The sequence below is a fragment of the Planococcus citri genome, chromosome 5, assembly GCF_950023065.1.
Source record: "Planococcus citri chromosome 5, ihPlaCitr1.1, whole genome shotgun sequence".
In the NCBI taxonomy this organism is placed as follows: Eukaryota; Metazoa; Arthropoda; class Insecta; order Hemiptera; family Pseudococcidae; genus Planococcus; species Planococcus citri.
The window spans coordinates 4,051,571-4,529,789 of NC_088681.1; the positions used below are offsets into that span (position 1 = coordinate 4,051,571).

At 35.2% G+C, this 478,219-nt stretch overlaps 14 protein-coding genes and 4 long non-coding RNA genes across 21 annotated transcripts; 7 read left to right on the forward strand and 11 right to left on the reverse strand.

The window, feature by feature from the left end:
• Window positions 1–2,120: 2,120 nt before the first annotated feature.
• Window positions 2,121–8,403, reverse strand: LOC135847831 (uncharacterized). 2 transcript variants are annotated; one of them, XR_010559243.1, is made up of 4 exons: window positions 8,095–8,403; window positions 7,796–8,015; window positions 7,602–7,693; window positions 2,121–2,981 (listed from the first exon to the last, which is right to left on the reverse strand). It is a non-coding gene; the product is annotated as an uncharacterized LOC135847831 (long non-coding RNA). The 2 variants fall into 2 exon arrangements; XR_010559242.1 differs by having other exon boundaries at window positions 7,800–8,015; window positions 8,095–8,385.
• Window positions 8,404–28,344: 19,941 nt separating this feature from the next.
• On the reverse strand, window positions 28,345–30,466 carry LOC135847165 (mitochondrial import inner membrane translocase subunit TIM50-C-like). Its single transcript, XM_065366601.1, has 8 exons — window positions 30,114–30,466; window positions 29,841–30,032; window positions 29,637–29,749; window positions 29,448–29,567; window positions 29,259–29,366; window positions 28,931–29,186; window positions 28,742–28,845; window positions 28,345–28,662 (listed from the first exon to the last, which is right to left on the reverse strand). The coding sequence occupies exons 1-8, from the start codon at window positions 30,259–30,261 to the stop codon at window positions 28,570–28,572; spliced, it is 1,134 nt and encodes a 377-aa protein (XP_065222673.1). The 5' UTR covers window positions 30,262–30,466; the 3' UTR covers window positions 28,345–28,569.
• A 3,884-nt stretch (window positions 30,467–34,350) lies between these two features.
• Window positions 34,351–36,710, reverse strand: LOC135848558 (46 kDa FK506-binding nuclear protein-like). Its single transcript, XM_065368490.1, has 9 exons — window positions 36,552–36,710; window positions 36,348–36,443; window positions 36,118–36,279; window positions 35,937–36,038; window positions 35,756–35,857; window positions 35,326–35,684; window positions 35,024–35,248; window positions 34,778–34,956; window positions 34,351–34,694 (listed from the first exon to the last, which is right to left on the reverse strand). Exons 1-9 carry the CDS (start codon window positions 36,559–36,561, stop codon window positions 34,613–34,615), a joined length of 1,317 nt encoding a protein of 438 aa, XP_065224562.1. The 5' UTR covers window positions 36,562–36,710; the 3' UTR covers window positions 34,351–34,612.
• Window positions 36,711–36,931: 221 nt separating this feature from the next.
• Window positions 36,932–40,832, forward strand: LOC135847800 (uncharacterized). Its single transcript, XM_065367518.1, has 17 exons — window positions 36,932–37,147; window positions 37,224–37,356; window positions 37,444–37,506; window positions 37,601–37,720; window positions 37,798–37,950; window positions 38,030–38,167; window positions 38,262–38,479; window positions 38,563–38,620; window positions 38,695–38,864; window positions 38,947–39,079; window positions 39,148–39,249; window positions 39,334–39,442; window positions 39,519–39,700; window positions 39,790–39,887; window positions 39,963–40,268; window positions 40,349–40,460; window positions 40,545–40,832. The coding sequence occupies exons 1-17, from the start codon at window positions 37,095–37,097 to the stop codon at window positions 40,617–40,619; spliced, it is 2,223 nt and encodes a 740-aa protein (XP_065223590.1). The 5' UTR covers window positions 36,932–37,094; the 3' UTR covers window positions 40,620–40,832.
• A 1,816-nt stretch (window positions 40,833–42,648) lies between these two features.
• LOC135849475 (uncharacterized) lies at window positions 42,649–53,811 on the reverse strand. Its single transcript, XM_065369922.1, has 13 exons — window positions 53,656–53,811; window positions 53,218–53,592; window positions 53,027–53,148; window positions 52,815–52,934; window positions 48,969–49,763; window positions 48,601–48,772; window positions 48,355–48,509; window positions 48,064–48,267; window positions 47,827–47,954; window positions 44,113–44,361; window positions 43,863–44,023; window positions 43,250–43,379; window positions 42,649–43,176 (listed from the first exon to the last, which is right to left on the reverse strand). Exons 2-13 carry the CDS (start codon window positions 53,466–53,468, stop codon window positions 43,150–43,152), a joined length of 2,514 nt encoding a protein of 837 aa, XP_065225994.1. The 5' UTR covers window positions 53,469–53,592; window positions 53,656–53,811; the 3' UTR covers window positions 42,649–43,149.
• Window positions 53,812–54,837: 1,026 nt separating this feature from the next.
• On the forward strand, window positions 54,838–55,844 carry LOC135849476 (protein YIPF3-like). The gene has a single exon (XM_065369923.1). It carries the CDS (start codon window positions 54,986–54,988, stop codon window positions 55,631–55,633), a length of 648 nt encoding a protein of 215 aa, XP_065225995.1. The 5' UTR covers window positions 54,838–54,985; the 3' UTR covers window positions 55,634–55,844.
• A 5,041-nt stretch (window positions 55,845–60,885) lies between these two features.
• LOC135848559 (uncharacterized) lies at window positions 60,886–63,380 on the reverse strand. Its single transcript, XM_065368491.1, has 6 exons — window positions 63,223–63,380; window positions 63,006–63,101; window positions 62,774–62,935; window positions 62,593–62,694; window positions 62,406–62,507; window positions 60,886–62,333 (listed from the first exon to the last, which is right to left on the reverse strand). Exons 1-6 carry the CDS (start codon window positions 63,230–63,232, stop codon window positions 60,967–60,969), a joined length of 1,839 nt encoding a protein of 612 aa, XP_065224563.1. The 5' UTR covers window positions 63,233–63,380; the 3' UTR covers window positions 60,886–60,966.
• A 157-nt stretch (window positions 63,381–63,537) lies between these two features.
• LOC135848560 (uncharacterized) lies at window positions 63,538–65,289 on the forward strand. Its single transcript, XM_065368492.1, has 5 exons — window positions 63,538–63,682; window positions 63,765–63,955; window positions 64,046–64,183; window positions 64,266–64,592; window positions 64,679–65,289. Exons 1-5 carry the CDS (start codon window positions 63,627–63,629, stop codon window positions 65,005–65,007), a joined length of 1,041 nt encoding a protein of 346 aa, XP_065224564.1. The 5' UTR covers window positions 63,538–63,626; the 3' UTR covers window positions 65,008–65,289.
• A 2,822-nt stretch (window positions 65,290–68,111) lies between these two features.
• Window positions 68,112–81,873, forward strand: egg (eggless). 2 transcript variants are annotated; one of them, XM_065368493.1, is made up of 20 exons: window positions 68,112–68,605; window positions 68,687–68,801; window positions 68,887–69,030; window positions 69,101–69,198; window positions 69,279–69,479; window positions 69,557–69,751; window positions 69,824–70,247; window positions 70,324–70,569; window positions 75,081–75,187; window positions 75,258–75,439; window positions 75,517–75,715; window positions 75,794–75,961; window positions 80,302–80,444; window positions 80,524–80,704; window positions 80,790–80,919; window positions 80,998–81,115; window positions 81,195–81,244; window positions 81,330–81,454; window positions 81,530–81,598; window positions 81,681–81,873. In XM_065368493.1, exons 1-20 carry the CDS (start codon window positions 68,321–68,323, stop codon window positions 81,816–81,818), a joined length of 3,318 nt encoding a protein of 1,105 aa, XP_065224565.1. In that variant the 5' UTR covers window positions 68,112–68,320; the 3' UTR covers window positions 81,819–81,873. The 2 variants fall into 2 exon arrangements, with proteins under 2 accessions (XP_065224565.1, XP_065224566.1); XM_065368494.1 differs by having other exon boundaries at window positions 75,258–75,403.
• LOC135848564 (cytochrome c oxidase assembly protein COX16 homolog, mitochondrial-like) lies at window positions 81,833–82,543 on the reverse strand. The gene is made up of 3 exons (XM_065368497.1): window positions 82,306–82,543; window positions 82,128–82,236; window positions 81,833–82,053 (listed from the first exon to the last, which is right to left on the reverse strand). Exons 1-3 carry the CDS (start codon window positions 82,443–82,445, stop codon window positions 81,925–81,927), a joined length of 378 nt encoding a protein of 125 aa, XP_065224569.1. The 5' UTR covers window positions 82,446–82,543; the 3' UTR covers window positions 81,833–81,924.
• Window positions 82,544–82,855: 312 nt separating this feature from the next.
• LOC135848565 (uncharacterized) lies at window positions 82,856–84,955 on the reverse strand. The gene is made up of 2 exons (XR_010559385.1): window positions 84,819–84,955; window positions 82,856–83,853 (listed from the first exon to the last, which is right to left on the reverse strand). It is a non-coding gene; the product is annotated as an uncharacterized LOC135848565 (long non-coding RNA).
• A 266-nt stretch (window positions 84,956–85,221) lies between these two features.
• LOC135848562 (ubiquitin carboxyl-terminal hydrolase 3-like) lies at window positions 85,222–92,491 on the forward strand. 2 transcript variants are annotated; one of them, XM_065368496.1, is made up of 12 exons: window positions 85,222–85,365; window positions 85,865–85,979; window positions 86,061–86,208; window positions 86,317–86,520; window positions 86,685–86,834; window positions 87,288–87,527; window positions 90,058–90,226; window positions 90,299–90,449; window positions 90,528–90,646; window positions 91,048–91,241; window positions 91,323–91,363; window positions 91,462–92,491. In XM_065368496.1, exons 2-12 carry the CDS (start codon window positions 85,892–85,894, stop codon window positions 91,587–91,589), a joined length of 1,632 nt encoding a protein of 543 aa, XP_065224568.1. In that variant the 5' UTR covers window positions 85,222–85,365; window positions 85,865–85,891; the 3' UTR covers window positions 91,590–92,491. The 2 variants fall into 2 exon arrangements, with proteins under 2 accessions (XP_065224568.1, XP_065224567.1); XM_065368495.1 differs by lacking the exon at window positions 85,222–85,365 and having other exon boundaries at window positions 85,597–85,979.
• A 3,479-nt stretch (window positions 92,492–95,970) lies between these two features.
• Window positions 95,971–433,536, forward strand: Fur2 (furin-like protease 2). The gene is made up of 21 exons (XM_065368067.1): window positions 95,971–96,190; window positions 97,699–98,499; window positions 284,281–284,385; window positions 358,879–359,079; window positions 367,728–367,862; window positions 390,734–390,893; window positions 401,659–401,831; window positions 402,089–402,219; window positions 406,837–407,147; window positions 407,239–407,356; window positions 407,457–407,779; window positions 407,868–408,103; window positions 408,184–408,353; window positions 413,170–413,357; window positions 413,439–413,595; window positions 413,959–414,233; window positions 416,686–416,965; window positions 417,060–417,259; window positions 419,477–419,746; window positions 419,829–420,007; window positions 431,902–433,536. The coding sequence occupies exons 2-21, from the start codon at window positions 98,287–98,289 to the stop codon at window positions 432,019–432,021; spliced, it is 3,945 nt and encodes a 1,314-aa protein (XP_065224139.1). The 5' UTR covers window positions 95,971–96,190; window positions 97,699–98,286; the 3' UTR covers window positions 432,022–433,536.
• LOC135848230 (uncharacterized) lies at window positions 420,498–421,927 on the reverse strand. Its single transcript, XM_065368069.1, has 6 exons — window positions 421,686–421,927; window positions 421,501–421,611; window positions 421,269–421,401; window positions 421,084–421,195; window positions 420,750–420,998; window positions 420,498–420,656 (listed from the first exon to the last, which is right to left on the reverse strand). Exons 1-6 carry the CDS (start codon window positions 421,756–421,758, stop codon window positions 420,525–420,527), a joined length of 810 nt encoding a protein of 269 aa, XP_065224141.1. The 5' UTR covers window positions 421,759–421,927; the 3' UTR covers window positions 420,498–420,524.
• Window positions 424,749–426,092, reverse strand: LOC135848229 (uncharacterized). The gene is made up of 6 exons (XM_065368068.1): window positions 425,952–426,092; window positions 425,757–425,870; window positions 425,518–425,659; window positions 425,333–425,444; window positions 425,004–425,252; window positions 424,749–424,910 (listed from the first exon to the last, which is right to left on the reverse strand). The coding sequence occupies exons 1-6, from the start codon at window positions 426,019–426,021 to the stop codon at window positions 424,779–424,781; spliced, it is 819 nt and encodes a 272-aa protein (XP_065224140.1). The 5' UTR covers window positions 426,022–426,092; the 3' UTR covers window positions 424,749–424,778.
• Window positions 433,537–441,672: 8,136 nt separating the features above from the next.
• On the reverse strand, window positions 441,673–443,954 carry LOC135848231 (uncharacterized; the record flags this gene model as incomplete). The annotated part of the gene is made up of 1 exon (XM_065368070.1): window positions 441,673–443,954. A coding segment is annotated over one exon (624 nt), but the record flags the coding sequence as incomplete, so codon positions are not given.
• Window positions 443,955–449,726: 5,772 nt separating this feature from the next.
• LOC135846877 (uncharacterized) lies at window positions 449,727–458,615 on the forward strand. Its single transcript, XR_010559029.1, has 2 exons — window positions 449,727–450,002; window positions 455,774–458,615. It is a non-coding gene; the product is annotated as an uncharacterized LOC135846877 (long non-coding RNA).
• Window positions 458,616–458,949: 334 nt separating this feature from the next.
• Window positions 458,950–462,199, reverse strand: LOC135846876 (uncharacterized). Its single transcript, XR_010559028.1, has 2 exons — window positions 461,681–462,199; window positions 458,950–459,426 (listed from the first exon to the last, which is right to left on the reverse strand). It is a non-coding gene; the product is annotated as an uncharacterized LOC135846876 (long non-coding RNA).
• Between the last annotated feature and the right edge of the window lie 16,020 nt (window positions 462,200–478,219).

The following is a 478,219-nucleotide window of genomic DNA, read 5'->3' on the forward strand; positions in this document are numbered from 1 at the left end:
ATAAATTACCTAGAAGCTAAATATTGACCCTATCATCTAAATGAGTAAAGGTTCCTAATTCAGAATTAGTTCTATTGTATAAGGGTAAGATAAACGATGTTTGCCTCGCTTACTCAGATATCTACATGGCGATGCCAAGTACAAATGCGCAAATGCTTTCAAACAGGACCATTGAGAAGGGGTCAAAGGGGGCAGTTTGCTCCAGGCCCACATTTTCTGAGGGGTAGAGCAATAAAAAGGCCTGTGATGAAATAAAAGCATTGTTTTTTTTTAGAGCTCAAGTTCTACAGAGTATCTTAGAAAACTGGAGTACTGGAGACTCCAGGATGGTTCAATCGACGCGGAAGGTCAAGAATAGGGTAAATCCAAATTTTAGCATTCTAGTTCAATTTGGAAAAATTTAAAATTTTTTACAATTTTCGACTCAATTTTGAATTTTTAAAAATTCGAGAAAAATCAAAAAATGAATTGCACCATCTAAAATTTTTTCTGTTGGTGCATTTTGAGGTCCTGTGTTGATTCCCCTATCTATAGGTATCAGCATACCTACTAGAGCTGAAAACGATATGTACTTGCTGACAGCAGTTAACAACTATACCCATTATAGTAAATTCTTGCTTCTCACTAGTAGCGGGTAGCGAGTTGAAAAAATGTCGCACCAGTTCACGATATAACTAGTAGCACATTGAATGCGTAGCCGATGTACTGGCATGACATCATCATTGTCATCAATCATGTCAAACGTCAATCACACATATGAACAACAGGTGTCAAAGCGTAACTCCTCCCACTTATGCATTATCAAATTTTGGGGTGCGTGCGCAGACCAAGTGCGAGAACATTTGGGTTGTAAGTACTTGCTATACGCTACTATCTATAGGGCAAACCGCTCTGACGTCACACAGCGTATAAGTGGTTGCGGATCTTGATTCCCCTTACATTCTGTAGGCTTCAAGCTGGTGATTGTTCTGTCCACTTTGCATTTTGATATGCCAAAACTTTCAAAACACCTCGAGGATTCCATTATTTTATGGCTCTAAATTGTAGAGAATTTTGTCCCCTTTCCAACGGTATTAAATTTTTTGAAATCCGCAGAAGTCTTCCTTGAGAAAATTCACTTAAGGAGCTGAAAAAGGTAGCCAATTCAACATATTGTTCTGTTCACTTTGCACTTTGAGGCAACAGAACTTTTAAACCATCTCGAGGACCCCATTATTTTATGGCTCTAAATTGTAGAGAAATTTGTCCCCTTTCCAACGGTAATATTTTTTTTGATATCCTCAAAGGTCTTCCTTGAGAAAATTGACTTAAGGAGCAGAAAAATGTGGAAAAATTCAACTCATTGTTCTGTCAGCTTTGCACTTTGAGGCAACAGAACTTTTAAACCATCTCGAGGACCCCATTATTTTATGGCTCTAAATTGTAGAGAAATTTGTCCCCTTTCCAACGGTAATATTTTTTTTGAAATCCTGAAAGGTCTTCCTTGAGAAAATTGACTTAAGGAGCAGAAAAATGCGGCAAAATTCAACTCATTGTTCTGTCAGCTTTGCACTTTGAGGTGGCAGAAGTTTTAAACCATCTCGAGGACCCCATTATTTTATGGCTCTAAATTGTGGAGGATTTTGTCCCCTTTCCAACGGTATCAAATTTTTTGAAATCCGCAAAAGTCTTTCTTGAGGAAATTGACTTAACGAGCTAAAAAATGTAGCCAATTCAACATATTGTTCTGTACACTTTGAAAGTTTGAACTTTGAGGCGACAGAACTTTTAAACCATCTCGAGGACCCCATTATTTTATGGCTCTAAATTGTGGAGGATTTTGTCCCCTTTCCAACGGTATCAAATTTTTTGAAATCCGCAAAGGCCTTCCTCGAGAAAAGTGACTTGACGAGCTGAAAAGTAGAACTAAACGGCATTGTTTACAGCTAGCTTGTAAGGTTTAGCCTGCAATTCACAGGGCGCATGTATGCAACCTGAAATGCGCGTTTTGCCCTATTACGAAATAGTACCTATAAAAAGTACTCCTGAAATCTTCTCACTGACTGAACAAACAATGTATATTTTGTATCTCGCCAGCAGCTCAATTGTTGAGAGATTGAGTTAGAAAAATCAATGTAGGCTATGTTTTAATGACAAATGTTACTTTGTGTTGGTGTACATAAGTACATGAAGAGACTTTGAAATTGATGCTCTTAATTCTAAAAATACTACCACAATGGAATCTGATTTCAATTACTAATTAAAGATCAAACAATTTTGTAAGTAATTTTTTTTCTTCCCTCCCTTATTTCGTTTTATATATCTATTTTGATTTTTGAATTTGTTGTTTTTTCTTTCTTCTCTCTTTCCTTTTCATCTTCTCCCATAGCTATTTTCCGCATATAAGTAAGTACCTAATATTAGTTTTAGGATATTTTATCATTGCGTGTTTTTTTTAAACTTAGATATAAAAATGATGAAAAGAATTTCAAAATGCTTTCTTTAAAAAATGATTTTAAAAATGTTACTGAGCAAATTGTGCCTTATCTTAATCATTTTTTTCAATGATCGATGTGATGTGTTTTTACGATTTTTGTAATCTTAATGATTTTTTTTTCACTCATGGGAAGACTGTGTAATGGATAAGTTCAGTTTTTTTTTCTTGAATTGCCTAATGCGTACCTATACATATTTATTCCGAACATTTTTCGCATCCTTCTCTCAATCACTGACTTCTTCTACATTCACCAATTTTTCCTAACTTTAATCAACTGTAAGATAGTCTTTTTATTTCTCAAAGGAAATCTACTTCAATTATAGAATATCTAAAAATAGAGCCATTTTTCCATTAACAGGGCATATCGTCGTACCTTTGAGTACAGTACAAGTACATGATCTTCTCTAACCATCGGTTTATTATCCTCCTGAGTGAATCATTATTTTCGAGGATGGGAGTGGGTTGTTTTCTTCTGAGGATCCTTCTTTGCTGAAGGCCAGTGTTGCTAAAAAAGAGATTTTCATTTCAGTCAAATTGAACATACTTATTGAAATGTACCTAGTTTCTAACAAAGGAACCATTGCAACTCATCAACTGCGATCAAGCTAAAATTTGACTCACTGAATGAGCATGTCACCCAGACCTCAGGACCAAATTTAACTTTTGAAGTTGATTTTTCAATTTTTGAAGAATTTTTTTAAAACACAGGAATAGCCCATCTATTGGTAAGTACATATTCTACAACAAGACAAAAACCTGAAACTTGGTTTGAATACTTAAATCGACCCCGCCCCCTTCTGAATCGATTGCTACCATTTTCTAGCCGGTTCGGGCAGCCCCCAGAAAAAGTTGACTCGACTTTTCAACAACGATTTAAAATCGCTCCAGAACTCAATTTTTTAGACCAACAAAACAATTGTTACAAAAATTTTAACATTGTCATTTTTTGCAACAAATTAGTCAAAATTTTGTTTATAACACCAAAGTCAAACGCTATCACGAATCGACTGCCGTCAGCAAAAGTTGTCTTTTCTCCAGCGATTTCAAATCGCTCCAGAAGGTTTTGTAAGTAGGTAAAAAATGCAATCCTGTTGTAAGTTCAACTTGCTGAATCGATTAGGTCAGAATCACAAATCTGAGACGAGTTGAAACGTGTACCAGTACCTATTTATCTTTTTCACGAATTGAAAAGTTGAAAACGTCCAAAATCATCAATTACCTCAAAACTTATTCTACCCTCAAAAGTGCCCCCTCCTCCAATCATGACACCACACAGGGGTACATTTTAAAAGCATTGAAAAAGTAAACATCCAGTAGATGGAATGTACCTCGTTGTTTTTGGGGCTGTATTATCAGCGATTTGAAATTGCTGGAGAAAGGTTAACTTGTTTGCTGGAGGCTTTACCTAGACCCACAAAAAATGATGGCAATCGAGTGGGGAGGTTGACTTTTTAGGGGTAGACAAAAAGAGTAATTCGTAACTGCTAATGACTACATATTTTTTCACAAAATTTTTTTAACAGTTCGATGAGAAAAACAACAAATTTTTTCTTTAATTCCACAAGAAAAGGAAAATAAGAAAATATTGAGGAGCTGAGAATCAAAACTCACATTTGCCAAAAAAAAAAAAATGTGACATATTCGATTTTTTTGGATCAAAGTCATTTTGGTGTGAAATTCACTTTCAAAACCAAGGGTTAGAATCAAAACTCACATTTGCCAAGTGAGTTTTGTTGAAAACTTAGTTTTGTTTGCAAGATTCCATAGGGAAAAGTTTGATAACAAGCTGAATTTTAGTACACGGGGTTTTTTGATACGCTGAACACGAATTTGGGGTGTCCAGGTGAATCCGGTGTACACTTCCCCCTTTTTTGTGGGCCTTAAGCCCCCAAATTTGTTTTGAAGCGTTCAGGTCCGAAAATATGCAATTTCATGCAAAATGCTTCTCATCGATTTCGTTTCACTATTCCACGTCGAATGAAGAGTCAGCGAAGTTTCCCACCCCAAAGAAGGTTGACCTATGGTCACTCAAAGTAGGGGTGCACAGTGGACTGTGAGCACCCTCAAAACGGGCGTAATTCAAAAACATACAATGAACCCTAAAAAAATGGTACAATGGTATCCACCCTTATGTTTTTTGGGTCGCAGAATACGAATTTGACAATATTTTTTCTGTAGGGGTGGGGGGATGAGGAGGTGAGGGGGGCGAGAAATTCAAAATTTGACTATAATGATGTGTGATATGTCGAAATGTATGTTTTTGAGGGTGTAGATCACGAATTTGACAATATTTTTTTCGTAGGGGTCAATGGTGGGGGCTGAGGGGTGAAAATGGTTAAAAATTCAAAATTTGACTATAATGATGTATGATATGTCAAAATGTATGTTTTCGTGGTTGTAGATCACGAATTTGACAATATTTTTTTCGTAAGGGTTAATGGTGGGGGGATGAAGGGGGTGAAAAATTCAAAATTCGAACATAATGATATGTGATATGTCGAAATGTATGTTTTTGAGGGTGTAGATCACGAATTTGACAATATTTTTTTCGTAGGGGTGAATTGTGGGGGATGAAGGGGGTGAAAACGGTGAAAAATTCAAAATTTGACCATAATGATGTGTGATATGTCAAAATGTATGTTTTCGAGGTTGTAGATCACGAATTTGACAATATTTTTTTCGTAGGGGTTAATGGTGGGGGATGAAGGGGTGAAAACGGTGAACAATTCAAAATTTGACTATAATGATGTGTGATATGTCGAAATGTACCAAGTATGAATAATTCAACTGAAAGTGAGTAATTTTCATCAATATACTCGATTTTAGTTGTTATAAAGTCATTATAGAGGTTTAATTTACGTTAAAACTCCGTTTTTTTGCCTACTCTGCTACATAAATAGGAATAGAACAAATTTTTGCACGTAGATGCACGGGAAATCCCAGGGGCTAGTACTTAAGATAGTGTATTTCAAGATGTCATTTGCCATTTTTGCCCCCGAATGCCCCGGCGACCACAACAGTCAATTATAGTGAAAAATCATGGTGAATTTTGTTTAAATGTTACAAATTTTTTCTTCCAGGGACTTTGACGGCGCTCCAATAGAAAATCCTCCATCCCCCGCCCTTCACCTTTTCTACACCTTCAAAAACATACATTTTGACATATCACACATCATTATGGTCAAATTTTGAATTTTTCACCCTCTTCATCCCCCACCATTAACCCTTACGAAAAAAATATTGTCAAATTCGCGATCTACAACCTCGAAAACATACATTTCGACATATCACACATCATTATAGTCAAATTTTGAATTTTCAACCATTTTCACCCCTCAGCCCCCACCATTGACCCCTACGAAAAAAATATGGGGAAATATTTTTTGCACGACGAAAAAGGGCGTCATCACGACGAGCCTTTTTTCGTTCATAAAAGACGAATGAACGACGAAAAATGATGAAGTTCCACGCCAGATAACGCCCGACAATAAAGTATTTTTGAACGACTACGATTTAATAACGAGATAAGCAGTATTCACGACAAAATAATTTCATACACAACAGAACATTATCAGCTCAATTACAATTATAATTTGTACAAATTTTGACAAATGATCAACTGAGGGTTTCTTTCAAAAAAATTTGAGTGAAATTGTAACTCAGTAGAAGAGAACAAAATTGGCCAAAGCGAAGCGAGGGCTAAAGCTTAGGAAAAAAATGAGAATTTTGAGTATAGATCGGCGTTTTTGTCGGTAAATGAACAATAATTAAATACATGACTGTAAAAAATTTGAATTTTTGAAAACAGAAACTAAAATATTGTTGGAATTTTTGTATTTTTCTAACTTTCTTGAATTTCTCACAATTTCCCAAGTTTTTCCTGCTTTCGCGGAACCGAAGGGAAGCAAACTGTCTCCCCTTGGCCCCCTTTCGGTCCGTCACTGAGGTCAAAAGAGGAAGAGGGATCGCCCATCAAAGTCCACAAAACATTACTTCTATAAACAGCAATTTTTCAAGTACCTACTTCGTTTTTTTGGTATCATTTTAATATTTTTTGAACGTTTATTTCTGCCGGTGAAATGCCTGTTTTTGATGGAAAAATTTTGTCGTGCATTGCCTTATGTAGGAGTTGAAAGTAATGAAATGTCGTGAATTTTTCAATTCGTCGTTTGATACATTATTTTGTCGTTGGAGTACCTTTTATGTCGGGGTAAGCTCTTTATTGTCGGGAATTTCCCATTTAGTCGTGGTAATGATTTTTCTGGCGTGAAAGTGCCTATGCTTGTCGTGCTGACGCCCTTTTTTGTCGTGGTATTAAATCACACCCAAAAAATATTGTCAAATTCGTGACCTACACCCTCAAAAACATACATTTCAACATATCACACATCATTATAGTCAAATTTTGAATTTCTCGCCCCCCTCACCCTCTCATCCCCCGCCCCTACAAAAAAATATTGTCAAATTCGTATTCTGCGACCCAAAAAACAAATTCTGCAAAAATTTGCATATTTTCGGACTTAAACGCAAAAAAACAAATTTGGGGGCTTAAGGTCCACAAAAAAGGGGGAAGCGTACACCGGATTCACCTGGACACTCCAAATTCGTGTTCAGCGTATCAAAAAAAACCCCGAGTACCAAAATTCAGCTTGTTATCAAACTTTTCCCTATCGTCGTAATTAAAACAGTGAAAAAAAATTTGATCGCAAATCTTGGAGTCAAAACTCACATTTGCCATTCTTTGTCTGGATATTAAAGCAGAAGGGAGCTAGGTGAAAATCAGCCAACACACGGAATCGTGTGCTAGTAGCGCTATCTAATGATTCATTTTGGTATTATAAGTTTTTTCAACTGGCAACACTACTAACTCAGTTTTTCGCGTTTTTCTCAAAATCGTTTATGGTGGCAAATGTGAGTTTTGATTCTCAGCTCCTCAAAGTCTGATTGAGAAAAATGCAAGACTTTTTGATGAAATTGTTGAAAAACGGAAAAACTCCAGGACTTGCAGGGCACATGGCCAAAAAGCAGGACTGTTAGACACTGCTTCAATAAAAATTTTAAGAATTTCAAGTATGTACTTATGTACGAGATAGAAAAATTTAATTTAAAATAACCCTAATCTTACCTCGAATTCTTCGATGTACTTTGGATTCCGGAATTACTCCACATTCCACATGCCACAAAATTTTTCGAAATCATTCAGAACCATATCTTGTGCTGTAAGAAAAGAATTAGCAGCACTCAGATTTAAAGGTCTAATCGAAAAGTATGAAAATGAGCACCTAAGAACAAAGATGTAACCATGTACTCGTAATATACCTACTCATAGACATATCGACTGCGTAGATGCGGGATCACGTAAGCCATAACTTTTTTTTTTGCAGTTTCCAGTAATGTTGGCAATATCCGCAAATTTTGATTGTCGATGCGAAAATACTCATTGATGGCAGCAAATGTTGAATTGAAACTGCGAATGTTGCGATTAACGTTGGAGAAATCCTGTAGCCACGCTATTGGTGCAGTAGGTAGTGCGCTCTGACTATTTAAAAAATGCATTAGGTATAGTTATTTAACGTAATATGAAAAGTAAATGAATGTATCATTCTCTCTGAACTTACCGAAGGAGGGATATTCGCGTTTAACGTGAATCAAGCATCAAATATGGCGGAGTTGAAATTGAAAATGATCCCTGGCTCGTAGTTTGAGAGCAGTTCCAAATACCTATTCGAATTCTTTCTAAAACTATAATCGATTAAATCGTGAAAGTATTAAAAACACGTCACATTTGGAACCAAATGTCCGGTAAATAAATAGGCTTATAGGCTAACAGTAACAGAACCACGATAAAAATACGTACAGCACAGCGAGGTGTCTGAAACACCAGTAGTAAAATAGCTTTACTCGAATCGCAGTTATTTTGAGATTGTAGGCCTGTCACACACTTGTTGCGCACGCTACTTTTTAAAACATGACGCAATAAACCATAGGTAGGTACTCAATTGGACAACACACCTCGGCTATGCTACCTTCTGTTTAAACAGATGTTTTGCATTAAAGTAACAAAAATTACCTACGTGTGTGTACTTAATGATGTTGAGTTCCTACAGCGATAAAGAAACCATTTTAAATACGGTTCCACTCGATCTTTTTAGAAAACTGTCAAAAATTATCAAGTTCTGTTATCATTTACGTATTTTTTTCACGATATCAAAATGTAAACTAATGCTTATAGGTATGCATTCCTACAGGGTGTCCAAAACTTCAGATTTTGATACAACCGAAAAAAGGTTAGGTGAATAAGGTTTGTTCTATCTTCAAAATTGATGAGGTAAAATACGTTTTCAAAATCTAAGAACCAAAATCCAATTTTCACCATGGGAGTGGGTAATCTATGTACTTTTTGAAAAGATCTTTGCAATAAAAGCTTGAAAAATAAGGCCAATATGTACCTATACTTTCATAAATTAACAAAATTACTTATCAAGACTTTTTGCCCAATTTGCAAATTGAAGGGGCTACAATTGATTTTCAATTTCAAGAAATCGTGATGAAAAAAATGAATACGGAAATGAATACTACGTCAAAAAATACTTAAACGAAGTCAGACTTGTTTTTTGCCAAAAAAAATGTCAAAATTCTCGGTTTTTTGCAAAAAAATTCTTTGAAAGTTTTATTTTTTTCCAAAAATTGTCCGAAAGTTATCCCAATGGCTGAAAATTCTAGCTTTTCGCAGTTGTAGAGTTTGGATGCTCTATGTAAAATTGCCATAAGTTGCAAAGTGAATGATTTCAATTTTGGACAAAAAATTGCCAAAAAATGTGCTAATTGTGACTTCAATTTTGAATTTTATTCTCTTCAAAAATTACAATCTATAAAAAGTCCGGCTTAGTATATTATCTTTTTGGCAATAATTCTCGCAACTACTCAACTAGTTCCCTTTTTCTGCTAAAATTATCAAAATCATGCTTTAATTCTGCTGATAATTGTGAAAAATACTCGCTTTTTAACAAAATTTCCAACTAGTTGGTTTTTTTCAGAAAATTTCTAATTTTTACATTTTTTAAAAACTGTCCAAATGCCTCGCTTTTTTGCCGGAAACTGTCAGAAACCCATTCTTTTTGTTAAAATGTCAGCCCCGTTTTGCATTTTTCAAAAAATGTGTAAGAAATTGCCAAAATCCTGGTACTTTGCTGCCAAAAAATTGTCGAGAAATTTCGATTTTTTTTGAAGAGTTTCGAAATAATTCAACTTTTCAAAATTGAGTAAATACGTTTAAATTCGTAATAAATACTGGGTTTTTAAGATTTTTTTTCTGTATTAAAATGTTTTGCTTATATTTTGTCAGTTGGGTAGGTACTTTTCAAAGTTACGGTACCTACATTTTCAAGCTTTTTCGGTTACTTACTGAAATTATTGGGGAAGGGGGGGGGGTACGAGCCCTGCGCTCGCTTCACTCGAGTCTGTTTATACTTTTCAGATTGTGAGGTCTGGGCCTCAACTTGAAATCATCAAGCTACGACTTGAATAAATAAATAGTCAACAGACAGGTGTGTGACAATTGACAAACGTTTATTAGAGGAACATACAAAGTAACAAACATGATAATCGCGCGGGAGATATAAACGTAATAACGTAATGAATAATTGATAAACTGCGTCTGTGGCTAGAGGTACTATGCCTCCCACTACGTCACAGTGAGCTGCGCGCGCAGATGCGCTTGGCAGCTTGGCAGACTGGCAGACATCTGCCAGTTGACGCCACACAGATCAATTCATTCTCATCTTTTAACTAAAAACAAAAAAAAAATAAAAGAAAATAACAATCTATACTTATCAATTGATAAAATTATCATTTCATCTTGAAAACTTGTCATTTCATTCAATTCAACACAATTAGTAGAGGAGAAGGTACAAATATGGACCCCCTCTAGCTTTTTGGCTTTAAAGGGTAGAAAAAATTATCAAAATTTTTTTTCGAATATACCATTCGAAAGGCCAAAGACTCTAGTATATTGTGTAAAAAAAATTTTTCTTCTTGTTGAAAACTCACGGAGAAATTTGAAATTTAGAAAAGTGACATAAAATGGTACAAATATGGACTCAGGTACAAATATGGACCCTCTAAAAAAATGAATAAAAATTTCAGAAAATTGAACAAAAATTTATTTAAAGATGTTTTTTGATGCTTTGGACTTGTCTTCTTTATTAATAAAACTTTTCTCGGTATTCTAAAAACCATTGAATCAAAATTAGATGAAAAAAAATTTACGGGTCCATATTTATACCCATGCAAAACATTGGCTAAGTTTATGAAAAATGAAAAAATCATGGTTCCATTTTCGACACTTTGGACTTGTCTTCTTTGTTAATAACACTTTTCTCGACATTCTAAAAAATAGTGTGATATAGGGCATACTGCCTCCATCGTCTACAGGGGGATGATTTTGTGAACCCCTTAAACTGATAAGTTTGGGAACGTGTTATTTACGAAGGGTAAAATACTCTAAATAGTTAGCAATTTGTCATCAATTAAATGACAGATTTATGATGACAAGTTAGGTCTTTGTATCGAGCTCGCGCCGCGAGATTATTATTTAAAATAGGGAAAAATGCCGACAAAGATCTTAGCCTTTGGTCACGTGACTATCTTAAAAAATTATATATACAAGTAGTCCGCGGCATTTTCTCCACTTAGTTCCGTTTCCTGCAGTAAGATGGTTCTTCGTCATTTAGTAATAAGTTTTTATTTGTTAACACCTCGCGTGTGAAATTTATTTAATTTGATTTAGACAATCAATTGATCCGATGATCAATTGTATTGGCGTTCTTTTCGGTAGTTTGAGGTGTAACCGGTCACCTGTAAATTATGCGAAGTGTTACGTGAAATCTCGTTTAGTTAAGGTGCCATCGTCGTCCTTAGTGTTGGTAGGACCCATGATAGAGATGGTCAATATGGACAGTTTTCAGGTAAATGTTAAAGCGCATTTATCATCAAGGTAATTGGCTTATTACTAATTATTGTAATAGGTAGGTATGTGGAATCGGAGAATTCCATGCCTACCTAATATTTTTATCAATGGTGTTTTTGCATGACTTCATCGTGTATTTTGTGTATAGGTTTCTTATTTTTCTACTCGTGAGCATTCCCTAAATAGGAAGAATACTACGAGGAAATTAATTAAGTGCACTCGGTACTAGTTATAAATTATGCTTAATACTTCCTTATGACGGATCGTAGTAGACGTAGGCTACCGATTGGTAGAACCGAAGTCCTATGTATAAATACGTTATAATAAATTCTTTAAATTGTACTGTAGGTTGTTTTCATTTCAACGTTCAATACATAGATTTTTGCGTAGTTAAGTCAGGTTATTGGTTAGATAGAGAGTCTTGAGCTATCCAGGCAAAATAGGGAAATATTCACCCCCTAAGGTGATATTTCTAAAACTCACTAGCATAGGAAAACAAATAATTCCTTTTCCCCTTCTACTCAGTAATTCCTGGTCTAACTATGTCAAATGGCGCCCGGATCAGGTGCGATCTCATTTTATGGCACCTGCCATAAGATAGATCAATCGAACTCACTAAAATTGTATTTTTCAAAAATTAAAATTTTCGAAATTTTCGTTTTAGAACCCAAAAAGCTCCCTAAGAGCCATGTTCTAATCTAAATTGATAGTATTTAGGTTCTGTTTGCCAAAAGTAAAATTTTGAATATTTGAGAATTCAAAATTCAGCCCCATTCAGTGTATTTTTCGAGTGTTTTTTGCATAATTTAGAAGCTATGTCCGAAAAGTGCACTAATTATAATAATATTTTATAGTGATATAAAATAGAGTAAAAATATTGTAATTGACTGCCTCAGACCATCCGAGTAAAAAGCAGTCAATTATGATCAAAAATGAATTTTTTGACTTCGTGGGTAATTGTGAAGTATTGGATATAATGAACTTTGGTTGTTAAAAAGTATTCCTTCTCACGATCGATACATAGTACCTCTTTGAAAGATGCTTTTTCAGTCCAAAGTTTCCAATATCATTGCATTACAGACGAATCAAGAAATTCGAAAAAATAAAATCATTGCTTTCTTGTGTTAAAATTGTCACACTGTGCCCTACCTATTATTACGTTTTTTGATCAAAAATACTTCAAAATGTAATAGAAATTGGATGAAATCAGTGAAATAGGTATCTCCGACCTAGTCATTGAAGACAATTTCGAAAAAACAGACAGGGGCACCCCCAGTGCAATTTTGACAAGAAAACATCTTAAATAATAGTAGGTTATTTAAATTAGATAAAATAGAATAAAATTAATTAAACTAATCTATAGTTAATCTGCATTTTTTCGCAATTTTTTCGTTTCTGTATACCATGTACTTCGTAATTACGTAAATATTAGGCGTGAACTCGAAAATAGGTATGCTGCGAGGGTGTTGTACCTTTCCAAGGTCATCACACTCGACGCACCCCTCTGGAAGCGTAAATATGCGACACATAAATCTGTCAAATAGGCGTTACATGCACTGAAAAATAACACCATTAATTTAGGACATATAGCTGTCACAATTTTTCTAGAAAATAGAAAAAATGCGTGTATTTGTAATCGTTAAATAGCGTAATTAATGACCATCCGCGCAACCCCTCCTGTCCACCCTTCAAATCTTCAAATATGCACGCTTTAAGCAATAAAATAGATACGATGCGGCGAGTGTCAAAGGATTTGTTAAGATATTAGGGTTCCTTACACCAGTGTAAAGATGAGAAAATGACCACCTCGTCGATAGGGTGTTGACCTTTACAAAATAGGGGAGAAAAGGATATGCGCGCACATCAAAAAGAGCTAAGCAACCGATTACATAGCCATTTACTCGCATATTCGAAAAATTAGTCTTTGCAGCATCGTTGTTCTAGTGACAAGTGTTCAGTGACTTCGGACAGGTACCTACCTAACTTCGAGTTTGCGTCTGATTTTCTCTAATTTTTTCAACTACTTGGGTAAGTTTGAAAAACCTGCTTTCGTTTCGCGTTTTTATTTTGATTTGATTTAGAAAAAATGGATTGTGACTCTAGATTCGCATCCCCATTTTTCAAAAGAAAACAGCCCAAAGTGGCTATGGCTAATAATCATACTCGGTTTCCGGCTTTTGATCTCACTCATTTCGATGAAGGTCGAATAAAAGAAGATCAAAGGACCCCCTCGCCTCCGCATTCGGATGATGAAACTTCGTACCCCGCTGAAGCCTTTGAAATTCGTAAAAATCCCCCCATAAGTGTCGAAACTTCACCTTTGTCTGATAAAAGTGAAAAAGAGCCGAATGAATTTCCTGATTTCGAGTTAGTTGAATTCGAAGATTTTTCTGAGAAAGAAATCAGGAAAAGTGAGACTTTTTTGAATCGAATCAATAAGGAAGAATTGACTAAGGATGAGATTTTGACAGTGGCATTGGATGAGCTTCTTAAGGACGCTCATCCCGATTCAGAGGAAAAAGCGATTGAGGCTGCGGTCATGATGATGGTAGCAGATATTTCAATCAACGAAGACGAAGATAATTCTGGACTGTATAAAGGAGTTAGCGTGATACCTGTTCCTATATTGCAGAGATATACTTTGATCGGAGATGGATTATGTCATTTTTTAATGAGAAGACATATGGTTAAGGCGACTCGCTTACCTGAGTATTTGAGAGACCAGATACCACTCAACGAGCTTTATATGAAACTTTTGCCTGTTGAAATTCCAAAAAACGCAAGGGTCATTTTATCAGCTGGTCAATTGGAGTTTAATTACGCCGAAAAACCATACGTGGTTATAGAAAGTCAGCTGAGAAAAGTGATCAATCTGTTACTTCAAAAAGGCGCGGATCTGATTATTTTGCTCTTCCCGATTTGTAAACCTAGAAATCCTGAGGAGAGAAATATTCGGATTACGCGATACTTGGACTTCAAAAAATTATATAACTCTGTGACCGAGGACCCTAGAGTAATACTTTGGAGAGGTCCAAGTTTGAAGTTTTTGGAATTAGAAAGCAGTAAATTTTTCTCAGAAAAGCACATCATTCGTCCAAAGACAGGAGACGACATGGAATTATTACCTATCCTGCATAAATTCCATTATGCGCCACTTTTGAAGAGATTTTTTATCAGCACTTTCGAGTATAATGATATTAAAAATTTTATGATTGTTGAACTCGAAAGATTTGAGGAAGCTCAGTATAGGCATGAAGGAAATCCGAGAAAAATAAAAGGAGGCCTGAAGAGATTATTTGATCAAAAGAATGCACCGTACATTCATCCCGGCTATCCAGAGTCGGAGCTTGATTTTTTCGACCTTCCGACGATGATTGTACCTCCCACCGTCCAATCAAGCTCAGAAAATGTCGTTAAGCCTGAAGTTCAGGAATTCTGTGAAATTCGAGAAACCATAGAATTGCCTAACAAGAGCGACGTAGAAAGAGAGATGAGACCATTAAAGGAAAGAATCGAAAAGGAGTTTGAAAAACACGTCACTTTTATTTAAAAGAAAGAGAAAGCGAAAAGAAAGAAGGAAAAGAATGAAAAATGTTCTGAGATGGAGATAGATCAGCTCCCAGGTGTAGTCAAGGTTACACTCCCTGAATTAGAGAAAATTCCAAAATCGAGGAATTTTGAAAATCCTGAGGAAAATATTGAGGATCCTACTTGCATTATCGATGTTGTGGTAGGAACTGAGAAAATAGGTTTAGAATTAGACTCAGGAGCGTTTCCCAATTTAATGTCTCGTAAGCTAGTAAACTATTTATGGCTCCGATTTCCAAGCTGGGTTAGCATGAAGGATTTAGATCACAGGATTGAATTTAAATCTGCCGATGATTCGATAATTAAACCGGCGTCAGTGCTTGCTGAGGTTAAGCTCTTATTAGGAAAAGATATCGTAAGGGTACCTTTCTATGTGATAGAGGTTGACTCAGACCTAAGTATACTCGGAAGGATGTCGATGGATCACTTAAGGATGACCTTAGACATCCATAAGAGAGAGGTACGATGCAAGCCTGAATATTGTCGCAAGATTACGATACAGTTTAGAAAGCCTGAGAAAAAAGAGACAGAAAGACCCGTTAAGCAAGTGAAAATTGAGGAAAATAAGCCAATGGAAAATCCAGATTATCCAATCTTGAGGGGCATTCTTGAGGCTGATAATGCAATTTCAGAAAGGTATTCGCGAGCTACTTTTGAATTAGGACGTTCTACTAAATTCGACGATGCGCCTCCGGTACTCGAGCCTATCACGATTCCAGAACCTCCATTCTACGAATTCAAAACCCTCCCTTACGGTATGTGTACGCCATTAAGTACCAACGCGGTACACCATTACGCTCAACAACTTCTGAATCAATTCCAAGGAGACTCTCCATTCCACAAGGAGGCCACGAGGAAGATCAAGAAGCTCAAAGACGAGTTATTAGGTGGACAACCCGAAGATCCAGTACAGGCATATACGGACGACGTGATAATAACAATCACGTCATCAACCTAAAAATTCGCGTTTAAAAATAATTAAAATAAAAATTCGCATTCGGTCAAAATTAATTCAATTAATTCGAGAAAATTAACGTAAACTAAAATATACCAATAATCAAAATATCCTACTTGCTCCTTCTGAGCAAATAGGCACCGAAATAATAAAACCAATAGTCCATTTAAAGTAACATAAGAAATTCAAAACAATAGTATCGAAACAATTCCCCAAAAATTTGTATTCATTAGCAATAGAATAATTTTGAAATAATGTAAAAATTCGATAAAAAACCTTCCGAATGTGAATAAAACTTTGTATCAACGCTAAACAAAAGATTTAACGTCATTTAAAAATAAAAATTTCCGATTAAAATAGATTTTCATAATATAAAATAATCCAAATTACAATAGACCAATACCTATTCAACACAATAAGTACATAGAATACGGAAAAATCGTCGAAAGTATTTAAATTAGGCAATAATGTTGATCTTGAAAAATCCCTATCACTCTGTTCCTTATCCTTATCTGGTAGAAACAACGTTAGGTGATAATAGGTACTTAATTCTCTCGACACATATAAATTTTCGGTATTTTAAAACTTCTCACACTTTCGAAAATCACACTAAAACATCCTAAAATATGAGTTTTGTTTTCTGTACACTACAATATAAAACTCAACAAATACACGAATATATCACAGGATATACTCGTAAAGTTGAGTGACACTTGCGGCATATGGAAAACAAATCAGTTAATGGTTTCTGTCACTCACCCTTGTAAACGATGTCCATGCATGCGACGAGTCGTAAAATGATATTTGTTAAATAAGGGGAGTGAAAATAAATCATCCCTTATGTCGCATAAACGAAAACACCCTTCGGTATAACCTCGACATCCGATTTATAGCATTGCAGCATCTATAGCGTCGCAGCATCGTAAAAATCTCGGCAATCCATCTTGCTTTCGATTTTCTAAATAAAACAGAAAAAATGAGTCGAATTGAAAAACTAGATAGGTAGTTGATAAAAATTAAAAATTATGCTATGCTACGACTAATTAAGTAGGCAAACCGGTTCTAAACGCGCACGATCCAGTACTAGCTCCCTTTCGTAAATCCGTGACTAAAATCAACTGATAGCAAAATCTAAACAAACCCGGTACTTTTTGACAATATCACAGCCTTCCTTTTTGAACTGTTCTATTTTATGAAACAAAAGTAATCGAACTGATTTTTGCACATTTAATTTCTTATACGGTGTTACAGAGAGCACAATCGAGTATGAGACGATAAAGGTAAAACGACCTAAAGGAAATCAAGTAAATTTCTTCTTCTAGAAACACCCACATTTCTTTCATCATCCGAAGTCGACAGAGTAACAGGACCTAACAGCGAAGTTGTGTTTCATTTTTGATAACTGTTTCAGACCAAGAAAAATGTTTCCTAAGGACGATCCTCCGGCATCATCAAGTAGCGAAGCAGCAAAGTGGAAAGCATTGGCCATTTCACTTTGCCAAGAGCGCGAAGAACTTAGAACAGAAAATGAACGACTACGAGCACAAATAAATGCAATAAGGCGTAGGGAGGCGGAGGAAATAATGGCCGCAGTATCCATAATCCAACGACCGGCACAGGTGAATCCTGGCGAATCTACACCTCCGACACCGCTTGTGCCAGGTATCATAAAACCTCAGCCAGCTTCAGCCCGGTTATTGGCACCGCCACCGTTAATGATTAGTCCGGTCCAAGCAACCTCAGGCCAACTCGATCGAGACGATCAGCCGTCGGCGTCCGTACCAGCACCACCCCCAGGGATGCTGGACCCACGACAATCGACTGACGGGGGCACGAGTTTCGATAATGCCACAGCCCAGGCTATAGACGTCAACGAAGAATCACACCCAACTCAATTAGGCACCGTCTGTAGTACCGATGAAGAAGAAGAAGAATCGACTACGAACCGCCAATGAGACTCCGAAGGACAGCGATCGCCCAAGACACCGAAAGCTCGAAAAAATAAGACACTCGCGAACGAACGCAAAAGGGCCTACGATGAGTTCTACCGGCAGGCGGAGAAAACTGTGAAAAACCTCAAATTCGCAAACAAAGACAATGCATCGTGCCCACTAGCAGACAAAACAAAAGATGAAAACATCCCTAAACCGTAAGAAAGTTACAACAAATCACTGTGTAATTAATCTTAGATTAAATACCTAATATCATAAAATAGCTACAACTACTTTATATATAATTACAAAATACGATATCTGTTATTGTTCGACCAGCATCAGTATTGAATACCTTACAATAGAAGAAAACGATCAATTTTTTTTTGTGACAATAGTATAGAACTAAATGACGTTAATCCTTCCCATTTTTGTATAATCGTACAGCATATTTTATTCTTATTCATTACTGTGTTTATTTTATACAAACCTACTATTATGATGTAATACATCTCGTTTATCACATATTATACGTTTATTAATATTGGCAAGCGCAAAGTTTTTTCTTCTATGTTCCAGAAAGCATAACCGACTAAGAATGTTGATTCAAAAACCAGGTTTTGAATCCGAAAAAATGACCCTAATCCAACGAAGAGAAGACGAGAAGACAACGACGCATGTGCATGGATAATGATATTTACTAATGAAACGTTTATTTTTCAATATCAATAAGGGAAAAATACTAAATACTAATAATATTTGTTCACTGTTGACAGCGAATATCTACGTACCCATAGAAATTGAGATTCATGACCAGCAATTATGGAATTGTTGTCGAAAGTGCGCTTACACTCTTCTCTTCTCTTCAAATCACTAGATAATCGACCGCAGGATCAGAGCTTCGGATTTCATCTTCCTGATTCTAATTCAAATATCAGCATACCTGTAGTGATTGCGATTCATGACCAGCAATTATGGAATTGTTGTCGAAAATACGCTTACACTCTTCTCTTCTCTTCACATTACTGGATAATCGAGTAAAAACAGCTGCAACCAAAGACGAATAACGTAATCGGATAATTTACATTTATAACTGGTATTGATAAGATACACTATAGAGTATATTGATTAATTTATTTCTCAATTTATTAATTATTCAATTTTTAACGATGAATGATTGACACCTTCCGTATCAATCCATTTTTTTTTTAAAAATTATGATCGATATATTATGCATGTAAGATCCGTCTTTTTCTTTAGAATTATTTTAAATTGAATGATTGACATCTATATGCCATAATCGAGAATTTTTTTTTTTACGCAAAATTAATCTATTTTTTATTCGGAATGATTAACATTTACCTGCAATCGTCCATATTGCTCTGTTAGGAAATCCAAATTTGACTTCGATGGCAGGACTTTGATCATTCCTCCATTCTAATAACATCGCGCATTTTGAAAATTGAGATCTTCTTTCACCACCTAAGAACAAATTTTTCCAATTTTTTCGATTTTTTTTTGTAACGTTTCTAAATTTTTTTTTACGAAAACAAGAGTGACATAAAATCTTATTATAACATAAAATAATCATATATTACTTATCTGTCTCGCCTTTCGATTTTGATTTTTTTTTTGGTTTCTTCTTTTGATTTTGGAATATTCAAGGTCACTCTCTGAACAGAAAAACAAAATCACGCGAATTAAAATTCTAAAAATGTTGCAGAATCGTGTAAAAATATAGAATAAGGATACTTACTTCTTCTTTACCGGATTCAGTCTTGATCTCTGCAACAAAAAACATATATAAATTTAAAAAATGTAGGTCTTAATAAAAAACTTATACTTACGATGACGATACCATAACCTTCTACCGTCTGCTTATTATAACCTGAAATAGAAATTTACCCTTCCTAGGAAAAACCCAAAATTGATAGGCTCAAAATTTTGATATTTTTTTATGCCAAAATTTAGAAGAGAGCATTTGATTTTGAGCTCCAAATAGACTTTGTCTCAAATTTTCTAGTCGAAACTTCTAAATTCTTTCTGTTACAAACAACTAGGTGTCTATAGTCTCATCTCCTGGTGTTGTCAAAGTGTTTGGCGTACGCTCTGGTTATTGTACCTTCGCTGACTTAGCAATTTCTTCTGAAATTCTTCACAAACGTTGGATCATTGCCAGAGATGCAAAAAACACTTTCTCTATTCGTACACCTCATTCTCCCACCCTCCGATCCGGCCCTTTTGGCAAATGTTTACTGTAATGAAATTGATTACAGCGAAATCGCCTGCAGATCATCGCGGCAAATTACGGAGGGGCATAGGGTCACTCCCCTCAGATGGGGGGTGAGTGGCGGGGTTCAGGTGTGCGTTGGAGGCACTTTGCTCTATAGTTTTTGGGGTCCGTATTTTACCTCGGTGCTCTACCCCGTAGCTAAACCTACGAAGGGGCATATGATATAGGGCATACTGCCTCCATCACCTACAGGGGGATGATTTTGTGAACCCCTTAAACTGATAAGTTTGGGAACGTGTTATTTACGAAGGGTAAAATACTCTAAATAGTTAGCAATTTGTCATCAATTAAATGACAGATTTATGATGACAAGTTAGGTCTTTGTATCGAGCTCGCGCCGCGAGATTATTATTTAAAATAGGGAAAAATGCCGACAAAGATCTTAGCCTTTGGTCACGTGACTATCTTAAAAAATTATATATACAAGTAGTCCGCGGCATTTTCTCCACTTAGTTCCGTTTCCTGCAGTAAGATGGTTCTTCGTCATTTAGTAATAAGTTTTTATTTGTTAACACCTCGCGTGTGAAATTTATTTAATTTGATTTAGACAATCAATTGATCCGATGATCAATTGTATTGGCGTTCTTTTCGGTAGTTTGAGGTGTAACCGGTCACCTGTAAATTATGCGAAGTGTTACGTGAAATCTCGTTTAGTTAAGGTGCCATCGTCGTCCTTAGTGTTGGTAGGACCCATGATAGAGATGGTCAATATGGACAGTTTTCAGGTAAATGTTAAAGCGCATTTATCATCAAGGTAATTGGCTTATTACTAATTATTGTAATAGGTAGGTATGTGGAATCGGAGAATTCCATGCCTACCTAATATTTTTATCAATGGTGTTTTTGCATGACTTCATCGTGTATTTTGTGTATAGGTTTCTTATTTTTCTACTCGTGAGCATTCCCTAAATAGGAAGAATACTACGAGGAAATTAATTAAGTGCACTCGGTACTAGTTATAAATTATGCTTAATACTTCCTTATGACGGATCGTAGTAGACGTAGGCTACCGATTGGTAGAACCGAAGTCCTATGTATAAATACGTTATAATAAATTCTTTAAATTGTACTGTAGGTTGTTTTCATTTCAACGTTCAATACATAGATTTTTGCGTAGTTAAGTCAGGTTATTGGTTAGATAGAGAGTCTTGAGCTATCCAGGCAAAATAGGGAAATATTCACCCCCTAAGGTGATATTTCTAAAACTCACTAGCATAGGAAAACAAATAATTCCTTTTCCCCTTCTACTCAGTAATTCCTGGTCTAACTATGTCAAGTGAATCAAAATTAGGTAAAAAAATTTAGGGGTCCATATTTATACCCATGAAAAAAATCGGCGCAGTTCATGAAAAATGAAAAAAATTATGAAAATCAGTTGAAATACAGACAAATATGAAAGTATATTTTGAAAGTGCACATTGTAAGCTACTTACTTCGCTAATAATTTTTTTTCCAAACTTTATTTGAAGTTGATGAATTACGGAATGAAAAACTTGTAAAATTTTCCATTGGCAAGAAAATAATGCGCAAAAAAAACAATTGCTGATGAGAGACACCCAAGTTTGTATGGATCCGAAATAAGTACATGGATCATCGATACTACACAACTAGTATAATTTTTAGTACTCAGCATGACCATATAGCGCTAGTGGTTGTACACTAAACCATGGGGGGTCCATATTTGTACCTGGGTCCATAATTGTACCTTCTCCTCTAGGTATTTTTTTCTCATACCAGTCGACAAATTTTCAGTCAACCCCCCCCTTGCGCGACTCCCCCTTGAAAAACAATTTTCTTTTCTTGTAAGATTGACTTATGTATTTTCGCAGAAGTGAATAAAAATTTGTTTAAAAAAATATTGTACAACTCACAATCAAGTACCCAAATCTGAGAAGAAAACAGAAGGAGAAAGATTCGGGGGGGGAGGGGAGGATTTTGAGAGCCCCATTCAGAGCGTTCATCAGGGGCTTTAAATGTTTATAATAAAATGTCCCAAATACGAATCCGTGGTTAGTGAACCCAAAATGATCATTTTAGGGCTCCAGGGGTTCCCAAAGTAGTAGGGAAAGAATTTTAAGAACCACCGAGTATTATTTTGAAAACCTTTTTTAGCGTCAAATATCTGCTTGAACCATATGCGAGGTGATTTTCTCATTTTCACCCCTCAGGGGCAAAAATGGAAGGGTGGTTCAATTTTTGGAAAATTTCGAAATCACCATTTCGGAACCTAGCCCTTTGATTTTGAGATCTTACTTCGTTGAAATCGTTAAAACGTGATTTTAACGTTTTGTTTTCACGATTTTAACGAAGCAGTAAAATCTCAGAATTTGCCTCAAAAAAGCTCAGTTATGAAAGTTACAAGAAAAATCAAATTAAAAATTATCGATCACTTGCTTGTGTGTTTCACACCTTTTCTAGGGGTGTCTAAAGGTAAAGTGTGGGGCTCTAAAAAAAAAAGAGTTCAAAATTACGAATGTACAGGGAGCTTGATTAAACTTTTTTATTTAGTTAATTGAATATATAGGGTGTTTCGTAGGTGGCCTACCTCCTTCCACCAGGTAAGTAGGCAACATAAGCTGAGCACAACTACGTATGTTTGCCAACCTTTCGAATAGAAGGGGCAAACTTCTGCTCGATTGAAAATTTTTTTTTCAATGTTGGTTGGAAACTTTAACCTTCTGTGAGTCGAGAACCATGATAGGTAGAGACTTGCACTTTACTCCATTGAATAGCAAATTTTATGTAGAATTTTTCTATGTGGATAACCATTATCGTAGTTGATCGGGGAGGGTCATACAAAACAAAATATCCGTAAAAACGTGTTCAAAAATTGATGATTTTTACCATTTTTCTAGAATTTCTCAAAAACTTTTCCTCTTTACATATCATTTTTACTATTATTTCTTAAAGAAAAAAGTTCGGTCTTTTTAATGGCGCTACACGCATCTCCCTATCTTGATTAGTTAAAAAGTGACAAGAGTTTGAATTATGGAAAACGAGAGTAGAAAAAATACAAAAACATTTGTTTTCAATATTTGTTGCAAACTTTAAGCTTTCGTAAATGGAGAACCATTACAGTTAGAGACTTGCACTTTGCGCCATTGAATAGCAAATTTTGTCAAGAATTTTTCCATGTGGCTGATCACTATGGTAGTTGATCAGGAAGGGTCATGCAAAACAAAATATCCGAAAAAACGTTTTCAGAAATTGATGATTTTTACCATTTTTCTAGAATTTCTCAAAAACTTTTCGTTCTTATACGTAATTATTATTATTTATTCTCCGAGAGAAAAGCCCAATCTTTTCAATTGGGCTTTGCTTAAAGTTTGCCCCAAATATTGAAAACAATTTTTTTTTTTTGTATTTTTTCTGCTCTCGTTTTCCATAATTCAAACTCTTGTCACTTTTTAACTAATCAAGATAGGGAGATGCGTGTAGCGCCATTAAAAAGACCGAACTTTTTTCTTTAAGAAATAATAGTAAAAATGATATGTAAAGAGGAAAAGTTTTTGAGAAATTCTAGAAAAATGGTAAAAATCATCAATTTTTGAACACGTTTTTACGGATATTTTGTTTTGTATGACCTTCCCTGATGAACTATGATGATGATAATCCACATAGAAAAATTCTACATAAAATTTGCTATTCAATGGCGTAAAGTGCAAGTCTCTACCTATCATGGTTCTCGACTCACAGAAGGTTAAAGTTTCCAACCAACATTGAAAAAAAAATTTTCAATCGAGCAGAAGTTTGCCCCTTCAATTCGAAAGGTCGGCAAACATACATAGTTGTGCTCAGCTTATGTTGCTTACTTACCTGGTGCCTGGTGGAAGGCGGTAGGTCACCTACGAAACACCTATACCTCAAAACGTTACGTTTGGCATAAATCGCAGGTTTCTAGTTTTCCAGGGGTTGTCAAAATATCGAAATTACGAGAAATTCAAAATCGGAAATTTTATTTAGCTCAAAATTTGGTAGGATGGAGGATGGAGGTCCTTCAGATACTAATAAACGGTAATAAGTTATCTAGCGGGATTCAGAGGGATAGGTTCAAAATGGTGATTCCAAAATTTGCCAAAAGTTTAACCCCCCCCACCCATTTCTGCCCCTGAAGGTCGATAATAGGAAAATCTCCTGGCATAACGTTTATTGGGTTCGAACAGATATTTTACGCTGAAAAAGTTTTTGAAAACTCACTGTTTCTAAAATTCTCTTTATATTCACAACCTTGGGAACCACTGGGGAGCCCAAAAAATTGCCTTATCGGAACTCCTCCTTCAAAAAAAAAATTATTATGATCATTTTTTTTCTTGCTCTGAAATTTAAAAAGCTTTTAATTGAATCATTCGCAGTTATTTTCTTCCTCGCGATTTTTTGAAATTAAAAATCATTCGTAACATTGTAACCCTTTCAATTTGCAAGTGAGGAAAAAGTAATTATGGGTAATTTTGTTCATTTTTCAAAGTACAACCAACCCCATGGTCAAAATTGAATTTTGGCTCTTAGATTTTGAAAACATATTTTCCTACTTCAATTTTCAAGACAGGAAACTTGTTTATCTTTTAAGTACCTTCGTTTTTTTTTTAATTCTTAGATTGTATCCAAATCTGAAGTTTGTACTATGTACCACTCCCCGGACACCCTGTATATATACAGTTTTGTAATAACTAATAAATACTTCATTGGCATTTAGGTATGAAACAGTATTTCCATTGTATGAATGGTTATTTCGTAAACAAAGCGATAAGCAATTCCATTTGCCTGTTTGTTATTCCATACAGGGTGTTCCGGAAATCGTCCGCCAACCAAAATTCAACTGCAGTTCACGATTATTACACCCGTCGCTCGTGTGAGAGTTTGTGTATATCAAGTTGGTTGGATTGAATTTTTTTATTAGATCTATGAATTTTTTAGTTTCAGAAGGGTTGTCTGGGTGTTAAAATTGGAGTGCAAAGTAAATTTCGACTTTCCATCTCACAAGAGAACCTCTTGAGGTGTCCGCCTCCGATTTGAACGGGACCGCGATTTTTGGAAAGAGCATGTTCTAAACCCCAAATCCAAATTTTCAGCTGCCCAAGTTCATTTTTCGATTTTTGGCGAATTTTTGAAAATCCAAAATTGACTATTTTGGTGATTTATGCTTTTTTTTAAAAAGTACGTACTTGATCAGTGAAAATGTTCAAAATAAGTCCTAAAACTGATATTAACTCCCCAAATCCAAATTTCGCCATTTCCAGCCATTCATGGAGCCTCCAGTGCGATTTTTAAATTTCTCCAGAATTTTGAATTTGCTCCAGAAGGCGTGAATATGAAGTTGGGCAGCTAAAAATCGAATTGTGTGTTATACTCGACCTGTTTAACGAATTTATCCATATTTGAGCCGATTCTGGAGCGGACACCTCAAGAGTGTTTTTTTGACCAGCTTTTTTTCAATATAAAAATATTCAAAAATAAAAAATTTCTCGTTTGTGAGAAAATGTTTGAAATTTGCGCGAATCGCAGTATTTTGTCATGAACTAACCCCACGAGGGCGAATTTCGGCATTTCCAGTCTTTCTTGGGCCTCCCTTAAATTTTTGGATATTTTTATTATGAAAAAAAGCTGGTCAAAAAACCCACTCTCGAGGTGTCCGCTCCAGAATCGGCTCAAATGTGAATAAATTCGTTAAACGAGCAGAGTATAACACACAACTCGATTTTTAGCTGCCCAACTTCATATTCACGCCTTTTGGAGCAAATTCAAAATTCTGAAGAAATTGAAAAATCGCGCTGGAGACTCCAGAATGGCTGGAAATGGTGGAACTCGGCCTCAGGGGGTGTGTTGTGTTCAAAATACAGTGATTCGCGCAAATTTCGAAAATTGAAAAAAGCTGGTCAAAAAACCACTCTTGAGGTGTCCGCTCCAGAATCGGTTCAAATGTTGATAAATTCGTTAAACAGGTCGCGTATAACACACAACTCGATTTTTAGCTGCCCAACTTCATATTCACGCCTTCTGGAGCAAATTCAAAATTCTGGAGAAATTGAAAAATCGCACTGGAGACTCCAGAATGACTTGAAATGGCGAAATTAGGATGGGGGGGGGTTAATATCAGTTTTAGAACTTATTTTGAACATTTTTACTGATCAAGTACGTACTTTTTTTTTAAAAAAGCTGCATAAATCACCAAAATAGTCAATTTTGGATTTTCAAAAATTCCCCAAAAATCGAAAAATGAACTTGGGGAGCTGAAAATTTGGGGGTTTTAGAACATGCTTTTCCCAAAAATCGCGGTCCCGTTCAAATCGGAAGCGGACACCTCAAGAGGGTCTCTTGTCAGTTTGATGAAATTTTGGGGAAATTTCAAGTTTCAAAAATCTACTGGAGACTCCAGGGATTTTCAAAAAGTTGCTGGATGCTCCACAACGACTTAAAATCCACCTGCAGTTGACTTCGTGGCGTATTGAAATTAGTTTGCAGAATAAATTTCGGCTTTCCAACTCCATTTGATGAAATTTTGTGGGAATTTCGAGTTTCAAAAATCTGCTGGAGGCTCCAGAACTGCTGAAAACGGTTTGAAACAGTTTCCAATCGATTTTGCACGTCAAAAATAGGGTATATCTCAAATTTCAGCTTTCTTGGTCGATTTGGTAAAATTTTGATTTTTTTCCTCAATTTTGGACTGAATTTGTTTTTCAAAAATTCACAAAAAATCGAAAAAGAAACTTTAGCACTTGAAATTTTGACAGGTGATAAATTTTGGCCTGATCTTTTGATCTACTTTTGTACGGTTTAAAAAATTTCGTGCGTGTTCTAAGTTGGAACTCAAAATCTGCGATTTCGGCTGACCTGTCAATCAAAATGGCCGCCATTTTGTAAGTAGGCCCACTTTTTTTAAAGAACGTGGGCTAGAAATGTTCCTTAGGACTCCACCTTTAAGAAAAAAGTTGTCTTTGTCGTGGCTCAGATTTTGAAAATTTTTGAAATTTTCAAATTGTGTTTGCCCCTTGAATTTTGAAGATAGGCAATTTTGTCATAATAACAGTTTTTGTTCGTCCACTCGAGTACTATGGGTTATGTACATCATCAATTTGAATGATAGGTACACACAGTTTTTTATTTTATTTTTGATGATTTTTTTCGAAATTGGTAAATTTTGAGTTTTGCGAAGCACGTGGCTCCTTTAATTTACAAGATGGGCAACCATTCATTCGTGATAACGTTTTCCTTTCGTCCCATTGTACAGCTGATTTTTATCAGATTATTTCCGGAACACCATGTAGTGTTTAATTGTTTACTACGAGTATTATAAGCGAAGAATTTCAAACAAAAATCAAATTTCCAACTGCCTACGAGTTACTTTTTCAAGTACAAATTTTTGAAAATCAAAATGGCAAGAAAACTTAGCTAGATGTCTGATTATTTAGGTGCATTTCAATGATTTTTATTAATTTGATTCATTTTTTAGATCGTGATTCCAATCTCCTGTATGCATTTTGCATTCGTTGTCAGACAGAAACTTTTGAATAAAATGTCACAGTATAGTCTTGCGTAATTACCTACTTAAGATTCCTATATCAGGAATTCGATAGCCTGCGAAGTACTGTGTTGAGATAACAAATTTCGGAGATTAAACAATGTAAATATTTGCTAAAATTTCGTAAGACTGTCACATTTTCAAGATTATTTAATTTACAGTCAGCAATCGAATAATCGAACATTTATTTTGAAAACATTCAATACCTATTCGAGTACATAATTATTGTGGTTCTGAAAATTGGAATACTTTTAAAATCAAGTACGTAAATACTCAAATATTTTGAAAATAATTATAATGAGGGGGAGGAGGGGAATATTTGAAAACTCGAATGAATTGAAATACGTATTTTGTATTTGAGTAGGTACGTACATTTGGGTGTGAAAATTTGAATAATATTGCAATTGAATACTCAAATATGTTGTTTTAGAAGAAAACATTTTTAAAATTTGAATCCATTAAAATATTTGGGCTTCGATTTAATTTGGTTTTGAAAATTATTTATTCATAGGTACATCAAGTAGATTTATCCAATAATTCTTTTCTAAATAAATTAAATCATTTTTAATATTTTTTTTTCTTTCAGATCTTAACCACACTTTCAAGAGAATCTCCACTTTTAATTTTAAAAAATTTTAATTCGAGAAATCCTTAAAATATTTTCGACTCATTTCTACTGGTTCAACCATTTATTCTTACAGAATACGAAATCAATACATCATGAAAAAAACGATAGAAGAGACAAAGGACATCAGCGTCAATTATATACACACGACAGCTATTAAATTCCCACAAACAAAAAAGAAACACAGACTAGTACAATAAAACACGATATAAAATTCTCATCTTTTGAATTGAGACATGGCGAATTTTTGGGTCAGCGGAGGACGCTGTTTTTTCGCTTGTTCTGCTCGTTCTTGCTCTTCCATTTGCTCCTAAATTGACAAAATCACCAAATTAGTACATCGTTAAGTAACAGCTGATACTGTATAATAACTTGGGATAAAAATTTACTTGTAATTTGCGTTGATTTTCTCTAAATGCTGCTAAAGGATCATCGAATTGTCTATAATATTCTAAAACATCTCGCACGTCGTCGACTTTGCTATAAGCGATGGCTGTAAAAATATTCCAAATGAAATAGTTCAAAAAAAAAAAAAAACACGAGTTGCGAAAGTTTATCTCGAAATACGAATACGATACCTTTTAAAAACGAGGCTAAATCAGATAACGTTTGATCATCGTCGTTACCGTGCCATCGAGAAATAACTAGAGCATTATTCGGTTGCAATTTCACCGATTCTGGATTCCAATCGACTACGATTACTTTACTTAAATCACGATTCAACCAATCTAAGTTCTTTACGTGATGGCCTTCGATGAAATCGGTCGAATCTCTGAACAACATGTATACGATTGATCCATTCTTGTTCAACTGTTGTACGATGTGGTTCATTGTCTGGAACAATATTCCTATATAGATTAGAAGCGAATTGATTCAAGCGGTATGTATTCGAACGTGGAAACTTACAAAGGCTTGTTCTGCGGTAAATATTACTACTTCGAATAATGGAGGAGCGACTTGTTCTAGGAAATTATCAACGTTGGGACGTTTCTTGAATCTCCATCCGGTTTTGTACTACATTCGAGAAATAAAAACACATACACGATTGAAATCAATACGTAACTTAATCTTAGATTGAAACGAAACAATTCTCACAGTCCAATCCGGATGCACCAATAAATCAGTCATTTCTAAAACTAAAGTGTATGGTGGCTGAATATAAGGATATTTTACTGGATCAGGAAGAAGTTTTGAAAAAGATGGCTCTTGAATTACCTACGAAAAATTACGATATAATAATAAGAAAATGGATTATACAATCGTTACATTAAAATCAGGGCTTACTTTTTTGTAATATTGTATACTGAACTTGAACCTTCTCCACCATTGCATAACCGGTGGTAAATGACTGAACTGATCTGGAACTATGTTACCAATCTCGTCTCTATGAGGAGATCCTAAATTTCCAAACAAAATCCATACAGTTAATACGACTCGATAATGTAGATAATTTCATAAAAGTCATAAAAGTATAGACGAATTCCTTACCAAAGACGTAAAAGGAATAACCACCCATGAAGGTGACAAATGCACCTAAAGCTATTAAACTGAACTTCATACGTCTCCATGCCTTAGCTCTTTTCTCCTGATCTTCGAGATCTTCAGCGGTTGAACTGTTGGCTTGATTTTGATCCGGCTTCTCCGTGGAATAAAATTTATACTTAGGGAATTGAAGTAATCCTATAAAAAAAAAAGTGTAACGATTCGATCAATGAGAATCTTGAACTGAATTTTAGAAACTATAATGAAGTGTTTTCATACCTGTAACGGATCCTAATTTCAGGCAAGTGTAGCAGCTGGTCTGTTGTGAGAATATTGAGCTTCGAGATACAGTAGAATAGAATTTATTGCCGCAGGATAAGTACAAAAGCCGGGCAGCTTTGATGTTACGGTAATTTAGCCACGACATTGCAGCATTCAAAGCGAACACAAGTATCGATAATTAAGACGAAATGAGTGTCACGAACATCCTTTCGATGGTGAAGTAAATTTTAAAAGAATTTTACGAGTGTAGCGATGGTTTTTGAGCGATAATTCAACTTAAATTCTCAGGTTTTTACAAACTTCAAACACATTTGAGGAAAATAATTTCATTTTTTGGAAAAATTGATTTTTGTTGGCTTGCGAGTTTCGCGTTTCTTGGCGTGTTTTTTTTCGATTTTTTGTTATTCTTCGTTCTGATTGGTTGGAAATTTTGAAATTTCTAAAGCACAAACCAAAGTTTGATTCAAGTTTTTATTTTTTTTTAAATTAAAATTTCTTTTACGAAGTTCGAACTTTGAAGCCGGATCTTTTTTTAAAATTTACTTGAACGCGATCAAACCATTTGAATGAAGAAAAAACTGATTTTGATTTAAATATAACGTTGAACTGAACAGCCTATTTTGAAATTGAAATTTGAAACTTTTTTGAAAAAAAATAAGCGAGACCTTTTTCACTTGACAATTTCTGGCAAGAAGTTTAGTTTTCTTTTTGGCTAAATAAAAGCGAGACTTTGACTAAAAAGGAGACCTTTAGCCTTTTTTTTAGCAAATTTTTTACAAAAAAAAGAGATTTTTAGTTGAAAAAAGCAAAACTTTTTGGATTTTTTAAAAAATAAAAATTGAAAAGCGACCACTTTAAGCAAACAACTTTGATTTTTTACGTAAGTATAAGAAATCCAAGACATAAAATGAACCGAAATTTTTTTGCAATTTTTGGCAAAAAGCAAGACTTGGGAAATTTTTAGAAAACGAACTACAATACCCATTTTTCAAAAACTATGGCTCTTTTGAGTTTTGAACAACTTTTGAAAAAAAAAGTGAAAATCATCAGAAATTACGAGGATTTTTTTCTAAAAACAATTTGAAATTTGGCAATTTTTGGATAACTCAGCAATGTTTGGGAATTTCTGCAAAGAAAGAAATCACGTTTTATTACCCCCCCCCCCCCATTCCCCCTCCAAACCAAAAAAACCGAGACCAATTTTCAGGTTATTGCTCACAAACTAGCAATTTTGGAAATTTTGGCAAAAAAGAGAACTTCTGTGCAATTTTTGAAAAAAAGTGAGAATGTTGGAATTTTTTTTTTAAAAACTACATTTTTTGTTATTTACCTGAAGCGAGAATTTTTTACAATTTTTGGCAAAAGACGAAACTGACAAATTTTGCAAAAATGCAGGACTTTTGAGTTTTGGGAAATTATTATTTTTTTTGAAAGGTAATACCTTTTTTTTTGGATTTTCTAGTTAAAAGAATGACCTTTTCTATGTAATTTTTGAAAATTTCTGGTAAGTGGTTAAAAATTGCTATAAAGCCAGCATTTTTGGATACTTTATGAAAAAAGTAAAACCATTTTGAAATTTTTGGCAAGAAAAAAACTTGAATTTTTGGTAAAATTGACCGAGATTTTTTTGAAACTTCTTAGGTAAAAAAATCGGCAATTTCCAGCAATTTTGTGATAAAATGAGCATTTTTCACAATTCTAAGCGAAAAACAAGACTGAGAATTTTTGGTCTGGAAAAAGGCAGACCTTTCTGAGGATTATGGGATTTGGAAAAAAGTGTTACTTCTTTGGAAATTTCAATCGAATAAACGAATCTGTGACCATCCAGGAAAAAAGGGACCTAGTCACGAAAAACAAAATTCCGAGAAAAACGCATTCAAAGTTATCAGCGGCGACTATGGCATTTCAACACAATTTGGTGTGTGGGCATGGGTGGATCGTTTTTTGTTGTTGTTTGGCAACTTGTATACAGTTGAAAAACACACCTTGTTTAGGTGACGCGATAGCTCTGTGGCAAAGTAACTTCATTACCACGCCGGAGGTACGTGGTTCATTTTTCCAATTTTTTTTTTCAATTTTAATTTTTACAAGTTGATTTTGGGCAAAAAATGTAATTTGAATGTTTTTTTTTGCTTTTGAAAATGAATAATGAATTTTTGTGCAAAAATTAAATTATTAAAAATGACTGATTTTTAAAAATTTTTTCAAATTCAAAAATGAGCTTGAAGATCTGCCAATCTCAAAATTATCAAAAATTTCTGATGTTTTTAGATGAAGAAATCAAAAAAAAATCATCAAAGTAAAAAAAACGTGTCATGAAGAAGAAAAATTGAGATTAAGTTGAAAAAATTTTTGTTTTTGAGTTTTTTGCATCAAAATTTTGTGAATGTGCTTGTACAAAATGTTCATTTGAGGTATGATTTAGCAATCGAGGAACTTCAAAAATGGTTTCAATCAATTTTTAAGTGTTTTCAGGTCCCGAATCCAAAAAAAAAGATGTTTTGAAAAAGTGATGCTAAGGTCCCTTTTTTCCTGAACAGTCACAATTTCTTTTGGATTTGGATAATTTTTGAAGTGAAATTTTTACGTGATTGAAAAACGAATTTTTAAAAAATCAATAAGTTATCAATACTTCACTTTCATTTTTTTTTTTTTTTTTTTCAAAAGCAGAATTTTAATTAAATTCCAATCCTGACGATAACCCGAGCATCTGTAATGATTAATGAAATGAGGAAATTCGAAGGGTCTTTTTTTTTAATTCACTTGAACGCGACCAAACCATTTTGAATGAAGAAAAAACTGATTTTGATTTAAATTTTTAAAAAGTTGAACTGAACTACCTATTTTAAAATTTGAATTATTGAAACTTTTTTGAAAAAAAAGCTAGACCTTTTTCACTTGACAATTTCTGCCAAGAAGTTGGTTTTTGGCTAAATAAAAGCGAGACTTTGACTAAAAGGGAGACCATCAGCCTTTTCAGAAAATTTTTTACAAAAAATCTAGATTTTTAGTTGAACAATTTTTTTAAAAAAAAACAAAAGTAAAACTTTTTGGATTTTTTTAAAATTGAAAAGCGACCACTTTTTAGCAAACAACTCAAAAATCAATGGCAAAAAAACAAGAATGAAACGAAAATTTTTTGCAATTTGTGGCAAAAGGCAAGACTTGGGAAATTTTAGAAAAAGAACTTCTCATTTATGACAAAATATGGCTCTTTTGAATAACTTTTGAAAAAAAGTAAAAATCTTCAAAAATAACGAGAATTTTTTCTAAAAACAATTTGAAATTTGGTAACTTTTGGATAACTCAGCAATGTTAGGGAATTGCTGTAAAGAAATCACGTTTTATCACCCCCCCCCCCCCTTCAACCAAAAACAGGAGACCAATTTTCAGATTATTGCTCACAAACTAGCAATTTTGGGAATTTTGGCAAAAAGCAGGACTACTGTGCAATTTTTTTTTTTTTAAAGTCGAGAATGTTGGAATTATTTTTTCAAAAAACGACATTTTTAGTTATTTAAAGCGAAAATTTTTAACAATTTTTGGCAAAAAACGAAACTGACAAATTTTGCAAAAATGCAGGACTTTTGGGGAATTATTTTTTTTTTTTTGAAAGGTGAGACTTTTTTTTGCATTTTCTAGGTAAGAAGAATGGCATTTTCTTTGTAATTTTTGAAAGTTTCTGGTAAAGAATTGCTATAAAGCCAGCATTTTAGGATAATTTTATTTAAAAAAAAGTAAAACCATTTTGAAAGTTTTGGCAAGAAAAAACCATGAATTTTTGTCAATTTTGGTAAAATTGAGCGAGATTTTTCGAAACTTTTTAGGTGAAAAATTCGGCAATCTCCAGCAATTTTGTGATAAAATGAAGCATTTTTCAGAAGTGAAAACCTTGACAATTTGTGATAATTTCTACATGATTGAAAAACGAATCTTCAAAAAATCAATATCAATTCTTCATTTTCATTTTTCTCTTTTCAGAGCAGATCTAATTAAATTCCTATCCGGAAGATAAGCCGAGCATCTGTAATGAAATGAGGAAGTTCGAACGAAAAACGACTCATTTTAAACCGGACACTCGAGCTTACAAGTTTCATCATAACATGATCGACGCAGGTTTAGAATTCTAGCCCCTCGAGTTCACAGTTTCTCTACCTCGTGATGAACTTTCGATTCGTTATCATATCACGAACACATTGCAGAACGATCGATTTCGTACAAAATAAGAACAAAGTTTTCATTTTCTTCGCCGCATAAACGATCTGTTTATTGAAAAAAAAAAAATGGGTAAAACTTCATAGTTAAAAACAGTTGTACGAAGTACTGATTTCATTTCAGTAAATAAAAATACATCACAATTATCAAAACACGACTTGGGGGCTGACACGATACATCAAGGTACTATCTCAGCCATTCATTTTCATACTTGATAAGAAATAGTATTTAGGTATAAAATACTGTACAAAAAAATCGACGACGAGAACGTCGCTAGGTTATCAATTAACGGATTTCATTTCGACATCAAAAACTAACCAGCTGTTGGGTGGAATTGTGGGCGGAGATCCTTTAGTACCGTATCTGAAATAATTTCAAATCGTAAGCATTTCAGTCGATACAACTCGTTTGTTTATGTACATATACCAAAGAAGGTGTGTACTTACCCCATACCAGGAGGAATGGTGATTCTTCGTTTACCGCCGACTTTCATACCGTCTAAGGCAACATCCCAGCCTCTGATTACTTCACCTTTACCTAATCTGAACTTGAATCCTGGTCCATCGGTTGATTTATCGAACACACGATTATTATTCTTCAATCGACCGGTGTAATAAACTTGAACCTGAAATACACGTTGAATAAGCCAAACCGTAACGCAACAATCGGTTGAGAAAATCAGCAAAGGGTACCATTTTTCCTTGTTTTGCCGGCTGACCGTTGCCTGGTTTAAGATCTTCGACTACAACACCGCCACTGAGTGTTAGTTTCCTTTGAGGTTGCGGGGTCGAGTCTCCTTTCTTGGGTGTCTTGTCTTTCTGAGCATCCTTATTCGGTGTTTTTTGGTTACCCTGTTTCGGAGTCTGCTGATTAGCTTGGTTCTTATTTTTATCCTTCTTATTGGATTGAGGAGTACCCTGTTGACAAAAACAAACACAATGATTCCATATTCCTTTCTAAACAAGTGGAAAAAACACGCCATATTACGACTTACGTTCGTTAACTGGCTTTTATTCTGCTGTTTGTCTTGTTTTTTATTACTTAGCGGAGTTTTCTGTTTATTCGAAACAGGCGTTATGCCTCCCGGCTTTATCGATTGTTTAGGTTTAGGTTTTTCGTCTTCGCTACTGGCATCCGAATTATCGTCGTCGTCGTCTTCTTCGTCGTCCACTTCACTATCATCGTCAGCTTCATCATCTTCGGTTTCTTCCTCGTCACCTTGTTCATCGTCGACATCCGAATCATCGTCGGTTCCGTCACTCGAATCTCCTTCGGTATTTACAGAACTCACTAACTGATCTAAGTGGCTGTCATCTAGATCGGTATCGCTATCGTCGTCGTCTTCATCGTCGTCTATATACGAAGAAAAATATTACCATTTCGTAACCAGAGTACATGTAATTTAGTAATTACGCTGTACGTACCTGAATCAGATTGAGCACCCTTCGGCTTCTTCTTCGATATAGCATCGACAGATTCGAGTTTCCGTTTATTGGCATTTTGTTTATCGGTATTTTTCGATTTTCCTACGAATTCAAGATCGTCATGTTAAGTAATACCGAATAAATACGAGTTGAAACACATTTAATTAGCTAGTTTACTCACTATTGGCATTGACTAATTCACTAAAAGATTCATCTTCTTCTTCTTCCAGGCTGCTGTAATTATCGTAATCGTCACTATCGCCATCTTCCTGAATACAATAGCCTGTAATAACGATCACTCGTTAACATCGATTTCGTAAATCAACCGTAAGAATACATCATTTCGAGCACATTATACGAACCGGTCAAATGAATAGTGGCTTTGCCACTGGTGGAAAAAGTGATCTCGGTGTCTTTTTCAAATATCAAATCCAGACCAGCGTGAGGATTAACAGATTTCGATAAATTACACAGTAATAACTCCTGGCCATCGACTTCGATCAAAACAGGATGTACATCGTGATCTGTACGAAACATACGTGATGTTAGACATAGAAAAGAATCAAATAAACACTCGCAAACGTTCACTTACCATTTTTGCAAGTTTTAACATCCAATGTGGCCATAGATAAATGAAATGATTCTTTTACAGTGGAAGAATACCGCTTCCCCGGTTCTATAACTAGACCTGAAATTATATAACGTGTGAGATTAAAATTTACAGGTGTCTTGACACGAGTTCATCGTAAAGATCAGACTCGCCGGTTGACAAGAAAAATACTTTGAGAGTACTTACTCCAAAACATTGTGATGGTGGTAAAGTGAGATACTTCGAACGCGTATTATAATACAGAACACAATTAAAATAATTTATCGTAAAATTAATTAGAATACAATTCAATAAATTAAAAATTTCAAACACGAAGCTGAGAGTGAGACTGTCGATCAAACACGTGCTTATGGCTTTTCAACAGAAAAGATACGGAAGGAAGGGAGATGCAGCAAAAACTGGATGAAACCAAAGCAACAATGTGCATTGTGCAACCAACCCTGACCTTGACCCCGAACCTTCTGATTGGTTGAATTTTTCGAACGATCCAGTTTAAATATTCATATATCCATGTAGAAAATCACGTGCGTTTGTTTTTATTTTTTTTTTAAAATGAGTAATAATTATTTCGTTTTCACAATCAACTAGAATAAAAATTGATATGAAAATGAATGCTAGATGGGTCTAATTTAATGTGAAATTTTACATTTCTTCATAATTTAAGTACTTATTCAGGAACAGGACTCCATTATTTATACGAACGAATGAATTGTGTTCCTTGGATCAATCATGTCAGCGAAAGAAGAAATTAACTCTTACAACGAGAAAGTAGAAGAAATAAGGTATAGATTAAAGATATAGTCGAGTTTAATTAATATTTGGTTCTCTCGTATTCAATTCAAACCTAAATCTGTGCAGGAATCAGTTCCGAAAGAAGTCACTCCTAAAAGAACAAGACTTCTGTTCTGCAATAGAAATAATATGGTCCATGACAGATAGTAATATAGAAACTGTGACTGATGGATATGAAACTGTGTACGAACGTCTTTCTGTGAGTATCCGTACTCATTTATTCACTTACGTTGATTCTTTGCTAGTTCTAGAACATAAAATTAATCGTTTGCTTCCTCTTACACAGAATTCATATGAAGAAATACTCGCTGAAGAGAGAATCAAAGTTCTAGATTTTTACAAGAAACAAGTATGCATTTTTTTGGTCACTTCGTTTAGCTATATTTTCGTTATCGAGATAGCTCTTATATTTTACTGCAATCATGGACCTTCTATTCAATTAGGAGACGAATTTATGTGCGGAATTGGGATTGAAACCGGTTCATCAGTCCTTCAATGATATTCCATCGTTAACAAAGCTCAAAGAAATCAAACAATATCTGAATGATTTGACACAAGAAAGAGTAATTTTGAATTTTTACTCGTTAATTTTTTTTTTATAAGCGGAAATACTTAGATGATTGTAATTTTCTGGTTACAGGAACGACGTAATGTTACTTACGTAAACACCTTACAAAAAATAGAAAACCTCGTCAATGAGTTGAAGATATCGCCACCGGCTTGTATCGAGAAAGTTTCGTCAAATAAGGAAGATGGATTAGATTTATCGGAAAAGAATATTAAAAAGCTGAAAGTGAGTTCCAGATAGTTTTATATCAATTTTTTTCATTGCATGTCATTCTTACAACTTACAAGTGTGTACCTCTGTATAGAATTGCAGAAAAAAATTGTCGGAACGTGCGAAAAAAAATGAAGAAATCGTGCGTTTGAAAGACGAAATTGTTTCGCTAGAGTGCAAAAAATTCGTCGCAAATTTGGAAAAAAATATCGATGAAATTGTTTTGGGAGAAGTAAGTAGCGAAATTTCTTTTTGAGTATAATATTGATGTTATGTAATAGCATTTATTGTCATTTGTTATTTTCAATTTTCATTTTTATTTTTAGTATCAAGAAGAATTAGACCAATGTAAAGAACTTCATACTAGAAAAATTGAACAGAAAGTTACACTCTGTCGCAAAGAAATAACAAATTTATGGAATGTTTGTAATATTAGCGAAGCAGATCGAAGAAGTTTTGAAGATTTCCAATCCACTGAGTTTACTGAACATTTGTTGTTGTGTCACGAGAGTGAAATTTTCCATCTGAGTAAATTTCAAAATAGGTAAAAACAGTCACCTTTCCATAACATGAAGTAGCTATCGTCATAGTAGAATATTTAAAAAATTGCCTATTTATTTGTTTCAGCAAATTCACTCCCGAGACCAGAATAAAATTCGAAATCCAACCAAACGAAATATATGATGTTAGTAGAACTGCTTGTAGATTTTAACTCAGCGTTACTTTTTTATAGTCGATTAATTTGAAAAACTTTCGCAGGTTATAATCACAAAAGCGGATTTGGAACCTAAAACTGAGTTCTATGCTTGCATAGATAAACAAGCTGCCGATGTTTTTTCTCGAATGATGGAAATTACTGATCTAGTTTTACTTCCTGAGAATTTATTGAAACGCCATGAATTGGCATTTTTTCCTCAAAAGGATCACAGGTAAATTGGTATCATGCACTGAACTTGCAAATAAACACAAATTTTATATTATTGATGCGTTTAATATGGGTTCATTTTACAGATATCGTGTTAAAATTTTGAATGTTGATGGCAACGAGATTAATGTATTGTTTATTGACCATGGCGACATTTACATTATCGATAGAAACAGTTTATGCGTTTTGCCTGAGTACTTGCATTCAATTCCTCCTCTTGTAAGTAGGTAACGTAATGTTTAAAATATCGAAGAAAAATTTTCTACATTGATTTTCCCCTCTTGCAGGCGTTCAGGATCGCAGTCAAAAATATAGAACCAGAAAGACGAATCCATACTGGCGAAACATTGTCAGTAAAAGTCACAAGTCACCGACGTGGAACTTACCAAGTACCTAAATTGAAATTGAAAAATTATCATCTTCCATGACTTTATAAATTCTCAACTTTCATTCAACATTTTATTATCTTTTAGGGTGAAATTGTTGACCAGTCCATAAAAGTTCCAAATCTTGAAGAATTTTTGCAGGAGTGGCATCTTCACTCTGCAGTACAGGAAAAATTTGAACAGCTGTTCGCAATGGGTGAGTTGAAATAAGTACCTATGTAGTATGTACACTTATGAATTTTTTCAAACTTGTATTTTTTTTTTTTTTTTAGGTATCATTAAATTTCCTGATCGAAGTACAAATCATCAGGATGAAGAACGATACTTCTCTATTCGAAATGATATTAAAAAGATTAAATACTTTCGCTCGAAAATCCAAATCTGTCAACGCTGCCTAATTTCCATAGAGCAAGCAGAATGCATTGAAGATGCGGATATGTTACATTTATACAGTGTAAGTTACAATTTCATTAACTTGAATGTGTTTCAAATTTTAATATAGTCGTGTTAACTACAAATTTATTTCAATTTTCATTACTTTAGTTCGCTCTCCACACTTTTGGTTTGGCGGGTGTTGATGTACAATACCAACTCGTTCTGAATATGCTCATGGCATGTTCTTATGCTGAGAAGTATCTCGAGTAAGTGTTCTATTATTGTAATACAAATAAAATAGGTTTTGAAAAACACCTCTCATGTCTTTATTCCCCCTACAGGTCTGGCAGTATCCAGTTGCAAACAATCTACGACTTGAATACAATTCTAAATCATAACTTTTCGCCGAAAGAGTTCACTAATGTAAACTCCAAAGAGTTAGACAAATTTGTAACGTTCTTTAATGAGAATTTAAACCTAGAAGATGAAAACGTGATTCAAGGAGCATCATCTGTTCTGATGAATTTTCGTAATTTGCACCTGTTCGATGAGATGACAAATTCATCTCTTAGCAGAATATTATTCAATTTAATTCTAAGAAAAAAAGGATTTCCCTATGTCACCTTCCCGAGTAATCGAGATAAAATGTAGGATAAATATTTGCATTTTGAGAACTTATTTTTTTCCTTCATAGTATTATAGTACCTAATGATTTTTTTTCTTGCAGATTTGCAAATGCTTTAAATGAAGCTGACGAATCTCGATATACTGGACTTTTAAAATTTACATTCAACTGTTGCCTTGAATCGTTGGAGGCATACACTTCGGTTATAGAGACGGTAATTTCAATACCAGGCTATTTATATGTACAGGTTACAAAACATTTGAAATACTAAATTAAGATGTGTTTTATTTTTCCTTAGAGATTGAAAGATTTAATGGCAGAGTCGAAGGCCAAAGAGAAATCCTTGTCTGAGAAACATCAGGCGGACACTTGAACGTTTTCAAAGCCAACGTGCCACTATTTGGACTGATGAGTGATTACGATGGCATTTAGGTTCTAATCATGATTCATTATCACAGAACTAACGTGTATCAAAAGACTGAGAAACTTCCTACTAATGTTTGTGAATTTTACTGTAACTTTTTTTTAGCGAATATTTACCTGTGATTGAGTATTCCTGATTCCCATTAAAAGACTGAATGTTTAACCATGTTCTCAATTAATGAAGGTTGGTCTCACGTGTTGTCATACACCTAACAAGGGAACCACTTGAGGTGTTCGCCTCCGATTTGAACGGAACCGCGATTTTTGGAAAGAGCATGTTCTAAACCCTCCAAATCCAAATTTTCAGCTGCCCAAGTTCATTTTTCGATTTTTGGCGAATTTTTGAAAATCCAAAATTGACTATTTTGGTGATTTATTCATTTTTTTAAAAAGTACGTACTTGATCAGTAGAAATGTTCAAAATAAGTCCTAAAACTGATATTAACCCCCCAAATCCAAATTTCGCCATTTCCAGCCATTCTGGAGGCTCCAGCGCGATTTTTCAATTTCTCCAGAATTTCGAATTTGCTCCAGAAGGCGTGAATATGAAGTTGGGCAGCTAAAAATCCAGTTGTATGTTATACTCGACCCGTTTAACGAATTTATCCACATTTGAGCCGATTCTGGAGCGGACACCTCGAGAGTGGTTTTTTGATCAGCTTTTTTTCAAAATAAAAATATTCAAAAATCAGAAATTTTTCATCTGCGAGAAAATTTTAGAAATTTGCGCGAATCGCAGTATTTTGTCATGAATTAAGCCTACGAGGGCGAATTTCGCCATTTCCAGCCATTCTGGAGCCTCCAGTGCGATTTTTCAATTTCTCCAGGATTTTCAATTTGCTCCAGAAGGCGTGAATATGAAGTTGGGCAGCTAAAAATCGAGTTGTGTTTTATACTCGACCTGCTTAACAAGTTTATCCTCATTTGAGCCGATTCTGGAGCGGACACCTCAAGAGTGGGTTTTTGACCAGCTTTTTTCATAATAAAAATATTCAAAAATTAAAGGGAGTCCCAAGAAAGGCTGGAAATGGCGAAATTCGCTCTCGTGTGGTTAATTAAAGACAAAACACAGCGATTCGCGCAAATTTCAAAAAATTTCTCACAAACGAGGAATTTTTGGTTTTTAGATATTTTTATTTTGAAAAAAAGCTGGTCAAAAAACCACTCTTGAGGTGTCCGCTCCAGAATCGGCTCAAATGAGGATAAACTTGTTAAGCAGGTCGAGTATAAAACACAACTCGATTTTTAGCTGCCCAACTTCATATTCACGCCTTCTGGAGCAAATTCAAAATTCTGGAAAAATTGAAAAATCGCACTGGAGGCTCCAGAATGACTGGAAATGGAGGAACTCGGCCTCAGGGGGTTTGTTGTGTTCGAAATACAGCGATTCGCGCAAATTTCAAAAATTTTCTCGCAAACGGTAAAATTTTGATTTTTTGGATTTCTTATTATGAAAAAAGCTGGTCAAAAAACCACTCTTGAGGTGTCCCTCCCAAAATCGACTCAAATGTGGATAAACTCGTTAAACAGATCAAGTATAACACACAACTCGATTTTTAGCTGCCCAACTTCATATTCACGCCTTCTGGAGCAAATTCAAAATTCTGGAGAAATTAAAAAATCGCACTGGAGCCTCCAGAATGGCTGGAAATGGCGAAATTTGGATTTGGGGGGGTTAATATCAGTTTTAGGACTTATTTTGAACATTTTTACTGATCAAGTACGTACTTTTTAAAAAAAAGCATAAATCACCAAAATAGTCAATTTTGGATTTTCAAAAATTCGCAAAAAATCGAAAAATGAACTTGGGCAGCTGAAAATTCGGATTTGGGGGTTTTAGAACATGCTCTTTCCAAAAATCGCGGTTCCGTTTAAATCGGAGGCGGACACCTCAAGAGGTTCCCTTGTAAGTATGAACTGAAGATTCTATTCAAGGCTTCAGAGACCTGCAGTGCTCAAATTTTACAAACACAGAAATCTTCCAAATAACAAATAATTTATTAAAATATAATAATTTTGAGATACAATTCAACAAGCAAAATAACTATGAGTACCCTTATGACTGAGTATATTTTCAATTTACAATGGATAAATTAATCTAAACGTATTTACAAAGAAAAAAAAAGGGGGAAAAAAGTATGTGTACAGGCTTCCAAGTACCCAGACCCACGTACATATACACAATACCAAAATTAATTACGAGCTCAGCTCTCCAGGAGAAACATTAAAATATAGAAACCTATCACGGTTGGAGCTTCTGTAGTACATATTGGACCTCTACAGAGCGAAAATGATCGACACCGATGATGAACTGGGTACCCAACACCATAAGGTACGTGTACGTAAAGGAAAAAAATATATATAAACAATATCGTTAATACTATATGCTATGAAAGTTTGAAAGAACAACCTTTGCAGTCAACGTGTAAAGGAGAATAAACGGTCTACGTTTGAAAAGCTGCGTAAATTTTATCGATATTTCAATAATAAGGTCTTCTTGGATTGTTCTGTAAAATGAATCAAAATGATTAAATTCGTGACAAAAATTGAAAATATTGTACAAGTTGGCCAAGAACATACTAAAGGATTGGGACGAAATCGATAAGCCAACATCATGCGTTTACGATAAGCATCGTATTCGTCGTCATTTCGAGAAACATCGTCCGGTTTCTCTAATCCTAATCCGTGACTGAGGGCGTACGAAGGAGCTCTGCAACAGACAAGGTGAAATTACATTGGAAACTTTCTAACATCTCGACTTCAAACTACTGTCTAAGTGTTTAGTTGGCTCAAGAAAAGTTTTGATGGGAATGTTTTGATTTTCAGCCGAAATTTTAGACCATTTTGAGGATTGTGTACCAATTTTTTTCAAAAATCTCGAACATCGTGATCAAATCTTGGGGTTAAAATTCTTCAAAAATGCTCAAAATACATTTTAGTTAAAACATTCGAATTTCTGGAGAAATTTTACCCTATTTTGATAGGTCACATGCCACTTTCAAAAATCTCAAAAATCGTATCCCAATTATTGGGCTCAAAATTATTCAAAAATACTTGAAGAATATTTTTGTTCGAATATTTGAATTTTTGCGTAAATTTAACCCATTTTGACACAAATGTTTTGGTCCTTAAAAATTCCAGACAATTCGATTTCTGAAGCACTTGTTTCCAGTTGTGCAAATTTTCCACTCACTTGTTGACTGGATTTACGATTCCGGAGCCTTCGGAACCTAATCCTTGACCTTCAGACCAGCCCAATTTTTGTAACATTTGAAACCCGATGTTATCCTCTCTCAATTTGAACTCTTTATAATCCGATAAGTCAGGTTCTCTTCCTTGTTTTAGAGCATTATACTGCAACACAACACAAGTCATGTATTAATTAAATGTTTTTTCATAAAATAATAATATACGAATTGTATTTCCAATCACAAATTATTTACTTTTTCCATAAATCTTTCCAGTTCATCGGGTGGTAAAAAGTCACCGATATGATGTTTCCCTTTAGACCGTTCTGTTAATTCGTCAGCCCATAATTGAGTAGCGACCATTTCTTGCGTTCTTAATTTATGTTCCCAAGTACCTCCTTCGGTATCTTCGTCACTATCGTAAGCATATTTATGTTTACCGGCAGCTTGCAAGCGTTCTAATTCTTGTCTTTTTTTAAGCATATCTTGATACAGTAAATTGATCTGAAAAAAAATCGATCTCGTGAGATTTTTGGACCTTTATTGAAACGTGATCTACTAAAATAAGTATAAAATACAAGTAATCCACTGTTTCAATTGAGAGAGGGAAGAGGGGTGAGGTGAGTATCATTTTTTTCAAGTTTCAATTTTTTTTTTCATTTTCAAAATCGAAAAGAAGTCCAAAATTAAATATTAAAAGAGAAAAGGAAAAATTACGAAATTTGATTGAATGAAATTAGAAAAGAAAAACTGGTAATTTTGACAAAAACAGGACTTTTTATGACAGTCTAGGAAGAAAAAAGGGCTGTTTGACTATTTTGGCTAAAATTAAGGCTTTTTGACAAATTCATCAAAATTCAAAACATACACTTTCCAACAATTGACAATTTTGGCGAAAAAAAATTCTAGTAAAATGAAGATTTTTTTTGCAATTTTGGAATAAAAAGAGGACTTTAAACAGATAAGGTAAAATACAAAAGTACAACACATTTTCGATGTTTCAACGAAAAAAATCAGGAATTTTCTCGCAATTTTGAAAAAGATTAACTATTATTTGGCAATTTTATCTAAAAATCATTTTTTGACAATTTTGATCAAAGAAAAAAAATTTTCTTGGCAATTTTAACACAGAACACGAATTTTTTGAGGATTTTGACAAAAGTTACGATTTTATTAGAAACTTCAGGAAAAACAGGACTTTATGACCATCTTGGCAAACATTAGGACATTTTAGTCAATTTTTCAAAAGAGTTTTTCTGACAATTTTTGGAAAAAACGAACTTTTTGACAATTTTGATCAAAAAAAAAAGAAAAAGATTTTCTTGGCTATTTTAGCAAAAAAATGTGACAGAACCATTTTGACAGAAAACACGAATTTTTTGAAGATTTTGACAAAAGTTGCGTTTTTATTGTAAACTTAGGTAAAAACAGAATTTTTTGACCATTTTGGTCAATTTTTCAAAAAGGAGATTTTTTGTCAATTTTTGGAAAAAAATGAATTTTTTGACAATTTTGACCAAAGAAAAAGATTTTTTTTAGCAATTTTAGCAAAAAAATGTGACAGAACAATTCTAACACAAAACACGAATTTTTTGAGGATTTTGACAACAAAAAATACAATTTTATTGGAAACTTAGGTAATAACAGGACTTTTTGACCAGTTTGGAAAAAATTGAGACATTATAGTCAAATTTAAAAAAATAGATTTTCTGACACTTTTTGGATAAAATGAATTTTTTGACAATTTTGACCAAAAAAAAAAGATTTTTTTAGCAACTTTTGCAAAAAAATGTGACAGAACAAATTTAACACAAAACACAAATTTTTTGAGGATTTTGACAACAAAAAATACAATTTTATTGGAAACTTAGATAAAAACAGGACTTTTTGACCAGATTGGAAAAAATTGGGACAATTTTGGTCAATTTTTTAAAAAAATAAATCTTCTGACACTTTTTGAAAAAAAAAGAATTTTTGTCAGTTTTGACCAAAAAAAGGATTTTTTTAGCAACTTTTGCAAACAAAAATGAGATAGAACAAATTCAAAACAAAACACAAATTTTTTGAGGATTTTGACAAAAAATAAGATTTTATTGGAAACTTTGGTAAAAACTGGACTTTTTGACCAAATTTTGACCAAAAAAAAGATTTTCTTAGCAATTTTAGCAAAAAAATGTGACAGAACAAATTTACCACAAAACACAAATTTTTTGAGGATTTTGACAAAAAATAAGATTTTATTGGAAACTTGGGTAAAAATAGGACTTTCTGACCATTTTGGCAAAAATTAGGACATTTTAGTCAATTTTTCAAAAGAGTTTTTCTGACAATTTTTGGAAAAAATGAATTTTATGACAATTTAGACCAAAAAAAAAAAGACAAACGTAACATTTTTATTGGAAACTTCGGTAAAAACAGGACTTTTTGACCATTTCGGTGAAAATTTGGATATTTTAGTCAAATTTAAAAAAAATAGATTTTCTGACACTTTTTGGAAAAAATGAATTTTTGACAAGTTTGACCAAAAAAAAAGAGGATTTTCTTAGCAACTTTGGCAAAAAAAATGTGACAACAATTTCAACACAAAACACAAATTTTTTGTTTTTTTGAGAATTTCGACAAAAATACGATTTCTTTGGAAACTTAGGTAAAAACAGGACTTTTAGACCGTTTCGGTAAAAATTAGGGTATTTTAGTCAAATTTAAAAAAAAAACAGATTTTCTGACACTTTTTGGAAAAAATGAATTTTTGACAATTTTGACCAAAAGAATAAAGAGGATTTTCTTAGCAATTTTGGCAAAAAAAAATGTGACAGAACAATTTCAACACAAAACGCAAATTTTTTGAGAATTTTGACAAAAAATACGATTTTTTTGGAAACTTAGCCCTTAGGTAAAAACAGGACTTTTTGACCAGTTTGGAAAAAATTGAGATATTTTAGTCAAATTTTTAAAAAAATAGATTTTCTGACACTTTTTGAAAAAAATAAATTTTTTGACAATTTTGACCAAAAAAAAATAGCAATTTTAGCAAAAAAATGTAACGAAAACAATTTCAACACAAAACATGAATTTTTTGAGGATAGGTAAAAACAGGACTTTTTGACCATTTTGGCAGAAATTAGGACATTTCAGTCAATTTTTCAAAAAAAAGATTTTCAGCCAATTTTTGGAAAAAATGAATTTTTTTGACAATTTTGACCAAAAAAAAAAAAGATTTTCTTGGCAATTTTAGCAAAAAAATGTGACAGAACCAAAACACAAATTTTTTGAGGATGTTGACAAAAAATACGATTTTATTGGAAACTTTGGTAAAAACAGGACTTTTTGACCAGTTTGGCAGAAATTAGGACATTTTAGCCAATTTTTCAAAAAAGAGTTTTTCTGACAATTTTTGGGGAAAATGAAATTTTTTGACAATTTTGACAAAAAAAAAAAGATTTTCTTGGCAATTTTAGCAAAAAAATGTGACAGAACAATTTTAACACAAAACACGAATTTTTCGAGGATTTTGACAAAAAAATACGATTTTTTTAGAAACTTGGGTAAGAAAAAGGTTTGACCATTTTAATAGAAATCAAAACATTTTAGTCAAATTTTTAAAAAAGAGTTTTTCTGACAATTTTTTAGAAAAAAATGAATTTTTTGACAATTTTGACCAAAAAAATTGGAATTTTTCGATAATTTTGGCGAAAATCATACTTTTGGCAGTTCGGACAAAAAGCATGACTTTTTGACAAATTTGTTTGACTTTGGAAAAAACTGATCTTTTCGACACTTTTGGAACAACATTGCGCTTTTTTGGCGCCAATTATACAGTCGATTTCACAAAATTCCCTGATTATGGATTGAAAATCTTTAATACGTCCCAGGCACTTCCAGAAGGCCTCAATGCCCTGACATTTCCCTTTTTACAGGTTTCCCAAAGGATGGACAACCTGGACTAGGTAGAAGTACTCGTGTGCTCACTTTATAGTGATCTTCGGCTTTTTTCCAATCTTCTTCCGATAGATTAATGGTGCCGAATGCCTTCATCGCGTATTGCAGTAAAGCAGGATCAGTTCTAGTGACTTGACTAATAATAGGACCAGACATACCTGTTGGAAACAAAAACCCATAGTTTTAACGGTGGGAACGACCATTGAGGATATTCAACAAACACAAATCGTTTCAACAGATGAAATTCTAATCATCGACGTCGAATACCTGGCAATTTACGATCTTGAATCGGAGGAGCAACCGGTATAGCGCCAAGAACATTGAGCCCAGGAGGAGGACCAATATTAGGAGGTGGGTTTGAAGGCACAGGTACTGGAGGAATATCGATTTTATCGTTCTCCGGAGCCCATCTACTCCTCCTTTTACGTTTTCTTCGGCGTCTTTCTTCTGTATCTTCGCCAGTATCAGAATCTTTTTCAAAAAAATACATCATATTAGTCGACAATCTATCGGATACCGGATAAATAGATAATTTATTTAGGTAAGCGAGATATTCACCATCATCTGCCGGGATTCTCGAGTATGACCGATCACATGGTACGTTATCATTCGTCGAATTCCTCGTGTTACCATTGGATGAACGTTCTCGTCTGAATTTTTCCACCATATTACGAAACACGATGTACGGAGGACTGGATTTATCTTTCAAAAACCTATTTTTTGAAAAAAAAAATGCGTAAGTTTTCAACGTGGTAGTTTTTATTTTTCGGCGATGATTTGGGGGGGGGGGGTGGAAATACAAACCATAATTTCTCATCATCCGGATACTTGTTGAGCAACATATTCTCCATATCATCGCCGCAGTCGGCAACCACCTGAGCAACGGTCTCCAGTTCTTGGATTTCTTTAGCTTGTTGCTTTCTTTCGTAAACGTGAGGCGAATTCATATTCTGGTAACGATCATCTGATTCGGAAGCTAGAGAACTCCCATTTAGATCAAATGTCCGAAGAAAAAAAATCAACCCAGACCCAAATAATAGAGTATTTTTTCGAACGAAAAGACAAAAATTGAAAAAAAAAATTCTTTCGAATCGATTCTAGTAACGTTACAAAGCCCCGCAACAAAACAAAAAAAAACTATAACGTAAATCAGTAAACACAATACGACTTACTAATTAACGATGTTTCACCGACGTAAGCATCGTTTTCGTTACTAAACTGGGAACTTTTAAATGTAATATTTGTCGATGGAACGCCTCTAAAATCCGTATCCTGACGACGACTAGCAGGAGGTGGAGGAGGTAAAGCCGGCGTGTAATTGGGAGGTGGTAAATGCACAGGAGGAATACCGGATTCTTGGCCTGAGTAGCTATAGACCGAAGGCGGTGGCTGAGATTGCGAGTGCATCGGTAACGGCTGCTGCGACTGGATGCATTCCGAAGGAACTAGAATAGATTGCGGTTGTAGCGTTTGCGAAAGGATTACGTTTGTCGACGATTGATTGATTTGCACGGTTTGTACGGTCGACTGAGGCATTGCTGCTTGAGAAGTGATCTGAATCTGCGCAGGGATTACGGTCGTTTGAAGAGGAACCGTTATCGAATTCGGCTGCAGCGTAGAATGTACCACTGGTAGGTGTACTACGGGCTCGCTGGTAACTAGGGTTGTTTCTAGAGGACAAGATAGTATTACTGATGAGCTGACGGGGACTTGGATTAGTGAAACTGTCTGAAGAGAAGCGCCACTCGTAGGGACTGCGGTTAGCAATGGAACGGAAGCGGGTACTCCGGCGATTGATGTGTGGATGGAGGTCGGTGGTGGAGCTGTAGGTGGCGGGTGAGAAGTCAAAGAGAAGATGGATTGTTGTTGAGATGTTACTGTCATCGATGAAGGTATTGGCGGAGGAGGGTAGGGGATTCCGTCTCGACAATTTGCATCGAAGTTCTCGTGAGGTGGAATACTCGTATCTGTAAGAAAATGATGATTATTCGGTGTAGGGTTTCAACTAATGGGTAATTCAGGGATTGTACTCAGTTACTTTTCAAGTAACCAAGTTACTAAAGTTACTAATAGTAACTTATGGTTACTTTTTAAAACTGTTGGTTACTAAAAGTTACTTTTTCCGAGATTTTCCACAAATTTCCTTTTTTCTCAAAATTCTATCCAAAATTCTTCGAAAAAAAACATAGCTTTTATTTAAACGGCATCATCACTGCTTTTTTAGCGTTACGAATTTAATTTTTTCTGTTTTGATGATTTTTCTTTTGAAATGTACTTAAGGGTTTTTCTAATTTCAACAGGTAGGAAAATATTATTATTTTTGAATTTCTCGATGGCTTTTAGCGGATTTTCTCCTGTTTTGATTGATTTTTACGTCTTGAATTTTGGTGGTTATTTTTTCCAAAATAATTTTTCCATGATTTTGCTCTGAATTTTGATGATGTTTTTCGCGTGAATTTTTGCCCAATTTCATCGCCTTGGAATTCTCGTGATTTTTTCATAAAAATTTTCCCTCGAGCTTGTGTGATTTTATTGCTTAAATAGTGGGGATTTCTCCTTGTTTCGGTTCGATGGCTTTTTTTGAATTTTGTGAATTTTTTTCTTCGTCGATTTGGTGAGTTTTCTTTTGAATTTTTGTAGATTTTTCCCTATTCTGACGGGTATGATTTTTCTGAATTTTCGCGAGTTGTGTTTTTTCAAGTGTTTCGACGATTTTCTCACAACTTCCATTTTTTTCTGTTTTCAAATTTTGGCAAAGTTTCTCCAGTTTTGACTGACTTTTTTAACTTTGAATTTTCACGATTCTGTGGTTTTTGTTCTTAATTGTGATCCTATTTTTGCCTAAATTTTGACTGCATTTTTTTTATTTCAACAAATTTTTTCGAATTTCGTGCTTTAAAACAACAAGTGATTTTTTTGGCTCACATTTTTGTAGAATTGTAATTTTTCTTCTTCCAAAAATCATAATTTTCTTTAAATTTTGATCTTTTTTTTCGAGAAGGGAGGGAAGCTTCTTCAAGATTTGATGGCTTTATTTGTTTTCACCTTTTGTGGTTTCATTCGTTGATCCCTCTCTCTCTTTTCCTTTTTCCTTCCAGTTATGAAGGAAAGATCCTCCGGATTTACTATCTCTTTGAACAGTTTTTTTTTTCAAGTTCGAATTATTTTTCTCTGTTGAATCCTCTTCAGTTTTGCTAGAAATTTTTCTCAAAAATTTATCGATTCATTTCCGAATTTATACCTAATTTTAATTCTCGTTAGTTCTCTGTTTTGAATTCTTGATGATTTTTGTTGAACTGTATTTTCGAGAATTTCTAATTTCATAATTTTCATAATTTTGTTTTGAATTTTATTGATTCGTTTTCTGCCCAAATTTTTGTTCTTAATTTCGGCGAAAACTTTTTTCTTAAATTTTCGAGATTTTTGAAAAAAATTTCTCCTAATTTAGCCCCAAATTTTGGTAATTTTTTCTGCTTAAATTTTTGCGGAATTCTCCTATTTACAGATTTTTTCCAAGTTTTTTGGAATTTGAAACGTGATGATTTTATTTATAATTTTTTCGAGGATTTCTTTGTTTTTAATTTATTATTTTTATGAGGATTTCTTGATTATTGATTTTTCTCAAGTCTTATTCTTTTGAATTCTCGTAGATTTGATTTTTCAATTTTTCAACGATTTTCCCCAAATTTTCTTGTTTTCTCCGGTGTGTAAATTTTTGTGAAATTTTCGCAATTTTATCGTTAAATTTCGTGAATTTTGCTTTTAATTCTTGCAATGTTTTTTCTCGAATTTTAGTGCTTTTTACCTTAATTTTTTTGGTATAGTTTTTCTACTTCTAATCGAATTTTTATTCTGGAATCCTCGTGATTTTTTTCAACTTCTTAAATTTTAACAAAACTCTGTTTTTTGGTTCATTTCGAATTACTCGATTATGATTTATTATAAGAAGATCACGAAGAGGTTTTTCAACATTATTTTTCGACTATTTTTTTTTTCTATCCAGATCTCGATCTTTGCTCTGCTTCCTGTTTTGGTCATTTTCTCCCAAATTCTCAATTTCAATAATTTTGTTGCCTTTTTTCCATTTTTTTTTTTGAATCATGTCAATTTTCGACAGTTTTGATGGAGGTTTTTTTTTCTTTTGGAAGCCAGGTCATTTTATAGTATTCGAATTTTTAAAATGATTTTCACAAATCACTTTTATTCCAATTTTGGATTGCACTCTCCCCCCCCCCCTCTTCAACACCGTTCCCTTTTCCTGTTAATTTTGATAAGTTTCCGGTTCTAAAATGATTAAGTATTCTTATTTATGGAATTTTTTTTACAAATTATTGTTTATTATTTCTCAACACTCGAATAATTTTTTTCCCTCAAATCCTCGCTCGTGTCAACATTTCTGCTATTTTACGATTGGTATTTTTGTGTTTGATTTTTGAAACGATTTTGAATAAAAGATCAAAATTGAAATTTCGTTCCTCCCTGTTTCGGTAGACTTCCTCCTCTTCTTTCAATTTTGCAATTTTGTCAGTAAAAGTTCAACACATTTTTTGGTTACGTTTCCGGAATCCAATATTTTTTTCACACGTTCTTTTTATATTTTGATCAACGAGTAGTTTACTTTTGAAATGTTGATAATTATCTGTTTTGAGCTTTTGCTAGTTTTTTTTTCAAAAATGGTTTAAAACTGTATCGAAATTTTCGTTACGTTTTTTTTTTTTTTTGTTTTTTGTAATCTTAAATTTTTGGTTGCAAATTTTTTTTACATCAACATTTTTTTTGGTTACTTTTTCCGGCTTTTTTGGTTACTAAAGTTACTTTTTTTTGAGAAAAATTTGAGTACAATCCCTGGTAATTATGAGAGCATGGACAATGGAAGGAGAAGAATATTGTGAAAGTATGTTTTGGTGAAGCCAGCGAGATAGAACTCCGGCAGTAAGTAGGTATTAATACAATCGAGAATTCGAGTTACTTTCATACTTTGATTTTAACTTCCTTGCTTTTCCCTTAATAGCACGTACCTATATTTCGACTAGCCAGAAAATGTCTATTTTCTTCAATTTTTGAAGCATGAGTTATATCACTATCTGAAATATTATGTTGACGATCTGGTTTACTTTCGTATTCGAATTTTTCATCAGCTAAATAAATACAAAAACGAAACGCGTATTAGAAAACTGAAGTAACTAATCATTACGTACTCGAATAAGAATCAAAGTATGTACACACTTACATTCATTTCCAGCCATTTTTCTGTACTTTTCAAGGAACGATCCGTCGTTTGAAAAAACATTACTATTCTTAGACGATTCGGTTTGTTCATTACTTTGGTGTTTTTTCCGCCAACGATCATCGCTGTAAAGAAGAAAAACTCATTTATAGACATCTTCGACAGGAAAATTTCCTACGCAGACGACAACTTACTTCTTCCAAGACTGCATTCGACTGCTAATCAAAGATTTATGATCTCTGCTGCTTTTATGTCCAGTAGCACTCTTATTACTGGACTTTTTCAAAGCTTCTTCGGCCTCTTGACGTTTCCTTTCCTCGAACTTGGCTTTTATTTCTTGTTTCTTACTCTCGATCAGTTGTTGCTGTTTGGACATTTCAGCGAATCGATCGCTGCGACTGGTTTTCGAATTCGATTCGATGATTTTTCCATATCGGAACATCATTTCGACGTTGTTTCAGTTGGAGTACTTTTGGCGAATGATTCGAATGCGGTGAAGCATTTATAGGGTACTTCTTCTGGATCTTGGAGCGTTGCTATCCAACGCGTCGTAGGGTTCCAAATGAACGCTTGAAAATAACATATCACGTAGTTTTCTAACATAAAACATGGCTGCAGAAGTGAAAACTTACTCTGATACAATTAATTTAAATCCGAACGCCGTTCTTCGCCGTAAATCCTTCGTAATTTATCATTATTTCCCACACAATGTCACAATTTTTTCATTCAGATTTTGTAAGTCATTTCAGTCATAACACAAAATTTGAACCAAAACAAATGCTTTTACTTTCAACTTCAACATTCAACATTCAATTCAACACGCTCGACGATCTTCAACACGGACACAGCTGATTGAACGTTGACTGACTAATTACGCAATGCGCATGCGCAGATTCATACAGGATACCTATTTGATCCGAGATAAGTTGGTAGGTAATGTAATACGAAGATCTGATTGGCTGAGCCAAAAAATAACGTTTTCTCATTGGTCGAAATCTTTATCTGTGGAAATTTTTTTCAAGGTCGTATTTTATCAGGTCCTTTGTTTTCATTTTGAGCTTTTTTGAATGAAACTTTCCTCAAACTTTCAGAATTTTGAATTTTTTACTGAAATTTTTTCAATGTTCTTGTTGTGCGTGATAAAAAATGACTCAATGCGTCGTTGATAAGCGAAGCAATCTCAATCGCGTCGTATTTGTTTAAATTATCGAAAGGATTGAGTTATTTTTAGAGCTACATTGGTGTTTTACTAAGCAGCAGTGAGCAGATCAATCTGCCAATAATAATCTATTCATCGGCGATTTGTTAATTATCTCGAAACGTACGTCTTACATCATTATTCGCTCGCAGCACCATATAAGCTGACTCGCTATCAGTCACATTCAGTTCCCCTAGTTTGTTTCGTGTTTCCGATCAAACAGGTTACGGAATATTAAATCCGTTAGAGAAATTCTCTTTACACGCTCATTACCAGTAAGTGTAGACGACCACTTGTTAAACGCGTCTTCGATGTGATTTTTCAATAACTTTTGCTGCTATCGATACGAAATTATTTTATATCGCAATGTGTGTTTGTTTGTTTCAGTTTTCAATATGTTTTTTACGTGAATTCGTCCCAGTTACGAGTAAATCCATCAGACAGACGGTAGAAAATGGTTTTTAGATTTATTTCGCGATACATACTACACAACGAACAGCTAGTGGATAAATTAGCCGAATCATATCCGATTCGTAAAGCAGCCCAGTGGGTGGTTCAGTTTTTCACTAGAAACAAAGCTATCACCGAAACGACGTCGTTGAAGCAGAATCTGAATGGTGATAATATAACCAATAAGTTGAAAAAATTCAGAGATCGTTTGCAAGATCAATTGCAAAAGTAGTCATGTGATATTCGTAGCGATGCCCCAGTGCATTATTTAATTTATCGTAAATTTTCGCTTATAAATGTAGTTTCCCAAAAAAATGACTAATTCCGTAGTGATAGCGAATTTATCAGTTAACGATGTCGATCTTTTTATTAAAAAACGTAACTGCGAAGTTATAGTCGATAGTTTACTCGACTCCGTATTGAAACTACCCAAACGTATATTGTCGTCGTTTTTGCCACCGCTCAATCACAACAAACAGTACTTATTTACCGACTTATTCGGACCAGTTGTGTCTACGTTGATGTTAATATCATTACTACAATACGGATTCTATTGTAAAAAAATTCCGCCACCGAATGCAGCCGCAGTTAAAGCTGTTCCGACTGTTTTAATTTATTATGTGGCTGTATCGTTGTTCATATTTTTCGCATCTTGGTTCGTGCAAACCAAGTTGAAAATTCTTCACGTTGCTACGCTGGTAGGGTATGGTTTCTACGGATGCATTATTACGTTACTTTTTCCATTTATATTGAGAATTTTACACGATCATGTGTTCTACGTGTGTTTAATATTGTTCGGTGGAATGAGTTGTATACGTATATTAATGATTTTATTATTTTCTATCGAAATGCCAGTGGCTAGATTTTTAATTTGTGGTGTTATAGGAAATTCTTATATACTTTTTTTGATTTATTTGTATTATTTTTATATACATCCAACGTACGTGTTCCGTAATACTTGATGAATATTTACTCTACTATGTACCTACCGATTGTTCTCATATTATTCGAAATTTAATCAAAAATATGTCCCAAGTGGTTTCTTTACGAAGTATTGAGGTTAATACTTTCATTGTTACGTTTATAGAATAATTATTACTGCAGTAGTATGTGTAAATATGTACTCGATATGTATAATCAAATTGTGAAATAAAATGTATCATAATTTTGAAATGTAACATTATTTATTTGTAGGGTGACATTGCACAGGTGCATTTAATCGAAGCAGTGGTAATTTTGATTTTTCTATGAAAATGATTGGATCTGATCTGATTTGATCATATCTGGTCAGACGCAATAAGTTTTTCTCTATTGAGTCTGATTATAGTCCGGCATATGACAATAGGAGTAATTGCACCCCCCCCCTCGCCGATCCTCCGGGACAACTTTTTTCTTAAAAGGGGACATCCTAAGGAACATTTTAAAGCAAACTCCCCCCCCCCCCCAGAAATTGGCCTTACATACATACAGGTTGTATGACACCTTTTTCATAAGTGCCTCCCGAAAATTATTTGTTATCGAATTTGAAACTCAGGTTTCATCAAAAAGTGTTCAAGAAAAATTTTGATACAAATTCTTGATTTTCTGCTAACCTTTTCACAAAAATCATGAACCAATTTTGGGCTCAAACTCTTAAAAAGTATTCAAAAAAATGATGACAGAAATTTTTATTTCGCGACGCTCTTCTCAAAAGTACTAAAAATCATGGCTCAATTTTCGACTCAGAATTCTTTGAAAATGCTCGAAGAACATTTTCGTAGGAATACTTAAATTTATCGCGTAATTTAAACTCATTTTTACAGGTCGCGTGAAATATTTTTCAAAAATTCCAAAAATCGTGACCAGGTTTGGGATCAATAATCCCTGAAAAGTGCTCAAAAAGCTCGAATAAAAATTTTTGGTCTTTTGATACAATTTTCTAAGAAAAATTCGACGAAAATGCTCAAAAAAATATTTTTTTCGCCAAAATAATTGAATTTCTTGCAAAATTTTAACCCATTCTCATAGACTGCCTGACACATTTTCAAAAAATCCCAAAAATCGTAATCAACTCCGAGCTCAAAAATTCTTGGAAAATGCTCAAAAAAAGTTTTGATGAAAATTTTCGGTTTTCTGCTGGAATTTCAACACATTTTCATACGTTTCACGATACATTTTTTCAAAAACGCAGAGAATTATGATCTAATTTTGGGCTCAAAATTCTTCAGAAAAAGTTGTGATACAAATTTTCCATTTCTTGTTGAGAATTTAACCCGTTTTGATATTTTGCAAGATACCTCTTTCAAACATTCTTGAAATCATGATTAGGTTTAGAAATTAATATTCCCTCAATAGTGCTCAAAAAAAGTTTCGAAATAGAAATTTTTGGTCTTTTGCTGAAAATTTTCAAAAACCACAAAACTAATGACCATTTTTCAGAAATCCAAAAATCATAATCAGGTTTGGGCTCAAAAAAAAATTCTGATGAATTTTCTGCTGAAATTTTAACACATTTTTATAAGTACAAATATAGTCCGGCATATGACAATAGAAGTAATTGCACACCCCCCCCCCCCGTCGATCATCCGGGACAACTTTTTTCTTAAAGGGGACATCCTAAGGAACATTTTAAAGCAAACTCGCCAAAAAAAAGTTGACCTTATTTACAAAATGGCGGCCATTTTGATTGACAAGTCAGCCGAAATCGCAGATTTTGCGTTTTAACATAGGACTTGCACGAACTTTTTCAAACTTTACAAAGGTAGATCGAAAGATAATGCAAAAATTTATCACCTGTCAAAATTTCAAGTGCTAAAGTGGGTTTTTCGATTTTTGGTGAATTTTTGAAAATCAAATTTAGGCCAAAAATGAGGAAAAAAATCAAAATTTTACCAAATTGACCAAGAAAGCTGAAATTTGGGATATACCTTATTTTCGACATGCCAATTCGATTGGAAACGGTTTCAACCAGTTTTGAGCAGTTCTGGACGAGCCTCCAGCAGATTTTTGAAACTCGAAATGCCCACAAAATTTCATTAAATTTGAGTTGTGAAGCTGAAATTTATTCTAAAAACTAATTTCAATACGCTACGAAGTACTGCAGGTGAATTTCAAGTTGTTTTGGAGCCTCCACCGACTTTTTGAAAATTACAGGAGCCTCCAGTAGATTTTTGAAACTTGAAATTTCCACGAAATTTCATCAAACTGAGATGGAGAGTCGAAATTCATTCTGCAAACTAATTTCAATACGCTACGAAGGTTGTATTTCAAAACGTTTTGGAGCCTCCAGCGACTTTTTGAATGGGTTGTATGGCGTTTTTTTTTGGAAAATTGAAATTTCCTAAAAGTAGCTGGAAGCTTCAAAACCATTTGAAATCACCATGTAGTCTGCGAAGTAAATTTCAGTTTGCCAACTCCATTTGTTAAATTGTGGTTGGGAAATTTCAAGCTTAAAAAATCTACTGGAGGCTCCAGTAATTTTCAAAAAAGTCGTTGGAGGCCCTAAAATGACTTGAACCGACCTGAAGTCGTCTTCAGAGGGCGTTAAAATTGGAGTGTAGAGTAAATTTCAGCTTTCCATCTCCATTTGATGAAATTTTGCGAAAATTTAAAATTTCAAAAATCTGCTGGAGACTCCAGTAATTTTTAAAAAAGTCGCTGGAGGCCCTGAAATGACTTGAACCCACCTGAAGTCGTCTTCAGAAGGTTTTAAAATTGTAGTGTTGAGTAAATTTTAGCTTTCCATCTCCATTTGATGAAATTTTGTAAAAATTTAAATATTCAAAAAAGTCGCTGAAGGCCCTGAAATGACTTGAACCCACCTGAAGTCGTCTTCAGAAGGTGTTAAAATTGGAGTGTTGAGTAAATTTTAGCTTTCCATCTCCATTTGATGAAATTTTGTGAAAATTTAAAGTTTCAAAAATCTGCTGGAGGCTTCAGGAATTTTCAAAAAGTCGCTGGAGGATCCAAAACGACTTGAAATTCAGCTGCAGTACTTCGTAGCGTATTGAAATTAGTTTGCAGAATGAATTTTGACTCTCCATCTTAGTTCGATGAAATTTTGGGGAAATTTCAAGTTTCAAAAATCTACTGGAGGCTCCAGCAATATTCAAAAAAGTCGCTGTAGGATCCAAAACGACTTGAAATTCACCTGCAGTACTTCGTAGCGTATCAAAATTAGTTTTTAGAATAAATTTTAGCTTTACAACTCCAATTTGATGGAATTTTGTGGGAATTTTGAAATTCAAAAATCTGTTGGAGACTCCAGAACTGCTCAAAACATCACCTGTCAAAATTTCAAGTGCTAAAGTGGGTTTTTCGATTTTTGGTGAATTTTTGAAAATCAAATTTAGGCCAAAAATGAGGGAAAAAATCAAAATTTTACTAAATTGACCAAGAAAGCTGAAATTTGAGATAAACCCTATTTTCGACATGCCAATTCGATTGGAAACGGTTTCAACCAGTTTTGAGCAGTTCTGGAGTCTCCAACAGATTTTTGAATTTGAAAATTCCCACAAATTGGAGTTGTAAAGCTAAAATTTATTCTAAAAACTAATTTTAATACGCTACGAAGTACTGCAGGTGAATTTCAAGTCGTTTTGGATCCTCCAGCGAATTTTTGAAACTTTAAATTTTCACAAAATTTCATCAAATGGAGATGGAAAGCTAAAATTTACTCAACACTCCAATTTTAAAACCTTCTGAAGACGATTTCAGGTGGGTTCAAGTCATTTCAGGGCCTCCAGCGACTTTTTTAAAAATTACTGGAGCTTCCAGTAGATTTTTGAAACTTGAAATTTCCCCGAAATATCATCAAACTAAGATGGAGAGTCGAAATTTACTCTACACTCCAATTTTAACGCCCTCTGAAGACGACTTCAGGTCGGTTCAAGTCATTTTAGGGCCTCCAACGACTTTTTTGAAAATTACTGGAGCCTCCAGTAGATTTTTTAAGCTTGAAATTTCCCAACCACAATTTAACAAATGGAGTTGGCAAACTGAAATTTACTTCGCAGACTACATGGTGATTTCAAATGGTTTTGAAGCTTCCAGCTACTTTTAGGAAATTTCAATTTTCCAAAAAAAAAACGCCATACAACCCATTCAAAAAGTCGCTGGAGGCTCCAAAACGTTTTGAAATACAACAACAGTCAACTTCGTAGCGTATTGAAATTAGTTTGCAGAATGAATTTCGACTCTCCATCTCAGTTTGATGAAATTTTGTGGAAATTTCAAGTTTCAAAAATCTACTGGAGGCTCCTGTAATTTTCAAAAAGTCGGTGGAGGCTCCAAAACAACTTGAAATTCACCTGCAGTACTTCGTAGCGTATTGAAATTAGTTTTTAGAATAAATTTCACCTTCACAACTCAAATTTAATGAAATTTTGTAGGCATTTCTAGTTTCAAAAATCTGCCAGAGGCTCGTCCAGAACTGCTCAAAACGGGTTTAAACCGTTTCCAATTGATTTGGCATGTCGAAAATAGGGTATATCCCAAATTTCAGCTTTCTTGGTCAATTTGGTAAAATTTTGATTTTTTCCTTCATTTTTGGCCTAAATTCGATTTTCAAAAATTCACCAAAAATCGAAAAACCCACTTTAGCACTTGAAATTTTGACAGGTGATGAATTTTTGCATGATCTTTCGATCTACCTTTGAAAGTTTGAAAAATTTCGTGCAAGTCCTATGTTGAAGCGCAAAATCTGCGATTTCGTTTGACCTGTCAATCAAAATGGCCGCCATTTTGTAAGTAAGGCCAATTTTTTTGGGGAGAAAGTTTGCTTTAAAATGTTCCTTAGGATGTCCCCTTTTAAGAAAAAAGTTGTACCGGCGGATCGGCGAGGGGGGGTGCAATTACTCCTATTGTCATATGCCGGACTATTAGATAAATGGAGATTTAATTCGATTAAGAGAATGGCCAGATTAATTTGATCTGGTCTGATCAATCAGGTTTGATTAGATCTATGGAGGCAAAGAAAATACTTCTGGTCTATTGTACCTGATCACTGATCAGATCGGAACAGATAAAATTTGATCAGATCAAGTCAATTTGGATTCAGATAATGTTCGGATCTGACCGGATCCTGCGCCCTCCGTATCTACTGGGAACGCTGCCTCTCCTTGGCTAATTTTCGTTGCAAAAAGCCTCGGCTTTTGTCAAAATTTCAATCGTCACTTTTACCCGACGCCAAATCGCCGTATGTACTTCTTTTCAAACGTTAAAAAAAATATACAGATTCAAAATCAAAATACTTATTATTACCTAATTAAAACACGAAATACGGATTAGATTTCACAATTTTTGGAGGAAAACATCTTTAGCTAGCGCGTATGCAAACAAAACTTCGCAGCGAATTCTTCATAATTGCGTTGGGAAACGCATAACATACCAACTTCGTAGGGTCGAGTTGATTCTCAATATTGTTTTTTAAATTACGCCACACTTCAAGGGATAAATTTTCCGTACACATCTTGACAACAAATCCACTGTGATATAATAGATCCAGTAATTGTCGATCCAGCGACCATCTTTTTTCTGGTGCGAAAACGTAATCGTATTCGAGGAGCTGTAACGCAAGATTGTAAAGGTAAGTAGATTCGCCAAATCTTTTCCAAATAAAGGCGTACGATTTCGATCTCAACTTAGATTCTTCGAACGTAGACTGGCTGTTTTCTCTTAACTGCATGCAATAAAGCGAAAAGTCCTTCGTACCAGGATAAGTGTAACCACCGGCAAATTTCGCTAAACTAGCGTCTTCGTTCTTCAAGCGCTTTACCTCGACGTGATTTAATCCGAACAGTGGTTTTAACGTTGGTTCATCAACATGGAAGAATTTAGTCGATCTATCGGCCATCGCGTCTTTGCAAAATCCAGGAAATACTCCGAAGCAAATAATTCGATAATCAAAATTAACGAGACGTTTCGTTAAACTCTCCAGCGAGTTGATGATACATTTTCTTTCTTCAGCGTTTTGCAATTTGAGAAGCGGAAAATCGATATCGTCGATAAATAATAGTTTGTCAGCCGATTTAAATACTTTCTGGTACGTCAGGTATTCTAATGCGGATGCTAGTAGATGAAGGTGGTCAACGGTTTCAGAACAAGTTCTTTTGAAGCATTTGCCAAACCGTTCGTGTTCAGATAATAAAGATTTGTAAGTGCGTAACGTTTCGTGAACTGCGTTTGCGATATCAACTCTGACTTTAGAAAGTTTGTTGTTTACGACGACCGAAAGGTCAAGATGAAAACACACGTACGAGTTCTTACAATTTTTCTCGTCTTTGGTCTCGTCGTCTTCGGCGTTACGAAAGAAAGCGAATGGTTTTTCGCCAAACGAAAAACTTTGATGACCTTTTAGAATATTTATTGGAATTTCAAGGTTTACTTCCTCGAATGTTCCCGTATGGAAAACTTTGGAATAGTACAATTTTAAAATATGCAGAGTGGTAGTTTTGCCCCAACAAGGAGGTCTCAAAACGCATACTTTGGAATGTGAAATCTTATCAAACGTTCTCACGATTTGCCAAGCGTTGATACGCGAAACAGTCTTCACATCCAAATTGTCTTTAATAAATTCAAGCGTATCCCATAAAGTGGTTGGTTCGAAGTCCAATACGTCTAGATTGGGAGGTTTGATCGGAATGACGGGTTTGCCCAATTTTGCACATTCGTCTTCATTGTCGTCTGTATACAAAGAAATAAAATCACCATTTTGTAACCAGAGTACAGCATGTAACTCAATTATGCTCTACGAACCTGAATCAGTTTGAGCACCCTTCGGCTTTTTCTTCGAAATAGCATCGACAGATTTGAGTTTACGTTTAGTATCATTTTGTTTACAGGTATTTTTCGATTTTCCTACGAATTCAATATCGTCACATTATGCATAACCAAATAAATACCTACGAGTTGAAGCACATTCAGTGGACTAGTTTATACTTACTATTGGCATTAACTAATTCACTAAAAGATTCATCTTCTTGTTCTTCTAGGCTACTGTAATTATCGTTATCGTCGCTATCGCCATCTTCCTGAATACAATAGCCTGTAATAATGATCACTCGTTAACATCGACTTCATAAATCAACCGTAAGAATACATCATTTCAAGCATATTATACGAACCAGTCAAATGAATAGTGGCTTTGCCACTGGTGGAAAAAGTGATCTTAGTGTCTTTTTCAAATATTAAATCCAGACCAGAGTGAGGAGTACCAGATTTCGATAAATTACACAGCAATAACTCCTGGCCATCGACTTCGATCAAAACAGGATGTACATCGTGATCTGTACGAAACATATACGTGATATTAGGTATATAGAAAAGGATCATAAACACTGGCAAACGTTCACTTACCATTTTTGCAAGTTTTAACATCCAATGTGGCCATAGATAAATGAAATGATTCTTTTACAGTGGAAGAATACCGCTTCCCCGGTTTTACAACTAAACCTGAAATTATACAACGAGTGAGTGAGATTAGAATTTATACAGGTGTCTTGAACTGGTCTTGACACGAGTTCATTGGATCAGACTCGCCGGTCGAGAAGAAAAACACTTCGAGAGTACTTACTCCAAAACATTGTGATGGTGGTAAAGGAAGATACTTCGAGTATGTATTATAATACAGAACACAATTGAATAATTTATCGCTGAATTAATTATTGAGCTTTTATGGAGCGTTTGGAGCCTTTCCATATCCATACAGCCATAACCTCTGTTAGCATCACGTTTTGCACATGCAGATGAAATCGGTCGGCCATCTTTGGTGCAAAATGAATGATTTCAGCCAATCACAGCACAGCATTGCTGTCCGGGAAGTGACGTCACTGTGACGTTTCATGAAATTCAATTGTTATTTTGCACCAAAGATGGCGAAGCAATTTCATCTGAAAGCTATAGTGCCTTAGCACATGCATGTGTGTTCTTATCAGTTATCATATCATTATCATGCTGTAATTGCTGTAATATTGCTGTATGTATGTCTATTTTCATTTTTTTCACTTCTTTTTTCTGCAAAATGTTTTTAAAATGTAAGTATTTTTTTATTTTTCACATCTTTTTCTATCTTGTAATTGTATATAACACATAACACCATAATGAATGTTTTATTAGGCAGGTGTTAATCTGTTCCCTATGTTGTAAATCATTCGCCCATCATAGCAGCTTAAGTCGTCACAAGAAACAGGCTCATAGAACCGAAAATGAGAAGAAAAGGTTTATTTGTGACCGTTGTGGATTCGACTGTACCAACAAAAAAGTCCTCATTCGACACATGAAGAATGATCATTTACCTAAACGGAAAAGTAAGAGTGCATTTATGATGTCTATACGAATCCTAATTCACAATGTTGAATGTAATATAAATAATCGTTTTGTGTTATGTTATCTCACAGATTCTGTACGTAGATCTAGATTAAAATGTCCGAATTGTGATACTCGTCTTACAAGCTATGCACTACTAGATCAACATTTAACCAACGTTCACGAAATCAATATCGAAGAAAAACATTTAGAATTTGAGAATGAAGGAGGTTCGGATAAAATGTTTATTCAAGTATTACTGATTTATATTATATGTACTATACTTATCATTTATGATGTTTCATATTTTAGAATTTTGTATCTGGAAAAGGAACATCGAAAAAACGTGTAACACTCGGTATATCGCAGAAAGAGGTTTACGCAAGTACAAAACTCACTCTCAGCGTGAATTCATATGTCAGCGTTCGTACGACGCTATTTTGAAATCAGTTGGTCGCAGAAGATCGATTAAAAGGTCGGGTTCGAGTAAAATTAATTCGTGCTGCCCATCTAGAATGATTGTAAAAATAAGCGAGAAAATTTCGGTTAAATTTATTCGTCAACATGTTGGGCACGCTGCTGAAATAATTAGAATGAGAATACCTTCTGATCAACCGGATCAATGCGATGAAATCGCAGGTATGAATTGAGTACCTACATAACTTTGTGAGTATTGATTCGTTCTACTGCTACAGTTTCTATTAACCTGCTTTTAAAACTTATAGGAAAATCAAAAGATGGTGTTTCAATTCAACAAGACTCAGAGACTATTGCCACACTACGTTTTCCTTTCCATGAGGAAGACAAACATGAAAAAATCAAAATCGAAGTGCAATCCAAACTCCGTCTTGCATTAACTTGGTCCAATGATTTGCCTATAGAACATTTGGAAAATTTGTCTAGAACTCTCGATACTGTGTTCCAAAAATTTGGATTCAGTCGAAAAGGAGAAAAAAATAAAACAAACGACAGCCTGCAGCGAATAGAAAATCATCTCCACAATGGAAATATGCGCAGTGGCCAAGAAAAACTACCTAAAAACGTATTCCCCTGATGGAAAGACCATCAAATAGTGCAAATGAAAGTGCCTTGGCTCTTTTAACCAGTGCTGAAATACCAAATATTATTGGAACGCAAGCTTTTCACTCATACGTTTGAAGTTGAATCTTGATCTCGCCTCAAAAAATTGACTGTTTTTCAAGTTGACCTTTTTTTAATACGTACGAAGTGTTTTTATACATTTTTGTTATTATAAAATTAATTTTCATTACCTACATACAAAATTTGTTTTGTAGTTTTTACATTATTATTACATTTTACTAAGTGTTTTCTCCTACTCTTGTGTTGTTATTAAAAACTTTTCTATGTTGAAAAGTTTTGTTTTTTTTTTTTTAAACCAAAAATGTAATACTTAAATTCAGACTTTTAACATTTTTAAAAAAAATTTCAAATCTCATTTTTCTCTTCAAAAGTATTTCAACAGTCTCTCTCTTTTTGCTAGAAATTGCCAAAAACCTCTTACTTTTGTTAAATATGTCATAGGCTCCCTTTAGTTTGTCGAAAATTGGCTTTGTTGCCGAAAAAAAATGCCAAAAAGTTTCGCTTTTTTATAGAAAAATAAAAAAGGTCTCCTCTTTTCAACAAAATTGCTAGAAAATTGCTGGATATTATTTTTTGCAAAATGATTGTGGAAAAATCCTGCTTTTTTTGCTAACATTGTCAGTCTTTCTTTTTGCCAGAAATTGTCAGGAGCGGTTCTTTACCTACTTCTTTTCCCAAAACTCCAAAAAAAGCCCTCTTACTTCCAGAAGTTACTCAAATTTCTTGGTTTTTGCCAAAAATTGCCAAAAACTGTAGCTTTTTAGCAACTGAAAACTCATAATTCCCAAAAAGTTTTATACTTTTTGTTAAAATTGTCAATTTTGTACTTTTTTTAAAAATTGAAAAAAATTCTCGCTTTCTAACACAATTTCTAAAAATTGTCGTTTTTTGGAAAAACTTCCAAGAAATCTTACTTTATTTCAGAAAATGTCAGTCTTAATTTTTGCCAAAAATTGTAAAAGTTTCTCACTTTATAACAAAATTGCCATTTTTTCAAAAAATTCAAAAAAATCCTGCATTTTGCAAAAATTGCCAAAATTTTCATTCATTTTTGCAAAAAAAAACGAAAGCTAAAAAATTGTAAATATCTAACTAGGTACCTACTTCTCTTTTTTTTAAAAAATGACCTAAAAAAAGTAAAAATTCTGATTTTTGCTACAAAAATTGCCATTTAAAATCTAAAAAATAAAAATTACAGTGAAAAAAGTCATTACTTTTTGAAAATTTTCATTTCTTGTTATGCATTATTTCCAAAAATTTCTGATTTTTTGATGAATATGAATTGAATATTTCCTAAATTTGTCAAATTTTGTTCTTAGAAGAAATTCTTGCAATTACTAATGATTTTCACTCCCCCCCCCCACCCAATTAACCAAAAGAATCGTTTTTTGCCAGGAATAAAAAGTGCCACTTGTTCCCAAAAATTCTTAAAAAGTGCCACTTTTTCCAAAAAGGTCCTAAAAATGCCACTTTTTTCTAAAATTCCTTAAAAAAGTGCCACTGCCACCTTTTCAAAAAAATCTCATCAAGTGCCACTTTTTCCAAAAATGAAAACTTTCTGAAAAGTGCAACTTTTTTCCAAAAAATTTGAACAGTGCCACTTTTCCCCTAAAAATTCACCACTTTTTCCCTAAAATTCCTTAAAAGTGTCACTTTTTCCAAAAATTCTTAAAAATTGCCACTTTTTCACAAAATTTCTAAAAAGTCCTACACCTACTTACCTACTTTTTTCCAAAAACTGTCCAAGTCTTGTTTTTTTGCCAAAAATTGTAAAAAATTCACGCTTTGTAACTAAATTGCTGAAAGTTAATCATTTTCTCAACAAATCAGTCTCCCTTTTTTAAAATTTTTTTTTTACCAAAAGTCTCGCTTTTTGCCAGGAATTGCCAAAAAGTCCTTCCTTTTGTTAAAATTGTCACTTGGCTCAAAAGTGACTTTGTTGCAAAATATTATCAAAAAGGTCTTGTTTTCAAAAAAACCTCTAAAAATTGTGTGTTTTTTTTTACAAGAAATCGCAAAAATTATCGCTTTGATGTTAGGTACTTCGTTGTCAAGAACTTCAAGAAGTATCGCTTTTTCATCAAAAATGTTTCAAAATAGTTCAACATTTCAAAATTGGAAATCATTAATTTGTTGTAATGTTCTGTTTTTCCCCTGTGTACTTTTGATGACTTTCTGTATTTTTAATGAAAAAATGTTTTGCTCGCATCTTATTACATTTAGGTATTAGTTTTATTTGTCAAGCTTTATTTTGCTTTTTGGTGTTTTTTTTTTTGGAAAAACGTTGAGTCATGACCTCACGACTCATGAGTGCGAGCCCTGACTGTAATTGAGGAAAAAGGAGAAGAAGAAGGATGTCTCGATGTCTCCATCTCGATTCTCGTAAGCTAAAATTTGAACTGAAGTACTGTAGTTTCAAATTTGAATTCATTTTATCCACTTGTGTAATATATTTCTTGATTCCTGATCAGATTAAGATTAACAAATGTGAGTATTTTTTTTGCAGTTCAATAATTGAACAAAATAATTTGAAAAAATAAGTATTCAATTCATGCATGGATTACAATTTACAGAGTTACAGATTACAGAGGCTTCTAGAGTTGAATAAACTAAGAGTTCGAAGAAATGAAAATTTAGTGAGTAGAATCAAGAATGAAATGTCAAAAGACGGAAATTTCACTGTTCATTCATTTCATTACATCTTTTTGTCTGTTTGAACTAGTTTGAACTTTTGAAATTTGAAGGTCTGAATGGTCTGAATCATCTGCAATTCTGCATCAGTTTCAGTTGTACAGAAAAGAACTAACTTGAGGCTCGAGGAGTTCGAAGAGAGAGATGAATTTGGCAGATTGGCACTCACAATAAGTGATAAATAATGATTGACCTCATTTCTTGCTGAGAAATGAAATTTTTATTTCAATTTCTAATTTCAAATTCAAATCAAAATTTAAATAAAATAAAAATAATTTCAAAAATTAGCTCGTTGAAATCTGGCTACACTGTTATCCTAAACGTTGCAAAATCTGGCAACACTGTGAACGAAACTGAAAATTTTGATAACAAGAAAAACGTTTGATGTTTACAAATCTCACGAAAAATTTAAATTTTCAAACTTCACTGCGTGTTTTATGATTTTTTCTGACTTCGAATCGAATAATTTTGACTTGAACACACGAATGTTGTACAAATGATGATCAATCAGTAAGAAACATCAAATTCAAACTTTTTATCCACTCTTGCGTAACGTTTTACTTTGCATCTTCGAAATGGGAACCTTAAATGCCAACGACGGACTATCCGATCCCATTGAACTTCTGAGCGACGACGATGAAGACGACGACGATATTGCAATCATCGAAGATGACGAACCGGCAAAAAAACCCTCCAAACGATCCAGAGTACTCACCGAATGTCTCAATGTGCAATGTAAATCAGGCCATAAATACATCGAAGGCGTACCGGCTTTTGTTCTAGAATTCTTCAAAGTTAATAATAAAAATGGTCTCAAAGTATGCGAAGAGTGTTTCGATGAAGCTTGTTCGTATTACGCGGTAGGTTAACGGTTTTAGTCTTCCATTCGAGAAAATACTTACGGATTGTAATGATTGGGTGTGCTGTTTTCAATTGCTTAGGATCTTGAAGAGAGATTAATGAAGAAACAGTCGCTTTATCAAGTCCCGTATCAAAAATATTCCCGCGTGTTGAGTATCGATTCGGATGAAGAGGATTTATCACCGGAAGATGACGGTATACTAATTATCATACGAGTGAATTACTACTTCAATATATATATTTTATCGAGCCAATGGTTTGTATTTTTTATTTTATACAGAACCTGTTCTCGATGACGAAACTGTGAACATGGTTGAAGATCAGTTCGGTGATATTATGGCCGATGTTGTTACCAAATGTAATCTTGCTTTTCAAATCAACGACGCTCACGACGAATTATCCAATACTGCCAGTTTTATTAAACGTAAACCATCCTGAAATCTGTATTATTCTCAATTCGCTTTACTCGTTACTTACTTCTGTTTCGTTTACAGAATCATCATCCGAGCACGATGTGAAGTTAGAAGAACTCCAAAAGGAAATCGATGAAATTCGATGCCTTATTTATGACAATTTTAAACCACAATTTAACGTAAGGGTTTTCCAATTCGGTATTTTCATCGTTAGTTGACTATATTTCACGAGTGACTTACGAGTATCGTTATGATTTAGGAACTTCCTGAATTGATAATCAGAGACGATGGCGAAGAAGAAGATTTATTACAGGAAGAATTACCTCCTGTTCAAGAGATAGTTGAAGTACCCTTTAGGCAAATTCTTCCCAAAGATAGTGACAGCCCTGGTAGAAAATCTGTCGCACGAAAACATACCACGGTTTCTAGTCCATCGAGCCTTCAGAAAGATATCGCCCGGGTACGATAATCTCGCAAAGGACGAGTAATCATTCTCGAACGAGTTGTGTGGCTAAAAAATATGTACCTTGATTTCAGCTCGACTCTAAGGATAGTCAAGATGTAGTCGCAGTTTCCGAAGAGATCATGGAACCGCCACCTACTTTACCACCCGATACCGAACGAATTGTCAGACCAGCGTTGAAAACCGGTGATATAATTTACGCGATGAAACATAACTACAAATATCCCTGGAAGAAAGGAGTCGTCGTGGATATTTTCACCGAAAAGGGTGTAAGTGAAACAAACGCCATGTTTCGTTTCTACTGAAACTGTCTCCGATTTAATTCTCACTTTTTTTTCCAGTATAAAGAATATCAATTAAAAATAGACGTAACTAATCCGAGGAAACCTAATCCATCGATACTGCTTCAAGGAAAATCTTTAGCTTACCCTTTCCCAGCTCCTTACCGATTCGCAGTCGGTGCTCGAATCATAGCTGTTTTCACAGATGACCGAAATACCGACAAACAAACGTTATTTTACTCCGGCATCATCGCCGAACCACCCAAAGTGATGAATAAATTCAGATATTTGGTATTTTTCGACGACGGTTGCACTCAATACGTTCCACACGAGAATATTCGCGCTATTTGCGAACCGTCTGCAAAAGCTTGGGACGATGTGCCTGCCGAAGACAGAGGATTTATTCAAAACTACCTCTGTCAGTATCCAGAAAGACCTATGGTCAAGTTACAACCAGCATATGTAATTAAGGTCGAATTTCAAAGTACGACGGATTCTTTATTAAACTCGATTTAAACCCTTCGGAAAAGGATTACGGTACTAATATTTTGCGTTTGTAGGGAAATGGTATTCTGCTAGAGTTCTAGAAGTGGACGCTTCTCTGGTTAAAATGCAGTTCATGAACGATACCCATACAGAATGGATTTATCGAGGGTCTACTCGATTGGAACCATTGTACAAAGAAATCGAGGCGGCCAAGCGACGTATGCAGACTGGAAATCGAATCCGTAGAATAGGAAAGAAAACTCAGAATTATTGCCCCTACGTAGAGTACACGAGAGGTGCTGACAACGAAGAAATAGAAGGTAGTTATTGGTCGAACTGCGTTCAAAAACCAAGGATTGTAATCGGTTACTTTTCAAGTAACCAAGTTACTAAAGTTACTAATAGTAACTTATGGTTACTTTTTAAAAATGTTGGTTACTAAAAGTTACTTTTTCCGAGATTTTTCACAAATTTCCTTTTTTTTTTTCAAAATTCTATCCGAAATTCTTCGAAAAAAACATTGCTTTTATTTAAACGGCATCGCTGCTTTTTCAGCGTTACGAATTTAATTTTTTTATTTTTTTTATTTTTATTTTTCTTTTGAAATGTATTTAGGGGTTTTCTAATTTCAACAGGTAGGTCTAGATACGTATTATTATTTTTGAATTTCTCGATGGTTTTTAGTGGATTTTCTCCTGTTTTGATTGATTTTTACGTCTTGAATTTTGGTGGTTATTTTTTCCAAAATAATTTTTCTATGATTTTGCTCTGAATTTTGATGATGTTTTTCGCGTGAATTTTTGCCCAATTTTATCGCCTTGAATTCTCGTGATTTTTTCATAAAAATTTTCTCTCGAGCTTGTGTGATTTTTTTGCTTAAATAGTAGGGATTTCTCTTTGTTTTGGTTCGATGGTTTTTTTTAAATTTTGTGAATTTTTTTCTTCGTCGATTTGGTGGGTTTTCTTTTGAATTTTTGTAGATTTTTCCCTATTCTGACGGGTATGATTTTTCTGAATTTTCGCGAGTTGTGTTTTTTCAAGTGTTTCGACGATTTTCTCACAACTTCCATTTTTTTCTATTTTCAAATTTTGGCAAAGTTTCTGCAGTTTTGACTGACATTTTTAACTTTGAATTTTCACGATTCTGTGGTTTTTGTTCCCAAAATTGAATGGTGCTTTTCAAGAAGGTCCTATCGACCGATAGGACCTTTTTGAGGAGTTCATGAAATTTGAATCTCTGACGTTTTCTACATAAGATGGTGCAAACCGCAGCGCTCCATGTGGTGTTGTTCACAAACAGCAGCTACATATATGAAGTTGGCTAGGAAACGCAACTGGAAAATGCGCGCATTACCTTCTTCTCCGAAATGGTTGATCACAACTATACCAGAAGGCAGTCTTGAGTAGTAATTTGTTTCAGAATTCAAATTTTGAGTCAATTTTGCCCCTCGACCCCAAGGGGGGGTGGTACCAAATGAAAATTTGGGGAAAATGTGAAAAAATCGAGTATAGTGTCGAAATCTTGATACTTTGGGTTAAAAACAACGATTTTTGAGTCAATTTACCTCGTAGCCCCCAGGGGGGGGTGGTATCAAATAAAAATGCGAAAAAATCGAGTATAGTGTCGAAATCTTGGCACATTTGGGCTGAAAACCCGATTTTCGAGCCAATTTTGTCCTTCGCACGCCAGGGAGGAAGGGGGTGGTACCAAATCGAAATTTGGGGAAAACAGTGAAAAAACCGAGTGCGCACTCACACATGCATCGCTAAAGTATGAGATGATACAGATTTTCGCAGGTTTCCGCAGGTAAATCGATCGCAGTTGTTTTACATACACTAAAATGCATAATTTTTCATATTCGTCGTTTTGGCGAATGCTGGCGGAAGAAACTTCTGCCCTACAGTATTAAAGATATTACATTAAAGTACTCAATTTTTTCACTTTTATCCTAAATTTTGATTAGGTACCACACCCCTCCCCCCGGAAGCCGAGGGACAAAATTGACTCGAAAATCGGGGTTTCAGCCCAAATGTACCAAGATTTCGACACTATACTCGATTTTTTCGCATTTTTATTTGGTACCACCCCCCTGGGGGGCTACGAGGGAAATTGACTCAAAAATCGTTGTTTTTAACCCAAAGTATCAAGATTTCGACACTATACTCGATTTTTTCACATTTTCCCCAAATTTTCATTTGGTACCACCCCCCTGGGGGGCTACGAGGGAAATTGACTCAAAAATCGTGGTTTTTAACTCAAAGTATCAAGATTTTGACACTATACTCGATTTTTTCACATTTTCCCCAAATTTTCATTTGGTACCACCCCCCCCCCTGGGGGTCGAGGGGCAAAATTGACTCAAAGTTTGAATTCTGCCTTGAAAATTACTGCTCAAGAGTGACTATTTCATGTTTTTGGTGGGTTTGAGAAGGAATAAAATCGATTTTTAGGTGAATAACCGCAAGAAGGTCCTGTCGTTTCAAGAAGGTCCTATCGAGGTCTCTTTTGTAAAGCGCTCCCATGGAAATGTTGGTGGTGGAAAAAAAATTACTACGCAGGAAATAAATAGTGGAAAGATGCTTCTATTCAACAAAAAAAACCGGAGCTCGCTATATCATTTTAAACCAAAATGGCAAAACACTGAAATATAAAAATGCGTTTTTCTCAAAACCAGTTTTTTGTCGATAGGACCTTCTTGAAAAGCACCATTCAATTGTGGTCCTATTTTTACCTGAATTTTGACTGCATTTTTTTTATTTCAACAGTTTTTTTTGAGTTTCGTGATTTAAAAAAACAAGTGATTTTTTTGGCTCACATTTTTGTATGTAGAATTGTGATTTTTCTCCTTCTAAAAATCATAATTTCCTTTGAATTTTGATCTTTTTTTTCAGAAGGGAGGGAAGCTTCTTCAAGATTTGATGGCTTTATTATTTTTGTTTTCTCTTTTTGTGGTTTCATTCGTTGATCCCTCTCTCTCTTTTCCTTTTCCCTTCCAGTTATGAGGAAAGGTCCTCCGGATTTCCTCTCTCTTTGAACTGTTTTTTTTTTCAAGTTCGAATTATTTTTCTCTGTTGAATCCTCTTCAGTTTTGCTAGAAATTTTTCTCAAAAATTGATCTATTCGTTTCCGAATTTATACCTGATTTTAATTCTCGCGAGTTGTCTGTTCTGAATTCTTAATGATTTTTGTTGAACTGTATTTTCGAGAATTTTCTATTTTCATAATTTCCATAATTTTGTTTTGAATTTTATTAATTCGTTTTTCTGCCCAAATTTTTGTTCTTAATTTCGGCGAAAACTTTTTCCTGAATTTTCGAGATTTTTAAAAAAATTTTCTCCCAATTTAGCCCCAAATTTTGGTAATTTTTTCTGCTTAAATTTTTGGGCGATTCTCCTATTTACAGATTTTTTTCGAGTTTTTTGGACTTGAGACGTGATGATTTTATTTATAATTTTTTCGAGGATTTCTTAATTTTTAATTTATTATTTTCACGAGGATTTCTTGATTATTGATTTTTTTCAAGTCTTATTCTTTCGAATTCTCGTAGATTTTATTTTTCGATTTTTTAACGATTCTCCCCGAATTTTTGTGTTTTCTCCTGTGTGTAAATTTTTGTGAAATTTTCGCAATTTTATCGTTAAATTTCGCGAATTTTGTTTTTAATTCTTGCAATGTTTTTTCTCGAATTTTAGTGCTTTTTACCTTAATTTTTTTGGTGGAGTTTTTCTACTTCTAATCGAATTTTTATTCTGGAATCCTCGTGATTTTTTTCAACTTCTTAAATTTTAACAAAACTCTGTTTTTTGGTTCATGTTGAATTTCGCGATTTTGATTTATTATATAAGAAGATCACAAAGAGGTTTTTCAACATTATTTTTCGACTATTTTTTTTTTCTTTCCCGATCTCGATCTTTGCTCTGCTTCCTGTTTTGGTCATTTTCTCCCAAATTCTCAATTTCAATAAATTTCTCGCCTTTTTTCCATTTTTTTTGAATTGTGTCAAATTTTCGACAGTTTTGATGAGGTTTTTTTTTTCTTTTAGAAGCCAGGTCATTTTATAGTGTTCGAATTTTTAAAATGATTTTCACAAATCACTTTTATTCCAAATTTGGATTGCACTCTCCCCCCCCCTCTTCTACACCGTTCCCTTTTCCTGTTAATTTTAATAAGTTTCCGGTTCTAAAATGAGTAAGTATTCTTATTTATGGAATTTTTTTTACAAATTATTGTTTATTATTTCTCAACACTCGAATAATTTTTTTCCCTCAAATCCTCGCTCGTGTCAACATTTCTGCTATTTTACGATTGGTATTTTTGTGTTTGATTTTTGAAACGATTTTGAATAAAAGATCAAAATTAAAATTTCGTTCCTCCCTGTTTCGGTAGACTTCCTCCTCTTCTTTCAATTTTGCAATTTTTTCAGTAGTTCAACACATTTTTCGATTATGTTTCCGGAATCCAATATTTTTTTCATACGTTCTTTTTATATTTTGATCAACGAGTAGTTTACTTTTGAAATGTTGGTAATTATCTGTTTTGAGTTTTTGCTAGTTTTTTTTTCAGAAATGGTTTGTATTCGAATTTTGATGTTTTTTTCTGTGTTTTTTGAAAAAACTGTATCGAAATTTTCGTTACGTTTTTTTTTTTTTTGTAATCTAAAATTTTTGGTTGCAACTTTTTTTTACATCAACATTTTTTTTGGTTACTTTTTGGTTACTTTTTTCCGGCTTTTTTGGTTACTAAAGTTACTTTTATTTGAGAAAAATTTGTGTACAATCCCTGAAAAACAAAAATCAGCCAAAAAATTACACGTTTTTATTCGTATTTCAGAACCAATTAGAGCGGTAGCTAGGAAAAGCACGAGCGCTAATAAAGATCTCAAGAAAGTGGAAAAGCCTAAGAAATGGATTCCTGTACCGATTCCTGGACACGTCGAGGTAAATAAAGCGTTTATTAATAGAAATGTTTTGTCGAAGAACGTTGTTTTAAAATTTGAAAATATTCCAGAAAAAAAAAGTAGATTCGCGAATCGAACCGAGGACATTTAAACCACATCAGTGCGGTCTATCGTGCATTGATTGGACTAACTTCAGTCTAGACAAAATCAAAGGTATCGGACCTTTAGCGATACCTTCACAATTTGGGTTCAGAAGGTATGTACTTACAAGTAGTGTCAAGTCCAAAAAAAGGTGGGTACCTATCGAGTTATCTTTCCATCCCTTTTTGTATTATATTATAACGAATAATTTTACCTATGTACTCTCAGAATGAAAATGTTTTTCGGCGGCACCAAGAAAAATATAGTTTATAGAGCACCTTGTGGAAGACAACTACGTAACATGCAGGAAATGCATTTATACTTGAGAATAACCAAGTCTCAGATGACGGTTGACTACTTCGATTTCGATTTCTGGGTCGACTGCCAAGCGGAATTCGTTATCACCAAATGTTTGGTCGATGTTCCGGTGAGTTTCGACTTTCGAGGTAGCTTTTAATGCATTTCGTGACGTTAATACATGGTTTTTTTAAATATATATTGCTAGGATATAACGCAACGTAAAGAAAAGTGTCCGATATCGTGCGTTAATTACATCGATAATAAATTACCCGATTATATTACTTATATGACCGAACGTGAACCTAGGAGAAATGTCGTTTTGAACTTGGATCCTGAATTCTTATGCGGATGTGATTGTACAGACGATTGTTTGGTACGTGATTGGTTTCACAGGCATTTATTGCCGAGTATTTGTTATCTAGTCTGAAGTTCAACTGGTGAAATGTGCCGTAGATATAAAAATTTGCCCGCATGTGGGTCTAAAATACCAAGCAAAAAATGCGAGTATTTTGCAGAAGAGAGGGTGGTACGAAAAACCCTTTCATTTTCAAAATGCATCGAACGCATAATAATGGAACTGTAGTGCCCCTGAAGTATGATTTTTAGACCAATTAAACACGAAAATGGTGACGCAGGCGTCATCGAGTCAGGGATACAAAAAAATTGATATGCAGGTATAAATTCCAACAAAAGATTTCAAGAAGAATTTTTCTCGAGCATTTTTGAACGATTCTAAGGCGAAAATTGGGTCGTGATTTTTTGAATTTTTGCAAAAAAGTGCCATTTGACTCATTAAAAAAAATGAAATTTTTGATAGAAAATCAAAAATATCTATCTAAACTATTTTCGAACTCTTGAACAATTTCGAGCTCGAATTTTGTTACGAATTTTTGGGTTTTTGAAAAAGGTATCAGGTGAACTTTCAACATATGGGTTGAAAGTTTGCAAAAAATTGAAATATTTCAACGAAAATGTTTGTTTGGAGAATTTTAAGGCCAAAATAGGCTCATGATTTTCGGAATTTTCCAAATGGGTTTGTTGCAAACTATCAAAATGGGTTAAAATTTCGATAAAAAACAATAAATTTCTATCGCAACTTTTTTTGAGCATTTTAGAAGAATTTTGAGCTCGAAATTGGATAATGATTTTTGATGGTTTTGAAACATGTATAATTATAAGTATTATTAGTCCGGCATATGACAATAGGAGTAATTGCACCCCCCCCCCGGTCGATCCTCCGGGGCAACTTTTTTCTTGAAGGGGACATCCTAAGGAACATTTTAAAGCAAACTTGCCAAAAAAAGTTGGCCTTACTTACAAAATGGCGGCCATTTTGATTGACAGGTCAGCCGAAATCGCAGATTTTGCGTTTCAACATACGACTTGCACGAATTTTTTCAAACTTTACAAAGGTACATCGAAAGATCATGCAAAAATTTATCATCTGTCAAAATTTCAAGTGCTAAAGTGGGTTTTTCGATTTTTGGTGAATTTTTGAAAATCGAATTTAGGCCAAAAATGAGGGGAAAAAATCAAAATTTTACCAAATTCACCAAGAAAGCTGAAATTTGAGATATACCCTATTTTCGACATGCCAAATCGATTGGAAACGGTTTCAACCCGTTTTGAGCAGTTCTGGAGCCTCCAGCAGATTTTTGAATCTCGAAATTCCCACAAAATTCCATCAAATTGGAGTTGTAAAGCTAAAATTTATTCTAAAAACTAATTTTAATACGCTACGAAGTACTGCAGGTGAATTTCAAGTCGTTTTGGATCCTCCAACGACTTTTTTTGAAATTCCTGAAACCTCCAGCAGATTTTAGAAACTTTTAATTTTCACAAAATTTCATCAAAAGGAGATGAAAAGCAGAAATTTACTCTACGCTCCAATTTTAACACCCTCTGAAGACGACTTCAGGTGGGTTCAAGTCATTTTAGGGCCTCCAGCGACTTTTTTGAAAATAACTGGAGCCTCCAGTAGATTTTTGAAACTTGAAATTTCCCCAACATTAATTTATCAAATGGAGTTGGCAAGCTGAAATTTACTTCGCAGACTACATGGTGGTTTCAAATGGTTTTAAAGTTTCCAGCTACTTTTAGGAAATTTCAATTTTCCAAAAAAACGTCATACAACCTTTCAAAAAGTTGCTGGAGGCTCCAAAACGACTTGAAATTCTCCAGCAATCCACTTCGTAGCATATTGAAATTATTTTGCAGAATGAATTTTGACTCTCCATTTTAGTTTGATGAAGTTTTGAGGAAATTTCAAGTTTAAAAGATCTACTGGAGGCTCCAGTAATTTTCAAAAAAGTCGTTGGAGGCTCTAAAATGTCTTGAAATCCACCAGAAGTCGTTTTCAGAGGATGTTAAGATTGGAGTGTACAGTAAATTTCAGCTTTCCATCTCCATTTGATGAAATTTTGTGAAAATTGAAAGTTTCAAGAATCTGCTGGAGGCTTCAGGAATTTTCAAAAAATTGCTGGAGGATCCAAAACGACTTGAAATTCTCCTGCAGTACTTCGTAGCGTATTGAAATTAGTTTGCCGAATGAATTTTGACTCTCCATCTTCGTTAAGTTTCAAAAAACTACTGGAGGCTCCAGTAATTTTCAAAAAAGTCGTTGGAGGTTCTAAAATGTCTTGAAATCCACCAGAAGTCGTTTTCAGAGGGTGTTAAAATTAGAGTGTAGACGTAGAGTAAATTTCAGCTTTCCATCTCCATTTGATGAAATTTTGTGAAAATTGAAAGTTTCAAAAATCTGCTGGAGGCTTCAGGAATTTTCAAAAAGTCGCTGGAGGATCCAAAACGACTTGAAATTCACCTGCAGTACTTCGTAGCGTATTGAAATCATTTTTTAGAATAAATTTTAGCTTTACAACTCAAATTTGATGGAATTTTGTGGGAATTTCGAGATTCAGAAATCTGCTGGAGGCTCCAGAACTGCTCAAAACGGGTTGAAACCGTTTCCAACCGATTTGGCATGTCGAAAATAGGGTATATCCCAAATTTCAGCTTTCTTGGTCAATTTGGTAAAATTTTGATTTTTTCCCTCATTTTTGGCCTAAATTCGATTTTCAAAAATTCACCAAAAATCGAAAAACCCACTTGAGCACTTGAAATTTTGACAGGTGATAAATTTGTGCATGATCTTTCGATCTACCTTTGTAAAGTTTGAAAAAGTTCGTGCAAGTCCTATGTTGAAATGCAAAATCTGCGATTTCGGCTGACCTGTCAATCAAAATGGCCGCCATTTTGTAAGTAAGGCCAACTTTTTTTTGGCAAGTTTGCTTTAAAGTGTTCCTTAGGATGTCCCCATTAAGAAAAATGTTGTCCCGGAGGATCAGCGGAGGGGGGGGGGGTGGGTTGAAAAAGGTATCTTGCAAAATATCAAAACGGGTTGAAATTTCGACAAGAAATGGAAAATTTGTATCACAACTTTTTTTTTGAACACTTTTGAAGAATTTTGAGCCCAAAATTAGATCATGATTTTCTGCGTTTTTGAAAAATGTATCATGGAACCTATGAAAATGTGTTAAAATTTCAGCAGAAAACCGAAAATTTTCATCAAAATTTTTTTTGAGCATTTTCCAAGAATTTTTGAGCTCAGAGTTGATTATAATTTTTGGGATTTATTCAATTATTTTGACAAAAAAAATATTTTTTTGAGCATTTTCGACAAATTTTTTAATTTTTGATATTCTCAAAAATTTTTAGCAAAAGACAAAAAAATTTTATTCAAGCTTTTTGAGCACTTTTTAGGGATTATTGATCCCAAACCTGGTCACGATTTTTGGAATTTTTGAAAAATATTTCACGCGACCTGTAAAAATAATTTTAAATTACTCGATAAATTTAAATATTCCTACGAAAATGTTCTTCGATCATTTTTAAAGAATTCTGGGCCGAAAATTGAGCCACGATTTTCAGTACTTTTGAGAAGAGCGTCGCGAAATTCATCAAAAAGAGTTGAAATTTCGACAGACGATCAAAAATTTCTATCATCATTTTTTTGAATTCTTTTTAAGAGTTTGAGCCCGAAATTGGTTCATGATTTTTGTGAAAAGTTGAGCAGAAAATCAAGAATTTTTATCAACATTTTTCTCGAACACTTTTTGAAGAAATCTGAGTCTCAAATTCGGTAACAATTTTCAGTAGGCACTTTTGAAAAAGGTGTCATACGACCTGTAAAAAAAGTTCAAAATTTCAACAGAAAATGAAAAAATTTGTGTCAAAACTATTCCGAGTCTTAAAAAAAATTTTTTGAGCCAAAACTTGGGCCATGATTTTTGAAACGTTCGAAAAAAATGTTCTGCGACCTATCAAAATGAGTTTCAGCAAGAAATCAACATTTTTTGTCAGAATTTTTTCGGGGCACTTTTGAGGAATTTTTGAACCCAAACTTGCTTATGATTTTTGAGATTTTTTTAAAAGGTGTCATGCGAGAGTGCGACCTATTAAAATGGATCGAAAATTTTCGTCAGCACTTTTTTGAGCACTCTGAAAATTTTTGAGCCCAAATATGGGTCATGATTGTCAAGTGAACATTTTTGAAAAATTGCAACTTTGAATTTGGTTGATTTTTGAAAAGTATCGAAGAAACAGCTATATCCAGCCTATCAAAATATTAGTTTCCATTTTACCGAGCACTTTTTACCGTTTGGACTGTTTATTAATAAAATTAGCTTACGAGTAATTTTTTCTATTAATTAACAGGACAAGAAGAAATGTTCTTGTTGGCAATTGACTTACGAAGGCCAGAAATTAATACCTAATAATGTTATGGACCCGAATGTTGGATACACGTATCGTAGACTCGACGAAAGAGTCCTCACTGGAATCTACGAATGCAATGAAAGGTATGTTACCAAATACATACCCCTCGAATAATTAAATAAGATATCATCATATTTTATGGACCCTAATCGATGTTTCTAGATGCAAGTGCTCGAAACGCAGCTGTCTGAATAGAGTGGTACAGCATCCTTTATCTCAAAAATTACAATTGTATAAGACCGAAGCCAAGGGATGGGGTATTAGATGCCTTAATGATATTCCTCGTGGAGCTTTCATCTGTGTATATGCTGGTCATTTATTAACGGAGCAGGAAGCTAACGAAGTACGAAACTGAAACTTAAGTACCTACCTCATCATCATTGATTTATACACTACGGTATTTTTACTCGAATAATTCTCGTGTTTAGGAAGGAAAAACCTACGGAGATGAGTATCTCGCTGAGTTAGATTACATCGAAGTTATCGAAAGAACTAAAGAAGGGTATGAAAGCGATGTGCCCGAAGAACTATTGGAAGAAAGCGACGAAGAATCTAAAGGTAACAATAAACCGTTAAATTTTGATCCGAACACGTGTCTATTTCGATCTACGTAATATATATTTTAAACCTGTTCAGGGGATTCGCAACCCTCGCAAACCATGTCTAAGGCAAACGTATACAAATTCAATTCGTCTGATAGCTCATCCTCCGAAGATGTAAACTTCGATCGGAGTACTTCTTCGGGAGATATAAGGTAATATTTTTTAATACTTCGAATCGTAATCTGAACAACATTTGGCATCAATTTATTAAAATTTTACTTTCGTTTACAGATCGAGACTACGAGAACGAAAAAAACCTGCTGCCCCAGTTCCTGTACCAGGTACGTAAACGTATCATCGTCATTTATTGTAAAATCACCTCATTGTACTATTTATACTGGAATAAATTATTTTAAAATATTGCAGAACCAAAGCCCAAAGAATCTAAAAAGAAGGAAAACTTTTCTATTCGAAAGTATTGCGGCGATAACGAAGACGATGTGTTTATAATGGATGCAAAAAGCAGCGGTAATATTGGACGTTATTTAAACGTAAGTTCAATGTCATTTATTTTAAACAAATATGTACCACACGATGCAATAATACGAGTGTATTTCTACCTTCAGCATTCTTGTATGCCAAATGCATACGTGCAAAATGTATTCGTCGATACTCACGATCTGCGATTCCCTTGGGTAAGTTACTCTTTATATATTCCCTATACACAGGTTCTCTCTCACTTCGTATATATTACTAACCAAAATAATATAATTTCAGGTGGCATTTTTCGCCTTAACACATATCAGAGCTGGTTCGGAATTAACATGGGATTATAATTACGATATAGGCAGCGTAGAGGGTAAAGTGAAATACTGTTATTGCGGTACTCAACATTGTCGAGGAAGACTGCTGTAAAAATATCTCGATACTTTGTTTTAAAAATTTATTAAATTAAACGTTTTCTACACAACTTATCTTTCTTTATTATTTACACATGTTCAGTTTCGAAAAAAAATACAGTTCATCTAGATTTATTCATTTGTTCGAGTTTTTCTTGGAATCTTTTCTCTTGTAGCTCTTTCTGAGCTTCCCACTCGGTGTTATCTTCGTAAGGTCTGGGTCCTCTTACGTTTTGGTACGTTGTATCAACCTAAAACCAGTACAAGAAGTTTGAATGAAGTCGTTCTATTCTATTTTAGCGTAGAGAAGGGAATTATTTCGTACTTTCTGCAGTTTCTCGTATTCTTCTTCTAAACTAACCGGCTTCATCCTTTTCTCGAGTCCTGATAATCTAAGATGTTCGACTTGTTGCTGGTTTCGTTTATGGTCGAATCTGTAATAAAGAATAAAACGTTACGAATTTATAACTTGGGTAATTTTACGCGAACTGCAGAGATCTTACTTGATTTTTTGAACGATGGTGAATGCAAATGAACCTCCGACTACGAGGATTAACATCGGTAAACCTTGGCGTAGTACACGATTCGTTACTATCGAGTTGATAGTTTGGTAAAATTTACTCTCTTGGAATTTACTAATCATTTTTCTGATTTGTACTGGAAAATCATAGCAATGAAATTTGAAATTTTGAATCAAAAATTTTCAAAATTTTTCTCGATTTTGATTATTTGATAAAAAAAAATAGTGATAAGAGATGAAGAGATGTGAAAATAATGAGAAACGACATTCAGTGAAAATAGACAGATTTGAACGAATTTTGCATTTTTTTGTTGAAATGGTAATATTTTATGTAATTTAATTTTAAAATGTTCTTATAAATTGATTCAATAACAAAAAATAGCCATTATTTGTAAAATAAGAATGAAATGGCAGGATAAATTGGATTTCTGAAAAAGCTAAAACTCTAAATCTCTGAACCGGTTGTTTTTATATTGTTGTTGTTGTTGATTCAAAAATTGATAACGATTTGGTGATAAGGAAGTTTCAAAAAATTTTTAAAGTTTGGTTTGAAAAGTTCAAACTTTTGAAAATTATAGAAAATTTCAGCAACTCTTATGATTCCTAACTTACAGACCATTCCTTCCTCGGTGAGTACATCAAGAGGAGAGCTTGGACATTCCAATCATTGAGTTTGCTCCTAAACCATTCATCATTTTCAATGATATTTTCGTCTATGATTCAAGGGATATGAATGGAAGCTGTGAAGAAAGCATATTGCGTTATGATAACTGGAAAGTATTACACAAAATCGACACCAACCTATCGAACTAATAATCAACGTTTGTCACGAAGAAATGGCAATCATTCCATTAAAACCTTCCAAAATCCAAGGGGGGAAAAATACCAAAGTAATCTTAGTTGATCATAAATGATTCATAAAATAATAATGTAAACCTGCTGATCTGATTTATGCATGGACTTTCTATGCAATCTTCTAAGATTCGATTCGTTAAAGTAATTTTGAAACGTTTGAGTCATAGTCGAGCCAGAGGTACCTCGATTAAACTGCAGATAGAAGAGATTGAAACTGAAAGACTGTTCCTGATGAATTGGCTTTGAAGAAAGATGTCATCGTGATAGCGGATGTGTTGAAAAAGAGGTACTGAAAATGCTTCTAGTTTTCATTCATTGGTTCTAATTTGTTCGCTGGATATCAGGAAATGAAATATTTTGTGCTTGTTTCAAGACTACTTGGGCCTCCCGAATATCCCAGAATGCTATAATTCGTTTATTTTACGAATTGGTTCCGTTCTAAGAGAAGAGGATTGTGGATAGATTTAGGAATATGTTGGAATAAATCCAATTGAAGATGTGTTTTATAATATTACGACGAATCGAATTAAATCAATTTCATATGCTGATGCAGACGTTTCATTCTTTGAAGTGATACAAGCTGTATTGTACATATAATCGAAGAAAAATCTCTGAAATCCGTTCCATTTAATTCTATCCCATCCACGAATTATGGTGTGAAGTGAGAGAGGTTTGCCTGAAAAATACAAAAAAGGATTGTTTCTATAAAAACTGCAAAAAAAACTGATTTTTTCACACAATTTTTCAAAAATTCCTTTTTTTGCTAAAACTGTAAATTTTTTATTTATTTTGATTGAAATTCTCACTTTTTATCAAAGTACATATTACTAGGCATTTTCACTTTTATTTTCAAAATGTATCCAACTCTCGTCTTTTTCTCAGAAATTTCCTAAATCACTTTTTTGCCAACAAATCTTGAAGTCTTGGCTTTTGGTAACATTTATTCAAAGTCTTACTTTGTGCCAAAAATTGTCAAAAAAAATTCGCTGTTCGAGAAAATTGCTAAAAATTATCGCTATGTTTGGCAAAATGTTTCAAAAAGTTGCCTGAAAATCTCGCTATTTTGCCAAAAATTGCCAAGAAGTCCTTCTTTATGGCAGAAATAAAATTGCAAAAAATTCTCACTTTGTTGGAAATGGAAACTAGAATATTGTGATTTGTAGGTAACGTTCCATTTTTTTTCTCTTTTGTGATTATTTCTACATTAAAGACGTGTTAAGATCACGTTTGATCACTTTTTGGTTACTTTTTTGAGCTTTTTTAGTTGCTAAAGTGACTTATTTTTGGAAAGAACTGAGTTCAAGCTCCGGTTAGGAAAAACAAACTAATGAAAATTCCATTTCAATATTTTTGAAGAAAAAATGGTTCTGATAAAAATAACGAACTGAATGAGTGTCAGCTTTGAGCTGTCGAAATATAAATTTTATGAATTGTCAAAACTGAAAAGTCTAAAGGTGTTTCAACTTTCAAGAGTGTTTGATTTTTTCCAAGTTTTTTTTTTTTTTTTTTTCTGAAAAAGTAGGTACATGAAGAGAAGAATTGTTGAAGACCACATTATGGAAATAAAAATGGTAAAAACAGCTTCGCAAACGATTTTTAGTCCGGTACTTAATTAAGAGTTGAAGCACAATAGTCGCTTACTAAAAATTCTTTCAAAAATTCGATACCGATGACTCGGAAATCCAAAATTTTGTAATCAAATGAACAGTTCACACTTCACAGTCAAAGTCAAAACAAAATGTTGCGAAAAATTAATCATTCCAACTTCGTACACCCTAACACAATAGAAAAATAATTAATTGGCAAACATCAAAGTAACGTTCCGACAAAAGACCAGCAATATGGCGATGTAAAAAAAAACCTAAACAAGTTTACATTCTACAGATTGCCAACCGAAGAAATCAATGAAATCCGGAGTGATGCGAATGATAAGTGGTGCACGCTGTTTGCCATGTGTCGTGTGTGGTTTTTGTGGCTTACGTAGTGATTTTCTAGTTCAAAAGTTCAGTAGTAATTTACCATAGTTTTCAATTTTAAAGTTTTAATTTGTTAAATTTCACGTTCGTTCGACTAAGGTCTCTAAAAATTAATTAATTTGCGGTAAAAATTGAGGACGCTTTGACTAAAAAAATGGATTCAAAGTCGTTTGTTTACGAATACAACATTCATCTTTAGCTAAAATTTAGAAGTAAGTTCGAACTGATTTAGGGTTAATAACGATTTAGAATATGTCTTATTTCGATTTTAGAACTTGAACTTATTCTAATAAAATTACGTAATCTAATTTTCCTTTATTTCCATCTTTCTTTGTTGCGATCGTCTTCATTTTGAATACATTACCTTTTCATCCTGGTAACACTGTTTCGTACATTTGTGCGCTTGTATTGGTGCCGATTTACACGTATTTCGTCGTGTAAAAACGCACGGTGAAGGTTATGTACGTCAGCTGTTCGCGAATCCTTCTCTCTGTGGTGTGGCTTCGGGCTTATTCAGTGTATGAAATGATTGCGATTCGTTTTGTTTTGCCCTTTTATATGTGTAGATGTGTGTGACCGATTGTCGACGACCACCACATACACAACGAACGAAATGTTTAAAAACCAGATACACAAATTGCGTATTCTTTATGTCCAAGTTAACCGTAACCGTATGTAACTAAAATGGTGATCAATTATTATTATTTTAAGATGCAGAAATTCTAGTATTCGAACGAAATGGAGACCGAATGCCCTCATTTGGACGACTACACCTCGATTCCACTCGAACTGGTGCAAGTCAAAGACAAACAGATGCAATGTTCTGGTAATCGTATTATTCATTTTTAAATTCATCGCCGATTCCCGAACTTGAAATTGTACTAATGATATGTTTGCTTTTGTTCAGAATGTTCCCATAATCATAGTCTATGGATGTGTTTGACGTGCGGTAAACTATATTGCGGTCGTTATGTAAATGGGCACGCTTTACAACATTACCAAGTACACAACGATCATAAACTAACCATTAGCACCGAAACTGCATCTTTATACTGGTTCGTCTGTTTATCGATTGTCTTACGAGAAAGCTTCGGTTGCTCGAAGCTCATCTACATATAGATACCGTAGACTAATCGTCTAATCTGCGTTGTTTCCTTTCTCAGCTATAAATGTGATAACGATATTCACGTAGAGGTACCAAATGGTCCGCTAGAAGAGTTGAGGAAAACAATCATTGTCGAGAATTACATCAACAACGATTCCGAATCATTCGACGGTGGAGATGTGAAAGAAAATGATAACGTGAATAATATATCAGATTCCAATTCCATTGATACTCGCGTATTACGATCAAAAACTCAAAAAAGGTGATCTCTCTATACCTTATTGATTCTTTCTTCACGTGTTAATGCGCAAATTTTTATATATATTTATTGTGCCTGTGTAATTGATAAGCTGACGTGGCGCATGCGCACTTCCATCCAACTAGAATTTTTTAGCTATTGATCTTTCTGTTTGTGAATTTTTCTAGATCTCATCCGAAAGATAACGATGATCAGACTGAGAACAAACAGAGTCGTAAGTCGTCCATACGCGTACAACAGAAGCCAGTCAAGAAAGCCGTTGGATTGAGGAATTTGGGAAATACTTGCTTTATGAACGCTGTTCTACAATCACTCAAGTACGAATAGATACCGAATTAGAGTGGTCATTGATGTACTTATATAATGTAGTTCATGTATTATGAATTTTTTTCAACACCGATGTTCTTATCGGATAATTTTTTGCGACGTATATGAGTTAATCCTTGAGACGTCGGATGATAAACATCGAATTTCAAGCATGGCGAAATTCGATGAATATTCTAGTTTTATTTCGCATCGTTTCAAATGGGTTTTCCTCCCCTTGATCTTATATACTCGTGATGTTGATTTTGAACGAATATCTCCTTCTCGAGAATATTTTGATGAGGGATTTGTTTTATCAAAAAACTAATATCTCGATGGCTTCACTTATTGAATTGGAAATAAGCTAACGAGACTCGTGTTTTCACCATATAATAATGTTCGAGTTACCTAAGTATGGTATTTTTAATCAATAATATTCACTAATCGATCCTTCGTTATTTTCGCAGCAACATCCATCCATTCTCGTTCTACATCAAGCAACTACCATCGTTTGAAAAATTGAGAAAAAATTCGTGGAAAGACGTTCGCCAGCTGCGTAACTCGAAAGAATGCAACGACGTTCTAATGGCCGAAGAATTACGTAAAATTTTACTTAGTTTAAATTGCGAATACCAGGGACACGGTCGCAACGCCATTTCCCCCGAATCCTTATTCCTAGTTATATGGAAAGTGGTGCCTCGATTTCGGTAATCTATTTCTGTTAATCGATTCGATAATATTAGTCCGGCATATGACAATAGGAGTGATTGCACCCCCCGCCCCCTCCCCACCAAAACTTTTTTCTTTGAGGGGTCATCCTAAGGAACATTTTAAAGCAAACTTGCCCAAAAAAAAGTTGGCCTTACTTACAAAATGGCGGCCATTTTGATTGACAGGTCAGCCGAAATCGCAGATTTTGCCTTTCAACATAGGACTTGCACGAAATTTTTCAAACCTTACAAAGGTAGATCGAAAGATCATGCAAAAATTTATCACCTGTCAAAATTTCAAGTGCTAAAGTGCGTTTTTCGATTTTTGGTGAATTTTTGAAAATCAAATTTAGGCCAAAAATGAGAAAAAAAATCAAAATTTCACCAAATTGACCGAGAAAGCTGAAATTTGGGATATACCATATTTTCGACATGCCAAATCGATTGGAAACGGTTTCAACCCGTTTTGAGCAGTTCTAGAGCCTCCAGCAGATTTTTTAAACTCGAAATTCCCACAAAATTTCATCAAATTGGAGTTGTAAAGCTGAAATTTATTCTAAAAACTAATTTCAATACGCTACGAAGTACTGCAGGTAAATTTCAAGTCCTTTTGGAGCCTCCAGCGACTTTTTTGAAAATTCCTGGAGCCTCCAGCCGATTTTTGAAACTTTAAATTTTCACAAAATTTCATCAAACTAAGATGGAGAGTCGAAATTCATTCTGCAAACTAATTTCAATACGCTACGAAGTACCGCTGGTGAATTTCAAGTCGTTTTGGTTTCCAGCGACTTTTTGAAAGGCTATATGGAGTTTTTTTTGGAAAATTGAAATTTCCTAAAAGTAGCTGGAAGCTTCAAAACCATTTGAAACCACCATGTAGTCTGCGAAGTAAATTTCAGCTTGCCTACTCCATTTGATAAATTATTGTTGAGGAAATTTCAAGTTTCGAAAATGTACTGGAGGTTTCAGTAATTTTCAAAAAAGTCGCTGGAGGCTCTAAAATGACTTGAACACACCTGAAGTCGTCTTCAGAGTGTGTTAAAATTAGTTTGCAGAATAAATATCGACTCTCCATCTCAGTTTGATGAAATTTTGGGGAAATTTTAAGTTTTAAAAATCTACGAGAGGCTACAGGAATTTTCAAAAAAGTCGCTGGAAGCTCTAAAATGGCTTGAACCCACCTGAAGTCGTCTTCAGAGGGTGTGAAAATTGGAGTGTAGAGTAAATTTCAGCTTTTCGTCTCAGTTTGATGAAATTTTGGAAAAATTTAAAGTTTCAAAAACCGGCTGGAGGCTCCAGTAATTTTCAAAAAAGTCGCTGGAGGCTCTAAAATGACTTGAACACACCTGAAGTCGTCTTCAGAGTGTGTTAAAATTAGTTTGCAGAACGGCTGGAGGCTCCAGTGATTTTCATAAAGTCGCTGGAGGCTCTAAAATGACTTGAACACACGTGAAATCGTCTTCAGAGTGTGTCAAAATTAGTTTGCAGGATAAATTTCGACTCTCTATCTCAGTTAAAAATCTACTGGAGGCTCCAGGAATTTTCAAAAAAGTCGCTGGAGGCTCCAAAATGGCTTGAACCCACCCGAAGTCGTCTTCAGAGGGTGTTAAAATATGAGTGTAGAGTGAATTTCAGCTTTCCACCTCCATTTGACGAAATTTTGTGAAAATTTAAAGTTTCAAAAACCGGCTGGAGGCTCCAGTAATTTTCAAAAAAGTCGCTGAAGGCTCTAAAATGACTTGAATACCCCTGAAATCGTTTTCAGAGTGTGTTAAAATTAGTTTGCAAAATAAATTTCGACTCTCTATCTCAGTTTGATGAAATTTTGAGGAAATTTTAAGTTTCAAAAATCTACTGGAGGCTCCGGGAATTTTCAAAAAAGTCGCTGGAGGATCCAAAACGACTTGAAATTCACCTGCAGTACTTCGTAGCGTATTGAAATCAGTTTGTAGAATGAATTTCGGCTTTCCAACTCCATTTGATTAAATTTTGTGGGAATTTCGAGTTTCAAAAATTTGCTGGAGGCTCCAGAACTGCTCAAAACGGTTTGAAACAGTTTCCAATCGATTTGGCATGTCGAAAATAAGGCATATCCCAAATTTCAGCTTTCTCGGTCAATTTGGTAAAATTTTGATTTTTTCCCTCATTTTTGGCCTAAACTGGATTTTCAAAAATTCACCAAAAATCGAAAAACGCATTTTAGCACTTGAAATTTGGACTGGTGGTAAATTTTTGCATGATCTTTCGATCTACCTTTGTAAAGTTTGAATAATTTCGTGCTAGTCCTATGTTAAAACGCAAAATCTGCGATTTCGACTGACCTGTCAATCAAAATGGCCACCATTTTGTAAGTAAGGCCAACTTTTTTTTGGGCAAGTTTGCTTTAAAATGTTCCTTAGGATGTCCCCTTTAAGAAAAAAGTTGTCCCGAAGGACCGGGGGGGGGGGTGCAATTACTCCTATTGTCATATGCCGGGCTATATGACCCATAAGTGTACTCGATGTAACTGTGATAATTACTTTTGCAGCGGTTATCAACAGCAAGATGCTCATGAATTTTTACGTTATATGTTGGATCGATTGCATATGGAGTTGTTACTCTTACTTCCCGAGTTGAATTTGAAAGATGTGAATATCGGACAGAAAGGAAGGGCTTCCATAATTACCTGCGTATTTGGAGGTGTTCTCCAGAGCGAGGTTAGCTTTCAACCGTACAACAATCTGGTCAAAAGTAGGCTCTTTTTAAAATGAGTGCTTTGTATTTTACAGGTTAAATGTTTAAATTGTTCCGGAGTTTCGAAGAAACAAGATCCATTCCTCGATTTATCCTTAGATATACCGGATAAGTACTTACCTAAACATATATCGAGCAAAAGATGCAAAGAGGTTGATCAAGAAGCGCCTGTTTGTAATATTCATGGTTAGTTGTGTTCGTGAAATTATCAGCTCAGCTATGCTGTAATCATTCTAACGTTTTTTTTTAATAAATTTTTTGCAGATTGTTTATCAAGTTTCATAGAAGTCGAGGAATTGGCCGAAAGCGAACAATACTATTGTAACAATTGCAAAGATAAGCAAAAATCGACTAAACGGTTCTGGATCAAGCGATTGCCTAATGTGAGTTTTGGTACCGTTTATCAGAAGTTGTTGAAATTTTTCGAGACTTTTATTGTTCTTTAATCGAAATTAGTTCTCGAATTTATCGACTCGAATTACACGAACGTGATCCCAACAAAGACTAGATGATTAAATTCTGAAAAATTGGGATCTGAATCCTTTTTTTGTAGCTCTTCTTAGGAGGGGGGGGGGGGTCGGTGAATTCCTACCGTGCTTAAAAAATCCCAGTCGAGATTCTTGTGCATCTTACCAAATTTTTTGCTTCAATCATAGAATGCAGTTCACCCCCCCCCCCCCTCAAAAATCAGTTTGCCACTGAATGACTAGACTAATAAAGCTGTTTTTTTTTAAATTTTTTTTTTATACGAGTTATGTTAATATTATTTTATGATTGTTTGCAGGTATTATGCTTACATTTGAAACGTTTCCGGTGGATAAATTTCTATCGTATGAAATTGGATACCGAAGTTTCATTTCCTATCGAACTTTTAGACATGTCTGATTTCACATTACACGATATACGGGACACACGTCAATCTTGTATGGGTAGTAATGTTTACGATTTGGCAGCTGTTATTGTGCATCACGGGTCTGGGTGAGTGTCGTCCAAATTCGTCTCGATTAGAATTTCATTTTTGAAAAATACTTACATTTGGATATTTTGATTAAATTACAGAGCTGGCTCGGGACATTATACTGCGTTTGCTATACATAAAGGTAACCTTTCGTTGATTTTACCATATCAACGCCCCTTTCACTTCACCTATTCGTAATTCAATTAATTTCCAACGTTGTTTTTCTTTTGTCTCGAACAGGTCAATGGTTTCATTTCAACGATAGCAGCGTACAACAAGTGAAAAGCTCCGCTGTGGCTAAATGCAAACCATATATACTATTTTATATCAGACGGGAGGTCAGATTACCTAAATTATTTGAATCTTAAAAAGAATACGATAAAAGGTTGATCTCATTGACAGTTTATTAGCCTGTAGGGTAACATATGGAATGTTTTTTTTATATGTTCGTCTGTCTGTATGTGTGTAATGTGTACGTGTATGTGTATTTTGTATAGAAGAAAATTTTGAAATCTTACTCTTATATTCGGTGATAACGACTCTTTTAATTTTAATTCTTTATTCGTCTCTCGGCGCGTGTAAAAATTTTCCAAAAATGATTCGCTATTTAAAAATTACCTACTACCTATAAGAGAATTTACGCATTTCATTAAGCATTTGTAGCGTTGAAATTTGTTGTATTTTATTATGTGATATTGAATACTTCGAACCGTGTCTAGGTACGAATATTTTTTACGATTGTGAAAGAGAAATTTACTACGACGAATGCTTTTTATGATTATAATTTTAAGTTTCGCGTGAATTTTTTTTTTTTTCGTTTTTTTACGCATACCCCTACGTATATTTCGTTCGACGATAAAATTTCGGTTTTGTAGCTATGTTTTTTTTTTTTTAATTGCATTGCTGGTGAATACTCATTTTTGCCTTTGGACGACGCAACGTGTTGCAGCAAATTTCGAGATAATTTGTACATTACGAATGTCAGTATCGTTCTGATAGTGCGTTCGAAGGAATATTGGATTTCAAACTATCGTAGATCTACGATGGTTTATCGATGAAATTTACGTTTTGAACCTTGATACAACAACGATGATTGAAATTTATTCGCGGAAGCGAACGAATTCTTTCCGTTTATTCCTAACTATAGTGATACTTATGGCTTTTTATAATTGATATCGTTTTTTGCGCTCATCAACGGATGCTTTATTTTATTTGCATTACGGTTTAACTTTTAACTTGTAATATGCGATAAATATATTATTCAAGTATTCGTCGTTATGGTTTTATTGTTGAATTTTCGATGCATAGGTTGACCCATCAGTGACTCGTCTTACAAGGGGACCTCTCGAGGTGTCACACTCCGATTTGAACGGGACCGCGATTTTTGGAAAGAGCATAGTGTAAAACCCCCTAAACCAAATTTTCAGCTGCATAAGTGCATTTTTCGATTTTTGGCGAATTTTTGAAAATTCAAAATTGATTGTTTTTGGCCATTTATGCTTTTTTTTTAAAAGTACGTACCTGATCAATAAAAATGGTCAGAATAAGTCCCAAAACTAATATTAATCACCCAAATCCAAATTTTACCATTTCCAGCCATTCTGGAGCCTCCAGCGCGATTTTTCAATTTCTCCAGAATTTTGAATTTGCTCCAGAAGGCGTAAATATGAAGTAGGGCAGCTAAGAATCGAGTTGTGTGTTATACTCGACCTGTTCAACGAATTTATCCACATTTTAGCCGATTTTGAGAGTGACACCTCAAAAGTTGCTTTTTGACCAGCTTTTTTCAAAATTAAAAAAAAACAAAAAATCAAAAGTTTCCCGTTTATTGTGTGGAAATTTTCTAAATTCACGCGAATCACTATATCTTGTGCGTAACTAACCCCCCAACTCAAAATTATACAATTTCCAACCATTCTGGAGCCTCCAACGAGATTTCTCAATTTCTCCAAAATTTTGAATTTGCTCCAGAATGCGTGAATATGAAGTTGGGCAGCTAAAAATCGAGTTGTATATTACACTCGACCTGTTCAACGAGTTTATCCACATTTGAGCCGAATTTGGGAGTAACACCTCAAGAGTGGTTTTTTGAGGTGTTACTCTCGCTCCAAAACGGCTGGAAATGGTAGCATTTTTCGCTCGGGGAGGGGGGGGGGGTTAGTTCTTGAAAAAATACAGCAATTCGCGCAAATTTCAAAAATTTCCTCACAAAATGTTATCTTTTGATTTTTTGGATTTTTTAATTTTGAAAAAAACTGGTCAAAAAACCACTCTTGAGGTGTCACTCCCAAAATCGACTCAAATGTAGATAAACTTGCAAAGCAGGTCGAGGGTAATATACAACTCGATTTTTAGCTGCCCAACTTCATGTTCACGCCTTCTGGAGCAAATTCAAAATTCTGGAGAAATTGAAAAATCGCGCTGGAGTCTCCAGAATGGCTGGAAATTGTAAAATTTGGATTTGGGGGGTTAGTTTTGGACAAAATATAGCGATTCGCGTGAATTTCAAAAATTTCCACACAAACGGGAACCTTTTGATTTTTTGGATTTTTTAATTTTGAAAAAAGCATAAAAGCTGGTCAAAAAACCACTCTTGAGGTGTCACTCCCAAAATCGACTCAAATGTGGATAAACTCATTAAACAGGTCGAGGGTAATATACAACTCGATTTTTAGCTGCCCAACTTCATATTCAGGCCTTCTGGAGCAAATTAAAAATCTGGAGAAATTGAAAAATCGCGCTGAAGGGTCCAGAATGGCTGGAAATTGTGAAATTTGGATTTGAGGGGTTAGTTTTGGACAAAATACAGCGATTCGCGTGAATTTCAAAATTTTCCACACAAACGAGAAACTTTTGATTTTTTGGGTTTTTTAATTTTGAAAAAAGCTGGTCAAAAAGCCACAGCCACTTATGAGGTGTCACTCTCAAAATCGGCTCAAATGTGGATAAACTCGTCAAACAGGTCAAGGGTAATATACAACTCGATTTTTAGCTGCCCAACTTCATATTCACGCCTTCTGGAGCAAATTCAAAATTCTGGAGAAATTGAAAAATCGCGCTGGAGGCTCCAGAATGGCGGGAAATTGTGAAATTTTGATTTGTGAGGTTAGTTCTTGAAGAAATGCAGCGATTCGCACAAATTTAAAAAATTTTCTCGCAACCGGTCATCTTTTGATTTTTTGATGTTTTAATTTTGAAAAAAGCTGGTCAAAAAACCACTCTTGAGGTGTCACTCTCAAAATCGGCTCAAATGTGGATAAACTCGTTAAACAGGTCGAGGGTAATATACAACTCGATTTTTAGCTGCCCAACTTCATGTTCACGCCTTCTGGAGCAAATTCAAAATTCTGGAGAAATTGAAAAATCGCGCTGGAGGCTCCAGAATGGCTGGAAATGGTGAAATTTGGATTTGGGGAATTAATATTAGTTTTGGGACTTATTCTGACCATTTTTATTGATCAAGTACGTGGGTACTTGTTTAAAAAAAGCATAAATCGCCAAAAACAGTCAATTTTGAATTTTCAAAAATTCACCAAAAATCGAAAAATGAACTTGTGCAGTTGAAAATTTGGTTTTGGAGGTTTTAGGCTGTGCTCTCTCTAAAAATCGCGGTCCCGTTCAAATCGGAGTGTGACACCTCAAGCGGTTCCCTTGTTAGGAAAAAGACCTCCGAGAGATGAAGCGCTTCAGAAAAGCTCGTTTCGAAGATTCTGATTTTTATCCCTCCTCCCCCCTCGTCCTGTTGGAAAATTCTGATTTTTATCACCCCTCTTACCTCATTTTGATTCTTTTATTTTTTTTTTCTTCCAAGTTCTACTAACTCAAGTCTCGAAAACTTTCAACGTCTTGAATAGTCATTTTTCAGTTTTCTTTTCTTGAAAGTTGGAAGTTGAAAATTGAAATTACTATTTTTTGAAATGGAAATAATAAAATGAAACCTTCAGGTATTTATCAATATTGGCCTGAGTGAACAGGACAACGAAACGAAAAACAGTGGCAGCCTGGCAGGAGACGAAGCAAAGGGTGGCCAAGGACCCAAGCAGGGCTGCAAGAAGTAGGAGGTAGGAGTAAAGACAGAGTAGGAAAGAGTATGATTTTTGAATTTTGAGGTTTTTGTTTTTTCAAAACTTCAGAAATAAAGTAATTGCATTCAAAATTCAAACTTCAAAGTCATGAATCTTAAATAAAAAGTGGTCGATCCGTGTGAAATTTGTCTTTTGTGTCCGTTCTTGTGGTAGCGTGATAACTGATAAGCATCTGCACTTTTTGCAACTTCAAACTTCGAGTTTGAGAACTTTTGAGAGTTTTGAGCTACAGTTTCGTTTCGAATTCGATGAATCAATTTCCAAATTCCAATTCAAACTTCAAAGCTCGAGTATGTTATTTATTTTGCTCCGTATCAGCATCATTCATTGGTTTTCACAACTTCGAGCTTTAATGACTTTTGAACAGTAGAAGCTATCGCTTTGACTGAGTAAAAAGAACAAAGAACAATAATTAATTAATTAATCATAATGAAATTAATTAATAATATAATATTAATAATAAAATAAAATTATTATTAATAATTTTTTGATCCTCTCTTACGTCACGCGACGATAGCGAACCTAGCGACCGCGAAAGTCACCTCATCGCAACATCACCGTCGTTCTGAACAATTTCATCTGTGACTCGACATTTTCCCTTTTCGCATCATGTTGGCAACAGTGTTTCTTGTTATTACATGTTTTGTTGAAAGAAAAGCTGAGCTTAAAAAATTAGGAAACGTGTTCAGCTGTTCAGTTAACGGTGTTGTTCTCGGTGATAAGTTTTGGCGTGAATCTGCGATGTTTTTTTATCTGTAATTAGTATAAAAATATTCGCGATTTATTATTTATTATATCACGAAGATGGTTAGATTAAAGTCGCTGAATTTCAATACATGAATAAACAATCCCATGTATTTGAAATTCATTTCAGCGAAATTTCAGTAAGTAATATTGTGTTTTTTATTTACTGCTTCATTGTGCTCGATTTCTTATCACTATTTTCAGCACACGAAAATATTCGATTGATGATTCTGGTTTGCTTCATTCATCGTTAGAAATATTTCTCTTTGCTCTTTCTCGTGTTATTAATCATCGTCAGTCAACTCGCTACAGTAATAATTTAGTTCAGCAAGGTTAACCTATCAGTAATCTCTTATCAGATCGAATTTGTTGGAAAATTCTTCGAGTTATTGGCCAAATTGCTCGATTAATTTGTAATCTGTGTACCGAACTTGTTTCTTAGGTGTTTGAACTCGTCGATAAAAAATTCAATAAACACTCTTGTTTTATTTTTCACCACCAACGATATCGTATCATGGTATCAATGCACTTCCATTATCAGAATCAATTCACCAACACAGATAATGCTTAATTGAGCTACTTAAGTAATTAAAACAATCGCTTTAATTTAATCAAAATTATTTAAACACTGGTTTATCATCGAGAATAGATCATTTCTACATTCTATGAATCACTCAGCTTCGTTGTGTTTTTTAAAGAAAAATTATGACGTGTTTGAAGAGACTTAAACTCAGCTATAAGAACTTATCTCATTAAAAATTTCAATTCTGGTGATTTTTTTTTTTTCGTAATTAATTTCTTTTGACGATGTTCCCTGTCGTAGAAAGTTTACAGATTGATACGACGATGGAAGATTTTGTTTATAATTTCGTAATCAAGTTTTTCTTTAAAACAACGTTGATTATTCGATCGTTCGACCAGTTGAAAATTTAACAATATTGTCATCGTCCTTGAATACTAATTGTTTAATATTTTGTAAATAACGCTTATGGTCGACGAATTCGGTCTAAAATATTGTTTAAAAGAAGCTCGTAAATTTGTATCATAATTAGAGACGTTGAACGAAGGTTTTTTCATGTATCGAACTCGCCGAACATAGGTACTTTTTGTTTGTTTTTCCTTTCACTTCGTGTTAATATACCGATAACTTGTGTATTATAATTTTAAGGTCCAAGGTTTGATTCGTGTGTGTGTGTACGAGTGCATTGCATATTATATGTGAGCAAAATGTATAACCACTGATGCAGATAATAATGTAAAATAAGAGAATAAAAATTAAAAAAAAAAAAAACTTTAATTTTGAAACTGAAATCTTTGAGATAAAAGGAATAAAAATATGAATAGAAAGGACTCAAAAGTGAAACATTCAATTTCAGAATTATAAATTGGAGACGAAAGTATGCACTTTCCTATACTATCTTGTATAACGGAAAAAAAATTCTACGATAAAAATTAACCAATACATTTAGTTACATGATAAAAGCAGTCAACATAATCGCAATCAACTGATACGTTATCATCGTAAAAAAAAAAAAACTGTAACATGAAAATTTCAAAAATAAATACGTACACTTTAAATTAAATTTTAACCCTTCGGTACGTTGTCTGAATATTTTATTAATGCCTTTTTTTTTTTTTTAAATTGCAGATTGCAACCGATCGTACATCAAATTGGATAAATACGCGAGTGGATTCTACGTCAAAACTATTCCATCTTAAACCAAGTTGACCAGACGAAAGACATCGAAGAACAACAAGCTGCTAATTTTCGAACAAAACCTGTAAATATTTCGCGAACATCACAATTTTTCCACTCCAAAGTACATATACTATAAAGACACTTCTACTTAAACCATCATCAAAATAAGTCAACAGACTGGAATAAAATTGAACGCAGACCTACTTAAATTTTTTTCATTCCACTGCCAGTATTTTTTTTCCACATCAGAGCTGCCGATTAGAAAATTATTTTTTAATGTCGCGATCGAATTACGGATATGGCGCGAAATCAGTTTGCCAATATCGTCATGATTATACGTAAACTTTCTACTTAATCGATCGTCGAGGGTTTTATTTTTATTTTTTATTATTTTATATCTATCGTCTTGGTCTTGCCATCTCTCGTGCCCCCCTTTTTTTTTCTTCTTCGACGGTGTTCGTGCTGCGGTTATATTATTATTATTGTATTTTAATTTATTAGAGTTTTTTTATTTTATTAACGTAAATTCGGAATACGATGCGTTTTGCTTATCGATGTGTTCCTCGACGGAACTATGTGCTGGAGTACTTATTCGACGTACTCAAAGTGTATTTGTTTTTGTGCGTATGCGTATGCGTGGCCAAAAGACAACCGCTTATTTATATGAATCAATTTGCCGTCCATGTGCCGACCGGACATGCTGATGCTGATCATGTCGCCTCGACTCACGGGTTCCAGAATTTAGGACAGGTAATATTGAATCACCATTCGTTATTTTTTTTTACTAATTTTAGTATTAGATGGAGATATTTTTGAATTGTATAACATCGTTTCTGGGCTAATTTCTACTACAATCACGTCAAAATGACTAATTTTTATGCCATTTATAGATAATACTGTTTCTGAGACTCAAATTTCTCAAATTTTGGATCATCGAACTCCAAAATTGGTTCTTCTTCTTCCATTGAAAGCCTATCGGATCATGAGGTCATTGCACTCGGAATCGATAATTTTTTAATATTTTTTCTGCGGGTAGACTCCGATGATACGTAGATGACGAATAGCGCAAACCGCAGTTCTCAAAACAGGTGCTGCAGGGATGCCCAAAGTTTCGAAAAAAATAGGAATATCGTCAAGTTAGGGTAACGTTAACTTTAAAACTACATACAAATGATACAAATTTGGAACTTTTGCCAGTTTGTAGGCCCATAAAAACGTGCTTCAGAGATGTGGTAAAAATCAGTAAAAAAAATTGGGGAACTTTTTTCGTATTCTCAATTTAAAAAATTTCAAAGGTTATGAGAAAATGAAATTTTTTCCTTGAAAGGTGAAAATTTCACGAATTTACTCTTTTTTGTCAATTTATATAACTTCGCATTTGAAAGAAAAATTGAAGAAATTAATTCACTTCACTTTACTTAACGTCCTTGAGCGTTGTCAAAAGTATTAAATTTCAAACAGTACTCGAAAATTTCTCCATTCTTCAAATCCCCCCCCCCCCCTCCTCTCATCACCCACCCATCTGGAAAATCCAGCTAAAGGTAATTTTCCTCCAGTGGTTTTCAATAAATTTCTCCAGAATGCGTTTCTAAGCAAGTTTAAATTTGATAAATGTGTTGAAAAAAAAGGAGCCACATTTTCAATTAATCTCCTTTTTCTTTGGGGAATCAACCCCTCGCACCACATTGTTTTTTTTTTAGAATAATGGGACCTAGAAGAGCATCACCAAATTTTGCAATTTATTGTTGTGTTTTTTTCTCAAAAAAATGTTGTATAGTGGGGGCAGTTAAGGGTCGTATCCAACAAATGAATTAATATTTGACCTCAGCACCCTTAAAAACCTCCTCTACGATGGACCACATGTCATTTCAATTTTAAATTTTCATCATGTTTAGAAAACTGGCGAGGAAGGGGCAGTTTAGAGGAGTTGAATCCAAAAAGTAAGCAAATTTTTGAACTCAGCACCTTCGAATTAATAACAGTCGGTGTGCAACTTCGCTTTTGAGGGGGGGGGGGGATTGTAATCAAAATTGTGTCACTGCTGGGGTACTGAGGAACCATTTTAAAAATCGGTTTCATTCAACTTTTGAAGATATTTTTCGTGGAAATTTGAGTTTTTACAATGCAAGTTCAATTTTGAGCGTTTCAGATTCTTACTACATGATTTTTAATCCTCAATCTATTCTCTTTAAAGCTTTGCAAACAGATTTGGTCTGAGCTTGAACAATCTCAAGATATCAGCCATTAACTGAGTTTAGTGGTTTTATAAAAAAATTACCAATGCCTGAAAATTCAGAGATTCGCTTTCTTTCCCTGAAAGGTTGATTTGAAAAATATACTGGTGGTTAATTGAGGAGCTCATTGCAAAAGTAGCCCTTGTCACATGAACCTATGCAATCTCCAAAGCTCTCCCTTGAGCGTACCCAGTATCATGAATGTAAACTCTATAAAGCAATTCCTCTCAGGGCTACTCAGGGTAGACTAACTTGACGGTCATTTCATCATTACAACATGATCTCCGCAGTTGGCAATAGGTGCAATCGAGTAAAACGTGTCTAAAAGTTCATGTGACAAGGGCTACTTTTGCAATGAGCTCCTCAATTAAAAATTGGGTAAAATTCTTAATAACATCTTAAATTGAATAAAAACTTACTAAACTGAATAAAAATCTGTGATAAATATCAGTTCCCTCCAGCTATCTCTGTCCTCGGCCTTTCTCGTGCATTCTCCCAGTGACATTTTGGCAGTTTTCTTGATCAAGTCCGTGTATCTGGTGGGTGATCTTCCCCTTCCTCTCTTGCCTTCTATGTGGCCTTGGACTGTCAATTTTTTCAAGTTGTCTTGTCTCATGATGTGTCCGAAGTAGCGTAGTATTCGTCTCCTGATGACTGTGCTTAGCCTTCCCTTTACGCCCAGTTGTTGAAGTATTGACGCATTTGTTCTTTTCTGGACTCATGATATCCTTAGCATGCATCTGTAGCAGTACATTTCAATTGCGTCAATTTTATCTTGGTCTGCCTTGTGTATTGTCCAGCACTTTGATGCATACAGGAAATGGAGAAGACTAGTGTTTTTACTATTCTCAGCTTTGTGGCCTTCGTAATGTTGTGGCTTTTCCATACCCAGTTGAGCTTTCCCATTGCTTTCTTTGCTATAGCCAACCTTCTCCTGATTTCTTCACCTGAGCTTCCCTGATTCATTATTAATGAACCAAGGTAGGTACACAAAGTCCTGTACAACCTCTATACCATCAATCTCCAATATTTCAGGTCTGTTCTTTTGCTCCCTATCAATTATCATTACAGTAAAAGCTTGTTATAACGCTGATTTCGTTATAACTCCGATTTCTTCCAGTCCCTTGACATCCCCCATTTAAACCAATGTAAAATTAATCGTGATATAACGCTCATGAGCGATTATAAATCGCGTTTTAACGCTCTAAAATTCAGGAAAAATCACATTTTTTTTCATAATTTTAACAACAAGAACCCAATTTTTTGCTAAAAAACAGCTTATTCATGTGTAAAAAATTATATTTTTTCTGACAATTTTGGCCGCAACAACAGTTTTTTTTGCAATTTTTGTAGTTTTGATTTTTAAAAAAACAAAAAAGAACTTTTATGGCAAAATTTTGCCAAAAAATCATTTATATTATTATAGCAGACCTCAAAATCAAAGTAAAATGTCAGATTTTTCTATTTCCAACTGGAACAGTGGTTAAAATTCAAAATAAAGTTCACGTTTCCACTTCTGGTATAGTGCTTTTTTCGCTTTAAAACGAGAATTTGCGGTATAACATTAATCAGCGTTAAAATGAGGCTTTCAGTTATAACGCGCTTCGGCTTATAATGCTCTTTTTCTCCGGTCCCTTGAAGAGCGTTATAACGAGCTTTTACTGTATTTTTGTTTTTCCTTTGTTGACCCTCAGGCCTGCCTCATTGCTGACGTCTTCGATTTTCCGGAGCATTTCCTTCATCGCATCTGGTGTCTCTGCAAGCAGGGTTGTGTCATCTGCATATCTTAAGTTTGACAATGTCTTTCCTCCAATTCTGACCCCCTTTTCCCAATCCTCTAGGACAGTTCTCATTACCCATTCTCCATATGCATTGAAGAGAATTGGGCTTCGTATGCATCCCTGTCTTACTCCCTTTGCTGTATGGAAATGATTGGTAAGATCTCCTTCAACTCTCACCTGTGCCACATTGTCCTCATACAGACTCTCCAAAAGACTGACAAGGTGCCCTGGTACTCCAAGCTTTTTGAGGTTTTGCCAGAGGATCTTCCACTTCACATTGTCAAATGCCTAAGCAAAAGAATTGAATGCACCACCGTGTTCCTGAGACTTTAGACTACAAAATGAGCGCTCACGCAGCTCGGTGCTCTGACACTTTGCATGCGTTCAACTTTTTTTCTTCAAGTCGAATCGAAAAACTGAATATACCATCGTGTTCCTGAGACTTCAGGCTACAAAATGTGTACTCTCTGGGATTATTAAGTGAATTAGGGTTTCCTCCAGGGCGCCCTGTGCATTAATTTTGAAATGACCCTTGTACACTGGCTTGTTGAATTCTCTTGCCTTTACAATCACTTGGCGTACATTTAGGATTTGTTCTCTTGTGCCTCTTCCTGGCACAAAGCCTACCTGTTCTGGTGGTATATGTGGCAGGATGTAGCAAATTTCAAAATAACCATGAAAATCAATAAAAATTGCCAAAAAGTGACCATTTTCCATGGACTAGAAAAAGTGCATGCTCATTTGATAAAATCTCCACGAATCATGAAATTTCATAACAAACGAGCCTAATATAATTAAAATTATGCATTCTGCATATTTTGCATATTTTTGTACATTTGGGCTTTTTCTTTTTTTTTTTTTTTTGCATATTTACTTACTTGCAAAATTTTTACAAAAACGGAAATTTTGAATATTTTTTTGGTTCAAAAAATCATAACACTGCTAAAATGTTATCAAAAAAATTTTTCCCGGAGCATCGAAGCACCCATTTCATTTTTATTTTCATAAATTATGAATTTGTAAATGACTTTCTTTGCCTATTTCTTGAAAGGAAAAATAATTTATTTTTCGATCACTATAAGTTCAATTTGTCTTGAATTAGCAGTTTTCGTGTTTTTCAGCTTGAAAATAATTTTCAGGAATACGTCACTCAGACTCAAATTTTAGCATATTTTTTGCATAATTTAGGTAAAAAAAATTGCATAAAAAATTTCATATTATTTTCTCAATCTTTCTGCATAAAAATCCTAGCTCTAGTTACGATATCATAGTCTCCCCCCCCCCCCCCTACCCAAACCAACCGTGAAAATCGATCAAAATTACCAAAAAGTAATAAAATGAATTTTAGTACTTAAAAGGCCAAAGTTACATGAAAAAGTGTTGAGAATTGATGTCAAAATAACATAAAAACCCACAAAAAACAGTAAAATTAATAAAAGTTCCAATTTTTTCAAATTCCACCAACATTTTGTTAGGTACTTTTTTATGATTTTGATCGATTTCAATGATTTTTCGAAGCTTTTACCTTCCATAAATTATACGATGTTAAACTATTTTGTAGGCTTTTTAAAACAATTTTTACCTTAATTGTTCTGCAGTTTCATCAGTTTTTTGGTTTTTCCCATAATTAAAATCCATCGAAATGAGCAGAAAAACATGTAAAAGTTGAGGAAGGATAATTGAAAATCTTACAGAGAATTGCCTAGCACGTTTTGGAGGAGCTAATGAAGTATTAGAAAAAAAAATTGTCACAACCTAACAAAACGTAACTATTTATTTTTAGGCAAAATGCAGTGATTAGTATTCGTTGGAAATTTTCTGGAATAAAAACCTTCACAAAAACTGGACTTTTTTTAGTTTAATTCTAAGTTTTGAGTGAAGGTTTTTCCAATCGAAGTTTCGGTTTCAGTTTTTATCGAAAATCAATCGGTTTTTGGATGAGATTTATGTTATCAGGTTTTCCATTCGTGTTCATAGGCGTCTTAGATGATCTTACCTTTAGACTACTTAGATACTTAGTGAAAAACCATCAAGATGCCATGTTTTGGAAAAATTCATCTGTACTGAAACAATTCTTGCAAAAATTGTTTAATTTTCACCAAACTTTGAATTCTTTTCGAATGACAGCAGCACAAATGAAGAATCTGACAATCTTTTTGACATCATGTCATAATATTTTTTAAATCCTAATCTCGAATTCCTCAAAACACCACATGCCCCATTTCACCCCAAAACTCTTCGTTGAGAAAAAAAATACGAATTTACTCAGCATTTCTGTCGAATGCATGGCTTCTCTGCATCACGAAATTAAAGTTATAACGAAGTTTTACCAACTATTATATGAAAACGAATACGCGTTAATTTGTCTCGGCCGTTTAATACATTGCTTTAATAACGACGAGGACTATAGCAGCACAGCATTGGAAAAAGTTTCCAGATGATAGAGGAGAAAATTTTGCACGTACTCGTCGTATTAGAGAAAAGCGAAGCTATACAAGAGCAGCCTGCGCCAACGCATCGAGAGGTGCAAATAATTGTTGGAAAATCTTATCTCGTCTTTTTATTCGCGGTATAATTATACTCGTACTACTACTACTACGAACACTCGAGCAGAAACGAATTCTGTAAATACACGAGAGTAGATATTAATGTTGCAAAATGTACTACTGATGGTGAGATGAAGGCGCAGCAGGACGAGGTAATAAAAATTGTAAAGAAACGATTGTCGGAGACATAATAAAAGTATCGAGAGTACCTTTATTATAGGTACACAGGGCACACATACTCGTACAGGCAATATGAATGAAGGGAACGGAGATAGGGAGGTAGACCGGTAGCCGGTACAGTGAGCAGTGGAAAAGGGGGCAAAATATGTGTAAAAATTACACTGATACTGGATAATGATCACGATAAGCAGCACGAGCAGTAATATGCATATAAATACATAGTATACGTGTGTATCTGCAGTGTATGTAGAAGAAAACAACACTATCGAAATTATGTACTGTACTATAGGTACACTAATTAACGGGTATTGTAATGAAGACAGTTTTTTTTTTCTTATTCACATGTGGCAACTATCACGGCAATTCGCAAAGCAACGATTATTTTTTCTTAAAAGGGAATTTACCATGCTCTCAAGTTCGAGTACGAGTATACAGTATTATGAAATTCACGATACGCTGACTTAGAGACAGAAGAAAAACGTTTCAATTTACTTTGCTAGTGAGTATAGAGAATAAAGAAGCTGCGCAGGTTTTTTTCTTCTTCCATTAATTATTCCTCATCGTGGTTCGAGGTTACGAGGGTTTTTATTCGTCGTCGTTCGATTGTTTTTATTGACAGGTCCATTCGATATATACGACAATAACGACCTCACTCGTGTGTTCATGAGAGAAGGATTTGGTTTGGTGTACGTGTAATATATAACATTGCGTGACTGCGAGTGCGAGTAGACGACTCACAACGGATACTGGACATTATGTAAGAGTATTATGAAGATAAAACCAAACACAGAATTGTTTTAAAGCTCTTCGCTGTAATCGTCGAAATGATCTCCTCATCTTTGGAAGATGTTCGACGCGTCAAATGACCCCAAGTCACGTGTGCTGTCTAGTTCACAATGTGTGATAAGAAAAGAGAAAAATAACATCGCGTTTATAACAGTGATTTCATCGGTATACGCGAGTACGTAATGCGAGTTGTTCGCCGAAGTTGACAGTGAGTCGTTTGTCAATGAAGGTAAAATCTAGGAAAATCCTTACTGGTGAAATTACTCCAGATAGGAATCGAAACGAGCGTGAGTTTTCGTCAAATGGTAGCAGAGCGTGGTTTTTGTGACGAAATTCAATCGAGAACTGCCTTTTCCAGTGTTTTAGGTATTTTTAGAACAATTGCATTGGTTTTAGTCTCAACTTTTCACAATTTTTCGAAATGTTGGCCCCTTGTTTGGGGCACAGTGGGGTATCGAGGAGTTGGACCCGAAAAATAAGTTCATATTCGTACTCAGCGACCTCGAAAACATAGCATTCGATATATCACTCGACTTTTTACGATTTTTCATAATATTGACCCCCCCTCCCCTCAAGGGGCATACAAGGGCTTTGAGGGATTGGACCCAGAAAATAAGTTCAAATTCGTACTCAGCGATCTCTAAAACATGCAATTCGATATATCACTCGATTTTTCATCATTTTCAGAATTTTGAACCCCCCCCCCTGGGCACAGAAGGGCTTTGAGGGGTTGGACCCAAGAAATAAACTCATATTCGTACTCTGCGACCTCGAAAACATGCCATTCGATATATCACTCGAATTTTAACGATTTTTCAAAATTTGACCTCCCTCCCCATTTGAGGCAAAGAAGGGCTTTGAGGGATCGGACCGAAAAAATAAGTTCATATTCGTACTCAACGACCTCGAAAACATACCATTCGATATATCACTCGACTTTTCACGATTTTTTGAAATTTTGACCCCCCCCCCTCCCCGCCTCTTTTGGGGGTACAGAAAGGCTTTGAGGGATTGGACCGAAAAAATAAGTCCATATTCGTACTCAACGACCTCGAAAACATACCATTCGATATATCACTCGACTTTTCACGATTTTTCGAAATTTTGACCCCCCGCCTCTTTTGCGGTACAGAAAGGCTTTGAGGGATTGGACCGAAAAAATAAGTCCATATTCGTACTCAACGACCTCGAAAACTTTCCATTCGATATATCACTCGATTTTTCACAATTTTTCAAAATTTTGACCCCCCCCCCTTTGGGGTACAGAAGGGCTGTGAGGGGTTGGAACCAAAAAACAAGTTCATATTCGTACTCAATGACCTCGAAAACATACCATTCGATATATCACTCGACTTTTCACGATTTTTCAAAATTTGACCCCCTCTTCAACCATTTGGGGCACAAAATGGCTTCGAGGGATTGGACCGAAAAAATAAGTTCATATTCGTACTCAACGACCTCGAAAACATACCATTCGATAAATCACTCGACTTTTTACAATTTTTCAAAATTTTGACCCTCCCCTCCCCCCCCCCCCTTTGGAACATAGGAAGGCTTTGAGGGGTTGGACTCAAAAAATAAGTTTATATTCGTACTCAGCGACATCGAAAACATACCATTCAATGTATCACTCAATTTTTCAAAATTTTGACCTCCCCCCCTCCCCCTTTGGGAGCATAGAAAGGCTTTGAGGGGTTGGAACCAAAAAACAAGTTCATATTCGTACTCAGCGATCTCGAAAACATACCAATCGATATATTACTCGATTTTTCACGAGTTTTCAAAATTTTGACCCCCCCTCTTTTAGGGCACAGAAGGGATGTGAGGGTTGGTATTCGTATTCAGGAACCTTCAGCCACATTTTTAAAATTCTTTGATTGGTGCTTTGTAAGCCACTTCGATCAATCACAGATCAATTTTTTCAAAATCAGTTTCTGCCGGTTCAAAACCGAAGATTTTTCCAGCAATTATAGCGAATTTTCCAAATTTTCGATGATGAAATCGCTGGAGAAATATAGTTTTGGAAAAATAGCGTGTAATCGATCAATCAAGTCACTACGAGATCGAGTGCTCCTAAATGGAAAACTACAAAAAAATTGGTCCTTTTCAAAAACCTTTGATTTATGAATTGGAAATAAACACTCTGTTTTGAGGCATATGAGACTTCTGTAAGTTAATAGTACTTATTATGTCAAAAAATTCGTACAATTCACAGTCAATTTTATGTTCGTAGTTCAATTTGAAAATTCTCTTGAAACCAATTCGTCGAAAATATTCGTCGCTTTTATAATTTCTCAGATTGGGGTACGAGATTTTCTCAATTAAGTTAAGGCCTTTTTCTCGACGATGAAATTGGAGGTCAATTCGATATAACTCGTATGATAATAAGAAGTTACACGATTGTGATTTCCCTAAAACCTGTTGAGTCGTTTTTAATCGATTCGTTTCAAAGATATGCGACGATCATCGAGTTCATTGTTCAGATTTCGTAGAAAAATGATAATCTTTTACTGAATGAAAATATTTACGTATATAGAATCACGTATTCTCGCTCTTCTTTCAAGTACTCGTCGTAAGTATGAATAAAATAAATTTTAATAAAAATTGGAATTCTGTCTTATTCGTCGATTTTTCTGGATAGAGAATTGTCATCGAATGATCGTTAAGTTGAAATTTATACGTAGATTTTCGATTCTCAGAAAAACAGTCATTTACTTTATTCAAAAGTTCTCAAAAAAAATCAACGAATTCGGTAAAATTGATTAGAATTAGTTGGTGAAAAAATCGTTATTTTAACCGGAATACGATGCATTTATTTTTTCTCTATTAATAAATTAGAACTTATAAATAACGAGTCGATTATACACGTCTATCAAAATATTACCACCGGAAATGGAAAATATTTCAATTTGGACCCTAAACTGATCCATAGAAGAGAGGAGGAAGAAGTTTGAAGGACTGAAATATTTATAATCTAGCATTGTCTACGAGTACACTGAAACTTCGGTGGTACATATTTCTCACTACCACCTGTATACCATTTACGTCATCGTCACCACTCTGTCCTATTTCTATAATATACGAGTAAAATAAAAGTTATCGAAATACGAACTCGTCAATAATATGGTGTGACAACCCCTTTGTTTCATCGTCGTCATCGTCGTCGTAGCAGGGTTAATAAAGACAGAAACAAAAAAAGGACGTTGAAAAAAAATACAAATAAAAACAAACCTCCCCTCTCGTCCCCTCTTGACTACACCAGTGTAAATAAACAGAAAAAAGTTGGACTAAACTAAAGGTCGAAAATGTATACTTATTTGAAATACACCATATATACGATACTCCTACCGCACCCAGCAAACTTTATAATTCCCACATTCGACGTGCCTACCAATAAAACCAATTGCTAAAAAGTTGATTGCATGTTTGCGTTTTTTTTTTGTTTTTTTTTTTTTTTGAAAACCTTTCAAATTTTCGAAAAGTTTTGCTTCTTTTATCATTGTGTCTGATACGCAAGTGGTTTTTACAATTGAAGTAGTTCAGTTTATTGCGTAGGCCTAATAGCTAAATAGCGAATGAAAAATTTAAAAACCGTTTTAGTTCTTCGATAATTATTGCTCGGTTGAGTGCTGATAAATTTTTCAAATTAAAGTTTTCTTTCTGTAAGGTCTTTTTTTTGTGCTGTTTTAATGGCATAATCGCGACGAATTGTGGAAAATTATACGAGTAAGTAATTTGTCTCGTCGATGCTTTCTTATGAGATGACTTGGCTTATAGACTTTTCCAATCGTCGATTTGAAATTTTTCGTATCGAAATGTCGTTTCAATTGCAGTTCACACTAGCTGAATTTCGTGGTTTTAGCATTTTCAGTTTTAAGGAAATTATAATGTTTTTAAAAATGGGAATGAGCCCCGAGCGAGGTGAGGACAAGAGCTCTCGAAAATTCGACAAATTTTGGGTGAAAATTTTTTGATATTTTGGCAGAATTTCTGGCAGTTTTGACTAAAATGCTTTGGAAAGGCCCCCCTTTTTTTTGGAAAATTTCAAAAAGTCTATTTTAGTACTTGCCAACTTTGTTTAAAAAAAGTGGTTGCAATTCATTTTTATGATGCACAAATATTTGAATGCATCGAGATGCGTTTATTGAGGGGTTATCTTAGTGATCATGGGAGACAGGTAGAAGTTCTCACTTATACCTAGTGAGTAAAAATGTACCAGCAAAGAGTTTGGCTGAGCATAGAGATCTCAGTCGTTTTAAGTTTGTGCTGCGGTGAAGTGCCTGTGCTTGTTGCTGCTATTTTCCCTGGGTGGTTACTGAAGATATACCTATTACCTATTCCACTGACACTATACTGATGATCACAATTACGAGTTGAAATATTACGTGAATACATAAGTTATCTTACTGATTGTGAGTACACTGATTCATGAATACTTGTTTATTATAGGCCTTATTTACTTGGTTGCATGATATTTTGGTACAGTATGCGTTAGGGTGACAATGGAAAAAAAATTTTGGATTTTTGAATACAGCACACCTGAAATGAGGTGTCAAAAAATGATTCCCAAAGTTTCATCCCTCTAACTTAATTTTAACCCGTGCCGCAATGGCTCCAAAGTTTGGAACGTAACGTCCAAGCGTGACCTTACAACTGAGTTACAAGTCTCACGGTGGCGCGTGGTGGAGAAATCGTTGAGTACACGCTACATGTACGAATTGCAATAGAGTAAGGATACCCTGTATTTATTTTTCTGTTGGTAATGTTGATGTTTTTTATTCATCACAAGCTAACTCTTAAACACTTTTAAAATTATATTTTCTACAAAAAAACACTACTTTTTAATTTTTTTCTGCCCTGAGAAAAAATTGATATTCTAACGCAATTCTGTTCTAGTCTTTGTAGGTTTCTTCATACCAGAAGGTTACAATGATATAAAATTCACTTATTATACTTATCCAATATTTCTTCACTCACCATCCATGTCCAATGGCCAACATTTACCTTATATACTAGCTAGAAACTAATCCCACGCACAAAAACGTGCGTTAAAGGCTCGATCTTTTTCCACAGCAAAATAAAATAGAAAAATCAGGTTTTTTTGCCAAAAATATAATTTAACAAATGTTTTAAGAGTTAGCTTGTGACGAAAAAAAAACACATCAAATTATCACCATAAAAAAATGTGGTGTGTCCTTATTGTTAGTCTATTGCAGTTTGTACATGTAGCGCGTACTCAACAATTTCACCACCACGCGTCGCCGTGAGACTTGTAAGGTCGCGCTCGGACGTTAAGTTCCAAACTTCGGAGCCATTGCGGCATGGGTTAAAATCAAGTTGGAGGGATGAAACTTTGGGGATCAGTTTTTGATACCTTATAGCACATTTTTCAGGTGTACTGTAAAAAAAATAATGAGAAAATTTTTTCCCTGTGTATTTCATTATCACCCTAGTATGTGTGCAAAGCACCAAGATATTAATTTAATTAGGATTAGGACAGTGATTTTGCTTTAGAACAGTGTTAGCTTTTATTAGGCGCATTGTAAGCCTTGTCAGTGAGTCATGACCCTGTGGGGGACTCAAAGGGGTACTACTATGCGGTATGTGTGACGAGCATTGACTTAACAGTCTTGAACATAGTTCATCAGTTAGTTGAGGTTTGGCTTCTGCACATGCCGGAATCTGAAAAATGACATCATACCAGGTGATGATGTTATACCTCCCACACCCCCATGTATCCATACCAGTTTGGTATAATGTCACAACAGAGCTGGCGCATACGCAGCCGCAGATCACAACCCTTGACTTGCAATGTTCAAGTTATGGGCTGCTAGCAGTCTATATCTAAAAAGTCAATGGCGACGAGCCATACTGGCAACGATGTGGTCCTCGCGGATAAATCTGGGTTTGGTGCCTAGGGCGTCTTTAGTACGATGTTGCTAGTTGACCATTAAGGATCATTCCATTATGCTGGCACTGATGGGTGAACCAAGGGTCAACATCTCCCACTCGGGTCCAAAGCAACCCCATGGTTGGTCATCACTGAGATGGTGGGACCTGAGGCGGAGGTCTTTGAGTTTTGAGTTTTATTTATTGAAGAGATTATTCACAGATTTCTGATCTTTCCATCCAAGTTCCAGCCAAGCCAGAACTCCAGACCTGACAACCTCAATAATTGATTGATTGATTATCGAATATTGATTAGGTATCGATGTTTATTGCATATTTAGCGAATTTATCAGTGTTGCAAGAGTGGAGTAAGAGTAGGAGTAAGGAGTGCAAGGAGTGAGATTTTTTGAAAGGAGTAGGAGGGTAATTCTCAAAAATTTGGCAAATTTCTGTCCCAAGACAATTTCTAGCAATTTCTTCAAAAGTATACAAGATATGTGAATTTTGTTTTCAGAACTTGATTCAATACCACTGGGGCATCTATTTAACTATTTAAATCTGTTTGGACTCCTTCCCCCTCCCCGCCTGGAATCGCATGAATGACCAAAAGTTCCTATAGTCATGTCCTGTCCCAGCACACGTTTTTTTTCAATCCCGTTTTTATGATACAAATATGCATTTTATCAAAAAAACTGAAGGATACAAAATTGTTCTAGGGGAAATTTTCTACATTTTGAGGCTATCAGTTGAACTCAAAACGTTTATTAAATACCTTTAAAGGGGGTTCAAAGTCTGTCCCCGACTTTATGTCCATCGCCGTGTTCATTTTTCAGATTTTTTTTTTTACCATTTTACAAATATTTTTTAACGTGGATAAATGATCACACTGATTCAAATGATTAATAAGAATGCTATCCACATTTCAAAAGTGGAATGTGAATTAATTTAGCTCGTCAAAAATTGAAACTCATGTGAAATATGTACATGTCTCAAATTCAACTTCCATAGTCGTGTCTCAATATTTTTGAGGTAATCAGGGTGTCTACCAGGTCGCTATAACGTTAAAAGTCGCGAAAAGTCGCGATTTTGAAAATAGGGCGCTAAAGTCGCGAAAAGGTCGCGATTTTCGCCAAAAATACCAAAAAGTCGCTATAAATTGTCCAAACTTCAAATTTTAAAAACTTTTCTTATTTTTAGTTAATGGCGATTTGGAAATTTTTTTTTTGGGGGGGGGAGGTACTTTTAACTGAAAAAAAGTCGCTAAAAGTCGCAAAAAAAAGTCGCGAAAAGTCGCTATTTTTGAAAATTAAATTTTGGTAGACACCCTGGTAATGTTGGGCTTTCTGTCCGAAAACAAGTATACAAATATTTAAGGGGTGTGTACTGTTACATTGATACAAAATATTTCATCAAATGATATTTTCCAATGCCCTTTTTTTCGAGATTTTCACATATTTCGCCTGCATAATTTTTTCCTCGTCGCGTCGTGTCTTTTAGAAGTCTTAAACCCTTCCCTCCCACTACCCCAGGGGGGATTGATTGAGACAAATACCAAAAATGAGGTCGAGGGTATGTATATTTATGAGTCCAATTTTGAAAATTTCAAAAAAGTGTGTTTTTAAAAATTTTCAAAATAAAAAAAAAAAAAATATTGAAATTTGCCAAATTTTTGAGAATTACCCAGGAGTGGAGTTGGAGTGTTGCCAAATCAAAACTCCTTACTCCTCTTTTTTTTCTAATTTTGTGACCAATTACATCAAAATGTTGCTGTTACTCACGTATATTCAATTCTTTTATTTGTTTATTTTACTGTTTTTCTCATTAGTTACCGCCAATGATATTATTATTATTTATTTTATCAATTATTGATAATATACTTTTACCATCTTACACCTTTAATTTATGGATATAATCAATCACTCAATATCCATAGAGTCAAAATTCCTAAAATAATGAAAAATTATGGGAGTAAGGAGTGGAGTAAGAGTGTTGACAGTTCTTTTAGAGTAAAAAGCACTCCTCCGGAGTGCTCATCTTCCTGGACAAGTGTTTTCTGAAGGCGGAGTCCTAAGGAACATTTCTAGCCTTGGTCCTCAAAAAAAAAGTGGCCCTACTTACAAAATGGCGGCCATTATGATTGACAGGTCAGCCGAAATCGCAGATTTTGTGTTCCAACGTAAGACTTGCAAGAAATTTTTTAAACCGTACAAAGGTAGATCGAAAGATCAGGCAAACATTTATCACCTGTGAAAATCTTTTTTTGGCAAGTGAGCTTTAGAATGTTCCTTTTGAGAAAGAAGTTGTCTCAGAAGATGGGGGGGGGGGTGGTTACGAGTATTCATATTGTCATTAGACTACCAAACATGTCATTGTCAGACATCGTCAGACGTTTGATGGGAATCCCAATACATCGATGTCCAGTCGTTTATCGAGTCGATTGCGATAGTAAAATAATTACCGAGGGAAAAAATTCCCTTTTAACCTAGTCCGAGTTGGCGCGTTTAAATTATATGATACGTATTTGTAGTTGAGACAGGTATACGAGTATCTACTGTATATACTGGCCTATGTATGTATGACGTATGCTCACCAGCATAGATAGTTAGATACACATATATGAAACAAGAAGCTGTTTACATATATAGAAAAAAATTACATAACTCACTAATACGCTGGCACGCGTTCTCGCATATATATCGTATACTCTCACGCCTGCCTCGTTCTTCACCTCCATCATCTATTCCACCAGTATACATACTTACAAGTAGATAGATATTATACTATTTTATCAGCCACTATGCACTCGACTAGACAACATTCTAACAAAGGTAAAACGACGCTTAACATTTAACCTGCTGACTGGCGTACCTGCCTAAATGTAAACTGCTCAACTCTCGTAGAGTATATGCAAAACAATTTCTTCATTTCATCTCCGGAGAGCCTCACTTCTCCTTGGAAGCGTCAGAGGTTTTTAAACAACAGATAGAAAACAGCGTCGCGAAACAACACAGTACAGGGTAGCAAGTTGAGGGTTGAACATGCTACCCTCACACCCGACAACTGCTTACATAAAATTTCCAGCACAGTGTTGTAATTAAGTTAACGTTGATTAAGCGTCTCATCGTGCTTTCCACAATGAAACTCACTTCCACCAAAACCAGCAGTATACAGTTTGCAAGGCCTACATGCTGAAAAATATGAAATTTTTCAGCCTTTTCAAAGGTATACAATGCACTCAAAATGAACGACGTCAATTCGAGTAAACTGCCCATTAGCTCAACATTACTCAATATTTTTTTTAGCCTTTACAAATTACGTCCATGTTCAATAACTACCTCAACCTCCTATAGATCTTCTAACATTCGCTTTGATTAACTAACGTCTGCTAGGACAGCATTTCGCACATACTGGTTTAACTTGATTTTAGACTAGTAGCCGCGTTCTCTGCAGTTCTCTCGTAATAAACATAAAACAAAGATAGGGCTAGAGGGGCATGGGCACAGCGGCGCTTATATGATGTCACAACTACGTCATCTACGTATAAACTACTTTGCCATACCATTAAGCCAATTACTTTCTACATAGGATGGGCATCTCCATCTCTACATAGCTCCATGGTCTTATGATGGTCGTCGGATCAACTTTTATTCATACTTACCGCAGAACAACAGTTTTTGGCAATTCCCCCCCCCTCCTCGTATGTGTCTATCGACTGTAACGATAACGCGTTCCGCGTCGTTTCGTGTTCTGTAGAAAATTACGACGAGTAATACGAAATCGGAGCCTAGTCACCACATTAATAAAATCTGTTCAAAGATATGTGTACTATAAGGAAGGATATTTTTCTTACAGGCGAAGCAAAATGTCATCGTCACACGCAGTACGTGATTTCGTTATGCTCTTTATATACTCCCTGTCGTCATTGATCGTAAAAGCTTATAGGATACGAGTTACGAGCTATCGAAGCTTGTAAGCGAAAATTTTCTATCACGTATGTACACTTTGTTGACTGAAAACAACCCCTCCTCTCCTACACCTTTACTGCCCTTGATAAATTACCCGTCAACAATGTCAACAATTACGCGACACTGTATAAGCATTTAGATATATACAGCACGTTGCTCGCTTACATAGCTACTGTGTTTGAATTATCTATATAGCACGAATACAATGTACGAGTATGTGCACTTACAGTACGTGTAACTGAGTAAAAATACTCGTTCGTTGGCTTCGTTAGCTCATGCAGGAGTGCGGAAGTCGTATCGAGCACCCTTGTTACAGTTGTTACTTACCTAATGAAAACACAAGGAGTTTTCGTAGTCCAGCATACAATAGGAATAATTGAACCCCCCCCCCCCCACCTCCCGATCCACTGGGGCAGCTTTTTTCTCGAATGGTACATTTTATAAGGAATATTTTAAAGCAAACTTGCTAAAAAAAACTTGACCCTGATAACAAAATGGCGGCCATTTTGATTGACAGGTCGGCAGAAATCGCAGATTTTGCTTTCCAACATAACACTCGCTCGAAATTTTGTTGAATTAGACTAAGATAGATCCAAAAAAAAATTCATCACCGGCCAAAATTTCAATGGCCAAAGTGCATTTTTCGACGAATTTTTAAAAATCAGATTTAAGTCAAATGAATGAGGGGGAAAAAATCCAAATTTCACCAAGTTGACCTAGAAAGCTGAAATTTGAGATATATTTTATTTTCGACGTGCTAAATTGACCAGAAACTGGTTTAAACCGTTTTGAGCAGTTCTGGAGCCTCCAGTAGATTTTTGAAGCTTGAAATTTCTACAAAATTTTATCGAATGAAGTTGGAAATCCAAAATTTACTCTGCACTCCAACTTCAACACCCGATTTCAAGTCGTTTTGGAACCTCCAGCAACTTTTTGGAAATTACTGGAGGCTCCAGTAAATTTTTGAAAATTGAGATTTCTACAAAATTTCACCAAATGGAGTTGAAAAGGCGAAATTCACTTTGCACAGTACGTGCTGAAGTTAATTCGGACTATGCATTTTTTGAATACCTAACAAAAGTTTCTAAAAAGTCATTGGAGGCTTCAAAATTGATTGAAACTGCCTGCAATCCACCTCGGAATTAATGTAAAAAATAGGGTGTTTACTGAATTTAATCTTTCGACCACAAACGAAGATGGGAGGGTAATTTTTCACATTTTCAAAGAAGCATGAAATCGATGGGAAAAAATATACATAGGTATATTTTTAACTGAAAAAACTGATTTTGAAAAACTAACGAGTCAGTACCTTACGAATATCAGCCATGATGGTGCAAAAAGTAGCTGAAAGCTTCAAAATGACTTGAAACCACCTGCAGTTGACTTCTTGATGTACTTAAATTAGTTTGCAGACTGAATTTTGGCTTTCTAAAACTCCATTTTGATGAAATTTTGTGGAAATGTCAACTTTCAAAAATCTGCTGGAGGCTCTGAGAATTTTCAAAAAGTCGCTGGAGGCTCCAAAACGACTTGAACACACCTGCAGTTGACTCGATAGCGTGTTGAAATTGGAGTGCAGAGTGAATTTTGGAGTTCCTGCTCAGTTTAGTAAAATATTAGGGAAATTCGGAACTTTGAAAAATCTGCTGGAGGCTCCAGTAATTTCCAAAAAGTCGCGGAGGCTCTAAAATGACTTGAAATCTACTTGCAGTCGACTTCATAACATATTGAAATTAGCTTAACAGAATAAATTTCGGCTTTTTAACTCCATTATCCTAGTTGGAAAAATTCACTGGAGGCTCCAAGAATTTTCAAAAAGTGGCTGGAGGCTCCAAAACGACTTGAACCCACCTGCAGTTGACTCGATAGCGTGTTGAAATTGGAGTGCCGAGTGAATTTTGGAGTTCCTGCTCAGTTTAGTAAAATATGTATTATGGAAATTCCGAACATTGAAAAATCTCCTGGAGGCTCCAGTAATTTCCAAAAAGTCGCTGGAGGCTCCAAAACGACTTGAAATCTACTTGCAGTCCTCTTCATAGCATATTGAAATTTTTTTTTTTTTTTTTTTTTTAAAAAAAGGGTTTATTTTGAATAATATTTACATCTTATAATTACTTATCCCTGCGGTGAGGGGGCGGGGCCTAAGCCCCGCCCCTTCCGCAGAGATAATACCAGTACAATCTTAAGTTTAAGGGGAGGGTGATGTATATTCTAATACTAAATTACAAACTTAATACTAAAATTTAGCTATAAAGACTATGTACAACTTAAACTAAGCCAAGATTAGGAGTGTTTCAATTTTGCTTAAAACTAGGAGGGGAAGGGGACGGTTCGGCCACCCAGTGGTCCTGGAGCCGCAGTGAGTGGGGGGCCCCAGTTTTGGTTGGGACTGCTGACCCACCCCCCCAGCACCAGGCCAAAGGCCCGGAGCTCCTAGGCAGTATCCCAGAATCGCTCCCACCACTTCGGGGTTGAGGGAGTGGTCACCCTAGGATGTAGCCCATTCCCCCCTTCCGCGGATTTGGAGCGACCCCCGACCCGTCTCCCATTTTGGGGTAGGCCTAGGAGGTCTCCGGGCACCACTGTACCCTTAACTACCTCAGAAAGAGATCTCCTAGAGTAGGATTGTCCAAAAGGATATTATTTCTGATGTGTGAAAGTGGGAACACTCGGTCCCACCTTACATAGTGGATAACGTTGGAGTAGTTTTGAATGCTGAGAATGGACACATACCATAGGTTTCTTCCATCCTTCAGCTTAGGGTAGTGCTACAATAATATACATAGCTTACAGAATAAATTTCGGCTTTCCATCTCCATTTTTCTAGTTGAAAAAATCCACTGGAGGCTCCTAGAATTTTCAAAAAGTCGCTGGAGGCTCCAAAAGACTTGAACTCACTAGCAGTCGACTTGATAGCGTGTTCAAGTTGAAGTGCACGGTGAATTTCGGATTTTCAACTTCATTTGATGGAAATTTCAAGTTTGAAAAATCTGCTGGAGGCGCCAGTAATTTCCAAAAAGTCCCTGGAGGCTCCAAAACGACTTGAAATCTACTTGCAGTCGACTTCATAGCATATTGAAATTAGCTTACAGAATAAATTTCGGCTTTCTAACTCCATTTTCCTAGTTGAAAAATCCACTGGAGGCTCCAAGAATTTTCAAAAAGTGGCTGGAGGCTCCAAAACGACTTGAAATCTACTTGCAGTCGACTTCATAGCATATTGAAATTAGCTTAACAGAATAAATTTCGGCTTTCTAACTCCATTTTCCTAGTTGAAAAAATCCACTGGAGGCTCCTAGAATTTTCAAAAAGTGGCTGGAGGCTCCAAAAGACTTGAACTCACTAGCAGTCGACTTGATAGCGTGTTCAAGTTGAAGTGCAGCGTGAAAATCGGATTTTCAACTTCATTTGATGGAAATTTCAAGTTTGAAAAATCTGCTGGAGGCTCCAGTAATTTCCAAAAAGTCGCTGGAGGCTCCAAAACGACTTGAAATCTACTTGCAGTCGACTTCATAGCATATTGAAATTAGCTTACAGAATAAATTTCGGCTTTCTAACTCCATTTTCCTAGTTGAAAAATCCACTGGAGGCTCCAAGAATTTTCAAAAAGGGGCTGGAGGCTCCAAAACGACTTGAACTCACCAGCAGTCGACTTAATAGCGTGTTCAAGATTGAAGTGCAGGGTGAATTTCGGATTTTCAACTTCATTTGATGGAAATTTCAAGTTTCAAAAACCTGCTGGAGGCTGTAGGAATTTTCAAAAAGTCGCTGGAGGCTCCAAAACGACTTGAAATCTACTTGCAGTCGACTTCATAGCGTATTGAAATTAGTTTAAGGAATGAATTTTGGCTTTTCAACTCTATTTGCAGAAATTTCAAGTTCCAAAAATTTACTGGCGGATTCAGTAATTTCCAAAAAGTCGCTGGAGGTTCCAAAATGACTGGAACTCACCAGCAAATCGACTTAATAGCGCGTTTAATTAAATTGTAGTGCAGCGTGAATTTCGGATTTCCAACTTCATTTGATGAAATTTCGTGAGAGTTGCAAGCTTCAAAAATTCACTGGAAGCTCCAAGGTTTTCAAAAAGTGCCTCGAGGCTCTAAAATGGCGTAAACTCACCAGCAGTCGACTTGATATTCGGATTTACAACTTCATGATATGAAATTTCAAGGTTCAGAAATCTTCTGGAGGCTCCGTAATCGCCCAAAACGGTTTAAAACTGTTTCCAATCGATTTGACAGGTCAAAAATGAGGCATATTTCAAATTTCAGCTTTCTATGGCAATTTCGTAAAACTTTGATTTTTTTTCTAAATTCACCAAAAATCGATAAAATACACCTTAGCACTTTAAATTTTGACTGGTGATGAATTTTTACATTCTCTTTCGATCTACGAGCTTTGTACAGTTCATAAAATTTAGTGGGAGTCTTATATTGGAAATCGAGCTAGCCTGTCAATTAAAATTGTCGCTTTTTTTGTTATTAGGATCAACTTTTTTTTTTGTCAAGTTTACTTTAAAAATTTTCTTAGCATGTCCTCTTTCAGAAAAAAGTTGTCCCTGACTAGGGGGGGGGGATTAGATGGGTAACAAAGGGTGCCTAATATATTTCTGCACCTCCTGTACTTCTTCATTAAATCAAATCTAATCTAATTACCCATACAGATTTGTAACTTGTAAGCACCGCACCCATTCGCTAATCGCAATATTAATTTTTCCCTTTATGTACCCCTCTCCTTCCCAATCCCATCCTACACCATTGGTTTGGTTTAGTTTGAGGACAATTACACTAAAAGTACTTGAACGAGCACATGCAAGAGTGTTCTAAATTGTATTTGTATCACACCAGTCGTAAATTTTACAAGCACCTATTTAGCGCCGCCAAATTATAGGTGTGCGAGTGTAATATGTACATACATACTTACTTAGTATGTTGTAGCCACTTTTGTTTTGCGTGTGAGCTGTACGATTTGAATTATTTTTTATGGGAGTGTTGACTTGTACTCGTACGTACATATATGACAAATCTCTCGCATATACGTTTCATTTTGTCGAATTGTTGTATTTCCCCCCCCTTCTTTCTCTGTCACTCTATATAAACAAATGTAAATATACATTATACAATACACGTAAAGTACCAGTAGTGTTTAATATTTTATATATCACGATTCAAATTTTACATCATTGAACGAAGAATGTTGTAAATTTACCGATTACCATCGTTTTATGTGCGTTATTTACATATTTCTGGTATTTGTACTCGTACATGCGTAAATAGGTGTGTAAATTCGAAGTCGATCACGTTGAAACGTGGATTTTATGAAAAATTTCATTTTTTACCCCTTGCGTGATTAATACATACAATTTGATCGAGAAGTTGCCTATCTTTATGACGCATGTTGATCGATTTCGTTGAAAATTCGAAAATAAAAATACATAATTTAGTGAAAATTTTACGCATTTCTACATTCTTCAATATTTATTAATAATATGGTTCTGCCTACCAAGAATTTTGGTACCTTGAAGAATGAAGATCCGGATCAAAAAATAACTTCAATTTCCAGGTCGTTCTTTGTCAACCTTGTTAAATCAGCATGATTTTAGGTTTTTAGAAATTTCAATTTGGTTCAAAATTTTCTTCAGCTATTAAATTTCTCGTGACAATTAGAGGGGGGGGCTTTGGAGGGAGCCAAATCAAAAAATGAGTCAATATTCGTGTTCAGCACTCTTGAAAACTTATGAAATGATATGTCACACGATATTTGAATTTTTTTCACATTTTGACCAAAATTTTGGGGCTCCTATCCCTCATGGTTTTACGAATCACATTATAAAAATTGAAAATAAGTTGATATTCGTATTCCACACTCCCAAAAACATAATTAAACACATGTCAAACAATTTTTTCAGTTTTTAAGAAATTTTGGGGCTAATGGGGAAAAGGCACTAAAGACGGCCAAATCGACAAAATGACTCGATATTCATGTTCAGGGGTTTTGAAAATATTTGAAACGTTGTGTCACACAATATTTGATTTTTTTTTACATTTTGTCTAAAATTTTAACGCTCTCCCCCCCCCTCCTCCCTTCCCTTCCTTCCAAAATAGACACGAATCTCATCACGAAAATAAATTTTGGACACCCTGTATTTAAAACAAGCTATACAATATATTACGGAATGCATAGAGAGCTATATTTCACGATCATATGCAAGTATGGTGTCCTTGTTGATAAGATAATGAGGCGTGGCAGAGCCACGAAAGAGCTAGGCTGCTTTCTGGTTCCAGGTCCTGCAGGGAATATTCATTACAAAAAAAAAAAAGTACAAGATTGTTTTCCTAGTTCTCTTAAGACAATTAGTACAGAGTATGCGTTACCTTGGAATGAGGTATATTCTCAATTTACCATTATAGGTTTGAAATATGCGAGTTGTTGTGAGATAAAACTTCAAAACTAGATTACATACGGATAGGTCTCGATATGTACGCTGACGTATGTATGTACCTTTCGAAGTCATCGACTGTTTAATATGACTATATCACGATTACCAGAAATGAACCTCTCTACCGTCTATGTATCTTCTCTGAAAAATACAACTACGTCATCATCGTTCTCCACGCTACGTAATTTTATTCGCGATAGATAGAAATTATAAAGTTGTCAGTGTATTAAAAAAAATGGGCCATCGCGGTTACGCGGATTTAGATTTGTCTAAAGAAGCGGGATGAAAAAAAAAAAGTTTTTCAAACTTTTCTACGATATAGTTTCTTATTCGCGAGCAGCGGAATTTTTTTCGCACGTTTTTGATTTCATTTGGAGTGTTTTAAAAAGGTGGTAAATACGACGATAGGGATAGGGGGAAAAGAAAGCAGCGCAGAGGTGTAACGTAGGAGGTTTTAAAAAAATATACTATACAGAAAGACGCCTCGTATAATCGAATTTTACGCTCGTGATTTCAAAAGCGAACTTTAATGAAACATTTTTACAGTAAATAAAAAAAACAGACTTGGGAAAAAAGTAAAAGCTTTAGTCAAAGGATGACGACGCATCTAGTTTTAGTTATTTTCTTTCATGGGGTACTGCTTCGTAGTACGATGATTAGAATTTCCTCCCCTTTTTCTTTTTTATAAATACGCGAGAAGGTGAGAATGTCAAAGATTTCATGTTTGTTCGAGGGGTTATGGAAATAGTATGTGTACCGTGTTGGGATTTCAAACGAAGCACAGATGGGAAATGAAAATAAAATTAGGGTTGGAATGATCGCAGTTTTTGGTAATTTTTCGTATGTAGATATTTAGTTATCTAAATGAATGAGTAATTGAACAAATCAACACACTTTATCGTTATAATGAAATCATACGAGGGCTTGAATGCAGGTTTTTCGTCTTAGCTCTGTTTTTCTTGTCTATTTACCGCAAATTCTTCTAATTTCCTTGGGATTTTTCGTGTCGGTTTGTCTAATTCTGAGAAAGTTGTTTTACTAGTTTGCAATTTGCTTGCAAAAATTATTCATTTTTCCGGAAATCGTCCGCTATCTGTGGAAAACATCAAAAACTTCACCGAATTGACTTAGAAAATTGTGGTATACCCTTTTTTCAAACCCTAAGCACTGGAATTTCCAGCAGATTTTTCAAAGTTGAAATTTTTGCAAAATTGTTCTTAACGAAGTTAGAGGAATGAAATTTACATTATAATACCCTAATTTCGACATCCTGAGTCGATTGGTGATGGTTTTGAATCGTTCTTGTGCCCCTCGGCGGATTTTTGAATTCTCCAATTTTCAAAAAAACGCTCAAGTATCCGGAACGGTTCAAAACCATCATAAATCAATTTGAGCAGTTGAAAATGGGGTACCTACAAATCAAATTTCGGCCTTTTATGTTTATTTGATTTTTTTTCACAAGAAATAGGTCAAATTTGAATTTTTAAAATTTTGAAAAAAATTTAAAATAAATTTCAGTGCCTCATTTTTTTTGCGGGTGGTGTATTTCAAGATGCTCTTTCAGTTTCCCTTTGTCAGGTTCAACATTTTTTGTGCCGGTTGAAATATTTTCCTTGTTTGAAAAATAAAGCTTAGAATTATGGTCTATCATGATTCCAGGATTGGGGGTGGGCGTGAGACCTCTCACAAAATCCTTTCGGTGGTCCCAGAAGTCCGTTTTTTCAACAATTTTTTAGATATCAGATATTTTCTAAAAAATTCAGTTGCTTTTTTTTTACTGAACTAGAAGGTCATTTTAGCCGAAGAAATTTCAACAAAATTTGCTCAAATTCAGTATTTAGATTTGGTTCGATGTTGGATTGAAGGGGGATCTTTTTTTTTTCTTCAAATTATTTATTTATGGAACTGATACAAGAATCAACAACTTAAAATTATCAAAGCTATTTACAACACTATTTAAAAATTATATTTAATTTATAGTAATTTGCGTAGTGCACTTAGAGGTTAATAAGGTCCAATGTGTGGAGTCTGCTCAGCCTCCTTGTGTCATCACTTTGGTCAAAAAGTACTACAGCTTCACAATTCGGGTGTTTATGGAGCTGGTTCACATATTATGCGTTCGCTTTTTAGTGAATAATTACATCCACTGGTTCGAGCCGGAGGTCACTTTGAAGTTGTTCATTTGAGACAAACCAAGGAGCCTTAGTTATGGCTCTCATGAACTTATTTGGAAAACGCTCGATGACAAGGCGATTTGACTTTTTAGTGACACCCCAAATTTCAAGTCCATATGACCATGCAGGAAGAAATATGGTTTTGTAGATTAGTCTCTTGTTGGCTAAGCTCAATTTTGAATGACTTCCAATTAACCATTGAAATTTTTGAAATTGTAGGTTCATATAGTCATGTTTTTTCCGAACATGTTCTTGCCAATTTAGCTTACAATCTAGGTGTAAGCCCAAGTAGCGGGTGTGCTGTGCCATAGGGACTGGTTTGCTGTTGATGATAGTAGGAACATATCTGTGCTTATGGAGCACAAAATCTACCCATACAGATTTATTTTCATTCAGCTGGATCTTTCATTTTCTGGCCCATTTGACAATATTGTCTACAGCTGTTTGAAGACGACTTACAGCTTTCTCATAATTATCATCACATGTAATGACACCAGAGTCATCTGCAAACAGCATGGTGATAGTATCTTCAGTAACTGGGAAGTCACTTGTGAAAAAAAGAGTAAGTATAAGTTCCAGCACCAGGGCTGTTGGACACGAAACGTAAACGTGTCGTTTCGTTTCGGTTGAGCTCTTTGAACCAAACTGTTTCGTTATACCGTTTCGTTTCATTCCATAAAAGTGGTATCATTTCGTTTCGTGCCGTTTTGTGTCGTTTCATTTCGTTTCCTTTCAGCCAAAAAAGTGAGAAAAGCGGACATTTTCATTAATAAATGAAGAAGAGAACCCCTCTAGAGGCTCTAAATGGATGAAATTTGAGTGAATTTGACAAAATTTGGTCGGAATTTATAAAAAAAACTTGCAATGAAAAATCGAAAATTGAAGAAACAGAAATGATTCGTTTCGTTATAACGTTTCGTTTCGTGTAATTTTTTTGATTCGTTTCGTTTCGTGTCTCGTTTCGTGTCCAGAGGGAAAATTTTCCGTTTCGTTTCGTGTCTTTCGTTTCGTTTCGTTTCGTATTAACGGGCCTGTCCAGCACACTGCCTTGTGGAACACCAGCGGCAATTGCTGTATCTTGTGATGAGCCACAGCCCCATTGAACTCTAAAGGTGTGATGCTTCAGATAACATATTAGTAGATCACATAGACTGCTAGGAAGATAAGCTCTTAGTTTGATGATAAGTTCCTCGTGCCAGACCCTTTCAAAGGCACAACTGACATCTAGGAAGGTAGCTGGTGCAATGTATTAACTGTGCGATGTACTTGTTCAATAGTTGAATGCTTTGCTCGAAAGCCAAATTGGATTGCTGGAATGACGTTCTTCTCTATAATGACTTTCATCAGGCGCTTACAGACCACTTTTTCAAAGACTTTAGATATGATTGGTAGCAGCGAGATTAGGGTAGTCCTTATTTTTGAAGTTGGGATTTTTTCCGCTCCCACCCCCTAAAGTGGTGACCTCGGGTGAGAAAATAATTCCCTATTTTTTATTTTTTCCATTTTCGAAAAATTTGGGCTGAGGTGGGCCCCTCAATTTTCAAAAATTTGAAAAAAACCTAATTCAAAGAAAAATTTTTGAAATTTCAAAATCTCGAGTTCCATCATCTCTAGAAGGTCCTTTTTGAGTAAAAAAGCCTCTCATGGCGATTTTAGCCCCCTCCCATGAAAACCAAGCTGACCCCCCAGAATAGCTGAAATTCGTATATTATATGAGATGTCCTAAAATTGGTTGTTTTTGGTCTTTCCTCCTTCCAACCCCACAAAGTGGTGTCCTTTGGTGAGAAAATAATTCCCTATTTTTTATTTTTTCCATTTTCAAAAAATTTGGGTTGCGGTGGGCCCCTCAATTTTCAAAAATTTGGAAAAAAACCAATTCAAAGAAAAATTTTTTAAATTTCAAAATTTCGAGTTCCATCGTCTCTAAAAGGTCCCTTGTGAGTAAAATAGACTCTCATGACGATTTTAGCCCCCTCCCATGAAAACCAAGCTGACCCCACCAGAATAACTGAAATTTGTATTTTAGCTTTTCTGGTGGGGACAGCTTGGTTTTCATGGGAGGGGGCTAAAATCGTCATGAGAGTCTATTTTACTCAAAATGGACCTTTTAGAGACAATGGAACTCAAAATTTTTAAATTTTAAAAATTTTTCTTTGAATTGTTTTTTTTCCAAAGTTTTGAAAATTGAGGGGCCCACCGCAACCCAAATTTTTTGAAAATGGAAAAAATGAAAAATAGGGAATTATTTTCTCACCAAAGGACACCACTTTGTGAGGTTGGAAGGAGGAAAGACTAAAAACAACCAATTTTAGGACATCTCACATAATATACGAATTTCAGCTATTCTGGGGGGGTCAGCTTGGTTTTCATGGGAGGGGGCTAAAATCGCCATGAGAGGCTTTTTTACTCAAAAAGGACCTTCTAGAGATGATGGAACTCGAAATTTTGACATTTCGAAAATTTTTCTTTGAATTAGGTTTGTTTCAAATTTTTGAAAATTGAGGGGCCCACCGCAGCCCGAATTTTTTGAAAATGGAAAAAATAAAAAATAGGGAATTATTTTCTCACCCGAGGTCTCTACTTCAGGGGGTGGGAGCGGAAAAAATCGCACATTTTTTTTTTACCATGTAGTTAAGGACCACCCTAAGCGAGATAGGATGATAGGAGCTGGGTTCCTCAGGGGTTTGCCCGGTTTCAGAATAAGGATCATTTTGGCTAGCTTCCATGAGGTTGGTACAAATCGTAGGCAAAGTGCCATGTTGAAAAGTGATGTCATTGTATAATAACCCTGATTGAGGTAGTTCTCTGATCATAGAAGGTAGGACTTCATCTGAACCAGCTGATTTATGCAGCTTCAACTCATCAACAAGCTGAGCTACTTCAATAGGAGATGCATGTTGTATGTAATTATGATCAACACTTTGCTCATTCAGGTGTTCTGTTGGAGGGTTATCAGGTATACAGAACACACTCTAAAATGACGAGCCATAAGCTCAGCTTTTTCAATATCACTTCTCTAGCTAATGAACCATCTTCCTTCCGAAGTGGGGAATTATAGGTAACTGGCCTTCGTATCTCTTTAGCAGCTTTCCACAAGGATTATCCTGCTTCTTTGGTTGGAGCTAAAGAGGTCAAATATGCACTGAAAGTATAGTTATTCCATCCGTTGATGGCTTTCTTGATATCACTGCAGAAGGGGGATCTACGTAAGTGAGGATGACCATGAGTTAATATTCAAGGATGTCCAAATTTTTGGGAAGAGGTGGACGGGGGCAGGACCGTCAAGCGTCGAGATCCAATGCAGGCCCAGGGCAAGTATAATTTGACCACCTTTCTAGGAACGAAATTATTTAAGGTTTTAAGATAGCGGGAGGGGTACGGGGATTCGTCTGAAAATGAGAGAACTAAAGACGATGTTTTTTATTCAAGGAGTTAATTTTTTTTGACCTTGGAAAACCTTGTGTCACGCCCCCCCCCCTGGTCACTCCAAATTGACCTAGGAGGCTGAAATTTGGCATGCACATCTTGTCATCCGGTGATTATCCTAGATGTTCCTTTTGGGGTTTTTAACTTTTCAACCTCACCTTGTGCTTTTTGCAGCTATAGAAAAATGGATTTCCGCACCTTTTTCAACGAATTTCGATGTTGTGACATCGCTGAAGCCTCTTCAAATTGACCTAGGAGGTTGAAATTTGGCAAGGTTTGGGAGTTTCGACTTTTCAAAACCATGCTAGCCTTTCTCCAACAACAACGTGGAGCCAGAAACTGGAAAAAGTTTCAAATTTTAACCATTTTGCTGGTTTGCAGTATACCTCGCTCCATCTTTATGATAAATCTCACCGGATAAGAGATAATTTTTTACTATACGAGCTATCATGCTCAAACTGTCTCCTCTTCCTTTCCAGCATTAAAAAAATATATAAAAATCCGGAAATCCATTTGTCTACATCATTTTCAACGCTTCCAACAGGTTGCTCATCCGTCGGAGGTAAAAAATTCTCGCACGTTATTAAATGAATCACCAGACCCGCGAACCCAACACTGACGAGTATTTTTGCAACTCTGGCTGGTCATCTACAGGTTATAATTTATTTAAATACGTGTACACGGTGTCGATGAATAATGCATAACCGTGCGCAAAAATGTTAATTGAAACATCAAATGATGAAAAATACACTTCCTCGCGTGTGTTTCGTCCGCGGTTTTTGTGCGATAAGAATTAGTAAAACGTCGAACACCTCGACCGTCGAGCTCGAGATTCGACTTTGAGCACTTTTTCTAATCCGTTTGCCAACTAAATCGCAGCTTGAAATAAACTCGCGATGAACTAGAGAGGCCGAGAGGCGACCCATTTAATCCATTTACGAGACATAGGCGTATTTCAGGTTAATTAAGTAGGTAAATCTATGTGACAATGACAGTATTTATCTTACCTATTTTCGAATAACAACAATCGAGACGAAGGTAATTATAATTGTAGAAGATAAGGCAGCTCGCTTCCTTCTCATATACTATACGAGCATTTCGCCTTGCATAGCGGAAGCGTGTTTTTTAGTCTTTGAATACGACGAGTAGGTATACGGAAACTTTGTCGCATGGAACGACCAGCACACGCGAATTATTTAAATACATTATGAGAAAGCGAAACCACCTGGTCGTAGACGCCGGTTCGCGTTCTCTGCGATGGATTTTCTTTCAAATTTCATTACATTTAAAAAGCAAACAACGTCGAGCCTATACACGAAGAAGAAGAAAATAAAAACACAAAATATCCCAAAGAACAGGGCGAAGGAGGAGAAAAAAAAGGCAACACAACACCTAAGGAACAACCAAGCAAATATCACGCATCTTTTCTATCACAGGGATTACACAGGATCAAAAATTCATTGCATTCAGCCTTCCAGCTATTTATTGCTTTCGATATGTACACACAGCGAGTTTCGCTTTTATTATTAAAAACATTTATCCCGACACAACTACTCCATTCAAAGTTACGTACCTTACTTATTCGTTTGTTAGCGTCGCCGTCGCTCATTCAAGTCCCTATGAATCGTGCCAACATCTTAAAAAATTTACAACCCTTGTTTGGGGTGTAATTTTTTCTCTTTCTTTCCCTGAAAGCGATTTAACGCTGGGTTAGGTGAAATGAAACAAAAGAGAGCTCTTTAATTCGCTACATGCTACTAACTTTATTTTGACATAAACGAGAACATGATAAATAAATTAAAACGCCAAGAGTTACCTACTCGTAGCTTTTTCGCACGCAGATATGCCTTTCACTTATATCGAATCTGAATTCGTTGGAAGGTGAAATCAAATTGCATCGGCGATTATTTTTTGCAAATGAATTTTTAAAAACAAATGTTGTCTACAGAATTCCAGACGTTAAAGTGCATTATTTTGATTTTATGGTGAATTTTTTGAAAATCAAATTTAGGTTAAAAAATGAGGGGGGAGTATCAAAATGTGACCATAATTATGAAGAAAGCGGGCAGTTTCAAGGATTTCGGATCCTAAAGAGCATTTTTTGATTTTTTGGTGAATTTTTGAAATTCAGATTTTGGGCTGAAAAATGGAGGGGGGGGGGTCGAAATTTTACCAAATTGATGTAGAAAGCTAAAATTTGGCAGAAACTTTATTTTTGACCCCTGAATCGAATGAAAATGATTTCAACACTAATTAGAGTAGTTTTGACGCCTTCAGTTGATTTCTGAAAGTTGAAATTTCTAACAAAATATTATGCAATGAAGTTGGAAAGCTAAAATTTACCTTATACCCCAATTTCAACATGCTGAATCTATTATGAAGGCAGATTCAAGAATTTCAGACCCTGAAGAGCATTTTTTGATTTTTTGGTTAATTTTTGAAAATCAAATTTGGGCTAAAAATGGGTAGGGAAAATCAAAATTTGACCAAATTGATGTAGATAGCTAAAATTTGGTAGAAACCCCATTTTCGGCCCTCTGAATCGATTGAAAACGATTGGAAGCGATTTCAAACTGATTGGAGTAGTTTTGGAGCTTCTATTTTGATTTTTTAAATTTGAAATTTTCTACAAAATTTTATCAAACAAAATTGGAAAGCTAAAATTTACATTATATCCTAATTTGAACATGCTGAATCCATTATGGAAGCAGTTTCAAAAATTTCGTACGCTAAAGAACATTTTTTGATTTTTTGGTGAATTTCTGAAAATTAAAATTGGGCTAAAAAAGGAGGAAAAATCAAAATTTGACCTAATTGATGTAGAAAGCTGAAATTTGGTAGAAACCCTATTTTTGACCCTCTGAATCGATTGGAAACGGTTTCAAACTGATTGGAGTAGTTCTGGTGCTTCTATGTAGTCGATGTTTGAGAATATTTTCAACAAAATTTTTTCCAGCAAAGTTGGAAAGCTAAAATTTACAATTCCCTAATTTCAACATGCTGAACCCATTATATTGACAGTTTCAAGAATTCAGACGCTAAAGATCATTTTTTGATTTTGTTGTGAATTTTTGAAAATAAATTTTGGGTTGAAAATGGCGAGGGGGATCAAAGTTTGACCAAATTTATGTAAAAACCTAGAATTTGAAAGAAATCTTAAATTTTTTACCATCTCAATCGATTGGAACCGGTTTAAAACTGATTGGAGCAGTTCTCGAGCATGTAGTTGGTTTCTAAAATTTGAAATTTCTTACCACATTTTATCCAATGAAGTTCTACAGCTAAAATTCACTTTAAACGTTAATTTCAACGTGCTAAATTCGTTATGGAGACAGTTTCAAGCCATTCTGCAGCATTCCTGTCATATTTTGGAAATTCAAGTTTTCGAAAAATTCGCTAAAATCCGACCAAATCAATTTGAGCACGATTAAATGCGATTTGAACTGGATGTAAAACACACTGGAGGATTTGAGCAAAAATCATGATTAAAACGTATGTTTTTTCAGGAATTTTGTAATTGAAGATTTAAAAAATATGAACCGACATGAACTCAATTTTGAAAAATTTCTATGGCATTTTCAAAAATCTGGAATTTTTAAAATATAACTAGAGGCTTCAGAACATCTTGAAACCATCTTCAATCGATTCGTAAGGTCGCAAATAGTGTACCAACCAAGTTTCAGCCTTTTATGTAAATTTTATCAGATTCTGATTTTTTCATGAGTAAGACCTTTGAAATTTCTATGTGAAATGCGAAAAATCGAAAGAGAATTTTATAGCCTGAATTTTTTGCTGATGGTGTGTTTTAGAGTCATCTTTCGATTCTTCCCCCCCCCCCCCCCTTACTCTCTTTGTAGGCAAGCAAGAATTTTTGAGCATAATAGATGCGATGGAGAAGTATAATTTTTCAACATTTCCAGCTTATTGTTGGTATGTTGGTGCTTAGAAATGTGGCAACACTGATCTTCACCGCATCTCCGAAAAGCGCTTCTATGGACCCAACAAATTGGCAAAAGTTCCAAATTTTTACCATTTTTGTACTTTTTAACCTCACTCAAACTTAGTTCTCCGATATGACGTGAAATGACCCCAAACATAGTTCTGCAACGTCCAATTTGCTGTAATTTTCAAGATCACGATATTACTATACCTTCACCTACCCTTCATGGAAATTTTACCTGGCAAATTATTACAAAAATTGAAAATAAATTTTACTATTTGCTACAAAATACTCATGAAATTGGATAAAAATATAATCAGTTCAAAGAATAGTTCACGAACGTCAGAATTCTCGTACGAAAATCCCCCTTTTTGGGATTTTCATCTAACACACGTGTATCAAATTCGAAAAACCGTGGCACAGAAACAGCGCGAATAACGCAACTCGGATTAGCAAAATTTAATATCACGTCAAAATCTGAATTCCATTCTTTGCACTTGGTTTGAATTCGAATCTCGAATGCATTTTTACCTACACGTACAGTCGTACGTACACGCATCGCTTTTCCATCTTTCGCAAAATGAATACTTCTGCAAGAAATTCGCTATAAAGAATTTCCAATTCAACAAAAGAGAACGAACGTCCATAAGCCATATTACGTTACATTTAAAATTAAATTCTTTGCAGCTTGTACTCGTATTTCAGCCAGAAAATTCATTTATTTCATTCTCCTATTCGTTTCTTATTACGGTTTTAGCAATTATACCAGCACATCGCGTATGTGAACATGAAATAGTAGTTCAAGGTCGCGAGGGTAAATCTATACAGTTTCTGGATTACATCATTGTTTATATTTTTCGTCCAAACGATTAACCATACACGTATAAATACATTTTTTTTTTTCATCTCGAATCTCTCTTAGACTTTCTCTCCGTGTAGTCGATTGGAGAAAAAATACGAAAAAATTAAAAGCTAATCTATGTACGACGAGTGCTAAATATTAACGAATGCTTGCGTAAGTTAGTAGGTAAAATCATCGAAAATTATTATTCGAGGTGCAGAACAAGATTCTGTCGAACCTTCGTCGAGGATTATACGGTTTGCTAATACCTAGTTTACTAATTATTGCTGATTCATAATCTTATGTGTATCGTAAGTTGTATGAGTTACGAGTTGCGTGGATATTGAAATGTCCTAAATTTTAGCATCGAAATGACCTCCCTCTCTGAAAGTTTGAAAACTGCGTTCGGGTTGATTGCAAAATTACTTTTTTCACGTACGGTAATTTAATTAGAACGGAGCTGAAAAAATCCGAGCTGAGTCATCATTTAGTGATCACAAGTCACAGTTGGGTTGAAAATTACTCCTAGTTGTGAAAATGTACACTTTTTTCTGTGGTAGAAAAATCACACCGTAGTTTCAAGGGTGGACTCTAATGCGTTCAGGGGATTGAAAGTAATTTCGGTGCAGTCAACCTCAATAATAAGACTATCGATAAATAAATCAACAGCACGGGTGTCTTTTTCCTCCCTTTTCTGGCAATCCCTTTTTGAAATAATGTTAGAAAATAGCTCGAAATTACTATAGATCCCCTTCAAATCGTAATTTATGGTACCTATTATGATCACGTGCTGTGTCATATGTTTTCAACAGTGAACTAATAAATGATTTCTTTTCTTTGTTGCAGGTTAGTACCGAAATTTCAATAATTATGAAAATAACGAACCAAGAAAGTTACGATAAGAATGAGTAAGTTATTATTGGTTTTAATTTGTACATGATTCAATAATATAAGCACATGTGGCTCCAAAGTGCTACATTTTTCATTGAAAATATAATTATGTTCACTTCAAACATTGTTGAATTTTGAAAGTATCGTTTTTTTTTTTTGAGAGAGAGGAATTGGAATAAATTTGAAAAATGGTGTTTTGAAAGATGAAAAAATACTCCAACAGCCAAAATTTCAGTGGCTGAAAAACTGCATTTCTTGATTTTTAACGAATTTTTAAGAATCAAAAAAATGGGAAAAATTCAAAAATTTTTCAAATCGACCTAGAGAGTTGAAATTTGGTATGTGCTCTATTTTCGACACCCCCAGTCGATTAGAAACAGTTACGAACCGTTTGGAGTATTTTTGTAGCTTCCAGCATATTTTTGAAATTTGAAATTTGTATCTGTGCCCTTTAATAAGAAATTCTGTAACTCAGCTTACGCCATATTTCTGACTTTTGGAGTCAACTGGAGTTGGTTTTTAATCGTTTTGGAGACTTGAGCATTTTTTTTACTAGTTTCCCAAAAAATATCAAAATCTGTCGAAATTTTGGTGACCCATTCGACTGATTACTGACCACTTATCCAAAATCAGCCTCTGTCGGTTCAGATCATAGCACTTTTTGAAAACCTGAAAATTCCAAAATATTGCTGAAGGCTCCAGAACTGCTTGAAACTACTTTCAATCGACTCAGCATGTTGAAATTAGAGGTTTAAAGTAGACACGTTTTAGTATTCTAATTTCAATGTGTAAAATTTTTTGGAAATTTCAAATTTCTAAAACCTGTTGGAAGCTTCAGAGCTGCTTGAAATGGTTTCAAACCGTTTCCAACTGATTCTAGAGAATAGGAAAGGGGGGCGGGGGTCGAAAATTAACAAGGCTACTCTTTAGATTCCAACTATCAACACCAATCATGCAAAAATCTTGATTTTTTCGCATTTTTGGCCCAAATTTGATGTAAAGAAATTCATCGAGAATTATAAAATGGACTTTAGCTCTTGAAATTTTGGCTATAGTGATGTATTTTTGCCTAGTCTTTTGGTCTAGTTTTTTGTCTCGCCCTCGCTTCCCTGAGGCCTGACCTCTTTTTTTCACAGTCAACTTCCCAAAAAAACATCGTTTTTAGGCTCTCGAAATCGAATTTTCAAAAACCTTCGCCTTTGCTTAGCACTGGCCAATTTTTTTCTTGTTTTGAAATAGGAAAATTCAAATTTGGGCCCCCAAAAATCCAAAACAGAAAATGAAAATTTTTATAAGTCATAGTCATGTATGGCAAAATTGGTATTTTCCCCCTATATTAGTCAGCAAATTTTCAGTCAAACCCCCTACTCCCTACTTCTCTCCTGAAACCTCGATTATAGTTTCGTGTCTGGAAATGGGGCTAAATTATATTTGCCCCGGGTCCGCATTGGATCTCCATGGCCCTGATCTGATGTCTTCAGTAAGTATCTGAAAAAGTGCCATAAGTGAAAGGACCAATTATTGTAGAACTCGTTCAAAATACGGAAACTTATCATCGACCATGATTTAAGTGCATATCCTCAAAAGTACTTTTTCCATAAATGTTCAAAAATTCGTGCTCAAAAAATCAGAAGCGTTGTGTTGAAAAAATTCTGTCGTTCAATTTATCAATAGATAAGCGTCTTTGACAATTTCACCCGCAACCCCTCCCTCGTCCTCTCCCACTGTTTAACCAGAATAAATAGAAAGATGAAATTATTTCAAAATTTATTCGAATTTACTTCAAAAATACACAAAATTTGTAGAAATATAGTGAAAATGAGAGGAAAAAAAATGTATTTCATTTTGAAATCTACGTTGAAATTTAGACCCAAAAACACGGCATCAAAGTAAAAAAAAACTGGACAGCGCAACTGTCACTGTGTGTGTAGCTTCTTTAGTTAGGAAAGCACAACCCAATTGAGATTTTGAAAAAAAAAGCACAACGCGAATTTCAAAAATAGAACGAAATTTCAAAAAAAAATCGCAATACAATTTTGGAAAAAAAGCACATCGCGATTTTCAAAAAAAAAAAGCACAACGCAACTATGAAAAAAAGTGATTGGGATTTTGAAAGCAGAATGCAATCATGATTTTTTTTTAAAAAAGCACAACGCAATTTTGAAAAAAGGCAAACGTGATTTCGGAAAAAAAAGCACAACACGATTTGGAAAAGAAAAGCACAACGCGATTTTGAGAAAAGCACAACACAATTTTGGAAAAAAAAGCACAACGCGATTTCGGAAAAAAAGCACAACACAACTTTGAGAAAAAGCGATTGGGATTTTGAAAGCAGAACGCAATCATGATTTTAAAAAAAGAGCACAACACGATTATGAAAAAACACAACGCGATTTCAGAAAAAAAAGCGCAATGCAATTTTGGAAAAAAAGCACAACACGATCTTGGAAAAAAAGCACAACGTGATTTCGAAAATAAAGCACAACGCTATTTTGAAAGAAAAAGCACAACGCGATTTCGAAAAAAAGCACAACGTGATTTTGGAAAAAAAAGCACAACGCAATTTTGAAAAAAAGCACAACCCGAGCTTCCAAAAAAAAGCACAACGTGAATTTTAGGGGGAAAAACACAACGCGATTGCGGAAAAAAAGCACAACGCTATTTTGGAAAGAAAAGCACAACGCGATTTCGGAAAAAAAGTACAACACGATTTTGGAAAAAAAGCACAACGCAATTTTGAAAAAGAAAGCACAATGCGATTTTGGAAAAAAAGCACAACGGTAACTTCGAAAAAAAAGGACAATGCGAGTTTTAGAAAAAAAAGCACAACGCAATTTCAAAAAAAAGCACAACGCGATTTGAATAAAAGCACAACGCAATTTGAGTAAAAGCACAACGCAATTTAGAAAATAAAGCACAACGTGAACTTCGAAAAAAACCACGTGATTTCAAAAAAAAGCACAACACGATTTTGAAAAAAAAAGCACAACGCAATTTTGAAAAAAAGCACAACGCAGCACTATGCTATTCTGAAAGCTCCAGTGCACAACGTGATATATCTCGAAAGCGTAATGCGACTCCAAAAGCACTGTGATAACCTCTTGGGAGCGCAGCAAAATCACAAATGACTGGTGGGAGTTGATTTAGAAGGGGTAACCAGAACCACCTGCTTTCATTGTCTACATACTGAACTTGTGTAAATGAAACACCTGCAGGTGTTTAAATAACCAAATTTGAAATGTTTGAAATTGAACAATGGGAAAGATAACACTGTAGATAAGAATATTTTACACCCCCCCCCTGCGGTGTTACATTTTAAAACTGATGTCGGCTTCACTTTTAATATAACACCACATGGGGTCGCACAGTGGTCCCTGAGAATTTCTATCCAGCCAAAATTCTGAAATTCACAGTATGGGGGTTTTCAAAGGTGCTGAATTCATTTTTTGAGCCATTTTGGCTCTAAACCTTCACAGAGCTTCTGGAGGAGAGAGCAAAATTTCAAAATTTTCAAAAAAATCATGTGACATATCAAAATGTATGTTTTCAAACCTTCTGAATACGTTTCTGGAAACCATTTTACTCAAAACTTCATTGGGGCTTCTGGAGGGGGGAGTTGAATTTCAAAATTTTCAAAAAAGTCATGTGACATATCAAAATGTATGTTTTCGAACCTGCTGAATACGTTTCTGGAAACCATTTTACTCAAAACTTCATTGGAGCTTCTGGAGGGGGGAGTTGAATTTCAAAATTTTCAAAAAAATCATGTGACATATCAAAATGTATGTTTTCGAACCTTCTGAATACGTTTCTGGAAACCATTTTACTCAAAACTTCATTGGAGCTTCTGGAGGGGGGAGTTGAATTTCAAAATTTTCAAAAAAATCATGTGACATATCAAAATGTATGTTTTCGAACCTTCTGAATACGTTTCTGGAAACCATTTTACTCAAAACTTCATTGGGGCTTCTGGAGGGGGGAGTGAATATTCAAAATTTTCAAAAAAATCATATGGGGTATCCAAATGTATGTTTTCGAATCTTCTAAAACGTTTCTGTGATTATTTTACTCAAAACTTCAATGGGCCTTCCATAGGAGGGCTTTAAATTTCAAAATTTCCAAAAAATCATGTGTGGTATGGAAACATATGTTTTTGAACTTTCTAAATACGTTTCTGCGAACCATTTTACCAAAAACTCCAATAAAGGTTCTATGGGAGTGGGTAAAATTTTGAAATTTTCAAAAAAATCAAGTAGGATATCAAAATGCATATTTTTGAACCTTCTAACATCGTTCCTGTAAACTATTTTACCCAAAATGTGTCTCATAAGGGAGGGGGTAGTGTTCCAAAAATTGACCCTTGTTAGAGATTGTGACGTTATTGAATACATTTTTCATGCATAGGCATAACAAGTTGAATATGAACCATCTCAATTACTTATTTTGGAAAATTTTTCAAATGCCCCCTCTTTGAGTGACCATAAGTCCACCCCCTTGGGGTTGGCAACTTCGCCGCCCCTTGAGGAGCATTTTTGAATAAAAATCCATATTTTTTAACTGATATGCAAAAAACCAAATTTGGGATGCTTAGAGTCCACAAAAAAGGGAGACACGTACACCGGATTCACCCGCGCACGCCAAATTCGTTTTCAGCGTATCAAAAAACCCCCCGAATACCAAAATTCAGCTCGTTATCAAACTTTTCCCTGTGGAATGCTAATTTTCCTGGACAATTTACACTCATCCGCAGTTTGAATGTTACGTTGCTGCTTTATTAATTCATTTTCGCTTCAATTATTCTATTTTGTTCAATATTGGAGAGAAATATTTAGCCCCCAGACCCCCATTTAATATAATCACTTCTTGGTAAAATGGTAAAATATTCAGTTGAAAAATGATAAGTAGATAATAGCAAAAAAATTAAATTTCTTATCAAAACTTGTTATAATTCATTTTTAGTAATTGAAAACAAAAGTCAGCGTTGATATTCGCATTTTATAATATTTTTTTTGAAAAATCACTACTTCTTAACCAAACTTTATCAAAAAAAACATCGATTCCTAGTAAAAAAATTTCAGAGTCCACCAAGATTCGAACCCATGACCATCATCTCCGCGATCCATCGCATCAAGCAGTATGCCACGAGGGCACTGACCATCTGCCTCGTTTCAACGAAATACAGATCGCTAATCGTCAGCAATGTAACATTCAAACTGCTGACGAGTGTAAAACAGTGACGTCATAACCAGAGCCGATCTTGCCTTCACATGAAGCTATAGAAGAAACAAAATTTTTGAGAAAATCGCGTATTCAAACTTTTTCAGCTCAATTTTGAACGTATTTGTAACGTTTTCTTCCAAGGTAGCAGCTCGTAGCAAAAAGTAATGATTGGTAGTCAAAATACATACATTAAGGATGAAATGTATGCTCTTGATTTTTCCAAGAAATTCCAAGCAATTTTTGTAAGCATACTTATGTGAAAATGAAAATGTCAAAAATGTACTCTCTTTAAAAGCTCAATGCTCGGCTTGAAATACTTCGAAACATAAAAACGAATACAGATTTGAAATCAGCGTGAAAAATGCTATCAATTGATATAAACATGTGTTTCACTAGCACATTTGTAACATGTTGCGCGAAGTTTTAAAAACGCGCACATTAATAGCAAAACCAGCTCATGGTAGAAACCTCCCCCTTTCCGCGTTGCTTTGGCAACAAATTTGACGTTTAGACAGTTGTCACATGCGATACTAGATGTCTTGAAGGGTAATAATCAAAATGTGATTGTTGTTTTGGGTGGGCATTATTCTTCATTTTTTGGAATTTTGGCCGCATAGAAATTCTCAGGGACCACTGTGGGTCGGCTTCCCTTTGAAAAATAAATTTGAAAATTGAACAATAGAAAAGATTTTAGAACCCCCATGGTGTTACATGAATTTCGAAATTTATCTGACGTCGGCTTTGCTTTGGTCGGCTTTGCTTTTGATATGGCCCTTTTCCCCTTTTTATTCTTTTTTTGGTACAAATTTTTGTAATTAATTGCAATTACTCAAGAAGCTACTTGAGTAATTGCAATTATAATTACGGCGTTCCATACCTCACGTTAGACCACATCTACGTGTGGAAATTTCAAAAAAATCGGCCCATCCATCTAAGAGAACATTCGTTCCAAAGAATTTTTCCACCTTCAGACCGAAACTAATAGTGTGCTACGCACACTTGAAAATTGTTTTTTTTTTTTGTTATGTGGAAAGTGCGACAACATTACTGAATAAATTGAAATTGAACTGCCTAACGTAAAAGAAACCCTCGAGTAAATTTCCAAGATCTTAGCTGGAAAATTACAACTCGAGTGGGAGAATGAGATACACGCGAATTAATTCAGCTTATACAAACTTTCTTTCACACTATATAATTTTCCAATTTAAATCGAAAGTTTTCCAATTCATCTGGTACTTTTTCAAGTGAGATTATAATTTTCTCGACAAAAAACACGAATTTCCAATTGGAAACGCGAGTTGACCTGTTCCCTTGTCCCTTCATTACCGTTTGGTACCATCCCCACAACCCATCGTCTGAGAAATAAAATATGTCAACTGCTACGGACACTCGTTTCGAAGAAGAAATTATTACACCGTAGGATGAAAAATATAAAGCTAAATCGAATAACTCTCTTTTCATCGAGACGAGCAACTTTAGCGAAGCAAATTGCTGACATTGAAAATAATATACTCATCCTCGACGAGAGTCGATATAATAATACATATCTCGTCGCTCGATAAACTTGCGTCATTTGGAAACATAATTGGATCGGTGAGTTTGGAAATTTTCGGCAATTTTTATACGCGTTTTTTCATTTTACGCCGCGATCGTGTCGCGAAGGGAATTACGAGAGGACGTTTGGAAAAAGCGAGCGAGCGGGTAATTCGAAAACCCAGGCACACGCGTCGCTTGCTGGCTCAGGAAAAGAGTACATTTTGTGGAAAGTCGCGACGAATTTATCAAATTATAAAAGTTTTTCGCACAAAATTCACGCGTAGACCGACGGAATTATAGTATTTGTTTCAATTTTATGTATTATGTAGTAAGGCTGTATGTAAATTGAAATCCCGCAGGGCCGTATATTTGGATAATTTCGAGCTTAATGTAGCCATCTGATAGCTTGTTAAATAATGGCCTTTTTTTCTCCCCGCCACCCTACGCCCTATTCCTGGTTTATCTGCGTCTTTCGGCTCATTCGTTTCGAGTATTATATCACAGAGAGAACATTCGAGAGTAAATATATTGTCTTCGATGAAGACAAACGCCAGGCAAACGGAGATAGAAAGACGTTTATACGCGTCGAACGAATTTAAATAGCGGCGAGCGAGGCAATGACAATAGAAAAATGCGAGAAATGAAAAGAAATTTGAAAATTTCATTTTTTTTTAAATGATAGCGACGACGGGGAGAGGAGGATCATACCTCTTAAAGAAGGCTTCGTCGAACATATACAGTTGATCGAATTAGACACGAATTTAAATATCTCATTACGATGAAAAATTACGATCGTACAGTTCGTTAATTTTATTGCCGCATTTACTCGTATATATTTTGACGCTGGCGTCGTCGTCGTTATCGTCGCGTGGAGTATTTCGCGCCGAATAAATTACGCTTACTCGGTGTTTGTGGGTGTGGATTGAGAGTGACAAGGGGGGGGGCGGAGGGTGGATGTAGAGACATAGCTGGAGAAAAATTACCCCCTCGGTTTTTTGAATAGCAGCAGGGATATCGTTAAAGTTTATGGCGTGATAAATGGACGATTTGTTGGTGCAATACGCTCGAACGAGGTACTTGAAATAAATTGTGCGAGTATATGTGATGTGTACTTAAAGGGTGGTTGCATATTTGGCGAGACGCGATATAACGAGTGCCTCTGCCCCTGCCTGGCGGGCTTTTCCAACGTTAATTGCGTGTTTCTCTCGAATACGTAAACGTAGTAGTAGGTTAGCTAGGTACGTATTTATCGTGGTGAAGTGTGAAGCATTTCTTTTTGTGGCTCGACGACGACTACGACGACGTTGTATGTATAATTTAACCGATTCAATGTGGTCAACACGAAGAGCAGGGTGAAGGGATTGTAGTGTAGGAGAAAAAACCCCATCGCGAGTGTTTGTAAATTTTAAACAAGTCGTCCCACCTCCATCGTTGTAAAGCTATTCGATTTGCGAAGAAATCGCATCGAAAGATCACACAGCCGGGGATGGAATAAATGATGCGTTAATTTGACTGGTTAAAAAAAATTCAGAAATTGGAGCTCCTTATCCGTCGTCATTTTTAGTTTTTATAGAGGCTCCAAAACGACTTGAAATTCGCCAGCAGTCAACTTCGTAGCGTATTGAAATTAGTTTGCAGAATGAATTTCGACTCTCCATCTTAGTTTGATGATATTTTGGGGGAATTTCAAGTTTCAAAAATCTACTGGAGGCTCCAGTAATTTTCAAAAAAGTCGCTGGAGGCCCTAAAATGATGAACCCACCTGAAGTCGTCTTCAGAGGGTGTTAAAATTGGAGTGTAGAGTAAATTTCAGATTTCCGTCTCCATTTGATGAAATTTTGTGAAAATTTAAAGTTTCAAAAATCTGCTGGAGGCTCCAGTAAGTTTCAAAAAAAGTCGCTGGAGGCCCTAAAATTACTTGTGCCCACCTGAAGTCGTCTTCAGAGGGTGTTAAAAATTGGAGTGTAGAGTAAATTTCAGCCTTCCATCTCCATTTGATGAAATTTTGTGAAAATTTAAAGTTTCAAAAATCTGCTGGAGGCTTTAGGAATTTTCAAAAAGTCGCTGAAGGATCCAAAACGACTTGAAATTTACCTGCAGTACTTCGTAGCATATTGAAATTAGTTTTTAGAATAAATTTTAGCTTTACAACTGCAATTTGATGTAATTTTGTGGGAATTTCGAGTTTCAAAAATCTGCTGGAGGCTCCAGAACTGCTCAAAACGGGCTGAAACCGTTTCCAAACGATTTGGAATGTCGAAAATAGGCTATATCCCAAATTTCAGCTTTCTTGGTCAATTTGGTAAAATTTTGATTTTTTCCCTCATTTTTGGTCTAAATTCGATTTTCAAAAATTCACCAAAAATCGAAAAACGCACTTTGTCACTTGAAATTTTGACATGTGATAAATTTTTGCATGATCTTTCGATCTACCTTTGTAAAGTTTGAAAAAGTTCGTGCAAGTCCTATGTTAAAACGCAAAATCCGCGATTTCGGCTGACCTGTCAATCAAAATGGCCGCCATTTTGTTAGTAAGGCCAACTTTTTTTTTGGCAAGTTTGCTTTAAAATGTTCCTTAGGATGTCCCCTTTAAGAAAAAAGTTGTCCCGGAGGATCGGCGGGTGGGGGGGGGTGCAATTACTCCTATTGTCATATGCCGGACTATTAAGCTAAAATTGACAAAAACTCTTTTCTTTTCCACCAAATCGCCAAAAATGTTCTTTTCAGCAAAATCCCTAAAAATTTCATCTTTTTGCCAAAATTGTGAAAAAAAATTTTTCCGCTGAAATTTTAATCGAAATTATCAAAAGGTCTTTGTTTTACTGGACCAAATTTACATAAAATGTTACTGTTTGGCCAACATTTTCAAAAAATTTTCCTTTTCCCAAAATTAAAAGAATTCTCCTTTTTTAAAAAAAGTTTCCCAAAAGTTCACCTCATTGCATTTTAAATTATTAAAAATCTCATATTTTAAAAAAAAAGTTGTCAAAAAATCAATGCATTTCTTTTTGAAAATTGACGCGAAATGCTGCTTATTTTTTATCAAAATATTTTTTATCTATCTCAAAATTGCTAAAATGTTCAGTTTATGCTAAAATTTTCATAAAACTTGTTTTTTCCAACATTGCCAACCCTCCCCACCTAAAAAAAATCCAAAATTGTCAGAATTTAAAATTGTCAATAAAGTCTAGGTTTTTTGCTTAAATATTTATTTTCATTTATCTAATTTAGTAGAGTAAAGAAATTTAATGACATTGTCTATATGAGTGGGGTCATCAGAAAGGAGGACTTGAAGTTGGTTGGAATTTAAGTTGCTGTAAATGGCTCTTAATAAATAAATAAAAAAATAAAATAAATTTATTTTCATCTTTTTGCAAAAATTGTCAAAATTATTTTTACTACACGGAAAAAAAAATTATGGATAATTTTTACTATTTCATATTGTAACCGGATCCCATTCAAAAATATTGCGATTTTTACTATGAGATTAGTAAATTTTACTATGAGAGTAATAAATTTTACCTAATTTTATAGGTACCTAAAATGTATTTTTTGGCTGAGTAAAAATCACTATTATTTTTGGATTGGATCCGGTTGCTGTACTGAAATAGTAATTTTTATTGTTTTTTTTTCAGTGTAAGTATTTTTTAAGAAGAATTGCTCAAACGTTCAGTTCTTTCTAGAAATTGCCAAAAAAAAATATTTTTTTGCCAAATTCACTTTTGTTTGTGCCAAATTGCTAAGAATTGTTTGCTTTTTAGCCAAAATATTCAGAAATTTCTTCTACTCGCCAACATTTGCTGAAAATGTAACTTTCTTGCCATAGTTGCCAAAAATACCAAATTTTTTTCTGCAAAAATTTTCAAATTGTTCAGCTTTCTTGCTTAAATATTCAAAAAATTTGAAATGCCAATTTTTTTCATTTTTGGAAAAACTATAAAAGTTTTTATTTTATTTTATTTTTTTTAAATTGCCTAAAAGCTTAGCTTTTTTGCTCAATTCAAAAATTTTCAATAATGCCAATTTTATTTCATTTTTGCAAAAATTATTGACATTTTTGAATGTTTTTTTTTTTTTTTGAAAAATTGCCTAAAAGTTCAGTTTTTTTGCTTGAATATTCAAAAATTTGGAAATGCCATTTTTTCTTCATTTTAGCAAAAATTAGTTTTTGATTATTTTTTTTTTTTTGAAAAAATTGCCTAAGAGAGCTCAGCTTTTTTGCTTAAATATTCAAAAATTGTTAAATGCAATTTTTTTGTTATTTTTGCAAAAATTACTTATTAAAGTTTTGGAATATTTTTTTTTTGAAAAAATTGTCTGAAAATTCCGCGTTTCTGTGTGATTTTTTTGTGTAAAATCGCGCTTTTTTGTCAAAATATCAAAAAATTCCTTTTACATATTTCCCAACATTTCCAAAAATTATAATTTTTTGCCAAAGTTTTCAAAAAAATGTCAATTATTTTGCAAAAAATTCTTAGAAGTCCAGCTTTTTTGACAAAATTACCTTGTTTTTGCCAAATTTTGTTAATGCTTACATTTCCAATTTTCATCCTTTTTTGCCCACATTGAGTAAAAGTTTTGTTGCATTTTTTCCAAAATTGACCTAGCTGTTTTTTACCGGTTTGAGGGGAGGGGAGGGGAAAAGGAGGGACAAAACTAGTACAAGTCTTGATATTTTTTTTGATCGAGTTCTAAAAATGGCGAATTTTGACCTACATACCTATCAAAAATTGTGTCTTGAGTAAAATTTGATGAACCATTTTCTGTTCAACGATTCCTATTTTTATGTTTTGAAGTAGTTTTCATACTTTGAGCTCTTTTTTGAAAATTTGGACTTGCGTGAATTTTGAGGAGACATGTTCTACGCTGATTTTCAATTTTGTGTTCTTAGAATTATTGAGTGCTTTAAATGCTATATAAGTAGTTTGATTTTTCGATCCTAAAACTTGAAAATTCGTTCAAGGTGAACATCGAGGGATGAAACATTTTCTTCGTAGAACCTCATTTGAGGAGGTCTTGTGCCCTAATTGCGAATTTTCAAAATTTTCAAAACCTCCATCCCCCCTTCAATTTGTCTCGACCGTCTCGAGAGACCCTAATACAGCATATAAGATTGGAGAACTTGCGAATCGAGTTTGCTGTTGAAGGTGATAAAATGTGTACTTTCAAAAGCAGAGTCACTTCAATTTCCTCTTCTTTCCTCCCTTCCCTCGATTCTAGCTTTCAAAGCGCCCTGAAAGATCTGAAAAATGAGATTTGATCCAGAAACCGAGGAAAAGTCAGAGAGAGCACCTGCAAAAAGAATGATGCGACAGCTTTCCCCCCTTTCCCCTTGTTTAAATCGAGTAACGTGTGAACGCAAATGATACACATGGAACAGCATAACAACATAGTAAAGCTCGGTTTCTTTTTAAACAATTCGAAATGAGAAAAAAAGAAGTAGCTAGGAAGCTTATTCCTGGTAAAATAATATCGCATAAGGCAATACGCTGGCAAGTTTTTTAAAATTATCGATGTCGTTAATTCGTACACTACATGTATAAATTGTCGAGAAGTATAGTAAGTATATCGAAACACGAATTTTTCCTGGTTTGCTTTATATAAAATAAAATGAGCTCAGCAGCAAAACTTTAGCCATCGTTTTAACTGCTTACCGATGTTTTTTTCCATCGTCGAGCTTTTTTTTCTGCTTTATTTTTTCTCAACTTCTGGAAGTATATAATGCGAAACGCGAAGCGCATTACACGCGAAAAAAAAATACGAGTAATTTTTTCGCGTTGTTCATTTGTTTGTACACGGTTGGTAATTCACGATTTTTTTCTTAAAGTGCTTATTAAAAAGTATGGCAATAGAACAAAAGCCGCGTCGTCGTAACGCTCTGCTATAAAAATACGCGCGAAGAACGACGAAAAAAGCAGAAAAAAAAGCGAAAAGTATTATGGTACTCGGCTGTGCTGGTTTATAATATATTTTCGAAATGGAAAATTTTAATTAGGTTGATGACGACGTGTTTAGACGAAAAAAAAAAAGCTCCATCAAGTGGCAACACTCGATGAAAGATACATGTACAAAAAGAATTGCAGCTTGCGAAGTACACACGATGATGCTGGTTCGTCGAGTTGAAAAGACGAGGTATCACAGTTCAGAAAGAGTTTGACAAGATTCCAGATACCTGCCATAGATCTACGTACTCTTAAACAGTAAACGGAGCGAATTGAAGAGTCGAGTTCTTTGAAAACTCTGCGAATGTCTACTATATGAATTGAGCGCAAAGCCAAATAGAATTGCCCTTCTCGAGTTTATATGCTTATGTACTATTCAGTTGCGTTTTTTTATGCATAATTCTATTCATCAAATCACGACCTGTAATGAAAACAACGGAGGCCATATGCTTATGCACGCAAGGAGAAGATCTAGAAGTAGTCATCTTTATAGAATTATTTGCCTTATGGCTAAAATAAGTATACGCAATGATGAAGATTCGGCCTCGAACTTGAGGTTCCACGAATGCTGCTGTTGATAGCGATGATAATTAACTCAGCTGTGAAAAATACCCAGCGCTTAGTCGACCATGTAAATGAGAAATTACATCGTATTTTTTTTCGGTGAAACGTGAAAATCACTCGGTTTTGCTGGATGGTTTTTGACCATAGTCTGAAAATACGAGTATGAGCAATATCTCTGTATATAGGTAGATGTACTGAAGACGAAAATCGATTCCTCGTTCGATGTATTGATGAAATATCAACAACATTACTCATTATGATGATGGTCTTATACTCGAACATTATCGCGTAATTATCCAATTTTAATGAATCGTTTATTAATCAAGTATAGTATACATAATTGGAAGAGATAACGACATCGTAAAATTATCTGCCTAATTCCAATACTATCTTTATAGCACAACAATGTGTTTTTATTTAAAATTTACGTTCAAATATAGAAATTTGAGAGAATCGAGCGTTAATTGAAGTTCAAGTTACAGGTTTTTTGAAGCGACCGCTTTGAAATACGTAAAACATCGGTCCGTGTGGCATTTTGGTGAATAAGCTCTTTACTTTAACGCGTGCCTTGTTGAATTACGTAGTACGCTGCGATTATGCATGTAAAAGATAAGAAATAAATGCCTCGAGGTAAACACGATAACGCGAATGAGGTCATAGAGAGCGGAAAAAATTCGGAATTACGTCGAATCTGACGTACTACTTGTCTACTATAATATTAAGGTGAATTTATCTTGGAAATTAAAGAAGAAAAATTTACTATTTTTAGCAGTTCACGTGTGGCAGGTTTTTTTTAAACCGAATTTTCCTCGGTTGTGTTAGTATTTTACTGCAGAAGTTCATTTAGATTATTTTTGGTGAGATACGAGTATAAGGAATCTGATATGTTTTCTTTTTTGCTTCGTGTGGATTTTCAGGGGAGAATGGGTTCTGATCCGGTCTGGTCTGATTAAATTGAATGCAGGAAACATCTGAATCGGATCTGATCAAAATAGCCTGATCAGATCATCTAATCAAACCACTGGAAGATATGATTTTCATCTGTTCATGATGAGCACATATCAAGATTATGTCTGGTCAGATCAGGTTCGATCAATCTCATCAATCTAATTAAACTGGTCAGATCTGATCCGTCACTTTTTCCTTGGGAGATGCGATTTCCATGTATGTATTCAGATAAGCTCATGCTAAGATTGCATCTGACCTATAATTGGATCAGAATGCCCAAAAAATGATCGGAACTGATCTCATCAAATCTGGTCATTTTTCATTCGGTATGATATAATTTCTATTCGTTCTGATAAATGCATAAAAGGATTGCATTTCGTCAGATCAGATTGGATCAGAATGTCCAGATTTGATCTAATCCGATCTTATTGAAGTGGTTCGACCCTATCTGATCAGAACTGATCGTTCTAGTCTAATAATTTTGGTTCTGATCACTTTCCATTTGGATGTGTAATTTCCATCTGATCATGTAAGCGCATAATCAGGATCACATTTTCTCAGATCAAATTGAGCCAAAATGTCCGGATTCAATCAAACTGGTCGGATTTGATCTGATCTAATCAGATCTGACTTAACTGAAGATTTTATCAGACCGAATCTGATCAGATTTAATCAATCAGTCTTGGAAAAATTGGGCCTGATTACTTTCTATTAGGAATGTAATTTTTATCTGATATAGCTAATCAGGTCTGATCAGATTGAGCTCTGCCTGATCTGAGCTAATCAGATCTGATTAACTTGATTCGACCAAATCTGATCAGTGCTAATAAATCAGATCGGAAAAGGTTTGATGTGATAATTTTCCATTAGGAGAGCTGAAACAGTCATCTGGTTATGTCTAATTAAAATAGTCTGATGTGATCAAATCTGATTTTGCCTGATCTGATGTGATCAGATCTGATTTTGCCTGATCTGGTGTGATCAGATCTGATTTTGCCTGGTCTGATCTGTTCAGAGCCGTTCCAAAAAAGTTGATTCTGATCATTTTCTGTCAGGAGATGTAATTTTTATCTGATCAGATCTGATCAAACTGTTCTGATCTGATCAGATTTGACTGATCCTGATTGGATCCAACCAGATCTAATGAAATTGATTCGACCACATCTGATTAGATCTAATAAATTGGGTCAGAAAACAATTGGTCTGGTCATCTTCCATTACAAAAACTAATTTTTATTTGATCATATCAGATCAAATTGATCTGATCTGATCAGATTCTAATGAAATCGATTCGACCACATCTGATCAGATCTAATCAATTGGGTCAGAAAACGATTAGTCTGGTCACCTTCTATTACAAAAACTAATTTTTATTTGATCATACCTGATCAAACTGATCTGATCTCATCAGATTCTAATGAAATTGATTCGACCACATCTGATCAGATCAGATCCGTTCCAAAAAAAGTCGATTCTGATCATTTTCTGTCAGGAGATGTAATTTTTATCTGATCAGATCTGATCAAACTGTTCTGATCTGATCAGATTTGACTTATCCTGATTGGATCCAACCAGATCGAATGAAATTGATTCGACCACATCTGATTAGATCCAATCAATTGGGTCAGAAAACGATTGGTCTGGTCATCTTCCATTACAAAAACTAATTTGTATTTGATCATATCTGATCAAACTGATCTGATCTCATCAGATTCTAATGAAATTGATTCGACCACGTCTGATCAGATCTAATCAATTGGGTCAGAAAACGATTAGTCTGGTCACCTTCCATTACAAAAACTAATTTGTATTTGATCATATCTGATCAAACTTTGGTCTGATCTCATCTGTCTTGTCATCAGATATGATGACTTTGCCTAATCTGATCTTATCAGATTCGTTCAGAAAAAGTTAAGCCTGATCATTTTCTGTCAGGAGATGAAATTTGTATGTGACCACCTCTGATTAAACTGATCTGATCTGATCTGATTTGAGCTAAACTGGTCCGATTAAAACGATTTGACCGCATCTAATCAAATATAATCAATCATGTGAGGAAACTTTGATATGATCATTTTTCATTACGAGATTCAATTTTTATCTGATCATATCTGATCAAACCAGTGTGGTCTGAGATCTGATTAGACCTAACGTGAGCAGATCTGATTAAACTGATTTGATCTGATCAGATCAGTTCAGAAAAATGATGGGTTTGATCATTTTCTGTTAAGTTTATTGTTTATCGGATCAAATTGGTCTTATCTAATCGCATCTGATATTGCTTGATTTAACCTAATTAGATCTGATTAAACTAATCGACCACATTTGATCAGATGTAATTGATCTGGCCAGAAAAAATTGATCTAATCGTTTCTCATTGGGAGATTTATTTTTCATCTGATTAAACTGATCCGATCTACTTAATATGATCTGATCAAACTTTGTCTGAAATCGTCTGATCAGATCCCATTTGATTAGATCAGCTCTGATGACGTTTCACAGAGAGAAAATTAATGATTTCCATCTGTTCAGTTAAGCACATCAGGATTGCATCTTGTCAAATCAAATTGTATCAGAATGTTGAGATCTGATAATATCTTATCAAACTGGCCTGATCATAATTAGATCTGATCAAACCAGTCTAGCCACATTTGATCAGATCTGATAACTTCTCTTTAGAAATAAGGTGAGGTCTGATCATTTCCCCTTAGGATATGTTAACTTTTCTGATCACACATCTGATCGAACTTTGCCTGAACAAGTGAACAGGTATGATCAGATCTGATCATTGACCATATATGTTATCAAACTGGCCTGATCATAATTAGATCTGATTAAACCAGTCTAGTCACATTTGATCAGATCTGATCACTTCTCTCTAGAAAGGTGAGGTCTGATCATTTCCCCTTAGGATATGTTAACTTTCCTGATCACACATCTGATCGAACTTTGCCTGAACAGGTATGATCAGATCTGATCATTGACCATTTATCAAACTGGCCTGATCATAATTAGATCTGATTAAACCAGTCCAGCCACATTTGATCAGATCTCATCACTTTTCTCTAGAAAGGTGAGGTCTGATCATTTCTCCTTAGGATATGTCGACTTTCCTGATCACACATCTGATCAAATTTTGCCTGAACAGGTATGATCAGATTTGATCATTGACCATTGGGATTTGAGAGGCATGATATTCATTTGCTCAGATAAGCGCATATAAAGATTGCATCTTGTCAGATCGAATTGGAAATCAGCTGATCAGATCTGATCAAATGAGGAGCTCATTGCAAAAGTAGCCCTTGTCACATGAACCTATGCAATCTCCAAAGCTCTCCCTTGAGCGTACCCAGTATCATGAATGTAAACTCTATAAAGCAATTCCTCTCAGGGCTACTCAGGGTAGACTTACTTGACGGTCATTTCATCATTACAACATGATCTCCGCAGTTGGCAATAGGTGCAATCGAGTAAAACGTGTCTAAAAGTTCATGTGACAAGGGCTACTTTTGCAATGAGCTCCTCAAATGAACCACTTCGAATCACTTCCCATGAGAAGATATTTGTTCTGATAAACTCATAACAAGATTGCATCTTGTCAGATTAAATTTTATCAAAATGCCCAGATCTGATTAGAGCTGATCAAACTTTGACTGTTGTGATTTAACCAGAATTTATGAAATTGGTCCGACCATGTTGGGTCTGCTCATTTTCTCTTAAGAGATATGATTTTTATAAGCGTATATAAATCAGTTGCAGATTGTACTATGTGATCTGATCTGATCAAATCCAATCTAATTCAAGGTATCTAAACTGGTCATAATATCATATTAAATTCACTCAGGTTCAGGTGTGATCAAATTCAGTACCCCCCCCCCCCGGCCCAGGATTTCAGACCAGTGTGGAGGAGAGTTGCCTCTCTTTCGATCTTATTTTAATTTTTTTTACACATTTCGGTATTTTACCCCTGTTCCCTTTTCAAAATGCCCCCCCCTCAGTTCTTCCTGCAAATCTCGATATAAAATTTTCGAAAGTCGAATCATTTGCTTTCTACGTAATAAACGGCCATTTCCTGCGGAAAATCCTTCCAAAAAAGACCGGAAGATTGTTTATACTTCTTCCGACTTTGTTTAAGAAGAAAATCCTGCCTTTTGTTGGTGTTGGGCGGCTTCTCATTGTACCGAGTAGCGGTGGCGGCGGCGGCGGCGGTGGTATTCGTATATTGACTGGATTTCGTATCCTGGTGGCGATCCGCTGCATTATTATATTCTTGTTAATGTAGTTTTTGGTCTAAATATAATAGGCCGTTTCCTGAGTGAACAGTACTACAACTCGTCGGTCGTCGAGATTGAAATTTTTTAACGCGCCGCAGCTCATGCTCAGCCACCGAAGTACACGAATGAAAGGAGATGACGATGGGGGCGCGGAGAAAGGGCGTTGATAAATAGTAGTAAATTTAATTTTCCTCGCTGTTGTACCTACACTCGACTAGTGTAGTATTTTGCAAACTGTAGTGTCGATTTAGACAGCCGGGGCTGAGGTAAAGCTGGCGCTGTTTTGTGGCTTTGCAAAACGCTGTGCGAGAAAAAAGCTCTGTTGCGCGCTTCAGCGGAGATAAATTACATGCTGGATGTTCGTATATGTATTAATATTATAATAAATACTCGCTGGCTGCGGACACGGCAGCTCCGTGTACTACCAAGAGCTGATTTTAAAACAAGTTTTGCCCCGATGAATAGCTTCATTTAATAGCGCACCTGGTCCGCTGGCCGCTGCTGCGTATTCGCGGTCAGACTAATTAATACCACGATGCTATGGCGAGTAACTGTGGACACGCGCGAGCCCGCTCTTCGCAGTTCGCAGACTATTTAGAACTAATTGACGTGTATTTTTCGCACCTTTGGCAAGTTTTCTGTACGTTATTGCTATTGAGGGATGCAGAATGCAGATGAGTGAGCAGTTCCTCTTTGAATAATTCGAGGATGTTTCGAGGAACGAGGAAATGGTCTTTAGAGGGAGTTTTGACCCCTTGGATGTAATTTGTGGTTTTCATCGTTTTAGAATTTGATTCTATGGTCGAAGAAATCCGAAATTCTGCTATCCTGAAGTCTATAACGATTACAAAACAGTTGAATTATTTTCACACATTGCAGCCTCAGTCACTATAGCCAGGTCAACTCTACGAATGAATACATTAGTTTTGCGACTTGTGACACTTTAGCTCCATCCCAAGGGTAAATTTCATCACACCTTGTGCGACCAAGTCGAGCTTATCGTTGTTGTAAACCAAACGCACCGCAAGTATTGCCTGCAAATATGAAATCGATTAGCTGGTTTACTGTATAACAATTAACCCGTCAAATAGCCATCGATATAGGTGCACTACTTGAAGTAGCCGCAATTGTTGGGTGAGTTAATACAGTTGGCGATAATTTCTTAATGATCGTTTACACTGTACCAATATATGTGCGTGACCTAGAACTATGTGGAGTGGAGATTTCTTCATTTTTCATCGAATGGTACACGACGACGACGACGACGATGCGATATGATCTTGATATTCGCGATAATATAATGGCAGATACTGTCACTTCCTCGTAATATGGATACTCGGATCGATTTACGTTTCTGTATAAGGCTTCTGTTGTAGGTATCAGCTTAGGCTACTACGTAAGTACCTACTTTATGATTAGGTTGTGTTTCTCGAAATTTACGTATGAATTATGTAAAACCTCTCAACCTCGATTAAGCTTTCGAGAAAATATGCGAATATAAATACAATTTACGGATATTAGCGTTATTTAGTTGATATCTGGATCTGATGGGATGTGAGTTGTCTACTTATTTCATAAAAATGAGCAATTTTTTCCACTTGGAAATTATTTCAAAAACAGCCTATACTATTAAGAATATTCGAATGAATGATAGATTTGTTTTGAAAAAACTCATTCAGGTGTGTCGAGTGTTTTTCCATAATGCTGCTGATGACATATCAGTGTGTCTAACAGATCTTGTAGGAAAATTTTCCATTTTTAAATGGCTGTTTTTGAACAATATCAGGAATAATCTTTTGATAACCTTTCATATTTTTTTTTACAAATTTTTGTTTTTAAGGAATTCATTATGATCATTTTTGAAGTTTTTAATAATTTTTTATCATAATTCATTTTTGAATTTTTTGGTGTTTTGAGAAAAATTTTCGAGAATTTTTACTCACATTTTGGACATACATGTATTTACTTAAATTTGAATAATCGGATTCAAAATTGTGAAAAAATTAAATCAAGTTCGAAATTTCATTGGGGTTGAAAATTTAAATTTGGTCTATTTCGCATGCAGAAAAAAATCAAAATCTAAGAAAATTGGCATAAAATGCTGAAATTTAGTTAATAGATGCAGTATTTTGCTTCCTGCACCTCTCCAGACACATATTTTCAAAATATTTTTATGCCGGTTCAAATCCAAAATTTTCTCCGAGAGATTATTTTTGAAAAATGAGAAAAAAATCATTGAAATTTTTTGGAGGCTCCAGAATGGTTCAAAAACATATCACCAATCTTTTTTTTTTTTAAGGGTTTATTTTTGAATATTATTTACATCTTATAATTACTTATTCCTGCAGTGAGGGGGCGGGGCCTATAATACCAGTACAATCTCAAGTTTAGTGGGAGGGTGATGTAAATTCTAATACTAAATGACAAAACTTAATAGGGACTAAAATTTAGCTATAAAAACTATGTACAACTTAAGCTAAGCCAAGATTGAGTGTTTCAATTTTGCTTAAAACTAGGAGGGGGAGGGTACAGTTCGGCCACCCAGTGGTCCTGGAGCCGCGGTGGGTGGGGCCCCAGTTTTGGTTGGGACATCTGCACCCCCCCCCCAGCACCACGCCAAAGACCCGGAGCTCCTAGGCAATATCCCAGAATCGCTCCCACCACTTCAGGGTTGAGGGAGTGGTCACCCTAGGATGTAGCACATTCCCCCTTCCGCGGATTTGGAGCAACCCCCGACCAATCTCCCATTTAGGGGTAGGCCTAGGAGGTCTCCGGGCACCACTGTACCCTTAACTACCTAAAGTGGGAACACTCAGTCCCACCTTACATTGTGGATAAAGTTGGAGTCATTTTGGATACTGAGGATGGACACATACCATAGGTTTCTTCCATCCTTCAGCTTAGGGTAGTTGCCAAATCCGAGTATGTCCATACAAAAAAGTACGATTTTACACATCACTGATAAGGTTTGGATATGCTCGGAAGGGTTTGTTGAGTTCTGATTGAACATCAGTCAGCTTCATGCATCTTCAGTGGTGCATTTTAACCATACTCAGATGCAAATTTTTCAATTCAGGGCTTCCCAGAGTCTTATCAGTGATGCAAAAAGACAATTTTGTTTTTGATGGACGTACACGGATTTGGCATTAAGGTAACAATATACATACATTGTACTATGTAGATTAAATTAAATAAGTTATATTTGGGGAGAATATTTGCTAATTTGTTACACTATTATACGTAGCTATTTACAGGTGACATTAATTAGTTTTAGAGCCTGAACTCTCTCATGATGATTGACCGTACCTGGCCCCAGTCAAGCTGGTTCAGCTCACATCCAATCCATGGGATAGCGAGTTTTTTGATTTTTCTTCTAATACATTCCCTGGCAAGATTTTGGATGCCAAGGGAGAAGTCCTTATATGTTGGTTTGTCATAGTAGTGGATTTTTGTGATGATGCCATTGACTTTTTAGATATGGACTGCTAGCGGTACATAAGCCAATGGTCTTGAACATAGTTTATCAGTAAGTCGCGGTTTGGCTTCTGCGCATGCTGGAATCTGAAAAATAACGTCGCATACCAAGTGACCAGTGATGGCAGCGTTCGCGTTCGTGAACGCCAAGTTCGCGAACGTGAACGCGAACGCGAACGGAACGCGTTCTTTTTTGAAAGAACGCGAACGTGAACGCGTTCTTTTCAAAAGAACGCGAACGCGAACGGCGTTCGTTTTGATTAAACGTAAATTTCAAAGTTTGAAACATTTTTCAGGCAAATTTTGCATTTTGAGCCATTTTCATTGAAAAAAAGGGGTAAAGTATAGAATTTTTACCCCTTTTTAGTTATTTTTCAATAAAAATGCAAAAATTGCGTTTAGAATAGGCCTAGGATGTCACTGTTACTTGCTGCAATTCATTAATCATTGTCTCCCGAATCATGCATTTGCGTTCTCGTTCGCGAACGACATACGTTCACGATCGCGTTCGCGAACGGCGTTCGCGAACGCGTTCTTTTTAAATGAACGTGAACGCGAACGCGAACGTCGTTCAAATTTTTGCGAACGCTGCCATCACTGCAAGTGACGATGAGGAGGATGTTTTACCTCCCGCACCTCCGTGTAGCCGTATGGGCGTACGTGGGTGGCATAACGTCATAACACAGCTGGCGCATGCGCAGAAGCAAAACTGCGACTTACTATGTTCAAGACAATAGCCGTATGTTACGCTTATGGGCTGCTAGCAGTCCATATCTAAAAAGTCAATGGATGATGCAGAATATTATATAGTGACCCTGGCTCACTATTCCTTCGATTTTATGCTTTAGAGTAGCCACTTCCCCCACATTGTGTGGTTGGGTCAGCAGCAGCTCTCTACCTCCAAAGTGACAGATGAAGTCTCTCACTATCCCAGCAGACATTCTGAGGTCTTGGCTGACAAAGTGTGCCAGTGCAAAGGAGGGCCCTTGTAGAAATATGTCTTTGTTGGCTTCCTCCAGTGTGAGTAGCCCATTGGACTCGACCGCTGTTAAAGTCATATTTCCCAAGCTTCTGCTCCTCATTACTTCTGCAGCAGAGGAGATGAGTCTGGTCTCGACATCACGAGGTGTTGGTTCATGCATGTCAAGATATTGTTCGTATGGGAGAAGATCCGCCACACTGGCAGCACTGACTGGGGTGTAGAATCGCTCTTGGATTCCACGAAGCACCAGGTATTGCATAGCAAGTATGTAGACATGGTCACTGAATATCAGGGAGTATGAATGCTCCAGGCCTCCTTGAGTGAGCAACTGTCTGGGATGTTGAGATTATCCTTCTGGGTTCAGCCTCCTTTGAGGCCTCTTCCCAGTGCTGGCATGCCATGGAAGTGGAGAGCTTGCTCTTTTAAGTCAATTTGAACAATTTTGTTGTTTTTTTTTTCATGAGAAATGGGGCTAATTTAAAATTTTAAAATTCACCTAAAATATAAATATGAATTCCAGTCCTTGAAATTTTTACAAAATAGAGAGTTTTGGGGTCCTCTTTCTATTCCCTTTTTGTCCATTTCGTGAATTGATTTTTATTGACTTTTTACTAGAATGTGGAGTAAAATAAAATTGAAGAATACATATCAGTTGATTTGCGTGTTTCGGCCTTCTAAGAGAACAAATCATACTTTTGTCATCTTTGGAATTTTTTAATCGAAAATGCAAAAAAAAACACTCCAACTTATAAATTGAAACGTTATGGTAATTTTTTCAGAATTTTTTAGCATAGAAGCAATGGATAAATATTTACTGTTTAACAATCTTGCTTATCTGGCTTTCCTCTTATTTTTGTCATGTTTTTTGTTCGTGTGTCCTGCTATCCTGCTCCCGTCCCGTCCCCCTCCCCAAAAAATTGTCAAGAAAGTATTGTTTTTTGATGGAGAGGGGGGGGGGGGTTGTTTTTCGTTTCTCGAAATATCCCAAAAAAGGCTGATTTTCATCTCAATTTCCTTAAAAGTTTTTTGTGATTTGCCAAAATCGCTCAAAAGGTTCAGTCACGTTTTTTGCCAAAATTGCCTTAAAGATCTCGTTTTGTGTCCAGGTTTCCAAAATAACGTCCTGTGTTCAGCCAACATTTCCAAATAAGTCCTGTTTTTTTGACAAAATTGTCAAGAATCATCAGAGAGTCGTGTTTTTGCTAAAATTCTCAAAGTGCCCTACTTTTTTCTAAAAGTTTGTTAGTCACATTTTTGCCAAATTCAAAATTTCTTAATGTAAAAAAGGTCCAATTTTTGTACTATAAATTGTCAAAATCCTTTTTGTTGCTAAGTTAGTAAAAATCGTAAAAAAGCTGCATTTTTGCCAAAATTCTTTTAAAAAATTCATTTTTTTTGCCGAAACACCCAAAAAGTATTTTTTTCCTAAAATTTCCAAAAAGATCCTGTTTTTTGCCAACTTTGTCAGAAAGTGCTGTTTTTTGTTGTTGGCAGCATTGATTTTCTCCACGTCTCCAAAAAGCACTTTTATGAATCCACAAACTGGCAAAAGCTCCAAAGTATGTACCATTTGTTGTTTCCAAGTTACCGTCGCTCTTTTACGATAAAGTATCCCAATTTTCTTCAAAACTTTGAGCAGCCCTACCTCACCTGTTCTGCCAATTAAGATGAAAGTTAGCCCTTCCATGTATTGGTACTATACCGATACACTCGTTCGAGAAACCAGAATCTTATTCAAAGAATAATTTCTGCAAGACCCATATTGGTAAGTAACTTTTTTTTCTTTTTCGAAACACCCTGTACTAAAGGTTTTTTTTTCGCTCGTTTCGAAATTACGTGTACGTAGAGTAACAAAATAGGATTTTGTTTATGCTCGTTCTTCTCGTACTTGTTATATGGCTGGGTCGTATGAGAGAGAGAGAGAATCTCCATAATAGACTTACGCCGGGGTTTCGATTTGTGGAGAACTGGAAGCAACAAAAAGCATCAATAATGTATTACTTTTTACGACACCATTCGAACGAGCTTTTCTTCCTTCTTCTGTGCGAGTTGTTCGTTCGAATCGATGATGTAACTTTATAAGTTTTTGTTTTGTGGAAATTGTGTGAAGTACACGGAGTGCAAAGCGATGAAAAAAATCAATTAATACCGAATCGTACGTCACGTGAAATGTCTTTTTTTGTCATTTTCTGCTTATAAGACGATATTGTGGAGGAACTGGGGTGAAATATTGGCCAATTTTTCTGATATTAATTAATCGATCGTAGAAGAATTCGAGATCAGTTTCAAGATTGCACGTATAATTTGACGTATTCTAAGTACCTATTGTTCTTAAAAATACTTGAATTTGAAGCATTTTTACTTTACAAGAATGCTTCGAATAATAGTTTTTTGTGGGTCCATTGTGTGACTACAAGTGCAAGAATTTCGACAATGTTTTCTCTACACGGTGACGTGGTCAGCTCGAGAATTATCAACGATATCGAACCTATTTGTCCAACAGTATAAAATGAACAACGAGAAAACAAAACAAATACAAACCGAATAATAACATTATTATTATTATTGTTGATCTTGAGAACGATTACCTACCTATTCTTAAGGTATTCGAGAACCCCCTCTTTTTTTTGACGCTCGAATTCACGAATTGGCCTTAGGAAGCGTAGGTAAGGTACAACAAATGAAATGACGAAGAATGAAAAAAAAAAAAAAGGAAACGCGGTTTAATGTTGATCTAGTAGCCAGTATATTATATCATTTACAAGTATAATTGTTGTTACATTTCTCTCTGGTGGAGAGAAAGCGATTTGAATAAGATGATACCCGGGAGTCTGCGAATGCTTTTCGTACACTTGCGCTTCGCTTATGTAGATTCTAGATGACTCGTAGTCGTATAGTCAGTCGTACGACAACGGCCAGTCTCTTTACCAACACCGGTAAATATGGAAACCAGCAGCGTGCTCGTTACGTTAGCATTAGCTAAAGCCAAAGCTAAAACCACAGAACACTAGACTCTTTCACCAATTATTTTCTGCGCGTAATGGCTTGCACGTAAGACTGGTATATCGAATTACATCGATATGTACTCGAATAGGCTTACCAGGTAGACATTGTATGCAGTATGATTGTACGATACTAGCTTATTAGTTCGTATACTGTACTTGCGTGATGTACCTGTACCTACAAGGTGTCCTGCAGAAGTCCTCTTGTACTGTATTTTCTGAAATTCAAAATAAATTGAATTGAATTGAATAAAGAAAGAAGAAAAATCGCCATCAGTGGCCCTTCAACTCCTCTTGGGGCTGTGAGGTGTTTTTTTCTACAGTTGAAATTTCTCGTCGTAAGAACCAAATGGAATGTAATTGCTCGCGCTTGCTGTAACTTGTAGAAAATATATTGTATTTTGTAACATTTTCATTGGCAATCGATTAAGAAATGATTTTTTTCTTTGTTTCAGGTGAGTAATGATAATGAATTACAAACAAGATTATTTAAGAATGAGAAAATCTGAAAAAGTATGTACCTTTCATTTGTTTATTATTCGTCATAATACAAAACTTCTCATCTCATTACAAATTTTCAACAAAAAAAAAAAAAAAAAAAAATGTTGATCTCAAAAAAGAAATGAAACCCTTTTTTTTCAGGAAGGAGAGAGGGGGTTCAAATTTCTTTTGCTACGAGTATTATTTTGTTCCCATCACTCCTCCTGTTGTTATACTCGTAGTTTTGGTGAAAAAAATCCCTTAATAAAAAATGAAGAACATTCAGATTATTTAAAAAAATTATGTTTATTGGTCAGAAATCTTCTGAATAATCCCTTTGTAAAGAAAACACGTTCTCTGGTTGACCCTTTGTATACACCCCTCTTATGACGTTTGAAATAACCACCCCCCCACCCTCCAAAAGTGTAATAAGGGTTTTTTTGTTGAAAATTTCACATTTCTGCGTCAGAATTCTTCTAAATAATCGACTTTTCGAGAAAAAAACCTTCTTTTAATTCAACTGTACAAAACTGTAAAAAATTAAAAATAATGAATAATTATTGAAGTCTGTAAGTCTGTGAGAATCCTTCTAAACAACCCTAAAGAACAAATCTCCAGCTCGACCCCCTCCCCTTACATAAAGTGATATATTGAAAAAAAAAAATTTATGAAGCTTTTATAGGAGTAGACACATATTATGATTGAAAGACGGTGAGAAGTGTTTTATTTTGAGAAGTACATATGTACTTGGACTTACCTATTTTAACACAGAAATTCAAATTAAATTTTCAATTTTTTCCAATTTTGGGTCTTGGGGTGTTTCTATGTTTTCTTGATATTTTTTAAAAATTATGAATTTTTGAAATGTTTGTTTTGGTGATTTTGTAGATTTTATTAGAGGGGGGGGGGTGTTGGTATTAATTGACAAATTTTTGATGTTCATAATGTTACTCTGAAGGTCTTTACAAGGTCATCATACTTTTTGGTTTTGAGATTTTGTTAGACACCCTGTACGAATATAAATTTATTTTTTAGACTCGGCCATTCCTACCCCCCTCCCCCCATCAATCAAAAAAGCTTGGTAGTCGAATCCCAGCACGTCCAAAAACCTAATAACGCATCATAATGTCACACGGTTTCTTCAATTTTAAGGTTTTGAGGTCAATGAGACCGAATCGAAAAAATGAATTGATATTGGTATCCACGGTTTTCGAAAACGTATGAAGCAAAATGTAACTTAACACTTGACACCTTTTGTTTGATCAAACACTTTGCTCAAAAATATGGGCTTAAGAGCATTTTTCTTGAGAAGGTTTGAAAATCACTTTTTAGTGTGCGTAGCACACTATTGGTTTCGCTTTGAGAAATTGAAATTTCAATTACAATGAATGTTCTCTCAAGCTATCCAACCGTTTTTCGTACCTATTGGACACCATTTGAGAATCATTAAGGCGGAGGGTATAGATTTATTTTCATTCAATTCGGATGGGTAATTGCTGAGTAATTGCAATTTTAGTTCATTATTTTAATGCATTAAATCCTAAAAAAGGGAAAAGGGGACTTGTAGAACACCTGCCGCTCATTGTACCCTGCTATACCCCCAGTCTATTCCATCACCAGCTGTGTTTCATTGTACCCTGTTACACCCCCAGTCTGTTAGCTGTAAATTCCAAGTGGGAGTGGTTTGGTGGGGCGTTTACCAAACAAATATATTATTTTAATGCCCTAACCCTCATAGTGAATTCGTGGCTGAGTGGTTAGAGCATGTAGGTAGGAATATGAAATTTAGGGACCCAGGTTCGAATCCCCGTGAGGATAGGTAAATGCTTTGGAGTTACCTATGTAGTACATGATAATGGGGCAAAAATAATGCTGAAATTGAGTTATGAATTATGATATCATTTACTTACTGAAAATTCATTTCATTAATTTTTTGTCTACCTATAACTATAAGTATAGTAAGAATTACCTTGACATGAATAATTTTCAACTTTTTACTTATAATTTAAAAATTACTTCAAAATGAGTAATTAAACTAATTTTTGTGCAATTGAAACATGTAATTTTTATTATCATGATTTAGTAAAATTATTAAAACAAAATGATTTTTACTATTGCTACCTAAGTATAGCAAAATTTATTAAAATGATAATTTTTACTATACGATTACAGTAAAAATTATTGAATGGGATCTGGTACTTAATTGTGCTAAATACCAGTATTTAGTTAAATTTTTTTGTAAAAACTACCCATATTTTTTTTGGTGTAATTTAGAGGCAATTCAAATTCTTAACATATTTTATAAGATTTAATTCTTAATTTACAGTAGCGTGCAAATTAGTTTGGGACAGCAGCAAAATCACAACATTACACCATTTTTCAACAGCTCGCTACAACAATACCGCTAACAATTTTGAAAAAAAAATTACAGGGAGTGAAAGCCCTATCCTTTACGAAAATTTTGATGTGTTAGAACCAAAAAAATAAGTTTCTAAAAGCTCATAAAAGCTCACTGAAATAAAAATCAGAAAATTTTCAGTCTTTTAATTTTCCACATTTACCGGACGAACCGTACGTTCTAGCAAAAATCTGATGACATTATGCTGAAAGAGAATTAAATTCTCTGCAATTTCGCATTTAAGAAATTTTCGGAGGACGCTCGGTTTCCAAACTGCACGCCTTTAAAGTTTCAGTAAAAACCCGTTGCAGCAATTTTTTTTTACTAGAAAAACCAACGTTTGCACGCTACTGTAGTTTTTCGCATTTACCAGACGAACCGTACGTCCTACCAAAAATCTGATGGGATTATGCTGAAAGAGAATTAAATTCTCTACAATTTCGCTTCTAAGAAATTTTCGTAGGACGCTCTGTTTCAAAACTGCACGTCTTTGAAGTTTTAGTTTAAAAAAGTTAGTTTTTTTACTAAAAAAAAGTTGCAGCAACGTTTTTTACTCAAACTTTAAAGGTGTACAGTTTTGAAACCGAGCGTCCTCCGAAAATTTTTTAGTAATGAAATTGTAGAGAATTTAATTCTCTTTCAGCATAATGTCATCAGATTTTTGCTAGGACGTACGGTTCGTCCGGTAAATGCGGAAAACTGAAAGACTGAAAATTTTCTGATTTTTTATTTCAGTGAGCTTTTATGAGCTTTTAGAAACTTATTTTTTTTGGTTCTAACACATCAAAATTTTCGTAAAAGATAGGGCTTTCACCCCCTGTAATTTTTTTTTTCAAAATTGTTAGCGGTATTGTTGTAGCAAGCTGTTGAAAAATGGTGTAATGTTGTGATTTTATTTGTATTTAGAGACGCTGAGAATTCCAAAAATTGATTAAAAGTTCTGTAAGTTGCAGATAATGTGAACTTGAAAATTATATGAAATAAGTATTGTAATATTTACGAAGAAGATGAGAATTCTGAAAAATTGGAGGCAATGTAAATTCCAAAAATTGAGTAAACGTTTTACAATTTGTGGTCAATATGAACTTGAAAATTGAATTTGAAATTTTTTAATTTAAAGACAATAAGAATTCTGAAAAATTATTCAAAATTTGACTATTTAGAGGCAATGTGAATTCTAAAAATTGATTGCAAATTTCCTAACTCAGCAGCAATGCAAAATTCTGAAAATTTATTGAAAACTTTATGAAATTGTAGCGATGGGGAATTCGGGAAATTGATTTGAAATTTTGTAAATTTTAAAACAATGCAAACTATGAAAAACAACTAGAAATTTCTTAATTTAGAAGCAATACAAGCTTATAAATTATTCTGAAATACCTATTGTAATTTGGAAAATATGAAAACACTGAAAAACAATTATTATTTTGAAGCAGTGAGAGTTTCAAAAATTCTCATTACTGTGACATGGTTGATTCACTTATGCACTAGGTACCTAGATGTAATAACGGTTATAGCTGTAGAAAAGGCAGCTAGCTACGCACACTTTGCAGCTAAGCTTTGCTTAGCTGTCTAGTTTTGAATTTTTTAGATTCTTGAAAATTATTCAAGTATTCGAATGTAGTTTTGAATAAGTATTGTTGTTTTAAAATAGGTATTCGAGGTTTGAGTTTTTTTGTGAGGAGGGGGCGCGGTGTCAGCGCTGCTTAAGAGAACAATTTTTTGAATTTTTTCTGAAAAGCAGGGTTGAATTCTAACGGAAGAATACAAAATTTTTAAAAAAAGTAATAAACTTCAATTTGTCAATTTTTACAATTTTTTTCTCTTTTTTTTTGGGGGGGGGATGCAAATTTTGCTTGGTGCACCAACGAAGGTTCTTTTTTTTTTAATTTCTCGGTTTTTTCGGGGGTACTGATTTTCGAGAACTTTTATGAACATTTGGCAAAATTTGATACCGTTTAGATGACAAAATTGTTATTTCATTTCTTACTTATTTAGTACTTTAAAACTCGCCGTTTTATTTCGAAAAATTGGTATATTTTTTCCCCGAATGTCGTTCAAATTTTCCATTGAATTTTTGTACATATATTTTTTCAAAATTTGTCATGTTGAAAATTTTTTTTTTATTTGCCCTATTTCATTGGATAAGCATAGAACCTTAAAGGTGAAAATAACATCAAAAATTGAATTGATGAAATTTTATTTTCGACATCCGCTGGCTTGAAAAAAATCTTGAGACGTTTGAAGACATTAGAAAAGCGAAAAATTTGAATGTAAAATTTTGCCTCGCACACCCCCTCCTCCCCTTTGAAAAATCAAAAATGTCCTGCTAAAAGTCATGCTAAAATCCTGCTTTTTTATTTTGAAATTTTGTTAACACCCTGCATGTGAGTTTCAGAACATGCTCTTTTGAGTCAGCTTCGTTTCATTCAAATCGGAGAGTGTTAGTTCAAAAAATTCCTTTATTAGATAAGTAAACGCAGATGAAAATTTTCGCACAAACGAATCCACGAGATGCATTTGAGACCCCAGTCCCAAAATCTCTACAGAAAGAGGAAGTTGCAAGAAGTACAGCTACATGAGATCTTCATACCACTATAGTATAGGTGATTAATGGGTCCTTTGACTATCGAGGAAAATGTTCAAAAGATACCTTTATAAAATATATTTATAATAATATACACGGTGGCGAAAAATGATTCGCGCAATAAGAATGTGCATTGTATCGCACTACTCATACACTGTGGAATATAAGGTACCATACAATCGTACTCGTACATTCGTATGTACCACTCAAAAAAGACGCAAGTCCCCAGCGAGTCGTGGATATCAGTCGAATGTAAAGAAAATTCTCATTTTCTCATGTACAAATAACAATTTAGGTACTGGTTATATGTGTGTACTTTTGCACAGCAGCAGTCATAAACTCACACAAGCTCGCCATCGCCAGGCGGTGAACAAACGAAAGCTCGGGGATATTACTAAAATAAAACGATGCAATCGCAGCAACGTCAAATTAAGGATGAAACGACACGTGATAATTTGCACCCGAGAGATAAATTAACGACGATATTGGTATTTTAGTTATTACTAGTGCACGATTTACACTGCAGTTTACACAGTGGGCAAAAAAAAATTCCAACTACACGTAGCGTCGTCCTGTACCATTGAACTGTGATGTACGGGTGCGGGTACCTTGTGTCAGTGTACGAGTTTGAAAACTAATACCATCGGAAGAGTATACAGTCGTCATCGCTGAAAGCAATCGTCCATCGTGTACAAAATACACGGTAAATTAGCCTTCGATAAATTGCATATACCGGTAGCTCTCGATTCGATTGTGCAGTGCAATATATTTATTACATCGAGAGAGTAAGTATATATCGAGCTCGCTGCAAACTGACAAAAAGAGAGAACCGTTCTGTGTTTCTTTCTCTCTTTTTCGCTATGATCACAATTGAAATTAATTAGATCGAGTCGCGGTACACTCGTAATTCGCGCATTCGCGTTCTCTTTAATTAAGCCCGAATGTAGAAAAATGTTTTTTAATTTTCCTATGCACAAACGTTCGAGTATACCTAACCTACCAAAACGAATATTTAATTTGAACCGGCATCGGCAGTAGCGTCGTTTATCGATATAAATGCCGCTAAAAACACAAGAGTACGAAATTGAGACGAGAGAGAAGCTATCCATTACCGAGTATTTTTTTCCCCACGTCGACTCATTTGTGCAGATGGAAACGGATGAAGTTTCGCAGCAACGATGCGGTATAAACTTTTCGAGTACTTTTTGACGATCGGGCCGCAACTTTTGTAATGAAATTTAAAATTTTATTCGCTTTTTGTTTCTTTTTACTCATACACGTTCGGTGTTGGTATATCGAGTTTAACAAAACCGCCTAGGTACATTCATTCGACCTGGTATTTGTTCATTAAAGATACGATTAGGTTTTTTTTTGTGGGTATACGTTATTTTTGGGCTTGCAATATCGCCTTGATTATTTCTAACCCCTGCTAATCTGTCTTTTTTGCGATGCAGCAACCTATGCTGTGTGTCCAGGATTTTAAAGAAAAACGATTTTTTCAGACTTTTTACAATTTTCCTGCAGAACTTTTACCAGATTTGCAGATCTGTTGATTGTCAACTACATTACAAACAAATAGCTGGGGGGGTTCGATTTTTTGCACGTCATCCGCAGCTAGTTTTATCAATTAGATAATTCACACATTTTAACCATAATGGTTCCAGGAGCATCACCCAAAGCACATCTACAAAAGAAATGTGGAAAAAAGTCGTAAAAAAGTTCAAATCCTTAAAGGAAGTTATATACCTACTGCAATACCCTACTTAGTAGATGGCAACACTGAAATAAAATCAATAGATGACATTGCAAACACCTTAGCTAGATCCTTTTCAAAAGCTTCTGCAACTGCCTCTTATAGCTTTGCTTTCCAAACACTAAAAACACAAATGAAGAGTGATATTCCAAAACTCGCTTTGTCCATTTCCACAATTTTTCAGGAAAAAGGAAAAACAGTTTCCCTTTAAATTAGTAAATTGGCTTTTTAGACGAGTTTAACACTTTATTTGGGTGGATTTATGATGTAGGAGTGTAGGTATACACTTCATCCACCAGATACTGCTGGAAAAAATTTCAATAAAAATGGACAAAGCGCGTTTTGGAACATTATTTTTTTTTTAATTTTTAGTGAATTGGCTATTTAGTTGAGTTTAACACCTCATTTTGGTAAGTTGATGATGTAGGAATGTGAGTTGATACTTCATCTACCAGGTACCGCTGAAAAACACACTTTGATAAAAATGGACAAAGGGAGTTTTGGAATATCACTCTTCAAATAGAATCCACCCCCTTAGACTTTTCATCTCAAAATCTAGAACCATACAACTCTCTTTTTTCTCTTGAAGAGCTAAATCATTGTCTAAACTACAACATTAAAGATTCATCCACTGGACCTGATGAAATTCACCCTCACATGTTAAAGTACCTTTCAGACACCGGAAAAGAAGACTTACTTCAGTTATATAACAAAATTTGGACTTCTGATTCCTTCCCAAAATTGTGGAAAACTGCAACAATCATTCCAATATTAAAACCTGATGAAAACCCAAATCTGGCATCTAGTTATCATCTCATCTCCTTAACTTCAGTTCCTTGCAAATTACTTGAAAAAATGGTTATTCAACGTCGTAATTGGTATTGATTCCTCAAACTCTCTTAGCATTTATCAAAGTGGTTTCAGAAAGAAAAGATTTATCCCAGACCACCTCTTTAGTCTCCAAAAAGAAATTAGTTCGGCCTTCCAGAATGAAGAAAGTGTTCTTTCAGTCTTTTTTGATGTTGAAAAGGCATTTGATAAAGCCTGGTATTATAAAATTCTCCAAAAATTACATTAAATTGGAATTAGAGGACATTTGGCCTACTTTATTCAGAATTTCTTAACAAACCGTACTTTTAGAGTGAGCGAGTTAACAATACATACTCAACATTTTTTGAAATTGAAAATAGAGTCCCCCAAGGTTCAGTTCTTAGCACAGTTTTATTTATACTTTTGATTGATGAATGATGACATTTCCAATGTTGTTTCTAGACCCATTTCTCTGAGAATCTTTGCTTATGATATAAACATTTCCTTCTGTTCAAATAATATTCAACTAGCTCTTCAAGTAATCCAAGAAACCCTTGAAAAAATTGAATCATGGACAGATTCCAATGGTCTAACCTTCTCAGAGTCAAAAACCCACTGTATACTTATCACAAAAAAAAAAAAAGATTCCTCCAGATCTCATTTTCAACTTTGAAGGACACTCATTATATAATTCAAAACCACTACTAAATTTCTTGGCTTAACTTTTGATAGAAAACTAAACCGGACTCCTCATTTCCTAAAAGTAAAATCAGATCTCATGAAACGCCTAAATCTGTTGAAAATAATCAAAAATACCAAGTATAATCTATCCCGCAAACTATTACTTCACTTGTATAAATCTCTAATTCGCAGTAAAATTAAGTATGGAAGCCCATGTTTTGCAAATATTTCAAATAAGACTTATAATATCTTAAAAACAATTTAAAATTCAGCCGTAAGGATCTGTGTAAGAGCCCAGTATTCCTCTCCAATGGATTGCATTTATTGTGAAGCAGCAGAATTACCCCAAGATCTTAGAAGAAACCAACCCTTCCCATCCACTCTGAAACTCAATTAACCCACCCAACTCCCAACATTTTGATCATATAGAAGGACCCATTTTTAATTTCATCACAATGTTGAATGATCTTCAAATCAATCCTAAAACACTCATCCAAAAACCAATATTATATCCTCCTTGGCCCCTCAAACCTCCACAAGTCAATACACAACTTATTAACTACTCAAAAAATAACCACTCTTCACTAGTAATGAAACAAAACTATCTCGAACTCTTATCAGAATACAAAAAATCCAATCTCTGCTTTACAGATGGATCAAAAATACCAACACTTCATTCAGGGTATGCCTACTCTATTAATGATAGAATTTCAAATTTTAAAATCCATAACTGCTCTTCAATCTACATAGACTGCCGAACTCGCAGCTATTTTCCACTGCCTCTGTGATATATTCACTTATGAATCAGAAAATAAGTCTTTCTTAATTCAGAGTGATTCCCTCAGCTCATTAACTGCTATCCAAAATCTATTTTCTGACCACCCCCTAATTCAAAATATTCATAAAACTCTATTTGATTTACAAAATTCAAACTTCTCCATCCAGTTTATGTATGTAACCAGCCATGTTGGAATCACAGGAAATGAAATTGTAGATGAAAATGCAAAATCTGCAACTACTCTTTCTCCTCTCACATTTATCACAGCTGATGACCTTAAATCTATCTTCATCCAAAACACACTTAAGAAATGGCAAAACTTTTGGTCCCTCCAAACATCAAACAAGCTCTTTCACCACAAAAAAACTACTCAGCCTTGCAAAAACTTATCTCAACTAAATAGACTTGAAGAAATCATTATAACCAGATTGAGAATTGGTCACACAAAAATCACCCACAATCACCTCTATGAAAAGGCCCCAAAACCCACATGCCAGTTCTGCCTGTCAGAACTTATATCTGTCCAACACTTACTACATATTTCACTGTCCCTCCTTGCATCAGCACAGACTATCCCTACAAATAGATGAAAGATCCCTATTCATACCAGACGACCCTTCCGAAATTAAAAAACTTGACCTTACCAACTCGATTTAAATCTCACACTAGCTAGTGCCTTACTCACACGACGGGTGTAATAATCAAAAGTAATTACAAACACCCAAAAAAAAAAAAAAAAAAAATACAGAGAAAACCGTTTTAAATGATAAGTTATCTTTTGCCTTCACTTTGCTTGAGCCACTCGACTTTTTTCAAATTTTCTGAAAACTAATTTTTCAAAAGCAACGAGATAGTTATACAAAATCTTGAGTAAGGAAAGAAATGAAAATTTTGCAGGTCTTTGCATAATTTTTTTTTAATTCAAAAAAGTGGTCCAAAAATCACAAAAATGTCTTAATTTAGGATTTTAATGAATCAATGAATGAATATTTAATTCAACGAAATACAAGTGCAAATTACACAATGCGAATTATAAAAAATAAAAAATTTATAATCATCGTATGCACATGAAATTTCAGGAAATTACTTAATCATTTCTGATGAAAAAAATTGGAATTAATTTCACAAAATTTATGATACATCTGGCAATAATTTTAAAAACATGGAAGCCGATAAACTTCTAAAAATCGCAGCTGTAAAAATTCTACCAAATTACATATAAGAGGGGACGAAAATTTCAATCGTAAAACAATTCTCAGAATTTTTAATGCTTCAAAACAAATAAACCCATTACGCTGAAATTACCAAAAATTAATTTGGTACCGAAAACCATTTTTGTAGAGCACGTTTTCTTCCACAGCAATTTCCGCTACAACGAATTTTACTCGATCATGCTGCATATTATATCAAATGACATTGCGACTCATTAAATATGTCAAAAAAATTGCACAAGATCAAGAGTACGTATTTGTGAACTCGGTGTACGGATATGAAAGACTTGTTCGCGGCGAATACTATACTAACACGAGTGATTTCGCATTCATGAATACCGAATTATGTGGATTGTGGATTGGCCTTTAGCTTAAATAATTATGTATTTAATGTAGGTACTTTGCAACTCGGTGTTTTAGAATGCATTCTGGTACACAGTACATAGTATACAGTATACACGATGCCTAGGTTAATATACCACGACCCAGGGGTATGAAAATTTATCGACCGTCTTAAAAGAAAACGCCAAAACCACCTTAATGACTTCACGCAATTTAAAATTACTACCAGAACGGATATACCTACACACGTTGGTAGAGTGGGGCGAGGAGTTTGAATTTTTAAACATTCGTGTGATAAATTGGTCGACAAGCGTGGCCAAATCGTCGCCAACGTGCGCTGTTATAATAATTATCACACCTGCTTCGCGAGTCCGAGCGTTAAAAAGATCGCCGAGAAGGTAAATTAATTTACGAAAATTACCCTCACACTTGTATACTTTCGAAGCAGAGTGTCGAAGCGATCGTTTTCAATATACTGTTAATTTGCTCGCGTGATGATAATGGTATACCTGAAAGGTTAGACAGTTTGAAGAATGCTGCAAATCAACAGAAGACAGACCATCTCACCCCCTAATACTCATCCACTCGAACTTCGATGATCGGAAAAAGCTCTCTGTTGCTCAGACAAGTTATAATTTGGCACGTAGAGCTAAACACTTCTATTTTTCGATCAGCATCTGCTCGGTAAATAAACTTATCATTCACCTCGACTTATGTCTGCCTCGCACTTGTACATCTTATTCAAACTTGTGCCAAAATATTCTCATTTGTCGATAAAATCGCGAGGTTTGTTTACTCTTTTTTGTCGTAATTTTGCTTTATGCAATATATTCCATCTATCAGTACAATCCTTTCATCTTTAAAGATTTAAAATGCGGAAATATTAATTCAGAATCATGACAAAAGTGTTGGAAGAAAAATTGTAAAAACGTCTAGAAAAACCGTAGAAAATTTTCTTGAAAGTTAGAAACAGACCAAAGGGGGAAGGGACAAAGGAAAACTTATAATGTAAGGACGGGTGTCATTGTCAAAGTTCATTTTTTCGGTCTCTCTGTCTAGATCAATATTTGAAATTTCCAGAGGATTTTGAAAATTCGCTGGTCCCTCCAAAAAGGTCAACACACTGGATGATATCTTGCCCAAAGCATCGCTCGTTATGTTCCTTTTTTTGAAAAATTGATTTTTTTTCGATTTTCTCTGGAATTCATAAATTGCTTGAAAATTTACTTTTGAGTTCACTATCAATGTTACAGTTTTTTTTGGTTATTAATTTTCAAAAAATTAATTTCTTTATGCACCTTGAGAGGTGCCTTGACAAATAGTTTCGTCTTTTTTTCGTGAAAAATGCCAAAAAGTTCTTACCCCCCCCCCCCCCACCAAATGACCCTAGTCTCGATTTTCTACACAAAAAAAAGTCTCACTTAATTTATATGAACAAATCATTTCGAAAAAGTTTTGTCAACAATTGCCAAAAACTTCTGTTTTTTTTGCCAAGTATTGGCTAAAGTTTTCGGTTTTTGTAATGAAAAGAAGCGTCAATTTTTTCAGCCCACAATCCAAAATATACCCCCCCCCCCCCCACCCTCCTTTTGGAGGCCAATTTTTTTTTGAAAAGTCTCGATTTTTCGCTTGAAATAATTATAAAAATTTCTTGCCTGTAATTTCCGAAAAATCCTGCTTTTTGCCAAAAATTGACAACAATTTAAAAAGTTCCAAAAAGACTTGATTTTTTTACAAAAATTACCCAAAAGTCTAGTTTTGAAAAATGTTCATTTTTGTCAAAAATTGTGCTTTTTGCTAAAATTATCAAAATCTTGTTTTTTGACAAAAATTCTCATTTTTTATCAAAATTACAAAGACTCACGTTTAGCAGCAATTTCCAAAAATTTACCTGAAAGTTTTTTTTCTTTTATAAAGTTGCAAAAAAAACCTCGATTTTTCGACAAAAATTGCAAAAATGTAAAAGTCTCGCCAATATAATTGCCAAAAATCGTCAAATTCTTGCTTTTTAATAAAAATTTTGTTTCAGAAAAATTGCTGAAGGTTTTTTTTTGACAAAATTTCCAAAGTCTTGCATTTTGCTAAAAATTCTTGTTTCTTCAAAAATTTACACACATTTTCGTTTTTCAACAAATTTGTGTTTTTTGTAAAAAAATCCCAAAATGAATTACTTTTTATTCAAAAGTTCTCCAGAAATCTTGTTTTGTGCCCGAAATTGAGTATTTTTGCAGAATTGTAAAAAATTCTGATTTGGTTGTCAAAAATTGCCAAAAAGATTCGCTTTTTTATCAAAAAATTTCAATATACGTGGATAATTCAACGTTTGGAAATCAATACCCAGAATCATTCGTTCGAGTTGTATTCCATTTTTTAAAATCAATGGTTTACTTTTTGCTTACTACATCCTAAAGTTCATTTTTGGCCCTTCCAAGGCGATTTGAAATTTCCGCAGAAAATTGAAAAATCGCTGGAGTCGCCAGATTACCTCAAAACTAATATTTGTTGATGTGTGGGAGTTGGATTAAAGATATTATTCACAGTGTTTCACTTTGCTCAAAAATTTTTTTGTTATAAAAAAAGTTAATTCTGGGACCTGATATTTTAGTTTTTCTTTGGGGGGGGGGGACTTTGGATTTTTTTTTTGAACTTGACCAAAATTTGGAGGTCTTACTCACTACCTAGTGACAGTTAGGGGTGTTGAGATCTCATTTTGAAAATTGATTTATTCAAAAAGGTAGACTTCAGCCTCCCCCCTCCTACATAATGTGTAGTGTACTGTAATGGTAATTTTAAGGGACATTTTGAAAAAATTTCAGAATATTGGATCGGCTGGCTGGAACTTTGTGAATTGTCTTTCCTGGTCTTATTTACATACCTACAACATTTTGAAATTCATTGGTAAAGTTCTCGCTATTTCTGCATTATTCGTTTTCGATAAAAGTCTAGCTCAAAAACACGAATTTTCTCCCTGTTTCTTCGAGTTGAATTTGCTTGTAAATTCACATCTTCAGATGAAACTACTTTAATTCAAATCAAACTTCTCGATTCTCAGCTCAAATGTTTTTTTTTATTTATTTTTTATTTTACAATGTGAAAAAACCTTTTTACAGTTTCTATAACATCATACATTCGTTAATAAAAAACCGAACGACCTCGATGTAACGTTATATGTAATTCCAAGCAGCAAAGAAGTTCATAGTATTATAATCGTTCTTTCGCTAATTTGTTTTTTTTTTTATATTTGCCAAATTTCAATATTCGAGCGTAAAAAAACACGTGAAGAAAAAACCACGTATTCGTAAAGCCACACACGTTTTTATAGTAACAGTTAGCATATCTTTCTAAACATAACGTGTCTTGTGTTCTTAATGAGTACAATAGACTCAAGGACGCTCATAAGGGCGTGTGTAACTATAATCTTTGCCGTTAAAGGTTAAAAATAGAATTTCTCGAACTTAAAAATTTACTATCATATTTTTTGTTACCTTTTTCTCTTTTTCAGGAAACTGAATTTTTCGTGGAATTGTGTAGAGATTAGTAACCACTTTTGTTACATCTTTTCGATGACAGTGCACTTTGTTCATTTTCAAAAGTTCAAGGTGGTGAACTGATGATCAATGAACGAGATTCATTAATTATAATTATCTAGAAAATATGAAGTTTCTGTCTTTTTTTTCAAAATCTATAATCCTCTGTACATACTGTACAGCAGCAAAAGAAGAAAAAAGCTCGCATTTCTTCACAAAAATCTCACAGCTTAATCGACCAAATCTTTAGTCTACTGGCTGCCATACGAGTACATGATACACTTTCACCCCTTTTCAATCCTCTATACCTAACCTAAATCCAACCAAGTTCATTTTGCACGCTTTTGCTCCAGTGAAAGCAGCATTTGTATACACCATAAGAGAGTATATAATACCACCAGCCACAACCTACCCATACAAAAAATATGAGCCCTATTCGCAAACACTTCTTTTTTATTTCATCTCACCACCAGTATAACAAACGTAATTCCATCGCACCCGGTGAAAAATCCCGGTAACTTCGAAGCTCATCAAATCAACACAATAGGCGTTTTTCGCGGTAAAAATGAGTTTTTAAGAAACAAAGCGACGTAATAAATGGATCTTTGTGAGGACATCGAGCTTCGTATATACGAGTACGTGAAATAAAACTGCAAAAAAAAAAAAAAAAAAGGAACTGAAAAAAGAAGAATCCACGTTAAATTATAAAGGTACATTCATCCGAACGTAATTAAACCTCGAATGCTGCTATTCTGCTCATTGTCACTTTTTCTATTTCACGACGTCGCATCAATTAAGGCGATTTTTTCTTATATTACGTTTAGTTCTATATACGTAAGAACAAAATTGTCTCGTATATCGTCCTATACAGAATGAATCCTGCTTCCACTTCCTATACTTAGTCGATTTCGTTGAATTTGTAATCGCCAGATGAAATCTATAACTTCACTTAGAAGTTTTTTGGAAAATGTTTCCCTCTGGTCTTTTTTTATTATTTTAAGGATGTTTTGAAATAAAATAAAATTTGGCCAATGGCTCGGAATATAGAAACGTTTATTTTCTATGCACCTCTAGGTACAAAACCAAATGTGAGCAGAGAGATGTCCTTCCAAACTCTGCCTCCCCATATCTCAGGGTTTCTCTTCCTCTTTGTATGGAGCCTCTTTCAAAGGCATGACAACGTTTTGTGTCGGGGGGGGGGCTGAAATTTTCTCAACTTATTTCGCCAGATTTTCCCAACTTTTCACCCCTAGACACCTCCTCACAGTATTTTCGTACTAATTCGCCATATGTGGTTTGAACAAATTTTGGAAGCCGAAGGGCGAGTTGGAAACAAAAATGTTGAATCATTTTGAATGTTCAAAAACGATGCTTTTACACTTGACAAAAAATTTAAATTATTCCATTGTGAGGATGGTAGTGAAATCAAAAATCAAAAATTCGCAAATTTTTCGTGTTTTTTTTGCCTTTTTGGCCTTTGAAAATCAAATTCAAATAGAGAAAAGAATATTTTCGATTTTGACCGAGCGATTCGATGGCAAAGGCTTCAGAAAATTCACGAAAAAATTCTCATGACGATTTTAGCCCCCTCCCATGAAAACCAAGCTGACCCCACCAGAATAACTGAAATTTGTAGTTTGGCTTTTCTGGTGGGGTCAGCTTGGTTTTCATGGGAGGGGGCTAAAATCGTCATGAGAGTCTATTTTACTGACAAGGGACCTTTTAGAGACGATGGAACTTGAAATTTTGAAATTTTAAAAATTTTTCTTTGAATTGGTTTTTTTCCAAATTTTTGAAAATTGAGGGGCCTACCGCAACCCGAATTTTTTGAAAATGGAAAAAATAAAAAATAGGGAATTATTTTCTATCCAAAGGACACCACTTTGTGGGGTTGGAAGGAGGAAAGACCAAAAACAACCAATTTTAGGACATCTCACATAATATACAAATTTCAGCTATTGTGGGGGGTCAGCTTGGTTTTCATGGGAGGGGGCTAAAATCGCCATGAGAGGCTTTTTTACTCAAAAAGGACCTTCTAGAGATGATGGAACTCAAGATTTTGAAATTTCGAAAATTTTTCTTCGAATTAAGTTTTTTTTTCAAATTTTTGAAAATTGAGGGGCCCACCGCAGCCCGAATTTTTCGAAAATGGAAAAAATAAAAAATAGGGAATTATTTTCTCACACGAGGTCACCACTTTAGGGGGTGGGAGCGGAAAAAATCGCACATTTTTTCTTTACCATGTAGTTAAGGACCACCCTAGTACTTACGTACATGACGTCAGATCGTTGAGATCGTTGTCCAAACCCTCCTTATATTATTAAAGGGTTCGCGACAAGGATGTTAGAATGGGAGATTTATGAGATCTCTATTTAGCAACGTATGTGGCGGCATTCCACCCCCTGTGACAGGTCAATTAATCAATGATCTCGCGGCTCGCGTCGTGATGACATTTATGATAGAAGATAGGGTTTAAGAATATTATTTATGAGCTCTGTACTTGTACATAGCAATTCTCGCGCATTGCGCATATACCACCATTCTTTAGGGGTTGGGATTTTGCTGCTATGTACGTCTTTATATTAGAGATTTCTTGAAAAAAATCCTCACTTGGTATCGGTAAATACGCGTTAGCTGGTTCCTTGTCACCTGTTAATATAACGGATCGTGGATGCGCCCCCAGGGAGGCCACAATCGAGTGATGGTTATTTGTACCCTCTTCTAGCGAGGTAATTCAATTTGTTTTATTATATTGATCGATCCCGTGATCGATAAATAGTATCTTTTTGGTAAGTAGTTTGATTATGCAAAGTGCTACGCGCTATCTCGTTTAGTTAAGTTCCATCGATGCCTTTAGTATTGGGGAGGCCATAGATAGAGATGGAAAAAAGCGTATAGTGTTCTGTAAGTAGTGAAATATGTATACTATTTAATTATAAGTTTTTTGTCATAGTACGCAGGGTTGTTATACCGGGATTACCGGATACCAAAATACCGGGGATTTCTCCCGGTATTGGGGCGGTATTCCTAATACCAGCAGTTACCGATGGGAACTGGTATGTCTTCCCGGTATACCAATACCGTATACCGGGAACAATGGGATTTTTCCCAGTTAACCAATACTGCATACCAAGTTCTGTAATGAGAGTACCAAATACCAAGTACCAATACCAATGCCAAAATCATAGATACCAAATACCGAATACCAATACCAATGCAGGGAACATGAATACCAAGTACCCAATACCACATACCAATACCAGAAACTCAATATAGGATACCCATTACCAAATACAGGTATCAGATATTAACTGCTGCATACCAATACCGCGTAATTTACCGGTATTTTACCGGTATCCGTAATGTAATCTTCAAAAAAATTTTTGTTTGATATTTTGAAATTTTTGAAGGGTGTATGGTGCTAGTGGGGCTTGTATTTCACTCGAGAGAGGATAAAAGACAATGCAAGATTTTTTAGTAGATTTTGTACTAATTATTTCATAAAAATGCAGGTAAAATTATTTCTAGAGACTGCTAGAGTGAAAATTTTCAAAAAAATTGAGTTTGCAAACAAAAGGTGCCCCTATTTGTGCGTTTTTATTGAATTTTCGTCACCTAGAGGATCCCTCCCCACTCCAAGTCACTGATTTCTGAAGAAAAAAAAATATTTATGCCTCACTGTTACCGGACCGGATACCCAAAAACCGGGGATTTGCCGCGGTATTGGGATGGTATTCCCAATACCAGGAGATACCAGTAAAAAATGGTTCATCTTCCCGGTATACCAATACCATGTACCGGGAAAAATTGGATGTTTCCCAGTGTACCAATACCGGATACCAAGTTCTATGATGAGTGTACCAAATACCAAGTACCAATACCAAAACCGAAACCATAGATACCGAATACCAAATACCAATACCAATACCACTATTTTTCTATACCGATACCACATACCAATCCCCAATACCACAATTCAACAATACCGATACCATATACCGATCCCAATACCACAATTTAATTTTACCGATACCATGTACCAATCCCAGTACCACAATTTTTTTTGGTATACCAGTTTACCACGGTACATACCGTGGTACGGTATAACAACCCTGAGTACGTCTGGCTAAAATGTCTAGTGCGATGACCTTAATTAGACGAATACCTAGTTATATTATCAGGTGCCTAATAGGTATATAATTCGCACGTCCTATTCCACCTGCGAGTGGCATGGATGAAGTAGTAATACTCGTAAAATTACATACTCTCTGCAGGCTTTCTCACTATAGGTAGAGTTAAGTCATTTACGTCTCCAAATATTCATTCAAATGCTATGTGAAAACATAGCTGGCAATTGGCGATTATTCCCCACGTAAGGAATAATTCTTATCTTCACTGAGTACGAAATCAAACATTTCCTTCTCTCCCTTAAGTAATCTATCCGATTCAAACTATATCACCTTTTTCTCAAATTTTTGGTCACTTTTTTTTGCTATTTTTCAGTCACTAAAGTCACTAAAAAAAATTGAATAGTGGATTTCATGCCTGCAACTTTTCCAATTCACTCAATTTTTCCCCTAAATTTTTCTGTCGTGGAAGGGTATCCCCACCCTTCTCCCCCTCCCCTTTCTGCATTCCGCTTTTTTTGCCCCTCTCAAAAAAAGCTGAGATAGAATCAAGACTCGCGAGAAATGGAAGCAATCAAAGTTTGTAAAAGTTGTTTGAAAATTTCCCACTTCTGTGTAAGAATCGGTTATTTTGTGCGGAGGCTTTCTAAAGTTCAAAATTGAAAAAAAAAAGTAAAAATAGAATCGAATAGGTAGATATGTGAAAAAAAATGGAAACTTTTCATTTTTAGCCAGAATTCTTCCAAGTAGCTCCCTTTTTAAGTAAAAATTTCCTTCAGTTCACCGAGCCCCTCTGCCCCCCTCCCCGACATTTTTTTTTGGAAAAATTCCAAAAAATGAAATAAAATTTTCGTTAGTCTATCAAGTATCTGCACCCTCCTCCTAAAAAAGTTGTTAAAATTCAAAAAATGAAATAAATAGAAGTTTTTCTCTTAAGCAGCGTCGACACTCTCTCCCCTCCTACCAAAAAATTCAAAAATCAAATACTTTTAAACCAACGATATTTATTCAAAACTGCAATCGAGTATAAACTTGACGCGAATTGCGCATGATTTTTTTCGAAACTCGTACCGTATCTTTCTCTCTCTTCGTTTTAAACTGCTGCTGGCCACATCGTCGGCTCCGCGTAATGTAGCGAGCGAAATATTCTAGGCGATATTTCTAAGAAAGCTGCATAATATACTGGAATAATTGGCAACTATTATCCCTCTTTTAACCGTAACCACCAAAGTATTAAGTTCTAAAAGTCTAGCGAATGGTACAATTTTCGCGTTAAATGAGATCCGGGTCCACGTTGGAAAATTAAATTTCGTTTCTGTGTAACCCTTGGCTCGATTGTACGCTTTAATTTGCGTGTACACTTTTCACGCGAAGCGGCCAGGCCATCTTTGCTCCTCCTGCGCGCCCAAAACGTGGTTAAGATCTCCTATGGTGTATACTGTATAGGTAGGTAGGTATGGTGTAGTGTGGTAGAGTTGCTGATGGCGATGTAATTCCACACAGTTCACACCTTTTTCTCATCGTCGTGCTCGCGTCCACCGCGTAAAATTTAATGAATACCGAATGCGAGACATTATTACGTAATTACAACGCGATAAATTGCAATTAAATGATATTTTGTCGTCGCGAAACCCATTTTAAACAACATATATATAGATGAAGGTTAATTCGTGTATAACTTTCTCTTTTTTTCTCGCGATGTCTCTCTCTCAATGTCTTTTTTTTTTCTTTCTCTTCGCGTCCGAGACTTCATCAATACTCGTATCATCGTCGTCGTCGTCAAATCGAATAAGCTTTTAATGTACATTTCCTATACTTACGCACTTGAAAGCACAGAGGAGTGCAAGAGTGCGAACGTTCTCTTTATTGGACAATATGCTCGTGTGTGTGTGAAAATATCCGCATTTGTATCTGCTGCAGAATGTATATATCCGCCAATCATCTATTCCCTTCCACTCTTCTCATCGCGATGGTCTTTCCAATAATTACCGAGAAACGGCGCGATTGATATTACTAATTTATGGAAATTACGCAATATGGATGGATGGCGCGCGCACGTACCATAAATACTCGTATTTCAGGTTCGACAGCACAGGTGTTTTTGTATAAAAAGAGTAAATCACTCACGTCTTGATCTAATTATATTCGCTAATCTGATGCTATACTCTTTGCATATCCATAGGTAACAGCTATATAGTAGGAATTTAACTCTTGTATATCGATGCTTATGGGTATATGATGAAGCTTGGCTGTGCCTCGTATAAGTTAATCACGATGACGAGTACACTGCAGAGTATGCTTTTTAGGAAATACCGGTGGCGATGGATGGCTATGGCATGGCGTTGTAATCGACGAACGACGGTGTTATGTAATTGAAATATTATTGTACACGCTATGCGACAATATTCTCGTACTCGTATTCGCATTTACACTCAAATACTTTTATCGGATCGTTGCCATGCCGCGTCCCGATGAATACAGCAGAAGAATGCGAATACCCGTGACTTGGTCTGCTCGCTTACTATACAGGTAGTACGTTTCGTGAGCATACTACACGCTGCTATAATTCGCCATCGCCATGTAATTCTATTTGGCTCGATATGCCATTGCCATGTGATGTGATGATGGAATATAAGAATATCACTAACGTCAGCACATAATTCTCGTACATACAGACTGCTCAAGTGCTCATATGCGTTAAGAACGAATTGGCAACGTTGTTTGCGTAAAATCGCAGGCGTTCAATGTACCCGCAATTGGTGCATTGAATGGCTGGTCAATTAAAACGCAATCATTTTACTAATTATTATGAAAATTTTCTAAATAAAGGGTTCAATTCATTTAAAAAAAAAAAAAACTTTGGGTTGCAGAGAGTCCATCTCCATACACTTGGTTACGTGCTTGAAAAGTATGAATTCAACGTGAGAAATCACTGATGAATGATGAACGAACTGACTGCCATTGTTCAAGGTTCGGGTAACTTCCGGAGCAAAATTAGTAGATCTGAACGAGCTGAGCTGTTCGATTGCAATTCATCAGCCTAGAATCATTTGAAAAATGACTCAGAATGAAACAATGACTCTTTAAGAATCATTTCGTTTGTGATGACCCCCCCCCCCCCCCCCCCGCAATCTGGAAAATAATGGTATGAAGAGTCTGGCCCGGAAAATGAATTATTGATAGGTATTCGAATTCAGAAACCTCACACATTTGAAACATTTTATTTTTTTTACCGAGATTTCTTTAGAAAAGTAGAGTACTGTATTTGTTGCGATAGTGGAAGTTGAGACTCGTTCGCGAACGAATCGATCCATTTACTCAATTTTTGGTGAATCATTCATGAAATCATGAACGAATTGATCAATTTTTTGAAAAAAACCGTTCGTCAACGAATTAGTCAATTCTTCAATTCATGAATCAATTCGTTCGCGAACGAGTCACTTATACGAATCAATTCGTTCTCAAATGATTCATCCAAGAATTATTCAATTTGTTCGTGAATGATTCACTAAAAATTGAGTAAATTAATCGATTCGTTCGTGAACGAGTCGCTTATTCAAATCAATTCGTTCGCGAATAATTCATCAAAAATGTGTTAATGAATCGATTCGTTCGCGAACGAGTCATTTATACGAATCAATTCGTTCGCGAATGATTCATCCAAGAATTATTCAATTCGTTCGTCAGTAATTCACCAAAAATTGAGTAAATTAATCGATTCCTTTGTGAACGAATCACTTATTCAAATCAATTCGTTCGTGAATGATTCATCAAACGATTGAGTCTATGAATCGATTCGTTCGCGAACGAGTCACTTTGACGAATCAATTCGTTCTTGAATGATTCACCACAAATTGAGTAAATTAATCGATTCGTTCGTGAACGAGTCGCTTATTCAAATCAATTCGTTCGCGAATAATTCATCAAAAATGTGTTAATGAATCGATTCGTTCGCGAACGAGTCATTTATACGAATCAATTCGTTCGCGAATGATTCACAAAGTATTATTCAATTCGTTTGTCAGTAATTCACCAAAAATTGAGTAAATTAATCGATTTTTTTGTGATCGAGTCACTTATTCAAATAAATTCGTTCGTGAATGATTCATCAACGATTGAGTCTATGAATCGAGTCACTTATTCAAATCAATTCGATCGCGAATAATTCATCAAAAATGAGTTAATGAATCGATTCCTTCGCGAACGAGTCATTTATACGAATCAATTCGTTCGCGAATGATTCACAAAGAATTATTCAATTCGTTCGTCAGTAATTCACCAAAAATTGAGTAAATTAATCGATTTTTTTGTGAACGAGTCACTTATTCAAATCAATTCGTTCGTGAATGATTCATCAACGATTGAGTCTATGAATCGATTCGTTCGCGAACGAGTCCATTTTTACGAATCAATTCGTTCTTGAATGATTCATTGATGATTCACCACCAATTGAGTAAATTGATCGATTCGTTCGCGAACGAGTCATTTATACGAATCAATTCGTTCGCGAATGATTCACCAAGAATTATTCAATTTTTTCGTGAATGATTCACTAAAAATTGAGTAAATTAATCGATTCCTTTGTCAACGAGTCACTTATACAAATCAATTCGTTCGTGAATGATTCATCAACGATTGAGTCTATGAATCGATTCGTTCGCGAACGAGTCACTTATACGAATCAATTCGTTCTTGAGTAATTCACCACAAATTGAGTAAATTATTCGATTCGTTCGCGAACGAGTCACTTATACGAATTAATACAATTCGTTCGCGAATGATTCACTAAAAAATCCAATTCGTTTGCGAACGATTTAGTAACTATTGATCAATTCGTTCGCGAATGATTCACCTAGAATTGCATAATTCCAAATGCTCTTGTAGTTCGGCACCACCAGTGTAATATAACGAGCAATCTCGTTCATTTTCTATTTCAGCACATTGCCTGTTTCTTCTCTCATGCGCGCCGTCCCGTCGTTATCAGAACAAACATACAACATCGGTACATCGGTATAATAAGTTTACGAAAAATTGTATTTTCGTTTAAAATAAAATTGAAGATTGAAGAAAACATTGAGTGGGCACATAAGTATTTTAATAGTGTAAAATTGTCTACAATGATTTCATTGCTTTATGCAGAATCCTAGCTTAGCTCTTAGCTTTTTTTACCCCTCAAGTTTTATTCAAGTTCAAAGTTTGCTCTCCTCTTTGGGCATATATTATATAATCAAAGGCTCTCCTGCAAACTGACAAGTTCCAAGTATTATTTCGTTGTATCGGAACACAGAATGCAGTGGACATATAGGTGTTTTAGCTACATTTCACGCTCTACATGATGCAATAAATTCCAAAATCCCAGCATTACTTACCATTCAATTTTTATTAGGTAGAGTTCAAACTTCACTTTAGTAATTAAATATGAAAATTATGAACTTTGAACTAGAATAGGTACAACTCGAACAATAAAAGTTGGGATTATGAAAATCGTTGCGTCGTGTAGAGTGTCAAATGTAGATATCATTTTACACTAAAATACAAACACCCCTCATTTAGCATGGCGTATTTTCGAAAGATCATACAATACAAGTTAAGTCTTAAAAGCTACATTCCGCAGAACTCCAAGTGAATAATCATCGGTACTTTGGTAGTAAAGTAACTAACTGGTAGTAATATTTCCACCAATTTTATATTTATATAAATCATCATTTCGAAATTGAAATTCGAAGTTGAGTGTGGTTTGTTTACTTTCACTGACTGAACTGATAACTGACTCCTATATGATTCATTTTAGCGTTCGTTCAGTGGTGGTGCCGAACTACAAGAGCATTTGGAATTATGCCCTAGAATTCAATCAATTTGATCAATCGCCAATCGGTTGTGCATGATTCGATTCGATTCGATTCGATTGTAGATCAATTCCTATACAATAATTTTACAAAAACCTAATCAATCGTAAATTAATTGATCCGTTTGCGAATGATTCACCAAGAAATCAATCAATTTATTTAATCACCAATCCTTTGTAAATGATTCGATTCGATTGTGAACAGATCAATTGCTGTACAAATGTTTCAAAAAAAGTGAATCAATTCGTTCGTAATAGATTTTATTTGAAGAAAATTCGGTCTTCTCACGCTGAATGTGTGAGTGTTTTTTTTTCAAAATTATTAAAAGATTGACTCTTATTTCCACACTTGTGAAAATCGTTTGCGATTTTTCTGCTCCCTTCATCCCACCCGTAGTGGTTGGTTTTTAAAGGAGGGGGGGGGGAAATCCCTGAAAATTTCAAAAAAATCAAAAAGTATGTACACTTCTTTCGAAAATTTGAAGGGGAAAAAGTCAGAAAGTAAAATTGGGCAAAACTTGACGAAAGTTGCGTAAAAAATCGTTAAATTACTCTAAAACGTAAATAACCCGTTGAAAATTTTCTACTTTTATGCAGTTTTTAGGCCTTTTCATCTCTTTATAAATGAATATCTATTTCTTTATCGATACTCGATTGCAAATCAAGCGCCAGAAGAAAGAATTGGTGATTTTTTTCCGAATACTTAAGAAAAGAGATTGAAGATTTGTTTCACTCCAGCGTAAGTAGATGTAAAATGCCGATTCTGGCACATTTTGACACTTTTGGCACACTAACTGTGCTAGAATCAACCTACCTGTCCCAGAATCCAGCTACCTGTGCCAGAATCTAGCTACCTGTGCCAGAATCTAGCTACCTGTGCCAGAATCTAGCTACCTGTGCCAGAATCCAACTACCTGTCCCAGAATTCAGAGTGTATATTTGAACCATTGTGAAGTGTATAATATAGATTTGTGTTGAATGAGTTGTCTAATGTGGAGCATACAAAGGCAGAGGCGTTGAAGTGTGCTGAACCAGGTACCTAGCTGCTTTCTTTCTCTCATTCCTGCACAGTCTCTCTCTGTCTGTCTCTCTCATACCCAATGCAGCCTCTCTCTTATTGTTACCTGCTGCTTTGCACTCAAACACATTAAAGAGATTAAAGAGCAACCTTGTTCATGATCCAGAGATTGCTTGAAGTTAAGAAAGGAATAGAATTTTTCAACTCATCTGTATTTTTAATGATCAATGAACCACTGAAGAAGAAAATGAACCAATTAACTTGACAATTTTTTTGTTTGATCACCTAATATTGCATGATTGAAAAAAAAACAAGGCTCCTTCTTCATGTAACCAGTTGCTTGCATACATTGTAACACATTAAATTATTATTATGAGAGCAGATTGCTTACCTTGATCGTGACTAAGAAGAAATTTTTTTTAAAAACAAAATGACTGATATAATCAATTATGTTGAGTTTTTTGAAGATGAGCTTGTATCTATGGTGAGTATGTCGATGTCTGTACCTACATTGTCAAGTAAGCCACCTACAACACCACAGAAAAAAACTGGTTGTATCCAAAGTGTGTAGGAGTAATCTCGACTTGAACTTCTCTCTTTGACTCTCTGTAGCACAGCTACTGCTTCCTTGTGGTCTTGCTGCTACTCAATGCAGCAGTTGTCGTTGCTACTCAATGCAGCAGTTGTCATTGCTACTCAATGCAGCAGTTGTTGTTGCTACTCAATGCAGCAGTTGTTGTTGCTACTCAATGCAGCAGTTGTCGTTGCTACTCAATGCAGCAGTTGTCGTTGCTACTCAATGCAGCAGTTGTCGTTGCTACTCAATGCAGCAGTTGTCGTTGCTACTCAATGCAGCAGTTGTCGTTGCTACTCAATGCAGCAGTTGTCGTTGCTGCTACTCAATGCAGCAGTTGTTGTTGCTACTCAATGCAGCAGTTGTCGTTGCTACTCAATGCAGCAGTTGTCGTTGCTACTCAATGCAGCAGTTGTCATTGCTACTCAATGCAGCAGTTGTCGTTGCTACTCAATGCAGCAGTTGTCGTTGTTATGAAATGAATGAATTTATACTGCACTAGGTACATCCAGAGCAGATAGTGTCTACTTTTTTTCAACTGACTTGACACTGAAACCTTCAGCAGCGCACCTTCCTTTTCCTTCATTCTCACAGTTATATCCGCTTCATATTTGGAGAAAAAAATTACAAGTTGGACACGTTGTAAAAGTACCAGTAAGTTTTCAAAAAAACAGTGTTTTTTTCGTGTATGTTCACATTGGAGAATTTTTTTAATGGAATAATTAGGTGTGTGAATTCTATGATTGTATACAACTCCCCATTAAGCAACAAGGAACCAATGTTTATGTTAAAAATTGAGGGAATCAAGTCAACAAAAAAGGTTAACATCCTGTTTGAATATTGAAATATTTTCAAAAATTGAAGAATTTAAAGCTCCATTGCATTTACAACACAGATTCCTTTGGAAATCTCTTTTCAATATGAAATAATATCAAATAGCTACCATCATTGGAGTAATGCTTCAGACAACAAATATGAAGTACATACTTATTCTCTTTTATTCAATCATTTCACATTTTCACTTTCAATCTTACAGTTCAAATGACAAAAAAGTGATCTAGAAATTGAAATTGGTTGGAAATTTGAAGACAAACATTTAAAAAAAATTTCACTCCCTCACAATTTGTCAATGAATTGACTATGTATTCACTATCACTTGCTGAAAATTTCCATTGATAGGATTACAAGCTCACCAAATGAATTGATTTATCAGTCTGAGATTTTATCTAATACACATTTATTCTAAACACAGGTAACGTAAGCAATGTATAAGAAAAAACAATTTGTCTCATGAAATGCATTGTAAAGCAGCAAGTTATTGCAACAATAAATTATGAACATTTTTTGTCTCAAAGTAAAGAAATGAAAAATTTTCATCTCAAAAATTCAATATTTTACAAATTTACATTCAGTGAGAGTGAAATTATTTCAATCTAGGAGGTTTCTTTTTCACCACAATGATAAGTACCTAATCCTTGAATCTACTTTGAAAATCAGACTCAAAAATTTTGAAAAAGACTAGTTCATTTCATATTGTACGATATTTTTTTATTTAAATTTTCAATATTTTCACTTTTTTTTCAACAAATGAAATGGTGAGAATGATTATTTCATTCCAATCCCTCTCAACATGAAAACAACCACTTATGACCATTTCTACACATCTCCGCAGTGTGTTACTAATTTTTCTCAAGGTATTTTTCCAAAGCCTCCAACAAGTAATTTTTTATTTAAGGTTGAAATGATGGAATTTTTAAATAAATGAAGATGAAAATGAATTCACGTATTGTTTTATTTATCACCATCTCAGCAGATATAAAAGTGATACCTACTGTACCATGCACTATGTAATATCAAGCCACTAACTCATTCCAAAACTGAAGCAAAAATGTAAAATTAGGAGTGTTTGTCTAGTGCAACATGACATTTAGGGAGGGATATGATTGCTTTCCCTACTTATTGTGTACACATTTTCATAACAATAATCTCTTAATATAGAATTTTTTTCAGGTACCTACATTTCTCTTTCTGTTATAAGGTATTAACTTCAAGTGCAAAACATGTTTGTTGAGTTTTTCAAAGATGAACTTAGGTCTGTAGTAAGTGTGTTGATGTCAATGCACATCATCGAGTGTACCACCTACAATATGAGCACGACATGAAAAACTGATTGCAATGACCGCTTGTGTATTAGTAATCACGACTCACACTTCTCTCTTTGTCTCTCTGTACTGATGCTACTGCTTCCTTGTTGTTGCCATTGGGTAAATTGTTTGACCAGGTCTTGCTCATACTTGTTGTAGCAGCAGTCGTCATGAATGAACAAATTTATATAGCACATAGGTACACAATACACATAGAGCAGACACCAAGCCCTTCAGCAGCGCATGTTCCTTTCCTTTTTGTTCTTGTACATAGTTGCATACACTTCTCCAAATGAAATGATTTGCATACACTTTTGTATAGTATGTAATAAAAATTATGAAACCAATGGTCCTTTTCTGTGGTACAATGAATCCGAGAACAAAAATTTTGAGAAATTCTCAGTTTTAGTTCTTTTCATGTAGAATAACATATCAAAAATTGGACTGACATTTTTCATTTTCGAGAAGAAAAATTACAAGCTTGATACTAATTCCAAAAAATACCATCAGAAACTTACAAAATGAAAATTTTTGTATTTATTGAGATACAAGTATTTGTAGATGAATATTTGAAAAAATTCTCTCCCTTGTACCTAATTTATCAACAAATTGACAATGAATTAATTACATACTGAGATTTCTGTTGAAAAGGCTACAGACTCTTCAAATGAACTGATTTACATGAGATTTTGTAGAGTACCTAATAGAAATTACGTGGCAAATGACCCTTTTCTATGGTATAGTGACAAATTATTTATTTTGAAGGGAAAGAAATTTTCAAACTAAGAAAAAAAGAGGTTAAACATGATTTTTTTTCAAAAAAAAATGGTATCATTTGAAATAACACGTTAATTTACATTCACTGTTTTCAGATTTTTCCTGTGTCTACATTATTTTTTACTGTAGAAAGCTAGTAAAAATATAAAATTAGAGCTCTTGTTGAGACAAAGAAGGTATTAAACATTCAGAATCATACGTAGATTTTCTAATGTTTTCTTATGAATAACTCTTTGTACTACTTGACCCACCCATCTGTTCCACTTGATCACATATGATTGGAACCAAATTTCATCATTTGATATCACTCTTGAACCTTCATCACGATTTTGAGTTCTCCAGCATTTCAAAATTGCCTCAAAAGGTGAGGAAAACTAAGTTGTTCAGTTAAAAATTGAGTTGTTTTTGATGAGTTTATCCACATTTTGGACCTCAGAGAGCTTAGCAAGTGAGACTATTTGGAAAAATGAAGCAAAACGAATAAATATACTTATCAAGGAAAAACCATTCAAAAAAATCAAAAGTTACCTATCTATTCAAACAATTTTTTTTTCAATTTACATAAATTTAAGATTTTTGTAACCACTCACAAATCACGATGCAGAATAGTAGATAAATGAAAATCACATGTCATAATAATAAGGTAGATAAGTATAATTTTCAACTATCTATGTACTTATGTCAACTTGTAAAAAAAAATTCTCACTGAATCCTATCCAGTAGTCTTACTCAAGAGCACAATACACTTTTCAACATTTTTTATCATCAACACACTGAGCAAAATCATTTTTACTACCGATTTTCTCAAAACTTTATCCGATGTCAAAAGTGAATTTTTATTCTAAACTCCTCAAATGAATGAAATTAGTAGGTACATATTGTGATGGTGAAATAGTAACCCATCTATGATTACTCTAGGATGATAAGCAACAGAACAGAAGCAAGGAAAAAATAATCTCAACGAACTGTTTGTTGTGAAATGTATAAAAAAATGTTCAACTTTTTTTCATTCATTTGATGTTATGCCAACAATATTGTCCAGTTTGTCTCATCACAACTTGAATAATCCCAATTAATGTAACAACTGTGATCAAAGACAGAGTGAATTGTTTTTTCACTGATCACTGTCTATAATTTTGTGTATTGTGTAGTGCATCAAAATACATAATACCCCAAATGTTTTTAAAATCTCTCAAAATAGCAATGAATTGTTCAAAATTGTGAAATCAGGTGATGGTTATGGTGATGGAGTTTTGCTTGGTGAAGATGTACAATATCTTACAAGTTGATTGAACACGTTCTTGGCTTTTGAAACGTATGTTCACTTCTCAATATTTTACGTTAACAATGTCTGTTTTACTTGTATTAAGTATGTTTAGTCAATCCAGCTCAAGTATGAGGAATGGATTCCTATTTTTGATCTTATAAGTTGATTGAAAACAGTTTCAAACCATTTCAAGCATTTTAAGCAGTTTTGGAGCCTCAACCAGTAGGTAGATTTTAAAAATTGAAATTCCCACACAATTTTACAAAGTCCAAATTTAATTTATATCATAACTTCACCTAATTGATTCGATTGACAATGGGTTTAAGCTGTTTTGAAGGTTCCAGAAAATTGTTACCTAGATGTTTTAATTTCTGAAAAAAGTGTTAAAATCTATCCAACATAAAAAAATCAAAATTCAAATAGATTCCAAAATAGTTTGAACCATTTCAAACAAATTTAAATTACCATAAAATTCTAACAAAAGAAGCTGAAAAGTCAAAATTCACACTTCATTTTGATTTCAACATGCAGGGTTGATTTTTGATCTGTTCTGTGGGGCACTGTGAAAGAAGGTAGGTAAAGCTAAAAATGAGAATTTTCAATGTTTACAATCTCTGATTACATACTTGTTTTTGGTTGATAGGCTATTGAATCATTTTTTGAAAATTTTAGCTTGAGAAATATAATTTTACCAACCAATCAACTAATTCCTTAACTCTTTAACCAACTAAATCTGGGTTAAACAAGCAGACAGCTAAACAATTCTATCTAACAAAAAATTATCACTATGTACTTGACTCAACCCAACAATTGATGTATAAAAATGAGATGAGAACCAAGGTACTGTACACTTGTGCTCATGTAAAAATATGTTAGAATGTAACTTGTAAGTTTAACAAAGTTGCAAGTCTCTGACTATGGTGGTAGTTATGTAATATACTCCATACTAATTGCTGTATAATGTGTTCAAATGTAAATCAATAGGTTATAGAAAGAAATAGAGAGTGTAGGTGTGAGAAATAAAATAAATTCAACACAAGTCTGCTCCTCTACCTATGCTTTGTACTCTCATTAGTCAACTTGATCCACATCAATCTCTGTATACTATTCACGATGTCATTTTTTCTTCAATGGTACACAGATCATTGAATATACACTTACATACATACCTACATATAACCAGACGAGTTGAAAAATGATAAAATCTATTCTTCGTATACTCGTAACATCCAACGTAAATAAAAACACATCTTACATTTAGTCACGATCAAGGTAAGCAATCTGGTTCCATATTAATAATCAAATGCGTTACAATGTATGCAAGCAACTGGTTAGGTGAAAAAGGAGCCTTGTTTTTTTTTTCAATCATACAATATTAGGTAGCAAAAAAATCAAAATGTTTGTCAAGTTAATTGGTTCATTTTCTTCTTCAGTGGTTCATTGATCATTAAAAATACAGATGAGTTGAAAAATTCTATTCCTTTCTTAACTTCAAGCAATCTCTGGATCATGAACAAGGTTGCTCTTTAATCTCTTTAATGTGTTTGAGTGCAAAGCAGCAGGTAACAATAAGAGAGAGGCTGCATTGGGTATGAGAGAGACAGACAGAGAGAGACTGTGCAGGAATGAGAGAAAGAAAGCAGCTAGGTACCTGGTTCAGCACACTTCAACGCCTCTGCCTTTGTATGCTCCACATTAGACAACTCATTCAACACAAATCTATATTATACACTTCACAATGGTTCAAATATACACTCTGAATTCTGGGACAGGTAGTTGGATTCTGGCACAGGTAGCTAGATTCTGGCACAGGTAGCTAGATTCTGGCACAGGTAGCTAGATTCTGGCACAGGTAGCTGGATTCTGGGACAGGTAGGTTGATTCTAGCACAGTTAGTGTGCCAAAAGTGTCAAAATGTGCCAGAATCGGCATTTTACATCTACTAGCGTAGGTTTTTCAAATGTAGATGTGATCTGATGGTAGATTCGAGGATTACTTTGGATCTGCCGATCCTCTTGCGAATAGATTGGCCAGGATGGTCTTATATACTCGTACCTACACTTATAAGTTTTGTGCGTGTTGTACTCGTATTCACCGATAAAGATAAAGATTAAGTATACCGTGTTGGAAAAAAGTACCTATATTCGCTCATGAAACTTGTCGAGGTTCTAGGTTTCGGGTAATACGAGTGCTATTTACCTATATTATTCGATTTCTGATTTATGTTTTCTTATTTTTTCTCTGTTACAGGTAAGAATAAGACGAATATTGATGTTGATCCGTATCTCGTGACGAGAGTTAAGTTGGCGAAATCTATCTATCGTATTTGATACACCGCCGCGGCCCCACTCTTCATCATCATCCATCGTACAGCTCGTACCGCTCTCTAGAGATGAAATCGTCGATATAATCCGCTTAAGAAAATAACCGGCGTTCAACAAATCTACGTAAATATTGACGAGATTTTACACTAGGAAGTACTGTACGACTACGTGTACCATATACTATCTCGTATTGTATTTTAAGAGAGAACCTTTTGATTTCGCTTAAAATTGAAGCGTCCGATCTGACGTCAGCGGTAATCGGTACGGAATATTTTAAATACGCTTCATTGGTAGGATTAACGTGATGCTGGCTTCGACTCACATTTGATTATATCGTCCTCGCAATTGAAGCAGCGAATTCACACCAGTAGATGGGGGTCGCGACCCGACCGACGCGACCGTGCTTCGTGCTGTGGTCAAAATGTCGTCTCGAAACGATACGAATTAATTTTATCCCTTTTGTCGACTCACTATAGTGCTCTGGCAGCTCCAGAGATGTGATACCACATGAAAGGTGTTGTGTACCTACTGTGAGCAAAGGTAAAGGTATTACCCAAGTGCTTAGGTGCTAGGTACGATTTATATCTGTATTCTCGTATACGTGGTACAGTGGTTTCTTATAAGGGAATTGTGACATAATTAAACCATACACACTACACAGGTATGGATTAGACCTGATGCAGGTTTGTGAGTGATTAGCGTTGTTATCGGCGGTAAGTACAACGAACAGATTTGTATTCGTTGCTTGTGTTTAATGTCGTTGGTGCTTGGAAATATTTGTTACGTATGAGGAAAAAGGGATTAAAGAGATTTGATTATGATTTCAACTACATATTTTAAATGGTGAAAATTGAAGAAAAATTCACATTCGAGGGCAACTGTGTACATGCTCATTAGTCTGAAAGTGGGGGGAAATGATTTTTCTTAGGTTGGCTTCACTGTATACGAGTCAAATTTCCTTAAAAGTTCGAGTGTATTGATAAACATGCAAACTTTCTGACATGTTCGAGGCTCAGACCCATGGGACGATCTAGAATTCTCTCCCCCCCCCAACAATGACGAATGCCTGTCTTGGTAAATATTACCAAGATATGATCAATTGATTTAGCAATTTTTAAAATGGTATTGCTTCTTACTTTGGTAAATTACTATTTACATACTAGTAATTTTTGGTTAAATGATGAATGCAGATGTTCTTTGATAAATTTCTGGTATTATTTTGGTAAATTAATGGACTGGTACATAACATTTCATCAATGAATAATTGATGATTGATGATGAATCATTGATATTCTTTGGTAAATGAATATTGTATCTAGTATCTAGTAATTTATGGCAAATTACTAGAAATTTGCTCGTTTTTGGCAAATCATTCGTAATTTGCACATTTTTGGTAAATTACTCGTAATTTGCTCTTTTTTGGTAAATTATTGGTAATTTTGCGCAATTTTGTAAATTACTCGTAATTTGCGCGTTTTTGGTGAAATTACTTGTAATTTGCACATTTCTGGTAAACTAGGCTACTTGTAATTTGCATATTTATTGGTAAATTACTTGTAGGTAATTTGCATATTTATTGGTAAATTACTTGTAATTTGCGCATTTTTGGTAAATTACTTGTAATTTCCACTTGTTGGTAAATAATTTGTAATTTGCACTTTTTTTTGGCAAATTACTCGTAACTTCCACTTGTTGGTAAATAATTTGTAATTTACACTTTTTTGGCAAATTACTGGAAATTTTGCACATTTATGGAAAATTACTTGTAATTTGCACATTTTTGGTAAATTACTCTTAATGTGCACTTTTTTAGCGAATTACTCGTAATTTTGCACAATTTTGGTAAATTACTTGTAATTTGCACATTTTCGGTAAATTACTCTTAATTTGCACTTTTTTAGCAAATTACTCGTAATTTTGCACAATTTTGGTAAATTACTCATAATTTGCACATTTTTGGTAAATTACTAGTAACTTCCCCTTGTTGGTAAATAATTGGTAATTTGCACTTTTTTGGCAATTTACTGGTAATTTTGCACATTTATGAAAAATTACTTGTAATTTGCACATTTTTGGTAAATTACTCTTAATTTGCACTTTTTTTTTTTTAGCAAATTACTCGTAATTTTGCCCAATTTTGGTAAATTACTCATAATTTGCACTTTTTGGTAAATTACTGGCAATTTTGCTCAGTTTTGATCAATAATTTGTAGTTTGCGCAATTTTTGGCAAATTACTCGTAATTTGCACTTTTTTGACAAGGTGCTGGTATTTTTGCACAATTTTGTTAAATTACTCGTAATTTGCGCATTTTTAATAAATTTTCCTGTAATTTGCGCATTTTTGGTAAGTTACTGGCAATTTTGGTAAATTACTTGTAATTTGTGCATTTTTGGTAGGTTACTTGTAATTCGCGCATTTTTGGTAAATTACTCGTAATTTCCACTTTTTGGTAAATTACTCATAATTTGCACATTTTTGGTAAATTACTAGTAACTTCCACTTGTTGGTAAATAATTTGTAATTTGCACTTTTTTGGCAATTTACTGGTAATTTTGCACATTTATGAAAAATTACTTGTAATTTGCACATTTTTGGTAAATTACTCTTAATTTGCACTTTTTTAGCAAATTACTCGTAATTTTGCTCAATTTTGGTAAATTATTGGTAAATTACTGGCAATTTTGCTCAGTTTTGATAAATAATTTGTAGTTTGCGCAATTTTTGGCAAATTACTTGTAATTTGCACTTTTTTGACAAATTACTGGTAATTTTGCACAATTTTGTTGAATTACTCGTAATTTGCGTATTTTCGATAAATTTTCCTGTAATTTGCGCATTTTTGGTAAGTTACTGGCAATTTTGGTAAATTACTTGTAATTTGCGCATTTTTGGTAGGTTACACGTGATTCGGGCATTTTTGGTAAATTACTCGTAATTTTCACTTTTTGGTAAATAATTTGTAATCTGCACTTTTTTTTGACAAATTACGCGTAATTTTGCACAATCTTGGTAAAATACTTGTAATTTGCACATTTTTGGTAAATTACTTGTAATTTGCGCATTTTTTTCCACTTTTTCATCAAGTTACTCAACTGGTAATTTTGTGCAATTTTGATAAATTACTTGTAATTTGCGCGTTTTTGGTAAATTTCTCCATAATTTGCGGATTTTTGGTGAATTACTTGCAATGTGCGCATTTTTGGTAAACTGCTTTTAATTTGCACATTTTTGGTAAACTACTTGTAATTTGTGCATTTTTTCTGGTAAGTTACTTGTAATTTGCATATTTTTTGGTAAATTACTGGCAATTTTGCGCAAATTTGGTAAATTAAATTCGTCCACATCATTTTTTATTTCAAAGAAAAAAAATTGGAAGTTGACCTCATTTGGCGATTAACAATTGATAAAATTACTCGTATCTTACAATGGGGTAGGGGGAAAATCAACCTGGGAAAGCGATACAAGACAAATCAAGCACTCTGATCCTGTTACCTGGCACCTTTTAGAGCTGTAGCTAATACTGCACAAATAAGGAAACACAGGCAACCACAGATGATGATGTTACAGACTTATTCTTACTCGAGGTATAATTAATAATTATTCACACAACACTTAGCATCAGAAATTAGAGGAGCTTCTCTTCTTCGCCTCTTCTGGTCACTTGATTTCATATAAGTCTATCGTATTTATACCATGTACCTCTGCTCTGCCAACCAAAATGCATGTGTTCTGAAACGGAAAAATGCTTACAAACTCGAGGGCTTCGTCGACGCTCCGCATAGTTAATCGGTTCACCTTTAAATCACGGTCTTGCTATGTACATACTCGATGAATTGAGAAAGGTTCGCCGTTCGACGGGCACGTTACATAAGACCTGAGCGACGAAGGGTATGGTAATGTAGAAGGCGAATAATTAGAATATCTCTGGTTCGTCGTCGGTCGAGCAATTAACGTCATTTATAACAATGTCATCGTCGTGAGACGAATATGTACCTCGATCGCAACATGTATTATAATAATCCGGCTAAACAACGTCAATTAGCGAGTTAACACCTTGTCTACGATGAGGCGACGTTATTCGAGTAACCCTATAAACCTAAACGCCGCTTACCCCGTCACCCTCCCCCCAAGTCAGCACTTCCTGGCGCAATTTCCAACACACCAGGTCGGTCTCGATGAAAAGAAAGTATACAGCTGAGATAGCTATGGGTATGGATACAGCTAAGGTAATAATTGTTGTGCATAGCGACGATATAGCACCGTTTAAACACACTCTTGAATTATCTACCTATACTACAATATACTTTAGCGGATGATGTGTTTTTACAACTTCCTGTTACAAAATATCGCGTTAGGTTGTCGATGCCCATGCCCATGCCCCTCCGGGCAAAGATGTTGCTATATTGCTCCCACGCCTGATGTAACGCCCCACATCCTCCCTCTCCTCGTCTGCTGAGGACCACTTTCATACGTAATCCGATCGGTTTACTTTTCCTTCATGGTCGAGCTGTATCTATACGGTATTCCAGCCAATATCGTATATTGTTTTTACGTATAATGTATAGTTTCTCGTTAATACATTCTGACTATTCGATGAGTCTTTGAACCGAGGTATTGAATTTATTGCAGTCGAAAATCGATTTTTTTTCAAATCAGAAATTTCTGAAAATGGCAGTAAATAGGTTGCAATGAAAAATGTTTTCTGATGGTCTCTCTTTCAGTTCCTATGACTGCCCTACACCAAATTTCCCAATTGGGATTTTCCTCGTGGATTATTTTTTCCACAATTGCGAATTTTTTCACAATTAGACTGATATATGCTACACAGATCGACCCTGTATTAGACTAATGACCAATTCACGGTCACTGATTTCGAATCCGATGTTAATTTTTGACACAGGAAAAGTACATAGGTAGGTACTCGTATTTGAATAATTTACACGAATACCAAAATTTCTCATTATTATCAACGTAAATTCCTCGTTCAATTTCATCAAAAGTGGTGAAGCTGAAGAACCTCCTAGATGAATCGAACTATCCACCCAGCGTATCGACAAGGTGAAAAATCCAGCCATCAACGATTCATTAATTTCGAACTGGCCTTTTCACAATGTAACAAACGACGATAACATTTCGGTTATTTTAATAAGATTAGATACATTGTCGAATATCGAGCAAATCAATTACACAGTGGTTCTCAGAAAACCTGCAGCAGTCACTGAACAACTACGTAATTACCTTTCCTCCGGTATACCAGTTCCATTCAATGTCATATGCGATAAAATTCGACCAATATTAACAATGTGAAGACTACTGAACTTGTATACGAATACGACGTGAACATTTCCATCGCCAAATGAACTGTAGAGTAAAGTGAAAAGTGCTGAAAGCTCCGAACCAATTGGAGAAGAAAAAACACTGAGAAGACCGACTTATCGTCAACTTTTACAAATAATTCGATTCACTACATAAATTGATTGATTTCTTGGCAAATCATTCGCAAATGGATCAATTAATTTACGTGTAGTATTTCAAGGCGTGCGTACATCTACATATCAAGGATCAATCGACATGTCATGTGTTTTCCAAATGATGACGAGTTGGTGCAGTTTTTAAGTGAGTGATTCGTGAAACTTTTGTATAGGAATTGATCTGTTTTCTAGCGAAGCGAATCGAATTTAATCATTCACAAACGATTGGTGATTAAACAAATTGTTTGATTTTTAAGTGAATCATTCGCGACCGAGTTGAAAAATTCTTGATGAAACATTCGCGAACGAATTGATCAATTTTTGATGAATAATTCGTGAATCATTCACGAATGAATTGAATTATTTTTGGTGAATCATTTGCGAACGAATTGAATGCACTTTTGATGAATCATTCGCGAACGAATTGAATCATTCCTAATGAATCATTCGTGAACGAATTAAATTATTTTTGATTATTCATTCGCGAATGGAATTGAATTATTTTTGGTGAATCATTTGCGAACGAATTAAATAAGTTTTGGTGAATCATTTGCGAACGAATTAAATTATTTTTGATAAATCAATCGCGAACGAATTGATCAATTTTTGATGAATCATTCGTGAATCATTCATGAATCATTCGTGAATCATTCGCGAATGAATTGAATTATTTTTGGTGAATCATTTGCGAACGAATTGAATGCATTTCTGATGAATCATTCGCGAACGATTTGAATCATTCCTAATGAATCATTCGTGAACGAATTAAATTATTTTTGATTAATCATTCGCGAACGAATTGAATACATTTTTCATGAATCATTCGCGAACGATTTGAATCATTCCTAATGAATCATTCGTGAATCATTTGCGAACGATTTGAATGCATTTTTGATGAATCATTCGCGAACGAATTAAATTATTTTTGATAAATCATTCGCGAACGAATTGATCAATTTTCGATAAATCATTCGCGAACGAATTGATTAATTTTTGATGAATTATTCGTGAATCATTCGCGAATGAAGTGAATTATTTTTGGTGAATCATTTGCGAACGAATTGAATACATTTTTTATGAATCATTTGCGAATGAATTGACTTGATGAATCATTCGCGAACGAATTGATCAATTTTTAATGAATCATTCGCGAATGAAATAAATGATTTTTGGTGAATCATTTGCGAACGAATTGAATCCATTTCTGATGAATCATTCGCGAACGAATTGAATCATTCCTAATGAATCATTCGTGAATCATTCGCGAACGAATTAAATTATTTTTGATGAATCATTCGCGAACGAATTGATCAATTTTTGATGAATTTTTCGTGAATAATTCGCGAATAAATTGAATCATTTTTGGTGAATCATTTGCGAACGAATTGAATAATTTTTGATGAATCATTCGCGAACGAATTGATCAATTTTTGATGAATTATTCGTGAATCATTCGCGAATGAATTGAATTATTTTTGGTGAATCATTTGCGAACTAATTGAATAATTTTTTATGAATCATCCGCCAACGAATTGATCGATTTTTAATGATTCATTCGCGAATGAATTAATCAATTTTTGATGAATTATTCGTGAATCATTCGCGAATGAATTGAATTATTTTTGGTGAATCATTCGCGAACGAATTGATAAATTTTTGGTGAATCATTCGCGAACGAATTGATAAATTTTTGGTGAATCATTCGCGAACGAATTGATAAATTTTTGGTGAATCATTCGCGAACAAATTGATCAATTTTTGATGAATCATTCGCGAACAAATTGATCAATTTTTGATGAATCATTCGCGAACGATTTGAATAGGTAATTTTTGGTGAGTCATGGGAAATAAATTAGCTGTTTTGATTTGGGTATACATTCTTCTTCTACATTCGACGACCATCACCATGATCCAAAAGTTCGCAGCTTCCGAATTAAATCGGGGAAAAAATGCCATCTTTTCAAATTGTAAAGAGTTATCAAACCCCACCAATAAAATTTTACTGGGAGATCTGCTCAGTGAAACTCTGAATATCATACAGTCAATAGTTCAGAAAACAGTGTGAAAAAGGTGTGCTTATAGATTAGTTGAAAAATCCTATCGACCCCCCCCCCTCCTTCCTTTTACCATCAAGTATTTCGTCTTTTCTGCCTTCCTTCCTCAACACAAAATACACTCGAAACGGCGCTTCTCTAAATCAAATTCGCAGCTTTGACTGAAATAATTGACTTGCAACGACGACGGTGTAATGTACAAAATAATAACTATTTGTAACGCTTTATAATAATTTATGCAGGTACGAGGAGATAAAAGTCGACTAAAACGAGCACCTAAATTGTCAATTGAAGAGTGAAACGATGTCTGATGGTTGGTACAACTATAGTAAAGGGTATGTCCTCGGGTTATCTTCTTGAAGAGTTACCGAGCTCTAAGTTTATATACGTAAATTCAATTAACTCGACGTTTTTGGAAAACTACTTAACTATGTACTTGCTACTTGACTCCAGCTCATTACACGATTTTACAAAGTTGTTAATTTAAAATATTCGAAAACTAAAAGGAATGCCATGACGTCGCACAGCTCAGGTCGTCTCGTATTCGTTCACATTGTGAAGATTGAAATTTTTATGAGCACGTTGCTCGCGATCGTATAATTCGTTCGCTCGTACTCTTGTACTACGCGAGTAATTCGAATACAATAAAGGATATTGTTTTTCATCGATGTCGCACTTTATCTTTCTGTCTTTCTCATTCGCTAGCGCTCTTTTTTTTTCTATTTTTACTCCGCAGTGTGTCTGCGTACAGCCTTTAGGCGATTTTTGTGCATGCTAATGGACACGTTTTATTTATGCTACGTACGAGTACGATATTCAGCACCAGTTTGTTGTTTCTCTTGACATGTCAACCGTGTGAAGATAGTTTTATATCCGATCTACGATCGTGAGCGAATTATTAACAATCATTTAGCTATATGTTGAAAGACAATGAAATTTAAACCAAAGACTCGCTGTACGAAAATTTTACGTAGAAAGTTCGTATAGCTAGACACTTGTGAAATTGAAATAATAATCGAACCATTTCTTTTTACAATTTTTCTAAACCAGTATTACAGATGCAAGGTTGAAAAAAAGACTATTAACTCTATTTAAATTTTGAAAATTAAAACACAAATGAAGAATAGAAGAATTTCTATTGAAATGTACGTAGCCTTGTTTTTTACTACTCTTTTTATTTCATTTTGAATCGTAAAATCGGTTGACAATCAAATAAAACGACGGTGAAAAAAATTATTGCAAATTGCAATTGATAAGCCTGAGTGCTTTACAACACAAATATCATTGAGAATAATTTTTCATTCTGAAACAGGTATGAAAAAATATCGCAATTTGTGGCCACACTATCCACCCTTTCTCCTACAGTTCAAGATTTTTCGTGAAAATATTTCCTTAAGTAGATCACCTATACGATGGAGGGTGTGGAGAGATGTTCGTGTAGCATTGTTTTCAGCAGTGTGGCCGCAGTAAGTAAATAAGTTTAGAACCTTAATTAATCGTATTTCGAGGACTATGGTATAAAATGTCTCTTGAAATCCTATAGTACGAGAGTGTGTGAGTAAAAACAGACGAATGACCACAATACCGTGTCTAATGACAATGAGAAATACTATACCAACATCGCAATTTGTTGATTAGCGTTGCCGAAATGTTGCGAGAAGAAAAAAAAAGAATTTTTTCCGTTTTCTCCTTATTTTGTCCCCCATCGTCATTCGTCCTCTGCAAATGCCACATTCCAGTTCATCGAGGTATATCGAATTTTAGATTTAATTAAGTAAACCGAGTTGTAGACGAATAGGTATACACAAGGGTTCAAAATCCTTTATAGTATCTTTCCTGCATTATGTAAGCCTATTTAAAAGATGGTGGCAGCAACTTGTTCAAATCAAAGTTGTATTAAGCTCGTATTTTTGGCCAGCGTATAAAATTTGATAAATGACCGCTGTAAATAGGCTCTTCAAAGTCATCAACTTGGAGCTCGCGACTGTCATATTAAGTAGTCCGAATAAAGCACCGAGCACCCGGTGGGGCTACCTTTCTTTCGACTCGTAAATCCTGGTTTTAATAAAGCTTTGTTTTTTTTTACCTATTTTTCCCCTTATAGGAGAACTTTATGAAAAAAGGAGTATTTTTAAAGAGGTGTTTGTCTAAGGGACACTGATTCTTCGTTCGGTGTTCGTCGATAAATAACTTTGATTAATTTACGATACGAAAGTTGCCATTTTTGAGGCAATTTTTTGTTTCTTTTTCGTTTAAGTTTACGTGGACTAAATTATGATTGGGCACTGTACATTGTACAGTGTATACGTAAGCGGATAATTCACGGTAATTTATCTCGCCATTTTTTTTTTTTTTTTTTTTTTTTCATAATAAAGTGGTACATCTTCCTGTTGGCCTTCTCATAGCTCGTGTACGAGTATGTGTCTCTTTGGGTAGGTATTTGCGTGCGAAGAACTATATGCACATAATATTGTATTGAAATAATTATGTACCCTGCGAATAGATTAAGTTAGATATGCGTTTTATTTGTCATCATTGCCGGTTATTATTTTTAATTTTGATACGATTTCGACAAGTGAACGATTATACTGTAATGAAGTCGGGTAAAGTGCTATGAAAAATTATATAATTTGATTTTTTAAATCTCAATTACCGTATGTTTATGGCTCGAGATAGGCTGCCAAGGCAATTATTTGACCTGTAGGGAGTAATTGAGGAATAAAACGAATATTGGACTTAATGGTATAGTAGTCAGAAAAACTACATTTTGAAATTTTATTCGCATGGTGAAGTTCATTTTTTTTACATCAGGAATGGTTTTGATTTTTTGGGGGGAGGGGATTTTTGAATATTGGGCTGAGTGGGAGGCTTGGATATCATTTTTTACCTCATGAATTGAGCGAAACTCCTCTCAACCCACCTCACAGTCTCTAATGAATTTTTCACTCCCCTCAGTAGTTGAAATCAATTGCAAGAAGACCAAAAATGCACTTCAGCGTCCACAAAATTCACCGAAATTGATGAAAAAAATTAGGATGGTGTGAAAAAAAGGCCAAGAATTATGAAAAGTAAAAAAGTTATGTAATATGTTTTTGGTTTCTGTAAAGTTGTTGTTTTTTTTTCGAAATTATGCTCTTGCCTCGAACATCATGTAATGTGGGAAGTACGTCATAAAAAGAGACAGCTGTGAAAAAAGGTCATAGGAATGTCGTAAAATTTTGCTCGCGTTAAAAGTGAACGCTCTAATTTAACTTTGAAATTTTATCATCTGCATAATTGTTTTAGCGTCATTATTCATGTATCGGAATTTGAAAGGATTGAAGAGACAACTATGAATGGCGATTGAAAAAAAAACAGATAGAGAATGTGAAGAACTACGAGTTATGAAATTTAATTTGTCTCAAAAGTAAAGTTGTTGCATCAGGGGCAAGCCAAAAACCAAAAATAGAAGATCAAAAGAGTAGATTTTAATTTTCGCTGATACCTGGATTAGCTAAAGATAGTAATTCTAATCAAATACGAAAAAAATAAAAACAGGGCAGGCATACTCCCTCACTGAATGGCGCAGTGCCAGTGCAGATGCTCTCATAACTTGGGGCTTAGCTCCCCAACTGCTGTCTGCTAGTTTTTGAGAATTATATTTGTTCTGGCTGCAACTTTCATTTTATGTAGTTGCCTCATAGTGCCTTCTGTAGGTCAAGGACCTATCTAGGGTTACACCCAGGTATTTGGGGTTATCTGCATGTTTCAGATCTGTTCCACCCCATCGAATATTCAATTGTCGCTTTGCTTCACAATTTCTAAGATGAAAAGAGCATGTCTCCATCTTTGTTGGATTTGGTTTGAGGTGGTTATCTTTATAGTAAGTGTCTAGTTCTTCTATAGCCTGGTTAAGTGTGTCCTCCACTTCCGCAAACGTATCATGTTGGGCAGTTAGTGCAAGATCATCTGCATACAGAAAGTGGTTAGTATCTGGTCCGATTGATTGGTCATTGGTGTAAATGTTGAAGAGAATTGGTGACAGAACACTGCCCTGGAGCAATCCATTCTTTTGCCGCCTCCAGGTGATGTTTTTACCATTGGGTGTCACATAGAATCTTCTGTGTTTCATCAACATAGTGACTATCTGTGTAAATTTAAAGTCCTTTGTCAGTTGGTACACCTTATACTGGAGTAGTCAGTGGCACACTGTGTCAAAAGCTGCTGTGAGGTTGACAAACACTACTCCAGTGACTTTCTTCTTTTCAAAGCTATCTTCAATGTGCTGTGTTAAGTGTAGTACCTGGCCAGTGCATGATTTTCCTGGTCTAAATCCAGCCTGCTGTCTGATCAGCTCATCATCTATACAGTCAGCCATGAGATTTAAAATGACGCTTTCAAAAGTCTTGTATTGTGCCTGTCGCCATAGTCTTGGCATTTTTGAGGTTTCTATACAGGAATTAAACACTTTTTGGATCCAATTTATTGCCTTTGGTCCGAAGTGTTTGATTTGTTCAGTATATAATGTTATCCACACCAGCAGCCTTCCTATTTTTGGACAATTTGATTACAGACTTCACTTCTTTGTTAGTAATTGGCGTGGCAAAGTTATTCACTTCCACATCCATGCATCTTTCCACTTTTGTTCGGCTGCTTTTGCTGTCAGTCTTGCCATTCAGGAGTGGTTGATGGGCTACTTGGTTAACTGTAACTTGAGTGAAATTGCTCTGTTGGGTTTTGCCTCCATCAAGTCTCTTCAACAGTTGCCAGGCTCTTTGGCTATCTTTGCCAAAATCCAGATTTTCTACTAATTCCTGCCATTTTTTTCTGTCTAGATTCTGCTATATCACTTGCTAATTGATTTCTGAGTTTGATGGTTTCCTCACTGAAAGGATTTTCATTAAATTTTTTCAACATACTCCTTGTATTGTGTCATGAGGTGCAGCTCCATTCCAAAGGTATAATCCTTTCTTGCTCCCCTTAGAATATGATCTTTTGAGGCTTTCTTAACAATTTCATTGAAGAGTTCATAATTTTCTGGTATTGGCAGTAGGTCGTCTTATCTTCTCCTCAATTGCATGTTTAAAAGATTCCTAATTGGCCTTTTTGAAATTGAATCTTGGAGGTGGGTTTTCACATTTAATTGGGCTGATAACCGCCTTAATTTCACATATAATTGGCCTGTGTTGGGTTTGGGGAATTGGATCTGCTACTTGTTTGTGACATAGACTTGAGATTCTCTCCAAAACAAAAATGTTATTTGGGTTATATTTGCGTTTCCATCTTTCACTATTGAAGAATGCTGGCAGTTTTTCATCAAAGACCAAGCTCAGCTGCTGCTCTTCAGCCCATTTCTCCACTAGGTCACCATCTGTATCATTTTCAGCATATCCCCAGCTTACACTATGGCTGTTGAAGTCTCCAACTATTATTCTTGTTTCTGTGGGTGGAACATTGCTGTTTTCTTCCCATGTAAATTCTACATTCGGTGGTTTGTAAACTGATGAGGGTAAGCAGTCTCCCATGTCGATTGTTAGAATCTTGACATTATTTTCATCAGACAGTGAAGTACTTTTTACCTCCATGTTTAGCTTAACTAGTATGGCACTTCCATGTTTCTCATGGGGTCATTGGGGTTTATCAATAATAAGTTTCATTCCTTTAATTTCTGGCTTACGGCTTTCTCTGCGCCTGCGTGTTTCTTGAATGGCGATCACGTCTATGTTCAGGTTCTTGACCATTTCAGCCAGTATAACTTCCTTTGACCCTGACAGGCCCTCTATGTTGATGGACATGATCCTTAAGGGAGGTGTCCTCGTCGGAGACCCTGAGAAGGGCCGTTTTAACCCGGGTGTAGGGTGCATGATCGACCAGCGATGGGATGATTGGCCAGTAGTTAAACTACGGTTTACAGGAGGCGCCAGCTTATTGAGAAAATTTATTCACAGTTCTTGAAAAAAGCATTCGCGGAGGCTCATCCCTTGCTCCCCATCCTAGAACTAAACATATAGATGATTCAGAATTTTACAAAAAATACCATAAATTATCAGCTTGAACTCTATCCACCTGGCAGCTTTTGCCGAAGTTGATTTAATGAAAAACTTTGTACGACAAAGGTATACTTGGTTTTTGGCAAAACCAATACACAGGACGAGGTATGACCGAAAATTATAAATCGATCCTACATAAATTCGATACATCTAACCCTAAATTACAAATTTTTGCCAAATGATCCCGTAGTTTTGGTATAATCGATGGAAAGAGAATTTGAAAAATGACTCATACACCAAATTACATCATCTACCTATCGTATCGTGTTTTTTTGCGACGAATTTTCGGACCCTCGGTTATAATTTTCTTCTACGTCAGAATTGTTTTACAAAACTGGTAGATAAATTCGATGCTCTATAGTACGATTCAAAAATACCACAGCCGACACTCTCGTGGAAATTTTTTCTTTTAATATCGAGTTTTGTTTTTTGTTTTTAATCGTATATACGAGTAGGTACCTTCAGTTTGGCGTATAATGCGACGGTTAATACATGTATACATTTTGCTATGTAGCGACAAATCTACATAAATTAGTAATATTTTTTGGACGACGTACACCATATCTACTAGTACGTATATCGTAGAGGTTGAAAATAACGAGCCCATTATGCCTCCGTAGGCGTCGCAGTTTCAAAGGTTAGAGAGCTTTTCAGGGGGTTTATTTTGGCGGATTTGTTTATCGTGTACACGAGCACAGCTGAAGTTGGTACAGATGTGGCAAAAAATAATACACCTACGGTATAGGTAGTAGGTACCTTATCCTTTGAAATTGGCGACAAAAAACCAACCTGAGGCGTATGGTTGATGTTTTTGTTTTTTTTTCGAGTATTCGAAAGTGATGTGAGCACTGAGCACTTTCCAGTACAGAAATCAAAAGTATATATAACTTTGAAAAAGAAAAAAAACACACACGTTGTATTATCAGTTGATTACAATTATTCAACGCAAGTTGAAAAGTTTACAACGAACTTGGCACGTCTCTATATTTTAGCGTCTCTCTGTCCCTGTCTATTCATCTATGTGTGTATCTGCAAAAGTCGATGTTTTGGTTTTTCATCTACTATGTACATTGTATAGCAACAACATCTCGTTTGTGTGTAGAGTTTTTATGAAAAACGGTGCGAGATACCAATCAAACGTACACATAGAGCAGACCTTTTCGAATAATAAAGTTTTCAGGTTGAACTCGTTTGAATGAAAACGTATTCAAACAAGTTCGTATAGCACATCTGATGTTGTATCTGGCAGCAGCTTTCATTTGTACGTAAACGACGAACGATTAAGTAAAAAAAAAAAAAAACTTGAAAAAAATATACTCGACTTTGGAGAAAACTTGAAAAACGAAAATTGTATCGGCGACGTTGGCTCGGCAAAGGTCGCACCTGCGAATAAAATCGCGGGTTCCGGATGAAGAGCGATAGAACGCTGTAATTTTTAAATAGGGAGAAAAAATAAAAAAATCTGGCCGTTTTGAAAAGACTTCATTAACTCTAATTACTTAGGGTGAAAAATTTTCAACGCGTATTTTATCGAGTTGATTTTAAAACCATCGTATCGGTTTATGCTGCTATTCGTATACTACGAGTGTACTGGGAGCTAGTGGTGTTTTAATCTTTTCACAACGAACGAGCATTTTTTAATTGCCAGGACAGTTCGGAGACCTTTGTAAAGGATTGAAAAAAAAATTCAATTTATTAGCCGGAAAGTGCTGCGAAATTAGCGCTTGTTCGAATCGAACCTTTATAGGTGCCGGAGCCGGATAACTTTGCCGATTTATTACCAGTATAAAGTTTTTAAATGCGTAGTTTTAGTCGGTTGATTTTTCAATACTTTCAACGCGATGTACGAAGCAGGGGATGGTTTTAAAGCTGAAAGCTTTTTTTCCCCATCTAAAACACTTTTTTTCTGATTACCAACGATAGTTTGATTAGTTGTTAGGTTTTTGTTGGGGAGAATGCATGTGTAGCTATATCTCTTTTAAAGTTACCTCATCATGACTAAAACACAGTGTTACGATATTCTCTGGCACATTCTTCAATTTCAACTCAACTTAGAGAAAATCGTCTTTATTGTTTGGAATTACGAGGATTTTTTTCTGCGCTGCAATCTTGGCTGCGCTCACTCACTATGCATGGGACACAATTTGCAGCGTTAAATTAAATTCGAGTTTGAATAAAAAATCGACTCGAAGAGCAAAATAAGGTATTTCGCAGCGTATAAACGAGAATATTAGCGAGCAAAAAAGACATTATTTTCTAGACGATAATAAATAAAACGGTCGCGAGCAATTGAAAACAGCCGCCGTGCTACCGGCTTCCCCCTGATTTACTTGTTTCGCGTGTTGTAAATATCAAAAAGCTACCCAAACGTGGATAAAAAATTCATACAGTGTTAGCTTCTAATTTTCACTCGTTCGGTGCCGATTTGATGTTTTATGCAATGCCGAAAACAAGATGCAATTTTTTTCGTGTTTTTTTTTTTGCCGAATTGATTCGCAGATTTGTTGGTGTTGGAGAAGAGATTCGGGGTTCGTGTGTTGGCGGAAAATTGTTCATTTGTGGCGAGGAAAATTCTCTCGTGGGTGATTTTTATCGAAATGGTGTGAAAATTTATCCAACTGGTGATTTTTTTTCCAGATGAGAATATTTTAATATTTAATCGAAATTTTTTCACGTTTCCGCAATTTTTTCAACTTTTTGGGGTATGCATCAATTTTTTAAAAATTGTGGTAGCGTTTACAATTTTTTGTCGTTGTGTTTTTTTTTTAATTTTGAAAAAATTTACATTTTTCAAAAATTTTTTTAGATAGATATTTGTCAAAATTTTGAAATCATTGCATTATACAATCAGTAAGAAAAATTTGTGAGCTGTGAAAAATTTAATAACCATCCAAAATATACATTTTTAGCCGAAATGAGAACTGAATTTCATTTTTTGATTTTTATAAAATCTTTGCATGTTCAAAGGGCAATTTTCTGTGAGAAAGTTAAAATTTGATCAAATTCAGGCAAATAACTGTTTAACGTGTCCTGTTTTTGATCTCTCGAATTCAGTGGTGGGTTTGGTGATGGATTTGAGGCATTTTGGAGCCTCCATAGAGGACAATTTTTCAAAATTTTCAGGAAGTTACCCTCAGACTAAAAAACGAGTTTTCAAAAATTTTTTCACAATTTTGATTTATTTCAGTTTTTTTTTGATTTTTCCGACTTTTTTTGGTGGGGGGGGGACATCTTGAGAGGCCGGAGGAGATTTTTTCACGATAATTGTCAGAAATCAACAATAACAAATACTTTTATTATCTCCTCAACTACTTCATAACAACTAAAAACTATACAAGACAAAATTCTCATCATTAAGACTGCTGACCTGTGGCCAACTATATTTTATATTTTGGCGTTTTCGCGTGGCTAATTATATCTAATTCTTATCATCGCCACATACCTTTTAACAAAGTACTCCCATCTATCAATTTTTTCTGTCTAAGATCTGGTATCAAATTGAAATATTCTAGAAAATCAGCGCTGAGTATAGCATGAGGTACATCACAAAATAATGAAATTCCACGAAAAAGAACGCCTTAAACCTAAAGTTAATTTCAACTTCTGATAACCGTAAGTATTAATTTCTGTTTTGTTAGCGGCATATAATTTTAGATTCGAAAATTTTTTACGATATTTATTTTCGACTGGAATAAGTAATAGAAACATCCGCACCCGTATCGATCAGAAAACAAATTTTTGTAATATTGTCATGTACAAATAAGCGCCACCCAACTAGGAAACTGCCTCCTGCGGCATTGACTGACAGTTTCTCTAGTTTTCCATTTTTGATTCTTCACTTGGGACAAACCTTTCGCACCATGATTCGCATATATCCCAAGAGGGCTGACATATGTTTAAACTGACCACACTGTGGAAATCTCCGGGTTAACCCGGAGATTTCCACAGTGGTGTCAGTATCCATTAACTTCCACACGGAGGTTTCCACAGTGGTGTCAGTATCCATTTAAATCCTTATGGGTACTGACACCGCTGTGGAAATCTCCGGGTTTAAACCCGGAGATTTCCACAGTGGTGTCAGTCCTCTTGGGTTATACGCTTTATCACCGAACTTGTGATGATAAAAACAAAGTTTCCAATTAGGATTCCAACGACCATGATTACGGCTGCGACTGTGATCATTCGGGGTTTGACTATGATTACGATTAGTGTAACCTCCGCGTCTGTTATAATTACCTTGGCCACGACCACGATAACGCGAACAACCATTAAAGGAACAGCGATCTAAAGCTTTAACAACTTTACCCATCACATCGGCGAAATCAGGCGCAGAAGCAGAATTATTACTTGAAGACACTGCAGCAGTCTCATTTCCATTTACTCATTCCCACAATTTATCCTCAGCTTTAGCTAATTCATCTAAAGAAGTTGTTGACAAAACTGTCAAAATATTGGCTGCTGATTTTGGGAATTGATCTAGAAACATTTCTCAAAGAACATCATCGGTTACTTTATCTTTAGCTAACGATTTCATTTCTCTAATATATTCAGATGGTTTACGATCACCTCGAGAAATACCTTTCAGTAACTTTTTAACATATTCAGCATCACTTGGCTCGAATTCTTTTATAATTTTATCTTTTAATGTAGTATAAGGACTTACAGTTGGCGGATTGTTTATTATATCGAATACGCGACTCGTTATTTCGTGTGGTAGTGACGCAAACATATGATCAAATTTATCCTCAGATGTAATTTTCCCCAGTTTAAATTGAGTTTCTACCTGCTTTACCCATTTTGTAATGCCACTTATAGGAGTGTTGACTTTATAATCTGGAATGATAATATTATAGTAGCGATTTTGATCACCTGCACCATGATTTTCTGCAGTAGTTTCAGGCATGACGTAAAAAGTGAGTAACAATAATAAATTCATAAAAATATTGTCTGCATCAGGGCTACCAAATGTGGGAACCAAATACCAAATCAATATCAACAATAACAAATATACTTTTATTATCTCGTCAACCACTTCATAACAACTAAAAACTATACAAGACAAAATTCTCGTCATTAAGAACTATATTTTATATTTTGGCGTTTTCCTGCGGCTAATTATATCTAATTCTTATCATCGCCACAATAATGGAATTATTTATTAGAAAAATTCTGATTCCAAAATGGAAAATTTTGGGATGAATTTGATTTTAAAATATTTTTTTTAGCTTCAAAGAGAGAGGAAACCCTGGAAAAGCTTTTTTAAAACTCAAAGACAAAATCAAAAAATTGGAAGTTATTTTCTCATAAAAACCAAAAACTTCAGGGAGGAAAAAATGCAGAAAATCCGAACTTCAAAATCAGGGCCACCCTAACAGGGCTAAAATTTCTAAATTCTTCAATTTTTTGAGGTTTTTTTAGAGGAGGGGGAGAGGAAGGGAACGCAGTAACTGTTTACTTGAAAGAAAACGATTTAAATTAATGTGAAGCGAAAAAACTATCAACGAAAATTGGGACAAAGTGTAGGTATACCTACTTTGAATGAGAAACTATCCAGAAAAATGTTCAGCTTCCCTGCTGTACAGGATGTTGGGCAAGGAGTGCTCAAAATAAGGCCATTTTTGAGAGAAAAAAACTGTAATTTTATGATTTTTCTGTGCGATAATCTGCGCCCTCCGCCCCAGATTCGGGACTTTTGTAATGTTTAATATGGGGAGAGGAAGAGAGAGTGGAGAGCGGGGTAGGGGGATAGAGAGTGAACCGATATTTATTCAAATCAGAATTTCTCCAGCTTAAGAAAGACTAAATGGAAAATTTCAAAGTTTTATCAAAAGAAATGGCAAAGGCAAAAAATAGGATTTTTTGAGAATTTTGGCAAATGAATTGAATTTTTAAAAAAAATTTGGCATCAAAAAAATTCCACGTTCATGACATTTTTGGTAGAAAAAACACCAATATTTTTTGGAAATTTTGACAAAAAACAGAACTTTTTTTGTTAATTTTGGTGACAAAGCAAGACTTGATCGTTATTCTCATTGTCAATTCTCCCGAATAAATTTTTTGAGAATTTCTTGCAATTTTAGCCGCTTATCAAAACAAATTTCTGGACAATTTTGAAATAGAAACGAATTTCGACAATTTTTGACTAAATCAAATTAAGCGACAGAGTTGCCAGAACGCTTAATTCGAGTTTGTCGGTACTAAATCTGAGTTGGGCCTTTTTTATGGTATTTTTTTTAGAATTGGCCTGAATTGAAATACTCAAAAATCTGCTAGAGGATCTTAAACGACTCAAAAGTGACCCTACCGATTCAACAAGCCGAAAACAAGTTATCAGAAAGAAAATTTCAAATGTCCACTAGAAATTGATCAATTTGATTTTTTTGAGAGGAATTGGTTAAATTTAAATTTTGAAAAAATAATTTGCAATACATCTAAAAAAATGAAATTTAATTCCTAAAATTTTGCCTGGTGATGTATTTTGAGACATTTTTCGTTTTTTTTTTTTTTTTTAATGTGTTCCAAACATTTTTCTATTAGTTGGAGTGTCTTTGAGGAAGTAAATTTCAAGATTTAATGCAAAAAAAAATCAACACATCACAGGATACCTTTACCTACTTTTTTAGTTGAATTCGAATCGAAAAATTGAAGAAGTAATTTTCTCGATGTACCTTATTCGATCCATTCTAATGTAAAGTTTCTCACAAAATTCGCAATTTTTACCGTCAAAAGCTCATTTTCTGATCATCATTTATTAATTTAAATGTTACCTGTAATATTGATGCTCATTTCCTATCCAGTTTTGTTTCCAGAACTGAACACCCTCCATCCAAAATACCTTGCCTACACTCTGGTCTAATTTCTTCAGCCATTTTCATCTTCCTTAAGAGATTCCCATCTTCCCACCCTTCTATACGTTTATAGATGAGAAACGATCTCTAAATTAAGTTGAATTTTCACGAAACAAAACACAAATAGATATACTGGAATATACCGAACAATATTGCTAGATTAGCGCATCGGTGTATAGGTTTTTACTCGCGGTGTCATTCGAGGATAAATTCAGTCTGGTAATTTATACCATTAATCATTCGGTCCATTACCGTCGAACAATTTCCAGCATTGCTGCAATAGATACACAATACAACGCAGCATCGGCTAAGCCTCTGTATACTACAAACTTCAAAGTGTATCTTAAGTACACAAATACACAGTGCTATATACATGACGAGACGAGGCTGGTAAACGCTTAAAATCAATTCGCAAATATACAGAAATCTGCCAACTAATCAACAGCTTAGGTTAGTTGAATAATAGCGAAGTGTATCTGCGGGTATATAAATGCCCTCCCGCCTGGCACGTTCGTTCGCATTTGGAGTTGGACGAAGAATCAAAGCGTTTTTGAGTAAATGGAGAAAAGTACAGAGCACGATGAGGACGAGGAACGAGGATACTTGAAAACGAGCAGAGCAGTTGTTTTGTTGTAAAAGACGACGCATTCGAGTGGAAATGGTATTTCCATAACTAAGGTTGTTCTCGTATTCCGTCGAGTTATCTTAAACTATTAACCCATCGTAGTTGATTATAAGCTGCCTTGCCTCGTCTGCAGCTTGAAACTTTGCGCAACTGAATGCGAATGCATTGCTTTGCTTTTGCCTTCTCACCCCCCGCCCGCGCCATCTCTGCCTATCTGTATTATTTATTCGTGTGAATTACCACCTTAATTACAGTCATCGAAAGTCTCGTTAAATTTGATGTGGCGTAAAAACTTTGATGGAATATCAAGACGACATAGTCGACAATGTGCGGCGATTGCGGCTGAGATTATTCAGTATTCACTTACGTATACTTACCTGGCTGATGCGAGAAATTCGTGTTTATAAAAAAATGAAACCAAAAAAAAACTTGAAAAAAAAAATCAGTGTGATATACTTTTAGATTTCTCTGCTACTACGATGTACCCAGTACCCACATCTACACATTATTGTAGGTCATGTTTGGTGTATGTTTGAAAGCCATACGCTTGGCTGAGTTGTAATTAACATTCGAATGAATGCTCGGCTCGCCATTTACATTCTTTAGCTCTTTAGCAGCGTATATAAGAGTGCAGTGTATTGTTGGTTTGGTTTTTCGATAAAATGAAATTTTCCAACTCGCTATATAAAAAGCCATTTCTCATTGTATCGATTCCTCGTATAACGTTTTGCTGCTGTACTCGAATAAAACGTAAGATGATGAAGGGTTACCCGTTATAATGAAATTTAATCGATGTTAAAGGTTCTCTTTTCAAATGCTAACCAAAGGCAAATTAATTGGCAGCCGTATAACATACGTAAACGTATCCAATCCACCATATCCAATACCCGTGTAATACTCCTCTATATACTCGTACACTCGTACAGTTGAAAAGATCCTCGTGTGCATTGAATATGTGCTATCAACGGTTTACTCTCTTTATACGTACTTTGGGTTATTTTTCAGCATCATTTCACATGATGCTATGCAACAGAATGCGATACGATGCATATAGGGTTAAAGTGTCTAATAAGTCCTTATTAGTTTTTCGCTATTTGTAACTCGTGAGTCGTGAGCGGTGCTTGAAATTTAATTTCTATTCATAGGGTGCCTGGAAAATTTCAGTGCTGAAGTAACTTTGGTTTTTGTGAGAGAAAAAGGTCGAAAATTTATAAGTTTTTCGGGGTATTTGAAATTTTTTTATTTGATTGGCCAAGTGTCTCATTGCAACTTAACAAAATTTTGTTTTGGCCAAAATTGCGTGAAAAAAACTTTTTTTTGGTTAAAATTTCCAGAAAGTCTTGTTTTTTGGTCAATTTGGCAAAAAACAGTTTTTTTTAAAAAATAAAACTTCCCAAGAAATCTCACCTTTTTGCCAAAATTGTGGAAAATCTTACTTTTTTGTAATACTTAATAATTGTAAAGAAATCCTACTTTTTTAAAAACAAAATAGCCAACAAGTCTTGCTTTACTACAAAAATCTGCTTTCTTGGTTAAAATGGTAAAAAACTCAGTTTTTTTTTATCAAACATCCCAAAAAAACTTACTTTTTTTGAAATTTTTGAAAAACTCCGAAAAATTTCAATGTTTTTTCAAAGTTTTTAAAGCATGTAAATACGAGCATTTTTTTTCAAAATTTCCAGCATTTTCCTAAATTTTTAAGATTTTTTCAAAAAACAAGCTTTCAAACATTTTTACTTATTCTTTTTAGAACTTGCAAAAAAAATTCAAGATTTAAAATTTTTGGATCTTCTGATGGTCGGCAGGTGCCTAACTCGCACATTGTTTTAAAGTCGTCTTTTGCGAATTTGAGTCTTTGGTGGTCGAGTGGATGCCTGCGTAGCACTGACGAGATCGTCAATGGCCTCGACAAAAGTATCGACATGATTTTGCATGATTGTTGATTGAAAAAAGTCGGATTATCCACAAAGGGGTTAATCTAACTACGTTTAAAATGATTGATTAAAAATTGACACTTTTTTCAAAAACTGTGATGAAAATGCTGATGGTCGTCATTGCTGTCTACATTTGTATCTACAGTCATGTGCAAAATTTCGATATAAATTGTAGATACCTTTGTAGACCCATGATTGATATCGAAATTCAGGTCTTCTTGTCGATCCAAAGTTGATGTTGACTATATGATCGACAAAAGCATCTACAAAATTTTGATCTTGTATGTATAGTTAGTTTTGTCGATCTAATAATTGTCATCAACTTTGGCATTGGCAAGATGACCTGAATTCCAATATCAATTATAGGGCCTACAAAAGTATCTACAAAATGTCATCGAGTAGATACTTCTGTAGATCTTGTAATCAACATCAATCATCTGGTTAATATTGATGAGGAAGTTGATGTGGAGTACATGATCTATAAAATATTTTTAGAAATTTTGAAGTGTTGCCGACTCATTTGTTGATGTCAGAGTCGACAATACAATAAGAAAAATTTTTTAAGTCCAGAATAAGATGGACTGAATATTCTTGTAAGGCTTCTCCACTCAACAGTGGCAATGGTCTAGTGGTTAGAGAATGTGACAGAAGTGAATGGCAATCTAGGTTCTATCCCTACCCAGGGCAACTTCTTTTCTTTCAAAACATTTTTTTAGGGTGAAATACTTTTGAGAATAATATTTTACTTGAATCAAAAAAAGAGTTTTGGGCACATTTCGCACATTTTTCAATCAAAATTTGCTTCTTTTACACTCAAAAAAATGACACCAATGTTGAGACCTTGTTGAGACAAAAAATGAAGAGAGAGGACAGTCGATTTTGATATCAACTTCTCACTCACCATTGATCGACATTGGTGTCAACAAATATCGTGTCAACAAGTGATGGATTAGAGATCTCGTCTTTTCCATCGACTTTGGCATCGCTTGTGCTACGCGGGCGGGCTCGAGCTTTAACAGGTGTGCCTATGGTGACTATTCTGTGTTGAACGTTGTGTTTTGGAGTTTAGTTGTCAGAATGTAAGATGCTGTTGTCAAGATTTCAGGAAAATCTTTCAAAATGTCAGCATATGGAAGATCAGTGTTGACAATTTTGATACTATTGTAGTTGGTGTTTGTGTCGGGCAAACTATTTTGGGTGAGGAGTGTTGTGCGATCAATGAGTTGTTTTCTGTTCAGGTCGACTAAGAGGTTGTGTTTGACAAGGAAATCTGCACCTATGATTGGAACTTGGACATCAGCAACTGTGAACTGCCATGTAAAGTTGCAATGGAATCTCAGGGAGTCATGTAGGATGCGTTTGCAGTAGGTATCAATCTTTGTATCATTGGCAGCGTAGAGCTTGATATCTTTTTTATGCAGCCTATCGGGTGGTCGAGGAGGAATTACAAAGATGTCTGCACCAGTGTTGATTAGGAAGGCTAATCTGGTTTTTTATCTCGGATTACGAGCCTGTCCCTGGTTGGTGAGATTGGTTTGGATATGTCATTGAGCTGCTGCTGCAACAACGTTATTTTAAGCATTTTTTTCAGCAGTATTGAAATCATAGGGTTTGTAGCACCTATTAGCGCTTTTGCCAAAGCGGTAATGGTAATAACAGATTAGGAAATTTTGATATTCCCGCGGTGTTCTTTCAGCAAATGGAGCGCATCTCCATGAATGTGAATTGGAACGGTCTCAGTAATGGGGAGGATAGCAAAAATGGGATCAGGATCGATGTTCTTTCATCTTAGAAATTTGAAGCCGTAAATCTTTCAATTGGCTCAAGATTTCAGCTGTTGTGTTGACTACAGCTTGGACAGCATTTACAGTTTTGAATTCTCTTTTTAGGTCGGCGATTTCTTAAGATAAGCTCTGTACTAGATTCAGTAAGTCGCTGTTGGATTGCTGTTGGTGCTGGACTAGGTATATTGAGAGAAGGTGTGTACTTATGCATTCGGTCAGCTGCTGGAAGAATTTTGACGCAGCGTTTGAATTATTTTTTGTCGATTTTTTTGATGGGGGAAGGAGTGGACTTTTTTGCATAGCTCAATTCTGAGTTGGAGAGCTGAAACTTTCAGGCATTATTTTTTCATCAAAACCAATAACTTTGAGGCAGGTATGAGCCACGAGGTACATCATGAATTATGAATCATGAACGATAATTTTACATCGTTTTTTTTTTTCTCCAAAAGTCAAAAATACTGTTGTACATACTTCGGATTATTTCTGAATTTCACCTTTTCATCATGGCTTTTCATCATTTGAAACATCAAAAGTACAAAAGAAAAAAAAATTAATTAATTTAGCTAAATTTTTTTCTCGATGAAATGAGAATTGGTCAAAAACGAACTCGTGTAATTTGCACAAACTCGTTTCTGGCTAATTGAGGATACCTCTCGGGCCACATTTTATAATTTTTCTAGCAATCGATATTGATTAAAATGTACTTTTTCATCCGATAGCTGAACAAGTCTGAGAAATTTTCTCACAATGTGGGCAATAATCCATATTCAAGTACGAATATTTCACGTCTAAAAACAAAATCAAGTAGAAATGGGTACGTTAAACTTGAAAAAATTCACCATTGGCGACGTCTACAACTTCTAATCTTACGGTACCGAACTCATCGGATGCTACGCACTGTGAACAAGTCTGTCGTTGCGTACAGCGCGAATCGATTACGTAACCGGTGACCAGTACATGTTCAAAGAGCGGACGACAAACAAAAATTATAATGCCCTTAACCTATATCGCGATAATATAGTGTATTCTATCGCTAATGATCTGAATAGGTACGTATTATTACGATAGTACGTATTACTCGAGTATCGAAAAAAGAGCCAATGTTTGAATGAATTAGCATTCAATTTCGCAGACTGAACTGAAAACATAATAAAAATTCTCAAAATATTCATATTATTATTCCCGCAAATTACACCCATTCGATCGATATGGCAATAAGTATTCCAAAAATGTTTACACGAAAATAAAAATGACGTGTATGCTCTAACTATAAGCGGTAATTCAGCTCACTTCACAGACGATCCGACATTCTCACAAGAAGAGAAAATAGCGAGACCACCAGCAAAGAAACAAGCGAGCAACACATAAAGGCAAAGGCAACTTGAAAGGCTCCTTAAGGCGAGCATCTCTCTGTCTCTATTGCTGCTAGAGACTTTTATGCGTACATGAAATACGAAGCGAACGACGCGCTTATGAAGACATAGCCGGAGGTATTTTGGGCGCGTTAGATTTCAATATAAAATGCATCGTCAGCTTTTGTCAGACGATACACAAGTTTTATCGAACATAAGGCGTTTTTATGCTCTAGCTCCTCCGAGCTGCTTAAGCGTTTCGGCTGATTTTTGTCTCGAGGTGGTTTTCCCATATACGAGAGATGTTCTCCTTATAGTTTCAGTTGTCGTTAAGTAGACAAATATGTATGACTTATTTTTTGGTGATTTTGAAAATTCAATTTGCCCTAATGAGAATATAAAATTAAGGGTCTGAAAATATCTCGTTTTGGGAAATTTGAACAATAAAACGATTAATTTTCAAACAGTCTGACTTTTTCTTACAGAATCGTCAAAAAATAGTGAGTTTATCCTAAATTACGTATTAAGAGAAAAATTGTCTCAGAGGATCGGCGGCGTTGGGGTCTCTTTGTTTGATAAAATTTTTGTAAAATTGTTTTAAAAATAACGAAATAATTGAAAAAATTGAAATAAAAGTCGTTCAGTTTCAAACTGCTCAAAAATGTACCCACACAAAAAACACGACGTGAAAATAAAAATTGAAAAAAAAAACTCGAAACATTATAATACGATGAAATATGGTATAAAACAAGAACTTGGGGAACGACGATGATACGATGAAATACACGACGGATTATTTATTTTATCCTTAAATTCGCAGATAAACGAAGAAATTTACAGGTATTCACTGTACATATATAAGGGTAAACACAACGATGCCATCGAAAGATTAATAAAGATTGATGGAAAAAAATAATTTAACGTTGTGTCGTCATCGTCGTCGCGATATGACGTAGGTATTTTTTCCCTCCATCATCGAACGAAATATCGAAGCTGTTCGAGTCGATGTTGCTGAAAAATAAAAAACACGTATCTCGTAAATAAAATCTAGTTTTTTTAATTTAAATTTTATGAATGGATTTTTTTTGGTACGATGCAGCAGCTAGCAGCGTTCGATTGGTTTTCGCCTTTCGGTGTATGCGAATGTACTCGCGTACTCGTACATGGGAGCGTGCAGTTGGAAGATTAATAAAACGAAGATCAGACCCTGGCACTGGTACGCGGATAATTCTTACAAAATTGTTCATTACGTGACTGGAAATACGCATACGTGACTGATACGTGTGCTAGAGTGAGATGGGTGAGCGGGGTAAGAATATATAGAGACATGTGCGTGTGTGGCGTAAAAACAATGAACGGTTTCCTTTGACGAAGATTGGAAATCGTTGTGTGCATGATACTTTCGCCAAATGTCCGATTGTTCGACTGTACGAGTGTCAAGAGTGAAAAATTAACCGAGAAAGGGATGAACGAATAGAAAATATTAAGTTTTACGAGAGGTTTCAGGGTGGGGATTATTTTATATTGTGATATCAGCTTAGTTATTGGCTCAGGTACTCCGATTTTGGTCGAATTTTAGAAGTTCTTTGTATATTAGTAGAGAAAGAAAATCGCCAACTCTTTGTCCCAGATGGGGCAGGTTTTTTTTTAGCAATTGAAATTTTTCGTCGTATTGTAATGCCCTACTTTGGATGAGCCTGATTGCTCAAACTGCTGCAACATGAAAAAAGTCTGTTTAGTGTTTTAAAGGAAACTAATGCACCGCCAGACAGTAATTTTCGGTGCTCGAGTCTATTTTTCAATTTTTGGTGAATTTTTAAAAATCAAATTTTCGACCAAAAAATGAAAAAAATCAAAATTTCACCAAATTGACCTAAAAAGCTGAAATTTTGCATGTACTTACCCTATTCGAACCTCCGAATTTATTGAAAATGGTTTCGAACCGTTTTGAGCAATTCTACACTCTGAGTCGACTGTAGGTGATTCAAGCTGTTCTGGTGCTTACTGTCGTATTTTGGAAATTCCAGATGTTCAAAAAGTGCCATGAAAACCGTCCAAGTTGGTTTTAGCATGAATAATACATGTTGAAATAGGATCGTGAAGTTAATTTTAGCTTTTCAACTTCATTGGGTGAATTTTTTTGGTAGTTTCAACATTTAAAAATCTGATGAAACCTCCAAAATTGATCAAAACCATTCGAAAATGTTTCGAATCGATTGAGAAAAGAGGAAGGGGGTTGATAGTGGGGAACGGGCCATATTTTAACTTTCGATGTCAATTTGGTGAAATTTAGATTTTTTTCTTTAGCCTGAATTTACTTTACCATCTGAAATTGTAAATGTTGATGCAATTACTTTTTTGCATCACTTTAGTTTTCGATTTAGCTTTGTCGATTTCAATAATTTTTTTGGCATTTGGGATACCTCCCTTGTGAGAATATTTTCAAAAAAATTTGGCAAAAATGTCAAAAGTTCAAATTTGATTTTTTTTCCAAAGCTCAATTTTCAAAAGCTTGCCAACTTTTGAAGGTATAAGTAATTTGAAAATTGGAAAAAAAAAATCCAAGAAGTATCCAGTTTTATAATATTTTCAACGACGAACCTTTCGTGATGCGATTCGTCAAACCATGGGAGAGTGGGAGGGGGGGGTGCAGAGGCTCAAAATTTTGGTCAATGTTTATTTCTTCAAATTCAAATGTCGTGAGACACATTGTTTCATACATTTTTGAAAGCATTGAATACGATTGTCGATTACCAACTTTCTTTTTCGATTCGTCATCTCTAACGCTCCCACCGACCCCAAAATTCCCTAAAAATTGAAAAAAATTTCAAAATGATGAAAAATGTTTGTAATTTTTGGAAAAATGAAAAAAAATCTTGGACTTTTTCAATAAATTTTAGACATTGTTTTGAAAAGTTTGGAAAAATCGCAATCGTTTTAAAAAATTATTATAAAAATTTTAAAGTTGAAAATTTGGAAATTTTTTTTTGCGAGTTCTAGAAAAAAATAAGAATATTTGAGTGCTCGTTAAAAAAAAAAAAAAAAAAAAAAAACTTGAAAATGTAGGGAAACACTGGAAATTTTGAAAAAATGCTCGTAAAAGTTACTTACTGAAAATTTTAGACGTTTTTTAAAAACTCCCAAAATATTTCAAAGGTTTTTAAAAAATTGCAAAAATTTGAAAAACTGAAAAAAAATTGGTAGAAAATTTTTTTTTTGGTTTTGGAAAATTACGTTATTTTTTTGAAAATGTGAAATAAAATTGAAAATTTTCAGATATTTTACAAAAAGTTGAAAGTAGTTGACTAAATTTTAGTAAACCGAGCAACATTTTGAAAAGTTTGGCTACTTATTGAAGAACATTCTGATTTCAGAAATCAAATTTAGCAAAATCTCAATCAACTGTAAATCCGAGGGTCGTACATTGGTTACCTTTTATTAGTAGATATCTTTCAAAATTTTGGTTATTTAAGTTGGATATCTACTCATTTTTTAGAACATTTTCAAGAATTCAATAATTTTTCCAAATCTTGTCTCTATTTTTGAGAAAAAAAGATGAATAATTTACGAAGTATTAACATACTTTTTTATTCTCCTCCAACAGGTGGCACTGATTTTTCAGCGTCAAAGTCTCGCTTTCTGCGGGAAAAAATCCCAAAAAAGTACCTACTGTTTTTAGCCAAAAATTGCTGAAAATTGTCGCTTGTTCGCAAAAAATTCTTAATATCTTTTCATTTTTCCGAAAATTGTCCAAAGGTCTTACTTTGTTGTCAAAAATTGCCCAAAATCTTGCCTTTTTGCTAACATTCTCACAATCTTACGTTTTGTTAACATTTTTCCAAAAAATCCGTAGGTATATTTTACAAAAAAGTTGCAACGAAGTCTCACTTTTTTGGTGAAATCGCAATTAATGTCTAAAAAGAGTGTTTTTTTAAATACAAATTTTCACTTTTTACCAAATCGTGAACAAATTTTGCTTTTTTTTACCTTAAACGTTTTAGTCCAGCATATGACAATAGGAGTAATTGCCCCCCCCCCCCGCCGATCCTCCGGGACAACTTTTTTCTTAAAGGGGACATCCTAAGGAACATTTTAAAGCAAACTTGCCCAAAAAAAAGTTGGCGTCAGTTACAAAATGGCGGCCATTTTGATTGACAGGTCAGCCGAAATCGCAGATTTTGCGTTTCAACATTAGAATTATTGCACGAAATTTTTCAAACTTTACAAAGGTAGATCGAAAGATCATGCAAAAATTCATCACCTGTCAAAATTTCAAGTGCTAAAGTGCGTTTTTCGATTTTTGGTGAATTTTTGAAAATCGAATTTGGGACAAAAATGAGGGGAAAAATCAAAATTTTACCAAATTGACCAAGAAAGCTGAAATTTGGGATATACCCTAATTTCGACATGCCAAATCGATTGGAAACGGTTTCAACCCGTTTTGAGCAGTTCTGGAGCCTCCAGCAGATTTTTGAAACTCGAAATGTCCACAAAATTCCATCAAATTGGAGTTGTAAAGCTAAAATTTATTCTAAAAACTAATTTCAATACGCTACGAAGTACTGCAGGTGAATTTCAAGTCGTTTTGGATCCTCCAGCGACTTTTTGAAAATTCCTGAAGCCTCCAGCAGATTTTTGAAACTTTACATTTTCACAAAATTTCATTAAATGGAGACGAAAAGCTGAAATTTACTCTACACTCCAATTTTAACACCCTCTGAAGACGACTTCAGGTGGGTTCAAGTCATTTTAGAGCCTCCAACGACTTCTTTGAAAATTACTGGAGCCACCAGTAGATTTTTGAAACTTGAAATTTCCCCAACATTAATTTATCAAATGGAGTTGGCAAGCTGAAATTCACTTCGCAGACTACATTGTGGTTTCAAATGGTTTTGAAGCTTCCAGCTACTTTTAGGAAATTTCAATTTTCCAAAAAAACGCCACACAACCTTTCGAAAAGTCGCTGGAGGCTCCAAAACGACTTGAAATCCACCAGCAGTCAATTTCGAGTTTCAAAAATCTGCTGGAGGCTCCAGAACTGCTCAAAACGGGTTGAAACCGTTTCCTATCGATTTGGCATGTTGAGAATAGGGTATATCCTAAATTTCAGCTTTCTTGGTCAATTTGGTAAAATTTTGATTTTTTCCCTCATTTTTGGCCTAAATTTGATTTTCAAAAATTCACCAAAAATCGAAAAACGCACTTTAGCACTTGAAATTTTGACAGGTGATAAATTTTTGCATGATCTTTCGATCTACCTTTGTAAAGTTTGAAAAATTTCGTGCAAGTCCTATGTTGAAACGCAAAATCTGCGATTTCGGCTAACCTGCCAATCAAAATGGCCGCCATTTTGTAACTGAGGCCAACTTTTATTGGATTTTAATGTGAATGTTTCTCGTTTCGTATTTTTTTTACGTTCTTAATTGTCTATTTTTTTTTGGTAATTTTTTTATTTGGTTGCTTCTTACTTACTACTTTTTTTGTTTACTAAAGTTACTTTTTTTTTCTTTAGAAAAAATTGAGTACAAGCCCATGCAAATCTCATATGTTTAATCAGCAGAAATATTTGAAATGTCACTGAATTTCGATCAGACTATTTTGGATTCTGATGTTAAATCGAAAGTTATCGCAGAAGTTTGAATATAATTGAAGACGTCATAACTAAAAGGGGTATATATGACACATGTCCTTTTTGAGACGAATCCATATTGTTATTCTTCAGACCTTCCTCTATCATACGAGTATGAGACCACCCCCACTTCACAAAGTCGAAAAACCAGTGAGATATCGCCATTTTAAAACTGCGAAGTCGATTAAAAATTTACTTTTTCAGAGATAATGGGTTACTCATGGTCGATTTTGTGTTGTCAACCATTATTTACCTGGTTTAAATCCAAAAATTTGCTCAAAAACATTTTTAAATCAATAAAAAAAAATTGGCCAAAAAAACTAGTCTTTTTTGTTGTTTTTTTTTACTCAACATAACGATCTTTTTTCAGAGATAATGGGTTACTCATGGTCGATTTTGTGTTATCAACCATTATTTACCTGGTTTAAATCCAAAAATTTGCTCAAAAACATTTTTAAATCAAAAAAAAAATTGGCTAATTTTTCGCTTCAAAAAGGACATATAATTCGAAATGTTTGAGCGCTTACCGCTAACACACAGTTTCCTCCAGACTGATGGTGCATAGCATTTCATATAGTTAGATAGTGAGAAAATAAGATAAAATCATCACCATGTTCAAATATGCACATTTCTAAACTTCACAAACACTCAAACTTTCAAACAGCTTTTTCTCAAAATACAACTTTCACACATATGTCCTTTTTGCTATGACGTCTTCAATTCGGAAACATTTTGCTGAAAATCTATTCATCTTTTTCAGTTCTTTTATAGCATAATTTTTTTTCAAACTGTCCAATTCTGAGCTCAATAAACCTAAACCACATATGGTATAGAGGGTATTTTTAACTATCTGATGCTTTTGCTCTTTTTTCAAGGCACCCACGATTCGTGAAAATGCGTTCGTAACGCAGTCTATTACTGGCCTATATTTCGCCCATATCAAGTTTCAACATTGTAATTACTCGTATCTGGCGTACAGCAGTCGATGAGTATTTGCTGAGTTAGCTACATAGTAATGCAGGTGACTCGTACGTACAATTAACAATTAGCATAAGTTCTTGACGCCAGCTGGCACCTCGTGCAATCCGGTATCGTATTTCTATTTTCTTTTGATGTGCTGAATTGCGGGATGACTGACGAGCAGGAATTAGACATCGAGATATATCGTATGGGAATTCACTTTAATTGACAATTTTTTACGCGGAAGACTCGCTCCATTAATTTTTCGCTGACTCGTTGTGATCGCTGATTTTGTCTGATTTGAATAGGTGCCTACACAACATACCAGAGTAATACTATATTGTTGAATAACTCCAGGTATATACCTACGTGCGACGACGGTGCGAAATGCAACTCGGTTTATTGAACCTCTATGTGACGAATTTGTAGGTGCGTTTGTATGGCTGGTCAGTGGTCTTGTCGTACACATGTGTGTTGTAGACGAAATATAGTCGAATGCGTTGACTGACTGACTCCATGAGAGAGTATTCCAGCGTGTAGATATGCCTATGGCTGCGAACGAATCAATGGCACCGGGACTATGGGAATACACAACCATATAACGCGAATACGAGTAATTATTACTTCGGCGTTGAAAGTGTAATCCTCATCGTGGCATGGCAGTGCGAAGTTTCGAACCCGTGACTGAGTGAATAGGAGGAGTATAGCTGGGTACTCGCAAAAGCTGGCGTGTTTGTTGCGATAACGAAATTAATAACGGTAACTTGTTAGAATGTTTTAGCCATGGTAAGTACTCCGGCCATGGCGAAGAGGTTGACTCGACGGTGGCGTTTGTTAGCATTACCTACCGAGCTTTGGCGAGGATTTACGAAATCTCCGCCAATTTATAGGTTAGATTTTAAGCACTACCCTCTTACCCCTTTCACCAACTGTACGAACAACAGTACCCATAGATGACCCCTTCATCGAAGCCTTATAGCACACCTCATCGGCTCAGGCTATACTCACACAGTCTCGCGACATAAGAAGAGCTTTTACGATTGTTTTCGCACGCGTCAAGTTTAATGGCGCGAAGTAAATGTGTTATTTTGCGATTATAGTCTTTAATGACCCGATTACCCTATACCCCTTACCCGGTCAAAAGGGGCTCGCGAATCGTTACGGTGAGTATTATTGTGGTACCCTCTCGGTAATCTTTCAACATCACCTCATCATGAAATGGGGTACGCGACACGAATGTCAAAATAATGCCGACGTTTAACTACTTGCTCTTGAAATAATTCTTGATGATGGTAAATCTGACGTATGCTTATTCTCTCACATACCCAGAGATGTACTTGTACGTACTCGAGAAACCATCGAGTCATTTGCATAAAGTTATTTTCTTGTTGATTGTTATAATCTGTATAGTGGCACGAAAAGTATAGCTAATTGTTTTTTTTTGTTTTGTTTTGTTTTCTTTCGTCTAGGTAAGAAACGTGCAAATCGTATAACGGAACTAATTGTTTAACCCAAAATACTCACAAGTACTGAACTCATTCTTCGAATACGCTGCGTTCAATTTCCTTCCTTGTGCAGTTGTGCTTTACCGGGTCAATCAGGTAGTAATGTACTGTTTACTCGTGCAATTGCGAGATATCGTATTCGGTTTAATTATTTTTTTTCCCTATTCTGTTCAATGATCAAATTTGATCATTTAGTAGAATGATGAGTAAGCATGGAGCATCAACCTATAACACGAATTTTGGTATTCTTCGAATCGAAATATACCAAGCAGTGGTGAAATTTGTAATCTCTTCAAAAAGAGGATTATTATGAAAACGTGTGCGATATTCTCAAATTTATTACCTGCGAGCTGTCGATCGATTCTTTTTTTTTTTGACGAATGAAACGATCGCTTATCTGAATAAACATTTCACCTGCTTGAAATAAATACGAGTAGGTAATCCTTTTCTAAATCAGTTTTGAATTAATCTTACTATACCGCGATAAATATGAAATGAATCAAACAGGTGCGAGCTGAGAATATTAGGTATCGTGAATTATTGTTTTCGTGACAAAGCTAGATGGATCGTCAAGCGGTTATTTTTAAACCTGGCATTGATATCTTGATACAAATAGGTTCTTTTGTAGTTTCGTGATTGAAAATCTTTGTCGTTGATATTAAACCGAGCTACGAACGCATGTTTGAATTAGAAGTCCGTTGTTACGAATGAACTCCGTGCAACTTTCTGATCACGATGATTAAGGTGACTGCTATCTTTATCGTGTAGGTAGCAGAAAGTGGCTGTGTGATCCGTTTTTTTTTTAAATTTTCAGGAAATTGGGAGAGGGGGTCAATGGGGCTTCTGAAGAAATCGAATCAAAAAAATGAGTTGATGTATATATCTACATATTCAGTATTCTAGAAAACCTTATGAGTCATATTGTGTCACAAGACTTTGTCAATTTTTAGGAAATTTGACAGGAACAACGGAGGTAACGGGGCATTAATTAATGGGCAAGTTGTAGGCCTCGAACGAAAAAAATGAGTTGATATTCGTATTCGGCGTTCCCAAAAACCTAGTAAACCATATGTCACATGCTTTTTTCAATTTTCTGAAAATTTGGGCAGGGGGCAATGAGGGGGGGTTTAAGGGGCCCAAATCAAAAAAATGAGCTGGTATTCGTATTCAGTGTTCCCAAGAACCTAGTAAACCATATGTCACATGATTTTTTTCAATTTTCGAAAAATTTGGGCAGGGGCAATGGTGAGGGGGGGTTGAGGGGCCCAAATCAAAAAAATGAGCTGGTATTCGTATTCAGCGTTCCCAAAAACCTAGTAAACCATATGTCACATGCTTTTTTCAATTTTCTGAAAATTTGGGCCGGGGGCAATGAGGGGGGGTTAAGGAGCCCAAATAAAAAAAAATGAGTTGATATTCGTATTCAGAGTTCTCAAGAACCTAATAAACCATATGCCACATGATTTTTTTCAATTTTCGAAAAATTTGGGCAGAGGCAATGGTGAGGGGGGGTTAAGGGGCCCAAATCAAAAAAATGAGTTGATATTCGTACTCGGCGTTCCCAAAAACCTAGTAAACCATATGTCACATGATTTTTTCAATTTTCTGAAAATTTGGGCAGGGGGAAATGAGGGGGGGGGGGGGTTTAAGGGGCCCAAATCAAAAAAATGAGCTGGTATTCGTATTCAGCGTTCCCAAAAACCTAGTAAACCATATGTCACATGATTTTTTCAATTTTCTGAAAATTTGGGCAGGGGGCAATGAGGGGGGGTTAAGGGGCCCAAATCAAAAAAATGAGTTGATATTCGTATTCAGAGTTCTCAAGAACCTAATAAACCATATGCCACAAGATTTTTTTCAATTTTCGAAAAATTTGGGCAGGGGCAATGGTGAGGGGGGGTTAAGGGGCCCAAAATCAAAAAAATGAGTTGATATTCGTACTCGGCGTTCCCAAAAACCTGGTAAACCATATGTCACATGATTTTTTCAATTTTCGAAAAATTTGGACAGGGGGCTATGGTGAGGGGGAGTTAAGGGGCTCAAATCAAAAAAATGAGTTGATATTCGTATTCAGAGTTCTCAAAAACCTAATAAACCAAACGTTACATGTTTTTTTTTTCAATTTTCGGAAAATTGGGCGAGGGGCAACCGGGGGGGGGGGGTTGTTGAAGGGACTAAATCAAAAAATTGATTCGATATTTGTATTTCAAGCTATCAGGAACACATGATATGCACGATATGTCACACAACATTTTACATTTTTGTACGGTTTGACCAAAATTTTGAGGCTCCTTTACCCCCCCCCCCCCCCCTACCCCTAGGTTTGGTGAATCACATCACGAAAAGTTCATCCAATTGTGAATAACATAGAAATATAAGGTTACACTTGTTTTTTGTAATTTTTAAATTATTGCTCTGATGCTCTGATGAACAACCTTTCAAAAATTTTGAGCTTTCAAAAAAAGCTTAATTTCAAACTTTTGAAATTTTTGGCAAATATTCTTGAAATTTCTCTTATTTACCTTTGGCATCCTGCAAACATGTCGCAGCGGTCTCCAGGGATTAATTTCCAAATTTGAGCAATACGACGATACATTTCAATTGCTTAAAAAACAAACCCCCTCTCCCCCTGATTGTTCGAGAAAGACATTTAGGGACCTTTTGAGCGATTGGAGTCTGTTATGTGAAGTTCGAAGGAACATAATTTTATGAATAGGATGTCTCAAAAATCTCTAGAAACAACTTATGCGATTACTGAAGATTACAAGAGAAGACTCCCAATTGCCTCCAAAAATTTCAAACCGGACGCAAATGGACTGAAAAAGGTCCCCAAAATACACCACCGGTGAAAATTTCAGACGCTGAAATCCATTTTTCGATTTCAGGCAAATTTTTAAAAATTCAAATTTGGATTATTTTCCTCAAAAAAAAAATCAAAATTCCATGTAATCGACTTCAAAAAGCTGAAATTTGGTTTGTACCCCATTTTTGACCTCCCGAGTCGATTTGTGATGGTTTCAAAGCGTTCTGGAGCCTCCAGAAAAATTTCAGTTTTTCCAGTTTTTGAAAAAAAACTGAAAGTTGCGTGGAAATGAAATTTATATACCTAGATCTTGACCTAGCTCAAAAATCTCCAGAAACAACCCAAAATGTGATTTCTAATTACGAGAGAAGTCTCCCAATTGGCACCAAAAGTTTTAATCCGGACGCAAATGGACTGAAAAAGGTCCCCAAAATACACCACCGGTGAGAATTTCAGACGCTGCGCTGAAATCCATTTTTCGATTTCAGGCAAAATTTTAAGAATTCAAATTTGGATTATTTTACTTGAAAAAAAAATCAAAATTCCATCAAATTGACTTCATAAGCTTAAATTTGGTTTGTACCCCTTTTTCGACCTCTCGAGTCGATTGGTGACGGTTTCAAAGCGTTCTGGAGCCTCCAGCAAGTTTTCAGTTTCTCCAGTTAAAAAAAAAACAAAACTGAAAGTTGCGTGGAAATAAAATTTAGATCTTGACCTCACTTTTTAAAGAAAAATAGAAAAATTGGTGATGCCAAAAATAGCTAAATATTGCCACTAGTTTGTGAAAAATTCAGATGTTTCACTCTTTTTTTCCAAAAATTGCTTAGAAAGCTTTGCTTTTTTACTACGAGTAAAATTGTCGAAGTCTTTCTTTCAGTCAATATTTTTCAAGAACATTAACTTTTTTTACCAAAACATTTTCATCTGAAAATACCCAAAATTTCCGAAAAGCTTCAGTATTTTCGTTATAAACGACTAAAATGCTAAAATTTTTGCTTTTTCATAAAAAATTGAAAATTGTTCATTTTTTGCAAAAATTTTCAAAAATACTCAATCTATGCTTAAAAGGGTTTTTTTTTGTCAAATATTGTCCAAAAATTTATTTTTTCTGTTAAAATGCCCATTTTGCTTTTTTCTACAACAAATCACCAAAAAACGTTTAAAAAATGTTATTTTTTTGCCAGTAGGGGGCTAAAAGCTCTTTTGTACACAATTTAATGAAGTATTCCTGGCTTTTTTTGTGATTTTTCTTATTAAAATGTTTTTTTCCACGTCTTGTTGGCTACTTTTTCAAACTGTTTTGGTAACTACATTTCACGACTTTATTTTTTTTTGGTCGGGGGGGGGGGCTGGAATTCCCAAAACTTTCTGAAGGCTACAAAGCGGCCTAAAACCATCTACTGTGGGCTCAACATGATAAAAATGGAGCATAAACGAAATTCCAGCTTTTTTCGACAAATACCAAGGGTACCTAGACCTACCTACAATGAATTTTTCAAATTTTTAATTATGAAATCGCTGGAGAATTATGTGGTTTGAAACTCAGCAGGAACCGATTTCGGAAAAATTGCACGTAATTGGTCAAATGGGCCAGGCAGGCGTCACTGCCAGGGCGCCATTTGTGTTTTTATGCATCCTAAAGCTAATTTGGGCATTTTTATAGCACTTTTTAAAAGTCTAGAATTTCAAAAATGTGACTGTGGGCAGCAGATTAGCTCGAATTGAAATCACTTCCGATTAACTCATCAATACTCATCGAATCATCATATTAAAATTATGGTTTAAAGTAAATTTCCACTTTTCAATTTTATCGGGTTTACTTTTGTGGAAATTTCAAATTTTTCAAAAATTTGCTGGAGACTCCAGCACTGTCCAAAACATTTAACGCGTTTCTAATCGATTCAGAGGGTTGTATAAAATAGAATGCATACCAAATTTCAGCATTTCGAGTCAATATGATGAAAACTTGATTTTCTCAATCATGTTTAGCTAGAAAATGGAATTTTCAAAAATTCAGCAAAAATCGAAAAATAGCCAAGTACACTTCGAACCCATGAAATTTTGCCTGATGAGTGATTATGTGTTTTTATACGCTAATTTATCTTCGTCTAGTTTAAAAATTTTACTACCACTATTGTGATACCTCTTTTGCGAAACGAGTCGAACCATTCTTATTGCACTTTGCGAATCCCTGAATTGCTTTCGCAAGTTCAATTTCTCAATTTTAATAATAGCTCTAAGATCAGGAAGTAATCAGTTTTCAAGAATGTTTCGAACATTCGAAGTCCTTGAAAATATTTCCATTCGATAGAATGCAACTTATTTGTCATGTAGTCGTTGAAATTGCCTATTTTCAAACACCAAGGTTCCGGAATCGAAACGTTTTCCACAATTTAACGTCGCGAAAATAACGCAAAACTGAAATTTAATAACGTCCGAATCACGCCTCGTGGATAATTACGCGATAAAATGATAAATTCATAACTTCAGCGTGTTAATTAAAGTAAGCGTCGAGCTAAGAAGGTAATTTCGAGAATCTTGTACTCGCAATATCGAGCCTGCTGCTGCTAGGGTTAATTAAAAGCTTATTAAAAATTAACTCGAGTTTGATATCCTCACACAGTAGTACATAGTTGGTGCATCCTCGTGCATCGAAATCGAGAATTCGTCGAACAAGTCTCGTACATCTCATCGAAGCGCCAATTTGTAGAATACGTTATGAAATTGTCATTGAAAAGGGCAAAAGAATTGGACATAGTGATTATATTATACCATGTGCTCTTTCTAGGGAAATTATTATGCATTTTCGCATCATCGTTATACTACAAAAATTCGCGTATATTTTCTTTTTTTACTGTAGTTGATGCTGTACTTATACAGTTATATAATTTATTTTACCATCTTGTTCGTTATGATTATCAAAGAATTCGCGAATATTAGAATGACGCAGCATCGATAATATCTAATTGAGCGTGTAATTTTGTACAATCACAGACGAGTACATTGTAGTAATAAGATTTTTAATTCCGGAGATTGTTTTCACGTTGAATAATACAAATAATTTGCAAGTCTTCGACTTTGGTCTCTCTTTACCGCATTTTTCATGCCCTCGTTCCAACCAACTAATTTCAGCGAATCCGCAGACTCAGGAAGGGGGCAGAGTTCGGATACCTCGTGGTAATTTTGCCTTCTCCTATCTCACTACGAACGTGTAAAAAAATGTAGATATACCTACTGTATAGTTTAGATATTCGTATATCGAGTTATTTTGAAATTTAATGGTTTAACGCAGCTCTACGCCCAACTAACGTTTTGCGGTTAATCTCGTTCATCTATCATAGTGCTAATTGAATGTTCGGCGCTGGTTTATGGTTTTTGCCAGCGTTATTGTCCATTTAGCCAGATTAAGATCGCGACTTTACGAGTACGAGCGTTTATTTTAATGACACGATAATCGGCTTTCACCCAGTCTTCGCTGCCATGGCAGTCATTCGATGTTGGATAATTGTTGCTGATAATTTGCCTACTAGCTACGCCGTGTGTAATAACCCGAGACTATCGTCAGCACTGAAAAAACTCCCTAATCTGATGTAATATGCAGGTTTTTAAAAGCTATTTTAGGGTAGATAGACGTTTATTTCGAATATCTACGACTTCCACTATCGTGGATTTTTTTTTTTTAAATCGAGCGTTATTAGTTGTTGGGTTGTAAAATGTAGTTTGAATATAGAGATGTATTGTTTCGATGCCTCGTATATACGGAAACAAGCCCACAAAATACATGCTACTACAGTGTATTATATTCGGTGTAGATGTAGGTAGACCGAAGAGTCTGAAATAGTCAATTAATCCTATACATATAGCCGATGTAAAGCATAAATCACGAGGTATTAAGCTCGATGTAGCGACGACGTATTAATTTTTTATCTGTGCATATTCGCGTTCATTCAAAGGTTTCGTGCTGATGGGTTCATTGTAGCCTACAATGAACTAATGATGCTTTTCATCGCCGCGAAACGCTCTTCTTCGTGATACATGTTTTGGTTCTATGGCCTACCTGTATTGTCCATTTGTGGAAAATATACTCGTAGTGGGGTGAAAAAAAGGAAATATTCGAATTTGGTGGGCAGCATTTGAACTACGTCATTTTAATGCTAACGTATCAAATCCTGCTGGCTGTGGTCGTGAAATCTGATATCTTTGTAGATGTATCTTGGGTATCGGCGAATTATTCGCAAATTATCGAATTGATTGTTTGAACGAATCGCTGACGAAAGGTTAGACCTTTTTTGGGGGTTCAAATGTGTAGGGATATGAAGGAGCTTTCATGTGCGTTGTCATTGTGGTTTTCATACGATTGTGTTTTTTTCATAATTTTTATTATTTGGAAATATTCATTGTATTGTGATGGAATTTGAGTTGACGTTGAAACAAAAAAATTCGTGGAAAGTTGCACGAGAACAGTTTCTGTTCGGTTTTTAAATTTTCGAATTTTTATGACCCATTGTGTTGGGATATAAAAAGAATATGCTCATTAAAAAAACTTGCTTCAAAATTGGTCAATGGGAAAGATCACGATAGCTTTGGGTAAGAATTTCCAATTTTAGAAGAAACGTTTTTACGACCCACTGTGTTCAAATACATATCTCATGTCCATTAATGATCAGATGGTCCATCTGCTCCGTTTTGTCAAGTCTGTGCAGTGTTCAAAATCTGAATGCCCAAAACCTTTGCCGCAAAAAACAGTGCATTTTTGAAACTCGTTTTTACCGTTCAAAACTTGTTGAAAAGTTCTGTTTAGAAGTTGAACATTGATGGATACATGTTAAAGTGTCAGTACCTCTTTTGATTTTGCTTTTATAATTATTTGTTTGGTGGTATTGAATTATTAAACATGTCGATCATTTTTCATACCAAGGGGTAATTCTAATAGCCCTAGCAAAATTGTCCTGTAATGTTTTTTTTTTCTGTTTTGGTGTAGTATTGTTTTGAGGGATCAAAATTATCAAAGAAAAACCTCAAAAGGGGGCTTTTTTCTCTAGTTAGTCTAGTTTTCAAAAATTATGCCTCAAAAATGTATATTTGTAAAAATTTTTCAATTTTTGTTCTAATGATTCAACTTACATGAAATAAAAACTTAAGTATGCAATAAATGGTATATTTCAACATTACTGGCTTGGAATTGCCCTGGGAGAATTACTTTCCTTATAAAACTTGTTATCGGAATTACCCCATTTTTGGGGTAATTCCGATAACTCGACCTTCCAAAGTGTTTTTTCAAGTATGTATGAAGCCTCTGCACAAACAAATCACTCTTCAATATAGTCAATGTGTAGCTGAAGGATGCAGGAATAAAGTTGTTTCATCATTTTTGCCCCAAAATGTACAGGAAATCCAAGAAATGAGAAATAGCTAAAATTTTGAATTTTGTCATCGGAATTACCCCACTTTACCTTATTGAAATAAAATAAAATAAAATTTCAGTATTCAGTCTAGTAGTCAGTTCAGTTCTGTCCAGTATTCTGTCCAGTTCAGCATTCATTTCAGGTCCCAATGAAAGATGTTTGAGGGTTCAAATAAAAATTTTAAAAAGTTATTGAAAAATTATGTTGTTTCATTGCGTCTATGCTTGCGGATTTTGAAAAAGTCACTGCATGTAAGTACAATTTTTTATGCTTGGATGAATGGAAAAATGGAAGACTGGATGAATGAAAAGAATGAATGGAAGAATAAAAAAAAAGAAAAGACAAATAGATGAAAAGACAAAAAGACACTACATGTTGCACTCATTGACTAGGACAGTATTTGATATCAAAAGTAAATTCATGCAACTGCGACCAGCAAAGGCCAATAAGAGGAATTAATTCGGACTGTGCATGACAAGAGTCGCCCCTAGCGGAAATAATGAAGAACTACAACAAGCGGTATAGGTGCTGAATTTTTACCATTGTCTCTTAAGGAAGGAGCTCGTTTTTGATATGTTTTTCATAAAATCTTAAAAAGTGCTAATTCTTGAGAGAGAATGATCTGAATTTTTGTTTTCATCGTGAAATTACCTTTAAAATGATGTACTGTAACTGTAATTTAATGCGCTCTGAATGTTTCTTCGACCATAAATGTGATGAAAAAATGATGATAAAAGTCTAATAATATCATAAATCACGAGCGATAATCAATAATTTCACATCATATAACAAACAAAGCAAAGAAATAAGTACATATTCTAGTAGTAAATTTCACAAGGAATACAAAACTTCAACTCAAATTAGGTGAAAAAACAATATTCTTCAGCATTTTATTGAAAACCGAACAAAATCTGTAATTTCACATAAGAAGCAACGTTAAAATTCAAGCGGTATACCGCTTGCTTCTTCTTATCAGTGGCAGCACACTAGCACGGTCCAAATTGCTTCTTTTTGGCTGCTAATATATAGCTGCCATCTTCTATGAGTTACAGTCAGTAATGACTAATGACTCTGAACTTAATGCCAATGAGGTAAGGTGGAAGTTTATGCAATGTTTCAACAACTGCTAAAGTTTCTAATTCGTAGGAATGGTACTTAGATTCAGCACCATGAGTTTGACGACTACAGTAGGCTGCTGGATGGAATTTCTTGTCAGATTTACATTGTAAGAGAATTCCACCTAGACCAATTGCACTAGCATCAGTGTGCACTTCAGTTTCCAAATTAGGACAATAAATTGCTAAGGTAGGTCTCATGCACAACTGTTGCTTGAGATAGTTGAATGCATCTAATTGAGCTTTATTCCAATGCCACTTGATATCTTTGCGAAGAAGTTCAGTGAATGGACAAGCAAGAGTCTCATAATTTGGCACAAATTGGCGGAAATAACCATGACACCGATGAATTGTCGAACGTTATGAAAGGAAATTGGAACAGGAAACTTCTCAACCGCAGCAATTTTCTCTATACCTGGTTTCATGGTACTAGCAGAAATCTCAAAGCCCAGAAAATTTATACTTTCTTTGAGAAATGAACATTTCTTGAGATTGAGTGTTAAATTTATTTCTTGGATGCAGCGGAGGAACTCCTTCAAGGGTTTTTGCATGTAGTAGAATATCATCTAAGTAGATTGAAGCAATACCAAGTATAGGAGCCAGATATATATACGATTCATAAACCTTAGAAACACTCTCGGTGCATTTGCCAGACCAAATGGCATACAATTATATCTAAATTGACCTGTATGAGTCACAAACGCTGTATACTTCTTTGATTCTTCATGCATAAGAAGTTGATAATACCCTGATTTGAGATCTAGACTGCAAAAGTATACTTCACAGATGACAATCTTTCACAGTTTGACTATTCAATTGTCGATAATCGATACATAGTTGTTTCTCTAGATTCTTCTTCTGAAAGAGGAGGATAGGTGAAGCAAATTCAAAATCTGAAGGACAGATGATTTCAGATGTGAGCATATCGTCAATCATTTCTTACACCAACTTTTGCTCACTTTGAGCCAATTGATAAGGTTGGTACATAAATGGAATTGGATCTTTCAAAGTGATGGACATTGAACCAGTTTTAGCACAGCCTAATTCTGAAGTTGAAACAGCAAAACAATTGTGATATGAAAATATGAAAAGACAAAAAGACAAGAAGACAAAAAGATTACAAGACAAAAAAACTGAAAAAAGGAAGGACCTTCCTCGCGTCCCTTCCAGGGTATTTTGGCCTTCTTGTATAAAGCTGCTTACAGCTGATTTTTTTCATATCTAACATTTATTCTTGTTTTTGAAAAAAATAAAATAAAAACAAAAAACAAAACGTATAAATTTGTTCCCCCTTCTGCCCCAACAAAACTTGGATTTAAATGAGTTTTTAGGGTTGAATTCTGTTTGCTGATAGCTAATTAATTTTTTTTTTTTTGAGTTCATTACAACAAATGCCTTTTCACGTTGATCTAGACTAAATTTTAGGTGGTGATATTTCATGTTTTTTTTTTTTCAGATAAACTGTACCTAAGCAATTTCTCTTTCTCTAACGCATGGGTGAAAAAATGTCTAAACAAAAACATCATTACATAAACATAACATTGGTGTTATTTCAATACTGACCTCAAATCTCAATTCTAACCAAATTCTTGTTTAAAAATTCTTAAATAAGAGGGACGCAAATATCATTTAAAAGATGAAACTAACTCTAAGCTGGCAAAGCATTCGCAAAAATTATCCGAAAAGGATAACCGTATGCTAAAGGCTATTCGGCCATGACATCAGATAGTAAAAACCCGCCTTAATGATTGGAAATTCGAGAAAAAATATACCTACCTAGCGATGTTTTACTTTGGACAGAACTATGCCAAACTACCTCATGGCTGAAAAAAGAAAGACTGTTGATAAATGGGTTTTCCAACTGGTAAGATTCCAATTGCATATCTCACTAATTGGTTTCGTATTCCGAGCAATTACCTGCCCATCGTACCTCCTCCTGCCTGTAGATCTACCTAAATAGCATCAAAGCTCATCTGTAACACGAGCCCGATTGACACCGTAGCCAAAAACCCCCCAAAAAAGAAAAAAAAACGAATATAACGTCAGGCTTTGAAAGTTTACCGTATGTGTGTGCGTGTAGCTGTGTACCAGCACCTCTCATTTTGCTGTCAAATTATCAACGCGAACAAGTGAATAAAATTCACGCACGTCGACGTTTCTATTAAATTTGCTTTTTTGAAAAGACTTTTCGAAGGTGTATTCGGCGCATCGCACCCGTAAAATAGGTCTTTAAAAATGCGTACAAAAGAACTGACATATTCGTACATATTTGTCTGAGCGTTGTGTATACACCACACACTATACACACACAGTACACGCATCAACATAATAAACATCCTAGTTTGTACTTTACATTCACATCGTACTCTTTTGTCGTTTTTGTCAATCGCGGTAAAAATTATTTTCCGTGTAACGAGATTTTTTCCTCCTCTCGAAGGGAAAGTTTTCGCTCAATTAGATGATCCTCGCAGCGTAGCGTGTTTTTTTTTTACATCCACATAGAAGTACAGCTTCACCCTTCCTCTATGCTGCCGGGTCGTCAAAAGTTTTAATTTACAAGTCGAATTATCTCTATGAACCGTAAATTCAAGATGTTCCAGCGTATATAAGGTCGAAAAATAGCCGCGTTGGCTTTTTTTTTCGGCCATCTGCGCCGCTCCCTTCTCGCTGGAAATTCGCTGGCTCGTTTTATTACCACTCATAAAAAAAGAGTCGCGTATAACGCGCCACGCCACAAAATCGAGATAAACGCGCCAAAAGGTGCATTCGTAATTCCCGCGACGAGATGTGCAAAAATTTTTTCCACTAAACTTTTTAAATTTCCCGAATGACTTAATTCGAACCATCGCATCGTCCCTCCCTCGTCTTCGCCGCACATCGTCGTATCCGTAACATCGTCTCTGTGTGCCTTTACTCGATATACTCGTGTACTCTCCGACCCTGCTCGGTTTCCCTTTTGTGTCGTCGTATTCGAGCGAAAAAACTTGTAAAAGTTACAAAGATATTTGTGTTATTCTTATCGATACGACAAGCGAAATGGTTTTTTTACACTTTCGGGCGTTTTACTTGCTCTGCTAGCCTTTTTCAAGAGAGTCAACTTTTCCGCCGCTAGGTATTTATATTCGTGTTGTATACAATCGTACGTACACGATTTTTCAATGTCCTTTCACATACTTATATCTCGTATGCTTACTTTGTCCATTTCGAGTTTTTTCTTTCATACTGGTGCATAATGCGCGTAAGTTTTATAACTTTAGATGAAGGGCAGAGCGATGTTCAATTGTGCAAGATGGAATTGTTTGTTGACCGGGGAGGGGGAGGGGTACTTCTTTTGAAGTTTTGCTTTTTCATGCTTTCACTGCTCAGCCCTCTGGAATTGTTGACTTGAGATTTTCCCATACGTCGAAAGAAAATAGAGAATTCTTGATTTTTAGATCAGAATTCTTCTAAACATGTAACTTTCCTTTCAAAAAAAAAAAAAAAAACTTGGGTCTTCCTCAAACATATTGGCATTCTGTGTGTAGCCCTTCATACCTTGTTCTAAAACGGTTAAAAAATTTAAAATTTTGTTGGGGTAGAAGGGGAAACAGATTTCAATTTTTTGTTTTTGTTTTACTTTTGTCAAAAACAAGAATAAATTATACCTACGAAAAAAATCAGCTGTAAGCAGCTTTATACGAGGAGGCCAAATTCATGGGGAAGAGGAGGCAAGGAAGGTTTTTTCTTGAAAAGTAGCTTATTTTAGAGAAAATCTAACCCAGAAATAGGGAAGAATAAATAAATTGGATAAAGGTGGCTGTTTTAGGAAAGCGAATTTTCCTCGTTAGATTAGGAGAGTTTTTTTTTTTTTTTGAGAGAAGAGAGGATTATCAAAAGAGAATTTTCACATGAAAATCAAAATCAAGGATTTTTCAAGTAAGTATATGGAAAGTTTTTCATCACATTTTTTTCATATCTTTCAGCATTTGACCCGATGAGCTGTTCAGCCTGTCTGGTAAATGGGAAACTGTAGAAGTGTAGACGAATTGCTTGCCGATGTATCATCAAGTTTTTTCTTCGGTCTTCCTCTGCTCCTCCTGCCAGTTGGAGTGTATTCTTTGACTTTTTGAAGGGGCCGTTCATCAGGCATTCTATCAACGTGTTTTCGCCATTTCTTTCTGTAATGTTTCACTCCTCTCATGATTGGCTCTGCTCCTGGCTCCTTCAGGATGTCTTCATTCCTTTTCCTGTCTCATCTCGTACATATATATATCCTACCATGACTCGCATGAATCTCACTTCTGCTGTGGTTATTCTGCTTTTTATATCCTTTCTCATCGTACATGTTTCACTTCCATACAGCAGCATTGGTCTTGCCAGCGTATTGTAGATTCTTATTCGAGTTTTGGCTCTGACTTTTCTTGGAGGTATGGCTCGGTTTATCGCTCCGCTTACTCTCAGGAATTAATTGATCTTAAGTTGTGCATCTACTTCTCCTTCATATGATAGCTCACATCCGAGATATTTAAAGCTTTTAACTTGTTCCCCTGGCAGTCCATTTACAACGATTTTACTGCGTATTAGCTCTTTCTCCTCGAAGGCCACCTCCTTTGTTTTTGACTACGAGATTCTCATTCCGTACTTATCAGCTACTTTCTGAAGGTTGTACATTGCTCTCTGCAAGTGATCTTCGTTGTCAGCAAAGACCACCTGATCATCAGCAAACAACAGGGTATTGACATGGGTGTTGTTGATGTCTAGCCCTTTTGGCTTGGTTTTCAGCCATTCTGTAATCATGTCATCAAAGTAGATTTTGAACAGACTACCTACATGACATTGGGCAACCCTGTCTTACTCCTCTTCCTATCTTCTTTGCTTCTGACATGTTTCCAGATCTCACTCTTATTACATTATCTGTGTATATTTTTTCAATTAGGCGTACTATTTGTTCATTCACTTCAATTTTCCTCAGAATTTCAAACAACTTCTTCCTTCGTACTCGATCATACACCTTCTCCAGATCAACAGAGCACATATGGGTCTCTAGGTTATATTCTTGTCTCTTCTCCAACATCAGCTTTGTTGCATTATACCCCATCTGTACATGATCTCCCCTTTCAAAATCCATTTTGGCATTCCAATGTTATTGGCTCCACATGGCTCTCGATTCTTCTCTCTAGCATCTTTGGAAGTACATTTGTAAGCAGCATTTAGTAGGCTAATTCCACAGTAGTTTCCTAGGTCATTGTGGTCTCCTTTTTTGAAAATGGGTATTACAATTGCAGTACAGAAGTCTTCTGGTATGGTCACACCTGATAGTATTTTATTGTAGAAAGCTAGCAGTCTCTTCTTAACAGTTATTGTGGTGTTCTTGAATAAGTCTGTTAGTAACTTATCACCGCCTGGGGCTTTTCCATTTCTGGAGTTTTTCAAGGCTCCATCTAGCTCGTCCCAAGAGAATGACTCATACTTGTTCTCCTCATGGTTTGCCACTTCAATATCATTGTCGGGATCACTTCATAGGTTTGCGTAGTCGTCGTTTGGTTGGGACTGCTGACCCCCCCCCCCAGCACCAGGCCAAAGGCCCGGAGCTCCTAGGCAGTATCTCAGAATCGCTCCCACCACTTCGGGGTTGAGGGAGTGGTCACCCTAGGATGTAGCCCATTCCCCCCTTCCGCGGATTTGGAGCGACCCCCGACCCATCTCCCATTTAGGGGTAGGCCTAGAAGGTCTCCGGGTACCACTGTACCCTTAACTACCTCAGAAAGAGATCTCCTAGAGCAGGATTGTCCAAAAGGATATTATTTCTTATGTGTGAAAGTGGGAACACTCAGTCCCACCTTACATAATGGATAAAGTTGTAGTAATTTAGAATGCTGAGGATGGTCACATACCATAGGTTTCTTCCATCCTTCAGCTTAGGGTAGTGCTACAATATACATACATATTGTACTATATAGATTACATTAAATAAGTTATATTTGGGGAGAATATTTGCTAATTTATTACACTGTTATATGGTCTATTTACAAGTGCTATTAATTCGTTTTAGAGCGGGTGTTGGGGGAGGTCCAGTTACATACCTTAACTAATTTCAATACGATATGAAGTCGACTGCATGGTGATTTCAAATTCCAGCTACTTTTTGGAAATTTCTATTTTCCAAAAAACGCCATACATTCTTTCAAAAAGTCGCTGGAGGCTCCAAAACGACTTGAAATCCACCAGCAGTCGACTTCGTATCGTATGGAAATTAGTTCGCAGAATGAATTTCGGCTTTCCATCTCCATTTGATGAAACTTTGGGAAATTTCATGTTTCAAAAACCTTCTGGAGGCTCCAGTAATTTTCAAACAGTTGCTGGAGGCTCCAACACGACTTTAAATCCACCTGCAATTGACTTCGTAGCGTATTGAAATTAGTTTGAAAAATAAATTTCGGCTTTCCAACTCTAATTCATGAAAATTTGTGGAAATTTCAAGTTTCAAAAATCTGCTGGAGGCTCCATAACTGCCCAAAACGGTTTGAAACAGTTTCCAATCGATTTAGCATGTCGAAAATAGGGTATATCCCAAGTTTCAGCTTTTTTGGTCTATTAATTGGTAAAATTTTGATTTTCCCTTCATTTTTGGGCTAAATTTGATTTTCAAAAATTCACCAAAAATCGAAAAAGGCACTTTAGGACTTGAAATTTTGACAGGTGATAAATTTTTGCCTGATCTTCCGATCTACTTTTGTACGGTTTAAAAAATTTTGTGCAAGACCTATGTTGGAACGAAAAATCTGCGATTTCGGCTGACCTGTCCCCTTTTAGAAAAAAGTAGTCCCGGAGGATAGACTAGGGGGGTGGCAATAGATCCTCTTGCGGGCTCCCAGACTAACTGTACTTTCAATGACTTTTATTGAATTTTTAAATTTCATTTTGGCAACTACAATTCAATTATTCTATAAATATGTACTTATTCTGTTTTTTATTTTTTATTTTTCGTATCACGTACATATTCGTATTATAAGCAATTAAGCAATTAAGTAATAAACACCGCATAAAATTGAATATCGTCATATTTCCTCCACAATTCCAATCCACTTAATTCACCAATAAGTAATTAAAAAACACCTATCTACCTATTATTGAAGAAAATCCATCATCATTTAGACACGACGAGATAAGACGAATTTCCGAATGCACTAAATAATGAACGACATTAGTTTCTCGTATAACAGAATTACCCAACTAACGAACTATAGGTAGCTTATTGGTCGTACCATCGCATCAAGCCCTCCTCCAAAAGCACCTACCAAAATTGGCTCATCTATCAAAAATTTGAAAGCGAGTTGCATTACTTATTGGGTAATTTGCAAACGATGAGAAGATATGAATGATCGGTGTAAAAAAAAACGAACAAGGGTACATGTATCTTCTCCATACAATATACGAGTACCTTCATTTAGAAAAAATAATAGCTCGGTTGATCGAAAATTCTACCGAGAGCTCGGGGCAAAATGAGCTATGTGGCTTGAGCATCGAGAGCTCGCTCTATTGCAGTACTAAAATTCGAATTTAGATATCATCTCTGATAAGGCCATACATACAATATTACGTAGGCGTGTAGCGGATTGCCTATTTACACACCTGGCGGCATAATTTTACGGTCGTGCCTGAACCACCGACGACTCTTGTAATTAATTTATCTTGTACCGGTTAAATTTTCACACTGGTGTGTTTTCATGTTGAAACTGATAAAAAACAAAGGGTTACGCGAATTCTTCTCTTTTTTTTTCGCCTCTCTGTTCATTTCAGGCGCGAATTTACTACAACTAACCCTTCATGAGGAGGGGTAGGGGGCATTTCTCGCTTTTATTTCGCAACATAACGTCAAAATACACCCAGACACGCGTAAAAACTTAACTTATACTGCATGTATATACAAAATTGTATCTACAACTTGGTACAGCTGAGCGGCGCTTCGTTTACTCTTCGTGTTTTCCATGTAATATGGAAATACTCGTCGTCGTAACATTTTACTAGCGATTTAATTTTGTTTTCTGCGAGTTTGACGGATTCGGCTATTTTTCATTTTCAAAAGCATTCTACAAAATACACGACTATCTATAATAGTTTCAAGTATATGGATGCGGATGGAGCTGCTCCTCTGCTCGACTCTCGAAGAACCGGGTATTTTCGCAGGCTTGTTTTTTTTTTCGTCTTCTTATTACTGATTCGAGCCGTAGTCTTTTTTTCTTTCTTTCTGTAGTACATTATACGACAGCTTTGTAATTAATTTTTGTCTCGTACATTTGACTCTTCTAGTTCAGTTATCGTGTACACGACGACTACGACGAACGACGTCACAACGGCCGTGCTTTTTAATAAACAACGTCTGCGCTTTTTTTTTTGCTCCACCGTTGTGCCTTGTTTAACGACCTAGTCGTATATTTAGAAAACCCAAGTACCCTGTATACTGTTGCCATTCATCTATGCTAAAAAAACATAACGATAAAAAGTAATTTAGAATTTTAGACTTCTGAAAATGACACGAGCGAAATTCAAGGATATCGTACAATATATAAGCTGTGGCCTTTTCCCCTCAAATTTAATTAAAAATTTCACAAACGCGTCGATCGAACGACGTCAAAGTGGATTTTTTTCTAATCGAATAACCACATTTTTGGTTCACGAGCTGAAGTTAAATTTAGATTGAAGGGTCGTACCGTGGTAAAAAATTGTCGATGATCGATGAAGTGACAATAACAGCGAGGCAATTTTTTTTCACAAAATTATGTTTGGAAGGTATAGGGTGGGTCGAAAAGAAAATAATTTATATTTTGAACGTTCTTAGGGAGAAGGTTCATCTCTCGTGTGAATTTTTCAAAAACAGGTTGCCATTCCTTTCTGAGCTTAACATGACTCACAAGGGAACCTCTTGAGGTGTCCGCCTCCGATTTGAACGGGACCGCGATTTTTGGAAATAGCATGTTCTAAAACCCCCAAATCCAAATTTTCAGCTGCCCAAGTTCGTTTTTCGATTTTTGGCGAATTTTTGAAAATCCAAAATTGACTATTTTGGTGATTTATGCTTTTTTTTAAAAAAAAGTACGTACTTGATCAGTAAAAATGTTCAAAATAAGTCCTAAAATGGATATTTAACCCCCCCCCCCCCCCAAATCCAAATTTCGCCATTTCCAGTCATTTTGGAGCCTCCAGCGCTATTTTTCAATTTCTCCAGAATATCCAAAAATTAAAGGGAGGCCCAAGAAAGGCTGGAAATGGCGAAATTCGGTCTCGTGTGGCTAAATAATGACGAAATACAGCGATTCGCGCAAATTTCAAAAATTGTCTCACAAACGAGGAATTTTTGGTTTTTGGATATTTTTATTTTGAAAAAAAGCTGGGCAAAAAACCACTTTTGAGGTGTCCGCTCCAGAATCGGCTTAAATGTGGATAAATTCGTTAAACAGGTGAGTATAACACACAACTCGATTTTTAGTTGCCCAACTTCATATTCACGCCTTCTGGAGCAAATTTAAAATTCTGGAGAAATTGGAAAATCGCACTGGAGGCTCCAGAATGGCTGGAAATGGCGGAACTCGGCCTCAGGGGGTTTGTTGAGTTCGAAATACAGCGATTCGCGCAAATTTAAAAAATTTCCTCGCAAACGGTAAAATTTTGATTTTTTTGGATTTCTTATTATGAAAAAAGCTGGTCAAAAAACCACTCTTGAAGTGTCCGCTCCAGAATCGCCTCAAATGTGGATAAATTCGTTAAGCAGGTCGAGTATAACATACAACTCGATTTTTAGCTGCCCAACTTCATATTCACGCCTTCTGGAGCAAATTGGAAAATTCTGGAGAAATTGAAAAATAGCGCTGGAGGCTCCAGAATGGCTAGAAATGGCGAAATTTGAGATTTGGGGGGATTAATATCAGTTTTAGGACTTATTTTGAACATTTTTACTGATCAAGTACGTACTTTTTTTAAAAAAGCATAAGTCACCTAGTCAATTTTGGATTTTCAAAAATCGAAAAATGAACTTGGGCAGCTGAAAATTTGGATTTGGGGGTTTTAGAACATGCTCTTTCATCGCGGTCTCGTTCAAATCGGAGGCGGACACCTCAAGAGGTTCCCTTGTCAGTTCACTTTTCTTCGATACAAAACTCTGTCTGCAAAGAACTTTTTTGAACTGACACTCTCTGATCTGAATGTAACCAAAGCTAGATTAGAAGAACATGGCTTAAAACCTACTTAGCCAAAATTTCAGGTTCCAAAATCAAATTTTTGGAATTTTTGAAAATTTTTGAAAATTGGAAAAAGCTGTTTTAAGTTGTGGAGTTTTGATCTTTTTCATGAAATATGAATTTTTCGAGCGAAGTGGACTATTGTAAATAATTTCTTCAATTCAAGAATTATTATTACTAATTTTGGGCCATTCTGGAGCCTTCATTCCAGCGATTTTTCAATTTTCTACAGAAATTTCAAATTGTTCTAAAAGAGCCAAAAATGAACTTTTGGAGCTGTATCTGTGCTCGGTACTTTCTGGGCACCCTCTCGACAATTTTAGATGGTTACTGCTAAATTCCAGGAGCGCCAGTTCAAAAATGAATTTTTGACCAATTTATTAATCATTCCAAAAAATTTTTTAGAGAAGGCGTATAACGAATGAGGTTTGGCACACAACTCATCTAAAGTTATTAAAAAAAAATCATCGAAAATGGCGGGAAAATTCGTGAAATATTGCAAAAATTGTACAAAAGTCGACGTAACCGATAAAAATGTTACAAATTTGAACTAAATCAGAATAATAAAACCGAGAGTAAAAGTAAAAATTTTGTGAGACTACATAAAATAAATATGGGGTTCAAATTGTAAAAAATAGATGGACGGGGTTTGTGCTTTAAAAACGTCAAAATCGAGCAAGTTATGAGAAACTTGGGGTTCAGTTGGGGTCAGGGTCGTCTAGAGCCAATACAGTCCTGGGGCGAACATACGAAATTTTGCCCCTTTTATTGAGAGGGAGAGGGGAGGGGGAAGGGAAAATTTGTCGACTGATATAGGGGGGAAAATACCAATTTTTCCGATCGATATCATATTCATGCAACTTACAAAAATTTCCATTTTCTGTTTCGAATTTTCAGGGGTCCCAAAATGTGAATTTTTTTCATTTTAAAACAAGAAACAAATTGGCATCGGAACGAAGCAAAGGCGGAAGTTTTTGAAAATTTCAAAACGTACGAGTAGTTGCAACAACTCCTCCTCCTAATTAGCCATTCATAACCGATCAACTCGAAAATTGCACTTTTCGAGGAATATTTATTCGGTTTCATTTAGGCGTCATATTTGTCAACTCGTCGACAGATTACATCAATATTTGAATAGTAAACACGCAGATATACGTATATGCAGCAGAGCTGAGTAAAAGGGAAACAGCAACGTGACGCTAACGATGAAAATGGCGAGGAAACAAGTACCGGAAAGGAAAGGGAAGGGTTAGGGTGACGATAGTTTTCAATCTGCAACGTTCATCCGTATTGTTGGCGGGAACAAGTTGCTAATTTTCATTAATAATTCACCAATATCGTCGTTGCGATTGGTTAATGGTCGCCAACGTTTATTTGACAAGTTTGTCGAACATCGCGGATAAAAAATAACAAAAAGCTATAAATGTCGAGCGAGGCAAAAAAATACCGAAACGAATAGCAATTAAATCAACGTGAACTAATCAAACGTTCGCGTTGGGTCGCTAAATACTTGACAACTTGGCGCTAAATACGACTACGTTCAAAGTTTGTTTGTTTTTTGTCACTTTGTCGTTTTAAAATAACGTGAAATTAACATCGCAGTAGTGTAAAATGGTTGAAAAAAATAACCGTTTCGCGAAGTTGTAGAATTCATTATTTTTTTGCGCAAAAACGTCGACTTAATCAAATGTACGAGTAATGTTTCAAATTCGTATAGTCGTCTCGCTCAAAAGTTATCGTCGAAAGTTTTTAATCTTGTTTTGTTTATTTATTTGTATTTTTTTTCTTCTTCAAATTTCGTCTCGTCGTTTTCTTCTATTGAAAGGTTGAAATAATGTTAACATTTTACTGGGGTGTTTGATAGAAAAACTTGCGAAGATCTACTTTGAATTGAAACGTGTTTAGAGAGATTTTTTTTCATCAATATTTACAACTAACGAGATGGAATTGCTACTGTTTGCATTTTCGTAAAAGATTCGAATAAGTTTTATATTTGATGGCGAACTAGTTGAATCCCATGATACGAATTAAAACGCATTTTATTGATACGTACGTTTTATTGCAGAAAAACTAGCCATCCATTCGTTTCACTATTGTTTATTGTAATTGCTCTCTCGACGAGTGTAAATACCAATTCTTAATGAACTAACACGAGAATCTTTTTAGAACTAGTATATGCTTCGATTTCAACAAACCAAACTAGATCGAAACGAAAGAGCATATCTTAAGACCTCTGTAGTAAAAATTTTCGGTCTTATAAGTTCATTTTTAAATTTTTCAAAAAAAAGGGATATTTAAACTTTTTTATGAAAATAATATAAATTTTTTGAGCAAAGTGAACCTTTTTGAATGATTTCTTCGATCAAATTCCTCCATATCAACAAGTGTTAGTTCTGAGAGTTTTCTGGAGCCTCCAGAAGTTTTTTAAATTTTTGGAAGTACAACTTCGAGGGGTGCTTATTGGACAATCTCTCATCAACAGGGATGTCAAGAGGGAAGGCAAAGGGGACAATTTATGTTCTGAAGTTCAGTTTTGGCACCTTCAGAGTGATGATTGGGAATTTCTGGAAAAATTTGAAAACTCGCTGGAGACTCCAAAAAGATTGAATTTTGATTTTTTTTCGAGTCAGGAAATATTAATTTTTTCATGATTTCATTCGACTAATGGACATTTTCTTTTGTTCTGTTTCAGGTCAGTTGATTGAATTTTCACAAGTAAAATGCGAGACTGTATAGAATTTAATACTTGTCAGTAAGTTATATAAGTATGCTTATAAGTTCATGTTGCACTAATTTAGCGGAAAAGTTTTTGAACCTGGTTAATGGTGGGTAGTTGAAAAACGATTTTGGAACTGGATATAATGGAATCAATATGGAGGACCCAATATACATACACTACCAAAAAAATTTCGAATGCTAAAATTCAATTGTTAACACAATAAATTACATCTTTTCCTAGCATTTATATGCTATTCCACTTCACCTTTTCTTGTTGGAGGCCATCATCTGTTTCACCTTGGTATGCATTTCTCTAGAGTTGTGCCTTTTCTTCAGATCCTCTATTTCTTGGCACTTCCCCCCATACACTACCTGTTTTTGGCCATTCTGCACATTCCTATGATCTCGTTGTTTAGCTCCGTGTATTTGCTACTTGGTCTGTTTGCTTTTCTTTGTACTTCCATCAGATCCAGTATCTCTCAAGTCATCCATGGTTTGTGTTTTCTTTTTCCTTTGAGTGGAATAGACTTTTCTGCTACTGTTTCAACCTTTTGCTTCCATGCTTGCCACTTTTCTTCAATACCTTGTTCTTCTTCCCACGTGTCTTCCTTTAGTTTTTCCAGTTCTTCTCAGAATTTCTTTTGCACGTGTTTTGATTTGATGTTTGCGATGTTGAGTTGTTTGTATCATTCTTTGCTTTTCTTCTGGCTCTTCAAGACTATCCGGAATTTCACAGCCAATAGCTTATTTGGTTTCTGGCTTGATCTCTAGGATGAACCCACATGTACTCGTATGTATAATCTTCTTTCACCCTGTTTGAACCTGGTATTGCATATTACTAGATCGTGTCTTTCTGTGAACTCAATGAGCATTTCACCTCTTCCATTCTGCTCTCCAAGTGTGTACCTATATCTCCCTGCAACTTGGCTACTATGATCATTACCAATGTTGGCGTTGAAGTCTCCCATCAAAAACACAACATTGTTGTTTTTTGAGCATTTCATCACTTCTTCTAGGTCATTGTAGAAGTTGTTGATTTCCTCTGCACTGTTATCCGCTGTTGGTGCATAAACTTGAATTATAATGATTGGTTTGTGCTTGACCTCCAATCTCACGAGTAGTATCTCCTCTCTGATTTTGGAATTATGGCACTAATTTTATCGCTGATTCTGGTATGTATTAATATACCCACACCTAGTTTGTGTGTGTCTTTCCCAGTGTAAATCTTGTCATAGTCTTTATCTGCCCAGTTTCTACTGTTTCTTGGTCCATTGGGTCTTGCTTATTCCTAATACGTTGATTTGTAATTTCCTGGCTTCTATAATTACTAGGGTGGTTCAAAGAACAATAGAAAAAATTTTATGTTTCAATTTTTTAGCTTACCCCCTAGAAGTGTTCCATTTGGTCAGAAAACACTAGACAAAAAATTTCAGGTCAAAAAAATAATATTTAGAGGTCGCGCATGAGAGTTAAATGTCGAGAAGTTATGAGCGCGTCGAGCAAAAACTTCCCACAGTTGCACGCCAGGGAACGCAACATTGCATCCCCTTGCGTTATCCCCTCTACAATGTATGATAAGTAAGTCTAGTCCTTGGTGGGCTTTTTAAGATGTTATTAATGATGAGTCGAAGACAATTTTTCAATTCCAAAGATCACTGAAGCTAAAAATACATACAAAAGATTTGAAAAGTAAAGAAAAAAGTACGAGTATGAATTTGAGGTTGTATTATTCTATTCTACTTTGAAACCGAAGGGATAAATTTATGGGGTAAATATATATATACGTTGAAATATGAATATTTTATAAGATTCAGCACTCCAAGTTGATGTTTTATCGACTATTATCAATTTAAGAGGCTAAGAGCTATTACTTAGTAAAAATGGAATTTTTTGATTCCAAAATTCCATAATTCAGGTTCAAATGAATTCTACAGCCAAAAAATCATAATCAATACTTTGGAATAGTTGTTTTAAAAACCCCCAAAAAATTGGTATCACTTAATAAGTTGTAGTGGGGATGCCACTCTCAGTACAGTTACATAGAATCTACCCCGTCTAGCTTCGTTGCGTTTCCCGTGGCACCGTCATGGGAAGTATTGTGCTTGCGCGCGCTCGTAGCTCTCAACATTCAACGCTTGTGTGCGACCTCTGAATATTATTATTTTTCAACAAAATTTTTATGGTGTCATTTTTTCATCAAAAGGAACAAAATTAGGGGGTAAGACCTTAAGATTTCAAAAAACATGTTCCATGAACCACCCTAGTAATCACGTTAACAAGTTTTCCAATTTGATACAAAGTTCTTACATTCCTCATGAAGATGAATTTAAACATCTAAAATTTTTTGCTGAATGGCTTTTGTCTCATCTGGAACCAACCGCCAACTTCGAATTTCACTATTTTCAGTCATTATGGAGCTTCCAGCATGATTTTCGAATTCTCCAGAAGGCGTGAAAATTTATTTGGGCAGGTGAAAATGGAGCTGTGGCTCTTTCCCGGCTTATTCAACGAGTTCATCCACATTTGGGCCAATTTTCAAGTATGCTGGTCAAAAAACACGTTCAAGGTTTTCGCCTGGAAATCCGCTAAAATGAAGATGAACACTTCAAACAAGTTGAGAATAACTCCCAACTCAAATTTTAGCTTCCTAAATTAATTTTCAATACCTCTTGAAGAAATTTTAAAATCCATGGAGACATCGAAAACCACACTGGAGTTTCCCGAATGACCGAAAATGATGAATTTCAATTCAGGGAATTTGATATCAGTTTCAAGATTAATTTCCGTCATTTTTGTGTGATAAATATGAGCACATTTTTCTTTGAAAAAAACACAATTTCCGAGATGGTCAACTTTGAATTTTCAAAAATTTGTCAAAAATCTGTAAATCAATTTGGGTGGCTGGAATTTGAGCTAATAGAGTTGTCAGAATATGTTCTTCGCACAAATTACGACCCTGTTTAAATCAGAGGCAAACATCTCGAGAAATTCCTTCCTCGTAAGAAGGTGCTGATAAATTCGATAAAACGAGAGAGAAATCGGTTTTTTAAAAAAAAACATAACACAAATCTTTCTTCTTTTTTTTCAACCGAAAACTGCCACAAAACCGTAGGGTACGCAGCGAACGCCGCCGTACCAAACTGCGATAAATTTTTAAACTACTGTTTTGAAAATAACTCGAAGAGGTCAGTCCCCTTTACCCTTCTCGTTTGAGTTCTACAACAGACGAGAGCGCAACAAAAAAAAATGGTAATTTGATAAAAACGAAATGATATTTCGCGAATTACTTTTTTATTCTTTTCGAGAACGCCGCGCCGGTTATTGCGGAAATTTCGCTTTAAATTCAATTTATCCTCGCTATTTCTTTCTTGTGTTTCGTTTCGGTGTGCTTTCAACGATGCCATTTCATCATTGATGTATCGCGTTGGCGATTTATAAATAAGTATTTTTCGTTTTTGTTTCGTTTTTTTTTTTTTTTTTTGGTAAATTTACATATCGATTTTCTCTTTCACTTTCTCGTCAGCTTGAAAATTTTCTTTTCGTTAGCCTGCTGCTGCTGCGGAATATACGAGTATCATTATCGTAGAACATCATCTCTGGCTCTGGCCTTTTTCTCATCATCACGCAGCACTCTCTCTCTCGAATATGGAGATAGGTACACGTAGAAAGAGATTCCCTTCAAAAACCCACATTCACATTTACACCGGAGCTAGTATAGTAGTTTACCTGGCGGGATAAATGAATTTCGCAAATTAACTCGATATAAGCGCGAAACGCGGCCTCGACGCACGTTTCTGCATATCTCGTTCTCGTTCTATAGGCATATAGCTGCGTAATTCTCACCCGAATTTAACTCATAGTACACAGGCTTATATACGAGTATGAGTATTATACAAATATACATTGACGTAGGCAAACGGCCGACTTAATTTCGTCAATTTTTCATCCCGTGTATCGTAATTTTACCGCGAGCTGCGAGTACCCTACCGTGGATTTCTGTCGGAGGAAATTTCGCTTTCGTACGTGACCAATTTCCCTAAGACGTTTTGCACTCACTTCTACCCCCTATCTTCTATCCGATGAATGGTATAAGTTGTTCCGTATACTTACTCGTCCTCTTTCAACCATTTCTCGCTCCCAAGTTCCCTATATTTCAATACTTTCGCTAGTTTTCTCTAAAATCCATCCGCGGTGACATATTTTTTTTAGCGTGCGAACCAATGTAGCGATAACGAAATGGCTACAGGCCGATTTTCTTGACACCTCGTTCATCATTTTTCATCCACTGTGAACACAAATGCCCGCAATCGAAGAAACCATCGAGTCTGAAGTTATTATAGACATGAAGGTGGATCGTGAAAAAAGTCGGCGGGGGGGAGGGGGTTGACCAACTTCAGCGAAGATCTTCATTTTAAGTTGAAAGTGCAGTCAGGAAAAATTACGCCGGAGAAGAAGTCTGACCTCAATAGAGGCATGCCTCATCCCTCCCTCCCTCCGCCCCTAGTAGAAAAATTTAGGCGAAAAGTTGAGACTTTTAGGGATAAATTTGGGTGAGTTAGCGCCTCGCTCGGTCCAGATCATTATCCTTTTCCCGTCTCCTACCAAAGTGAGAAAGTAGAAAAATTGACTTCTCACATCTTCAAAATCTTTTTGTACTGGCTCAAATTCAAAATTTTCTCCAGTAAGTAATCGGGTATTTTTGAAAAAAATGAAAAAATCATCGTTCGCTAACGCCTAAAGGTAAAAACTAAAAAAAGTCAAAGGACTTTGACCAACTTCAACAAAAACCTTAATTTTGAGTAAAAAGTTGTCCTGAAAAAATTTTTGCTCCTGGAGTATTCCTAAAGGAGGTGATATTATGACCCTTCAAAGAAGTGGCATTGTCATGAAAATTGCTGTTTCTTCGCTGTAGACTCTGGCCCAGTTCCAAGAGATGATATTCGTACGTATCTAGTATTCGAGATTCTGCATCAAAAGTTGAAGCCCAATACCACTTTCAATGTTCTACTGGGTGGTTGACAATTCGCAAATTGCTATTTCAAAAATAAATATCTCACTTTAATGTATTTGCGGGATTATTCGTGTCCGCAGTCGTAGATAGGCCCGAACGTAGGTTGGGCATTCGTAAACGTCGTCGCGAGCGCGAGAAAGAAAAAGGCCGAGGCTAAAAGCTACGAGCGTTTATTCGTATAAGTGTACACGTAGACGAAAATATAACAACTAACTACCACGTATCTTACACATAAGGACCAGGAGATCGAGAAAAGGAGCGTGATGATGGCAACGGAAGGTAGGGAGGCAAGGGCGCGAGCGTATAAGGCAGGATACTGGACGATGACGAGAACTGGTTCGAGGGGAGGAGAGAAGGACGATAGCAACGATGCAAATACGCGGAGATCGCTACGATCACCGCAGGGCCCCCCCTTTAGAAAAGGCATTAAGGAAAAAGACAAGAGACTAATGCTAACAAGCTTAAGTACACAGGTGCTATACTAAACATGGCAACAATGCAAATACCTTAAAACATGGAGACAACTTAATTGTAGTCGCTAAAAATACAAGGTATTTCTTAAGAAATATTTAAACTATACAAATTACAAAAGTACCTGGGCTAATGCATAGAGAGACGTTAACATATGCGTATTGTCTCTCTATACGTTTTGTTATCGTGTTTGCAAGATGATGAAATAACGTTTAGGGCGACGATGAGAGATTAAACCTGACTGTTGGTTTACTCTGTCTACCTGAACGTGTGTAGATTGGGGTAGGAACGACAGTAGGTTGTAAAGCAGCGGGAGGCGGCGAGTTAAGTGAGATGTTTGGCTTCAGCCTGTCAACGGAGATGTTGACACGCTTGCCATTTCGATCTATTGTAAAATATTTATCTGTTTTTTGCAATACTTTAAAAGGACCAGTGTAAGGTGGTGTAAACGATGGCCTTACACGATCATCTCGAACGAATACATGTGAACAAGAATGTAGATTCGTTGGAATGTACGTTTTTTTAGCTGTATCGTGGTGACGAATTTCTTTGAAGCATTTTACTGCTTCAGAGATGCGTTCGAGAAATTCGTGTCGATGAGATGATTGTGTGTTTAGGAAAAAGTCGCCAGGAAGACGGAGTTGCTGTCCATACAATGCGTCGGCCGGACAATAGTCCGAGTCTGCATTGACACATGAACGTAGCGCCAACAAAATTAAAGGAAGATGATCTGACCAATGTACTGAGTCGCCAGAAGCCGTTATCGCCGTTTTCAACGTACGATGAAAATTCTCAATCAAGCCATTTGCTTGAGGATGGTATGCAGTGGTACGAATTCGGTTGATTCCAAAATATTTAGTAACATTTTGGAGCAGTTCGGATTCGAATTGCGTACCTTGGTCGGTAGTAATAGTGACAGGCGCACCGTAACGTGAAATCCATGTCTCTACCATGGCTTTGGCAACTGTGTCGGCTCGCTGGTCTGGGATAGGTACCACTTCGGGCCAGCGAGTCGCGCGATCGATCATTGTAAGGCAATAATGGTAACCGTTTGAGACTGGAAGTTTACCAATTAAATCAATGTGAACGTGTTCCAAACGACCGACTGTTTGGGAGATAGGCGTCAGAGGCGCGACAGTGTGTCGAGTTACCTTGCACCTCTGACAAGTTGTACAGGCACGAGTGAAATTACCGATGTCTCTCTGCAGATTTGGCCAAACGTAACGATTCGAAATTAAGTGTCTGGTTCGTTTGATACCGGGATGAGCCAGATTGTGATATTGGTCGAAAATTTTCTGTCGTAGGCACGAGGGTACATACGGACGCTGGTACCCTTGTTTGGACACGTCACAGTAAATGTCATGTCCATTTGAGTTGATTTTTACGAGTTCGAGAGATGAAGGTTTCGAAATCAATTTTCGAAGTTCAGGGTCGCTTTGCTGGGCTTTCGCAAGTTCGGCAGGTGAGATGCAGTGAATACTCGAGATAGCTTCGATTCTCGAGAAACAATCAGCTACCTCGTTCTCACTGCCTTTTACGTAACGTATGTCAGTAGTAAACTGGCCAATAAAGTCTAAATGACGAAATTGTCGAGGTGACGCTTTTTCTGGGTTCTGATTAAAGGCGTGGATCAGGGGCTGGTGGTCGGTGAGCACCGTAAATTGGCGACCTTCCACCATGTGCCTGAAGAATTTCACGGATGAGTAGATCGCTAGAAGTTCGCGATCGTACGTCGAGTACTTTTTCTGAGCTGGGGTCAGTTTTGAGGAAAAGAATCCCAGTGGCTCTTTCAAGCCATCTGAGCGAATTTGATGTAAGGTGGCTCCAATTGCAACTGAGGAGGCGTCAGTCATCAGTTCGAGGTCGCAATTGGAGTCTGGGTAGGCAAGATAAGTAGCGTTTGCAAGTGCGTCCTTGCAAGCTTGAAACGACTGACGGAGGTCGTCAGTCCAGATAACGGGAGTTTTGTCACGCTTTTTCGAGTTATGAAAAAGGTTCGTGAGAGGTGCTTGAAGAGTAGCAGCGTTTGGTATGAAACGATGATAAAAATTTAAGACGCCAATGAAACTCCTCAAGCCACAAATGTCTTGAGGAAGAGGGAATGAAGTGAGGGCTTCAATTTTGGCTTTCGTCGGACGGATGCCCTCAGCCGAGATTTCGTGTCCTAAGAACGTGAGAGTCGATTGGCCAAAAACGGATTTCGAAGCATTTATCGTAATCCCGAATTTTTGCAATCACTCCAGGACAATGCGGAGGTGTTGCATATGTTCCTCCTCGGATGTGCTAGCGATTAGCACATCGTCAAGGTATGCATAGACGAATGGCAGGCCCCTGAGGACCTCGTCAATGAAACGTTGAAAAGTCTGTGGTGCGTTTCGTAAGCCAAATGGCATACGCAGAAATTCGAAAAGGCCGAAGGGGGTACTGATTGCCGTTTTTTCAATGTCCTCTTCGGCTACCAATATTTGGTAGAATGCTCGAATGAGGTCAAGTCGAGTGAAGATTTTTGCATTCGCCAGGGAGGATGCAAAATCGTGAATATGTGGAATCGGGTATGAGTCTGGTTTAGTTTTCGAATTCAATTTACGATAATCGCCGGTCATGCGATGCGTATGATCGGACTTCTTGACCGGGTGAAGGGGGCTAGCCCAGGGGCTGGAAGATGGGCGACAGATGCCAAGTTGCATCAGTAGCTCGAACTCCTTTTTAGCCTGGGCTAGGAGATGAGGTGCCAATCTGCGAGGACGACATGAGACAGGTGGGCCGGTAGTTTCGATATGGTGCTTCGTGCTATGATTTACTGCAGGAAGCGTGATTAATTCAGCCGGATTGGTCAGTGACGAGAATTCGCGCAGTAAATCAGTATATTTGTCTGAGATGGGGGGAATCGAAGATATACCGTAAGTAGGTATATTTTCAGAACGACAACGGATTTTGATACCAGTTACGCCATCGATAAGTTGATGTTGCGCTGGATCAATTAACAGGTTATAATGTTTGAGTAGATCAATGCCTATAATAGGACGATCTACGTCAGCTAGGATAAAATTCCAAATCAGTGGTCTACGTAACCCTACGTTTAAGGTAAGGGTACGTTGACCGTAAGTGCGGATAACCGAATCGTTCGCTGCATAGAGTAACGTATCTGACTGTGGCAAGTTTTTCGGCGCTGGAAAAACTGAAATAATTGCGCCAGAGTCGATCAGAAAGGAATTTCGGGAGTTTCTGTCAAAAACGAGTAGGCGGCCTAGATTGGGCTCTTCAGGTGCCGCCGCAACTGAAGAAACGCCTAGTTTTTTGCTGCTTTAGAGCATGGCGTTCCGTCGTCGAGTGCTTTGCACTTGTGGGCGTTTGTGCCATATTTGTAATGATAGTAACACAAGGCGATGCCTGGTGGTACTCTTGTGGCTGAGTAAGAACGATTGCTAGGTCTAGGGGACGAAGAATCACGATAACGTTGAGCATTTGATTGATTCGGACTACGAGATCTACGATAATTATTGCTAACAGTATTATCTAATTTTATCGATAAATCGCTTACAAGAGCCGTTAGCTTGGTTACTTGTTCGGTTAACAAATTCAGATGTACTTGCATTGTCGACGTATCAGGTGAAAAGGTTGGTTTCGGAGTCTTCACGGCGTTGATCGATAAGGCGTTCGGTTTATTCACAGTATACACAACCATTTTGTCTGCCATCTCAGCTAATTTTTCAACACGTTCTTCGGAGCTGGCGAGGACGAATTGGACTTCCTGAGGGAGTTGTTCGACGAAAAGCGGGCGGAGGATCTCATCTTGGATTTTACCATCTGCCAAGCTTTTCATTTCTTTTAAAAGCTGGCTCGGACGTTTATCGCCCAGCGATAAACATCTCAGTAATTTATGGATATTCTTCTCCGTTGAGTCAGAATATTCGGCGATAACACGATCTTTCAAAGCTTTGTACTTATCTGCCTCTGGAGGCGTTTTGAAAAAATCTTTTACGTCACCTAGCACCGTTGGGTCGATATGAGCCTGGACATACGCGTATCTGAGGTCGTCTGCTTCGATTTCGTTGATCAGGAAAATTGCTTCCAGCTGCCGGAACCAACTGCTAGGATCTTTGCGCGAAAACGGCGAAGATGCGATCGAAACGACAGGTTTTGGCGGTGCCATCGTAATTTTTTCGGATTTTTCGAGCGGTTTTTTCAGTTTTTCGTCGCACACGGAATTGTCGATATTTTCGGCCGAATTTTCGTTCACCGTTTTCGAATTTACGTCGAAGATTTGCACAGTTAATTCGGTCACAAGTTCGTTCGATTTTTCTGCTACGTTTTGCGCGATTAATTTATCGGGGTCACCAGTTGCGGGATTATTCGTGTCCGCAGTCGTAGATAGGCCCGAACGTAGGTTGGGCATTCGTAAACGTCGTCGCGAGCGCGAGAAAGAAAAAGGCCGAGGCTAAAAGCTACGAGCGTTTATTCGTATAAGTGTACACATAGACGAAAATATAACAACTAACTACCACGTATCTTACACATAAGGACCAGGAGATCGAGAAAAGGAGCGTGATGATGGCAACGGAAGGTAGGGAGGCAAGGGCGCGAGCGTATAAGGCAGGATACTGGACGATGACGAGAACTGGTTCGAGGGGAGGAGAGAAGGACGATAGCAACGATGCAAATACGCGGAGATCGCTATGATCACCGCATATTTTTTTTCTTCAATTTCCAGTAAATTACAGGTAATTTTTGGGAAATTACTAGAAGTTACAGGTAAATTACTGATAATTTCTCTTTCTCATAATTTACTGGGAAGTTTTTGTTAAATTTCATTGGTATATCCTGGTAATTTCTGGTAAATTACTGGTAATTTCTGGTAAATTCTGGTAATTTCTGGTAAATTCTGGTAATTTCTGGTAAATTACTGGTAATTTCTGGTAAATTACTGGTAATTTCTGGTAAACTACTGGTAATTTCTGGTAAATTACTGGTAAATTCTGGTAATTTCTGGTAAACTACTGGTAATTTCTGGTAAATTACTGGTCAATTCTGGTAATTTCTGGTGAATTACTGGTAATTTCTGGTAAATTTCTGGTAATTTCTGGTAAACTACTGGTAATTTCTGGTAAACTACTGGTAATTTCTGGTAAATTACTGGTAATTTCTGGCAAATTTCTGGTAATTTCTGGTAAATTACTGGTAATTTCTGGTAAACTACTGGTAATTTCTGGTAAATTACTGGTAATTTCTGGTACATCACTGGTAATTTCTGGTAAATTACTAGTAGTTTTTGATAAATTTTTGGTAATTCCCGGTAATTTTTGGAAAACTCTTAGTAATTTCTGCTAATTTTTTGGTAAATTACTGGTAATTTTTGGTAAATTACTGATAATTTCTGGTAAATTACTGGTAATTTCTGCTTAGTATTATTTAATTAGCCAATTTTTGTCAATTTCGCAGTAAATTTCTGGTTACCCAGCAAATTTGAAATGTAATATGGTAATTTTTTTGCAAATTTCTGATAATTTGAGGTGAGTTATGGTAATTTCTGGTAAATTATTATTCAAACTGCCAGAAACTTTTAGAAAATGTGATGTCATACTTCGAGAAAAAAAACTTCCGACCTTTCGAAGGACTTTCGAAAACCTGCAAAACATCCTGTAGAGGTCCATCCAGGATAAAACAATATCTAACATATCCAGGATCCGAAATGTCCTTAATCAAAGATTCTGTACAGATTCATTCCGCTGCAAAACAGCGTAACTATACAGGAGGAAGGAAACTCATTCTATAAGATTCGAAATTCCGCACTATCAGCATTATTTGTCATCTGATACAAGTGCATGTCATTGGAGACGGATGATGGTTGTTTTCGCGTTTCACAGCACACGAGCTTAAGAGAGTAAAATAGAACCATCGACCTCGGCAGTGTATAAAAAAAGGTCGACGACGCGACGAATTGTGACAATAGGAGAGATTTACAAGAGCTGTAGCAACGATTTCGGGTACAGCAGTGTAAGCTGAGCAGAAACCTCCCCCCCTCCGTCAGCTCTAGCGGTATATGTAGGAAAAATAAATCAAAGTACATTTAAAAAGAAATTTGTCCTTTGCTTTGTACGTATAGTATACGTTTCCGAATCGGACGAATTGTTGTAGAATGTGTACAATATATACGCTGTACCGCCATCGCTCGCAGAGCAGGAGGTAATAATGATAATGTAAAAAAAAAATAAGAAAAAGAAAAAGAGCAGAGGGCAACGAAGGGCACTATACATGCTGGAGAAAAAAACAAGGCGGTTTTTATGGCGGTTTGTTGATTACGTGGTGGCCATGTACGATGTTTAGGGTTTGGAAATCGGGACCTTTACGAGAGAGTAGAGTACTGCTGCGAATACGATGAGCAAAAGCAGCGTATGTGGCGGTGGAAAATGGTGTCCTGTTACGCAGATTAAGATCGTATAGGAGAAGTTGGCCCGAGAGTGTTATTCGTATTTATGCATGTTAATACAAGCCGCAGCGGTGGTCGCAAAAAAGGGACGAATGCGAGCCGAGCAGCACTAGGAGCAGCCTGGCAATGGCAAAGAGAATTACAGTGATAGAGTCCGTAATGTAAGCAAGCCACGTTGTTATACCGCTAAACCGGAATAACACGTTTTTCCTTTTTGCGGCTGTCTCTGGCGAGGTCTTCCGTTTTAACGAAAACCTAAACGATGGGAGACGATAGACGGAGCCCGAGTTAAATGCGCGCAACGCGACCCCAAAGATCAAAAGTGCGGGGGCCGAACGAAACGAACGCGACGAGAAAAGCTGCAAAACTCGAAAAGCAAATACCTACTACCGAATGTACGAGTATCTATCTTACGAGGAGCAACAACAACAACAACGTTTGTAATACTTGATACGTGTGTGTTAAGTTACGTTACAGCGAGCTTTCGCGAGCTTTCGAGCTCTCGGCCCAACCGAGAAACGAAAAATGAGTATTTTGACGCCGAGATATGCAGATGCGGAGGATTTGTGCGTGAGGTCTCGACAAGAATAAACTATCTGGCCTCCCTCCTCCCTCTGCTCTTTCTAGCTTCCGCATCGCAGATCTTCTACAGCCAGCCAGCCACCCAAGTATCATATTTGTGATATTTTAAACGTAGTGGAAATTATACATTAATCGTGACGATATAGACTGTTAACTTTGGGAATGGAACTTTTTGCATGAGCTTTTGCGGCTAAACTGGCGTATTTTGGTTAATTAAACGTTAACGAGCGATGAACAAGTTTTAACTCTTTGTTTACATAACTTTCTCGCTAACGATTCGAGCACCCCTCGAGAAAACGACGTCGGCTGTACTTACCAACGACGTTGAAAAGTGGAACGAAATTTTTCGCCAAGGTGTTTATTCGTCGATTCAATTTACGTAGCGACGAGAGTCTACTGCGGCGAGAAAAAAAAATATTCACCTACGCGATGTTTTTGGCTTACCTACACCTTGTAGTAGTGTATCGTTAAACGATTTCAAATAGATGTTTAAGAGTATGAGAGAAGCAGATTTTGCCCAAACCATTAGTGAATATAGTCAGTAACCCACACGAAAAATTCCCCTTGTGTATTGTGTGCTTCTCGGACCACCTACGTTAGGTTATTTGAATGACTGAGTTGGCAGTTTGTGTTTTATACAGGGAAGCTGTTAATAGCGATGGGAATTGCTGAAAGCATCGAGGTAAAAAGGTCAAGGTATTTGAAATATTTCGAGTTTTTTTCAGTTTCATTTTCAATACCTTTTTTTTTTTGAAAAAAAATTTCTTCAATTTTAGCTGCTGCTGCGTGGGAAATGGCGAATTTTTTTGTAAGCGTGGTTGAAAAATAATGAAGCTCGGGACGAAAGTATTGTGTTTCAAAATAAAGAAATATGCTCGAAAAGTTTGATTTTCAGCGAGGCATTAGAGAAAAAAAATGTTTACGCGCAAAAATGAATCTCATCGATGATCAAAATATATATCCGGAGTGCTGTACGAATCAGCTCGAAATTTTCACTTTAACAAGAAGTCGAAAATTTTCCATACCTAAACCGGTTGAAATCAATTTGGGCAGCTGAAAATCGAGTTGTGGCTTATTTTCGACCTCTTTAGAGAATTAATGTGCATTTGAGCCAATTTCCAGGTGGTTTCCCCAAAACAAATTGTTTTTTTTTTTTTTTTTTTTTAAGAAAAAAATTGAAAAATCGAAATTTTTTTGTTCGTAAGTTATTAAATGTTTGAAATTTACACGAATGACTGTTAGTTGGGGAGCCGGGATAAGGATCTATTGCAAACCCTCCCTCCCCCGTTGATCCTCCGGGACAACATTGTTCTTAAAGGGAGAGTCTCAATGAACATTTCTAGCCCTTGTCCTCAAAAAAAAAAGTGGCCTACTTACAAAATGGCGGCCATTTTGATTGACAGGTCAGCCGAAATCGCAGATTTGGCGTTCCAACATAGGACTTGAACGAAATTTTTTAAACTGTACAAAAATTTATCACCTGTCAAAATTTCAAGCGCTAAAGTGCCTTTTTCGATTTTTGGTGAATTTTTGAAAATTAAATATAGGTAGGCCAAAAATGATGGGGAAAAAATCAAAATTTTAGCAAATTGACCAAGAAAGCTGAAATTTGGGATACACCTTACTTTCGACCTGCTAAATCGATTGGAAACCGTTTCAAACCGTGTGGAGCAGTTCTGGAGCCTCCAGCAAATTTTTGAAGCTCGAAATTCCGACAGAATTTAATCAAACGTAATTGGAAGGTCGAAATTCATTCTGCAAACCAATTTCAATACGCTACGAAGTCGACTGCAGGTGGATTTCAAGTCATTTTGGAGCCTCCAGCGACATTTTGAAAATTACTGGAGCTTCCAGTAGATTTTTGAAACTTGAAATTTCTTCAAAATTTCATTAAAATAGAGTTGGAAAGCCGAAATTCATTCTGCAAACTAATTTCAATACGTTACGAAGTCAATTTCAGGTGGATTTTAAGTCGTTTTGGAGCCTCCAGTAGATTTTTGAAACTTGAAATTTCCTCAAAATTTTACCAAACGGAGTTGGAAAGCCAAAATTCATTCTGTAAACCAATTTCAATACGCTACGAAGTCGACTGCAGGTGGATTTCAAGTCGTTTTGGAGCCTCCAGCAACATTTTGAAAATTACTGGAGCCTCCAGTAGATTTTTGAAACTTTAAATTTCCTCAAAATTTTATCAAACGGAGTTGGAAAGCCGAAATTCATTCAGCGAACTAATTTCAATACGCCACGAAGTCAACTGCAGGTGGATTTCAAGTCGTTTTGGAGCCTCCAGCAACATTTTGAAAATTACTGGAGCCTCCAGTAGATTTTTGAAACTTTAAATTTCCTCAAAATTTTATCAAACGGAGTTGGAAAGCCGAAATTCATTCAGCGAACTAATTTCAATACGCCACGAAGTCAACTGCAGGTGGATTTCAAGTCGTTTTGGAGCCTCCAGTATATTTCTGAAACTTGAAAATTTCCCAAAATTTCATCAAATGGAGATTGAAAGCCAAAATTCATTCTGTAAACCAATATCAATACGCTACGAAGTCGACTGCAGGCGGATTTCAAGTCGTTTTGGAGCCTCCAGCGATTTTTGAAAATTACTGGAGCCTCCAGTAGATTTTTGAAACTTGAAATTTCCTCAAAATTTTACCAAACGGAGTTGGAAAGCCAAAATTCATTCTGTAAACCAATATCAATACGCTACGAAGTCGACTGCAGGTGGATTTCAAGTTGTTTTGGAGCCTCCAGCGACTTTTTGAAAATTACTGGAGGCTCCAGTAGATTTTTGAAAGATCAGTCAAAAATTTATCATCTGTCAAAATTTCCAGTGCTAAAGTGCCTTTTTCAGTTTTGTCAGAAATCAGGGAAAAAATCAAAATTTTATGAAATGCAGTTGGAAAGCCGAAATTCATTCTACAAACCAATTTAAATACGCTACGAAGTCGACTGCAGGGGAATTTCAAGCCGCTTTGGAGCCTCTAGCGACTTTTTGAAAATTACTGGAGTCGCCACCAGATTTTTGAAACTTGAAATTTTTCCAACATTTCATCAAATGGAAAGCAAGCCCAAAACTCCGCAAATCAATTTCAATACGATATGAATTCGACTATATGATGGTTTCAAAATTGGTTTTGAAGTTTCCTGTTATTTTTGGAAGTTTTAATTTTCCAAAAAATGCCATAAACCTTTCAAAAAGTCGCCGGAGGCTCCAAAAGGACTTGAAATCCACCAGCAGCAGTCAACTTCATAGCTTTTGAAATTAATTTGCAGAATGAATTTCGACTTTCCATGTCCATTTGATGAAATGTTGGAAAAATTTCAAGTTTCAAAAATCCACTGGAGGCTCCTGTAATTTTCAAAATGTCGCTGGAGGCTCCAAAATGACCTGAACCCACCAGTAGTTGACTTCATATTATGTAGCGTATAGAAATTAGTTTGCAGAATAAATTTAGACTTTCCATTTCCATTTGATGAAATTTTGGGGAAATTTCAAGTTTCAAAAATTTACTGGAGGCTACAGTAATTTTCAAAAAGGAACCGGAGGCTCCAAAACGACTTGAAATCCATCTGCAGTTGACTTCGTAGCGTATTGAAATTGGTTTGCAGAATGAATTTCGGCTTTCCAACTGCATTTGATGAAATGTTGTGGGAATTTCGAGTTTCAAAAATCTGCTGGAGGCTACAGAACTGCTCAAAACGGTTTGAAACAATTTCCAATCGATTTGGCGTATCGAAAATGGGGTATATCCCAAGTTTCAACCTTCCTGGTCAATTTGGTAAAATTTTGATTTTTTTTCCTCATTCCTGGCCTAAATTTGATTTTCAAAAATTCACCAAAAATCGAAAAAGGCACTTTAGCACTTGAAATTTTGACAGGTGATAAATTCTTGCCTCTTGTCCCGGAGGATTGGCCGGGGGAGGGGGGTGCAATAGATCTTTTTGCAGGCTCTCCGACCCCAGTGATCTGAAATTAGTTTAAAAGCGTAATTCAAAATTCAAAATTTCACAATTTTTTTCTGCTCATTTTTGAAACCAAAAGTGAGTCATTTATGAGAGAAGGATGTGCTGTGGTGAAAATCTGACACCGGAAATGAAAATCGTCGTGGCATAAAACCCTTCTGGCCGAAATTTCAACTCAATTCGGAACCAAAAGTTGTATTTCCAAAAAAAAAAAGAATCTTTTAGATTTTTTTTGATTTCCAAAAAAACAAAAAAAAACGAGTAAAAGGTCGTTTTAGACTAATTCGAAGTCGTCGTGTCCGAATCTTGTGTCCATTTGTGTCTTGGATCGCTGCTTCAGTGAGAAATTGTGAATATTTCGCAAACAACAAGTTCGAGAGCAACATAAACGTTATTTTGTGCTCAAAATCCAAATTTCACGATTTCGAGTCATTTTGAAGTCTAGTGCGATTTCCGATTCTTTCAGAATTTCACTTCAAGTAGAAATCAACTTGCGCACTGCGTAGTTAAAAAATCGATTTTTGAAGCAGACCGAAGGGAATCCATATAGAGGACCCAAAATACACTTTTGAGAAAATTTGGAGCGCTGAAATTTAATTTTCGATTTTTGGTAATTTTTTGAAAATTCAAAGGACCAAAAATGAAAAAAAAACAATTATCATCAAACTGACCTAGAAAGCTGAAATTTGGTTAGTTCCAATATTTCGACCTTTCGAGTCGATTGGTGATGGTTTCAAACTGTTCTGGCACCTCTGACTAGATTTTTGAATACCCCGTTTTTCGGAAAACCGCTGCAATTCAAATTCTCAGTGATTTATTTTTGAAGAAAATGGACATATCGAAATCTGCTGGAGGCTTCATAACGTTTTGAAACCATCGCTAATCGACTGGGGCACAAACCGTATTTCAAATTTTGGGTAAATTGTGGTAAAATTTTGGATCAACGAGGGTAATTCTTGGTAAATAAATGTTACTTTGGTAAATTTTCATTTCGATTTTACAATATTTTGTCCAACTTTCCAAAAACCATCCTCAGCTGACAGATCTCTGCAGTATTCGAATATCACATTGATTTCATAAATTCACAATTTCCACAAACGTCACGAACGAAATAACATCGTATCGCAAAAATACGATAAAAAGGGGGGGGGTGAAGGGTGAAGGTATCAGGAAGTCTTTTTTTTTGACACGAAATTCGGCGTTACGAAAATAGAAAAAGTTAAAAAGAGCTCATTAAATTTACGAAGGTTACAACAAGAGTACCTAACCTGCTATAGAATACCATGCCAGAGAACCAACTCACACGAGACCGAACCAGAAGACAGAAGCGGAGAGGTATAACAAAGAAACAACAACGGCAATGAGTGGAACCATAACGTTGAAATCGTTTGTAAGTTAGATGCCGGAAAAATGCTCGTTAAAAGCCGGAAATTTTGAAAAATTGAAAAACTAATGGTCTCGGTTTTCGAACTTTTAATCAAATCGAGTAAACCAAAAATACGTTAGGAAGTTTTCCAATTTTAAAAATACTTGTTGTTCGCAGTAGGCGGAAATGGTCTATTTTTCTTTTCAAATACACATTTGGCGGTAGAGATTTTCCCATAAAGTTGATACGATAAGAAAACATTTATGGTACGCCTTACACTCCACCCTGTAGTAATACTTTGGCTCTCTTTCTCCCTATATATATGTACCATACACAGAGAGTTCTCCCCTCGGCAGCACGTATATAATACTATAGGGTATCTGTTGCGTATATAATAATGAAATGGTTATTGCTGGAGGAAAAAAAAAAAAACCATCGAACGACGAACGACTCCGTTGTGATTATATCGAACAAACCATAAGCTATAGGTATATATTGATGATATTGTGTTCGAATCGGATGTCTTATTGGAACATTTACTCCACGTCTATTACATAACGAAGCCTGGTAAAAATATCGTATATACGTGTCGAAGAAATATCGCCTCCTCTATTTTTAGACTCGATCTTGAAGTTTCGCCATACTCGTATAGTATATAGGCCCTAATACACTCGGTTAATCTCGTACTAGAAGCAGACTTATAGATCTAATTAATAGTCTATAGTTAATTCAACGCGATACATCATGCTTCATTATCAAAGTTCGATTCGAAAAAACATTTTTATAGCTCGGAATTTTTTTTCTCTTTTTCATCGTCCAACTCGATCCTTAACATTGTTTTGGCGAGAATATGAAATAACTCGATAGGAATTTTATCGTTCGCAATGAAATAGGAAAAATGTACTTACGCGGAAAACGCATAAAAAACGAGATAACTTTTGGACGCGAGCATTTATATTATTACGACGCTACAGCGAGCGCGAGTGTAGCCTATTTTTTTTCTTCTTTGTTTTTTACGAGGTAAATCATTAGAGAAATTTATCGAATAAGTTTAATTCAACTCGAACGATGTCAGCTTGGTCGGTCGGGCATACTCGTATTATAAAATGGCAAAGGCGAAGGCGAACTCGTATCCGAAGCCAACTTCTGCCTCACACAAAACGTTTCAGTGTCATCGTATATAAACTTTAACTCTCGGGCCGGCGGCGGCCTTTGAATTTTAATCATATATAAGAAGGCATTTTATGACGGAATTTTGCTCCTCTTCAAGAAAAATACCGCTCGTCTTGCAAAAATTTCAACGTCTAAAATTTTCCGTACTGGTATAACAGATCGAGTTACATTAACGGATTAAATTTAATGAAATGAACGAAGATAAGATGAGAGGAGGGGGCCAGGGTTGTAAATTAAATCGAGGCAAATATTTACTATACATTTTTGATGGCTGCCGAGCACAAGTTGAAGTTTTTATTTCTACACAGACAGAGACACAGAGAGAGAGAGTATGGCGAACTGAACTTCGAACTCGAGTAAAGTTTAATTTCAGTTTTATCGATTAGATGAGTGAAATTTCTGGTGTCATTTGGAAATTATTTCACTTGAAGATGTAAGGATTAGATATTGAAGCAGCGTAGCGTGAATTCCCACGTTCTTCGTCGGTGCTTGGAAATTTCGCTACAGTGTCTCATCGTCGTGGTTTACTCGCTGACAGAGTTGTGTATTGGAATGTCGCCGAGAAACATCAAAGAGCGGTGTGTCTGAGACGATGTTTTCTTTTGCCATTTTTTTTTCACTTTGTCGAGTCGCTGCTGACATGATCTCAAATCTCAAGGTGGTTTTACTCGAGTTATTGTGTTGGAAAAAATAACCAATTAAGAAGATTGACAATAATATGTTTACGTTATGAGAGTTCGATGTTGGCAGGAGATACAAAAATTTCTTAATACAGGTGAAAGGGCACAGAAGCGTACGAGTGTTTTGCATTTTGAGAAAATAATTCAAATTTCAAAATTTAAACTAGAATTAATTTTTATTCAAAATGTAGCACCAAAGTACAATTTTTGGGAGCATTTTGGTGAATTCCTGCTTCATTTTTATTGATTTTTATGTTAAACTGGATAATGTTTCATATGGTGAGGATCAAATTTTTCTCAATTTTCAATCATTTGCATAAATTTTGTATCATTTCATGGTCAAGTTTCGTGTTAATTTTGATAATTTACAAATTGCTGATTTGATTTTGAAATGTTTTGTTGATTTTTTTGTGCAGTTTCCAATATTACCTATTTTTACGCATGAATTTAGACTCAATTTGTGATGACTTCTTGGATAGATTTTGCCATTTTGGTGTTAATTTCGACAAATTTTGTCAATATTTATCGCAATTTTTGATCTAATCTTCAAAGAATTTCTACAATTTTTAAAGATCAAAATTTCAAAATAATTTTCAAAATGGCTGCCAAATCAACATTTTTAAATTGCAGCTTTAAAAATGGCTGTCAAGTGAAAACTAAATTGATTTTCAAAATGGCTGCCGAATGTGAATTTTAAATAACTTTTAAAATAGCTGTCAAATCGAAATTTCTAATAATTTTCAGAATGGCTGCTAAATCAAAATTTTTGAAATGGCTGCCAAATTAAAATTTTAAATTATTTTCAAAATGGCTGCCTAATTTTAATTTTCAGTAGTTTTAAAAATGGCTCTCGAAATGAAGACTTGAATCATTTTTAGCACAGCTGCAGTTAAATTAAAATTTTGAATGGATAATTTTCAAAATGGCTGCCCACTCAGAATTTCAATTACTTTTTAAAATGGCTGTTGAATTAAAATTTTGAATATAAATTTCAGAATGGTAGCTAAATTAGAATTTGGAATTACATAATTTTTCATTTGATTTTTCCCGTAACTTTCATAATTGAACTTTTTTGGGTCAAATTCTGAGATTTTACTCTTCAAGAAAACGTTTAAATCACATTTTTACGATTTCGAACAAAATTGGTAAAATCTCAGAATTCGACCGAAAAAACCTCAATTATAAAAGTTTCATGGAAAAACCAAATGAAAAATTATGGAGCACTTGCTAGTGTGTTTCAAATGTAGGTAAATTCTTCAATTTATTTGAAAAAAAAAAAAACACTTAGAAGATCGACTTTTCTTTAAATAAATATGTTTTACGAACGAATTGATTCACTTTTTTTGAAACATTTGTACAGGAGTTGATGTGTTTTCAAGCGAAGTGAATCATATCGAATCGAATCGTTCACAAACGATTGACGATTAAACAAACTGATTCGCGGACGAATTGATTCGTATAAGTGACTCGTTCGCGAACGAATCGATTCATTTACACAATTTGGCATGAATCATTCACGAACGAATTGAATAATTTTTAGTGACTCATTCGCGAATGAATCGATTCATTTACTCAATTTTTGGTGAATCATTCACGAACGAATTGAATAATTTTTAGTGACTCATTCGTGAATGAATCGATTCATTTACTCAATTTTTGGTGAATCATTCACGAACGAATTGAATCATTTTTTGTGAATCATTCGCGAACGAATTGATTCATTTTTCATGAATCATTCGCGAACGAATTGATTCATTTTTCATGAATCATTCGCGAACGAATTGATTCATTTTTCATGAATCATTCGCGAACGAATTGATTCATTTTTCATGAATCATTCGCGAACGAAATGAATCATATTTTGATGATTCATTCGCGAACGAATCGATTCATTTACTCAATTTTTGGTGAATCATTCGCGAATGAATCGAAGCATTTACTCAATTTTTGGTGAATCATTCACGAACGAATTGAATAATTTTCAGTGAATCATTCGCGAACGAATTGATTCGTACAAGTGACTCATTCGCGAACGAATCGATTCATTTTCTCAATTTTTTGTGAATCATTCACGAATGAATTGAATCATTTTTGTGATTCTTTCGCGAACGAATTGATTTATTTTTCATGAATCATTCACGAACGAATTGAATCATTTTTTTATGAATCATTCGCTAACGAATTGATTCGTATAAGTGACTCATTCGCGAACGAATCGATTCATTTTCTCAATTTTTTGTGAATCATTAACGAATGAATTGAATCATTTTTTGTGATTCTTTCGTGAACGAATTGATTCATTTTTCATGAATCATTCGCGAACGAATCGATTCATGTAATAAATTTTGGGTGAATCATTCGTGAACGAATTGATTCATTTGCTTAATTTTTGGTGAATCATTCACGAATGAATTGAATCATTTTTTGTGATCCATTCGCGAACGAATTGATTCATTTTTCATGAATCATTCGTGAACGAATTGAATCATTTTTTGATGAATCATTCGCGAGCGAATTGAATAATTTTCAGTGAATCATTCGCGAACGAATCGATTCATTTACTCAATTTTTGGTGAATCATTCGTGAACGAATTGATTAATGTGCTCAATTTCTGGTGAATTATTCGCGAATGAATCGATTCATCTACTCAGTTTTTGGTGAATCATTCACGAATGAATTGAATCATTTTTTGTGATCCATTCGCGAACGAATTGATTCATTTTTCATGAATCATTCGTGAACGAATTGAATCATTTTTTTATGAATCATTCGCGAACGAATTGAATAATATTCAGTGAATCATTCGCGAACGAATCGATTCATTTATTCAATTTTTGGTGAATCATTCGTGAACGAATCGATTAATTTGCTCAATTTTTGGTGAATTATTCGCTAATGAATCGATTCATCTACTCAGTTTTTGATGAATCATTCACGAATGAATTGAATCATTTTTTGTGATTCATTCGCGAACGAATTGACTCATAAATTAAAGAATTGATCGATTCGTTGGCGAATGGTTCTTTCAAAGATTCGTCCAATTCGTTCATGAATGATTCACCGAAAATTCAGGGTCGTATTAGTACTTTGTGGGAATCGTGCCTGATCTAGTGAGATTCCAAGTTTCATCGAAATCGGTTCAGCGATTTCTTCTATAGGTAATGAGTTTTAAAAAAGGTTGAAAAATATTTTGTCACTCGATAAACTTGCAAGCTTCGAGCTTTTGAAACTTGATGATGATGGCGAAATGTCTTAAAAAAAAATCGTCGAAATCGGTTCTGTAGAAGAGGCTGGCGAATTATTTCAAGGTTTTTCTTCTCGATTCTTTTAATATTATAGATGAACTTTTGAGCTCAATAGATACTTTTTGTAACCGGTTAAAAAAAAAGAAAATTACTGCCATTTTTGTTTTTCTCTGCCGGGGGGGGGGGGGGTGAGAGGTTAAGACGATACGAAATATTTTTGGATTTTCCAAATTAGTATGAATAGGGTGAAACATGAATCTTTTCAGGTTTCGATCAATTTTTTAGCTTCCATTTTCCCCTCTCCTTGAAATTATTGCAACGTACATGTACAATTGAACGTCACAAGGAAGAATCGAAATTGGAATTCATCTTGGCAAAATCCAGAATCAATTTTCGAAGGCAAATTCGGCCAACGTGTGTTGCTTCGTTCCAAGACGATACTCTGTAATATGACGACTCTACAATGACATTACTTTTTCGCACCACCATCGCAAACACTTCGCGGAAACTTTTACCAACTTTATTTCGCACACCAATCGCATCATGTTGGAAAACCGCTCTCGCTCTCTTGCCCGCCTGTTCTAGATTAAGAAGCACGAACAAAATAATTAAAACTTTATACCGCGCGCGTCTGTAATGTAATTATCAACTTGGTATACGTGTATTCCGGAGTAAAGTACACTTAGATAGGTTTCCATGCTTTATAAATGGTGCTGCACCCACATAGTACTATAGTATACATAAGCGTCGTTGTCGATTAATGTACGTAAAATTATTATTCTTCGCTTTTAAAACATTGTCGATGAATTAACCGCACTACGTATAGCGTATACCATACTACACCTATCTGTATAGATACAGTGGTAAGAGCTGCGGTGGCATCAGTGATGGCAACTCGGTTAGATAAAAATGTGGCGGATATTGAATAAAATACACGTATAGTATAGCGTTATAAGATACCTAGATATACGAGTATATACGGTTCATCTCGCTGTTATACGACGTATACTATACTACATAACTTGATGAAAAGTATACATACATTATACACCAAACATAGAAAAGCGTTTTAAATTAAAATCCTCTTCTTCCACCTACCACCTATAGCAAAGTTTTTATGTATGTACTTGATAAAAGCGCACACAACATACAGCACGTCATCGAAACTGTAAACGTTGGTAGACTGTCGGGGGGCTGGGGGGTGAGCTTTGGGGGACGGTGGGCGGTAATCCGTTAAACGTTTAATTCTGTGTTTTGCGCCGAGATGTTAATTCATTTTACACAAGTGTCGAGTTACGTTTCGTGAGCTCGCAAAAATGACAAAATTTAAAATGATGGATGATGCAGGTGAAACAAATTGATCATCTTGGTAATTCGCGTTAAATTTAATTTACGTTCAACGCTCCTCGACGACTTGCGACGCGCTCTCAGAGATACCTACACCTAGATGGCGAAATTCTCCATTTTCTTTCTCTTTGCTCGAGGAGAGTACCTCCTAACTTGAAACATAACGTATATAATTAACGCCAACTAAAGTACATATACCTACATAGCAACACCTCTGTCTTCGTCGAGCTACGTGTCGTTCTTATTATATTGATTAAGTACATCCTTTTTTTTTTGTACTTATTTTCTTTGTCTTTTCGTCCTGATACTGAATTCATTTTGACGATGAGGAAAAATAACTCGCGAAAAAGTTGGAAACTCGAGACGTAGGTACTAGACGAGTCGACGAAGACGAACGAAGCGAAAATACCAGTAAGTAAGTGGAACGTACTCGTACTGGCGAGAAAATTAATTTCTACCTAATCGAATTGACGTATTCGTAATTGGAATCGACTTTTGTAGAATGAAAGTCGACGAATCTCGACTAACAGGATTATCATCGATGCATTTCCTACATTACTGTTGGTGTCTTACGATGCGTCTTATAGTTATACCGGTGCTCGGATGTTGGTAATTGAATTTTTTCATCAGTAAAACGTACGAGTTGTACGAACTGGAATTTGCTATATGTAGAAAAATTGCGAAAAATTGACCGGTTTTTGGACCATATATTTTTTTTAAAATTTAATTTAATTTTATTTTCATGAGATTTCGTGATAGGATTCAGAAAACCATGAAATGGAGCATGAGGGAGGGGGGGGGGGTAGAAGATCCCAAATTTTGGCCATAACATGAAGAAATAAATGACAAAAATATCACAATATCGTGTGACATATCGTTTCATACATTACAAATAATAGTCGGTGGGCCCGCATAAGGATCACTTGCACCCCCCCCCAAAGATCCTCCAGGACAACTTTTTTCTTAAAGGGAGAGTCTTAAGGAACATTTCTAGCCCTTGTCCTCAAAAAAAAGTGGCCCTACTTACAAAATGGCGGCCATTTTGATTGGCAGGTCAGCCGAAATCGCAGATTTTGCGATCCAAAATAGTACTAGCATGAAATTTTTTAAACCGTACAAAGGTAGATTGAAAGAGCAAGCAAAAATTCATCACCTGTCAAAATTTCAAGTGCTCAAGTGATTTTTTCGATTTTTGGTGAATTTTCAAACATCAAATGTTGGCCAAAATGTGAGAAAAAATCAACATTTTACCAAATTAACCTAAAAATCTGAAATTCGGGATGTACCCTATTTTTGACCTGCCAAATGGATTGGAAACTGTTTCGAACCGGTTTGAGCAGTTCTGGAGCCTCCAGCAGATTTTCGAAACTCGAATTTTCCACAAAATTTCATCAAATGGAGTTGAAAAGCCGAAATTAAATATGCAAACTAATTTCAATAAGCTATGAAGTCGACTGCAGGTAAATTTAAAGTAGTTTTGGAGCCTCCAGCGATTTTTTGAAAATTACTGGAGCCTCCAGTAGATTTTTGAAACTCGAAATTCCCACAAAATTTCATCAAATGGAGTTAAAAAGCCGAAATTAATTCCGCAAACGAATTTCAAGCCGTTGTGGAGCCTCCAGTGATTTTTTGAAAATTACTGGAGCCTCCAGTAGACTTTTGAAACTCGAAATTCCCACAAAATTTCATCAAATGGAGTTGATTAGCCGAAGTTAATTCCGCAAACAAATTTCAAGTCGTTTTGAAGCCTCCAGTGATTTTTTGAAAATTACTGGAGCCTCCAGTAGATTTTTGAAACTTGACATTTCTCCAAAATTTCATCAAATGGGGTTACCAAGCCGAAATTTACCCTGCAAACTAATTTCAATACAATAATATGAAGTTGACTGCGTGGTGGTTTCAAGTGGTTTTGAAGCTTCCAGCTACTTCTTGAAAATTTCTATTCTCCTGAAAACGCCTTGAAACCTTTCAAAAAGTCACTGGAGGCTCCAAAATTACTTGAATCTACCTGAAGTCGTCTTCAGAGGGTGTTAAAATTGGAGTGTATAGTTCATTTCAGCTTTCCACCTCCATTTTGATGAAATTTTGGGGAAATTTCGAATATCAAAAATTCACTGGAGGCTCCAGTAATTTTCGAAAAATCGCTGGAGGCTCTAAAACGACTTGAAATTTGCCTGCAGTCGACTTCACTGCATATTTAAATTAGTTTGCAGAATCAATTTCGGCTTTTCAACTCCATTGATGAAATTTTGTGAGAATTTCGAGTTTCAAAAATCTGCTGGAGGCTCCAGAACTGCTGAAAACGATTTGGATCAGTTTCCAATCGATTTGGCGGGTCGAAAATAGGGTATATCTCAAATTTCAGCTTTCTAGGTTAATTTGGTAAAATTTTGATTTTTTCTTACATTTGTCCAAGATTTGATTTTTGAAAATTCACCAAAAATCGAAAAAGGCACTTGACCACTTGAAATTTTGACAGGTGATGAATTTTTGCTTGCTCTGTCGATCTATCTTTGTAAGGTTTAAAAAATTTCATGCTGGTCCTATGTTGGAACGCAAAATCTGCTATTTCGTCTGATCTGTCAATCAAAGTGGCCCCCATTTTGTAAGTAGGGCCACTTTTTGGGGGGGGGACAAGGGCTAGAAATTTTCGTTAGGACTTCCCCTTTAAGAAAAAAGTTGTCCCGGAGGATCGGCGGGGGGGGGGTGCAAGTGATCCTTATGTGGGCCATCGACTAAACATTTTTTCCAATCTTGAATTTTTTTTGTTGGAATTTTTGGAGATATTGGACGGGGTTGGATCAAAAAATAAGTTGGTATTAGTATTCAGCGTTCTCAAAAACCTAATAAACCACATGCCACACGATTTTTTCAAATTTCAAAAAATTGAACACGGGGCAAAGGGGGCGTTGAAGGGCCCAAATCAAAAAAATAATTCGATATTTTTTTGTATTCCACGGTCTCGGAAACATGCGATACGATATGTCACACATTTGACATTTTTTTACGTTTTGACTAAAATTTTGGGGCTCCTCTACCCCTCCCCCCTCCCTTCCCTCAGATTTTGTGAGTCGCATCGCGAAAAATTCATCCAATTTGTAAATATGTAACATGAAAATGTATATTTGGATTTTTTTGAAATTTTAAATTATTGCTCTGAAAAACTAGCTTTTAAAAATTGAGCTTTCAAAAAAAACTCAACTTTGAACTTTTGAAATTTTTGGCGAATATTTCTGAGATTTCTCTCAATTGCCTTTGGCATGCTGCGAACAGATTTTCTCTATGTTTTTGCGCAGTCTCCGGCAATTAATTTCCAAAGTTGAGTAATACGACGATAAATTTTAATTCCTCTTCATCTGCCCAAAGAATGGATAGATTTTTTGTCAAATCAGATCCTAATGCATCAGAAAAAATTTAAGGACCTTTTGAGTGATTGGAGTCTACTGTACGTGTAATCCGAAGGAGCATAATTTCATGAGCAGGATGGCTCAAAAACCTCCAGAAACAACTCATGTGATCACAATAGAAGTCTCCCAATTGGCATAGAAAATTTTAAGCCACTGGAGGAGGTGCAAGCGTTCAATTTTTTAAAAGTTCAAAAATTGTGACACGCTCATTTCCATTTTTTTTCAATTGATTTTTAATCCCGACCCCAAATTTAGTGTCTAAAGGGGAGTGGGGGGGGATAATTTTCAAATTTTCAAAAATTTTGGAACCTGAGTATGAAAAATCTGAGGTTTTTGAGGTTGCTGATTTAGGTTTTTCAATAATTTTTTAGTGTCCTACAAATTGTAAATTTTCTTAAACTTTCGCCCTCGCTTTGTTCGGTCAAAATCGAAAATATTCTGTTCTTTTTTTGAATTTAATTTTCAAAGGCCTGAAGTCTAAAAAAAATGAAAAATAAAATAAAATTGTTTAAGAATTTGAAATTTGTTCGAACCACGTCTGGCTAATTAGTATAAAAAATACTGGAGTAGGGGGAGTCCATGAAGTATGAAATTAGAAAAATATCACCACCCCCCCCCCTCACCACAGCACTATGTTACACCTGTGATTTTGAGTTAGAAGCGTGAAAGGTCCTACAAGTTCTGAAAAATCTAATTCATGGAAAATTAAAAATGACATTTTTGCAACTGGCTTCGCTCTAAAATGAACTAAAAAAAATTTCCGATGTAATTTTTCTCAAATACTGATTCGTACGAAGAATTACGAACATCTCTAGTGCAAATACTCGTTCTTTTAACATTAACTAACGTAAACTGTAGTAAACTTGATTTTCATTGTGTACTGTGTATTATTTTTGACCATCTAATCATTATTTCGTTCGAAAAGGGCATCAGCTTTCGTATAGAAAGTAATCTATTCGTCGTATCACTGTTCGTTATAATTTCGAAATATAAGACGTAGTTATTGTTGAATCAGCATTATGCTTCTCCTGTCGAGTGTTGATATTTCATCGGCCAATATTATTTATGGATCATGAAACCGCACAAAATTGAACTGCTCAACGAAGATTGTGCTTTGAAAATTTTCTCGTTGGTAGAATATTATTATTATACTCGTTGCTCGTATAATACGTACTACATATTTTATTATACGTATACAATTCTGCATCTTATAATTTCTAATTTTTTATTGCACGATTCGTTTAACACGGACGCATCTTATATTACGTTGCTTATATTTTAAAATTTCCTCTTGCAGAACTGAGCTGTGAGCTGTGAGCTGAGCTGAGCCGAATTATGTAACTAAATTAAGGTTCGAGAATTGTTCAAACAGAATTAATTTTTTGCGAAATAATTAAACGCGTTGTTATTAAGGAATGTTTTTCACCGGCGTAAAAAATCTTTTTTATAGCGTAAAATAGCTCGTGTTAATGTTATTCAACATTCAACATCGTTGTAGCACAGCCTTTGAAATACATAAACGCATGTTACGCCTTTCTAGTTCGCGTTCCATAGTCGAGTTTTTTTTCTCGTCTTTATTTTCTCGAAACGTTCATTTCGCATTTTTTTTTTTTAAATGACTTTGGTCTACGGTGGGTTTTTTTTTGAAAGATGATTTTCAACATGAAAGCTTACTTATATATGTGTGAGTGAGACGATTAATGTGATGAGTTTTTAAAAAGATCAAGTTGTTTTCTTTTGTGTGCGAAAGGTGCGGGTTAATTAGCCTCAAAATGAAGCTTTGAGTTTGGTTTCAATTACGTATTTCGTGAGATTTTTTTACTCTCAAGTTTTTCTATTGAACGTTAGTTTGGACAATGAAGACATATTATTTTTGTTACGAGTAAATGAAAAATTGTCCACGCCAAAGAAGCCATGGGTGATCATTTTATGCGATTCCCTTGGCGAAAGTTGAGTTGAAAAAGGCTGCACGAAAGTTGTATATGAACTACAAAATGACCTCGTGGGGATTTCAAGCACTTCCCTTCCCATTGACCTTATCTCTGTGCTGATGTATTTGCTCCAAATGTAACCAATGGAGGATCAAAAGTGATTTTCGCTGATCAGAATGAAACTTGCTCATGGTGCGTGCTCAAAAATATTCTATTTTTATGGCGTTTATCAAAAAGTTTTCAAGCGACCTGTTTCAATGAACTATAATTTTACAAGAAATTTGAATACATCGACAGAATGCTGTTTGAGCATTTTGTAAAAATTTAGACGCCCTTTTTGGTCAAAATGTAAAAAAAAAAAAATGCCAAATATCGTGTGACTACAATTTCAAGAGCTCTGAACACGAATATCAACTCATTTATTCGAATCAACTCCTTCAACGCCTCATTGGCCCCTCCAATTTGCTAAAAATAGACCTCTTGTTCTCTGCTACGTGGGAATATTCTTTGCAAATGATGAGTGCTCATTCGAGGCAAATAAAAGTAAAACAGATTGGAAAATAGCATTCGAGGTCAACGTCACTTTCAAAGAAGCTCGAGTCGAGGATTCCATCTTATAGGAGCTACCGAAGATTTTTCTTCAGCAATTTAAACACGCATTCGTCAACTTCTCTGCTACAACGTAGTCAAGTGTCGTTCTGGGTGGAAATTTCCATCTCGAAATCCCTTATTTTGAACAGAAATTTCGTCGAGATTAAATTTTTTCATCCATGAAGAAAAGCACAGGTTACCTTTTCGGCCAAAAAGTTATAGTTGTAATGAAACATTCAGCTGATTATTTTACTGAAAACTAAACCATACATACGAACCTTGAAAACGTATATAGAAATTAATTTAGATAAAACAGCAAAATACATACAACTACAGCCCTATACGTTGAGTCAAGTCGAGTCAAGATAGTCTATATAAATAGGTACTATATTATTTCCCTGTGGCACAGATTCTCTTCACCCTCTGTAGCTACCGCATCGGGGTATGGTGTGGTATGCCTATATCTAAGTCAGTGTGAAATTGCTTGCGATAATACTCGCATCAAATTTCTAATAAAACGCGCTCGGAGACGGCTCGGTGGTCATTTTATGGCACGAAATGCGAAAATCGAGAAATACATGAGAGACTACAGGACGAATAAAATGTAAAATTTGCCATCATTATACGTATAGGCAACTCTCTATGTACGTCGAGTCTGTAATCAAATTGCGCCACGAATACACAGCCTAAAGCATCTCGGGGCAGGGGCAAAGGGCAGGGGCAGCGTTTGCAAAACCATCGCATACGTACATTTATAGATACAAAACAAAAGCGCAGAAACATTTTCAGAAGAGCAAAGATTATAAAGATATTCAATGTACACATCGCTCGCGAGATAAAAAGCCAGAGAGACGAGAAATTCGGCAAAAAGGAAATGTAAATAGAGAACCGTTTCTACAAACTTGACCCAAACTGCGGGTGAATCTGCATTTAATCTTTACTCCGGCAGCAGCGGGAACCGAATTGAAATTTCAATTTCGTTTTATCTCCATTTGGCCAAACCAATGTTGAACGCCGAATACTACTCGTATATACTCGTACAGCAGAAAACACAGAGAGAGAAATAAACGCAAACACTCGCAAAAATACGCCACTTTTCTATTTAAAATTCTCGTAACGATTTTTTTGCACGTTCGTAATATATATTTTTTAAATACCTACTCGCTGGCGGAAAAAAAAGCACAACCGAACAGAAATACTCTTCGAACATGAAAATTACCCTCAGATACTTCATAAAGACATTTGCCGCTAGTTTAACGAGTATATTTTTGAAAGATAAAAATTTCCCATTTCCAAGCAGTATTTACGTACTCGTGTATATACGATTCCTCCTCACATCTTGCAACAAGAGAAGAAAAACTTCCGCATCACGAAGGGAAAAAAAATCACGATATGAAGGGGTTTTTTCCCTGAAAGAACTAGCAGAGAAGGAGGAGGAGGAGGAAACACCGCTGAATAAATGTCGACTTAAAAAATACCTGCGGGAACAATAACAATAACGAAATCTTTTATTGTAAAACCGAATTCCAGCTTAATAAAAATTTACTCGTTCTTTGATGTTTGTATAAGGTATATCATTTTTCATTTTTCTTACTTATATTACCTGTTATGGTCTTGCCGAGTTCTCTCCGCTAAAACGGTTAAGGGTAATTCAAAACCGTAGCTTAGGTATACCTACAAAGAGAGAAATCCACAATCTTATACTTCACGTCGTCGTCTGCTACGCTTTTATAAAGAAAAACTCCTCCACTTACGTACATTCGCAACAATACCATTTTTCTTCCGCATTTTACCCATTTGAACTCCTCCTACCCTTGCCTTTGCATATACCAGTTGCTGGGTGTGTATTTTTTTTTGTTTTTTTCGTACATTCTGCCTTTAGACTGAATAATACCTGTCTTTCGACGAAAATTGCTATGTAGAAAAATCACTAGAGGGCTGAAAACGTCTCATCGACATGTCGCAGACGTATTCAATTTCCGCTGCGAGCTTTTCGCACGCTTATAAAGCCTCCGAAATAAGGGTACATGTTGATAAAATATTTAAAAAATGTTGGAATTTTTCGAATATAGGTATATTTTTCTTTTACTAGCGTGATTTCAGTGTAGCGTATCTTTTTTTAGCCATCGATAGGGGCAGGTATGTGCAGTAGAAAGACATGCCACCTTGTCCGGTGTTTATTTAGAGGTCTTCGATAAAAGAAAATCTATTGCAGAGAATTGATGAATTTTTGTGTTTGGTGAGGTGAGAGGGGAGGTTAGACATGCCACTCGAAATGAAATCTATTTCCTGAGCAACTAAGTGATTCAAATTTCATGGTGTGCTTTAATTGAAACATTTTTTCATTAGTTTTAGTACAAATACAATTTTTTTAATCCGAATAAATTGGTTAAAATTCTAAAAAATCACAAGTACCCTGAGATTGTCAAGATCAACCGAATCGTTCGCGAATGATTCACTAAAAATTATTCAATTCGTTCACGAATGATTCACCAAAAATTAATCGAACGAAACGATTCGTTCGCAAACGAGCCGCTTATTCAAATCAATTCGTTCGCGAATGATTTACCTAAAATTATTCATGTCGTTCATAAATGATTCATCAACAACTAATTAAATGAATCGATTCGTTCGAGAATGGTTTACTAAAAAAATGATTCAATTCGTTCGTGAATGACTCACCAAAAACTTATTAAATGAATTGATTCGTTCGCGAACGATTCATTTATTCGAATCAATTCGTTCGCGTTCGTGAATGATTCACCAAAAACTAATTACATGAATCAAATACTAGAAAAATGATTCAATTCGTTCGTGAATGACTCACCAAAAACAAAATCTATCAAATGAATCGATTCGTCCGCGAACGAATCACTTATTCGAATCAATTCGTTCGTGAATTATTGACCGAAAATTATCCAATTCGTTCGCGAATGATTCACCTAAAATTATTCAATTCGGGCATGAATGATTCACCAAAAATCAAGTGAATGACGATTCTCTAAAAACTAATTATTCCGTTCGCGAATGATTCACATAGAATTCAATCGATTTGTTCAATCACCAATCGTTCATGAACGAACAAAATGTAATATTTTCCGGTGTTTTCAAAATTTCAATAGGTATTTAACAGGTACTTAGTGAAAGTAAGTGAAAAAGTAGTGAATTTAGTCAAAAAGGTAGTTGAAAAATAAAAAAATTCAAACGCACAACAAAAACTTTCAAATTGATAGTACTCAATTCGCTCGTGAAGGATTCGCCAAAAATTGAGTAAATGAATCGATTCGTTCGCGAACGAGTCACTGATACAAATCAATCCGTTCGCGAATGGTTCACCAAAAATTATTCAATTCGTTCGCGAACGATTCAACAAAAATTATTCAATTCGTTCGCGAACGATTCACCAAATATTATTCAATTTGTTCGTAAACGATTCCCCAAAAATTGAGTGAATGAATCGATTCGTTCGCGAACGAACTGATTCGTATAATTGAATCGTTCGTGGACAAGTCACTGATACGAATCAATTCGTTCGCGAACGAGTCACTGATACAAACCAATTCGTTCGCGAATGGTTCACCAGAAATTATTCAATTCGTTCGTAAACGATTCCCCAAAAATTGAGTGAATGAATCAATTCGTTCGGGAACGAACTGATTCGTATAATTGAATCGTTCGTGAACAAGTCACTGAAACGAACCAATTCGTTCGCGAATGGTTCACCATTCGTTCGTGAACGATTCACCAAAAATCGAGTAAATTAATCGATTCGTTCGCGAACAAGTCACTGATACAAATCAATTCGTTCGCGAATGGTTCACCAACAATTATTCAATTCATTCGCGAACGATTCAACAAAAATTATTCAATTCGTTCGCGAACGATTCACCAAATATGATTCAATTTGTTCGTAAACGATTCACCAAAAATTTAGTGAATGAATCGATTCGTTCGCGAACGAATGATTCGTATAATTGAATCGTTCGCGAACAAGTCACTGATACGAATCAATTCGTTCGCGAATGGTTCACTAGAAATTATTCAATTCGTTCGCGAATGATTCACCAACCTATTGATCAATTTGGTCTGGAGCGATTCACCTAGAAATTAATCAATTTGTTCAATCGCCAATCAGTTGTGAATGATTCGATTCAACTCGATTCACTTCGCTTGAAAACAGATCAATTCCTATACAATAGTTTTACCAAAAAAAAACAAAGAATCAATCTTAAGTTAATTGATCCGTTTGCGTTTGCGAATGATTCACCAAGAAATCAATCAATTTATTTTATCACCAATCGTTCGTACTTCGTAAATGATTCGATTCGATTGTAAACAAATCAATTGTTATACAAATGTTTCAAAAAAAGTGACTCAATTTGTTCGTAAAAGATTTGTATTTGAAGAATTCACCCCTGACCTGAAATTAACCCCCCCCCCCCTGCAAAATAATAGCTCAATTTTCAAAGTTCCAAAACTTGAGATATTAGGTGAGTATCGAAATCTGGGATTTGAGCTCTCTAATTTCGAGTAAATCAAAGTTGAATTGTTCTTTTTGAATTCAATTTCACACTTTTTTTCTGTTATTTTGCAATTTTTTTGCTCAAAATTCTTGTAAAGTGCTCAAAAATTTTTTTATTACAATTTGTTGATTTTCTGTTTAGCTCTGTGGGTGTGGGTATTAGTTTGGTTATGTTTCTTGAACTCTTGGACTGAATTTTTCATTCTTGAAAATAATTTTTGAATTGAAATCTGCCCGAGTGAAGCGAGAGCAAAAACTTCTAAAATTAATATTTGATTTTTCAAAAGTAAAACAACATTTTTTTCGATGAGAGAAGTCAATTTTTCAATCCTCCAACTTTGGTCATAGAAGCTTTCGGAAATTTTCTCAAGACATAATTTTAACACCCCCCCCCCCGCCCGCTCTAAAAAAATTATATGTATTTTCAAAAGCAACCAATTTTGACAATGATTAGAAATTATTGTATCCAAATTTTCAGCAAAAAATAGCATACATTTTAATGCTTTAGCAGAAGTTGGGACCTTTTGGAAGTTTTAACTGGAATGCTTTGGAGAATCTTTTTTTGGTGGGGGGGGGGGGATTTCAAGAAAAACAACATTATTTTCGATGTGAGAAGTCAATATTTCTACTCTCCAACTTTGATGGTCGGAGAAAGAAAAATGAAAAGGATTTAGTTCGAGCGAAGCGAGGGCGATAAGTTTTTAAAATTTATAATTCAAGACACAATTTTTTTCAACTTTTCCCAAATTTCCCAAGTTTTTCCAACTCACCCTATTTCCCTCCAAAAGTCCCAACTTTTCGGCAAAATTTTTCCGTTTGGAGGGGGGGGGGGCTTCTTTCGGCATGCCTCTGCTTGAAATGAGAATTGAGTAAAAAAGAAAACCGAATTTGTCAAAAAAGAATTCATAATTTTTGGGTAGGATTCATTTGAAACCCCCATAACCCGAATTTCAGCTTTCCAAATACTAATTTTTCGATTTTTGAGCAAAAATTATTATGTAGTCTGTTTTTTGACAAATTTGGTTTTCTTAAAATCGAAGTTTGAAATTACCAGGAGAGCTCTTACGCTGAAATGAACCTCATATCTGAAAATTTCTCACACTTTGGCGTGTGGAAGAAAGTCACAAAACACATTTGCGAAAAAATTACCCTACGTTGCATGGTTGGAATTAAAAAAGTTGCAAATTGATTTTACCTCGGTTCGAATAACCATCGATGGTGATTAAATAATTGAATTTTCTGCCTCGTGTAACTTGGCTCGCTATCTTGGAATCACTTTGATGCGATATCGGTCGGTACAGCTCACGTTAGCGAACATTTAACGAGTTCCAATTACCAAATGGCTTTTGAAAAAAAAAAGCAGCCTGCAGGAAAAACCGAATTTTCGTATAGTACAAGGTACACGACTGAAAGAAATTCACTTTATTTACTTTTTTAAAACATTCTCCCATTAGACTATATATACGTCGCTGTATTTTTTTGTTTCTTTCTTCTTTTATATATATACGAGTACTACGAAAAGAACGTTCGCGAAACTTGATGGAAATTCACGTTGTCTTAGAAGCTTGTTGTTTTCTTTTTCAAAAGGATGACTTTTCCTTTTGTTGTAGGTACTTATTCCGCGACGAGGGTCAAAAATTTCCCAAAACTTATTAGTAATTTTTTACCTATTTGTTTGTTCACAGATTGGAAGCTTGAAAGGATTTTACTTATTTGAACACGCTCATGTTCACAAACGATCAACCAGTGCCAGCGATACCCATCACGAATTATTAAAGAATCATCCACTGGTGAGTTTTTTTTTTTTCTTATTTTACTCTTACGATACATTTTCGAATAATGATTCGACGTCGTCGCAGCTTCATTATTGATTCAGAGGGGTTTCTTATAAAATCCATCTACCTGATGGGTGGAAATGGAAACCATGATAATGCTATTAGCGTATACATAACGTTAACTTAGTATGTATAAATTTCGTTAGGTATGTATAAATGCGAAGACAATTCAACGGCGGCGGTGCTTTTGCTTGCTCGTTGATAGGCTTTACAGTTGTGTAGTTGCCGGTTCGTTTAATCCGTTTATATTCGTCTGTTGTTTTCTGGTTTTTGTATACGATGTATCCTTTTTAGAGCATTTTCCGGTTGTTAATATTCCGTTTGTCGGATTACGTACAATATATCTTGTTGGCATGAGTTACAAGGGGCTTAGCGATGCTCTTTGGGTTGTGTGTTTATCGAGAGAATTAACGTGAAAGAATGCCGCCGCATGCCTATGTATTATGAAGTGCTGCGACCACTACACTAGACTACCGGGTATAGGATGTTGATTTTTTTCTGTTGTTGTAATGTTGCCTGATATGCATATTGCATAAGGATAAGAAATTCAGGATTCTGTGTACAAGTGTACGTGATCATGATGTGGAAAAGTGGCATATGTCGGAGAATTTTGAAAATTTTTGTTACAAAATTTCAGAATTTCCTCGTGCCTAGTGCTCGATGTCTGGAAATTTGAGAGAAGTCTGTTTTTAATCCTGGAACCTGAGAATTTGGTTGAGGTGCGTATCAGAAAACAATTTAGTTCTTATGGAGATCTATTTGAGGAGGAGGTCATGTGCCTCAATACAGATTTTCTAGTTTGAAAATTAGAGTTAATACCTCCATAAATGGTACAAGTGAGGAGGAGGGAACCGGGCGCGGGGTGGGGGGAGTTAATGCAACACAATTTTAAAAATCTGTATTTCTTCCATTTTTGAACATTTTTGTACAACGGAGTCAACTTTTTTAGCTCTGAAATTGGATGAAAGGTTGGTGTGTTCCGAAAATTCTTAAATAATACAAAAATTTTCCCCCTTTGAAGAATTATTATTTGTTTGAAACGAAGAAGAAAGGAAGTGGAATAATCAAATCTGGAAATTACATTGCTATCTACAACGGAGTCGACAAGAAAACCAGCGCTGCAGGTGGAGTGATGTTACATAAATACATAATAAACATGCACCGCAAAAACGTCGACTCATACAACATATGGCATGAAAGAATTGTATAAGCAAGGATGAGATTGAAAAAAGACTTTTACAATATTCGGAGTATATGCCCCAGAAGAGGGAAGAGAGGAACAAAGCGAAGAGTTCTACGAGCAACTACAAAGGGCAGTACAAGCAGTAAACCCAGAGGATAAATTGATAATAGCAGGAGACTTGAATACTCAGGTAGGAGATAAGCGTGTAAAGACAGTAACTGGTATGTATGGAACAGAAGGAATGAATACAAATGGGAAGAGACTGATAGATTTTTGCACTTTCAATGGACTAAGAATCATGAATACATTCTATCAACACAAAAAAAGATGACAAGATGACATGGAGCAATACAACAGGACAAAGCTCAATGATCGACCATTTTATAGCCAACAAAAACGTCGCAAAGAAATTCTTGGATGTAAGAACATATAGGGGTCTAGAAATAGGCACTGACCATAATTTTGTTCAAGGAGTAATGAGAATGGAAACAATAAGAATACCAGCCAGGAAAAATGAAAAGAAGATCAACACAAGAGCCCTGGATGACCCAACCAACCAATGGCTGTACCAAAGATGGATGAACATCATAAGTGAAGAGATACCAAAAAGTCAGGACATAGAGGAAGAATGAAAAAATATCAAATCCATTGTGGCAAAAGCAGCAAAAGAAAGCTTAGGAATGGTTCCATGCAGAATTGGGGCCAAGCAAATATAGAATTGGGACAACAAAATCCAAGAACTCATACAACAGAAAAGACAGGCATTTAGAAAATTCATGAGCTCAAAAAGTGAAGTTGATGGTGAAGAATATTGAAAGCAGTCTGCAAAAGTCAAGAGAAAGTCTAGGAAATTACAGTGAGAGAGCAGGGAAAATTTCATCACATTCCTAGAGCATGACACATACAAGTTTTGACTTATGACTAAAGGTGTATAAGATTATAAGGAGAATTGACACAAGTGGGTTTGCCAAAAATTAAAATCAATGATGCAAAGGAATATTTTGAAGAACTCTGGAGTGATGAAAATGCACAAGATAAAAGATAGAAGATGAAATTGGAGATATAGAAGACAGAATTTCATTTAAAGAGTTACAAGAAGCTTTGAAAACAGCAAACAATGCAAAAGGTCTAGGAGAAGATGGCATACCAACAGAATTGTACAAATACGCAAGTGGTGAATTTAAAAGAAGACTGCTGGAATTCCTAAGTATGATGTACCAAGAAGAAAAAGTACCTGAAAAATTCAAAACAGCAATTGTAATACCACTGTTCAAGAAAGGCGATATGTCAAACCTGAAGAACTACCGAGGAATAAGTCTACTCAACACCTGCTACAAGATATATGCGAAAATACTGGCAAAACGACTGGCAGATCATGCAGAAGAAAAGTTATCAGAAAGTCAAAACTGATTTAGAAAAGGAAGATCATGCACTGATGCAAGTTATACAGTAAAACTACTGATGGAAAAAAGGATCGAATACAACCTAGAAACACGCATGTGCTTTATAGACCTGGAAAAAGCATATGATAGGGTCGATAGAAAAAAACTGTTTGAAGTCCTAAAAGATGAAGAGATGATATATACGAGGGTGGTTCAAATATAACCCGGAAGTTTCCCACAGACATCTGAGAAATTGAGTTTGGAAAAAGTTGCTGCACTGGATGATAGACTGGAGTGTTATGAAATGTAAAGAACAGCTGGAACCGCAAAGCCTTACTTTTTAGTGTATTTTTTAGCCATTTTCAAGAATGAAGTTCTAGTGTCCCTTGCGCAACGCATCATGTTTTGTTTTTTGGTCAAAAAACATGTAAAATCCGCGGAAAGTTATCAAAAAATACTCGAATAGTTCGTGGATGAGTGCCTTTATGAGTACCAAGCGTATGAATGGTGTTCCATTTTTGGAAATAGCGGAAAAGTGACGATGAAGGGAGCGCCAATTGAAGCAATGGTCAGGGTGTCAGCTGGGAAGGTGGTGTATACAGTGTGTTGGGACATAAGGGGGTAATCTCATGTGATTTTCTGCCTTAAAAACCAACTGTGAACTCACTGTAACATAGTAGCCATCTAAGAAGCACAATAAAATCCTCCCATACTGATCAAAACGACGAAAAATCACGATTCTTTGTGTGAAATTGCTGCAAAACAGTGCCAGGGCGCATACAGCTCGGCTTATGACTGAAAAATTGAACGAATTGGGATGAGAAACACCAGAACACCTTCCTTATAGTCTAGATTCGACACCTTGTTGATAATTATTAAATTGGACCATCGATAGAGGCACTGAGTAAACATTACTTCAAAGGCAATAATTGAGAAAAATCATTTTTGCGCAAATGGCCACTTGAAACGCCGCGAACTTTTTGCAAAAAAAAAAATTATAAAGCTCCCAAAGAGGTGGCAAATGCACACACCATATGAGAGAGACTACCAAGAATAACTGTACAAAATTGTAGCTCTGTAGGTGGAAAGCAAAATTTTTTATGAAAAAATTTCGGGTTATATTTGAACCACCCTCGTAAAATGCAAAAGGTAATAAACAGCATATATAAGAACACTAGAATAAGAGTACGAATTGGAAATAAACTCGCAGAACAAGCAGAAATAAACAGAGGAGTTCACCAGGGATGCCCACCGTCTTGTGTTTTATTCAACATGTATATGGATCACATGGTAAAACAGTGGCAGAAAATGAAGCCAAAAGGAATCAAGACAGACAGAAGGCAGGAAATATCAACAGTACTATTCGCAGATGATCAATCAGTACTAGCCGAAACAGAAGATGACCTACAGAGATCAATGTGCAATCTAACAAAGACATTGGAAAAGTATGATATGAGAATATCATCAGAGAAAACAAAAACAATGGTCTTCAAAGGAAAGGAACCAGTAAGAAGCAAGATTGTAATGAATGGAAAAATCATTGTGAACGGGTCACTAATTTCAAATACCTGGGAAACACGATATCATACCAGGGAGAAGTAGATGTTGGTGGAAAGATTTCAAAGTTCCTGAGAGTCACAGGACTGATAAATAGGACCCTGAGAAGCAGTAAGGTGCGAAAAGAAACAAGATTGAAGGTGTACAATACCCTAGCAATACCAATGATGACTTATGGAAGCGAGGTATGGGCACTGAAGAAATCTGATAAAAGAAGAATAACGGCAGCGGAGATGAAGTTCATGAGGAGAATGGTAGGGTTGACTCTCAGAGACAGAGTCCCATCTGAGAAAATAACAGCAGATCTCGGGGTGAAGCCAGTCATGAAGAAGATGAAACAGTATAGGAAAGATTGGAGAAATCATGTCAAAAGGATGGAGGAAACAAGATTACCAAAACAGGTCCTTTAATATACACCAATAGGGAAGAGAAGCAGAAGGAGGCCAAGGAGGAAACTCACTGATACCTCAGGCTCATCCTCAATAGGTTCCACATCGCAGCAGACAGGCTAACAGGCCTACCGCTTATAAGGAAACGACGACGACGACGATACTTGTAACTTAGCCGAATTTTATTTCTCTTTGATGATGTTTGACGAGTTTTTAAATTCTAAAAGAAGCTAGGGCAACATTTTTTTCAAAAAACATTCCTCCAATGAGAAAGTATTTTTCAAACATTTTTCCACGATGAAAAAAATTCTCGAATTTGGATGAATTTTGATCGAATTCCACTTCAACAAATAACGACTAATTTTAGCTTTAAAAATAGGTAAAATACCTGAACAACCGCTTCAGCTTCCCTTCCTCATTCGGCGATTCTCTCATTCAAAAACAGTGTTACCAACCGATGCGATCAACAACCCAAACACGTGTTATTTTTCTTCGCCGCTCGTATCAATGGGCCATCAAATAAGCCCATTTATTTTTTAATTTGCCATCACAACCTAGGAGGCGAATGCAACATCGTTGAACGAGCACGCCAACGCCATTTAATCGGCAATAAACGTCAGGCCGATCGTGATACACCGAATTAAATAAGTAATTACTCGGGTTACCATTACATTTACAGTGCACGTACACACTACAGAGCGCCAAAACAGCAGGCAGCAGGCATCGAGGGTATATGCGTTTCACTCGTACTCGATACTATACACATAATTCTTAACACTTTGAGCAACCCTCGAAGGAAATCAACTGACCGCTAGTAACGAAAAATAAACATCCGTTTACAAAACTCTCCGTCGCTCCATTATCAGATGGAAACTTTTTAATTTCGACTAACCGCGGAAGCTTTTTTTAAATCGAAAGAAAAAAGCAATTACGAGCTGTTCTTTATGAAGTCGAACGAGGCGGTAGCGTAGAAAAAAAAACACCAAAAAAACAAAAAAAAAAAAATTTTCATAACCTCGCACAATTTTTTAGCACTTCGTGGATGAGGGAAAAAAATATATCGATAAATACGTGTGATCCTGTATGTAGTTATTTCGCTGTTAACCACACGTGCTCCAGCTTCGTTTAATAACATATACATTTATATGTACGCAAACAAGAGCGCTAAAAAAAAGATATAAGTATACAAAAACGCGAATGGGACGAAAAAAAGCTCAATGAAAAATGGTATCTGGCGAATAGTAACGCTTTACTTTCTGCAGCAGCGTATAACTGACAAGTGAAAAATGCCTTTTCTTCGTAACCGACGTATACTTTTCATCTCTGCGATTCTCTTCCACCCCGTCACCTTCAACTTTACCCTCTTTTTTTTTTTTTTGCACGTAGCTAGAACTATACGTAGACGTACTCTCGTATATACGTATGTAGAGGTAGCGTATTATAAACGTCATTTTTCCCCCTCATACGTACATATCAAAAATTCTTCTTTATTCGTCTTTTTGACCCCTGCTGCTCGTGAAAATTGCCTGCGTTTAGGGAGCCTTTAATATACGAGTACGAAAACCGAGAAGCGTTCTGTTCGTTCGATTTTACCATCCGAATATGACATTTGATAAATGCCCGTTTCGTCGATCCGCCAATATAATTTTATCACCCTGACGATCATCGATCACGTCACGAAAAATAGGTTTAAAACACCTTATACGAATCGTTCGAATGTTATAAACGATGGGTTCAAAGTATCGTACAAGTTCAACGAGCCGATCTAAGCAGAGTTTTCCACTTTGAATAATCGTTTCCTCCATGTTTTTACCTGAAATCAGAAATCTCAACCCAAAAAAATTAACAAAGAAATTTAATAGAATTCATCTTTCTAAAAGCAACAAATTAGTCATTTTTCGCGATTCTTCATTCAAAATTTTTGATCGTATACAGGGTTTCGGGAATTTTCATTTATAGTCATAAGTCGTGTTTTCTGGTATTCGTGCGCAATTTTCAGTCTACGCACGTGAAAGGGTATTTTTTGACGCCCAAATTTTCAAAAAAATGTCCAAAGGTGGTCGAGAAATGCGATTGAATAGTTACATTTTTTGGAATCGTTTGAAACTGGACTTGTGATTAGAAAAGACAATTCCAAAGGGTCACGTGATTTTCCATCTCCGTTTGATGAAATTTTGAGGTAATTTCAAGTTTCAAAAATCTACTGGAGGCTCCAGTAACTTCCAAAAAATCGCTGGAGGCTCCAAAACGACTTGAAATCCGCCTGCAGTCGACTTCGTAGCGTATTGATATTGGTTTACAGAATGAATTTTGGCTTTCAATCTCCATTTGATGAAATTTTGGGAAATTTTCAAGTTTCAAAAATGTACCTACTGGAGGCTCCAAAACGACTTGAAATCCGCCTGCAGTTGACTTCGTGGCGTATTGAAATTAGTTCGCTGAATGAATTTTGGCTTTCCAACTCCGTTTGATAAAATTTTGAGGAAATTTCAAGTTTCAAAAATCTACTGGAGGCTCCAGTAATTTTCAAAATGTCGCTGGAGGCTCCAAAATGACTTGAAATCCACCTGCAGTTGACTTCGTAGCGTATTGATATTGGTTTACAGAATGAATTTTGGCTTTCCAACTCCGTTTGGTAAAATTTTGAGGAAATTTCAAGTTTCAAAAATCTACTGGAGGCTCCAGTAATTTTCAAAAAATCGCTGGAGGCTCCAAAACGACTTGAAATCCGCCTGCAGTCGACTTCGTAGCGTATTGAAATTAGTTTGCAGAATTAATTTTTCCTTTCCATCTCCATTTAATGAAATGTTGAGAAATTTCAAGTCTCAAAAATCTACTGGAGCCTCCAGTAATTTTCAAAAAGTCGCTGGAGGCTCCAAAATGACTTGAAATCCAACGGCAGTCGACTTCGTATAGCGTATTGAAATAGTTTTGAAAATCTACTGCTCAAGCATAAGGAAACTCGACTTGTGACTAGAAAATAAGATCCCTAAAGTCGTACCTGCTCAATCGAATTTTTCGACCATTTTTGGGCGATTTTTCGAATATTATTTAGGGCCCAAAAAATACCCTGTGAGACCTATGACGTTTCGACGCTTAACACCTAGAAAGTACTGTCATACTGCTTAGAGAATTTTTTCCTATTTTTTTTTATTGGTAGAATTTTGGACAGAAATTGACAGTTTGAGACCTTCAGACCCTTGTGGGACTCGTAATATAACGATTGGGACCCTGTTACTGTTGAAAAATTCCAGTCGAAGAGGACTGCGGGTCCAACTCCTCAATGTACCTGGGTGCCCCTGCCCCAAAAGGGGGTCCAAATTTTGAAAAATCGCGAAAAGTCGTGTCATATATCGAATAGTATGTTTTCGAGGTCGCTGAGTACGAATATGAATTCATTTTTTGGATCCGGCCCCTCGATGTCCCTCTGCGCCCCAAAAAAGGGGTCAAAATTTTGATAAATTGTGAAAAGTCGAGTGATATATCGAATGGTATGTTTTCGAGATCGCTTTGAACGTATAATATAAAGTAATTTTTTGGGTCCAACTCCTCAATTTACCTCGGTGCCCCTGCCCCAAAAGGAGGTCGAAATTTTGAAAAATCGCGAAAAGTCGTGTGATATATCGGATAGTATGTTTTCGAGGTCGCTGAGTACGAATATGAACTTATTTTTTGGGTCCGACCCCGCAATGTCCCTCTGCGCCTCAAAAAAGGGGTCGAAATTTCGATAAATTGTGAAAAGTCGAGTGATGTATCGAATGGTAAGTATGCTTTCATGATCGCTGAGTACGAATATGAACTTATTTTTAGAAACCAACCCCGCAAATCTTAATACTGCCCCAAAAAAGGTCAAAATTTTGAAAAATTGAGAAATGTGCAACATATCGTTTATGTGTCACTTTTTTTCCTTTACGTTATTTTCCCGCTCTGTGATGTACGACGGGGTAAGATTTTCTCACAGATATTAAATTAAAATATTCCAGTTTCTAAAAGCATCTAGGTGTTTTTTAATCGAACGAGGAATTCTCCGGGGTGAGAAATACTATTTAATGCTTACAGTTATGGCTTCCATCGTTGATTATGATTACGGTGTGTTGGATTATGTGAATATAGGTGCTTGTCGTATTTCACCTGTGACAGATATACCTACCTGGATTTCCATGGGTATATATAGGTAAACAACCTCATTCATAAAGGATAATTTCACCTCTTGCAGATCTTATAGGCGATGAAAACGGCGAGAGATTCTATTCATGTACTGCTTGCATGACGTTCTAAAGCACACGAGTACGTACTATGTAAAAGTACATAATACGAATACACGAAGTACGAGTACTACATTCGTAATTTGTATACGAGCCATAAACAAATATACATACTGTACATCTCTGACAACCCAAACTATACGACAGTTTTCAGTATACCCAACACAAATGTGCATTGAATACACTAAACGAATGAAATTCACACTCGACGATGCGAGAGTAATTGAAGAAAAACCCGCAGTACCTGACTAATTTGATTTTTGTCTAGTGCAGGCTGCATTTTAGTCACGAAAGAGAGTAGCGTTTATTAAAAATTAATACGATTAAATGTAAACACCGAATCTTATTACTACGAGTACCTACTCGTGTACATAAATTGTACAAATCCGTGATAATTCACATGCAAAATATCGTACCTCGTAAAAGGCGGCTAAAATGAAATATGTTTATTTTACATTTGCATGGATACCAATTAATTCGTAATTCAAATCTGCGAAATTATTGTATCGAAATAATAACGCGTCGAGGAAAGGCGCAGCTAGAGCTAGATGGTATGTTTCTTCATCTCGTCTCATCAGCAAGAGAGAAACTCCTCGTGCACTTGAGAATTATATACGCGAGCATTCGGCAGCAAAACTGTCGTTTATGTAGCTTCAAGAGAATAGACAAAGATTGATAAAGAATTTCTCTATGCGAGATTTGGCTTGGTCGGAAAATTATACGTATATATAAGGTGATAAGATGTACAGTTAAACGTTTCGCGGCTCATTAAATATGTGAGCTTTGAAACGAACCAACCAACGAACGAACGAAAAGCTGCATATTTAAATTCTCCCCTCCCCCCCTCTGTTCATTTAACTCGCGCCTTTCGTTGTCTCTCTACTAAAGAGTAAGCTTCGACAACAAAAGCATTACGAAAACAAAAACCATGCTGACGATGCTGGTAACTCTAAAAACTATACAGCACGCCAGGCTTTCGCAAAAACGGAAACCCAAGCTTCGCGAGCAGCTCGAGCTTCTTTGAGTAAGAATTTCAAACGGTATAACGCGTAACCTAGAAATTAATATTATAAAGAAAATACGAATATAAAAGCCAACTTAAGTGTATTTGTCTTTTGCGCGCGTATTGTTTTGCAAATGTAATCAACAATAAGCGAGCAAAAGACGACGAGATGGGCCGATGCAGGCGGAGGTATCCTTTGCAGTGACACGCTCACTGTACGACGAGTCGCACATTTTGAGACACCTTGTATATGTAGTACACAGTACACAGTATACCCCCTCCCTCCGTTCATGAGGCAGAGGCTCGTGTACCCTTCTCATCGCGGTACAAATTAAAGAAACAAAGTTGTATTTAGCGGATTGTAGGCCTAATTTCTTTTGCAACTTGAAGCTTTTGTGTACATTCTTTATCGATCTTGTCGCCACTCTAAGTAAACTGCTCCGTGGTTAGCCCCGAGTTATATACTCTCGAGAGTTTTTCTCAATTGTAAACGCGTACCAGCAGAGTATTATTCGCGGATGATCGAATTTTCGGTCCGGGTATACTTTTTCATCCTTCAAGTGGACGGCTAAAGATACCTACGTGATGCGAAATGTGAACCGTATCCTGGCGGGGATTACTTTCCGAGTTATATGGGGGATGTTTAAGGAGCTCGAGTTGTCCATAGTGGAAAAAAAACCAAGGTCGGTTTCTTACAACGTAACACCACCACATATAAGTGTAGGTTCGAGTTTTATATACGATTTAACGCAGGCTTTATATCGAGTGAGACTTTTATCGAATGGAATGCTAAATTTTCTCGTTTTTTGCACGAGATCAAAAATTGTGAGCATTTGGGCACCCTCGGTGAGAACTTGGGATGCCATTTTAAAAATTTGTTTGTTGCAGTAGCAGTCAGAGTAAAAAAGAATGTACGTCATAAAAAACACGTTTTGAGGATATTTCTGCTAAGCGATCGTTTGTTTTTTATTTTCGAGAAAAATATCAACTTTCGTCTGGAAAATGTTCAACTTTTAGCCGAAAAATATATATATATTTTTTTGAATAGGGTGTTCAATTATCAACTCACAAAATATTGGCTTACTTAATTATCAGAGTCGAAAAAATTTTTCATGAGCTTATCTGCAAAAAAATGTTGAACTTTTTAGCTAAATAAGACTCAATTCTTGCCTGACGAAATTTTTTTCTCAATTTTAGCAGAGTTCAATTTTTGCCTGAGAAAATATTTAATTTCAAGTTGAAAAGAATCTTCAACCTTTAGCTTTCTTAGCTGAAGACCTTCTAAATTTTTGCTCAAAAACATTGAAATTTCGACTGCAGAAATGTTTTATTCGTTTTAATCAAATGTTCAGTATTTGGTTAGTTGGGGAAAAGCCCAATTTTTGTTGAAGAAATGTTCAAATTTTGACTGAAAAATTTTCTACAGGAAAAATGTTCGATGTTTTAGGCGAATAAATGTTCCTCTTTTTTGGTGGGGGGGGGGTGAATATCTTTAGGGTTAGGAGGTTCGGCTTTTTTCTGGAAGTTTGGAGGATCCATAACTGCCATGCAGAAATCACGTAGACCTTCGATCAAAATTCTTGATATTGCATTCATTCTGAGGTGATTCAAACCTGATTTTTTCATTCCTGGCGCAGAACCCGCCCACCTCTCTTTCTCACCACTGTATGTTTTAAACTTGTGAATTAAGACTATAAATCTATTAAATTATATTTTTGAACTTCTAAAGACACTCCGCCACCAACCACAAATTCCAAGGATCATTTTTTGATGGGGTAGGGTCACACAAATTTTCTACTTGAACTTCAACATTATTATCAGGCAATCAAAAGAATTTTTTCTTTTTTTTCAAGTAAGAAAAAGAAGAACAAATGACCCTCTTCGTTTACTGTTTGTTCTGAGAAAAATACAGGAGGAGGTGTAAAATTTTTCATTTGTGGCGCAGAACTCACTTTCCACATCCCATTCATTCTAAAGTAATATTTTAGTCCAATTTTTTCATTCTTGGAGCAGAAACCGCTCACCGTTGTTTCTTGTTCGTATTGATCTTTGGGGGGGGGGGGGTCAGATTTTTCATTCTTCATGTAGAAACTCGCGTAAAATACCCATTTGATAAAAAATTTTAATGTTTTATTCATTCTGAGATGATTGGAGCCCAATTTTTTTATTCCTGGCGCAGAAACCGCTCATCACAGTTTAGCTGTTCATTTCGTGATTTTGGGGGAGGGGGTGTCAGATTTTTTTCTTCGTGTAAAAACTCACGTTAATACCTATTCCTTCGATAAAAATTTCTCATGTTTCATTCATTCTGAGATTTGAGTCTAATTTTTCATTCCTGGCGCAGAACCCGCCTACCTCTTTGGCCACAATTTTTCTTCGCGGTCTTCTTCGACTCGATTTTTTTTCAAAAAAAAGTAACAGGATCCTAATCGTTGAATTACGGGTTCCACAGGGGTCCGAAGGTCTCAAAATGTCAATTTCTGTCCGAAATTTCACCAATTAAAAAAATAGGAAAAAATTGTCAAAGCGGTAAGATAGTAATTTCTAGATACCTATCACAAGGCGTCGGAACGTCATAGGATCCACAGGGTATATTTTTTGGACTCTAAATAGGTATCTAATATTTGAAAAATTGACCAAAAATGGTCGAATAACGCAATTGAGCAACTACGACTTTAGGGATCTTCTTTTCTAGTCAGAAGTCGAGTTTCTTTATGTTTGAGCGCGATTTTGAGAGTGGGCATTTGATAGAGTATTTTGGGGCCCGAATGAATTATCAATGGTCGAAAAATGCGATTGAGTCGCTGAATCTATGGGAATTGTCTTTTCCACTCCCAAGTCTAATTTCAGACGATTCTAAAAATTGTAGTTGTACAATCACACTTTTCGACCATTTTTTGGAAATTTTTCGTAAATTTATTGAGGGTCATATAGATAGCTTTTCATGGGCAAACTCCCAAATCGCGCCCGAACCCCAGAAAACTCCAATTGTGATTAGAAATAACAATTCTCAAAGTTTTAGCTATCCGATCGCATTTTCAATTTTTCTTCCTTTTTTGGGGTCATTCCATGTCAATTCGACCTAAAAAAAATGCGATTACGAAAGTTTGTTATGTCTTTCGATTTCGCTCAATTTTTTTTTTACAATGTCTACCCACCTAATAAGTAAATAAGAAACCTGAAATCAGTTTGGTCCCAAACCCCGAGGAGGCGGGTGGGGGGCTCCAATTATTTTCACATTGTCTCGAGGTACTCAACAAAAAATATCGTTGAAAATTTCAGCCTCCCCATCCTCCTCATGTCCACCGCTCCCTCTCCATTGCACTTTACCACTCCGTCTAACTTGAGAGACATTTCGAGAAAAAAAAATCAGCACAAGAAAGAGAAAAAACCTCGACGACGATCTCGACTCGAGCCAAAGGAAGGAAAGAACAGAGGGAGCCGTGCGAAGTTTGGTAAAACGAAGATATAACAAGCTTAAAATTTTTATATTGTCCTTGGCCGCTGCAACTAATCTAACTGATATTAAAAAACTTCAACGTTTCAGTTTACTCGGCCGGGCCGCGCAATAAAAACAAAAAGATGTTACATTAAAAACTAAGCGCGCCCCGAAAAAAAAAAGAAACTACACTGTACAACTACAGTGCTATGCTATATACGGCCGTAGTATAGCAGAATGTCTACAACATCTACATTATAGCGCAACCGAGAAATAAATGGCAACGAAGGGTGGCAGTGGCGGGGAAAAAAACAACCGTCGCTCGGTCGGCATCTTTCCTACGGTGATAAATTTTTCAAAGGCACGCGCCCTCGCTCGCGAATTGCTCTTTCTCTTTCACTCGTCTTTTTAAATAGCGCCGAGGAAATTTTTAATTGGATTTTTCATCGGCGTGGTGGGATGAGGGCCGAGGGGTGCGGGCCAGCATACTCCTACGCATACACAGGCAGCAACAATTTGCATATCGCGTATACTAAATCTCCTCAGCTCGTTTCTACCTACGTACAAATTGTGGTATGAGGGAGGGCGAGGGGGTGGGGCAGGGGGAAAAGGAATAAGATGGAACGAAGCTGCGGCTATTGCGGTGTAGATAACCTGCTGAGATGGTCTGCTGTGTACACTGTACACGTTTCGACCGCAGATACAAACGCAAATTGCAGGTGTATCTCGTCGACTATGAGCAATTTTTTTTCCCCGTTGCCAACGTGGATTTTCTTCGAAGCGTTTATACGCGTTTAATTTAATTATCGCGCGGCGGAATTGCGAAAATATCCGGCATCGGTATATGGTACATACATACAAATACATAGAGATGATTCTCGAAACGTAGGTCAGGTGTGCACGTATTTCCTTTGCGTTGAAACGATCAGAAATGTACAGTCTATAACATCCGGCGAGGTATAAAGGCGTATATAGAGGAGTCATTAATGGAATTATACGCGTAGGCCAGGTCTGGCTATATAGGTACTATTTCGTACACATTAAGCACACAAATCGGCTCTATCTTTGATATTTAATATCACGCTGACGTTCGATCTGTAAACTCCAGCGTGGGGATAACGTGTACAGGCCTTTGCTGCTTTTTAACAGCCGTTATCGCATCGAAAGGTCCGACGAATCAATAGCATATGTTGGAATTCCGTTACAGGATACTATTCGAGTTACGGTAGCCTTCGTTGATTCGAATTTCCCCCACAGCTTCATCCTTTTATTAATGTTGCAAAATTCAAGATCGTCCTTACGGTAGGTAATAATCTACCAATGCTACATGTATAGTTTCCTTTTTCAGATACTACCTAATTAAACGGTGCGAGCTTAAAACCTGAGCTAGCCTGTTTTAAACTTATCTCGATTGAATGGACACTTGCAGTTGCTTTCGGATTCCATTGTCATTATTGCTCGCTTAATTTATATACCGAATTGGTTGATATGAAATTGCCTTGCGATATGCGAAAGTCGTGATTAGTTTTATGACGTTTGCTCACAGAATGACCCTCGAATTTTCAAAAAAATCACCCAAAAATGGTCGAAAAGTGCGATTGTACAGCTACAATTTTTAGAATCGTTTGGAATTGGACTTGAGTATAGAAAAGACAATTGCCAAAGTTTTAGCCACTCGATCACATTTTTCGGTCATTTTTGAACCTAAAGAAATTCGACTTGAGACTAGAAAATAAGATCCCTAAAGTCGTAGACGCTCAATTGCATTATTCGACCATTTTTGGGCGATTTTTCGAATATTATTTAGGGCCCAAAAAAACCCTATGGGGCCCTATGATGTCTTGACTACCTAGAAATTACTATCTTACTGCTTTGAGAATGTTTTCCTATTTTTTTATTGGTGTAATTTTGGACAGAAATTGATATTTTGAGACATTCAGGACTTCTGTGGAACCCCTTAATTCAACGATTGTGATCCAGTTACTTTTGAAAAAAATCGAGTCGAAGAAGACCGCGATGAAAAATTGCGGCCAAAGAGGTGGGCGGGTTCTGCGCCAGGAGTGAAAAATTGGGCTGAAATTATCTCAGACTGAACGAAATATCAATAATTTTTATCGAAGGGGTATTTACGTGAGTTTTTACATGAAGAATGAAAAATCTGACACCCCCCCCCACCACAAAATGAAAAATGAACAGGAAACGGTGGTGAGCGGTTTCTGCGCCAGGAGTGGCAAAATTAGGCTCAAATTATCTCAGAATGACTGAAACATGAAAAATTGCCATCGAAGGGGTGTTCACGTGAGTTTTTACGTGAAGAATGAAAAATCTGACACCCCCTCCCCCCCTCCATCCATCCACCCATTCCAAAATTGAGAGGAAACGGTGGTGAGCGGTTTCTGCGCCAGGAGTGGCAAAATTAGACTCAAATTATCTCAGAATGACTGAAACATGAAAAATTGTCATCGAAGGGGTGTTCACGTGAGTTTTTACGTGAAGAATGAAAAATCTGACACCCCTCCCTCCTCCATCCATCCATCCATCCACCCATTCCAAAATTAAGAGGAAACAGTGGTGAGCGGTTTCTGCGCCAGGAATGAAAAAATTGTAGAGGAGAAGATACAAATATGGACCCCCTCTAGCTTTTTAGCTTTAAAGGGTAGAAAAAATTATCAATTTTTTTTTCGAATATACCATTCAAAAGCCCAAAGACTCTAGTATATTGTGTAAAAAAAAGAATTTTTTTTGTTGAAAACTGACGGAGAAATTTGAAATTTAGAAAAGTGACATAAAGTGGTACAAATATGGACCCCCTCACAAAATGAATAAAAATTTCAGCAAATTGTACAAAAATTTATTTAAAGATGTTTTTCGATACTTTGGACTTGTCTTCTTTTCTCGGTATTCTAAAAACCATTGAATCAAAATTAGATGAAAAAAAATTTTAGGGGGTCATACCCATGCAAAAAATTGGCCAAGTTGATGAAAAATGAAAAAATCATGGTCTTATTTTTGACACTTCGGACCTGTCTTCTTTGTTAATAACACTTTTCTCGACATTCTAAAAAATATTGAATCAAAATTAGGTAAAAAAATTTAGGGGTCCATATTTATACCCATGCAAAAAATCGGCTCAGTTTATGAAAAATGAAAAAAATTATGAAAATCAGTTGAAGTAAAGACAAATATGAAAGTATATTTTGGAAGTACTCATTGTAAGCTACTTACTTCGCTAATAATTTTTTTTCCAAACTTTATTTGAAGTTGATGAATTACCGAATCTGTAGCGCTAGTAGTTGTACACTAAACCATGGGGGGGGGGTCCATATTTGTACCTGGGTCCATAATTGTACTTTCTCCTCTATCTTATTGCTTTGAGAATTTTTTCCCATTTTTTTATTGGTGTAATTTTGGACAAAAATTGACATTTTGAGACCTTCGGGACCCCTGTGGAACTCCTTAATTTAACGATTAGGATCCTGTTACTTTTGAAAAAAATCGAGTCAAAGGGGACCGCGTTGAAAAATTGCGGCCAAAGTGGTGGGCGGGTCCTGCGCCAGGAGTGAAAAATCAGGCTTAAATTATCTCAGACTGAACGAAATGTCAATCACTTTTATCGGAGGGGTATTTGCGTGAGTTTTTACATGAAGAATGAAAAATCTGACAACCCCCACTCGAACTCAAAATGGGCAGGAAACGGTGGTGAGCGCACTGAAAAAAATGATTTTTGAAATCATGTACTCATCACCTGAATTAAAGCAATGAGTACTGTACAAAGCGGTATATTGCGCTGTCATGTAATGGTCCAAGTTACTTGCAGAAGAAGTGCATTGTTTCATGTAGTGAGTACTTGATGGTAATGTATAGGTTCCCCCCTTGGAAATTCATGCAGTCATTACTGCGAATTACTGCAGTGGTTGTTGTTTAAAAGAAATGTCATGTATTAGGTACATGATTTCTAATTAATGCAGTAAACGTTACATATCAGAATGGGAAATATACTGGGTACTGTTGCTAGGCAGGCATTGGGTACAATAATCATTTTAGATAAAGGGCTTAGTACATTAAAAAATGTACAAAATGCATTATCTGGGACTCAGTACATTACGTAATGTACTGAGTTCCAAATAATACGCATTTCCAGCTTCCATCAACGTAGTCTACAAGTTAGTCTTGTGAGCTCTTGTGTGCAAAGCTAACGTTTTCAATATTACATATGGTGTTACTTATTGAAAATACTTAGCACTTTCCTCTGTTTTTGTTGATTTTCAATAAAATTGGTGATTTTTAACGCATATACAAGTATATTTTTTGTTGATTTTTACTGTAATGTAAATTTTCCAAGTGTCTTGGTCAATTTTCTGTGAATTTTTCAAGTGTTGTGGTCAATTTCCAAAGTGTAGTACGTAATGTGAATTTTTCAAGTGTTGTAGTCAATTTTCTGTCCATTTTTCAAGTGTTGTGGTCAATTTTCTGTGAATTTTTCAAGTGTTTAGGTCAATTTTCAACGTAATGCGAATTTTTCAAGTGTTTTGGTCGATTTTCTGTGAATTTTTCTAAGAGTCTTGGTCAATTTTCTTTGTATTTTTCAAGTGTTGTGGTCAATTTTCAACGTGATGCGAATTTTCTAAGTGTTTTGGTCAAATTTCTGTGAATGTTTCAAGAGTCTTGGTCAATTTTCTTTGTATTTTTCAAGTATTGTGGTTAATTTTCAAAGTGCGGTACGTCGCTTTGCTCGAGCTTGTTTGCTTGTCTTTCATTTAAAAATTGAAATTTTCATTTTTTAATTACTACCTACTAAGTATTCAAATTCGGCTCATAACAATTTCCTTCTCGAAATACAAATTTTTGAAAGCTTTTCTTCAAACTTGGCTTGGGTTTCTGTATTTTTTTTTCAAATTGAACTTTGAGAAAAACCTATCATTCCCTTACTTAAAAAATTATCGGGTACTAAGTACCTATAAAAAACGGTAGTGAATACCAGGAATCCGGGAAAATCGGGATATAACGCCATATCCGATAACTATTACCTTCTTGTCATGTAACTGGATGATTTGTGATGGAATGTAACCATTGCTGCATCTTCCCACCAGTAATGCATTCAGTGCATGCTTTAGGTATCCATTGTAATGTAATAGATACCTTAAAGCATGCAATGGATGCATTACTGGTGGGTAGTGCTCTACTGATAATGCAATGTAATGAGTACCTGATAGATTGCAACTACGACATCATATACAGTAATGGTTACATTCCATCACAAATCGTCCAGTTACATGACAAGAAGGTAATAGTTATCGGATATGGCGTTATATCCCGATTTTCCCGGATTCCTGGTAATCACTACCGTTTTTTACACGTACTGGGTACCCGATATTTTTTTCAGTGCGGTTTCTGCGCCAGGAGTGGCAAAATTGGGCTAAAATTATTTCAGAATGACTGAAGCATGAAAAATTTTCATCGAAGGGGTGTTCACGTGAGTTTTTACTTGAAGAATGAAAAATCTGACACCCCTCCCCCCCATCCATCCATCCATCCATCCATCCATCCATTCCATCCATCCCAAAATTAAGAGGAAACGGTGGTGAGCGGTTTTGTCGCCAGGAATGAAAAAATTATACTCAAATCATGTATCTCAGAATGAATGGAACTTAAAAAGTGAGTTCTGCACCACGAATGAAAAATTTTACACCTCTTCCTGCGCTTTTCTCAGAACAAACAGTAAACGAAGAGGCTCATTCGTTCTTCTTGTAGAAAATTTGTTGACCCTCCCCATCAAAAAATGTTTCTTTGGAATTTGTGGTTGATGGAGGAATGTTTTTAAAAGTTCAAAAATATAATTCAATAGATTTATAGCCTTAAATCACAAGTGTAAAAATTACTGTGGTGAGAACTTGTGACCAAAGAGGTGGGCGGGTTCTGCGCCAGGAATAATCAATCAATCAATCAATCAATTTCATGAAATAGGTTACAATTACCTAACATAATGAATGGAATTTGGCGGATTTCTGCATCGCGATTACCATTTTCCCTTACGAAATAAAAACTAGTCTCTGATCGAAATATTGTTTTATAATTAGAATACCTACGGTTCGTCGAAGGACCATTTTCGTGATTGAAATCAAAAATGGTTTTTTGACGGAACACTTTTCCGATAAAAAGCAAAATGGTCCCCAAAAATCCTCGGAAATATTTTTTCTTTAGGAATGTGTTCAGATGGATCCTCTAATTCTAAACTACCAGAAAAAAACCGACCCTCCTCACTCTAAAGCTATCCAACCCCCCCCCCCCCGCCACACACCAAAAAAAGAGGAATATTTTTTCGTCAAAAACATCGAACATTTTTCCAGTAGAAAATTTTTCACCCAAAATTTACGTTTTCTGATGATCCATCAATTTTTGATATCTTTTAGCGATTTTTGCAATAAATTTTACAATTTTTATATGATTCTTTATTATTGTGAATATTCATTTCTGGCTCTTTATTATGCATGGAGATCGTCAGAATTTTTAATTTGGCCTTCGACCATTATTATTTCATCGTATATCTGTTGATTGATCAATAATTTTATGTATAACCAACTAATCGACCTTAATTTTTCTCTGTTTCAGGTGAGTACAAATTTCCTTCCAAAAATAATAGAATATGAACTCGCGTATGAAAATAAGTAAGTAATTTTATAATCCTTATGAGAAAAGTTCCGTAAGTCACTTCTACACATGTGTCCTTTTATTTTCAATGGCAAATCAAAAAAAAAATCTAAAATCACGAAATTTGAAAATTACCTGAAATAATTTGTCCATTAGGTTTGAATCGAGGTGATCTGATTTTCCGAATACGAATTTGGAACCAGTAGATCAAATTTTAGACTTCACAAACGATTTTGATTTTTAATGAATTTTTAAAAAATCAAACTTGAGTCAAAAATGAAAAAAAAATCAAAATTTTACCAAGTAGACCAAGATAGCTGAAATTGGGTGTGTGTCCTGTTTTCGACCCCACAAATCGATTGGAAATGGTTTCGAACCATTTGAGTGGTAGTTCTGGAGCACTCTAGCAGATTTTTGATAATTGAAATTTCCACAACATTTTATCCAATTGAGTTGCTGAATTGAAATTTACTTAGTACTCCATTTTTTAATATGCTGAGTCGATTGGAGGTGGTTTCAGGCTTTTCTGGAGCATATGGGAATATTTTGGAAATTTCAAAGGTGGTTTAAAAACTGTCCTAATTAACTTTAGGGTCATTTTTTTCACAAAAAACGGGGTATCCAACAGCTTAAGTGACAGTAGTGAAAAAGTAGTGATTTTAAAAATGAATAGTGAGAGTAGTTGTGTGCGCGCGCGTGTGTGTGGGGGGGGGGTCCAGTGGAGAGCTTTCTAAAAATTTCGTTACAGACAGATAGTGAAAAAAGTACAGAAAAATAAGTGATTTTTTCAACACAAAAAAAAATTCTATCAGGTACCATGTTTACGCGAAATTACCGAAAATTTACTTGAAATTACGAGTGAGAAAAATTGCCCAAAAAAAAGTTCTCCCATGACAGAATCTGCAGCTGCATTATTTATTTGCTCGTCTGTATACAATTCATACCGTTCAACGATGTGAGACGAGACGAAACGAGGCGATTTCAATACGAATAAGCTTATTTTTCATCATCGAACATCGGTTGGTCAGTTAGAGAGCGCGTAAATATGGCATGTTACAGCTCACTGCATTCGTTCAACACTGGGCAGTGGGCAATGGGCACAGAGCGCGAGCAGAGGTGGCAAAGGCGTCCGAACATTTTGAAAATAGATTAATTTTGTTTACTTTTTCGACACAATTCCGTTCGCACTTTGTCCCTTTTCTCTCTCACTTTCCCTATATGTTGAGGCACTCTGCCTCCGCACCGCTGGTCGTTGAGCTTTTGCTAAACCATATTACTCTCGTATAGTATACGTACGAGTATACAGGCGCTGATGAGAAACCGTAAAAATAATACTTTTGATTTATATACACCTATACACAATCGTATATAAATCGCAGTATACTACAAATACATACAATACAGTACACAATAATATACGACGTGTGTGCAGTTTTTCCAACATTTATTAACCGTAACAAAAAAATCGTTGCCCGGTTTTCATCCAGAGTTTACCAGAGCATATCTGTACTTTGGTGCGAGCGTGTTTTTTTTTTCTATTTTGATTAAACTTCTCTCTTCTCTCTTCTTCGCTGTGTGTTTTTTTTTTTTTTATATTCACGTTACAAATCCGCCGCAATTGTCCGCTGCTCGTACCATTTGTATAGATATTTTTCATTTCGATTGCGCCGAGGTTACGTAAAAATAGAGAGGGGAAGGAAGGGAAAAATGCCTGAAAAATAATCGCTCGGCTCGAGTTCAATTACAACGAACAATATTATATTCGCCGGATCTATTATTACGTCGTCGTAAACAATATAATTTCAGCAGCCGAAATGAATAATTATATCTCTTTTTTTTTCAAGTTCCCTTTGCCCCTTTCCTTCCACCACTTTTTTAGTCGGTTTAGCATTTTTTTCTTTTATTGGGAGGTGAAGAAGGCTGGACGTGCACCTATGTTCGTAGTTCGGTCAACAACGAGTACTATATAGTTTGACGGCAGGTTTTTGAATATTTTTGTACTTAACGTAAAGTCGTTGTCGTCCAGCAATCACGCGATAACGATTGCATTTTTCTTTTCGTTATTTTTTTCTTTTTCGTTTCTCTCTTTTTTTTACTCCTGGCTTTTTAATGCGATAATATAATAACTGGATACACGGAGTTGAAAGAAATTGGCCTAATTGATGAATTTGGAACCTTTGAACTTTTGGAATATGATGATAATGGTGAAATGTCAGGCTAGTAGCCTACCAAGTTTGATCAAAATCGGTTCGACCGTTTCTCAGAAATTTCAATTTGTAGTGATTTATTCGTGTGCTATTTCACCCCGTGTGAATTAAGTATGTATTAGCGAATCTTGAAAAGAATACGAAATAGGAATAGGAAACTGATTGATTCTGATAGTTGAGTTTCCTGAAAAGTGAAAACTCATTAGAGCGTCAATTGATAAATTTTCCATTCATGAAGTCTCAAAAATGCTTTTTAGCTCAGTGAGGAAATAGATTCATTTTTAGCGAATCATTCACCAGCAAATTGATCAATGCTTTAATTAATGAATCAATCCGTTCGTGAACAAGTCACTTATACGAATCAAATCGTTCGCTATTGATTCACAAAAAAATAATAAATTGGATCACGAATAATTTACCTAGAAATATTCAATTCGTTCGCGAATGATTCGTTAATAATTAATCAATTCGTTCGCGAATGATTCGTTAAGAATTAATCAATTCGTTTGTGAATGATTCACCAACAATTAATCAATTCTTTCGCGAACGATTCACCTAGAAATATTCAATTCGTTGGCGAAAAATTCATTGAAAAATTATTCAATTCGTTCGTGAATGATTCACAAATTGAGTTGATCAATTCTTTCGCGAATGATTCACCTAGAAATATTCAATTCGTTCGTGAATGATTCACCTACTGAGACCTGAGTTGATCAATTCGTTCGCGAATGATTCATCAACAATTGATCAATTCGTTTGTGAATTATTTACAAAAAATATCCAATTCGTTCGCGAATGATTCATTAAGAAATTTTCAATTCGTTCGCGAATGATTTACCAACAAATAATAAATTCGTTCATGAATGATTCACGAACAGTTGATCAATTTCAATTCGTTCACGAATGATTCACCAAAAAATAATCAATTTGTTCATGAATGATTCACGAACAGTCGATCAATTTCAATTCGTTCACGAATGATTCACAAACAATCAATGAGCTTGTTTGTGAATGATTCACCGGATAATATTCAATTCGTTAGCGAATGATTCACCAGCAATCAATCAATTTGTTTGTGAATGATTCACCAAAAAATATTCAACTCGTTCGCGAATGATTCATTAAAAATTATTCAATTCGTTTGTGAAAGATTCACCATCAATTGATCAATTCGTTCACGAATGATCCATTTGAAATTATTTAATTCGTTCGCGAATGATTCACCAAAAAATATTCAATTCGTTCGCGAATGATTCATTAAATCAAAAAATTAATCAATTCGTTCGTGTATGATTCACCAATTGAGTTGATCAATTCTTTCGCGAATGATTCGCCTAGAAATATTCAATTCGTTCGCGAATGATTCACCGACAATTAATCAATTCGTTTGTGAATTATTCACAGAAAAATATCCAATTCGTTCGCGAATGATTCACCAACAAATAATGAATTCGGCCTTGAATGATTCACGAACAGTTGATCAATTTCAATTCGTTCGTGAATGATTCACCGAAAAATATTCAACTCGTTCACGAATGATTCATTAAAAATTATTCAATTCGTTCGTGAATGATTCACCATCAATTGATCAATTCGTTCGCGAATGATTCACCAAAAAATATTCAATTCATTCGCGAATGATTCATTAAATCAAAAAATAAATCAATTCGTTCGTGAATGATTCCTCAATAATACTCAATTCGTTCGCGAATGATTCACCAACAATTGATCAATATTCAATTCGTTCGTGAATGATTCGTCAAAAAATATTCAATTCGTTCGCGAATGATTCTTTAAAAATTATTCAATTCGTTCGCGAATGATTCACCAAAAAATATTCAATTTGTTTGTAGATGATTCACCAACAAATTAATCAATTCATTTGTGAATGATTCGTCGAAAAATATTCAATTCGTTCGCGAATGATTCATCAACAATCAATCAATTCGTTCGCGAAGGATTCACCAAAAAGTATTCAATTGGTTCGCGAATGATTCACCAACAATTGATCAATTTGTTTGTGAATGATTCACCAAAAAATATTCAATTTGTTCGTGAATGATTCACCAAAAAGTATTCAATTTGTTCGTAAATGATTCACCAACAATGAATCAATTCGTTTGTGAATGATTCGTCAAAAAATATTCAATTCGTTGGCGAATGATTCTCCAAAAAATATTCAATTCGTTCGTGAATGATTCACCAAAAAATATTCAATTTGTTTGTGAATGATTCACCATTAATTATTCAATTAGTTCGTAGATGATTCATCAATAATCAATCAATTCGTTCACGAATGATTCACCAAAAAATGTTCAATTTGTTCGTAAATGATTCATCTACAATTAATTAATTCGTTCGCGAATGATTCGTCAAAAAATATTCAATTCGTTCGCGAATGATTTACCAACAATTAATCAATTCGTTCGTGAACGATTCAATTCATTAGAAAAAAAAATTCTGGAACATTCTACATTTATATCAAAAAGACTATTTCTATGATTCGAAAAAGCTTTCTCAAATTAACTCGTACGATATAATTTACCCAAAGTGTAAAAGAAATTGAACCGTGAGAATGAGGAAAGGGGTGCTTGCAGCACAACCGAACCGCAATTTGAACAGCGTTCGTATACACATTCGGCAGCAGCGTGGAGCGTGGTTTTCCTCTTCGAAAAGGTAGGCTAATTTTGTTTTATACACCGGTAACTGGTAATTTTGAGGGAAAGCATTTGCGTGAGTCGGCGGTTTGATTCAATTTGATTAGACTCGCGATTGAAAAGCGATAAACACGTAGTCATTTTGGGAGGCGATTTTGTTTGTTTTTTTTCACAGTGAAAAATTTTGACCATTTTAGTCACGTCGTGCGCACGATGACGGTAATTGACGTGCCGGAATTGCATTTTACCATATTTTCAAAAGCTTCGTCGAGCAATATGAGGTTTTGAGTTACTAAACAGCTATAATGATGGGCGTGTGCGTAGGTACTAGGTAGGTAAGGTACAATTTTCATCGTGCTTTTGTAGACAGCCAGCTGTAGCTTTGTAGTTACTATAATGTCGACGTTATACAGCGACAAGTTTGGTCGATGGAATTGGAATTGTGCACGAAGAGTGATGCGAATTTAGCGTTTTTTTTATGAGAACCAGTCGGTATTCAGTGTAAGCAATGGGGAGGAGGTGAGAATAATAAAGCAAGGAGTATGATGATTGCTGGAGTTGATTAGATGGCTGTAAATTGATAGATATTCTCTTATGGAAAATTGACATTTTTCAATAGCTGCATGATAGAATTACATAGCTAGTATAAGTCAAACTATGCACAATAATATAAACTTGAAATGAGCAAGTTTTCTTTACCTGAAATTACGATTAATTTACGGATATAATTACTGGTAATACACCAAAATTGACCCTTTTTATCCCGAAGTCTGAGAAAAAACTCTAAAATTTGAGAAAAAAATTATTTCTACCAGAAAAATTTTAGCTTTAAGCGTTGAAAAGGGCGAAAATTCAAGTCGAAATGAAAAAACACTCAGAAAATCTTTTACAAACGAATTTATTCACTTTTTGTGAAACATCTGATGTACAAGAATTGATCAGTTTTCAAACGAAGGGAAGTAAATCAAATCGAATCATTCACGAACGATTGGTGATCGAACAAATTGATCGATTTCTGGGAGAATCATTCGTGAACGGAATAATTAAGTTTTAATGAATCACTCACTCATGAATTGAATAATTTTTGGTGAATCATTCGCGAACGAATCGAATAATTTTTGGTGGATCGTTCGCTAATGAATTGATTCGAATGAGTGATTCGTTCGCGAATGAATCGACCAGTCCCATGATTTCTTAGTGAATCATTCACAAACGAATTGAACAATTTTTGGTGAATAATTCGCGAACGAAATGATTGGAATGAGCGATTCGTTCGCGAACGAATCAGTTTGTTTGAATAATTTTTGATGAATCATTTGCGAACGAATTGATTCGAATGGGTGCTTTGTTCGCGAACGAATCGAGTAGTCTAATGAATTCTTGATGAATCATTCGCGAACAAATTGAATAATTTTTGGTGATTTATTCGCGAACGAATTCATTGAAATAAGTGATTTGTTCGCAAACGAAATCGATTTATTCAATCGATTCTTGGTGAATGATTCACAAACGAATTGAATAATTTTTGGTGAATCATTCGCCAATGAATTGATTCGAATGAGTGATTCGTTCGCGAACGAATCGACCAGTCTAATGAATTCTTAGTGAATCATTCACAAACGAATTGAACCATTATTGGTGAATCATTCGTGAACGAAATTATTGGAATAAGCGATTCGTTCGCGAACGAATCAGTTAACTTGGATATTTTTTGGTGAATCATTCACGTACGAATTGAATAATTTTTGGTGAATCATTCACGAACGAGTTGAATAATTTCGGTGAATCAACTTCGAACGAATTGAATAATTCTTGGTGAGTTATTCGCGAATTCGTTCGTGAAGAAATCGATTCATTTGATTAATTTTTGGTGAATCATTCTCTCGAACGAATTGAATAATTTTTGGTGAATCATTCGCGAACGGAAGTGATCCGAATAAGTGAGTCGTTCACGAACAGATCGGTTCATTCAATAGGGGCTTAGTGGTTGATTCACGAACGAATTGAATCATTCTTCAGTAAATCATTCCCGAACGAATCGATTCATTTAATTAATAATTTTTGGTGAATCATTTGCAAACAAAGTGAGTAATTCTTAGTGAGTCATTCGAGAATGAATTGATACCAGTAAGTGAATCGTTCGCGGTAGAATCAATTCATTTAATCAATTTTTAATGAATAATTTACGAATGAATTGAATAATTTTTGGTGAATCATTCGCGAACGAATTGATTCATAAATTGATGAATTAATCGATTCGTTGGATACTTAAGAAATTAATTAATTCGTTCATGAATGATTCTCTTAAATGAATTGATACTCTCACGAACAATTCACTAAAAAATGAATTAACTTTGTAAATTGCCGGTATTTCCCCGTAAATTACCTGTAATTTCAGTGATTTACCGGCAATTTCTTGTAAATTACCAATGATTTTTTTCATAGTTTACCAGTAATTTTCCGTTGTTTGGTAATTATTTTTTTGTAATTTACCTGTAATTTTTTGTAAATTATCAGTTATTTCTCGTAATTTACCAGTAATTTCTCGTCAATTACCAATGATTTTTTTCGTAATTCACCAGTAATTTTTTGTGAATCAATAATTATTTTTTTGTAACTTACCAGTAATTTTTTGTAAATTACCAGTAATTTCTCGTAAATTACCAGTAATTTCTCGTAAATTACCAGTAATTTCTCGTAATTATTACTTTTATTTTCTCGTAAATTACCAATGATTTTTTTTCGTAATTTACTAGTAGGTATCTAATTTTCCATGAATTAACAATTATTTTTTTGTAATTTACCGGTAATTTTTTGTAAATTTCTGATAATTTCTCGTAATTACCCGGTAATTTATGGTAAATTGAGCGTTATTCGCTGTAAATTACCCCAATTTTTGAACAGTTGTCTTTTCATCACTTCTCGAGTAAAAATGGAAAAATTGTCAAACAATTTGCCTGTGTTTCTACGTATGCGAACACAGACATATTGATGTGAAACATCTTCCATTGTAAAATTGTGACTGGTGTCGTAGCATCCCCCTCCCCTTTTCTCCCCCCCCCCCTCGAGACGCGATACGATACATCCATGAAAGGAAAATTATTTTCATAGTGTCAGGCGAGGAATAAATAATATACTTATTTATAGTAGATAATTCTTATCGCGCCCATCTTTCATACGCGTATTTCAGCTCTTGTGGTTACGGTTCATTACACACTTAATTTATCTGAACTTCTCTTTTTTTTCCCCGAGGATTTCTACTTTTTTCCCCTTCGCTGTTTCTTTTCTGTTCTCCCTTATGTGTATATAGGAAACGACAAGCAATGGCATCATCAGTGAGACGATACGTGCGGTAATTGAGTTTATCTTTCGGTATAAGCGATCTTCTGGTACATTAATTCGTATACATCGGTGTCGTTTTGTATGTGTACGTATAAATAAACGTATATTACATAGTTCTACAGTGTATGTATTATGCTAACCAAGTACGAGTAATTTATAGTGTATATTTGCCTTGTGTTGTGTAGTTTTCTTTCCCCCTTCCCCCTTCCTTCACTCCTTCTTCTCGTGGACTATTTTATATAGGAGGGAAACAAGCTTGTCTATACATGTGAAATAGAAAATATTACGCCTTATATTAGTTTTCTTTACACTCCAGTCGCCCTGTATGTATTTTTCTTTCCTATACCTATATAAGCATTATTGTTCAAACTGGGTCAAATGGATATCATTGTTTGAATGGAAAATTTTTTAATGTATTTACACTGCTGCGGTGTAAAGCTCCTGTTGTATTTCCATGTCGACAGAGGTGGCTGGCGTATGCTAATAAATAATATGTATGCGAATTTTTTTCCACCACTATTCGTAGGCTTGCGATGTAATATAACGGAGAACATTTCGCGTAGAGACGAAACCGAATGTCAAATTAAATAAAATAATATATTTTTTTGGCGATGTTTCGTGGAGCCATTTTTTTTCAGGCCAGGAGCAGGATACTACGATCGTGTTGTTTTTTCATACCAAATCTGTGTCGCGAATTTAAATATTTCCGGGGTGATTAAAATTATATCCGAGAGATGGAGGATTTTTCGACAACGAGGGGTAAGATGAAGGAAGTTTCTAACTAACGCGTTTAATAAGATTTCGTGGGAGATGAAAATGAAGGAAATTCGGCTGTCGAGTTAGAAAGAGGTCTTTAGAAAAGGATATTTTTAAGACGAAAAATTATATCGAGGAAATTCGTTCGCGGGGGTTGGTGTTTTTTTTTAGTAGGTGTAAAGAGATGGAAGAGTTCCCTGGGGCTGGAAATTTTCGGTTTGATTTGGGTTTTCTCATCATATCGTATTGAATTTTACCCCAAATTTGATTCTGACAAAAAAAAAAAAAAACGAAACATACGTCAATAAAATTTTAGCTGTTGATAAATTTTTTAATCTTTCAATTTAACGTTGTCCGGTTCAAAAATCTCCAGGTCTGGTGAAATTCTTCCCTAGCAAGAGATATTTTTTTCAATTCGTCAATTATTTTTCTTATTTTAGCCTTGATTATTTTTTTTCTCGTATCTGGTCAACATGCCTAAATTAACATGAAAAAGTCAATCTAAGTCTTAATCTAAGTCTAAATCTAAATACCCTTCTCCTGCCAGTACCCAAGGAATCTAACTGCTTCATCGTCAAGTATCACATTTAATTTTCCAGGATCAATTTTTCCTGATAATTCACACTCAAATAAGTGTTTGTCAGTCTGAACATCGCCGCATTCACACAGATCATCATCAGCCAATTGCCATCTATAAAGGTTGTAGGTACTTAGATTGTGTGACTCCGCTCCTCAGTCTGTCAAGTGTTTTCCATAGTCCATATTTCAAATGCTCTCCACTTGGTAGGGCTTCCTGCCTAGTTCTTCCCTCAACACCTGCATTCCATATGTGACATCTATCTGTGCTAGGGGTATCTTTTAGTTCTTCAACTGTTTTCATGAAACTGTGTCTAGATCTGAGGTGGGTTTCTGCCAGTTCTTCATATCCATACATAGGATGCAGCAGATTTTTTAGCATCTTTGTCTTCTCTACCATGGATGCAACCTCACGTCTGACTGCTGGTGGGGCAATTCCACTCAACTCATGTAGGTTATTCAATGGTGTTGGGCGTAAGCACCCTATCACCAATCTACATGCTTCGTTTAAGGGTACATCAACTTTACTTGCATGTGCTGAACGACTCCAAACAGGGCATGCTTACCCCCTCACTGAATAGCACATTGCCAGTGCAGATGCTCTCATAACTTGAGGCTTAGCTCCCCAACTGCTGCCTGCTAATTTGCAAATTATATTTGTCCTGGCTGCAACTTTCATTTTAGTTGCCTCACAGTGCCTTTTGTAGGTCAAGGACCTATCTAGGGTTACACCTAGGTATTTGGGGTTATCTGCATGTTTCAGATCTGTTTCACCCCATTGAATATTCAATTGATGCTTTGCTTCACGATTTCTGAGGTGAAAAGAGCATGTCTGCATCTTTGTTGGATTTGGTTTGAGGTGGTCATCTTTATCGTAAGTGTCTAGTTCTTCTATAGCCTGGTTTAGTGTGTCCTCCACCTCCACAAACGTATCATGTTGGGCAGTTAGTGCAAGATCATCTGCATACACAAAGTGGTTAGTATCTGGTCCAATTGATTGGTCATTGGTGTAAATGCTGAAGAGAATTGGTGACAGACACTGCCCTGGGGCAATCCGTTCTTTTGCCGGCTCCAGGTGATGTTTTTACAATTGGGTGTCACATAGAATCTTCTGTCTTTCATCAACATAGTGACTATCTGTGTAAATTTAAAATCCTTTGTAAGTTGGTACACCTTATACTGGAGTAGGTAGTTGGTGGCACACTGTGTCAAAAGCTGCTGTGAGGTCAACAAATACTACTTCAGTGACTTTCTTCTTTTCAAAGCCATCTTCAATGTGCTGTGTTAAGTGTAATATCTGGCCAGTGCATGATTTTCCTGGTATAAATCCAGCCTGCTGTCTGATCAGCTCCTCATCTATACAGTTAGCCATGCGCTTTAAAATGACTCTTTCAAAAATCTTGTAAGTATAGGCGACACAACAGGGAGATAGGCCTGTAATTCTTTAGGTCATTTGCATCCTTGCCTGGTTTCTATAATGCAACATTATGTGCCTGTCACCACAGTCTTGGCATTTTTAAGGTTTCTATATGGGCATTAAACATTTTTTGGATCCAATTTATTGTCTTTGGTCCAAAAGTGTTTGATCTGTTCAGTACATGTGTTATCCACACCAGCAACCTTCCTGTTCTTGGGCAATTTGATTGCAGACTTCACTTCTTTGTTGGTAATTAGTGTGGCAAAGTTATTCACTTCCACATCCATGCATCTTCCCACTTTTGTTCAGCCACTTTTAGTCTTTTACTGTCAGTCTTGCCATTCAGGAGTAGTTGATGGGCTACTTGGTTTGCTGTAACCTGAAGGAAATTGCGCTGTTGGGTTTTGCCTCCATCAAGTCTCTTCAACAGTTGCTAGGCTCTTCGGCTATCTTTGCATAAATCCAGATTTTCTACTAATTCCTGCCATTTTTTCTGTCTAGATTCTGCTTTATCACTTGCTAATTGATTTCTCAGTTCAATGGTTTCCTCACTGAAAGGATTTTCATTAAATTTTTTTAATTTCATATGATCGGAAAATGAGTAGTTTCCTCAACAGTTTTGTGGTTGGAAAATATGTCTTTAACGCATCTATCTAAACATGTGCGGAAAACAGTTACTTTCTGCACATGTTTACGAATTCCAAATTAACAATTTTTTAAAAATTTCAGCATTTCGTGACAGGAGCGGAAAGTATGCGATTAACGAGTGCGATTTAAGTAAACTACTCATTTTCCGATCATATGAAATTAAAATAGTATACGCGACAGGATTGGACAGTAACGCGATTAACGAGTGCAAAGTTTAAGGAGCGAGGCGAAGCCAAGTGACTTAAACTTTGCACTCGTTAATCGCATACTTTCCGCTCCTGTCACATAATATACTATAACATACTCCTTATATTGTGTCATGAGGTGCAGCTCCATTCCAGAGATATATTCCTTTCTTGCTCTCCTGGGAATATGATCTTTTGAGGCTTACTTAACGATTTCATTGAAGAGTTCATAATTTTCTGGTATTGGCAGTAGGTCGTTCATCTTTTCTTTGATTGCCTGTTTAAAAGCTTCCCAATTGGCCTTTTTGAAATTGAATGTTGGAGGTGGGTTTTCACATTTAATTGGGCTGATGACCACCTTAATTTTGCATATAATTGGCCTGTGTTGGGTTCAGGGAATTGGATCTGCTACTCGTTTGTGACATAGACTCGAGATTCACTCCAAAACAAAAATGTTATCTGGGTTATATCCGCGTTTCCATCTTCCACTATTGAAGGATGCTGGCAGTTTTGCATCAAAGACTAAGCTCAGCTGCTGCTCTTCAGCCCATTTCTCCACTAGGTCACCATCTGTATCATTTTCAGCATATCCCCAGCTTACACTATGGCTGTTGAAGTCTGCAACTACTATTCTCATTTTTATGGGTGGGACATGGCTGTTTTCTGTCCATGTAAATTCTATGTTTGGTGGTTTGTAAACTGATGTGATTAAGCAGTCTCCCATGTCGATTGTTAGAATCTCGACATTATTTTCATCAGACAGTGAGGTACTTTTTACCTCCATGTTTAGCTTAACTAGTATGACACTTCCATATTTCTCATGGGGTCTATCAATAATAAGTTTCATTCCTTCAATTTTTGGCTTCCGGCTTTCTCTGTGCCTGTGTGTTTCTTGAATGGTTATCACGTCTATGTTCAGGTTCTTAACCATTTCAGCTAGTATAACTTCCTTTGGCCCTGACAGGCCCTCTATGTTGATGGACATGATCCTTAAGGGAGGTGCCATTTAACCCAAGCGTAGGGTGCATGATTGACCAGTGATGGGATGATTGGCCAGTAGTTAAACTACTGTTTCCATGGGGCGCCAGCTTATCGAAGAAATTTATTCACAGTTCTTGAAAAAAAGCATTCGCGGAGGTTCATCCCTTGCCCCCCACCTTGATATCAAAAACCCCGTTGAGTGGGTTGATGCATGCTTGCTTAGAAGTCAGTTCATTTATCACTGCTGATTTTAGGTCATTGACTACTTCGAAAAAAAAAACTGAAAAATTGTTTTTTTTTCATCTATAAGTAATTTGGAAACAATGTGGGTGAATTCGAAGTTTTCTTTCTTTAATTAAGAATTAATTATTTCCATCGCGTAGCTCTTTTTTTCTCGTTCGCGTTTCTCGCAGTGTAAATTTGTTTTTGTTTCGTGCGTTGATTTTCTCTTTCTTTTCAATTTTAATTGAAGAGGCGCGTGAAATGAAAAAAAAATTCAAAATTTTTTTTTTTGATACAATGAAAATTAACCTCCATTGCCTCGCCTATTTAAAGCTTGAAAAAAAAAGACCTGAAAGTAAACGTGCTCGGATAAATTTAGCTCGCGTGTTAAATCTTATACTAGAAGAATTACCAAGAGCAGCCGACGGGCAAAAAATACTTTAAAATTTATATTCAACTCTCACACAAAGGCTAAGGCACGCCGAGAGAAAAAGAGGTTAGTAGAAAGAAAACTGCGTTTTTCCAAGCTTCACTTATCTTGCACAGGTTTATTCGTATTATTTAACCACGTTTAACTCTATTTTGCTACAAGGTCGTTAGCCCGAAGATACAGGGAAAAAAGCACCATCTTCATTTCACCTGACGTCGGCATCGAGCCTCATACAGAAAAAAGCAAAGGCAAGATATACTTACTTATACCCCTTCGTGTAAAAATAAAAACCGTAACACATCTACGCATTTATACCCGAACTCGGGCACAAAAGCGAACTCGGTAAAAAAAAGAAGCATTCGAGGCGTTACAAAGCGTTAAATAAAAAACGGAAATACCTACAAGCCGAAGAAATGATTCATTTTTAGTTTTTAAAAAACGGAAACGAAGTAGTCCGTAAGTATAGAAAATTCTCGCTAAGGTTGCTTATTCCTTTTGTATTACGAAAGCAAAGAAAAACAACAACGTTAACGGAATATAAGAAAGAATAAAATTCGCACCGTCTTAAAAACTACCCACTGCCCTTCCCCCCACCCACCAGTCCTTATTCATTTTTACGCTTTTTGGAACCAGGTAAGGTTGTCCTTTTTCCCTCTTTGTCTTTTTCGCTTTTTATGTGTTTAGGTGAAAATCCCAAAAAAAACGGAAGCAGCTTGTAATTTAACATATTTGATGCGTGAAATTGAAGAAAAATACACAGTAGATGGTATGGGCAGGGCGAAAAACCCCGCCAGCGTGAGTATTCTCGCCGAGAATGGTCGAATTTTCTTTTAAATGAGCCGAATTACTCGAGAGGAAAAATAGAAAATTATTTGAGAAAATCCTGAAACTGAAAAAAAAACACGAACAGGCAAATAAACAAAAAAACGAACGAAAATCGAATCAATTTTATCGAGAAATTAAACGCGAAAGTCTGCTTTTTTGAAGCATGAGAGGGGTGAAGAGGGGTAGAGAGGTCAAAACCTGTCAAAAGATACATCATAGGGTATCCTTCATGATTTTTCATCATAAAATTCAGAATTAAAAAATGTTAATCCTCGATATGGATATTTTGTTCTCAATATTGAAAATTGAAACCTAAAATAATTAAATGACAATAAGGAGGGGGAAAGGTTCGATACAAATGACGTCATCCGCCATTCTCGTTTCGGAAAAATATTCAAAATTGAAATATGTATAAACATCAAAAACGCGGAAGGGAAGCCAAATTGGAGTAATTTTTTACTCGAATCACGAGAGCCTGAACTGTTTATTAGTACGATTTCCATACTAGGAGGAAAAGAGGTGGATAAAATGCAATAAAAAACATTATTATCGTTGTGAAAACAGTAAACACCTTGACCTAGCTTCGAATGTAGGCTTCCAGCTGAAAATTTTTAATAAAACGTCGAACCTCGTAGCATTGTAAATACAAAACAAAAAATACGAGTAAATATAAAACAGGGTATGAAATTTTATTAAACATCAAAATGGTAAAAAAAAATAAGTACGTTTCATTTAGTCACAAAAGAGCAACACTGTTAAAATTCCGAAAAAAATGAAGGAATTTAAACGGTATGTACATAAAAGTTTGTATATTAAGAAGAAACGTTTTTATGCATAAAATAAAGGTAGCTGAGAGCAAACTCGTAAAAAAATGCCAACGTACGAAGGCCAGAGGGATACCGAGGTGGAAATAGCGTAGGCTATAGGCACGAGGGCACGCAAAAGCAATGACAAGGATAAATATTAGGACGGCGAGGCGGCATGGCTGGATTTAAAAACGGCGAAATTTTTCCTTATAATAGAAATACCACTATTTCTAACACCGAGTTTTTAACGAGCAATCGTACGAACGAGCTTTGAATACCGAAATGAGCCACCTTCAGTCTTCACGTTCGGGTTGCTCTTCTTTCTGCTGCATCGTCGTCGTCTTCTAGAAGACGACGATGCGTGAGGTAAAAACAAGGCGCTAGCGATGGGCTAAAAGAGACGAATCGTTCGACGATATTTTTCCTTACAGGTTGCTGTCGAGGTGAAAATGGATTTCCAAATGAATTATCGAATTGGGGATTCTTATACGTTGAAGTTTTTTCGTGTATTTTGGATAAAAAAACAAATAGGCTTAGAATACCTACGTTAAGGTGTGGTGGAGGGTTAAAGTTCTAATGTATCGAGTTTCAATTCTTTTCTTTTTTTTCAATTTTTTACTTCGGATATTTCTTTATTTCTATTGGAAGGAGGCGGAGAAGAGGGTAGAGGGGGGAAAATTCCAACGTGATTTTGGCAATGAGAATAAAATTTCCACAATTTTTTCTCTCATTTTGTAATTCAGTGATTCGTATAAGCTTGAATTTCAAAATTATTAGGAAAAAAAAATGTTTTAAGTAATGAAGGATCCAGCAAGGTAACCTTTTGGTTTCACACTCTCCAATTTGAACGAAACTAACAAAGGAAACCTCAACCCCATTCAACATGTCTTTGATGAATTAAAAAAAATGGAAAGGAATTTTCAAAGAACCTGGAAAATTTTGAACCAAATAAACTTAAACTGAAAAAATATTCAAAAATACGTCAACAGCCAAAATTTTATGGGCGCATTTTTCGATTTTTTTTGTCAATTTTTGATAATCAAATTTGAGATATAGATGAGGAAAAATCAAAATGTCACCAAACTGTCTAAAAATCTCGAAATTTTGTTCCCAAATTTTGACCCCTCTCCCCCCTTGGAGAATTTATGGAGATTAATTTCAAATCGTTTTGAACAATGGGTTTATGAAAGTTATAATTCGCCCTAAATTTTAACCAATGAAGTTGGAAAGCTGAAATTTCCATTAGACCCAAATTTCAACATGCAGAGTACATTGGAGGATTGGTTCAGCCCGTTCTGGAACCTCCAGCCATATTTCAGAAATTTCAGATTTTCAAAAATATAACTGTTTGTAAATCGCTGGCAATTTTCTGCAAAATGGAAAAATACATTTTTCTCAGAGTTTTTTATTCGAATGTAAGATCTTTGCTCGCATACTATTGGTCGTTTTTTAAAAAAATTTTATGGAACAATTTGAATTATGCAATTTTAGGAACCACTAACAATCCTTTTGGGATGTCCAACAAGTCGAAACTCGTGTTTAGACTTGCATCAACTCAAAATACATTACTTACTGAAATTTCAGAGCACTGAAAAATTGTTGATTGTTTTCACTCGTTTTTATTAAATTACCTACCTATGGATATGAGAACTACAGGACTTTTTTTCTGGTTTTCCAAACTCTGCCAAAATGTTGAAAAGTCGATTTTAAAAAGTTTCACTAGACGCTCAAAATTTATAATTAAAAAAAAAATACCAGTAATAAGACTAAAAAACCACGCCAAATTACTAGTCATTTTTCAATAAAAACAACATATTCTCAATAATATACCTAAAATTACCGTGCTTTACCAAAAATTACCGTAATTTACCAAAAGTTACCGTAATTTACCCAAAATTACCGTAATTTACCCAAAATTACCGTAATTTACCCAAAATTACCGTATTTTACCCAAAATTACCGTAATTTACCCAAAATTACCGTAATTTACCCAAAATTACCGTAATTTACCCAAAATTACCGTAATTTACCCAAAATTACCGTGATTTACCCAAAATTACCGTGATTTACCCAAAATTACCGTAATTTACCCAAAATTACCGTAATTTACCCAAAATTACCATGCTTCACCAAACATTACTAGTAGTGTATTCAAAATTTCCTGTAATTAATCCAAAATACCGTAATTTACCCAAAATTACCGTAATTTACCCAAAATTACCGTAATTTACCCAAAATTACCGTAATTTACCCATAATACCCGTAATTTACCATTAATACTCGTAATTTATTCAAAATTACCGTAGATTACCCAAAATTACCGTAATTTACCCAAAATTACCGTAATTTACCCAAAGTTTATTTATTTTATTTATTTTATTTTATTTTACAATTTAGGTCTCTCTAACAGCGAGAGCCAATTACAGGAGAGACCATTTATAATTATAGAGATAAGACTAAGATTTACTCCAGAGAAACAAGTTTGAGAAATACAAACATACAAAAGCAAGCAAAAAGGAGAAAAAAAACAAACAAAAACAAAAAAAAAGTAATATCTATAAAAGTAGTTCTTCCTATCTAAAAGAGAATGTAAGAAGTATGCAAAAAAGTATAACACCAAACAGAAGAAATACTTATTAAAAAAAGAAAAGAAAAAAACATAGAGAACTAAAAGGAATAAGATACAGAATATGAAATGGTTCACAAACAGCTCCCACTGCACCCCCACTCCTACTCCCATGCCACCCCCACCACACGCTTGAAAGCAGACCTACCCATACTAAAAATATCAGCATCTGCACACCTACAGAGGAAATTGTCAGAGATACCCATGACGTTGTTCATAGGAGATACCTTCATCCTAAATGTGTTGTAATTGTTTAAGGAGAATATTTTTTTCTGCCTGGAGTGGATTTTTGGGGCCCAGAAATTGATTTTTCCCAAAAGGTTACTGTTATTTATGTTGCAGTGGATAAGGTCATACAGAAACATTAATGCAATTGTTTCTCTTCTTTTTTCTAATGGATCCACTTCAAACCCTTCCAAAAGTTCTTTTTGTGATAAGTCATAAGGATAATATTCAAAAGTCCTCAAATATAGGTACTTTAAAAATCTAGTTTGAATTTTTTCAAGCTCTTTTATAAATTTTCTAGTATGAGGGAACCAAACTAGTACACCAAACTCCAGAATTGACCTTATGAAGGAGAAGTATAGGACTTTAAGTGTACTTATTCTCTTGAAGTGCACAGAATTTCTGACAACAAAATAGGCCATCCTCCTTGCCTTTGCTACCACAATGTTAGTGTGATACTTGAAAGTAAGTCCCACATCAAGGTATATACCCAGGTCCCGAACAGTAGTTAAACGACAGAGTTCTTCCCCACAAACTGTGTACTTATACTCTAAGAGAGTTTTTTTGCGAGTAAATGTCATTGTTGCACATTTAGAAACATTAAGGGGCAGTTTGTTCTCATTACTCCATTTTATGAACATATCCAAATCTGCTTGAAGACCCTCACAATCCTTTATATCTTGGATTTTCTTGTATATCTTAGCATCATCAGCAAATAGCTCTATTTCAGAATTACTTATCACAGATGGAAGGTCATTTACGAATAAAAGAAAGAAAAGGGGACCCAAGTTGGAACCCTGGGGAACACCTGATGGACAGGAGTAAATACTAGATGCTTTATTTCTGTAAGAGACATATTGGGTTCTACCAATGAGATAAGACCAGAACAAATTACACAATTCACTGGAGAAACCAAGTCTGGCTAGTTTTTGGATCAGTACTCTATGGCTGACACTATCAAATGCCTTTTTAAAATCTGTATATACTGCATCTACTTGAGCACCACCATCTAGGGAGCTTAGACTATATTCGACAAAGTTCATTAAATTTGTGCTAATTGATCTACCCTCAACAAAGCCATGCTGGTTTGCTGAAATAATATTCTTAATTTTAGGATATATTCTGCTGTATATCACCATTTCAAACAGCTTTGCCGGTATAGGAATTAATGAGATAGGCCTATAATTGATAACATCTCCTGATGCCTCTTTTTTAGGAACGGGAATGACTTTTGAGCATTTCCATCCAGTTGGGAACTTGCTCCGCTGGATTATCAAATTGAATATATAGGTAAGGGGCTCAATCAGAAATTCTCCCACTCCTTTGTAGACATACGAGGGTACATTGTCTGGTCCTAGTGAGTGTTTAATTTTGAGCTTTGAGACAGCAAGATCAACTTCTTTAGCACTTATGTTTTTGATAAATACTGAGGCATCTACTCCTGGGAGGGTTGAATCACACACTATGTTGTCAATATTATCATCATCATCTTTTATATAGACTGACTGAAAGAATTCGGCAAATGAGTTAGCAACATCGTCTCCCCGTCTCTCTATTCCATGAATATCAACCATAATATCAACAAAGTTATTTTTTGAGATTCTTTTTGAATTTACTTCTTTCCAAAAATTTTGAGGATTAGCATTATAATTCTGTTCAAGTCTAGAATTATAGTCCTCAAGAGTAACTCTAGTCATATTTTTTGTTTCCTTTCTTAGGCTTTTAAACTTCTCCTGGTGCTCCAGCAGGCCAGTTTTGATAAACAACTGTCTGGACCTCTCCTTATCTTTCAATTTTTTAATAATCTCCCGACTGAACCAGGGGGGATATTTTGGCCCATTTCCTTTTTTCTTTTCCCTAATACACGGTACATGACAGGAAATTATTTCGCCTATAACATTTGAGTAGAATTTCTCTGCCTGATCTACCTCAGTTAATTTGTATAAGTCATCCCACTTAAAGTCCCTAAGTGCACAGTACAACCCCAAAAAGTCAGCCTTGGCAAAATTTAGCCTATAAAAATCCCTGGAGTAATGCTTCTTAGCTTTTGGAACTCTGAGGTGGGGTATTTTAACCAACAGGGGAGGATGGTGTGAATCTTCTCTTTCTAAGAGGGACTCTCCTCTCTGTACAGAGACCAGGGGTAGACTGGTGATGACAATATCCAAAAATTTGCCATGAGCATTTGGGACTGTGTTCACTTGTTCAAGTTGACCCACCCGAATGAATTCTAGCATGTCTCGGACTTTTCTGTCATAGGTGTGCAGCTGAGATTGCCTATACTCTGATATGTTAAAATCGCCTAGTATAATTTTGTTGCACTGGCAGAGAGTTGGGGAGAAGGAAATAGCATCGTATATGGATTGGTGGATAGATCCTGAGGTATTGGGAGGAATATAAAACGAACCTATGTATGTATCATGGAAAGTGTTAGGCATCCTTACCTTTACCCAAACACACTCATATAATTCACTGTCAAACTCCTGAAATGCGACACCCACAGAAGTGATGGTATTCCTCACTGCAACGAGTGTCCCCCCTCCACGACCTGGGCCACCTCGATCCCTCCTATATACCCTGTAATTACTATCGAATATTTCAGTAGTGTAAATACCATCATGTAGCCAGGTCTCAGATATAACTACTACGTCATACATGTGCTGTAGGATGGACAATCGAAATTCTGTAAGCCTTGTACGGATTCCCCTTACATTTTGATAAAAGCAAGCTATTTCACTTTCATTCATAATAACAACCATTCATAAAGAACACGAGAGACAGAAGGAGATGCAGTCTGGCAAGGGAAACGACTCAGCTCGGTGATAGAAGGAGAGCACGAGCAGGCCAACAAGTGTGGGCGGGCAGGAGATGCAGGGGGGAGGCAGGAGCGCAAAACATGTGAGCTGCACATTGAGAACCAAGAATATTTATCTGCATAAAAACTACATAGCTTAACAATACCTATATCAGATAACTTATTGAATAAACAAACGGTATCAGATGTTATGAGCGTACTAATACCCAAGTAGAAGTTAAATCGAACTGTTGGCATCTATTTGATGTGCCTGTGCTGTTTTCGCCGTGTCGATATCTGCCTCTTTAGAAATATATATTGGCCAAGTATTCAAATCTTTCCATGCCATGATTTTCCCATCATGAGTCGAAACACGTTTGAAACCAAACTCAGTTTTTAAGATAAGTGCCTTCCTGTACAAGATAGCGCGATGTTTCGGCAAGTGTTCGTTAACGAATATGTCGTGTCTATTTTGAAAGCCGAGGTCCAACGAAGTGAGTCTCTTCCTGCGACACTCTCGAATAAATACATTTTTTTGGTTGCGCCTCACAAATTTAACAACTATGTTAGGTGGATGCTGTGTAGCTTTCATACTAGGGAGACGATGACTTATATCTATATCACTCACCGACAATTCAATACCTGCTTTTTCGGCAAGAGAGAGGACAATGCTGTTTGTTGACTCCTTGGGGAGGAAGGGGATTCCTTGTATTACCAAATTATTCCGCCTCGTGTAAGCGTCATTATCTTGTTCATAGGTCAACCTTGCTGCTTTTTCTGCAGCTAATTCGTCGCTCAACGTTTTATTTTTACCCTCTAGGCTCATCTTATCTGCGCTCAAGTCTTTAACCTGCTGTTCCATTTCGTTGAAGCGAGTCTTGATGTCGTTGAATTCGTTTATTATTGTGTCCAAGCGGTCCAGTTTTTGATTAAGATTTTTCATCTCCTCCTTGAATACCTCCTTCATAGCTTTACGGACGATAGCCTCAATTTTAGAATCTTGAGCAGTGTCACTATTAACCGTGGGTGACTTACTCAAGTCTCAGTTACTCGGACATTTGCCACCTACGGCCAAAAATTTACCACAACCGGGACAGTTTTTTGGCATTTTGAGAAACGAACAAAACAGCGTTTACATAAAAATAAGACACGACGAACCGCACTGTGTATCACAACACGAACGCACGAATACACAAATTACCGTTCTTTACCAAAAATTACCAGTAATATATCGAAAAAATTTCTGTAATTAACCCACAATTATTATAACAAGAAACATGTTAAAATTACTAGAAATTTTACTAGAAATGTTTCAAAAAAATTGCAGCAACATGTGAAAAAAATACCAGAAATTTACCACGGATAACCAAAAATTTACTAAAAATTACGTACCAAAAATTTAACAAGAATTACCAGAAGTTTGCCAAATAACTCCAGCAATCTATTGAAAGTTACTAGAAATTACCAAAAATTGCACTAAAAATAGGTCAAAAACTCCAGAGTGCCAAAAAATATCACAATTTTGCTTCAAAAAATATTAGAAATTTATCAAAAATTACCTGAAATTTACTCAAAATTACCAGTTATTTACCCCAAATTACCAGTAAGTTATCCAAAATCACCTGTAATTTACCCAAATTTACCAGGAATTTTTCAAAAATTTCCAGTAGTTTACCCAAATTTACCAAAAATTTACCGAAAATTATTAGAAAATTATAAAAAGTTACTCACCTGAAATTTTTCTCATAATTACCGGTAATTTACCCAAAATTACCAGTTATTCACCCAAAATCATTACCAGTAATTTACCTGAAATAAGCAGTAATTTTTCTGAAATTACCAGTAATTTATCTGAAATTACCAGTAATTTATCTGAAATTACCAGTAATTTACCTGAAATGACCAGTAATTTACCTGAAATGACCAGTAATTTACCTGAAATGACCAGTAGTTTAATTTACCTGAAATTACCAGTAGTTTAATTTACCTGAAATTGCCAGTAGTTTAATTTACCTGAAATTGCCAGTAGTTTAATTTACCTGAAATTGCCAGTAGTTTAATTTACCTGAAATTACCAGTAATTTACCTGAAATTACCAGTAATTTACCTGAAATTACCAGTAATTTACCTGAAATTACCAGTAATTTACCTGAAATTACCAGTAATATACCTGAAATTACCAGTAATTCACCTGAAATTACCAGTAATTCACCTGAAATTACCAGTAATTCACCTGAAATTACCAGTAATTCACCTGAAATTACCAGTAATTCACCTGAAATTACCAGTAATTTACCCAAAATTCCATTTATGTACCCAAACATAGCCTACCAAAAGTTACTAAAAATTTACTCAAATTCACCACACCGAAAATTTACCAAAAAATTAAAATGAATGAAGATGTCAATAATTTTTTGAAGTTTACCAAAAAGTATCATAAGTGTCAAAAATTTGCCCAAAATACTTGATGCCAGAAATTTATCAAAAATTACCAAAATTATTCAATTTGGTAAATTACCAGTAAAAACGAATAAGTTGTCTTTTCGATAGAATTCGAGTCGTTTCGATTTCAGGGAATCCAAAATTTTCAGTTTTGATATAAATTTTAGGGGAAAAATTATGGAAAATTTTACTGAAAGCTCCAAAACTGCTCAAAATAGCTCAAAAGGGTTTCCAATGTGTTCTATGGGTTAAAACTAGGGTACTCGTACATACCAAATTTTAACTTCTCACCTCTATTAGTTGGTTGAAATTTTCGTTTTTTTCGTTCCTCTCAGCCCCTTGATTTTTCAAAATTCCCATAATTTCCAAAAATTAACCTCAGCTTTCGAAATATTGGCTAGTGGAGTATTTTTCATACCCTTTCGTATAAGTAGGTTCGTCCACGCCGAATATTTTTCTACCAGTTTGGATACCTTCCTTTGTGAGAAAATTCTGAATAAAATTAAGACATCTTTTGCGACCTGTATCGCGAATAATTTGTACACTAGCCGAACGTTTTCTTCACATTCATCGCAGGTAAATTCGTGTTTAAAAAACATGCCCGGAATCAGACTCGTGGGCGTCGTTATTCGTCGAAATACAGTAATAAAAATTGACCTTGGCGCGTTCACCAAAGTAATCCATTAAGTGCTCGTTTCAGGGGCTTTACTCGAGCGCAAACTTTCTGGCCGGCAGTTTTATTATATACGTACAGTTGTATGTAGACTAAGAGTAAGAGCTGCGTATCAGAATCAGAAATGATAAAAAATTGCTGCATCATAAAAAATTCAAACCAACTGCCGACGACGACGTAGGTACGGCGAAGAGCAAACGTGTAGAAAAGTCGTACTATTCGCTACTTGGAAGTTCGTTAACACCTTTAATAAGCTTACAAACCAGCGCAACGTGGCCTATAGGTCCAAATCGCCTTAAAATGATTTAATCAAAAAAAGCTTTTTGCCTCACGCTCTTTTTTTCCCTCTATTCTATACGAGTAAAAATGTAGGTATAGTATATTTATAGAGAAATTCGCTCTATGCGGATGGATGAAAATGGAAAAACTCATCGTACTCGTATTCTCGTCGAGCGAGTGTTTGCAGCGTTGTTTGCATGCGAGTGAAACGAGCATTCAACACGGCGAAAAATCTTTTTCGCATTTAAGTTATTGCATTAAAGAGCATCGACGAAGGCGAAGGCGAAGCTGCGAATTCGTTTCGAATTTTATTTCGAAAATTCATCTCGCAGATATTGCTGCTGTAGGTACTTAGACTTACGCGTAGGGTGTATTTTTGCTTGAGAAAAGAGCACGATGGTTGGATGAGTCTCTCTCTAGCTCTCTCTGCAGTGTGCCAGTGTGTATGAGTATTCCCAAAGTGAAATAAATGCGTTTCCCTGTCTCTCTCTTTTCTTGGTAAATATTGAACGAGGTTTTGTTGGCAAATTGTGACGATAATATTGGGTAATATTCGAGTTGATACGGTTTATTCGATCGGTGGTATTTAAAAATCGTTTGTTTGTTATGTACGAAAAATGGAACTCGCTAAGAATGGCGATGGCGCCTGGTTGCTGGCGATTTATTGTGTTTATCGTTTGTGTTTACGAAACGAAACCAGCGACGGCGAAGAAGAAGACGTGAGGACAATAAATCTTCATACAGAGGATGAGCCAAGCAGGAGAAAAAAATTACGATTTGAAAATTAGTACGAGAATTTTTCCGGTTGCGATGACATCGCGTACTCGTATAAGCGAATAAGAAGAGGCTTATTTATACGAGTATTTTTACAGATAATTTATTAGCTTTTCTAGCATCTCATGGTTGGTCTGGCTTACAAGGACGGCCAACTTTGGTCTTAAACGGAGGTTTTTTATATTTATCGTAATGGTTAATGTAGTACGAAGGTACCGGCGGATTATTTCGAGTGAATTTATACCTCATCTCGACGGTGGTAGTTGTGGCCATTTGAACAGTGTTGAATTCCGGTGTGATCTTACTGTTGGCTAGCATCACCTCTTGCCTCCTAAACTCCTCCTTTTTCTGCTCTTCTTTCTGTTTCTGGAACTCGAGCCGAAGTTGAGCCGTATGATTGAGAGGTATTTCGACCTGAGCTTGGCGAGCTTTTCGTAAATTAGCGTAACGTATTTTCCAATCAGTGATCGCGTGTGTTTTCGAGTCAAGCCACATGGCTCGAATGATCTCAGGGTCGTGGAAATTCCATTCTCGGCGTGGTTTACCCACCAAAACGCTGACTTCGGGGTACATGTCGGCTAGATCGTATTCTAGTACGCCTTTGGCCATACCAGGTCTTTTGATTTCTTTGGCGACTGGTTTTGTGGAGGGCTCGATTACTTCGACATCTTCTTCTTGTGGTACTGCGGACTTGGATGAGTCTTCGGAGTCGACGACCTCGTCGCCATCCTCGACCTCGGCTTCTTCTGGAACCGATGCCGAAGACGGATCGTCTGTGAAACCACTTTCACTCGTGTTGTTTGGTTCTACGGGCTCTGTTTCGGTTGACGAAGGCTGCGAGGGCTGCTCTTCGGTGGCTTTTTCAGCCTCCGGAGCTGCCTCTGGTGGTACCGTGCCAGTGGTTTCATCGGTCATTGTGGGAGTTGCCGGTAAGGTATCGGTATGAGCTGCTAAAATACGCGAAATAAGGTATCCATCGAGAGGATAAGGAGTTGAGGTGGGTTTTATAGGTTTTATTCGTTGCTTGGCAAATTTATTTTTTCGAAGATGTCTTCGTCATTAGGTGTGGGAGAATGAGAAGGATCATTTTTGTGTGGTTGATTTTAGGCTGCTTTTGAGAAAAGATCGTGTTTGTTCAGGAGGTCGTTTTTGTTCATTTTGAGGATGGTCCAATCGCTGTTCAAATTTCCTGGAGATTTATGTGAAAAATATTTGAAAGCTGAGCCCAAAGCCCTTTGTTACTATTTCTGATTATTCTCTCAAGCATTGTAATTAATTATGAGTTTGTATTTTTCAGCATGATTGAAAACTGAAATTAACAATTTATTCTGTTTATTTGTTTCAGGTGAGTTGAAAATTTCCAAATTAAGAATACAAAAATATTTGCATGATCAAAAGAGTAAGTTATTCTTATTACATTATTTGCTACGAAAGAAATGCCACAAATATGAATGATCACTCATTCAAAATGCTCATTAACGCCATCCCTTCTTGTTTCAAAAAATTGATCATTTTTTCAGATTCTGGTTTAGATTTTCCATTTTTTTTTTGTCTTCCTCAACAGTCAAATGAGGATTTTTGACCTCATAAGCGAATTTTCATTGAGGGAGAGGGGGTGACATCCTCCTAAATTGGGTTTTTAGCGTTTTTATGCTATCTCTGGAGTTGTTTTCAGCTGATTGACTTGAAATTTGGTGTGAAGGTGGAGGTACCTATGTATTAGAGATCAAGGGTCTTGATTTTTTTTTTTCAAATGGATCACAAGTACATAAGTACATAGTTGTTTCCCTGTTGAGAGGTTATTTTTTGGATAATCACCAAAAATCAAAAAATGAACTTCTGCCTCAAATTCGATATTTTGGTTGCTGGGTTTTCAGAGAGCGTACTTACTCTGACGATCTTACTTGATTTTTTTGGAAATCAAAAGGGATTGACTCAATACAAAGAAATATCAACGATGTAGTTTGATTCTTTTTTCATTATTCCATCATATTTTGGCAATTTATTACAATTTTATGTATAATTCTTGTTTTTAAGGCATTTTAATCATTTTTTGGCAAGACTTTCTGCAATTTTCTCTAAATGTAGCTCAAGTTTTTGTAATTCGCTTCCAAGTTTTGGAGTTTTTCAAAATTTTTTTCGTCATTTACATTTTTTTTACACATTTTTTCACGCAACTATTGCGCTTAGTTTCAATGAAATTTCTCTGGGTTTTTTGGTGATTTGAATTCTCGTTTTTTTAACCATATTTTCATATAATTTTTGCAAAATTTTATTCAAACTTTATTTCTTTTTGGTAATTTTTATAATGTATTTCTTGTTGGTAATTTGTATTAAATTAATTTGAAAGAATCATTCGCAAATGAATTGATCAATTCTGTAATTTATGAGTCACTTATACGAATCAATTCGTTCGCGAATGATTCACTAAAAATTATTCAGTTCGTTCGTAAATTATTATTGATTCACCAAAAATTAAGTAAATGAATCGATTCGCTTACGAACGAGTCACTTATAGAAAAAAAATATTTGTTCGCGAATGATTCAGTAAAAATTATTCAATTCGTTCATGAATGATTCACCAAAAATTGAGTAAATGAATCGATTCGTTCGCGAATGATTCACTAAAAATTATTCAATTCGTTCGCGAAAGAATTATCAAAAATTGAGTAAATGAATCGATTCGTTCGCGAATGAATTATCAAAAATTAAGAAAATGAATCGATTCGTTCGCGAACGAGATACTTATACGAATCAATTCGTTCGCGAATGATTCATCGAAAATTGAGTGAATGAATCGATTCGTTCGCGAATGATTTATCAACAATTGAGTAAATCAATCGATTCGTTCGCGAACGAGTCATTTATACGGATCGATTCGTTCGTGAATGATTCACCAAAAATTGAGTAAATGAATCGATTCGTTCGCGAATGATTCACTAAAAATTATTCAATTCGTTCGCGAATGATTTATCAAAAATTGAGTTGATGAATCGTTTCGTTCGCGAAAGATTCACCGAAAATTGAGTGAATGACTCGAATCGTTCGCGAATGATTCACTAAAAATTATTCAATTCGTTCGCGAACGACGTAGCAAAAATTGAGTTGATGAATCGTTTCGTTCGCGAATGATTCACCGGAAATTGAGTAAATGAATCGAATCGTTCGCGAATGATTCACTTAAAATTATTCAATTCGTTCGCGAACGACGTAGCAAAATTGAGTAAATGAATCGATTCGTTCGCGAACGAGTCACTTATACGAATCAATTAGTTCGCGAATGATTCACTAAAAAATTTAATTCGTTCGCGAATAATTCAACAAAAATTAATAAATTCGTTCGCGAATGACTCACCGAAAATTGAGTAAATGAATCGAATCGTTCGCGAATGATTCACTAAAAATTATTCAATTCGTTCCCGAACGACGTAGCAAAATTGAGTAAATTAATCGATTCGTTCGCGAACGAGTCACTTATACGAATCAATTAGTTCGCGAATGATTCACTAAAAAATTTAATTCGTTCGCGAATAATTCAACAAAAATTGATACATTCGTTCGCGAATGACTCACCGAAAATTAAGTAAATAAATCTAATCGTTCGCGAATGATTCACTAAAAATTATTCAATTCGTTCGCGAATGATTCATCAAAACTTGAGTAAATGAATCGATTCGTTCGTGAACGAGTAACTCTTACGAATCAATTCGTTCGCGAATGATTTACCGAAAATTATTCAACTCGTTCGCGAATGATTCATCAAAAATTTAGTAAATGAATCGATTCGTTCGCGAACGATTCATCTATACGAATCAATTCGTTCGCGAATGATTCAGTAACTATTGATAAACTCGTTCGCAAATGATTCACCTAGAAATCAATCAGTTTGTTCAATCGCCAATCGTTTGTGAACGATTCGATTCGATTTGATTCACTTCGCTTGAAAACACATCAATTCCTATACAATAGCTTCACAAAAACCGAATCAATCGTAAATTAATCGATCCGTTTGCGAATGATTCACCAAGAAATCAATCAATTTATTTAATCGTCAATCGTTCGTAAATGATTCGATTCGATTATAAACAGATCAATTGCTGTACAAATGTTTCAAAAAAAGTGAATCAATTCGTTCGTAAAAGATTTTTATTTGAAGAAAAGTCGGTAAATGCGTGAGTGTTTTTTTTTTACTACCTAGGTATATATTTTATGAGGAAAAAAATCCAAAAAAATCAAAACCGCTTCATTTGTGAAAATTTTTTTAAAAAAATTGATAATTTAAACACCTTGCATAAATTTTTTTCAAACTTCAATTTTTATAACGTTTCAACGTTGAAAAAAAATTCAACGTGACCATTTTATTTTTTCTCGCTAAAAGAAATAAAATTCCGCTCAAGGAAAAGTATCCTTTCAGGAAAAAAAATACCCACCTTCCCACACAACATTAGGTATAACTCTTTATAAAGAACAAAAAGTACATTACAACAGCAAAAAAAAAAGCTCCGTGGAGATTAAGCAGATAATTTTTGTAAAAGCCAAATTTCACTATGTACTTCCCGAGTAGAAAAATTTCACAAATTTTCTCTTTGGAAACACGCTTTAAAAATTTTTCTTTTCATCGAAATAAAACACACATCTTCGTCGATATACACAGGTTTTCAAAGACATACTAGAACATGAAACGAGAAAGTTACAGCTCTTGGGAAAATTCCGCTCGAACACCTCTTCCCACAAAAGTAAATGGCGAGGGGGAGGGGTTGGAGATTCATCTCTTACGGAAAAAGAGAAGTAGAAAAAAGCTCGCATCCAAATCAACACAGCACGATATATCCTTTTAAGAGAGAAAAAAGGTCGTTTTAGGTTGAATTGCTGGAGAAAACTCATCTCTATTGGAAGTGTAGTGTAGGACGTAGGTTAGAGGTGTATATGTGTGCAGTTGTATTTGTAGAGGAATGTACTTTATAGTAAGTGAGGAATTGAATTAACACCAGCTCGATTGAAGAAATCTAGCGCAGCTCAATCGTGCAATATTAAAGATAGAATTGTAGATTAAATGCAAAACACGAACGCGGAATAAGAGAGTTGGCGCGATGATACGGTTACATTTATTTTAAGGGCCAAAGACTCGATCTCATTAATAATTCGTCTGTTCGCGTATAGTTCGTACAGTACGACGACGATGTGCGCTTAGTAAAAGACAAAATATCATCGTGATAAAAGCGCATCGGCGTGGTGGCGGTGGCGATGGTGTCGCGTCAACCGTTTCCAAATTATTCATACGATGACGAATAAAGTCATTTTCGGGATACTTATCATACGACGATGTATACTCGCTGAGAACACCGAGACCGAGACACTTGGAAAATTTCTATTAACAAGTCGAATTGAATACCAAATTCATAGTTACCGCACGATAGGGAATATTTCAAAGGAAACTTTTCAACTACATACACAAGTGTGAAAATGAAACGGAAAAAATGCAGCGTGAGCGTCAGTTCGCGAACTCTTCAGTTTAATGATTGCACGAAATATCCCAAAACACTCATTAAGCTATTATAAAAAAAATAGAATAAATGAAAAAATGTCAATATATTTTAATCAAAGGCTCTAGTATATTAAACATAGTATCTTGTCCTCTGACCCAGATTCTGATTTGTAGATATACCATTTCTCATTAAGTTCCATGAATGATGATTTTTGAGCACATGGGTAGTTCTCCATCCGCACCCAGAGGTAAAGGAACCTCCCGAAATGTGTATTTATTCCGAGGGTTTACGTTATCACAGGCTGCTTTTAAACCACTGATTTGAAAGTAAAAATTGGTAAGCATGAAAAGTAGAAGTATCTGAGAGCAATGATCCTGAATTTTTTCAAATTTGTTGGTCTCAAGAACGACCTGAAAACACCTTTAGAAAAGCTCAAATCATCGTGGAGGAGTTCTCAGTTCTGGTAAAAAGTCGAAAACATGATTATTTTGATTTTTCAGAGCGTTTTCTAATCGTGATAACTTTTTATAGAAATGAATAAACACTAAAAAAAAGTCATTTAAATTACTGTGGAAGTGTAGATTACCAAAGACTGATGAAATTTTAGTAAAATGTAATAAAAATTGAGCAAAAATGCTCGAGATAATAATATGAAAAATAGGGTAAGTTTCCTCTACGAAGAAAGCTTTGAATCATAGTGATGTCTTCTTCCTCCAACTTGAACTTGATGAAATTTCATTTGTAGGAACTCTATACAAGATTTCCCTCAAGTTTCAAGTTTGGCAAAATGTCAGAAAATCATTTTTTTTTTAAATTAATGAAAGGCTCCAGAAAACTAAAAAAGGCCAAAAGTAACTGGTAAGTGGTAATTAATCGAAATTCCCTGATATCCAGTAATTTATCTTACATTACCAACAATTTTCAATTATTTATCAAAATCACCAGTACCTAATTTACCAAAAATTACTAAAAATCCAACAAAAATTACCAGAATTTCATTAAAAATTGACAAAAAAATTCCAGTAATTCAGGAAAGATTACTTTTCATTAACTTACCAAAATTACTCGTAATTTACCCAAAATTACTCATAATTTAACAAAAATTACCCGTCATTTATCCGAATTTACTAAAAATTACCAGTAATTTATCATAACCTACCAGAAATTTTTCCAAAAATTACCGGTATTATACCCAAAATTACCTGTAATATACCCAAACATACCAGTAATTTACCCAAGATTCCCCATAATTTACCCAAAATTACCTGTAATTTATTCAAAATCATGAAGTCATCAAAAGTTGTCAGTAATGTACCATAACTTACCAGAAAATTTTCCAAAAGTTACCCTTAATTAACCCAAATTCACCCATCATCATCAACATCAGCGACATAGTGTGCCCCCAACAACGACCGCCACTCCTCTCTGTCTTGAGCTAGCGTGGCCGCATTCGCAACTGAACCAACTATTTTCCGGACTATATCGGTCCACCTTGTTGGAGATCTTCCTCTCCCTCGTGTTCCGGGGACCTTGCCAAAGAGAATTCCCTTTTCAATGTTTTCCAGTCCTCTTCTGGCTATGTGTCCAAAATAACTCATTATCCTGGTCTCACATATTTTATTCAGCCTGGTTGGTTCTTGCAGTTGTTCCACAATTGATGCATTTGTTCGGTGCGCAGTGTATGGTATCCTCAACATCCTGCGCCATACCCACATTTCAAAAGCATCAATTCTTCTTTGATCATCTTGCTTCAATGTCCAGGTCTCCGCTCCATACAAGAAAACTGGGAAAACTAGCGTCCTGATTAGTCTCTTCCTTATTTTTATGGAGATTTTCCGGTTGGTGGTGACTTTTCTCAACCGAGACATCGCTGCTTTCCCAAGAGCTATTCTTCTTCTAATTTCTTTGGCTGATCCTCCATCAGCATTATAGACCCTGGACCTGCGTATAAGACAACCAACTGCAGGCCGAGGGGAACGGAAACGGTAAAGAAAACTTGTGTAACACCAATTTATCCCGCTGGGTGCTCTTTGCAGCGCTGTACTCGATTTTGCAGGCAACAGGGTAAAGGGAGGGTTGTGTAGTTCGCGAGGAACTCCTGACTGCGCGCGCATCCAGAAGTTCCTCGCGGACTACACAACCCTCCCTTTACCCTGTTGCCTGCAAAATCGACTACAGCGTTGCAAAGAGCACCCAGCGGGATAAATTGGCGTTACACAGGATATTTTGCCAAGATGGCTGCCAGTTGGTTGTCTTATACGCAGGTCCAGGGTCTATAATCAGCATCCACCAGTGAACTTCCAAGTAAATAAATGAGTTCACTTTTTCGAATTCATTCAAGATCAACTACCATGACTTTGGTTTTCCCCACTTTTATGAGGAGTCCCATGTCTTCACTGACCATCCTGACTAGCTTGATCAGTTCTGCCAGTTCCTCTTCACTTGCAGCTATTAAGGTGGTATCATCAGCGTAGCGGAGATTGGAGATTCTTCTTCCTCCGATCTTGATGCCACCTTCCCAGTTCTCCAAGGCTTTCTGCATGATGTACTTGCCATAGATGTTGAACAACAGAGGCGAGAGTATGCAGCCCTGCCATACTCCTTGTTCTGACTGAAACGTGTTTGACTTTTCTCCACCTACTCTCACCATCATCTTGTTCTTGTCATACAGCGATTTGATCGGCTCAATTAGGTGCTCTGGAACTCCCATCTCGCGTAGTATCTCATATAGCTTTATCCAGTTGACACAGTCGAAGGCCTTTGCATAATCAATGAAGCATTGAATTCACAGAACTTTTCGATTATTTGTCTGATGTTCAAGATCTGCTCTCTTGTGCCTCTTCCAGGCATAAATCCTGCTTGTTCAGGTGGAATCTGCCTATGTAAGTATGCCTTGACTCTGTTGTTGATTATTTGGAGCATCACTTTACTGGCATGTGGAATTAGGGCTATTGTACGATGGTTGGCACAATTTTTCATATCACCTTTCTTATGTAGCGGGATTAACACTGATTTGCACCAATCTTCTGGCCATTCTCTTTTGTGCCATATGTTGTTGCATATCTTCCAGATCACCTTCTCTGCTTTCTTACCCATGGACTGTAGTTTCTCAGCCTCAATACCATCACATCCAGGCGCTTTACATTTTCTCAACGCCTTGATGGCATCTCTCACTTCGTCAAGTAAGATTTCTGGCTCTTCTACACTATCTACTTCAATTCCTGGTACTTCATTATTGTTTGGGTTCTGTGGTTCACTCCGATATAACTTGCTACAATACAATCTCCAGTTCTCTAGAATCTTTTTGGCTGTGATTTCACGTGATTGTGGTTTAAAATCTCTGGTGATCTGTTTCATCTTCTTAAATAGTACGCTTGATTCGTTGTTGTTGATAATAATGTAAAACATCGTGTCTACATTGTAAGTAATCATTTATTTTACTTCGTAATTACCGTAATTTGTCGTATTATCGAGATACAATGTATGTGTAAAGTCAAAAAACATCCTCTGATGACTTTTATATTTTTCTATTCGAATATCCGAGATTCTATTCAATTAATATTACCGTTTAGTTTCAAATACATATTATTGTATTTGTAAATATGTTAAATACATCCGTTTTTATTTCGAATTGTGCATCGTATTAATAATGATATGTTCAAATTTCATTAGTTGTGGTCAGCATGTACTTTAATTTCCTCACAACATCTGTTCAGGTAAGCTTCTCTATCATTCCTGCAACTTCTCTGTACGCATCTATTCAAGGCCTTGTATCTGTTATCATTTCCTTCCAACTTTTCTGCGTTCTTCTATGAGCTTCAATGTTTCTTCTGACATCCATGGTAGACGTTTTTTTCCATTCTTCCTTCTTATTCTTGATCACCAAATCACGTTTCCTTTGGATTTCTGCCTTCATATTTTCCCATAAGGTATTTGGGTCCTCTTCATTTGAAGAGTGATATTCCAAAACTCGCTTTGTCCATTTTCACAACTTTTCAGGAAAGAGGAAAAACAGCTTCCCTTTAAACGGGTAAAATGGCTTTTTAGGCGAGTTTAACACTTTATTTGGGTGGATTTATGAGGTAGGAATGCAAGTACCTATACATTTCATCCACCAGAAACTGCTGAAAAAAAATTCAATTAAAATGGACAAAGCGCGTTTTGGAACATTATTTTTTTTTAAATTTTTAATGAATTGGCTATTGAGGTGAGTAACACCTCATTATGGTAGGTTGATGATGTAGGAATGTGAGTTGATACTTCATCTACCAAGTACCGCTGAAAAACGCACTTCGATAAAAATGGACAAAGCGAGTTTTGGAATATCACTCTTCATTTGTGTAATCAACGTACCTGTAATGTACCCAAAAATACCCTTAAATCTTAATTTATCTAAAATTACCAAATAGTTACCAAAAATTACAAGAAATTACCAGTAATTTAGTGTAAATTACCAATAATTTGCCAGAATTTTCCCAAAATTTTCCAAAGACCACCAGAAATTTTTCAGGAGTGTAATTTTTATTGAATGAATAAAAAGGTAACCGAAAGTGACTAAACCGGAATAAAATTCTAGTAAGAAAATCATACGAGTAAAAAAGTGACTGAAAAAGATGGGCTTTAAAATCACTAAAAATCACCAAGAACTGATGAAATTTCAGCAATACTCATCAACAATTTGAAAAAGTATCTACCTGACATTTATAAACACGAAAAAAAATTAGAAACAAAAGTATTACATATTAAAATTAAGTGAGAAATTTTAACAAAATTTGACAAAGTGGAGCGAAGATTGCGTGCATAAAACCAAAGATCTCTGATCTGGGAACGCGGTCAACGTTACACTAATCCTTATACAATTTTTCATCGCCAAGAAAATTAACCGACTCGAGGACAAAGTCGAGCCGAGGGGTGCGAATAAATCACACGTAATGTCTGACTATAAAAGCAATTCGCGTCGATTAATCGCCGAACGTTGGCCGGATTATACTATTTAAATTAACTGTAGCAGTATTATAAAACTCGCGCCAAATTATACACACTCGAAATAATGAGAATAAAATTTTTTTCTTCGTCGATGCGTCGATTATATCGAACGTTTAGATGGTCGAATGGGTGCCAAAGAGATGGGCCCATTCACGCATAATATACAGTGTATACCTACGCACAAATGTAACAAAATACGTATCTATGGTACGAGTAGGTCTAGGTATACCTACATTATACCTACTATATGTAAGGCCAAATACAATAAACAATTTGGCGAATTGAATAATGTCGACACTTGGGGAAACCTGAACGCGAGAAAAATGCTCTTTCGATTCGTCCCACAACACAAAAGTCTGCCTACTATATAATATTGCTTACGTACACGAGGTTTTTGTGAGCCGGGCTGTGAGGAGGGGGTGAATGGTTGGCGAGGCAGGGGTGAAAAAAGTGTTCTCGTGATTTAGTAGGCATTTTGCCAGAATACTGGTAAATTCGAGCGAATAAATTTACTTTTGACGAGAAATATTATACAATGCAGGTGGAAAAAGGTTCGCAGTTCGCAAACGTTTGCCTGGTGAAAAAAAACACACAACCGAAACGACTCATTTCCAAAAGAATTTTAAACGATATTTATGTCGTAGGGTATATATAATTTTTTATCGAACAACACCAACACCACCAGCTCTATAGGTGGAAAATACCGAAACGAGAACGAGAGTTTCGATACCTCTACGTCGACATAAGCTCGAGCAAAATGCCATTAAAGTTGTATCGCAGCTTTCCTTCTCTCTTTTGCTATGCAGCGATAGTGTCACCTCGACACGACTCGACGACAACAGTGGAATTTTCCTACTTACGGGCTCAACAAAATTATCGCTTCGTTTAGTATTTATTTATGTACCACGTACGTATATACGAAATTCTACGAGTTGTGTTTTTTTTTTCTCTTTTCTGGATAGCCTAAGTAATCACCGTCGAAAGCTTAGAAGAGAGGGAAAAAACGCAACGTCAAGACGCACCGAGCATAGACGAATGTATTCTACTATACTGTCGCTTAGACGCAATCTGCTGACGTTGAAATACGCGAGAAAAATGTTTTTTTAATTTACATCGCGTTTCTTTAATTTCCTAAACGGGTTGTTTATTTCCTCTTTAGCAGACCTCAAGCCGGATAATCTTTCCGAGACGAATATAACTTTATAAAATTAGTAACTCGAAGAAGAAGACGACGACGACGACCGAAAAAAAATCACATTTTTCTTTCGCTATAACTTTACGCTTCGTAATCGTTTTCCTTTCTCATTGGCTTGTTTATTAACTCGTTTTCCCATTCACACTTTTTCAACTGCGAAAAAATCCTCCAGCTTTTGAATGAAAAAACACCAGATTTGACGAAATCCTGGTATAAGCAATGTACGATGGTGCGGAGTGCGGAGGGGAGTGAGAAGGTTGCGAATCTTGTTGTATTTACGGCGAACCGAGTAGGCAAAACTATTAACGTCTTTTACGTACTTTACTTCCCCGCACCTACCATACAGTGGAGCTGCTTCGGATGGTTCGCGTTGAACAGAATTTCTTTTTCAAAGAGCGTTCGGTAGAGCACTCAGTTCTAGAACTTGATGCGCGGACTGGGTTGGTTGGAGGCCTCCTGGGTGGATGCACCGAATGGGGTCCTCAAAATTTTATCACCTCACCCTTTAGAATCTTCGTTCAGGTTCGGATACTTGAATGTAATGTAATTGCGCAATTTATTTTTGTTTTTGCTTTATTATTCTTTTTTGCAAAAAATAAGTCAAACTGATAGAAACAAAACAAGATGTTTTTCGGAAGGAGGTGGAGGAGGAGGGGGGTGACTGATAATTTTTTGATTGGGATGAGGAAAAAAAATACTAATTTTTCCGAATAAAATGACGAGTTTCTAAAATGAAATAGATGTAATGAAAATTTCATCTATCAATTGATATGCATCATAAACTGAAAATTTTGAAAATGAAATTTGAAAATGAAAATGAAATCAAAGCAGAAAATTGAAATAAAAATGACAAATAGAAGCGAAACTGAAAAACTCAGAAAATGGAATCAAAAACTGATGATAAAACTGAAAACTTTGAAAATAAAATTAGAATAAACTAAAATTCAAATTCAAAGTTATGAAAATTGGATTGAAAATTGAAATAAAACTGAAAATGAAATCAAAACCCAAAAATAAAGATAAGAATTGAATCGGTGAGAACAAAAAGGAACCAAGTCACAATTTTGGAAAAAAAAATTTTTCACGGATTTGTGGGTTTTGAAGTACGGCGGATCGACTGGTGATGTCAGATTTCCGCAAAACTGCCGGGAAAGTGGTATTTGGGCGCAGAAAAAGGGCGGGTCTGCATTGATGACTTTTTGTTAAATTTTTTAAATTCCTTGAAAAATAACAAACATTTTTGAGAAGAACATTTTTTGAAATTCAAGTTCATCTGTGTACTGAAAAAAGACGAAAAAATTAACAACTTTGGTAAAAAGTTTTACACCTCAAGGGGTTTTTGGTCAATTTAAACGAGATAGCAGTCCAAATGATGTACTTAGATGTAGAATCAAGCAATTTCAAGAGAAATGTTGGTGATTGAGTGCAGAAAGAGGCAGCAACAGCGCCGGCGCACGTGAATATTTTTTTTCGAAACTGTGCTAAAAATTGTGTCTTGGGGTTCTCTTTCAATGACCTTAAGCATGTTTACCAAACATTTTAGATTTCAGAATAAATCAGTTTTTTGTTATTCCTGAAAACTGCGAAAATGGACTTAGCCCCCTTCTATTCTCATCGATTCGATTGTAAAAATTGTATCAAAAACTGAAAATAAAACTGAAAATTTTGAAAACAGAATTTAAAAAAAATAAGACCATGAAGCAAAAATGAAATCGAAAGTCAAGATTACAAAATCAAAAACTGAAAATGAAATCAAAAAATGAAAGTGAAATTGAAAACAGGCAACTGGATTAAAAAACAAAAATGGCATTGAAAATTCTGGTACCTATATAAATGTAATTGAATCAAAAACTGAGAATAAGACTGAAAATTCTGAAAATGAAATCAGTAAATGAAGCATACCTATATGTTTCCAAAACGCATTAAGTCCAAAAAAAATATTGATAAGAAATTCATGGTACTTGGTACAATTTGAAAACGTAGAAATGGTCCAAATTGCCTGATTTTTTGGTATGTTGTAGCCAAGATTCTTGGGCACAACATATCAAAAAATCAGCCATTTTGGGCCGCAACTTTATGCTAGATGGCCTCGCAACCTCAGAATCTTTGAAAATGGACTTTTAGTGCGTTTTGGAAACACATGCTTCAAATATAGGTATATGTAATAAAAAAGAAGTAGAAACTGAAAATGAAATCAAAAACGTAAAAATGGTTGAAAAATGAAATTAAAATCAATACTTGACTGAAAAAAACTGAAATTTTCAAAACGAAATTGAAAACTGAAAACGAGTTGTATAAAGTGGTAGGGAAACTTGAAATTCAACAAATTAGGTCATAACCTGGAAATTCCGAACATGAAAGTTGGAAAACGGAAACGAACATCGAAGCAGAAAATTAAATAAAAAATTTGAAATAAAATTGGAAAATGAAAGTGAAACTGAAAACTCCGAAAATGGAACCAAAAACGGAAGAAAAATCTGAAAACTTTTAAAATGAAATTAGAAACCAAAATTAAAAATATTCAGAATTCTGAAAATTGGAATTAAAAAAAATAAGACCACGAAGCAAAAATGAAATTGAATATTTCGAATCCAAAATCAAAAACTGTAAATGAAATCAAAAAATGAAGGTGAAATTTAAAACTAACAACTGGGTCAGAAATTGAAAATTAAGCCACAAATCCTGAGAATTTAATCAAAAACTAAACATACGACTGAAAATTCTGAAAATTGAATCCATAAATGAGAAAATGAAATCTAAAACTTGTAATATGGCTAAAAAATGGAAATAAAATCAATGGTTTTGAGGGGTTGGACCCAAAAAATAAGTTCATATTCGTACTCAGCGACCTCGAAAACATACCACTCGATATATCACTCGACTTTTCACGATTTTTCAAATTTCTGACCCCCTTTTTGGGGCACATTTGAAATGAAATCAAAAACCAAAAATGAAATGAAAAATTCTAAAAATTGGATTGAAAACTGAAAATTCTGGAAATGGAATTAAAAAAAAAACATTAGACCACGAAGCAAAAATGAAATTTAATGTTTCGAATTAAAAATCAAAAACTGAAAATGAACTCAAAAAATGAAAGTGAAATTGAAAACTAGCAACGGAGTCAAAAACTAAATCTGAAATCGAAAATTCCGAGGATTTAATCAAAAACTAAAAATAGGATGGAAAAGTCTGAAAAATGAAATCGGTAAATAAAAGTCAAATTGAAACTGAAAATCAAATCAAAAACTTGAAATACAGTTAAAAAATGGAAATAAAATCAATAACTGAAAAACAAAACTGAAATATTCAAACTGAAATTGAAAACTAAAAATGAATTGTATATTAAGTGGTAGTGAAACTTTAAATTTGACAAATTAAGTCATAAACTGAAAATTCTGAACGTGAAAGTTGGGAAAATATAGAAACGAAAATCAAAACAGAAAGTAAAATTAAAAATTTGAAATAAAATGAAAAAATGAAAGTGAAACCGAAAACTCCGAAAATGGAGCCAAAAACTGAAGATGGAACTGAAAATTGAAATGAAACTGAAAATTCTGAAAATTGGAGCAATGAAGAAAAATAAAACCAACGAAGCGAAAATGAAATTGAATGTTTCAAATTCAAAATCAAAAACTGAAAATGAAACCAAAAAATGAAAGTGAAATTGAAAACTGACAACTGGGTCAGAAATTGAAAACGAAATCAAAAATCCTGAGAATTTAATCAAAAACTAAAAATACGATTGAAAATTTTGAGAATTGAAAGAACTTGAAATATGGTTTAAAAATGGAAATAAAATCAATAACACTGAAAAAAGAAATTCAAAATGAAATACAAAATGATTGTGAAATTTGAAATTCGCAAAATCAGGTCATAAAACTGAAAACAATTCTGAACCTGAAATTAGAAAAATAGAAGTGAAATGAAAGCAGAAAATCGAATCAAAAATTTTGAATAAAATCGAAAAATGGAAATAGAACTGAAAACTTGAAAAATGGAACGCATACACAAAAATTCCGAAAATGAACTTACAACGTACATTTCAATTAAAAAACACATGGTATGTTCCAAGAAGTATAGATAACCCTCGTTTCAAATTGCAAAAAAAAAAAAAAAAGGAGGATTCCTATAAAAAGTACCTACAGAATGGTTGAGTTTCCAATTTCACATGACATAGTTTTTCGTAAGGTACTGTTTAACATAAGGTCGCATTTCGCACACCACACCACACCACACACACCCTACAATACACCTTCGAACACTATGAGAAGTGTTTGTGCGAGCACGAAGACTATAAACGCCTCTTGACCCACCTCGCTTCAAGAGTATAGGGTTTGAAATTCGTGTAATTTAACGACATCGACATTTCACGCGAATACAAATATACGACAAAAGACGCAGACCTCGCGAGAGAAGCAGAAAGGATTGCTATTACAGCACCCTCCGGAATGTACGAGCGTATACTCTATACGCAGCATCCCTATCCCAATCCCGAATCCCAGTCAGCCCATCTAATATGTAACATCCAGCGTCATATGTTTAAGTTGTCGATCTCGCAATAAGTTGGCATCCGTCGTCGACACGTAAATAACAAATTACAAGGCGCATCTAATGACAAATGTAATTTGATTTTTACTTTAGGGGTCGATTCGATTCGGGCTTAGCTACTCGTATTTTGCCAACCAGTGAGAGACAGAGAGCCAGATGGAATGAAAACTAGTACAGAAAACGAGACAATTTCGCAATAGGTACAGACACAGAGTACGTAGTACAAGACCATGGTTATATGTACCAAAGAAGGGTCTGGCGAGGGAAAAAAGAAGCACGATAAAATTCGACGACGAAGACGCTTCTCTATACACGGATCGCAATTACTCGAGAAACATATAGACCTCCATTTACAAGGCTTCTACTTTGGTGAACAATTTTAAATGGAAATCTAATATATCTCGTTGCGATGCCATCACATCTTATTACTTCTGCCAAGATAGAATCCTCATCTCTTTCTCTCTCACACAAGCTGCACTTTTCTTTATCCACAATCGTGTATAGGGTAAAACTTTCTTTTCTAGGAGATGTTGTGTTCAACTACGTTTATTTCACAGAGAAGAAAGAATATCGTGGAAAATTATCGCCGTCGAGCCGACTTATTCGTCGTGTCTCTTTAATAAGCGATTCTTTTACTAATGGAAAAAACGTTTCAAATTATAACGTTCGTTCGGTGTTATTATTGCTGGAAAAAGTGACACAGTCGCGAAAGAATTTCAATTTCTGTATTTCATATCGAACACAAATTGTACTCGTATGTCTCGGAGAGTTCACAACTGAACTTTTTAAACGCAGAATGGTCTTTTCGCCGTAAAACCGTCAGCATATTAGGGCTATTAATTGGATCAAGCGTGTGCCAGTGAGAGGAACTAAAAAAAAAAAAAAAACTGAAAGTGGAAAAAATACGTAATACACGTCATAAAAGCCAATTCTCGTATAACGATAAGCTCATCGCATGAATATGAATGGGGAGTCTACTATTACGTACTTACATATTTTAAAGGGACGAATTTTAAAACAACCAGGGAATTATGCCAAAAAGCCAACAAGCCTACGTTCTCTTCGTCTTTTTATCTTGCTCCCTAAATGGCTTAGACTTGGATTATGTAAGGAGTCAATTTACTTACGTCGTCGTACATTTACATATACGTTATATATTTGTTTTGGCGGTTTTTTTTCCTCTCACTATATTGTGTTTTTATTTAGTATACCTACCTACCAATGCTTAGACCTTAACTCCTAGAATTACATGGAAACCAGCTAAAATAGAGGAGAAGGTGCCCAAAAACGAAGTTATGGAGGGTTGAAGTTCATTTTATTAGCTTTTCCAGAATAGTTTGAAATTTCTGAAGAAAATTAATAATTCGCTGGAGCCTCCAGAATGGCCCAAAGCTGTTAGTCAAATCAAATCAAATCAACTTTATTTTTTGCAATAGACAGCGTTGCTGCATTTACAAAGTCGACTTATGTACTATACTAACAGTATAGGAAATAATCAATACATAAAAGAATGAATAATGAAATTAAATAACATGAAATAAAATGAAATAAATGCGCCATGTACAGCACCATACAGGCATAGGATCAGCACAGATATCCAAATAGACGCATTCAATGAAAATAATAGAAACCAAATAAGAAATAAAGAAAAAAGAAAAAAAAACAACATAATTACATGAATCAGAAAACAATACATTATAAAAAAAAGTGAGATTTCATGTACATTTATAAAGATTCTTAGAATTATTTACCATATAACATCCAAGAATTATCGGTTATACATAAAAATAAAAAAAAGAAACAATGACGCTAGATGATAAATCAAAATTACAAGTAGTTGCTGAAAGTTCAGTTGCTAATGTACTCAGTTATGTAACAGTGTCCATATACTCATCTATTGAATAAAATGCTTTTTTTAGTAGCCATTTTTTCAGAGTTTTAGAAAATAATTTTGTGCAATTGATAATTTTAATTTCAGTTGGGATTTTGTTATAAATTTTTGCAGCCATGAAGTCTATACTAACTTGGTGAAATTTAGTCCTGAATTGTGTGCTATGTAGTTGTTGGCTATTTCTAGTATAATGACTGTGTTGAGGGGTATGTAATTTCACTATGCCTTTCTTCACAATTTGGGATATCAGATATATGTATAAGCAGGGTAGGGTTAAAATTTCATTTGAAAGAAAGATAGTCTTGCATGATTCTGTGACTTGCATTCGATAGATGATTCTTATTGCTCGTTTTTGTATTACAAAAATTCTCTGTATAAGACTGACATTACCGCCCCAAAACACTAAGCCATATGACATATTAGACTGGAACATTCCATAATATGCCATTTTTAATGTTTGCACATTGGTGACACCTTTTAATTGCCAAAGGAGATAATTTATTGATGATAGCTTCCCAGCTAAATAGTCTATGTGATCAGTCCAAGTAAGAGTGGAGTTGATGTATACTCCTAAAAATTTTAGACATTCAACTTTAGTAATTGGCAGTGCCAAATTTAAATTTTGTGAGCTGTGACCAAAATATATCAGGTTTGTTTTCTCAACATTTAATTTCATTTTATTTATTCTGAACCACTCTACCAAATCATCCACTACCTGCTGTACTGAGATACCCATATTCATAGGAATCAGTGCTGTAGTGTCATCTGCAAATAGGATCAGATTACTCCTTACATTTTTTGGAAGGTCATTGACATAATAGATAAAGAACAAAGGTCCTAATATTGACCCCTGTGGAACTCCTTGCTCAACTGGATATTGATCAGAGAAATGGTATTCTCCATTTATATCTTCTATCTTAACAATTTGAGTTCTATTTTTGAGAAAGGATGTGGTCCAGTCCAAAGCCACCCCTCTAATGCCATACTTTTCTAGTTTACCTCGCAATATTTCATGATTAATCATATCAAATGCTTTTGAAAGATCACAAAAAATCCCTATAATGTCATTTTTGCTGTGGAGATTTTCCAAGATATTGTGAATAAGTTGGTAAATGGCACCTGTTGTATTTTTATTTTTGCAAAATCCAAATTGAGAGTTGTGTAACAGATTATTATCACTGAGAAATTTAGATATACGTTTATAAAATAAGCTTTCTAGAACTTTGGAAAACACTGATGTTATAGATATGGGTCTGTAATTATTCATGGCACTTCTTTCCCCCTTTTTGAACACAGGTGTCACAATATTGACCTTAAGGATATCAGGGAAGGCTCCTTCCTGAACAGACATGTTGAAAAGGCTGGCTAATGGTTCAGCAATGTATGGCGCTGCTATTTTCAGTATATAGGTATCAAGCCCATGGTAGTCTTTTGAATAGGAATTTTTGAGTGAGTGAATTACATTCACAACCTCAACTGAGTTTGTTGGTGCAATGAAGAATGTGGAATTATTGGATGGGTTTAAATTATTCAAGGGATTTTCATCATCTTTCAAGTTTTCAACCTTTGGTAAATTACAAAAGAATTTATTTAAGGTAGAGGCAATTTCCAGTGGATTGGTTACCATACGATTTTGGTCCATTATATAATCTATACAGTTATCTTTTGTTTTTGTTTTGATAAGTTCCCAGGATGTTTTGTTCAAGTTTTTGGCATTTTGGAGTTTTCTATCATTTGCAGATTTTTTTGCATTTTCAATCAAAGTTTTATATTTTTGTTTAGTTATTTTATATTTTTCTTTCAGGTATGGAGAGTCAAAAGTCTTCTTCATGCTATGTAGGTCCATTAAATTTTGCTTAACAGTTTTTATTTCAATTTTGGTTGGTAGGGGGAATTTTATAAAATTTTTTTGTTTCCCTTTCACTATACCAAATGGGAATGACAAATTATAGTGTGATAAGAACACATTTAGGAAACTCTGAAAAGCTGAATTAATAGTATCTGTTTCACTCCAGCAGTTACTCCAGTTTTCTCCCTCAAGTAACCTGAGAAAAGTTCCCCTAGTGGTATCATTTATTAATCTTTGTTGAGGTTTTAAATAATTTACTTCTTGTACCTGTTCAGAGATATTGAGCATGAACATTACTTCCTCATGATCTGAGATATGTGTTTTACATACTTCAATTCCAAAAGGGGCATCTATATTACTCAGAAAATTGTCCAAACAAGTTTTAGATCTTGTAGGTTTGTTGCATAGTAAGTTCATTTTATAACAAGAGCATAAATCCCGAAATGTTGTTGCAGCTTGGCTATTTGATAGTGTGTTTATGTTGAAATCACCACCTATAATGTTGAGAAAACCATTTTTGGATACAATTTTCATCACAGTTTCTAGCTTTTTGAAAAATACATCTATGTTACCTTGTGGTGGCCTATATAGAGAGATAACATTCAATTTTCCCATGATGGATTTTTTTCATCTCTGTAAATTCTCTCGACTCGGAACCAATTTTTAAAAGATCTTTTCAAGCAATCTCGAAATCAGTAATGACTCCATAGAATGGGCTCATAAGCGTTAATCAAATCTGAAAAAATCTCACCCCTGGCGTCTTAATCTGTCCGTAAAGAAATAACATAAAACTCGCCAGGATACGAGTATTTTTCATAAATTAAACACCTGAAAGCTTACCACGTTCGAGAAAATTTCTATACACGTTTCGTAGGTACTTTTTTTTCAACGCTCGTTTCGTGTTTTTTTTTCTTCGCTCTCTTTCATCCCTTCGCCGAAGTCTTTTATGTGCAACTTTTTTCGTTGTGGGGCTTTTTCACGGACTGAGGTTTTTTCCTTGTTCCTGCTTTTATTCAAGACGACGATGCCTACACTTTTTATATTCTTAAGACGAACTACGAGTTTGCGGAAATCAACGTAATACTTTTTCGGTGCGTTAGTGATACCACTAGCCCTGCTTGGCCTCCTTCTCTTATACAGTTAGAGTTTGGGAAACGGAAAGTAGAGAATAGGAAGCGAAAAAAGAGTTTTTCAAAACATCGAAAAAGAAAAAAAAATAGGTAAAACGTAAGTATAATAATAATAAAAAAAAAAACTTGGGGCATTGTGGAAAAAAACCTCCCCGAAACAAATTCCAAACTGGATACTGGATTCGACAGCGAACGTCAGATGATCAAAGGAACATCCCTCGATGCGATGAGATGGATTTCATTTCAGAATTTTGGTTCGTCGTTTGTCGAGCAACTTATGAAAAAGATTCCAATCAAGCGTAACTACTCGGTGACATCTGTGTAAGAAAACTTTCACATAATTGTTCGATTAATGCTGGCGAAAAAGGACACCGAGCTGTAAAAAATTACGAGAGTCGAACAGACGACGACAAACGTCGATCTGATTTTAAGTATCCTTGACGTATTGAAAATGTACTTTCCAGCCGCTGGTATTATTTGAATAGATCTGGCTTTCAATTTGAGTTCTGCGTTTCCATTAATTAAGTTGGTAGCGTCGAATGGCACGTACTCTTTAACAACATCGCTATCTCGCTCGCTCCATATCCGTCTCTCTCTCTGTCTATCTCTATCTCTGTTTTTCGTTAAAGTTACCATGTTTTGTCGACCTCTATTCTCCTCCACCTCTGGCGTTCTCGTTTGTCGGCTTACTTTACCATTCTCTTGTGTTTTCGCGACGACGATTACAATATCGAATGATATTTAACTGCCACCGCCACTATTGCTAGCGAAGCTCTATCTGGAATTCAATTCCAGCGTCGTGGTAACTTTTGCGAAAAAATTCTCACTCGTACACGAGCGTCGAGCTGAGATTACAATGTTCCATAGCTCTATAGTGTGTGCCTTTCCACAGGCACAGGACGATGATCAAAATCGCTCCCTTCGTCACCTTTTTGCTGGTCATATATACAGCTCTAGGTGCGTATAGTGTACGTACGTACTACAAAATTACAAATGTATAATAACTCAGTCCGCGGCCATTAATAATCGAGCACGTACACGGGCCAAATATTTGAATAGCGTCGACAATTTATCATCACTGCTACAACGTTATACGCAGCTATTCGTGTAGAGTACTAATTTGCAAGCAAAGAGTTGAGCTGCTGCCTTGCTCTGTATTTTGGGTTATACTCGTACACACTGCGACGACGACGACGGTTGTATCAGGAAATGGACTCGTCGACGAGATGCCCATACAGAAAACAATGCGAATCACAGCGTAATATACAGTAAATAAAATGCCAAATGCCACACCGTGTCCGAAAACCGTTCAAGTTGCTGTTGAGTTAATAATATGTAGGTCTACCCTGTTTCAAAATGACCATCGTTTGGATTTTCATCTGCCCACAGCATCGAGGTATGAAAAAATTTCTCAGTCCTTTACATTGTTCATTCAGCTTGTCGTGAGGTCTGATGTGCGTGAAAATCAATTGACATACTGATTGATCAAAACCGAGACGAACCGAAGTAGTTTCGCAAGGGAGGAGGGCAAAATTTTACATGTGTTTTTTTTGCTTCAGGGTCATTCCATGTCAACTCAACCAAAAAAAAGCGATTTTGAATCCATGTCTTTCGATTTCGCTCAATTTTTTTTTACAATATATACCCACCCAGTAAGTAAGAACCCCGCAATTAGTTTGGTCCCAGCCCCCTCAGGGGGCGGGTGGGGGGACTTCCGTTATTTTCACATTGTCTCGAGGTACTCAAACTTCAGCAGCCCATTCCTCCAAAATTATGATACTTTGATCAAAACTGATTTCACAGTTCGATAGGGCATTGCATTTGGAACTTTTTAAGCATTTTGAAATTTTCAAAAGTTGAAAGTTGAACTTTCAAATTGAAAGTTCAAATTTCAAAATGGCGCTGTAAGTGGGAGCTACCATTTAAAATTTGAAAAAATTTCCATAGATGTGCCTTTTGATGTTTTTTTGAAATATTTAACTTTTGAGATGGGATCTCTCAATTGAAGGGGAGCACTCCCACCCCCAATTTTGGGTGAAACTTTCGAAAAAAAATCTGGGGCATGTGATATATCAAATTCTATGTTTTTGGCGACGCTGAACAAGAATATGACGTCAGATTTTTGATAGGACCCTATCCACGGCCCCCAGCACCTCCCCAAAGGGGGTAAAAGTTCAAAATTAGGTTTTTTCTTGTGACACATTAAGTAGTATGTTTTTGGTGACGCTGAACACGAATATGACGTCAGATTTGTGATTGGACCCCATCACGGCCCCCAACAATTCTTCTGGACTTCTACCTATGGGGGAGGTTCTGGGGGCCATGGGTGAAGTCGATTCGAAAAACTAAGGCAATATTCGTGTTCAGCGATATCGAAAACATACTATTTCATGTGTCACATGAATATAACCATTTTGGGAGGGGGTGCTGGGGGCCGTGGACGGGTCCAATCACAAATCCGACGTCATATTCGTGTTCAGCGTCACCAAAAACATACTATTCCATGTGTCAAACGAACAAAACACTTTTTTGAACTTTTACCCCCTTTGGGGAGGTGCTGGGGGCCGTGGATAAGGTCCTATCAAAAATCTGACGTCATATTCTTGTTCAGCGTCACCAAAAACATAGAATTTGATATATCACATGCCCCAGATTTTCTTTCGAAAGTTTCACCCAAAATTGGGGATGGGGGTGCTCCCCCTCAATTGAGAGATCTCATCTCGGAACTTGAATATTTCAAAAATGCATCAAAAGGAACATCTATGGAAATTATTTCAAATTTTAAATGGTAGCTCCCACATACAGCGCCATTTTGAAATTTGAACTTTCAATTTGAAAGTTCAACTTTCAACTTTTGAAAATTTCAAAATGCCTAAAAAGTTCTAAATGCAATGCCCTTTCGAACTGTGAAATCAGTTTTGATCAAAGTATCATAGTTTCGGAGGAATGGGCTGCTGAAGTTGAGTACCCCGAGACAATGTGAAAATGATGGAAGGCCCCCCCACCCGCCCCCTGAAGGGGCTGGGACCAAACTAATTGCGGGGTTTTTACTTACTGGGTGAGTATATATTGTAAAAAGAATTTGAACGAAATCGAAAGTCATGACTCAAAAACGTTGGTTGAGTTGACATGGAATGACCCTTCATGAGCTTAAAGACAAGATAGAATATTTTTAATTTTGGAAAAAAAACGAATTGACTCAAGCAAAGCGAGATCAAAAACTTGAAAATTCCAATTTTTGAAAGCAAAAAAATATAAATATTTTTTATGTGAGGAGTTTAGCTTATTAAAGCGAGCAAATAACGGCTTTAGAAGGATATTGAGAAGTTGGGCCAAAAAATAAGCGCATATTCGTACTCAGCGACCTCGAAAACATACCATTCGATATATCACTCGACTTTTCACGATTTTTCAAAATGTTGACCCTCTTTTTGGGGCACAGAGGGGCTTTTAGGGGTTGGGCTCAAAAAATGAATTCATATTCGTATTCAGCGACCTCGAGACCTCGAAAACATATTATTTGATATATCATTTGACTTTTAACGATTTTTCAAAATTTTGACCTCCTTATAGGAGCACAGAGGGAATGAAATCAATAACTAAGAACAAAATGAAATTTTGAAAATAAATGGAAATGAATTTTGGGGAAAACGCATTTTGAATCAATGGAAAATGAAACTAAGGGAACGTGGAATTCGAAAATTTGAAATTTAGAGAATCAATAGAAATGGATTATGGGGGGGGGGGTCTCGAGATAATAAACGATATAACGAATTAAGCATTCGATTCGAAAAGTTGAATTTTATGATCCAGAAAACAATGAAAAAAATCAATATCTTGGAAAATCAATTGAGATAAATTGTGAAAAACGTATAACGAAAAACATTGAAGTTGAATTTTAAAAAAAATTTAAAAAGTAGAGAAATTGAAATTTTAAATTCGAAAACGAAAAAAAATGGTTGACAAAAATGAGAAAATTCGGAGTTTTGAATCAAAATTGCCCAGAAAAAATTCGATGCATAATCAAAAAAATTAAATTGTGGAAAAATCAAACAAATTTTTAAAAAAAATCGTGAATCGATGAAAAAAGTTGAAACAAATGATCATGCAATAATAATTATAGATGAAAAAAAAATCAAATATTGGAATTAAAATTTAAAATTTGAAGCAGAACAGAAGAAATTGAAATTTTGAAAAATCACTAGAAATGAATTGTGGGAAAAACGCATTTTGAATCAATGAAAGATAAATTGATTGAACGTGGATTGAAATTTGAAATTCAGAATGGTCCAGAAAACAGGAAAATTAACTGAGATAAATTTGGATAAAAAACATTGCAAATTGACGGCAAAAATTATACAAGTTGAAATTTTTAATTTGAAAATGAAAAATGTAATATGGATAGAAAAAAATCTCGAATTGATGAAAAAAATTGGGCGAATTGGAGTCTTGAATCTGAAAATGAAAAATATGAATGGAAAAAAATCTCGAGCTAATGAAAAGAATTAGAAAAAAGTTGACATTTTGAAATTAAAAATGAAAAATGAAGTAAGTAAAAATAAAATCTTGAATAAAATGAAATTTAAAAAAAAAAAATGGGAAAGTTCGCATTTTGCATACGAAAAATGTGAGTAGAAGAAGAGTTTTTAATTATTGAAACAGTTTATAAGAGTTGTGATTTCCAAATCGAAATGTTTCAGGAAAAATTTGAATTATCAGTCAAATTTTGTAGAAAAAACATTACAAATCGATGAAAAAAATGGAAAAAAAAGATTGAAATTTTAGAATTGAAATTCTATATATTATGGCCCAGAAAAAAATTGATTCACAATTATTAAAAAAAATTGAAAAAAATCAATCAAAATTTCTCCAATCAATTCAGCTGGTTGAGATCAAGATTTAAAGTAAATTTTAGATTTTCTATGTACTTCAGAAATGTTGTGGAAATTTCAACTTTCAAAAATCTAATGGAGGCTTCAAAACTGCGCCAAGTGGTTCGGAACCATTTCCAATTGATCGGGGGGGGGGGTGTCGAAAATTGGGCACACACCAAAAAATGTAAGCTTTGTAGGACAATTTGGTAATTTTTTCCCCATTTTTGGCTCAAAGAGTTTTAAAACTTCAGCAAAAATCGATAAAGCGTTAAGTACCTGAAATTTTGGCTGAATATTGATTTAGCTTTGTCCAGTTCTGAATTTTTCCTGGAGATTGAGACATCTTGAGAGCGAAATTTTAAGATCACAATATGAAATTCGGTTCCTGAATCGATTGCAACCTCTTTTGAGCTAATTTGAAGTCTCTTACAAAAGTTAACTCTCTCGAACTGTAGAAAAGTGAACTTCTGCTAGAGGTTCTGAACTGATTTGAAAGTTTGGGCCATTCATTCAGCGAAACAATTTCCGCACAGAGAGCAATTTTTGAATTTTTTTTTTCAAAATTTACCTACTTATGTACCTTTTTTTCCTATAAAATTTCAAAAATTACAAAAATCAATCTGAGTGCTAAAAATTTGATTGTAAGTATTTTTTAATGACTCAAATTTCAGCTCAATCGGATTTGATGGGTTAAAATGGTTCGCTGTGAATCATTCAATTCAGAATCGTTCAAATTGCTTTCAAAATATTCCATCTGATTTGAATTTGGAAATTCTCGAATCTATAAAAAAAAAAAAAAAAAAAAAAAAAACATTAACTGATAATAAAGGATTATCTTGGGTAATTTTTAACCTTTTTTTCAAATGAAAAATAATATCTTGGAAAAATTTGTATCATTTTCTGATACTAATATTTTTTATACCTACCTACCAATTTTTATAATGAAATTCTCTTCTTCATTCATACTCCTAAATTTACATTTTTAATTTTTTCCTAGTGGAAAATTTTTAATTCGTTACTCATTATTAAATTTTCTTTCGCAATTACGAGATCTAGATTGTTTATAAAAAATACCCAAAAATACAAAAGGTTTTTACGACTAGTCTGCCCTTAAGTAACATTAATAATTCCAGACTCTGTACATATTATTTAAACAGCCACGAAGACGTGATCTTCTCTATATCCGAATTCTGCCTATTCGAGAAAAATAACTTTTTTAACGTCTTCTCTTATTTTTTAATTTCGTCGAATAATCGAAGTTTCCGTTTTAAAAAATAAGGAATTTTCTCATTAAATTAATATCTTCTTCTTCAATTTTGTCCTTTTATTTATACACTTTTTATACGCGTAGAAGTGAAACAAAATCAAACGTATTATGGAACCTGGTATTTTTTTCTTTTATCGAATAGCCAGACGTTAATAAAGGCGAAATAATCGTTCATTCAACATTTTCAGCTGTGTTTCGTCGAATCGAACCTCCTTTTCAGAATATTTAAACTTTAAACGAACGAAACATTCGCTTAGATCTTTAGCTTATACCTATACTTTTATATACCTCCGCGTGTTATTTGGTTTAAATTTTCATTAAAAGAGTGAGGTATTCCTGCAAGGAAAAGAGAAGAGGAAAACAGACGAATTTATAATTTGACCTTTTGTGCCCCTTTTATTTTTTAACTTGGTCGAATTCTTCAGTTTTTTTTTTTCACATTCGGTTCAGCCGTTTTAAAAACCAGGTTACTGTAACGAAAAAAATAATACTTTCCATTTTGTATTCATTAAAAAAAAAAAATTGTTTTCAAGACGAGAATTCTTCGAGTTGATTTTTCGTATTCAAATACCAAATTATGTTTCGCGATATTTAAATTATTTTATTTATTTATTTCGCGTTTTCGTTTAAATACATATAAAAATGTGGTGTTTTCTGCGTTCAGCTTTATACAATGAGGGTGAGCTGCGACGAGGAAACAAACCGAGAAAATATATCTCGATAACACGATAGGTAGTTGGAAGAAGAACCCTTATTATAGTCATTATTTTTAAAAAGCAACAGATTTATGGTTACGATTTTGTATATATTTTTAATAAAAACCGCTCACACAAGTCACGACCCCAAAATCTGCGCAGCTCTCTCAGCAGAAGCCTTGGTTGGTGGCGGATTTTTGGCCTTTTTTTTACGATTATTATTATTTTCGAACAGAGCCGAGGAGAAATTTTCATTTCGAACGAAGATATCGTACGATCCACTGTGGGTGAAAAAAAAGTATAAGTGAAAGATCACGTTATTTCGCAGCGGTCTTTCGACCAACGGGGGGCACATCGTGCCGAGAAACGTGTATAAAAATCGTACCAAACCGACGACGTACCAAGTTTTTACTCGATTCATGCTGCGTTTTAAATGCTAAATGTAGATTTTCATTTTTCACCGAGTCTCTTTTACTATACTTACTCGTACAATGAACAAAAAAAAAAAAATGAGAACGAGGAGAAAAACAAGCCGATAATTTATCCTCGACGACGACGATGGTGATGGCAAATGTACTCGTTTTGCTAGAACAGATACCTCTCTATAGACTTACGTGTCTGAATGCACATCGTCATCGTATCGTGTTGATAATTGCATTTTTTCCACTCGAGCGAGAAAAACAGTCTTCAGGACGAGTTTTCACGTTCGATTCGTGCACCTGAATTATGAAAATTGATCCAGATAAAAAGGCTAAAAGGTAATATAACCGTACGAATCGTTTAAAGGAACAGATTTTTCAAAAGCTTCGCGTATAAATAAGCCAAGGCAGCTGGAGGGATGAAGGGGGGAGACAACGAGCAGATTTACACACCGATGGAAATAACTTTTTGATATTTTATATGTCTTGATAAATGTTTCAACGTGGGCTTTTCTCCCTTTCTCTCTCGTTGGTTTTGTGCGCAAAAAGCGAGTCGACGAGGGGGACGGAGAGACGTGTCAGAAATTTGATTAATTACCTCGGAATGGTTTTAACACGAGCGTGGGCATGAGAGAAACAAAGACGAAGCGAGGCAGGTGTAAACCGAACTTGATACATATTTCGGTTTGTAATAAGAAGAAATATAGCGTAAGGTATTTCGTATATTATGTTCCTATATATAGGTACCTATGTAGTTAGGCCACACTATGAATTTGTATAAAGAGATTAAAGTTATACTACGACGAGGCGAGATGTTCGCGTGTATATTTATGTGGTTGAGAGGAAACGCGGCAGCTCGTGAGAGAAAGAGAAGCAGAAAGAGTAGCATTAACGAAGAAATAAGCCATAGTGCCACGATCCCTAAGATAATTTCCGGTATCAGACTGGACAGCTATAGTGTACGAGTATATACTTTTACCAAAATACTCTCGACTCGGAGAACCCTGGCGATTTCAAGAAATATAGCCTTACGTTAGGCCGGCGTTTCCGCTCGTTTATTAATCCCCTATTTAATATCTGTGTAGCTGTACGTAGTGCACCCTTGGTCGTTTTAGACGTCCTCGACCTCGTCCTTCTGAAACAAACTAATGTAAACGAATTGTTGTCTCGAGTGGTCAGATCGAGACAGAGAATGAGGTATTTTTTGAAAAAAGCATCATTTTTTGATAATTTGCGAATGCAGATTATTAAGTATTTGCGTAAGGGTTGAACTTTCCGATGTTGTAAAAAATGTACCTAATGATAAGTTTAAACTATGTGTATCTAATACTGATTTTTTTTCCTGGTTATTAATACGATTATATGTTTATGTTTCAGGTTCATTGGGTGGAACAACAACATGAAAAGAAACGAAAAAAGAGAGATTTTACATCATTCGATAATACAGGACCTGTAGTAGATTACAGTTATTATGATCCGACAGGGCTTCAAAGACAACTGGGGCCATTGGGACATTATCGAGGTCCTAGTCAACATAATGTGTTTCCAGATCCGTTATTTAAAGAACAGTGGTATTTGGTGAGTATAATAATTTTCAATCTTGTATTATGATACATAAGCAGGGCTTCTTTATGTTACTTCTTTTTTGGGGATACGTTTATTCTAGGACAGTTATAAGTCCATAATTTTTTGTACCCCTTCCGCACCCTAAATATACAGAAAGTCGATTTTCGTGTCATCTGTTTGAAAGTAGTGCCGAAATTGCCAAACAAAATCCTGTTTTTTGGCCAAACTTGCCAATGGTTTTTTTGTGGACAAATTTGCCCCATGTCAAAAAGTGTCAATTTTTGGCAGCAATGGTCAAAAAAGTCATTTTTTGACAGAATAGTCAAAAAGGGTCAATTATTGGCAGAATAGTCATAGAAGGTCAATTTTTGAGAAAAATGTCAAGAAACTGTGATTTTTGGCAGAATAGTCAACAATGGGCAATTTTCAAGAAAGATATCAAGAAGCTTCAATTTTTGGCAGAATAGTCGAATCCGGTCAACTTTTGGCAGAATAGTCAAAAAGGGTCAATTATTGGCTGAATAGTCGTAAAAGGTCAATTTTTGAGAAAAATGTCGAGAAACTTTGATTTTTGGCAGAATAGTCAACAATGGACAATTTTTGGCACAATAGACAAAAAAGGTCAATTTTTGGGAGAATGGTCAAAAAAAAGGCAATTTGCAAGAAGAATGTCAAAAAGCTTTGATTTTTGGCAGAATGGTTAGAAAAGGTCAATTTTGGCAGAATAGTCAGAAAGGCAATGGCAAAATAGTCAAAAAAGGGGTTAATTTTTGACAGAATAGTCAAGAAAAGCAATTTATAAGAAAAATGTCAAGAAGCTTTGATTTTTAGCAGAATAGTCAAAATGCTTCAATTTTTGGCAGAATGGTCAGAAAAGGCCAATTTTTGGCAGAATAGTTAGTCAAAAAGGCCAATTTTTGAGAAAGATGTCAAGAAGCTTCCATTTTAGACAGAATTGTCAAAAAGGTCATTTTTTTGGCAAAATAGTCAAAAAGGCAATTTTTGGCAAAAAGGCATTTTTTGGCAAAATAGTCAAAAAGAAGGTTAATTTTTGACAGAACAGTCAAAAAAGGCAATTTTTAAGAAAAATGTCAAGAAGCTTTGATTTTTGGCAGAATGGTCAGAAAAGGTCACTTTTTGACAGAATAATCAAAAAGGTCAATTTTTGGCAGAATAGTAACGTCAAAAAGGCCAATTTTTGAGAAAGATGTCGAGAAGCTTTCATTTTTGACAGAATAGTCAAAAAGGTCAATTTTTGGCAAAATAGTCAAAAAAAGGTTAATTTTTGACCGAATAGTCAAAGAGGCAATTTTTGGCACAATAGTCAAAAACTGTCAATTTTGGCAGTAATAGTCAAAAAAAGGTCAATTTTCAAGAAAAATGTCAAGAAGCTTTGATTTTTGGCAGAATAGTCAAAGAGGCAATTTTTGGCAGAATAGTCATAAAAAGGTCAATTTTCAAGAAAAATGTCAAGAAGCTTTGATTTTTGGTAGAATAGTCAAAAGGCGTCAATTTTTGGCAAAATACTCAAAAAAGGTCAATTTTTGAGAATAATGTCAAGAAGCTTTGATTTTTGGCAGAATAGTCAAAAAAAGGTAAATTTTGGCAGAATAGTCAAAAAAGGCCAATTTTCAAGAAAAATGTCAAGAAGCTTTGATTTTTGGCAGAATAATCAAAAAGGTCAATTTTTGGCAAAATAGTCGAAGAAAGGTTAATTTTTGACAGCATAGTCAAAGAGGCAATTTTTGGCAGAATAGTCAAAAAGCGTCAATTTTTGGCAAAGTACTCAAAAAAGGTCAATTTTTGAGAATAATGTCAAGAAGCTTTGATTTTTGGCAGAATAGTCAAAGAGGCAATTTTTGGCAGAATAGTCAAAAACTGTCAATATTTGGCAGAATAGTCAAAAAGCGTCAATTTTTGGCAAATGGTCAGAAAAGGTCAATTTTGGCAGAATAGTCAAAAAAGTCAATTTTTACAAAATAGTCGAAAAAGCTCAATTTTGGCAGACTACTCAAAAATGGCCAACTTTTGGCAAAATACTCAAAAAAAGGTCAATTTTTGAGAAAAATGTCAAGAAGCTTTGATTTTTGGTTGAATAGTCAAATAGGCAATTTTTGGCAGAATAGTCAAAAAATTTTAATATTTGGCAGAATAGTCAAAAAAAGGTCAATTTTCAAGAAAAATGTCAAGAAGCTTTGATTTTTAGCAGAATAGTCAAAAAGCTTCAATTTTTGGCAGAATGGTCAGAAAAGGTTAATTTTGGCAGAATAGTCAGAAGAAGGTCAATTTTGGCAGAATAGTCAGAAAAAGGTCAATTTTGGCAGAATAGTCAGAAGAAGGTCACTTTTGGCAGAATAGTCAAAAAGTACCTATGCATTTTAATCAAAATTGTCAAATAGTAACCATTTTTGCCGAAATTATCAAACAGTCTCGTTCTTGCCAAGATATTGCTCATGGTTGCTTGACGAAAAGTTGTAATTGTTTCTCGTCAAAATTCTGAAGAAGTAGATTTTTGATAAAATAGTCAAATGGTTGTAATTTTTGCCAATTTTTTTTTTTGGCAGAAGTGCTTTTTTCGCTCAAAACCAAAACGTCCAGAAAGCATTGATTATTGCCTTGCTTGCCTAGAAATTCGTCTTTTTGTTTGAAAGTTTGCCAAACAAGCGTCATGTTTTTCACAACATTGCTTAAATAAAGCTTTTTTTTCTGTCAAATTTCTTTTTTTTTACCAAAATGTTTTCAATTTTAATGGCAATTTTCCAAAAAGATTTTCAGATCAAAACTTGATCATTTTTTTCTACTTTCTTGTAAAAGCATCGTATGACCAATCGAAACGAGTTGAAGATCGACATTACTTTTGGTGGAGGTTCGGTTTAGATAGTGACTACGGATAGACGTGCGTTCTGTTGCTCGCGTGTATGTGTTGTTACCTTTATAGAGCGTTTTGTTGCGTGTAGTTTAGTGCAGTGACTGCCTATTAAGGCACTTTTCAACATGGCAAACTCGCCAGGTGGAGTTAGTTACTCTGCCATGGCAAAAATGGACAGTTTCCCAAAAAAAGATCAAGCGATTGTTTTCCCAATTATAGAAGACCTAGAAAATGAAGATTATGCTCTCGCTCTGAGTGAAGTAGTCGATCCAAAGTGTATCCTGTTTCTTTCTCGTCGATCAAAGGGTCGAATGTGCGTAGTTCTCGATAGCCTCAAGACTGTAGATCAATTTATGGAAAAGTATGCTGAAATAAAAATCAAAAATTGTCCTCGTTCTGAAGATCGTATAATCTCAGCCAGACGTTTAGTTAACCCACTGAAGCAACTTACGATATCAAATGTATGCCCTTTCATCCCACACTCCACGCTAGAACGAGAGATAACAGTACAGACTGGTTTACCTTTACGATCTCCTATTGAATTTATCAAGGCTGGTTTTACTAGTACAAAATTATCTCACGTATGCAGTTTTCGGCGTGCTGTTCTCTATGATCCAACTGATATTGATTTGAAAAACGTTCCTGACTCGATTGTTATCAATTATGATGACGAAGAGCATCGTATATTTCTATCAACGGATGTAAACATGAAGTGTTTCCTATGTAAAAAGTCCGGGCATCCGGCAAAAAAATGTCCCAATAGAGCTTTAATTGAAAGACAGTCGAGTAATGTGATAAAAAATGACGTTGTGAAAGATAATGTTTCTACTGAGGAGAATAATCTTGAAAATGATATTGCTCCAACTGTGCAAGACATTCAACAAGCAGCTACTCAAAAAAGAACAGCTCCACCTATATCCACCTATACATCATCAAACAGCAATCAAACTGAGGGTAAACCTAAGAGAAAGAAAAAACCTAAGACTAAGGAATCACAAGTAGCAATGTTATCATCAATTGAGCTTGAAGACTTACGTGAAAATGTTGAAGCTGACCCACAGTTTGAGTCAAACCCAGTCATAAGCAGAGATGCATTTATTGAGATGATAGTAAATCTTCGTACCAGTAATGATAAGTTAGAATATGCCAAAAAATATACAAATCAACTCACTGAATTATCTTCACTGATTGAAAACATAAAACCTCTCGTAAATTCAAATGCAAAAAGAACGTTGACGTGCTTCCAGAAAATACTGAACAGTGAAGATTCATCAGACGAATCTTCCTCTGACTCATACGAGAATGCAGAATCTGACGCCAAAATGCAATAACAAATATCCTTCAAATATGCCAGAAACTATTATATCGTGGAATATCAACAGTGTAAAAAACAAATATCCAGAATTGCAAATCCTACTTCAAGATTCTTCACCTTTGGTCTTCTGCCTGCAAGAGACTAAATTAAGCAACACAGATAACTTTGTTATTAGAAATTATACAATCTACCGTAAAGAAATAAATGTGCCTGGAAATTTAAAGGGCGGTGTGTTGGTTGCTGTCCGTAACTCAAACCACTCGAAGATAATCAATTTACAAACGCCTATTCAATCTATTGCAACTCAAGTTTATTTGGAAAATGAAACCTATCTAACAGTTTGCTCAATTTATCTTCATCACAATGATACTGTTACTCTTGATGTGTTAGAACAAATAGCATCTCAATTACCTGCTCCTTATATTATAACTGGCGACTTCAATGCTCATAATCCTATTTGGGGATCTGCAAAACTTGATGCAAGAGGCCATGTTATTGAACAGTACCTACTTAGAAATGCAGACTGCCTATTAAATACAGGAGATGCTACCAGATTCAACTCATTCAATGGCTCTTTCTCAGCTATAGATCTATCAATATGTCATTCTTCTGTAGCCCACTTATTATCTTGGAACGTAGCTGAAAGTGCTTATCAGAGTGATCACTTCCCTCAAATGATTACTATGCACATAAACACCTGCCTACCTACTAAACTCTCACCAGCATGGAAAATTCACAAGGCAGATTGGGATTTATACCAAGATACACTCAATTTATATGATCTGCCTCACTCAGAAGATGTTAACATAGAATGCACCCAACTTACTGAACACATCATCCACACATCTCGACAATGTATTCCCATGACTAGTAGAGTTCCGAAGAAAAAATGTGTTCCATGGTGGAATGAAAACTGTGCAAATATAATCAAGCATAAAAATCGTTCATTTGCTTTTTATAAAAAGTACCCTACTTCAGAAAATTTACTAGCCTACAAAAAAGCAAGAGCACTTGCAAGAAGAATTATCAGAGAGTGTAAACGAAATACATGGTACTCTTTTCTGACATCTATTAACAGCAACACTCCAGCAAGAGCTTTCTGGCATAAGATCCGAAAAATATCCGGAAAAGGAAGTCACCTCCAGATAAATGCCATGAAAACCAACTGTGGAAAAATTGAGCATTCATCAGCAGCAATTGTTGAAATTCTAGCTAAAAGTTTTTCTGAAAACACCTCTTCAAGGAAGCTCCCTGCTCAGTTCTCCTCTCAACAATGTACAGGCAGTTATAACTTTGATACTGGTGTGTCACAAGAAGCCTACAATGCTCCTTTCACAATGTCAGAACTAAAAAGAGCATTAAAATATACAAAAAATTCAGCTCCAGGTCCTGACTTAGTACACATTCAAATGTTGAAAAACATGGATTATGAAAACCTGACTCAAGTGCTGAAGTTATACAACAACATCTGGAAAACTCACTGCATTCCTAACTCCTGGAAGGAGGCCATTGTTATACCAATCTTAAAGCCTGGAAAAACTCCTCAAGAGCCAAACAACTATCGTCCAATAGCTCTTACCAGTGTGCTGTGTAAAACAATGGAAAAAATGGTCACTCAACGTCTGATGAATTATTTAGAAGCTAACAACAAGATAGACCCCAATCAAAGTGGTTTTCGTAAAAATCATTCAACTATTGATCAGCTCATTAAACTTCAGCAAGAAATACTGGATGGATTCACCCAAAAGCAGTACATTGTCTGTGTTTTCTTTGATTTTGAAAAGGCATTTGATCGTATATCAAAAAAACCAATAATGAAAGCTTTGCATGCCTTGAATCTAAACGGAAATTTACCATTATTTGCTGAGGACTTTCTACAGAACAGAACTTTCAAAGTCAGGCTAAATGGTCATCTGTCTACCAGCCATGTGCAGGAAATAGGTACTCCACAAGGTGCTGTTATAAGCCCTCCTCTGTTCCTAGCTACATTGCATGATATACAAACACAAATAAAAAAACCAGTATCCTACTCACTGTTTGCTGATGACCTAGCTATATACATTCGGAGCTCATCTCTAGCCTACATCGAAAAAATACTGCAGAAAACCATAAATGATCTTGAGAAATGGGCCAGTAGTAAAGGTTTGCGCTTTTCTCCAGAAAAAACTATGCTGATCAATTTCCATCGAAAGCAGAACCTTCCTCCCCCTGTCAACATCACATTATATGGTCAACAAATTCAAAATGTAACAACCCACAAGTTTCTTGGGCTGCACTTCGATCGGCAGTTGAACTGGAAAATCCACATTCAGAATACAAAGAAAAAAAGCACAATTTCTCTGAATATACTCAAAAAAGTTGGTGGCACAAAATGGGGAGCTGATCGAAAATCTATGCTACGTATTTATTCAAGTCATGTGCAGTCTATCTTCGATTATGGATCAATAGTATACAACACTGCATCGAAAACTGATTTGAAAAAACTAAATTCAGTGCAAAATCAAGCACTTCGACTCTGCTCAGGAGCTTTTTGTACCAGCCCAATAACTAAGCTATTTGAAGAGACTGGAATACTCCCGCTATCACAGAGAAGAGATCAGCTTATGTTAAAGTGGTACCTGAAAGTTAAAAATTCTCCAAGTCATCCTAACTTCTACCAAATGTTCTATTCTCCACTGGAAGAAAAGTACACTACTTATCGCCCCATTGGCTGCCGATGTAGAGATCTACTGGTTAATCTACACATCAATCATAATGACATAAATGCCATAAAAAACCAAGTGCATCAAATGAAGCTCTGTTCTAATTCAAAAATCACATCATATAGAAAAAGCAGGAGAGAAGAAGTAGTGTTAACCAGATTACGAATTGGGCATACAGCTTACACCCATTCTCCTCTTTTCAAAAACAAGCAACTGGAACAATGTGACCCTTGTGGAGTGCCGATCACCATCATGCACTTAATAAACCAATGTAGCAAATATGAGAATGACAGAGAGCAGACCCTAGGAGAGCTTACCTACGAAGATGTGTACAAAGATGATGAAGATATTTGTCAAGCATTTTTCACTTTTTTGAAACATACTGGAATCTATGACCTTCTTTAATATTTTAGTTTCTCGCCAAGTTTTAATACATTTTGATAGATCCACATGGCAATTTTTCAAAATTTCAAAAATCATGACCCAATTTTGGTCTCGAAATTCTTCCAAAATGATCAAAAAAAAAATTCCAAAACTCATAATCGATTCTAGGCTCAACACTTCTCAAAAATGCACAAAAAACATTTTCGTTGCGAATTAATTTGAATTCCGTATGAAATTGTAACCTATTTAAATTGTCAAAAATACGATAAGATTTGGGGTAACATTTTCAAATTGTAAAAAAAAATCTGAAATCACACTCCTAAAATTGGTTGAAAATTGACTAAAAATGGAAAAAAAGGAAAGAAAATAGCCCTTTTTGAAAGCTAAAAGTGTTGTTACACAATTTTATTTTATTTCACAACCCATCCATGATCGATCGTGAAGGGGGGGGGGAGGAATTTTTGAATTTTCAAATAATCCGATAATATGCTCCGTATGTAGTAGCTTAGTTCGTTAATCTTTAGGTAAATTCGCTGGTAGTATATCTACGTATTTTTAGCTAAATTTAAGTATACTAAGAGATTAATGTTTGCCTCTTTTTCTCTCTGGTAAATATAGAGTTAAACAATCTGCATATTTTCATATCTCCAAGTACCTAACGTTGTGTTCGCTACAAGACACTTCAATTGAAAATTAAACTAACTCGAAAGTAAAAAAAAAAAAAAACACCCGAAAAGAAAAAATGGAAAACACGAGTTAAAAATGAGAGAGGAGGTCTCTGTTTGTGTAAAACTAAAAAAAAAAAAAGAAAAAAAAAAGTAGCAAGAACACCGTGACTGGAAATAATTCGTCTTTATTATATTCGCGCTTACAAAAAAGAAAAGCAAAAAAAAAACACATTCGAAGAAGGGATAAAACGGGGGAGAATCCAGTTGTATAAAACGTAATTTTTCATAATCTCGTAGGGAGAAAGGAGAATGAGAAAATTCGAAACATTATTCTCAAAGTTATTTCATTATTTGAGCGAAATTTTGTAATTATAAAAAAGAAAAATAGGTATTTTTTCAATTCGACGACGACGACGAAGAGTCGATGCGATGGTAAAAACAACACGCGAAGCAGCACACTCGGAATATGAATGAAAAACTCGAAACTCGTCGAAAAAAATTCTACTCGAATACCTACTTTTCGTAAAATTTATTTTCGGTAACGAATTTCAACTTTTTTTCCTTTATTTTTTCTGCCTCGCTCGGCTCTCGTGCAAGAAAAATATTCGTAGCAAAGGTACATAAAATTTTCGTGATGTAAATTTTTCATTCTCGTAAATTCGATGTAACAAAAAAATTTCCACGTTTTTACCAGATGGTTTTTTTTTCTTCTTCCATTACAGAATGGCGGAGCTAAAGATGGGTTCGATATGAACGTTGGGCCTGCTTGGCAAAAAGGATACACCGGTAAAGGAGTCGTGGTCTCGATTCTGGACGACGGGATCCAAACCAATCATCCGGATTTGGCGTTGAATTACGTAAGTGTTTCCGTTAATTTTTCTACTTTGATGTACGATCGTTTCAAGGAGCCATTAAACAGAAAGCCTGCTGCCCTATAGAGATGGTGGTGTGAAAATGGGCTCGCGTTTAATGTACCGTGGCAAGCAGCCGAATCTGTACTCTGTAGATACGTCTTATGAGACCCACAACATAGTCCTCTCTGGATACCATATTGTGTAATTTTTGTTCGGAGTGTACAGCGAAAGCAAAAGTTTTAATAAATGATAGGTCATAACGTACCCTTTTTAGCGCTTTTAATCTTTAAGACGTTTAAATCGCGATGCAAACATCTTCAGATATATATACGCCGCCGACAAATCGCCAGGGAACCTTGACACGTGTAAAACCATACAAATTGTTAATCGTTTCGAGTTTCTGAAGTTGTGCAAGACTTGAAGTGCTTAAGGATCCAATGTCTAGGCCTCTTTTGCGACGAAACGTCGCACGCTAAAAGCATCCAGCCAGTTTAAAATGTCATTAATGGACTCTCTCAGTGAGATGCGTCTTGTCGCCTAATTCTTGACACGAATCGGATTGAAAATTTGCTACCATAACACTTTTGGCAAACGAAACTTTATTTCGCCACCGAGCGCGATATTAACGCAAGGCGAAGCGAGAGTAATCTAGTGAAGGATTGACGGAGGCAGGGGGAGAGAGAAGGGGCGTTGGACTTCTCAAAACCGTTCGTAGCGCTGTTTTAAGGTATTAGAGAGGCGAGATTATAGTATAGAAGAGATGAAATTCTTGTTTGAAGGATTTTTTTTCACCTCTTCGTAGCACGACTGCGACAAAGAAGAGTAAATGAAAATTTCGCCAGTCGATGAAAACGCTCGTGTCTTTATTTAATCAAATGTTGAGTTTCTTTAATGTTTTTTAAAAAGGTAAACGAATGTTGACTTTACGAGAGGTAATTTTTTTTATCGAGTTATGGTGGTTTTTCCTGCTTTTCTGGAGTGTTCATTTTTTTTCCTGCTCGAGTAGGTGTATATGAAAAATGTGTAAAATTTTCCCACATAGTCGGGGAGGTCGCATAAGGATCTATTGCACACCCCCCCGTCGGCGTCGATCCTCCGGGACAACTTTTTTCTTGAAAGGGGAGTCCTAAGGAACATTTTTAGCCATTGTCCTCAGAAAAAAAGTGGCCCTACTTACAAAATGGTGGCCATTTGATTGAAAGGTCAGCCGAAATCGCAGATTTTGCGTTCCAACGTAGGACTTGTACGAAATTTTTTAATCGTAGAAGGATAGATCGAAAGATTAGACACAAATTTATCACCTGTCAAAATTTCAAGTGCTAAAGTGCCTTTTTCGATTTTTGGTGAATTTTTGAAAATCAAATTTAGGCCAAAAATGAGGGGAATAAATCAAAATTTTACCAAATTGACCAAGTAAGCTTAAATTTGGGATACACCTTATTCTCGATTTGCCAAATCGATTGAAAACTGTTTCAAACCGTTTTTAGCAGTTCTGGAGCCTCCAGTACATTTTTGAAACTTGAAATTTCCCAAAATTTCATCAAATGGAGTTGGAAAGTCGAAATTCATTCTGCGAACTAATTTCAATACGCTACGAAGTCGACTGCAGGTGGATTTTAATTCGTTTTGGAGCCTCCAGCGACATTATGAAAGTTACAGGAGCCTCCAGTAAATTTTTGAAAGTGGAAATTTCCCAAAAATTCATCAAATGGAGTTGGAAAGCCGAAATTTGTTCTGAAAACTAATTTCAATACGCTACGAAGTCAACTGCAGGTGGAATTTGATTAGTTTTGGAGCCTCCAGTAGATTTTTTAAACTTGAAATTCCCCAAAAATTCATCAAATTGAGATGGAAAGCCGAAATTCATTCTGTAAACTATTTCAATACGCCACGAAGTCAACTGCAGGTGAATTTTTATTTCGTTTTGGAGCTTCCAGCGACATTTTGAAAATTACTGAAGCCTCCAGTAGATTTTTGAAACTTGAAATTTCCCAGAATTTCTTCAAATAGAGATGGAAAGCCGAAATTCATTCTGCAAACTAATAACTGCTGGTGGATATCAACTCGTTTTGGAACCTCCAGCGACTTTTCGCAAATTACTGGAGCCTCCAGTGGATTTTGGACACTTGAAATTTCCCAAAATTTCACCAAATTAAGATGGAGAGCTGAAATTATTCTGCAAACTAATGACTGATGGTGGATATCAACTCATTTTGGAGTCTCCAGCGACTTTTCGAAAATTACTGGAGCCTCCAGTGGATTTTGGAAACTTTAAATTCCCCAAAATTCAATGAAACGTAGATGGAAAGCCGAAATTCATTCTGCAAACTAATTTCAATACCCTACGAAGTCGACTGCAGGTGGATTTTAATTCGTTTTGGAGGCTCCAGTGACATTTTGAAAATTACTGGAGCCTCCAGTAGATTTTTGAAACTTGAAATTTCCCAAAATTTCATTAAATGGAAATGAAAAGCCGAAATTCATTCGGCGAACTAATGACTGCTGGTGGATATCAAGTCGTTTTGGAGCCTCCAGCAACTTTTTGAGATGTTGTATAGCGTTTTTTGGAAAATTGAAATTTCCGAAAAGCAGTTGGAAGCTTAAAACCCATTTTGAAACCACCATCCAGTCGACTTCATATCGTATTGAAATTAGTTTGCGAAGTAAATTTCAACTTGCGAACTCCATATGATACAATGTGGGTATTTCAAGTTTCAAAAATATGGTGGAGACTCCAGTAATTTTCAAAAAGTCGCTGAAGGCTCCAAAATGACTTGAACTCACCTAAAGTCGTCTTCAGAGGGTGTTAAAATTAGAGTGAAGAGTAAATTTTGGCTTTCCATCTCCGTTTGATGAAGTTTTGGGGGAAATTTAAAGTTTCAAAAATCTACTGGAGGCTCCAGTGATTTTCAAAAAGTCGCTGGAAGCTCCAAAAACCGAAAAGACATTAGTTGCAGAGTAAATTTCGGCTTTCCAATTCCATTTGATGAAATTTTGTGGGAATTTCGAGTTTTAAAAAATCTGCCGGAGGCTCCAGAACTGCTCAAAACGGGTTGAAACCGTTTCCAATCGATTTGTCATGTCGAAAATAGGGTATATCCCAAATTTCAGCTTTCTTGGTCAATTTGGTAAAATTTTGATTTTTTCCCTCATTTTTGGCCAAAATTTGATTTTTAAAAATTCACCAAAAATCTAAAAAAGCACTTTAGCACTTGAAATTTTGACAGGTGATAAATTTTTGCCTGATCTTTCGATCTATCCTTGTTCGGTTTGCAAAATTCCGTGCAAGTCCTATGTTGCAACGCAAAATCTGCGATTTCGGCTGACCTGTCAATCAAAATGTCCGCCATTTTGTAAGTAGGGCCACTTTTTTTTTTGAATACAAGGGCTAGAAATGTTCCTTAGGACTCCCCCTTTAAGAAAAAAAGTTGTCTCGAAGGATTGAGGGGGGGGTACAATAGATCCTTATGCGGGCTCCCTGACTAACAATACAATAATTTGATTCCGATAGTGCGTTTAAAATTTTCCTCCGACCATCGACCATTATTATGGTTGGATTTTATAGAATTGCTATTACGAGTCGAATCGATTTTATGTGTAGATGTAGAGTTGTTAGTATTCTGTCGGTGATTCCGATACGGAAGGTCGATATGTGGATATTGGCATTAATTACTCGAGGACGAAAGGGAAAAAAACCTTTCGAATGAAAGCGAATCTACCAATATTTTTGGACTCTAGACGAAGAAGACGAATAACTATATCGAAATGTCGACTTTTTTCTCATGATTTATAGCGTTATTATAGTTTATATGGTATACGAGAAGATATAAAATATAAGAGAAATTTTTTTCAATTTTTTTTTTCTGTTCTCGTGTGGTATCGATGATGATGATGTTGTATTAATGGTGTTAAATTTCTCGAAATGTGGATGAGGATGTGTGGTAACTGTAGTGTATGTTGTCGACTCGTACGTGACAAGAAGAAAAATTTGAACGGTTTTCATAGGCTGTGTGTGTTTTGTGGAGTAGAAAATGAACGAGATGTGATATTTTACGAGAAGGGTTGAAAAAAAATTTCAAATTGCGTACAATTTTATGGATTTTATAGCATTATATTTTGTTGGGATCGTGGATGAAGAAATAAAGAGTAAGTTTCTCGGATATACAACTATACAAGTCGATAAGTCGTAAGATTGGTTGTAATGTTTTACGATTTTGTGAAGCCACATTCTAAAGGGTTGAATCTAGTTTTTGTTTTTTTTTTTTTTTCTAAATTATTATTTAAAGATTAGGTTTTTGAAAGTTTTAAAAAATTTTTTGTGTGATTTTTGTAATGAAATTCGTTTAAAACGTTATGAAATTGATTTCCTTGTTCCTTCACCTCTTATTCCTGAACAAAATCCCAGATTCAAGTAGTTTTTACCCTTTTGAAATTTTTTTTCTAGTAAAATTCTTTTCAAAAAATATCACAAAATAAGATGCACTCTTAGAAGAATTTTTTCTCTGAAGGAATAGTTGGAGAAAAACGAATAAAGTAGCGGTACAACTGCGACATTTTACACACGTTTCTCCGATGATTATTATTTTTCTTCCTGGTTTTCGAATCACTTTTCAAATATTATTCAAATACGTACAACTTGAAAATATTCGCCGACTGCAGGATACGTAGATACTCGTGTTCCTAAATGAGGGTTAAATACAGTCGCGATATGCGATGAAAACTCTATGACACGCTAACCCCCCTCCCCCACCTCCTCGCCAACCATCCGAAAAGGTTATCAAAACGACCGCGAATAAATCCCTAACATACACATTTATACGTACGCAATGGACGTATTTTATCTGCAGATACGTCGTAGGTACTCGTAATTTAAATTTTTAATTCTCGTATTCGCTGCAGTTTGCAGTTAGCACTCGATGCGATACATTTTATCTAGTTTTTCATGCGGAAATACAATTGCAGCATACGTCGCATTGTCGATTTCGATACAATTCAATAATACGTTTGTAATTATTCGTATTCATATACCCAGAGTATCGCACTTGACGTGCTCGGATGAGAATTTTATTGATTGGAATTGGTACGTAGGTCATCGCTGAAGTAATTTTTGGGTGAATTTTTCCAGTTTGAAAAAACATACAAAAATTATCTATATTATATAGTACAGGAAAATTAGTATCCCATTGGGACAAGTGAAGTACATAGAAAGCTGAATTTTGGTATACTGGTCCATTTTTATGTGCTGAACATGAATCTGAGGTGTCCCAAAATTCTCAATTTTCTAACCAGAGATTTTAAGAAGTCCTGATTTTTTTTCAGAAATTGGTAAAAGTCTTGGTTCTACCGAGAAAAATCTTTTATCAAAAGCTTTTGAATACATATCTCGTTTGAAAATCAAAATTTTCTCAAAGTGGCAAACATTTGGAACTTTCTTGAATTTTTGGGGAAAAAAATCATTTTTTTCAAACTTTGATAAAAATTAACCGAGATTACTACCCTATTTTTTAAACTTCTGAAAAAAAATCACAATTGATACTTTTTTCGAATTGCTGTAAAAAAAAATGAGGACTTTCCTCCAATTTTAGCTAAAAAATCGGGAACTTTTTCAAATTTCTGGCAAAAATTATAATTTCTTAATAATCCTGAAAAAATCAGGACTTTTCTAAATTTTTGACATAAACCTGGAACTTTTTAGAATTTCTGGCAAAAAATCAAGACTTTTTAGAATCTCTCGCTTGAAAAGCAAAATTTTTTGTAATTTCTGGAAAAAATTGGGATTTGAAAAAAAAAATTACGGCTTAAATCAGAAGACCTTTATAAATTTCTGTCAAAAAAACCAGGACTTCTCAAAATCTCTGGTTAAAAAATCGAGACTTTTTCGCATTTTTGGCCAAAATCAGGACTTTTTTCGAACTCATGCTGAACTGACAAAAATCACGACTCCTTTGAAATTCTGAAAAACAATCAAGACTTTCTCAACTTTGGCAAAAAATCGGAGCTCTTTTAAATTTTTGGTAAAATAAACTTTCAAAAACGTTTGCTCTTGCTTCGCTTGGGTCAATTTGTTTCTTGTTTCAAAACATGCAGGTACTTATCTAACGATTTTTTTTTTGAAAAAAATCACCACTTTTTCATTATCTTTTTTCAACCAAATTTTCAGAAAGCTCTCCACTCGACCCTCCCTCCTCCCCCCTCCCTCTGAAACACAAAAAAATAACACAGTCAAGTCAAATTTGTCACAGAGTGGTTTTCAACAAAATTGTAATTGGAAGGAAATTTTTAATTTCAGTCAAAATGAGGTATTTTTAAAAAAGTAGGTATCTACCTTTTTGACAAAACTCACTACATTTTTTCTATTTTCAAAGTATTTTTCAATTTCAGTCAAAATTATTAAAAAAAAAAAAACAAAAACAAAACAAAAAAAATAGCAAAAATTACCTGTTAGAAAATTCGAATCAGAAAATGAAAATTTCTATGAGTAAGTCATTTTCAATTTTACTTTTACATTTAATTTTAGTTTTCGATAAGATTTTCAGAACTTGTCAATTTTATTTGCAGAATTTTCTGTCTCGTTTTCAGTTGTACTTTCTCTTTTTTGGTCCATTTTTTTTTTTTTTTTTGAATCTCCAATGTCATTAGTAGTCTTTGATCTCATTTTTAGAAGTTAATTTATTTTCAGTTTTTAATTTTATATATTTTTTTAAACGTGGTTCACAATTTTTTTCACTTTTTAAAAATTATTTCAACTTTTGATTCCAATTTTTGAAATTTATTTTTCAACTTCTTTTCCAATTTTTGTTTATATTTTCAGTTTTTAGATTACATTTTGTGAATTCATTTTCATTTACACGTTTTTTGATTTTATATTCAGAATTTTCAATAAGTATTATTTTCAATTTTCGATCTAATTTTCAGATATTTCAGTTTAATTTTCAGTTTTCAATTTCATTTCCAGAATTTTTGATTCTGCTTTCAGTTTCATATTTTTTTCTGAGCTTTTATGTTTCACTTTCATTTTTTAATTTCATTTCGAAGGTATTTAATAGTTGAAATTTTCACTTTCAATTTTTCAGTATCAGCTTCCCAACTTCTGATGGGTTTTTTGGGGAGGGGGGGGAATTTTCAATTTTTTTTTCTGTGTTGGATCACTTTCACTTTTCAAACTACATATTATTTAGAATTTTCAATTTCAATTTCATTTTCAGTCTTGCATTTCTAATTTTCATCATAATTTTTTTATTTTATTCCGAGTCTTCGATTTGATTACCCCCAAACCCCCTCCCCCAAAAATAATAATCTAAAAACATCAAATAGGTACCTCAACTCTAAACCGCGAACAATATCGTTTACCTATTCCACACACTTTTAATCCTCATAACGAACATATTCATCTTTTCATATTTCGGCATAGCATATCCGCCTCAGCATCAGCAGCGGCGGCAATTTGATTAAACTTTAAAAGGAGCACGAAAAACGTATTCGCGATGAATAAATCGTTTCCTTTGATTACACGACAGGAGTGGCGGCGGCGGCGGCGGCGTATTTGAAAAGCTTACTCTACGAGAGTATTTTAACTCGCAACGATAATCTACGCAGTATAACAAAAACACGGCGAACCGTGTAGGCAAATTTATTAACGCGAAATCCGATGCCGATCGTTTCTCTTTTCTGGAAGCACGAGGCCAGGCGCCACCTCCACTCTTCCACTCCTCACCTACCTACCTATAGCCAGCTACAACACAGTCAATCGTGCCGTTTCATATCATAAAAAGCCTACCCCCCCCATCCTACCTCCCTTTTGCCAGTCTGTATGGTATGGACTAATGGTCAGAAAATTAAATACCGCTACAATAAAAGCACGAGGAGGCGAAGTGAACGATAAACCTGGCATCGTTGGCGCTGGCTATGGCTATACGGCCGCGTTTTCCGTAATCAACTACCAGACACGGATTATCCATAATATAATAGCGGCAGAAGAAACGCAAACATCGCTCCTATCGTCGGCAATTGTGGTATAAAAGCTCGTTTTAAAAATTACTACAAATTATTATAAATCTCGAATAACACGAATCCTGCGTCCCTTTCGGTAATTACCGAATCTCATCGTCTTTAATAAATATCTATCGCCGGCTCGCGAGTCGGCGAAATTTCACGAATCAGCGGAAATAGTCGTCGTTATACGAGTTATTCGAGAAACGCAAAAAATTACCGAAAATTTTCAATACCCCGTCCGTCTCTCCTTGTTTTTTTCCCCCGCCCCGCCCTGCGTCGTCGTTGTAGCGTAAGAAAAACACGACCGTTTGCGTAATTCGCGAATCCTCTCCGGTAATTTGGCACGTTATTTTAATGGTCGGTCTTTTCGACTGCTTTATTGTTTTGAAAAGTATAAAAAGCAGTTTTGCGTTTTTAATTTCACCGCCGTCGTTGTCGTCGCCGCCACCGCCACCTCGTTTTCGTAATTTAAGAAGTAAAAAATTAATAAACGTCGTCGTCTCGCGCGTAAAAACTGATTAATTTATTTAAATTTTATTAATTAAAAGGCCTAACTTAACGAACACCTTTGTAAAATAAAATACCACTCGAAAGACTGGAGGGGGAGAGGGGAGGGGGATGAGAAAGAAACCTTCTTCAGAAATCATTATTATGCGAATTTTAGTGTATTCTGGTTTCGATTCGAATGCTCTACGACCTGAAAATATTCTACATAATTGTCCCCCCTCCCCCTCGAAAAATAATCTTCTTGATCCTAATGAAACGACACACTTCATTCGATTTGTTGACATTTCGTTCTGGAGGGGGAGGGGGATAGGGAGGGGGACAGCTCAATTCAAAATAAAATTTCTCATTTATTCTGAGACAATTTTTTGGTGGACCTCACAAGGGAACCTCTTGAGGTGTCTGCCTCCGATTTGAACGGGACCGTGATTTTTGGAAAGGGTATGTTCTAAAACCCCCAAATCCAAATTTTCAGCTGCCCAAGTTCATTTTTCGATTTTTGGCGAATTTTTGAAAATCCAAAATTGACCAAGTATTTTGGTGATTTATGTTTTTTTTTTTAAAGTACGTACTTGATCAGTAAAAATGTTCAAAATAAATCCTAAAACTAATATTAACCCCCCAAATCCAAATTTCGCCATTTCCAGCCATTCTGGAGCCTCCAGCGCTACTTTTCAATTTCTCCAGAATTTGAATTTGCTCCAGAAGGCGTGAATATGAAGTTGGGCAGCCAAAAATCGAGTTGTGTGTTAAACTCGACCTGTTTAACGAATTTATCCACGTTTGAGGCAATGCTGGAGGGGACACCTCAAAAGTGGTTTTTTGCCCAGCCTTTTTTCAAAATAAAAATATTCAAAAATCAAAAATTTCTCGTTTGTGAGAAAATTTTCGAAATTTGCGCGAATCGCTGTATGTATTTTGTCATTAATTAACCACACGAGAGCAAATTTCGCCATTTCCAGCCTTTCTGGGGCCTCCCTAAGCTGGTTAAAAAACCACTATTGAGGTGTCTCCTCCAGAATCGGCTCAAATGTGGATAATTCGTAAAACAAATCGAGTTTAACACGCATCTAGATTTTTTGCCAGAGTTCAAAAAAGTCCCGATTTTTTGCCATAAGTTGAAAAAAAGTCTCCGTTTTAGTCAAGTTTTCAAAAAAGTCAAAATATTTATTTCAAGAGGCCTAAAACGATTTTCTTTTTTTCGAAAGTTGATCTTGAAAAGAACAGAGGACAGGCCTCAACGAAACGAGGGAGAAAACTTTTGAAAATTTATATTTTGAGGGAACCAAAAACGATGTTTTTTCATGCAAGGATATTGTTTTTTGGCTTTTCAAATTTTAGAATTTGAAAGTTTTTTTTTCAGGATGTTGATTTGGAAAAAGAAAAGAGTTATGCGAGAAGTTAATTTTTTTGTTTTAAAACTTTGAAAGTTACTCGTAAATGATATTTTTTCAGAAATTTCAATTTTGAAAAAGAAAACAAAACAGCTCTGAGCGAAACGAGGCAAACGTTTTTGAAAATTTGGGTTTGAAGAATAGAAGTAAAAAACAAGTGTTCTATTCATATCCCCCCCCCCCACCCAGTCGATTAGAAACAGTTTCGAATGGTTTCGAGCCACTTCTGAAGCCTCCAGTAAATTTTTGAAAGATGAAATTTTCACAGAATTTCGTCTAACAAAGTTGATAATCTCGAATTTACCTACATGATAGAAATTTCATAAATACAGCTGGAGGCTCCAGAACTTCTACTTTTCAAATTTCTATAATTATAGATAGGTAACATTTTGATGCAAATTTCAGTGCTCAAAAACCTGCTAGAGGCTCTAGAACTACTCAAAACGGTTCGAAACCATTTTTTATTCAATTTGAGGGGTCGAAAATAGGATATACACCAAATTCCAGTTTTCTAGGTCAATTTTGAGCAATTTTGATTTTTTTCTCATTTTTATGACCCAAATTGAATTCTCAAAATTTTATTTTAGCAGGTCAAATTTTAGCTGTTGATGTATTTCTGCACGCTCTTTCAATAATAATTTCGTCCTCTTTTCCCCCTCTCTGACCTCTTGAACTAGGCTATTATACGACTAAATAATTTGCTTTTAAGAAAATCTTTTCGGTTGCACTTTGCATTAATTTGACATTTTCTCAACGCGTTGTTCGGTATCATATTATCTGACGTAGATCGTGTGTACGAGTACGTAGGTGAATTTCCAAGAAAGAAAAAACTTCAAAATCACTATACGAGTAGTATAAAGGTACGTAAATGCGGCGATGGCATGCAATCCAACCATACAGGTCACAGACCTGTTTGCTAAAGCATGTACGAATATTTAATTTCAAAGAAACCCTTTACTTTCTTCTTTTTTCAAAAAGAGGCATCGTGCACAATAAAAGTATGTAGGTAACCAGACAAAATTCTACTCGCAGAAATTCATTCGATAGAGTGTACAACTCAGACTTTATACGATGGAAAGCACGTCTGTATTATGGTAGTGTATAGCCACACATTTCCAATATGGTACTCGACTCGATCACAATAGGGAAGAAAAAACCTATGAAATTGGCTTCGAAAAAAAGAAGAAAAATCGTCCTCTTTAAACAGGTGTTTTTTTTTTCAATCGACAATGTTTTCTTGAAAATGGTGGGCATATTTGTGGTAAAATGGGAGCTTGGAAAGAAGTATTAGATAAGTATATGAGGGGCAGAATGGGTAAGAGTTTTTGAAAATATTAAATTTTCATATTAGGTGATTTTAATTTTTCTAACATTTACTTCCATGAATTAAGCAACTTGCAAAGTATTGTGTTGGAGGAGGGAAAATTGCGAGGGTACTTTAAAAAGTGCATCTGTGTTTTGTGATATTTTTTGAAATAGCCTGACCATGGTGACAAATAATTGAGATGAGGGAAAAATATTTTTTGAAAATTTTCATAATTTACCTCCATATTTTGATAGGTGAATAAGCAATTTTTTTATATTATGAAGAAGTTGTTTTTTTTTACGATTTCGAAGTTTTGGAATTGGAAGGACGATTTTTTTATTAGAAATTTCAAGTATGCAAAAAATATCAGATAGACCTAAATGAACTGAGGACAAAAACTTTCGAAAATTTGAATTTTGATAAGTGAAAGTGCTTTGTTTTTTTTTGTGAAGGGCTTGATTTTTTTAGTTTCAAAATTTTAGAATTTGATAAATGTTTTTTTTTTTTTTTTAATTAGAAATTCTAACTTTACAAAAGAAAAACCAATGGGCTAATAGTGCAAAAGGAGTCGAAAATTTGAGTTCTGAGAAGTAAAAACATTTTATTTTTTATTTGAGAAGTTCATCAAAGACGAAAAGACAAGAAGACGATTTGACGAATTTGACGATTAGACCCAGGGATTTCCAGCCAGCCAATAGCTAAAAGTCAATAGCCAATAGCCGATGCAAGCCAATGGTATTTAAGCCAATAGCCAAAAGCTAGCCTAATGAAAATTTTCCAGCCAATAGCTAATAACCAAAAGCCAATGAACTTGAAATGATTTTCAAATTTTTCAATTTAAAAAAAAAAAATTCATATTTTATTTTTTTTTCACTCACAACTCACGTCTTACACTCACTAAAACCAAAGAAATGAAATTGTCCCTTTTAACAATCATCTACGCATCATAACAAGTATTTTGAGGGGTCACATGCATTTTTGTTTTCGTAAGCCAAAAGCCAGCCAATCGTCAGCTGATGAAATTTTTCCAGCAAATAGCCAGCTTTATTTAAGCCAATGAAAATCAAGCTAAAAGCTGATAGCCAAAAGCCAATCGATGATTGGCTGGAAATCCCTGATTAGACCATTAGACAAGTAGACGATTAGATGAAAAGACAATTGGATAATTAGACGATTAGACAAAAGGATGAAAAGACAATTAGACGAAATGACAAAAAGACAATTAGATGATTAGACGAAAAGACGAAAAGACAAAACGACGATTAGACGAAAAGACAAATAGAAAAATATGAAAAGACGATTAGACAAAAAGATGATTAGATGATTAGACAAATAGAAGGAAAGACAATTAGACAAAAAGACAAAAAGCGACGATTAGACTAAAAGACAAAAACATGAAAAGACAATTAGACAAAAAGACAAAATGACGATCAGACGAAAAGACAAAAAGACAAAAAGACGATTAGACGAAAAGACAAAAACATGAAAAGACAATTAGACAAAAAGACAAAATGATGATCAGATGAAAAGACAAAAAGACAATTAGATGAAAAGACAATTAGACGAAAAGACGATTTGACAAATTTGACGATTAGTCCATTAGATGTTTAGATGAAAAGACAATTGGATGATTAGACCATTAGACAAAAAGATGAAAAGACGATTAGATTATTGGATGAAAAGATGGAAAGACTAAAAGACGATTAGATAAAAAGACAAAAAGACGATTAGACGAAAAGACAATTAGATGAAAAGATGATTAGACGAAAAGACAAAAAGATGAAAAGACAATTAGACAAAAAGACAAAAACACAAGAAGATTAGACGATTTGACGATTAGTCCATTAGATGTTTAGATGAAAAGACAATTGGATGATTAGACCATTAGACAAAAAGATGAAAAGACGATTAGATTATTGGATGAAAAGATGAAAAGACGATTAGACAAAAAAACAAAAAGATGAAAAGACAATTAGACAAAAAGACGAAAAGATGATAAGATGAAAAGATGAAAAGACAAAAAGATGAAAAGACGATTTGACGATTTGACAATTTGACAAATTGGACGATTAGACCATAGAAGATCAGACAATTAGACGAAAAGACAATTAGATGATTAGATGAAAAGATGAAAAGACAAAAGGACGATTAGACAAAAAGGCAAAAAGAAAAAGATGAAAAGACGATTAGACAAAAAGATGATTAGATGATTAGACAAAAAGACGGAAAGACAATTAGACAAAAAGACAAAAAGATGATTAGACTAAAAGACAAAAACATGAAAAGACAATTAGACATAAAGACAAAATGACGATCAGACAAAAAGACAAAAAGACAATTAGACGAAAAGACAAAAACATGAAAAGACAATTGGACAAAAAGACAAAATGACGTTCAGACGAAAAGACAAAAAGACAATTAGACAAAAAGACAATTAGACGAAAAGACGATTACATGAAAATTCAAAAAGACAAGACAAAAAGACAAATAGCGAAAAGGCTAAAAGGGTGAGCAGGTCCTTATTTGGGTCTGAAAACACTCACTGACTGAAACATTTGTCGAAATATTCAATTTTCTAGATGAGATATTTTATTGGGGGGGGGGACCACCCTCTCCGCCAAATTTGAGAAAAACTTTCAAAAAAAAAGCCGGGGCATGTGATATATCGAATTGTATGTTTTTGATGACGCCGAACACGAATATGACGTCAGATTTTTGATTGGATCCCATCCACGGCCCCCAGCACTTCCCCAAATGGGGTAAAAGTTCAAAAAAGCGTTTTATTTGTGCGACACATGAAATAGCATGTTTTTGGCGACGCTGAACACGAATATGATGTCATATTTTTGATCGGACCCCATACACGCCCCCCTCCCCAGAACCTCCCCAAAGCGGGTAAAAGTCAAACAAACAGTTTCGTTCGTGTGAAACATGAAATACACGTAGTATGTTTTCGATATGTGTATGAATATTTTTCAACATATTCTCGCATATTTGTATACCGTATGTTCTGTCTTCCAACTTCACCCCTCACGAAGTACCCAAGGTGTGGGTTTGACAGGTATATAAATATGTAAAATTCGAATAGTACATTCAACGTCTCAACTGTACCTACCTTCTGATGCATCACTGCGGAAAAATGAACCTTCGGAATGCGACTCGTTAAAAACTATTTTGTGCATTCGAATCGCGATCGAGTTGTTGACGGGGCTCGAAAACCTCATAAAGTATTTATTATCTATACTCGATGTGTTTTCTTTCGCCGGCTGCTATATACACCATACTCCGTATATATACGTATGTACGATGGCGCAGCAAGCAGTTAAAAAAAAAACGAAAACATCCTCGTTCGCTATATACCGAGCGAGCAATTTACGACTAAAAATTCGCAAACGTCGATAGCCAAAAAAAATTATAAAGAATTCGACAAAATATAGGAAAAATTTACCGCCGCGTGACGTAATCAAAACTCATAAATAGCGGCAAAGGCGACTCGTGCCAAATCGTAATTTTCTATAATAAACGGCGCGATAAGTGCGAAAACACGTAAAAAAAAAAGAAGAAGAGTAATATACGATTATTTTTTTTTATTTTTTCCTCTCTCGTTCGAACTGTTCGTTGAATATGAAAAAAAATCAAACTTACATAAATTTTTCGAGTATTCTGCAAAAGTCATACTATTTTGGTATCTCGTTTACCTTATTTCTGTGTGTGTCTGAGACCTTCATTTTACTTACAAAATCGTATACGAAGCCTAATTATACCAACAACCTGAGCTGTAATAAAAATTTAATATTTTAGCGTGGTTCGTCGAAGAGGTCTTTTTTCCTTTTATCAATTTCGCTCCTAACACGCGACCTTTTTTTTTTTGTCCATTCAATTGCACTAGGGAAAAGGTGGAGGTATATAAAAGGAGCAAGAACAATGCTTAATGATGCACTCGAACCGACACGACAAATTTTCTTACATCGTGAAAACTTTTCAATTGGTTGCTAAGATACGTCCGATAGGGGATACAAAAAATACCGCCAAATGGTTTATGAAAATTATTATACACCGAAAAACGAGGAAAAAAGGACGAATTTTAAAATACTCCCCCCCCCCAACCGTCGCCTTCGTCTGCTCCAGTTCGTTTTTTTTTTACTCTTCTGTATATACACTCGAAAGTCGATCGTGTAAATTTGATAATCTCTCGTAATAAATTTATACAATTTATACCGAGAGTCAAGAAGGCGGAGTGGTTTGTTTGTTAGAAAATATGTATACGAGTAAAAAATATTATACGCTTTTACGGTAGAGAGTATAAAAATTACATCGTCGAATTTCCCTTTCGAATAATTTCACTGTTGTTGTGGTGTTTTTGAGTTTTTTTTTTCATCATGTTTTCTCGCACAGTTTTAATAATCGAGAAGAAAATCCGATGTAGAGTGTAAATAGTCGAATAAGAGGGAGTTTGAAAAAAGAAATAAGATGGAATTTTTAAATTTTAAACGATCTTTTCGTTTGATGTTTTAATCATTTCTAGATAATAATTTTCGACTAAATTTCGTCAAATTTGGCGCGAAAAATTCATCTTGTCGATGGTAACACTTGTTCTAGCAAAGGTTTGCTCATTTTATAATGTAAATAAGTCGACTTTGCGAGGGCGACGACTGACGACAGACGAGATAAAAGACGTAGAAAATAAAGCAGGAAACGAATTCCTCCTACATTCGAAAAGTAAATACCGCAAAAGTAAATATTTTTTACAAACAATTTTACCTATTTATTTTTTTATGAGGAATTCCTGGAGCGAGAAAAAAAATGTTGTTTCTATTTCGATTCAAAGTGCAAACAAATAAAATGCGCTACAATTTGATGTTTTTTCGTACAGATACCAGATAATCCTGTATACTGGAGGATTTTCTAAAAAGGCGGTAATTTCCCCCCAAGGAAGATGTATTTTTTTCCAATGATAGTTTTTTTCTGTACATTTTTCACTCGTCTGGTCTCTGTACCGATTTCAGTGGAGAAAAAAACGAAATGCTAATTTTTTTTTTGCGTTATTTAGTCAAAGCGAAAATCATCTGGACTGCTTTCTACGTAGGTAAAGGAATTCGTCCATTTCGAATCAATTTTTAAATCGTTCAGTCGAATGAAGAGAACGAAGATTGGGAAAGGGAAATTCAGCCACTCGTGTTTCTTCTCTTCTCTCATTGGCTTTTTGTTTTTACGATGGTGAATTTTCTCATCTCCTCGTATAGTTGGAGCAATTCGACGACGACGTTCTGATAAGTGTTTTAACTCGCAGCATTGTACCTACGTAAATGAATTGGGTGATGGAAACACCGAGTTATTTAGCAGATGTAGATGAGACGAGGAAGGGAGTTGGAAATTACCAAATTGACTGAAATAATTGAGTGAAAATCTGTGTTCATCGAGTACGTACTTACAATTAGTCGGTTTTTTTTCAGTTGAAATGTTCTGAGAGCAGGGATTGCTTTCGAATGAGTTTCGTTCGATTAATTTTTGGTTCCCACATAATCGATGAGGTGCTAAAGTTGCCTGTAATGTCTAAAAATATGAGTTTATTCGACGAGAAAGGGGTGGAGAAGGAGGAGAAGTAAAGAGACAGGGCAAAGAGATTGAAATTTTTCCAAAGTAATGAACGAATAAAATTCCGTTGGAAATTTATTACTCGAGATGTTATTACATTTTTTTAATATTTTTTTTCCTTCGTAATTTCATTAAGAAAGGAGGGGGAAGAGATTGGTTCATCTTTTCGATTTTATTAACTGTTTTTTTTTATTCATTCGTCGAGTTTGATCTCAAAATAATATGTGCTTTGCCAATTTTTTGGAATTTATTAGATTATCGAAGATGAACGTGTTTATTTTTTTTCCTCTTCTTCGTACTTACTATCCTTCTAATGATATAATATCGAGCTTATACGTACACGAGATTGCTGTAGACTTGAAGATGGGAGGGGTGGAGTAGAAGTTGGGAGTACAGATATGCTCGTAGTATATTGAAATATTGTGTTGTGCGAACGAAACGGAAGTATCGCGTTGATATATTAAAAAATTCTAATATAGGCAATTTATTCGTAATAAAGATGAAAAATTCCTTCGTTTTTTTTTTCAGTGACTTAGTCTGTATGTACGAGTATTATGCGATGATGTAATGGAAGAAAATTAATTTTATCAAGAGTAATAATATTTCTCTATTTTTTAACACGTTTTGGAGCTCTTGTTTTTTTCATCGCGAATTTTATTTTTCGAGATGAATTTTAAATTACTTTGTATTTTTATTAGGTATTTACTTGAATAATGAAATATTATAGGGAATAAGTATGTGAAGTGCTGAAGATGCAGTCGAACGAAAAATTATCACTTCGGTTTAAAAATTTGGAATTCAAGGTGAAAATTTTGGGATTAGTTGAAAGGTTTTCAGAATTACTCGTACCAATTTTTTAAAATCCAAAACTTCATAATATTATTGTCCTTCTTATTGTTAGTTTGTTGAGTTTCAAAAAAATTCCATTTTTAAAGACACCTTTTAAGGTATCCTTGATTATAGCCTTTTGCCCGCTTTGTTCTGCTTTTCACTCTTATCTACTGCTGTTCTGATTTTACTTAGTACTTTTTATTTTGGCAAAACGACCAAAAATGTTTATTTTTTTCTTAATTGCCCAAATAGTCCTTTTTACGAGAAAACGAATGCCTGAAACGCTGGTCTGTGCGTATGTTTGGCCGCATGGGGTCATCGACCTGCCTGTCCAGCCTCTCATAGTCGTAAGTTCGTCTGTCTCGCTTCCCAAGGTTATCTGTCTGCCTTCTTAAAGTCATTGACCTTTCTGTCTGGCTTCTCAAGTAGGTCTGTCTGCTTGTCTGGCTTCCAGATATCAAATTGACCCTTCTGTCTGGTTTCTCAAGGTCGTCTGTCTTCTTATCTGACCTCCAGAGGCCATTGTCCCGTATGTCTTGCTTTTCAAGGTCAACTGCCGGCTTTCTTAAGGTTCTTGACCCTCCTAACTGGTTTTTCAAGGTCGTCTGTCCACTTGTCTGATCTCTAAAGGTTATTGACCTTTCTGTCTGAATTCTCAAGGTTGTATGTACGTTTGTCCAGCCTCTAGAGGTCATTGAACCGTCTGTCTGGATCCCCAATAAAGCCATTTGTCTGCTTTCTTGAGGTCATTGACCCTTAGATCGGGCTTCTTAAAGTCATATATCTGCTTGTCTGCCCGCTAGAGGTCATTGACCTTTCTGTATGGCTGATCAAGGACGAATGTCCACTTGTTTGACCTCTAGAGGTTATTGATCTTTCTGTCTGAATTTTCAAGGTTGTATGTATGATTGTCCGGCCTCTAGAGGTCATTGACCTTTCTGTCTAGTTTTTCAAGGTCGTCTGTCTGCTTGTCTGACCTCTAGAGGTCATTAAACCGTCTGTCTGGATCTCCAATAAGGCAATCTGTCTGCTTTCTTGAGGTCATTGACCATTTGATTGTGTTTCCTAAAGTCATACATTTGCTTGTCTGTCCGCTGGAGGCAGTGACCTTTCTGTATGGCCTATCAAGGTCGCCTGTCTGCTTGTTTGACCTCTAGAGGTCATTGAACCGTCTGTCTAGATTCCTAATAAGACCATTTGTCTGCCTTCCTGAGGTTATTGACCCCTTAATCGGGCGCTTCAAGTCATGTGCCTGTTTGTCCGGCCTCTAGAGGTTATTGACCTTTCTGTGTGGCATTTCGATTTTGTCTGTCTGCTTGTTTGGCCTCTAGAGGGCATTGATCTTTCTGGCTGGATTCTCAAGGTAGTCTGTCTGCTTGTTTGACCTCTAGAGGTCATTGAACTATCTGTCTGGATTCCCAATAAGGTCATCTGCCTGCCTTCTTGAGGCCATTAGCCCTTCTATCGGGGTTCTCAAGGTCGTATGTCTGCTTGGCTAGCCTTTCAGGGTCATTGACCCGCATATATGGCCTTCTTAAGGTCGCCTGCCTCCCAGTCTGGCCTTCAGAGGTCATTGAATCGTCTGTCTAGCTTCTCAATGTTGTCTATCTGCCTGTATGGTCTCTTTAAGGTCAGTGACCTGTCTGTCTGGTCTTTTAAAATTACCTACTGACCTACCTATGAAGCCTCTTTTTCGTATTTTTTGAATTAGTTTCTGGATTTGGAGAAAAATTAGGTGAAATGTGTTTTTTGATTAATTTGATCGCTGAGCCCAAATTTGATTTCCATTCAGAGCGTGGTTTTCTGCTCGACAAAAAGTTTTTGGGATCAAGAAATTCACGAGCTAACCTTTTTTTTATTATTTGGATCTTTTTGATCACAAAAAAATCGAGTAAAGTGAGTTTTTTTTTTCACTAATAAATCGAGGTTTTGATTTTTTGAGTCAAAAACTCCTGCTTTTTTTCCAAATAAATATTTAAAAATCTTGTTGTTGTTTTTTTGCCAAAATCTCCAAAAAACGTGCTTTTTTCATAAATAGTCTCATGGTCTTATTTTCTGTCAGAAATGTCGAAATAGTCTCGTTTTTCTGTCAAAAAGCCACGTGTTCCAAATTCACAGAAAATGTCCTGTTTTTAGTGTGGTTTTTGCCAATATTGTCAAAAGGTTACAATTTTTGTCAAAGTTGTCCGAAAATTCTTGTAATGTTTAAGTCAAAAAGTCCTATTTACGCCCCCCCACCCCTCCCTCCCCCCATTTCAAAAGGTCTTGTTTTTTTTTTTAAATTATCACGGAGTGCTTTTTATTCAAAATCGTATTAAAGCCCTTTTTTCTATAAGAAATGCTAAATAATGATAAATGATACTGTTCTTCTGTCAACAAGAGCAATTTTTTCCAAACTGTCAAAAAAGGCGCCATTCTCGCAGCCAAAGTTGTAAAAAAAGGTTGAGATTTTTTGGTCAATATTGCCATGAAAATCCTGTTTCTTGCTTCTATTTTTTCCTAGAAATCATCAAATAACAAGCGGCTTTTTGCCAATATTTTCATCAAGTCTTGATTTTTTGCCAAAATTACCAAAAAGTTGATCCTTTTTTTGGCCAAAAATGGCATGAAAAGTCGTTTATGTGCCTCCACTTTTTTTTTCAAATTTGCCAAAAAAGTATGCTGTTTTTTTGTCGCTGTACTACGAAAAAGCTCAAATTTTTAAAAAATGTGGTGAAAAATTTTAGTCAAAAAGTCTTGTTCTTTTTCTGCCAAAAATGTCAAAAAAATTTTTGTTGTTGAAATTTCCAAAAAGCAAAATTCCATTTTTTGTCAAAAATGTCAAAATAATCACTTTTTTTGTCGAGAAGTTTTTTTCCTCAGTTGCTCAAAAAAAGTCCGTTTTTCAACCAAACGGTCCAAAAAAAAAACTATTTTTAGCCAAAATTGCAAAAAAAAAAGGTCAGCGTTGTTGGGGGTGGGGGGAGGGGTCAAAATTACCATGAAAAGTCCTGCGTTTTTCTTCTACTTTTCATATGTGCTAAAACTGTCGAAATATTCTTCTTTTTTTTATGAGTAAATCAGTCTTTGTTTTTTCCATTTTTTTAAAGTCAATTTACTATTCTTTGATCCGAATTTGGATTTTTATGTTTTTTTTTTCACTTACCTTATTGAAAAATATAATTTAGACCACCGCTCTCCCCCTTCATTGAAACATTTTTTTCGCATATTGTTGTCTTAGTTGTTAGACATCATTGATCAAAATTTAACTATGTATTTTTAAAATTTTCGAAAATTTTTAGTTGGAAAATTCCTCTCAAATTTGTGAAAAATATTATATATATTTTTTTAATGAAACATGAGTTTTTTTCCGAATACGTTTTAATAATTTTCAATTTTCCTAAAATTGGCAATTTTTTTCATTTTTACTTTGAGCTTCAATAAAAAGCAAATCTTGCAGGTAAATTCGCTGTCAAAAGAGATCGAATAATGATTATAGAAAAACACTCTCGAATGGAATAGCAGTTATAATATCGGTACAACGACCGACATGTGTATAAATTGGCGAAATAAAACAAATAATAAATAAACAGAGAGAGAGAAAATTTACAACTAATGGTTGATTTATTTGATGTGTCCTTGTGTCTTTTATAACCGAAACGCTATAATAAACGACACAACGGGGTCACAATATACGAGTGTGTATGATAAAATGTGGAAAAGTCATAAAAACAATACTGAATGTTGCGTATAGTATATTTTAGCAAATATCTACGAAAGTATGTGATGTGACGCACAGGGTGTTATAGAATTTTTTTCTATACTACTGTTTTTAATGGCGACTGACTTACTTATACTTATATGTACTCGTACTAGTGTTGCATGTGATAAAAACGTCGACTGATTTGTACCGAAATTGTCGCTCTGTCGCTCTGTCGATGTCGGAGAGTAGAAGTAAAAGCAATATCGCGATGAGAATTTAACTCACCGGGCCACGCCTGAGGAGAGGTTTTTTATTGTATCGTAAAAATTGCAACAGTGGCACGTGAAAACAAACGGTCTCGTAAAATTGGCAGCTATGAAATGTACTACCTCGTGAAAGAATGTTTGTACAGGGTGAAAGGGGGGGTAGGTAAAGGTGTCTCCTCCTTTTTTTCCATTTTGAAAATAAAAAAGATATTTAATAATGGTCAATGGGGTGAATTTTGGCGGTAAAGGGTAAATTTTTTTCACCTTTTTGGTCTCGGTCTGCGAATGTTGGTCTATAATATGAGGTGAAGTGTTCTGTGTGTGTATCGTTGGTAATGGATTATATCGTGTCGTCGTAGTAGTAGGAGTAGGTATAACGAATGTAAGTAAGCGAAGTGCTGCAGCTGCAGAGTGTGTGGTGAGATGAGGCAAGAAGAGGGAAAATGATAAAGTAGCTGGCTGTCTAGCGTGTGAGAGAAAAATGTCTACGATATGATTGGTTACCTTTGCGCGCGAAGATGCAGTGAAAAAAAAAGAAGGAATAAGGAAGAGGATGCTGGATGGTGTAGGAAGAAGAAGAAGACGAGGCAGCGTAAAAGACGACGTACGAGAATGGCGGAATTGAAATTTAATCCCGAAGTGTACGCTAAAGAAAAAGATATCGAAGACATTTTTCACTCGCTTTTACCAGGATACGCGTTTTTAGCAACGTACTAGTACAGTGTAGTTCTTAATGGAGAGGCAATTTGCAACGAAATTGATTTCAGATTTGCGCCGCTCAGCTCAGCTCAGCTTCGCCGTTTAATCAGACGACTCGACTCGGCCGAATGAAAATATTTTATAAAAGTTCCGCTACATTTAATAGTTTTTTAATTCGATTATCGGCCGTTAACTCGCGAACTAGATGCTGATGGGTGTGGGGGAGGAGAGGCTGGGTTTAAGATTTTTAAAAATGTGTCGTCGAGTTAACGTCTCGTAAAGCCTTTTGCGAGTCTATTTTCGTCGTCCAAAAAGCGATGAACACAATTTTCTAACGAGCTAAAAAAAGCGAAAAAAACAGCGAAACGTCGTCGTAACGTGATAATAGTACCACGTTGTACCAAAGCATGCTCGTAGCATTCCACAAATATTTATCCATCGTTTTTGTTTAAACGAAACACACGTGGATATTTCTACACAGATGTTTAGAATACCTTCGCGTTCTTTTCCTTTTTTTTTTTACGTGTGTGTGTAGGATATATATAAGGGTATTATGTATTATACGGATTTGTATTTATGGTATACCTTGGTTTCTGTTCTCACAGGATCCTCAAGCCAGTACAGATATCAACGATAACGATGATAATCCGATGCCCAGAGATAACGGTGATAACAAGCATGGCACCAGATGTGCCGGAGAAGTGGCTGGAGTAGCTTTTAATCAGTATTGCGGTGTTGGAGTTGCCTATAATGCCAGTATTGGGGGTGAGTGTCGATTAATCTCCTTCTTATTGTATAAATTGAAGTAGTTAATTTTTTTAAATTTTGTCACATGAAAGAGCTCGCTGAGGGGAAGGTTTACCATCCAAAAAAAGTTTGAAAAGTTGCACCCAAATTTGAAGAAAAAAGTTTAAATAAAATTTGTAGGTATACAAACTAGGACAAATTTTTGAGCCAATAACTTAGTAGGTAAATAATGAACCAAAACTAAGGAGTCCAATAATTGGAAAAAGAAAAAACTCTCTCCTTGTTTTTAATGCTTTTTATTGCAAAGATCTTTTCAAAAAGTACAACTTTTCATCATCAGGCAAGAGCACTTAATGAACTAATACAAAGTGTGCATCTTAAAGTAAAGGTTGGGTGTGGTCACTACCAGGATGGGTGTGTCTGTTTGTTGGAATGTGTATGTGACTGGTTCCATGTAGGCATTTGAGCAGGTCAATGTCCAAAGGTCCCAAGTCATCATTGAGGAGTTTTTCTCTATTGTTTTTGTGCATGGCTATTGCTTCCCTAATTGGTAGTTCTGATATTCTGGCAACTAGTTTTTCTAGGGTTAAGTTGACTTCAGTTATTGTGTGTCCAGTTGCTATAATGTGGTCTCCTATTGCTTATTTTCCTTCAATATTGTATCTAGCTTTGTGCATATGTTCCTTGTATCTGGTTATGATGTTTCTCTTAGTCTGTCCAATGTAAAGTTTGTCACAGCCAGAGCATGTGATCTTATAGATTCCTGATTGGTCAGTTTTTGGGTCCTTGTCCTTGAGGCTTCCCAGTAGGGTTTTCAGTTTATGTTGATTAGTTGTGACTTGTGACAGGTTCTAAATCATTTTCCCTGAAGATCTGACAAAGTTTGTTGGTTATGACTGGGTAGTGGGTCAACTTGATTCTTCTATTATCTGGTTTATCTCTTTGGAATGTGATGATCTCTTTCAGTCTTTGTTTGCTTAAATGGTTTTTGATGAGGGTGTCTATTGTTCTAGTCTTGTAACCCAGATTGTTAGCTACTCTTTTAATGTGGTCAAATTCTCTCTTTCTATTTCCTGGGCTCAAGGGTAGTGCACAACGTCTATGGACCATGCTATTAAAAGCAGCCAGTTTTTGGCTCCAGGGCTGGTAAGAGTCAGCAGGAATGTAGTTGTTGGTGTGAGTGGGCTTCCTGTAGATGTCATATTCCAATTTGTTGTCTTTTCTGGTGATTAGGATGTCCAAGAATGGCAGTTGTTGGTTGTTTTCATATTCATAGGTGAACTTGATGGTTGCATATTGTTTGTTCATGGTCTCAAGGAAACCATTTATGTTGAAGTCCTCTGGTACAATGCTGAAGATGTCATCAACATATCTGAACCAAATCTTAGGGAAGTCTTTTTCTTTTTCCTTCAGTTTGCTTTCCAAGTGGCCCTTGAAAATGTCTGCCATGAATGGTGACAAAGGGTTCCCCATTGCTGTTCCTCCTGTTTGTTGGTAGAACTTTCCACCATATTGGAAGATGGTTTGTTTCATGCATAGTTCTGTGAGGTTCATGAGTTCAGTAATCCTTTCTTGGGAAACTTTCTCTTTTTGGAGACAGTCTTTCATTATGGCCAAGGTTTCTGGTATGGGTACACTGGGGAATAAGTTGGTGACATCAAAGGAGATGAGTCTATCAGATGGTGATATCTGGGAGTTTTTCAGTTTCTCCACAAGTTCTTCATTATTCTTTATTTGGTATGTGACAGGCTGATTAATGGCTTGTAATTCAGTGACAAGTTGTTTGGCAATCTGGTATGTGGGTGCATCTACATGTTGGATACTATTGGTCTCATTGGATTGTTTGGTTTGTGAATCTTTGGCAGACAGTATAACTTTGGTATTTTTGGGTTGGAGGGTATTTTGTAATTCTTGTTCTTGATTGCTGTCTTTGTGGTTTTTATTAGAGCCCTGCGCCGACGACGAAATGATCGGCGGCGGCTATGGTGAGCGCAGCGTTGTGGGTGGCGGCGTAGCCGATTCCAGCCGACGTTTCCAGCGGCGGCAAAAATTTTACTTGGCTGCGGCTTAGCCGGCTACAAAGATTGAAATTTTGAGGTAATTTTCCGTAAATCATAAAATTACCTCAAAATACAAATTTTTTGCGAAAATTATTCAGCTTCTCAAATAAGCATTTAGCATTCTTTTCCAAGCTGAGAAAAGAAATCATTCTAGGTAGTGCGTGGCAAAATTGAAAAATTTAGCCACTAGAAAAAATCCAAAATATGAGGAAAATTTCCCTGAAATTTGCCATTTGAGTGATTTAAATCGGCTCAGCCGAGCAAGGCGGCTTCAAAAATTTTTAAAGCGGCGGTGGCGGCTCAAAAAATGTGTGAAAAATTGGTGGCCACGGCGGCGCGGCGCGGCGGCGCAGGGCTCTAGGTTTTTTATCATATTGTTCAGTGGATTTTTGGTAAGTTCTTTGTAGGGTCCATTCTTCAACAGATCATTGACTTTGTTGTTGTAGTCATCTTTTTCCATAACTACTATGGCATTTCCTTTGTCTGCTTTCATGTATAGCACATCTTTTTCTTTGAGACTTTGTATGGTTTTGTGGTGTGTTGTTGGTTGGTTGGTGGTTCTAGTCTTTGTTATGACATCTATGCATTGTTGTCTGATTTTTGTTTTGGTGTTGTAATCAAGCCTTTTGGTTGCTACATCAATGTCAGTTATTATATCCTCAATAGGTGCTTGTTTAGGTGGCAGGGCAAACTTCAATCCTTTCTTGAGTAGTTCTTGTTCAGCTACAGTAAAGGTTTTGTTTGTCAGGTTTTTTATTGTTTCAGGTTGATTATCATTCTCAATGTGGTCTGTTGTTGTTCCTTTCTGTTTGATTATGAGGTTTCTCAGTTTGTTGTTCAGTTTTTCTGTTTTGCTTTTTCTCATTTTGTAAATGGTGTTGTACAGTCTGGTTTCAAACACATCCCATTCAACAGGGTGGTATTCTTTGCTCAGTTGTTTGTGAGCTTTATAACAATTCATTTCCAGGTTAGCTCTTATTCTATATTTGTCATTGATCTTAGCTTTTAGCCATTCTCTTTTAGCTTTGAGAGTTCATTAAGTGCTCTTGCCTGATGATGAAAAGTTGTACTTTTTGAAAAGATCTTTGCAATAAAAAGCATTAAAAATAAGGAGAGAGTTTTTTAATGTGTAAGTGATCTTTATTTCGTCAGAGAGTTTTTTCTTTTTCCAACCAATAACTTTTAGGCCAAAAATGGAGGAAAAAAGTCAAAATTTTACCAAATTGACCAAGAAAGTTGAAATTTGGTATATACCCTATTTTCGACATGCCAAATTGATCGGAAACTGTTTCAAACCGTTTTCAGCAGTTCTGGAGCCTCCGACAGATTTTTGAAACTCGAAATTCCCACGAAATTTCATCAAATGGAGTTGGAAAGCCGAAATTTACTCTGCAACTAATGTCTTTTGGGGCCTACAACGACTTCTTGAAAATTACTGGAGCCTCCAATAGATTTTTGAAACTTGAAATTATCTGAAAATTTCATAAAACGGAGATGGGAAGCAGAAATTTACTCTGCACTCCAATTTTAACACCCTCTGAAGACGACTTCAGGTGGGTTCAAGTCATTTTAGAGTCTCCAGCGACTTTTTGAAAATTACTAGTAAAAGTTCTTGAAAATTAATATTTCGAGAGGGATAAAAACGATGTTTTCTTGAGTAAAGAATCAGGAGTTTATTATTTTGATTCAAAATTATAGAATTTTAATGATGATTTTAAAAAAAAATTAAAATTTAGGAAAGCAAACTAGAGGCCAAAAGCTTTCAAAAATTCATGTTTTGAGAAGTAAAAAAAAAATGCTTTATGCAGAGAGGAGTTCACTTTCTTGATTCAAACTTTGAACATTTTTTGAATTTGAACCATAAGCTTTTCATTTCAAAACAGAAGAGCACAAGCGAAGCGAGGGAAAAAGCTCTCAAAAATGCATAATTCAAGTTTTAAAGAAGTGAGGAAAAGAGCCATTTTCAACTGAATTTTTTCAAAATTCCAAAAACTGGAGAAACGAATGGAAATTTGAAGTCTGATTGAAAAAAATCGGGAATTTTTGATGAAAAGTGATAAAAAACAATGAATTTTGCAGAACTTGCAGGACTTGTAGAACCGTTGGACACCTTGAAAGTCCATTTTCATTATTTTTATTTTTTTTCTCCAAAATTTAGGGAAAAAATGTTCTATACTTAATAATTCTTACAACAACCGAAATATTGATTTGAAAAATTCAATCTTTCATCAGGCTTTTTGAGACGATTTCAAATCAATTTCTGGATGCATATTATAGCCTAACATTTTTTTTTTCAATTTTGATAAAAAATCAGGTTTATAATTATGCAATTTTGATGAAAAAAATTAAATTTTTTGCAGCTTTGGAAAAAAGTATGGATTTTTTTTTGTAATTTTTGCAAAGGAGCGGTTGACAATTTCAGGCATCGTAGCCAATTTTTTTTAAAGTAACTTTAGTGACCTTCAGCAGTGACAGAAGTAACCAAAAAAGTGACTGTTTAAAAAAAAAAATTCCATTTTGATTTTGAAAAAGAAAAAAAACAAGCCCGAGCGAAGCGAGGGAAAAAGCTTGCAAAAATTGTGTTTTTAAAATTCTGAAATTGTTTAATGAAGAAAATTCGCATAAAATCCTTGAAAATGAGTAAAAAAAGATAATTTGGACAGAAAAAAATCAAGAAAGTGACTTTTTTTGGAAGAAAAGTATTTGGCCAAAAAACAGGTCTTTTCCAGAACTTCACCCAGAAATATGCGACACTTTTATGCAATTTTGGCAAAAAAAGCTCTATTTTGGAATTTTTTACAACATAATAAGTACATATATTAAGGACTTCTAATCAGACAAAAAAAAACAGGTTTTTGTGCAATCTCGAAAAAAGCAGTATTTTTTTTTAATTTTTCCAAAAAATCTGGTCTTTTTGACAATTTTTGAAAAAAATGCCTCTTGTGCAATTTTATCAAAAACCAAGACTTTTTTTACAACACTGTTGCAAGAACAGAGATTATCTTTTTGAAATTTAGACAAAAATAAGACTATTTTGCTACTTTGAAAAAACTTGAAATTTTGAAAGAACCAGTTTTTTAGCAACTTTAAAAAGCAATGTCTTGGAAATTTTGAAAAAAAAAACTGTTTTTTCTCAACTTTGAAAAATTTATTGCAATTTTTGGTAAAAAAAAAAAAAATATTGGGTTTTTCTGTCAATTTGAAGAGTTTAGCACCACCAAAAACATACCTCAACGACATACGAAGTAGGTACTAGGTATATGATTTTATAAATGATTTTTTAGTTTTGTACTCGTACTTTTTGAAAGGGGGAGGGGGAGGTTCATTCAAAGTTTTGGGATCTGAAAACGAAAATCATTCGTAGTATGTAGAATCTCGAAAGTGCACCAATTTTTCAACTCAGTCCCTTAAAATCAACAACAATCAACATGCCACTTCATTTTTAATATCTGTTTGAAATATTGTCGAAAATTCGGAATTCTCAAGCCCCCCCCCCCCTCCAAGGATGTTGAATTCCCAACTTGAAAATTACTTCATCAAAAACAGAATATTTCACTTGTCATAAAAAGTTGAGCTTTCATCTTGAAAGTTCGATTTCGATTCAGCTGTTTCAAAAATTTCTAATTGAATTAAGTATTTCAAACAAATTTTCATTTCCAGTTCAACCAGTCTTTCAAAATTTGTTTTTGTGTATTTACGGCAAACCGGTTATGCAATTTAATTAACACGTAATCTATGCATTAATTAAATTGCATAACCGGTTTGCCGTGAATTTATGTCACTTTCGAGCTTCCGATTTCGTGCAAATTTTTTGTAGTTTACTTTCTTCTATTCGTTATGTTGCAGAATCATCATTATTTCAACCCCCTCCCCGGTTCTAGGTTAATGGAGGAGGGTAATTTTATTCGCAGCTAATATAAAATATAAACGAAACGGGAAATACAAATTTTAAAAAAGGCAAATTCTTTTCTCATCCGATAATAAATACTAAACCATTTACCGCGGTTTCTTCGTTAATTATTAAAGCAGACTAAAATTCAACTCCAACACAAGGAAAATAAGCAGAACGATAATTAGAACGGAATTGTAAGTTTCATTCGAAAAAAAATTGATTATCTATTCCGAGAGTTCTTAATTTACTGCTTTAATTTATGAAAAAAAAAGAAGAAAAATCAACAAATGATGGGTACTTTTATTAACCATGACAAAACCCGAATCCCTCTTCTCGTCTCATACCCATCCAACTTAATATAAAAACGAATTCGATTCGAAGCAACTAATTATACCTACCTACTGATTGTTTCGATACTGTTGCATGAAATTTTTCTTCGAAAATATTTTAGCATAGTGGATACCGAAAATTCTCTGCTTAGCGTCTTTAAAAATGGAAAAATTAACGGAATCGTTTACTTTGCAAATTTGTAGTGCACCGATGAGTAGAAATTAAAAAAAAAAAAAAATCAGCCGCATTAATTTACGTAAAATAAGACTTACTCCGCATTTTCCCAAAATTGTTAAAATTCTCACCAAATTAACCAGCATAACTATTGCATTAAGTATTTAAAAAGAAAATTAGACCAAGGTCAACTTGATCATTTCATCATCATTATCATCAAAATTGCGAAAAAATTTTGACGGAAAAATTACAAATTAGCTAGGTAATTTACTCAAATTTTACTACGCTAAGGAAAATATTACAGGAGAATTGCATAACCTGCATAATGGAAAATTTTCATTATCGCACAACACGAGGCTATTTGGGAAAATTTTCTTGTTTTTTTTTGCCACGAAACATTTTTAAATGAGCCAAAATTTTTCAAATTTTCGACACCGGCAGGTGCCTTTGTGATTTAGCCTCATTCTTGAGGTTTTTCAGCTTCAGTGCTCAATTTTTTTCCTGCAATGAAACTTACTCCAACAACAAAAAAAAAAAAAAAAAAAGAAATTCCAGATCGGTTTGAAAATTGTTCTCGTCGATTCAATTACCAGTTTCAGGGTGCAGAGAAAGTTTTAGGTAATTTTCTGCAAAATTAGCGGTTCTGGAGAATTTTTAGTGCAAATTCTAGTCACAATTTTCTGGATTTTTGAGAAGGCGTCGTATAACATATCAAAAAAAGTTGAAATTTCGAAATAATAAATTCAAATACTCGACAAAAATGTTTTTTAACACTTTGGAGGGTTTCTATAGGTTTGTTGAAAAAACAGAAAATTTTCGCTGTTCAACAAAGAATTGGATTTTCTTTATAATTTTGACAAAAAATACCAATTTTTCGCAATTTTGACAGATGAACATGTTTCTAAATAATTTTGAAAAAAAAACAATTTTTTTTGTTATTTTGAATACTTAAATATGAGGTTTTTACAATTTCGACAACAAAATGCACTTTTTTGGTATGTTTAACAAAAAATATGGGTTTTTCGCAATTTTTACATAAAAACAAGAGCTTATCCATTTTGAAAAAACAATTTAAAAAATCTCAAGAAAAATAGTACAATTTTTTGCAATTTTGAAAAAACAATCGCTAGTAACTACTTTTTAGAATTTTAGTGAAAAAACAAGTTTTTTTTTCAATATTGACAGAAAATAACTATACTTAATCTTTTATTGTAATTTTGACCAAAATCGAAATCTTTTTACATTTCTTACCAAAAATGTGATTTTTTTTTTGGAAAAGAAAAGGCAGAATTTTTGGCAAATTTAAATAAAACAAAACCTTTTTGAACCTAATTTTTGCAAAAAAGTAGATATTTTGAAATTTTTTGCAAATATTTGATCCAAAATAGGACTCAGAGATTTTTTTTGCAATTTATACAAAAAGAGGAGAGGGGGGGTTCGTACAAAAAAAAAACGGAATTTTTTGCAATTTCGTGAGAAAAACTGTTTGACAATTTTTCAAAAATATGTAATAGATTTTTTTTGTGTAATTTTACAAAAAAAATAGGCTCTAATGCAATTCTGAGAAGTAGTATTTTACGCAATTTTGTAAAAAAGTTGAGATTTCTTGCAAAAAAAAGCATAATTTTTTGCAACTTTTGCCAAAAACCAAGACTTTTTTACAATTTTTGCGCATTTTATTGATTTTTAAAGTCATTTCCATCTGGGGGGGGGGGGGGACGGGAGAGGAAATTAGATTGGAATTAGGGAAAGCTGTATTCCAAAAGTGAGTAGATATTTTGAACTTAAAATCGAATGGTATCCAATTTTTTCTGAAAATATTCAATTTACTTACTTTAAAATACATATGTAGGTAAATAGCCGAGGAGTCCGCATAAGCTTCTATTGCACCCCCCCCCCTCGATTCTCCGGGAAACCTTTTTTCTCAAAGGGTGAATCCTAAGGAACATTTCTAGCCCTTGTTCTAAAAAAAAAGTGGCTCTACTAACAAAATGGCGGTTACTTTGATCAACAGGTCAGCCTAACTCGCAGATTTTGCGTCCCAACGTAGGACTTGCACGTAATTTTTTAAACCGTACAAAGGTATATCGAAAGTTCAGGAAAAAATTTATCACCTGTCAAAATTTCAAGTGTTAAAGTGCCTTTTTCGATTTTTCGTGAATTTTTGAAAATCGAATTTAGGCAAAAAATGAGGGAAAAAATCAAAATTTTTCCAAATTGACCATGAAAGCTGAAATTTGGGATATGCCCTATTTTCGACATGCCAAATCGATTGGAAACTACTTCAAACCGTTTTGAGCAGTTCTGGAGCCTCCAGCAGATTTTTGAAACTCGAAATTCCCACAAAATTTCCTCAAATGGAGTTGGAAAGCCGAAATTCATTCTGCAAACTAATTTCAATACGCTACGAAGTCGACTGCAGGTGGATTTTAAGTCGTTTTGGAGCCTCCAGTGACTTTTTGAAAATTACTGGAGCCTCCAGCGACTTTTTGAAAGGTTGTAATGGCGTTTTTTGGAAAATTGAAATTTCCAAAAAGTAGCTGGAAGCTTCAAAACCATTTTACACCACCATGCAGTCGACTTCATATCGTATTGAAATTAGTTTGCGAAAAAATACAAAATATTTTACGAATAACTCATCACTCAAAAAACTTGTTTTAAAAAAATAATAATAATAATAATTATCTAAATACTGGTTTTGGGGGGGGGGCAGAAATGAACAAAACTTGAAAATTTATTCCTTCTAAAAAATGAGCCTTTCAGAAATCGAGGATACCATTTTATCCCTTAAGGACATTCATATTTCGCTTCGTTTATGCTTATTTACGTTTTTCGTTTTTGTCAATTTTGAAAATTTCTACGAAAAATTACGAGTTTTATTAAAGCACGAGAAAGAAACCCGACGACAGTCCATTCTGCTGCCTACTCTAGAAATAAGTTCTACCCACGTTGCTCCAAACACCACCTTGATTTCTAGCTGAAAAAATTTCCACGACCAACGTGTATTTTTTTAATACCCATTTTTGTTACAACAAATTCTCAAACCGAGCGAAAGAAAAAAAATACTGTAAAAACAACTTCAGGGTGTTTTAATATTCGACGATGTGTCTGTTTATACGAACGTATCACTCTGATAAACTAATCGCTAAAAACTAAACCGCAAAAGTACGAAATAAAAGAGTCTGTTTTTCTTAAACCGAGTAAAATATCAAGATATCTCTACCTCTCTGTACCCAGACTAAAAGAGAACGAATTTTCTCATCCGCTAGATACCTACTCTTCGTGTCTTCGTACTCGTAGTATTTACACAATTGAAAAACTTGCTAGTAGAGTTTTCATCTGATATATTTATTATACGAAAGGAATATGTTTTCTTAAGCTGTTATTCTCAAAAGAATTCCACTAGGTAATTAATCTTTTTTGCCATTTTATTGAAATGTACGATGCTCAAGACCGATACTCGTATTATACCCCTCGAGGTTTATTTTTCGACCAAAATTTTCAATTCTCCAATTGGCCAACTCGGTCGTCGTCGTCGGGTTTGAAGGTATTTTTATTATGTGCGATTTTTTTCTTTATTTCACTTGTTCGTTGACGTTCTCGCGTGTGTACTTGTTTTATTATCGTCGTCGTTGTCCTGCTCCTTCTCCTCCTGTGACTGGAAATGGCCCCAATAAGTAAGGAGGGGTAATAAGGTTAACGTAGTAATTTGTTTCTTTCGCTCTGGTTTTCGGTATGGCGGATTTTATACGCTTGTTTAAACACGTCGCGTGTTTAAGCGAATTTACAAAAATGCTGACACGATGGAATAATAATAAAGAAAACAAAACAAAAACGCGAAAGAAAAAAATGTAACGTGAAAGTAAAAGTTTGGTGAACTTTTTTCCCCTCTCTTTGGAGTCTTTTTGTATGTACGTGTGTATAGAGGAATTATATGGTTAAAGTACCTACACAGAGTAGAAGAATACAGAGAGAGGATGGTATGGTAAAGACAGATCGTATATTTCGTGGGTATTTAATTTAGTAAATTTTTTCACGCTTCGAGAACGATTAGCGCGGCATATCTGTGAGAGGGATTGTTTTGCATATTAATGCAAATGCACGTTTCAACATTTGAATTTTGTTCGAAGATTACTGGAGTAGAAAAAAAGAGTAAGAGTCGAATGTAAATCACGTTTGTTATAATAATTGGAGCGTTTTAATTCGAGCGCGGTTCTTTTTTTTTCGTTTTTCTTTGTAAAGTGTTTAATCGATGGAAGATAAAGAAAACTTGTGTAAAAATTTTTTCTTAATAGAAAATATGTGGCTGCTTTTTTTTTGTTCGCAGGCGTACGAATGTTGGATGGTACGGTGAACGATGCGGTGGAAGCTCGAGCCCTTGGCCTGAATATAAATCATATCGATATTTATAGCGCCTCTTGGGGTCCAGAAGATGATGGTAAAACAGTAGATGGTCCGGGTCCATTGGCCAGGCGAGCTTTTATTTACGGCGTCACATCGGTACGTTGGCTGAGATTTTTATTATCACAACATGTGGATCTGATGCTGGTGCTGTCCCCGAACGCACCACCACGTGGCTCCCTTTTCTTATATCTACTATTTATAGCGTTTAATATATCGCGATAATAATAATTCTCTTATATTACTTATGTGGAATCGACATCTCGAACGTCTCTTAATAATAAGGCGTAGGGGTTTAGTTGACTTTAGTTGTGTATGTCGAATTAAGCTTTAATACGATTTTCGACGTTTTGCAGGGTCGTCATGGTAAAGGCTCGATATTCGTGTGGGCTTCTGGCAACGGCGGAAGACACACAGATTGTTGTAATTGCGACGGTTACACTAATAGCATTTTTACCTTGTCTATCTCGAGTGCCACGCAAGGCGGGTAAGTTGTTATATCGTGTATTTTCTTCATATGTGTGATGAGATTGATTGACGCAGCAGCGGTGACGGTGACGGTGACGGCGACGCAGTTATATTTTATGACGTTGACGAGTTTATAGTTTTTATTTCGCGTAATTATTTTACATACGAGTAGGACGAGGTTTCGAGTTGAATTACTCGTAGTTAAGACGTGTAAGTAGGTGGATGGAAAATTTTACCTGGTTGGCTGATGATGAAGTGGCTGCTGGGAAATGTTAAATGCAGCGTTATGTTGCAATTTGCAGTTTAGTAAATATCTACAGGAAAGTTTTACTAGACTGCGATTTTCATATTTTTGATGTTGGAGGTTTTTCAATTTCAAGACTGGTTGCGTGTAAAAGTTGTGAGATGGTGGCGAAAAAACGTGCTAAAGTTAAAAAATTGCTGGGTTTGAAAATATTTGTAAGCTACGTACTCTCTTTCCATCTTCTGAGTGAGCTTTAATGTTTTTTTTTGGGGGGGGGGGGGGGCATTGATGAGTATGTTTTTTGCGACGAAGGTCTGTCCGAAAAACAATAACCAACTTACACAGTTCATTCGAGTTTTAAGAAGTTGAAACTTTTGATAAATTCTTAAAATATTATGTTAAGACTTTCGAAGAAATTGAAAAAATGATGATTTTTAGAAACTTTGAGCTACACTGAAGCAAAATTTAATTTATGAAGTCTGACTTTTGAGGACTCGATAAGAAAATGAATAAATTATCGCTAAAATTATATCGACTCTCAAAATGATTTTCTAAACGGTTATTTTTAGTAAATTTTTGGTAATTTTTGGTAAATTTCTGGTAATTTTTGGTAAATAACGGGTATTTTTTTATAAAATACTGCCAACTTTTGGTAAATTACTGATTATTTTTTGCTAAATTGCTGGTAATTTTCTGGTAAACTACTGGTAATTTTCTGGTAAATTACTGGTAATTTTCTGGTAAATTACTGGTAATTTTTGATGGAAATTTTTTAGTAAATGGGTAAAGTATCAAAAAATTTTGGTAAATTGCTGGTCATGTCAGTGGCGTAGCCAGGATTTTCTCAAGGAGGGGGCAAAACCAGATTTTTAAGCATGAAAAATCGAAATGAGGGGTAACTTTCTGGAAACCTATTGTACGCGTAATGTGTGGTGATTTAATGAAAATGAAGGCAAAATTACTGCTCGAGCGAAAATTTTCAGAAAATATGGGTCCAAACAACAAAAAAACGTCCATTTTTGCATGTTTTCTTTCAAATTTTCGCTCGCAAGGGGGGGCCATGGCCCCCTTCGCCCCCCCCCCTTGGCTACACCACTGGGTCATGTTATGGTGATAATTTTTGATAACTATTAATTATAACTTTTGATGAGTTACTTGCAGATTATGATTGTAAATTGACAAAAACTAATCATATTTCTGAAAAGTGGAGTAAAAGTTTCATGAAACGGTTAAAAACATGTTGTAATGTAGTAAAAACACATATTATTAAGCTATAAAAATCATTATAATTGTTGAAATTAGCCCAGAAAAATAAGCAATAATTTACATGAAAAAGTATTAAAATCACTGGTTTTTTATTTATTTAAGTATATAGTTACTTAGCTTAAAATCACTATTGACAACATTAAGGTCATTAAGTAACATAATAACTCGAAATAATAACACACTAAAGTAAATGGTATACATTTATATCTTGTAGGAATTTTATTTTGTTTCATTCCCAAAATGAATTTAATGGTTCGTTCTCTTTCAATTGATTTATATGAATATGTTTGTACCTATAAAAACCAAGTGATTCTACAAGTATACTTACTTCAAACGATGGCGAGCTTTACTGCTGTAAAGTGTAAATATGTCTTTGAGAGTGCGTGCTGTTTTTAAAGGTTTAGAAGAAGTTTACACAAACATCAAAATGTTTACTTGTGCATCAAAAATCCTGAAATATTTCAGTTAAAAAAAAAAACAGATTTACACTTTTTCATCTGTGTTAGATCTTCCAAAACGTTTCAAACCTTCTTCTGTAGTCATTTTTGACAGAACATCCAAAATCATTTAAATTAGAGAATTTTTTTGCCCGCTAGGATGTGGACTGTTTGTACCTATCTATGCAATAGTTTTTGAGATGTATCACCAAATATTACCTGGAGTTCTAATCATGCAGTTTTATTCAAACAGAGCAAATCAAGTTTGAAAATTGTTTACAATGATCAAATTTTCAAGATTTCTTGGGATATCTTTGAATCTATGTGTGAATTGTCTGGATATATCCAAAAAGTTACTACAGTAAAAGCTCGTTATAACACTCTTCAAGGGACCGAAAAAAAAGAGCATTAATAAGCCGAAACACACTATAAGCAAAGGTCTCATTTTAACGCAGATGAGCTTAATATCGCAAACTCTCGTTTTAAAACAAAAAAAGCGTAATGATAGGAAGTTCAGACTTACATTTTATTTTCGATTTTGAACAACCAGCTGTATTATGTACTTAATTACAAGTAAAATAAAACTAAAACTGAACTATTAAAGTTTGATGTCAAAAAAATCTTACTATTTTTGGCCAAAATCGAGAATAATTTTACTTGTTTGTATATGAACTGAAACTGTTGGAAGTTAAAAAACAGATTTTTTGGCAACATTTTTCCAAAAAAGTTTTTAAATTTTTCTTCTAAATCAAAACTAAGTACAAAAATTGCTTTAAAAAAAACTGTTGTTGCAGCTACAATTTTCAGGAAATTTTGCTTTTTTGTTGCAAAAAGTGGTTTTTTGCTGTCAAAATTACTAAAAAATTTGATTTTTCCTGAATTTTAGAGTAAAACGTGATTTATAATCGCTCATGAGTGTTATATCTCGATTAATTTTACATTGGTTTAAATGGAGTTGTCTAGGGACCAGAGGAAATCAGCTTTATAACAAAATCAGCGTTATAACTGAAAGTGTTATAACGAGCTTTTACTATATGTTGTGATAAATGTGGTCAATATTGTTATGATGTGAAGAACTGATGAGTCTGATAACCTTGAAAATGGACTTAGTGCAGTTTGGAAACATGCTTCAGTTGTATTAAAAGGACGTGAGCAATCTGTCCACATGCACCTCAGAACTTTGGCTCATAACATTGTTCTTTGAAATTTTTTGTCATACTACAGTATTTTTGAATTTAAAAAATTCAATTTTTTAAAAGAAATTTTTTTCGGGATTCGGGAAACAAAAGATTCGGGATTAAGGCATTCGGGAAAATGACCGTGAATCCAAGAAAACACATGAGATCTGAAAAAAGTAAGAGTGATGATATGGTTCTATTGTTGTTGTTTGTGAATGACTTTGTGAGTGTATACATACTACATATTATTGTGCTCAAGTAACTCTGTTTTTTACTATTTTTTTTTCAACTTCAGTTTTTGCTTTTTTCATCGCTGAAAACAAATGATAGATCAAGTTGTTGTTGTTGTTGATGATTTTTTTTTCAATTTATATTTGAATGAAGAAAAAAAAAGTATTAATAGAACATCGTTTTTGCCACAGAAAGGAGTATCTGGAGTGTGAGTAGATACCTGGGAGGAGAGCTAGTGTATACCTAGACCAGCTCTTGCGGGCCCCCAGAGTAAACATCAGTGGCCCACCCCTCCAAATTAGTCAGCACTCATGGCTATTCTCAAAATCAGATTTTGGTTCATAAGTATATCTGCCTGTAAGCATCAGCTGACCCACACCTCCAAATTAGTCAGCATTCATGGCTATTCTCAAAATTAGATTTTGGTTCATAAGTATCTACCAGAGCTGAAAACTGTACTCTCTAACAGCGGGTAACTACTATTGTCGTCGTTGTAGTCGCGCTCCTTTACAGGAGATAGCGATACCCATACCATAAATTCCTGCTGCTCTCACTAGTAGATGGTATTGAGTTGAAAAAATTTCACACCAGTTTACATTGTAGCTGGTAGCATTTTGTATGGGTAGTGGGTGTACCAGCATTACATCATCATTGCCAACAATCACTGTCAAACATCAATCACACGCACCTACGACAGGTGCCAAAATGTAACTCCTCCCATTTACCTATCATCAAGTCTTAAGGTGCGTGTGCAGACCAAGTGCAAAAGCAATCAGGTTGTGCTTGCTATATGCTACTATGTACTTATCTGTACCCGAATCAACTCGATACCAGCTACTAGCAGGTTCACTGGTATTTTAACCAGATACCGGTTAGCGGGTAGCATATAACCATTTTCAGCTCTGATGGTATCTGCCAGCAGGGCAAATCTCCATATTGATTTGGTTTTGATTTTGGATCAATACCATAGGTGATTGGAATCACACAAAATCAATATGTAAGAAAGGTCCTTACATAATCCTTTTCTGGAGCATCAGGTTCATTGTTTGATTTCCAAGCATTCTGTGTAAGTTGTTGAATGCATGGTTCTAGTTCTTGCAGTGCTGATTTATGTCTTGATTTCTTTTTTGTCTTAACAACTCGTCATAATTTCAATAACTGGTTACTGTATTATGCTCATCAACTTTTTAGAAAATGAATTCTTATAAACATTTTATACTTATGAAATTTGTTGCTGGACTTTTTAACCTACATAATATTGGTATTATTTCTGTTTTCAGATATAAACCATGGTACTTGGAAGAATGTGCTTCCACGCTGGCTACCACATACAGCTCAGGTACTCCTGGCCATGATAAGAGTATAGGTACAGTAGACATGGATGGCCGTCTTCGACCAGATCATATTTGTACTGTGGAGCATACTGGTACTTCAGCTTCAGCGCCATTAGCTGCTGGTTTGGTAGCTCTGGCTCTGGAAGCAAATCCTAATTTGACTTGGAGAGATATGCAGTACATTGTGGTAATAACCTCAAAATCATTACCACTTGAGAAAGAAAGCGGATGGGCTTTGAATGGTGTCAAACGTAAATGTAAGTATTTATAATATACTAAAATTTGTTTACTCACTTCTTTAAAAATATAATATAATATGTATATTTATTAATCTGGTACATTCCGCAGTTAATCACAAATTCGGATACGGTTTAATGGACGGTGAAGCGATGGTGAACTTAGCCGAACAATGGACCAATGTACCAATGCAGCATATTTGTAAATCTCAGGAAATCAACGAAGACAGGTAAGCATACAGAAAAATGTTCCATTTAGACAAATAGGTAAGCCTTTTTAGAGTACAATAACGTGTTAAATCGATCCCTTCGTATATATTATTCTCGCAGACCTATAGATTCGAATCCAGGAAGCGTTCTTACGGCATACATGGACGTGAACGGATGTCCCGGCACGTTGAACGAAGTCAGATTTCTGGAACATATCCAATGTAAAATATCGTTACGATTTTTCCCTCGTGGTAATTTGAAAATCGACTTGACCTCACCGATGGGTACCACTTCAACGTTGCTCTTCGAAAGACCCAGAGACGTTGTCAGTTCGAATTTCGATGATTGGCCCTTCCTCAGTGTGCATTTCTGGGGCGAGAAAGCCGAAGGAAGATGGACGTTAAAGATTCATAATAACGGAAATAGACATATTAATCAACCTGGTAATAAATCTCGTTGATTTTTTTTTTTACCTTTTTGAAACCGAAGAATTGCTTAAAATAATGTTGGCGTGTAATTTTTTTCCTTCAGGTATTCTGAAAAGATGGCAGCTTATATTTTATGGCACAGCGACGAATCCTATTCGTTTGAAATCGATACAAAGTCCATCGCAGCCGATTCCATTTGCTATTCAACAACCGCAAGCTCGCAGTAGTAGTTTCCCTTTCAATAATCAGTATCTTCCGAGTAGCAACATTGGCGAAATTATTAACCAACCTGGATTTAGAAATATACCTGATATTTTTGCTAGTGGCAGCGAACCAGAGGTGAGCTTTCGAAGAGACTGGATTTGAAGAATTTAAGATTGGGGATCCACTGACTGTGTTTTTGTTTTCTTTTTGTCAAGGGTTCCGTCGTATCTGTAGCTAGTGATCGACCAAACAGACCTGGACAAATTATTAGATCGATGGAAGGACGACGTATTTTACACGATTGTGATCCCGAATGTGATCCTCAAGGGTGTTATGGCAAAGGACCAACTCACTGTGTGGCTTGCAAACGTTATAAATTGGACAAGTGAGTACTTTTTTTCCTTGATATGTTTGGGGTATTTCATTTTTTTAAAAAAAGTGGTTTGGAATATTTGGGCACTGTCAGGGGATATTAAGCTTTTGGGATCAAAAAATTTCATTTCATTCGTCTCAATCAGAAAAACTTGATTTTTGGCCCAATATCTTTCAAATTCTTGCAACTTTTCAATCGAGTAGATCATTAATTCCTTCCTGAAGTTTATTTGGAGGGTTTTTATGGCACTTTTTGAGAATCTAGAATTTCCAAAATATAGCTGGAGACTACAGATTGGCTCGAAACTACCTTCAAACAGCTTAGAATTAGGGCAAATTGTTAATTCAAACTTTCCAACTTCATTGGGCAATACTTTGCATAGAAATTCAAAAGTCCAGAAATATTCTGGAGGCTCCAAAGTTGCTCAAAACGGTTTGGAGCCGTCTTCAATCGATTTGAAAGGTCGAAAATAGAGCCCTTGCCAAATTTCAGCTTTCTTTTGATTTTTCGATTTTATTGGTCAAAATTTGGTTTTCAAAAATTCACTAAAAAACGAAAATATTGCACTTCAGTGCCTGAAATTTTTGCTTGATTTGGCTTTCACCGATTCAAAAGTTTTTCAGGCATTAAAGATAAGTACCTCTCCTGTTCGTAGAGTTGGAACATTTTCGAAATTTTTGTCAACAATTTGAAAATTTTTACAAGTTAAAAATACAATCGAAAATTTGTCAAAAATTGATTTTCATTAAGTATTTCAGAACATCTTTGAAAATTTGAAAAGAATATTTGAATTTGAAAAAGTTTCGAAAAACTTATTTTCAGGCAATTTCTTAATTCTTCAATTTCGTGTATTTTCAATTTTTCAATTTTCTCAAAAACTTTTTGGTTTTTTTTTTTTTGAAAACCTGGCGTTAAAAACTCAAAAAAATGTGTAGACTTTTTAAAAGCTCTAGATTTTTACGTTTTTTAGTTTGAAAAAATTTCTAAAGTGTCTGAATATTTGAGAAATTTCTTACTCTATTTTAAAGTTGTCAAAACCATTAAAAACTGTTCTGAAAAAGTTTCAATTTTTTAGAAAAATTCCCAAAGTTTCCTGAAAATAATATATAAGAAATTGGTTGAAAAATGGTTTAGGTAAATTTCTTTGAAAGTTGAAAAATTTGTTGTACTTATTCAAATTTTTGAAAATTTCTTGAAAATTATCTTAAATTCTTAATGCTTTGCTGAAAGTTTTAAAAAACTTTATCAATTTTCGCTCAAATTCGCAATTTTTAATTTTTGTTAATGTTCTGGAAAATTTTCAAAAATTTGATTCAAGTGCTGTAGGAGTCTTTTTAGAACGTTTTATGAAAATTTGCAAAAATTTTCTGAAAATTGTGTTGAAAATAATTTTGAAAAACTGTTTCAGTTTTCACTCAACTTCTCAATTTTTAAATTTTGTATTTCTTTGATTTTTCAATTTTCCAAAAAACATGAAAAATTTTGATTTTTTGTCGGAAATATAACTTGTTAAAATATAATTTCCTTAAAATTTCCCTGAAACTCTAAATTTTTATAATTTTTTAAAAATTCCAGAAAAATGTATGAATTTAAAAAAAAATGCCATTAATTTTGAAAAATCATTGAAAAATTTAAAAACTGTTCTTAAAAATTTCAAAAATTTGTCAACGAAGGAAATACTAAATTTTTTAGAAATTGTCAGGTTTTTACCAAAAATGATCTGGTGTTTATTAAAAATTTTCAGCAAGTTTCCAAAATTGACAAACTAAAGGCATTTTCCCAAAAATTACCACTCACATTTTTCAAAAATTCATCATAAATTACTAGTTCAACCTTAATTTACTAAAAATGGCCTGTAATTTACCAGAAAATTACTCGTGATTTGCCAGGAATTACCATTTATACAATAAAAATTAGGTTGCTGGGCGTTCCACTTTTTCATTTGCATTTAAAAACAGGAATTTCGATACCCCACTCGAATATTTTCAAAATTTTGAGTTTCGCCCCTCCCCCCCTGAGACTACATTTCATCTGGGGGCAAAAATATCAACAAAATTGAATTCAGGGGGTCAAAAAACATACATTTTGACACCCCACTCGAATATTTTCAAAATTTTGAGTATGGCCCCTCTCCCCCTGGGACCCCATTTCATCTAGGGGCAAAAATATCAACAACATTGAATTCAGGGGATCAAAAAACATACATTTTGATACCCCACTCGAATATTTTCGAAATTTTGGGTTTGGCCCCTCCCCCCCTGGACCCCATTTCATCTAGGGGCAAAAATATCAACAAAATTGAATTCAGGGGGTCAAAAAACATACATTTTGATATCCCACTCAAATATTTTCAAAATTTTGGGTCCGGCGCGGCCCCTCCCCCCCTCTGGGACCCCATTTCATCTAGGGGCAAAAATATCAACAAAATTGAATTCAGGGGGTCAAAAAACATGCATTTTGATACCCCACTCGAATATTTTCAAAATTTTGAGTTTGGCCCCTCTCCCCCTGGGACCCCATTTCATCTGGGGCAAAAATATGAACAACATTGAATTCGGGGGGTCAAAAAACATACATTTTGATACCCCACTTGAATATTTTCAAAATTTTGGGTTTGGCCTCTCCCTCCCCTGGACCCCATTTCATCTAGGGGCAAAAATATCACAAAATTGAATTCAGGGGGTCAAAAAACATACATTTTGATATCTCACTCAAATATTTTCAAAATTTTGGGTCTGGCCCCTTCCCCCCTCTGGGACCCCATTTCATCTAGGGGCAAAAATATCAACAAAATTGAATTCAGAGGGGTCAAAAAACATACATTTTGATACCCCATTCGAATATTTTCAAAATTTTGAGTTTAGCCCCTCCCCCCTGGGACCCAATTTCATCTGGGGGCAAAAATATCAACAAAATTGAATTTAGGAAGTCAAACAACATACATTTTGATACCCCACTCGAATATTTTCAAAATTGTGAGTTTGGCCCCTCCCCCCTGGGACCCAATTTCATCTGATGGCAAAAATATCATCAAAATTGAATTCATGGGGTCAATAAACATATATTTTGATACCCCACTCGAATATTTTCAAAATTTTGAGTTTAGCCCCTCCCCCCCTGGGACCCAATTTTTTTGGCCAGCTGTAGCTGAACTGTCCCACTATGAGGGGGTGGGGGAGAGTCCGAAATTTCTGTTGAGCTTTCCTGATGGAAAACAACCAATGCCATAGCATTACAACGTAAAAACATGAAAATTTTCTCTTTCTGATAATTTCTCATTTTTTGAGTTGGAGGCTCAAGTTTTACCTTTTCAGTTTCTTATTGGAAGGGGGTGGGGGGGGGTTTCAATACAGTTGAATAGCGTTTGATGAAAATGGATCAAAATCAAAGATTAAAATGTAAAAATCTAAACATCCTCTTCTTTTTCAAGAACTGGGGAGAGGATAAGACCGAGGGTTTCTTAACACGACTCAATTTCAAGTTGGGTCGTACAAGTTTTCAGATCATTTTTAAAAATAAAAATCAACAACATTAATAAAAATGGAAATAAAGCAAAAATCTCCAGAATTTTCTCAGTCTGTGAATTTTTTGGGACTTTCAACAGAACATTTTATATAGATATTTACGATACCTACTTAATTCGTAATTCGTATCAAATATTGAATTTCAAACTCTCCAAATTAGCATATTCGACTACTCGTAGTATAGCTTATGAAATAAAACACCTTTATTCGTCCCCCTGCCTTTTCCAACCCCTCTTCCACTTTCGACTATCGTTTCAAGCTAGTTCAAAGATTTCATCGTATAATAAATTCCGCAGCCAAACTCACGTTGTTACAGAACGATTCCCAGTTCTATTCTCGTTGGCTTTCTGGAGCTTTTACGCGGCGCTTCTGCTCTCTCTATAAGTATACGAGCGAAAGAAACCGAAACGCTTTTCCTTATACTATTTTTTTCCGCTTACGAGAGCAATACACGTATCGAATCGTCGGTTAATAGCGTTTAATGTATTCGTAGGACGTTTTTGCGTGACTACTTTTTTGACGAAATTTTGCCCTATTTTGTATGCACTTGTAAGCCCGATAAAAGGAAACACCAACACACCGACGACGATGGCAAAACTGAGCTGAGAAACACCCTCCGAGCAGGCGAATGTTACAAATCTGCTAAAACCACCGTTGAAAAAGTCGTGAAAAAGGCCAGAACATCGAACGATGAAGAATTTAAACCTACCGAGATTAATTTGAAACCTTTGATTGGTGGGAAGAATAGAGGTGTTTTGAGAAAGAACCCTACACCTTTGTTAACCTTGACTTCGGCCAGGACTGGGACCGTGTTTAAATACAGAGAAGAGTTTAGATGAAGGTCGAGAGATGCAAAATACACTTAGAGTGGTTGAAATATTCTCTGGAGTCGTCCCTTTGCAGGATAAAGATTGGCAGGTATTTTAAGGAAAAATACGACCACGATGATCTGAATATTCGAACAAACAATTTTTTACTCGATAATCCGAACTGTTTAGTATACTTAATATTCGAACAAATATTATTTTTTCAACGTAATTCACGAATAATTTCTTGGAAAACGAAAATTAAACCCACCGATTATTTAATTATTAAAAACCTTGTTAACTTTTTTTTTCAATTCATTTATTTTTTAAGAACCACTGTACCTGTCTATTGTATTTTCCAATTACACAAATTGATGTTGAAAAAAAATCCCCCGACGTCCTACGAATTCCTCCATTTTTCCCCAAGGACATCACGCGATCTGTCTCTCGATAATTTTATGTATTATACTAAATTCAATTGTGATTTTACTTTTTCAGCACTTGTGTGAGCCGATGCCCACCTCGTAGCTTCCCTAACCAAGGTGGCTTCTGTTGGCCTTGCCACGAATCATGCGAAACGTGCGCCGGAGCTGGTCAAGACAGCTGTCTAACCTGTGCCCCTGCTCATCTTCGAGTCACCGATTTAGCAGTCTGTCTGCAGCAGTGTCCGGAAGGATATTTCGAAAGTAAGGACACGACCAGAGATCACATAATGAGTTAAAAATTGATAAAATGTGTTATTAATTATTCGCGATGGTTATTTACAGATCAAGAAGAACGAACTTGCGTACCTTGCGAATCTAATTGCGCCAGTTGTCAAGATAGACCGGATCATTGTACCTCTTGTCATCATAATTTAGTACTCAGTGATAATAAATGTCTGGCTACCTGTCCCCTCAATACGTACGAGACCGATTCGTACAGGTAAAATATTATCTATCTATTTTATTTCGTATTAGTCGACGTGAAGAATGATGAAAGGTGAGAGGAGGGGAGGGGGGGGGGTAAATGGCGTCGAAACGTATTTTATCATCGTCGCATATAAGGAAAGAATAATATTACGAGTGTAATTTGGAATCTGTCATCCGATGACGTTCCTATTTCGTCTAGTCGTCATTTTGCATTTCAACGTATAAATATGTACGTACATCGAATGGTGTTTTACTCTGCAAGCAGTGTGTGAAATACGAGTATAAATAAACGATAGGTATAGACAGGGATGATATGTACATAATATGGTGTAAATGCGATATATTTTCATATAATGTATGTTTTATTTTGAAATAGGTGTGAACCGTGTTCGCCCAATTGCGAAACTTGTACCGGACCTTCGGATAATTGCACCACTTGTAAAATTGGATTTTTCGAATTGGGCAAAAAGTGTTACGAAAAATGCCCAGCAGGATATTACGGAGATAGTAAACGAAGAGAGTGTTTGCTGTGTCCACCGAATTGCCTGGAATGTGATACGACTGGTATTAAATGCAAAACTTGCAAAGAAGGTTATGTGATCGATAGTGATTTCGCCTGCGTTACCATTGGAAGTGAATTGTGTAAAATTGGTGAGTTTATAGGAATAAAATCATGGATGTCTTTTTTTTTTTTTTGAAAAATGGTGAAAATTATTTCAAAATTTTTGAAAATTGATTTTAAAATTTTTTGTGCTTTGTTGAAACTTTGAGAAAAACTTTTTTCAGATTTTTTTTTACTTAATTTTTTGATTTGTTATTTTGAGTACGTATATTTTTTTCAGTTTTTCAAAACGAAATTTTTTGTTTTTTTTTCGTTTTTGAAAATCTGACCAATTGAACAAAATTTCTAAATTTTTCTAAAACTCGTTATTTTTATTTTTTATTTTCAAAGTTTTGATTTTTTGAAAAACGTTTTGAAAATCATTTATTAAAAGCCTTAAAAAGATTCAAAAAAAATTCAAGTTGTCAATTTTTTTAGAAAATTAATTGTATGTGTTTTTTTTTGCAGTTTTATGAACCATTTTCTGAAAATTGTCGTCACATTTTTTTATGCTAGTTGAATTTTCCAAAAAAATATTTCAACTTTTATTTAATTTCTCAATTTACTAATTTTGTATTTTTTTCTACTTTTCCAAAAACTTACTTCAATTTGTTGAAAACTCCAAAAGTTGTCTAAACTTTTTCAGAACAAGATTTTTAATCGTATTCAAGATTTTAAAAATTAAAAAAAAAAATAATAAAACATTTTGAAAGTACTTATTGAAAACTGTTCTGAACATAATTTTGAAAATGTTCTCCAAATTTTGTCAGAGCTTTTTTGTAAAAGTTTTCAAAATCTTTAAAGATGTTGAAGAGGTTTTAAAATTTCTCTTCAAAATGTCAACTTCTGAAAATTACTTTGAAAATGTTTTTAGGCTCTGTTGAAACTATCAAAAAAACTTTTTTCAGTTTTTCTTTACTCAATTTATCAATTTGTTAATTATGAGGGGATGGGGGGGGGGGTACGTGTATATTTTTTTCAATTTTTTAATTTTTCAAAACAGTCAAAATTTTTTTGAAAATTTGACCTAACGAAATTTTTAAATTTTTCTTAAACTCGATGTTTTTTCAAGCATTTTGGTCTGAAAAGGTTTTAATTTTTTGAAAGACGTTTTCAAAATCAATAAAAGAAGGCTTGAATAGTTTCAAAAAAAATCAAATTGTAAATTTATGTTGGGAAATTTGTAGTTTTTTTTTTGCAAATTTATGAACATTTTCTGAAAATTGTGCTGAAAAATGTTTATGTTTGTATGAAACTTTCAGAAAACTATATCAACTTTTATTCGATTTCCCAATTTTTCAATGTTTATTTTTCCAACTTTTCAATTTTTTTGTAAACCTGGCTTATTTTTGGATTTTTTTTGAAAATCCATTCGATTTTTTGATGATTTTTTTGTTCAGAAATAGTTCTGATTTTTTGATAAACGTTTTCAAAATCAATAAAAGAAGGCTTGAATAGTTTTTTAAAAAAATCAAATTGTCAATTTATGTTAGGAAATTTGTAGTTTTTTTTTTTTTGCAAATTTATGAACATTTCCTGAAAATTGTGCTGAAAAAAGTTTATGTTTGTTTGAAACTTTCAGAAAACTATATCAACTTTTATTCAATTTCTCAATTTTTCAATTTTTATTTTTTTCAACTTTTCAATTTTTTTATTTTTTTTATAAACCTGGCTTATTTTTGGATTTTTTAAAAAGCCTATCTAATTTTTTAATGATTTTTTTTGTTCTGAAATAGTTTTGATTTTTTGAAAAACGTTTTCAAAATCAATAAAAGAAGGCTTGAATAGTTTCAAAAAAAATCAAATTGTCAATTTATTTGAGAAAATTTGTAGTTGTTTTTTTTTGCAAATTAATGAACATTTTCTGAAAATTGTCCTGAAAACTGTTTATCTACTTATGTTTGTTGAAACTTTCAGAAAACTATTTTAGTTTTTATTCTATTTCTCAATTTCTATATTTTAATTTTTTTCAACTTTTCAATTTTTTTTGTAAACCTGGCTTATGTTTGTTTCATTTTATCTTATTTTATTTTTTTGAAATCTAATCTGTTGAACTCAATATTTTTGATTTTTTTAAAGATTATTTTGTTCAGAAATAATTTTGATTTTTTGAAAAACGTTTTAAAAATCAATAGAAGGCTTGAAAAGTTTCAAAAAAAATATTATCAAACTACCAAAGAAAATTTGTAGGTTTTTTTCGTATGAACAGTTTTCGAAAACTGATGTGCTAAAAATTTTTTAATGCATGTTGAAATTTCCAAAAAACTGTTTCAGTTTTTATTAAATTTCTCCATTTTTTTAATTTTGTATTTTTTTTTAACTTTTTAATTTTTCCATAAAAATTGACATCGTTTTGAATTTTTTTCATCTGTTGAAAACTCAAAAAGTTGTTTGGACTTTTCCAGAACTCAAGATTTTCAATTGTTTTCGAGTTGTAAAAAACTATTCTAAATCTCAAATATTTTGAAAAGACCGATTAATGAATTTTTTCTCAATTTACAGGAGAATACGCTGCACCTAACGACACTTGCTCAAAATGTCACACATCTTGCGAAACCTGCAGCGACGGTTCAGACTCAGGCTGCCTGAGTTGTCCTTCGGCTACTCTGCTTGAATCGAATAAATGCGTCCGCGAGTGCTCGAGAGGATTCTTCAATACCAAAGATGGATGCACGCCTTGCATGCATACCTGCGAAGAATGCATATCTCGAACCAACTGTAGCAAATGTCGATCTCCATTATTACTTCAAAGTGGAGAATGTCGTACGAGCTGTGCTAATGGGTGAGTTATTTTTGACCATAGGGATATTTTGCATGCATCCCAAGGTAATTCTTTGTACTTATTAAATTAATATTTTTTTATTATTTTTGTTTAGATATTATAACGATCTGGGTAGCTGTGCCAAATGCTTCCTGAGTTGTACGACGTGCAGTGGGCCGAGACGCGATCAGTGTGTGACGTGTCCGAGAGGATGGCAATTGGCGGCTGGTGAATGTCACCCGGAATGTCCTCAAGGTTTTTTCATGTCCGATTTCGGTTGTCAAAAGTGTCATCATTATTGTCGTACTTGTAAAGGTGAATTTATTTTGTAATTGTTTTAAAAAAATGGTAGGGAGAGTGAACGATATGGAGAAGAATTCTAGTCTCAGTATTCATATTCATAATCAGAATCTATTCGTTATTTTTTTCGATACGACCCCTAGTGCTAATTTTGAAAAAAATTGAGGGGAATGGAGTCCAAAAATAAATAGATATTTTAACTCAATGACCTCAAATTGATAGACATCGACATCATCACACATCACACTATTAAAGAATTTTTTGAGTTTTCTTTTCAAAATTGCAAGGCTTGGGAGAGCGAATAACAAACAGTACGCTTCTTCACTTTTAAAATTACCTACCCAAATTTTAGAAAATCGAACATCAAAAAATAATTTTTCATGATATTTTTATATTCGAGGAAAACAACATTAGGTAATTTTTGTAAATTTTTATCGAACCCGATTTCTGAAAAAAAAAGTGTAACTTTGATCCATTTTTTCCGAATGAATATAAAGACGAACTTGAAAAAACCCAAACATAAAATTGATTCCCAGAAAAAAAAAATTTGTAAAAACAAAAATAATAATAATTTTTTTCAAAGCCAATTCTTGAAAAAAAAAGTTTGAATTTTGATCCTTTTTTTTCAAATGAACATGAAGACAGATTTGTAAATTTCTGTCGAACCTGATTTCTTACGAAAAGTAATTTTAATCAAATAAAAAAATCGATTTTCAAAAAATTGCTCTTTGTTGAGAAGAAAGGCATAATTTTTGTTGATTTTTGTCGAAACAGGTTTTTAAAAAAGTGTTATTTTGATCACATTTGAAAAAAAAAAAAAACATAACGAATTTTAAAAAAAACTCCAACAAATTTATTTTTGATAAGAAAAACATACTTTTTGACAATTTTTGTGGAACCTGATTTTTTTATTCAGGGATGATGAAATTCCATTTTGGAAATGAGCTCACGTTCAACTGAAAAACAATGAAAAAAGGTCTTTGATTGTAATATTTGCAACTTTTATCAGTTTTTGCACTCATTATGAAAAGTTAAGTTTTTGCTTTGAAAGTTCAGTTTTGAGCATTTACTCATTTCTGTATACTTATACTAATTTTTAAAACCTCGCCAACATATTTGCTCCCATTTCAACTACACCTAGAGATTTGAGCTTTCAGAGCACTTCATTTTTGCAAGAAATCGCGTACTTAGCACAATAGATGTTGAATAAACTGCACATTCGACGTATTTGCGGCAAACTGAGTAGGCAATTTTATTAACACCATCTCATTGTGTTCAAAACTTCAGACTTATTCCATGCAAGTTGGAACCAAAAGTTGAGGAAGGTCTCCGATTTCTCTCCGATTTTTTCACGAGCTCCTTTGATGATTGGCAGAGCCAGAATTAATTTACATCTTAAAAATCTGGATTAAAATTTGAGAAGCTCAAATTCGAACTATCAGAGTGAAAGTGAAACTTTTCCAAGATGAGTACAAAAAAGTCAAAAATTTAATAAATTTCTGCGAAGACTCTTTTTATCTTCTTTGTGACAGACTAATTTTCAAAATGGCATCTCAATATACTCGTGCGCTCGTGCCCCCCCCCCCATTTTGGTCAAAATTCAAGAAAGTCTTAAAAGTGATGCAGTATATCGATTGTCATTAATTTGAAGACGCTGAGTTCGAATATCGGTTTAGTTTTTCGATTCGATGTCCCTAGACCCCCTCTCTCCTCCCCTCAGCGCCCTTATCAGCATGATCAAAATGACAAAACTTGAAAATTGCGGATAACTCATTTTTTATTAGGATTTAGAGAGCGTCAAGTTCAATTGTTCGCTTATTTTCTAAAAATGGGCGCCCCAATTGCCCTCCCCCCTCCCCCCAAATTTTGAAAAAATTGAAATATGGTGTGACATATCGATTCCAACTAATTCGAAGTCGCCGAGTTCGAATATCTATTTATTTTTTCATTCAACGTGTCGATTCCCCCCCCCAGTCTCTTGCTTTTTTGAAAAATGGGGAGGGGTCATTATTGGATATCAAAATTGAAGTAAAATTTTTTCAAAGCAACTTCCGTTAAAATAAAATTCGAAAATTGGTAAAAAGATAATTCAATCATGTTTTTTGGAGGCAGGGGAAGTGGGGTCGTAAAATGAGGAAATGCTAGATATTATTTTTCAAGCTCGTTAGTCCATATTTTTGTAAATATTTCTCATCTATCGAACTAATTTAATCGATTGTGTATTGTTTACAGGCGAAGGACCTCTACAATGTACGTCGTGTCCGCCGCATTTCATGCTAGAAAGCGGACTATGCATGGAATGCCTCGGTTCGCAGTATTACGATCCACCTACTCAATTATGTAAACCTTGCCATTCGTCATGTACGGCGTGCGATGGTCCTGGTGCATTCAGCTGTATAGCTTGTACATATCCGCTGCGTTTGGACAAATCCAATAAACAATGCGTACCTTGTTGTACCGAAAGGACGACTACTGGTTGCTGTAACTGTGATACTAATAATGGTAAGTTGAATTTTTTTCACGCTTTTGATATTTGTACCTACTCAAGTTGAAAGATTTAATTTTTTTTCATCTGTTAAAATAGGAGAATGTAAAAATACTGCGACTGCAGGCAAACGAAGAATCGCATCTCAGGATGGAGATACTGCTCTGGCGTTATCGTCGCCTCATAAATTCTTCCTACAGCTGTCCGCTACCACTTTGATATCGGTTGGCTGCATTGGTGCCATTCTACTATTTTTGTTAATGTTTGCATTCGTACAGGTAAGATACCCGCTTGGAATTAATCATAGGTTTAGCTTATTGATAATTTGGTTTAGAGGAGGGAAAATGATGATTTTTTTTGGAAATAATGGGTCAAATGTTTCATTTTTTGGCTCGGCATTCATTAGAAAACATAAAAATTTACAAAATATGGAGGAACATAGTTGAAGTCATAATTCTAGCCCCAAATGGTTTGTTTCAAACTATTTTCTATTTTTTTTATTTTTATTTTTTTTTATTTTTTATTTTTTTTTATTTTTTATTTTTTTTTTATTTTTTATTATTTTTTATTTTTTATTTTTTTTTATTTTATTTTATTTTTTTTAAATTTTTTTATTTATTTTTTTTTATTGTTTTTTAAGATCTTGGGATGTTAATTGCAAATTTGAATTTTAACTTTCTTTAGTGATAATTCGAGACTATTTCCTTTTTTTAAACAATGTTAACAATATAAGAAAATATAAATTAATAAATGAATCTCAAAACATAGTAAAAAAAAATCACATTTATTATTCGATCAAAGAACTGGTACATTGATTACATTCACTCCACATTGTGTCGTTGGTGGCGATAAAGGTATTATTTCAGGGATCGGATTGTTCAAAGGGTTTCCCAAACTGTCCTTAATCGAACCAAATGTATTCTTGTACTAAAAAATTGTAAAAAATTAGTCCACTTTTGATACTTATTTCTTATTGGGTGATTGTTTTAAAAGTGTTGAGTGCCCTGTTGATCTACCAACCTGTTTGTAAGATATAAAATTGACAAATGGATCCGGTGGTAACTCGACAATTGTAGTACATGGATAAGTTTGACTGGTCAGGTCATCGATATAGGTTCCTTTGAACGTTTTATAAACGCTGGATGGACCGAAATGATCGAACCAAATATATGTAGATGCACTTTTCACTTTGATTTGGTCTCCTGGATTTTTAAGTTGTTCTTGGAATATTTTTTCGAACTGGGCAAATTGAGGATTGTCGATAGGAGCCTGAAAAATCGAACGATTAGACCCTTGACGTATATATAGAATATTAGGTATTTGATTTAAAAGAATTTGAAGGAAAGAAAATTACGTTGGCTGCAATGGGGACTAAAATATCAACAATACCATCGGGATGGTTTATGGCTTCAATGGCACTTCCATATCTTATGTTGGAAAAAGAAACTCGAGCTTTCAGAAAGTTCCTGCGGAGAATAAAATTAATTTGTGAAATATCGCCATCCAGTAACGTTGTATTTAAACCTACTGATTACTCACTCAGTATAATATGAGTAACAATCCAATCTCGGAGTATACCAGTAAAGAATGAATTTGAAAAATTTATACAAATTTTCTCCAAAAATACCTCCGGTAATGTGCCCAATAGTTTTGGCGACGATTTCAACTTCAACTACGTTTGAATTTGAATAATATTTCAATATATGTACCTACTAAATTAGCATAATATATTTAATTTTAAACACAATTTTGATAATTTTCAAAATCTTACCCGAAGTTTTTGTTCGATTCAATAAGAACATTTCATCCAATGCAGTGATAACTGTCAAAGGTTGAGGTGCTCTGGGTAAGCATCCTATGGCGAAGTCGTCACAGTCTGAAGCTAAATTGAAAATATTTTCAGTCGACTAAATTTCATGTTCGGTGATTAGATTTTTTAGTAGAATTAATTTTTACCTGAAACGAAATTCGAGAACATGTAATAAAGCAGCACTGAACTTGCGAAAAAAATACTTTTCGTCGAATACATTTTGGAGGAGTTGAGAAGTTCATGGAACTAAAACACTATGCAACTGCGTCCACTTTTTTTTTTTTGTTACCATACGAAACTCGATATTTTATAGGTGTTATTTTTAATCAGTTATTATTTACCTAATATACGTGATATTACAGAAGGGAGGGGGTCCTTACGTCATAAATAGAGATTTATTGACCAAAAAACGTGTCTTATAGTCGAGGCGAACGAGAGATATGTTGTATGAAAACGTGTTTTTTTTTCGGTATTTTTAGACCATAGACTGGCCATAGGTGAGATAGAATGAAGAACTGCGTTGAAAGAGTGCTTAATTGCTTATGTAAAGGTAATCAACTTTTGAGGATAAGTTCCACATAATGTAGAGAAATCAAATAGACGTGAAAGTTTCCAAATTCATTGTTGGAGGTCTATTTTTTTACACCGTGAAAACATGTCCATTAGTGTTCCATTTTGGACTACCTGAAAGTCGAGCAAAAGTTGACATTTCTGACTGTTTGAAAAATGTGCCCCGATTTCCTTCTTTGACTGCGTGAAAAATTGTAAAAAGGTTCAAATATCGACTATTCGAGAAATATGCTCAAAAATTCAGATTTTGACTTGGTATTTTAAAAATGTATACTGGAAAGGTCCAATTCTTGACTGTTTGAAAATGGTGCCAAAAAAGTGTAATTTTTTGTTGCTCAAAAATGTCCTGATTTTGGCTGCTTGGAAAATGTGCCCAAATTTCTCATTTTTGAATGGTTGAGAAATATGCAAAAAATATTCAAACTCTGAATAAGTACCTATTTGAATGAAGTCTTAGAAGGTCCAATAATTTTCGACAGCTTGAAAATGTGGCCAAATTCCTGATTTTGTACTCCTTGAAAAATGTTTCCAAAATTTCTTATTTCGACTGCTAAAGAAATGTGCACAAATATCCCATTTTTGGCTGCTTGAAAATTGTGCAAATAGATCGCATTTTCAACAGCTTGGAAAACTTACTAAAACAGCTCCTTTTGACTACCAACTCAAATTTGAAAAATTTGCTAGAAAAGTTGAATTTTCAACTGTTCAAAAAATGTGCAAGAAAGGTCCAATTTTTTTAAATTTTTGAAAAACGTGCAAAAAGGGTACAATTTTTGGCTTTTTGAAAAATGTGCAAGAATAAGGTCCAATTTTTTTTAATTTTTAAAAAATGTGCAAAAAGGGTCCAATTTTCAAATTGATTAAAAATGTGCCAGAAAGGTCCAATTTTTGAAAATTTTTAAAAAATGTGCGAGAAAGGTCCAATTTTGAAAATTTTTGAAAACCGTGCAAAAAGGGTCCAATTTTTGACTTTTTGAAAAAATATGCAAGTGATTTTTGACTGCAAACTTGTGAAAAAAGGTCCAATTATTGACGTCTTGGAAAATGTGCAAGAAAGGTTTAATTTTTCTAATTTTTGAAAAATGTTCTAAAAAGGTCCAATTTTTAAATTGATAAAATTGTGCAAAAAGGGTCCAATTTTTGAGTTGATGAAAAATGTGCAAAGAAAGATTCAATTTTTCAACTTTTAAAAAATGTGCAAAAAAGGTCCAATGTTTGACCTTTGGAAAAAATGTGCACGAGATTATTGGACTGCAAAGTGCAAACTTGTGAAAAAGGGTCCAATTTTTCACTTCTTAGAAAATGTGCAAAAAAGGTCCAATTTTTGTGATTTTTGAAAAATGTGCAAAAGAAGGTCCAATTTTTGAGTTGATAAAAAATGTGCAAGAGATTTTTGACTGCAAACTTGTAAAAAAAGGATCCAATTTTTGACTTTTTAAAAATGTTCAAAAAAGTTTCAATTTTTAAATTAATAAAATTGTGCAAAAAAGGTCAAATTTTTTCAAATTTTGAAAAGTGTGCAAAAAAGGTCTACTTTTTAAATTGATAAAATTGTGCAAGGAAGGTCCAATTTTTGACTTTTTGAAAAAATGTGCAAGAGATTTTTGACTGCAAACTTGTGAAAATGGGTCCAATTCTTGACTTCTTGATAAAAATGCAAAAAAGTTTTGATATTTGACCGTTTGAAAATTGTGTCAAAAGATTCAAATTTTGACATCTTGAAAAAGGTGCCCTGATATTTCGTTTTTGAATGCTTGTAAATGATTTTATTAGTTCGATTTTAAGCTGCTTGAAAATTGTGCAAAAAGGTCCAATTCTCGTGTGATTGAAAAATGTGCCAGAAGGTTGCAATAATTTTTGACAGCTTGAAAAATGTGCCCAAATTTCCAACGATTGAGTGATTGAAAAATGTATTTTCAGAACTTCTCATTTTGATTGCTCGGTTTTTTCTCCAAATTTCATCGAATGTTTGAAAATTGTTTTGTTTTTATTTGCTTAGAAAAGGGCTAGAAAGTCTCCATTTTTAATTTTTTTAAAAATGCGAGGTGATTTCCCCATTTTCGACCCTCGGGGGCAGAAATTGGGGGGGGGTTGATTTTTGGAAAATTTTGGAACCACCATTTTGAACTTACCCCTTTGAACCTCCCTAAAAAGCTTTTTACAGTTTATTAGTATCTGAAAGACATCCACCGAATTTTGAGCTCAATGAAATGTTGCGCTGGTACTCAAAAATCCGGTTTTCCATTTTTTCGCAATTTCGAAATTTTGGAAACCACTGGAAAACTACATAGAAATCTACAATTTGCGCCAAACGTAACGTTTTGAGGCATATATTCAATTATTTAAGTGAAAAAGTTAAATTAAGCTCCCTGCATAGGTATTCGTAATTTTGAACGTTTTTTTTTTTAGAGCCCCCCCCCCCCCATTTTGGGCCCCCAGAAAAAAGCGATTATGCATTTTTTTTCCAAATAAATTGAAAAATTTACATTTGGAACACACTAGCAAGAGCTCGAAAATTTTTCATTTGATTTTTCCTGTAACATTCAAAATTGAGCTATTTTGGGGTCAAATTTTGAGATTTTACTTCGTTGAAATCATGAAAACGTGATTTTAACGGTTTTTCGAAGAGTAATCTCAAATCATAGCAAAAAATCACATTTATTATTGAATTAGAGAAGTGGTACATTGATTACATTCACTCCACATCCTGTTGTTGGTGGCGATAAAGGTATTATTTCAGGGATCGGATTGTTCAAAGGGTTTCCCAAACTATCCTTAATCGAACCAAATGTATTCTTGTACTAAAAAATTGTAAAAAATTAGTCCACTTTTGATACTTATTTCCAATTGAGTGATTGTTTTGAAAGTGTTGAGTGTCCTTTTGATCTACGAACCTGTTTGCAAGATATAAAATTCACAAATGGATCCGGTGGTAACTCGACAATCGTCGTACATGGATAAGTTTGACTGGTCTGGCCATCGATATAGGTTCCTTTGAATGTTTTATAAACGCTAGATGGACCGAAATGATCGAACCAAATGTATGTAGATGCACTATTCACTTTGATCTGGTCTCCTGGATTTTTCAGCTGTTCTTGGAATATTTTTTCGAACTGGGCAAATTGAGGATTCTCGATGGGGGCCTGAAAAATCGAACGATTAAACCAAACTTGACATGTTTATAAATTAATATTGGAAAGGAATTTAAAGAAAAAAAAATTACGTTAGCTGCAATGGGGACTAAAATATCGACGATACCATCGGGATGGTTTATGGCTTCAGTGGCACTTCCATATTTTATATTGTGATAGGAAACTCGAGCTTTCAGAAAGTTCCTGCGGAGAATAAAATCAATTTTCAAAATATCTCCATCCAATAACGTTGTATTTATACCTGCTGATTACTCACTCGGTATATGAGTAACAATCCTGAAAACAATCCAATTTCGGAGTATACCAGTAAAGAATGAATTTGAAAAATTTGTACAAATTTTCTCCAAAAATACCTCCGGTAAAGTGTCCAATAGTTTTGGCGACGATTTCAACTTCAACTATACGTTTGAAATTGAATAATATTTCAATATTATACTAAATTATCAGAATAATATTTAATTTAAAATGCAATTTTGATAATTTTCAAAATTTTACCCGAAGTTTTTGTTCGATTCAATAAGAACATTTCATCCAATGGAGTGATAAATGTCAAAGGTTGCGGTGTTCTAGGTAAACATGCAATAGCGAAGTCGTCGTCACAGTCTGAAGCTAAATTGAAAATATTTTCAGTCAACTAAATCTTATGTTCGGCGATATAGGATTTTTTTAAGAAGTAAAATTAATTTTTACCTGAAACGAAATTCGAGAACACGTAAAGCAACACTGAACTTGTGAAAAAAATACTTTTTGTCGAATACATTTTGGAGTTGAGAAGTTCATGGATTTAATACACTATAATGCAGCTGTGTCCACTTTTTTGTTAGATATTTTATAGACATTGTTCAATCTGTTATTATTTACCTATCTTATACGTATCTAATATTATCGAAGATGGGTCCTTACGTGATAAATAGAGATTTATTGACCAAAAAACGTGTCTTATAGTCGAGGCAAACGAGAGATATGTTGTATGAAAACGTGTTTTTTTTTTGGTATTTTTGGACCATAGACTGGCCATAGGTGAGATAGAATGAAGAACTGCGTTGAAAGAATGCTTAAGGTAATCAACGTTTGAGGATAAGTTCCACATAACATAGAGAAATCAAATAGACGTGAAAGTTTCTAAATTAATTGTTGATCGTTTTTGATTGCTTTAAAAATGTAAAAAAATGTTTTCTTTTTGGAAATTGAAAAAATTATTCTATTTTAAAATGCTTGAAAATGCGCGAGAAATTATTGATTTTTTACTGCTTGAAAAAAAATGTTGAAAAGCTCGATCATTTATTGGCAGCTTGTAAAATGTGATGAGAGAAAAATGTGCCTGGATTTTAGATTTTTATTGACTGCTTGAGGCCAAATTTGTCGTCAAGTCCAATTTTTGTTTGCTTCGAAAATGTACAAAAATGAAATTTTTCAAAAGCTTGAAAATTGTGCAAAAATGTTCAGATTTTGGCTGCTTGGAAAATGTGCCTCAATTTCTCATTTTGGAATGATTAAAAAATGTGCAAAAAATACTCAAACTCTGAATAAGTATTTGAAAAAAGTCTTGAAAAATGTTTCCAAAATTTCTTATTTCGACTGCTTAAGAAAAATGTGCATGAATATCCCATTTTTGGCTGCTTAAAAATTGTGCAAAAATCTCGCATTTTCAACAGCTTGGAAAACTTACTAAAACGACTCATTTTCAACTACTTACTCAAAGAATTCGCTAATAAAGGTCCAATTTTTTTGAACTCTTGAAAAATGTGCAAAAGATCCAAATTTTGACTGTTTTAAAAGTGTGCAAGAAAGGTCTAATTTTTTGATTTTTTGAAAAATGTGCAAAAAGATCGAATTTTTGACTTTTTAAAAAATGTGCAAAATTTTTTTTTTTTTTTTATTTAACAAGGTTTATTACAATCTTAAGGAGACCTTAAATAAGTAATATTTCTGACTTTGAACAAGTTAGTTACATGACATGTGCAGGGTTCTCTCCAGTGAGAGTATACTCTGCTATTTTATAAAGTATCTCTCCAGTGAGAGTACTCTATTTATTTTTTATAATATCTATGACTAAGTCGTGAGGTTTTAACTGATGGATGTTTCTTTGCTTTGATCTTGTTTTGTGTGTTTTCAACTTGAGAAATTCTTTTATCCATTTTTTTAAGCAGTTCCCAAATGCCTTTTAAGCTCGCCTGCTCTTCTAGTTCCACTGGTTCATCCGATTCATCCGTGTTATTCTTTGGAAGGTTTCTTTTGACAATTTTGGCTTGTTCAGGTTTCTGAGTTGTTATCTGCTCCTGGCTTTGAGTGGTCCTTTGCTTGACACGATCAATTACTGTCATCTTTGGTTTAGATATAGCAGCAATTTTTGCTTGATATACTGGACACGCTCTCCAGTTGGCTGTATGATCACCATCACAATTGGCACACTTGGCTGGGTCTTCTTTCTTCTTCCTACATTGCTTTGTTTCGTGGTCTAATCCACACTTAACGCATTTGGGTTTCCTTGCACAGTATGTTTTGGTATGACCAACCTGCTGGCAGTTTTTACATTGAGGTAGCTCCCTCTTTTTTGCTGGAGGTTCTACCTTTACTTTAGTGTGCAACAAGAACCCCATTTCATAAATGGTCTTGTTGTTTTCTTTTGGGCTGAGATATACATAAAAGAGTGGTAATGCCACCTTATATGATTTCTTACTCACAATTTCTCCAGATACATCTTTTTTCACCTCTGTTTTTTTAATAATTACATTGGTGACATTAATGGCTTCATGTCCGATTTTAATCAATTCTAATTTGATATCATCGGGTGAAGTGGAGTGGTGTAGCCCTCTTATAACTACCTGATAGGGTTTATCTTGTTTCAACTGATATGTATGGTACCCAATTCCATACATTTTGTGACTAGGATTCTTTCTTATAGCCTCCAGTGCCCTATACACTGCTCTAAAGCTTTGCTCATTTGAGCATGCTATTTTAACATCTCCATTAGAGAGGGTTTGCATTGTAGGGGTTTCACACTCTTCCATGCTTTCCAACATTGCAGTAAATTCAGTAATATTTTTAATTCCACTTACGTAAATAGGTGGAATACGTTTCTTTTCGAGTTTTTCACTGTAAGTTTCTTTTGACTGGATAGATTTAATGCTGTCTAATGTGTTAAGGAGGTTATCACTTTTAGTGCTTTGCATAATGACGAAATAAAGATCACTTTTACTATAAAAACACTATATTTAAGTGATCTTTATTTCGTCATTAATGCTGTCTATTGTCATATTGCTATGATTTTCCTCTGACTCGTCTATTAATGATGTTTGTTCGCTGAGATGGTTTTCATCCTCTTTTGACTTGGCTTGATAGTGAGCTACTACTTCTCGTAAGTGGTTGATTTGCCTCTGCTGTTCTTCTATCTGTTTTTGTTGAAGTTTATTCTGTTTCACAATGTCACTGTACATAGCTGTTAGCTGGTTGTACGTGGGATCGCCATCGTTCATACCCATCATAGTTCACATTCACTATTTACATTCCCGACGCGCAGTATTTTAATTGTTTACAAATAAAAACACTCGAATAGGTAAATTGTAAATCGTTTCTTATGCATATGTGCTGCCATGAACACAGCAAAATACGTGCATCACAATACTATAACCTCCGCGAACTTAAAAAATGTGCAAAATTGATCCAATTTTTGAATTTTTGAAAAATAAGCAAAAAAACGTTCAATGTTTGAATCAATAAAAAATGTGCAATAAAGGTCCAATTTTTTTTCAATTTTTGAAAAATATGCGAAAAATCCAATTTTTGACTCCTTGAAAGAATGTGCTAGGGAATTTTGACTTGGAAAATTGTGAAAAAAGGTCCAATTTTTGACTTTTGGAAGTGTGTTGCAAGATAGGTCCAATTATTTTAAATTCTTGAAAAATGTGCAGAAGGTCCAAATTTTGACCGCTGAAAATGTGTGCAAGAAAGGTCCAATTTTTTTAATTTTTGAAAAATGTGCAAAAAGGTCTAATTTCTGACTTTTTAGAAAATGTGCAAAAGGGGTCCAATTTTTGAATATCTGAAGAATGTGCAAAAAAGCCCAATTTTTTACAAGTTTTGAAAAATGTGCAAAAAAGGTCCAATTTTTGAATTAATAAATAATGTACAAAAAGGGTCCAATTTTTTTCTAATTTTTGAAAAATGTGCAAAAAAGAGTCCCATTTTTGAATTAGTAAGTATAAAATGTGCAAGAAAGGCCCAATTTTCAAATTATTATAAAATGTACAAGGAAGTTCCAATTTTTTTTTTAAATTTTGAAAAATGTGCAAGAGATTTTTGACTGGGAAAATGTTGAAAAAAATCTAATTCTTTACTTTTAGTTTTTGATAAATGTACAAAATGGGTCCAATTTTTCAAGTTTTGAATAATGTAAAAAAAGGTCCACTTTTTTTCAATGTTTGAAAAATGTCCAAAAAAATCAAATTTTTTGATTCCTTGAAACAATGTGCAAGAGATTTTTGACTGGGAAAATTGTGAAAAAAGGTCCAATTTTTGACTTTTTGAGGTACCTATGTTGCAAGGTAGGTCCAATTTTTGTAAACATTTTGAAAAATGTGCAAAAGGTCCAAATTTTGAGAGTTGAAAAAGTGTGCAAGAAAGGTCCAATATTTTTAATTGTTGAAAAATGTGCAAAATGGGTCCAATTTATGAATTTTTGCAAAATGTGATAAAATGTCCAATTTCTTACAAGTTTTGAAAAATGTGCAAAAAAGGTTCAATTTTTGAATTAATAAAAAATGTGCAAGAATGTCCAATTTGTTTCTAATTTTTGAAAAATATGCAAAAACGGTCCAATTTTATGAATTTTTGAAAAATGTGCCGAAAGGTCCAATTTTTTACAAGTTTTGAAAAATGTGCAAGAAGGTCCAATTTTGTTCTAATTTTTGAAATATGTTCAAAAAAGGTCCATTTTTTTTGAATTTTTGAAAAATGTGCAAAAAAAAGTCCAATTCTTTACTTTTTGATAAAAATGCAAAAAAGCTCTCATCATATTTGACTGTTTGAAAATTGTGCCAAAAGATTCAAATTTTGGCAACTTGAAAAATGTGCCCTAATTTTGTCGTTTTCGAATGCTTGTAAATGATTTTTAAAATTGTATGATTTTCTACTGTTTAAAAGCTATGCTAAGATTGGTTCAATTTTAAGCTGCTTGAGAGATGCTTCCCAAATTTCTCAACTTTTAATTGCTTGAAAAATGTGCCCAAATTTCCAACGATTGACTAATTGAAAAATGTCTTTAAAATTTCTCATTTTGACTGCTCGATTTTTTTTTCCAAATTTCTTCGAATGTTTGAAAATCGTTTTGAAATGTCTTGTTTTTATTTGCTTAAAAAAGGGCTATAAAGGCTCAATTTTCAACTTTTTCAAAAAGATAGCTAGGAAATTTTGCAAAAAAGTTCTGATCTTCAACAGATTAGAAAATCTGCTCAAATTTCTCGTTAAAAAATGTGCAATAAAATCCAATAAATTTCGACCGCTTGAAAAATATGCAATAAAGGTTCAGTTTTTAGCAGTTTGAAAAAATGTGCAAAAAGACCCAATTTTAGGCGTATTGGAAAATGTGTTCCAATTTTTTATTTTCAACTGCAAAAAAACGTGCAAAAAGGCCCAATTCTTAATTGCTTAAAAATGTTGAGGAAAAAGTTCAATTTTTGACCAAAAAAAAATCGAAAAAAAAAGGCAAAAATCTATCAAATTTTGACTGCTTGAAAAATGTGCAAAAAGATCCAATTTTGGGCATACTGGAATATGTGCCCCAATTTACAATTTTTCACTGCTAAAAAACTTACAAAAAAAACCAAATGTTTATTTGAAAAATGTTTTTAAAAGTATGATTTTAAGCTGCAATAATGTGCAAAAAAAAGGGGGCCCAAAAAAGGCACAAACTTATCAAATTTTGACTGATTGAAAAATGGACAAAAATGCTCCAAATTTTGACTTCTTGAAAAATGTGCCAATTTTTGAATTCCTGAAAAATGTACTAGAAAGGTGGAATTTTTGACTGGTCAATTTACTCAAAATGTGCCCAAATTTTGCATTTTTGACTACTTGAAAAAATGTTCAAAATAATCCAAATTTTGATATTTGAAAAATACCAAAAAAAAGTTGATTTTTTTTAGTTGATTAATAATGTACAAAAATTCCCAATTTCTGACTGTTTGAAAAATGTTCTAAGAAGTCCAATTTATGACTTCTTGAAAAATATTCAAGAAAGGTTCAATGTATAACTGCTTGAAAAATGCGAAAAAATGTCCAAATTTTAACAATTTGAAAAATGTGCTAATGGTTTTAATTTTTTCTGTTTGAAAAATGTGTGTTTTCTAATATTTGACAGTTTCAAAGTGTTTGACTGAAAAAAAATTTGAGGAAATGTTCTACTTTTTAGCTTGAAAAAAAAATTCCCTAAATTTCCCATTTTTGACTGAAAAATTTGAAACAATATCAAAGACAAATAAAACTTTGATATTTTTTCCATTTTTTTTTCATCTACTTCATTTCCAAAAAATAAGAATTAAAATTTCCAAAGTTGTAGAAATTAATTATTTTTTCTATTTATTTATTTTCAAAAAATATGTTTTCACACTTCTAATCAAATCATTGATATTTCTGTTCACAGATTAAAAACAAAGACCCACGAGGGAACTACGAAAAACTGCTAGTTCAACGTCAGCGATTAAACAGAATACCTTACGAAGAAGACGAAGTCGAACAACAGACGTTAATCGCCTCTACTTAATTATTTTTTATACTCATCGTATCAAACGGTTTTCATGTACTTCTCGATACGTTCGAATAACTTAATTATTGCTCTCACCAGTGGTCATCTCGTGACCATCGAAGAAGACGTCGTCGTCGCAAATGGGACATTCTCAAGAAATTTTTAAAACTCTCTTAGAAAAAACGTATAATAATAGGTAATAATTTTGTAAATAATAAGTTTCTAGCTACATTTTACGACTCGAATAATATTCAAATGTAAATGTGTGTGATTTATACTTACGAATCTCATTATTCATCTGCGATCGCATCGAATAAGTCGAGATTCATATTCGTTTCGCGTATTTTTTTGTATTGTATAAAAATGTTGATTTTTTTTCTCTTTTTTTGATTTCGTCGCCGTGTTTATTTTATGTTTTTATTATGCATTGTGTTATATATATTTGTGATTGTTTTATTATTTTTTTTCAAGTATTTTTCCACCAGCAATAAGAATTTTTTTTGCGTGGAAGCTTTTTAAGAGTAGCGAAGTACGATAATCTATCTCAGTCGATTTTCAAAGTATTACAATTATGTGCAATATTTATAAGACTTGGCGTTTTATTTTTATTTTTTATTCCTTCGGCGTATATTTTATTAAAACAACCGCGTTGTGAAAAGTATTTTTTTTTCGTTGTTTTATATTCTTCGGTTGGTAGTTTTTTTTTTTGTATTTTAGAATTTAATTTTCGGTTCTACGTCATTTAACATCATGGTTTTTTTTTCTCGTGTGGGAAAAGAAAGAGTTCACTACGCGCGCAAATGTTTGCGATATTTTTTTTACTTATATTTTATTATATATTTTTATGAACAGTTACCTTATGTACTGACATACATAAATCAATATCGTAATTTTTTTCCTATTTACGAAAGATAAGTATTATATCACATTATACCTATTCTATTTTTTTTCTTTTTTTGTATATTTTTATTATTTTATTCTTTTTTTTTTCTTCTTCTTTACATATTATTATAAATATGTTCGGTGATCGTTTATTGTAATATTGTATGTAAATGTCACTAGCGTAAAGCGAACGAATCAAAATTACGTGTAAACATCATTGTGATAGTTTTATTCTACACAGGTGACAAATGCTATTTTTTTTTCTTTTTTACGAGACGATAAAAAACTACCTATGTAAACAAAAACTCGTATAATTTGATATCGGTAGATTAGAGTTATTTTTTTTGTATTGTTTCGCTCATCGCGTTTTTATTTATAGTGGTTTTTTGGACTTTTTTTTTTCTTATTTTGTATAGTCTGTAGGAGAATTTTATTGCGTAGGAAATCATCGAACAAAACAACGTTATTGTGTAATAACGATATTAAATTATATGTATTCCAATTTTTTTCTTCTCTCTCTCTCTCTATAAATGTAATAGCATGTGTATTATTTGATAAAATTGTGTTAACTGTGTTATATAGATTAATTGAATAATTTAAAATGAAAAATACAAACGAGCAAAGAAAAAATATTAAAAAGAAAAAAAATTTAGAGAATGTGTTATTATTTTTTATTTGGATGTGGAAATTACATCCTTAATACGAGTTGTACAACTGTGAAAGAGGATCGACATAATACTAATTACAAAATGGACGATAAATTCATAATATTAGCGATGCTTAAAAGCTCAAAGTTGCTAAGAAAATGAAACTTTAAAAAAAAAGATTGTGCTTTGAGGTGCAAAAGTTCAATATAGAATAAAACAAACGAGCTTTTCGTGATCAGCGATATTCAATTAGTGATAATCGACCCCTCGTACGCACCAATTGCTTTTCATTAAGCAAAAGCTTACCTTTAGAAAGTTCATATTTACCCCTGAATTTTGGATTAATTTTGCGAGCTTTAGAGAGCTTTTTAGACTGTACGAACCATCCGTAGTGGGGGGGTTCACACGCGGAGAATCCTATTCCGGTGTTGGTGCTGCCGAAAAGCTCAAAGTTCCCTTGAAAATGACGTTTTCTCTCAAAAAAGTTGGACTTTCAGGTGGAAAAAAGCTCGATCGATTGAAACAAATGAGATTGACGTGATCAGCGATGCTTAATTAGTGGTAATCGACCCCTCGTACACGCTATTTGGCTTTCATTCGGCTAAAAAGCTCAATTTTGAAGACATCAAATTTTGAAAAAAATGTTACAGCGCTTCAGGTGGCAGAAAATGGAACTTTTTTTGTTATCGTCAAAAAGTAGTTGTGAATGCATTCGTTTCTATTTCCCAAAATCAGGATTACAAAAGAACTTCTCATTTTCACCACCTGCAGCGCTGTATCGAAAATTTTGAACATTTGAATCAATTTTACGAGGTTTAGAGAGCTTTTTAGACTGTACGAACCGACCGTAGTGGGGGGTTTTCGCACTCCGAGAATCCGATTCTGGCGTTGGTTCTGTCAAAAAGCTCAAAGTTTTGTCAAAAATGAAACCTTTTCTCAAAAAAGTTGAACTTTCACGCAGAAAAAAGCTCGATCGACTAAAATAAACGAGCTTGACGTGATCAGCGATGCCGAATTAGTGATAATCAACTGTTCGTACGGGCTATTTGGCTTTCATTCGTCTAAAAAGCTCAATTTTTGAAAAGCACAAATTTTTGTATTTTGATCGTTTTCGAGTAATTTTAGATGGGAAATGAGACCAATTTCATTAGGAGAATATAGAGTATTAGGAGGTTCGATACTCCTAATACTTGAACTTTCGAATCTATTTTGCGAGCTTTAGAGAGCTTTTTAGACTGTACGAAGTGCACGAATAAGGGGGTTTTTGGGTACGGCGAATTCGTTTCCGGTGTTGGTTTTCCCAAAAAGCTTGAAGTTCCCTCGAAAGTGAAGCTTTTTTTCAAACAAGTTGAACTTTCAGGTAAAAAAAAGTTTGATCGACAAAAATAAACGTGATTGACGTGATCAGCGATGCCGAATTAGTGATAATCGACTATTCGTACAGGCTGTTTGGCTTTCATTCGGCTGAAAAGCTCAATTTTGAAAATGTACAAACTTTCAAATTTTTATCATTTTCGAGTATAACAGATGCCAAATGAGACCAATTTCATTAGGAGAATGTAGAGTATTAGGAGGTTCGATACTCCCAATACTTGAACTTTCGAATTGATTTTGCGAGCTTTAGAGAGCTTTTTAGACTGTACGAAGTGAACGAATAAGGGGGTTTTTGGGTACGGCGAATTCGTTTCCGGTATTGGTTCTGCAAAAAAGCTCAAAGTTCTGTAAAAAATCAGTTTTTTTTCAAAAAAGTTGAGCTTTCAGGTGGAAAAAAGCTCGATCGTCTGAAATGAACGTGATTGACGTGATCAGCAATGCCGAATTAGTTATAATCGACTATTCGTACACCTTATTTGGCTTTCATTCGGCTGAAAAGCTCAATTTTGAAGACAACAAATTTTGAAAAAGTGATGCAGCGCTTCAGGCGGTAGAAAATGGAACTTCTTTTGTTGTAAAAAATTCGATGAAAATACATTTTTCTTTAACCTTTCTATATCCCAAAATCATGATTTCAAAAGAACTTCTCCTTTTCACCACCTGCATCGCTGCATCATAAATTTTGAACTTTTGAATTAATTTTGCAAGCTTTAGAGAGCTGTTTAGACTGTACGAACTGTACGAATAGGGGGGTTTTGACAGGCGGGAAATCCGTTTCCGGTGTTGGTGCAGCCAAAAAGCTCAAAGTTCTTGGTGAAACGAAGCTTTTTTTCATAAGAGTTGAACTTTCAGGTAGAAATAAGCTGGATCGAATAAAATAAAATAAGATTGACGTGATCAGCAATGTTTAATTTGTGATAATCGACCATTCGTACACCCTATTTGGCTTTCATTCGGCTGAGAAGCTCAATTTTGAAGACAACAAATTTTGAAAAAAATAATGCAGCGCCCCAGACGGTAGAAAATGGAACTTCTTTTGTTGTCGTCAAAAATACGATGAAAATACACCTTTCTATATCCCAAAATCATGATTTGTAAAGAACTTCTCGTTTTCACCGCCTGCAGCGCTGCATCATAAATTTTGAACTTTCGAATCAATTTTGCGAGCTTCAGAGAGCTTTGTAGATTGTACGTACAGTACGAATAGGGGGGTTTCGCCCTCGGAGAATCCGATTCCGGTGTTGGTTCTGTAAAAAAGCTCAAAGTTCCTTGAAAAACCAAACTTTTTTACAAAAAAGTTGAACTTTCAGGTAGAAAGAAGCTCGATCGATTAAAATAAATAAGATTAACGTGATCAGCGATGTTTAATTAGTGATAATCGACTATTCGTACACCAAATTTGGCTTTTATTTCGTCAAAAAGCTCAACTTTGAAAAAATACAAATTTGCCAATATTTGTAATTTTTGAGTATATTATTTGATGCTAAATGAGACCAATTTCATTAGGAGAATAATATGGAGTATTAGTAGGTTCGATACTCCTAATACTTGAACTTTCAAATTGATTTTGCGAGCTTTAGAGAGCTTTTTAGGCTGTACGAAGTGCACGAATAAGGGGGTTTTTGGGTACCTACGGCGAATTCGTATCCGGTATTGGTTTTGCCAAAAAGCTCAAAGTTCCGTCGAAAACGAAGTTTTTTTTCATAAAAGTTGAACTTTCAGGTAGATAAAAGCTCGATGGATAAATATAAACGAGCTTGACGTGATCAGCGATGCTGAATTAGTGATAATCGACCATTTGTACAGGCTATTTGGCTTTCATTCGTCTAAAAAGCTCAATTTTTGAAAAGCACAAATTTTTCAATTTTGATCGTTTTCGAGTGTATTAGATGCGAAATGAGACCAATTTCATTAGGAGAATATGGAGTATTAGGAGGTTCGGTACTCCTAATACATGAACTTTTGAATCAATTTTTCGAGCTTTAGAGAGCTTTTTAGACTATTCGAACCTGAAGTAGTGGGGGGGGGGTTGGGTATGGCGAATTCGTTTCCGGTGTTGGTTCTGCCAAAAAGCTCAAAGTTCCCTCTGAAATGAAGCTTTTTTTCATAAAGTTTGAACTTTTGGGTACAAAAAAGCTCGATGGATAAAAATAAACGGGCTTGACGTGATCAGCGATACTGAATTAGTGGTAATCGACTATTCGTATGACCTATTTGGCTTTCATTCGACTGAAAAGCTCAATTTTGAAAAAGCACAAATTTTCCTATTTTTATCATTTTTGAGTATAAAAGATGCTAAATGAGACCAATTTCATTAGGAGAATATAGAGTATTAGGAGGTTCGATTCTCCTAATACTTCAACTTTTGAATCAATTTTGCGAGCTTTAGAGAGCTTTTTAGGCTGTACGAAGTGCACGAATAAGGGGGTTTTTGGGTACGGCGAATTCGTATCCGGTATTGGTTTTGCCAAAAAGCTCAAAGTTCCATCGAAAACTAAGCTTTTTTTCATAAAAGTTGAACTTTCAAGTAGATAAAAGCTCGATCGAGTAAAATAAACTAGCTTGACGTGATCAGCGATGTCGAATTAGTGATAATTGACTATTGGTACAGGCTATTTGGCTTTCATTCGTCTAAAAAGCTCAATTTTTGAAAAGCACAAATTTTTCAATTTTTATCATTTTTGACTATATTAGATACCAAATGAGACCAATTTCATTAGGAGAATATGGAGTATTAGGAGGTTCTATACTCCTAATACTTCAACTTTTGAATCAATTTTGCGAGCTTTAGAGAGCTTTTTATGTTGTACGAAGTGCACGAATAAGGGGGTTTTTGGGTACGACGAATTCGTTTCCGGTATTGGTTCTGCCAAAAAGCTCAAAGTTCCCTCTGAAATGAAGCTTTTGTTCATAAAGTTTGAACTTTTTGGTACAAAAAAGCTGGATGGATAAAAATAAACGAGCTTGACGTGATCAGCGATACTAAATTAGTGATAATCGACTATTCGTACAGGTTATTTGGCTTTTATTTGACTGAAAAGCTCAATTTTGAAAAAGTACAACTTTTCTATGTAATTTTCATCATTTTTGAGTGTAAACGATGCTCAATGAGACCAATTTCATCAGGAGAATATAGAGTATTAGGAGGTTCTATACTCCTAATACTTGAACTTTCGTATCGACTTTGCGAGCTTTAGAGAGCTTTTTAGGCTGTACAATTTGCACGAATAAGGGGGTTTTTGGGTACGGCGAATTCGTTTCCGGTATTAGTTCTGCCAAAAAGCTCAAAGTTCCCTCTGAAATGAAGCTTTTTTTCATAAAATTTGAACTTTCAGGTAGAAAAAAGCTTGCTTGCTCAAAACTAACGAGTTTGACGTGATCAGCGATGCTGAATTAGTACGAGGGATAGTCGGAAAGTAAGTTTCACATGGCTGAAAAAGTATGAACGCGTGAACATTTTTTGACCAAAATTGGAGGAAATATAGTTCAAACATTCAACCAGATCTGACAAAATTTATTCTGCATTTGGGTGCATTGTTCGTATTTTACAGCGTGATTAGTAGAGTGCTGATAAAAAACATCCGTCCAAAAATTATATTTTAGAAAAAATTAATTTTCCATGCTAACAAAAGAAAAATTCACTGGAAAATTGATTGAGAACCACTCAAGACATAACATAGTAACATTATTTTGGTTCAATCAAAATCCAAATGAGTAGATTGTTCAGTGATAATCTGCTGAATGTCGGCATTGTCGAAAGTCACTCAGCACCAGAGATTTTGCAACCATCACATGAACAATTTACAGCGCCAAATAACGTATCAACTTGAAAAAACATTAGTATGATATCTTTTGAGTAATTCTTGATAAATTTTACTCATAATTATTACAACTGAAAAAAATTTTTTTTTTCTAAATACTACATTTGGACGGATGTTTTTTATCAGCACTTTACTAATCACGCTGTAAAATACAAACAATTCACCCAAATGCAGAATAAATTTTGTCAGATCTGGTTGAATGTTTGAGCTATACTTCCTGCAATTTTGGTCAAAAAATGTCCACGCGTTCATACTTTTCCAGCCATGTGAAACTTACTTTCCGACTATCCCTCGTAATAATCGACTATTCATACAGGCCATTTGGCTTTTATTCGGCTGAAAAGCTCAATTCTGAGAAAGTACAAATTTTCCAATTTTAATCATTTTTGACTATATTAGATGCCAAATAAGACCAATTTCATTAGGAGAATATAGAGTATTAGGAGGTTCTATACTCCTAATACTTGAACTTTTGAATCAATTTTTCGAGCTTCAGAGAGCTAATTAGGCTGTACGAAGTGCACGAGTATGATGGTTTTTGGGTACTGCGAATTCGATTCCGGTATTGGTTCTGCCAAAAAGCTCAAAGTTCCCTCTGAAATGAAGCTTTTATTCATAAAATTTGAACTTTTAGGTACAAAAAAGCTCGATGGATAAAAATAAACGAGCTTGACGTGATCAGCGATACTAAATTAGTGAAAATCGACTATTCGTACAGGTTATTTGGCTTTTATTTGGCTGGAAAGCTCAATTTTGAAAAAGTACATTTTTTCTAATTTTCATCATTTTTGAGTATAAACGATGCTCAAAGAGACCAATTTTATTAGGAGAATATGGGGTATTAGGAGGTTCGATACTCCTAATACTTGAACTTTTGAATCAATTTTGCGAGCTTTAGAGAGCTTTTTAGACTGTACGAAGTGCACGAATAAGGGGGTTTTTGGGTACGGCGAATCCAATTCCGGCGTTGTTTCTGCCAAAAAGCTCAAAGCTCCACCGAAAATGAAGCTTTTTTTCATAAAAGTTGAACTTTTAAATGAAAAAAAGCTCGTTCGATGAAAACTAACGAGCTTGACGTGATCAGCGATGTCGAATTAGTGATAATTGACTATTGGTACAGGCTATTTGGCTTTCATTCGTCTAAAAAGCTCAATTTTTGAAAAGCACAAATTTTTCAATTTTTATCATTTTTGACTATATTAGATACCAAATGAGACCAATTTCATTAGGAGAATATGAAGTATTAGGAGGTTCTATACTCCTAATACTTCAACTTTTGAATCAATTTTGCGAGCTTTAGAGAGCTTTTCAGGCTGTACGAAGTGCACGAACAAGGGGGTTTTTGAGTACGGCGAATTCGTTTCCGGTGTTGGTTCTGCCAAAAAGCTCAAAGTTCCCTCTGAAATGAAGCTTTTTTTGTAGAAAAAAGCTTGCTTGATCAAAACTAACGAGTTTGACGTGATCAGCGATGCTGAATTAGTGATAATCAACTATTCCTACAGGCTATTTCACTTTTATTCGGCTGAAAAGCTCAATTTTGAAAAAGTACAACTTTTATAATTTTCATCATTTTCGAGTATAAACGAGGCTCAATGAGACCAATTTCATTAGGAGAATATGGAGTATTAGGAGGTTCTATGCTCCTAGTACTTGAACTTTCATATCGATTTTGCGAGCTTTAGAGAGCTTTTTAGGCTGTACGAAGTGCTCGAATAAGGGGGTTTTTGGGTACGGCGAATTCGTTTCCAGTGTTGGTTCTGCCAAAAAGCTCAAAGTTCCCCCTGAAATGAAACTTTTTTTCATAAAGTTTGAACTTTTGGGTACAAAAAACCTCGATAGATAAAAATAAACGAGCTTGAGGTGATCAGCGATACTGAATTAGTGATAATCGACTATTCGTAAAGGCTATTTGACTTTTATTTGGCTGAAAAGCTCAATTTTGAAAAACCACAACTTTTCTAATTTTCATCATTTTCGAGTAAAAACGATGCTAAATGAGACCAATTTCATTAAGAGAATATGGGATATTAGGAGGTTCTATGCTCCTAGTACTTGAACTTTCATATCGATTTTGCGAGCTTTAGAGAGCTTTTTAGGCTGTACGAAGTGCACGAACATGGAGGTTTTTGGGTACGGCGAATTCGTTTCCGATGTTGATTCTGCTAATAAGCTCAAAGTTCCCTCAAAAGTGAAGCTTTTTTTCATAAAATTTGAACTTTTAGGCACAAAAAAGCTCGATGGATAAAAATAAACGAGCTTGACGTGATCAGCGATGCTTAATTAGTGATGATCGACTATTCGTAAACCCTATTTGGCTCTCATTCTAGCAAAAATCTCAATTTTAAAAAGCTCATCCTAATACTTGAACTTTTTCATCAATTTTTTGTGCTTTAGACAGCGTTTTAGGATGTACGATCTGTCGTTGAGGTGGTTTTGAAACGCGGTGAATTTGATTCCGATGTTGATTCGGTCAAAAAGCTCAAAGTTGCTGAGATAATAAAGCTTTTGACCAAAAGTTGAGCTTTCAAGGATAAAAATGCATCATTGAACGTTGTAAAGTAAGTAGGTACATACCTATTTGTAATTAATGATGCTCAGTTAGTAATTATTGAACCCTCGCATTCCTGATTTGCCTTCAATGGAAGCAAAAAGCTCATCTTTGAAAAATGCATACTTAGGTATTCATTTTTTAAAGTAAATATATGCTAACAACGATCAACGACACGCAAAATGGTCATTTTGGCTGATTTTTTTTTGATGAATTTTCCACCCCAAAACACTAAGTAGGTAAGTAAGTTTTAAAAATACATCCTGATGTTTTTCAGATGAAGTTCAAAATTTCATTCAATGTTAAAAATGCAAGTTGGAGTTACCAAAGTTGTAGTTCATTATGGTTGAGTTGACATGGAATGACCCCCTAATAACCCAATCAGACAGACAACGAGTTGGTGTGATGGTTTATTAGGATAAGTTGTGCACACAATACCAAATGTCTATTATGATAGAATATGATAACATGTATCTTTCTGCTGAGCATCTTTACCAAGAGCTGTGGATTCAGCGTGATATGTACATCCATTCGCCTATAGAAAGTAGTAAAGACTGCACAGTGGCCAATTAAAATGCAATTACAGTAAAGCCTCTGGTGAACTAAACCACCAGAGAGCGCTGAGCTTTCAGTGTAATCTACACTATACTTGGGTGTAAAGTTCCCAGCACTAGTGGGTAACTTCGATTCCATAGTCCCCACTACAACGTAAAAATCGGACCGCTTTTTTTGATGCATTTATGCCCAGAGTAATCATGTCAACGCAGTGTGGAATTTTATTCTGAAAGACACCCTCCCCCCCTAGAGTGTGAAATGGCATAAACGCAATGCGGATGCAGTAAAAGACCTGATCTGCTTCAACAAAACTGGTTACAGGAAGAATGGGGTAACAGCGGACTTGAAAAAAACATGAGCATAATAGCTGAAAAGCGAGACTAAAACTTAGGTATATTTATTGTCCATAGGGCTGTAGAAACACACTCAAGAACTAGTAAAATACCTTGGTTGGTGTCCTACTTGATACTTGACTCACCTATTGAAATACATTCTATACCTACAAATTGAGAACAACCTACACAGAATTAAGTACCCTTTATCCCCTACCAGATTGAATATCTCAACTTCACGTGAGTACCACAATTCTCTACTCCACCATACTTTGTTCATCACTAACCTATGCTGCACCTATTTGGGTCAGAACTTCCTCAACAAATATCTCAAAACTGCAGATTCTTCAAAATGAAGAGCTACATAGTTATCATTCTTAATGCTCCTTGGTACTGCAGAAGTACTCATATCCATTGACCCATCTGTCTGATTACTGAACGCTGTATTCTTTTTCTCCTTGCCTCCTACGGTGATTGACCTATCAGTCTAGCTTCTCGAGGTCGTCTTGCTCCCTGTCTGGCCTCCTAATGTCATTGACCTCACTGGCCAGCTTCTCAAGTTTGCCCGCCACCCTGTATGTCCTTCTAAGGTCATTGACCTGGTCATTTGTCTGCCTTCTCAAGGCCATCTGTCTACCTGTTTGGCCTGATGAAATCATTGATCTGTCAATATGGCCTCCCAATGTCAGCTGTCTTCCTGTCTGATCTCTCCAGGTTATTGATCTGTCTGTCTGGATTATTAAAGCCATCAACTAGCCTGTCTACTCCCTCATAGTTGTCTGTCAACATGCCAGTTTGGCTTCTCAAGCTTGTTGGTATGCCTGTCAAGTGTTGGGCCTATCAGCTATCCAGTAATATCTACTAATTGTATCACGTTCTTATACTCCCAGGGATTCCAAAAGCAAAGAAAATGGTCAAATTGATTCCCACCTTGTTTTTTCAAGGGTACAAATTAATGTTCTTATTTTTTTTTTTTGTGGATTAAGAAATGGAAATAGGGTTAAGGGGTGTAAGGTGATGATGCTACCAAATTATAAATCCTCATTAATTTTTAAAATAGGCTTATGATTAATGATTATACAGAGAAAAAATGCCAATGGCTGTGTTAGAGGTTAGAAAAAAACTAGTCTACAATTTATTTTAAAAGAGTACCTAGGTAATTTATATTTTATTTTGTATGCTTGTGGGTACTTATGAGGTTTATTCGTTCGTCTTTCGTGCAGGTTTGGTCTTTGTTGTATTTGATGTTGCAGCTATTGCTGACGAGGGTGCTGCTGTTGTATTTGATGGTGGAGGTGTCATGGTTGATGGTGCTGCTGTTGTATCCAGTGTTGCTACTGTCACCGTCGAAGGTGGTGCTGTCAAATGCAATGGTGGAGGTACTGCTGTAAAAGGTGGTGCTGTCCAATGCAATGGTGGAGGTACCACTGTAAAAGGTGGTGCTGTTGTATTCGATGATGCTGCTGTTGTATTTGGTGATGGTGCTGTTGTATTTGGTGATGATGCCGGTGTATTTGGTGATGATGCCAGTGTATTTGGTGATGATGCTGTTGTATTTGGTGATGATGCTGTTGTATTCGGTGATGATGCTGTCATATTTGGCGATGATGACGCTGTTGTATTTGGTGATGATGCTGTTGTATTCAACAATGATGCAGTTGCATTTGGTGATGATGCTGTTGTATTCGGTGATGCTACTGTTGTATTTGGTGATGATGATGTTGTATTTGGTGATGGTGTTACCATAGTCGTTGTTGTAGTCAAGTAAGGATTTGTTGCAGGAGGAATACAATTACCATTACGGCAGTCACATTGAAAAACACCTCTCAGATACTCTGTCAACAATGTTCAAAAGCCACATTGATTAGTAAAGATGATGAATTAGTAAGTAACTAGCCAACTTCCTAGCTACCTATTTTAATATAGGTACCAAAGGACTGAGTCGAGTACTTCTGATACTTAATTTCTTTCTTTTTTGGACCACACATTTTTCTGAAATAACTACTTGTCCTGATTTCCACCAAATTGCTCATTTTTTTGATTGAAAATTTAGACCAAAACTTTTTTTGGAAAGTGTGCTTTTCACGACAGTTTTCTGATTAATTAATTCTGAAGTCACTGAGTCTGAATCTGGAGTCCAAATTCAGCCTCTCATTGCGTAGTTCCCATAAAAAACGCCAAGGGTTTGATTTTTCAACAGCTTGAAAAGTACATTATGTAGATATGACTGATATTATTTTCATTTTTGACTTTGTACTGGATAAATGTGCTCCAGTGTACCTACCTATCATTTTTAATATACAATTTTTAATTGCTCGATAATGTGCAAAATAGTTTTAATTTTTGACAGCTTGGGAAATGAGCTAAAAATTTTCTGCTTTTGATTGCTTCAAAAAATGTTTTCAAATTTCTCATTTTTGACTGCTCAAAAAATGTGTAAAAAAGGGTACCAATTATGGATCTTTTTTTTTCGACGTCTTGGCTAGTTCGCAACTTGTCAGATAGGAGTGCCAACTGCGGCATTGTGTAGCCTTGAGTGTAGCCAACCTAGAAATGCATGGTCTTTGGATGTTGGATGTTAACTATCAGTGTGCTCAGCGTGTTTGTTATCAGAAAGTAACAATTTATATGGCAAAAATTTTGTTAAATTTGTACAAGGGTTTTTAATTAATTCAATTACATCGATCCGAAGAGTATATTTGACAAACATTTGGTTTCTGTGTGTGAAGCTAAGAACCAAGAACTACTTTTTTGCATGTTCAAACTTTTTTGCGGATTTTAGGTTCATGTTGGGCACTTTTTGGTAGAATGACAATGTTCAAACATGAAATCGCTGTAATGTTTTCAAAATTGATGATTATAAGCCAATTAGTCTTATGTATTTATGTTGCATACCACATATATTTTCATGTTCTGGTGAATAAACATTCAAATTGTGAAATTCAGTTTTGGTCTGCAATTATTGGTAGCCAATTTTTTTTCTATGAATTTTTCAATTTCAAAATGGTTGTCAGGTACCAATTGCGAACCGCTCCACAACTGGTAGTTTTTCAACTTCAATATTTGTAAACTTTGATGATGAAAATTTTCTAATTTGGTTCTCAGGGTACTATAACTGGTCTCAGAGTGAAAAAAAATTAAACGCTTCTGTTCATATTTGCATGATCCGTAATTGGTACTTCTTCAAAAACTGCCTTTTTTTAGACCTTATTTCAAATAGGAATTAGAGAAATGAAAATTACTTTTTTTCAAAACTGAACACCTTGAAGTGAAAGAGGAAGCTTCAATGATTTTTTTTTTTTAAATATCAAAATTGGGTCATAAATGATGTCTTGGTGATCAATTGCAAAAAAGTAGTCCATGACTGGTAGTTTACCTTATGCATAAAGGTCCAATATTTGAGGAGCTGAGAATCAAAACTCACATTTGCCACCATAAACGATTTTGAGAAAAACGCGAAAAACTGAGTTAGTAGTGTTGCCAGTTGAAAAAACTTATAATACCAAAATGAATCATTAGATAGCGCTACTAGAACACGATTCCCTGTGTTGACTGATTTTCACCTAGCTCCCTTCTGCTTTAATATCCAGACAAAGAATGGCAAATGTGAGTTTTGACTCCAAGATTTGCAATCAAATTTTTTTTCACTGTTTTAATTACGACGATAGGGAAAAGTTTGATAACCAGCTGAATTTTGGTACATGGGGGTTTTTTGATACGCTGAACACGAATTTGGGGTGTCCAAGTGAATCCGGTGTACGCTTCCCCCTTTTTTGTGGACCTTAAGCCCCCAAATTTGTTTTTTTGCATTTAAGTCCGAAAATATGCAATTTTATGCAAGATTTATGTTTTTTGGGTCGCAGAATACGAATTTGACAATATTTTTTTTGTAGGGGTGGGGGATGAGGGGGTTAGGGGGCGAGAAATTCAAAATTTGAGTATAATGATGTGTGATATGTCGAAATGTATGTTTTTGAGGGTGTAGATCACGAATTTGACAATATTTTTTCTCGTAGGGGTCAATGGTGGGGGCTGAGGGGTGAAAATGGTTAAAAATTCAAAATTTGACTATAATGATGTGTGACATGTCGAAATGTATGTTTTCGTGGTTGTAGATCACGAATTTGACAATATTTTTTTCGTAGGGGTAAATTGTGGGGGATGAAGGGGGTGAAAACGGTGAAAAATTCAAAATTTGACCATAATGATGTGTGATATGTCGAAATGTATGTTTTTGAGGGTGTAGATCACGAATTTGACAATATTTTTTTCGTAGGGGTTGATGGTGGGGGATGAAGGGGGTGAAAAATTCAAAATTTGACCATAATGATGTGTGATATGTCGAAATGTATGTTTTTGAGGGTGTAGATCACGAATTTGACAATATTTTTTCCGTAGGGGTTGATGGTGGGGGATGAAGGGGGTGAAAAATTCAAAATTTGACCATAATGATGTGTGATATGTCGAAATGTATGTTTTTGAGGGTGTAGATCACGAATTTGACAATATTTTTTTCGTAGGGGTGAATTGTGGGGGATGAAGGGGGTGAAAACGGTGAACAATTCAAAATTTGACTATAATGATGTGTAATATGTCGAAATGTACCAAGTATGAATAATTCAACTGAAAGTGAGTAATTTTCATCAATTTACTCGATTTTACTTTGTTATAAAGTCATTATAGAGGTTTAATTTACGTTAAAACTCCGTGTTTTGCCTATTCTGCTACATAAATAGGAATAGAACAAATTTTTGCACGTAGATGCACAGGAAATCCCAGGGGCTAGTACTTCAGATAGTGTATTTCAAGATGTCATTTGCCATTTTGCCCCCGAATGCCCCGGCGACGACAACAGTCAATTATAGTGAAAAATCATGGTGAATTTTGTTTAAATGTTACAAATTTTTTCTTCCAGGGCTTTGACGGCTCTCCAATAGAAAATTCTCCATCCCCACCCTTCACCTTTTCTACACCTTCAAAAACATACATTTTGACATATCACACATCATTATGGTCAAATTTTGAATTTTTCACCGTTTTCACCCCCTTCATCCCCCACAATTCACCCCTACGAAAAAAATATTGTCAAATTCGTGATCTACACCCTCAAAAACATACATTTCGACATATATCACACATCATTATGGTCAAATTTTGAATTTTTCACCCCCTTCATCCCCCACCATTGACCCCTACGAAAAAAAATATTGTCAAATTCGTGATCTACACCCTCAAAAACATACATTTCGACATATCACACATCATTATACTCAAATTTTAAATTTCTCGCCCCCTAACCCCCTCATCCCCCACCCCTACAAAAAAAATATTGTCAAATTCGTATTCTGCGACCCAAAAAACATAAATCTTGCATAAAATTGCATATTTTCGGACTTAAACGCAAAAAAACAAATTTGGGGGCTTAAGGTCCACAAAAAAGGGGGAAGCGTACACCGGATTCACCTGGACACCCCAAATTCGTGTTCAGCGTATCAAAAAAACCCCGTGTACCAAATTGGTTTTGAAGGTGAATTTCACACCAAAATGACTTTGATCCAAAAAAACCGAATATGTCACATTATAGAGTGTAAAACGGTATATCCAAATCTGCCATGAAACGGTATTTTTTTTTTTGGCAAATGTGAGTTTTGATTCTCAGCTCCTCATTTGTTAGCTTGGAAAATGTGCTTAAATTTCCTATTTTTGAATGCTTAAAAAAATACTCAAAAAAAGGTCCAAATTCCAAATTCCAGCAGTTTTAATGCTGGGCTAAAAGATTCAATTTCCGATTGCTTGAAAAATGTGCTCAAATTTTTCATTTCTACCTGCTGAAAAAAAAGTGCAAAAAGGTTCAATTTTTGAGAGCTCGAAAAATGTGCTTAAATTTTTCACTTTTGGCCGTTTGAAAATATTTTCAAATTTCACAGTTCAACTGTTTGAAAAATGAAAATACTAAAAAAACGATGGCTTCATGTGCACATTTTAGCGGTAAAATCCATTCTGGGATGTTTTTAGCTTCAGAGTGATGGCTGTTTGAAATTTACTATTGGGCTTTTTGGCTGGAATAAAGTGCAAAAAAAATTGAAAAAATGTTATTGATTATCTCTCAATCCTTCCTTCGAAAAAATTTAATCATTTTTGTTCAACATGAAAATAAATATAAATTTTTGGAGGGAAAACGCGATTTTTTCGAATAGAGAACCAAAAAAAGGGAATGAGCGAAATTTTCTGGCTCTAAAATTATTTTTTTGACCCGAAGATATTTTGAGAATAGTTTTCAAAATCCGATCTAAGGCCCGATTCACTTATTATAACTTGAGGTACCCTTTCAAAAGTGCACATTCAACAATTAATCAGGCACACACTTACCTCCTTTAAGAGCCAAACAGTTTGCCACGCACTTAGTAATGATAATAAAATAACCACGATCTTGCCGAAGACACAAACAGTTCGTCTTATCGATCCTTGGAGTAGGTCCAAGTCCAAGTAGAGGTATCCAATTTTGATAGAATTCGTGTAATCCAATGCTGCACTCCCAATCGCACAATGCATATTTAATTTGAAACGGATTGTAAACTGAAATAGGCTTACTCGCGGTGCTTTGATGAAAACAAACGATCGATAGAATCAACAACCACAACATATTGAGAAATTTCGACACAATTGTTCGTAACTAAGTGTACGAAGAGTGATATTCACTTCTAAAAAAATTCGCAAACAACTCGCTTGCATTCAGGGAAACACATCTTATATATAAATGATATTATGCTGACTACGTAAGCTCATTGTCAGATGTTAAAATTGGACTGCGTATTAATAGGTACCTACTACCTACCTATATTATTACGTATGTAAGATGACACTCATGTGCATTGAAAGCTCAAAGTTTGAGTCAATAATTACCATAAGATCAAAGTCGGGTTTTTCTTTTTTTTGGACAGAGAAGTTTGGTGTGGTGCATGTTTTTTCTATCGAATACTAAATTGATCGATGCAATAAATTTTACAAGCGTCATTGTTGCATTTAATATCTTTGTTACACGACACGACACGACAATGTATTTTTAAACCCACATGTTTGGAATAACAACTGCAAAATTATAATTATTATTAGTGAAGCTTGTTGATTCTTTAAATGAAAATGAGTATGGTAGATTTCGGCGCAAGCATTACAACTAGGGCTTCGAGATAGGTATACGTGTTGAAAATATTGAAATGGTGAGTTCTAAATTGACTTTGTTCGTAGCATACCTATGCCTAAATTAATGAAGTGGATACTAGAGCGAATCCTTTTTCGACTTTTTTCGAATTTTGATTGACCCAAGAAAAAATTCATGGCCAAGCAGTCTCAATAAGTAAGGCGTAGGGAACATTTCAAAGTTTTTCGTCAACGTTTGCTTCCTCCCCAGCTTGAGCTCAAAGTAAAACCATTATTGAGATTTTGATCAATTATAAAATTGCTAGAAAAGAAAATCTATTCGGCGAATTAATTAGGTAGGTACATGGCATGAAAATTAAAATACACATTATTAGGCAAGAGTCTTATCTCGTGTGGTAAAGAAATATGATCTACGCAGAAATGATTAGATAGTATAGGTATACATGCATATCTTCATACGACGTTCGCATTTATCTAAGTAAGTATCTTCAATCATTTCGTTGTGATTGATTTCATTTAGATTCTTATCAAGTATCTACCTAACTTATCATTTGCGGACATATTAAATACCTACCAACGAATCATTCGATTCAAGAATTTTGAATGCGATGCATTCTTGTTCTTATGTTAGTTCATTTACAAAATAACGACGTTTGTGTGGACCCGTTTTTCCAAACAACTGGTAAGTGACTGATTTTATTCCCTATACGTACACTTATTAAATATGTATTAATATATGCTAGGAAATTATACGGAGCCATTTCGGCTCTTTTACCTCACAAAATGTTGATGAATTCGAATTTTTCAACAAAGAAAGGTTATACCTACGCAGGCTTCATTGACTCAGGGGCCTAAAAAAAATTAATGTCCCTAACATACCCATTATTACCCAATCAACCGAAAGTTGGCAAACAACGGCAGAAACATCAGAGTAAAGCAAATTAGAAGAAACTATAACATCGAAATGCTAAGCATAGAAGAAGAAAACATGCAGCAGATATCCCAATTTCCCCTTGAACCAATAATGTTGAAATAATTTTTGCGTGTTCGTTTTATGCAAAAACTATTTTTGATTTCATAGAAAAGATTCCAGAATGGGTATTTGGGTAGGTGAGTTGAGTACCTACAATAAATTAACGTTTCTTGAAATTTCAAGAGCACAGCCCACAGTGAACCTTTGTAGGTATATGTGCATGTACCTACTTATAGTATCTAATATTGCATAGGTAGTAGGTACACATTCAATACAACAATTTTAGAAATCCAATCGTCGTCGTCGTAGTCGCGCTCCTTTACAGGAGATAGCGTATATGTCCATCTATATTAGCCGGTATCTAGCGTATCTAATTGTTTCTTTCAGGGTCTTGCAGGGGGAGTTGGCTGGTGAGTTTGTTGTTAACAGTTCCGATCGTTTCCTCCCTCTCGTTGATCTTCCTTGGATTTTCCCCTGTACCACTAGCATGAAAATACCGTTTTCTCGTATTTTATGAGCTAAATACTTTAGCTTTCTGTTTTTGATGTCTTCAACTACGACTTTCCGCTCCTCTCCTATTCTTGCTAGTACTTCCTTGTTGGTAACGAAGTCCTTCCATGAGATCCGTAGTAGCCTTTGATAGCACCACATCTCAAAAGCGGATACTTTCTTCTCGCATTCTGCACTCATGGTCCATGTTTCGCAGGAATACTTCAGAACGGTCCATACGTAGCATCGCATAATTCTCTTCCTCAGATCAATACTCATCGTTCGATTTCCCAGCACATTGGCAAGGTTGTTGAAAGCAGTCTTTGCCATTCCAATCCGTGATTTGATTTCTTTATGATCTCTACCATCGTTGTTTATCAGTGCTCCAAGGTACCTGAATTGCTTTACATTTTCAATTTCTTGTGATCCGATGTTGATTTTGGCCTCTTTATCATCTCCTTTCGTAAATCTCATCACCTTGGTCTTGCCTGCATTTATTTTCATTCCATATTTTAATCCAGCACTGTTGATTTGGTTGATCATTTTCTGCATCTGCGCCTCTGTCTCAGCAAGGATCACTTTGTCGTCTGCATAACTTATTTCATTTATTCTCCTGCCGTTGATCTTGAATCCCATTCGTTCGATTCGCGCTTCTCTCATTATTTCTTCTGCATACATGTTGAACAACCTGGGTGAGAGGGGGCATCCTTGCCTCACACCTCTCTTTATTCCACATCCGTTCTCCGAGTACTCAGTTCCAATCTTGATGTTAGCGCTTTGCTCCCAGTACAGGTTCTTGATTATTTGCAGGTCTTTGTTATCGATATTGTATTTTTCCAGGATCCCCAACATCTTCTCATGGTTGACACGATCAAATGCTTTTTCATAATCGACGAAGCAAGCAATGATTTCCCTATTTGCATTAAGTGCTCTTTGAATGATCACTTTCAGCAGGGCAATTGCATCTCTCGTCCCTTTTTTTGCTACAAAGCCATATTGTGTTTCACTTAGATTTTCATCTATCTTCTTTTCAATTCTGGCATTTATGATGGAGAGTAGTAGCTTCAGTGCGTGGCTCATCAGTGCGATGGTTCTATATTCAGAGCATTTTTGCGAGTTGTTCTTTTTTGGTATTGGTACAAAATTTACTGCTTTGAAGTCCTTAGGCAGAGTGCCTTCATCGTATATTTTGTTTATTATCTTCAGCAGCTCCTTTTCATACTCTGGTGTTAAATGTTTGATCAAGTCTGCTGGTATGAGATCTTCTCCCACTGCTTTGTGGTTTCTGGCTCGCTTCACAGCATTCCTCAGCTCCCACATTTCAATTTGTGGTGCCTCTTCTGTGGATGAAACTGCAAATTGAGCCGGACGTGTATCATCTCCATACAGTTCTTGTATGTAGCTGATCCAGACCTCTTCAGTTTCTTGATTGGTAACACAGTACTTTCCGTCTTTTCCTCGCATATACGCTATTCCACTTCTCCTTTTCTTGTGGGTGGCCATCATCTGCTTCACTTTGGTATGCATTTCTCTAGAGTTGTGCCTTTTCTCCAGATCTTTTATTTCTTGACACTTCTCCTCATACCACTTGTTTTTGGCCATTCTGCACATTCCCATGATCAGATTATTTATCACTGTGTATTCATTACTTGGTCTGTTTGCTTGTCTTCGTTCTTCCATCAGATCCAGTATCTCTTGAGTCATCCATGGTTTGTGTTTTCTTCTTCCTTTGAATGGAATAGACTTTTCTGCTGCTGTTTTAACCTTTCGCTTCCATGTTTGCCACTTTTCCTCGATACCTTGTTCTTCTTCCAACCTGTCTTCCTTTTGCTTTTCCAGTTCTTCTTGGAATTTCTTTTGAACTTCTTTTGATTTGATTTTTGCAATGTCAAGTTGTTGGTATCGTTCTTTGCTCTTCTTCTGGCTCTTCAAGACTAGCTGGCATTTTGCAGCCAGTAGTTTGTGGTCAGAGTTGCAGTCAGCACCAGGATATGTGTGACAGTTCTTCACTGTGTTCCTGAATCTTCTTTTTACAAGTATATAGTCTATCTGGTTTCTGACTCGGATCTCCAGGACTGACCCATGTGTATAATCTTCTTTCATGCTGCTTGAACCAGGTATTGCATATTACTAGATCGTGTCTTTCAGCAAACTCTACGAGCATTTCACCAATACATAGGTATAAGTTGCTTGATCTGAAAAAAAAACATTATCTTCATCAACATTTTTTTCTATAATCACAAGTTAGCTAAGATATTGATTGATGTGATGCAATGCTTCCTCAGTAAGCAAAATGAAACGTTATCAAGTTTAATAAATGTAGATTAGCAAGAGCAATAAGTAAGTAAAGCGCTGGTGGATCTAGATGTACATAAATACATTGAAACTGGGTGTACACAAGAGAACAAATTTGACTTGAAATTTTTCAGTATTTTATTGGCGTATGGAAAAATTTGAAACACTAAAAATTTTTATGCTTCATCTTCTTCTCATGTCCGGGACATCCGGATCTCTTTAAACTCTCCCCCTCCATCTCTGCACCAGGCCTTCTGTGCGATTGTTTATTTCTCCCCACAGCTCCTCTCTAGTGTATGCAGTGCCTGTGCCTCATACAAGGAGGTGGTCGTCAGTCTGTTTTTGTCCACAATCCAGACACTTCACATCATCCTGAATACCCCATCTGGTAAGGTTTACTGCTGTCTGGGCGCAACAGGCTCGGATCCCATTCAGTGTGAGCCGCTCTACATTTGGCAGTTTGTACCCTATCCATTTGCCAAGTTCTTGTTACATGTTGCCTTCTCCAGATCTGACTATCTTTTCCCTCCCCTCTACTGGATCCACTTTCATCACATAAGTCTCCTTCATAAAGCTCCTCCTGGACTTCAGCCTTGGGGTCACCTCCTTCTGGTTGAACATAACATGGCGGGGGTCTTGTTCTTTTTTCGTTCTCTCTACATCCACCACCACACACTGTCTTATCCCAGGGGGGGGGGTGCAATGCCACATATTCTTGGTAGGTATTTAACACTGGTTGGTCTTAGGCAGCCAGACACAATTCTCATGGTGTTATTGAGAGCAACGTCAATCTTCTTAACATGTGCTGATTGCCCCCAGGCAGCACATCCATACTCTGCTGTAGAGTAGCACAGTGCCATGGCTATTGTCCTCAGTGTCTGTGGCTTTGCCCCCATCTAGTATAGTTTCCACAGTAAGTTGTTTCTTGCTTCCACCTGCATTTTTGTGTTCTCACAGTGTCTCTTATACTTGAGGGTTTGATCCAGCGTGATTCATAAGTACTTGGGATTTTCACAGTTCTCCAGCTGCACTCCTCCCCAGCTTCAGTATGCATTTTGCCTTTGCATTCTTCAGGTGGAAGCTGCACACTTGAGTTTTGGATGGATTTGGACTGAGGGCATTATCCACATAGTAGGTCTGCAGTCTGTTCAGAGTCTCCTGCAACATTTCTTGTACCTCTATGTGTGTATCCCCCTGAGCTGTTGCTGCTAGATCATCTGCATACAGGAAGTGTCCGGTCTGGTCTGGTCTCTAATTGGCTGGTCATTTGTGTATATATTGAATAGGATTGGGGCAAGAACACTCCCCTGTGGCAGTCCATTTTTTTCCCTTCTCCATCTACTGGACTTTCCCATGTGGGTTACATAGAACATCCTGTTACTGAGCAATTGAGCATAGATTTAATGATGGTGGTGAAATTGTGATCCTGGGTGACTTCATATACTTTCTTGCACAGTAGGTGGTGATTCACAGTATCATATGCAGCAGTTAGGTCAACAAATACTGCACCTGTGATTTCTTTCTTCTCAGACCCATCTTCAATGTGTGGTATGAGGTTGGTAGCCTGACTTGTACAGCTTTTTCCCTGGTGAAAACCAGCTTGTTGAGGGATAAGTCTGTTGTCAATTGTGTCCAGTACTCAATTGAGAAGTAGTCACTCAAATAGCTTATAGCAATGGCACAGGAGTGAGATGGGTCCGTAGCTTTTCCTATCATCAAGGTCTTTCCCAGGTTTAAGAATTGCTACTACTTTTGACTTCTGCCAGAGCTTTGGCATCCTTGCAGTCTTCGCCAAATTATTGAAAAGGCCAGTCAGCCACTTGACATCCATTGGCCCAATTCTCTTGATCTGCTCACTGTGTATGCCATCTAAGCCAGCTGCCTTGCCATTTTTGAGTGACTTGATCACATCTGTGACTTCTTGGACGGTGAAGGGGGTGCTCAGGTGGTTCTTTTCTTCGCCTTCAATTCGCTTCCACCAACTCTTCTGGATTTTGATTGGAGGTTTGCCATTTTCAATCAGCTGGCTAGCCATTTCATTTGGTGTAGGTAACCTTGGGGATGGATGGGCAACTTGTTTTCTCTCCATTGAGGCCCTTAATGAGTTTCCAGGCCTTGGAGCTGGGTAGCTCAGAGGATAGAGTGTTAGGATTAGGAAAACGTTACAGCGTATCATTTTTATGCTGTTACAAGCTTCTTTGTGATATCAAAACTTTTTTAAAAATCAAATTCGTTCAAGTCGATTTTCAAATTTTCTCTTCAAAATTTAGCCTAAGAATCGGTTTACTGTTTATAACACATAATTTTTTTTTATATTGGGTCAAATCTACAATTAGAATTTTGATAAGTGAATTAGAACAGAAATTAAACCAATTTTAAAATTTTGTTCACTTATCAGTGTATATGCCATTTGAAGTTGACATGTCTGGTCAGGTGCAAATATACTTACCTACATACTATACAATTTTTTAAAATGGATAGACAACGAATGTTGCAAGATCCACCCCCAAATCATTATGCTTTTTTTTTGGGGGGGGGGTGTGGATCGCGAAATTGATGGTGGTAATGCATAGAAAGGCACTGTTTACACAGGTAACATGCTTTCAAACAAAGTTGTAGGGTTATTATTTGAGTTTTTAGCATTTGTCAAAATTTTAATGAAAAGTCAGTAAAACCGTATTATTTTCTGATTTCAGTTCCATGTTGTTTCTAAGATCAATATGAAGAAACGATCACCATTTGTTGGCTCAAATTTGGTAAATTCATTCTCACCACCACAAGACCAAAATAAGATATGTGAATCTTCCTTTACCAAAACTGGATCTTAATTGGGAAATATTCAAAATCCAAATCTGACCTGTCTGTACATTAATGAAACGCAATACCTATGAAAATTGGTTATAATGAATGAATCAGCTAGAAGAAGATTCATAGCAGGATCCAGACGTTTCAGGTAATCATTGTTTCTGCAAATGACAGAACAATTTTTCAGAGGCAGACAATATTTATCAAAAGGATTGAATTTGCTACAATTGAAGAATTGAGGAAAAAATACCACCATATGATAGCAGCGATTGCACGAGAATACGAAGTGCATGATTTCAAACCTGGCCATGATAGTACCATGCATCTTACTGAACTAAGTATTATATTTCAAATTTAATAGAACGCCTGTAAATTGCTCTGGTGGATGAATATGATTCTCCATATGAATACACTCTTTCTCAGAACAACACAAACCCATGGCAAAACAAATAAGAAATTATCTGGACAACTTATCGGAATGATGAAAAACGATGGTAGAAGAGTCGGTTTTTTATTTATTATGGGCACTTCCAAATTAATTATGGGAGTTTTTCAAAGCAGTGCCAATAATACCTATAGTGGATGAAACTTACAATCCGGAATATGCCGAAGCCTTCGGTTTCACTGAAGAGGAGATTACGGAGCACTTAGGACTCTACAATGACGAGTTTGCAAAGAATGTGTCGCTTCGGGAATGGGATCCATCAAACTTGTTTTAATCCAGTAGCAATCAAATCTTTTGTTTGGTAAGTATGCTAGAGAAGGTTGATACTGAGTTAAATATCCGATGAGAGTTATTATTTGGGTCAAAGTGGTAACCATCATACCAGTATTTCAGGGACTCCACGATGAACTCATCATGGATTCTCTGAAATACTGGTATGATGGTAACCAATTTGACCCAAATAATTTAACCCAGTAAGGCGACGTGCTAGCGTTGCCACCCCACCCTCCCTCGGTTTCCAGCGCATCATGAAACAAGTAAACTGTGAGTGGCCGGCAACATCCGAGGAGTTACATTCTGTAACACTACTGTATTTAATAAAGCGCGCTCTTTCGCGAGTTTCAAACGCGATTTTCTCAAAAACTATGCGTTTATTCAAAAAACCGCAAGAAGACTTATTTTCTTATTTTTCAAAGACCTTTCAGAATATATGTATAAGAATAGTTTTTGTACGATAAAAATTCGCGAAGTTTCAAGTACCTTACCTAACTTGTTTTTCGTCATTTTGGCAAAATTCTTGTTCAACACCCACTCAAGTTCGAAGGATTGGCCAAACCAATTTTGATGAAATTTCGAATATACTTAGCTGTGATTTATTGACCACTACAAAATTGACCCGGCACCTCCCTTTTCAGTTTTTGGGCCCCAAAAACTCTCAAAATTGACCCAAAATATCAAAAGGAGAGCTTTGTAGCCCAATTGCATCAAGCGTGAGCTGAGTCTAAAGATGCTGAAAATGAAAAATGACCTATTTTGAAAAAATGATGAGTATATTTATTAAAAGTACAACTAAACCAGAGCTGGGATAGATGTACATATGTATATCAAGAGGCACTTCTACGATTTTCAAAGTATATTTGAACAAAATTTCAGCTTGATTTGTGCCCTATTTGGTTTTTCACTTCTGGAAATACAAATTTTCGTTTTTTTTTTCAAAATTAAAATTTTTAAAAACTTGACATTTAAATTCCAAAATTTTGAAGCCAAAAAAATGAACAAATTTCTGAAAAACACATCGTTTTTCACCTCTTGAATTTTTGAATGTTTTTTCACTCGCATCACTCAGCTATTTTTTTATCCCTTTCCTAAACCAGAAAATTCCATTTTGAAACTTCAAAAAATTCAAAAAGGAAAATAACAATTTTTAATAGGTATTTATTTGTAGGTACCTTATCAATTGGTAAACTTGTCATTTCATCTCTCATTTCATTTTAAAAAGAGAAGAATTATTACACATGAGGCGAAATATTGAAAGAAAATGGTACACATGACCAAATTATTTAGGCATTTATTTCGATATAACATCCCGATCTCGGAAATTGATACCAATTTGATACAAGGAGAAAAATTACTGTTCTGATACTGTTTTGAAACGGATTTTTTTTTTTAAATATGAATCGTGTTTGATGCAGTATTGAGGCAATAATGAAACCGTTTTCCAAAGATAGTATCAAAATGGTTTCTGTACAGTTTTGATACTATCTTTGGAAAACGGTTTCATTATTGCCTCAACACTGCATCAAAAACGATTCATATTCAAATTTGTTTTCGTTTCAAAACAGTATCAAAACAGTAGTTTTTCTCCTCGTACTCGTATATCAATACAAAAATGATACGAGTATAAATATTCCGCCACGTGGAACATTTACTTTGAACAAAAATATGGCTACTTGAATCATAAACCGAACGTTTCGGCACATTAGTTGCCTTTATCATTCATAAACCAGACACTCTGTTGCGATATACATATTGCCTTAGAAAACTGTTCATTCTAATTTCGAAAAAAAAACTTGATGCAATATAATTTTGAAAAATTTAGATAATTGATTTAAAATTGATTCAATCAAATCAAAGGATTAGAATGTTCTGCAAAAACTTGGAAAATTTTTGTTCTTTGTTTTTTTTGTACTTTTTTTCCATGTTAAAATATAAGTATGTAAAACGTTACGTTTTTGTGAAATACAATTTTATAAATTTTTTATTTGCACAATTACATTGTTGGTACTTCACCTATTTTACTCGTAGTATCTGGGAGGCTGGGAATACCCGAGGCAAATTCACTCGTACCAACACAATACTAAAATGTGACACCACCTCCTTTACCAGAGGGGGTTTATAACTGGATGAATATTCGAAATTGAATTCATTATGTGCAAAGGAAAAATATTTGAAATTGAACTCGAGCCAGGTGAGTCAAACGTTGACGAAAAAATTTGAAATTTTTCATATTGGGTCTTAATATTGAGGTCATTTGGCAATGATTTTTTTGCCAACATCTATCAAAATTCGAAAAAAGCTGAAAAACGACTCACTCTAGTGAGTGAGCTGAAATAATGACACATATTTAATTGGATACGATCATTTATTAATTGTAAGTAACAAATGCAACATTCATGAAATAGTTTTTTTTTTTTTTTTTGTTTTTAAAGAGAAAAATTATATACTATACCTTAAAGATTGAAAATAAAGGGAAAAAATGGAAAATTATTAGATAAATAAGTAGCCCACTTAATCTAAATCTTGAAAATTTCCAACATCTTTATTCTTTAAGGATGAAATAATGATTCATTTTAAAGCTTTTTACGCCTTATTAAGGTGCTGGAGATGGGGTTGAAGATGGAGTAGTTGAAGATGGAGGAGTTGAAGATGATGGAGGGGTTGAAGATGGAGTTGTGGAAGCTGGTGTGGTTGGACCTGTACTTGCGGGAGTTGGTGTGGTTGAAATTGGAGTTGTCGCAGCAGGTGTAGTTGTCGGCTGATCGTTTGAAGGGATACATTGACGATTTCGGCATTCACAATCGACTGTTCTTCCCAGTGTTTCTGTTGAAAACATCAAACACGAAATTTGAAAATAGGTACTCTAATGGTATAATTTTTAGTCATAGCAAGCGAATAATTGAACATAAAAACTGAATTCTTTCATGAATCAGGATTTTTTCATGAAAAGTCAAACTCTTAAAATTACATAAAATATAATCTACGGGGTCATTCTAAGTAAGTACGTCAAATCGTCGAGTTTTTTGCAATTGGGGGTTGGTGATTTCATAAAATATTTTTTATATGGATAACTTTAGACCTTGTTTGAAAGATGACGAATGGCGGCGTGTCGAACTGCGGTTCTCAAAGGTCATTTGCAGGAGAGATGAGGTTAGAGTGCTCAAAATCGATGAGAAAAATAAGGATATTGTAAATTTTGGGTGAGGTCGACTTGAAATTCACAAATGGGACACTTTTGAAACTTTTGCCAACTTGTGGGTCCATAAAATCGATATTTTGAAATATGATGAAAATCAGGGTTGTCATATTTTCAAGCATCAAAAATCACCAAAAGACGTCTCGACGAAAAGACTGCTCGCTAAATTCTTTGTTAAAATGTTTGAATTTTTGTTTTCACCATCTCTGAAAATTTGCAAACATTGGTCAAAAATTCATTTCTGAAATGGCCTTGCTGGAATTTCGAGGCGAGCACCCAAAACGATTGAGAGGGTGCTCAAAAAGCACTGGCCAAAGTTATAAGTGCTAAATTTCATTTTTGACCCTTCCATTGAAAAAAATCGCCGGAAGCTCCAATAAAGTTAAATTGCGATTGTTTTCGAGTCGAGTGATCTTTTAAATCCACCAGATGATATCCCCCTCCCCCCCCAAAAATATCACTCGTTATAAACCTTTTTTGAAAATTTGATTTCATTCGCCTTTTTTCAAGAATTTGCAACAAATGGTCAAAAATTCACTTTTATAACCTGGCTCTACTGGAATTAAAAGGGGACTCAATAAGCATCCACTAGAGTCATAGAGGAGCTAAATTTAATTTTTAGCCCCTCCAGAGCGATTTGAAATTCTTGGAGAAAATTGGAAAATCGCCTCAGGCAACAGAATGGCCTAAAGCTAGTATTATTTGTTGACGTGTGGGAGTTGAATTGAAAGAATTATTCTCGTTGGTTCATTTTGATGGAAAAAATTAATATTTCATGAAAAATAAGAATCACCTATCAAATAGCTTTTTCGAATTTTGTAAATTTTCAAAAATTTGTTCGAAAGTCCAAAAATGAACTTCTCGAACCTATTAAAATTTGGGAAGTTTGAAAATCGCTCTCAAAGCATAGCTTCTTTTATTTCAAAAGTTTACCAAAAATCAAAAAATGAACTTGAGCATCTGAAATTTTAGTTACGAAGATTTAAGAACATGCTCTTTCGATCTAACTTGGTTTCGTCCAGTTCCAAGATTGCTAGTTTGAATATTTCCCTTTTTAGCAGTGATTTTGGGCGCCAAATTCAAAAAAATAATTATTAAAAATTTTAGCATTCATCAAATTGTCAATTTGAACAAAGACTAGAAATGTAATTATCAATAGATATATTTTTTCAAATGTATCGTTTTTTTTTGGAAGAAAAAGAAGTGAAGGGGAAGAATAATTTGTAAAAAAAATCAAATAAAACTGGAAAGAATGAAAAAAAAAATTAAAAGTTCTAAAAAAAATAGAGAAGAATCAAAAAAATGTAATCTCATGTCTCAAGTTTTGAAAAGGTGAGGTTTGGGCCAACATTTTCTCAATTTAAAATATATTTTTCATATTAAAATTATTCAATTTTCAAAAAAATAAAAAGAAATAAAAGAAATCAAAATTTTGAAAAAAGGCAAATTAAATGGGAAATTTTAAAGCCGGATTTAAAAAATGGAACCACCAATTTTTTTTTTGAAAATGTGGGGAAAAGTTGAACTTTTGATAGAAAAGTTTCAACATATTGGGGGAGGGGGGAGGATCAAAACCTATCGAATCTAAAATTTTCCTATTTGGACGAAAACCAGAACTTCATGAGGACATTTTTTCAGAAAATTTGATCAAAAAAGATACCTACTCTCATGTGTTAAAATTTTGGAGAGGAGGAGATTGAGTCAAAATTTGTTCAAGTCAAAATCATCCTATTTCTAAAATTTTTAAAAAGTGAAAAAAATTCAAATTTTGGAAAAAGAAGACAAAAACGAATGAAAAAATTCGAAGTCTAATTAAAAATAGATTTTTTGCAATAGAAAGAAATTTTCAATGTACGATGAGTAGGTATCATTAAATCTTACCTCGTTTACTAGTCGATTCCAAACAGTGTGCCCCGCACAAAGTAATCGTAGCATTGTTGTGATCGAGAAGAACCAGACATTTCTTATTATCATTTCTCGATGGGCCAAAAGGACGTGCAGGAGGCAATGTTGGAAAACCTGCAGGCAATGTTGGGAAATCTGCAGGTAGCGTTGGAAAAGCTGCAGGTAACGTTGGAAAAGCCGCAGGTAAAGTTGGTCTCGGTGGTAACTGAGGAAGACGGGGCCATCCGCATAGCCTTTCGCAGTTTCTTACTCTATCTTCGAACGAATTTCTTCCACGGAATGCATCGTTTTCGTGAATCAAAACGAGCGAGAAAATTAACAAAGAACCGAATAACTTCGACATGACGACGAACTACGAGTAGTTGAAGGTAAATTTTGTTGAAAAAATTGAGAAAATAGGTATAGGTAGGTACCTAACGTTCACTTTGAGAGATTTTCGAGTGACTGTGAAATGTCTCGGGGCGAAAAGTCATTTTATACAAATTTTGCCAGTATACCTAGTTTACATAGAAAGTGTTTTCGTGTATAATACATTATTTACCTCAAGTAATAAAATCATAAAATTTCAGCTATCAAAGCCAATGATTCATTGATAGTTTCCCGAATTCGAACAAGGCCTATGTGTTATCGATGGGCGGAACCGTGATTTACTTTTACGAAGCGAATTTAATAACATCATAAATATTACGCTTATGAGATTATTACACTACCTTCGGTTAGATTTTTTTCCAGAAATTGGTGTATGTTAATCATATGTATTTTGGCGTTGTTATCATTTGAAAACAAATTAATCGTCGGTACCTAATGAGATACGTAATGATATTATTTTAAACTTATAGAGTAGGTACTTGTATTGCTAAATATAGGTTACTGTTACATTTAGGTACCTATGTGTTTACAAAGAAATTGTTTTATTGATGGGCGTATGTGTTAAATCTAAAATTCATAGGTTTATTACAATAAACTATAATGTTTCTTCAACTTCGTTTTTAGGATGTCAAGTATCGGGGAAATTCGCCATCCGTTGTCTCTCTATACGAGTATGGAACAGAAAATTGATGATTTTGAGTTACCTACGTAATTAAAAAGTTTACAAAAACGCAGCATCAGTACACAACGATATTTTGGAGTACTTCAAGGGTTAAAAAATCTTTTTTGTGCTAAAAACAAACCTTGAAATTGAAATTTTGTTGAAAAATTCAGAATATACTTGGGAATTAAAATTTTACAATTCTGAATTTTGGCTCATGTCCTTCATAGTCCGGCATATGACAATAGGAGTAATTGCACCCCCCCCGCCGATCCTCCGGGACAACTTTTTTCTTAAAGGGGACATACTAAGGAACATTTTAAAGCAAACTTGCCCAAAAAAAGTTGGCCTTACTTACAAAATGGCGGCCATTTTGAATTGACAGGTCAGCCAAAATCGCAGATTTTGCGTTTCAATATAGGGACTTGCACGAAATTTTTCAAACCTTACAAAGGTAGATCCAAAGATCATGCAAACATTTATCACCTGTCAAAATTTCGAGTGATAAAGTGCGTTTTTCGATTTGTGGTGAATTTTTGAAAATCGAATTTACGCCAAAAATGAGGGAAAAAAATCAAAATTTTACCAAATTGACCAAGAAAGCTGAAATTTGGGATATACCCCATTTTCGACATGCCAAATCGATTGGAAACGGTTTCAACCTGTTTTGAGCAGTTCTGGAGCCTCCAGCAGATTTTTGAAACTCGAAATTCCCACAAAATTCCATCAAATTGGAGTTGTAAAGCTGAAATGTATTCTAAAAACTAGTTTCAATACGCTACGTAGTACTGCAGGTAAATTTCAAGTCATTTTGGAGCCTCCAGCGACTTTTTGAAAATTCCTGAACCCTCCAGCAGATTTTTGAAACTTTAAATTCCCACAAAATTTCATCAAATGGAGATGGAAAGCTGAAATTTACTCTACACTGCAATTTTAACACCCTCTGAAGACGACTTCAGGTGAGCTCAAGTCATTTTAGAGCCTCTAGCGACTTTTTTGAGAGTTACTGGAGCCGCCAGTAGATTTTTGGAACTTTGAAATTCCCGCAACATTAATATATCAAATGGAATTGGCAAGCTGAAATTTACTTCGCAGACTACATGGTGGTTTCAAATGGTTTTAAAGCGTCCAGCTACTTTTAGGAAATTTCAATTCTCCAAAAAAACGCCATACAACCTTCCAAAAAGTCGCTGGAGGCTCCAAAACGATTTGAAATCCACCAGCTGTCAACTTCGTAGCGTATTGAAATAAGTTTGCAGGATGAATTTCGACTCTCCATCTCAGTTTGATGAAATTTTGGGGAAATTTCGAGTTTCAAAAATCTACTGGAGGCTCCAGTAATTTTCAAAAAAGTCGCTGGAGGCTCCAAAACGACTTGAAATCCACCAGCTGTCAACTTCGTAGCGTATTGAAATAAGTTTGCAGAATGAATTTCGACTCTCCATCTCAGTTTGATGAAATTTTGGGGAAATTTCAAGTTTCAAAAATCTACTGAAGGCTCCAGTAATTTTCAAAAAGTCGCTTGAGGCTCTAAGATGACTTGAACTCACCTGAAGTCGTCTTCAGAGGGTGTTAAAATTGGAGTGTAGAGTAAATATTTCAGCTTTCCATCTCCATTTGATGAATTTTTGTGGGTATTTGAACTTTCAAAAATCTGCTGGAGGCTTCAGGAATTTTCAAAAAGTCCAAAATGACTTGAAATTCACCTGCAGTACTTCGTAGCGTATGAAATTAGTTTTTAGAATAAATTTTAGCTTTACAACTCCAATTTGATGGAATTTTGTGGGAATTTCGAGTTTTAAAAATCTGCTGGAGGCTCCAGAACTGCTCAAAACGAGTTGAAACCGTTTCCAATCGATTTGGCATGTCGAAAATAGGGCATATCCCAAATTTCAGCTTTCTCGGTCAATTTGGTAAAATTTTGGTTTTTTCCCTCATTTTTGGCCTGAATTTGATTTTCAAAAATTCACCAAAATTCGAAAAACGCACTTTAGCACTTGAAATTTTGACAGGTGATAAATTTTTGCATGATCTTTGGATCTACTTTTGTAAGATTTGAAAAATTTCGTGCAAGTCCTATTTTGAAACGCAAAATCTGCGACTTCGGCTGACCTGTCAATCAAAATGGCCGCCATTTTGTAAGTAAGGCCAACTTTTTTTTGAGAAAGTTTGCTTTAAAATGTTCCTTAGGATGTCCCCTTTAAGAAAAAAGTTGTCCCGGAGGATCGGCGGGGGGGGGGGTGCAATTACTCCTATTGTCATATTCCGGACTATCAGGGGTGGACTGACCTATGATGTTGACTGGAGATCGTCATTGTCAGGGGCTTCAAGACACCAAAAAGCCCCCTGGGACCATGTTTAGACCAAAAATACAGTATGACACAAAAGTAGTGCTCGGTGGCTTTTATTTCTAAGTGGAAAGAGCTAGCGAGATGAATGAAGCGGCGTTGAGTAGGGAAAAATAAGAGCTTTCAAAAGCGACCTTGAAAATTTCAGGTCCATGCACAGGGTGTCCACAAATTGAAAATCCGGTTTGGTCAAAAAATTCCAAACCAGTTTTTATTGGCGCAATGTATTCTACACATTAAGGTGATAAAAATATGATATGTATGAATTTTTTTGAAACCGGTTCATTAATTTGCAACCAGTTAACAAAAAATACCCAAAAATTGTAGATAGAAAAAAAACCTAGAAACAAAAGTTATAGAGCGTGAAAAATTACACAATTCTGTCTAATCACATTTTGAAACCGGTTTATTGGTTCGCATTTAGCAACCAGTTTTTGGCAATCACCTAAAAATTGGAGGTGGAGGGAGAAACTTTGAAACAAAAGTTGTCGAGTGTGAAAAATTGAACTATTTTCACTGATCTGATTTTGAAAATGGCTAATTAATTTGCAACCAGGTAACTTTCGATGGCTTGCTGCGAATTGATGAACCGGTTTCAAAATTTGATCAGTGAAAATAGTTCAATTTTTCACACAAGACAACTTTTGTATCAGACTTTTTTCTCAGTCTCTAATTTTTGAGTAATTTTCGACACCTGGCTGCGATTTAATTAACCGGTTTCTAAATCCAATCTGCAAAACTAGTTCAATTTTTCACGCTCAACAACTTATGTCTCAAGCTTTTTTCTGTATTTTAAATTTCTAGGTGATTTTCAAAACCTGATTGCTAAATGCAAACCAATGAACCGGTTTCAAGATGTGATTGAACAGAATTGTGTAATTTTTCATGCTCTACAACTTTTGTTTTTGTTTCAAGCTTTTTTCTCTATCTACAATTTTTGGGTATTTTTTGTCAACTGGTTGCATATTAATGAACCGGTTTCAAAATCCGATCATCGAAAATGGTTCAATTTTTCACGCTCTACAACTTTTGTTTCAAGCTTTTTTCTGTATCTACAATTTTTCGGGTGATTTTCCAAAACTGGTTGCTAAAATTTATGTCACGTTTTTGTCACCACTGTGTGTAGAATACATTGCGCCAATAAAAACCAGTCTGAATTTTTTGACCAAACCGGTTTTTCAATTTATGGACACCCTGTGCATGGGCCTGAAATTGTAAAGGTCACTTTTGAAAGCCCTTATTTTTCCCTACTGAACGCCGCTTCATTCATCTCGCTAGTTCTTTCCACTTAGAAATAAAAGCCACCGAACCGAACACTACTTTTGTGTCATACTTTTTTAAGTATACTATTTTCACTTTCTCTAAACATGAATTTTTGCAAACTTTTGCCTTTGCTTCGCTCGGGCCTGTTTGGTTTTCTTTTATGTATTTTAAAATAATTGGCATTTTCAAGTATGTACTTAGGTATATGTAATATTTAAATTCTAAAGTTTTTTTTTAAAACTTTTGCCCTCGCTTCGTTTGGACTCCAGTGGTTTTTTTTTTCAGTTTGAAATTTCACAAAAATACATCATTCAAATTTTAAGAAATGTTTAAAGCCAAAAAACATCATTTTCACCTGAAAAAATTTGATTTTTTTACTTCTCAAAACAGGCTTTTGTCCTCGCTTCACTCGGGTCTGTTTGCTTTTCATTTTCAAAATTAAAATTCTTTAAATCTCATCATTCAAATTCTAAAATTTTAGATAAAATTTTTTTTTTAATGTTCAAACATTGTTTTTTACCTCTCGAAACTTAAATTTTCGAAAGCTTTTGCCCTTGCTTCGCTCAAAAAAAAAATCTTTGTCTGAAACTTCCATAAATATTCGACAAAATTGTTATTTTTTTCTCATACTAGTCGGCAAATTTTCAGTCAACCCCCCCCCCCTCCTTCCCAAAAAACTCCGGGTCATTCCATGCCAAATCGGCGGATTTTTGCACGAGGGGTCTTCGATTTTTTTCAAAATCAGATCATTTGTAGAGGTCATCAAACGATGACGAATGACGCAAACCGGACATTTTTTCGATTTTTTTTCACGGAGCTGTGGCGCTTCAAAGTTCTCCAAAATGGCCGAAAATGGAAAATTTCAGTTGCAAATTGCTCCGGTTTGTTGGCAAAATTGGTCTTGTAACCGTAACGTATCGAAAAGTGTTCGGTAACTTTTGTTTTTTATTTTAAATAAAAATAAATTTCGGTTACGTAAAATCGCGTAATGTAAATACGTGGCTATTTAGTCGAGTTAAATTGTTAGAAATTTCGTTGAAATTGTTGGCTATCAAATATGTATTCGATTGTTCGTTGTAATCGTTATGTTTCGTAAATTGTCGCGTTTAATATTGATTTTGTCTTCGTAATGTAATTTTGCTCCAGTCTAATTTTTGTTTTGGTTCATCGATCCATTCTCGGGTCAATGACCGAATAAAATAAATATTTCTTTATTTTATTAAAGTTGTCATTCTGTTTGTCATATGTACGACGAAATTAATATTCTGTTTAGTCAGGAGTTATCGTTATTGTTCGATTCTCCGTACATGGTAGCGTAGAGCGTAGTTTGTGAAAGCTCTGTTTCGCAATTCGACGTCCTGTGTGGAATTTTCTGGCTTGTGTAGCTTCAGCGTATTGGTTCGTGTAGTGTTCGACGAAGTAAATGTCGACAGTCCTGTCCTATTTGCGGTCAGGAAAATCGGTCAACGTAGACGACGACGATAGTAGTTCAGATAAGCGTAAATCGAGCGCTGAGTTTCGTGGTTTTTCTGAAAAAGAAAAATCAGAACAAAGTATACCGAAGTCGAAAGGTAAAAGTAAAGTAACGTTACAGCACGTATCTGAGTCATCCGGCGATTCGGAAGCTGGTCCAAGTTCAGCAGGTTTTGGTGATTCGACATCTGACGATCCAACGATCCCTGTTGACTCCGTTCCTCCTCCGTCTAATCCGTCATCTGGTCCTCCACCTCCTCCACCTCCTGGTCCATCCGACGATCCGAGCGACGTTAGTGAAAGTAGCGACGACGACGACGAGTCCGACGAAGTAGCTGTAGAATCCGATTCGAGTAGTTCGTCTGGTAGTATGTTAGGTGCCAGTGATAATCGTGTAATGGAGTCGATGGTCTTTCGCGGTACGGGCTTCGTGTCCTGGAAGAGAAAAATCAAAGTAATTCTTTCGGCTAAAGGACTTCAAACCGCGATCCTTCAAGTAAATACGTTATCGCCGCGTAAAAAAGCGAAAGCTCTCGAAATTTTAATTAGGCACGTAGCTGAGAACGTTTTCCGACTGGTCAAGGAGACAGAGGATCCGTACGTATTCTGGACGGAGCTCAACTCCTTGTACCAGGCGGAAAACCAAGCAGCAATCATCGACTGTCGTACCCGTATTTCGAAGATTGTCATCGATATGTACAAGAGTCCGAAGGAGTTCCTAGAGGCATTTTATACGTTAGTTAACGATATGGAGAGTCTGGACGTGAAGTTAACCCCTTCGGAGATCTATACGTATCTGATCAATGCCTTGGGGAATTCCCCCAGGTATGAGTCAGTGCGTATGACTGCTCGAGGATTAGTCCACGTTACAGCTGGAGATCCCAATCCAAAAGTAATTTCATCGTTGCTTTTGAGTTTGGAAGATGCCTCGAAGAACTCCTCGACTTCGAAAGGTTCGACAAGTACTGGGTCCGCGATGGCCGCATCTGATCAATCCGGTAATAATGTTAATCGTAATAATAATCGTAAAAAACCGCGTAATCGTAGTAATAATAATTCGAACTCGTCCGGTAATTCGTCAAACGGTAATAACGGTGATCGTAGTGGTAATAATGGCTTCGTTCAAGCCAAGGATCGTACCTGTTATAAGTGTCATAAACGGGGCCATATGGCCAAGTCTTGTCGATCCGCCGGAGGGAACTTTAGGAACGATACCAACCCTCGGGGAAGTATCGTTTGCTATTGTTGCAATCTGACAGGGCATATCGGTCGAAACTGCCCTCAAAACGGTGATTTGTCGCGTAATAATGGTGGTAACGGTTCGTCGAGTGGTACGTCGGGTACGTCTGGTACTGCAGGTTCGTCCGGTTCGTCAGGTCCTCGTCAGTCTATTGCGTTAGGTCTTTATTCATCGACACCTGAAAAAAAAGAAAATTTTTCGTTAGATGAAGGTCGTAGGTGTAATATCGTAGATGAATTCATGAAAGATAGGTTCGGTTGTAGTAATTTCGGTGACAGTGTTGCGATATCTAACTTCGGTACGTCGCGTAACGTGAATATAGGGTCGAATTATTTTTTAGGCGACTCGACTGCACTGAATCTCGGTGAAGAAAATGCGTATGTCGAGACAAACGACGACGACGGCGTCGATTTTATCACGTTTGTCGTCGATAGTGGTGCGACGTCGCATTTTCTGAAGCATCCTGGGATACTGCACGATGAGAGGAAAGTACAGGAAACTCTACAATCCGCTCATCGGGAGGTATCCCTGATGAAAGAAGGAGTTGGTCGATTGAGAGTTTTAGCCAATGACAGAAACGTCTATTGGTTAAATGAAGTATTTTTCGTACCTACTTTTTCATTTAGTCTTCTGTCCGTGTCGAAAATCGTAGCGAACGGTTATCGTTTCTTCTTCGACGAAGATCCTCGTTTGGTCGATCCTGCGGGAAATTTAGTGTCTAAATTAATGCTTAATGATAATGGATTATACACGATTCAATTTATGATTAATATACCTCCTATGTTGTACTCTTGTTCCAATTATTCATCTGCGTTGATTTCTAATGATGTTAGCGACTCGACAAATGTAGGTAATGCTTCGGCGACGATAGGTAATGATTCTGGAATTGGAAACTCGAATGTTTCAAGTGTAGGTATGGGAAATACCAGTACGTGCAGTGACAGTGATATAAATTTGAAAAATAAAAAGAAAGTAAATAGGTTAAAAGGTGAAGGTGACATCTGGCATCGTAGGTTGGCTCATACGAGCAAAACGGTACTAGATAAGATCCCTGAGTTACGTGGATGTGATTGCCCACCTTTCAATCAGTGTCAAATTTGCTGTAAAGCAAAACAAAAGAAACATACCTACGATTCAAGTAGGTATAGGTATCCGAACCCGCTCGATCTTGTTCATATTGACGTAATGGGTCCTATTACAGAAGGACTAGAAGGCGAGCGATATTTGATTGGCTTCGTAGATGACTGTACGAGATGGGGAGTAACGTTCGGAATGAGAAGTAAAGCCGAAGTAGGTACCTACCTAAAAAAGTATGTCAATATTAGTGAAACGTTGTGGAATACGAAAGTAAAGCGTATCAGGTGCGATAACGCTAGTGAATTTATCGGAGGTACCTTTAAAGAGTTTGTCGACGAAAAGGGCATATCTATGCAGAACAGTGAGCCGTATGAGAAGCAGCATAATGGCACCGTCGAACGTTTCTTTCGAACCATCCAAGAAAAAATGCGAGCTCTGTTGTACGAAGGAGGTTTAGCGAATAAATTCTGGCTTTACGCTGCATACACAGCGAACTACGTGTACAATCGTTTACCGCATTCTGCCTTGCACGATTTGTCACCGTACGAGCTGTGGAATCGTAGAAAGCCGGATTTATCGAGAGTGAGATTGTTTGGAAGCGTTGCACGAGTTCTGGTACCACCTGAAAAGAGAAAGAAAACCGATGAGAAGTCGATAGATATGGTGTTGTTAGGTTTTACAGAGACAGGTTATGTATTGTACGATGTTTTACGAAATAAATTCACAAATTCGAGTTGCGTAGAAGTTGATGAAACGCGTAAGATACACGATATCATCAACGATCATTTGTTAAAAACATCGGTAACAGTTAGTGTTAGCGACGTAGAGATCGTACCTACGTTTCAAAGTGAAATACGTAGTTCAGTGGAGCCAGCTCCTGGGTGCTCATCTTGGGTAAACCCAGATGAGTTGAGCGAAGCCGAACGTAGCGGTGAAATTCACGTTGATCGTAGTATGATTGATACTTCAGCTACCGACGATCGATCCGACGATTTTGCTGATTTTGCATTGGCTAGCGTCGATGATTTATCGTACGAACAAGCTCTGAATGGTCCAGAAGCGAAGTACTGGAAGGTAGCAATAGACGAAGAGTTGAAAGCGATGAAAGTAAAAGACGTTTGGTATCCGGTATCTGAAAGTAGCGTAAAAGGTGAGAATTATTCGAAGGTAGATAGTAAATGGGTATTGAAAAAGAAAATCAACTCGAATGGTGGGGTGAAGTATAAAGTGCGATTGGTTTTACGTGGTTTTAAAGATAGTCATTTTTACGAGTTAGATGAAATATACGCGCCAACCCCAAACCAACCGATCATTCGATCGATGCTAAATCTTGCGGTAGTAAATCGTTGGCAATTACGCCAATTGGATGTTGACACAGCGTTCTTGAACGGTGACATAAATCGTAATGTCATGTTCAATCCACCTAAAGGGACTAACGAAGAGAAAGGAGTAGTATACGTTTTGAAGAGATCGTTATACGGTCTCAAAACAAGTCCGAAGTCCTGGAACGCTAAACTAAACTCGTACCTATTGTCGTTGGGTTTTTCCAGAAGCAAAGTAGATCCATGTGTTTACTATGATTCGGAAAATCCGCTTCGGTGTGTGTTCGTAGTCTACGTCGACGATTTTCTTATCACAGGATGTGATGATCGTCTTATCGAGTGGTTGGTTAAGAGTCTGAATGAACGTTTTGGAATTAGAGACCTGGAACAATGCAAGAAGTTTATCGGCATGGAAATTAGTCGTAGTAAAAATCAGTTAGAAATTCATCAGAATTCTTACATAGAACAGTTAGTTAGTGAATACGGGCTGTCTAATTCGAACAGTATCTCAACTCCAATCGAACCGAACTTGAAGATAACTAATCTCAAGCTCGATAAAAGTTATGAAACCAAAGTGCGTGGTCTCTTAGGAAGTTTAAGTTACATAGCAAGGGGAACACGTCCTGATATTGCTTTTGCTGTAAACTTTCTAAGCAGATACCAGCACTTGGCAAATAAGGAGCTGTTCGAATACAGCAAGCGTATATTAAGGTATTTACGTAGTACGTTAAACGTGAAACTTACCTACGTAATACCTGAATTCGTCGATAAACACTCTGTAAGAGTTTACGTAGATTCAGATTTCGCTGGTGATTGTTTAGATAGAAAGTCAACGTCTGGAATTTTCATATTGCACTATGGCAATGTAATTGACTGGGTAGTCAAGAAACAAAATTGTGTAAGTCTTTCGTCGTGTGAGGCTGAATATGTCGCGTTAAGTACGTCTGGAAAGGAAGTCTTGGCTTGGCGAAATTTGTTCGTTGAATTAGAAGTTCGTATTGACACCGTTCCGGTGTATTGCGATTCTAATGCAGCGATTGCCGTAGCGAACACGGTCGAATCAAAACGTACCAGACATATAGATGTTAGTTATCACCATATTCGCGATCTGATTCTTAAAAATGTGATCTATCTACAAAAAGTTTCATCGATAGATCAACTGGCTGATTTATTAACGAAAGCCACTACCCGTACGGTGTTCGAACGTTTGTGTAAAATATTATATCGCGTTTAATAATTGTGTTCGAGTCGATTTTAAGTAGAATTTAAGTTAAAATTTTGTTGTAAAAATATTTTTAATCGTAGTGTTTACAAACACCGGTAATGATAAGAAGCAACAAGTTTTACGTTTTATTAAGTGGTACGCGTGTTAGGGAAAATATTTTTATGGTGGGGTGTTGGCAAAATTGGTCTTGTAACCGTAACGTATCGAAAAGTGTTCGGTAACTTTTGTTTTTTATTTTAAATAAAAATAAATTTCGGTTACGTAAAATCGCGTAATGTAAATACGTGGCTATTTAGTCGAGTTAAATTGTTAGAAATTTCGTTGAAATTGTTGGCTATCAAATATGTATTCGATTGTTCGTTGTAATCGTTATGTTTCGTAAATTGTCGCGTTTAATATTGATTTTGTCTTCGTAATGTAAAGTAGTTCGAGCTTTTGCTCCAGTCTAATTTTTGTTTTGGTTCATCGATCCATTCTCGGGTCAATGACCGAATAAAATAAATATTTCTTTATTTTATTAAAGTTGTCATTCTGTTTGTCGTATGTACGACGAAATTAATATTCTGTTTAGTCAGGAGTTATCGTTATTGTTCGATTCTCCGTACACGGTTGTACGTGGTATAGAATTTTGAACTTTTTTTCAAATTGTAGTACTTTGAGAGGGTAATCGACGAGTGATGTCAAAATCAGTGTTGCAACTTTCAAAAACCTAAAAAAATCGATTTTAAAACTTATAATTTAAATATAACCACGATCTCGGCGAGTAAAAATTCTGAAAAAATTCTCAGTTTTAGTCCTTTTTATGTAGAATAACATATCAAAAAATTAGACTGGCATCTTTTTTCATTTTCGAGAAAAAAAAATTACAAGTTTTACAATTGCTGCAAAAGTACCATCCGAAACCTAAAAAATGAAAATTTTTGCATTTTTGAAATATTTTACCAATGTGTAGACGATAATGTGAAAAAAATCCCCCTCCCCCCAATTTGTCGACAAATTGACGAAAAATGCATTAATTTCACTCTTGAAATAAAAATTTATAGCACGAAAAATGTCAATTCGTTGACAAATGGGAGGAGAGGGATTTTTTTCACATTATCGTCTACACATTGGTAAAATATTTCAAAAATGCAAAAATTTTCATTTTTTAGGTTTCTGTAATTTTTTTTTCTCGAAAATGAAAAAAGATGCCAGTCTAATTTTTTGATATGTTATTCTACATAAAAAGGACTAAAACTGAGAATTTTTTCAGAATTTTTACTCGCCGAGATCGTGGTTATATTTAAATTATAAGTTTTAAAATCGATTTTTTTAGGTTTTTGAAAGTTGCAACACTGATTTTGACATCACTCGTCGATTACCCTCTCAAAGTACTACAATTTGAAAAAAAGTTCAAAATTCTATACCACGTACAACCGGAGCAATTTGCAACTGAAATTTTCCATTTTCGGCCATTTTGGAGAACTTTGAAGCGCCACAGCTCCGTGAAAAAAAATCGAAAAAATGTCCGGTTTGCGTCATTCGTCATCGTTTGATGACCTCTACAAATGATCTGATTTTGAAAAAAATCGAAGACCCCTCGTGCAAAAATCCGCCGATTTGGCATGGAATGACCCTCCATTTTTTTCTTGTCAGTTTGACTTATTTTTGCAAAATTGAACAAAAAAGCAAAAATGATCAACTGTACAACTCTCGCATTCAAGTATCCGAACCTGAGAAAGATTCCGAGAAGAAGAACCGACCCAGTCTGCGCCTCATTGTACTCCCATTCCCCCCCCCCCTCCAACGATCCCAATAATTCCTTAAACTTACGGAAAATTGAAAAATTCGTACACGAGTATCAGCTTATTTTTGACTTGTTGGTAGGTAGCTAAGGTACTTATACTAGGGTGGGTTGCCCCAAAAAAATGTGACTGATTTCGATCAAATTCAGCAGAGATCTTCATTTTGAATTGAAAGTTACCCCAAGAAATTTTTAGCTTCGAAGGTGCCTCTAAAGAGGACATTTAGACTTTAGAACCCTCAATGAAGGGACATTTTTGAAAAAATCGTGATATTTTTGGCTCCCCTCGCTACACAACCTGTTTTAAGAAAAATGGCCTAGTCTCAAATGAAAGAGTTTGAGATTCTGCGTCGATCAATGTTATTTTGGTCAAAATCCAAAGCCACGTTTAGGGTTCTACTGAGCATTGAAACATTTGCAAATCGCTTATTTTTGGATAAATTCGTCATTTGAAAATGATTTTTTCTTGGCCAAATATTTCACAAATTTACGAGTAACTAAGCCAAAATATTTAAGGATATCATTCCTGAAACTGGGGAAATATTTTGAAACGCAGTGGTGCCTAAATTTTGATAATTTTTGGCAATTTCAAAAAATCGAATAAAGTTTGACAGTTTTTGGCTACCTACTGTTTTTTTAATTTTTTGAAATTGAAATGAATTATCAAAAAATTGGCACCACTGCGCTCCAAAATATTTCCCCTGTTTCAGGAATGGTATCTTTCAATATTTTGGTTGAATTTATGCGAAATATTGGCGAAGAAAAAATTTTCAAAACAAAATGAGACAGTTTTCTATCAATTTTGGGGAAAATTTCCAGATTTCCAGCAGAATCTTATTAAGTTTCTGCTCATGATATTCGCAAATTTGTCCTAACAACTTCAGGGAATAATTTCCCATCAACACTCGAAAAGTTTCCAGATTTCCTGCAGATTTCGTGTGTTTCTGCTTATGAGATTCACAGATTTACCCCTCAAATTGGTGGTGGGAATTTCCTGCCCTTACTCGGGAAATTTCCAAATTGAACAATTTTGAAAAGAAGAAAGTGAAGAAATTTCATCCCACTGTACATTTTGGCACTTTTTGGATTTTCTTGAGTATCTACCTACATCCACCCTTATTTTACCCCTATTTTCGGGTTCTTCTGCCTTAAAAGCAGTGGGGATGACCTCAGAAGCTGAGATTTGGATATGTTGATCACAATGGGGTGACCAATGGTACTTATGATTTTGGACCCTTTTTATCCATTTGGGGCCATATTATGCCTCTCCAAAAAATGACCTTTTTGCAATTTTCAACTTTGCCCCTGCTCATTCCAGGGGTCAACTCTAGCTACCAAAATAATCCCATTCTGCAAGTTTGATTCTATTTGATCAATAAAATTAGAACATGTTCCAAGTCCCAAGTCATAAAATTATTAAAATCATGTAACTTTGTGGGGTCATAGCGCCACTCCCCTTGGGGCTAGGGAGCTGATCGATAGCTCATTTGATAGGTATTTGAGAGGAGATGAAATGATCACTGAGCTCATTTTACTCGAAAGTTGATATTTCAGAAGTTTTTCACAGAAAACTGATTTTTGGAGCTTCGATTAAGCTTCAAGTATTGAACAGTGTATTATTGTATGTACCTAAGATATGAAAAATTTCATCAAAATGATCAACGCCGGTCAGAAGCTTTAACTTCTCTTCACTTCGTACGTCGGATGGGTATTTGTTTCTAGGGCTTTTAGCTTCGTGCTAACAATCGGTACACGATTGTGTACCTTAAACTTCGTTACATCGGATTATACTTCGTGGTACTCTCGCCATTATTACTTTGATCGAGAGTACCTAGAGGGCGCACACCACTCGGTGCTACCACCCCGCGCGCATCACTCGCACATGCGGGGGGTCAACCACTCTGTTCGTCGTTTTAATCGTCGGAGGGGCTCGTCGAATCGTCGTTACTACTCGGAGTATATATTCTCGGTTAATCGGGACAATCGGTTACTCGGGTAAATCGGGGGGGAATACACTCGGAGCCATTCGGAGTTTTTCGTCGGAGTATGCCTAGAATACCCGGTGAAGTGAAGAGGCAGCATTCCTGACTTTAATGACGCGACCAGACATCCTTAGCTTGGATTACAGGAGTACGCCACGACTCCCTGTCGACGAGATAGTATTAAAACAAAAATATTAAGGTTTCTCGCATGCTTGGATCGTTTGAACGAAAAATTTTTTATCAATTTTTTCGAGCAGTTGGATTCTTTGAAGAGAAACTAGCTCGTTAGTTATCGTTTGGAGGCGAAATGTGGTATCTTTGACCAAGAAAAACGCTGTAAAAAGTGAGAAGTAGACTGAACCTAAGTGGCTATTTAGCTTTTTTTTTAAATTATTATTTTGGATTTTGGACATTACATTCTGAAAAATTTGCCCTCTATGGGATGGAAATCTCCATCAAAATTGAAATTTGAAATGAATTTCCTGTGCATAGGCCTAAATTGATTCTCTTTCTGTGTTTCAAAAACTTTTTTTACGTTTTCAATACCTACTAGATGATTTTTTACCTATCTACCTAATTTTTAATAACTTTTTTGAGATTTTATTTCATTTAGTTGAGTGTTTTTATTTTACTTTGTAAGACGTTTTCAGTTTTCTACAGTTTGCTCTGTGCTCAATTTTGTTAAATTTTATTGAAATTTCATCAATTTTTGGTATATTATGTTTAGTGACTAATTTAATTTAGGACAAAATTCAATAGGTACCTACTTACAACTTAATACTTTTAGAGAAATTTGAAAAAAAAAAACATATGATCAGTGTAGTTTCAAATTTTAATTAGGTCTGTCTAAGGATTTTTTCAAATTTCAAGATGATGGAATTTTCGGTTTTCTCATTTTTTTTTTTTGGTTTCCAGTTTTAGTTTTACTGCTCGTTTTTCGTGTTTTTCATTTTTCGAATGAATATTAAATTTTATCAACCACCTGCCTATTCAATTAATCATTATTCATTAATCTATCAAGTAAAATATGTACACATTAATTAACATAACTCCCTTTCAATAGGTAAGTATCATGTATCAAATATCATATCACCCTTTTTTTTAAAATTTCACTGAAATCACTTTTTATGGAACTTCAATCTCAGAATAGTTATATGACTTGTAAAATATTGTGAAAAATAACTAGGTAGGTAGAGGTACCTACTTGACTTGATGACTTGACTATCATCATCAGATTGATTTTGATTAACAGCGTGACTTGTTCCTATAATCACCCCATTTGATTGACTTTACATTATTTGTGGATAAATTATTTGATCAAAATCAAAAATAAATAAAAATTTTGCCAATATGCTATTTGATTTGAATTACCTATTCACTTTCGGAGTTTGAATTTTTTCCTTCAGTTTAAAATTAAAACTGTCGAAAAGAAGAAACAAACTTACTCATTTGATTTGAATAAATTGAAATTGAATTGCATTACTTTCAGCGATCATCATTTTTTTTAAATTTTTAAATTCATTTTTTAACGACATCGAGTAACGAGTACCTATACTGTTGTTTCTTAATCTTAAAATAATTGAAAAATCAAAGCAACACCAAAATGGTAAATTCAAGCCACAATTATCTAGTGAATTTTACTTTCGGAGAACTTTTAATTTTTAATTTTGATCTCGTTTTTAAAATAAAGAAAAGAAAAATATTTACGATATGACTGTTGAAGTGTTCAATAATTTATTGAGATGCGATCTTATAAATTGATTTGAGAGGTC

Coding starts and splice junctions, on each gene's coding strand:
- LOC135848230 (XM_065368069.1), bottom strand. CDS start 421,758: ATGTATTCGACGAAAAGTATTTTTTTCGCAAGTTCAGTGCTGCTTTAT. Junction 421,612..421,685: donor GTTCTCGAATTTCGTTTCAG/GTAAAAATTAAT, acceptor TTTTCAATTTAG/CTTCAGACTGTGACGACTTC. Junction 421,402..421,500: donor GAATCGAACAAAAACTTCGG/GTAAGATTTTGA, acceptor ATTCAAACGTAG/TTGAAGTTGAAATCGTCGCC.
- LOC135848564 (XM_065368497.1), bottom strand. CDS start 82,445: ATGATTAGTAAATTCCAAGAGAGTAAATTTTACCAAACTATCAACTCG. Junction 82,237..82,305: donor ACCATCGTTCAAAAAATCAA/GTAAGATCTCTG, acceptor TCTTTATTACAG/ATTCGACCATAAACGAAACC. Junction 82,054..82,127: donor AATACGAGAAACTGCAGAAA/GTACGAAATAAT, acceptor TACTGGTTTTAG/GTTGATACAACGTACCAAAA.
- Fur2 (XM_065368067.1), top strand. CDS start 98,287: ATGCGTTTTGCTTATCGATGTGTTCCTCGACGGAACTATGTGCTGGAG. Junction 417,260..419,476: donor TTATTGTCGTACTTGTAAAG/GTGAATTTATTT, acceptor TATTGTTTACAG/GCGAAGGACCTCTACAATGT. Junction 419,747..419,828: donor TAACTGTGATACTAATAATG/GTAAGTTGAATT, acceptor CTGTTAAAATAG/GAGAATGTAAAAATACTGCG.
- LOC135849475 (XM_065369922.1), bottom strand. CDS start 53,468: ATGATGTTCCGATATGGAAAAATCATCGAATCGAATTCGAAAACCAGT. Junction 53,149..53,217: donor CGAATGCAGTCTTGGAAGAA/GTAAGTTGTCGT, acceptor TCTTCTTTACAG/CGATGATCGTTGGCGGAAAA. Junction 49,764..52,814: donor TCTGGCTAGTCGAAATATAG/GTACGTGCTATT, acceptor ATTTTCTTACAG/ATACGAGTATTCCACCTCAC.
- egg (XM_065368493.1), top strand. CDS start 68,321: ATGGGAACCTTAAATGCCAACGACGGACTATCCGATCCCATTGAACTT. Junction 75,188..75,257: donor CGATTCCTGGACACGTCGAG/GTAAATAAAGCG, acceptor AAAATATTCCAG/AAAAAAAAAGTAGATTCGCG. Junction 75,716..75,793: donor AATGTTTGGTCGATGTTCCG/GTGAGTTTCGAC, acceptor ATATATTGCTAG/GATATAACGCAACGTAAAGA.
- LOC135849476 (XM_065369923.1), top strand. CDS start 54,986: ATGACTAATTCCGTAGTGATAGCGAATTTATCAGTTAACGATGTCGAT.
- LOC135847165 (XM_065366601.1), bottom strand. CDS start 30,261: ATGTCGTGGCTAAATTACCGTAACATCAAAGCTGCCCGGCTTTTGTAC. Junction 29,367..29,447: donor TGGTGCATCCGGATTGGACT/GTGAGAATTGTT, acceptor TCTCGAATGTAG/TACAAAACCGGATGGAGATT. Junction 29,187..29,258: donor TTACCGCAGAACAAGCCTTT/GTAAGTTTCCAC, acceptor ATATTGTTCCAG/ACAATGAACCACATCGTACA.
- LOC135848560 (XM_065368492.1), top strand. CDS start 63,627: ATGTATGTCTATTTTCATTTTTTTCACTTCTTTTTTCTGCAAAATGTT. Junction 64,184..64,265: donor AGAATTTGAGAATGAAGGAG/GTTCGGATAAAA, acceptor TTCATATTTTAG/AATTTTGTATCTGGAAAAGG. Junction 64,593..64,678: donor TCAATGCGATGAAATCGCAG/GTATGAATTGAG, acceptor TAAAACTTATAG/GAAAATCAAAAGATGGTGTT.
- LOC135848558 (XM_065368490.1), bottom strand. Junction 35,858..35,936: donor TGAATTAGTCAATGCCAATA/GTGAGTAAACTA, acceptor TTGAATTCGTAG/GAAAATCGAAAAATACCGAT. Junction 35,249..35,325: donor ATAAAAGCCAGTTAACGAAC/GTAAGTCGTAAT, acceptor TTTTGTCAACAG/GGTACTCCTCAATCCAATAA.
- LOC135848229 (XM_065368068.1), bottom strand. CDS start 426,021: ATGTATTCGACAAAAAGTATTTTTTTCACAAGTTCAGTGTTGCTTTAC. Junction 425,871..425,951: donor GTTCTCGAATTTCGTTTCAG/GTAAAAATTAAT, acceptor TTTTCAATTTAG/CTTCAGACTGTGACGACGAC. Junction 425,660..425,756: donor GAATCGAACAAAAACTTCGG/GTAAAATTTTGA, acceptor TCAAACGTATAG/TTGAAGTTGAAATCGTCGCC.
- LOC135847800 (XM_065367518.1), top strand. CDS start 37,095: ATGTCAGCGAAAGAAGAAATTAACTCTTACAACGAGAAAGTAGAAGAA. Junction 39,701..39,789: donor ATATGTTACATTTATACAGT/GTAAGTTACAAT, acceptor TCATTACTTTAG/TTCGCTCTCCACACTTTTGG. Junction 40,461..40,544: donor ACACTTCGGTTATAGAGACG/GTAATTTCAATA, acceptor ATTTTTCCTTAG/AGATTGAAAGATTTAATGGC.
- LOC135848559 (XM_065368491.1), bottom strand. Junction 62,508..62,592: donor TGAATTAGTTAATGCCAATA/GTAAGTATAAAC, acceptor TTGAATTCGTAG/GAAAATCGAAAAATACCTGT. Junction 62,334..62,405: donor GGGTGCTCAAACTGATTCAG/GTTCGTAGAGCA, acceptor CTTTGTATACAG/ACGACAATGAAGACGAATGT.
- LOC135848562 (XM_065368496.1), top strand. CDS start 85,892: ATGGAGACCGAATGCCCTCATTTGGACGACTACACCTCGATTCCACTC. Junction 85,980..86,060: donor CAAACAGATGCAATGTTCTG/GTAATCGTATTA, acceptor GCTTTTGTTCAG/AATGTTCCCATAATCATAGT. Junction 87,528..90,057: donor AAAGTGGTGCCTCGATTTCG/GTAATCTATTTC, acceptor TTACTTTTGCAG/CGGTTATCAACAGCAAGATG.